At 40.6% G+C, this 576,716-nt stretch overlaps 3 protein-coding genes and 1 long non-coding RNA gene across 22 annotated transcripts; 2 read left to right on the top strand and 2 right to left on the bottom strand.

The window, feature by feature from the left end:
* Positions 1-143,943: 143,943 nt before the first annotated feature.
* Positions 143,944-432,836, top strand: CDC42BPA (CDC42 binding protein kinase alpha). Of its 14 annotated transcripts, XM_073216736.1 has the most exons (40): positions 143,944-144,121; positions 202,883-202,974; positions 255,807-255,890; positions 258,601-258,696; positions 265,287-265,435; positions 282,025-282,118; positions 297,994-298,194; positions 299,818-300,066; positions 301,971-302,050; positions 304,506-304,672; positions 312,290-312,412; positions 323,177-323,310; positions 330,553-330,795; positions 331,046-331,156; positions 347,682-347,929; positions 350,667-350,772; positions 358,952-359,076; positions 365,299-365,404; positions 365,823-365,971; positions 367,519-367,610; positions 369,887-369,963; positions 371,006-371,053; positions 379,893-379,931; positions 386,807-386,899; positions 390,767-390,850; positions 397,431-397,536; positions 400,335-400,471; positions 401,103-401,242; positions 402,415-402,496; positions 404,265-404,481; positions 405,296-405,358; positions 406,091-406,684; positions 408,330-408,427; positions 410,876-410,960; positions 414,524-414,647; positions 415,342-415,459; positions 420,003-420,188; positions 422,804-422,921; positions 428,148-428,305; positions 428,708-432,836. In XM_073216736.1, the coding sequence occupies exons 1-40, from the start codon at positions 143,944-143,946 to the stop codon at positions 428,837-428,839; spliced, it is 5,526 nt and encodes a 1,841-aa protein (XP_073072837.1). In that variant the 3' UTR covers positions 428,840-432,836. The 14 variants fall into 14 exon arrangements, with proteins under 14 accessions (XP_073072837.1, XP_073072830.1, XP_036869528.1 ...); XM_073216729.1 differs by lacking the exon at positions 386,807-386,899; XM_037013633.2 differs by lacking the exons at positions 386,807-386,899; positions 420,003-420,188.
* Positions 331,164-339,298, top strand: LOC140844450 (uncharacterized). The gene is made up of 2 exons (XR_012122761.1): positions 331,164-336,347; positions 338,511-339,298. It is a non-coding gene; the product is annotated as an uncharacterized lncRNA (long non-coding RNA).
* Positions 432,837-434,228: 1,392 nt separating the features above from the next.
* On the bottom strand, positions 434,229-479,876 carry COQ8A (coenzyme Q8A). Of its 2 annotated transcripts, XM_037013632.2 has the most exons (16): positions 479,720-479,829; positions 479,332-479,378; positions 459,985-460,170; positions 456,815-457,219; positions 456,516-456,582; positions 441,870-441,944; positions 439,370-439,492; positions 438,189-438,274; positions 437,897-438,037; positions 437,464-437,545; positions 437,283-437,376; positions 436,901-437,042; positions 436,643-436,750; positions 436,492-436,557; positions 436,131-436,217; positions 434,229-435,299 (listed from the first exon to the last, which is right to left on the bottom strand). In XM_037013632.2, the coding sequence occupies exons 3-16, from the start codon at positions 460,159-460,161 to the stop codon at positions 435,015-435,017; spliced, it is 1,938 nt and encodes a 645-aa protein (XP_036869527.2). In that variant the 5' UTR covers positions 460,162-460,170; positions 479,332-479,378; positions 479,720-479,829; the 3' UTR covers positions 434,229-435,014. The 2 variants fall into 2 exon arrangements, with proteins under 2 accessions (XP_036869527.2, XP_036869526.2); XM_037013631.2 differs by lacking the exon at positions 479,332-479,378 and having other exon boundaries at positions 479,720-479,876.
* A 30,203-nt stretch (positions 479,877-510,079) lies between these two features.
* PSEN2 (presenilin 2) lies at positions 510,080-531,494 on the bottom strand. Of its 5 annotated transcripts, none has more exons than XR_005060092.2 (13): positions 531,383-531,494; positions 526,199-526,443; positions 521,749-521,909; positions 519,541-519,755; positions 518,416-518,557; positions 516,715-516,782; positions 515,846-516,066; positions 515,073-515,171; positions 512,910-512,993; positions 512,484-512,585; positions 512,005-512,123; positions 510,583-510,796; positions 510,080-510,132 (listed from the first exon to the last, which is right to left on the bottom strand). XR_005060092.2 is itself a non-coding variant. In XM_037013675.2 (12 exons), exons 3-12 carry the CDS (start codon positions 521,887-521,889, stop codon positions 510,641-510,643), a joined length of 1,344 nt encoding a protein of 447 aa, XP_036869570.1. In that variant the 5' UTR covers positions 521,890-521,909; positions 526,199-526,443; positions 531,383-531,494; the 3' UTR covers positions 510,080-510,640. The 5 variants fall into 5 exon arrangements, 2 of the variants coding, with proteins under 2 accessions (XP_036869570.1, XP_036869569.1); XR_012122762.1 differs by having other exon boundaries at positions 510,080-510,493; XR_005060091.2 differs by having other exon boundaries at positions 510,080-510,496.
* Between the last annotated feature and the right edge of the window lie 45,222 nt (positions 531,495-576,716).

Below are 576,716 nucleotides of genomic sequence, written 5' to 3' on the forward strand. Positions count from 1 at the left end.
TTAGCAATGTGGAGCATCTTTTTTGTGTGCCTGTTGGGCATCCAAATTTCTTCTTTGGAGAAGGGTCTGTTCAGATTTTCCGCCCATTTTTTAATCAGGTATTTGTTTTTTGGGTGTTGCGGCATGTGAGCTATTTATATATTTTGGATGTTAACCCCTTATTGAATAAGTCATTTAGGAATATATTCTCCCATACTGTAGGATGCCTTTTTGTTCTACTGATGGTGGCCTTTGCTGTACAGAAGCATTTTAGTTTGATATAGTCCCATTTGTTAATTTTTGCTTTTGTTTCCCTTGCCCAAGGAGATGTGTTCAGGAAAAAGTTGCTCATGTTTATATTCAAGAGATTTTTGCATATACTTTTTATATGAGTTTTATGGTTTCATGACTTACAGGTCTTTGATCCATTTTGAGTGTACTTTTGGGTATGGAGTTAGACAGTAATCCAGTTTCATTCTTTTACATGTAGCTGTCCAGTTTTGCCAACACCAGTTGTTGAAGAGACTGTCATTTCCCCCATTGTATATCCATGGTTCTCTTATTGTATATTAATTGGCAATATATGTGTGGGTTTATATCTGGGCTCTCAATTCTGTTCTATTGATCTATGGGTCTGTTCTAGTACCAGTACCAAATTGTTTTGATTGCTGTAGCTTTGTAGTAGAGCTTGAAGTTAGGGAGCGTAATCTTCCTTCTTAGGCTTGCTTTGGTTATTCAGGGTCTTTTGTGGTTCCATTGAAGAATGCTATTGGTATTTTGGTAGGGATTGCATTGAATCTGTATATTGCTTTGGGCAGGATGGCCATTTTGGCGATATTAATTCTTCCTAGCCAGGAGCATGGGATGAGTTTCTATTTGTTAGTGTCCTCTTTAATTTCTCTTAAGAGTGTCTTGTAGTTTTCAGGGTATAGGTCTTTCACCTCCTTGGTTAGGTTTATTCCTAAGTATTTTATTCTTTCTGATGCAATTGTGAATGGAATTGTTTTCCTGATTTCTCTTTCTACTAGTTCATTGTTAGTATATAGATATGCAACAGATTTCTGTGTATTAATTTTATATCCTGCAACTTTGCTGAATTCAGATATGTGATCTAGTAGTTTTGGGGTGGATTCTTCAGGGGTTTTTATGTGCAATATCATGCCATCTGCAAACAGTGACAGTTTCACTTCTTCCTTACCAGTATGGATGCCTTTTGTTTCTTTGTGTTGTCTGATTGCCATGGCTAGGACCTCCAGTACTATGTTGAAAGTGGGTAGAGTAGGCATCCTTGTCTTGTTCCCCATCTTAGAGGAAAAGCTATCAGCTTTTCGCTGTGAAGTCTGATGATGGCTGTGGGTTTGTTGTATCTAGCCTGTGTTATGTTGAGGTACTTGCCCTCTATACCCATTTTGTTGAGAGTTTTTATTATCAGTGGATGTTGAATTTTTTCTAATGCTTTTCCAGCATCAATGGAGATGATCATGTGATTTTTGTCCTTTTTGTTGATGTGGTGTATGATGTTGATGGATTTTCAAATGTTGTACCATCCTTGCATCCCTGGAATAAATCCCATTTGATCATGAAGGATTATCTTTTATGTGTATTTTTTAATTGTTTGCTAATAGTTTGTTGAGTATTTTTGCATCTATATTCATCAGGGGTATTGGTCTGCAATTTTCTTTTTTTGTGGTGTCTTTGGTTTTGGTATTAGAGTGATGCTGGCCTCATAGAATGAATTTGGAAGTATTTCCTCCTCTTCTACTTTTTGGAAAAAAACTTGTTTTTTTATCCATTCTGTAACTCTGTGTCTTTTGATTGGTGCATTCAGTCCATTTACATTTAGGGTGATTATTGATAGATATGTACTTATTGCCATTGCAGGCTTTGGATTCATGATTACCAAATGTTCAAGGGCAGCTTCCTTACTATCTAACAGTCTAACTTAACTTTCTTATTACTTTATTTCAAATACTATCTAAAGCTTCTTTTCTCTCTCTTCTTCTCCCTCCTCTACTCTTTTTAAAAAAATTTTTATTAAGGTATTGTTGATATACACTCTTATGTAGGTTTCACATGAAAAAACAATGTGGTTACTACATTTACTCATATTATCAAGTCCCCACTCATACCCCAATGCAGTCATTGTCCATCAGTGCTGCAAGATCCCACAGATCCACTATGTGACTTCTGTGTGTTACACTGTTCTCCCCATGATTCCCCACACCATTTGTAGTAAACATAATACCCCTCAATCCCCTTCTCCCTCCCTCCCACCTGCCCTCCCACAACCCTCCCCTTTGGTAACCAGTAGTTCCTCCTTGGAGTCTCTGAGTCTGCTGCTATTTTGTTCCTTCAGTTTTGCTTCATTGTTATACTCCACAAATGAGGGAAATTATTTAGTACTTGTCTTTCTCCACCTGGCTTATTTCACTGAGCATAGTGTCCTCCAGCTCCATCCATGTTGTTGCAAATGGTAGGATTTGTTTCTTTCTTATGGCTGAATAGGATTCCATTGTGTATATGTACCACATCTTCTTTGTCCATTCATCTACTGATGCACACTTAGGTTGCTTCCATATCTTGGCTATTGTAAAAAGTGCTGTGATAAACATTGGGGTGCACATGTCTTTTTGAATCTGAGAGGTTGTATTCTTTGGGTAAATTCCAAGGAGTGGGATTCCCAGGTCAAATAGTATTTCAATTTTTCGTTTTTTGAGAAACTTCCATATTGCTTTCCACAATGGTTGAACTAGCTTACATTCCCACCAGCAGTGTAGGAGGTTTCCCTTTTCTCCGCATCCTTGCCAGCATTTGTTGTTCTTAGTCTTTTTCGATGCTGGCCATCCTAACTGGTGTGAGGTAATATCTCATTGTGGTTTTAATTTGCATTTCCCTGATGATTAGCGATGTGGAGCATCTTTTCGTGTGCCTGTTGGGCATCCAAATTTCTTCTTTGGAGAAGGGTCTTTTCAGATTCTCTGCCCATTTTTTAATCGGGTTATTTGCTTTTTGGGTGTTGAGGCATGTAAGTTCTTTACATGTTTTGGATGTTAACCCCTTGTCAAATATGTCATTTGCAAATATAGTCTCCCATACTGTAGGATGCCTTTTTGTTCTGTTGATGGTGTCCTTTGCTGTACAGAAACTTTTTAGTTTGATGTAGTCCCATGAGTTCATTTTTACTTTTGTTTCCCTTGAGGAGATGCGTTCAGGAAGAAGTTGCTCATGTTTATATTCAGGAAATTTTTGTCTAAGTTGTCTTCTAAGAGTTTTATATTTTCATGAATTACATTCATGTCTTTGATCCATTTTGAGTTTACTTTTGTGTATGGGGTTAAACAATAATCCAGTTTCATTCTCTTGCATGTAGCTGTCCAGTTTTGCCAACACCAGCTGTTGAAGAGACTGTCATTTCCCCATTGTATGTCCATGGCTCCTTTATCATATATTAATTGAGCATATATGGTTGTGTTTATGCTCCCTCCTCCACTCTTTATATATTAGGTATCATGTTCTTTACTCTTTGTGTATCCCTTAACTGACTTTGTGGGTAGTTCATTTAATTTTGCATTTGCTTTGTAATTGATTGGTCTATGTTCTTTACTGTGGTTTTATTTTCTCTGGTGACTACTATTTAGCCTTACTAGCACTTCTGTCTAAAGCAGTCCCTTTAAAATACACTGTAGAGATGGTTTGTGGGAGGTAAATTCCCTCAAGTTTTGCTTATCTGGAAATTTTTAAATCCCTGCTTCAAATTTAAATGATAATCTTACTAGGTAGAGTATTCTTGGTTGGAGGTCCTTTTGTTTCATTGCGTTAAATACATCATGCCACTCCCTTCTGGCCAGTAAGGTTTCTGCTGATAGCCTGATGGGCCTCCCTTTATATGTGATCTTTGTTCTCTCTCTGTCTGCTTTTAATACTCTCACCTTGACCTTGATGTTAGCCATTTTAATTATTAGATATCTTGGTGTTGTCTTTCTAGGGTTCCTTGTGTCGCGTGATCTCTGCACTTCCATGACCTGAGAGACTATTTCCTTCCCCAGATTGGGGAAGTTTCCAACAATTATTTCCTCAAAGAGACTTTCTATCTATTTCTCTCTCTCTCTTTTTCTCCTGGTACCCCTTGAATATGAATATTGTTCTGTTTTGATTGGTTTCACATTTCTCTTATTATTCTTACATTCCTAGAGATCCTTTTTTTCTCTCTATGCCTCAGCTTCTTTCCAATTCCCATTTCGTTTATTGTCCCCTCTACCTCATCTAAGCTACTTTTAAATCTTTCCATTGTATGATTCATTTCAGATACTGTATTTTTCAGTTTCTCTTTCTTAAAGTCCTCCCTGAGATCTTGAATATTTTTTGTAGCTGTGTGAGCATGTCTGTGATTTTTATTTTCAAATATTTATCAGGAGGATTAGTGATTTCAGTTTCACTTAGCTCTTTTCTGACATCTTGTGCTGTATTTTTGTTTGTACAAAATTTTTTTGCCATTTCATTTTTTTACTGATTCCTATGGAATAATAACTTTGTGTAGGCAGTGCCCTCTATTGCCCAGAAGCTCTACTCTCTCGAGCTGCTGAGCACCTGGAGCAAAGGTGGGGATCGCAGGTAAGCAGCCCTGGAAGCTGCTGGCAGGAAAGAGCTCTTTCTGGCTTCCTGGCTGTAGTGCCTTACTCCACTGCCAGGGCCAGTGGGCCAAGTGCAAAGGGAGGAACCTCTGAATTAAGCCCCTGTAGCTGCCATAGGCAGGGCTCTGGCTGGCCCAGTGTGATGGCGGGGGCAGCAGGTTTGCAAACCGGTGCTGGCAGGGATGATTGAGCAGAAGACTGCGTATCACAGTTGTGGGCCTTGGGGCTGCATTGCCAGCCAGGGGGTTGGAGTGTCTGAAGCTCCTGAGAGTTCCCAACCTGTTGGGCTGAGTGTGCTGGGACAATTTTGTCCACCTGCCCTCTGAGCAGCGAGCTCAATGTAATCTTTGCCCCTTTAGCACTCCTCTTGCTGTTGGGAAATCTTTCAAAGTGTCCTCCTTTCTTTTGTCCCTGGGGTGCTGGTTGTGCATACCTGTTCTCCACAAGGAGGTGGAATCTCAGTCTCTGATTATTCTGCCTGTCTTTGCTTCCCCCCCCCCCCCCATTAATCTCCAGAGCACCATGTAATATGGGTTCGTGGTCCTGGAACAGATCTCCAGGGCTGGGTGTCTAGCAGTCCTGTGCTTCTGCTCCCTCCCCACTCCATTTCTCTTCCTCTCACTTGTGAGCTGGGGTGGTAGGAGGGCTTGGGTCCTGCCAGATTGGGGCTTTGCTACTTTACCCTATTTTGTGATGTCTTCTCTTTTCCCCAAATGTAGGCAATCTGTTCTGCAGTCTTCAGATTAGTTGTATTTGCCGTATTTTTGCATTATATGTGGTTTTGGGAGGAGGTTTCTGCCTCACTTCTCACACTGCCATCTTTTTTTCAACTGCCAAGGATAATCTTTATCCTGGGGCAGCCATGTTTGCTCTCTTTCTTTTCGTGCCCAGGGCTTGGCCTCACTTGCCAAAAGTGGGTGCCAGATCTGGGGAAATGCTTTGTACCCCATCCTCTTTGCTTCAGCAGCTGAGTGCGCTTTCAGGGCCCTAGGTGCTCATGCTTCCTAGTCTAATCTTCATAGAAATTTTGTCCCAAATCAATGTTACCTTTTTGGTCATTCTGAGGTTTCATTGTCCCAGCACCAAACTCATTTCAACCCTGCAGAAAATGTCCATAATCGTAAATACCAAATAAAAGGATTATTGTGAGGTAGAAGAGGATTCTAGTTGGCAAATTTTTTATCAGTAAAAATCTATTCTTTTCAGTTACCCGTTCTCGTATGTTAAGATAGGTTACCTTTTAGAAATGTTATTTCCCTTTCTCTATACTTTTTGTTTCTTTAATTGACAGCAACCTTAAAACTAATGTTTGTTTGCAAGAGGTACTGGGCTAAGTCGTGGCAGAAGAGTCAAAAGAGGTTTTTGGTTGTTCACCTGTTATTTCAAATAGACCTCCTCAAACAGAACTCCCCACCCCTCCATCTGTCAGATGTGCTGATTTATGTCCTTGTCTTGCTCCCCATTGCACACTTCCTTTCTCTGGCACCGTTTTGTGTTCTATTCATGAGCATTCTACTTCATGGTCCTTTGAAGACATAAGAGTTCTCAGCCCAGGAATGCTGAGTGAGCTGTGTGACATTAGGGAAATCAAGTGACTTCTCTGGGCTTCAGTTGTCAGAGCTGTAGAGCAAGGGCAACTGCACTGGAAGATGGACCAACTCTTAAACAGATATTTGTTAATTCTGCTTTAAGACCCTGCCAGTGGTAAAATTCAAAAATCTGTCCCATCATACTTACTATCCAGATTAGTCGACTTTCTAAATGACATTTCAGATTTTAATCTCTCTGCCATTACCAACAAAGTGATTGATTGTCTATAATTTGGACTAATCCTACCTGTCCTGTATTATTTCCCTACCTAGCACCTGAGAACTGTTTCTTCATTGTTCTCAAACATGGTTTTTGCCTTTCACTGTGTCCCAGCCTCATCTCCCCTTACTAAATCTTAATATCCCTCCGAGTCCTCAAGCCTTGTTTCTTTCCCAGAGCTTCCCTTAAGCATCAGCCCACATTAATCACTAAGAAATTGCACTGAAGTATGCTGTCTGAATCATTTTATGTCTGTTTCCCTCCATTTTGTTGCCTCTGATTCTCTCCATTCTTCCACCACTTCCATCTCCCAGCTACATGGAAAGCACAAGCTGTTTCTTACATTTTTTAAATGCTTCCCTTATAACTGTTAGTTTCTTGTTTTAATTGTTTTGTAAACTAAGTTCCACTTTAAAGCCCTCATTCAAACCTTTCTCCTCTTTTCATCCATTTAACTGAGCATATGCCAAAATATTTTAGTTAGTTTCAAAAGCTGTTAATAAATGAGTTTGATTAAATAAAATTAAACATTTCTATTATATAATACTTCACTGCCTTTAATATGCTTGGCATTTCCCAAAGTTACTTGACCATGGAATCCATTTATGCTTGTGGAACATCTTGCCTCATTAGATCCTGAGAATCAAGAATGCTGAGATCCTGATCAACACAGTCACTTAAATAACCCTATTCTTAAGACAGAACTTCAAAGGAACTATAAATTACCTGTATACATCATCTCTTATGCCAACCCCTACCCAAAAAGGCCTTATAAAACCCCAAACGACCTGCACTCCTGAGTGTGTATTATCTTACATTAAATAAACTTTCTTGTTACATAAGCCTATTGCACTTGTCTCTGAACTCTTTTTTAAAGACAAGAACTCTCTGACCTCCACCTCCAGTGGAAAGTGTCTTTGTCACTTTGCTATTTTATTCAGCTTTCTAGTCTTAATACAGTCCCTTTCTCTCTCCCTGTTTTATTTCAGACCAGTAGTAAAGTGGGAGTACTCAGAGCATAAACTCACTCCATCCAGTAATCTATGGCTCCCCGAAACTCTGGGGTGGTAGGGATATAATTCTCATGCCATGGAGATCAGGTGGAATTTGGATACCAGGAGACCCTGGCTTTAGGAGTTGGCAAGGGATTTGCCCTGTGCTGAGTAGGAGTTCAATGAGCTTCCCATTTCCCTCTCTTCTCTTCCTTGCGCTCTATTGCCTGCATGGCTGCTAACATTCACATCTACTCTTGCTTTAATGAATTCCTTCCTCGCTGGCGCTTGTTTGACCTGATGGAGAATTCTTTCCCGATCAGGGTCAAGAGCCCTCCCCCATCTGGGCTGAGGTTTCACCAAGTATGCAGGATGACACCTCCCCAGACACAGCTGCCTGGCAACATTTCTACCTATCTCTTTCTTTCACATCTTCCTCTTCCAAAATTACTTTTAAAAAATCTGTATGTTTCAACAAAAGTATCACAGTTACAATTTCTCTGTTCCTTAACCTCAAAGAACACCATTATGATGGATCTTAAAATTGCTATAGGTACCTATAGCTATGTGCTCATATATCATTGCATTTTTTATTTTCAACTGTTAGTTCTTTAAGACTCATGCTTGCCTTAGAGCATTGCTATGCTACAATCCAGAGGGCACATAATAGTTATATACTTCTTTTAGTAACTGGTATTGCAAGTACTGCTCATGAGTCACAAATCTCCCACTTGCCTGAAGCTCCCTGCCTCCAAGGAAGTCAGGTAAGAAAAGCTGGCTCTGTAGAGTCAGAAAGTGACAGAAATGATATTTCATCCAGGGATTAGGTCACCCATTTTAACAAGTGCTTTGTGTCTGCTTTCATAGGATTCTCAATCTATTTTTTCTTGTGCACTTATTTCAGTCCCATTGAGCTTGCATATTTTATATTAACTGACATTTGCATGGTGCTTTAAGTTTTCAAAGCATTTTAAATTGTTTGTCAAAACAATATCTCTACATGGTTTAAATTATAAATTCTGGGAATTCTTTTCCTTTTGCCTTTTCTGATCTTTACTCCCTGGGTCCCCTGTATTGTTTTTTAATAAGTTTCAGGTAGATTTGTTGGCTCTGCCTAGAGAAAAGTATAGGTGATGTGGTGTCATTTTTTCACCATGAAATGTCTATGAAAATTGAAACAAGATATTAGTTATGATGCCCTAAGTGGAGAGTCAACAATGGAATGTCCAGAATAAGACTCAGCATAGCCTAGAGCATTCTTCTCCTGAAAATAGGTTTCAATGTAGAAACTCTTTAGGGTTTAGAAGTGAACTATTTATTAGCAGACCACATGATTCCTGTTTAATGAAGAAAACAGTACAAAGCTTTAATAAAACAAAAATAACATCCTCATTCTAAATCATCATTCCCAGGTATATTTTTCAGGATAGTTTTATTTTGTTTTGGTTCGCCATCATTCATTCATTCATTTGTTCACCCATTAAATATATATTAAATGCTTCCAATGGGCTAGTCATTACTAAAGGCATTGAGGATACAAAGCTTGATAAGACCAATATCCGTTTCCCTCATCGATGTAATCAGGACAACATAATTAAATGAAAAAATTTGTTTAAAATCCTTTTATAAAAGCTCCTTCAAAATCAGAGAGAGTGCAAAGTATATTATTGATAATTATATTGAACACTCAGTGTTCTGGTCAGCCATTGGAATATTCTAGTTTCACATTCTGGTTTTGGTCTAAGCCATTTCTTCACTAGACTTGATTGGGTCATAGACTCATTTCCCACCAGTGGGACAAAAGGCACTTTTAAAGAAAGCCTGCCACTTTTATGCTTGGAATGTTTTTGAATGACAACTGTATCATCTCTCAGATTTCCTTTGTTCTCACGATTCTGCCTTCTCTTATTTTAAAAGGTCTGACTTTAAAGTTAGATAACTACCCTTTATTACCTTTGTCACAGATAATAGACATGAAAATTCAGTACACTTGGTGAATTTCAGATATTAAATATAACACAGTGCTTTGATTAAAAGAGTGAAAAACAAGCACACCCTTGCTACACATGTTCCTACAGCACTTATGTTTCAGTGGGGTAGGTTTTTACATTTTCTGGGTGACTGACGCAGCAGTCAAGTATGCAATCTTTTAATCCTATCTCAGACAAACATACATAGCCCCATCAGTGGAGCAGCTTTTGGAAAATGGACACCTGATAAATCTTTAGTAAATAAAGCTGGGAGATATCTCCTCAGTAGGGTAGACAGTGGAAATCTTAACCTCCAAAAAGGAGGGTGGCAAAGGACACGCCAGAATCACAGTGTAAGAATTATTGTCTTTTTGAGTTAACTGTGTTCAGAGACTAGGAAAGAAGATCAAGAGTCTTTTAATTTGAAGATTGTGAAGATTTCAAAGAGTAGAATAGAGTCCCAGTAATGCTATAAGACAGATGGGGTCATGCTGCAGAAACATTAAGGGACAAAGTGGTGTGTGAACAACAACTTTGGCATCTGATTTGATTCCAGCTGATTTGGAAACCATTTGCTATATAGGATGAATCTCAATAAACCATTCAGTGGTGGTTGTAGGCAGTCCTTAAGAACCAAGTACCTTTGTTAATGTTATTTAATTAGAATCATTTTCATCCTTTTCTATTTTTGCTGGCATGCTTCAAACCTGCACACTGTCAACCTCCTGAAGAAGAGGAGATCTGAAGCAGTAGCCCCTAACTTCATGTCAGGATGCAGCTCTGCTCAGACTGCCACGGCCCTGTGGGCCAGTTCCAGCCTGATTGAGCCACCTCCCATTCTAGACCAGTCAACCCAAATGCAATAGGGCCAACCCCTCCAGCATATGGTTTAAAAGCAGTATTCTCTGGAGAATTTCCTTGGATATATGAAACACTTTGGGAAGCAGCATGCTGAAACATAAAAACCACTGAATTTGGAGGGAAAAGATGTAAATGTGAATCTTGATCTCTGACACTACCATTTGCTGTCTGTGCATCCATGGATAAAGACTTAAAATTGTCTAAGACTCAGGTTCATCACCTATTGTGAGGATTATGTGTGAAAACATGAAGTAAACTCTGAGCTTCTACCAAAGATTTACTATTGCCAAGACTTTTTTGGACATCAGATAGCTTATTTAAGCTCTATAAATAAGAATGATGTGAGTGTGAAATGTATTTCTCCATTGTTTTGGGTGAATTGTTCTACATAAATATGTAAATAACAGGCTGCATTCCATTGTTGTATTGAGACTTTTCTTTTAAGTTGCTGGTCATTGCTTCTTAACGTTAATTCACCTAATAGATAATTTCATAAATAAATCATGAATTATCAGAGTCAGAAGGATCTTTAGAGATAACCTAACCTGATATGTTTCAGTAAGGTTTTGTTCACAGCCATAGTTAAGTTTTGGTAAATCTAGACTGACAACCCTTGCATTCAAACCTGCATTTTGTCAGATTTTCTTCAAGCAGAAAATAAATTATCCTTTATGACACAACTGCAAACAAAATAAACAAAATCCATTCTCCTACCCACTTTAAAGCATCAACATGAATAGACAGGAAACAAACCACAGTTGAATATGAAAGAAAAACAAAATACTTCCAGTTTAATGAACCAGAAAAAAAATCTCACACTATAATTGCTGCTATTATCTTGTGTGTTGGCAGCAAGTTAACAGAAGGGGCACCTCAGACAAGGGGAATTAATGCATGATGCTGCTATTTTCACCTAATTGGGAAGCCAGTGGCCTTGAAATAGGAACAGACCCAAGGACCCATTACAGCCTCTTTCACACTGTATCACGATTACTTTATAAGTTATTTTCCTGACTACAATGTGAGCTTTGTTAGGGTTGAGATAAGGTCTTTGTCATCTTTTTTCCATGACACACAGAAGAGTACCTAACATCTGGTAGGTGTTCACTTTTCAAAAAAAATGAACAAATGAATGAATGAATGAATGTATTTCTCTTCTACTCATGAAGTTAGGACAACAAGATGGGGTGGGGCAGGAGAAAGAAGATAAAGAGGATCTATTGAGAAAAACAAACACGAGGGAATCTCCCTTTGGTATCAATTAGAAATGGATTCTGTGAGAGATGGGTTTCAATTTAAAATTCATACCAACCCAGCTGGGTTGGACCTGGTGGAGAGCCAGCCAGCCAAACAGTCTGAGCTCAGTACTCAAGCACAAGCAGAGCCTCTGCCGGACTCTCCACTCTTTCCAAAGCAGCTCACAGTTCTCCCCAGGAAGCTCCTTGGGTGTATCACTGTGCCGAGGGTGCCTGACAATTTCTGACTGAAGATTTATTTCAATTAGAGAAGTCTTCTTGTCTATTGCCATTTCAAAGTCTTAGTGCCCTGAGAAATTTTAGATGACAAAAAGATGACAGAAATGCAAAGCTTTGCAGTAGTTTCATAAATATGGGTGTCGGAGCTGTTTGGGGGCATCTCGTTGACTTTTCCCTGAAGGAGTGAGCAATGAAAACGCCAGACCCTTCTGGCGTTGGGGCTTTGGAGAGTCGTCCTCAAGTCACTGCAGTCCAGCCTCTTGATGCTCCTGACCCCCACTTCCCAGCCAAGGTTTTTCACACTGTCCACCCTGATTGCTCCGTGACGTTTTCCCTCTGTTGCTGCATCTACGCTGTAATGTTTTCCCTCTGCCTCCCTACAACAGGTTCTACTTCCGTTCCCTTCCAGAGCTTGTTTTTCCTTTTGTTCCTTTTCTGAATTGCATGGTTCCTATTTTTTTTTTCTCAACTCTTATGCCATCTAATTCCTTACTCACTTTAAGCTTTCTAAAAAGTTTTCTTAGCCTTTTGGACTTCACTTGTTTCCAACTATTGTGCTTGTTTTCAGAGGCTGGAAGGCAGGGCGATGAGACAGGTGGCCTCTGGCTGGCAGCCCCGCTGTCCCTCTCAGGGCCGACAGCGCCATGAACCTGACTCCAGTCTTGGCCTTGGAGACCCGGAAGTGGCCGTGCCAGGACTCCTGGAGCTCATCAGTCTCAAGGAGACTGACATTCACGGGAAGTTTATGCACAAAGCCTAGGTTATTGACTTACAATAGTGAAGATTATAAGTCTCCTTGCCTCAACAGGAATCCTTGTAACTTTGATCCCAGAGCACCCCTTGTTCTGGGAGTCAGGTACCTGGGAAATGGAATGATTAAAAAGTTGCTTGGTGAACGTGATATCAAAGCTTAAAGGGGAAATTGTTTTGGGAGATATTTCATCCAGGCCTGAGGAGCCTGGTGACTCACAGCTGCCTCACAACAGAGGACAGCCTGTGCTGGATAAACACACCCACCCCCAGCTCCCTGATTTCCTTCCCCTACTAGATTCACCACTGCCAGTGGGAGTACAAGGTCAGGCCAGGCAGGGCTCAGTCCCACAGACTGGGTGTTTGCTGATGAAACTGTGATCAGGCTGGTCTCCCTGAGACTGTTTCAGGTCACTGTAAGTGATGTGCTGGGTGCTTCCACACTCCTCTACCGCACATTTATTCACACAATCTCTTGGTTCATTCCCACTGATGGTCAGGTCTACCCACGATGTGCATGGAGGTCATGGGTTTTATTTTCAGAGGGCAACCTTATAAAAAATAAAGTCCCTTTATTTTTTGTTTATTTTTATTGGGTTCTGTAATGGTAGCAATATTTTCTTTATTTTAATTTCTTGGGCTCTTACCTCCATGAATTACTATGTACTAATATCACACTCTGTTATAATTCTGATAGAACATTTACAATAGCCATTGTTTTTCCAATGTAGCATATATACTGTGAAATTATGGCAAGGAATGGGAGGGAGAGGGCACTATGGGAGGGAGAGGGCACTGCAGAGCCACTTTACAGAGCTGTTTGCTGCAGCCAGAGCGGCCCTCCTTGAATACTGGGAAGACAACACAGTATTGGGAAAGGGACAGTCTGACCTGGATTGGAACCCTGTCTCCTCCCCTCATTACCTGTGAGACTACAAGTGATCTACTGGACCTTCCTAAGCCAGCATTACCCCAAGGTGGTCCTCAAACTGTCTGGACTGTATTCCAGGAGTTAAGGAGCTGGTACGAGAATGTAACATCAACCATGCCATTAAGCCTATGGACTTTTCTTCCAAAAGAACGTTTCTCAATGAAGGAAGCACATTGATTTAGAAATGATGTTGTGGTTGTTTCATTCACCTTTTTCACCCACAGTATTCAGCAACTTCTTTTTGGAAATTAGTGCTTTCTCACCCATGCTAAGGAAAATATAGGAAAAGGATCTGACTATGCCTGAGCTCTACTTCACATTTTATTTTTTTTAGGAAGGAAATTACATCCTTTCTCTCATCGAAATGTAGTTGATATACAACATTATATTAGTTTCAGGTGTGCACCATAGTCATTTGACAATTATATACATTACTAAATGCTCACCATGGAAAGTGTAGTTACTGTCAACAAAGATATTATAATATTTTTTACAATTTAAATTTTTATTTTATTTATATTATTATACTTATAATATTTTTAGTATCTTACTATTAATTTTTACAGTATTACATACCTTAGAAGGGGTATGTCTTCTCCAAGGGTTCCCATGAGACAGAACCCAGGTCTTAGCACATTCCTCAATTCTTGGTTTAGTACTAAATTTGCTTTACTACACTGAATGTTATCATATATGCTCAAACCTCGGGCCTTCTTTGGAGAAAGGCATAAGAGGACATTGGCAGACTCCAATACTTAAATGGGTTAATGTGACATTACTAGCCATGGTTTTATTCACTGATGAGCTCCTGAAGGTCATCAAACCTGCAAATTTAGACCTAGATGCTGATTGTTTACTTTAAGAAAGCTACAGAATATCCCCAGTTGTAAAGACAAAGAAAACTCAGGGTAAATGTAGCACATGGGACTCTTAAGACTCTAAGGAATCCCAAAAGGACAGTTGTTCAGTATTATCATAAATTCATTTTGCCATCCTTGGAACAACTACTCCTGAATACGAGGATACTAGCACATGAATGAACAAATGCCTTCCATTTGTCCTTAGGTGGCCAGACCCTCTTGCCAGTTGGCCTAACTCTAAAGTAACAGAAGGATCTTGTCCTGAATTTCCCTGAGAGCCAACATCACTAAGAACTATTAAGCTAGGAGAATAAAATCCCGAAGTATTGTCCCATGCTCCCTAACTGCTTTGCCCAGCAGCTTAAAGCCAAGGACAGGAACAGGCAATGCCTGTCAGCTGTTCCAGGGGAAAGGCTCCAAATGATCTATTTCAGTTTTGCTGAATTCCAGCCCATATTGCTGGAGAAGATGCACTACCCTTCCAGCAATGTAAGACTGATTTCCAGACTGGCAACCCCCTTACACGAAGGTGATCCTTATACTTGGGCTCTCATAGAACAGCCAAGGAAATCCACATCACTGGAAGACAGGGAACAGAGACTAGGATAACAAAAGGTTCTGATTGTCTTATCTAAAGTGCACAACTTTGAAATTGGGCTTCTACATCCAGAAAACATGTGTGTCTCTAGAGCCTTAAGTTTAACGTAGGCTCCTCCACAATGATCACAGGAGAGAGAGATCATCTATAAAAATGTGGAACCTGGACTAGATGACCCTACAGCCCCTTCCAGCTTTAACTTCCATGAGTCTTACCGTCTGTGTATCCTAATACGGGCTTCTTGCTTATTAAGGATTTAGAAAAATAATAACTGATAAAGTCAAAACTGAGCAAATATTTTGTGACAAAATGCAAACATATACGTTTATCTAATGAAGGCAGAAGGCCCTCTTTATACAGTGGCTTTGTGTACTCTACACTTAAAATTGTTATTCTGCTCAGCACTGTTTATTTCTTCGTTGATATAGAACAGAAACAATTTAATTTTAATCTAAATTCATTTTCTTGTATAAAAGAGATTTTTTTGTTCAATATCTGCTTCAGACCTTTAAACTAAAATGATAATCCTCTGTGTTCACATAGCCCTGTTAACTTTACAAAACCTATTCTTTTCTATTATCTGCCTGGAAAGTAAGCTCCATGAGAACCCTACTGTGGCTTCTGGAACAGTGTCTAGTACACAGTAGGTGTTCAATAAGTGACGTGAATGAATGTGATGCTTGCAACTCCATGGGGAGACAGAGATCTTGTCCTTAAATCTGTATGCAGCAGACTTGGGTACTGAGACACAGGTCAGGCAAATAGCCAAAGGCACCCAGGAGCCAAATGTTGGTTGGATCGTAAAAAAAAGTTACAAAAGATGGTCATGAGGCAATTGGAGAACTGTTAATATCATAAAAAATGGGTATTAGATTATATCACAAACTATTATTTGTCTTAAATGATAATAGTGCTGTGATTATTTCAGATGATGTCCTTACTCTTAGGAGATGCATGTTGCAATAGCCATGTTTACAGGCAGTGACCAGGATATCTGAAATTAACTTTCTATTGGTTAAGTAAGAAAAAAAGAAATAAGGCAAATATTGCAAAATGTTAATATTTACTGAATCTATGTGGAGAGTAAATGGGTGTTCTTTGAAACTACTCTTTCAGAATTTATAAAAGTTGGTGGGGAGGAAAGACAATGGAAGAAAGCACAGGTGGAAACAGCGTATTGACTATATGAAAACTTTAATCCTCTCCAATGTGGTTAATGTGGTTAGAACTATACTGGGCTATTTTTGAATTTTTTTCTAAATTTTCCACATCAGCAGATACCATAATAAAATATATTAAAATTTAGATCATGCAGCAACTCCATCATAAATCCCAACTACCCATCTAGAAGTACAGGGTGGCAGATTGTATTTTCCAACTATGGCTGTACCTATATATTTACCCCATCCCACATGCTCTTTTTACATTGAGACTAACACTTCTCCCACAGAGAGGTGGGACCTATGCTACCTTCTTTTGAATCTGTGCAATAACCTGTGATGGCCCCCAAGCACTGAAGTTTCTCTGAAAGTCACAAAATATGTGACTTTGATAGTTAAGTCATGAAAAGGATACAACTTGCATCTCTTCCTCTCTCACAAGGTACTTGCCCATGAAACTCTGCCACTGTGCTGTGAGGAAACAGCCCACATAGAGGGGTCTAATCTGAATATTCGGCTGACATCCCTAGCCAGCCCTCAGCCCTAAGGGGCATCAGCTGTTGTCATACGGTGTGTGTGCCTGGCAGTCCTCCAAATGATTCCAGCCACCAGCCTTTCAGCTTCTCGTGGCCCAAGACACTGTGGAGCAGAAACCAGCCATCCATTCTGTGCCTGGTCTGAATTTTTGGTCAGGGAAACAATGAGAGATAACACATGTTATCATGCATAATTATTGTGCTTCAAGCTACCACATTTTGGGGTAAATTGTTATGCAAATTTCCTAGGGACAGTGAAATCCTCTGAGGTGGAAATTGTGTTTGTTATTGATTTACAGAGTTGAGTGTCACTCATAGGGGAGAAGAACTGAAATGTGTTGTAAGTCATTATTCTTCTCCCCAGCTACCCTCTAATCAGATACAGCCTGTCTTCAGAAAAAAGCATTTAAATATTGAAAATGAATGTCTGGTTATTCCAGAGAAGGACAAAAAGGGCATTTTTAGAAGTTGGACAACTGAAGTTTTGCCTACAATGTACCACATTTCTTTGCCAGTAACACAGGAAGATGGAGGCTGGATGTTCTTAGTTCTCAAAGTTCTGAACATAGGCAGTGGAAGGAGAGTATAGTTGATCCTTGAAGAACATAGGTTTGAATCACATAGGTCCGTTTATACATGGATTTGGTTGTTGTTGTTGTTATCATTAATCTACAATTACATGCAGAATATTATGTTTACTAGGTTCCCCCCTTCACCAAGTCCCCCCGACAATCCCCATTAGAGTCACTGTCCATCAGCGTAGTAAGATGCTATAGAATCACTACTTGTCTTCTCTGTGTTGCACATCCCTCCCTATGCCACCCTGCACATTATACATGCTAATTGTAAGGCCCCCTTTCTTTTTCCCCACCCTTATCCCTCCCTTCCCACCCCTCCTGCCCAGTCTCTTTCCCTTTGGTAACAGTTAGTCCATTCTTAGGTTCTGTGATTCTGCTGCTGTTTTGTTCCTTCAGTTTTTCTTTATTCTTATACTCCACATATGAGTGAAATCATTTGATACTTGTCTTTCTCCGCCTGGTTATTTCACTGAGCATAATACCCTCTAGCTCCATCCATGTTGTTGCAAATGGTAGGATTTGTTTTCTTCCTATGGCTGAATAATATTCCATTGTGTATATGTACCACCTCTTCTTTATCCATTAATCTACTGATGAACACTTAGGCTGCTTCCATTTCATGGCTATTGTAAATAGTGCTACAATAAACATAGGGGTGCATCTGTCTTTTTCAAACTGGGCTGCTGCATTTTTAGGGTAAATTCCTAGAAGTGGAATTCCTGGGTCAAATGGTATTTCTATTTTGAGCTTTTTGAGGAAACTCCATACTGCTTTCCACAATGGTTGAACTAATTTACATTCCCACCAGCAGTGTAGGAGGGTTCCCCTTTCTCTGCAACCTCGCCAACATTTGTTGTTGTTTGTCTTTTGGATGGTGGTGATCCTTACTGGTATGAGGTGATATCTCACTGTGGTTTTAATTTGCATTTGGAGCATCTTTTCATGTGCCTGTTGGCCATCTGAATTTCTTCTTTGGAGAACTGTCTGTTCAACTCCTCTGCCCATTTTTTAATTGGATTATTTGCTTTTTGTTTGTTGAGGTGCGTGAGTTCTTTATATATTTTGGATGTCAACCCTTTATCGGATCTGTCATTTTTGAATATATTCTCCCATACTGTAGGGTACCTTTTTGTTCTATTGATGGTGTCCTTTGCTGTACAGAAGCTCTTCAGCTTGATATAGTCCCACTTGTTCATTTTTGCTTTTGTTTTCCTTGCCCGGGGAGATATGTTCATGAAGAAGTCGCTCATGTTTATGTCCAAGAGATTTTTGCCTATGTTTTTTCTAAGAGTTTTATGGTTTCATGACTTACATTCAGGTCTTTGATCCATTTCAAATTTACTTTTGTGTATGGGGTTAGAAAGTGATACAGTTTCATTCTCTTACATGTAGCTGTCCAGTTTTGCCAGCACCACCTCTTGAAGAGACTATCATTTCCCCATTGTGTGTCCATGGCTCCTTTATTGTTTATTAATTGACCATAGATGTTTGGGTTAATGTCTGGAGTCTCTATTCTGTTCCACTGGTCTGTGGCTCTGTTCTTGTGCCAGTACCAAATTGTCTTGATTACTGTGGCTTTGTAGTAGAGCTTAAAGTTGGGGAGCAAGATCCCCCCACTTTATTCTTCCTTCTCAGGATTGCTTTGACTATTTGGAGTCTTTGGTGTTTACATATGAATTTTTGAACTATTTGTTCCAGTTTGTTGAAGAGTGCTGTTGGTAATTTGATAGGGATTGCATCAAATCTGTATATTGCTTTAGGCAGGATGGCCATTTTGATGATATTAATTCTTCCTAGCCAAGAGCATGGGATGGCTTTCCATTTCTTAGTGTCCTCTTTAATTTCTCTTAAGAGTGTCTTATAATTTTCTGGGTATAGGTCTACATGGATTTTTTTTTCACTGAATATACTGGAAAATTTTTTTGAGATTTTTGGCAATTTGAAAACATTTTCTTTTCTCTGGCTTACTTTATTGTAAGCATATGGTATATAATACATAACATACACAATACATGTTAATCAACTGTTTATATTATCAGTAAGGCTTCTGGTCAATAGTGGGCTATTAGTAGTTAAGTGTTTGGGGAGTCAAAAGTTACATACAGATTTTCAACCTCACAAGAAGTCAGAGTTCCTAGCCCCTGTTTGCTCAGGGGTCAACTGTATTTTTTTTCTTACAGTAAAAACACTCCAATGTTTTATGATCCTTCAGCTCTATGGTAACTATGTATGTTTTATAGCAATGGTTAGATATTTTTGGTAGGTTGTTGTCATTGTGAAAAAAACAATTTCATCTCAAGCCAATCCCTGTGAGTATATTAGATTATGTTTCAAAAATATGCTCTTTGAAACAAACTAAAGAGCATTGAAAAGCCCAGTTTTGAACTTAGTCTTTCTTCTATCAGAACAGAAGTTCAAGAAGTTTCACAAAGAATTTATAATTGTTTGCCTTTCCTGTCAGATTTTGCACATTTTGCCATGTCATTATTCAAGGAAACTTAACAATATTGTAATACTTCCTTCTTTCTGTTTAGACAAAGAAATTGTAAACATATCAGCAAATAGGGAACCATGGTTTTATCTGAAACATTTCTATATTTAGAAAGAATAACACTGCCACCCTAAAATTTCTCAGTGACTCAGATGCATTTTGTGGTACTAAAGCAAGATGCTGTGATTACTGTTTTGTAAAAGATGTGGATCTCTATCCATCTATTTACCAGTAACATCAATCAGTCAAGAAAGGGAGATGTTTTAGCACCTGCTACTTTTTCCAGTGCTGCTTGTCATAGATGTAAAAGCAACGACAAGTTGGTGCTATACAGCAGCATAGGATATTACCCATATATTTAAATGCCCCATATTTATAAAAGCCCCAGAGAACAATTTATTTCCACTCAGAGTGATAAGGCTATACACAGGACAAGTTCTTTTATTTCTGTCCACTAATTCAGGTCAGCTCTCAATAGTTCAACAAAGCCACCCATCCTCCAAAGAGCAGTGCAAGGCAGCTGCCAAGGAAAAGGATCTAAGAAGACCTTTTGAGCTTAGATATTTCTATTTCATTTATCATTTTACAAATGTTACTCATGAAGGTGAGCCTCCTGATTTGAGTCACTCACTGAAACTCCTGGTAGGGTTAATGGTTAATGGCCAGGAAAAGTTATCTGGTTCAAAACCACAGGATAAAACTCTTACAGAGTATATATACTGAACTCCATATTGTCATCTTTAGTGGTTATCATTAAAAAAGAAATTACATACAGGTTATTCTTCTTTTTAGGCATGACACTTCATTAGAAATTATGTCTGTGTTAAAAGCCACCTCCAACTGTACCAGCCTATAATCTGTTTATTCCATTCATGGGACAATCTTGTGTTGCCACCTATTGTTTTATGTGCACGTGGGACTTAAAAGCTTTTTAAATGAATGAATGTGCATCATCTACCTTCAGTGAATGACTTTAAATCCTAACCCCCAGCATTGCCCCTGTCTACACTTCTCTTACATAACATGTAGGGTCATTGCTGTACAAGCTGCTTCTGTTCAGGTGAGTTCCTTTTTCAGCCCTCCCCAAACTCAGGCAGGTTCTGCCTCTCTTTTCCATACCCTCAGAAATCCTTCCAGGATGCTTCCCTTCTGTGCTACTAAACCAACGCACTGTGCTACTAAACCCCTTGCTAAATCTGCTTGTTGGTCAGTTGCCTCAGACCCAGGCTTCACCATTGGCCAGGTCCTTCCGGCAGGTGTGAGCTGTTCAGGCTCCCTTGGGTATGTGCCTGGACTCATCTCCAGCCTACCCCATTGCTCCACCCAGGGGAGCCCCGAGGTGGGGATTCAGAGAGCTAGGTGGTAAAGGTGAACTGACTACCCTGACCACTGACTCCAAGGTTAACAGGCTGGTTAGCAAAGTGTCTTCTGCATTCAATTAAGGGAAATGTTCTCAGAAAGGCAGAGGAATAAGTAGCTCCTCAAGGGCACATGAGCTTAGGTTAGTGTCTAGCACTGTGCTTTGCGTGAGTGCTGGCTGTCATGGTGGATTTTGGTAGTTTCTTGTACCTTTATAACCAGAGACAAATCTAAACTTCTTTTTAGGGTAACCCATGTGTAATTTCCTTCTCTGGTTACTTCATAGGGAAGTCAAGGTGGAGCAAGAAGCCACAGGCCTTGTCTAACAAATTGAAGCAATAATTATTTTATAGGCTTGGTCTTTTATCATGGAAGGGAGGCTGCTGACTAATGGTGCCCAGTCGGAGTTCCTGCCACACTAGCTGAGTGTCCACGCAGGGCGAACACAGATGAATAGCTTCGGCTTTGTGCCCATCATCACTGGGTCCTGGGGACCGAAGAACAAGAAGATAAGTGGTGAGGCCGTGTGATTGCTCTGCATTGGGGTTCTGTCCATGGTGCCACCATCCCTTGTCACCCAAGTTAGAAATATGGTTGTGTGGGTAAAATTGCAATATTTCCAGGATCTCTTGCCTGGTTTTAGTGCATCTGCATATTGATAGGTATTTTCAAGGGGTGGAGAGAATTAGTCCACCTACATATCAATAAGTAGTTACATGGGCATGGGAGGGTTTATCTGGACAGAGAGGTTGGGTGGAGCTCTCAGCTGCTGCAGCCTAGTCAAGAGAGAGACAGGACAGCTGCTTATAAGAAATCAATGGGTTTCTTAAACTTTATTTCTCCCTTTGACTGATTTCAGTTTCAGAGGTATTTTGCCCAGGATTTTCCCCCCAGAGTTACAAGTTGTCATCCTAGACTTCCTCTGCCTCATACCTCACACCAGTTTGTTTACCAAGTTCTGAAGATTTTGCTTCCTAAATAACATTCACATCCATCCCCTTTCCTTTCAATGCCTCTGGCCATTGACTTAATTCAAGTCGTCATCACCAGAGCTACTGAAATTAGAACAACTGGTCTCCTGGTGTCTGGCCTCACTACCTCTAAACCCATGTCTTCTACCAGAGTGATCTCTCTAAATTACTGATATGATCGGATTTCACTGCTCCCCTACCCCCAGCTAAAACCTTTCAGTGATACCCTGTCCCTTTAGGCTGAAGTTTAAGCATCTTATCCTGGCAAAACAGTCCCCACCTGCCTCTGCACCACATGCCCACATGCCCATCATTCCAGCTACATCCATCTAGCTTCAGTTTCCTGAGTTAGCACACTCCTCACCCTCCACTGCTTTTCCATGCCATTCTTTCATCCAGAAAGGCTTATCCTTCACTTCTTATCTCACCCCTGTTTACTGAGGTTTACTATGTGCCAGATACTATTTCAGGTGCTGAGCATCAATGCATAATAGAGACAAAACTCCCTTATAGAAGTTACATTTTAGTGGTGGTGATGATGGTGGAGGGAGGGGACAGCCTCTGAACAAAACTAATAAGTCAATTACATAACAGACTAGAAGGGGTAAGTGCTATGGAGAAAAAGGAAGCAGGGAGGAACGGTGGGGCGTAGCAGAGCAGGTGTGGAGGACGCTGCTATTTAACGTGCAGTGACTGGCAAAGGCCTTACCAAGGAGGGACATTTCAACAAACACCTTTAAGGAATCAAAGGAGCAAGCTGTGTGAGTATCTGGGGGGAGAGTAGTCAGGGAGAAGTAAAGAGCACGGGCAAAAACCCAGAGGTAGGGGCACGCCCTGCGTGTGGGAGGAGTTTGAAGGAGGCCGGTGTGGTCCCAGAAGAGTGAATGGGGGAGAATGATAAAAGTCGAAGTGAGAGATGGGGGGCCCGTGTAAAGCATTGCAAAGCTTCACTCCAAGGGAGATGAGGAGCACCGATGGGTTTGCACAGGGGTGTCACTCGGGCTGCTGGGCTGAGAACAGGTGGTAGGCAGACAAGGGTGGACACGGCACACCTGTCAGGAGGCTGCTGCAGAAACTCAAGCAAGAAACACTAGTGACTGGACCAGGGCGGGAGCAGCAGAGGCGGTAAGACATGGTGGAATTCTGAATCACTGATGGATTGAATGTGGGATAAAAGAGAAAGAAAGGTGACAAGGATGACTTCAAGGTATTTGATTAAGGATGGAGTTGCCATTAACTGAGCTAAGGAAGACTTGGAGGAGCAGGTTTGGGTGGAAGATTGGGAGTTCTGATTTGGACTTGTAAAGTTTGAAATACGTTAAGACTCAGCTTGAGCATCTTCTCCTACAAGTCTTCCCAGTTCTCTTCCCTCACTTGGGATACGCACATTGGATCACTCATAGCTCCACTTCAGTGCTCTCCTAGTCCTCAGTGCACAAGGCGGCCCTTCTCACACGAGATGTTTTAGATTAAGCATGTATTCACTCAGGCTAAAAAACAAACCAGTAACTTCTGTTCTGGCAGTGAAGGAGTAATTGAAATGGGACTTGCCCTTCTGGCAAAAACAACTAGACAACTGGACAAAATATATAAGACAATTGTACTCAGATATCGGGACAGTAAGCAGTGTAGAATGTGATCCCTGAGATGAGAGAAACAAAGAAGGTGAGCCCAGCTTTCTGCCTCACGGCAACTTTTAGACCACAGTGCAGGAGGTGGGAACCCAAGCAGAACCCAACAGGTCTTGCTGAATGAAAGAGAAAAAGACTGGAGTTGGGGAGGGGGGTGGTGCTAAGGTCATCTGCAGCCTGTGGGGCAAAATACTGAAGAAGAAGAAGAAGCTGTGTATTTCTGGAGAATTAATTTTTTTTTTTTTTTTTTTTTTTTTTGAGAGGGCATCTCTCATATTTATTGATCAAATGGTTGTTAACAACAATAAAATTCAGTATAGGGGGGTCAATGCTCAATGTACAATCATTAATCCATCTCAAGCCTAATTCTCGTCACTCTCCAATCTTCTGAAGCATAACGAACAAGTTCTTACATGGTGAACGAATTCTTACAGAGTGAATAAATTCTTACATGGTGAACAGTACAAGGGCAGTCATCACAGAAACTTTTGGTTTTGATCATGCAATATGACCTATAAACCATCAGGTCAAATATGAATATTCATTTGATTTTTGTACTTGATTTATATGTTGATCCCACATTTCTCCTATTATTATTATTATTTTTATTTTTAATAAAATGCTGAAGTGGTAGGTAGATGCAAGATAAAGGTAGAAAACATAGTTTAGTGCTGTAAGAAGGCAAATGTAGATGATCAGATGATCAGGTGTGTGCCTATGGACTAAGTATTAATCCAGGCTAGACAAGGGCAGCAAGACATCCACGGATGCAGAAGATTTCTCTCAAAGCAGGGGGGGTGAGGTTCTGAGCCTCACCTCTGTTGATCCCCAAATTCTCACCTGATGGCCCCCCTGCGACTGTGCCTGTCTTAGGTTGTTCCTCCCTTGAGGAATCTTACCCGTCTCTGGCTAACCAGTCATCTTCCGGGGCCATACAGGGAAATGTAAAGTTGGTAAGTGAGAGAGAAGCCATATTGTTTGCAAAGGTTAGCTTTTTACTTCTTTGCAGATTTATGCCCTGTGGCTTCTATGCCCAGCACTTGTCTCGAGGTATCTTTACCACCTGGAGGAATTATGATACTCGGTAAATTCGATATGAGGCACGAATTCTATTTAAAGTTTGTAATTAGGAAGGAAGAAGAAAAGCTATAGATGTAGCATATGAAGGAAACTTGGGAGGATTGATTATTTCTTTGACATATCTTCTTGTATAGTACCTTAAGTATGTATAGGTTTTAAACTACTAACTAATTTGCACACACATATTGACATAATAGGAATACGGTGACATAAACAAAGCAAATCTATAATTACCAGCCATCTCAGTGAAGCCAAGAAAACCATTTAGGCACCCTAGGCATTTGTGAAAATTTATCTATGATATGATGGATATTTTCCAACTGTACTTGAACCATCAGACAAATTAAAGCAGCCCATTTCTGGGATCTGTTCACATCCCATATGTTCTTTTAACCATAGATAGTCTATAGTCATGAGATTTTGGGGTGCTACAACTTGCACCCCTCCCAACTCCTGGTTGAGTTCCAACAGTACAGATCCAGTCAAATTCGTTGTCTCACTGTATGCACATGCCAGCCTAGACATCTCCCTCCTCCTTCTTATGGCAAGTCCAGGAGATGGTGGGCTGGATGCAGCCACAACCGCAGCATCGTCCGGATCCCTGTGGAGGCTTTTTGATGATCATCCCCCGGCACGAGTCCTCCAGAGAGTGCTGATGCCGGAAGCTCCTCCTCATATCGTATCTTAGTTCATTTTCTGGGTATCCAAGCTAGGCCTTGATCTTCTGCGTAGAAACAAACAGACCCTTTGCCCACACTTTGACATGCCCTCTATACCACTGTGCAGAACTCATTGGAGGTCAGCACACCGTAACTGCTTTTTTTTTTTTTTTTTTTTAATTAAGAGAAAGGAATATTATCAGAAAAGAGTACCTCCATAGCTGATCATCTGACACCCTTTAAGTGATCAACATTAAGGATATTTAAAGCATGCGTTGATCTTTGATTTACCAATAGTTTTATCCTGTTAAGGAGTAATCCCCCTTTTCTTTCTTTCTTTCTTTTTTTTTTTTTTAAATTTTTAATCTACACTTACCTGAAGAATACTATGTTTACTATGCTCTCCCCTATATCAGGTCCCCCCTAACAACCACATTACGGTTACTGTCCATCAGCTTAGCAAAATGTTGTAAAGTCACTACTTGTCCTCTCTGTGTTGTGCAGCCCACCCTCCCCTTTCTCCCTCCCCCCCAAGCATGCTAATCTTAATACCCCCCTTCTTCTTCCCCCCCCTTATCCCTCCCTGCCCACCCATCCTCCCCAGTTCCTTTCCCTTTGGTACCTGTTAGTCCATTTTTGGGTTCTGTAATTCTGCTGCTGTTTTGTTCCTTCAGTTTTTCCTTTGTTCCTATACTCCTCAGATGAGTGAAATCATTTGGTATTTCTCTTTCTCCGCTTGGCTTATTTCACTGAGCATAATACTCTCCAGCTCCATCCATGTTGCTGCAAATGGTTGGATTTTTCCACTTCTTATGGCTGAGTAGTATTCCATTGTGTATATGTACCACATCTTCTTTATCCATTCATCTACAGATGGACATTTAGGTTGCTTCCAATTCTTGGCTATTGTAAATAGTGCTGCGATAAACATAGGAGTGCATCTGTCTTTCTCAAACTTGATTGCTGCGTTCTTAGGGTAAATTCCTAGGAGTGGAATTCCTGGGTCAAATGGTAGGTCTGTTTTGAGCATTTTGATGCACCTCCATACTGCTTTCCACAATGGTTGAACTAATTTACATTCCCACCAGCAGTGTAGGAGGGTTCCCCTTTCTCCACAGCCTCGCCAACATTTGTTGTTGTTTGTCTTTTGGATGGCAGCTATCCTTACTGGTGTGAGGTGATACCTCATTGTAGTTTTAATTTGCATTTCTCTGATAATTAGCGATGTGGAGCATCTTTTCATGTGTCTCTTGGCCATCTGTATTTCTTTTTTGGAGAACTGTCTGTTCAGTTCCTCTGCCCATTTTTTAATTGGGTTATTTGTTTTTTGTTTGTTGAGGCGTGTGAGCTCTTTATATATTCTGGACGTCAAGCCTTTATCAGATCTGTCATTTTCAAATATATTCTCCCATACTGTAGGGTTCCTTTTTGTTCTATTGATGGTGTCTTTCGCTGTACAGAAGCTTTTCAGCTTAATGTAGTCCCACTTGCTCATTTTTGCTGTTGTTTTCCTTGCCCGGGGAGATATGTTCAAGAAGAGATCACTCATGTTTATGTCTAAGAGGTTTTTGCCTATGTTTTTTTCCAAGAGTTTAATGGTTTCGTGACTTACATTCAGGTCTTTGATCCATTTTGAGTTTACCTTTGTATATGGGGTTAGACAATGGTCCAGTTTCATTCTCCTACATGTAGCTGTCCAGTTTTGCCAGCACCATCTGTTGAAGAGACTGTCATTTTGCCATTGTATGTCCATGGCTCCTTTATCAAATATTAATTGACCATATATGTTTGGGTTAATTTCTGGGGTCTCTAATCTGTTCCACTGGTCTGTGGCTCTGTTCTTGTGCCAGTACCAAATTGTCTTGATTACTATGGCTTTGTAGTAGAGCTTGAAGTTGGGGAGTGAGATCCCCCCTACTTTATTCTTCTTTTTCAGGATTGCTTTGGCTATTCGGGGTCTTTGGTGTTTCCATATGAATTTTTGAATTATTTGTTCCAATTCATTGAAGAATGTTGCTGGTAATTTGAGAGGGATTGCATCAAATTTGTATATTGCTTTCGGCAGGATGGCCATTTTGACGATATTAATTCTTCCTAGCCATGAGCATGGGATGAGTTTCCATTTATTAGTGTCCCCTTTAATTTCTCTTAAGAGTGACTTGTAGTTTTCAGAGTATAAGTCTTTCACTTCCTTGGTTAGGTTTATTCCTAGGTATTTTATTCTTTTTGATGCAATGGTGAATGGAATTGTTTTCCTGATTTCTCTTTCTATTGATTCGTTGTTAGTGTATAGGAAAGCTACAGATTTCTGTGTGTTGATTTTGTATCCTGCAACTTTGCTGTATTCCGATATCAGTTCTAGTAGTTTTGGAGTGGAGTCTTTAGGGTTTTTTATGTACAGTATCATATCATCTGCAAATAGTGACAGTTTAACTTCTTCTTTACCAATCTGGATTCCTTGTATTTCTTTGTTTTGTCTGATTGCCGTGGCTAGGACCTCCAGTACTATGTTAAATAACAGTGGGGAGAGTGGGCATCCCTGTCTGGTTCCCGATCTCAGTGGAAATGCTTTCAGCTTCTCGCTGTTCAGTATAATGCTGGCTGTGGGTTTATCATATATGGCCTTTATTATGTTGAGGTACTTGCCCTCTATTCCCATTTTGCTGAGAGTTTTTATCATGAATGGATGTTGAATTTTGTCAAATGCTTTTTCAGCATCTATGGAGATGATCATGTGGTTTTTGTCTTTCTTTTTGTTGATGTGGTGGATGATGTTGATGGATTTTCGAATGTTGTACCATCCTTGCATCCCTGGGATGAACCCCACTTGGTCATGGTGTATGATCCTTTTGATATACTGTTGAATTCTGTTTGCTAATATTTTATTGAGTATTTTTGCATCTACGTTCATCAGGGATATTGGTCTGTAATTTTCTTTTTTGGTGGGGTCTTTGCCTGGTTTTGGTATTAGGGTGATGTTGGCTTCATAGAATGAGTTTGGGAGTATTCCCTCTTCTTCTATTTTGTGGAACACTTTAAGGAGAATGGGTATTATGTCTTCTCTGTGTGTCTGATAAAATTCCGAGGTAAATCCGTCCGGCCCCGGGGTTTTGTTCTTGGGTAGTTTTTTGATTACTGTTTCAATTTCTTTGCTTGTAATTGGTTTGTTTAACTTTTGTGTTTCTTCCTTGGTCAGTCTTGGAAGGTTGTATTTTTCTAGGAAGTTGTCCATTTCTTCTAGGTTTTCCAGCTTGTTGGCATATAGGTTTTCATAGTAGTCTTTAATAATTCTTTGTATTTCTGTGGAGTCTGTCGTGATTTTTCCATTCTCATTTCTGATTATGTTGATTTGTGTTGACTCTCTTTTTCTCTTAATAAGTTGGACTAGAGGCTTATCTATTTTGTTTATTTTCTCAAAGAACCAGCTCTTGGTTTCGTTGATTTTTGCTATTGTTTTATTCTTCTCAATTTTGTTTATTTCTTCTCTGATCTTTATTATGTCCCTCCTTCTGCTGACTTTAGGCCTCATTTGTTCTTCTTTTTCCAGTTTTAATAATTGTGATGTTAGACTATTCATTTGGGATTGTTCTTCCTTCTTCAAGTGTGCCTGGATTGCTATATACTTTCCTCTTAAGACTGCTTTCGCTGCATCCCACAGAAGTTGGGGCTTAGTGTTGTTGTTGTCATTTGTTTCTATATATTCCTTGATCTCTATTTTGATTTGTTCATTGATCCATTGATTATTTAGTAGCATGTTGTTAAGCCTCCATGTGTTTGTGAGCCTTTTTGTTTTCTTTGTAGAATTTATTTCTACTTTCATACCTTTGTGGTCTGAAAAATTGGTTGGTAGAATTTCAATATTGTGGAATTTACTGAGGCTCTTTTTGTGAGCTAGTATGTGGTCTATTCTGGAGAATGTTCCATGTGCACTTGAGAAGAATGTATATCCTGTTGCTTTTGGATGTAAAGTTCTATAGATGTCTATTAGGTCCATCTGTTCTAGTGTGTTGTTCAGTGCCTGTGTGTCTTTACTTATTTTCTGCCCGGTGGATCTATCCTTTGGGGTGAGTGGTGTGTTGAAGTCTCCTACAATGAATGCATTGCAGTCTATTTCCCTCTTTAGTTCTGTTAGTATTTGCTTCACATATGCTGGTGCTCCTGTATTGGGTGCATATATATTTAGAATGGTTATATCCTCTTGTTGGACTAAGCCCTTTATCATTATGTAGTGGCCTTCTTTATCTCTTGTTACTTTCTTTGTTTTGAAGTCTATTTTGTCTGATATTAGTACTGCAACCCCTGCTTTCTTCTCACTGTTGTTTGCCTGAAATATGTTTTTCCATCCCTTGACTTTTAGTCTATGCTTATCTTTGGGTTTAAGGTGAGTTTCTTGTAAGCAGCATATAGATGGGTCTTGCTTTTTTATCCATTCTATTACTCTATGTCTTTTGATTGGTGCATTAAGTCCATTTACATTTAGGGTGACTATTGAAAGATATGTACTTATTGCCATTGCAGGCTTTAGATTCGTGGTTACCAAAGGTTCAAGGTTAGCTTCTTTAGTATCTTACTGCCTAACTTAGCTCGCTTATTGAGCTGTTATATACACTGTCTGGAGAGTCTTTTCTTCTCTCCCTTCTTATTCCTCCTCCTCCCTTCTTCATATGTTGTGTGTTTTGTTCTGTGCTCTTTTTAGGGGTGCTCCCATCTAGAGCAGTCCCTGTAGGATGCCCTGTAGAGGTGGTTTGTGGGAAGCAAATTCCCTCAGCTTTTGCTTGTCTGGGAATTGTTTGATCCCACCATCATATTTAAATGATAGTCGTGCTGGATACAGTATCCTTGGTTCAAGGCCCTTCTGTTTCATTGCATTAAGTATATCATGCCATTCTCTTCTGGCCTGTAGGGTTTCTGTTGAGAAGTCTGATGTTAGCCTGATTGGTTTTCCTTTATAGGTGACCTTTTTCTCTCTAGCTGCCTTTAAAACTCTTTCCTTGTCCTTGATCCTTGCCATTTTAATTATTATGTGTCTTGGTGTTGTCCTCCTTGGATCCTTTCTGTTGGGGGTTCTGTATAATTCCATGGTCTGTTCGATTATTTCCTCCCCCAGTTTGGGGAAGTTTTCAGCAATTATTTCTTCAAAGACACTTTCTATCCCTTTTCCTCTTTCTTCCTCTTCTGGTATCCCTATAATACGAATGTTTTTCCTTTTGTATTGGTCACATATTTCTCTTAGTGTTGTTTCATTCCTGGAGATCCTTTTATCTCTCTCTATGTCAGCTTCTATACGTTCCTGTTCTCTGGCTTCTATTCCTTCAATGGCCTCTTGCATCTTATCCATTCTGCTTATAAATCCTTCCAGGGATTGTTTCACTTCTGTGATCTCTTTCCTGACATCTGTGATCTCCTTCCGGACTTCATCCCACTGCTCTTGCATTTTTCTCTGCATCTCATCCCACTGCTCTTGCATTTTTCTCTGCATCTCATCCCATTGCTCTTGCATTTTTTTCTGCATCTCTGTCAGCATGTTCATGATTTTTATTTTGAATTCTTTTTCAGGAGGACTAGTTAGGTCTGTCTCCTTCTCAGGTGTTGTCTCTGTGATCTTTGTCTGCCTGTAGTTTTGCCTTTTCATGGTGATAGAGATAGTCTGCAGAGCTGGTACAAGTGACCGCTGGAAGAGCTTCCCTTCTTGTTGGTTTGTAGCCTTTTCCTGGGAGAATAGCGACCTCTAGTGGCTTGTGCTGGGCAGCTGTGCGCAGACAGGGCTTCTGCTTCCTGCCCAGTTGCTTTGGGGTTTATCTCCACTGTTGCTGTGGGCTTGGCCTGGCTGGGGCTGTTCCTCCAAAATGGTGGAGCCCCGTTAGAGGGGGAGCAGCCAGGAGACTATTTATCTCCGTAAGGGGCCTCTGTGCTCCCTGTTGCCCAGGGGGTTAGAGTGCCCAGAGATCCCCAGATTCCCTGCTTCTGGTCTAAGTGACCTGTCCTGCCCCTTTAAGATTTCCAAAAAGCACTCTCCAAACCAAAACAACAACAGCAACAATGAGAGAGGGAACAGAAAGGAAAAAAAAAAAGAAAAAACACGCGATTTTTTTTTTTTTTCCTCAGGTGCCGGTCCCAGGCACCCGCGCACTGGTCCTGCTGCCCTGTCTCCCTAGCACCAGGGTCCCTGTCCTTTCAAGGCTTCCAAAAAGCACCCACCCACCGGTCCCACAGGGAAGGAACGCTCAATATTCTTGGTCCTCAGGCACTGGTCCCACGCACCCGCTCACCAGTCCCGCCGCCCTGCCTCCCTAGCACCGGGGTCCCTGTCCCTTCAAGGCTTCCAAAAAGCACTTGGCAAAAAGAGAGAAAAAAAAGGGGAAAAACGCGCGATTTCTTCCGTCCTCAGGTGCTGGTCTCAGGCACCCACCCACCGGTCCCACAGGGAAAAATGCGGGATATTCTTTGTCCTCAGGTGCCGGTCCCAGGCACCCGCTCACCAGTCCCGCCGCCCTGCCTCCCTAGCACCGGGGTCCCTGTCCCTTTTAGGCTTCCAAAAAGCACTCGCAGAAAAGAGAAAAAAAAAAAGGGGGAAAACGCGCGATTTCCTCTGTCCTCAAGTGCCGGTCTCAGGCACCCGCCCACCGGTCCCGCAGGGAAAAACGGGGGATATTCTTTGTCCTCAGGCGCCGGTCCCAGCCACCCGCTCACCAGTCCCGCCACCGTGCCTCCCTAGCACTGGGGTCCCCGTCCCTTCAAGGCTTCCAAAAAGCGCTTGCCAAAAAGAGAAAAAAAAAAAAGGGGAAAAACGCGCGACCTCCTCCGTCCTCAGGCACCGGTCTCAGGCACCCGCCCCCAGGTCTCGCAGGGAGAAACGCGGGATATTCTTTGTCCTCCGGTGCCGTTCCCAGGCACCTCCTCACCGGTCCCGCCACCCCGCCTCCCCAGCAACGGGGGCCCGTCCCTCTAAGGCTTCCAAAAAGCGCTCGCCAAAAAAAAAAAACTGCTCCGGTTTCTCTCCACCCGCCGGGAGCCGGGGGGAGGGGCGCTCGGGTCCCGCCGGGCTGGGGCTTGTATCTTACCCCCTTCACAAGGCGCTGGGTTCTTGCAGGTGTGGATGTGGTCTGGATGTTGTCCTGTGTCCTGTGGTCTCTATTTTAGGAAGATTTTTCTTTGTTATATTTTCATAGCTCTATGTGTTTTTGGGAGGAGATTTCCACTGCTCTACTCACGCCGCCATCTTGGCTCCCTATGGAGAATTAATTTTATTTCTGTATTTCCAGACATAGGCATGAATACGAATCTAGGCATGTATAGGGTGAAACTCTTAGAGCCTGGTGAAGAACAATTCATGGGAATGTATAAGCTAAACAATTTCCAAAGCTGAGACAGGGCTGGGAGACCTGCGTTCCTACTGTGCAGAGTAGAGAGCCTTTATTGAATGGTTGTGTTATGGAGTCAAGACCTCAGAAGAGTCACGTCTCAGCAGGACTGAATTCATCCTATAGGAAAGGCCTGAAACAAAGCTGTAATTCAAAAGGATTGACCTGATCTTCAAATAACCTGACTGCCCAACAACTGACGTTCATACTCCTTAAAGGAAGACAATAAAATCCAATCACTCAACAACATAACATTTATAATGTCAGGAACTTAAAATAGCACCAAAACCCATGAAATATTTAGCGATATACAACAGTTGATTCTGTCATCTCTTCTGAACTTCATGTCTAGAGACATCATGCTGTCAGCTTGTGGGTATTCAGGCCACAGAAATGGGCCAACAGTACAAACTAGGGCTTCTTGACACCCTGCTCCCCCAGAGTTGGTTCACCAGCATACCACTGGATGAATTTAACAAAATATGGGCTGACCTCTATAACAAAATATTGCTGAAAGAAATTAAAGAAGACCTAAATAAACAAAGAGAGATGTTTGTTCATGTGTTGGAAAGCTCAGTGTTGTTGGGATGTCAGTTCTCCCAGATTACTCTAAAGATTTGATGGAATTCTAATAAAAATCCCAACAGACAGGCTGATACTAAAATTTATGAGGAAATGCAAAACCTTTATCTAGATATCTATAATCCATCTATCAGTGAATTTCTAGGTTCTGTTTTGTTCCATTGATTTGTGTATCACATATCAGTACTACACTATCTTAATGAATATAGCTTTATAGTAAATAATAAAGCCATGTGGTTTAAGTTCTCCAACTTTTTCTTCCTTTCAACTTGTTTTTTCTAGGACTGTATAGTCATATATATCCATATCCATATCTATATCTATGTATCTATCTATCTATCTATCTATCTATTTAATCTAATCTATCTATCGGTCTTCTTGGCATTAGACATTTTATGGCTACTTTACTGAGACTTCCTAATGGTTGTTTTGGGCATTTATTAATACTCATGAATAAATATTTTAAGCAAAACTTGTCATGATCATGATTCTGGTATGGAACTTTGGACTTTAGCCACCCATTTGTTCTGTGCTGGAATAGACTCAGAATTTCCTTCTAAAACAACATGTGCTTTGCCTACAAAAACTCCCTTGGCCTTTCTTTGTGCAGTAGACTTTTATTCTCAAGTGGTCTACCTTTAATTAAAGCAGGAGGGTTTGTTCTTAATCAGCAGCATAAGATAATTCTCATTCATTCAAAGTCTTTATTGAACAACTACTATATGCTAGGCACTTCAGATACTACCTGACAGTATAACCTCCAAGACTGCATATCAAAAGTTTGGTTGCAAGAGTAGTATTTGTGAGTGAGGGTCTGAAATATATGTAGTCAGTTCATTTCCCTACTTCATCTAAAATGGTTTAAGTTAAGCCAGACTCTCAGATTGATTCAAGTCCAACCCTCACAGCTCTGCCTCTTACCGGTGACCCATGCGCTAGCACAGTGTCTGTCCTATGGTTCAGACCCAGTATTATTATAGGAAATAACCATAGTGCAGTTAGGGTCATCAGGTTGCATGGAACATAGACACACTGGTTTCCTCAAAACTATGTTAAAATAATATAGCTCTTTGGCTGTCCCTGGGTTATCATGAGGTCAGGCTGTGAGCTAAAGTTCCTATCTTTATTTTCATGGATATGACAATAAACCCTAAAATACTTGAGTTAATCTGAGTGAACTTCTGTTATCTACAATTGAAAGAGCCTATATAACATACGTAGTTTTGTAATAAAAATATTCCACAAAGCAAGCTGGGGGATCCCCTACTATTCTGCCTGGATTAGATATTGTCATCAGCCCTGGGTCCCAAGATTGCTTCTTCCCAGCACTGATGGATTAGAGCAACCTCGTATTTGAAGAACTGCCTCTGCTGCTGCCCCAAGGAAAGGGATGGAGACCCCCACCCCAACCTTATTGTGAACCATCTGATGAATTGTGATGGTCCCAACTGAGGTCTACTGGCAGGAAAGAATGCTAAGGACCCGGAGGGGAATCAGCTGAGCGAAAGGGGAGTCTGGCCAATTGACTCGCTTATAAGTGCGCAGAAAGATAATTAGAAAATACAATCAGTGTCCTGTGTCCTTTGTGCTGGGTTGGGCACTGGGGATTCCAAGGCACAGAGTCAGTGGTGGGGAGGCAGATGCAGACAAATCCTGGATGGAGTATTGGGAAGTGGCTCTCTAAGGCTGAGATCTAAATGCTGAGGCAAAGAATGGGAGAAGGAGAACACAAGGCTGAGGGAACAGAGGTCCTGAGGCATTAAAGACTTTAGTCTGGTTAAGGAGATAAAGAAGACCAGTTGGTAGAACCCAGACAGAGGGAGGAGGGCACAGGTGGGAGAAAATGGGCAGAGGCCATCTCACACAAGCCTCTAAGGCACGGTTAGGAGTTTTCTCTTTTGTTCTAAGCCCTAAAGGTTTTGAGCAGGGGTATGCCTTTATTAGATCACTCTGGCTGCTCCAGAGAGAATGGGTTAGAGAGCAGATGGGAGTGGGGAGACACATTAGTGGGTTGCTGCAGGGGAAGAGCTGGCAAAGGGCTCTTGGAAAATCTGAGGGAGGCTGGCCCAAAGAGGAAAACACTGTATTTCTGCTAACAAGATAAAGTTGGGGCTCAGGACACTGAACAAAATGATAAAGGGCATCTAAGCTGGTGAAGTGGGTCATGCTGGTTGCTTATAGACAGGTGCTTTCTAGTCATGGGCCCCCTAGGGTGTTGAATCACTGAGGACTTATGGGGTCATTTCTTTCTCTATAAAAGACTTCTTAAGTGTGAAGAAAATTATTTCCTCCAAATGACAAATGGCAGCTGAGCAGTTGTGTCAAGGTTCAGAATTGGATTCCAGTTCAAGAAGGCCATGTAGGAAGACCACCTCCTCCCAAGGCACACCGAGTCCAGGGCTACATAGGGAAAAACCTCCTCTTACAAAAAAACCTGAAGGCTGGCTGAGTGATGACCCTGCAGCAGGCAAATGAGAAAATCACATAGAAGCAGGTAGGAGTGGCTAGAATACAACCTAGTCATCAACCCCACCCTCAGCTTAAAGACTCCTAACAGGGAGGAACTCAAAACCTGGAGCTTCTACCCAAGGAACAAGGGTTCAAACCCCACATCGAGCACCTCAACTCTTAGAACCAGCATCTGAGAGACAGGTCCCTAAGACCTCTAAGTTAAAACCAATAGGGCTCCTGTCCTGAGACCCACAAGACTGAGAAAAGCTCCTTAAAGGGCCCTTGAACTCAGACCTACTCACCCAGGCCCTGCTCTGAGGCAGGCAAGCGTGGCCAGACCAAAGCAAAGGAGGTCACTCGCTCATATTAAAGCACTGAACTGCAGGGCAGGCATCTGATTTAACTGATTTAAAGGAGGTCACTCGCTCACATTAAAGAACTGAACTGCAGGGCAGGCATCTGATTTAACACACACACTTAGGAGCAAGCTGGACATCTCTTTGCTCTCCCTTTACTGTGCTCCAGAACACCAGCATTTCCCAGAAGGGAGCTTTTAATCGCATCTGATGCTCTGTTTTTTTGTGGCTGCAGCCCAGGAGATGCCTCCTGGCTGCCCGGCTCTGGAGACCAGGGGAGCTTGGTCAATAGACTATAATAATCTGACACCAAAAGCAAAAACAGCAAAAGCTACATCAAACTAAAATGCTAAGCAAAGGAAACCATCACCAAAATGGAAAGGTAACCTATGGAATGGGAGAAAATATTTGCAAATTATATATCTGATACTATCCAAATATGTATAAAGAACTCATACAACCAAATAGCAAAAATACAATCCGATTTAAAAATGGGAACACTTGAATAAACATTTTTTTCAGAGGAGACATACAAATGGCCCGCAAGTACATGGAAAGATGCTCAACTTCACTAATCATCAGGGAAATGATTAAAAAAGAATTAGATATCACCTCACACCTGTCAGAATGGCTATTGTCAAAAAGACAAGTGATAACAAATGTTGGTAAGAATGTGAAGAAAAGGGAACCCTCCTACACTGTTGGTGGGAATGTAAATCAGTGCAGCCACTGTGGGAAACAGTATAGAGTTCCCTCAAAAAACTAAAAATAGAACTACCATATGATCCAGTAATTCCACTTCTGGGTGTTTATGTCAAGAAAATGAAAACATTAACTTGAAAAGATATCTGCACCCAATGTTCACAGTAACATTATTTACAATAGCCAAGATATGGAAATAACCTGAGTCTACAAATAAATGAATGGATAAAGAAAATGTGATACACATATATGATGGAACATTATTCAGCCATAAAGGAGAATGAAATCTTGCCATTTGCAACAACATGGATGGACCTTGAGGGTATTATGCTAAATGTAGTAAGTCAGTCAGGAAAAGACCAATACTATATGATCTCTCTTATATGTGGAACCAAACAAACAAAAAAACCAAGCCTATAGATACAGAGAACAGATTGGTGGTCACTGGGTGGGGGGAGGGGCAGGGTGCTAGGGATGGGTGAATTAGGTGAAAAGAAAAAAAGAAAAAAAGACGTTCAGAATTTTTATGTATGCCAGCTGGGAGCAGGCCAACTTAGCCAGGTAAGACTTGTTCCAAATACAACAGTGACACCACCAGCCTCTTCCGTCCCAGAATTCCCCCACACTCCTCTTCCCTCCCCACCCCATCACCTCACTTGACTCAAACCAGGCACAGAGCCCATCACAGAGGGAAGCCATATGTCATCCGTGACAACTGGGTGGTAAGTAATGCAAATGCAGAATAGCCCCACATCAACTGAGTAACAATGTATAGATGGCATTATTATGGAGTGGGTGTCTTGCCTGAGGGTTTCAGTCCCGGGCTGGTTCACTATGGATTCAATGAGACCTGAAATGACAATGGAACCTTCTTGGGGTGAAAGGGTTTACTACCTAGCTTTGTTCTCCCGGTGATAGGTTGAGCACTAGAATTATGTCTGTATCCAGTAGTCTGCAGGTCTGTAATCCTCCTTCATCTCTGCCTCCGCCCAGAGCACTGGGCAGGGCTCTTTATATAGTGACTCAGTCAATAATAGCTTATTGCCTACAGGTGTGGAAGCAACAGCCTAGCAGCAGGCCAATTACATCATCAGGTAGCTCAGGGTCAAGTGAGGATCCTGGCCATAGGAACTTCCATTTTCCCCACAGTGAGGGAAGCAGAGCCTGAGACAGGTAGCCGCTTGTGAGGTACTGAGGGCCATTCTCAGGAAGAACCTGTAAGGGAGGAAGGGGAGTGAGATAGGAAAGGAAGGACCAGGCAAGGATGGGGTCTCAGGGAAGGTCTACCTCAGGTCAGCTCAGTGCCATGCCCGCCACCCCAGCTCCCGTAAAGGGGTGCCATCTCCCTGAGGACTCAAACTTTTTGCTCTGCTTCATGCTTCAGATTCCTGTTCCCTTCATGGCCAAGACCCCCCACTTCTGCCACGGTCCCAGGCTTGTCTTGGCTTGGCCTGACCTCACACTGTTGAGACTGAATGGCTTCTCCTGCAGAGAAGGGGGCTCCCTGTGGTTATTTTTCTCTGAATCTGGTGGCAGTAAGGGTCAGATTTTCCTATTAGACAGGGACTTTTCCTCAGTCATTGGCCTGTTGCCATCCTGCACTGTGGCACAACTTCTGATATCTATGCAGGGGTAATCTGAGGATCATGGCACATCCCCAATCCCAAATGACCCTGGAATGTGTGTCTCTAGGTTGTGCTTTCAGTCTTCTGTGCTTATAAACCCCCAGCTCCTTCCTCTTGGTGAGTAACACCTTCAGCAAGACAGTGCATGCAACTCTCCCTGGCTCCCCCTCTGTCCTCACCACTAGTGCAAACTGTGTAGCCCCAAGGACTATTATGGGTTACATGTCAGGCACTCCCAGACAGCTTCTCTTTTGGAAGCTACTATCCAAGTCCTTGTACCATTGCCCGCCATCTGTAGTTGGCCAAAATAGAAGTTATGAAGCAGATGGTGCGTGTCATGGTTCCTTCAATTGCACAATGAAAAGCAACTTCAGCTAATCCAACAAAAGGAGACTTTTGTTCGAAGACTTAGAGAGCTCACAGAGCAGACAGGAAGTTAAAGATCCAGTCTTGAAACAGGCCAGGAGCCAGTGGAAGCTGGTCAACTGTCTAACCTGAGAGCTGCCAAGGGGCTGGGTGGCCTCCAAGCACTCATTTCTCACCACTCATCACTTTGTTCAAGATTCACAGTCTCGGGAGGGTCTGCGTGGCCTGCCTGGATCACATGCCCACCTCTGTAGCTGTGGGGAAAAGTCCCTTGATTTACTGTCCCACCCAGAGGGCACACAGGGAAAGAGGATTAATCCTACAACAAAAAGTGCTGTGCTGTTTCCAATAAAGGGGAAGTGGATGTTGGGCAATTAAAAAATCAACACAGGACATGACTTCCATTGCTGTGCGTTTACCAACCACATGGCTGATCGACTGACCTGGCCCTGCAGAAGCCTCACGGGGGACCGCCACCCTTCCCACGCAGCTTGCTGCACCATCAGATGGCTCTGCCCTCAGCTGCTTTCACACGGCTCCAACTGATCCTGGACGCTGGTCAGCACCCATGCACACAACAGGCTGTGCAGAAGTGCCTCCAGGGGTGCAGGGCTAGTATTACCACCAGAGGATGGAAACCTGGAAGAGGTTAGTTAGGAATGGAGTCCAAGCTCTGGCTGCTTGGGACCAGGGCTCCGGGGCTGGTCTTCCCCACAGTGTGTACACAGCAGTGTTCACTGGAGACCTGGGGAGTGCGGGGCTTCACATACTTTACGGGCCATCCGTCTAGTGGCCTTCTGCCACCAGTCTTCCTTGCTCCATCCACCATCCTGGGCAATTAGCCCTAGGCAGTGACCCACCGTGGGGACCGATCCCCCAGGATGGAACAAGGTTGAGCGTTCAAGGAGGCTCAGGGGGAAAAGCCACTCTGGTTAAAGCAATTCCACCAGGGAGCAGGGGAAACTCTGTCCTGCTCCTCTCCTGCCAAGGGTACTAGACCTCCCCCCTTCCCTAGGAAGCCAAATTGTTCCTTCTTCCATACAAGAAGAAGTCCATAGGCTCATCCAAATTCCTTCTGCAAATATTCATTCAGCATTTAGTGGGTGCCAGGTACCATGAGAGGCACTGGTGATGCAGCTGGGGCAGGAGACATCCATCAACTGAACACACACATGTGTGATCCAGCTGTGATGTTTGCCAGGAGGGGAACACACAAGGACGTTCAGAGCAGATCTCAGGCTGGGAAGGCTTCCCTGCAGGGAAGTGACATGTAGCTACAAACTGCAGGGTGAACAGAGTGAGGCAGGTGTGGGGGTGAGGAAGCCTGTACCTGGGAGAAGCAGAGCCGGAAGGCAGGAATGAGCAAGTTTGGTCAGAGAAAGGGACTGAGGGGGAGTGAGGAGGAGAGGGACCGGGTGGGGCTGCATCCTTCTAGCAGGCTGTGGTGGATGCAGGGAAAGAAGGGGAACAGGGAGGAGGCCAGCCACCCCTCACTGTTGAATTTACAACAAATGGCCTGTTACTATTGCCTTCCATCCTAGCCATGACCTCATCGAGGTCGGGATGGGGTCCTGGGCCCCCCTCTCCCCACCACACCTCCAGGTGCACAATGAATGCACTTACTTGGGGGTGAATTGCTTTGCATGACTGGCCTCTCTGCAGTTCTCGAGTCCTCCGGGGGGTGGCAGCACATGAAAACCAGTTGGTCGCTTTGTTCCCTAAAGCCTGTAATTTTGCCCCCTTTGGGAGTCTGTCCCACATTCCAAATTCCCAGTAAACAGCACTTTCCCCAGCCTTCCTGTTTGGCCTCGAGGAGGGTGTGACTTAACCAGCGAACTTTTTGTGGGGTCTGTTGTGGCCAGGGCCTCCTTAGTTTCAGATGTGGTGGTTTTGCACAGAAGTCTGCCGTCACAGTGTCCCACCTTTCAGGGCACTCAGGCCCAGCGGACAGGGACAAGCAAACAGTTCTCCCTCCTTGCCACTGCGGCCTGGGCGTCAGGTCTAAGCTGGTCTATGTGAGCCTTCTCGGTCCTGTCGGGGCGAAGGAGAAAGCCCAGGCAGGGACCTGCAGGAGGGTTGAGATCTAGGAAGGGGAAGTAGATTGAGCTTGGCTGAAGAGGGGAAGGCTGGTGGGAACAGGTTCAGAATGCCCTTGCAGGATGTCAGCAAAGGGACTGATGTATCAAGTCAATATGAATCTCCGGGTGAGGAATGAGAAAGGCGGGTCTGGGGGTCAGGTGAGGAAGGGTGTGGACAAAGGCATAGCGAAGGACACAGAAGGGTGAAGGTCAACTGAAGGGATGTGTCGCCAGGAGGAACACATTCTGAATCCAGAACGATCTCCTGGGACGACGGCCCTGCTTTTTGTAGACTAGTGTGAAGGCCTGTGGCTGGACATGGCAGTAGGCAGCACACCCAGGACGCCCGTCTACCATTGTTCTACCATATTCTTTGTTCCTGCAGGACACTGTGCAAAGGCTTAGCTCCGAGAACCCATATGCCCCTTGGCACTCTTCCCTGCCCAGGGCTTGTCCACTCTGAGCCCAGCCCTTAGAGAGTAGAAGGAACGAGGGGTTCCCACTTTCAGGAACCTCGGGAACTTCCTCCTCAACCACTGACTGGGTTCCTGAAGTGCCATAGTTTCTTTTTTTTAACTTTATTAATATTCATTATTCTTTGTTAGTGTATATTAAATGTTTTATTATACTTTAAATATTTTTTTGTTAATGCTTTAGTCAGTCCAATTCAACAAGTATGTGCCGAGGACCTACTTGGTGAGTGGCCCATCCATCATTTAATGAAAGTATACCTCCTCTGGCGATAATACATTTATCTGTTGTTGGTCAATTGCTTCTTAATTTTGAATTCTGGTGCTTCTGGGTCACCCCACCTGGTCCATGTAATAGATTCATTTTTGGTAACTGGGCCAGCACTGTGTGATAGTGTCTCTCTTCTGTGTCTGTTGGTGACTGTGCCCCAGCCTGGTCTCTGGCCACTCCTCTGTGTCACATGCTCCAGCCACTGTGCGTAACCTGGAGTTCTCTGATGCATCATCCTGTACCACACACCAGCTTCTCTGCGTGTTGCCTCCACTGCCTGATATTCCTTAACCTATTTTCATTTGGCTGATTCTTAGCCATTTATGAGGACTCAGGGTAGCTGTCATCTCTTCCAGGAAGCCTTCCTTTACTGCCCAGACAGGCACTTAGTATGTGCCAAGCTCTGTGCTAGACACTGGGGATCCTGTGATAAATAAATCACAGTCCAGAATTGAAAAGTACCCCCAATCTAGGGGACAGCACAGTGTGGTGGGTGCTATGACAGAGGTAAGCACCCAGCCAAGTCTGAGGGAGCAGGGAGCCAGAGAAGGTGACCCTTCAACAGAGGGAGGCAAGATAGGAACCTGGAGAGGGACAGGATGTTCCAGATCAAGAATTCCTGGTGAGAGGAATGGCAATTCTAACACATTTGGGCAGCCGTTATTATTCGTTCAATATGAGCTCATAAGACAAAGCCTGGAAGTGATAGGAGATAAGGCTAAACCAGAAGATCATATGACCAGATCGTGTCAGGCCAGGCTCCAGAACTAGTCATCCTAAGGACCTTGGGCTTTATCCTGGAACTGGGGAGCCCTCAAAGGGTTTTAAATAGGGGAGGATGGGATGAAATCGGCATTTCAAAGAGATGACTCTGTCTGGAGGGAAGAATAAACCAGAGGAAGCAAGGCAGGAGGAGGGACTCTCGCAGGTGTCCAGATGTGATGACCCTGGCTGCACGAAGAAGACTAGATGGGGACAAGTGGGAAGATTCAGGCAATATCAAGGAGCTAGAATTGCTAGAACCAATAAGAAAAACATCCAGATCTCCAGCTTTGGCACTTGGAGGACTGCTGGTAGTGTTGGCTAAGATAGGTAACACCATGAAGGGCAAGTTTGGAGGTAAAGACTGGTTTTGGACAAGTTGAGTTTGAGGTTCTCTGAGCTATTCAGAAGGCGATGTCCAGTAGGCAGTTGGCTATGCAAGTATAGAGCTGATGAAGCCATTTGAATCTCACACCCATTAGGATGGCTAATATTAAAAAAACACAACAGGAAATAAAAAAGTGTTGAGGAGGATGTGGAAAAATTGGAACTCTGTGCATTGTTGATGGGAATGTAAAATGGTACAACCACCGTGGAAAACAGTGTGGCAGTTTCTCAAAGAATTAGAAGTAGATCTATCATATGATTGTGTTTTTCCACATCTGAGTGTATACCCTAAAGAATGGAAAGCAGGGTTTCAAAGAGATATTTGTAGCATTATTCAAATAGCCAGGAAGTGGAAGTAACACAAATGTCCATTGACAAATGAATGGATCAACAAAGTGTGGTGTGTGCATATAATGGACTATTTTTCATCTTTAAAAAGGAAGGAAATTCTGACACCTGCTACAACATGGATGAATCTTCAGTGAAATAAGCCAGACACAAAAAGGCAAATACCGTATGCTCCCACCTTTAGGAGGTCCTTAGAGCAGTCAAATTCATAGAGACAGAAAGGAGGATGGTGGGTGCCAGGAGTTGGGAGGAGGGAGAAATGGGCTAGTGAGTGTTTTGTGGGGACAGAGTTTTAGTTTTGCAAGATGAAAAGAGTTGTAGAGATGGATGGTGGTGGTGGTAGTTACTCAATAATGTGAAATGTATCTAATGCTACTGAACTGTACACTCAAGAAAACCTCAAAATGGTTATAATGGTAAATTTATGTTAAGTGTATTTTACCACATTAAAAAAAAAGCCATCTGAATCACAGAGAACCATCTGGGAATCTTTAGACTGTATAGATGGCAATGGAAGTTGTGATCTCACCTGGATAGAGAACAGAGAGGGAAACTCTCAGTTGCAGAATTGATAGAGAAAAAGGAAAATGCACTGGGGCCTGAGAAAGAGCAGCTGGAAACACAGGCGGAAAGTGGGAAGGAATGGGTTGTCAGGTGGAGGGAGGAGGGCCAGGAATCCCATCTCAGGGTCAGAAGCTGCAGAGAAGCCAAGAATGAGAAGGACTAAAATGAGTCCAGTATTTGGCAACAAAGAGAGTGTTTGTGACCAAGCTGAAGGCAGCTTCAGGGGAGAGGTGGGTGTAGATTCACGATTACAGTGGGCTGAGAGAGAGAGAGAGCAGAGAAAGTGCAGCATCGTGGAAGCTTGGCTGCAGGGGAGAGAGAGGAGGCCATAATGGAGACAGATACTGTGGCTGTCATAAGCTGATGACAAGATCATGGGCTTCACAACTTGCTCCAATTCTATGCTCACTTAGCATCCTTCTGCATATATGGATTCCGAGCCCCACATGAACATCTGGTCCACCAGAGTCACCCTGACTTAAGAAATAGACATTTTAGATGTTATGCCATCCTCTCAAGAATTTGGTGAGCTCCAGGTAGCTTGCTGGATTCCAAACAGCTCTGACAAGATGGTGATTCTGGAATTGCAAAGCTTAATGATGAGACTGGGTGGAGGTGTCCGTGTGCCCGCGCAGCACTTTCCCTCTATGTCTTTCCAAAGCTGTCCTCTCTGCCTGAAATGCTGGCCCAGCGACACACAACTTGGTTTATTCCCACACAGCCTTTGAGACTCAGTTCACACTTCACTCCTGAAAGCCTGCCCAAAACCTTCTCCAGCCCCAGGCTGGGCTATGGGCTCTCCTCTGCGCCTTTCACAACAATCCTGTGCTCACGACAGGCTGAGCGCCACAGTGCCCGGTGGCCATCACCTTGTTTCTCCCACTGAGCTGTGAACACCGGAGGGTTTCTTACTTTTGTAACCCCTGCTCCCAGCATGTGGTAGTTGCTCTATTAGTGTTTATAGAGTTGATGAATGAGCAGTGAAGAAAGATCAGGTTGAAGTCATCTAGTGAATAACAGGACAGGAAATCTATCTTAGACGGCAGTATTTATTGAATGTTTGCCGCGCCCACACACCAGGTATGGTGGTTATACAGGAAGGAGGACACTGTCCTTAAAGAATGTAGGCATGGAAGCTCCTTTACCACATCTTCCCTGTTTGGAAGAGGAATGGTAGTTATATTTGGCCTCTGTGCTCTCAAAATTATTTGTTCATACTTGAGGCTGGCACATCATGCACAATAAATCTTTGTTGAATAGATGAATGAGCCTTTATCATAGAACTTATGATACGGTTCTCTAGTTTTCATGTGTAATTTTCTCCTTTATACTGTGAGCTCCTGGAAGTCAGGGACTGTGTCTCACTCACGTTTCTTATTGGAAATGGGCACAGAGATTTGCACATAGTAGGCACCAAAAATATTTTTGGTTGAAAGAATGTCAAACTGAATAAAGCAATACACACACATGAATTCTATGCTCCTTTTTTTTCTCTTTCAATATTATTTTTTCCATAGGAAACCAGGAGAAAAATCCATTTCTTGTTATTGGTTTTTAATGGGCCTGAATGCTTCTGCAGGCTTCCTTGGCAGTTTGCTCTGGCAGCATATAATGACTTCCATTGCATGGATAGAAGTTCTGAAGGATCTTGGAAGAAGCATGTGCTTGTGTGTGTGTGTGTGTGTGTACACGTGCATGTCCGTGTGGGGGCGGAGGGTTGGTGCACTTGGTCCCCATGAAGCGTGCGACTGTGATGGAACATAGTGTTTCTGGGTGGTGGGGGTGCTGACTGATAGAGACCTGCCTGTGTGCAGGGACACGTGTCACAGCCCAGCCATGCACTGGAGGCTTGGGGGCAGGAAGGTGAGTTGAGGCTGCCTGCTGAGGTGCATGCTTAATTCTTCAATGAGTCTATTCCATTTACCAATAGGTACCCAAAGACCTCCCTGGCCCTCTCTATCCTTGTTCAGCCTGTGGGGGGAATGGGCTTGTCTAAGTAAGCAAGGATGAATTTTCACTCAGGCAGGGTTAAGAGGAAGAATGTATTTTCCACATTCTTTTCCTTTGGTGATGTAAGGAGCTTATCAAAGAACAGAAGGCGGGTCCCCCAGGGCCACAGGTGATTTCATTTGGCAGGTTTTGTAGGGGCTACCAAGGCTGCTGCAGAGCTGGCTCGGTCCCAGCAAAGACAGTAGCCCTCCCGCCTGCTCCTTGGCTAGCTCAGCACTGGGTGGTTTTGTCCCCCTTTGCGACCAGCCCTCAAGCCCTGACACTTCCACCCTTTCCTACCTTGGGAATAAGCACTGGTGGCTCATGAACCTTTCTTCAGCCCATTCTTAAGGCCTCCTGGTTTTGATGGGTGACACCAAGCATAATCCTAGGTCAGCCAGGGAGGGGAGTGCCTTTGGTGATGGCCCCTTGTCTAGGCTCCCTGCATGTGGCTACACCACTACGAGTGCAGACGGGAAAGACTTATACTTTAATGGTCTACAGCCCAATTTCTCTTGGACTAGCCTGATTTATTTCCTGCTCTCTTTGCGGGGAGGGTTGCCCAAAAATACGTATTCCCAAGGAGAAGAGCTGGCTGCCTCTTCAGCTATTTTTCTGCTCCTGGTTATTTGTAAGTTCCAATTCTCCAGCCTCCAGGTAGGTAAATTTACAAATTATTATTAGTAGTTATGTGGAGATCTCATAGTGGAAATGTTTTTGGATAAAAGAATGAGGATATTCTTTTCAAGAAATATTTCAGAGAAACTTATCTTGTTTCTTTCTGTTCTAACCGCTCCCCTCTGTTCTACCCTCTCCCTGCTCCTGGCATATGGTGTTAATGTACAGCTTTAAAAAACTGCCTTTTAATTTGACAAAATGTTAACAGTTATTCATTCTAGATGGTGGGAATGTGGGTCTTAGTTAAGTATTATTTAGACTTTTTTATTTATCAGAAAAAAAAACCCCTTAAAATAACTTACTTTCCGTCCTCTTTCCCTAGTTCTGGTGGTGGTTCTGTTCTGTTTCTATCTCAGTTCCCGACTGTTAGCAGGACCACACTGTTTCCTCTGAGCACAACAAGATCTCAGTGTTCCAGGCCAGTGTTTCTCCTACCTAATAACCTCTGCTTGCCAACCATTCTTGCAGGACCTGGAAGTGAACCACTGATCCTAAAGATTAAAAAACAAAATACAGTGATATTGTGTTCCCAGGGAGCTCTCTGCTTAACTCTACTGTGGATTACTAGCTCTGCTCCAATGGCTTGGCTCAGAGTTCCCAAGGAATCACCAGGTGCATGAGGAGGACAGAGCTGACTAAAGGCACTAGGGTGGTCTGGGCCAAGACGACACGTTGCCTGATGCTTGAGGGAGTGGAGGGCTCCGGATTTAAGTGTTGATGTGAGGGCTTCAAGTGTTAGCTAGACTTGGTCACACAGGCCTGGCCATTTGTTAGCCAATGACCCGCACCCATGTGCTCCTTTGGTGTCTGCATTTACAAAGGCTCGGGGGTGCCTCAGAATCACCCAGAGCATTCATTAAAACACAGATTTTTGTACCCATCCCCAGAGTTTCTGATTCAGTAGGGCTCAGGTGAGGCCAGATAATTTGCATTTCTAACAAATTCCTAGGTGGTGCAATGCTGCTGCTTCAGGCAATGCTTAGAAAACCACTGATTTATAAGATATGAGGGATGGTCTTATCTGAGTGCTGGGGTGAAACAAAGGTCAGGAAAGGAAGAGATGTGGCAGTGTTGTACATTCTGAGCCTGCACCATTTCCACAACTATGCTCTGAAGGCTGGGGAGGGGTGCTCTTTGGGAAGAAAGCCCATCAATGTAGCTCTCAACCTGGAAGGTATTTTCTCTGGTCTGATGGTGACCCCCTGCCCACTTTCCTGATTGGAAGTCAACTTGTAATTTGCATGTCTAGGTGTAGGTTTACTAATGCTGTTTCTCAAAAGTTTACAGCATAACCGGTGCTTGAAGCCATGTTTCAGAGTAGCCTGATTCTACCTACCCATCGTGCTTGCTGTTCCCCTGGCACTTCATGCCCCTCAGGTTGGCTGGGTGGTTGTCTCTGTCTGTGCCAGCCTCCCATGTAGGGCCATGGAGGACCCATCTCAGTGGTCTGTGGCGAGCCTCAATGCACTGTGGGCAGCTAGCTAGCTGTGACCAAGGAGTCCTTGGGGTCTGGCTGTCTTCTGATGCAGTTTAGAGTTGAGTTATTGGTGACACTAATGGAACTGCTCAGGAAGTGGAAAAGTCCCTAATATGTGTGTCCTGTGTATTTGGAGAAAGGAGAGAGCATGGGGCGGGGGGCAGTATTTGTTCTTATTGCTCAGTAAATTTCCCAAAACAATCTCTACTTGCAACATTTAGTACTGGGAGGAAAATCCCCAAGTAATTTTAGTAATCTAAAATCTTGACCAGCAGGAGCAGAGAGCAAAGGGTTGGTAATAGGTTACCATTTTCTTATATTGCAATAAAACTTGACTTTTGCTATGGGACTTTATTTTTAAAGCAGTGGCTAATCTCTGCATAAGTTTATGATTTACTTTTCATCCTCTCCTCTGTAGACAATTCATCATACACATACTGTATTGTACAAATCCTGTTGAAATTGAATGCTCATATATAGGAAAGTTTAAACAGCATCTATCTTTACATAGTAGCTCTGTCTTGCCTTGCACTTTGGAAATGTTTTAGACATCTTTTTGTCCTCCCTGATGCCCATAAAATCTCTTTTTCAGACAGTCAAACTATAGACTTTGTAACTTTCTCCCTACCAGGGATCTTGTGGTGCTGTTTTTTATGAACTATGGGGACAATTAGGTGACTTATCTGGAGAGACAGAGGGACTATTGTAACAATTTGCCATGAAAAAAAATGTTAAAAGTAGTCTCTGGTCCGTGGACTAGGTTCCATTTGTGTTTTAACGCACCTTGCCATTAGATGGTAGTATAGTGATACACTTAACTGTTTGGGGGCAGAGGCAGACTTCACCCATTTAAATGAGCTCAGAGACATCTTAGTTGGTCTAGCAGAACCACTAGGTCCTTGTCAGCCCCCACAGGGTACATTTGGGCCTGGGGCCTCTGTCCTAAGTGAGACTCCATGGAAAGTCAGAATGAGGGCCAGTGCTGTAAACAGAACTTACTTTTGGTTACAGGAAACCCTGTTACCTCCAGATCTGGAATAATGATCATTTAAAAGGCCTAAGAATGGTTGAATAGGATTGGAGAGTTGTTCTGAGACTCAGCACAGCTTTTGGCCTCTCTCCTTCTAAACTGCATCAGAAGACAGCCAGACCCCAAGGACTCCTTGGTCACAGCTAGCTAGCTGCCCACAGTGCATTGAGGCTCGCCACAGACCACTGAGATGGGTCCTCCATGGCCCTACATGGGAGGCTGGCACAGACAGAGACAACCACCCAGCCAACCTGCGGGGCATGAAGTGCCAGGGGAACAGCAAGCATGATGGGTAGGTAGAATCAGGTAAATTTGGATGTTAAAACATATAACTTATCACTACTTTCAACAGAGGTGCCATTCACCCAACATTCAAATCAAATGCACTTCATTAAATTAGAACTGAACTTCCCCTCCCTCGTATCTCTACTTTTCCTAGATTGATACTTAAAAAGTGAGTGAGTGTTTGGCAACTTATCCCACAGAGTTTGTGACATGGGAAGGAAAGAAATGGCTCTTCTCAGGTTCTGTCCCTCTTCGGCTGCGAGTCCATGACCCTTTGCTATTGTGTCCTCCTGTCCTCTGCAGTGAGTCAGATAGGGTTTTGTGCCCCACGGGGACAAAAGAAAACCAAGTCACGAGGACTTACATGGAAATTTAAACATTTTTAAAAATGGTAAGTTTGGCTTAATTCCTAACATAAGTGAAAGACTTTTTAACAGTATTAGAAAAATTAACTGGGCTTACGTGGATGGTAGAAAAAGAAAAAATCCAATTAAACCTAATTTCCGTAAAGGCAATGCGTCCATGAAGAAAACAAACCTGGAGGAAGAGAGAAAACCCAGTGGATTTGATATGTAAATTTTCCTAGCTTTGGAATCAAGGTGATAGATTCTCAAGTGGGCCACACAGCGTGGTAGATTTGCAGAGGAAATTCACCTGTTTGGGGCCCTGTTTCCTCACCACCAGCATGCTAATGCTCCTTTAGGAACCTGGCACTGCCAGTCACTCCTGTGGCTCATAGCCACAGGCTGCTTCTCTGTTGAGCTACAGGCTTTCCTCTGTCCCATGCCCCCTCCAGAGAACATCCTAACTGTCACTGTCAGGAGCTGGCCTCCATACCCTGAACCCAGGACACTCACCAACGCTGGCCTCGCCCTTGAGTCTGGGCTTTTCCACGGGGAAAGATGTCATGCAGATGAGCAAGAATCTAGGCTGCCCGCCAATGGGAGGAGCAAATGGCAAAGGGCCTCCTGGGCTGTGCCAGCTCCAAGGAAGGCTTCCACCATCCCAGTGGCTCCTGAAGCCCATTCCCTTCTCATGTAGTGGCCTTCACTACCCTAGATTCTGCTGCCCTCAAAAGCCAGAGGGCTGAGCACAGCGATGGGGCCATAGCAGTCGCCCTGCCTGAGGGACTGGAGTGCGTCCTCCCAGCCTCCAGGCACTGGGAAGGTCCTGACAAGGCAGAGAATCCTCTAGGCCTGCAAATGGGCAGCCCTGCCTCAGTGGCCACTCTCCAGCCACCAGCCTGTGTTCCCAATCTGAGGAATACAGACCCACCTCTCTCCCCGATCTGTTAGTAAATTCCTTTTCCCAGAAAACAGGTGCTTCCTCAGGCCCTGGGAACTCTCTTGAGCTTCCCTTTGGCATGCCTTTGCTAGTCACTCCCAGGGTGTTCCTATGTGAAGTGAAGGCTTCATGCTCTGCCCCTTCCTCATCACGGCTCTGACCGGGAGCCTTATCTCCCAGCCATGTCACATGAATAGAATATGTGAATCCAGATAGAAGATGCCAGGTTTTACTGCATTTATAATTACATGCAGTTGTGTGCTGGCAATTGTTTGGTAACCAGCTTTGGTAGGGTGAGAGGTGAAAGTTCTAACTTACAGCATTTGCTCATGACCATGGTATAAATCCTCTCACAGTGGCTGATTTCAAGCTACCAATGTTATATCATGGGACTTGGGAGTTAGGGAAAGGTGTACAAAGAGCTCACAGGAGCAGCTATGAACAGACTCAAGCCCACCACTGATGGCATCACCAGAGCTTCTCACCTGGTCTTGTCCAGATCCTGACGCTCCTTGTGGGAAGTGAGAGGGACAGGCAGGTGTTGCTCTTCCCATTGTACAGGCAACAGCACTTTCATGCCCACCCAGATGGTGGCTGAACAGTATATTCATTTGAGGCTTGTGTGTTATAACACAGACCATATGCAGATTTTCAAAGGAAATATCTGAAAACTGGTTTTATGATTCTTAAAAGCCCTCATCCTTGAAGGGATATAGAAGGTTCAAGAACACAGATGGAAGGGAATTTGGGAGGAAGTTTATGGCTGGACCACTGTCCCTGGGGGCATTAGGTGTACTTCCTGCACATTGAGTCTGGCAAGAGACAAGCCTCACAGGGGTCTGCATGTGGGGCACTCCTGAGAAAGCTACAGCAGCCAGGGCAGTGGGAATAGGTGAGACAGACAAAGAGCTTCATTTAACACAGAACTGCACCCCACAGAGATCAGGGACCAACCAGTGTGAGCCTCATGATGGAGAAGGCAGGCACGAGACATTCCACTTGGGCCAAGAGTTGGCCTGAGAAGATCAGGGGATGAGGGAATCATAAGAGGGGCAGCCAGCAGGAGGATGGTGACACCAGGGAGCTTAAATAAAAAAATAGGCCCAGCAAAGAGAGTCCCTTAGAGAGCCGCCTCGCCTGACCCCTGCTCCTACCTACAGGCGGGTGTGGGAAGGGCTGGGAAGCCCACCTTAGAATGAATGCCACAATGCTACTGTTTTGAGGACTTGGCCCAGACACCTAATTTTGGAAATGAGTCTATGCTTTGTGCCTGAATGATCTAATACCTCAGAGTGAGGAGAAAATTTCTGGAGTCCATGGAGTTTTTCTTCTTGTGGAAGGAGAGAGCTTTCCTCATGGAATGAACCTTGAAGGAGTAGGTGACAAATACATTTGCTTTTAGAAGACAGTCCATGAGTGGAGCTGGTCCAGAGTGTGGATTTGATAGTTAACAGTGAGCGGCAGGCCTCGGGGACCAGCCTGATCTTCAGAGCTCCTGGGGCAGGCTGGGCCTAGGGTAACAGAGCAACTGGGAGAAGCAGGGCCAGCCCATGCCATCTCTATGGGAGGAGTCGCTTCAGGGGACTCAATTGTGGTAAATAAAGACCAAATTTTAAAATGCATTTTCTCATAAGATGATACATGTGCAGACAAAGTTACTGTCCGAGTCAGAATACCATGGGACAGATTCCAATTCCCATTTTCAGCCTGTGCAAAATCTTCCCTACTTTGCCCCTCCTCTGGCCTCATCTCCTGGAGAAGCACTAAAATCGGCCACATTAAACCACTCCATCCTGGGATGTGTCAGTGTCAGGCTGAGATAGAGCCCAGCTTGCAGGCTGATACTGGTTCCAGGATGGAGACTCTGACCCCAGGGACACGTGTTCAGCTCCTTAGGGTCTTGCTTAAAGATGTTAATAGAAAGCATAATTAAGATGTAACATTCCTTTACATTCTGCCAAGTTCAAAGTTCACAGCTCCAGAAATCTTTGATTCTGCGTCTTGTCTGCACTGCAGCACAGTCCAAAGGCCAGAATTCTTGTTACTTTCCAGGCGGTGCGATGTTTGCACAGTGCGTGTGTGTGGGTGTGTGTATGTGTGTGGCTGTTTTATGCGCTGCCCACCGTGGCTGCAGCTGGTGTTGATGGCGCAGAAGCGCTGAGTCACTGGCTGTTTAGCGGCCCTTACATCACGTTCCATTGTCCTTTCTTCCGTTCTAGGCTTTTAAGGGCTCTTTTCAGTGGTTTGGTTTTGTGTTCGCCTAGAGCTTATCCCGGTTAGGAAGTCGGGGGTGTAAAAATCAAGAGGCAGTCTGGGGTTTCTGAACAAAGTTGAGACCTCCAGAACTCCAGATGCACCCGGTGGGGGTCCCTGGTGGGCAGGCGGTGGCCAGGGTGCCCTGCGTGGATGCTGGCTCATTTTTCTGCCACTCTCCCTGCTGAGCTGGTCCGATCTGGAGCTGATGAATTTAACAATCTCTTTATACATTCTGAACCCACCCTTCTCCATGCCCTGTTTTAGCACAAGTGTAACAGGTGGTTATCTTTTCAGATATCTTTTTAGATTTAATTAGATATCTAATTATCTGTGTGACATAAATTCTTGGAGAACTAGCCTCTGGAGAGTGTTAGATAAATTTGTTTAAATGACTGTTTTAACCCAACACGCTTGTCATTTTGTTAAAACATTTTTCGAAGGGTTATAAAAATACCTATTTATTATGGAAAACTGAGAGAAAAACAGAAAAGCATCAAGGATGGAATAAAAATCGTTCATAATCCCTCACACAGGGATGGCCACTGTTAACATTTTAATGTATAATTTTCCAATATTTTCCCTATGTGTAATTGATATGCACATACATTTTAAGTAATTAGGTCCACAATGTACATTTTATTTAAACTGAAAAATATTCTGTGAATATACTTTTTTTATCATTAAACCATATTCTGGGAGTACTACAAATTAGAGTAGTGGGAGCAAAGAGATGTGGCTGTATCTTTTTTTATTTTTTTATTTTTTATTAAGGTATTATTGCTATACATTCTCATGAAGGTTTCACATGAAAAAACAATGTGGTTACTACATTTACCCATATTATCAAGTCCCCACCCAGACCCCAATGCAGGCACTGTCCATCAGTGTAGTAAGATGTGTGACTATATCTTTAATGATTTCATTTGCTGTCACCTCATTTCTATTTCTAGGATCTCCTCACCCACAAGTCCCATCCCTTCCTCCCAGCTCTGCAAGGTCACTAATGCATTTCCCCAGGAAACCATACCAAGCCATCATTTCTTTTTCCTTCTGAGAGCCCTTAATATGCATTTATCTGAGTTAATATTGGAAAATGATACATCAAAATGTTTACAGTGGCCATCCCTGTGTGATGGATTTATGGATGATTTTTATTCTATCCTTGATGCTTTTCTGTTTCCCCCCCATTTTCCATAATAAATCGGTATTTTTATAACCCTCCCAAAAACGTTTTAATGAAGTGATAAGCATGTTGGGTCAAAACAGGCATTAAACAAACTTGAGGGCGCATAGGAATCCCTGGAAGGCTCAAAAGAGAATGTGGGGCATCATCCTCCAAGTCCCAGATCCAGGGGGCTGCTGGATGGCAGGGCAAGTTCCCAGGTCATGTGGCCTATATTGGTTCACTACTGAAACCCCCAACTTGGGCATGGATGAGCAATCGGCATACCCCAAACCCTCACCCCACAGCCTCGGGCTACCTGTCCTTTTCCCTTAGAGCACCTATCCTGTCTCCAAAAGTGCTTGCTTTTAACACTAACCAAGCTGTGTTCTCATGGTGTCACTCAGGCAGACAGAAACGTTTTCTTAACAGAGGATTGGAACCTGAGGGTTTGAAGAGACCCCCCAGGACCCCTGAGAGTGGAAGCCAGAGTAATTTGTCCTTCATTGTCACCAGGTCACAGTCTCCCAAAGAGTCTGCTCAAAAGGAAATGCACAGATGCCCAGACTATTTGTTAAAGGAAATGACACATTATCCTCTCTCCAACATCTGCTAAGTCCTGAAAGACAGTCAGGCCCTGATAATAATGTTAGCTCACTGGGAGCCTGTGTCTCGTTTCCCGAGGGAGGTGGGGAGAACGAAGGAGGATGGAGTCTATTTTCGGCGTCAGCCCAAGGGGACGACTTGAGGAGGGGTACAGGGTCACCAGCACTGCTGTTGTGGGAGCCAGGAATGCACACTTCCTTCCTGTCCAGCCCTGAGCAAGTCTCTTTCTGAAGTTTCAAATCTTCCCCGGAGAGCTGATAAGATTTAAACATGCCATCAGGCTCTGGAATGGCCAAACAGGAGGGCAGATGGACCGATTACATGGGGACAGGAGATTTGGCGGAACACCGGGCGGGCGTGAGGCTGCAGCAAAGGAGAGCAGGTGGTCAGCAATGAGTAGAGGCAGCACAGAGGCACTCAGTAGCATTTGGCTGCCCCTTGCCTGGGAAATGCACATATTTTTTCAGCTCTAAGGCATCCTCTGGAGGCAAAATACAACATGCAGAAAGAATGGGAGGGGTCCGATAGGAGGGTGCCTCACTTCTCCTGGTTAACTGATTTTGCACCGGTGAGGAGAAGCAGAGCCCTGAAATCAGTCAGAGATCTTAGGGGTGTGTGTCTCTGGGCTGACCCCCATTCAGCATCTAGACCATGCGGCAACTTTAAGTCGAGGTCTGAGAGACACACGCCTTGTTCTAAAGTAGCACAGGCCTGGGGAGTGGGAGGAGGGGGTGGGGAGAGCATCTCTGCCGTGGATCTTAGGCCATTTGCTGTGCCAGGCCTTTGTTTTTTCCAGCCAGGGCATTCTGGTGAAAACATCCTGGGAATTCGGCCTGCAAACAGAAAGGGCATTTCCTTGTGTGGATTTCCTGTTTAGGTCTGTGTAGCAACCCAAAGGATCGCTTGGCCTCATAAATCCTCGAGACATTACTGATGTAGATGTGCTGGCTAGATGCCATGGGAAAATTGCACAAAAATAGAAGAAGGGAGAAAAGCACATTCACTCTCAGGATTCTGGGTGGGTTTCGGGCTTCATGTTTTGGGATCTGTAAATAGAAGGGCTGGGCTAGAGGACTTGGCCATTAAGGGCCCTCCCAGCTTTGACATGCTCAGATTCCATTTCCCTCTCAAGGGTACCCAGAGCTTATGATGTCCAGATGGGTAACAAGCAGCTCACCACACAGAAGCACAATGAAATTTCAGGCAAAGAAACCAAGAAGTTGCCCTGAAATATGTTCATCCTAAAAGGTCCTTCACAGAAAGAAGGTACTTTTGAACTCTGGTAATTCCCAGAGTTTCCTGAACACTTAGTTTATTCCCAAAATGACAGACAGCAGGCTCAGGACTATTACAGGAGTCTTGTGGCTGGTTGTTGGCACAAAGCAAATTCACAGAACAGACCCCAGGGTGGTCAGTGAGGGGTGTCTTAGGGGACATGATCCATTTCAGGATTCTTTTTTCACTTCCTATTGCCCTCAATTTCTGCATTTGCCAATGAACATTCAGACGTGTTGGTTTAGTGGAAAAAAGGCGTGTTTTCATACTTATTCTGTGGCTGAATCTACAGACTGCGTGGCACATTCCCCTGAGAGTCTGACCAGACATTAAGTTCACTGGGAAAGTGATGGGACAGGAACAGGATTTCTTACCATGTTCTTGTGTCATCTGTGCTTGGTGCCAGTGAGGACATTCTCATTGTTGTAAATTATACTTCTTGTGTTCTATTTTCTCATTACCCTTGTTTGCATCATTTAAAACAACGTTGTCATGTGGAGCTGTCCTTTTTTAGGGGGAAATACTAAAATGATACTGAGTAACATTAGGCTAATCTCAGTCTGGCAATGCAGGGTTCTAGTAAATTCATTGGATTTTCTCCTTAAATGTGTATAAACCCGCTTATGCAGTAACACTGCTCAGAACAAGATTGCTCCTTTAGAAGTCAGCATCCTCAGTATAAAAAAAAAGTATGTATTAAAAAGAAATGCATGACCAGAAAAAAAAAAAGAAGTCAGCATCCTCTATTCTCAGTTCTCACAGGTTTGAGTTGTGTTTGTCTATAAACCTCCTTCCCTTGAACACATTCTTACAGGTAAATAAATCAGCAAAGGAAAATTACGTCCAAGGTTCCATCCTTTGATTTCTTTTCCAAGTTTTGCTTCTATAGATCCGGAGTAGATTCTCCTTTTCCTCTACTGACTGTGAACTGATTCTTTGCAAATGAAGTGGGAAAAAGGTAAAATGATAGGAAGTTCTAAGTGTTCTGGGTCAGCACTCCTTAGAACAATAGTCCTGAGAAATAAGATTCACAGGGAGTCATATGGTCAAATATGCCTGGGAAATGCTGCAGTCTTTGAGAATCACACTGCACCTGAATGTGTTAAAAGCTCTGAAAATTCATGCACTTAAAGAAACATGGTCAACGTTAACTCAGCATTTCCCAAACTTATCTAATCAAGAAAATCTTTTTATATTATATGTATAGCAGCTATTAAGAGAGGAATACATGTTCCATGGAACACATTTTGAGAAATGCTCCTTCCAGCCCAAAGATAGAGTTCAATGCCCTTTATTTATATCACATATATATATATATCAGAATATATGATATGTGTGATGTATACATCAGTATGTTATGGAAATGTTTCTGCTCCTTTCAGAATTTTAATAGGCAATAGACTAGGATGAGCATAGCTATGAACAAGTTTTCATAGAAAAAATATTAGAAACACACCAAAATTTCAGTTGTGGCTATTGGTGGCTGGTAGAATGAAAGGTAATGTTTTTATCTTCTTTCCATTTTTGTTTTCCCCATATCTTCCACAATGAACATTAATTATTTCTAATTTCACGTTGAAAAACAAAACAGTTTATTTTTTAAAAGAATCAATGTACATGGTCCTCTTCACTTGTTCCTAAGTAAACACATCCACCTACCTGTAGAGAAGCCATTAGATGCACTTCAAGTCGTTTGTCCCCATTTGCTAGGGAGGCCATAACACATGTCTCCTAGGGTCCTCCGTGTCCGTCCTTAGAGTACATAGAGAACCTTTAGGTTTGAGAGTAAAGTGGTTCACACTAGATGGGAGGGGCAGCGGAGAGAAGGAAACCGCCCAGTCCAGCCCACAGTACCTAATCGTTCCTGGACCACGTGTCCGCATATGAAAGGTTGGCACACCAGTTGAAATTCTTGGATGCAAACAACACAACCCTCTTCTAGTTGACTTGAGCAGAAGTTACATTTGTGAGAAGTATATTGCACAGCTCAGAGAATCAAGGGAAAGTCTAGAGAACCCGATGATGGAAATTAATAAAAATCAAGGGAGTCAAGGCACAGCCGAGATCTTGCCACAGGGACAGTCTGCGTTCTGCCTAGGATGCTGCTGGTGTCCCACCGCTGAACACTTGTCATAATGCCTCTGGGCACTGCCACCCCCGCACACCATCTCTCAGGGGCCGGACACTCAAAACCAGCAGCCACCCCATCGCCTCTGCCCCCACAGGCTTCCGGACCCAGATGGGGCCTTCGATAGGCTGAGCCCAGGGGAAGTGCTCCTTTCCTATTCGCTGGGGCAAAGACAGAAACTCTCCAACCCCTTTGGCTTCTCAAGTAGGAAGTGGAGTCCTGCCTTCTCTCTGCTCTGGGGCTCCCCGCAAATGGAAGGTTGTTTAAAGCCTGGGTAGTCAGAATGACAAATATACATACATTGAGATATTCTGTAAAAAGGCTGCTGGGATCTTGGACAGGTGGGGGCAAGTGGGGGCCGGCCGCATTCCGAAGTGAACTCACGCTGTGGGGGCTGCAGAACACGTGGTTCTTTTAGCCTGGATTCATGAGGTGGGAAAGCCTTCACCAGATTTCTTGATCAGTTGGTGGAAAATCTGCCCCTCCGAGGAACTGACCTCTCTTAATGAGGTCCATTAAGTAAGGGGTAAATCGTAAAGTAAGAATTACCATGTTCAGAGGGACCAGGAGGTGAGTGTTGGATGCTCATCTGCCCCCGCGGCTGGGGTCCGTGGCTCACGTTGTCAGCCGCAGGGATTGTCTGTGGGGCGCTAACCAGGAGAATGAGGGAATTACAAGGGAGGAGAAGGGCCGTTTTCTTCTCTAAAGAACTTACAGTTTGGGGAGGCCAATTAATTAGGTTGTTACCTCAGGGAAGGGCTTCTGAGGGCAGGCAGTGAAATGGGAGTGGAAAATATCGACACGGATCTTTGACGGACTTCCTTCTTGAACATCTTTCTGCTGGCAACGGTGCAAATGTTCGGATTGAGATCACAGACCAAGATGAGGTCCAAGGAGGGAGGGGCTGAACCTGCCGTGGCTGCTGTCAGATTCTTAGACACCAGACACACCCAAAGCTGGGCTGTAGGAAGCCAGGGAGGTTGATCACTTCAGAGTTTGGAGTCTTAGGAGGGTAACTGGAAATTGATGATTAAAACATGAGAAAAATGGCTTTGTTTTTGAACTAGTATACATATGCTCACCGCAGAGTGAAGTGTAATTTGAAGAAGTGGCCTTATTTAAGATCTATTTTATTATAATTTTCTATATTATATGTATATATTCTATACATGCACATATGTGTATATTCATATTTGTGTGTGTGTGTGTGTGTGTGTGTGTGTGTGTATGCAGGTTTTCTAGATTGTCAGGACCCTCGCACAGCTTCCACTGTTCACTGGGATCTTTTGAGGATTGTCACAGGGAAGGTGTTTCCAAGCTCAGGTAATCAGACTCTAGTCAGACAGGGACCAGGAATATACCCCTCAGAAATGCAAACCAGGAAACAAACCACATTCTCTCCTTTGGGTAAAACACGTTCTTGCACATTTGGCACTGGAGTGCATGCTAGAAAGAGAATATCAGCACTTTAAAACAAAGGGGAGAAAGCCGTCCCCCTCAGACAGTGTAGATAGTAGAGGTCCAGGTGGTCAATCACCTGTTACTGAATCCCACCTAGGACTGAATTTCAGTGCCAAATGTAAGATTTAATGATCAATCTGTAAGAACATCTAATGGGCCATGGGAAACTGAAGAAAAGATTAAGAATCAAGAGTTCTCTTGGGGTTGGAGGCCCAGCCATTCCTAGGAAGGTTGAGATAAGCTACATGGTGCATCTTCTATAACTCCAGCAGTTTTTCAGGAAAATGTTTGAAGGAGGTGGGAATGTAAACTAGTTCAACCATTGTGGAAAACAATATGGAGGTTCCTCAAAAAACTAAAAATAGAAATACGATTTAACCCAGAAAATCCACTCCTAGGAATTTACCCAAAGAAAACAAGTTCTCAGATTTAAAAAGACATATGCGTCCCTATGTTTATCACAGCACTGTTTACAATAGCTAAGATATGGAAGCAACATAAGTGTCCATCAGTAGGTGAATGGATAAAGAAGAAGTGGTCCATATACACAATGGAATACTATTCAGCCATAAGAAAGAAACAAATCCTACCATTTGCAACAACATGAATGGAGCTAGAGGGTATTATGCTCAATGAAATAAGTCAGGCACAGAAAGACAAATACCAAATGATTTCCCTCATTTGTGGACTATAACAATGAAGCAAAACTGAAGGAACAAAATAGCAGCGGACTCAGAGACTCCAAGAAAGAACTAGTGGTTACCAAAGAGGAGGGGTGGGGGAGGGCAGGTGGGGAGGGAGGGAGAAGGGGATTGTGGGGTATCATGATTGGTGCACATGGTGTGGGGGATCATGGGGAAGACAGTGTAGCTCAGAGAAGACAAATAGGGACTCTGTGGCATCTTACTACACTGATGGACAGTGACTGCAGTGAGGTATGGGGGGGACTCGATAATATGGGTGAATATAATAACCACATTGTTTTTCTTATGAAACCTACATAAGAGTGTATCAATGGTACCTTAATAAGAAAAAAAGAAAGAAAGAAGAAAAAAAAAGAAAATATTTGAAGGAAAGGGTCCCCAAAGGGTATACTGAGGGATTAGTTGGAGCCAGTGTGGGATGGTGGAGGGGATTTCTATACTACAGAGGCTATTGGGAATAGGGGGTGGGTGAGTTGATTAGAATTTCTAGTGTCTGTTATAGGGATATATTATTTTTCCTTTGGCTGTGTGCTTGGATGACTGGACAGTGAGCCGGGAGCATTAAGATAAGGGAGAGCCTAATATGGCAAAATTACCATGACCAGGGAGGATAGAGGCGAGGACTGTGTACGCGCTCTGCGCAACACTTCAGACTTCAGGTAGGAGCCTAGGAAGACAGTTTAGACAGAGTGAACATTTTTGTTCTCAAGTTGTGTTAAAAGATGGTGTCTATAAGCAGATAACTTGTGTATTTAATCCTAGCTCTGAACTTTTTACTAACTGTGACTTTGGAGAAATTACCTCTCTGGGCCTCAATTTTATCATTGTACAAGGGAGAGAAGAATATGACCTGCCTCATAGGATTTTCATGAGTATTAAGATGTTAATTTATGTAAAGTGCTTAGAACAGTGCCTGGCTCATAGTGATTGCAATCAAATAACTGTGTGATAAGCATTAGGCTTCACTATGATTCTATTTGGTTAGCATGTGCCAGGATGAAGGTAGCATTTTTAATCTATAAAGCTTGTGTGGGACATTCAGATAAACTGTTATTTAGATTAAGTTCAGAAAATGCCACAGATATTTAGTTTAATGTGTTTATTAAGTGTCTCTGCAGTGGAAAAATTAACTTACATCCATAATATCAACAGATTGTTAGTATTAAAATCTTATCAGTAGTAAATGCTTTGTTTCATCAAAATCTTTCCTAAGTAGCAGGGCAACATGGTTGAAATACCACAGTCCTAGATCTTAATACTAAGATCCTTGAACATGGGGTTCTCAGGAGGGAGGGTGACATGACTTTGTGTGTTTCTTCCTCAGAGGTCCCCAGGACTGGGGAGAAGTTGAGAACTTTAAAATTTATGTTTTTATGAGTAAAACTTTGGTTACTTAATTGAGTTTTTCCTCAAACTGGAGTCTGTGAGAAATTTTTCCTTTATGAGGTGTCGGAATATTAATGGAATTTGGGGCATGTTGGTGTAGTGGGAAGGACATGGGCTTTGTGGTTGAAGAGATTCATGTTTGAATTTGGTCTCTTCTCCTTTCTCTCTGGGAGACCTTGGGCAAGTTCCTTGGCCTCTCTGAGCCTCACTTCTCTCAGCAATAGCAACACACAGTCTTGTTATGAAGAGTGTGTGTAAATTATTTGACCCATTGTAGGGCTCAGAGTTATCTCCCATCCTTTGGCCCTTTTTTTCTCCTCCCCTAAAGAAAGAAGAGAGTTATTATTCTGCCTTCTTGAGGGAAAGCAAAAAAAACCTCAAACTGAGATATTTGACAGATTCGTACTAGAGACCCAGGGTCTCAGACAGTGTGGTAGGCTAAGTAACGATAAAAAAAAGACAGCCGAACCCCAATCCCTGGGACTTGTGAACGTATTACTTTGTATAGCAAAGAGGACTTTACAGATACAATTATGGTAAGGATCTTGAAGTAGGGAGAGTATCCAGGCAGCCCTAAAAGCAAGCATGAGTGTCCTCATAAAAGGCTGGCAGAGAGGGAATTGACAACAGAGAGCAGAGAAAGGCAATGGACCAGGCGAGCAGAGGTCAGAGTGATGTTGCCATAAGCCAATGGATGTCGGCAGCCGGAAGAAGAAGCAAGGAATGGACTGTCCCTTAAAGCCTCTGGGGAGTGCTGCTAGGCCACCACTGTGCCTTCAGCCAACTGAAACTGCAGACTTCAGTCTCCAGGAGGGGGAGAGGAGAGCCACCGAATTTGTGGTGATTTGGTGCAGCAGCACTAGGAAATGAATACCGGTGGTGGGCATGACTCTGTAAACACAGACTAGTAAGGAGATGAGGCAGAAATGGACTGTGCTTAATGGCAGAAATTTCAGACATTTCTGAAATGCAGTTGTGCATTTGTGTTGTATTGCACTTGTGTTGCTTAGTCCTTGACTGCAAGGCCCACAGGTATGTGGAAGAGAAAATCTTTTTTAATAACATGGAGTTTTTCAGAGTGGGTAGAGATTTTAGTGTGAACGGTGTTTTTTTTTTCAAGTAAACTTGAATGAAAAGCCTGACCTGGGCTGCTGTTGTCATGGTAGACCACGGGCCTCCCCTGTGAGCAGCGCTCCTTGCGGCCTTCCATGCGGGCCCTTTCATTCCTCGCTGCTCCTGGTTCTCTGTTCCCACACCACCTCGTGTCATGGTCCTCACCACACTTCAGCACATATTGCTCATTCATTTGAGTCCTGTGTGCCAGGCATGATGTGGGGTGCTGGCTCCATCCAAGCGCTTGTGCATCTCCCCACAGGATGGCTGTTTCTTTGAGGTATGGTGTTTAACTTTCAGGATAGTTATGATTGGTGGTTTTCAGTTTTAGAATTGTTCTTTTAAACAAATTCAAATGGTGGTTGGTGGAAGGTCCTGCCAGCTTGGGACAGGACATTGTTCTGTGGGGACAGGCCCAGTAGGCAAAGACTTTCTAGAACCATGGCCATAGAAATCCTGCATTTGAGCTTTCAAATTTTGGTAGCCCCTCAGGAAAAGTGGGCACATTTTCTCTCCCCTCCAGATCACCCCTTGCTAGAGCATCGTGACATTTTTGAAGGGGAATCACTTGACTAATAAAGAAATGGAAGGAGGGTGTTGGGATCCAGGAGGCAGGCCTAATGGCAGGGCCAGCTGGAGAAGACAGTTCCTAATCAGTGTGGATCAGAAGGGAATTTGTAAGAGAAGAGATGCCTTGCCTTCCATATTTGGGCTCTTCTGCTAATTTATTGCTGCATCATCATGTCTTTAAAACATTCAACTCGAGAATCAAGTTATATTCCACAGTGTCTCAGGAAACAACCACATATGTAAAATATAGACAATGACATTCCTGCTGACTCACTGAGTTACTCCCTTGCAAATATACCTTCTCGTTCTTTCTAGGCATTCAAAGTGCACAGTAGACATTATCTAGCTGTCTTGCCAGGTGAGCAGGGGGCATATGTCACTATTGTATCCATTGCACATATATACAGTCAGCTTTCCTGTGAATTATTTGCCCAATACCCCATTGGCAATAAGAGCAGCTGAAAAGAAAGCGACTGGTGTCTTAACTTAAAAACCAGAACTTCCTGTTGAGGCAACTTCAGGTCATTATACTGGGATAGTTCTAATTTAAGGTGTTCTTAGAGCAAGGGGATACAAAGGCTGAGTTATTTCCTCTTATTTGTGGCTGTAGAGGAGGGAGTGGGATAGCACATAATTTAATTAAATCAGTCCAACCATTGGTGCTTTTGAAGTGCTCAGCGTCCACAGGGAGCGTCTCTCCATGATGGCAGTGACGTCACCCAGCACAGCTCTATGAAGTAGGACTGGCACAAACGTGAACGTGCATTTGATGCTACAATTTTTGCTATTAAGGCAATTCTACTCTAGTGATGAAAACATTACAGTTGTAAAGGTCTGAGCTGGAGTACCAGCTCTGACACTAACTTGCTGAGTGATTGTGATCAAATCTCAATTTCTTTTGTATGCAAATCAGGCACAATATTCCCTTAATCCAGGGCTATGAAGATAAAAGGAGATCATACATGTAAAGTGCTCTATACATGGTAAAATGCTATAGAAAAACAAAGTATGTTGAAAAATGGGATCACTAAAATAATAGGCCCCAATAAAGGTATTTTCTTCCAGTCGGGTCTATTTTCAACGGGACATCAGTGCAGGAGCATGCCTTTAAGTCTGTAAATTATTATCTTCCTGAAAATCAGGAGAAAGGAAAATGAAGAGGGGAGAGGAGGCCCAGGGCTATAGGAATATCAAAATGCAAAGAATGTGTCTAGTATGAATTCTAGTCTATGTAGTGGAATTCAAGTATATATTCACTGTAGGGGTCAGAAAGCTTGGAAAATAAAGCTTTCCTATACTTTCTGGAATGTGGACCCTTTGTTCAGGATCCACGAAGTAAAGAATTCCATAGGAAGTATTTGTTTAATTAATCGTAGCCAGAACTTAGCTGTGGATAGGCCAGATTCCATCATGCAATGTTATTGCTTCTCCAAGCAAGATAGGTGCATACTTTAATCCAAGTGCAAACCCACGAGATTTGAACTCCTAACCTTCAAAATATAAGGCAGCTACTTTGGCCACCAGGCACCCCAGTTCTTGTTTACCAGGACTGGTAGTTCTTGTCAGACAGAGCCCTATTTATTCCATGATGCTAGCAGAATAACACTGACAAACCCCAATGAATATCCATTTTAAAATAGTGTCTCTGGCACCAAAAGGGTTCTGCAGCTCTCAATCGGCCCCTTACCTCATGGCAAACTTTACAGGCTTTCCAAGTTAAATGAAAATCAGATTGGATTGCACGGGCTTCTATTTTTCTGTAATGACACGTTGTGAGGAGAAGGAGGGCAGCTTTCTCGGACATTCCTCTGAAACCAGTTGCACTTGCAGTGGTTCTGTTTGGTTTACAAAACTATCTGAAACAGACCCAGTACCCACTTCCTTTTCGGGGTGCCAGTACTCTAGGCCACATAGGCCATTCGTCCAAGCCCTGGAATTAAAATCACTCAGCATATGTTCACCTCTTTTCAAAACAGTCAGAAAGTGGACTTTAGTACCTCATTTTGTCTTTGAGGTACTTTGAGGTACACAAAAACTGAGATTATCTCATGGTAATATAAGAAAAATGATGCCCTGAAATATAATCTTAGACTTTGGCCCCACCCACAAGCTGGAAGAATTTTGTAAGGAAAGAAAGAAATGTGTCTGTTCCTCTCATCTGAGTATGAAAAATCCACATACTATATAACCTGAAGGGGAAAAAAAAACATAGTTCATGAAATTTTGTGGCAAAAAGGAATGAAAATGTTCTTTAAAAAAAAAGCTGAATTGTATTCTCTGCAGGGTTAAAGGCAATCTTTGCCAGAACTTGCTTTCTGGAAACTTCCCCCTAGACCTGGCTCCCACCAGCAGGCTTGGCTGCAGGGGTAAGGCTTGGAAGACTGTGGTTTGGAATGTGTGAATGTTAAAATCAGACATTGTTCCCTTTTCTCTGTAACAACAAGCCTTTGGTTTGGCTGTCTGTGTGCTGGGTTTTCTGGTACTGCCTTGTCTCTTGTCTTGCTGCAGGTCAGAACAATGGAGGGCTCTTGGTATTTTCAGTTCATTTTCTTTTTGACTGCCACTTTCCCTTTCTAACAGGCGCTCTTTCTATGATGAAACGAAGAAACCCCTGGGTGAATATGAATGACTCATGGAAGGCCACACAGTAAATTGGAAGAAGATTCTGGATTAGAACCTAGAATTTCCATGTCTTCCCCAGGTCTGTAATCCTGGTCTGCTAAAATAAGTTTTTTGAAAACACTGAGGCCCATAGATCCATGCTGATCCACAGGCATGTGGAGCAATAATTTTGCATGATGGAATCTGGCCTACCTTCAGCTGAACGTCACATCGGGAGTTAGCACTATGCAGAGTGACAAGATATGGAATATTTTAATAAAATAATTGTCACCTGATGGGGCAGAGTTGTAACTTAAAATTGTTTTTATCATGGATTACTCCAATTTATAGCATATTATATATAATTCAGATAGAACAAGGGTAATATTCAACCTAATCTCATCTATGAAAAGATTTGCTCAACAAACAACACATATAAAATATGTGATTGAGACTGTGCCCTATGTCATATATCATATGCCACATACTTAAGAACGTGATACAAGGAACGGCAGAATCGATGGTCATTGTATCATGGAGAACTGTTTTCAAGAATCACTGATGCAATAATCATTGACCCTGTCATTTCCTGTGTCTTGTTCTTAAATATGTGACATGTGGAATGTGATATGAGACACACTAGTCTTGTAGTAGAGACATAGGTAGTCTGTGTAATCTACTGTACGACGTAGGAACTAAAAAGGTTGCTCTCAGGGAAAGGGAATGTGAGACAGTCATTTTTACTGGATCTTGGAAGTAAATAGATCTTTAATGTTTCAGTGGCATGTAAAGCCATTCAGGAGGAAATTGGGAATGTGAATTGCTGGAATGAGAGAACATGCTGAAGAGTCTCCTTAAAGGAGCAATGGTGAGCTGACAGACAGAATTCTCTGAAATTTGTAAAAAATGCCTCCTGACACCAGGAAGACTGATTGACTGGGGAGGGTATGCAATGTGGGACAGAAAAGGATCAGGGGATGGCATGAACAGGGCGAGGGAAGGATCAGAGAAGACCAGGGCACGGACATTTCTGTTGGTCATACTTGTCTAAAACAAAACCAAAGCCATACTGTGTGTCATTTATAGCTTGTCATCTGCATACATTTGTCTAAGTAACTGTTTATCATTATTTTATGATGTTGGTGCCTTTTATACTATATCTGTTTATTTCATAAATCAGTTTAAAACCCTTTCCTCTTGTATGATTAAAGATTGATATTAGGCATTTCAGCTGAATACTGAAGATTAAATGCATACATTAGCCTTCATCCCCTTCTTTAAAGAAAAGCAAAAACCTCAAGAACAAAGATTACAGGAGAGGAAAAAACAAACACAAAATTTTAGATGCAGGAAAGCACCAGCATAATGATAGCTAATTAGAAGATCTGAGAATGCCGAATTTTATAATAGTGGTTGGGAAGCTGAGAAGCAACCCAGGGGCTTCTCCTTGAAGTGAGGTTGAAGGTGAGCTATAATCAGCAGACTGGATAGGAGTCTGTTTAAAAAGCAGTTAGATGGATAAATGGGAAGTAAAATACAATCTCTCCATTCAATAGAATATTATTCAGCAATAAAAAGAAACAAAATTCTGATTCATGGTACATCAGGGGCGAGCCTTAAAACATTATGCCAAGGGAAAGAAGCCAGTCATAAAGGACCACATACTGTAGGATTCCATTCATATGAAATGCCCAGAATGGGCAAATCCATAGAAATAGAAACTGGATTAATGGTTGCATAGGGCTAATGAATGTAAGAATGCAGTTTCTTCTGATGGGTATGGGTTTTCTTTTGGAGGTAATAGAAATATCCTAAAATCCATTGTGGCGATGGATACACAATTCTGTGTAGAAGACTTTAAATGGGTGAAACTATATGCTATGTGGATTATATTTCAATAAACCTTTTTTTTTTTACACAAAGCTGTTAGATGTCCATATCATCTTCCCTACCCAGGAAATGTCATCGCAACTAGGCATAGTTCAGGGTGGTAGTTAATATCTCAAACTAAAACTGGAGATGTTAAGTGAAATGCTGGTCCATGTAATACCTGTTCCCCTAATCAGCTGCTGGTCTGCTGGCAGCCAGGCTTAGGCCTTCCATCCAAGCCGGAAATTGGAAGTCTTCCCTGGAGAAGCTGTTCAGCCCTTGAGAAAAGATCTAGTGATATTGACATGGGTGGGGGTGGGAAGGGGTTTTGTCCTCTAATGAAATGGCCTGGCCAAATTTCTCTACAGTGATACCCATTGTTAATAAGCCCCACTCATGTAAAGAGATACCCATCTGTTTCCTTGTATGCTTTTCTTAATTGTAAGTGGATATCCAGAGGTGCCTCAACACTGAGGGGAACCCTTAATACAAAAAATAGGCAACAAAACTTTGATAAAACAGAGATGCTGAGAGGAGTAGAATATTTCAAAAGAAAATGTGTAATTAGTATTCTCAGAGTGATAAGAGATATTATTGAACCCATGAAATAAGAACAGATACTATTTAAAAAGTAAAGAAGAAAGCAACATTCAGGGAAGTTTCCCAGAACATAAGAATATGAGTTTCAAGTAAGAAGGACCCACCTAGTGCCTAACACATTGGTGGGAAATGTACTCCACCAAGGCACAGCGACATGAGTTTTCAGAAGACTGGGAACAGGGAAAAGATGCTCCAAGGGGAAAATACAGGTAATATATAAAGAATCAGGAATCAGACTAGCATTCTGCTTATCAACAGTCTCACTGGAAGCCAGAATACAATGCAACAATGTCTTCAAAAACCTGCAGGAAATAATCTAAGACCTAGAGCTTTATACCTAGACAAATTCTCAGTTAAGCATGAGGGTAGGTCCAAGATATTTTCAGACACATAAATGCTCCCAAATTTTTCTTCACCAAAAGGGGGAGTAAACCCAAGAGGAAGACAAAGGATCTGTGAAACAGGAAACCCAACCTGGAGGAAGCTCAGGGAGCCTCAGGACTCTGGCAGAAGGAGATCCCAGGATGACAGCTCAGACAGCACCTGGTCCAGACTGGAATGGGTCAGACGTTTCCAGAAAGACTTCTCCAAGAAGATGAAATTAATGGAGCTTAGATGTTAATCATCAAAGTATTATGTAATATCATATCATATCATATCATATCATATCATATCATATCATATATCATATCATTATATCATACTGTAATATATTATATACATTAAGTTATATCAACTTATAATGCACATATATAATCTAAGTTACTCACTTAAGTCAAAATAGTATAACCACTGACTATCTAGCCATAATTGTGTTAACTGTACATAGAATGGGAACTGAGGAGAGGGTGGATATGAAGTGCAAGGAGGGGACCATGATGGGGAGAGAACACTAAATCTCTGTTTTCCAGTGTGAAAAGCTGATAATGGCTGGAGCTAAAAATATCAGAATATAAGCCTATATTTTATAAGTGTAGAAATAATTGTTAGAAAAATCAGTTGAAAGCATTACTATTTAGATGCAGGAAACATGGGTGGATTGAGGAAAATGCTGATTGTCATAATAAACCTTATAGATTACTTAATTAAAAAATTTTTTTTCAAAATTACTGTGATAGCATCATTTGGATAAAAGTAAAAACCCCCCCCAAAAAATTAAGCTCAAAAATAAGAAAATGTGGCGAAGCCAGGATGGCAGTGTGAGTAGAGCAGCAGAAATCTCCTCCCAAAACCACATATATCTATGAAAATATAACAAAGACAACTCTTCCTAAAATAGATACCAGAGGACACAGGACAGAATCCAGACCACATCCACACCTGCAAGAACCCAGCACCTCGCAAAGTGGGTAAGATACAAGCCCCAGCCCAGCGGGTCCCAAGCGCCCCTCCCATGAGCTCCTGGCAGGAGTAGAGAGGTCTGAGCGGGAGGGAGAAGGAGCCCAGGACTGCTGAGCACCCAGCTCCAGCCATCCGGAGCAGAGCACAGACACAGTGCATGCACCGGGCCCTGGATACTAGGGAAACAGGGCAGCAAGAACGGTGAGCGGGTACCAGAGGCCGGCGCTGGAGGACAAAAGAAAAGCGAGCGGCCATCTTTTTATTGTTGTTGTTGTTGTTTTGTTGTGGTGAGTGCTTTTTGGAAGTCTTAAAGGACAGGGTCCCCAATACTAGGGAAACAGGGCAGCAAGACTGGCGAGTGGGTATCAGAGACTGGCGCCAGAGAACAAAAGAAACACGAGTGGCCACCTTTTTTTCTTTTTTCTTTTTTTTTGTTCAATTGTTTTGGCAAGCGCTTTTTGGAAGTCTTAAGTCTTAAAGGGATAGGGACCCCAATACTAGGGAAACAGGGCAGCAAGTCTGGTGAGCAGGTGCCCGAGGCTGGCGCCGGAGAATAAAGAAAAATTAGCGACCATTTTTTTTTTTTGTGGTAGTTGTTTTGTTTTGGCAGGTGCTTTTTGGAAGTTTTAAAGGGGCAGGGCAGGACACTTAGTCCAGAGGGAGGGAATCCCAGGATCTCTGGGCACTCTAATCCCCTGGGCTGCAGGGAGCACAGAGGCCCCTGACGGAGATAAAGAGCCTCCCGGCCACTCCCCCTCCAACGCAACTCCACCACATTGGAGCAGCAGCCCGAGGCAGGCCATGCTCACAGCAACAGCAGACATAAACTCCATGGCAGCAAGGCAGGAATCAGAAGCCCTGACTGCGCTACCCAGCACAAACCACTAGAGGTTGCTATTCTCCCAGGAGAGGAAGGCCACAAACAAACAAGAAGGAAAGTTATTCCAGCCGTCACTAGTCCCAGCTCTGCAAACTATTCCTATCACCATGAAAAGACAAAATTATAGGCAAACCAAGAACACAGAGACACCAGAGAAGGAGACAGACCTAACCAGTCTTCCTGACAAAGAATTCAAAATAAAAATCATAAACATGCTGACAGAGATGCAGAGAAACATGCAAGAGAAATGGGATGAAATCCGGAGGGAGATCACAGATGCCAGAAAGGAGATGACAGAAATGAAACAAACTCTGGAAGGATTTATAAGCAGAATGGATAAGATGCAAGAGGCCATTGATGGAACTGAAACCAGAGAACAGGAACATATAGAAGCTGACATAGAGAGAGATATAAGGATCTCCAGGAATGAAACAATGTTAAGAGAACTGTGTGACCAATCCAAAAGGAACAATATCCATATTATAGGGGTACCAGAAGAAGAAGAGAGAGGAAAAGGGATGGAAAGTATCTTGGAAGAAATAATTGCTGAAAACATCCCCAAACTGGGAGAGGAAATAATAAAACAGACCACGGAAATACACAGAATCCCCAACAGAAGGGATCCAAGGAGGACAACACCAAGACACATAATTAAAATGGCAAGGATCAAGGACAAGGAAAGAGTTCTAAAGGCAGCTAGAGAGAAAAAGGTCACCTATAAAGGAAAACCCATCAGGCTAACATCAGACTTCTCGACAGAAACCCTACAGGCCAAAAGAGAATGGCATGATATATTTAATGCAATGAAACAGAAGGGCCTTGAACCAAGGATACTGTATCCAGCACGACTATCATTTAAATATGATGGTGGGATTAAACAATTCCCAGACAAGCAAAAGCTGAGGGAATTTGCTTCCCACAAACCACCTCTACAGGGCATCTTACAGGGACTGCTCTAGATGGGAGCACTCCTAAAAAGAGCACAGAACAAAACAGACAACATATGAAGAATGGGGGAGAAGGAATAAGAAGGGAGAGAAGAAAAGACTCTCCAGACAGTGTATATAACAACTCAATAAGCAAGCTAAGTTAGGCAGTAAGATACTAAAGAGGCTAACCTTGAACCTTTGGTAACCACGAATTTAAAGCCTACAATGGCAATCAGTGCATATCTTTCAATAGTCATCCTAAATGTAAATGGACTGAATGCACCAATCAAAAGACACAGAGTAATAGAATGGATACAAAAGCAAGACCCATCTATATGCTGCTTACAAGAAACTCCTCAAACCCAAAGACATGCACAGACTAAAAGTCCAGGGATGGAAAAACATATTTCAGGCAAACAACAGAGAGAAGAAAGCAGGGGTTGCAGTACTAATATCAGATAAAATAGACTTCAAAACAAAGAAAGTAACAAGAGATAAACAAGGATACTACATAATGATAAAGGGCTCAGTCCAACAAGAGGATATAACCATTCTAAATATATATGCACCCAACACAGGAGCACCAACATATGTGAAACAAATACTAACAGAACTAAAGGGGGAAATAGACTGCAATGCATTCATTTTAGGAGACTTCAACACACCACTCACCCCAAAGGATAGATCCACCGGGCAGAAAATAAGTAAGGACACAGAGGCACTGAACAACACACTAGAACAGATGGACTTAATAGACATCTATAGAACTCTACATCCAAAAGCAACAGGATATACATTCTTCTCAAGTGCACATGGAACATTCTCCAGAATAGACCACATACTAGCTCACAAAAAGAGCCTCAGTAAATTCCAAAAGATTGAAATTTGACCAACCAAGTTTTCAGACAACAAAGGTATAAAACTAGAAATAAATTCTACAAAGAAAACAAAAAGGCTCACAAACACATGGAGGCTTAACAACATGCTCCTAAATAATCAATGGATCAACAAACAAATTAAAATAGAGATCAAGGAATATATAGAAACAAATGACAACAACAACACAAAGCCCCAACTTCTGTGGGACGCAGCAAAAGCAGTCTTAAGAGGAAAGTATATAGCGATCGAGGCACACTTGAAGAAGGAAGAACAATTCCAAATGAATAGTCTAACGTCACAATTATCGAAACTGGAAAAAGAAGAACAAATGAGGCCTAAAGTCAGCAGAAGGAGGGACATAATAAAGATCAGAGAAGAAATAAACAAAATTGAGAAGAATAAAACAATAGCAAAAATCAACGAAACCAAGAGCTGGTTCTTTGAGAAAATAAACAAAATAGATAAGCCTCTAGCCAAACTTATTAAGAGAAAAAGAGAATCAACACAAATCAACATAATCAGAAATGAGAATGGAAAAATCACGACAGACTCCACAGAAATACAAAGAATTATTAAAGACTACTATGAAAACCTATATGACAACAAGCTGGAAAATCTAGAAGAAATGGACAACTTCCTAGAAAAATACAACCTTCCAAGACTGACCAAAGAAGAAACACAAAAGTTAAACAAACCAATTACGAGCTAAGAAATTGAAACGGTAATCAAAAAACTACCCAAGAACAAAGCACCTGGGCCAGACGGATTTACCTCAGAACTTTATCAGACACACAGAGAAGACATAATACCCATTCTCCTTAAAGTTTTCCAAAAAATAGAAGAGGAGGGAATACTCTCAAGCTCATTCTATGAAGCCAACATCACCCTAATACCAAAACTGGGCAAAGACCCCAACAAAAAAGAAAATTACAGACCAATATCCCTGATGAATGTAGATGCAAAAATACTCAATAAAATATTAGCAAACAGAATTAAACAATATATCAAAAGGATCATACACCATGACCAAGTGGGATTCATCCCAGGGATGCAAGGATGGTACAACATTCGAAAATCCATCAACATCATCCACCACATCAACAGAAAGAAAGACAAAAACCACATGATCATCTCCATACATGCTGAAAAAGCATTTGACAAAATTCAACATCCATTCATGATGAAAACTCTGAGCAAAATGGGTATAGAGGGCAAGTTCCTCAACATAATAGAGGCCATATATCATAAACCCACAGCCAACATTATACTAAACAGCGAGAAGCTGAAAGCTTTTCCTCTGAGATTGGGAACTAGACAGGGATGCCCACTCTCCCCACTGCTATTTAACATAGTACTGGAGGTCCTAGCCATGGCAATCAGACAAAATAAAGAAATACAAGGAATCCAGATTGGTAAAGAAGAAGTTAAACTGTCACTATTTGCAGATGACATGATATTGTACATAAAAAACCCTAAAGACTCCACCCCAAAACTACTAGAACTGATATCAGAATACAGCAAAGATGCAGGATACAAAATTAAGACACAGAAGTCTGTAGCTTTCCTATACACTAACAATGAACCAATAGAAAGAGAAATCAGGAAAACAATTCCATTCACCATTGAATCAAAAAGAATAAAATACCTAGGAATAAATCTAACCAAAGAAGTGAAAGACTTATACTCTGAAAACTACAAGTCACTCTTAAGAGAAATTAAAGGTGACACTAACAAATGTAAACTCATCCCATGCTTCTGGCTAGGAAGAATCAATATCGTCAAAATGGCCATTCTGCCCAAAGCAATATACAGATTTGATGCAATCTCTATCAAATTATCAGCAACATTCTTCAATGAACTGGAACAAATAATTCAAAAATTCATATGGAAACACCAAAGACCTGAATAGCCAAAGCAATCCTGAGAAAGAAGAATAAAGTAGGGGGGATCTCACTCCCCAACTTCCAGCTCTACTACAAAACCATAGTAATCAAGACAATTTGGTACTGGCACAAGAACAGAGCCACAGACCAGTGGAACACACTAGAGACTCCAGACATTAACCCAAACATATATGGTCAATTAATATTTGATAATGGAGCCATGGACATACAATGGCAAAATGACAGTCTCTTCAACAGATGGTGCTGGCAAAACGGACAGCTAGATGTAGGAGAATGAAACTGGACCATTGTCTAACCCCATATACAAAAGTAAATTCAAAATGGATCAAAGACCTGAATGTAAGTCATGAAACCATTAAACTCTTGGAAAAAAACATAGGCAAAAACCTCTTAGACATAAACATGAGTGACCTCTTCTTGAACATATCTCCCCGGACAAAGAAAACAACAGCAAAAATGAGCAAGTGGGACTACGTTAAGCTGAAAAGCTTCTGTACAGCAAAAGACACCATCAATAGAACAAAAAGGAACCCTACAGTATGGGAGAATATATTTGAAAATGACAGATCTGATAAAGGCTTGACGTCCAAAATATATAAAGAGCTCACATGCCTCAACAAACAAACAACAAATAATCCAATTAAAAAATGGGCAGAGGAACTGAACAGACAGTTCTCCAAAAAAGAAATACAGATGGCCAACAGACACATGAAAAGATGCTCCACATCGCTAATTATCAGAGAAATGCAAATTAAAACTACAATGAGGTATCACCTCACACCAGTTAGGATGGCTGCCATCCAAACGACAAACAACAACAAATGTTGGCAAGGCTGTGGAGAAAGGGTAACCCTCCTACACTGCTAGTGGGAATGTAAATTAGTTCAACCATTGTGGAAAGCAGTATGGAGGTTCATCAAAATGCTCAAAACAGACTTACCATTTGACCCATTCAGAATTGATCCACTCCTAGGAATTTACCCTAAGAACGCAGCAATCAAGTTTGAGAAAGACAGATGCACCCCTATGTTTATCGCAGCACTATTTATAATAGCCAAGAATTGGAAGCAACCTAAATGTCCATCAGTAGATGAATGGATAAAGAAGATGTGGTACATATACACAATGGAATACTACTCAGCCATAAGAAGAGGGCAAATTCTACCATTTACAGCAACATGGATCAACCTGGAGGGTATTATGCTCAGTGAAATAAGCCAAGCGGAGAAAGAGAAATACCAAATGATTTCACTCATCTGTGGAGTATAAGAACAAAGGAAAAACTGAAGGAACAAAACAACAGCGGAATCACAGAACCCAAGAATGGACTAACAGGTACCAAAGGGAAAGGGACTGGGGAGGATGGGTGGGTAGGCAGGGATAAGGGAGGGGGAAGAAGAAGAGGGGTATTAAGATTAGCATGCATGGGTGGATGGCAGAAAGGGGAGGGCTGTACAAGACAGAGAAGACAAGTAGTGATTCTACAACATTTTGCTATGCTGATGGACAGTGACTGTAAAGGGGTTTATAGGGGGACCTGGTATAGGGGAGAGCCTAGTAAACATAATATTCTTCATGTAAGTGTAGATTAAAGACAACAAAAAAAAAGAAAGAAGGAGAAGGGAGATTACTCCCTGATAGGATAAAACTAACTGTAAATCAACGATTAATGCATGCTTTAAATATCCTTAATTTTGATCACGTAAAGGGTGTCAGATGATCGGCTATGGATGTACACTTTTCTGATATTATTCCTTTCTCTTAAAAAAAATGCAGTTCCTGTGTGGTGACCTCCAATGAGTTCTACACAATGGTATTAAGGGTATATCAAAGTGTGGGCAAAGGGTCTGTTTGTGTTTATACTAGGAAGAAAGCCTAATTTGGCTACCCAGAAAATGAACTAAGATACGATATGAAGAAGAACTTCCAACATCAGCACTCTCTGGAAGAGACATGCCAGAAGATGATCATCAAAAAACCTCAACAAAGATCCAGGCGATGCTGCAGTTGTAGCTGCATTCATCTCGCCAGTTCCTGGACTTGCCATTGGAATGAAGAAGGAGATATCTAAGCTGGCCTGTGCATACAGTAAAACAACAAATCTGACTGGATCTATACTGTTGGAACTCAACCAAGAATTAGAAGAAGTGCAAGTAGTAGCACTCCAAAATCTTACAACTACAGACAATTTACTGTTAAAAGAACATATGGGATGGGAACAGTTCCCAGGAATGGGTTGTTTTAATTTGTCTGATTTCTCTCAGACTGTTCAAGTACAGTTGGACAATATCCATCATATCATAGACAAATTTTCACAAATGCCTAGGGTGCCTAACTGATTTTCTTGGCTTCACAGGAGATGGCTGGTAATTATAGATCTGCTTTGGTTATGTAACTGTATTCCTATTATGCTAATGTGTGTGTGCAATTTAATTAGTAGTTTAAAACCTATACATGCTTAAGTTACTCAACAAGAAGATATGTCAAAGAAATAATCAATCTTCCCATGTTTTCTTCCATCTGCTAACTGTATAGCTTTTCTTCTTCCTTCCTAATTACTACCCTTAAATAGAATTCATGCCTCATATCGAATTCACTGAGTATCATAACTCCTCCAAGTGGTAAAGATACCTCAAGACAAATGCTGGGCATAGAAGCCACAGGGCATAAACCTGCAAGGAAGTAAAAAGCTAACCTTTTCAAACAATATGGCTTCTCTCTCATTTACCAACTTTACATTTCCCTGTATGGCCCCGGAAGATGACTGGTTAGCCAGAGATGGGTAAGATTCCTCAAGGAAGGAACAACCTAAGACAAGCACAGTCACAGGGGGGCCATCAGGTGAGAAATTGGGGATCAACAGTGGTGAGGCTTAGAACCTCACCCCCCTGTTTTGAGAGAAATCTTCTGCACCCGTGGTTGTTTTATTGCCCTTGTCTAGCTTGGATTAACACTTAGTCTACAGGCACACACCTGATCATCTATATTTGCTCTCCTACAGCACTAAACTATGTTTTCTACCTTTATCTTGCATTTACCTACCACTTCAGCATTTTATTTAAAAATAATAATAATAATAATAATAATAAGGGAGAAATGTGGGATTCACATATAAATCAAGTATAAAAATCAAACGAATATTCATATTTGACCTGATTGTTTATAGTTCATAATGTGTGATCAAAACCGAAAGTTTCTGTGATGAATGCCCTTGTACTGTTCACCATGTAAGAATTTATTCACTATGTAAGAATTCGTTCACCATGTAAGAACTTGTTTGTTATGCCTCAGAAGATTGGAGACTGACGAGAATTAGGCTTGGGATGGATTAATGATCAAAACCGAAAGTTTCTGTGATGAATGCCCTTGTACTGTTCACCATGTAAGAATTTATTCACTATGTAAGAATTCGTTCACCATGTAAGAACTTGTTTGTTATGCCTCAGAAGATTGGAGACTGACGAGAATTAGGCTTGGGATGGATTAATGATTGTGCATTGATCATTGACTCCCCTATACAGAATTTTATTGTTGTTAACAACCATTTGATCAATAAATATGACAGATGCCCTCTCAAAAAAAAATAAATAAATAAGAAAATGAACAACTGAATTAAAATAATGGGCCAATGTCCATCAGACATCTCACCAAAGAAGATGTACAAATGGCAAATTCACACATGAAAAGATTGAAAAGATGCTTCACATCCTATGTCATTAGGGAAATGCAAATTAAAATAACAATGAGCTACCACTACACACCTATTAGAATGGTCAAAATCCAGAACACTGACAACACCAAATGCTGGTGAGGTTATAGAGCAGAGGGACTCTCATTCATTGCTGGTGGGAATGAAAAACGGCACAGACACTTTGGAAGACAGTTGGCAGCTTTGTACAAAACTAAACATACTCTTTCCCTACCATCTAGCAATCACACTCCTTGGTATTTACCCAAAATAGTTGGAAACTTATGTCCACACAAAAACCTACAGATGGATGTTTAAAGCAGCTCTATTCATAACTGCCTAAACTTGGAAGCAACCAAGATATCCTTCAGTAGGTGATGGATAGACAGTGGTACATCCAGACCATGCAGTGTTATTCAGTGCTGAAAAGGAATGAGCTATCAAGCCATGAAAAGACATGAGGAACCTTAAATGCATGTTACTAAGTGAAAGAAGCCAATCTCAAAGGCTACATACTATATAATTCCAACTCTGAAAAAGTGAAAACCATAGAGATGATAAAAAGTTCCATGGTGACCAGGGATTGGGAGGCAGAGCATGGTGGAATTGGTTGGTGAAACTACTCTGTATGATAGCTTAACAGTGGGTCCATGTCAGTACACATCTGTCCCAACCCACGGAATGTACACCACCAAGACAAAACCCTAATGTAAACTATAGACACTTGTTGATCATGACATGTCTATGGAGATTTATCAGTTATAACAAGATTTCCACTCTGGTGGGGGATATAGTGGTGGGGTAGGTTGTGTACGAGTGGGCACAGAAGATATAGGGCAGATCTCTATACCTTTGCTCAGTTTTGTTATAAACCTAAAACTGCTCTAAAAAATAAAATCAACGCCCTTAAATAGAATTCGTGCCTCATATTGAATTTACCGAGTATCATAATTCCTCCAAGTGGTAAAGATACCTCAAGACAAATGCTGGGCATAGAAGCCACAGGGCATAAATCTGCAAAGAAGTAAAAAGCTCAACTTTTCAAACAATATGGCTTCTCTCTCACTTACCAACTTTACATCTCCCTGTATGGCCCCGGAAGATGACTGGTTAGCCAGAGACGGGTAAGATTCCTCAAGGGAGGAACAACCTAAGACAGGCACAGTCGCAGGGGGGCCATCAGGTGAGAAACTGGGGATCAACAGTGGTGAGGCTTAGAACCTCACCCCCCCTGTTTTGAAAGAAATCTTCTGCATCCGTGGATGTTTTAATGCCCTTGTCTAGGTTGGATTAACACATAGTCTACAGGCACACACCTGATCATCTACAATTGCTCTCTTACAACACTAAACTATGTTTTCTACCTTTATCTTGCATCTACCTACCACTTCAGCATTTTATTAAAAATAAAAATAATAATAAAGGGAGAAATGTAGGATCCACATATAAATCAAGTATAAAAATCAAACAAATATTCATATTTGACCTGATTGTTTATAGTTCATAATGCGTGATCAAAACCGAAAGTTTCTGTGATGACTGCCCTTGTACTGTTCACCATGTAAGGACTTATTCACTATGTAAGAATTTGTTCACCATGTAAGAACTTGTTCATTATGCTTCAGAAGATTGGAGACTGATGAGAATTAGGCTTGGGGTGGATTAATGATTGTGCATTGAGCATTGACTCCCCTATACAGAATTTTATTGTTGTTAACAACCATTTGATCAATAAATATGAGAGATGCCCTCTCAAAAAAAAATAAAATAAATAAAATAAAATAAAATCAACGAAGAAAATAACTAAAAGAGAAAAAGGAGATGGATACAGTCCCTACTCTAATGAAGTATACTTACTAGCATGTATTACTCTGGAAAAGAAGAACAAAATCCATAAATACTTTTAAAACATTTAAAGTTGATTCTAGAACTTGGTGTACTGGGTGCAGGAAGCCCAGACAGGCCGCCTCCTTAGAGAATGTTGTGTTCAATTACAGTGTGTTCCTGTCTAAGTGCACATGCAGGGCCCTCCCAGTGCTGGAGGAGGGCAGGCATGGTGTTGAGAGCATCAGAACAGTAAAGAATAAAATGAAACCTTTGCAACAGAAGGGTCTCAGAAAAAGTACAAATCCATTGTTTTACAAATAGAAATACTGGGGTTTTCAGAAATTAAGTAAATTAAGGGGAGAGTAAATTTGGTGGTAGAATGTGTTTTCAATGCATCATATCCCAAGTACCCTAAGAAGCATGTGATGATAGTTTCCTTGCTTTATAGGTGAAGAAAATGAGAGTCTAAGAAATTTACTCAAATTCCCACACAAGCTAAATGGCAGCATCAACTCAGCTGCAGCTTGGCATCACCTCACCATAAAGCTTCCTCCTTCAGAACTCGTCTTCATAAAAATACATCTACATACTGGGAATATTACTGGGTCATTTGATTTGAATTTTAACCATATGCAGGAAGTTCATCCTTTTCTTTGGCTTGTTTTCTAGGTTTCCTTTTCAGGATAAACCATGTAACTTTATATTGCTACAATAGTGCTATCATCAAAGAAACTGAATTTTTTAAAAAGTCACAGCATTCTAAAAGCTTTGATGTCTATAACCACTATAATATGTCCTTGATACAGGTCCAAAATGTATAACAAAAAGGTTTATATGAAAATCTGATGTTTCACTCACTCATTATCACTTCTTTCAACAAATATTCACTGAGCACTTATCTTGGGCCAGGCCTTGGGTGTTCAACCAGCATTAACAGACATGGCTCCTGCCCTTATGGAATTTCTGTCTGATTGGGGAAGATAGACAGGAAATAAGCAAACAGGTCAGTCCTGAGAATCACAAGGATCTGAAACAAGAGTGTTTGTGTATTGAGAACATAGAACTTCCTGGCCTGAGTTAAGTCAATGAGGAGGAGTGTGATAAGAAATGAACTTGAAGAATTAAACTGAAATCGGATCATGAAGGCCCTGGTAAGTCATGCAAAGTTGTTTTATTTCCTGTAAATGCACCAGGAAAGCAGGAAAAGTTTTTAAGGTGTGTTTAAAAGATCTCTCTAGCCACTGTGGAGAGCCCACGGGGAAGGGACAAGATGGAATGGTACTTCTGGGCTCAGCTGAGGATCCCATTCAAGAGATGGTGGGGGTTTGGAGATGGAGAGATATGGACAGATTTGGGAATTGGAATGGGTAGCATTTGGCAATGGGTTGGCTGTTATGAGCCCCAAGGAAGGAGTTTGCACAGATGACTCCCAGGTTTGTGGCTTTAGCAAATGGACAGATAGTTCTGTCTACTTAAATAAAGAAGGTGGGAGAAGGGGGACTGATAGTTCAGTTAGGGGCAAGTTAGATTTGAGCTGCCTCTGAGATATCTGAGTTGGCAGTTACATTTACAAGCCTGGAGCTCAGAAAAAAAGGTCTGGGCTGGAGATAAAATTTGACAATTAACAGCGTTTTTGTGATATTAAAGCTATGGGACTGGATGAGATCACCCAGTGGAAACAGAGAGAGAAAAGAGAAACAGGCCCCAGGAAGGTTCAGTGCCTCTAACAACCAAGGCAGAAGAGAGCAGGGAGAGCTGATGGTGAGACTTAATTAATCAGCTTGGGCACAGGAAAAAGCAGGGCAGAGTAGGCCGACAGAAGGGCGGACTGGGGAGTGTTTCAATAATGGTGCTGGCAACCATGCTGGACGCTGCTCAGAGTCAGGTTGGGGTCTGGAAAGTATCTGTTGGATTTGGCATTATCACAGTAGTGTACTGAAACCCAGTCCTGTCCTCCCTGAAAATCCACCGTGGGCCTCTCTTCCCAGTTTTGTGTTCAGTGTTGACACATTGGTAGTTAGAAATCAGCTGTGGTGGGAGTATTTATAACATGGAAATTGGCAAACACTCTGAATTGGGGTTTTTTTTCTTGGAGAGTGGGCTGTTAAACATGGACCAACATGCCACTGGCAACGTGGCTCCATTTGTAATAGTATGGAGAGAAAACAGCCCTCCCTGCCCTCTCTGGTCCCATCAGAAGGTTTTCAGAACATATTTCATGGAAATGAATCAAAGAAATCAGCTGAGTATCTGAATGTCCTTTGAAGTGGGCTTTTACCTTTGCCATAAGACTCTTCAAAGTCTCAGACTTTCAGTCACTAACCTTCACAAATTTGATGCAGACCAACAGGAAAAAAATTCACTGTGGTCGTATGAAGCATTTCTTCCAACTCTGAGATGCTACAATTCTGAGCTGGCTGCAAGGAATTCCAGGAAGCATGAGCAGTAAACCACATTTCATTTACTCCTGGATTTATTTACTTGGTAAAAATAATCATTAGAAGATTCCAGAATTCAGGGTTTAAGAGATGACATTTCTCCCATTTTGCTTTTTCATTAAGAAGGAAAAAAAAGCTTTTTATTCTTTGAAAAGGTTGATTAGAAAATTAACTGAAAGGTGGATAGTTTGACATTTTGAGTATCATGACAAGTCAGAAAAGATCATTTAATAAACAAGCTAATTATTAGACAAGCAAATGGTTAAGATTAAATCATTTAAAGAACTATGATTTTGACATTATTTTAGTTGTGACATAGTCATAGACTAAATCTAGTTCTTGTTTAAAAGTGAGATAAAGACTGAGTTGAATACATTGCAGTCTTTGTTTACTAAAGATGTTGGCAACTCTGAAATTTTGTTTTTTGATATGTATTTATTCCAAATGCAGAGCAACAATAAATGCAATTTATCAAGCTTAAAAACTAAATAAACACTTCTGTGGCCCCAAATCGGGATAGAAATACAAAGCTGTGAGTTAAGTGAAAGCCACAGGTTACTGGGCTCTAGGTCTGGAACCAGGCAGTATTAGCTAGAGTCTGGCCTTCCCAGGGTAAATTAAAATAAGGGTCCCATGCCCAGATGGAAGACTGAAGGCAGGCTCACTGCTTGAAGCCATGGCAGAGGCAGGCTCCTCCTACTCAGGAAAGCAGACTGAAATAGAAGTGATTCCTGATGGAGGCTACAGCTTTTAGCAAACTGTGGGCACAGTGGGGGGTAGGACACAGATACACCCTGTGGCTACAAAAGGGAGAAGTCCATTGCCTGGGTTGGCACCTGGGATGTACCCTCCTCAGTATCACTGTGGGCTGAGGCTCTGTAACTCCATTAGCAGACCTGGGTCTGAATTGGGTCCTGGGTGCTGATTGCAGAATGAAGGCAAATCACAAAACCAATAGACAGGGAGGGGAAAGCACACCGGGAATAGAGGGAAGAGGAGAAAGAGAAGCAGAGAATGCCAGCCTCATCTCCAGTTGAGCTTCCGCACCAAAATCCAGCGCTGAGAAAGCCAACTAAATCAGAAAGTGAGAACAGGAATTTATTCCTGTTGAAACTAATTTTATGGAACCATCTAAGAAAAGGTCCAATATGTTCAAATGCTCAGAGATATAGGAAGGAGTAACTTGCACTAAAAAAAAGATCAGGACATTATGTCAAAAATGCCAGAATAAATGAAATCAGAATGTATGGATACTGTACAACTAGAAATCTCAGAAGTAAAAAAAAAAGTCATTAAAATAAAAAGCCAATAGAGAGATAAGTTCCAGCCTAGAAATAGTTAAAGAGAAAATTAGTGACTTGAAGAGGGTGCTGAGGATTTCAACTAGGAAACAGGACAGGGAGACAAGGGATAAAGTAAATGTAGAGACAGAAAGGATCAACTGATAGGCTTCACATACATCCAGGAGGAGTTCCAGGAGATGAAAGCAAAGAGCATGGGGAGAAGCCAGGTGGAAGAGGTAATAGATAGGAATTTTCTACAGTTAAAGAAATATCTGAAATCTGAAACTGAAGAGTCATATCAAGTATCAAATAGGATAAGCATAAATCCACATGGATAAATTGTGTAACATCAAAGATAAATAGAAAATTTAAAGGCCATTAGAGAAAGAAGACATATCACCTTCTAAGGAATGAGCATTTGACTGACAGCTGACTTCTCATAGGCAGGAACTGGTACTGGAATGTAATGACATCATGTCTTTATAGTGCTGAGGGAAAATAGTGGAGAACCTACAATTTTATGCCTCTTACGTTATTACTTAACAGTCAAGGCCAGTTAAAGACATTTTCAAAAATAAAGGGATTGAGGAATTACAATTCATAGACCCTCATGAAAGAAAAGAAGCAGAGGCTGAAAGTGATAACACAGAAACTGACAAACTAGATTAGTAAATTTAATTTAATTTTCTTAGAGAACCCACCATTTTTGCATACATTAAAAGGATGAACTCTAGATGAAACTCTAGAGAAATATAAAAAAGCCAAAGAGGGTAAAAGATAGGAAAACATGAGGATTATTCATTGGAATAGTAATATATCTAAGATCAGTATCATGTCAGGAAAAAGGATAAAAATACAGAATAATTTTAGATGTTCTTAGAAAATGGAATAGTTAAGTAAGTATGTCAACAATTCAAGGATAACCACTAAAATAAACAAAATACCATGTCTAAGCCAGCAAGAGAGGAAAATGGGGAATCTAGAAAACATTTTTAATGCAAGAGAAAGCAGGAAAAGTTAAAATAGAAAGAAAGCAAAAGATGGTAAACATAAAATGAAAAAAATAGTTAAAAATAAGTTAAAATATAATTAACCTCAGAAACCATAAATATGTTAAAAGCTGGTTTTAAAAAAAAGGGATTATGAGAATGAAAACAAATCCAAATCAGCTATATACCCCATACAAGAGACATATCTAAAACAAAATCATATGGGAAAATAAAATATAAAGGAATAGGAAATGATTCATAGTAAGAATATTAACAAAAAGAAAGCTGGTATACAAATCTTAATATGAGAAGCAATACAATTTAAAAACAAAAAATAGGGATAAGGAGGGATACTGTATCTATTAACATAATATATGCTATACATGACAGTCATAAACCTGTAGGCACCTCAAAATTCATAAAGAAAAAATTGACCATTTTATGGAGAAATTTACCAGTCCACGATCAAGGAAAAGATTTTAACACACCTTTGATAGCTCAAGCAGAATTATAAAAAGTAGCAACTACCTAGAATATTTGAACACAGAACTTTAAAGTTTGATCTAACACATAATATTGAGTATGTACAATACTCTAAACCAAGCAAATAAAAATAATTCATGTGTTCTTTTAAAATATCTGTCAAACTCTAAAAGAAATCTGTCACATACTAGATTAGAATTAGTCTCAATAAATTTTTAGGAAATCAGTATCATACGGACCATCATCTGACTATAATTCAATTAAATTTAAAATCAACACTAAAAATATAATTCAAATTTCTGTGTGTTTTGAAACTGAAGATTTTACAGCCAGATAACTCATGATTAAAAAGGATGTATCCTTAAATGCATTTACTAAGAAAACAAGATTGAAAATACACAAGCATTCAGCAGAGAAACTAGAAAAACACCAGAGTAATGAAGAGAGATGAAGAAAGGTACATTCGTTTCCTTGGGCTGCCATAACAAGGTACCACTAAAGTGGGTGGCTTAAAACAACAGAAATTTATTGTCTCACAGTTGTGAAGGACAGAAGTCTGAACTCAAGATCATGTAGGCAAGGTCATGCTCCCTCTGAAGATACCACAGGAGGAATTGTTCCAAGCCTCTCCTAGCTTCTGGTAGCCTCAGGCATTCCTTGCTTTTAGGGTGCATAACTCTAATCCTGTCTTCACCTGGTATTCTCACTGTGTGCCTTCAGATCATCTTCCCTCTTGCTAAATTTTCCTCCTATTAAAAGGACAGCAGTCGTGTTGAGTTAGGGGCCTAACGTACTCCAGTAGGACCTCAAAACAACTTAACTAATTACACATGCAATGACTCTATTTCCAAATAAAGCCACAACATGAGGTACTGGGGGTGAGGACTTCAACATATTTTCTGGGGACAGAGGAGCACAATTTGACCTGTAACAGAAAGCATCAGTGAAAACAATAGCAGAAAAGGCTGAAATAGAAAACAAAGTCATAATAAATAAATACAACAGCCAAAAATTGTTAACTAGAAAGAATCTAATATGTATGAATGATCTTTAACAAGGCTGATCAAGAAACAAAAAGGCACAAATACTAGGAATCATCCAAAGGATACAACCACAATACAGAATAGATTCACAAAATCACAGATCGTTGTGCTATGAAAACAGAATACCATAAATAACTTTAGGCCAACCAATTTGAAAACTTAGATAACATGGATAATTTTCTTTAAAATAAACATATTGGTGATTGAATGCCAAAATTGAAGTCTTCAATTGACATATGAGTTTTATAGCAGTCTTCACTTTGAATTTATCCTGACTAGATGTTAAGCTTTATCTTCTGGAATTCATGTTTTAGAAGAAGAAAACAAAGCAAAAGGAAAAAAGAGCATGTAATTGAATCATGGCTTTTGTTCAACAAAAGCTAGTTCTACTCAGTTATGGTACCTGGCGATTAATCTTATCTGGTAAATTCCCTATAGTAGGACAGTCATCTATAGAGGCAGATCATCAGTTGGAGATGTGACTTCTGTCTGGATTGAAGGACTTTTGCACAAATATGGGCATGGATTTCAGACACATACTTACTACACATTTATTTTTAATTCACATTTATTTTTAAAGCCAATTCTATAAATCATGGACAGAGTAGCACTTTCATCTATTTTAGAAACTTGGATGAGTAGATGATCACATAATATCTTTATTTATAATAGCTTTGTCTCTTCCTTTGGCTTATATTGGATCCTATTTCCAGGTTTTTAGGTGAAGAGTGGGTTAGAAACTGAGAAATATGCCCTTAGCCTGTTGGGAGCTGCGGGGTTAGAAAAACAATTTCTAGGAACTTTCAATTTTAACCATTAAATAAAAATTTTAATATATCTATATACATAAAGCATATATTTTTACCTACTCTAAATCTTTCTGTGTGGAGATACACACACACACACACACACACACACACACATATATATATATATATCTCATGTATATATATCTACAAGAAAATGATAATGGAACCACTGACATGCTTTGGTACAGCTGCAGAATGGAACTATTTCTCTCTATGTATTCATATTCACTCCAGAGATAGAGATCTAGAAACCTGCTGAGCTGGTATTTCACTTATGAAATTTTCTGTCTGCTTCTTAACAAGGGGCCCCACATTCCACATATGATCTACATTTTATTTTAACTTGTGTATTCTTGGCTTTGCTCTATTCATGTCAACTTTACCCTTTAACAGCCTGTTTAATAGTGATTTCTCAGATTCAGACTGACTTGCTTTTCTTCCACCTCAGAAATGCCCTGTAATTTTATTTAATACTTCCCTTAGTGTGGTTCTCACTCACATTTTCCACAAATGACAGCCTTTTCCCAAAGGGGAACAAATTAGTGGAACCATTATCCAGCTTCATTTAAAAACCATATTTAAATGCGAGTACAATTGCTTCCATTCTTTCTGTTTTATTTGTCATATTTGATCTAAACTATCAGGACATTACCAAATGAAACCACAAAAGGTCCCAAACAGCCAAAGCAATCCTGAGAAGGAAAAAAGCAGTTATCACACTGTCTGGTTTCAAACTATACTACAAAGCTGTGGTAACTGAAACAGTATGGCACTGGAATAAAAATAGACACACAGATCAATGGAACAGAATCAAGGACCTAAAAATTAACCCTTGAATAATTGTCAACTAATATTTGGCAGGGGAGCCAAGAATACTCTATAGGGAAAGCATAATCTCTTAGGTAAATGATGTTGGAAAACTGGATATTCACCTGCAGAAGAATGAAACTGGACCCCTATCTTACATCACTCACAGAAATTCACCTGAAATGGAATGAACACTTAAACATTCAACCTGAAACTGTAAAACTCCTAGAACAAAATGTAGGGGAAAATTTCCTTGACATTAGTCTTGGCAATGATTGTTTGGATATGACACCAAAAGCACAAGCAACAAAAGCAAAAATTAATAAGTAGGACGGCATCAAACTAAAAAGCTCCTGCAGAGTAAAAGAAACAAGCAACAAAGTGAAAAGGCAACATACGAAATGGGATAAAATACTTGCAAATCACATATCTAATTAGAGGTTAATGCCCAAAATTTATAAAGAACTTACACAACTCAATAGAAAAAAGTCCAATCCAATTTAAAAAATGGGCAGAGGAGCTGAATAGGCATTTTCCCAAAGAAAATAAACAAGCAGCCACCAGGTCAAGAAAAGGAGTTCAACATTGTTAATCATCAAGGAAATGCAAATTAAAACCAGAATGAGATATCATGTCACACGTGATAGAATGGCCATCATCAAAATAGTAGAGATAACAAGTGTTGGTGAGGATATGGAGAAAAGGGAACCCTTGTGCACTGTTGGTGGAATGTAAATTGGTACAGCCACTCTGGAAAACAGTATGGATGTTCCTCAAAAAAAAGTAAAAAATAGAACTATTGTATGATCCAACAATCCTACTTCTGGGTATAGATCTAAAGAAAATAAAAACAGGATCTTGAAGTGATAACTATACTCTTATGTTTATTGCAGCATGGGTCACAGTGACCAAACTATGGAAACAATCTTAGTTTCTATCAGATAAAGAAGATGTCATGTGTGTATACACACACACACACACACACACAATGGAATATTATTCAGCCATGAGAAAGAAGGAAATCCTACCATTTGTGATCACATGGACAGACCTCAAGGGTATTATTCTAGGAGAGTAAGTCATAGAGAGAAAGACAAATACTGTATCTCACTTACGTGTGGAATCTAAAAAAGCCAAACTCATAGAAGCAGAGTATAGAATGGTGATTACCAGGGGCTGGGGAGTAAGGAAATGGGGAGATGTTGGAGAGAAGTACAAACTTCAAGTTATAAAATAAATAAGTTCTGGAGACCTAATGCACAGCATGGTGTTTATAGTTAATAATACTGTATTATATACTTGAAAGTTGCCAAGAGAGTAGATTGTAAATGTTCTCACCACAAAAACAAAATGCTAATTATGTGACATGATGGAGATGTTGGTTAACTCAGTGGTGGTAATCACTTTGCCTTATGTAAGTATATCCAACCAACACATGGTACACCTTTAACTTAGACAGTTTCAAATGTCAATAAGTCTGTGGGGAAAAAAGACATTACCAAAACCTAGCTTTTGTTTTTGTGATGGTGGCTTTCGTTTTGGAAAGCAAAACTTTAAGGGTTGTCTTAGAATTATGTCATGCCCGGAAACAAGTTATAAAATTGTTGTATTGCATTTGCACTTGAGTATTAATTAGACTACTCAGTTTCCTGTGCACACCCATGGGTCCTGGAGTCTTTGCTTTCTCCTGGCATTTGCTTTCCCCTTTGCTTCTCTTCTTCAATTGATAAAGAAACTGAGGACAGGAGCTTGAGTCACCCAAGGCCACACAGTCAGTGAGGGTATAACTGGGCCTACAGATGATCTCTGGACTCTTGGTTCCCTGGGATTTTTCCACCAGGATCCCACTGACTTTTCCAGGCTCAGCTCAAACACTGCCATATTTCACAAGCCTTCTTGAAACATTCAAATAGAAGTAATCTATGCCTTCTTTGAACTCCTACATGTTTAATTGTAGCCCACTTAGTATCATACCAGCATTTGTTTTGTTTTAAATATCTTTTCTTCCCTCAAGAAGGTATTAAGCTCCCTGAGGACTGAAATCTGTTTTTTTCATTTTTATGTCTCTCCTATCACCTAGGCTTATATTAGTAGGTGTGCAATGTATATTTGTTACATTAATTAAGTCCCTTTTGGATTTTGGGCAATGATGGAAACATTTTATATTGGCACTGTCCAAAAAAGTACCATTAGCCACATGTGGCCACTGAGCACTTGAATGTGCAGGACTGAAGAACTGAAAATTTAACTTAATTTTAATTAATGTATGTGTAAATAGGCAGGTGTGACTAGTGGCTACCATGGTGGACAGCACAGTTCTACACTCTTTCGGCACCCCATGTTGATAAATCCACTTGTCTCTTTGAACTAGGTTACACAACTGCCTGCTTAGTGAGAAATGGCATTGCTTTCCTCCAGGCTCCAAGCTTCAAAAGTTCATACTTGACCTTTCTCCTTCCCCAGTGGCTTCCCCAGGAGAAAGATGAAACTCATAAAGCTTTTCCTAAGCACTCCAATCATTACTGACCTCCCTTGCCTTGTATCTGACTGTGTCCATAAAATATGGATATAACACTCAGATGGTATGTTATATTTGCTGCTGTGCTGAATCTAATATTTCATTAGCCGATTATAAACTTTTTGTTTGCAAGTATCAGGCATTCCTATCTTCTGGATCTTCTCTAATACCTACTATGGTGGTAGTCATACTGTACATGTTCTATTAATATTAATCAACTAACTGATTGACAGTAGAGAAAAATAATCTAGTATGAGCAAGGAGGGACAGTATCTGAGACATAAGGGAGGGAGCATGTTGACATCTTCAAATTTACTTAGCAAAATTACTTGTGATTGATAGTGATGCAATTATGATATAAAAATACCATCAAAATGCATTTTAGCATCTAAAAATGAAAGGACTTGTAGAAGTTATTTCCCTTATTTTCTGTAATTTTTTTTTTTTTTTGCAAATACCCTTTAATATTATTTTCCAGCCAAGAAACTGAACTCAAAATCTTTTTCTGAGTACACATGTGGCAAAAACTATGTTATCTACTTTGAATATGTTCCTTCCTACTAGGGTCTTCCACCAAAGGATCTTTCTAACCACATTTATGAGCTTTATTGTAGAGAATTTACTGGGAAATTGAGAGGTTGCTAGATGTCCAAAACAGCACATTTGGCGGAACCAGGATTAGAATCTGGCTGTATGTTTGTTCAAAACCTCCTCCAAAACATAAGCTCTTGAACGTGGACAATGCTATCCTTCTTTGGTGGGTAAGGGAATTAGGGCAAAGGCCTTAACATTGTGCCTAAGTCTAGGAAAGTGCTTTGTTCACCTCCCCCTCTTCCTTAAGCACCCAAATTACACTTGAGCAAGACTCTGCTCCTGCAGGAATCTAGTTTATGGCAAAATTCCCGCTGACCACACCCTGTGTGAGACCACAGTGAGTCTTTGAGGGGCTCTGGCAAGAGACTTGGCAAATTAATGATAGCTGCAAAGTTAGAAGGCCCAACCCTGGAATTTTCTCTCCTGCAGAGCCACACCACCTGCCTGCCTATGCTCTAACCACTAGCTCACGGTGCCCAAAATATGAAAAGAAAATAAGGAGCCAGAGGGTGTTGGCCTTGTGGGACAAGCATTTCAGCTGGCACTAGTTAATCACATTTCTCCAGCTATTTTGACATGTGTTATATAAGGGAACCAATTCCAAGACAAAACAAAAAAATAATATGTTGCTGACTATATAAGTGCAAACATAGAGTAAATTAGATCTGACTTTTCCTTTTAAGTTTTTAGTTACATAGGGTGGATTTGTTTAAGCGATTTTTTTTTTACTTCCATGAAGCCACAAATCTAGTAGGATATTCCTCTTACTATCTAGTGTCCATTTTTATTTCTGCTAATTTCTGTATCTTTAAAATATGTTTTCAATTTGCTGAAAATACTTATAAATCATATATACACATGAATATGTACAGTAAATCACTTTTATAGGGCCAGTCAAATCTGGCATTCTTTTATAGCCTACAGTGGTTCAAATCTTGATGGCCTTAGCCTTGTTTTGAGCTGCAACTTGATGATCACAAAATGGGTGGGTCAAAAGTGAAGGTTTTGTTTACAGGCCTTTCACCAGATACATCCAGATTTAGTACTAAGTAACATGGAGGAAATAACTCCTGTCTCATCACCGTTCATATCAGGACTAGTGAAGAAAATGCACTTGGTGCTCTGTGCCCACGCTGCCTGATGTACAAATAGCAAAGGTGACATTGACCTTGTGATTAATAGTGATGCAATTATGGTAAAAAATACCATCAAAATGCTGATGAATCCAGATTATAGTTCTATTTCTGACTCTTCTCCTGAGCTCAATGGTCATACATATTATTTCTACTTAAATGTCTAATGGTCTTTTCAAACTTAGTATGTCTGAGAAAGAATTCTTGGTTCCCCACCCCTGAAACTTGCCATTCTCCAGTTACCATCATGATTCACCTGGTTGGTCTTTCTGGGCGTTTTGACCAAAGGATACAGTTCTGTATACACTATGCCACAATGAAGCCCGGATAGTTCCATGATCCTAAAATACACCCCTGTGCTACTTAGTAGTCAGTCTTTGCTCCCACCTCCAGCCCTGGCAATCACTGATCTATTGTCTACCTATAGTTGTGCCTTTTCCAGAATGTTATAGAAACAGAATCACATACTATATAGTCTTTCTGGTTCTCTTACTTATCATATGTGTTTGAGATTCGTTCATTTTGGAGCGTGTTTCAATAGTTCATTCCTTTTTATTACTGAGTATACTCTAGGTATGGATGCAGCACAGTTTGCCACCAATTGAAGACATTTAGGTTGTTTTCAGTTTTTGGTGATTATAAAGAGAGCTGCTATGAACATTCATATACGTCCTTTTGAGTGAACACAAATTCTCTTTTCTCTTTGGCTAATACTCATGAGGGGCATTGCTAAGTTGTCTGGTAAATATACATTTAACTTTAGAAGAAACTGTCCAACTGTTTTCCAGAGTGGTTGTACCATTTCACATCACCAACAGCAATATATGAGGTACCCACTTTCTCCCTAATCTTACCAGCATTGTATTGACTTTTTTTATTTTAGCCGGTCTAGATGTGTAATGATATCCGTTGTGGTTTTAATTTGTACTTCCTTAATGGCTAATGATGTTAAATATCTGTTTGTGTACTTATTTGCCACCTGTATGGCCTCTTTAGTGAAGAGTCCAAGTCTTCTGCTATTTTCTAGCTGGATTTTTTTCTGTTGAGTTTACAAGTTTTTTTTTAAATAGTCTGGATATAAATCTTTTGTTGGATATGTGCTTTGCAAATACTTTCTCCCAGCCTATCCCTCATCTTTTCTTTTTAATATTATTTTTTAGAGAAGTTTTAGATTCACAGCAAAATTGAGCAGAAGGTAGTACAGAGAGTTCCCATAGACTCCTGCCACCCTCCCCCTGCTGCACAGCTTCAGCCCTACTACCAACAACCCCACCAGGTGGGACATTTGTTATAATCAATGAACGTACATTGACATGTCATAATTACCCAAAGTCCATAGTTTACAACAGAGTTCACTCTTGGTGGTGTACATTCTATGGATTTTGACAAATGTACAGTGATACACATTCACCATTATAATATCATACAGAGTGGTTTCACTGCCCTAAAAATCCTCTGTGCTCTGTCTATTCATCCCTCCTTCTCTCAACCACTGCACACCACTGATCTTTTTACTGTCTCCATAGTTTTGCCTTTTTCAGATGTCATATAGTTGGTATCAAGCAGTATAAAGCCTTTTCAGATTGGCTTCTTTTGCTTAGTCATACACATTTGAGATTCCTCCATGTCTTTTCATGGCTTGATAGCTCATTTCTTTTTAGCACAGAGTAATAGTTAATTGACTGAATGTACCACAACTTATTTATCTATTCCCCTACTGAATGATACCTTGGTTGCTTCCAAGTTTCAGCAATTATGAATAAAGCTGCTTATAAACATCTATACTCAGGTTTTCATGTAGACATGAGTTTTCAGTTCCTTTGGGTAATTACCAAGGAGTGTGATTGCTGGATCATATGGTAAACATATGTTTATTTTTTAAGAAGCTGCCAAATTGTCTTCCATAGTGGCTGTACCATTTTATTCCTACTAGCAATGAGTGACTGGTATTCCACATCCTCATCAGCACGTGGTGTTGTCAGTGTTCTGGATTTTGGCCATTCTAATATGTACATAATGGTATCTCATTGTTGTTTTGATTTGCTTTTCCCTGATGACATATGATGTAGATCATCTTTTCATGTGTTTATTTATCATCTGTACATCTTCTTTGTGAGATGTCTGTTAATATTTTTGGGCTATTTTTGTAATGAGGTGGTTTGTTTTCATATTGTGTTTTAAGAGTTCTTTGTAAATGTGAAAAAAAAGAACATACTATCAAGAAACATAATTTTGTGCATGGTTATTACACGTAAATGTGAACATTAAATAAGGATAAGAGAAAGAAGCACCAGCACCAAGAACAGTTCTTTGTATGTTTTTGATTCACAGTCCTTTATCAGATATGTCTTTTGCAAATATTTTTTCCTATTGTGTGGCTTGTCTTCTCATTTTCTTTATACTGTCTTCCACAGAGCAGATTTTAATTTAATGGAGTCTGACTTATCATATCTTTCTTTCAGGGATTATGGCCTTGGTGTTGGATATATAAAATGTCATTGCCATATTCAAGATCTTCTAGGTTTTCTTCTATGTTGTCTTCCAGGAGGTTTATTTTCACTTTTCATTGAAATATAGTTGATAAAAATATCATTTTCATTTCAGGTATACTTCTAAGAGTTTTAAACTTTTGCATTTTACTTTTAGGTCTGTGGTCCATTTTGAGTTAAATTTTGTGAAAAGTGTAAGGTGTGTTTCTATATTCATTTTTTTGCATGTGGATGTCTAATTATTCCAGCTCCGTTTGTTGAAAAGCTTTTTCTCCATTGTATTTCCTTTGCTGTGTTGTCAAAGATACATGACTGTATATATGTGTGGGTAGGGGTCTGTTTCTGTACTCCTTATTCTTTTTCATTAATCAATTTGTCTAATCTTTCATCAATATCACACTGTCCTGATTACTGACGCTTTATAGTAACTACTAAAGTCAGATAGTGTCAGTTCTCCAACTTTTGTCCTCTCTTTTAATATTATGTTGTATATTGTGGGAATTTTACCTCTCTGTACAAAATTCAGAGTCAATTTGTTAATATCCATAAAATAACTTGCTAAGATTTTGATTGCGACTGCCTTGACTCTAAAGAACAAGTTAAGAAGCACTGATATCTAGACAATATTGAGTCTTCCTATCCATGAACATGGAATATCTCTCCACTTACTTAGTTCTTTGATATTTTTCATTAGAGTTTTATAGTTTTCCTTATATAGATCTCATATGTATTTTGTTAGATTTATGCCTAAGGATTTAATTTTGGGCTTCACTAAAGTAAATGGTATTGTGTTTTTAATTTCAATTTCCACTTGTTTGTGGCTGGTATATAGCAAAGTGATCAACTTCTATTCTTTATATCCTGCAGACTTGCTATAATTGCTTATTAGTTCCAGGAGTTTTTTGTTGATCATTCAAAATTTTTTATATAGATGATTATGTCCCCTGCAAACAAAGATAGTTTTATGTTTTCCTTCCCAATTAGTACACCTTTTATTTCCTTTTCTTATCTTAATGTATTAGCTAGGACTTCTAGTATAATGTTGAAAAGGAGTGGTAAGAGGAGACATCCTTGCCATGTTCTTTAATGGAAAAGCTTTGAGCTTCTCACCATATGTATGATGTTAACTATAGGTTTTTTGTAAATATTCTTTATTGGGTTGAGGAAGTTTTCCTTTATTCCTGGTTTATTGAGAATTTTTATTATGAATGGGTGTTGGATTTTGTCAAGTACTTTTTCTGCATCTACTGATATGGTCATTGATTTTTCTTCTTTAGCCTATTGATATGATGAATTACATTAATTGATTTTCAAATGTTGAACCAATCCTGCATACCTAGCATAAATTCCACTTAGTCATGGTGTATAATTTCTTTTATGCATTGTTGAATTCGACTTGCTAATATTTTGTTAAGGATTTTGCATTATGAGATACATTGGTCTGTAGTTTTCTTTCCTTATAATGTCTTTGTCTGGTTTTGGTATTAGGGTAACACTAACCTCATAGAATGGGTTAGGAAGTATTCCTCTACTTCTATTTTCTGAAAGAGATTGTAGAGAGTTGGTATGACTTCTTCTTAAATGTTTGGTAGAATTCACAGTAAATCTATCTGGATCTGGTCCTTTCTGTTTGTAAAGTTACTAATGACTGATGCATCTTTAAAAGACATAGATCTATTCAGATTGTTTATTTCTTCTTGTGTGAGTTTTGACAGGTTGTGTTCTTCAAGAAATTGGTCCATTTCATCTAGATTCTAAAATTTGTGGACATAGAGTTGCTTATAGTATTCCTGTATTGTCCTTTTAATTTCCATGAAATCTGCTTACTTTGTATTTAATTTGCTTTCTTTTTTTCTAGTTTATCAAGGTGAAAGCTTAGATTATTATTTTAGATCTTCTTTTCTAATATATACATTCAATACTACACATCTTCCTGTAAGCACTGCTTTCTGTTGAGATATCCTCAAGTTCAGAGATTCTTTCCCTAGCTGTGTTCAGTCAGCTAAGTCTATTAAAGACATTTTTCCTTTCCATTAGAGTGGTTTTCTTTAATCTCTCGTGTTTATTTTTGGTTCTTTTTTTAGGATTTTAATCTCTCTGCTTACTTTGCTCATCTATTCTTTCATGTTGTCTACTGTATCTGTTAGATCCCTAACATGTTAACCAGAGTTACTTTAAATTCCTGGTCTGATAATTTCAACATTGCTGCCATATCTGACTATTTCTGATGCTTTCAGTCTATTCAAACTTTTTTTCCTTTTTATCTCTTGTAATTTTTTCTTGACAATAGGATATGAGATATTGGGTAAAAGGAAGTGCTGCAAATAGGCCTGTAATAATGTGGTGGTAAGGTGTGTGGGGAGGGGAAGCAGTTCGATAGTCCTATGATTAGGTCTTAGGTTTTAGTGCACCTGTGCCTCTGGACTGAGAACTTCACAAGCACTTGTCACTTTTCTCCCCCATGTAGAGAGAGGGACAGGATGAGTAGACAGGATGGAGTTGGGTGTCTCCCTTTGACTGGGTCAGTTAGGCTCTGATAAAACCCTAGCAGGTTAGGCTCTAGTTAAATAGCTTCTCTTGAGAACAGACATTGTTAAGAACAGAGTGCTCTGGTGTATTTCAAAATGGCCCTTTCCCCTTCTTATGCCGGAAGCACAAGGGGCTTTTTCTCCAACAGTCACTACAAGCACCTGGTTGAGCTCCTAGAAGCAACACTCATAAAAATGTGGGACTGCCCTATGATTGGATTCCTCTGGAGTTTTCATCTCATGGATTTCTTCACACTGAGCTCCTAGTGAGTTGCCAGTTAGAGTTCAGTTTCCCACGGAGGGTTTTGCTCATGATTTCTATTCTAGTAAATTGGGATTCTCTGCATTTGCCTGTCTATCTCTCCAATTTTGAGGGCAGCAATTTGCCCTGCACCTCACTTCTTTTATGAATCTTTTTAAAAAATTCTACTGAGTAAACTTAAAGATCATATATAATTGGTCTTATTTAATGATTCATGAGTCAGACAGCATCCCATCTAGCAAGCAGAAGGGAGCTCTGAGGAGTTGTACAAAATGGAAGGTTTTATGGCAGAAAGAGGGTGGGACAAGAATTTAGAAGAGTGGATTATTTTGGGGGAGGTCACTTTCCCTTAGGGGTCGGGGTAGGGGGGTCTCACCATGCAGATTATCTTAATAGTGCCATCAGGAAATTCCAGACTGACTGGCTTAAAATTCCACTCCTGGGAGAGGCAGAAACTGCAATTAGGTTAGGTGTTAAGTTTTGGTGGGGTTTAAGGAAAGTGACCTCCATTTGAGCTTTGTTGTTTCTTTTTAACAGATGTAAGAAGAGTGGTTGATTTTTCAATTTGTTCAGCTCTCTGCTTGTCAGGGTGGAGCAGTGACTTCTAGGTTCCTTTCCTGCTGGACTGGTTGTGCTGTCTAAACAGTGTTTCTCAGAGAGCAGACATTCTTAATGTTAATAAAGTCCAGTTTTCAATATTTTATTTTATGGATCAAGCTTTTGTGTGTTGTATCTAAGAAATCTCTGCCTAACTCAAGGTCACAAAGATTTTCATCTGTCAAGCACAGTGATCTTTTTAAGGTACAAACCAGATTCCATCACTCTCTTGCTTAAAACTCTCCAAAGGTCTTCCTTCACATTTAGAATAAAATATAAACTCCTAATCTTGATCTACAAAGCCCCACATGATCTCACCTCGCTTCTTCCTTGCCCTCTGCCTCCTACCCCTTCCTCCCTCATTCACTCTGTGCAGCCACATTTGCTTTCTTGCTGTTCCACATGCCTTCCTTGGAGCTCTGGTGTTTGCTGTTACCTCTGCCTGGATTATCCCCCTCTTAGATCTTCATATGGCTCAGTTCTCAACCCTGAGGACTCTTCTCAAACACCACCCCCTTGGAGGCTCCCCTTGACCAGTCCCTCTAAAACAGGACCCTTCTGTTACTTATGATCTCTTCTCTCCTTCTATTTTCTTCATAGCATTTATCATGCTAAACACTGACTTTATTTATTTATTTGATTACTTGTTTTTCTCACCTATTTGTGCCCCTAAAACATAAGTTCTTTGATGCAAGAAGTTTTATGTTTTGTTTATTACTATATTCTCTGAGTTGAGAACATCTGGCACACAGCAGATGCTCAATAAGTAGATGTTGAAAAACTGAATTACACATTACGGAAAACTACACCTAGTATATTGGGAAACTCAAAATACGAATCATGGGATAAGAGAGAGAGTATAATTGGGAAATGGTGGGGCTTGTTTTGAAACAAAAGAAGAGTGGAAGTTTTCAGTGGGACTCTGGTGGGAGGGAGCCTCCTGGAGAGGGACACAACCAGTTCCAAAGAATGGTGACCCCTGCATGATTCCCTCACCTAAATAGTGTCCAAGAAAAGACTTCCAGCAGTTGAAGCCATTGCCTTCCTCTACAGCAAGATTTCTCTCAGAACCTTGAGTTTAGACTAATTTTGGAGGCCCTCCTGAGCTTCAAATTTTATTGCTTCCCACTGAATTTTTGACAGAGACAATATCTTTCAATCCATAATTAAAGATAGAAAGGCCTTAATTAGTACTGGCATAAGAATAGACAGACAGTTCCATGGATAAAATTGAGAATCCACATATAAACACTTAGATTTATGGTCAGTTGATTTTTGCAAAAGTGCCATTCAATAGGGAAAAAATAGTTTTCCAACTAATGGTGCTGGGACAACTGGACATTCACATCCAAAAGAATGAAGTTAGACCCCTACCTTAAATCAGTCTCAAAAATTAACTGAAAATGAATCATAGACCTAAGTGTAAGATCTAACACTATACACTCTTAGAAGAAAATGTAGGAGTAAACCTTTATGAGCTTGAGTTAGTCTATGGTTGCTTGGAGTTGATACCAAAGCACAAGTGGCAAAAGAAAAAGATGTAGGAATTGGACTTCATCAAAAATAAAAACTTCTGTGCCTCAAAGGACACCATCAAGAAAGTAAAAAGAAAACCCAGAGTGGGAGAAAGTTTTGTAAATCGTATATTTGCTATGAAATTTATGTCCAGAGTACATAAAGAACCCTTACAACTCAACACTAAAAAGACAAATAATACAATTTGAAAATGGGCAAAGGATTTAAATAGACATTTCTCCAAAGAAGATACACAAATGGCCAATAAGCCCATGAAAAGATGCTAAAAATTATTAGTTTTAGGGAAATGCAAATCTAAATCATAATGAGATCTCACCTCACACCTACCAGGATGACTATAATCAAAAAGGACAGTAACAAGGGTTAGTGAGGATGAGGAGAAATTGGAACTTTCATGTGTTGCTGGTGAGAAGGTAAAATAGTGCACCCATTCTGGAAAACAGTTTGGCAGAACCTCATATGGTTAAACACAGAGTTACCATATGACCCAATACCAAGTATGTATCAAGAAAAATGAAAAGCACATGTCCACAGAAAAACTTGTACATGAATATTTAAAGTAGCATTTTGCATAATAGCCAAAAAGTAGAAACAACTCAAATGGTTATCAACTGATGAATGAATAAACAAATTGGGGTTTATCCATACAAGGAAATATTATTTGACCATTAAAAAAGGGATGAAATATTGATACATACTACAACATGGATGAGTCTTGAAAACATTATGCCTCGTGGATGAAGCCAGTCACAAAAGATCACATACTATATCACTCCATTTATATGAAATGTCCAGGATGGAGAAAACAATATAGAAACAAAGTATAGATTACTGGTTGCCTAGGGCTGGGTGAAGGGTAAAAGGGGTTAGGGAACTGGGGCATGGGGTTTCTCTCTAAAGGGGCAGAAGTTTCAAATATTAGATTGTCATGATGATTGCACAACCTCTGAACTAGTAAACACCATTGAATTATATGCTTTACAAGAGTGAGTTGTATAGTATGTGAATTATATCTCAGTTAAGCTGTTAAAAAGTGGTTTTAATTAGAAATACCTGGTTTCAGTATCCCATTCTTCCACTTACTGAGCAACCCAGACAGCTGCATGCTGCGATGCCAAGAAGGCTGAAGCATAATGCTGCCCTTGAGCACCATAACTCACAGTCAAGTAAAGAATGCAAGCACATTAAACAGAGAAATTGAAATTCATACAAATTGCTGTGGGATTCAGGAAGGCAGAACAAGTTACCAAGCCCCAAGGTGTAAAGATATTGCAGAGCTGTGATGCTAACACTGAGATGTGGTGGGCAAATAGGAGTTTGCTACATCAAGAAAGAGGAATGGGGATGGAAGGCCAGGCTCAGAGCGCAGATTACACGAAGTCACAAAATCACAGGAGAGCCTTGAGTGTTCTGGGGATGGCAGAGTCATTCGGCAAGAGGGTGCAGTGCCTGGGGGAGAGGTGAGAGATCAGTCAGAATGAGAAGCACAGCCAGGCTGAAGAGACCCTGATGCTGGTTTAGGAAATACCTTCTTTGCCATAGAGGAAAAGGGGAACCAGGCAAAAGAGAGATAGTCAGCTCCTCAGAAGGGCGGTAACTCTGCCAATGGAGCAGGATGGATCTGAGCAAGGACAGCCTGGGCAGGGAGGCCCGGTCAGAGGCTCTTGCTGGAGATGACAAGAGTGGTGACACCAGGGACAGTGGTTGGCTGAGCTCAAGAAATTCTCCTGAGCCAGATGAACAGAATGTGTGGAGTGGATTGATTCAGATGAGAAAGAGGGATTTCCAACCCTAGAGGCGGTATGGCTGGAGACACCATTCATGACCAGAACCGTGCAGGTGAGAGAGCACCTTCAGCCAGAGAACATATTCGATTTTGAACACACTATGCTTCTGGTGCCTGCAGGACCTCCAAGTGGAGCATCGAGGTGGTTGGAAATCTGTGTCTGTAGCTCAGGAGAAAGAACTGAGCCTGCGACACACATTTAAGGGACTTCAGTCTATAGGTGGAACACTGAAGCATCCAAGAAAAACGTATAGACTCAAAACAAAGGGGCCTAAGTGTGGGACCCACTAAAGATGTAGGCAGATTAGAAGAGCTGGTAGGGGGTATCAGCAGCGACAGGAGGAGGCCAGGAGATGGCGGTGGGGAAACCGAAAGGAGGGTTTGGAGCCATCCCTAAGGAGATGACAGAGGAGAGGAGGGAGTAAGGAGGCTTCAAACATATGGAAAGGATGGGTATTGAATTGATTCAATAAAAGGGGCTCAGGAGCTGGAGGACACTGGCCACGGTGGCTGAGCGGTTGTCACTGTGGGATGAGAAGGGTGCCTAAGGCGGATTGGGGATGTCAGAGCATCATCTCTGCTGTGGAATAACCCTGCCTAGTGCTGGTCTTTTTAAAATCGCGCTTTGAAATTGGTATTATAAGAATCTTCAATAATAAGCATGCTGCCAAATTAAAGTGTTTTAGAGTGCTATAGAAAAAATGCCTTTGAAAGTTTACTAACCTCCCTCATGAAAAATCCAGTTCATTTTGCTAGAATAAGAATTATAATATAGATGTGAGGGTGTTCTTTTTGTTGTTAACATTCACCTAACTGTCTATTTATTCCTTTTTCTGCTTTTTCTTCCTACAAATCTCTCTGCACTTGGGGGACTGCCTTTATTGCCTTTAGGTACTCAGATGCTACCCACAGAGGTATTTTATGTTACACAGCCACTCATGTGGGAATAAACCACCCCACACAATATGTGCCAACATGCTTCTTGTGCTTCCTGAAGATCAATGTGGCCAACTTGCTTATGAAAATCCTCATTTTCAGGAGACTAATTAATTACAGTATTGAGATAGCATCATTTGAGGATGAAGTGAAAAAAAAAAGGTTCCTCATGGCCCAGTGAGGCTTAAACCCAGATTCGCTGTGTGACTGTGGGCAACTCACTGCCACTCTCTGGCCTCAGTCTCATCATCTGTAAAACTCAGTAGTTGGAAAAGAATCAGTGATTCTGGACCTCAGCTCATGACAAGCCCCTCATGGGGTTCTTGTTGCACATGTAAATTCCAGGCTCTCCCCGAGACCCACAGGGTCAGGGTCTCCGTGGAGGAGCCTGGGAAGTTGCAGGTCATCGCTGGGGGGTTTTTTTTGGAGGTAAAAGATGGGTAATGGTGGCCATTTATTTGTATGTAGGGCACCTTAGCCTAAGGAAGAAACAACAAAGCTGTGGCAACTCCATCTCTACGTCCCCACCTTCAGCTAACCCCACACATGCCCACTTGGGGAAACAGGTTTTGGGGCAAAGGCAGAGGCTTCCCAAGTAATGAGGGGTGTTTTCTAAAGGATGCTGTTATGCTTGGAAAAAACAGTGATGTCATCCAGCATTCTTCTTCCAAAGATACAGCCTGTTCTTTGGGTTTTTCAGCTCATTTAGAATGGTGTCACTCGTTAGGGTCTCCTAAAAGCTCCATTCAGAACAGCGTCTGTTAAGTGCCTGCTTAAGTATGGCGAAGCCATTAAAAAATCAGCATCATTTCCCCTCTGTCTAAGCTTTCCTTCTCCATGGACATACCTGTCAAAGTCAGACAGTGCTGCATAACATTGAGAGAAACATAACAGACACCCCATCCAGCAAATAACTGGACTTTGAAATACTGACACTCGGAGCAGGGACTGGCACTTGTTCTGGTGTTCCGGCTTATGATGGCTGGAGCCAGTCCAGCGGCACAGGGTTCACTTCCCTGTGCAGAGATTGGATTATTTCATCCCTATCCATTCACCCTGTCTCCAAATTTGGGATTTTAAATTTGTTCATAAACATTGACTAAATTTCTATATTCCAGTTGTTGCACACTGGGAATAAAAAAAATAAGACACCTTACTTCCTTTTGGGAATTTTTCAATGACACCAATTAGGAAAATGTAAGAACTTTTCACTCAGAAAATATTGGGACCTTTCTCCTAAATTTAAGAGGACCAAACTTCAAATAAGGGTGTAGATGTTTAGATCACTATCTAAAATCACTAGGACTCTAAGCTCTACCCAGGAGTAGTTAAAAGCCCAAGCTTGCTTATTCCATGGAAATGGCCTTAATTGTCTTATTGTAAATTAATTGGATTTTTTTTTTGTGGGTCAGATGAGTTGATCTCATTTTGACTAAAAGCTGTTTTTTCCTTCTCTTTCTGTTTGTAGGAAGCAGCACAGGCCTAAGTAGATCAGCACTGTGGCTTGTATACATATGTATTGATGATGTTTCTATTTAAGGCATTTTTAAATATGAAAGATTATGGATGCAAATCTGTCAGAGTCAAATGCAAAGCTTCCCTGAGTCTTGATCAACTATTCTGACTTTAGAGATCATCTTTCAGAAACAGCTGAGTGTCCTGCATATTGGTCTCCCTGAAGATCTGCTACAGAAACAGTTGGTGAGCCAGGGGCAGAAAAAGTGGACCTGGAATCCTCAAAGCATTTCCCAAGGAAGTACAACAAACCAACATTTTATCCCATCTAATTGTGCTTACAGCTAGAAGCTGCCTCCTGAAGACTGGATGTATTTGTTCAACGACATAATAGAAATTTTTTCCATATGTTGGCTGAACCTTTGTGGGCCTATAATTTGATTTTCTGAGATGTAATTTGGTTGTACTCACTGCCTTAATTCTAGATTTGCCTCACAGTGAGCAATAAATTGAGTCTTACCCCAGCCTTGTTCAAGTCTTTCCTAACCTCTCTAAGCTGGGTAGGATACCTCTTCTCAGAGCTACCAAAATACCCTTTGCATTTCATTATTGCTGCATTTCCCTTATCATTTTATAACTATAATTATCTTTCTTTATCTGACTCCACTACTAGATGGTGAGCTTCCAAAGGGTAGCAGTATTATATTGTTTATCTCCTTATTGCTTGGCATGTGGCAGATGCTTAACAATGCTTTTAAATAAGTGGTTAAACACATAGATACATGTTTGTGTAAATAAATGAGTCATGAGAGGATAAAGACATCATCAGGCATTGTGGAGTTTAGTCAGTTGTGGTGTAAAAAGTGGTTTAGATCCTATACTGCACATGGGGCTCCATTTGAAAAACAGGCATACCAGCTAGATTGGTTATAAAGAGATTCTGTGTCCCATTTTGGGCAGATGAGTTCTGGAGAAGGTAAAATCGAGGGAGGACAGGTTAGGACATAGAGTCAAATAAAGAGATGTCAGGCAGGGCGAGAGATCCTGGGCCTTTGACCCAGTGGGGTTGAGAGAGTGGGCCTGAGGCCTAGGGCAATACATGGGGAAAGGGGGAAAAGGGGAGGGGGCCAGAGAGGTGGGGAGTGCCCTGGAGACTTCTGGTTTGCAGGCATTTGTCAGGTCAGTGGACAAGAAGCAGGTGATTATGAGTTAGGACTTCTGGACCTAGTCTGGAAGCTCCTGCTCTGGTGCCAGTGGGGTTGTCACAGCCATCCTCCCTGCACAGCTCTTCAGCCAGGAGGAGGGCGAGTGCCTGCCATTGCCTGCCATCCTCAACAAATCTGCAAGCCACTCAATGTAATGAGAAAGCAACTTCTAAATCCTGAAATTGAGAGGCCTCAGGCAATTATTAGGGACTTCAGTCCCTGCTTTCTTTATTTTCTAATGCTGAAATTTGGCCGATTTTTTCCTTTTGCTACAGGATGAGAAATACTTGTATTAAGATGGGAATCTACACACACACATCCACACACAGGGTCCCTGATGCTGAGCTGCTTACAACGGAAACAATGATTTTGACACAGAAAGGAACCCAATTTGCAAACAACAGGCATCTGACCTTGAACAGACTGCATATGTTCTGGTCAAGTCAGAACTGGAGAAGGAAGAATGAGGTTTACTTCTTGAAAAGGAGGTAGTTCAGTGAGTGAAAACAATTCCCCAGGCAGTCCCATGAACATGGCAGGATTTTATCCAAAAACTAAATGATCAGGACCAGTTAAAGCAGAGTAGAAGAATTACTGCATCTCTCTGGGGCTGGTGTGTGCATGGCTAAGGTGTAATTTAACACAAGCCGATGTGTGTTTCCTTATTACAGGGTACGTAGTTGCTTTGCTTGATGATTGTCTGCATGCCTGTTTTAAATAAAAATTGGGAGCTTCCCTTGGCTGCAGTAGCCTGCTCAGAGGCAGTGGACTGCTGAGTGGAATTGTGGAAGGAGGTCAGATTTTATCCCTCTGGATGCCTCTCCTGCTGATCGGTTGTTCTCAGACCCTGGTGACCTCAGATCTTGAATCATTCCTGACACTTTTACTAATAAATATCTGACCCTGTGCGTGTTTCCGGGCATCGGGCGGTCCAGCCTGTTCTCTGTTCCACTTATTGAAGGCTGCTCAGAAACCACACTGGGTTTGCTGCAGAGAGCCTTGGCTCTGATGCAGAAAAAATGGTCTTATTTCCTTACAGTTTTAATGCCAAGGCATGGGCTGGTAAAAAGAGGATTATGCCAGACCAGTGTTATTTCCTTTTGTGCTAGAGGGACAGGATATATGGTGGCAGGGCGGTGGAAGAAAGGGGGATAGAGGGAATGGCCTACATGATTGTGAGTAAGGCTGTTGATTTTATTCTAAGCTGGAAGCTGAGGTACAGGCCATACTGTTAGCTCACTGAAAATTCCTGAACAGTGATTATCAGTGACTTCTTATCAACTCAAGGACATCCTTTTTATCAGTAATTTAGGTGAAGATATTGTAAGTGTTGACTAAATTTGGAGAGGGCACCCGTTTGCAAAGAGGGGATATTATTAACCCAAATATTAGGAATAGAATGCAACGTGACTTTGAGGAATCAGAAAATTTGTCTATTAAAAACAAAATTTGCTTTTAAGTTCAGTAGAGACAGATGCATGTTAAAATCTTTAGGAGTCAGAAATACAGACTTACAGGGGCATAAGACTAAAGAGTCACAAATGCAGGGGAAAGGGCTTCTACATCAGAGTGGACCATAAACTGAGTTCACAATTTATTGTGACTCAAGGAAAAATTAAAGGGAGTGTAACCATACAAGGCAAGAAATCATTTCTCCATGGCGTACGGCATTATTAGTATATAGAGTTCATTTTTTATGATCTTTAGAAAGAGCCAGTATTCTAGAGAAATACAATGACAGTGGGGATAGGAATGACAAATAGAGAAAGCACTAACTCTTCCCATTTGCACTGCTGCTGAGTCCCTGTTTTCATTTCCTTTACATGAGATTGCACCAATGAATCTTAAGTGTTATGTTGGAGTCCCTTCTGCAGGGTCAGACTTTACACTTTGGAACTCAGTTTCACTGAATAATGAAAAAATAGGTAAGTTGATGGGTTAAAATTAGCCACTAATTACTTGCGAAGTATTCCTCTATCAGGTTCTCTCCAGCTTGTCCTACTTTTCCTCCTCCCTAGCTATTGAGATCATTTATCTTTTTAAACAACTGCAGGATCACATCAGCCCTTTTCTTGGCCTGAAATTCAGGCTTCTTTTATATTGATTCTAGCCCATGACTTTTCTTCACGAAAATGCTAAACCATAAATAAGAGACGTAGCAAACCCAAGGTTCTCAGCCAATATTTCTGCAGTTGGATACTCCCAGAATTACCAAACTTGAGCTCAAACGAGTGGGGCAACGGAGCTGGGCTGGGTGCAGAGTGCCTCTTCTGCCCTCTGAAGGGCCCTGGACTCCTCCGTCATACCTTTTATTACACTTTCATACTGTGCGTTTCCATACTTCAGTGCTTCTCAAACTTCAGTGAGCATTCAGATCACCTGGGGATCTTGCTAGAATCCAGATTCTGGTTCACTTGGTTTGGGGTGGGGCCAAAGCCTCTACATTCTTGGCAGGCCCTGAGGGGAGGTCAGAGCTGCTAGTCCTTTGAGAACCACGACAACTCCTTGATAGCTGGGAAAAGACCTTTTGCTCTTTTTTAAACAAAACTTTCTATTGAAGTACAACATATACACAGACATGTACACAAATCACCATAGACATATGCACAAACACTACAAATGTATTTCCAAAAAGTGAACACACTTGTGGTATCAGCCCCACTGCAAAAATCAGAACATTGCCAAGCCCTCCAGGGGCTCCTCATGCCCCATTCAGTTACTGCTTTTCCCCAATGTGAAATGGAATCTGACCTCTTTCTTTTGCTGTTCTGTGCAATACTCTACTGAACACCTTTTCCTTTGTTCACATGTGCATGTATTTCTCTAGGGCGGATACCAAAACCAGTCTGATTTCAATGGTAGAATGGTATGCCACAGAAACACGCATGCTTTGTATCTATATTAAGACAGTACAATCTTTGGATAGCCTTTGTCTAAGGAATCAAAGACTGATGAATGATTGATAAATGCTGCTAAAAGTCTTACGTTGTTCTGCATTGTTTTCTTGCCAAGCTAATAAAGAATAACTTTGATCAGTGCTCCATCAATGTCTGAAGTATCTTTGTTCTTTACATAAAGACTAAACCTAAAAACTCTGACCCTGTAATTGTTGAAGAGAAATAGGCCTGGAGTTTTGAGGAAAGATCCAGCATATTAGTGTATACCAGGAGAAGTATTTTCTGAAAATGGGATAGAAAAACCTCTGTCTACATTCTGAGGGAAAATATCCCTACTGTTAATTAGGGATAAGAACTTGGCAAGGAGAGGGGCTCATAAATCAGTATTGAGTCTAAATAATTCTGATGGCAGAACTCTTCTGGGGCTTTTTCAATTGGGTAGCTGATCAGCTATTAGGATGGAATTCTGATGCAGGTCTCTGTAATCTACAAAGGATGTGCCTGCAGTTATAGGATTGCAAAGCTGGAGAAAGCAACTTGTTTTTCTTTTTAAAACAAGATTTGTGCTTTGATAATTCCATTTACAAAAGATTTACAATGGGCTCAGTGTCCCAGAATCTAATTTCACCAATATCTATAATTGTAGATATCAAAATCTTCATTGAAACCTGCTATCTAATTCTTTATGGATATGCATTTAATAAATGTCTACAGTTGGTTTTTGTATATAATTTTACTTATGACTTTGCCAGACTGCTTTTGAGGGATTTGTTTTTTTTTTTGATTGATGGTGTGTTTTTATCTCTACTTGTTGTGATTGAAAAAGAGATGGATGATACTTTCCTTTTTAATTCAAGCAATTTCCTGGAGATAGGACCGAATCTAAATTCCCTAAATCAGCAGCGTTGGCAGAACCACTGCAAAGTTTGATAAACCCCGTGCTCCTAAGTTAAGATGTTAGTTGGTGGGTATTTAAAAATGCATAATATTCAGAAGACCAGCAGTTGGTTCCAGACTTCTCAGGGATTAGCATGCAGATTAGTAAAAAGATACGTGTGTACATTAAAGCATACTAATTTAGTGTTGTCAGGAAGTTGGATTAGATTATGAAAATAGTTTCTTTCATGTGCACTTGATCACAGAGGGAAGGTGCTTCTGTTACTACGTGCAACCAGAGCTCATTTACATATTCAAAAATGTCCACTGAGTGCATATTACATGTCAGGTGCCACTGCAGGCACCAAAGATGCAGAGATTCATGTAATTCCTGTTCCAACATGATTCACAGTCTACCTGGGAAGACAGATATATAAACAAACATTGGCAACTAGAGTGAGAACTTTTAAGCTGTTGTATCCTATCTGTATTATCAGCAATTAACCCAGAACCCAACATAGTGAATACTCAAATGAAGAGGTATCTCCTCTAATGCAGGAATGTTCATATATGATGCAATGGTGACTCAAAGGATTATATATCAACTCAGTCTGAGGTAGGGAAGGGAGGTCAGAATCTGGAAAGTCTTTCCATAGAAGAAAAAGTATACTGCAGGTGTGCGAGGTTGAATGATGACCCCTCAGTGATGTCCATGTCTTAATTGCCAATACAGGGGAATATGTAAGTGGCCAAAGACCTTGAGACTGGGGAATTATCCATGTGGGCCCTATGTGATTACAAGGTCCTTATCAAAGAGACAGATCCGAGTCAAGAGATATGAGACAAGCACAGGTTGGAACAATGCCATGGCAAGAAAGGAGCCATAGCCTCGGGGCACAGGCAGCACACAGAGGCTGGAAAAGGTAAGGGTGGGTTCTGCCCTTATGCCTCCAGAAGGACCAGCCCTGCGGACTCCTTGATGGATTTCAGACCTCTTACCTCTGTAACTGTAGATAATGCTTGTACTAAGTTTGTGGTGACTTGTTACAGTGGCAATAGGAAATTGATAACTGGTTCTGTCTACAGCATGCACGTTTTGGTGATTTTGATGTATGTGTAGAGGACTCTCCCAGGTCTCAGGCCTCTCAGCTTCTTGACCTTCCTTCTTTCATGATCTCTGTCCTGCTCCATCACTCATGCCATCAGTCATGGCCCAGACTTCATTTACTAACAGTTGCAGGCACTCTTAACTTTCACTTCCCAGGCTCTCACTCTAAGCCTACTTCTGATTTTCCCAGTTCTCTCTAGTACTCTGATTCCAGTTCTCCTTCAATCCCAAGGAGTCTCCTGTCCTCTGACCCTACCACCCATTCATTGTCCTTTACCCCCTGAAGCCCCCATTTCCCTCCTAACCCGATTTAGCTTTGTGGGTGATCACTGGCATATTCCTTGCCCACACTCTAGACTCTCTTGCCTCTCTCCCACTTGGACGTATTTGCCAAAACTGCACCCCGCTTGTATCCAATTTTCTGTCTCCTACTTGCCAGCATTTGGATAGCTGAATGTGATTGAAGGAATACATACAACCATGCTCTCAACCCCAAATTCCAGGTAGCCTCATGCTGCCAGGCCTTCCTGCTGCTCAACCTCTCCCTAGGCTAATGGAACATGCTCTGTCTCCCTTCTGGCCATTTCCCTAAGCAGGAGCAATCATGAGAGAATTCGTTGTGGCCCTCTCACTACCCCTACCCACTTTCCTGCATTCCCACCCATGCAAGTCTTCCACCCCTTCCATGATGCTGGATGAAGTGCCTGTGCTCCTGTCTCAAGCTGACTTCTCCTCTGTGGATCAGCTTCCATTCTGTCCCCTGCTCACGATTCCATGTTATCTACTTCTGTTGCACTGGTTCCTCCTATGGACCATGGAGAGTCTTTTATGAGCAGTTAACAGAAACAAAAAAGGCCATGCTAAGGTCATGGGGTCAGCTTGGATTGTGGGTGTAAGATGGAATAGACTGCTAGCCCTAGGGCTCCCCTGCAACCCACAATGGGAGGCCCTAAAAGACAGCAAAGGAAATCCTGCCAGTAAGCAGACTGCTGGGCAGTGCCCCCAGTAAACTATTCTTGGTGATTTGCTTCACTGATTAGTCAGGAGTCTAAGTGCAGAAATATTAGAGGATTGGGGGCAAAAACATTTTGGGCATCACCCAAAGAGTGAAGGTTTTGAAAGCCATTGTTAATGATCATCAGAGAACATCCACCATGGAAGGGAGACTATAACCGTGCAGATAGAATGACTTAACTGGTGCAGATAGAATGACTTAACTGGTGGTCATCAGCCAGCCCAGTGTTGGCACAATGGGCACATGAGCAGGGCAGCCATGGGGCAGGGATGAAGGCTGTGCATGAGCTAGGAGCCTGGGCTTCCACTCACTGAGGAGGGTCTACCTACTGTTTAACCTGCCAGCAACATAAACCGACCTGAGTCCCCAGTATGGTACCATCTCTCAAGGAGACCCTCTAACCATTTGGTGACAAGTTAATTACACTGGACCCTTCCTACAGAGGATTCCTACAGAGGAAGGGGCACTGATTAATCTTGACAGGAATCAATACATATTGATGGGGGTTTCGTGCCCACAGGGTCATCCAGTACCACCTTCTGGGGGATTACAGTGTTTGATAAACAAACACGGAATCCATAGGACACTGTATCAGTCCAAGGGACCCACTTTACAGCAAAGGACTGCAAAAGGGGACACATGACCATGGGATCAACTGGACCCTGCCACCCTGCTAAGGGGATGGGATGGCCTTCGAAGTGGTCACTGAGGATCAGGTTTGAGATGGTACCCTGTGAGGATGGGGCACCACCCTTCAGGTTGTAGAACATACCCAAATCAGCTACCACACGTGGTGCAATGTCCCCAGAGGAAGAATACATGGGTCTGGGAAACAATGTGGCAGTAGGAGTGGCTGTGCTTACCATCACTGTCAGTGACTATTGGGAATCTGTCTTTCCAAATCTGGATTCTGTGGGGTTAGAGATTTTGTGCCATAGAGGGAAACCACTTCCACCAGGAGACAGAGCAATTTTTCCATTAAACATTAAGCTAGCGCAGCTGTCCGATGTCTTCATTAGACATTGGTTAGACTCTGGTTAATACTGTGATAGGCTCCTTGTTGTAAGAAACAAGACAGGGACTCATCATCCTGGGGATATATTACACTGGGCACATAGCAGAGGTACTTGACTCTGATCATCAGGAGGAGGTGAGGCTGCTGACATACAATGGTGCCAGGGAAAAGCATGCTGGCCATCTCCAGGTTATCTCCAGAGGGATTCCCTCTCACTTCCTTGCCCAGTTTTGATTGTGACACAAGTTGCCACAGTCCCCGCCTAAGCAGGGCCAGGCAGCTGGGGCCTCAGACGCGTCAGGGATGAGGGTCTATGTCTCCACCAAGTGAGCCAACAAGACCACAGAGATGCTAGCCAAGGGCATGGGAATGCCCATCAGGTAGGAGAAGAGGAAGACGATCTGTTGGAGCCTCAGAATCCACTGCTGCTGTGACAGAAGTTGCAGCTTTCCTGCCAATTCTCCTCTTTTAAATTTTCCAGAAAAAGTACCAGCCAGAATCCTGGAGGAACTCTTTGCAAACTTAATTGACAAAGAAAATAATCCAAGCAGCAGAAAGGGTAGACTCTGGTTAATACTGTGATATGCTGCCCAGATCTTCCTTTCAGAACGGAGATACCATTTCCCCAGTTAGATGGGAATGTTGGCAGCTGAAGGCTCTCAGCTGAGTCAGTCTTCAGGAAATGCTCTCAGTCCCTCGTCCAAGAACATACCCTCCCAGGGCCAGGCCCCAACCAAACATGGATGGATGCAGACACAGACATCTACTCCTTTTTGTGACAAGGTGGGACAAGACAGGCTGTGCATAGCTCTGCTCTGGCTATGGCCCGGCTCTGTGGCATCCCAGCCCAGCTTCTCCTGCTGCCCCATCCCACTTCCTTCCCTCTCTACCAGGGCTGATTCCAATAAACTTCCTGCACACAAATCTCTTTCGAAATCTGTGTCCCAGGGGACCTGAGCTAAGAAAACTCTGTCACAAATTTACTATGATTTATGACCAGGGAGAGTTAAATAACATGAGAAACAACCTGAGCAGAGCCACCATCTGATCACTCAGGAAGGAAGTTACCCCGAAGAGCTGGATGAGTGGTGCCGGTGGACACCCAGGGTGTTGTCAGATCAGCGTGACAGGTGGAAAAGACTCTCCACTGAGACCATTTCCAGGAGAGAATCAGATGGCGACAAATGAAATGAAAGGTCTGGGCAAAGAGAATAATACGAGGCAGTGTTCCAGGAGAGGAGGCGTATCTGAGACATCTCGTATCATGTCTTACACCTTTTGGCCCATCTTTTTTTCTAGCCATTGGTGTGACTGCTGGTGACAGCTCCTTCCCTCAGCTGTGTCATATTTCTCTCAGTTTCTCTCAGTCTCTGCCTTGTAGGCTGCCCGTAGGAACCCATTCAGCCATTCTGACACCATGAGTGTGCAAACCTGGCAGGGAAGTTCATTTCTTGGGGCAGCCCTTGCCCAAGGGGGGACTCGCAGGTGGGCAACTCTGAGGCACACTTCCATGGCTCCTTCAAGGGCCAGCAGGACTGAGCCCAATGACCAGCTTAACAACACACCTTAGGATGGGTAGGTTTCTCCTCCTTCCCCGTTTTACTCTTCCCAGTCTTGTTCCTATTCCTTGGCATCATTTCCCAAAAGAAATTACCTTCATGCAGACCTTTATCTTGGGCTCTGCTTTTTAGGGAAGCCCAGGTTAAGACAGCTGGAACCAGAAGCACCCCGGCGAAGAAACCTTCAGAGAGCCAGGACCTCCAACCAGCCAGTGAGGTAGTAACTACTGCTGGCCTATACCAGCATCCTAACTTGACAAACTTCTCCAGGGATGGTCCATGGGGGAAGCAAGAAACACTGGAACATTGTCTTATGCCATAGTAATGATACCTAAAGGGTATGGGAACAGTGTGTATATATGAATGTGAAGTTGGCTGGGTCTTGCTAGTAGTTAGGAAAAGGAAATGACAGGCTCAGATTAATCAAATGCTGACTTAAGTCATGCTGAGAAAGTCCAAAAGCCTCCATGGTGGCATTTGCAAAGGCTCTTTTCTATACTGCAGGCCCAGGACTGAATTATAAGGATGCAGAGCTACGCAGATAGTGAATGCCCAGCCTTGACAAGCCTCCTATGCCGAAGTCAGAGCCCTGAGAGAGAATAAGTGAGACCCTGGGACATGGAAAGGGGACTTTGGGGTGGATGAACTAGAGAATCTTGAGCCCAGGGCCCCCTGAACTGTCGAGGTGGACAGGAGTTGCTCACTATCCCAAGCCAGAGGGAAGGAGCCTCTTCTCTCCTGGAGACCCTCCAAAGACCTCACTGGAGGCAGGGGCCTCATGGAGGGCATCCTCCTCCAGGTCTGCCCCTGCTGGGTTTCATTGCCCCAAGATCTGGCCAGTATGTCCTGGCCAGAAAAGGGAAGGCATATCCAGGTGGATCTCGAGGGAGCTGGATTAGGGAGGGCAGGACCTGAGGCTGAGCAGATGAGAAATCATGGGTGGAGAATGTTCCATGAGGAGGAGGAGTGTTCTGGCTGCCAGTCCTCATGTGAGCCAGGACCACCCCCTAGAAAGCAGACACCTTGAAGACCTGCAGAAAATGAAGTAGAGACACTGGAACTGTCTTGCAGAGAGTCGAGGAGTGGGATGGAAGGCTCAGGAGCTGGAAATGTAAGAAAGGATTTATTGTGTGACACAGAGAACCTACCTGTGTGCAGCCCAGGGACCGTGTCCTCCCTGAAGCAATAAGGACAGCCAATGGGGGGGCATCAGCACCTTTGAGAAGCCCAGTGATGGTTATCCTCCCCAGGGCAGAGGTAATGATAGGAGCCCCTGCCATGGATCTGGGCTCCCAGTGTCAGGGAGGGAGGGAGAACTCTGGAACAGCAGAACCCAGGTAGTAGCCCTTAGTGGACAAGGGCAAGGTGGATGTAGCAGAAATAGACAGCAAGGTCAAACTCTCAAACAGGGTGCCTTCTCTCACAAATGGCTAGTGAACTCATGGCAATGGCTAATAAACAGACTGTTGTGATCCCACGGAGGCAGGACAGATAGGCAGCTAACTAGGATGTCACTTTACTTGCATAACCACAAAAAGTCAAGTTCTTGGTATGCAGACTAACATCAGTGGCAGAAGTGGAAAGTCATGACCCCTCCCCGAGTTTCCAGACCTACAGCAGGTCTCACTCCCAGGGGCCACTGACCGGGGGAGAGGGTAGGTCCACCAGGAAAAGGACCCTGCAAGGCCACTAGAGGGATATAGTTATTATTTCCCTCATTCCTTCCCTAAACGCACCTGTGGTCATATACTGGAATAAGTATATAGAGGAAAAAGGGGAATGAGCAGGCCTTCTGAGGGCCATTGGATATAAGGACTCAAAACACCATCACAATTCCCCCATTACAGTAGAAATGTATGGGGGCCAAGTGATAAGTGGGATCCTGCCCAGTTCCATGTGGCGGTGATCCAGTGAGTTTGCAGAGCCATCTGTGCTATTGTCCCTGTCCCCCTGCATAATCTGGGTGCATACTTATCAGCAAGCAGAATCCTTACATTGGAATTCTGATCTAGGAATAAGAAGCAAGGGCTAAGTGGAGGTTCTGACGACTGGCCTTCTCCAGCCACGATAGTGAATCAGAGTCAGTGATGTATCCTAATAACTGTGGAGACAGACGAAGGGATGTAGCATAGTGGCCCCTTCATTCTACCTGTATGGCCCTTGTGAAAGCAGGATGGGTCAAAGCAGGCAGTGACCAGGGATGCCCTGCCATAGCTGTTGTGCCAGACAGTGCATCTTTTCTAGAACATATTAACACGGTCTCTCACACTCACTTAAGGTGCAACTGTTGACATGGTGGATGTGGTCTAACTGCCATCAGTAAAGGAGATAAAAAACCAATTCACTTTTAGTAGGCAGCAGGATAGTCTTGCCACAAGGGTGTGTTAATTTAACTCTTTTTTTCTATGACATCATAGGGACCTTGACCATTTTGATCGCCTATGGAAGCAAACTGTCATGCTGACCTATTGCATTAATGATGTCATGCTCAATTTGACTTGGAGAGCAGGAATGGATGTGAACATTGGATGCCCTAATGACATGCCTGTGTCACAGGGTGGGGAATAAACACCATGAGGATTCTTGGAGGGAAGTAGACGTAGTTGCAGACAAGCTCTAATGATTTACAGCAATATTCCATGGGGTTATGAAGCTACTAGTGAGTTAAGCCCTGTTATTATTGTAATTCACCCATAATAGACAATAAAAGGAAAAGGGAAAGGTTCTGAGAACAGCTACAATCGCCTTTCATGTATTTCCTGATGTGCCTTCTGGTTTTTAGGTACAGCCATATATTACTGCTGCAGCTGAGAAACAAATGAATATGACGAAACAAAACCTTAGAAATGCAAATTTGTTGTTGTTGATGTTGTGCATAATTTTCTACTTGTTGACACTGCCAGGAAACCCAAATGATGTGGGTCCCTTAGAAGAAGGCAAATAGCCAACGCCATTGTCAGGAGAAACAAGCAAAAAAAAAAAAAAAAAGATGCATAGAACAACAGGAGTGTGTAATCAGGTGTGAATGCTAGAGTCAGCACTGGGGTGGCAGGGATCCCAGGGAAACGGCGAGCCCGAGGAAGGTGGGGAGAAGCCACAGCACCAAGAAAGGCAGTGCAGAATGGACCAGGCAGGTGTACTGCAGGAGATAAAGGCCGGCGAGGGGGGAACAGCAGGGTTGAGAAGCTGAAATGAAAGAATGGGGGAAAATCACAAGTCTGTGACATTTATAGGACAGACGGCAAAGCTGAGTGATAACAAAAGTCCGATCTGTCTACCTCAAAAAAATTACAAATGCCTTTCCCAAACACCAAGTCAATTGTTTCTGGAAAGAAAATCACAAAATTCTCCTAAAAATTTATTTTCAAAGGTACTTTGATCACTTCTTTTTAGAAAAATGATGCATGTTCATTTCAGATGTTTTGAAAGATGCAAGTTGAAAAAGAAAAACTCCACCCATAGTTCTACCCCCTCAGAGATTAATACCATTAAAATTTTGGTGTTTACCATCCAAAGGTTTTGTGTGCATGTATTCTATTTTAATAAAAATGGGATCATGCTGCGTAAGACAGTTTCTTTTAAAAATGCATTGTTTTCATCTGTGAGAACAATGACTGGCACTTCCCTTAGATCACATTCAATTTCTAAAAGGAATTCAGTGGACGATAGAAAATCTCTTCTGGGATTATTTTTTTTATTTGAATCTTCCACATCCCCCTTTCTTCTTCTGGAATGTGCTATTTCACTGCACCATGCAGCCAGGGCCAGGTTAGGCATAGCCTGGCTTCTTTTCCCTCTGCAGAATTCCATAGCCTCCCCCGTGTGACTTTATCAGTAGCTTGCCACCACTGACCCACATATTTACTTTATTTTTATGGAACCTTTTTTTGGAACAACAAAAACTGTTCTGTGGTATCTTCCACCAGGAATGAAAAGGAAGTGCTGTTGTCTCAGGGGATGGCAGGACACACCCTTGGGGCCCCTCACCAGGGCTCTGCTGCAGGGGGTCTGTGGCTTCCCGCCAGTGCCTTCCCTGTGATCCTCTTCAAGACTAGAGAGTGCAGCTGAATGGAAGTTTATGACGAGGCCAGGTGACCAATGGGGTGTATATAATCCCTCAAAGGCGGCTTGCCTTCTCATTAGCATGACAGTCTGAACAAGTTATTTAAATTCTCTTAGCCTTGGTTTCCTTTCATCAGCTAATGGGAATAATACCTATGCCATGAAATAGTGGCAAGGGTAAAGAACAAGTGTTTCTGTAATATGTGCAGAAAAGACCCTGTTATTCTGCAAACATAATGCAGTTGCTGAAAGTAAGAGGATTTATGGGGAAAACGGGTAAGACAGGTTGCTCAAAACTCTGCAACTTTGTAACCAAAGCACTGACAATAATAACCATCCTAATAAAAATAATATCTCACTTACAATTCTCCTAAAAAAGGAAATACTAAGTCAATATAAGACTTGCCTTGAAGAAAAGGTGATGGCTGCTTGATGGAAGAAGGTCTGAGTAAGGGTTAGATGCTGCCAAGGTACGGAGGTGAGGGTGAAATACACCCAGATTCAGGAAAACTTCCCAGTGAGCACTTCCAAGAAAGAGCCAAGAGGAAGAACGTGGGCACCGTGTCTAGTACTGGATTACTTCATGACTTAGTGTGGTTTAAAAAAAACTATCAGATAGTGTGCATTAAACTGTGAAGTATCAAAGTGTGTTCATTAAGGTGCAAAATGTTGATTAGCTGGGGAAAGTCACATATGAATCAAAGCAATCTCAATTATGTTGCTATCCCCCATGTGCCATTCATGTATGAACTAATTTGCATTACATACACACATACACGCTGGAGCAGAAAAGGCAATACTTAGTGTGACGGCTGGCTCACAGTGAATGTTCCTTAAATGACCGTGAAACCATCTTCATCATCATAATCATCACACTCATCATCAAAATGATCATCATATACATTAATCTTCACTGATCAGAAATTCAGAATAGAGAAGGAAGTTAATACACAGAAAGGGAAAAACCATCCTAAAGCAAGATTCTGACCCCAACCAGAGGTTTGGTGTGTATTCCTGCAAAAATAAGAACTGGTTCTAGGATGTTGGCAGTTTTGAGTTCCAGCTGAAAGTGATGAGCGAGAATAGAACCAGATGGCTTTAGGATATCCAATTTAGCTATTTATGGTAGGGATGGGCTTATTTAGTGTCCAAAATGGAGAAAAGAATGAGGTGCTCTGATTTTATTTTTATCAGTTGTATCCTAAAATGGAATTATGAGTAAGGGTAAATGGAGTCTAATCCTTCTGTTTTACACAATTTCAGATTTAATATCTATTGCGAAAAGTCATGGAAGACTAGAGAGCTCGCATTTTACCAAGATTTGACCTTTACCAATGTCTCTGCTCTTGCAACAACTTTCTGTCTTGCTTCATTATTTCACTGAAATTTGTGGGAAAAGGCAATAATGATTTTAAGAATTAAAAAACAAGGACTTCACCCAGGATTGTCCTCAAATATTAATAACAGCTTCTATCTCAGAACCCACCTAGTGCCCTATTAGCTCCACTCTGCTTTAGCTGACATAAACCCTGGTCCCAGGCTGTCCTAGAGAGCCACAATAGCCCAGTTGGTGGAAGAAAAGAAAGTTGAAAGGGCAAAACGTAGAATGGTGCTTGTTTTTATGAAACTGTCCCTAAATAGTGTAATACAACAGCATTATGAATTTAGACATTCAAGAACCAGGAAATTTCAGAGTTAAGGTTTTTATATTGATCCAGCTACATAGTATATTTAATATGGTTTACAGTATGACCTAAAAATATAAACCATAATGTGTTATGCTATTGATGCCATTCAAAGGGAAGATGGGAAGACTAAGTTATGGCTGAGAGATCAAATGAACATTGCTATGAAAGTCTTTAGAATTCCTCATGCTTCGATCATGTGTGTTCCTAATGCAAATGCTTCATTACTGTATTTTTTTCTGGGTTTAGGTAGAAAGTATATCAACAGAGAAAGTAATTATTTTGCTGTAGTTGAGTCTCTAAATTATAATTTTTTGAATCAGGAAGCCTTAAGTCAAAGTTCTTGCAAAAATCCATAAAATGTTCTGTTTTGCACTTGTTCTTCAATACATTATTTAAATCTTCATGACTTTAGATTGGCTTGATTTTTTCCCTTCCTCTATTGGGAGTACCTTCCTGCCAAGTTGGAAGTTTGTAACAATAATTTCTGAATGACATAAATGCAAAAAAATCTCAACTGCCTGTCTGCAATAGGAAAAATTATATTTCTTTCACCATTGTTTTACTGCAGGCTCATGAAGCTATTTTTATAAAACTATTTTTTTTCTGCGGGGGAAGAAAGTTTGGTACAAATATGTTGACTTAAAACCCAAACTAAATTTCTCTAGGAAGGGCTTCAGTAAATGAGTGACTATATTATAGTCTTAAAAATGACTATTTAAAAATTTTTTTGGTTTCGATTTTCACTGGCTTGAATGATATGAGCAAGGTGACTGGTCTTTTTAAACTTCTTTTTCTCAAAGTAAAATTGACTATAGTTTTTATTATAAGCTACAGTAACTACTGTGATTTGTCTGCTCTGCAATATTTCCCAATGCCTTTTTTTGGTTAGCATTTCCTGCCATTAGGAGTTCTTCTGTGGGATTTCTTCTTCTTTTCTTTTTTTAATGCTTATTCCAAAATTTTTATCGAGGAGTTTCTAATAAATGTATAATTTACTCATATTTTGTACCAGGTTTTATTTTTAATTATTAATAAGGTTTCCATCATACCTACAAAAATAGATAAAAGTAAGTTCAACATCTGGTTGTACATGGATATAATAGTGTTTGGTTTCATAATTCTCATATGCACAATTTTGTGACTATGATTAAAATTTTTTCTACTGAGAAATTATTTTTAACATTTTTAACCAGAATCCCATTCTAGTTTCCCAAGGTGTCAACAGTTGCTTATAAACCATTTACTTTTTAAAAACTGAAGTGAAATGGGCATATCACATTATGTAAGTTTCAGGTGTACATTATAATCCAACATCTGTATGCACTACAAAATGATCACAACCAAAAGTCTTGTTACCATCCATCCATCACCATACAATTGACCCCTTCACCAATTTTGACCACCCCCCAACCCCACCTCCGGTAATCTTAATCTGTTCTCTGTATCTGTGACTCTGTTTTTGTTTTGTTGGTTCATTTGTTTTGTTTTTTTACATCCCACATATGAGGGAAATCATATGGCATTTATCTCTCTCCATCTGACTTATTTCACTTAATATAATATGTATATATATAAAATGTGTGTGTGTGTATATATATATATATACAATGTGTGTATGTGTATATATGCTTTATCCATTCATCCATTGATGGACGCTTAGGTTGTTTGCATATCCTGGCTGTTGTAAATAATGCTGCAATGAATATAGGGGTGCAGATATCATTTTGAATTGGTGTTTTTTAATCTTGGAGACTGAGAGGAAGCCTTACCCCTGAGGTTGGGAGCTAGAGGAATATAAAGGTGTGTGGGTGGATGGTAGGGGAGGGGAAGTGGCCATCTTCTCCACCATGAGTGGAAGCTTGTCTGCAGTAGAAAAGGACAGAATGAAGCAGGGACAGAAAGAAATGAGCAACACATAAGCTTAGGGTGGGGGATGGAGCCAGTGTGAACATGAAGAAGAGTGAAGCATTCCTTGTCCTCTTTCCAGTCCCAGAAGCCCAGGTCCTATCGGTCCAGATCAACCCCCTTGAACCTATAAACGACACCATTATCCCGAGCCTCATGAATTAGGTTATCCCCTTTTATGTGCAGCCGGTAGAACCGGGACAGATGCACTGGTTGTGGAACAATGGTGATGGTGTGCTATTGTCAGATACATTGAATGTCACTTCTGAGTAACCATTTCTTAGAAGCACAAGCCTTGGTAGTAATTCTTTCATAAAGAAATGAGAGACAAAAAGTTCGTTGGTTTTTAGACTTCAGGAATTTAATCAGGCTATGTTAGTATTAAGATACTTTTTAAAAAGAAGCTAATGAAAATGAAATAAATATCAGTATTTCATGCTTTTGAAATTATGCATATATGGATCTGCCATGTACTAGTTTTGTTACTTTGGACAAATCTCAAGATTCCTCAAACTCCCCAAAGCTCAGTTCTCTTATCTGTAAAATGCAGAGAGTGGACTGGATGTTCTTTGTATATTATTTTCAGAGCTAACATTCTAACAGCCTTATGGGGGTGGGGTAACATAATGACTCTGATGGTTTTCCTTAAATGTATCAGTTTATTTAAGTTCCTAGAATTCAGGAATTGAATCCATTCCATATCTTTATTTTAGGAAATAGAGATGCTGAGAAAATGAGCAGTATATGACTAAACTTCATGGGGAATGGTTACTTCATAAAAGGAGGAAAAATTGAAACTCTGGAACTAGGCAGAAATCTGTGAATCAGATTGTGGGCTTGTGGAGAGGGATTAAGAGGAAGACAGTACAGCCCATTATTCACAGATGTTCTCTTTTCTCCCAAAACAACATATCACTGTGATTTCTCAATGGAGTTTCACTATACACTCTGTGGTAACTACATTATTAATTCTTTTATATCTGGGGAAGTGGAAATAAAAGAAGAAAGTATTTTTTCCAGATTTACACAATGAGCAAGAATAAAAATCAGATTTAAAACCTTGAAGTTTAAGAGGAGACTTACAGCCATGTGAAGACACTGGAGACTTAAGTGTAGAAAGTCAATGTTAGCTGAGCTTCCTTTTCTATCAACATGAGACTAAATAACTTAAAATAATTGGAGAGGAACATTACACCATCACTATTTACAAAAGAAACCATTCAAAGTACTATCTCAACTCACTTGCAACTGCTGTTGAAAATAAAAAAAATCAAACCAGAATCACAAATGAAACTTGGTATGGTTAAGTATAAATCAGTATAATTTGTGTGAACACAATTAAAATGACAGATAAACAGTATGTCACTAAATGCATGATATAGAAGATTTTGGACAAAGGAGAATTTATATATATTAAGTCTGAGTTTTCTGGTTTGAAAGGGATTAAGCAAATTCAGTAAAGTAAAGCCAAAGAAAACATACAGTTCATTTGTGGAGAAAATAAAAAATGTTTAAATTTCTCTTAATGATAGCATAAGGCTATAGGACAGTCAAGTCCTTGCAAGGATCAGTTCTCACATATTCAGTTAATAATATAAAACACAGTTTTTACCACTCTGCTGAGCCTGCTGGTATAATTCATAGCAGACAAAAGAAATTCATCCTTTGGCAACTTTTGGCTCACCATTCAGAGAGTATGCTGTTTCATACATTTAATAAAACAGTGAAGCTTGATATTGCATTTTTACTGAGAAGAAAAATGCCAAGAATACACAGAGAGAAAATAAATAAGAATATGATTCTACTAGAGGGATTGAAACAAATGTGAAGACAGAGGAACATTAAAGAAGAAAAAAGAGTTAGACTAGTTTCACATACTAAATATTTTACATCACTGGGAATTTATTATATGTTGGCATCAATTTGGAAGATTGTATATCCATAAATCTATACATAAACAAGAGTTTTTTATATCTTACAACAGATTACTAAAATATGCTTGGATATACCATATTGTTATGTTTAAAAACAGATTTGTACAATAATTGTGGCTACAGCAACCGTTTTGATAAACCCTAGAGTTTGGACCTGAAAACAAGGCTAGAGAGAAGGAAGAGGAAGTGGGCTGGAGGAAGGAGACGCAACAGACTGTGGCTGCAGCATATTGGGTATTCAGTAAAATGGAATTTAGAAGGGAGCTCTGTGGGCTTCACTCCACCCTTTATACCACTCATCTATCACCTTCATATGTCTTCTCATGTCTTCCCAAAGAAAACAGTTTCATTAACTATGCTAACTGTCAGGTGCACACTCACCATCTTCTCTCAAGCTGCCTTTTTTCCCCTCACCCTTCTGCAACTAACCTGAGAAGTCCTGTGCTTCTAAGAACGCTAAATAGACAAGTTTAGTCTTTGAAACAAACCATTTCTTTTGCTGTTTCTCCCTTTGGACCTTTTGCTTCACATCTGGATATGATGACCTGTCCATGCAGAGAAGTAAAAAGATCTAAAACTTCAGGATTCCAGTGGAAAAACACAGAGTAGGTCTTTGGGCCTACTTAGGTTTGAAGCTATTCAGATTAAACTTGAGTTCTTTGCTGGAAGTTGGAACCGAAGCTCCAGCCAATGCTATGGTACCTTGTTGTATCTCTTGACCCTGTATTTATCTAGGGAATCTTCTGAACAAGGATGGGATTTGGGTATTCCTGGCTTTCTAGCCAAATACCATCCTTAATATCACATCCTTAAGATTAGTCAGTACCCACTAGTGTGGCCTTATCTGTTGTTTACAGCTGCCATCCATTCTGGATGTTTAGTGTCCATGCCCTACTGTTTGCCCTTTAGGCATTTTGATTATCATTTCTCGGATCCTCAAGAGTACATCCAACACCCCCTAAATGTGAGTTTTATATGGTAGGTGGCTAAAATGGTCACAATTGTTCATACTTCCCTTTATCCATGCCTTTAAACATGTCTTCTTTCATTCAGAGGCAGTCCATTTTCCACTCTCTGACTCTTGGCTGGTCTTACGATTTTGTTTTGACCAGTGTAATGTGGCAGAAGTGATGGTGTACCAATTCTGACGCTAGGCTTTTAGAGGCTTTTTCTGTTTCTACTTGTTTGTTCTACTGGGACTCTTCTTGCAGCAAGTCCAGACTAGGCTGCTGGAGAATGTGAGACTGTGTGGACAAGAGCTGAGTCAGCTCAGTTGTCCCAGCTGAGGCTCTAGATATGTGTGACAGCCTGCCGAAGACCGACAAAACTGATCTGCATGTGGCCACAGCCACATGACTGAACACAGCAGAAAAACTGCCAAGCAGAACCTAATCTGCTGGCTTTAGTATCATGAACTGAATAATGGTCATATTAAGCCACTAAAATTTGAAGTGGTTTGTTATGCAACAACAGTAATTGCTAACTGGTACAATAGACTATGTATTATTCATAATAAAAAGTAGACATTTTAGTAATAAAGACAACTTTGAAAAGCAATAGAATCCTCACGGGTGGGATCTGTATGAGAAGCTTTGTGGTTCCTCTACAGGGCCTGTAAAATGATCCTGAGGAAAACTTTCAGTTCCCACATTCTGAAATTCTGTGTTTTAATAGTTTTATTCCTCTATCATTGTAAAGGCAGATAAACATTAAAAAACATCTTGTTATCTTCTTTCCATAACTAAAACTCCTATACATTTGCATTAAAATATTCCAAGTTAATAAATAAATTGGTGAGCATGGACTCAAAGGAGCCAACTGGTTGTATAAAGAGAGTTTAATAGAAGTGATAGATTTTGAAACACAGCATCGACCACAAGCATCGACCTCTGAAACACAAGGAAGTGATGGTCACATCCTTAATATCTTCCCACCACTGCTGCTGGACCTTAGATAAATTCTTCAAGTTTTTGAGTTTTAGTTTCATGATCAGTCGATATGATAGGCACAATAAGCCTTCTTCACTGTGAGACTTGGTATAAGCTAATCATATATTCCTTTTAAAGAGCTGGGAATTCAAATTAGATAAGATATACATACAAAGTACTAACCCAGGAGGAGATTAGTCTCTTAAGGGGAATATCAAAGTAAACAGATCACTTAAGGCACAGATATCCCCAAATAAGGTATCATTGATTAATCAGGTTAGAGCACAAATGATCAAACTAAATTAACTGTAAGATTCTATCTACTATAGAAAATTTAAACTTGTGTTTACACAGAAGCCAGAAGAGAAATATAAGTTATTAAGACTTCTGAAATAGATGTAGGAGAGTGGCACTCACAGGCCATCCAGCTAAGAGTCAGGTTTCAGACATATAGGGTTGGTTAGTCATCCATTAAATTTCAATTTTTTTTACATAAAATGAATAATTTACTTGTCCAACCACCCATTTCATAATGTATATTTCATGATTGTGAAATGTATATGATTTTGTATGTTTTGTAGACATAAATATTTATGTTCTGATGATTTTTAAGACCTTTAATTGTGTATAACACACAAAATAAAATTTACCATTCTAACCACTTTAAGTGCACATTTCAGTAGGGTAAAGTATTTTCACATTATATTTTGGTGATTTTTTTTTTTTAATGTTTGTGACATACTTATATTTTTAAAAAGTGTGTTGTTTACCTGAAATTTAAATCTAACTGGGTATCCAATATTTTATCTGGCAACACTACCACAAAACCACCTTCTTTAACTACTGGTGTATGTTCCCTAAGATTTTTACTATGCATGTATTCTACACATGTACACAAACATAGACACTCATTATGCTTTTTAAACAAATACAAAGGAGATCATAGTACAAATACTGTTGAACTGCTTATTTTTTCTCTTATATTCTATATCTTTTCATGTTAGTTCATACAGACCTATTTCATTTTTTAAATTGCTGTGTAGTATTCTACAGCATAAATACAGTATAATCTAATCAAAGCCCTACTAATCATCATTCAGATTGTTTCCAGTTTTCCAGCATTGCAATAATTCTGTAGAGATCATCCTTCCACATGTATCTTTCACAATCTGTTTTAGTTATCCATATGATACATAAAATATAGATACACATTTAAAATTTTAATAGACATGCCAAAAATGCCCTCCAAAAAGGTTTTTACCAATCTACAATCATACCAATATTGTATGAAATTGACCTTTACTCACACTTTCTAGATCATTGGCTATGATCAATTTTTACCAAACTGACAGATAAAAGTGATACTGTACTTCTGTTTTAATTTGCACTCCTTGATTATTCATGACATTCAGAATATTTTCATACATTTACAGGCCATTTGTATTTTATTTTGTCAATTGCCCATTCAAATCCATTGCCAATTTTTCCTTTGGATTGTTTACTGCTTGCTGATTTTAATAGTTTTTTTATTTAAATGATAATACTAGTGCTCTGTCCTATGTGTTACAAATACTGTCTTCAAATTATTGTTTTGTCTTTTGACTATGCTTATCGTGTTTTTTAATTTTATTTATTTATTTATTTATTTATTTTTTGAAGGGAAAGATTATATATTTTTATTCATAGAAGCATTCACATACAGTTTTTACAGTTTTCAATGAACCAGAAAAAAAAAACCTTTTTAGACTGCTGAGAAAAGTGAGGAACAAAATAGTTATAAACTATCCTATTCATAAATATTAATCTATTATCAAATTTACTATTTTTGAAATGCATTAATATAGCATCTGAAAATCAGCCCTTTTGTCAGAAACTATGATAATAGCCAGAAGGTGAATGTACCAGTATGGATTTATGAAACTTGAGTTCCCTTGACTATAGGGCAATTTTTTTTTTTGAGAGGGCATCTCTCATATTTATTGATCAAATGGTTGTTAACAACAATAAAATTCAGTATAGGGGGGGGTCAATGCTCAATGTACAATCATTAATCCATCTCAAGTCTAATTCTCGTCAGTCTCCAATCTTCTGAAGCATAACGAACAAGTTCTTACATGGTGAACGAATTCTTACATAGTGAATAAATTCTTACATGGTGAACAGTACAAGGGCATTCATCACAGAAACTTTCGGTTTTGATCACGCATTATGACCTATAAACAATCAGGTCAAATATGAATATTCGTTTGATTTTTGTACTTGATTTATATGTTGATCCCACATTTCTCCCTTTATTATTATTATTATTTTTATTTTTAATAAAATGCTGAAGTGGTAGGTAGATGCAAGATAAAGGTAGAAAACATAGTTTAGTGCTGTAAGAGGGCAAATGTAGATGATCAGATGATCAGGTGTGTGCCTATGGACTAAGTATTAATCCAGGCTAGACAAGGGCAGCAAAACATCCACGGATGCAGAAGATTTCTCTCAAAGCAGGGGGGGGGGGTGAGGTTCTGAGCCTCATTCTGGTGATTTTTTTTAAAGAACTGATGACAGGTGAAATTTCACCAAAGTGGGGATATCAGAAAAATATTTCAGAGCCTCTGCATACATGGGAGCTTCAGGCCTTGAGCTGTTTTGTCAAGAATGTGGCCGAATTGTGACTCTTTAGCAGGTGGATTATCCCTGGGAATGTTTATGCAGAGGCTGCAGGACTCTGAACTGGGGAAGATAATGATTTTTTCCAGTTCAGAAATGTCAGTGCTTGCTACTTTGAATCCTGTTCATGCATTCCATAATTACTTACTCAGCTCCAAGTCTGTGCTGGCAAACTGTTAGGGACCACAGGTGCAAAGTGGGATGAGGGTAGTCTAGTAGGACCATGAGCCCACCGAATATCTGACTATGGTTCCCTCTTATGACTTGGCTTTGTACTAGCAGACAGAACCAGTAAGCTGGTGAAGTTCCTCTTTGTTCTGCCACCATAGATGTTGGCTGGGTTGCAATTACTTACTTTCTACACCTGTTTCCTCATCTGTAGATGAATATGGTTCCCAGTCCATAGTGTGTGTGAGGATCAAAGAAATGATGAGAGATAAATGTTCAGGACAGACTCACCATTAAATGTTTGCTCAGACCTTTCCACTCCTTGCTGTCCCTATGGAGTGTCCCTGCATGTACTTTTTCTTCATCCCTCTACGCACCACCAGTTGTCAGAAAAAGTTACATCCCTAGCATTCTCATCCTTCAGTCTGTCTCTTCTGTGTAGGGTGGTTCCTCTGTACCTACAAAAATGTGTTAATAGGTGCTAACTACTTGCTATTTGCTCCAAGTAATAAACTTAAGAGGGGTTTCCTTGAAAGAATACTCCCACCCCCAGCTGAGACTGGTAATATCTAATAAGTATTTTAAAATATTTTTTCATTTATTATTGTGAGGCGATAGGGGAAAATAAGGTGGTGGGAAGGTAAGGGAGAACAAAAAGAGAAAGAGATGAGAGAAGGCAAGGAAAGAGCAAAGAAGGGAAGATAGACAAAGGGAAGGGGAAAGACGTAGATAAACAGAAATTGCTAGAGCTATCATGAGCTGAGATTGAAGTGAGGGTAAGGTGGAAACAGGGAGTGAGTGAGAAAAAGCTGGAGAATCATTTATATTTCAGAAAGCCACAGAGGCTGGAAGGCATCTAGCACGCTGTCTGACATACAGTCAGTGCTCAGTATATTCACGCTGAATGAGAGAGAGTGTGAAGGAGAGCTAGTAGCCTCAGTCTGAAGTGTCATCCAGGTGCACTGTCATCATCTGTTTGTTCTCTGCTGCGAATGTCATACCTTGGCCTCCTCTTCTATGACTTTCCTTTAAATGGCTGATTTGCATGTAAATCATGGTTCATAGCAGCACAACAGTTTATTATTTCACCTTCATAGGTAACCTCTAAATAGGATGGCTGCAGCAGCCAGTTAAGGAAGAAATCAGTATTTGAATTTTAGTTCCAGCACTCTATGTAATAAGAATCTATACACTAGTAGTCAGGCCAGTCTCAGCTCAGACTATATCCAGCTTGTGAAAGAAGCTCCCAACTTGACCTTAAGTCAAAACGGTGGTCCAGTTTGTGAGGTTGTTGGGCATGATGGTAAGGCAGTCAGGGAGATGGTTTAGGCAGGGGGCATCTGTGGAGAAAGTGAAGGTTCCTGTGACCAGGATTCTTACCTGGCCCTGGTCAGCTGGCTCACTACACACGTATGGGTAATACGTCGTTATTGACTCTATATAAAGGGTTTCACCCAGTGCTCTGGGCAACATGGTGGCACAGCTGCAAGGCTGCAGGAGAGCAGAGATGAGACTGGACTGGTGGCAGCGCTGAGGACAGAGACTGAGACAGCTGTGGGGGTAAAGAGGCTCAGAGGCAGAGACCGGCTTGCTGCGTGCAGACTCATTCTGAGCAGACAGGATTCTGAGTGGATGGGATTCTAGTGACTGACCTGCCAATGTGGGAATAAAGTTGGGTATAACCTTTTCACCTGAAGAACATTCTACTGTCATTTCTTTGGTCACATTGAATACATAGTGAACTTGTCTGGACCTGAAATCCATTGGCAAGACAATTCGAAGTAGTCAGCAGGATTCATTGTTGACCAAGGAAAAGAAAAGGCTGCCCTCATGGGAGGAGTGTTTCAGTAGGCTGCACCTATGGATTGGGACATTTGGGTGTCCCCCAGTGGGCATGTGGTACTGGGAAGAGGTGGAGGACTGGGGTCCACCCCAAGAGAAAGAAAATTTGTTGCTAACTGAAATGGCGTCACTACAAAGTGCTGTGGAAATAGTAAAGGATGTCGTGATAGCCTGAGAGGGAGCAGCATGAGAAGGAGCAGGGTGAGAGGAAGCAGCACAATATTACAGCCTGCAAGGTGCCATGGGGCATGTGAAAAGTGTAGTGGAGCTGTCAGCCCCAGAAATGGAGAAGCAGAGGTTTGAAGAACAGGTGGGGATTGAGGCCTTGCCGAAAGGACTCGGCAGTTGCGGATTCTTACAGGATAGGTGCAGCCCCCTTCTCAGGTTGAGGAGCACTCCATGTTCTGCTTCTATCCTCAGGCTCAAGTACAAAAGGAAATACAGTCTGCTTCTTGAAGGAAGAATTTAAACGGCCCTGTGAAGGTCATGAGGACCCAGATGTGGGTTGGTTTGAAAAGGCAGGACCAGAGAGAAAGAAATTGGATGACTGGAGCTGTGGCAACAACTGAGACTGGAGTAGTGGTTCTGGCCACTGAGGACAAAGCAGAAGGCAGAGATAAAGCAACAAGATCAGCCTGTGTGTCTGCAAGACTTTCTGCTGGAGAGGCTGGTTCTGCTGGAGAAATGGTTGTAAGGACCACCCATGGTTCTTTTATAATGTTCCAGCTTCCTTACACAGGGACCACTGCAGAATATTGAGGGCACATAGATTGAGAGGCAAGAATCCTGGAGGGGTGGAATGTGAATAAAGTGAAGGTTCCTGTGGCCAGGATTCTTACCTGGCCCTGGTTGGCTAGCTCACTACACACATGTGAGCAATATGCTGCTATTGACTCTATATAAAGTGCTCTGCCCAGTGCTCTGGGTGCAACACAGTGGCAGGGCTGTGAGGCTGCGGGAGTGCAGAGCAGAGGCTGGAGAGGTGGCAGCGCCAAGGACAGAGGCCCAGAGGATGGCTGTGCGGGACGGCTGTGCAGGATGGCTGTGCAGGCAGAGAGGCCCAGAGGCAGAGACTGGCTTGCTGCACACAGACTCGTTCTGAGTGAATGGGATTCTAGTGACTGACCTGCCACCTGGAAATAAAGTTGGGTATAACCCTTTCACCCCAAAGAGCGTTCTGCTGTCAATTTGGTCACATTGAATCCATAGCGAACTTGCCCAGGGCTGAAACCCATTGGCAAGACAATTGGCGAAAGTCAGCAGGGTTCATTGTTCACCAAGGAAAAAGACAGGCTGCCCTTATGGGAGGGGTGCTTCAGTGGGCTGCCCTTGTGAATGGGGAGACAGTGCATCGTCCCCCAATGGGTATGTGGTCTGAGGTGGCTTGCCTCCTAGAGGACTGGGTCCCACCCCAGGACTGGAGGCAAGTGGAGGTGACGCCTGAGGCAGTAGGGGTGGCTCTTAGTATAGTAAGCAGATCCTTTGAGAAGCAGAGTGCCCGTGAGGCAGCGGGGACTGTGGGTTGGCTGCTTCTCACAGTCTTAAAAAAGTCTACAGAGGAGACCCAAGAAATGCTGGCATGAGAATGCGAGCTGCAAACTTCTGTGGATTCCCTGAGGAAGGAGATGGCATTGATACAAGAGGAGGCAGCACAAGAGCGCCAGCAGCAAGGTGCCATTGGAGACAAGACGGCAGCGCTGCCAGGTGTTCTGAAGGAGCAAGAGGCCATCAAGGAAAAAGACAAACTCCCGAGGGAAGCACAGGCAGAGGTGGCACAAGAATGTCAGCTGCGAAGCATTGAGCTGGCATTGTTGCAAGGCACTGTAGCAGAGGAGGCACTTGGGGGAGTGGAAAGGTGCCATCAACCCCAGAAATGGAGGAGCTGGGGAAGGATGAAGGGGGGGTGCCAGAGGCACAGGCCCCTCCTATACGGTAAGCATGCCCAGTGGTTGTAAAGAAAATAAAGACCCAGCAGCTGAAAGTTCTCCAAGGAGAGGAGCAGCCCCCTACCCAGGTTGTGGAGCACTCTATGGACCGCCCCTATACTCAGGCTGAGCCAGTGGCTGTGGGACTTAGGGGTGGATGGAATTGTTCTGTCAGGATCAGAGATGGAAGAGCTGTCTTCCCTGACAGTGCAGCCTGCCTTGAGGCAGTGATTACAAAATGCAAGGTGACATGTACAGTAGCTGCATCAATGAGAACCCGGAAAGAAATAAGACCTGTTACTCACAGGAGGAATTTGAGGGGCCTCATGAGGGTTACGAGGACCCAGATGTGGGTTGATTTGATATGGGCAGGAGTAGATGGAAGGAAATTAGAAGGGAAGCCAAATAGGATCTTACTGGAGCTATGGCAACAACTGAAACCAGTGCAGCAGTTCAACCCATTAAGACCAAAGAGGCAGAGGTCAGAGACAGAGCCATGAGTCTGGCCTGTGTGTCTGCAAGACTTTTTGCTGGAGAGGCTGGAGAACAATGTTTGAGCTTCCTTGCAGAGGACTAAGGGCACATGGATTGAGAGGAGAGCATCCTGGAGGGCTGGAGTGTGGATAAAATGAGAGTTCCTGAGCCAGGATTCTCACCTGGCTCTGGTTGACTAGGTCACTGCACACCTGTGGGCATTACATGACTGTTGACTCTGTATAAAGAGCTCCACCCAGTGCTATGGGTGCCACAGAGTGGCAGGGCTGCAAGGCTTCAGGAGAGCAGAGCAGAGGCTGGAGTGGTGGCAGCGCCGAGGATAGAGGCCCAGAGGATGGCTGTGCGGGATGACTGTGCATAGAAGCCCAGAGGACAGCTGTCTGGACAGAGGGTCCTAGAGGCAGAGACTGGCTTGCTGCATGCAGACTTGCTCTGAACGGAGGGGATTCTGAGTGGACAGGATTCTAGTGATTGACCTGCCACTGTGGGAATAAAGTTGTGTATAACCATTTCACTTCAAGAACGTTCTACTGTCATTTCTTTGGTCACATTGAATCCATAGTGAATTTGTCTGGGGCTGAAACCCATTGGCAAGACAGCATCAGTTCCTGGTTGTTCTAATTCTAACCAGATGCCAGCAGTGATTACCCCCGGCTCCACTCCACATAGGTCTGAATGGGGCAAGCCTGGCCTTACAGTGCACAACCCTGACCATCAGGTAACAAGATCTGGAAACCAGACCTTTGTACACCTTGGGTCTAATAAGCCCAAAGTAGCATTTAGCTCACAGATGCCTTGGGGAACTTCCACCTGACCCCCATTATACCAGTCAACTTGTACATCTTTGCATCCTGGCTTTGGTTTCTGTTCTGATTCCCTGCTGAAACTGGAGTCCATTCCTTTTTGATTGAGACCTAGAAACTTTCCTGGGTTCCTGCCTATCTACTCCTCCCACCTCTTTTGATAACATGCCTCTCTAACTGAGAAGGACCAATGTCATCTGTTATCTTAGCACCCACCTGACAGTCATCACTGTCTATTCTCAGAAGTGGTTTCACCCAACACTGTTGTCTTGCCTGAGGGTTTCAGCCCTGGGCAAGTTCACTATGGATTCAGTGAGACCAAGAAATGACAATGGAATGTTCTTGGGGTAAAAGGGTTTATGCCCAGCTTTATTCTCCTGGCAGTAGGTTGAGCACTAGAATCACATCTGCATCCAGTAGTCTGCAGGTTTGTAATCCACCTCTGTCTCTGCCTCCAACCAGAGCATTGGCAGAGCTCTTTATATAGTGACTTAGTCAATAATAGCTCATTGCTAACAGGTGTAGAAGCAGTAGCCTAGCAGCAGACCAATTACATCATAAGTAGTTTAGGGCAGGTGAGGATCCTGGCCATAGGAACTTCCATTTTCCCCACGCCTGTCCTGCATATTAAATCACCCACATAAGGTTTCATTTAGCTGTGCTTGGACTTGGTTATCTGTGTCTCTGTCCATTCGTCTTGGAGGGGTCTGGTTCTTTCATCCTAGCTTGCTTCCCACAGCACTGACATTGGCCTTTCTTTTCTCCGTATTTGGAGAAACTCCCCTCTATGTGCTCTGTTCTATGAATAATCCAAAGCTTACCAGAAGGTATGATCTAATTTAACTTCTCAGGGAAATTGCTCTGCTTCATCACCTCGACTAACCAACCAGCCTCTTCCAATTAAAAGGAAATTAACAGTATTTTGAAACTTGCACTTACAATTTACATCTTTGGGGATTTGTATAATATTGGTTGAAATCATCCACTTGTATCTTTTACCCTGATTCTGATGCAGACTAGGGGTGTGGGAAATGACTAGTGATGATTAATGAATAAGCTAATAGAGTTTAATAATGGTTTTAAAAAATTGGAAATGGTTGCTCTATTACTTGTTAATGATGAGCTAATACTTTTGTAAGACAGTTAATTCCATCTTTAGTATGAAATCCAAATGAGGTCAAAATAATAGTTTTATGACTGCCTAGATGAATTACTTTTGTGTAGAGAAAGTATTTGCTCTGCAGTTATATATAGTACCTTGCACTGTGGCTAGTTATTAAATAAATCATGAGGCAGGATGAACAAAAGGGTATGAAGATTCAGAGATGTCTTGCCAATGGGTGTCAGCCCTGGGCAAGTTCACTGTGGATTTAGTGAGACTGAAAAATGACAATGGAATATTCTTGGGGTGAAAGGGCTTATACCTAACTTTATTCCCACAGTGGCAGGTCAATTACTAGAATCCCATCCGCTCATAGTGAGTCTGCATGCAGCAAGCTGATGTCTGCCTCTGGGCCTCTCTGCCCCTACAGCCATCTCAGTTTCTGTCCTCAGCACTGCCACCATTCCAGTCTCTGCTTTCCTGCAGACTTGCAGCCCTACAGCCATGCCACCATGTCACCCAGAGCCCTGGACAGAGTTCTTTATATATAGAGTCAATAACAATATATTGCGCACGTGTGTAGTGAGCTAGCCAACCAGGGCCAGGTGAGAATCCTGGCCATAAAAACTTTCACTTTATCCACAAGAGAAAACTCAGCTCGTTGCTGAAAAAAAATAATCCACTAATGATCAGTTGTTTATATAGGATAACAATTAGAGAAATAAGTTTCAAAGAGTAGGAAAATCTTATGTTACAGTAAACAAATGCACTTAATTTCTCTCTTCTAACACCACTCCCTAACATTATTCTCTAGCTTTTATCTTGATCTGTGCCTTACTAGTATCTGAAGGAGAGTTTGAAAACAAGTTCCAAGTTTCAATACTTAGAAAGTTTTTTATATAGTTTCTTACCTTCTGCATGGATTCTTGCTTGTATTTTATAATGTTGGGTCCTTTCTTATTTGAGGAAAGCTCCTCTTGATATCTCAGATTTAATTTTCTTGAATTTTCATTTCCTTTATTATCCTGAATGCCTGGGGCACTTGAGATACCATCCTATTTGTAGGTTTATGTCTTGATACTTTTTATTATTGTTTTGTTAGTTTTTCATCATAAGGAGCATTGCTGACAGGGCCTTATTTCATTTCTGCTTGTAAGTACTGATGCTGTCATCCTCTGGGTTAGAGAGAGGTCACAGCATGTTCAAAAACATAATCACTAGCTCCACCGCATGACTGTGCATTTAATTAGTTCGCCATACTGGTGTGGAGGCATTGAATCTGATCACTGAATGGAGCCTGGAGAGAGCATCTGTTCTGGTCTCTTTACCTTCTGGCAGGTGGATTCCAAACTATTCATGAGAGATGGCTATTGAAATCAAATTGAAATGATCATTTTTAAGATTGTTAGACATTACAACTTCCTAATCTCTCTTTGTGTCTGATTTTGAGGTTTACCATCCTGATAATTAAGAGTTTCTCTTTTTGTCTACATGAAATACATCCTATTTTAATATAACTGTTCTGTTTTCTGCTCTTCTTTATATGGAAAACAACTGAAAAAACTCCTGCAAGAGAATGTCTTTGTCTTGCCAATGGGTTTCAGCCCCAGGCAAGTTCACTATGGATTCAGTGAGACTGACGTATGACAATGGAATGTTCTTGGGGTGAAAGGGTTTATTACCCAGCTTGTTCTCCCAGCGATAGGTCAAGCACTAGAATTACTTCTGCACCCAACACTCTGCAGATCTGTAATCCTCTTTAGTCTCTGCCTCCGCACAGATCACTGGGCAGAGCTCTTTAAATAGTGACTCGGTCAATAATAGCTTATCGCTATGGCTGTAGAAGCAGTAGCCTAGCAGCAGGCCAGTTACATCATCAGGTAGTTTAGGGTCAGGTGAGGGTCCTGGCCATAGGAACCTTCACTTTATCCACAGTCTTCTATGCTTTGCGGTTACAATGAAGTCACTTTAGTTTTCCCTTTTTTTGGTTAGATGATAAGCTTAGTCTAACTATTAATCAGTTAATTGATACTAATTTCTCTTTGCTTGCAGTGAGGTAGGTTAGCAGACCATCTCAGTACACAGGCTTTAGAATGAATCTCACCTAGGTTGAAATCCTGACCTTACTACCTATCAGCTTTATAACCTTGGGAATGTCACCCTCTTTCATCCTTAGTTTTGCCATATGTAAACGTTATGGACTGAATGCCTGTCCCTCCATCCCCCATCACCAATTTGTATGTTCAAGTCCTAACCCTCAATGTGATGGTATTTAGAAGCAGGAAACTGGGGAGGTGATTAGGTCATGAGGGTGGGGCCCTCAAGAATGGATTAGTGCCCTTCTAGGAAGACATAAGAGCTTGCTTCCTCTCTTTGTTCTCTGCCATGTGAAGATATGATGAGAAATTGCCATCTTCAGACCAGGACATGCACTTTACAGACCTTGAGGTTGGATTGCCAAGCCTCCAGAACTGTGAGAAACAAATGTGTGTTGTTTAAGCCCCCCAGTCTGTGGTAATTTGCTACAGGGAATGAGCTGATGGAAATAATAATAGTTTCTGCCCTACAGAGTTGTGAAGAGGATTCAATGAATGCAAAGTCTTTAATATGGTGCTTGACAGACAAGGAGCTCAATGAACATTAGCTATTTCTCCCACAGCCTGAGGGCCACTGTACAAGAGCCCTGCAAGTGCACTTTGTTTCCCAACCTTGAAGACTTACCTGAAGTTTTTCTATTTCTAATGTCTATTTCTATTTTAATGTTTTGCTGACAAACCACCCACCTTTCTCAAAGAAAAACATCTTTGCTACTTTATGCTTTAGGAATTTGTGGGGTGTAATGTTGGGATGATAGGATGCTAGTGACACTTCCTTGGGGCCAGCTGACTGATGTACTTGTCCCCAACAAGTTCCTATAGAAGAGAATACCTATTCTCTTCTCAGGTAAAAATCCTAGCAGGCAGCTCAGCAGGGGGCCTCTTTCTTAGGAAAGGGCCTCCTTGTTTCCCTCTTGGTTAGGAACTCGGGCCTGGTGCAGACATGGGCTCAGGGTGCAAGAGCTACCTCAAGCTAAAGAGCTTCCTTCTTAAGCATGTTGAGCCACACTTGGGGAGAGGCGCCAACGTCTATCGCCATTAGGGCTTGAGCAAGCTGCATGAGACTGTTGAGCTCAAGTTTAGTGAAAGCTCTGAGGGAGCTTTTCTGATACAGACAATCCATAAGCCCGAACGGATTCTGCTAACTCCTTAACTTGTTTATGGCTCAGGGGCTGGTGAGAGCGTACACCGTTATCCTCAAATGAAAAGGAGAGTGCGCCACTCAAGGAACTTTGCTGGTTCCCTTACTTCTGAGCCTTGGAGAGTTGGAGGTCCCTCAACTCTTTCCAGGGGTATTTACTATTTTCTCCGAGGCGATCGTCATCACTAAGTGCTTCAAGTTTCACTCTTTGGAGCTGTCTGCAGCGCCGTGACTAATGACGGTGCATTCCCCATGGTGCCTCCTTATAAGTGGCACAGCATTTGTACCTTCATGGAGCTCACATTTTAGTGGAGAGATTCAGGCAATAAAAAACATTCAAAGAAACAACATCCACAAGCCCCATACTACCATGTAAACACAGCTTCTGGGAAAGCAGGATAAGTGGAAAGAGAATGGTAGGGTGCAAGGCTGCCATTTGTGGTAGCTTGTCCAGGAAAGGTATCTCTGATGAAGTGATGCCTGAGCAGAGACAAATGGAGTGGGAGAATGTGCTATGTGGATATATGGTGGAAGAATGTTCCAGGCAGAGGGAATGGCAAATTGCAAAGACTCTGAGGCAGGAGTGTGTGTTTAACACATGCATGAGGGATAGTGTGGTTGGGACACAGCGAGTTTGAGGGTGGGGAATGGCAGGGAGACAGTTAGGGACCCGATCGTGGAAGGCCTTGTAAGCTATGATGTGATTTTATTTGAGGTATAATGGGAAGCAATTGGAGGGTTCTGAGCTGGGGTGTGAAGGCAGCAGTAAGCAGTGGTGAGAAGTGGGTCTAGCTATTTTGATATTCAGGCCAGCTTCTGTTCTGATTGGTTGGAGCCCATGCCATTCTGGTTATCAAATATTTTGAATTTTACCCCTGCCTTCCAGATAGACAGGATTCACTGATAGATTGGACACAGAGAGTGAGAGAAAGTGAAGAGTTTGGTTTAATGGCAAGGAGCTGGGTAAATAAAGGTGCTATTTACTGATGGAAACCTGTAAAGGAGGATCGTGGATTTTTTTGTTTTGGAGGGGGCAGGTTAAAGACTTCTGTTTTCAATGTTCTGCCTTTAAACAGGGGGCAAACAGACAGATAAATCTGTAACTCAGGGGAAAGGTTCAGATCAAAAGCATAAATTTGGGAGTTATCAGCACTTATGTATTATTCTGGTTACTACTAATGCATAACAAATGACCTCAATACTTAGCAGCTTAACTCAATCATTGTATTAGGTTCATGGATGTAGTGCACCAGGAATTTGGAAAAGGCACGGTGATGAGAGCTTCTCTCTGCTCCACAATGACCTGGGCCTCAGCCAGGAAGACTTGGAGTGCTGATTGGAGCGCCCTGACAGCTGGGAGATGGGATCCTCCAGAGGCACATTCAGTCATGGGTCTGGCCACTGATACTGCCTAGAGCTGCTGACCTGGGTTCTGTATAGGGCTCCCTTCTATGGCCTGGGTTCCCTCCCAGCATGGCAGCCTAGGGACAGGTGAGCATAAAAAGTTGCAGTTCAGGGTTCTACTGGTAGCATCCCAGTGGGCAAGATGAGGCAGCATGCCCTCTTACTTTCAGCCTGGGCATTCAACAGTCACATCTGCTGCATTCTATTTGTTACCAGTGAATTACTAAAATTGGCCTAGTTTCAAGGTGAGGGGATATAGACCCACCCTCTCAACGAGAGGAGTGTGAAAGTATTTGTGACATGTTTTTCAAACCAACATATGTAGTATTTAAATCCTTGAGACGAACTGAGATCCCCTAGAGAATGGGTGTAGATTGAATAGAGAAAAGGTTCCAAGATTTCAGCCCAGGGCACTTCAATTTTTAAAGATCAGAAAGAGGAGGAGAACCTGGCAAAGAATCTGAGATGGAGTGGCCAATGAGGCAGGAGAAAGTCAGGAGAGCACAGAAGCAGAGTGAAGAAAAGTGGTTCAGTGAAGAGGTGTGGTCACTGCTGTTAAATACTGCTGACAGGCCAAGTGAAAGGTGGACAGAGGGTTGACCATCGCCTTGGTAACACAAAAGTCACTGGTAACCTTGGCCAGAGCAATTTCTAGAGTATGGGGACTGGATTCTTCAACTCTTGCTTCCTTGGCCGCCAGCTCCTAAGCCTTGGCTGTGATTCCTCCAATTCCACCTCAGGACTTAACTAGACTGGTTTTGTCAACACACACGGCCATAGAGGTTTTTGCTACACGTTTCCTGCTGATGGAATCTATGAGAATGCTACCTATGTCTTCTTAATATTCAAATTTACCAAACAGCTCTTATAGTGGACAATGTTTGATCCTAAATATATTTTTGAAAAATCCATTTATAGGAGAGCTTGTTTATGTAGCACTTCAATGAAAAATTTAAATGCAAGATTGAAAGATAGGGCAAGATGGGCAAGATTCATTGATAAGCAAGGGGAAAATACTAGTTTGTGAACCTAAGTAAGCACATTCTAGATGAAGATGGTTTGATTGGTTGCTTTTAAATGTTTTGAGGAATTAAAAAAAAACTAAATATGAAAAGGGAAGAGTAGGAACTGCTCCTATGTTAAAACCATGTCACTTCAAAATCTACCTAGTGGTTGTTCAGAGATCAAACATTTGTTTTATCAACTTTTTTATAGGTTGGGTAAAACCGTAATCGTGTTGATTACATGCATGTGAATCCTTAGCCCATTTGGGTTTACAGCTCTTCCTCACCTACTGCCCACTCTGCTCTGTATCTTGGGGAATTCTACATGCAGTCTCTCTTTCACCTGCTCGGTGTTAGGGGCAAATGGCCAGAGATTCGAGGAAAGGGGATTCTCCTCCCCTCAGTCTTGCTAGGGCAGCCTCCCCAGGAGCCCTGCATCTCCTTTGTGGTTCCCGCTCCCAGTAGGCCTGGTTTTAGCTTCTACCAGCCTGGGGTGGTAGAAGTAGCCACTGCCAAACTCTGGGTCACCTGATTGGAAATTGTGATTCCAGTTTGTTTCCTCAGCGTTTCCATCATCTGTGTAACCATTTCCCAGAATTAAGGTTCCTCTGATTTAAATACACAGGTGATTTCCTTTTTTCTGGTTGAATCTTGCACATCATATATGTTGCCCTCTTTTGCCTGGATACCAATTTCTATTGCCCAATATGTGAATTAACAGTTATATCCCACTGCTTCCTGGTTACAACAGGAAGGAGGAAGATGGGTTTACAGAATTCTGTGGATATTTCAGACTTTTCTTGGAGAATGGTTAGGACCATGGGCCCTGGCATGAGGCAGGCCTGGTGTTCAATCCCAGCTCCTGGGTCACTTGCCAGCTATGGATCATTCACAGGTTATCTGAGCTCTCCAAGCCTCAGTTTCCTCATCAATGGTAAGGGGATGATTATTTTTCTACTTCACATGGTTATGGTGATTGAATAGAATAAAGCTGTCAAAGTACTCAGGACAGTACTCACACAGCATGTCTGTAAAGGAAGCAATTGTTACTTATATTGTCTGTTTTTTCATAACATGAGCCTTTGCATTTGGTATGACTCATGTCAGGAGCCAGACTGAAGTGAGGACAAGCATTTGCAGCTATTTTATCCTCAGAGGGCACTAAACCAAATCATTTACCTGCAGGGTCAGGATGGGTTTGCTGTGCTGAAAGAGGATGTTCCTATACATGAAGCCCTGCTGGCACTCACCTTGCTTTCAGCCCTGTTCTCCATTGCTGAACCTAAAGTTATTCTGGAATAAGATATAGCAAAGTAAGAGTGAGGTTGGTTGTTATTAATTGATGGATTGATTTTCCTGCTTTTCAGCCAGAATAGGGGATTGGTTGAAGAGAGCTCGCATGGAGTCAAGGCTTAATGACTCTCGTTCTAATTCTTTTCACTCTATTTTCTTGTCCTCTCCTGTCCTTTCTTTTCTGAAAGGTCAGAATAATTCCCAGCACCTCCATAAAACTTCTTCTGACAATTTCAAACAAATTGTGTTCGCACTGGTATACATCTAATCTCCAGGCCCCCTGGCAGAATTTCATAAAGACCTCCTCCAGGCTCTTTTGCCAAAGAACACCCTGCCACGCAGCCTGTGCCACTCTAGTTTTGAGAAGCACTTCTCTCACTGTGTAGCTGCTGACATTGTGCCATTCTTTGGCTTAGGACCGGTTTTATTAACAAGCACGTTCACACTTCAACCGGAACATTTAAAATAACATCTGCACAATGTGTTTAGTGTCTAGTTAATTATTAAGTCTCTGAGTTGAATTATTGAAGCAAAAATGATTGAGTTCAACCTTCTTCTCTTTGTGCCTTAAAAAAAAAGTTCTCTCCTGTACTTTCTAAATAATATTGAAAAGATTATTAGGCAACCATCAATCCCCTGGACTGTGGGTGGTACCCAAGTGCTAACAGAATAGGCAGAAAGAGGACTGGCAGCTGGACTCTTTTTTAAGAATATCTCTATATTCTATACTTCCATTGTTACTTAGCATTTACTGAGCCCTAACATGTTTTAAGTTCTCTTTTAAACTCTTCTTTGTATTATTTACTAGTTGGACAAGTAGATAACTTGGAACCAGTTTCACAGTGTCAAAGCAGAAATTGCTTCTTTGCTACCCCACCTCACGGTCAAATGAAAGTGTTAAAATGTCTTGGCTTCACTATTAAAAATCGTTATTGAAGAGTATGTGTTGACCTGAAAAGATGTTCATAATATATTGCTAAGTGAAAATGGGAGGCTATAAAAGTGTCCTCTTTATGTATCATTTTTGTTAAAATGCATAGGAAAAAAGGCTTGAATAATAAACATCAAAATGTTGATTTGTATCTGTTCGGATCAAGCTTTTCTATTACTTTTATAATTAGACAACACACATGTAAAGATGTCATGGGTTGAAGTGATTGATCTTTTGTCTGAGTAAGCATCAGTCATGTGTCAAGAGTACATTGGAAATAATGCTGTCCTTATTTAACCAGACAAGGGTAGACTTGGCTAGTATAGATTTCACAAAAACAATTCAGTATTTTATGAATCACAGGAGCTTGAACAATTTGTCAGTCTTCATTTTTAGACTTTATTTCTAGACCTTGTTTCTAGTTTTTCCTCAGCTTCCTATATTTATTAAGATGTAAAAATGTGCAAGTGTGGGCACTAACATAGAAAACATAACTGCCCCACTGGTGTAGAAAAGGAATATAAAGAAATTGTACTTTGGAGAAATATTATGAAGGAGATGGCAGTTTTGAGAGGAAATGACAGAATTGCAGTGACCCAGTTTAGTGATACATTTGAATGTGGGACCTTCCATGAGAAATGTATAGAAGGCCCCAAGTGCATCAGGGACCCATGTTAAATGACTTCCTTTCATGCCCATTTTCTGCACTGTGCCAGTAGACTACGTGTGTGTGCGTGCGTCTGTGTGCGCGTATGTGCTGAGGAGCAGCACGATTGGTGACTGGTGAACTGTCCTGACTCCCGGCAGGATGAAACCCCGGTCGGTGGGAACCTTGCCTGTGTAATAGGCAGCAGCTTGACTACTCATGAGGAGAAAACGTTGTGCTCTGCGTAGGGAAACTTAGGAACGGACATGGAGAAGTGCTGTCCGTGCACACACACTCATGACTTGGATGGCAGCGAACACAAGTCTATCATTGTATTTATCATGGGAAGTGATACAAAAAGTGGTGTAATTCGACACCCGGGAAATTACTGCCGAATTTGGGGGGGCGGGTGGTGAGAGGTAAGGGGCGGTGAGCCCCGCACGCTTTCACAGACCTGTGGGAAGCTTAAAGCCGCCTGCTTTACGGGCCCCGCCATACCTGGGCCAAGCAGGTGGTGCCTGCGAGGACGAGAGGGAAGCCCGAGCCGCGACCGGCCGGAGCAGCGTCGGAGCACCGGGACCCGCGGCTTCGGCTCCGCCCCCGCGCCGCGGCCTCCCGGCCCCAGGTTCCCCGCGCTCCCCGCCGCCGCTACACCCTCGCTCGCGGCCCGCCTGCGCTTCTCGGGCCCGGCTCGGCTCGCGAGGCCGCAGGACCCGGGGGCTCGGCCGGGCTGCGCGGCGGGCGCGTAGGGCGCGTAGGGGCGGGCGCGGCGAGGCCGGCGCCATATTGGATCGTTCTGGGCAGCGAGCCCGCGCCCGCGCGGAGGGCCGCGAGCCGCGCGGAGCCCAGGGCGCGAGCGCAGAGCGGGAGGCGGGGCGGCGAGGGAGGAAGGGAGGGGCCGTCCGCGGCTGCCGCAGCCTCTGGTCTCCTCACCGGCGCGCCGACCCCTCCTCCTGCGCCGCGGCCGCCTCCCTCCTCGCCGGGGAAAGATGCCCTTAGCGCAGGGCTGGGGATACTGGGGAGAAGGAGCCGCCCGCGCCGCCGCTCGTGTCCTCTGAGTCTCGGAGAGCAGCCCGCGCCAGGGCGTCGGGAGCGCGGGCGGGTGGCCTTGGCGCGGGTGAGGGGAGAGCGGGCCTCGGCGCGGCGCGGCCCAGCGGCGCACGGCGACCACCGACATGCAGCGGGCTCGGTTGGCCGAGTAGCCGCCGCTGCCGATCCCGGGCCGGGGCCGCCGCCGTCGTTTCTTGTTTGGCCGGCTGCCGCCAGGCCCCTGGAGACGAGGGGAGAAGATGAGTCTCCACTGGAATCCGCTGGAAACGGGACCGACTGCAGAGCCTTAGAAACGAGGACCGCGGGCGGAGAAGGAGCCGCCTCGGGCCGCATTCGGGGCCGTTGGGGCCTCGCGCCTTCCGCCGCCGGAGGCCGCCGCTAGTGCGGAATCCGAGGGGCGGTGGGCAGGGTTTGCGGCAGGATTCCTGCTTTTCCCTCCCCCGATAAACGTCCTGGTTTTTTCCTCCCTTTTTCATTTTCCTTCTTCCTGGGAAGAGAATTGCTGATGCAGATCGGACTTAAATCATTAATGGTGCAACCGGATTCGTTTCAGGATTATGTTGCACGAGTTGAATTTTGAATTAAGGCGAGGAGTTTGTTTTTCTTTTAAATAAGTGTTGACCCTTTGGCTCGCTGTCCTTTTAATTATTATTTTATTTAAATATACGACTTAATTGTATTATTCTTTTTAAGATGTATTAAAAATATTTTATGGTAACTTTCCCTCAAAATATATGTATATGTGCGAAATTGAAGACGCTTCAGTTAAGTGAGGTAACCGGTGTGCTGGATGTTTAATTCGGCGCCGGCATCGCATGACAGCTGTTTGAATAACAAGTGGTTTATTTTTAAAACCACACCTCTTAAAATTTAGGTTCAAATAATCAAAGTAAAAAGCGTAATAATAGTTTAAAGGAAAGTCGGCGGAAATTGAAGCAAACATGTCAGGGGAAGTGCGTTTGAGGCAGTTGGAGCAGTTCATTCTGGACGGGCCGGCTCAGACCAATGGGCAGTGCTTCAGCGTGGAAACCTTACTGGACATACTTATCTGCCTTTATGATGAATGCAGTAATTCTCCATTGAGAAGAGAGAAGAACATTCTTGAATACCTGGAATGGGGTAAGTTTGTGTTTTAAGAACAAACAAACTGGGCTTTGCGGTTTAATTGCTATAGTTACTAGTAAACGCTCTTCAATTAACGAGTAAATAAATATATAAATACATATAAAATTTACTTTATGTATTTAAATACATACTGTGTGGCGAATATATTAAAAAATATATTCAATCAAAGAATAGACACCAATCATATCTAAGCTTTTTTTCCTAGTTTTTGGTAAATACTTTCCCCAGGAGTACAAACGTGCTCAGTTGTTGCCTTGATTTAATGTGGAATTTGTAAGGAAAAAACTATGTGTGTAAGTCAGCAGTAAGAGATTGTGAATAGTTCTCTGATGGGCAAAAGTGAATTATTGCTCCCAGTTGCCTAATTCCTGGTGGTATAACACATTCAATTGAAAGGTATTTATTAGTGGAAATGTTCCCTTCCCGGCTTTGGAAATCACTCTTGAAGTGGGAGGAGATTAAGTATCTTCAGTCAACAGGAACTTGAGTGTAATGATCCGTGGGTTTTATTTCATCTCCATATAGAACAAGCAAAGGAAACTGCTCAACATGGACTTTCCAAAAATCGCATGTTTGTAAGATAGCGAGCGTGACATTAGTAGTTAGAAAATTTTGTGATAGTTGGTGGAGCCTGGGAGCAGCCCCAGCCCGAGAGTTAGATTTACTCTGAATTTAATTCAGATTAAATTTTTGTCTTCATTCTTCTGAATGTATATGTGATTTAGATTTTTGTCAGATTTTTGTCTTCATTCTCCTAAATGTATATGTGATTTAGAAGACCTGCTGTAGTGGAATAGATCAGTGGTGAGAGCAAGCACTCCATGTGCCCTTCAAGCTTGAAGGCTTGACTAAGTCGTGCTTCCCATACGTTTGTACATCTAGCAGTTACGTGTTGGAAGCGGGCACATCATCACCCCGACCTATTGGTTCCGTGGCTTTGGAAGGATAGAAGCCAGAGAAGTGTTTTGTACCTTGGGAATACTAATAATTTTGGTTTGCTGGGAAGTTCTAATACAAAAATGCCCTTGTTTCCAAGCAAAGCTTTATATTCCCGAAGTAGAAATCAGTCGGTGATTATTTTGGTTTTTTTTGGACCTGAAATTTATTAAAATTCAGTTTTCCAGGTAAATCACTCATTCGAGATTGCCTACACACAATTTCATCCAATTTGCCAGTATTAGAAGTGTTGTATTAACTTGATGTGGCAAGGTTTTTAATACACATACATGTGTGTATAAATGTGAGTAGGATGATTTTTACAGACTTCAGACTCACCCTGGGAATGTAAATTCTAAACCATCTTTTAACTGACTTCTCTCTCAAGATTGAGACAGTTTTGACTTTGGTACTGGTTGTGTGAGTATATGTCTTTTATTATGTGTAGAAATAAAGCGCATGTCTTACATCCTGTGTTTCAAAAATTTAGAAATCGTTTAGTGTTTTTTTTATGGGACGATTTAGTTTAGAAGAGGTTTGGTGCTTTTAGAATTAGCGTTACAGTTCTGAATTATGGTTCTGTAGTGACACTTCATGATTGTGATTGTCATTTAATATCCTTTTTCATTTACAAATGATGGGGGAACTCTTTGTATATACCAGTAGTAGATACAATTTAAAAATTATGTAAAGGAGAAAAACATATCCTCAACTGCCTTTTGGTTAAAAAGAGTCTGCATAGTAGTTTTATGTTATGAGATATTTTGCTGTATTATCATAATAATTTATGCATATTTCCACTAAATATGTTTCCTTGGACTTTGTTTTTTGTATTTATTAAAAAAAATCTTTGCTTTTACATATTTAATTTAAGCCAAATCAAAAGTCAAATAGGTATTTGGACAGATATGTATTTTCTTTTTATTTATATAAAATAATTTCAAACAGGACTTTTCATAATACAAAATAAACTTTTAGTACTATCTTCCATATATTGTCTTTTTAAAAGTCTGACATGATGTAACAAAAACATACAGTCTTTTTACTAAATTCCTGTTGTGTTTCTCAGTGCTAGAGAAAAAGAGACCAGAATTTTGGGGGGATTATTTTGTGTACTTATTTTTATGCTCATAATAGACTACATTTAAAAATGAAGTCAGTCAAGATTCTGTAGGCAGTTAAGGTCCATTTCACTTTATCGTGGTACAGTTAGTGTTTTGTTCATTGTAGAACCATGACAATAAGAAAACTGACAGTTCAAAGTCAGATATGTTTTTTTTTTTTTTTGACAGCATTCTTTGCTCTTGGTGCTGATGGTTTAAGGGAGGAAATAAGTAGAGCTCTAGAGGAAGAGGAGGGGATTAAGCCAAAGGGCAATGGAGCAAGGGGATAAGAGTGCCTTAAGAGCATAGGTCACTTTCAAATACAATATGTATTTTCCAATAATACCAAATAAGATTTGAAAGATTTTGTTTTGTCTCCTTTGTTTTTTTTAATTTGTTGAAATGATTTTGGTTTCATTTATTTGATTATAAAAGAATAGCTTTGCTGTCAGTATATAACACTATGAAAAGTTACAGTAGAGTTGTAGAAGTAATAACATTTACATTATAACACATTTGCTAGAAATGAATAAATGAGTACATTATTAATAGAATTGGCTTTCCTCAACTTTGAAATGGGAAATTGGAGTTTTAGGGAATTCTCTATCAATATACTAAAACAATAGATTTACGATAATATCACTCAATACAAAAGAAACATGCAAGGCTATTGGTATGTGGATAACTTTTTTGATGCTTCTTGAATCTTGGATTTTGTAACATTTCATTTAAATTGTCCTTAATTTTATACCTTATTCAGTATATATACATACATACATCTGAATGATTAATAAACTTATTACTACAACATATCAGCAGTTACTGGTTTAAACTTATTTCATTAGAGTAGTTTTAAAGCTTATTTGCATTATTTAGTGTGTGGTTCAATTAAGTGAGGTGGTGGTGGTTAGAAGGGTCTAAATCTTTTTTAGGATACTTGTTTTTCACTTCTTCTGTTCCTCATTGTTAGCTTTTGCTTAGTAGAATGTATTCATCATTTAAATTATCAAAATGTTCATTTAATACAGATGATTAAGTTTAATTAAGTCCTCAATTAGGATGATCATAAATGCCATCCAAAGTGTAGGTTGGGCACTTGTTTTCATTAACCTAGTAGTATATTCTATTCTAAGAACGATAGTGAATAAGTACAATTATTTGGTCTCACACAATATTGGCACATGGTAAAAGTATGTTCAACAAGTGGTGGCTATTATTTTTTCACTTCTCTCCTATTTCTCTTTTTTTAAAAGAATAAATTGCTTGTGAGTGAGAACAGGGATGTCAGGATTAACAGTAAGAATTTTAGAAATATCCTGAAATTTTCTGAAATATCCCATGATTCTTGGGACTTGATCAGTATTATATAGTAAGCCCAGGCTGTTTTAGGGTAAAAGGCTTAACTGGATACAAATTAATATTTTATTGGACTACTCTTCAATGGCAATGAAAAATTTTCTTCCCAAATCTTTTCTCCTTTGATATACTTACTGCCAGTATGTTGTTTTTCTAGCTCATTATTTTTCATCCTATTGGTTTTGATAGGTTTTAAAATCAGTTTACCAAGTCCAAAGAGCATTTAAAAATTATACTCGAACAGAAAGAAGATAACAAGTACATCATGTGCAGAATAATAAGTATGGTTATACAAAAATCTTGTTTTCTTGTATTTCTTGCTGTAGATTGGGATCAAGAAGTTTGAAACTCCAGTGTAGATGAAGCTAAAATATGTTCACTGTTTAACAGAAAAAGATAATAGACATAGTTCCTCTTTTCCAAAAACATGATAAAATTAGGGATGGACTGAAAAATTTAATGAAGAGAGGGAGTTTAGGTCAGGCCAAGATACTTGGAAGTACAGGAGAATGGGAGAGAGGAAAGAGACAGCATGAATACCCTGTTTTCCTGTGTTGCTAGGTTGGTCAGTCCTGTGAATGATTGGGTATTTTTAATTTGGAAGAACTTAGCTGACAGAGGAATTAATTTCGTTCCTTTGTATTGTCTTTGATGGCTCATTTCTTTTTCCTTTGTCATTTTTTTCTTTTCTGACTTTGGGCTCCTGGATGCTGACTTCCATTCTCAGATGTACAAACTTTTTGAATATAAGGGGTAACCATATGACCTATAGACACTGGTATTAGTTTCTGGTTATGTTTTCCCACTACTCCAGATGAATTCTAGAATAGATGTAGGTTAGTATTTGCTAGTTCCCTAAATTTTCTTGTCCCCTGTATCCCTTGTTACTCAAGAAATGCCAGTGAGAATGACTTCCAAGTTTTCAGTAGCTAAGACCAAGAATTGCTTAGTTGCTTTTTCTGTATCTCAATGAGTCATGTTCTTCCCATAATGATTTTTGGTTTTGAATGACCCACACCATAGTATAGGTTATCCCAGACATGTGAATGCCTGTCTTTTGGTGTCACTGCATATAAAACTCCTTTCCAGATCTAGGGTATTTCCTTTTCTTCCCCATTGATGCTGATCAGATGCCAGAACTGCTCTTCCAAGCAAGGTACTCCACACTCCTCTCTCCAGTGTCCACTTCTTTTTCCAGTAGTAGGTGGGGAATGCCTAGTCCTCTTGGCTAATGCCTCTGCCCCCATTCTAGTGATTCTTTATCTGCTTCTACAAGGGAGCAGCACTTTGGCCCTCATGAGGCATGAAGACTGGTTCTCCACTTTCCAGTCTTGCTGTTTGCCCCCTCATTCTTCCTCACCTGAACTGTTTGCTTCTATTTTGGATTAGGCCTTTACTCTAGTGCCCTCATAGTTTCAAAATGTGTTCAGGAAATCCATGGATATTAATAGGTACTTTGGGTGGGTGAGGGAGGTTTAGATGACAATAAATTTGGAAACTATTTTAAACAAAATTAAACGTTAAAAATACTGCAGGTTATCCTGGAATGTAAGTGTGTGTGTGATTGTAGAATCCTCTTTTTGTCGAGTATCTCTGAAAGATGGATGGCAACCAGTGTTCCATGGAATACTCTCTGGGAAATGCAGTATGAGGTCAAAGTGTTCCTTGTATCAGGGTTAGGAAGAGACAATTTTGAGGAAAACTTTGGGATACTGGGTAGTTTGAGAAAGAATCCAAATCTGAGTAAGTAGTATTTTACTTAGTGGTTATGGACTTTTAATTGTCTTCTGTATAATAGTCATGTGAACTAAAAGATAAACTTAATCATGGCGGAGTAGTGTAAGAGTGATGTTGGTGAGCAATACATCTAGAGAAAGCACTCTATGAAGTGGTGTGAAATTATATATAGTAATGAATCAGTGCTGTCAGACCCTGAAGTCCTTGAAGTTACTGAGAGGTTTCTATGACTTTTGCTCTAATTAAACTTGCATTTCAAGTAGAGACATTCATAATAAGTACAGAAGTTCTAACTTTATCTTTTACGTCTTCAGCTACTACTATAACTGTAACATATTGCAAAACTATTATCTATCTGGAATAATTTTATTACTTTGTGATATTTAAAAGGAGAATTTGGATTTATTCAATTTTAGAATCCATTACAGTGTTAGTATTGTTTTCTGAGGTTACAACATTTTAGCTAAGCTGTTGGTTTCAGACTTTTGGACTATTGTGGGAACTTTTATTATTTATAACATTATTTATGTAAAGCTATGGGTTTGAAGCCATAGCACCTATTTACAGTTGACCCTTGAACAACTTTGGTGTTAGTGGTGCTGACCCCCTGCAGTTGAAAATCCATGTATAACTTAATTTTGCAGAAACTATTTGTAGCCTGCTGTTGACTGGAAGACTTACCAATAACATATTAACACATGTTTTGTGTGTCATATGTATTTATACTGTATTCTTACAATAATGTTAGTTAGAGAAAAAAATGCTATTTCAAATTGTCACAAATCTCCAAAATTTCTTCCAATATATTTATTGAAAAAAAATTAGGTATAAATAGACCTGGGCAGTTCAAACCCATGTTATTCAAGGATCAATTGGATATGTAGTGTAAAGAAACCAGGAAATGCAATACTTATATTAATCAGAAAACAGTATATATACAGTAGTCCCTCTTTATCTGTGGTTTTGATTGCCACAGTTTCACTTACCTGAGGTCAGCTGAGATCTGGAAGCAGATGATCCTCTTCCTGACTTATCTTCAGGTCAGAAGGTCAGTCAGTAAGTAGCCTCATGCTGTGTCACAATGCGTGCATTACTCACCTCATTTCATCTCATCATGTCCACATTTTATTATCACATAATCACAGGAAGGGTGAATACAGTACAGTACGATACTTTGAGAGAGACCCCATGGTCACATGTTTTTTTGCAGTATGTTGCTATAATTGTTCTACTTTATTGTCAGTTATTGTTGTTACACTCTTACTGTGCCTAATTTATGAATTAAACTTTATCATAGGTATTTATACATAGGAAAAAGCATAAATTTAATGTTCAGTACTATCTGAGGTTTCAGGTGTGAAAATTAATAAAGGGAAACCTTACTAAGTGGAATTGGGAGGCTAGAAGGAGTGACATTCCTTTCCTTTGTTGGACTTGCCTATGGTTTTGTGAAACTTGCATGTCCCAAATTGCAATTTTCTGGCATTCCCAAATAAACCCACTTTTGTTGGTAAGATAACTTTTATTTTCCACTGGGGGTCTTGGAACGTATCCCTGTGGGTCATATGGGGGACCACTGTAATTGTTGCTGTTAGCACTATGTGAGCAATTATAACTTTGTTATTACCATAAACTTCTATTCTGTGTATTAGGGTGGTAGATAATAATACTAGTGGATAATTGAAATTGATTGTTTCAAGACAAATAGCTTAGGGGGATAATTAATTAGTCTTTTTTGTCTTCTGATATACATTTATTTTTCTCTAAAATTCTTCCCCATCAACCCTATTCCTTTCACCCTTAATCTAATTACACTTGAAAATACTATTTATGTGAATATGTGTGAATTAGTTCAGTCCTGTGCAATCATTTAACTTTTGGTTTTGTTTCAGATTGCTTAAACATCACTGTAGGTTTAATGGAAAAGAAAGCCTATTTAGTTTGCTCTATTCATAGAGATAAAGCTTAATTAAATTTACTTAGAGTTTCCATGGTGAAGATCTACAAGTGGAATACCTCAACCTGAAATACTCCTGGTCCTGAACCAATATATTAGTAAAGAATAGGGGCTTTGGGTTCAGATTGACTCCTTTGACTATTGGCTGGGTGATTTAAGCAAGTTACTTAACCTCTCTAAGTCTGTTCTATCATCTGTAAAAAAAATGGACATAAAAGTAATAGTTTGTTTTTTAAAAGTTTGAAAGTTGGTTTAGGATTTTTCCTTTTCTGGCCATCTGTAGTTGTATTTTTTCAGCTTTTTTCAATTCTCTCTTTTTTTTTGAGAGGGCATCTCTCATATTTATTGATCAAATGGTTGTTAACAACAATAAAATTCTGTATAGGGGACTCAATGCTCAATGCACAATCATTAATCCACCCCAAGCCTAATTCTCGTCAGTCTCCAATCTTCTGAAGCATAACGAACAAGTTCTTACATGGTGAACAAGTTCTTACATAGTGAATAAGTTCTTACATGGTGAACAGTACAAGGGCATTCATCACAGAAACTTTCGGTTTTGATCACGCATTATGAACTATAAACAATCAGGTCAAATATGAATATTCATTTGATTTTTATACTTGATTTATATGTGGATCCCACATTTCTCCCTTTATTATTATTATTATTTTTATTTTTAATAAAATGCTGAAGTGGTAGGTAGATGCAAGATAAAGTTAGAAAACATAGTTTAGTGTTGTGAGAGAGCAATTGTAGATGATCAGGTGTGTGCCTGTAGACTATGTGCTAATCCGAGCTAGACAAGGGCAATAAAACATCCACGGATGCAGAAGCTTTCTCTCAAAACAGGGGGGGGTGAGGTTCTAAGCTTCACCACTGTTGTTCCCCTATTTCTCACCTGATGGCCCCCCTGCGACTGTGCCTGTCTTAGGTTGTTCCTCCCTTGAGGAATCTTACCCATCTCTGGCTAAACAGTCATCTTCCGGGGCCATACAGGGAAATGTAAAGTTGGTAAGTGAGAGAGAAGCCATATTGTTTGAAAAGGTTAGCTTTTTACTTCTTTGCAGATTTATGCCCTGTGGCTTCTATGCCCAGCACTTGTCTCGAGGTATCTTTACCACCTGGAGGAATTATGATGCTTGGTAAATTCGATATGAGGCACGAATTCTATTTAAGGGTTGTAATTAGGAAGGAAGAAGAAAAGCTATAGAGGTAGCATATGAAAGAAAACATGGGAGAATTGATTATTTCTTTGACATATCTTCTTGTAGAGTACCTTAAGCATGTATAGGTTTTAAACTACTAACTTGCGCACACATATTAACATAATAGGAATACGGTGACATAAACTAAGCAAATCTATAATTACCAGCCATCTCCAGTGAAGACAAGAAAACCAGTTAGGCATCCTAGGCATTTGTGAAAATTTGTCTATGATATGATGGATATTGTCCAACTGTACTTGAACAGTCTGAGAGAAATCAGACAAATTAAAGCAACCCATTTCTGGGATCTGTTCACATCCCATATGTTCTTTTAACTGTAGATAGTCTATAGTCGTAAGATTTTGGAGCGCTACAACTTGCACCCCTCCCAACTCCTGACTGAGTTCCAACAGTACAGATCCAGTCAAATTCGTTGTCTCACTGCATGCACATGCCAGCCTAAACATCTCCCTCCTCATTCCAGTGGCAAGTCCAGGAAACGGTGGGATGGACACGGCCACAACCGCAGCATCGCCCGGATCCCTGTGGAGGCTTTTTGATGATCATCCCCTGGCACGAGTCCTCCAGAGAGTGCTGATGCCGGAAGCTCCTCCTCATATCGTATCTTAGTTCATTTTCTGGGTAGCCAAGCTAGGCCTTGATCTTCTGCATAGAAACAAACAGACCCTTTGCCCACACTTTGACATGCCCTCTATACCACTGTGTAGAACTCATTGGAGGTCAGCACACAGGAGCTGCTTTTTTTTTTTTTTATTAAGAGAAAGGCATATTATCAGAAAAGAGAACCTCCATAGCTGATCATCTGACACCCTTTAAGTGATCAACATTAAGGATATTTAAAGCATGTGTTAATCTTTGATTTATCAATAGTTTTATCCTATCAAGGAGTAATCCCCCTTTTCTTTCTTTCTTTCTTTTTTTTTTTAATCTTTAATCTACACTTACATGAAGAATACTATGTTTACTATGCTCTCCCCTATATCAGGTCCCCCCTGAAAACCACATTACGGTTACTGTCCGTCAGCATAGCAAAATGTTGTAGAATCACTACTTGTCCTCTCTGTGTTGCACAGCCCTCCCTCCCCTTTCTCCCTCCACCCCATGCATGCTAATCTTAAATGCCCCCCTTTTTCTTCCCCCCCCTTATCCCTCCCGGCCCACCCTTCCTCCCCAGTTCCTTTCCCTTTGGTACCTGTTAGTCCATTTTTGGGTTCTGTAATTCCACTGCTGTTTTGTTCCTTCAGTTTTTCCTTTGTTCTTATACTCCTCAGATGAGTGAAATCATTTGGTATTTCTCTTTCACCGCTTGGCTTATTTCACTGAGCATAATACCCTCCAGGTCCATCCATGTTGCTGCAAATGGTAGGATTTGCCCTCTTCTTATGGCTGAGTAGTATTCCATTGTGTATATGTACCACATCTTCTTTATCCATTCATCTACTGATGGACATTTAGGTTGTTTCCAATTTTTGACTATTGTAAATAGTGCTGCGATAAACATAGGGGTGCATCTGTCTTTCTCAAACTTGATTGCTGCATTCTTAGGGTAAATTCCTAGGAGTGGAATTCCTGGGTCAAATGGTAGGTCTGTTTTGAGCATTTTGATGAACCTCCATACTGCTTTCCACAATGGTTGAACTAATTTACATTCCCACCAGCAGTGTAGGAGGGTTTCCCTTTCTCCACAGCCTCACCAACATTTGTTGTTGTTTGTCTTTTGGATGGCAGCCATCCTTACTGGTGTGAGGTGATACCTCATTGTAGTTTTGATTTGCATTTCTCTGATAATTAGCGATGTGGAGCATCTTTTCATGTGTCTGTTGGCCATCTGTATTTCTTTTTTAGAGAACTGTCTGTTCAGTTCCTCTGCCCATTTTTTAATTGGGTTATTTGTTTTTTGTTTGTTGAGGCGTGTGAGCTCTTTATATATTCTGGACGTCAAGCCTTTATCGGATCTGTCATTTTCAAATATATTCTCCCATACTGTAGGGTTCCTTTTTGTTCTATTGATGGTGTCCTTCGCTGTACAGAAGCTTTTCAGCTTAACGTAGTCCCACTTGCTCATTTTTGCTGTTGTTTTCCTTGCCCAGGGAGATATGTTCAAGAAGAGGTCACTCATGTTTATGTCTAAGAGGTTTTTGCCTATGTTTTTTTCCAAGAGTTTAATGGTTTCATGACTTACATTCAGGCCTTTGATCCATTTTGAGTTTACCTTTGTATATGGGGTTAGACAATGGTCCAGTTTCATTCTCCTACATGTAGCTGTCCAGTTTTGCCAGCACCATCTGTTGAAGAGACTGTCATTTTGCCATTGTATGTCCATGGCTCCTTTATCAAATATTAATTGACCATATATGTTTGGGTTAATTTCTGGAGTCTCTAATCTGTTCCACTGGTCTGTGGCTCTGTTCTTGTGCCAGTACCAAATTGTCTTGATTACTATGGCTTTGTAGTAGAGCTTGAAGTTGGGGAGTGAGATCCCCCCTACTTTATTCTCCTTTCTCAGGATTGCTTTGGCTATTCAGGTCTTTGGTGTTTCCATATGAATTTTTGAATTATTTGTTCCAATTCATTGAAGAATGTTGCTGATAATTTGATAGAGATTGCATCAAATCTGTATATTGCTTTGGGCAGAATGGCCATTTTGACAATATTGATTCTTCCTAGCCACAAGCATGGGATGAGTTTATATTTGTTAGTGTCACCTTTAATTTTTCTTAACAGTGACTTGTAGTTTTCAGAGTATAAGTCTTTCACTTCTTTGGTTAGGTTTATTCCTAGGTATTTTATTCTTTTTGATTCAATGGTGAATGGAATTGTTTTCCTGATTTCTCTTTCTATTGGTTCATTTTTAGTGTATAGGAAAGCTACAGACTTCTGTGTGTTCATTTTGTATCCTGCAACTTTGCTGTATTGTGATATCAGTTCTAGTAGTTTTGGAGTGGAGTCTTTAGGGTTTTTTATGTACAGTATCATATCATGTGCAAATAGTGACAGTTTAACTTCTTCTTTACCAATCTGGATTCCTTGTATTTCTTTGTTTTGTCTGATTGCCATGGCCAGGACCTCCAGTACTATGTTAAATAACAGTGGGGAGAGTGGGCATCCCTGTCTGGTTCCCGATCTCAGAGGAAATGCTTTCAGCTTTTCGCTGTTCAGTATAATGCTGGCTGTGGGTTTATCATATATGGCCTTTATTATGTTGAGGTACTTGCCCTCTATTCCCATTCTGCTGAGAGTTTTATCATGAACGGATGTTGAATTTTGTCAAATGCTTTTTCAGCATCTATGGAGATGATCATGTGGTTTTTGTGTTTCTTTTTGTTGATGTGGTGGATGATGTTGATGGATTTTCGAATGTTGTACCATCCTTGCATCCCTGGGATGAATCCCACTTGGTCATGGTGTATGATCCTTTTGATGTATTTTTGAATTCTGTTTGCTAATATTTTACTGAGTATTTTTGCATCTACATTCATCAGGGATATTGGTCTATAATTTTCTTTTTTGGTGGGGTCTTTGCCTGGTTTTGGTATTAGGGTGATGTTGGCTTCATAGAATGAGTTTGGGAGTATTCCCTCCTCTTCTATTTTGTGGAACACTTTAAGGAGAATGGGTATTATGTCTTCTCTGTGTGTCTGATAAAATTCCGAGGTAAATCCGTCTGGCCCCAGGGTTTTGTTCTTGGGTAGTTTTTTGATTACCGTTTCAATTTCTTTGCTCGTAATTGGTTTGTTTAACCTTTGTGTTTCTTCCTCGGTCAGTCTTGGAAGGTTGTATTTTTCTAGGAAGTTGTCCATTTCTTCTAGGTTTTCCAGCTTGTTGTCATATAGGTTTTCATAGTAGTCTTTAATAATTCTTTATATTTCTGAGGAGTCTGTTGTGATTATACTGTTCTCATTTCTGATGCTGTTGATTTGTGTTGATTCTCTTTGTCTCCTAATAAGTTTGGCTAGAGGCTTATCTGTTTTGTTTATTTTCTCAAAGAACCAGCTCTTGGTTTCATTGATTTTTGCTATTGTTTTATTCTTCTCAATTTTGTTTATTTCTTCTCTGATCTTTATTATGTCCCTCCTTCTGCTGACTTTAGGCCTCATTTGTTCTTCTTTTTCCAGTTTTGATCATTGTGATGTTAGACTATTCATTTGGGATTGTTCTTCCTTCTTCAAGTGTGCCTGGATCGCTATATACTTTCCTCTTAAGACTGCTTTCACTGCATCCCACAGAAGTTGGGGCTTTGTGTTGTTGTTGTCATTTGTTTCTATATATTCCTTGATCTCTATTTTGATTTGTTCATTGATCCATTGAATATTTAGAAGCATGTTGTTAAGCCTCCATGTGTTTGTGAGCCTTTTTGTTTTCTTTGTAGAATTTATTTCTAGTTTTAGACCTTTGTTGTCTGAAAATTGTTTGGTAGAATTTCAATATTTTGGAATTTACTGAGGCTCTTTTTGTGAGCTAGTATGTGGTCTATTCTGGAGAATGTTCAATGTGCACTTGGGAATAATGTATATCCTGTTGCTTTTGGATGTAGAGTTCTATAGACGTCTATTAGGTCCATTTGTTCTAGTGTGTTGTTCAGTGCCTGTGTGTCCTTATTTATTTTCTGCTCAGTGGATCTATCCTTTGGGGTGAGTGGTGTGTTGAAGTCTCCTAAAATGAATGCATTGCAGTCTATTTCCCTCTTTAGTTCTGTTAGCATTTGTTTCACAAATGCTGGTGCTCCTGTGTTGGGTGCATATATATTTAGAGTGGTTATATCCTCTTGTTGGACTGAGCCCTTTATCATTATGTAGTGTCCTTTATCTCTTGTTACTTTCTTTGTTTTGAAGTCTATTTTGTCTGATATTAGTAGTGCAACCCCTGCTTTCTTTTCTCTGTTGTTTGCCTGAAATATGTTTTTCCATCCCTGGACTTTTAGTCTGTGCCTGTCTTTGGGCTTGAGGTGAGTTTCTTGTAAGCAGCATATAGATGGGTCTTGCTTTTTTATCCATTCTATTACTCTGTCTTTTGATTGGTGCATTAAGTCCATTTACATTTAGGGTGACTATTGAGAGATATGTATTTATTGCCATTGCAGGCTTTAGATTCGTGGTTACCAAAGGTTCAAGGTTAGCTTCTTTAGTATTTTACTGCCTAACTTAGCTCGCTTATTGAGCTGTTATATACACTGTCTGGAGATTCTTTTCTTCTCTCCCTTCTTATTCATCCTCCTCCATTCTTCATATGTTGGGTGTTTTGTTCTGTGCTCTTTTTAGGAGTGCTCCCATCTAGAGCAGTCCCTGTAAGATGCCCTGTAGAGGTGGTTTGTGGGAAGCAAATTCCCTCAGCTTTTACTTGTCTGGGAATTGTTTAATCCCGCCATCATATTTAAATGATAGTCTTGCTGGATACAGTATCCTTGGTTCAAGGCCCTTCTGTTTCATTGCATTATATGTATCATGCCATTGTCTTCTGGCCTATAGGGTTTCTGTTGAGAAGTCTGATGTTAGCCTGATGGGTTTTCCTTTATAGGTGACCTTTTTCTCTCTAGCTGCCTTTAAAACTCTTTCCTTGTCCTTGATCCTTGCCATTTTAATTACTATGTGTCTTGGTGTTGTCCTCCTTGTATCCTTTCTGTTGGGGGTTCTGTGTATTTCCGTGGTCCGTTCGATTATTTCCTCCCCCAGTTTGGGGAAGTTTTCAGCAATTATTTCTTCAAAGAGACTTTCTATCCCTTTTCCTCTCTCTTCTTCTTCTGGTACCCCTATAATAGAAATATTATTCCCTTTGGATTGGTCACATAGTTCTCTTAGTGTTGTTTCGTTCCTGGAGATCCTTTTATCTCTCTCTCTTTCAGCTTCTATACATTCCTGTTCTCTGGTTTCTGTTCCTTCAATGGCCTCTTGCATCTTATCCATTCTGCTTATAAATCCTTCCTGGATTTGTTTCATTTCTGTGATCTCCTTCCTGACATCTGTGATTTCCCTCCAGACTTCATCCCATTGCTCTTGCATTTTTCTCTGCATCTCATCCCATTGCTCTTGTATTTCTCTCTGCATCTCTGTCAGCATGTTCATGATTCTTATTTTGAATTCTTTTTCAGGAGGACTGGTTAGGTCTGTCTCCTTCTCAGGTGTTGTCTGTGTGATCTTTGTCTGCCTGTAGTTTTGCCTTTTCATGGTGATAGAGATAGTTTGCAGAGCTGGTACGAGTGACAGCTGTAAGAGCTTTCCTTCTTGTTGGTTTGTTGCCTTCCTCTCCTGGAATAATAGCGACCTCTAGTGGGTTATGCTTGGCAGCTGTGTGCAGACAGGGCTTTAGCTAGTTGCCTGGTTGGTTTGGAGTTTATCTCCGCTCTTGCTGTGGGCGTGGCCTGGCTTGTGCTGCTCCTCCAAAATGGTGGAGCCTCGTTTGAGGGGGAGCGGCTGGGAGGCTATTTATCTCCATAAGGGGCCCCTGTGCTCCCTGTTGCCTAGGGGGTTAGAGTGCCCAGAGATCCCCAGATTCCCTGCCTCTGGGCTAAGTGTCCTGTCCTGTCCCTTTAAGACTTCCAAAAAGCACTCTCCAAACCAAAACAACAACAGCAACAACGAAAGAGAGAAAAAAAAAATTAAATAAATAATTAAAAAAAATAAAGGGAAAAATGCGCGATTTTCTTTGTCCTCAGGCGCCGGTCTCACGTACCTGCTCACCGGTCTTCCTGCCCTGTTTCCCTAGTATTGGGGTCCCTGTCCCTTTAAGGCTTCGAAAAAGCCCTCGCCAGAAAAAAAAGGGAAAAATGCGCGATTTTCTTTGTCCTCAGGCGCCAGTCTCAGGCACCCACTCACCAGTCTTGCTGCCCTGTTTCCCTAGTATTGGGATCCCTGTCCCTTTAAGGCTTCCAAAAAGCACTTGCCAAGAAAAAAGGGAAAAACACGCGATTTTCTTTGTCCTGAGGCGCTGGTCTCAGGCACCCACTCACTGGTCTTGCTGCCCTGTTTCCCTAGTATTGGGATCCCTGTCCCTTTAAGGCTTCCAAAAAGCACTTGCCAAGAAAAAAGGGAAAAACGCACAATTTTCTTTGTCCTCAGGCGCCGGTCTCAGGCACCCGTTCACCGGTCTTTCTGCCGTATTTCCCTAGTATTGGGGTCCCTATCCCTTTAAGGCTTCCAAAAAGCACTTGCCAAAAAAAAAAAAAAAAACTGCTCCCGTTTCTTTGTTCTCCGGTGTCAGCCTCAGGCACCCGCTCACTGGTCCTGCCGCCCTGTTTCCCTAGTATTCAGGACCCCACGCATGCACTGTGTCTGCGCTCTGGTCCGGAATTCTGGGGCTGGGTGTTCAGCAATCCTGGGCTCTCCCTCCCTGCTGACTCCTCTCCACCTGCCACGGGCTAGGGGGAGGGGTGCTCGGGTCCCACAGGGCCGGGGCTTGTATCTTACCCCCTTCGCGAGGCGCTGGGTTCTTGCAGGTGTGGATGTGGTCTGGATGTTGTCCTGTGTCCTCTGGTCTCTATTTTAGGAAGAGTTGTCTTTGTTATATTTTCATAGATATATGTGGTTTTGGGAGGAGATTTCCGCTGCTCTACTCATGCTGCCATCCTGGCTCTGCCCTCCAACTTTGAAACTCTTTTTATGAGGAACAGCTGATAGAGTTTGGGAAATGCTGGTGCACCAAGAATCCATAGGCATCATCAGAGCCTTTAAACTTGTTATGTGATAGAAAGTGGTTACAAAGTTCTTCTGTCACACTGTGTTTTGAATATTGTCGTAGTTTACATCATATTCCAAAGGCAGAGGCTTAAATGACTTGCCTTTATTTTTTCCATGTTTAACATTTTTTAACACTTCCATTAGTAATTAGTAATTGCAACCACATAGGTCTACAAAAAGCAAAGATCTGTGTTCTTGTTTCCACCTGTCTGCCCCTGAAATGAGATCCAAATTCCATCCATCTAGTCCTGAAGTAATAACTGGCCCCCAAAAAAAACCACGTAAAGGGACTCCATAAAAAGTCGTAATGAAGGGTGGTCAGGATCTGGGGCTCTGCTTTTCTTAGAGATGGCCAGGTTATTCCACACAAATTATTTCCTCTGTGAGTCCCACATTCTCCTTTCATTTGGGAGGAGATCATTCCGGACTTACTGTGGATCATCAATTGAGAATAAAATCCAGAAAATCTCCACCTTTGTTTCAGACTGGTGTGAAAAACCCCATTTTTGCATAAGTCAAAATATTTAGGCACACCTTAGTTAAAACTGCAACTCTTGCCCTGCTCCTGAGCAGCTGTATGTAGCTAGAGGAAAAAATCACAATCATACTGGCTGATTAAATTCATCACCGCACATTTCCTATCAATACAGCATTCCTGACAATCCCAGTACAGTCTCTTAGGATGGCCATTCTCCCACCCTCCAAAATTACTATTTCATATTTGCAGAAAGGACTTAGCATCACAGGCCTAAGGCTGTTGTTCTTGGAATCATCACCTAAAACCAGTCTGGCAATATTTATGAGGTTAGTGTGGAGCTTTGCATTGGGTATATATGTGTTTACAGACAAAGAGCAGTAAGACTTGATACATGTCTTTGAGTTTATATTTATACGTGCATTTCCTGGTTTACGAAGGTGCTTCTGCTATACCTCTTAGCCATTGCAGTGGTGCAAAATTTGGGAGAGTGTCTGTCATGGCTGTGAGATGGAATAAAGCTAGTTAGATTTTACGAGGGTTTTGTGAAAGCAATGTGGTTGTCCTGCTACAGCAGGAATTCCTTAAATGTCTGGTTTCTTGGGAGTGGCTATTGCCCAAGTCGACTAGATATTATTAAAAGCATTTACTTAGAAGTATTCTGTCCTGAGATTTAAAAAATACTTGTTTGAAAAGATTAGGCAAAGCCTGCAGTGAAAAAATCAATTTTGAAATTATCTTGCTAGCTAACTATGGCCTTGCCCTGATCAAAAATTATAACTCAGAAACATTTAAAAAAAAGACTAAAAGTTCAAGTATGTGTTAAAGCTGACATATTTATGTGATATCATAAAGCTTCTACATACTTCATACTTTTAAAGATTTTCCTAGAGTTTTTGGTTAAAAGCAAAATATTTTCAAGTCTAGTGTGAATTCCATTTCTGCCTTTTTGCTGCATGCCTTTGTAATGTGTCACTGCATTTCTGACTGATGCATGCTAAGCTGACAGTTATTTGCAGGACTCCCTACCTGTGTTAACATTGCTTGAGGTTGTGACTAGGTGTGATCACATTTGTTTCTTTTGTCTATGTTTCTGTGGTAATCCTGATTAAGTATAGTGGCTCTTGGGTTATCCTAATTTTACTCAACCTCTTTGTTCATCTGGCCCAGTTGATTCGTCTGTATCAAACATACCTAGATGGATTACATTCTTGAATCTTATTGACCTTATTAATCATGCTCTTGTTTGTCCATGAAATGCTAAGTAATCTGTAACGTCATTATTACATATGCCTCTAACCTGAGAAAGTTAATCCTACACATCCAGGGCCTTTGTTTAATAGAAGGACTTTTAAAAAACACAACATGATCCTTTGATCATGTCAGCATCCTACCAAGACTGCCAATAGCTCTCAGGATGACATTTAAATGGTTTGGCAGGGCATAACAATTTTTTTAATTAATTTATTTTGTTGTCATTAATCTGCAATTACATAAAGAACATTATGTTTACTAGGGTCCCCCCTTCACCAAATCCCCCCCACATACCCCATTACAGTACTGTCCATCAACGTGGTAAGATGCTGTAGAATCACTACTTGTCTTCTCTGTGTTGCACAGCCCTCCCCCCCACATTATACATGCTAATCGTAATGCCCCCTTTCTTTTTCCCCACCCTTATCCCTCCTTTCCCTCCCTTTCTCCCCAGTCCCTTTCCCTTTGGTAACTGTTAGTCCATTCTTAGATTCTATGATTCTGCTGCTGTTTTGTTCCTTCAGTCTTTCTTTGTTCCTATAGTCTTTGGGTTTGAGGTGAGTCTCTTGTAAGCAGCATAGAGATGGGTCTTGCTTTTTTATCCATTCTATTATTCTGTGTCTTTTGATTGGTACATTCAATCCATTTACATTTAGGGTGATTATTGAAAGATATGTACTTATTGCCATTGCAGGCTTTAGATTCGTGGTTGCCAAAGGTTCAAGGTTAGCTTCTTTAGTATCTTACTGCCTAACTTAACTCACTTATTGAGCTATTTTAAACACTGTCTGGTCATTCTTTATTTTTCTCCCTTCTTATTCCTCCTCCTCCATTCTTCATATGTTGGTTGTTTTATTCTGTGTTCTTTTGTGCTTCCTTTAACTGCTTTTGTGGGTAGTTGATTTTAGTTTTTGCCTTTAGTTAGTATTTGGTTGGTCTGCTTTCTTTGCTGTGAGTTTATTTTCTCTGGTGACATCTATTTAGTCTTAGGAGTGCTCTCATCTAGAGCAGTCACTCTAACATACCCTGTAGAGGTGGTTTGTGGGAGGCAAATTCCCTCAACTTTTGCTTGTCTGGGAATTGTTTAATCCCTCCTTCATATTTAAATGATAATGGTGCTGGATACAGTATTCTTGGTTCAAGGCTGTTCTGTTTCATTACATTAAATATATCATGCCATTCTCTTCTGGCCTGTAAGGTTTCTGTTGAGAAGTCTGATGATAGCCTGATGGGTTTTCCTTTGTAGGTGACCTTTTTCCTCTCTCTAGCTGCCTTTAAAACTCTGTCCTTGTCCTTGACCTTTGCCATTTTAATTATTATGTGTCTTGGTGTTGTCCTTCCTGGGTCCTTTCTGTTGGGAGTTCTGTACACTTCCATGGTCTGATTGATTATTTCTTCCTCCAGTTTGGGGAAGTTTTCAGCAATTATTTCTTCAAATAACCTTTCTATCCCTTTCTCTCTTCTTCTTCTGGTACCCCTATAATGCGGATATTGTTCCTTTTGGATTGGTCACACAGTTCTCTTAATATTGTTTCATTCCTGGAGATCCTTTTCTCTCTCTCTGCATCAGCTTCTATGCGTTCCTGTTCTCTGGTTTCTATTCCATCAATGACCTCTTGCATCTTATCCATTCTCCTTATAAATCCTTCCAGAGTTTGTTTCACTTCTGTAATCTCGCTCTGGATGTCTGTAATCTTGCTCCGGACTTCATCCCTTAGCTCTTGCATATTTCTCTGCAGCTCCATCAGCATGGTTATGAGCTTTATTTTTAATTTTTTTTCAGGAAGACTGGTTAGGTCTATCTCCTTCTCAGGGTTTGCCTCTGTGATCTTGGTCTGTATCAATTTCTTCTGCCTTTTCATGGCAATAGATATATTTGTGGGGAGCTGGCGCGTGCGTTGGGTAAGAGAAAGTCCCTTCTTGCCAGTTTGTGGCCTTCCTCTCCTGGGAGAACAGCAGCCTCTAGCGGCTTGTGCTGGGCAGCTGTGTGCAGACGGGGCTTCTGATCTTGCCCGGCCACTGTGGAGTTTATTTAGCTCTGCAGTTGCTGTGGGCATGGCCTGCCTCAGGCTGCTTCTCCAATATGGCGGAGTTGCGTTGGAGGGGGAACAGGCGGGAGGCTGTTTATCGCGGTGAGGGGCCTCCATGCTGCTCTGCAGGGGTTCAGGTGCCCTGAGTTCCCCTGGATTCCCTGCTGCTAGGGTAGGTGTCCCGGGGCAGTTCCGTCCAGCTGTGGGGTCCCTGTCCCAGTAAGACTTTCAAAAAGCACTCGCTTTTCTTTGTCCTGGGTGCGCCGGCTGTGGGGACCCGCTCACAGGTCTTACTGTCCTGTTTTCCTAGTTCCAGCACCCCACACATGCACTGTGTGTCTGTGCTCTGGTGCGGATGGCTAGGGCTGGATGTTTAGCAGTCCTAGGCTCCCTCTCCCTCCCCACTCTGACTCCTCTCCTCCCACCGGGAGCCGGGGTGAGGTGCGCTCAGGTCCCGCTGGGCTGTGACTTGTATTTTACCCCCTTTGCAAGGCGCTGGGTTCTCGCAGGTGTGGATGTAGTCTGGCTGTTGACCTGTGTCTTCTGGTCTCTCTTTTAGGAAGAGTTGTATTTGTTGTATTTTCAAAAATTTATGTGGTTTTGGGAGGAGATTTCCGCTGCTCTAGTCACTCTGCCATCTTGGTTCTCTCTCCCATAACAGAATTTGTAATGATATAGTCTCTGTTTTCCTAAACTGTTTCTTTACTTAAAAGAAAATACTTAATGCCTCAACACCCAAAAAACAAATAACCCCATCAAAAAATGGCCAGAGGACCTGAACAGACACTTCTCCAAAGAAGAAATACAGATGGCCAACAGGCACATGAAAAGGTGCTCAACATTGCCTCTCATCAGGGAAATACAAATTAAAACCACAGTGAGATGTCATCTCACACCACTTAGAATGGCCATTGTCCAAAAGACAAGAAATAACAAATGCTGGTGAGGATGTAGAGAAATAGGAACCCTCCTACACTGTTGGTGGGACTGCAAATTGGGGCAACTGCTGTGGAAAGCAGTATGGAAATTCCTCAAAAAACTAAAAATAGAAATACCATTTGACCCAGGAATTCCACTCCTAGGTATTTACCGGAAGAAAACAAAATCCCTGATTCAAAAACATACATGCACCCTTATGTTTATTGCCACACTGTTTGCAATAGCCAAGATAGGGAAGCAACCTAAGTGTCCATCAATAGATGAATGGATAAAGAAGATGTGGGTCATATACACAATGGAATGTTGTTCAGCCATAAAAAGGAAAGAACTCCTGCCATTTGCAACAACATGGATGGATCTAGAGGGTATCATGTTTAGTGAAACAAGCCAGGTGGGGAAAGACAAGTACCAAATGATTTCACTCATCTGTGGAGTATAACAATAAAGCAAAAACAGAAGGAACAAAACAGCATTAGACTCATAGACACTAAGAAGTGACTAATGGTTACCAAGGGAAAGGGTAGTGGCTGGGGGGAGGGGAGGGGAACTGTTGAACCACTGTGTACAGACGATAAAATTAAAAAATCATAATAATTAAAAAACTTGAAGCAATCTCAAACTTACAGAAAAATTACATTTTCCTCTCTGAGCCATTTAGGAGTAAATTGCCTGCTTGATGCTTATCATCCCGAAATATATTCATGTGTATTTTTCACACTCTTTTGTATAACCACAATGCAACTATTAAAATCAGGAAATGAACACTGATGCATTACTATCATCCCAATCCTTAGACCTCATTTATATTCTGTCGGTTGTACTGATAACATCTTTCTAGCAGAAGGATTCAGTTCATAATCACATGCTGCATGTAGATGTCATGCCTTCTAGTGTCATTTCAGTTTGGACTAGGTCTTTAGATTTTCCTCAGCTTTGATACTTTTGAAGATTGTTAGCCCATTAGTTTACCCTAGTGGGTATTTGTAGTAACCCTAAGTTTGGGTTTGTTTCCTCATAATAATAACATCTTTGGCCAGAATAACCCCTTAAGGGATGCTGTGCATCCCTTTTATGAGGATAGCCTTCATCCAGCTCAGCCTGGTCCACATGACTTCTTTCCCCCATGCCTAGTTTGATCTAATATGTGTGTGTGTGTGTGTGTGTGTGTGTGTGTGTGTATATGCGCCAATATATAATTTTGTGTATATTTATTTCCCACTCTTAGCTTTAAAATTCACTCTTTTGTTCTACGTCGTGTGAGTTTTGACAAATGTTAACCACTGCTATAGTCAAGACACAAGGCAGTTCCATCATTCTCCAGGTTCTCTTGTGCTGCCCTATGGTACCAGACTAACTGTGCATTTCAGCTGTAATCAAGTGTTGACTCTTCTACTAATTAAGACACACCTTTTCATGTATTGGTTAATTTGTTTGGAAACTTGGCTTCTGTATCCTCCCCACCCCCCACCCCAGTCTAGTGAAGAGCAGGCATTGGCATGGGAAGGGACAGTTTTTTCATGCGGATGATGTACTTACTGGGGTCTGATGTTTTTCTTAAACTTTTAGTGACAGTTTAATCTGTGTTTATGAAAAACTGGTACAAATTAAAACTTCAAAAATAGTTTTAGTTTTTGCACAATTAAAAACTCCCAATTCTTTAACTCCTTTCATTGATTTTATTTTCAAACTCTTTTCTAAGTCCTGTAACTAAGGAGCTCAAAATGATACAGTAAATGGGAGATTTAGAATTCATCAGTATATTCTTTGAGCAGGTCAGTTTTTTTTTTTCTTTAGTGATTTATAAACAGTATCTATCTTAGAAAGGTTGTTTAATACTGAAAAGCTATGTAGGGTAAATTCTATATAGTTATATTAGACAGATCCTTCTAAAGTAACACAAGGCACACACTGCTCAATGTTTGTGAAATTGAACACACAACAAAAGAACTCTAACAGTAATAGAGACAAAATCACAGAAATGATGTAAATGATTGATATGATTATCACTTTGATGCACTAGTAAGCTACCAGGTACTGTGAGAGATGTCAGAACATTTATCTCAAGTACACAATTGCTGGGTAACTTTCACCAGCCCTCAACTGTCCTCGAACCTTCTGAAATCCAAGTTGGTGCTTGTAAATGCAAATAAATGCCTCAGTTTAAATGAGATTCTTCTTGTAATGAATTTCAGCTTATCACAGAGAAAATCTTGTTGAAATATAAATAATTGAACTATCTTTTTCGTTTATGTTTTATAGCAGGGTTAAAAGAAGCTTGTTTCAGGGAGTTGCTGAGCAATAGGACTAAGTAGGTAGCTGGTGAGCTTCCTAACTATTCCTGGGTCAGGTTTTCAGATGATGAATTCATTGTTTAATTGAACATTAGGATACATATCAAAAAACACCACAGAACAAATTATTATTGCTGTGGTCAATATTAGCATCCCTCCAAAATCCATGTGTCAAAATCTTAAATGGTATTAGAAGGTGGGCCTTTGGGAGGTAATTAGATCATAAAGGTGGGACCCTCATGAATGGGATTAGTGCTCTTCTGAAAGAGACTCCAGAGACCTTTCAGCCCTTTCACTATGTGATAACATAGCAGGAAGGTGCCAGCTAGCAACAAAGACGCCCTCACTAGAATGCAAACATTCTGGCATCTTGATCTTGGACTTTAGTCTCCAAACTTGTGAGAAATAAATTTCTGTTGTTTATATGCCACCCAATCTGTGGTATTTTATTATAGCAGCCCAAGGACTAAAACGATTGCACAATACTTTATTTCCATGCATTAGAGATTACTCTGACTGCTTTGTAGGCTACTTCTGTTGTTCAAGGTAATTTTGATTGTTTTCCAGATTGTTGGTTACATATTTTTTTGGTGATTGTATACTTGAAAACTTCTGTACTTATACTTGCATTTCACCTAATTGGGAGAAAGAAAACATTAAAAACTGTAAAGCCATAGATAAAATATTTACATCTTCAATCAGTGATCATTTTTTCTTTTTCAGATTTATGCCTTTATTTAGGATTAAAAGAATTTAAAGTAGATACTAACCAGAGTACCTAGGTAGCAATATCCATAGGTTAAAATAGTTACTTAAGGTTAGGATGAAATATTTATGATAGTTTAGTATAGTTTGTTTTCATTTAAGTATGTTACTAAAAAGTACTTCAACCATCCCATTTAAAGAAGTAAAAGGAAATAATGTAATACAACTAGTATTTGGAAATGATAAAGGAATTTTTTCCCAGTAGTAGTAATATTTTCTTTGCAACAGTGTCTAATTTACATATCAATTCTAAAATCTACAAAGATGACCTTTGTAAGAGTATATAGTTTTGAAATTGAAATTATTTAGATTTTAAAAGGCCCTAATTAGTTAGTGTTGATTAACTGAGAGAGTGTAAATAGCTTAGTATTAGGATTCTGTTTAGGAAGAGGGAATGGATTCTGGGTATACCACAGTCTTCAGGACAGTTGGCATTTTGGTTTACAATTTATTCATAACATTTTCTTTAGGATTTATTAGTGCTAAGTTTTATGGTTTCTTTGCCTTTTCCTTGACCATCTCTAAGTAATGACTTCTCTAATATGTGGTTTTAATTTAAGGATTATGAGCCATTGTTACTGTCTGAATGTGTGTGGATTATAGACATGTATAATTAAATTTTAATTAAAAAATTGCAAACAGTCATTAAAATGATACTTTTCTCAGTCATTCTGTCTTTGGTAGGCTTCTCCCCCACCAAATTTGTTTATGGTGCTTATAAAATTTGTTTATGGTGCTTATAAAATTTGTTTATGGTGCTCATTTGGTAACCAGTATGAATTTTCTTGGGTTATTAATTCTCTTTTTATGTATGTCACACCAAGGGTTATTTCTCATTTTATCTCTAACACAAAGTATATTTTTATTGTTACTGATATCTGCAGAAGATATGGTTAGAGGGTCTGTTTAAAGTTAATTCAGTAAATATTGTGACAGTAAATGTAATATATATAATGGAGTATGAGAACAAAAAGATGAACAACATTTGTTCCTGCCCTCAAGGAATCAGACAGAATGTAAATGTATTAAAGTAGGCGTAAGTGAGAGATCCGGAGTGGGGAGTGGGAAAGGGTCAGTCATGGAGGTGATTTGAGATGACCTATAAGAAGATAGTGTTTTGTGAATTAGAGATAGGACACTTCCATTGTTGATGGAAGGAAGGAATAGGGGAATATAGAGTGTGGAGGAGGCAGGAAAGCTCAAAGGCATGTGCTTGGAGCAGAGTCAGGAAATAGTGGGAAATGCAGTTGCAGTGGTGGGTTGGGGCTTTTGTAGAAGGCTTACTACATAATTTAAATTTGGCTCTGTGGAGAGCAGGAAACCATTGAATATGTATTTGTTTTAAAAGCAAGGAGATTTGGAAATTGCTTTTTACTAAAATATAAGTAACCTTTAGATTTGTAGTCTTTTATTATGACAGCATGTTTTTGGAGTACCTGAATTCATTTTTTTTTTTTTTTTTGGTTTTTTGTTTTTGTTTTAATTTTTTTAAATTTAAATTTTAAAAATTTTGCTATCATTAATATACAATTACATGAGCAACATTGTGGTTACTAGATTCCCCCCATTATCAAGTCCCTACCACATACCCCATGACAGTCACTGTCCGTCAGCATAGTAAGATGCTATAGAATCACTACTTGTCTTCTCTTTGTTATACTGCCTTCCCCATGCTCCCCCTACATTATTTGTGCTAATCTAATGCCCCCTTTTTGCCTTATCCCTCCCTTTCCCATCCATCCTCCCCAGTCCCTTTCCCTTTGGTAACTGTTGGTCCATTCTTGGGTTCTGTGAGTCTGCTGCTGTATTGTTCCTTCAGTTTTTTCTTTTTTCTTATACTCCACAGATCAGTGAAATCATTCCTGAATTCATTTTAACAAATATTTATTGCATACCTCCTATGTGGTCGGTACCAGTTTCAGGACCAAGACAGACAGTGCCTCTGCTATCATGGAGCTTTATGTCATATTTGCGGGAGAGTCATAAAATAAGCATGTAAATAAATAGGACTATTTTAGATATCATAAGAGCTATAAGGAAAATTAAAGAGTATGATATGACTGTGTTAGGGAAGTAATTTACATTGGCTGGTCATGGGATGAAGCCCATGTTTTTGGCCTGAGCAACCAGATGAATAACATAGCTAATACTTACTATTTACTCTTTTTTTTTTTTTTAGAGGGCATCTCTCATATTTATTGATAAAATGGTTGTTAACAACAATAAAATTCTGTATAGGGGGGTCAATGCTCAATGCACAATCATTAATCCATCTCAAGCCTAATTCTCATCAGTTTCCAATCTTCTGAAGCATAACGAACAAGTTCTTACATGGTGAACGAATTCTTACATAGTGAATAAATTCTTACATGGTGAACAGTACAAGGGCATTCATCACAGAAACTTTTGGTTTTGATCACGCATTATGAACTATACCAGGTCAAATATGAATATTCGCTTGACTTTTATACTTGATTTATATGTGGATCCCACATTTCTCCCTTTATTATTATTATTATTTTTATTTTTAATAAAATGCTGAAGTGGTAGGTAGATGCAAGATAAAGGTAGAAAACATAGTTTAGTGCTGTAAGAGGGCAAATGTAGATGATCAGGTGTGTGCCTATGGACTAAGTATTAATCCAAGCTAGACAAGGGCAGCAAAACATCCACGGATGCAGAAGATTTCTCTCAAAACAGGGGGGGTGAGGTTCTGAGCCTCACCTCTGTTTATCCCCAATTTCTCACCTGATGGCCCCCCTGCGACTGTGCCTGTCTTAGGTTGTTCCTCCCTTGAGGAATTTTACCCGTCTCTGGCTAAACAGTCATCTTCCGGGGCCATACAGGGAAATGTAAAGTTGGTAAGTGAGAGAGAAGCCATATTGTTTGAAAAGGTTAGCTTTTTACTTCTTTGCAGATTTATGCCCTGTGGCTTCTATGCCCAGCACTTGTCTCGAGGTATCTTTACCACCTGGAGGAATTATGATACTCGGTAAATTCGATATGAGGCACGAATTCTATTTAAGGGTTGTAATTAAGAAGGAAGAAGAAAAGCTATAGAGGTAGCATATGGAAGAAAACATGGGAGGATTGATTATTTCTTTGACATATCTTCTTGTAGAGTATATTTACTCTTTTATCAGGCATTGTCTAAGAAGTTTCTTGGATTGTCTTATTTAATCATCACAACCTTATGAAGAAGGTTGCATTATCTCTATTTTACAGGAGGGGAAACTGCTGTTTTGTTCCTTCAGTTTTTTCTTTGTTCTTATATTCTACAGATCAGTAAAATTATTTCTGAATTCATTTTAACAAATATTTATTGCATACCTCCTATGTGGTCAGTACCAGTTTCAGGACCAAGACACACAGTGCCTCTGCTATCATGGAGCTTTATGTCATATCTGTGGGAGAGTCATAAAATAAGCATGTAAATAAATAGACATATCTATGGCCTCATAGCATGTGAAATGTGGTTTTTACAAGGGAACCTCATTAGAAACTCAACGTCCCGGGTTTTCACTGGAGCCTGGTCACATGGGTTTCCTCTGCCTAACACATAAAACATTCTGGACTCCTTGAAGGAAAGCAGGTATTCACTATAAGCCATATTGTTTACACAAATAGTTTAGGTACATTGAGCCATTTTTATCATCTGGGATTGAAAGAACACTTCCCAAATCCAAGTTCCCAGATGCAAGGCAAGGATCAACTTTGCAAGCCTGTGATACTAACCCTTTCTGTACAATATTAAGTAGTAATTTTGGAGGGTAGGAGGGTGGGAGAGATTGTATTGAGATTGTCAGGAATGTTGTATTCATAGGAAATGTGTGGAAGTTAATTTAATCAGCCAATATGATTGTGATTTTTTTCCTCTAGCTACATCCAGCTGCTCAGAAGCAAGGCAAGAGTTGCAGTTTTAACTAAGGTGTGCCTAAATATTTTGACTTGTGCAAAAATGGTTTTTTTCACACCAGTCTGAGACAAAGGTGGAGATTTTCTGGATTTTATTCTCAGTTGATGACCCCACAGTAAATCCTGAATGATCTCCTCTCAAGTGAAAGGAACACGTGGGACTCACAGAGGATAGAATTTGTGTAGAATAACTTGGCCATCTCTAAGAAAAGCAGAGGCCCCAGATCCTGACCACCCTTTATTATGACTTTTTGTGGAGTCCCTTTATGTGGTTTTTTTTGGGGGCTAGTTATTACTTCAGGACTTGATGGGTGGAATTTGGATCTCATTTCAGGGGTAAATAGATGGAAGCAAGAACATAGATCTTTGCTTTTTGTCGGCCTATGTGGTTATCAAACAATACTAAAGATGTACAGTCCTCAACAGAAGTGATTTTTAGGGTATACATCCAAATAACTTGCCTGGGTTTTTCAGAATATATATGATTTTTAACTCACTTCCAGAGGTTATGATTCAGTTAACTCAGGATGAAGGTGAGGGTATGTTATTTTTAAAATGCTTCCCTGCTGATTCTAATATGCACCTCTGATTAAGATAACACAGTTCCAGTCTGTTGATTGTCAGCTTAATCTTTATTCGTTTTGAACCCTCCATTAATAAAACTGTAGACAGGTTATTTTGCTTCCTGTTTTTTCTAAAAACCAAAAGAATTTTGTCATTTTGGCCCATGTGTCTGGCTGGGTGGACTGAGCATTGTTTGCACCATTTCATCACCTAGAGTTGTATGCCACCGAATCCCTTGGCTAGCCTGTTAGCACTAGGTGGATTTCTCATAGTTGGGGGAACTTTGGATTCTGCCAAGAGAAAAACTTAACCAAGTGTTGCCCTGAAGTTTAGGCTTAGGCACCAACTTAGTATTTCTTTAGGAATCAAAGATTGAGAGGCTTAGTACACTGTCTTCCATGCTGTTAAGCTCAAGTACTGCCCTGGGCATGATGGTGAGTAGAATTGATGGTTACCTGCTAGACCTCAGGTTTCAAGCTTCCAGACTTGATGTACGGTTGGCTGGAAAACTCCAGTATTTTAGAAGATTTTTCTGTGAGATACTGTATTCTAAATTTCAAATTAGTTATTTGCAAGTAAGTTATTAGATGATGAACTTCAGTTTTTCATTTCAAGGAGAATAAAATGTAGAAAAGGAAATTAAGTCATTAATAATTTTTTCAGAAAATAAAAATCCTAACACTTTTGGTTACAGACTGTTAGATATTCTATTGAATGTTCATCTGACCACACCATCATCTTATGGCAAGACAAAGCATTAATTACTGTATATTAGTTACCTGTTATGGAAAAAGAAAAATAGTCTATGGATTGTTCATTAGTTCCTTGACACAAGCTAGTAAAGCATTTTGAAAGTAAACATATTTACAGCCCAAACATCTTCATTACAAATCAATTCTTCCTACTTGTTTCTTGGATACATTTGCATTTTTTAATGCAGAATTAAAATGCAGTAATAAGAGCTCAGCTGTTGCCATATTGTGCTAGAGAAATTCTATTGCCTTTTCCACTCAGCTGCCATCAAAATGTTCATATTGCACGTGTGAAATATTTATGTGTAAACACTGGAAGTGATTCTGCTGTTTTCTGTACAGTTATTTTAGGGCGTCATGTAAACTGTTTAATGACAGTTTAAACTCATAGGAAGTGCTGCATAGAAGCTATAAAAATAATAATTTTCAGAAAATTGTGGTTTTTCACTCTAAGAATATTAATACTGCATTCCTAGGCAATATTTTCCCATTCCCAGGCAATATTTTCTCATTCCCTCTTAAGTTTTTCTTTTTCCTTTAATCATTAGAACTCTTTTTCTGAGTGACTGATCTGATTATACCCAGAACCAGGTGGGTGGGTTCTGTCCCCTCCCTTTTTTTATTAAGGGACATGTCCTGCCCAGGGTTATTTGAGTTCCTGGCAGGGCAGAGCAGAAGTCCAAGTCTCCTGAGTCTCACTGCTACAGGCTTCATTCTCAAATTCTCAGTTGCCTGATTGGAGCACTTGCAAATCCCAGCTCTGGGTGGTAGGTGGAGGGTTCTTAGAGATGTGATTGCTACCTGGGGCTGAGGGCAGGTAGCAATCACATCTTCTCCTGGTTCAGTACAGACACGGAGTATCATATCCAAGCTTGTGAGCTCTGGGCTGCTTTCAGGGGCCCTGGGATAGTGGCTTCTGTGGGCTTTGTGTCTACTGGACCTTAGGATCTACAACAGGCGCCCTTGCCCAGAATACAAGGGTTGAGATGGGACTGGTGGCCTTTGGCTGGTTGACTGCCTCTGTGCCACAGTTTGGGGGACTGGACCTGGTGATAACCCTTAAGACTGTGTTCTGAGAAGTCTTGGTATTCTCCAGGCAGGCCTGGAGTAGGAAGTAGGAACAAAAAGGAAAGGTGAGGGGCTAGGGCTCTGAACCTATCTACCCCCATCTAGTTCTGGATAAAAGCTGAGTTGTCAATCAAGAAAGAGTTCTAATGCTTGAAATTACTATTAAAAAATGAAAAAAAAATTGACTTTCCTAGTTTGTTTTGGCCTATGTCCTCATATGGCTTAGTGTTCTCCACATTCATGTGTGTGCTGTACTGTGTGGGGGTATGGAGATCTGGAATTTGGGAAAATGTGGTGAAGGGGAGGCAGCAGACCCAGGTCTGTATTGGCTGTGGAACAGGCACTAGCAGCTGCTGATGGAGCCTTGACCACCAGTAGCAGCAAGTCTGTCCCAGGGTCCCCTAGAGGCAGTTCTGGCCATGAGAGAGTTTTCACACCATGAATTGCTCTGCTGGGATCCTTCACTGGGGGGAGGGCTAAGAAAATGATCCCCATTCCCAGCCAAAACAACAACCCTCCTAACATACCGCAGATGATCCCTGTTAGAAAATAGACCCTCCAGTACAGTCTATTTTTAGGGTCTCATTCACTTAAACCTGAAAGTCAATTAATTAAAATCAGATTAAATTGTTTTATTAAACCATGTTAAAAGGTGTTAAAATTTCACCTTTTAAAAATGTCTACTAAAGCTCAGGATTATGTAATCTAGTGTAGTAGTCTTTAAAAAAATGAGGCATCTGTGTCCACGGTGTATGAAGACTTTCCAAGGGGCTTGTGGGTACGTACAGTTTTGTGGGAATCACATTCCAGATCTTCAACTTCTCTAAGTGTTCTTATCTAAAATCCATCTGTTTGAGAACACTCTGAAATCTTTTCCACTCCCATTTCACAGTTGCCCATCTCCCTTTATGAAATAAAGGCATACTTCTTACCTGTCTCAAATCTTGTTATGGTGCATGCTTTGGGTTGTGAAAATCTGACTGTAAAACAAAAGGGACTGAGAAGCAGAGCTCCTGAGGGGAGGGAAAAACAAAGAGAGCCTCCATTAAAAAAAAAAAGTATTGAAGCAGGTGTTTTATTTCAGTAGCTTGCAAACTAGTAGCAAAGCTCTATCCATCATCCTTTGAAAACACTGAAGCAAAATGGGTGATGCTGGGATATGTAATAACACGTTCTTTTGAATTAAAAATTAAAGTAAAAATTTAAAGTAAATCTTATTTGTGAGGATCGGTTTGACAGTGAGGACTGGTTTGCCACTTAGATAATATAGTGAACATTTCTCATTTTCATAAATTCCAGGTTTTTATGGACTTCTATTTAAAGCACATATGCAACAAGGAATACATTGAAAATTGCATCATTTTCAACCATTAAATCTACAATTAGATATTTAAGCTATAACTTAAGACTGTTTAAAGGCATACATTGTTTTTCAAAATCTTAGTAGAGACAGACCTGAAGAAAAATGTTTCATGACCACTGCTAAAGACTGTTACGGAAACAGGCCAGGTTTTAGAAAGTCAATCTGAGTGGCCCAGCTTTGAGTCTTGTCCCTGGAAATATTGGCTTTAGAAGTTGACTTAAAAACTGATTAAGAGTTTTATCCAATATATCTATTCCTAGTTTTTAAAGAAGTTTTAAGTGCTTTGTTATTTTAATATAAATTGGTATGAATTTTATCATTTTGTGTTTGTTGAGATAATCATGAGATAATCTTTACTAATATAATTAATACTGAAGTTTGAATATCAAATTGATCTTACATTCCGGGGGTAAACCCAATTTAGTTGTGATGTATACTTTATATTTCTGGGTTTGATTTACTAGTACTTCGATTACAATTTTTTGCACTTATACACAAGAGAGTTAGCCTATAGTTTTCTTATATTGTCTGTGAAAGGGTTTGGTATCAAGATTCTGCTGGCCTCATAGAACAGGTTGAAAATACTCCCTCATGTAATGCTGGTGTCATTTCTACTTTAGGTATTTGAAAGTTTGGAAAAATTCAGTGACAAATCTCTCATCCTGGAGTTTTCTTCCTGGGAAGATTTTTAAGTAGAGATTCAATTTCTTGATTATATATAGGATTATTAGTTTTCTATTACTTCGTCTATCATTTGACAAATTGGGTTTTCTAGGAATTTTCCCACTTAATTTAAAAAGTTTAATGGCATAAATTTGTTCAAAATGATTTTCTGTTTAATCTAGCATCAATAATTGTGTACATATTTTTGTTTCTCATATTGCTTATTTATGTCTTGATCTCCCTTTAGAGATGTGTCAACCTTGTGAAAGAACCAATTTTTTGTAGTGCTGTTTTTCTCTTCATTTTCTATTTTGTTAATGTCTACTCTCATCAATATTGTTTTCTTTCATTTACTTTTATTCTTTTCCCATCTTTTTAAGTTCTGTGTTTAGGTCATTAATTCTTAGCATTTTTCTTTACTAATACAAATTTTAAGGCTTTAGATTTCTATATACCATTATAGATAAATCCCACATGTTCTTGTTGTCTTTATTATTTAATTTTAAATGCTTTCTAATTTCTTATTTCTGTCTTTTTCTTTGAACTGTGAGTTGTTTAGAAGTATGTTTTAATTCTCAAATATTTTTTTAAGTCATTAAAAAAAATTTCTAATGTATTTTCATGATGGCCCACTATTTGTTCTACATATATAAATGTTCCAAGTTTTTAAAAAATAATATTTCTCTTTCAGTTGTTGTATCTGTGTCGCTTGACCCAGTTTGTTATTTAGATTGTTTTTTGTCTGCTTCACCTATTAATTACTGAGAATGTGTATGAAAGCTACCATCTTGATGGGGTACTTGCCAATTTTTCCATGTAACAGAATTTTGCTCATTATATACTTTGAGGCTAGATTAATTAAGTGCATGAAGTGTATAATTATTATTTTTTTCCTGATGAATTGTATCTTTTATGTAATGACAATCATTATCTCTAGTGAGGATTTTTGTCCTGAAGTTCCTCCATTTTCTCTAATATAAATAATGTAGCTTTAGTTTGGTTATTTACCTGGCTTAGCTTTTTCCATCTTTTTATTTTCATTCCTTCTGTATTTGTGTATTTGGATGTTTTTTGGAAAAAGCATATAACTGGATTTTTCTGTCTGTGAAATCTTTTTATATATATATATTTTAATTGTAGTGTGTAGGCCATTTATATTTATTGTAAATACAGATTTATTTGGATTTATGTCTACTATTTTTTCTTTCCTTTTTAAAAAACATTTAAAAATAACATTTTCCCATATATTCTCACTATCTTTTTTGGATTAATTCAGTATATTTTCCTATATCAGTTTTCATCTCTACTTGTTTGGACCACATACACTCCATTTTTCTTCCCTGAGAGGCTAACTAGTTGAAACTTCCACGTGTAAGTTATCTAAGTGTAAAGTTACTCCCAAGGATCCCCTCCTGACTGTCAGTCTCTATGTCTTTTAATTGAGGGGGAGAGAATCTTTTTGAAATAGCTTGTATCAGGTGTCTGCTTCTGGATATAGCTATTATAAGGAGTGGGGAGTGGGAAGAATTTTAGTAGAGATAAGACCACTTGGGTTCCTTTTTCTTACTTCTTACATCCTCCTTCCCCTTCCTGGCATTATGTATTACTGACTTTTATCAGCCATTTTCAGGAGATATCTGCTACAGAATTGCTGCAAACCCAAATATATCTAATCCCATAGACTTCTGTAAGACTTCTCACAAATTCATGATGGTGCTGGGGGAAGCTTCTCCTCCTCCTCCCTTTCCCCTTCTCTTTCTCCCTTCCTTCCCTTCTCCCCCCACCCCCACCATATTCCTTTCTCCCCCTCCTTCCCTTTTTTGTATATTATTTTGAAACCTATCAAACAAGCCTCCCCACTCCAACTGGTCATCTCTCCATGGCTGTACTGTTTCAAAAGCCTTGGGTGATTAGTATCTTTAATCTTGTTCTTTTCTTTCTTTTGCATTAGTGCTTACCTGCTTGAGATTTCATAGGACACTTCAAATGTGTCATTAGTGCTCCACAATTAGAATGAGCGGTGTCCTACCAGTTAATGAAGGTTCAGGACCATGGACAGATATATATGTGCCCCCCGCCTGTCTCACACCAGACATTCTTAGCAGTCTTAAGACATTCTTCTGAAGTCTCCACCCATCATCATTCTTTTCACTTTAAGTTGAACTCCTCCTATTTTTATCAAGTCATCTTACAACTAACTAAGTCTTGCCTTCTTGGAGTTTTCATCTCATCTTATAAAATACTTATTTTACCAGTGCCATTGAATTCACCATAAAGAAACTGAGAAGTGGGTAGGTTAAGAAACATAGACAATGTTATACAGCTATTCAGTTATAGTCAGGTTTGGAACTCATGCTTTTCTGACTATGAAGACAGAGCTCCTAATTATTTGATATGCATGTTTTAAGGCTTTTAAAATGTGTGTTTTAAATTAATTTATATTTATATAAAAATTATCTACACATTTGCCCCATTTTCTATTTTAATGCCTGCTTTTTCTTACTGCATTGCAAGAGCTCTTTGAATTTTAGGGATAGCAGCTTTTTGATCATTGTAATTACAGATATCTTCCTGTTTGTAATTTATTTTCCTTTTAAACTTAGAGTGTTTTAAAAAATATAACTTTAAATTGTGTTAAATCTTTCTCTTTTTGGGCTTTTGCTTTTGGCATCCTGACTGGAAAAGTCATTCCTCATCCTAAGAACATAAAAATATCCTACTCTAAAACATTTCTGGTATACATAGGTTTTTTTTTTTTTTGATAATCCACTTATATTTAAACTGATACTTAAAAAAAAACACATTTAAATAGCTGGTAAGGCAAGACCCTTCATATTTTTGTGTTTTCTTGACTGTTCTCCATTTATTGTACAGATGACCTTAGAGGCATTTTGTTAAATTTTCTTTCCCTCCCCCAAATCTGATTTCCCTCCCCCAAAACAGAAGTGCTTTTAAAAAAAATATAAGGTGATCAAATCACTTTTTCACTTTTGTCATATTTGAAACATACGGAATAGTTTAAAAATGCCATTTTATAATAGTGATCTTAGCAGTGTAGTGGAAATAAACTTATGTAGTGTCTGTGTCTACTTTCTCTCTGAGATTTGTTTGCCATAAAACTGTTATGTAATATTTCCTATGAACCCATTATTTATTTATACATTGTAAGTGGTGGTAATAACTGAAGATACTTGAAAGAAGGTATGTTGATGAGATTAAATTGTAGCCATAGGAAGACTGACTAGGTAACTACCAGTATGTTTCCCATTTGTAGTACAGTGGTGGGTTTGAGTACTTAAAAACAGTATAGAGAAGTAAATTGGGAACTTAAATTCATTATTTTATATGTATGTTATGATTTAAGATAACAGTAAATTTCAGTGATTATACTTTTCATTTCTTGAAGTCTATTTGGTTGATTTTCACAACTCTTTTCATTATCATTTATTTCTAGCTCTTAAAGCATTGTTACCCACTTATTTCATGGTGTTTTCCAGATTGTACTATTGTTCCCTTGAGTTCTTGGGGTACTTCTAATCTTCCTGTATATTTTGATTGCCAACTTTGTGTTTGGGTAGATTATTTTCTTCTTTGGTTTAAATTTTTAGATGGTGTACTCACTTTTGACTGGTGTACAGTTTTCTGGGTTGAGTTCTATTTCCTCTGTGTGCCTTTGCTCTGTGTGGTAGGGGCTAGATTTAATATTAATTTCTTGGTAAAGAATTTCTTTATCACATGAGCAGTGTAGATACAGACTTCAAACTCTTACGTGCTTTCCCCTTATACTACCCCCAACTCCCACCCTGGGTTGCTTACTTGGACTTGGAATCAGAATTTTTGTTATTTTCTTATGTGGAGGAAGGGTCTGGGTCCTTCCTTAAATCGGGTTTTGATTCCAGTCGTCCATCTCTTAGGTCACCAGCAATATCTCATGTTTCTTTGTGGATATAGTAGGTCTTGTGTCCAGGACTGATGTTCCCTAATAATTTTTGCAACATCTATTCCCACATTTAAAGTTTCACTTGAACTCTTTTTCTGGCTCTTGGGGATTTCCTCTTTCTCTTCTCTTTTTTGAGTTTGAATGTATATTTAAAATTTCTCATTGTCTATTTGGCATTTCTGTGTGTTGGTTGCATGGTTGTATGTTTGTGGATCTTTTTATCTGTGCTTACTAAGTGGTCAAAATCACATATACACATATGGACTATTTTGAAACTTCTTTCAATAATAATAACTCAATTGTTAACAATTAAAAAATACCCACCTCTTAAAGATAATATTTTAGGTGCTTAAGAGTGAACAAGACACAGTTTTATACTTGCTGTCAAGTATCCGTCCTTGCCAAGAATCTTAGAAACATAACACTTATAACTTAATTCTTTGTAGATGACAAGTGATATCTAGTCATCGTAGTGTATCGTCATAATGTGTTTCATAATATTTTACTATATATTAATTTAAAAGTACACGTGTATTTGAAAATATGGACACGGAACCTGATAAAACTGATTAAAGCATTCATGTGGTTTCAGTAACTACCTCTTTGTCATTGCTGCCCCTCTTTCTCTTCCCTCTTTCTCTTCTGCGTGGATAATCTCTCTCCGTGCCTTAGCTTTGGTCCCTCACTCTCATGGTGCTCCTTGCAGGGTGGCATCAGCATCTGTAGTGCAAGGACATGCAAAAGGAAGGAGGAGAGAGGAAGAATGGAAGAATGGATACCCATTGGAGAAATTGGGGAGGAAAGGGAGGAAGCAGAATCCTAGGTGAAGGGAAGGGTAAAGTCTCTTACTCCAGTACTCCTTGTTCTCTTCCAGGCTTCTCACTCCTTCAGGCTCTGTCCTTACTCCCCATCTCTCACTTTCCACTCTTTCTCTTGGTTAGTTTCTCAAGTCATGATAGCTGTCACCAGTGGCTTGCAACCAGCGGTCTGTGTTCCTACCAGGCCTGGACAGTAGTTGGGGGAGAAGAGAGGCTGGAGAAATGGAAACCCCATATTTAGATCTTGGGCTACAGGCAGAAGGGTGTACCTCACAAGCTGTAGCTAGCATTTCATAGGGGAACTTCAAATTCTTTTTCTTTTAGAAACATTCATTCATTTATCCATTCATTCAGTAGCGTACAGTGAACCAGGCAGTGTGCTAGGGGTTCTGAAAGAAATATGTCTCTCTTATTTCCAGTTTCGAAGAGATTGTTTCCTTTTTAAAACTTAGTATTATAGTATTTCATATTTGATTCTGTCAGTTTCAGCATCTGCATTTATTTCAAAACTTTTGGGAAGACAGAGGCAAAATGTTACACTGGAAAGGCTTTGGAGCCTGGTAGATAAGTTTGAATCCTATTTGTGCCACTTATTAGCAATGTAATATTCAGTAATTTATTTTACCTTTCTGAACCTGTTTTCTTTTCTGGAAAAGGGGAATAACAGTCCTTAGTCTGAATGATAATGATAGTGAGAGATAATGTATCTTAGCATGGTGCTTGTCTTAGATAACTCAGTAAAATGGAAACAACTCTCAATAAAATAATGACCTGCTAAGATCGTTATCACACAAAAAAGTTTGTCCTTACTACTAAATCAGTTTGTTGCTCAGAGCACTTTAAAAAATGGAGTATATTCAGACAACAATTAAAGTATTCATTATTTTAAAACATCATATTCTTGAAATTGGGGCAGGTTATCATAGTTTGCATAAGATAATTACTTCTATGTTGGTGTGGCCTCCTCTGGCCAGCTGTGGCATAGTGCTGCTGTGGCTTGTTAAATAAGTCATGTACTGTCTGTAGGCCTCAAAACAAATGAGGGTTAATAATGTGTACCTTATGGAATTTGACAAATCATCTATTAGTTTAGGTGCCAATTCTGGCTAGCTATGAGTTGAAAAATGAAGTATTTACCATAAGATTCAGAGATGTTCAAGGATTTCAAGTCAGGAATGCAACCAAATGTCAGGAACCACCTGGACCCTGGAATAGAGAGCTGTCAGAACTCTTGTTCATCTTTGCTTTTCATGCATACGCTTTGTTTTTCTCTTTCTGCAGTACTAACTTTCTCTTTTGCTTCTAACCTCCTGGTGGAATGGTTGCCTCATTACCTGCAAGTTTGTATGTGAATTCTTGTAGCTGTCTGCAGAGAATAACTCTTTTCTGAGTGAAGCTTTAAGGTATTTGTTCCATAGTTTGGTCAGTTTCTACACTGACTGACTATTCTGGCCAGTGAAGTGGGCCCCCACAATCTGTACTTGACCTTCCCCTGAGAATCAGAGAGATTTTCAGAGAAAGGGGAGGGAGATGGCATAGCAGACAGCTCAGAGTGTGCCACAAGTGAAAGCACTGAACTCTATAGCATTAGAGAAAGTCAAGGTATTCGTTGTCATTAGACTTTGTGAAATGTCACTGAACAGAGCATCTGTTCAGTATAGACATGTCTATTGTCTTACAGTACATCAGACCAATTGGTGTATCACATGGTCTTGATTTTTATCAAGGGCAGTAGTGTAGTGATTATTAAATCTTTTTCAATTATTGTAATGCTTGTGTTTTTTTTGCAATTTGTTCTATATATCCAAAATTATTTTAATCACACTAAGTGCCTGAAATGACCTTTTGGTGAATAAGAATTTATGATTTTACTTTTAAATATCTTTGTATAAAGCATTTTTGTTAAAAACTTTTGGCAGTAAGTTGAATATATAGCCAACTTTTTCAAATGCAGCATAGAAATAAAAGTATTTAAGTAACTGAAATTGCGAATTGTCTGGTTCTATTTTATAATTTCATTGAATTTCTGAATTCTCAGCTTTCATAATTAGGGCATCTTTTGAACTGCCCCAGGCATTGTGAATGGAGTGCTCAGTAATAATTTATGTAGCCCTTATATTTGTTTTGATTCATTTTCTTTATACTATTTGAGTATCATGATAAGATAACTATATAACCCTGTATGGATATTTAGTAATTATTGTTCCTTTTTCATTTTTACCATAAATTTGAATAATCAGTAGGCATAATTTGCATGAAATGTCGACTCTCAGCACCCCTTTTCTGGACTTCATATTTAGCCTTGAGAGGAACTAGATTTTGGATTAATCATGCTTTTTTTTTTTTGGTGATCCTGTTACATAGTAGAAATCAAAATCTCCTTTCAGAAGTATTGGAGATCAGTGTTGTAATTTTTTTATTATAGTTAGGTTCCCATTTTCTGTTCTAATACTGCTTGTGTGTCTCAACTCACCTTATGAAACTTTTTTTTATAAGGTTTCTTCCTTTAAAAAAAAAGCTTATTTGAGATATAATTCACATGCAGACAATTCACTCCAAATGTACAGTTCAGTGGTTTTGATATTTTATCTTACTAATTTTTAAACATTTTGGAAAATATATAAAGTTAATTTTAACCATTTTTATGTGTATAGTTCATTGGCATTAATTACATTCACAGTGCTATGCAGTTATTGCAGTTATTTCTAAAACCATTTAATCACCCCAGAGAGAATTCTGTAATCACTAAGCAATAACTCCCATTTCCCCTACTACATCCAGCCCCCTGTAACCTTTAATCTATTTTCTATGAGTTTGCCTCTTCTAGATATTTCATGTAAGTTGAATCAAACTATTTGTTTTCCTATGTCTGACTTATTTCACTTAGCATAATGTCTTCAAGATACATGTTGGAACATGTGTGAGACTTGTGTTTCTTTATAAGCTTGAAGAATATATGATTATATGTGTATACAACATTTTGGTTGTCCATTCATCTGTTGATGGACATTTGGGTTGTTTCCATCATTTGGCTAGTGTGAGTAATACTGTAAATGAACACTGGTGTACAGGGATCTGTTTGAACCCTTCTTTCAAATCCTTTGGGTATTTATCTAGAAATGGAATTTCTGAGTTATAATTCTTTGTTTAGCTTTTTGAGGAACTGCCAAACTGTTTTCCAAAGCAGCTATCCCATTTTACCTTCCCACCTGCACTGTATGAGGGTGTCAATTTTTCCACATCCTCTCCAACACTTGTTATTGTCCTTTATTTTATTATCAATTTATTATTATTTGTTATAGCTATCCTATATAGAGGGTGTGAAGAGGTGTTTTAATTGTGGTTTGGTTTGCATTTCCCTAATTATTGGTTATGTTTAGCATCTTTCCATGTGTTTGTTGGCTATTGAATATATCTTTGGAGAAATGTTAAAGCAACCTTTGCCCATTTTTTAATATGGTTATTTTTTGTGGTTGAATTATAGGAGTTGTTTATATGTTCTAATATTAATCCTTTGTCAGATAAATGATTTGCAGATATTTTTCCCCATTCTTTTATCTATTAATGGTATTCTTTGATGTACCAAAATTTTTAATTTTGATGAAGTCCAGTTTATCTGTTTTTTTTCTCTTTCATTGCCTTTGTCTTTGTGTCACAGCCAAGAAATCATTGCTGTTTCCAGTGTCATGAAGATCTTCCCATATGTTCCCTTCTAAGAATTTTATAGTTTCATCTTTAAAATTTAGGTCTTTGGTGTGTTTCAAATTAGTTTTTGTATATGGTATAAAGTAGGGATCCGTGTTCATTCTTATGTATGTGGATATCTAGTTTCTCCAGCACCATTTGTTGAAGACTGTCCTTTCCTAATGGACTGGTCTTGGTCTTTGTCAAAATCAATTGACCATATATATGTGAAGGTTTATTTCTGGGTTCTCTGTTTTATTCTAGTAGTTTATATGTCTGTCCTTATGCCAGTACCTCAATGCTTTGATTTAAAGCTATTTAGTAAGTTTTGAAGTCAACAAGTGTGAGACATTTAACTTTGTTCTTCTTTTTGAGGGTTGTTTTGGCTGTTCAGGATCTGTTGAGATTCCATATAAATTTTAGGATGGGTTTTTTTTATTTCTGTAGAAAATGCCATTAGGATTTTTATAGAGATTGCATTGAATCTGTAGATTGCTTCAGGTAGCATTGTCATCCTGACAATATTCAGTCTTCTAATCCGTGAATATGGTGGGATGTCTTTCAATTTTTTTTTAGATCTTCAATTTCAGCAATTTTGTCATTTTCAGTGTATAAGTCTTCTACTTCCTTTCCTACTTTATTCTTTTGATGCTATTGCAAGTGAATTTTTTAAGATGTCTTTTTTGCATGGTTATTACAAGTGTATAGAAATACAAGTGATTTTTTAAAAAGCAGTTTTATAGAGACATAATTTCTATACCATATCATTCACCCATTTAGAGTGTACAGTTTAATATTTTTACTGTATTCATGAGTTGTAAAGCAACTCAATTTTAGAACATTTTTATTATCCCTGAAAGAAAAGCATATACCCTTTAGCAGCCACTCCACATTACCACTTCCCCTTAGCATTAGGCAACACTAGCCTACTCTTTATAGGTTTGTCTGTTTCATGTAAATGGAATCATATAGGAAAGCAAGAATACAACTGATTTTTTTATGTTGATTTTATATCCTGCAACTTTGCTATCATTTATCTCTAACAATTTTTTTTGCATATTCTATATATATAAGAACATGTTATCTACAAACATAGTTTTACTTATTTCTTTCCCATTTGGGTGCCTTTTATTTCTTTTTTTATTATCTAATTTCTCTGGCTATAACTTCTAATATTATGACTAGAAGTGGCTGAAGCGGGCATCCTTTTCTTATCCCTAATCTTAGGGTAAGAGTTTTCAGTCTTTCTCCCATTGGCTGTAGGCTTTTCATAGATAGCTTTTATCATGTTAAGAAAGTTCCCTGTATTGAATTTTTTTTAATCATCATTGGGTGTTGAAAAAAAAGAAAGGATATTAAATTTTATCAAATGTTTTTTTTTACATCAGTTTACATGATCATGGTTATTTTTCCCCTCATTCTATCAATTTGGTATCAGTATATTTTGGAACACCCCTTTCTCCTTTTTATTCTTTCTTCTGTCTCATTTCAGTATGTGAGATCAGTTCTTACATTAATGCCTTGGCTTTAATAGGATTTAAACATTTGGTGGTGTGAGCTGGAAATTCCTTAATATAGACTTCAACTTAACTATGATCAAATAGATTATTTCTGAGAAAATGAATGATCTTCCCTTCCCACTTTATTTTAGGTCTTAGTATAATTGTTAAAAAGCCTAGAGGAAGGTTTGTTTCATCAGGAAGTTTTTATCAATGTATTTTCCATGGGCATTATGAGTTAACTTGTATCTACTTTGGCTAAACAGTAAGTTTGAATTTAGGTATTATTGGTTCTACCACATTTTTATTCTTCACATACTTTTCTTTCATTTGATTATTCTGTTAACTATGGAAAACATGTTTTTACTTTTTCACATTTTAGTGTCGAAATATTATTTTAAAAGTTTATTTTGAAAATTTGAACAAATACTGAGTTGTAAAAAAATTCTGGCCAAAAATGAGTCAATTTTTGAGCTAACTTGCATCCCTAAAGTTGTACTATCCTTGCATCCCTGGAATAAATCCTACTTGGTCATGATGGATGATCTTTTTGATGTATTTTTGAATTCGGTTTGCTAATATTTTGTTGAGTATTTTTACATCTGTGTTCATCAGGGATATTAGTCTTTAATTTTCTTTTTTTGTTGTGTCTGTATGGTTTTGGTATTAGAGTGCTACTGGCCTCATAGAATGAGTTTGGGAGTATTTCCCTCCTCTTCTACTCTAATAGAAAAAGTTAAGGAGGATGGGTATTAGGTCTTCACTAAATGTTTGATAAAATTCAGAGGTGAAGCCATCTAGTCCAGGGGTTTTGTTCTTAGGTAGTTTTTTGATTACCAGTTCAATTTCATTTCTGGTAATTGGTCTATTCAAATTTTCTGTTTCTTTCTGGGTCAGCCTTGGAAGGTTGTATTTTTCTAGAAAGTTGTTCATTTCTTCTATGTTATCCAGTGTGTTACCATATAATTTTTCATAGTATTCTCTAATATTCTTTGTATTTCTGTGGTGTCCATAGTGATTTTTCCTTTCTCAATTCTGATTCTGTTTATGTGAGCAGACTCTCTTTTTTTCTTGATAAGTCTTTCTAGGGGTATAACTATTTTGTTTATTTTCTCTAAAAACCAGCTCTTGCTTTCACTGATTCTTTCTATTGTTTTATTCTTGATTTTATTTATTTTTGCTCTAATCTTTATTATCTCCCTCCTTCTAGTGACTTCATTTGTTCTTTTTCTAGTTTCATTAATTGTGAGTTGTTTAGAGTGTTCATATGGGATTTTTCTTCTTTCCTGAGGTAGGTGTGTATTGCAATATACTTTCTTTTTATCACAGCCTTCGCTGTGTCCCACAGATTTTGTGTTGTTGAATTGTTGTTATCATATGTCTGCATATATTGCTTGATCTCTGTTTATATTTGGTTATTGATCCATTGGTTATTTAGAAGCATGTTGTGAAGCCTCCATGTGTTTGTGGGATTTTTCATTTTCTTTGCTTAATTTATTTCTAGTTTCATACCTTTGTGGTCTGAGAAACTGGTTGGTTCAATTGCAATCTTTTTGTATTTACCAAGGCTCTTTTTGTGGCCTAGTGTATGATCTATTCTTGAAAATGTTCCATATGCACTTGAGAAGAATGTGTATTCTGCTGCTTTTGGGTGTAGAGTTCTGTAAATGTCTGTTTGGTCCATCTGTTCTAATGTGTTGTTTACTGCCTCTGTCTCTTTACTTATTTTCTGTCTGGTTGATCTGTCGTTCAGAATGAGTGGAGTGTTGAAGTCTCCTAGAGTGAATGCATTGCATTCTATTTCCCCTTTTAATTCTGTTAGTATTTGTTTCACATATGTAGCTCCTGTGTTGGTCACATAGATATTTATAATGGTTATATCTTCTTGTTGGATTGGCCCCTTAATCATTATGTAATGTCCTTTATCTCTTGTGACTTTCTTTGTTTTGAAGTCTATTTTGTCTGATAGAAGTACTGCAACTCCTACTTTTTTCTCCCTATTACTTGCATGAAATATCTTTTCCCATCCCTTCACTTTTAGTCTGTATATGTCTTTGGGTTTACAGTGTGTCTCTTGTAGGCAGCATATAGATGGGTCTTGTTTTTTTATCCATTCATTGACTCTGTGTGCATTCAGTCCATTTACATTTAGGGTGATTATTGATAGGTATGTACTTATTGCCATTGCAGGCTTTACATTCATGCTTGCCAAAGGTTCAAGGTTAACTTCCTTACTATCTAAGATTCTAACTTAACTCACCTAATATGCTATTAAAAACACTGCCTAAAGATTCTTTTTTTTCTCCTTTTTCTTCCTCCTCCATTCTTTATATTTTAGGTATCATATTCTGTATTCTTTTGTTCATCCCTTGATTAACTTTGGGGATAGTTGATTTAATTTTGCATTTGCTTATTAATTAACTGTTCTACTTTCTTTACTGTGCTTTTATTAGCTCTGTTGACGGCTATTAAATCTCAGGAACACCTCCATCTATAGCAGTCCCTCCAAATAGACTGTAGAGATAGTTTGTGGGAGGTAAATTCTCTCAGCTTTTGCTTTTCTGGAAATCGTTTAATCCCTCCTTCAAATTTAAATGATAATCTTGCTGGATAAAGTAATCTTGGTTCGAGGCCCTTCTGCTTCATTGCATTAAATGCATCATGCTACTCCCTTCTGGCCTGTAAGATTTCTGCTGAGGAGTCTGTTGAAAGCCTAATGGGCTTTCCTTTGTATGTGATCTTATTTCTCTCTCTGGCTGCTTTTTTTTTTTTTTCTGAGAGGGCATCTCTCATATTTATTGATCAAATGGTTGTTAACAATAAAATTCTGTATAGGGGGGTCAATGCTCACTGCACAATCATTAATCCATCTCAAGCCTAATTCTCGTCAGTTTCCAATCTTCTGAAGCATAACAAACAAGTTCTTACATGGTGAACGAATTCTTACATAGTGAATAAGTTCTTACATGGTGAATAGTACAAGGGCATTCATCACAGAAACTTTTGGTTTTGATCACGCATTATGAACTATAAACAGTTCAAATATGAATATTCGTTTGATTTTTATACTTGATTTATATGTGGATCCCACATTTCTCCCTTTATTATTATTATTATTATTTTTATTTTTAATAAAATGCTGCAGTGGTAGGTAGATGCAAGATAAAGGTAGAAAACATATTTTAGTGTTGTAAGAGAGCAAATGTAGATGATCAGGTGTGTGCCTGTAGACTATGTGTTAATCCAAGCTAGACAAGGGCATTAAAACATCCACGGATGCAGAAGATTTCTCTCAAAACAGGGGGTGTGAGGTTCTAAGCCTCACCACTGTTGATCCCCAATTTCTCACCTGATGGCCCTCCTGCGACTGTGCCTGTCTTAGGTTGTTCCTCCCTTGAGGAATCTTACCCGTCTCTGGCTCTCTGGCTGCTTTTAATAGTCTGTCCTTATCCTTAATCTTTGCTGTTTTAATTACTGTATGTCTTTGTGTTGTTTTCCTTGGGTCCCTTGTGTTGGGAGGTCTGTGTACCTCCATGGCCTGAGAGACTATCTCCTTCCCCAGATTGGGGAAGTGTTCAGCAATTACCTCCTCAAAGACTCTTTCTATCCGTTTTCTCTCTCTTTTTTTGGAGCCCCTATAATGTGAATATTGTTCCGTTTGGATTGGTCACACAGTTCTCTCAAAATTCTTTAACTTTTAGAGATCCTTTTTTCTCTCTGTGCCTCAGCTTCTTTGTATTCTTCTTCTCTAATTTCTATTTCATTTATCATCTCCTCCACCTTATAAAATCTGCTTATAATACCTTCCATTGTACTCTTCAGCAATTGGCTCTCTGACCGAAATTCATTCTTGAATTCTTGAATATTTTTCTGTACCTCCATGAGCATATTAATGATTTTTATTTTGAACTCCCTTTCAGGAAGATTCATGAGGTCAATGTCATTTGAATCTTTTTCAGGTGTTGTATTCATAATTTTACTTTGAACCAGGTTTCTTTGGAATTTCGTATTTGTATATGGTGCCCTCTAGTTCCCAGTAGCTTTACCCCCTGGAGCCGCTCAGGCCCTGAAGCAATGTCGGATGTTGCAAGGGAGAGGTATTGGTGCCTGAGGGGAGGAAAGAGCTGTTTCCTGCTTCCCAGCTCCTTTGCCTGTCTCCACTGCCAGAACCAGTGGGTCACGCACATAGGTATAAGCCTCTATGCTTTGTGTTTGTAGTTTCTGTTGACGGGGCTTCCCTTTGGCTGGCCTAAGACCAGGGTAGGATTTGCTGGTTTGTGAGCCAGGTGGGGCTTGCTGGGAGAAAGGCTCAGTAGGCAGCATATCATGGAGGGGGGTCCTTGGAGTCGTGTAGCTAGGTAGGGAGCTGGAGCACCTGGAAATCGTGAAAGCTCCCAACCTGCTGGGAAGAGTGCTCCCAGACAATTTTGTCTACCTGTTCTTTCTCTTGAGCAGTTAGCTCTGTGCAATTCTTGCCCCTTTAGCAGCCCTCTTTCTGTTAGGAAGTGTCTCCAACTGAACACCTTCTTTTGTCCCAGAGCAGCCAGATATGGATCCCTGCTTTCCACAAGCGGCTGGAATCTCAGTCTCTCCAGGTATTCTGCCTGTCTTAGCTTTCCAACTCCCAATCATGAGAGTACATGAAAGCACCATGAAATGTAGGTTTTTACTCCCAGAGCAGATCTCCAGAGTTAGGTATTCAGAAGTCCCAGGGCTCCACCCCCTCCCTGCTCCGTTTTTCTTCTTCCTGCCGGTGAGCTGGGGTGGGGGAAGGGCTTGGGTCCCATTGGGGCATGGCTTTGGTACATTACCCTGTTCTGTGAGGTTTATTCTTTTCTCCAGGTATATGCAGTTTGGCGCAGCCCTCTTTCCTGTTGCTCTTTCAGGATTAGTTGTATTAATTATATTTTCATATTATATGCGGTTTTAGGAGAGAGCCTCTCTCTCATGTCTCACGCCGCCATCTTTAGTCCTCTCCCCCTCTAATATTTCTTTTGTCAATATCAGTATGGCTAATTCAGCATTTTTTCTGGGGGTGGCGGGTGAGTGGTGAACATTAGTCTCTACTTTCTTCTGAAAATTTTCATGATTTCGGGGAACAACATACCAAAACAGAAGAAAAAACATCACAAAATTTTAGAAAGGGTCAATAAATCTAAATATTATGTATTTGGAAAATAGTTATAAATTATGCAACCTTCCAGCAATATTCGTAAGGTAAAACAATGAAACTAGATCCAGATATCCAATATTAGCAACTAAAATGGGATCAAACCTATCCATAGTTTTCAAAACAAGAGTGTTTTGTCAACTTATTCCAATAAATATGAAAACGTCAATGCAATGTATGAATTCATAGAAAATGTGCTCAACACAGCTACCAGAGACATAGAAAACATGAAAATGATATGAAAGAAGTCACTTATTAAAACTGCACTGAAAAGACACATGTTAGATGTTTTCATTAGCAAGTTTTACCAGACCTTATAGTCATGGTCTCCTTTATTGTCTTCTAAATGTTTTGTAGTTTGTTTTTCCTATTGATATCTTTAAAAAACCTGGAATGATTTTGTTTTAGAGAATAAAGAAGGAGAGAAAGCTACTTAGCATATTTAATGAGGTTAGTTTATCATTGGTATCAAACCAGATGAAGACAGTAAAGAAAAAAAGATAATTGTAGACCAACATTGTTTATGAACACAGATGTCAAATTCCTAAATAAAATGAAAGGAAAGCAATTTCATTTGTGTATTAAAAAAAACATATAACAAAGTAAGGTTTATCTCAGTGTATGCAAAGTTAGTTCAACTTACAAAATCTTAACACATATTCCATGTGAAGAGAATAAAAAAAGAAAAACCAAACCTTCTCTATAGAGATTGTAATTAACAGTTTACTAGCTATGTGTGGGAATACCTGTTATTCACACTCCTGCAAATACTTGGTGGCTTCACATTTTTAATTTTTGGCCCATTTGTTTAATAAATAATAGATTATTCCTAGAAGTTTATTGGCATTTCTCTGATTTCTTATAATGTGAATATCAATTTCTGTTTATTAGCCATTTGTGTTCAGACACACTGAGAATTTTAAATGGGAGAGTAATACTTCCTGCATTATTTGTTTACTTGATGATAAGGACTGTTATCTTTGTATCTCTGGTATGTTGTAAAACACTTGGCATACAGTGGGTATTAAAAGATACTTCTTGAGTGTACTGAGTACATGATGAGTAAATTTGTGAATAAATTTGTGACAAGTTTGAAAACCTTAATATAGAATAGTTCTGCAGTGTCAAAGAAGTGGGAGTTTTGCTAGCAGGTTGCAGGAAGTAAAGAATAGATAGGATTATTTTTGAAATTTATGGTAATACCATAGGCTCCCATAAAATTTGGATAACTGGGAAAATATTTAATTGTAATTTTGCATGATTTTATAGTACCCATTTGCTTGATGTATTCAGCATGTGTTGCTGTTGATACTGTCATCCTTTGTGCCTTTGCAATTGATCATTTTAAGAATAATTTGCTTACCTGAAGTGTATTTTGGTTACTCTACTTTTAAAAATGATTTCTTTTCCTGTTTTGCAAAAACTTTCAGAGAATTGAAACTTTTAGGTAAGTAGATATTACCCAGAGGAAGGTATACATAGAATTATACTTTTAATACGTGAACTAGATTACAAATAAACTTGTGGTTGTCTGTGATGAAATGCTGTTTTGGGGGGCATAAGGTCAAAATGAGACAAAGATGTAGAGCATATACATTATTTGGGTTCAGATTATTTTATAGTGTTGAGGGGGGAGGGAACATAAAGTAAAGTAGAAGATACACCTAAAGAATTGCTCAATATTATGTTGCAGGCTGTTCCCCATGATATTTTTCCAGTTCTAGTTGACAGCTAGACTAGCATGAGTCTCACACTGGTTGGATTCACATTCATTCATTCATTTATTTATTTAATTTTTTTGTTTTGTTTTTTTTTTTGAGAGGGCATCTCTCATATTTATTGATCAAATAGTTGTTAACAACAATGAAATTCTGTATAGGGGACTCAATGCACAATGATTAATTCACCCCAAGCCTAATTCTCATCAATCTACAATCTTCTGAAGCATAACGAACAAGTTCTTACATGGTGAACAAATTCTTACATAGTGAATAAGTTCTTACATGTTGAACAGTGCAAGGGCATTCATCACAGAAACTTTCGGTTTTGATCATGCATCATGAACTATAAACAATCAGGTCAATTATGATTATTCGTTTGATTTTTATACTTGATTTATATGTGAATCCCACATTTCTCCCTTATTATTATTATTATTATCATTTTTTAAATAAAATGCTGAAGTGGTAGGTAGATGCAAGATAAAGGTAGAAAACATATTTTAGTGTTGTAAGAGAGCAAATGTAGATGATCAGGTGTGTGCCTGTAGACTAAGTGTTAATCCAAGCCAGAGAAGGGCAATAAAACATCCACAGATGCAGAAGATTTCTCTCAAAACAGGGGGGGGTGAGGTTCTGAGCCTCCCCTCTGTTGATCCCCAATTTCTCACCTGAAGGCCCCCCTGCGACTGTGCCTGTCTTAGGTTGTTCCTCCCTTGAGGAATCTTACCTGTCTCTGGCTAACCAGTCATCTTCCGGGGCCATATAGGGAGATGTAAAGTTGGTAAGTGAGAGAGAAGCCATATTGTTTGAAAAGGTGAGCTTTTTACATCTTTGCAGGTTTATGCCCTGTGGCTTCTATGCCCAGCATTTGTCTTGAGGTATCTTTACCACTTGGAGGAATTATGATACTCAGTAAATTCAATATGAGGCACGAATTCTATTTAAGGGTTGTAATTAGGAAGGAAGAAGAAAAGCTATACAGTTAGCAGATGGAAGAAAACATAGGAGGATTGATTATTTCTTTGACATATCTTCTTGTAGAGTACCTTAAGCATGTATAGGTTTTAAACTACTAATTAAATTGTGTACACACATTAACATAATAGGAATACAGTTACATAACCAAAGCAGATCTATAATTACCAGCCATCTCCAGTGAAGCCAAGAAAACCAGTTAGGCACCCTAGGCATTTGTGAAAATTTGTCTATGATATAATGGATATTGTCCAACTGTACTTGAACAGTCTGAGAGAAATCAGACAAATTAAAACAACCTATTCCTGGGAACTGTTCACATCCCATATGTTCTTTTAACAGTAGATAGTCTGTAGTCGTAAGATTTTGGAGCGCTACAACTTGCACTTCTCCTAATTCTTGGTTGAGTTCCAACAGTATAGATCCAGTCAAATTTGTTGTTTTACTGAAAGCACAGGCCAGCTTAGATATCTCCTTCTTCATTCCAATGGCAAGTCCAGGAACCGGTGGGATGGATGCAGCTACAACTGCAGCATCGCCTGGATCTTTGTTGAGGTTTTTTGATGATCATCTTCTGGTATGACTCTTCCAGAGAGTGCTGATGTTGGAACTTCTTCATATCGTATCTTAGTTCATTTTCTGGGTAGCCAAATTAGGCTTTGATCCTCTGTATAAACACAAACAAACCCTTTGCCCACACTTTGATATGTTCTTTATACCATTGTGTAGAACTCATTGGAGGTCACCACACAGGAACTGCTTTTTTTTTTGTTTTAAGAGAAAGGAATATTATCAGAAAAGTGTACCTCCATAACTGATCATCTAACACCCTTTAAGTGATCAAAATTAAGGATATTTAAAGCATGCATTAATCATTAATTTACACTTAGTTTTATCCTATCAAGGAGTAATCCCCCTTTTCTTTCTTTTTTTATTTTTATTTTTATTTTTTTATCTTTAATCTACACTTACGTGAAGAATATTATGTTTACTAGGCTGTCCCCTATACCAGGTCCACCCTATAAACCACTTTACAGTCACCGTCCATCAGCATAGCAAAATGTTGTAGAATCACTACTTGTCTTCTCTATGTTGTACAGCCCTCCCCTTTCTCCCTCCCCCCTATGCATGCTAATCTTAATACCCTCTTTCTTCTTCCCCCACGTCCCTACCCACTCATCCTCCCCAGTCCCCTTCCCTTTGGTACCTGTTAGTCCATTTTTGGGTTCTGTAATTCCCCTACTGTTTTGTTCCTTCAGTTTTTCCTTTGTTCTTATACTCCACAGATGAGTGAAATCATTTGTTATTTCTCTTTCTCTGCTTGGCTTATTTCACTGAGCATAATACCCTCCAGGTCCATCCATGTTGCTGCAAATGGTAGGATTTGCCCTCTTCTTATGGCTGAGTAGTATTCCATTGTGTATATGTACCACATCTTCTTTATCCATTCATCTACTGATGGACATTTAGGTTGTTTCCAATTTTTGACTATTGTAAATAGTGCTGCGAAAAACATAGGGGTGCATCTGTCTTTCTCAAACTTGATTGCTGCATTCTTAGGGTAAATTCCTAGGAGTGGAATTCCTGGGTCAAATGGTAGGTCTGTTTTGAGCATTTTGATGAACCTCCATACTGCTTTCCACAATGGTTGAACTAATTTACATTCCCACTAGCAGTGTAGGAGGGTTTCCCTTTCTCCACAGCCTCACCAACATTTGTTGTTGTTTGTCTTTTGGATGGCAGCCATCCTTACTGGTGTGAGGTGATACCTCATTGTAGTTTTGATTTGCATTTCTGATAATTAGCGATGTGGAGCATCTTTTCATGTGTCTGTTGGCCATCTGTATTTCTTTTTTAGAGAACTGTCTGTTCAGTTCCTCTGCCCATTTTTTAATTGGGTTATTTGTTTTTTGTTTGTTGAGGCGTGTGAGCTCGTTATATATTCTGGATGTCAAGCCTTTATCAGATCTGTCATTTTCAAATATATTCTCCCATACTGTAGGGTTCCTTTTTGTTCTATTGATGGTGTCTTTCACTGTACAGAAGCTTTTCAGCTTAATGTAGTCCCACTTGCTCATTTTTGCTGTTGTTTTCCTTGCCTAGGGAGATATGTTCAAGAAGAGGTCACTCATGTTTATGTCTAAGAGGTTTTTGCCTATGTTTTTTCCCAAGAGTTTAATGGTCTCATGACTTACATTCAGGTCTTTGATCCATTTTGAGTTTACCTTTGTATATGGGGTTAGACAATGGTCCAGTTTCATTCTCCTACATGTAGCTGTCCAGTTTTGCCAGCACCATCTGTTGAAGAGACTGTCATTTTGCCATTGAATGTCCATGGCTCCTTTATCAAATATTAATTGACCATATATGTTTGGGTTCATGTCTGGAGTCTCTAATCTGTTCCACTAGTCTGTGGCTCTGTTCTTGTGCCAGTACCAAATTGTCTTGACTACTATGGCTTTGTAGTAGAGCTTGAAGTTGGGGAGTGAAATCCCCCCTACTTTATTCTTCTTTTTCAGGATTGCTTTGGCTATTCGGGTTCTTTGGTGTTTCCATATGAATTTTTGAGTTATTTGTTCCAGTTTATTGAAGAATGTTGCTGGTAATTTGATAGGAATTGCATCAAATCTGTATATTGCTTTGGGCAGGATGGCCATTTTGATGCTATTAATTCTTCCTAGCCATGAGCATGGGATGAGTTTCCATTTGTTAGTGTCCCCTTTAATTTCTGTTAAGAGTAACTTGTAGTTTTCAGGGTATAGGTCTTTCACTTCCTTGGTTAGGTTTATTCCTAGGTATTTTATTCTTTTTGATGCAATTGTGAATGGAATTATTTTCCTGATTTCTCTTTCTATTGGCTCATTGTTACTGTATAGGAAAGCCACAGATTTGTGTGTGTTAATTTTGTATCCTGCAACTTTGTTGTATTCCGATATCAGTTCTAGTAGTTTTGGATGGAGTCTTTAGGGTTTTTTATGTACAGTATCATGTCATCTGCAAATAATGTCTATTTGACTTCTTCTTTACCAATCTGGATGTCTTGTATTTCTTTGTTTTGTCTGATTGCCGTGGCTAGGACCTCTAGTACTATGTTAAGTAACAGTGGGGAGAGTGGGCATCCCTGTCTGGTTCCCGATCTCAGAGGAAATGCTTTCAGCTTCTCGCTGTTCAGTATAATGTTGGCTGTGGGTTTATGATATATGGCCTTTATTATGTTGAGGTATTTGCCCTCTATTCCCATTTTGCTGAGAGTTTTTATCATGAATGGATGTTGAATTTTGTCAAATGCTCTGTCAGCATCTATGGAGATGATCATGTTGTTTTTGTCTTTCCTTTTGTTGATGTGGTGTATGATGTTGATGGATTTTCGAATGTTGTACCATCCTTGCATCTGTGGGATGAATCCCACTTGGTCATGGTGTATGATTCTTGTGATATGCTGTTGAATTGTGTTTGCTAATATTTTACTGAGTATTTTTGCATGTACATTCATCAGGGATATTGGTCTGTAATTTTCTTTTTTGGTGGGGTCTTTGCCTGGTTTTGGTATTAGGTTGATGTTGGCTTCATAGAATGAGTTTGGGAGTATTCCCTCTTCTTCTATTTTTTGGAACACTTTAAGGAGAATGGGTATTATGTCTTCTCTGTGTGTCTGATAAAATTTCGAGGTAAGTCCGTCCGGCCCTGGGGTTTTTTTCTTGGGTAGTTTTTTGATTACCATTTCAATTTCTTTGCTCATAATTGGTTTGTTTAACTTCTGTGTCTCTTCCTTGTTCAGTCTTGGAAGGTTGTATTTTTCTAGGAAGTTGTCCATTTCTTCTAGGTTTTCCAGCTTGTTGTCATATAGGTTTTCATAGTAGTCTTTAATAATTCTTTGTATTTCTGTGGAGTCCGTCATGATTTTTCCATTCTCATTTCTGATTATGTTGATTTGTGTTGATTCTCTTTTTCTCTTAATAAGTTTGGCTAGAGGTTTATCTATTTTGTTTATTTTCTCAAAGAACCAGCTCTTGGTTTCGTTGAGTTTTGCTATTGTTTTATTCTTCTCAATTTTGTTTATTTCTTCTCTGATCTTTATTATGTCCCTCCTTCTGCTGACTTTAGGCCTCATTCGTTCTTCTTTTTCCAGTTTCGATAATTGTGATGTTAGACTATTCATTTGGCATTGTTCTTCCTTCTTCAAGTGTACCTGGATCGCTATATACTTTCCTCTTAAGACTGCTTTCGCTGCGTCCCACAGAAGTTGAGGCTTTGTGTTGTTGTTGTCATTTGTTTCTATATATTCCTTGATCACTATTTTAATTTGTTTGTTGATCCATTGATTATTTAGGAGCATGTTGTTAAGCCTCCATGTGTTTGTGAGCCTTTTTGTTTTCTTTGTAGAATTTATTTCTAGTTTTATACCTTTGTTGTCTGAAAATTTGGTTGGTCAAATTTCAATGTTTTGGAATTTACTGAGGCTCTTTTTGTGAGCTAGTATGTGGTCTATTCTGGAGAATGTTCCATGTACACTTGAGAAGAATGTATATCCTGTTGCTTTTGGATGTAGAGTTCTATAGATGTCTATTAGGTCCATCTGTTCTAGTGTTTTGTTCAGTGCCTCTGTGTCCTTACTTATTTTCTGCCTGGTGTATCTATCCTGTGGGGTGAGTGGTGTGTTGAAGTCTCCTAAAATGAGTGCTTTGCAGTCTATTTCCCTCTTTAGTTCTGTTAGTATTTGTTTCACATATGCTGGTGCTCCTGTGTTGGGTGCATATATATTTAGAATGGTTATATCCTCTTGTTGGACTGAGCCCTTTATCATTATGTAGTGTCCTTCTTTATCTCTTGTTACTTTCTTTGTTTTGAAGTCTATTTTGTCTGATATTAGTACTGTAACCCCTGCTTTCTTCTCTGTTGTTTGCCTGAAATATGTTTTTCCATCCCTTGACTTTTAGTCTGTGCATGTCTTTGGGTTTGAGGTGAGTTTCTTGTAAGCAGCATATAGATGGGTCTTGCTGTTTTATCCATTCTATTACTCTGTCTTTTGATTGGTGCATTAAGTCCATTTACATTTAGGGTGACTATTGAGAGATATGTACTTATTGCCATTGCAGGCTTTAAATTCATGGTTACCAGAGGTTCAAGGTTAGCTTCTTTAGTGTCTTACTGCCTAACTTAGCTCACTTATTGAGCTGTTATATACACTGTCTGGAGATTCTTTTCTTCTCTCCCTTCTTATTCATCCTCCTCCATTCTTCATATGTTGTGTGTTTTGTTCTGTGCTCTTTTTAGGAGTGCTCCCATCTAGAGCAGTCCCTGTAGGATGCCCTGTAGAGGTGGTTTGTGGGAAGCAAATTCCCTCAGCTTTTGCTTGTCTGGGAATTGTTTAATCCCGCCATCATATTTAAATGATAGTCGTGCTGGATACAGTATCCTTGGTTCAAGGCCCTTCTGTTTCATTGTATTAAATATATCATGCCATTCTCTTCTGGCCTGTAGGGTTTCTGTCGAGAAGTCTGATTTTAGCCTGATGGGTTTTCCTTTATAGGTTACCTTTTTCTCTCTAGGTGCCTTTAAAACTCTTTCCTTGTCCTTGATCTTTGCCATCTTAATTATTATGTGTCTTGGTGTTGTCCTCCTTGTTTCCTTTCTGTTGGGGGTTTTGTGTATTTCCGTGGTCTGATCGATTATTTCCTCCCCCAGTTTGGGGATGTTTTCAGCAATTATTTCTTCCAAGATACTTTCCGTCCCTTTTCCTCTCTCTTCTTCTTCTGGTACCCCTATAATACGGATATTATTCCTTTTGGATTGGTCTCATAGTTCTCTTAGTATTGTTTCGCTCCTGGAGATCCTTTTATCTCTCTCTATGTCAGCTTCTATACGTTCCTGTTCTCTGGTTTCTATTTCTTCAATGGCTTCTTGCATCTTATCCATTCTGCCTATAAATCCTTCCAGGGTTTGTTTCACTTCTGTGATCTCCTTCCTGACATCTGTGATATCCCTCAGGACTTCATCCCATTGCTCTTGCTTTTTTGTTTGCATCTCTGTCAGCATGTTCATGATTTTTATTTTGTATTCTTTTTCAGGAAGACTGGTTAGGTCTGTCTCTGTGATCTTTGTCTGCCTGTAGTTTTGTGTTTTCATGGTGATAGAGACAGTTTGCAGAGTTGGCACGAGTCACGCCTGGAAGAGCTTCCCTTCTTGTTGGCTTGTGGCCTTCCTGTCCTGGGAGAATAGTGACCTCTAGTGGCTTGTGCTGGGCAGCTGTGCGCAGACAGGGCTTCTGCTTCCTGCCTGGCTGCTATGGAGTTTATCTCTGCTGTTGCTGTGGGTGTGACCTGGCTCTGGCTGATGCTCCTAAATGGTGGAGCCCCGTTGGAGGTGGAGTGGCCAGGAGGCTATTTATCTCCGTAAGGGGCCTCCGTGCTCCCTGCTGCCCGGGGGGTTAGAGTGCCCAGAGATCCCCAGATTCCCTGCATCGGGACTAAGTGTCCTGCCCAAAAAGCACTCTCCAAACCAAAATAGCAACAGCAAAAAAAAAGATTAAATAATTAAAAAAAGAAAAAAACGAAAAAACCACGATTTTCTTTGTCCTCTGGCGCCAGTCTCAGGCATCCGCTCACCGGTCTTGCTGCCCTGTTTCCCTAGTATTGGGGTCCGTGTCCCTTTAAGACTTCCAAAAAGCACTCACCAAAAAAAAAAAGGAGGAAAAAAAAATGCCCGCTCTCGTTTCTTTGTTCTCCGGCTTCGGCCTCAGGCACCCGCTCACCGGTCCTGCCGCCCTGTTTCCCTAGTATCCTGGATCCCTCGCATGCACTGTGTCTGCAGTCTGGTCTGAATGGCTGGGGCTGGGTGTTCAGCAGTCCTGGGGTCCTTCTCCCTCCTGAATCCTCTCCTGCTGGGAGCTGCAGGGAGGGGCTTTTGGGTCCTGCCGGGCCGGGCCTTGTATCTTACCCCTTTCATGAGGTGCTGGGTTCTTGCAGGTGTGGATGTGGTCTGGATATTGTCCTGTGTCCTCTGGTCTCTATTTTAGGAAGAGCTGTCTTTGTTATATTTTCATAGGTATGTGTGGTTTTGGGAGGAGATTGCTGCTGCTCTCCTCACGCCGCCATCTTGGCTACCTCTCGTCTCACATTTATTTTTAATTTCTACGTTCTAAACCAACTCTTCTTAACCAATGATTTCTGATATGCTGGTGTAGAAGATGGGAAAGAGGGAGGCATTAGTCTTACATTACTGCCAAGTTCCTTTTGGTTCCCTTATAACCCCCTACACATTTGTAAATAGCCTATTTGTAAATAAACTTTTCTCAAATTAGAATTCTTTGTTTCCTCTTGGGACCCTTACTGATACACAATACACAGTGACCACTGTGTCACATCACAATTTGTCCAGTTTAGTTTGTTCAAAACTAAGATGTGGTCATTTTATCAAAGTGTTCACTTTCGCACCTGCCAGGGTTTTACGTCTTCTTGCTCTCCTTCATTCTTCATTCAAATTGGTATGTTTCTTTGATCTTCTGTGTTGTTTGAATTTCAAATACAGATGCAATCGCTGTTTCTTTTCCTTACAGTCTAAAACACCAATCCAGAAATATCCAGTGAACTGGGCTATGCAATGTGGAATACCCCTATTTTCTAAACTAGTTATTTCTAAGTGCCCTCAGACCAAAGCAAGTTGTAAGGCCTGCTTTGTGTGTTTTGTTCTAATGCTCAAATACGTATTTCTGATCTTGTCAGATTCTGGCTCCATACAAGTAAGGGGAAGAGAGCTGTACCCATCTGGAATGACTTTGTAATCATTTTTGTTTGAGAATAAACAGGGACATGAGGGGCAGAAAAGGAACAGGTCTAAATTTCTCTTAGAGGCAGCAGAACATATAACTGATTTTATAATTCTGTAAAAATATCAGCACATCCCCTGTAACTAATAGGATAATGTTTGAATTTCTTGCAATAGTATTTAAGGCCATTTCCATTTTCCAGCTCTCATCATTTTGCATTTCTTCTCACAGTTCAACAGCAATGGATTATTTACCATTATCACCCAAGTTCATTTTCTTAACTCTCTTCATTTGCTTATGTTGCTCCCTCTCCCTCAAGTGTCTACAGTGTAAATCCTGCAAAGTAGCAAAATTCTACTTAGTCTTCAAAGTCCAGTTTCTATGTATGTTACTTCCTCTGTGAAGGATTAGTGTTCATGTAAGAGAATTAGTGTTCCATTTCCCTATGCTGAAGCACTTCATATTTATTTCTATTAGGAACTTTATCACATTTCATTGTGCATGTGTGCATGCTGTCCATCTTTACTGAAGACTGAGAACTTTTTGATGCAAGATGTACCATATTGTAATAATACTTATTTTATTCTTCAGTGATTGTCATCATGCTTTGTGTAGCGTAGACTCTTGCTAAGGTATGTTTAAAGGATAAATGAATGAGTGTGAAAGAAATACTAAATTATTTTAGGGAAATTGCTGATGCTTTGTCTGGTACCATGAAATTTACTTTAATTTCTGAGATCTTTGTGTTAAAATATTTATCTTGCATTGAGAGGTAGAATATCCAGAATGTTTAATATGAGAATGAACTGGTCTCGTTTGTACATGTCTACTACTTTGCATTATTTCATATGTTATTTGGTGTTCATATTCCTCACCAAAAATGTTTCTTTTCCTTACAGTCTATTTCCTTAGAATTCTATGAAATAAAGGAAATAAAGTTTTCTTATGGAAATTAAATCTATTTCTTATCAATATAGTTTGATGAGATTATCAAATGCTTACTCTTAATTCTTAATCTATAATTTACATTTTTATTATTTAAGAAATGCCATGATTTATATCTAATCTGTATCACATTTCATTGAGAAAGTAATTGATGTTGCTCTTTTGTTTCAGCTAAACCATTTACTTCTAAAGTGAAACAAATGCGATTACATAGAGAAGACTTTGAAATATTAAAGGTGATTGGTCGAGGAGCTTTTGGAGAGGTAAGAGGTAAAGATTTTATAGTAGGTTTACTAATTTCTTTGGGAGCTGTTTTATACAGCCTGTGAGATAATTTAACTGAAATATTTACTTGCTGTTATATGATACTGATATAACTGATCAGAAAATACCTCACAATTTTGAATGAGATACTTCTACCTGGAATTTTTTTCCAAGATATTTCTTTTTTTCATATGTCAACATAAGTTTGAGTATACTTCTGGGCTCTCTTGTTCCTTTGGTTTCTCCTTGTGTTAGTACCAAACTGTCTTAAATTACTCTGGTTTAAGAAGTCTTGATATATGGTAGTCTGTATACTCCATTTACTCCAATTTCTTCCCTCTCCTCTGTTCTTGGTCCCTTATATTTTCATATAATTTTAGAATCTGTTACTCTTAAAAATCCACACTCACATATATGCTGAAATTTTTATAAGGATTGCACTGAAACTAGAGATCTGTAGATAATTGACATTAACAATATGAAGTCAGCCAATCCGTGAACATTACATTCCACCATTTATTTAGGGCTTTATGGATTTATCTCACTAATGTTTTGTAGTTTTCATTCAATACAGACAGCTTATGCATCTTCTAGCAGATTTATTCCTGGATATATGATAGTCTTTCTTATTTCAATTAGAATTTTTTGTTAAAGTTTATTTTCTAATTATTTTTCTGCTAGAACTTAGAATTGAATTTTGTTTATTGACCTCATACCGAACAACCGTGATAATATTACTTTTACAATCATGAATTGTGTTGGATTTTAATAAAATGCTTTATCAGCATCAAGACACATGGCTTTTCTCCTGTTGTCTGTTAATGTGTTGTATTAATGGGAATATAGTCAATTGGCATTTAATGTAATTACACTACTTAATACTATTTATTTTGTATTTGTTTTGCCCATCCTGTATTGTGTTTCTCTCATTTCCTGGATTAATGGATTATTTAAAATTATTCTTTCTTCTATTAATTTCTTAGTTTTACCTTCTTGTATTGGTTCCCCATGAAATTGCCACATGTATCCTTGGTAAATTTGTATTTTGCTGATTGCCATTTACCTAACTTCTACATTTTTTTGCTCATTGCTGTTGTGTTTTTAGTTTTACACATACTTGATTGTACTGTCCCTATTAATTTAGATTTACCCATATATTTACATTTTCACATTTCACAGCCTTTTTTACACTCATATAATTCCCTTTGATACCACTTTTTTTTCTTTTTTTTTTCTTTTGGAGTAATTAATCTACAATTACATGAGGAACATTATGTTTACTGGACTCCCCCATCACCAAGTCTCCCCGACAAACCCCATTGTAGTCACTGTCCATCAACGTAGTAAGATGCTGTAGAATCACTATTTTTCTTCTCTTTGTTGCACAGCCCTTCCCCGTGCCTCCCCGCACATTGTACATGCTAATCATAAGGCCCCCTTTCTTCTCCCCCACACTGCTTCTCCCTCCATTCCCACCCATCCTCCCCAGTCCCTTTCCCTTAGGTAACTGTTAGTCCATTCTTGGGTTCTGTGTTTCTGCTGTTGTTTTGTTCCTTCAGTTTTTTCTTTGTTCTTATATTCCACATATGAGTGAAATCATTTGGTATTTGTCTTTCTTCGCCTGGCTTATTTCACTTAGCATAATGCCCTCTAGCTCCATCCATGTTGTTGCAAATGGTAGGATTTGTTTTCTTCTTATGGCTGAATAATATTCCATTGTGTATATGTACCACATCTTCTTTATCCATTCATCTTCTGATGGACACTTAGGTTGCTTCCATTTCTTGGCTATTGTAAATAGTGTTGCGATAAACATAGGGGTGCATATGTCTTTTTGAAACTGGGATGCTGCATTCTTAGAGTAAATTCTTAGGAGTGGAATTCCTGGGTCAAATGATATTTCTATTTTGAGCTTTTTGAGGAACCTCTATACTGCTTTCCACAATGGTTGAACTAGTTTACATTCCCCCCAACAGTGTAGGAGGTTCCCGTTTCTCCACCACCTCACCAACATTTGTTGTTGTTTTTCTTTTTGATGGTGGCTGTCCTTACTGGTGTGAGGTGATATCTCATTGTGGTTTTAATTTGCATTTTTCTGATGTCTAGCGATGTAGAGCATCTGTTTATGTGTCTGTTGGCCATCTGAATTTCTTTGGAGAACTGTCTGTTCAGCTCCTCTGCCCATTTTTTTTTTTTTTTTTTTGCCTATTGAAGGGTTTTTATTTGGTTGAATAATAAAGAATAATCTCAATACCATGAAACATAAATATTCAGAAGTTCAAGTATAATATCTTGACAAAAGTATGATATAGTCACAAAATTTCCTACATGCTCATCATTTATCATCACTAACTAAATTATTATTATTATTGTTATTATTTTTTTTGAGAGGGCATCTCTCATATTTATTGATATTATTGTTGTTAACAACAATAAAATTCTGTATAGGGGACTCAATGTACAATCATTAATCAACCCCAAGCCTAATTCTCAACAGTCTCCAATCTTCTGAAGCATAATGAACAAGTTTTTACATGGTGAACAAGTTCTTACATGGTGAACAGTGCAAGGGCAGTCATCACAGAAACTTTCAGTTTTGATCATGCATCATGAACTATAAACAATCAGGTCAATTATGATTATTTGTTTGATTTTTATACTTGATTTATATGTGAATCCCACATTTCTCCCTTATTATTATTATTATTTTTTTTAAATAAAATGCTGAAGTGGTAGGTAGATGCAAGATAAAGGTAGAAAACATAGTTTAGTGCTGTAAGAGGGCAAATGTAGATGATCAGGTGTGTGCCTATAGACTAAGTATTAATCCAAGCTAGACAAGGGCAACAAAATATCCATGGATGCAGAAGATTTCTCTCAAAACAGGGGGGTTGAGGTTCTAAGCCTCACCTCTGTTGATCCCCAATTTCTCACCTGATGGCCCCCCTGCGACTGTGCCTGTCTTAGGTTGTTCCTCCCTTGAGGAATCTTACCCATCTCTGGCTAACCAGTCATCTTCCGGGGTCATACAGGGAGATGTAAAGTTGGTAAGTGAGAGAGAAGCCATATTGTTTGAAAAGGTTAGCTTTTTACTTCTTTGCAGATTTATGCCCTGTGGCTTCTATGCCCAGCATTTGTCTTGAGGTATCTTTACCACTTGGAAGAATTTCTGCCCATTTTTTAATTGGATTTTTTGCTTTTTGTTTGTTGAGGTGCATGAGCTCTTAATGTATTTTGGATGTCAGCCCTTTATCGGATCTGTCATTTATGAATATATTCTCCCATACTGTAGGATGCCTTTTTGTTCTATTGATGGTGGCCTTTGCTGTACAGAAGCTTTTTAGTTTGATATAGTCCCACTTGTTCATTTGTGCTTTTGTTTCCCTTGCCCAGGGAGATATGTTCATGAAGATGTCACTCATGTTTATGACAAAGAGATTTTTGCCTATGTTTTTTTCTGAGAGTTTTATGGTTTCATGATTTACATTCAGGTCTTTGATCCATTTTGAATTTACTTTTGTGTATGGGGTTGGACAATGGTCCAGTTTCATTCTCTTACATGTAGCTGTCCAGTTTTGCCAGCACCATCTGTTGAAGAGACTGTCATTTTCCCATTGTATGGCCATGGTTCCTTTATCATATATTAATTGACCGTATATGTTTGGGTTAATATTTGGACTCTCTATTCTGTTCCACTGGTCTGTGGCTCTGTTCTTGTGCCAATACCAAATTGTCTTGATTACTGTGGCTTTGTAGTACAGCTTGAAGTTGGGAAGTGAGATGGCCCCCTGCTTTATTCTTCCTTCTCAGGATTGCTTTGGCTATTTGGGGTCTTTTGTAGTTCCATATGAATTTTAAAAGTATTTGTTCCAGTTTGTTGAAGAATGTTGTTTGTTTTTTTATAGGCATTGCATTGAATCTGTAGATTGCTCTAGGCAGGATGGCCATTTTGACAATATTAATTCTTCCTAGCCAAGAGCATGGGATGAGTTTCCATTTGTTAATGTCCTCTTTAATTTCTCTTAAGAGTGTCTTGTAGTTTTCAGGGTATAGGTCTTTCACTTCCTTGGTTAGGTTTATTCCTAGGTATTTTATTCTTTTTGATACAATTGTGAATGAAATTGTTTTCCTGATTTCTCTTTCTGTAAATTCCTTGGTAGTATATAGGAAAGCAACAGATTTCTGTGTATTAATTTTGTGTCCTGCAACTTTGCTGAATTCAGATATTAGTTCTAGTAGTTTTGGAGTGGATTCTTTAGGGTTTTTTATGTACAATATCATGTCATCTGCAAATAGTGACAGTTTGATTTCTTTACCAATCTGGATGCCATGTATTTCTTTGTTTTGTCTGATTGCTGTGGCTAGGACCTCCAGTACTATATTGAATAACATTTGTCAGAGTGGGCATCCCTGTCTTGTTCCTGATCGCAGAGGAAAAGCTTTCAGCTTCTCGCTGTTAAGTATGATGTTAGCTGTGGGTTTGTCATATATGGCCTTGATTATGTTGAGGTACTTGCCCTGTATACCCATTTCATTGAAATTTTTTATCATGAATATATGTTGAATTTTGTCAAATGCTTTTTCAGCATCTATGGAAATGATCATGTGGTTTCTGTCCTTTTTGTTGATGTGGTGGATGATGTTTATGGATTTTTCGAATGTTGTACCATCCTTACATCCCTGAGATGAATCCCACTTGATCATGGTGTATGATCCTCTTGATATATTTTTGAATTCACTTTGCTAATATTTTTTTGAGTATTTTTACATCTGTGTTCATCAGGGATATTGGTCTGTAATTTTCTTTTTTTGTGTGGTCTTTGCCTGGTTTTGGTATTAGAGTGATGCTGGCTTCATAGAATGAGTTTGAAAGTATTCCCTCCTCTTCTAATTTTTGGAAAACTTTAAGGAGAATGGGTTTTATGTCTTGTCTAAATGTCTGAAATTATATGGTGCATCCATCTTGCCTGGGTGGTTTTGTTCTTGGGTAGTTTTTTGATTACAGATTCAATTTCGTTGCTGGTAATTGGTCTGTTTAGATTTTCTGTTTCTTCCTTGGTCAGTCTTGTAAAGTTGTATTTTTGTGAGAAGTCCATTTCTTTTAGGTTTTCCAGCTTGTTAGCATATAGATTTTCATAGTATTCTCTAATAATTTTTTGTATTTCTGTGGGGTCTGTCATGATTTTTCCTTTCTTGTTTCTGATTCTGTTTATGTGTGTAGATTCTCTTTTTCTCTTCACAAGTCTGGCTAAGGGCTTATCTGTTTTGTTAATTTTTTCAAAGAACCAGCTCTTGGTTTCATAGATCTTTTCTATTATTTTATTTTTCTCAATTTTATTTATTTCTTCTCTGATCTTTATTATGTCCCTCCTTCTGGTGACTTTGTGCCTCATTTGTTCTTCTTTTTCCAGTTTCAATAATTGTGACTGTAGACTATTCATTTGGGAATGTTCTTTAAATAGGCCTGGATTGCTGTATACTTACTTTCCTCTTAGAAATGCCTTTGCTGTGTCCCACAGACCTTGGGGCTTTATGCTGTCAGTGACATTTGTCTCCATATATTGCTTGATCTCTGTGTAAATTTTGTCATTGATCCATTGATTATTTAGAAGCATGTTGTTAAGCCTCCATGTGTTTGTGAGCCTTTTTGTTTTCTTTGTACAATTTATTTCTAGTTTTATGCCTTTGTGGTCTGAGAAGTTGGTTGGTAGAATTTCAGTCTTTTTGAATTTACTGAGGCTCTTTTTGTGGCCTAGTATGTGGTCTATCCCAGAGAATGTTCCATGTGCACTTGAGAAGAATGTGTGTCCTGCTGCTTTTGGATGTAGAGTTCTGTAGATGTCTGTTAAGTCCATCTGTTTTAGTGTGTTGTTCAGTGCCTCTGTGTCCTTACTTATTTTCTGTCTGGTTGATCTATCCTTTGGAGTGAGTGGTGTGTTGAAGTCTCCTAGATTGAATGCATTGCATTCTATTTCCTCATTTAATTCTGTTAGTATTTGTTTCACATATGTTGGTGGTCCTGTATTGGGTACATATATATTTATAATGGTTATATCCTCTTGTTGGGCTGACCCCTGTGTCATTATGTAATGTCCTTCTTTATCTCTTGTTACTTTCTTTGTTTTGAAGTCTTATTTTGTCTGATACTAGTACTGCTACACCTGCTTTTTTATCCCTGTTGTTTGCATGAAATATCTTTTTCCATCCCTTGAGTTTTAGTCTGTGAATGTCTTTGGGTTGAGTTGATTCTCTTGTAAGCAGCATGTAGATGGGTCTTGCTTTTTATCCATTCTGTTACTCTGTATCTTTTGATTGGTGCATTCAGTCTGTTTACATTTAGGGTGATTATTGAAAAATGTGCACTTATTGCCATTGCTGGCTTTAGATTTGTGGTTACCAAACTTTCAAGGTTAGCTTCTTTACTGTCTAACTGTCTAACTTAACTCACTTATTAAGCTATTATAAGCACAGTCTGATGATTCTTTATTTCTCTTTCTTCTTATTCTTCCTCCTCCATTCCTTATATGTTAGGTGTTTTATTCTGTGTGCTTTTGTGTTTCTTTTGACTGCTTTTGTGAGTAGTTGATTTTGTTTTTTGCCTTTATTTAGTATTTGGTTGGTCTGCTTTCTTTGCTGTGATTTTATTTTCTGTGGTAACATCTATTTAGCCTTAGGAGTGCTTCCATCTAGAGCAGTCCCTCTAAAATACCCTGTAGAGGGTCTGTGGGAGGCCAATTCCCTCAACTTTTGCTTGTCTGGAAATTGTTTAATCCCTCCTTCGTAGTTAAATGATAATCGTGCTGGATAAAGTATTCTTGGTTCAAGGCTGTTCTGTTTCATTGCATTAAATATATTATGCCATTCTCTTCTGGCCTGTAAGATTTCTGTTGAGAAGTCTGATGATAGCCTGATGGGTTTTCCTTTGTAGGTGACCTTTTTTCTCTCTCTGGCTGCCTTTAATACTCTGTCCTGGTCTTTGATCTTTGCCATTTTAATTATTATATGTCTTGTTGTTGTTTCCTTGGGTCCCTTGTGTTGGGTGTTTTGTGGGCCTCCATGGTCTGAGAGAGTATTTCCTCCCCCAGTTTGGGGAAGTTTTCAGCAATTATTTCTTCAGAGACACTTTCTGTCCCTTTCTCTCTCTCTTCTTCTTCTCGTACCCCTATAATGCAAATATTTTTCTGTTTGTATTGGTCACACAGTTCTCTTTATATTCTTTTATTCCTGGAGATCCTTTTATCTCTCTCTCTGCCTCAGCTTCTCTGTGTTCCTGTTCTCTGATTTCTATTCCATTAACGCCCTCTTGCACCTCATCCAGTGTGCTCTTAAATCCTTCCAGAGATTGTTTTATTTCTGTATTCTCTCCCACCATCTTTATCCTTAAACTCTTGCATATTTCTCTGAAGATCCATCAGCATGGTTACGTCCTTTATTTTGAATTCTTTTTTGGGGAGATGGGTTAAGTCTATCTCTGCAGGCCCTCTCTCTAGGTTGTCTTTGTAATTCTGGACCGGACCAAATCCTTCTGCCTTTTCATGGTGACAGAGGTAGCTGTAGGCAGATAGCGCTTGTGTCAGCTGGGAGAACAAAATCCTTTATTGCTTGCTGGTTGCCTTACCCTTGTCCGCTGCCTGTGTCAGTTACCTGCACTCCTGGAGCAGCCTCTGTGTTAAACCCCTTAGCTGCTGTGGGTGGGTCTCCATCAGGGTAGCGCAGAACCATGCGGGGAGTGGTAGGCGTGCCAGGTGTGCTCTCCTGTGAGAGTGGCGCCCTCGTGGGGCAGCTGTGTGCTGGTGGCGGCCTTTGGGTCTGGCCTCGGCGGCTGTGCACCAGGAGGAGATTCTGGGCAGCTGCTGTGGGCGCGGCTGCTCCCGGGCCACTCAGCCACCGCTGCCACCGCTGTCTCACACAGGCTGCTCTCCGGCCTCTTGGATGTCGTCACCGTGGGCTTACGCTGGCCTCTCCTGGGCCCCTGTGGTGCCAATACCACTGGCGCATGCTGCCACTCTCGTGCTACTGGCCCAGTGTGTCGGAGTCCACACCAGCCAGGTGAAATTACTGGCAGGCTGCTTATCACCGTGAGGGGCTTCCAAGCTGCCCATGGGGTTAGAGTTCCCCACGATTTCCAGCTGCTGGGCTGAGTGTGCTGGGACGATTTCGTCCAGCTGTGAGTCCTTGTCCCTTTAAGACTTTCAAAAAGCACTCGCTTTTCTTTTGTCCCAGGTTAGCCGGTTGTGGGGACCTGCTTGCAGGTTTTGCTTTTCCCTTTCTCTAATATCCAGCACACCGTGCACCGCGTGTCTGCACGCCTGGTGTGGATTACTAGAGCTGGTTATGTAGCCATCCTGGACTGTCACTCCCTCCCCGCTCCCACTCCTTTCTTCCCGCTGGGGAGCTGATATGGGGGTGGTGCTTGGGTATGCCTGGCCGCGGCTTGTATCTTACCCGCTTTGTGTGATGCTGAGTTCTCCCAGATGTAGATGTAGTCTGGCTTTTGTACCATATCCACTGACTTCTCTGTTAGGAATAGTTGTATTTTCAAAACTATATATATTTTTGGGAGGAGATTTCCGCTGAACTACTCACGCCGCCATCTTGTCTCTTCCCCCCTATTACTTTCTTTTTGACTGAGAAGTTCCCTGTAGTATTTTATCAGGTCTACTGATGATATATAATCTGCTTTTATTTGTCTGAAAATATATTTATTTTGAGATCTTAAAATATATTTAAAAAATGCATAGCCCAGTGGATTTTTACTTTTTCATAAATTTGTGTAACCATTTTGCAGGTGAGGGTAGGCTCTCAGTGCCCCTCTGTGAATAGCCACTTTTGCATTAACTCTGCATTGAAGTTCTGATTTCCATCGCTACTGATTTATATTGTCTGCTTTTGAATTTTATATTATTGGAATTGTATAATCTAGACTCTTGTTTCTGGCTTCTTTTACTCAACACTAGGCTTGTGTGATTAATCTTTGTTTTTTATTGTTTCACAGTATTTTTTATTTGTTGATACTAGTGTTGGTGGGTATTCAAGGTGTTAACTGTTTCTGTCCATTGTTAATTATCAGTATTCTTACACAGGTCTTCTGGGAAATAAGCACTCATTTGTGTTTGATTTAAACTAGGAGTGCGACTGCTGGGCCACAGTTTAATGTAATTCAGCTTTAGTAAATAGTGCTGAATAATTTCCCAAGTTGTTACCAGTTTATTCTCCCACCAACAGTGTATCAAGGTTCCAGTTGCTTCATAGCCTCACTACTACTTGGGTCATATTGTTAACTTTAGTAATTTTTTAGTACATCGGTAGTGGTATTGTGATTTGAGTTTATATTTCCTGATAACTCTTAAACTTGAGCCATTTTCATATCACTTCACATAACTTTGATGTCCTTTTTCATGGAGTGCATGTTTTGGGGTTTGGGAATTCGAAGCAGGTGAGTAGTTTGATTTACTGGTTTATTTTGGATGCAAGTCCTGTGTTGGGAATGGGGTGTGTGTATGTATTAAAATATCTTTCCGTCTCTGTGGCTTGGCTTTTCCCTCTCCCTCTGGATTTTTAATGTAAGGGAAGTTCTTAGTTTTAGTGAAGTCCAATTGGTTAAATTTTCTTTATGATAAGTGCTTTTCTGTTCCTTTAAATAAATTTTTTCTAATCCCAATGTATGAAAGTGTTTTCTGTGTTATATAATCTGTTTTAAAAAATGTTTCACCTTCAGGTCTGTGATCCATCTGGTATTGACTACTTTGTGTTTTCTGAGGTATAGGCCAACATTCATTTTAGTCTTTGAATCAATCTCTCCCATCATTTATTTTAAAAGACTACCTTTTCTATACTTAATGTCAAAGGATCTTTTCTAAATTAGGTGATCCTATATGTTTCCTCTTACTAATTTTTTTAGTAGTTTTCTATGTTGAAGTCTTGTTTCATTAAATTTATTTTTGAGTCTTTGGTGTTTGTTGATGGGCTTGTAAATGATGTTTTTAGAATTGCATTCTCTAACTCTTGTTACTAGGATACAAATGCAACTGATATGTTTATATTGATCATATGTTTAAGGACCTGGATATATCTATAACTTAAAATTCTAGTTTATGTACAAAATTTTGGATTTTTCATGTACCCAGTCATATCATGTCCAGATAATGACAGCTTTTGTGTCTTTTTTTCTAAACTTTATGCCTTCTATTTGTTTTTTCTGTATTACAATAGAGAGGATCATCTATAAAATGTTTAATTTAGTGGTAAGATTGGAATTTTTGTCTGGTTTGTGATTGCAGGGGAAAGTGTTCAGTATTTTACTATGGAGTATGAGGTTTACTACTGTTTTTTGTTTTCTAAATTGTTAATCTTTTTTTAAGTTAAGGAAGTTTTCTTTCTAATCCTGGTCTCCTGAGAGCTTTTATCATGCATAAGACTTCTACCAAAAGCTTTTTTTTTATATCTATATTGATATGATTTGACTTCTATATTTGGTTAATGTGGGAATTACATTGATGAACTTTTAACTAGACCAATACTGCATTACTGTATAAATCCAATTGTTCCTTCTAAATCCTTTTAATATATAATAGAGTTCAATTTGTTAGTGTTTCTGCATTTTTTTTGTTTATGTGCATGATAAATGTTAGCCTTTAATTCATCTGTCTTATAATTTCCTTATATTTTGGCATGATATGCTTAGCACATAAAACAATTTGCAAGTATTTCCACTTTCTAAATTTTATGAAAGAGTGTGTAAGATTTGTATTCCTTCTTTAAAGTTCTGAAAGAATTCACTAGTGAAGCCATCTAGACTAGGAGTGCATTTTTTTGTCATTGTTTGTTTATATCTTTTGAGGTAAATATTATATATATTGAAATATATTAATTGTATATATACAATTCCATGAGTTTTGACAAGTGGATTCACCCTTACCAAGATACAGAACATTTCCATCATCCTGGGAAGTTCCCTTTCCTGCCAGTTCCCCCTGACTTCCATCAAGTGGCAACCACTGCTCCAAATATTAACTGGATTAGTTTTGGCCATTGTACATTTCATATAAATGGAATCATACCATATGCACTCTTTTGTACAGCTGTTTTGCTGAGGATAATGTGAGATCCATCCTTGTGATCAAATGTATTAATACTTTTTATTGCTGAGTATTATACTATTTTATTAATATGCCATAACTTATCTATTTTTCTATTGAACATTTGTGTTTCTAGTTTTTTAATTGTTGGAAATAAGGCTGATATGAATATTTTTGTATAACTTTTAATGGAAATATGTGTTTATTTTTCTTGGGTAAATACCTAGGCATGGAAATGCTATGTTAAATAGTAGGTGCATGTTTAAATTTAAAAGAAACTGGCATACTTTTTCCAATTAAGTTGTACCATTCTACATTCCTACCAGTTTCATGTTCTCATCAATATTTTTTTGTTGTTAGTTTTTAAAATTTTGGCCATTATAGTGGGTGTGTAACAGTATTTCATGGTCTTGAATTACACTGTTGTTTAGATTTGTGTTATGTATCAACCTAATGAGAAGTTTTGGGTGCTTATTTACCATTCTTACTCTAATGTTGTGAAGTATATGTTCAATTATTTTGCTCATTTAAAAAATTGGGAGTATTTGTGTTTTTTATTGAGTTGTAGGAGTTCTTTATGTTTTGTATTTATAGATGTTCTTTGTCAGATATACGTTCTGTCAATATTTTCTCACAAGCTGTTGGGCTTGCCTGAAAATTTTCTAAAAATATCTTTTGATAAGCAGTAATTAAAAGTTTTGATGGTATAATTTTATAATTTTTTTCACATGGTTATTATTTTCAATGTTCTTTCTAAGAAATCCTTGTTTATATCCAGGTCGCAGATATATTCACCTATGTTTTTTTCTAAAAGCTTCATAGTTTTAGCTCTTAATGTTTAGATTGGTGGTCCATTTTTAAAAAATCATGCTGATGTGAAATAGGGATCAAAGTTCATTTTTTCCAGGTGGGTATCTGATTGTTCAGCACCATTTGTTGAAAAGGCTTTTCCCTCTATTACATCAGCACCTTTGTCAAAAAAAATCATTTGATGATACAAGTATTCATCTGTTCTGATCTTTCTACTCTATTTCACTGATCTCTTTGTCTTTTATGACAAGAATACACTATCTTGATTCTTGTAGCTTTATACTATAAAGCTGAAAATATGTGGTAAAGTCTGGGTGTAAATCCTCCTCCTTTTTTTTCAAAATTGTTTTAGCTATTCTAGGACTTCTGCAACTTTTATTATGTAAATTTTAGAATCACTGCATTAGTTTCAATAAAAACCTTCCGTTATTGAAGTTGAGTTTGTGTTCAATTTGTAGGTCAGTTTGGGAGTACTGAATCTTAACAATGTTAAGTCTACTAGTTCATGAACAAGGTATTTCTCTTTGTTTTTTAAGGGCTATTTTAATATTTCTGAAGAATGTTTTGTAATTTTACTGTACAGGTCTTGATCCCATTTTGTTAAATTTCTAAGTATTTTATGTTTTTGATGCTATGATAAATGATAATACTTTTTTATATTCAAATACTATGCTACTAATGTGTGGATATACCACTGATTGTTGTATCCAACTTTATTTACTAAATTAATTCACTTTTTTTAAAATAGTTTTTTTTATTGTTTTGGTCACCACTTTCTTAGTATTTCTTTATAAACAGTCATATTGTCTGAGAATAGGGACAGTCTCCTTTTCACTTTCTAGACTTGCACTTCTATTTCTTTATCTTGACTTACTGCACTAGTTTGGACCTCTAGTACAATGTTGAATAGGTGTTATGAGGGTATACATTCTTACCTTATTCCTGAACTTAGAAAAGAGTCAGTGTTTCACTATTAAGTCTAATGTTAACTATAGGTGTTTTTATAGATTCCCTTTGTCTGATTGAAGAAATTGTCCTTTTTTGCTAGTTTGCTGACAATTTAAAAAACTTAATTATTAATGGATTCTATATTTTGTCATATGCTTTCACTACATCTATTGAAGTAATCATAGATTTGCTCCTTTTTTGTTGTTCATAATGATAAGTTGCTTTGATTGACTTGTAAAGATGAGACGTTATTTTAGAAAAGTTTTTTAGGTTCATAGCAAAACTGAGCTGAAAGTACAGAGAGTTCCCATAGACCCCCTGTGCCTGCACATGTGCAGCCTCTCCCAAATAAACACACTGCACCAGAGTGATGACTTTGTTACAACTGATGAATCTGCAGAGCCAGATCAATATCATTAAACATCTGTAGTTGACTTTAGGTTTCAGTCTTGGTGTTATACATTGTATGGGTTTGGATAAATGTATAATGACATGCCTCCACCATTACAATATCACATGTAATAATTTTGCTGCCTTAAAGATCTTATATATGGAGACAAATGACAACAGTGATTCAACACCATAAAATATGTGGGATGCAGCAAAAGCTGTGCTAAGAGGGAAGTATATTGCAATACAGGCCTACCACAGGAAAGAAGAACAATCTCAAGTGAACAATCTAAACTCACAACTAAAAAGAACTAAGAAAAGAAGAGCAAATGAGGCCCAAAGTCAGTAGAAGGATGGACATAATAAAGATTAGAGCAGAAATAAATAAAATCGAGAAGAATAAACCAATAGAAAGAATCAATGAGAACAGGAGCTGGTACTTAGAGAAAATAAAATAGATAAAACCCTAGCCAGACTTATCAAGAAAAAAGAGAGGCTACACACATAAACAGAATCAGAAATGAGAAGGGAAAAGTTACTGTGGACACCACAGAAATACAAAGAATTATGGGAGAATACTATGAAAAATTATATGCTAACAAACTGGGTAACCTAGAAGAAACAGACAACTTTCTAGAAAAATACAACCTTCCATGGCTGACACAGGAAAAAACAGAAAATTTGAATAGACCAGTTACCAGCAACAAATTGAATTGATAATCAAAATCCTACCTAAGAACAAAATGCCTGAACCAGATGGTTTCACTGCTGAATTTTATTGAACATTTTGTGAACACCTAATATCCATCCTCCTTAAAGTTCTCTAAAAAGTAGAAGAGGAGGGAATACTCCCAAACTCGTTCTATGAGATAGCATCACTCTAATACCAAAACCAGGCAAAGACATCACAAAAAAAGAAAATTACAGACCAATATCCCTGATGAACACAGATGTAAAAATACTCAACAAAATATTAGCAAACCGAATTCAAAAATACATCAAAAAGATCATCCATAATGATCAAGTGGGATTCATCCCAGGGATGCAAGGATGGTACAACATTCGAAAATCCATCAACATCATCCACCACATCAACAAAAAGAAGGACAAAAACTACATAATCATCTCCATGGACACTGAAAAAGCATTTGACAAAATTCAACATCCATTTGTGATAAAAACTCTCAACAAAATGGGTATAGACAGCAAGTACCTCAACATAATAAAGGCCATATATGAAAAACCCACAGCCAACATTATGCTTAACAGGGAGAAGCTGAAAGCTTTTCCTCTAAGTTTGGGAACAAGACAAGGATGCCCACTCTCCCCACTTTTATTCAACATAGTACTGGAGGTCCTAGCCATGGCAATCAGACAACACAAAGAAATAAAAAGCATCCAGACTGGTAAAGAAGAAGTTAAACTGTCCCTGTTTGCAGATGACATGATATTGTACATAACAAACCCTAAAAAATCCACTCCAAAACTACTAGAACTAATATCTGAATTCAGCAAAGTTGCAGGATACAAAATGAATACACAGAAATTTGTTGCATTCCTATACAGTAATGATGAACTAGCAGAGGAAGAAATCAGAAAAACAATTCCATTCACAATTGCATCAAAAAGAATAACATACCTAGGAAAAAACCTAACTAAGGAAGTGAAAGACCTGTACTCTGAGTACTACAAGACACTCATGAGAGAAATTAAAGAAGATACCAATAAATGGAAACACATCCCATGCTCATGGATACGAATAATTAATATTGTCAAAATGGCCATCCTGCCTAAAGCAATCTACAAGTTCAATGCCATTCCTATCAAAATAATACCAACAGCATTATTCAAGGAACTAGAGAAAATCGTTCTAAAATTCACATGGAACCACAAAAGACCCCGAATAGCCAAAGCAATCCTGAAAAGGAAGAATAAAGCAGGGGGAATTACACTCCCCAACTTCAAGATCTACTACAAAGCCACAGTAATCAAGACAATTTGGTACTGGCACAAGAACAGACCCATAGACCAATGGAACAGACTAGAGAGCCCTGATATAAACCCAACCATATATGGTCAATTAATATATGATAAAGGAGCCATGGACATACAATGGGGAAATGACAGCCTCTTCAACAACTTGTGTTGGCAAAACTGGACAGCTACATGCAAAGGAATGAAACTGAATTATTGTCTAACCCCATACACAAAAGTAAACTCAAAATGGATTAAAGACTTGAATGTAAGTCATGAAACCATAAAACTCTTAGAAGAAAACACATGCAAAAATCTCTTGAATATGAACATGAGCAACTTCCTCTTAAACGCATCTCCTTGGGCAAGGGAAGCAAAATAAAAAATGAACAAATGGTACTACATCATGCTAAAAAGCTTCTGGACAGCTAAGGACACCATCAGCAGAACAAAAAGGCATTCTGCAGTATGGGAGAATATATTACTAAATGACATATCCGATAAGGGGTTGACAGCCATAATACATAAAGAGCTCACACACCTCAACAAACAAAAAGCAAATAATCTAAGAAATGGGCAGAGGATCTAAACAGACCCTTGTCCAAAGAAGAAATACAGATAGCCAATAGGCATATGAAAAGATGCTCCATATTGCTAATCATCTGAGAAATGCAAATTAAAACCACAGTGAGATATCACCTCACACCAGTTAGGATGGCCAACATACAAAAGACAAACAACAACAAATGTTGCCACGGATGTGGGGAAAGGGGATCCCTCCTACACTGCCAGTGGGAATGTAAATTCGTTCAACCATTGTGGAAAGCAGTATGGAGGTTCCTCAAAAAACTCAAAATAGAAATACCATTTGACCTAGGAATTCCACTCCTAAGAATTTACCCTAAGAATGCTGCAGCCAAGTTTCAAAAAGACATGTGCACCCGTATATTTATCACAGCAGTATTTTCAGTAGCCAAGAAATGGAAGCAACCTAAGTGTCCATCAGTAGATGAATGGATAAAGAAGAAGTGGTACATATACACAATGGAATATTATTCAGCCATAAGAAGAAAACAAATCCTACCATTTGCAAGAAGATGGATGGAGCTAGAGGGTGTTATGCTCAGTGAAATAAGCCATGTGGACAAAGAGAAGAACCAAATGATTTCACTCACCTGTGGAGTAAAGGAAAAACTGAAGGAACACAATAGCAGTCAACTCACAGAACCCAAGAATGGACTAACAGTTACCAAAGGGAAAGGAACTGGGGAGGGTGGGTGGGAAGGGAGAGATAAAGGGAATAAGGGCATTACAATTAGTACACATAATATAGGGGGAGTGTATGGGGAAGGCAGTACATCACGAAGAAGACAAGTAATGACTCTATAGCATCTTGCTGTTGGACAGTGACTAATAGGTATGTGGTGGGGATTTGATAATGGGGGGAGTCTAGTAACCAGTGTTGCTCATGTGATTGTGTATTAATGATACCCAAAAAAAATCTTATGTGCTCCTCCCAACCTCTAGCCACCACAGTCATTTACTGTCTCTGTAGTTTTGCCTTTCCCAGAATGTTGTATAGTTGACATCATATAGGACTTCTTCCACATAGTAACATGCATTTAAGGTTCCTCCATGTCTTTTCATGGCTTGAGACATCATTCCTTTCTGGTGCTGAATAATATTCCATTGTCTGAATATGCCACTCTTTATTCATCCATTCACCTATTGAAGGAAAGCTTTGTTGCTTTTTGCTTGGGCAGTTATGAATAAAGCTCCTATAAATATCCATGTTCAGGTTGTAGTGTGGATATAAATTTTCATTTCCTTGGGTAAATACCAAGGAGCCTGATTGCTCAATTGTATGGTAAAAAGTATGTTTAGCTTTCGTAAGAAGCTGTAAGCTGTCTTCCAAAGTGGTCATACCATTTTGCATTTGCACCAGCAGTGAAGGAGAGTTGGTGCTGTTCCACATCCTAAGCAGCTATCAGAGTTGTCAGTGTTCTGAATTTTGGCCATTCTAAAGGTTGTGTTGTGGTATCTCATGGTTTTTCCAACTTGCAGTTTCTTAGATGTTGTGGAGCATCTTTTCATATGCTTATTTGCCATCTGAGCGTCTTCTTTAGTGAGATGACATTTGAGATCTTTGGTCCATTTTTAAATAGGGTGGTTTGTTTTTGTACTCTTGGGGTTTAAGAGTTCTGTGTATGTTTTGGATGACTTTTGCAAATATTTTCTCCCAGCTCTCTTCTTATTCTTTTGACAGTCTTTCCCAGAGCACAAGTTTTTATTTTAATGAAGTCCAGCTTACAATTATTCCTTTCATGGATTATTCCTTTGGTGTTATATGACTGATTTTTCAAATATTAAACTAATCCCCAGGATAAATTCTGTTTGGTCATGACTTACTGTCTTCTTGAGATACTGCTTTACTGGGTTCCTTAATATTTTCATGTCTATATTCCTGTGAAATAATAACCTATATATATATATATGTATATAATATATATATACACATATATACACACGTATGTATTTTATAATACCTATGTCTAGTTTTGGCAGTGGGGTTATGCTGAATTTATAAAATGAATTGGGGAGTCTTTGCTGTTTTTTTTTTTAAATTTTAAATTTATGTGTGTATTTGGATTTTTTCCCCCATAAATATGTGATAGAATTACCAGTGAAACCATCTAGACTTGGATTTTCTTTATTAATCATACTTAATTTGATAAGTACAGAGCTATTCAAATTTCCTATTTCATCTTGTGTTAGCTTCAGTAAGTTTTGCTTTTGTTGGAATTTGTCTATTTCATCCAAGTTTTCTATTTAAGTATCATATAAAGTTGTTCATAATATCCCTTCATTACTCTTTTGATGTCTATGGAATATGAGGTGATGCTCCTTTCATTGCTGATATTTATAATTTATATTTTATCCCTCTTATCCTTGATGAATCATGTTAGAGGTTTTCTACTTTTATTAATTATTACTTAGGATTTGTGAATTATCTATATTTTTGTCTTTTTAACCTAAAATTTTTTTAAGTTAAAACTTTGTAAAAATCTTTATTTCCTTCCTTCTGTTTTCTTTGGACTTTATTTGCTCATCATTTTCTAGTTTGGCAAGGAAGAAACTTTGATCTTTGAATTTTTTTCCCATTCCAATCTAAGTATTAAAGCCATAAATTTCATTCTGAGCAGAATTAGGTGCATCCCATAGATTTTGATGTTACATTTTCATTGTCATTCATATAAAAGACTATGTAACTTCCTTTCAGGTATCTTCTTTGGTAAGTTATTAAGCACAGCATTTACTTCTAATAATTTTTGAGCATGTGAGTTATCTTATTGTTACTGACCTATAATTTAATTTTGTTATGGCCAGACATTATAAGCTAATCTTTCAGTACTTTTGAGGTTTATTGAAATATGTTTATGGTCAAAATATGCCTTTTATGAACACTCCATGTGCACTTGAAAATAATTTTTATTCTACATTTGTTACTTGTAGTGTTTCATAAATGTCACTTAGGTCAAAACAGTGCTGTTAGTAAGATCTTCCATAATTTGCTGAATTTTAATTCTTTTGAGAAAGAGATATTAAAGTCTTCAAATGTAATTGTATGTCTATTTGTCCTCCTATAGTTTGATTGCTGCTTATTTCATGTATTCTGAAACTCTTAATGGGGCACATATTTTTTCAAATTTTTTGTGTTCCTGTTACATTGACCCTTTTATCATATAGATTGTTTCCTTTCTTGCAAGGTAATATTCCTTGTTTTGTAGTATAATTTGTTTCCTTAATATAGCCAGCTTTCTTACAGGTTAAGCTTTTCACTTTTTGAATTTCTTTAAAATTAGGGTTTCACATGAAAAACATTGTGGGTACTACATTCAGTCATATTATCAAGTCCCACCCACACCCATAGCAGTTACTGTCCATGAGCAAGTGCTACAGAGTAAGATGCCACAAAGTCACTGCTTGTCTTCTCTGTGCTACACTGTCTTCCCCGTGCCCCTTTGCACACCATGTGTGCCAGTCATAATACCCCTCAATCCCTTTCTCCCTCCCTCCTCATCCACCCTCCCTCACCCCTCTGCTTTGGTAACCATTAGTTCCTTCTTGGAGTCTGTGAGTCTGCTGCTGTTTTGTTCCTTCCGTTTTGCTTCATTGCTATAATTCACAAATGAGGGAAATCATTTGGTGCTTGCATTTCTCCACCTGGCTTATTTCACTGAGCATAATACCCTCTAGTTCTATCCATGTTGTTGAAATGGTTGGATTTGTTTTCTTCTTATGGCTGAATAATATTCCATTCTGTATATATACTACATCTTCTTTATCCATTCATCTACTGATGGACACTTAGGTGGCTTCCATATCTTGGCTATTGTAAATAGTGCTGCGATAAACGCAGGGGTGCATATGTCTTTTTGAATGTGAGAACTTGTTCTCTTCAGGTAAATTCTTAGCAGTGGATTTCCTGAGTCAAATGGTATTTTTTTTTATAATTTTTTATTAACATATTGTTGATGTTTACTCTTATGAGGGTTTCACATGAAAAAACAATGTGGTTACTACATTTATGCATATTTTTAAGTCCCCACCCATACCCCTTTGCAGTCACTGTCCATCAGTGTAGTAAGATGGTACATAGTCACTGTTTGCCTTCTCTGTGCCACACTGTTTTCCCTGTGACCCCTCACACTATGTGTACTAAATTTAATACCCCTCAATCTCCTTCTCCCTCCCTCTGCAAGTACCCTCCCACACCATTCCCCTTTGGTAACCGCTAGTCCCTTCTTGGAGTCTGTGAGTCTGCTGCTGTTTTGTTCCTTGAGTTTTACTTCATTGTTATACTCCACAAATGAGGGAAATCATTTGGCACTTGTCTTTCTCTGCCTGGCTTATTTCACTGAGCATAGTATCCTCCAACTCCATCCATGTTGTTGCAAATGGCAGGATGTGTTTCTTTATTATGGCTGAATAGTATTCCATTGTGTATATGTACCACATCCTCTTTATACATTCATCTACTGATGGACACTTAGGTTGCTTCCATTTCTTGGCTATTGTAAATAGTGCTGTGATAAACATAAGGGTGCATATGTCTTTTTTAATCTGAGAAATTTTATTCTTTGGGTAAATTCCAAGGAGTGGGATTCCCAGGTCAAATGGTATATCTATTTTTAGTTTTTGAGGAACCTCCATATTGCTTTCCACAATGGTTGAACTAGGTTACATTCCCCCCGGCAGTGTAGAAGGGTTCCCCTTTCTCCACATCCTCACCAACATTTGTTGTTGTTTGTCTTTTTGATGCTGGCCATCCTTACTGGTGTGAGTTGATATCTCATTGTGGTTTTAATTTGCATTTCCCTGATGATTAGTGATGTGGAGCATCTTTTCATGTGTCTGTTGGCCATCTGAATTTCTTCTTTGGAGAAGTGTCTGTTCATATCCTCTGCCCATTTGTTAATCGCGTTTTTGCTTTTTGGGTGTTGAGGCGTGTAAGTTCTTTATGTATTTTGGATGTTAACCCCTTGTTGAATATGTCATTTACAAATATATTCTCCCATACTGTAGGATGCCTTTTTGTTCTGGTGATGGTGTCCTTTGCTGTACAAAAACTTTTTAGTTTGTTGTAGTCCCATGAGTTCATTTTTGTTTTTGTTTCCTTTGCTTGGGGAGATGTGTTCAGGAAGAAGTTGCTCATGCTTATATTCAGGAGATGTTTGCCTATGTTGTCTTCTAAGAGTTTTATGGTTTCATGACTTACATTCAAGTCTTTAATCTATTTTGAGTTTACTTTTGTGTATGGGGTTAAACAATAATCCAGTTTCATTCTCTTGCATGTAGCTGTCCAGTTTTGCCAACACAAGCTGTTGAAGAGGCTGCCATTTTCCCATTGTATATCCATGGCTCCTTTAACGTGTATTAATTGACCATATATTGTTGGGTTTATATCAATGTTCTCTAGTCTGTTCCATTGGTCTATAGTTCTGTTCTTGTGCCAGTACCAAATTGTCTTGATTACTGTGACTTTGTAGTAGAGCTTGAAATTGTGGAGAGAAATTCCCCCCTGCTTTATTCTTCCTTCTCAGGACTGCTTTGGCTATTTGGAGTCTTTAATGGTTCCATATGAATTTTAGGATGATTTTCTCTAGTTCCTTGAAGAATGCTGTTGGTATTTTGATAGGAATTGCATTGAATCTGTAGATTGCTTTAGGCAGGATGGCCATTTTGACAATATTAATTCTTCGTATCCATGAGCATGGGATGTGTTTCCATTTATTGGTATCTTCTTTAATTTCTCTCTTGAGTGTCTTGTAGTTTTCAGAGTATAGGTCTTTCACTTCCTTGGTTAGGTTTTTTCCTAGGTATGTTATTCTTTTTGATGCAATTGTGAATGGAATTGTTTTCCTAATTTCTCTCTCTGCTAGTTCATTGTTAATGTATAAGAATGCCACAGATTCCTGTATATTAATTTTGTATCCTTCAACTTTGCTGAATTCATCTGGTAGTTTTGGAGTGGATTTTTTACAGTTTGTTATGTACAATATCATGTCGTCTGCAAACAGGGACAGTTTAACTTCTTCCTTGCCAATCTGGATGCCTTTTATTTCTTTGTGTTGTCTGATTGTCATGGCTAGGTCCTCCAGTACTATGTTGAATAGAAGTGGGGAGAGTGGGCATCCTTGTCTTGTTCCCGATCTTAAAGGAAAAGATTTCAGCTTCTCGCTGTTAAGTATAATGTTGGCTGTGGGTCTGACATATATGGCCTTTATTATGTTGAGGAACTTGCCCTCTATACCCATTTTTTGGGAATGTTTTTATCATGAATGTATGTTGAATTTTGTCAAATGTTTTTTCAGCATCTATTGAGATGTTCATGTGGTTTTTGTCCTTTTTGTTGATGTGGTGGATGATGTTGATGGATTTTTAAATATTGTGCCATCCTAGCATCCCTGGAATAAATCCCACTTGATCATGATGGATGATCTTTTTTATGTATTTTTGAATTCGGTTTGCTAATATTTTGTTGAGTATTTTTACATCTATATTCATCAGGGATATTGGTCTGTAATTTTCTTTTTTTGTGATGTCTTTGCCTGGTTTTGTTATTAGAGTGATGCTGGCCTCTTAGAATGAGTTTGGAAGTATTCCCTCTTCTTCTATTTTTTTGGAAAACTTTAAGAATAATGGCAATTAGGTCTTCACTAAGTGTTTGATAAAATTCAGAGGTGAAGCCATCTAGTTCAGGCATTTTGTTCTTAGGTAGTTTTTTGATTTCCAATTCAGTTTTGTTGCTGGTAATTGGTTTGTTCAGATTTTCTGTTTCTTCCTTGGTCAGCCTTGGAAGGTTGTATTTTCCTAGAAAGTTGCCCATTTCTTCTAGGTTATCCAGTTTGTTAGTATATAATTTTTTATAGTATTCTCTAATAATCCTCTGTATTTCTGTGGTGTCTGTAGTGATTTTTCCTTTCTCATTTATGATTCTGTTTATGTGTGTAGACTCTTTTTCTTGATAAGTCTTGCTAGGTTATTATGTATTTTGGTAATTTTTTCGAATAACCAATTTCTGCCCTCATTGATTCTTTCTATTGTTTTATTCTTCTCGATTTTATTTATTTCTGCTCTAATGTTTATTATGTCCCTCCTTCTACTGACTTTGGGCCTAATTTGTTTTTATTTTCTAGTTTCATTAATTGTGAATTTAGAGTGTTCTTATGGGATTGTTCTTCTTTTCTGAGATAGGCCTGTATTTTAGTAAACTTCCTCTTAATGCAGTCTTTGCTGTGTCCCACAGATTTTGTGGTGTTGAATTATTGTTTTCATTTGTCTCCATATATTGCTTGATCTCTGTTTTTATTTGGTCACTGATCCATTGGTTATTTAGGAGCATGTTGTGAAGCCTCCATGTGTTTGTGGAATTTTTTTTTTTCTTTGTGTAATTTATTTCTAGTTTCCTACCTTTGTGTTCTGAGAAGCTGGTTGGTACAATTTCAATCCTTCTGAATTTACTAAGGCTCTTTTTGTGGCCTAGTATATGATCTATTCTTGAAAATGTTCCATGTGCACTTGAAAAGAATATGTGTCCTGCTGCTTTTGAATGGCGTGTTCTATAGATGTCTATTAAGTTCGTCTGTTCTAATGTGTTGTTCAGTGCCTCTGTCTCCTTATTTTCTGTCTGTTTGATTTGTCATTTGCTGTGAGTGATGTGTTGAAGTCTCCTAAAATGAATGCATTACATGGTGTGTCCTCCTTTAATTCTGTTAGTAGTTGTTTCACAAATATATGTGCTCCTATGTTGGGTGCATAGATATTTAAAGTGGTTATATCCTCTTGGTTGACTGACCCCTTTATCATTATGTAATGTCCTTGTCTCTTGTTACTGTCTTTGTTTTGAAGTCTTTTTTGACTGATAGAAGTATTGCAACTCCTGCTTTTTTCTCCCTTTTATTTGCAGAAAATATCTTTTTCCATCGCTTCACTTTTAGTCTGTGTATGTTTTTGGGTTTGAAGTGAGTCTCTTGTAGGCAGCATGTAGATAGGTCCTGTTTTTGACATCTATTTAGTGACTGTGTCTTTTGATTGGTGCATTCAAACCATTTACATTCAGGGTGATTATTGATATATATGTACTTACTGTCATTGCAGGCTTTAGATTCGTGGTTACCAAAGGTTCATGGGTATCAGATTACTTTCTGATAGTAATCTAAATTCTAACTTAACTCACTTCTTTTTGCTTTTGTTCTTAAAGTGACTCTCTTGTGGATGACATGTAGTTCGGTTTTGCATTTTATATGAATTCTGATAATCTTTGCACTTTATTTGCCATTTAGACCATGGGGCAACAAACTTTTCTGTATAGTGCCAGACAGTATTTTAGATTTCACAGTCCATATGGTTTAAATGGCATATGGTCTGCTCTATTTGTTGTGGTAAAGTGGTCTACACAATTTGTATGTGAATGGATTTTTATTTATAAAATAGGTGGTAGGCTGTATATTTGACCTGTAGGCCACAGTTTGCTGAAGCGTGGCTTAGACTATTTGTAATTAAATCTTTATATATATAGTCGATTCAGGTATATCATTTTTTTTTGTTTATTTCATTATTTTTTTTCTTTTGCTCTCTTTCTGCCATCTTTTTGGTTATTTGAGTAATTTTTAATGTTCTCTTTTGATTTCTTTATTGTCTCTTTTGCTAGACATCTTTTCATTATTTTCTTACTAGTTTCTTTTTAATATGGGTCTTCTTTCCCACTCCAAGAATTTGACATCATTTAAGTGATGCAATATTCTTATATATCACAAAAACATCATCGCCTGTTTTCTTCTTACTGATGACTTTGCTTTCTTCTTCCTTTCTGCTAGTTCATGAACTGAGGGTGTTAGCAAGTAAATTGCTCAGCGATAGAGTCAAACAAAAATGATTCAGAATGACCTGGACACACACAAACACAATTTCTGCTGAAATGTCTATGTCAATTGACATATAAGAAATGGAAAGGAATAATTAGAAGCTCAGTTTGCAAATATGATATTTTTATATATTTTAAAGCCCAAGGTGATAACTGAAAGCTATTGCAAATTAGAGAGATAATTCTGCAATAATTATACATACATACATCATACACATATGAACAACCAGAGTTGGAAGGTAATGGAAGGAAAAAAACATATTTACAATTGCCACATCATAAAAGTGTTAATTCTCTTATTTAATCGATTGAATAATTATTAGATAGACTGTAAAGTTTAGGGGAAAATAAGAATCAGAAAAACTCCTAAGATATGGAGCAGTGACAGGCCCATTATATGGTAAAATGTGTCATAAAGCCTCAACAAACAGCACATAAATAAGTCTGGAAGTGGGCTCAAATACACATAGAAATTTAATGTTTTCTAAAGGCAGCTTCTCCAATTAGTGCATAAGTGACTTTTAACAAGTTTTGAAGCAACTGGAGAGCTAGTTGAAAGAGTCCATTTGTGAATCCAATTAAAATTCATACCATATAGCAGGACAAACAAATGGGCTGCATGTTTAAGTGTAAAAAACAAGACAAAATGCAACACCAAATATCCAACAATGGGTTGAATAAACTATTGTATATCCATACAAAGGAGTGCTGCATCACTGCAATGAAGAAAACAAACGTTCACTGTACCTCAGTGGAGAGGTCTCCAGGATACACTGTAAAGTGAATAAAGTAAGGTACAGGATAATATATACAGCATACTATCTTTTGTTAAAGAGGTAGAAATGTTATGATTCATACTTGTATTTTCATAAAGTAACATTGTAACATTTTACAGGGACAAGAGGGAATGGGGTACATGTAGGGGGTGTTAACATTTACAATCTGGAAACCTTTTTGTTTTTTGAAGTATGCTCTTATCCATTTTAAAAATCATTAAAAAATCCTTCCAGGTTGAGACAAATTAATCTGCAAGTTCTGTGAATCACTTAATGAAGAAGTAATTCTAAATTGAAACTTACTTAGATCATAGAAAAGAGGAACCAGTGCCCAATTCATTTTATGAGGCTAGAATAACTTTAACTCTTGTCAGTAAGTCGAGTGAAGGAGGCGACATAGGCATAGGAGAGAATGCATATGATTTGGTTCTATCACAAAAGTCAGGCTATTAGTGGGAAGGTGTAAGTTGTGGTGAGGTGGGGGCACATGGGGAGTGTCAGGCTTGCTGCAAAGTTCTTTTTCTTGATTCCAGTTTTAGTTGTACATTGTTCACTTTATAATTATGTTTAACTCTACATTTGCTTTTTCAATGTATGTTGTAATTTATAAATGTTATGTATTTTAAAAGAACTGTAATAATTGTGGAATGTATGTTGGTCTAACAAATTAACTTTAAAATATATAAAGTAACAAGTGATAGAATATTCATAGGGCAATTTAAGAACTTTCAACAGTTTAAGATAGAGCTTTTAACTCTCCCTTCTCAGAAATTAGCAACTTAAGCAGATTAAAAAAACTAAGACTTAAAAGTGAAGTCTTTTTTTTTAAGGTGGAACTTTTTAATGACACAGTTAATCTATTTTGTGTTAAAATGATTGGTAGAGTAAAACTGATTATTTTAAATGTTAAAAAGTGGTTTCTCCCAAACTAATTTCATCAGGGGATTCGAGGTCAGTCAGATCTCTACCTGGTAGGGACCACATAGTTTTGTTTTAACCAATCCTTTGGAATTTACATCTGCAGCTAGCACAGCAATTCCAGCATTAGAATTGTTCCATCACACAATCAGACCAGGTTCACTGCAAATAAAGTTTCTGTTAAAAAAAAAAAGTCATGCTACAGCAAAGAACAAAGAGTGCAACACTGGAAAATTCAAAAGATTTAGGGACCCCAGGACAAAGTGGCTTTCTTCATTGAAAGGGCTGTCTGCCATCTCTCCTCTTAACTTATTCCATATCTAGAAATGACTGCTTAGTAAGGGGTAAGGAATATATGTGGGAATTTAACTCATTGTTAGGAATTCCATTTTCCATTCCTTTGGAAAACCTGAAGTCAGACCCTTCAGGTTCTCACTCCATTTTGCTCTCTGGAGATGTTCTGGTTGGGGAGGGTTTGAAAGTTGGATGTAGCAGGATTGGGAGCAAGCAGGCACTATGCAAAACTAGTCTCTGTGAAAGTCCTTATTAGGAAATTGAAAGGGCTCACTGCCTTGTTAGCGGTAGGGTCAGCCCACTGAGGAGGCTGAGATATAGCCAGCATTCAGAGCTGTATTCCATGTAAGAGAGCTCTCTTTAAGCCAGAAAAGATCAGCTCATGCAGTACACAAGGTTTGGCCCAGTCTAGCCTTTCAGGCTGTAAAGCATGTTAGCCACTGTCTAAACTCTTCAGTTTTTATCTGAACTAAAAAAAAAAAAAGAAAAAAAAAAGGAATTCCCACCCCCTTTCTGACCTTAATGCACATGCCATATTAAAATCATGCAGTGTTGGCTGGAACGACAACAGTAGGCTAAAAAATTTTTTGCTAATACTGATCAGTACATGAGATTCCAACCACCATCTCAAATTTGATCACAGCAGCCATTGTCTTAGAGAATTTGAAGAAGCAGATGTCACCCTAGTCAGTTTTTTAGGCGTTGATAGCCAGTACGGAGTGGTGTTCTCCACTCTCCAGTCCAGGATGCATATAGCGTGGCCTCCCTTCATTTCATTGCTGAAGTGTTAAACTTGGAGCTTGGACTGTAGATCTTCATACACAGGGAAGGCTCCCTCTACTGGGCCATTCTTGTAAGTATCAGCTGTGATCACTGTACTAGAAGGGACGCTGTTAGAAACTGTAGCTGACATGTTTGTTACGTTTGTAGGAAGGCATATATATCCAGGTTCCCAGATTTTGCTGCATTTAGAGTCTTTCCACCTCCATCACTGGGCGGCTGAGAGCCATTGAAATGGTACTCACACTGGGGGACAGAATAGGATCTGCAGCCTATGTGGGAGTCATAATGGGGCCACCAGAGAGACTAGACCTTTCTTGGTTCAGAAATTCCAGGCTCCAGAGGGAAAGCCTTCATACAGTCATCTCCATACTATACAACAGATGAGCAGGTGTTCTGGCATCTTCCATGTTGGCATTCCCATGATATCAGAAATGGTTTCATGGCCCCAAATGCCCAAGAACTCTGTCAGTGGTATCTTTTTAATGTTCAGACAGTTTGGACACTGTTCCTGGATATCAAAGGTTTTTAAGCAGATCCATTTTCTTGGCAACTGTACTCTCTGAGGCAGCTTGGGTGCTACCCAGGAAAGGGCTCAAAGAGCTCATTCTGCTCATGTCCCCATTACAGAGGATCAACAGTTCATCTGCAGGGATCCAAAATAGGGTTTGCCTGGGTTAGTAGGCAGCACCATCAGGCAGAAAAAGATGGCCAGGGCCACCACACTTTGGGATCTGTCCTGAATTTACTGTCCCCATGGAGTCCCGAGCCTGCAGTTGCCACATCCAATTCTGGATCCTGGTTCCTGGAACCCATGCCAACCACTGTTGCCACTGTTGCAAGATAAAAAATAATGGCATGATTATCTTGCTGAACCTAATATATTAAGAATTCTACATCTAGCAGAGAACACACATTCTTTTCTAGCACATACAGATCATTCTTAAAATTTACCATGTTCTATGTCTCCCCGGGCAAGGAAACCAAAGCAAAAATGAACAAGTGGGACTATTTCAAACTAAAAAGCTTCTGTACAGCAAAGGAGACCATCAGTAGAACAAAAAGACATCCTACAGAATATATTAATAATTGCCATATCTGACAAGTGGTTAACATCCAAAATATATAAAGAACTTACACACCTCAATACCCAAAAGGCAAATAACCCAATTAAAAAATGGGCAAAGGATATGAACATACACTTCTCCAAAGAAGAAATTCAGATGGCCAAGAGGCACATGAAAAGATGCTCCACATCGCTAATCATCAGAGAAATGCAAATTAAAACCCCAATGAAATATCACCTCACACCACTTAGGATGGCCACCATCCAAAAGACAAGCAACAAAAATGTTGGCGAGGATGCAGAGAAAGGGGAACTCTCCTACACTGCTGGTGGGAATGTAAATTAGTTCAACCATTGTGGAAAGCAATATGGAGGTTCCTCAAAAAAGTAAAAATAGAAACATTTGACCCAGGAATTCCACTACTATGAATTTACCCTAAGAAAACAAGTTCTCCCATTCAAAAAAACATATGCACCCCTATGTTTATTGCAGCACTACTTAACAATAGCCAAGATACAGAGGCCACCTAAATGTCCATTGGTAAATGAATGGATAAAGAAGATGTGGTACATATATACAATGCAGTAATTCAGTCATAAGAAGAAAACAAATCCTACCATTTGCAACAATGTGGATGGAGCTAAAGGGTATTATGCTCAGTGAAAAAGCCAGGCAGAGAAATACAAGTACCAAATGATTTCCCTCATTTGTGGAATATAACAACGAAGCAAAACTGAAGGAACAAAACAGCAGCAGACTCACAGACTCCAAGAAGGGACTAGCGGTTACCAAAGGGAGAAGGGGGTGTGGGAGGGAGGGAGAAGGGGATTAAGGGGTATTATAATCAGCACACATAATGTAGTGGGGGGGAACAGGGAAGACTGTAGCACAGAGAAGACAAGTAGTGACTCTATAGCATCTTACTTTGCTGATGGACAGCGACTGCAATGGGGTGTGGGAGGGATTTGATAATATGGGTGAATGTAGTAACCATAGTGTTGCTCATGTATAGGATTGTATATCAACAATACCTTAATAAAAAAAACTTACCATGTTCCAGTCCACAAAGGGTGCCTTGGTAACTTCTTCTCCACCCAAAAAATCATCATTATGCAGAGATGGTCTCTGACTTAATAAAATACAACCAGAAATTAACATCAGTTAGAAAGCTGAAAATGACCCATGTTTGCACACTCAAAAGCATAGATCATAGGGAAAATTAAGAAATAATTAGATATGAACAGAAATGCTACATTTCAAAATTTGTGAGATACTTAGAGATTTATGTCTTGCTACACACTTACCAGGAAACAAGACATTTTGGTAACTGTGGGCTGAATTATGTCTCCTTCCTCACCTCCTCAAAAAAATTTGTATTTTGGAGTCCTAACTTCTGGTACCTCAGAATGTCATCCTATTTGGAAATGGGCTTTACATAGTCCTCTAAGTTAAAATGAGGCCATTATAGCCCTAATCTACTATTTGGTATCCTTGTAAGAAGGAAAAATTTGGACACAGGTGTGGACAGAGGGAAGATGATGTGACATTGGGGAGAAGATGACTATCTCAAGGCAAGGAGGAAGACCTGGACCAGGTCTTTTCTTCACACCCCTCAGAAGGAACCAACCCTGCTGACTTGACATCTCTTGAACTTCTGGTCTCCAAAACTTTCTCCAGAGAGAAAATAAATTTCAGATGTTTAAGACATCCAGTCTATGATACTTTGTTACAGCAGTCCTAGCAAAATTATTCAGTAACTACTGAGCCAAATATTTATTCAGGAAGTTAGAAAAGAACCACAGAGTTACCGAGAAGAAAATATAACAATAAGGCTAGAAATCTAAACAGAGAGTAGGTATTAATAAAATCCAAAATTTTTTCTTTGAAAGAGTTAGTGTATTTAAAAATAGTTGGGCCATGGCACATCATTACTTCAATTTCAGAAAACATAATTTTAATACATTTATCATAAAAACTCAGAAAATAATCAGCTAAAAGAGATGATAATAGAAGATACCATTCACAATAATAAAAGCAATCACCTATCAAGGATTTAACCTGACAAATAATGTGCGAGATCTACATGGAGAAAAAATTCAAAACTCTTAATATAGTATATGATAAAAAAAACTAAAAAGCACATATACCATGTTCAAATATGGTATAACATTTGTAAAGATATCAGTTCTCTCTAAATTAACCTGTAAATTCTGCGAAATGCCAATCAGAGTTCAGTGGAATTCTTTGAGCAATTTGACATATTGAATAATTTGCATGGAACTTTGCATTCTGATTATGACATACTTGCTTGTATCACACCAATTTCCAAAATTGGAAAACTCATACCTCCTGATTTCAAAACTTATTATAAAGCAGTGGTAATCAAGGTTGTGTGGTCCTGGCATAAAGATCACTTACAGGTCAATGGAATGCATTTGAAAGTTCAGAAATAAACCTATGTATATAGGTCAGTTTGACAAGGGTGCCAACCTCATTCAAGGGGATTAAAAAAATTGTCTTTTCAACAAATGTTGCAGGAGGAACTAGTCTCATGCAAAATAATGAAGTTGGACTCTGTTCATACCATACAGTAGTCCTCCCTTTTCTGCAGTTTCATTTTCTGTGATCTCAATTATCTGTGGGCAACTGCCTTCCAGAGCAAACGATCCTCCTAATGAATAGTCACAAAGTCAGTAGTAGCCTAATGCTACATCACAATGTCTGTGTCATTCACCTCACTTCATCTCATGTCAGCATTTTGTCGTCTCATGAAGAAGGGTGAGTGCGGTATAATAAGATATTTTGGGAAAGAGAGCACACATTCACATAACTTTTATTATAGTATACTGTTACTACTATTTTATTATTACTGTATAGGAAAAAACATTATATATAGGATTTGGTACTATCTGTAGTTTCAGGCATCCACTGGGGGTCTTGGAGTGTATCTTCTGTGGATAAAGGGGAATGAATCACTGTGTATAAGAATGAACTCAAGACAGATTAGAAACTTAATTTTAAGAACTTTAACTATTAAACTCACACAGGTTGTAAATTGCAGGTTCCATGCAAATTATTCAGTATGCCAAATTCCTCAAAAAATGTGCTTCCTAGCACATTTCAGAGCTGGGAAGAAACAAATTGTCAAAACTAAGTGCACCTGAGAATGCTAAAGGCTAAGCAAACACAGCTGGTTTTCACCCTGAAGATTTCTGCCAAACTTTGGCCACTGAATTTACAGTTTGGTAGCTGTAAAGCAGGTAGGGATGGGAATCAAAGACAAGGCAGTATACAAGGTGGATAATCTAACAGAAAGCCAAATATAAAATATCTCCAATATAAAATACCTAAAATATCTCCTAACACTAATAAATGTACTTACAATGGTCACAAAATACACGACCTATACATAAAAAAATCAGTTGCATTTCTATACACTAGTAAATGGCAATGGTTCCATGTGTACTAGATAAGAAATGAGTATTCAGTTGTTATGTAATGTTCTGTCAATTAAGTTGAGTTTGTTAATTGTTCACATCTTTTATTCCTTACTAATTTGTCTACTTATTTGCTACTAAAACAGTATTTTAAACTTTATGAAGTTGATATGTCTATTTAGTTCTGTCCATTTTTGCTCTATTACATAAAAACTATTAATTAGGCAATAGTAGTTATAATGATGTGGTATAATAAAAATATTTGGTCTTTGTCCCTGGATCCTGGCACACAGTTTCTAGAGCCTTTGGAATCTATGGAGTTAGAAGATTGTTTTTATGTTAATGAGAAGACTGGTGGTGGGGGTTGACTGCCAGAGATGAGGCCATAACTAGAAGCTTATCACTTTCAGCCCCACCCCTAACTCCAGAGAAGGAGAGGGGGTTGGAGACTATTTTTAATGGCCAATGACTTCATCATCCATGCCTATGTAATGAAATATCCATAAAAAACCCTAAATGAAGTGGTTCTGGGAGCTCCCAGGTTGTGGAATACCAAGGTGCTGGGGAGTGGTACCCTCACAGAGGGATGCAAGCTCCTCCCCTCCCTTACCCTATCATCTTTTCCATCTAGCTGTTCCTCAGCTGTATCCTTTATAATAAACCAGTAATACTAAGTAAAGTTCCTGAGTTCTGTAAGTCCTTCCAGCAAATTACTGAACTTGAGGAGGAGGCTACAGGAACTCTAATTTATAGTTGAAAGGTCAGAAGTACTGGTGGCTTGAGACTTGCCAATGGCATCTGAAGCAGAGGTAGTCTTGTGGGATTGAGCCCTTTAACTTGTGGGATTTCATACTTAATACAGGTGGATAGTGTCAGAATTGAACTGAATAGTTGTTTCAGTAGTTTCTCACATTTAGAAATTTCAGAAAGTTCATTGAAGGTATCTAATATTATATATCATCAGAAATAGTTTTTAGTTTTTTTATGAGCATTAGACTCAATTTTTATACTTTAAAAAAGTGTTACTTTCATTGTCAGAATATTAAATGTATAAATTAAAGGAGAATTGCCAGTCTTCTTCAGGATTACAATATTATTTGTAATTTTAGAGGGAAAAAACGGGCAGTTGTCTTGGCAGTGGGTTTCAGCGCAGGGCAAGTAAGTTCACTCTTAATTTGGTGAGACAGAATAATGACAGTGGAATGTTCTTGGTTGGAGTGAAAAGGTTTATACGCACCTTTATTCTCCTGGTGACAGGTTAAGCACTAGAATCCCATCCACCTCAGGGCAAGTCTGTGTGAAGAAAGCTGGTCTCTGCCTCTGGGCCTCTCTGGTCCCACAGCCACCTCAGTCTCTGTCCTTGGTGCTGCCACCACTCCAGCCTCTGCCCTCCTGCAGCTGTGCAGCCCTGAGCCCTGGGTGGAGCTCTTTATATAGAGTCAGTAATAACGTATTGCCCACATGTGTGTAGTGGGCAAGCTGACCAGGGTCAGGTGAGAATCCTGGCCATAGGAACTTTTCTCTATAGCGGTTTTCAAAATTTGTTCATTTCTTATTATGTTATTTACTAGATATTTTTTCTTCTGTTGCTGTTGGTGGGATATTTTGTACCATTATATTTCCTTTTCTTTTTCCTGAAAAATATGAAATCTACTTATTTTTGTGTAGTAGCTCATTGATACTACTTTTGTTAACAGCTGCCTTACCAAATTACCTTGTTATTTCTGATCATTTCCTTTTCATTTATTACTTTATTCCTTTTTAAGTACACAATTGTATCTTCTTTCAAAAATGATAAAATCTGGAGTACACACTGATTTCCCTATGAGCTTTGTTCTTTGAGTTCATTGATTTTGAGCTTTAACTCTATGTAATTGCCCTTACCTGTGTATTAATTTTCTTTTGCAGAGTAGTGTGGGTTGCCATTTATCCACTCTTGTCTATCTACTTAACCCCTTTTTATTCATGCTACATTTCAGGAAATCTTTAAAATACCTCATCACCTGATGTTACTTGTCTTATTTTCCAATGTTGTTATGATTTTACTCCTTTAAACAATGTATTCTGTCATTTAATGAGATTGAGCTTGAGAGTGAAGTAAATGAGGATCCCTGATTCACCCTCTTAAAACAATTCCTATAAATACTAACTTAAAAAGAAAACATCAACAAAAATCAGTGTTCCTGGCTCCTGTTCTTCAGTAATTGAGTGTTCCTGACCAGTCTTCACAGCTGAGGTGCTTTTTTACTACTGAAGAGTTTCTGTCCTTTGAGTACCCCAAATCTGCCCTGTTTCTGCCTCTATAAATCATTCACGATTGTCTCTGGTCCCTGCACTCCAGATCCTGGATGTTTTTGATTCTTTGATTTCTGGACTGTAAGATAATTGCATCTGTGCCAAGGACATGAGTTTCTAATTATTCTCTCTTGTCTTTGCCTCTAGGTTTTAGCTAGTCCATGGAATCAGATCAGGTTCAGAGTTATTAGGACCTCCTTTTAAAAGGCATTAAGACATGAACTTAAAGCCAAACTAGGGACTTAAGCTACCTTCTCCCAAAGTAAAACCTTGGTTCCCCACTTTTGATCTCAAAATAGACTCAAATATATTGTCTTGCCAATGGGTTTCAGCCCCAGACAAGTTCACTATGGATTCACTGAGACCAAAGAAATGGCAATGGAACATTCTTGGGGTGAAAGGGTTTATACCCAACTTTATTCCCACATTGGCAGGTCAGTCACTAGAATCCTGTTCACTCAGAGCTAGTCTGCATGCAGCAAGCCAGTCCCTGCCTCTGGGCCTCTCTACACCCTAAGCCATCTCAGTCTCTGTCCTTGGTGCTGCCACCACTCCAGTCTCCTCTCTGTTCTCCTACAGCCTTGCAGTTGTGCCACTGTGTCATCCAGAGTACTGGGCGGAGCTCTTTATATAGAGTCAGTAACGATGTATTTCCTACACGTGTGTAGTGAGCTAGCTGACTAGGACCAGGTGAGAATCCTGGTCATAGGAACCTTCACTTTCTCCACATATATGTATCCAGCTAGCTGAACTGAGGTGTCCAGCCAGCCTTAGAAATTCATCTGCGAATGGCACAATGATGTTGAAATACGGGGTTCCAGGCCAGTTGCTAGTGGACAGGTCTTGAATCTTAATCCATTTGAGTTCATCATATGGACAGAAATGAAGGAGAATTACTCATCTTTGTTTTTGAATATGTGCCTCTTGACTCTACATGCATAGAGCCTTTTTTGCTTTTGAGGTAGAGTATTTCCATTCACTACTGTCTTGTCTAAAGGTTTCAGCCCTGGGCAAGTTCACTGTGGATTCAGGGAGACCAAGAAATGACAACAGAATATTCTTGGGGTAAAAAGGTTTATACCTGGCTTTATTCTCCTGCTGGTAGGTTGAGTACCAGAATCATGTCTGAATCTAGCAGTCTGCCGGTCTGTAGTCCACCTCGGTTTTCACCCAGAGCACTGGGCAGAGCTCTTTATATAGTAACTCACTCAGTCAGTAATAACTTATTGCCTACAGATGTAGAAACATTAGTCTAGCAGTAGGCCAGTTATATCATCAAGTAGTTTAGGATCAGGTGTGGATCCTGGCCATAGGAACTTCCATTTCCCCACAATTCCTTACCTGAACTCTAGGAAGATAAAGGTAACAGGATAAAATCTAAAAAAAGGGAAGTAGAGCAGAGTAAATTTTCCCAGGTACTCATCTCTTTTGACACAGTTCCTCCAGATACTTTGAAATGGCTTATGCACTATATTTAAGGCCAATATTAATATATACTATCTTTTCAGAGAGAGCAGAAGGTCCTCTGGCCTAACAAAATGTGCTTCGTCATTGCCTATTGCTTCTCTGAAATCATTGTATATGTGGAAATCAATGAAAGATTTGGTGGCAGAGTGTTATCAGTAGGACTGAATGGGAGAAGAAGTCTGTGGGTGAATGTGCTTTAAAAATGGGAGTAAAGATGTAAGATACTTTTGATATAACCCCTGTGTGACTTCTTCCTTGCACATAGACTTTTAACTATTAAATTCTTTATTTCTGTTGTGTCTTGCCAGTGGGTTTCAGCCCTGGGCAAGTTCACTGTGGATTCAGTGAGACTGAGGAATGACAATGGAATGTTTCTGAAAGGGTTTATTATCCAGCTTGTTCTCCCAGCAATAGGTTGAGCACTAGAATTACATCTGCATCCAACAGTCTGCAGGTCTGTAATCCTCCTTCGTCTCTGCCTCTGCCCAGAGCACTGGGCAGAGCTCTTTATATTTATATAGTGACTCAGTCAATAATAGCTTATTGTCTATGGGTGTGGAAGTAGTAGCCTAGCAGCAGACCAGGTAGTTTACATCATTAAGTAGTTTAGGTTTAGGTGAGGATCCTGACCATAGGAACCTTCACTTTATCCACAGTTTGTCTTCACCAGTAGACTGAGTGAAGACAAGTATTGAATTTCATATACTATGCCTGATAATTAGAACAGTGCTTTTAAAAATAATAATTTTCCTTGTTAGAGCGTAAACACAAAAATGAGGTTCCTTTTCTTTCATGCTTCTCTGTTTTGATTAATGAAAGTAATACTTAGTAATTGTGTATTATAATCCAAATGTGTTATGGTCACAGACTAATCAGCAAGAGGGAAAGGTACACAGCATTGAGATCTGTATTTTGGGGCATTTCTTTCCAATTTTGTTTCTATTCATAAGTAATAAAATTGGGATAGTTTTGTAAACTTTAGTCTAACCAGCTTCTCCTACCGAATATTGTAAGTCTTTTCCCATGTACTAAGATATTTCTTGGTAAATAATGGCTCCATAAAAATCCATTATATGGATGTTCTTAATTTAGTTAGCAATAATGTTGAGCTAGAATGTATGCTCCATGAATATAAGGATTTTCCCCAATCAGTTCACTGCAGTTCCCTAGCACCTACAGTATCTAGTAAATAGCAGGTGCTCAATACATATTTGTAGAATGAATGGGTGAATTGCAGTTGTTCTGTTTTTCCCTATATTGCAAATGCTCTCCATAGCATTTTTTACATAATGGTTTCACTGCACTTCAAATGCTTTTCTAAATCATTTTTTCTTTAATAAATTTCCTGAAGAGACTGCTGTCTTACTGGTTGAAAGGATATGGGCAAAAGAATGAGTTCAGAGTAATTTTCTTTTTTCTATGAAATAATAATATCTATGGCTTTCTATATTTTTGTATGTTAATTTTGTAAATTTTCTATAATTTTATAGAATCAAAGTTTTTTTTTTAAGGTTCATGTGTTATTTTTACTCAAGGAGCAGTTAGTGATCTTGTGATTGGAACACAGAGTTTGTGTTGGCTGATGAGGACTGTAGGGTTGCTTGGGCAAAGCAGCGATGGTCTGTGTGGTCTGTGTGCCACTCCTCTGTGGGAGGAGTCCTATCAGACGTGCCATCAGAACGATAAGAAAGGTGATGCTGGTGACAGGGGTGAGAAAGGGTTAGATGGAGAAGACAGAGATAGAGGAGTCCTGGGTTTCTCGTTCTCTAGCCCACATGTCTCATTAATTGCTGGCTTTCATATCCTTAGTATTTCTTGAATTTCGTCCTCTCTTTTCTAGTGAGGTCCTCACCACCTTCCACTCAACCACTGCTGTCACCTTCCATTTCTTTTCCTGCTGCAGAACTGTTCTCCACAAAACTGCTAACCCAATCATGAAGACTGGTTCCCTCTTGTCCTCATTTTAAGTTCTGGTTGAAGAACACGCAGCCAACCTCCTCTGTTATTTGGGTCCTGCAGCCCCATTTCTTGCTACTCCCTGCTAGGAGACCTTTCCTGGGCAGAAAACTGCCTGTTGCCCTAAACATTTTCACCCTTCTCACCACACAGATGTTTCTTCTGTGCCTTGCTTATGATGCCCCCACTTCCCAAAATAGCCCGTCTCTCCAGTCAGACTCCTTTGGTCCCCTTTTCCTGGGGTTCAGAGTAGAAGACTCGTGCGTTGGCCACCTCTTCCAAGAAACTTTAACTTAGGTTCACATCAGATAGAGCTCCCTTCCCCACTCCCACCTTTCAGTTCAGGGATCTCTTCTGTGCTTTTTATAGGACTTGTTTTTACCTTCTCCATGTTGTACTGTAATTATCTGCTTAGATATGTTACCCACACTGGACTGGGAGATTTTTGAGGATGAGGCCTTTTTTATTTATCTTTGTATTCTCAGCAGCTAGCATAATGTCTGGCATATAGTAAGGTGATCAAAAGGAGCCTACTATCTTTTTTCAGATGAATTAATGAGGGGTGAACTAGGCCAGTCGTAGTGGGAAAGAAGAATGGGTGGGAGAGACAGATTTGGGAGTTATTTTGGGTATCAGTGATGAATTAAGTGGAAGTCATAGATGATGGAGGTATGCAACTTGAGTAAATGAGTTTTTGCCTTGTTAAATGTGAGATATTTGCTGAACTTCTAGAGAAATGACTGGTAGGCAGCTAGAAATATGGATCTAGATACTAGGAGATGAGGATGTAGGAGCCATCAGTGTGTATGAACGGGGTCATTTGGAATGGATAATGTAAATCAGGAGGGAGAGGAGTCATAAATAAGGTGGAATAGGTATCCTTCAACATTTAACAAGTTACAGAAAAAAAAAGTAGATATATTGATTGATCAGCAATGTTCAGTAATGAAGACAGGTTGAAGCGGATGAGAATTGAGAACAATATATTTTATTTGGAAATTGGAAGGCCACTGTTGATCTTTGAGAGAATAGTTTAAGTGCTGTATAGTGAAATAGAAACTAGATTGAAGTAGGTGATTGAAAGAGTCTGAGGAGCAAATAAATGATGAACAAGTGGAAAAGCCAAGCACATGCTACTTTTTTTTTTTTTAGATAATTATTTTTTATTGAAGGGTAGTTGACACACAGTATTACATTAGTTTCAGGTGTACAACACAGTGATTGAACATTTATATACATGATAATTCTAGGTACCAGCTATCACCATACCAAGTTGTTACAATATTTTGACTATATTCCTTATGCTATACATTACATCCCGGTTACTTATTTATTTTACAATTGGAAGTGTGTGTGTATATATATATATATATATATATATATATATATATATATATATATATTTTGTGAGGGCATCTCTCATATTTATTGATCAAATGGTTGTTAACAACAATAAAATTCTGTATAGGGGGGTCAATGCTCAATGCACAATCCTTAATCCACCCCAAGCCTAATTTTCATCAGTCTCCAATCTTCTGAAGCATAACGAATAAGTTCTTACATGGAGTACAAATTCTTACATAGTGAATAAGTTACATGGTGAACATTACAAGGGCAGTCATCACAGAACACATGCTACTCTTTAAAAATGTGCTGTATGGAGAAATGATGCCTTATCGAAAAGGGATGTGATAGTGAGGAAGGTAGTATGGTAGTAAAGGTTTTCCTTCTTGTGTGTGTGTGGATGGGAGATGGTCTTGGATAAGTTTATCCATTGATATTCAGGAGCCAGAAGAAAGGGGCTTCAAGTTCTGAAACAAATATTTAATGGACAAGGGCAAGAAGGAAAAGAAGTGGAAGGTCTGTGATCAAGATCTCAAATGATACTGTTAGCCTTGAAAGTATGGGGACACTTCTTCCTTGGGTTCAAAAGGAAAAGAAGTAAAGATAAGTAGAAACATAGAAATATTTAGATATGGCATGAGGGAATATGAAGGACCTATTTTCTATGAAGGAGGCCACCAGGCCATTAATTGTGGGGGGAAGGTGGGCAGGACAGGGATGGGCTAGGTGGTGGTGGCAGGGTGGCATGGGGTATTTTGGAAGATAGGTAAAGGATGAAGAATTAATGATGGGACTGCAGGTAGATATTAGGACCCAGTTGAGATTGAGTTATGGAAAAAGGTAATAAAATACTTAAGTAATATATATTTTTTTTTCATAAAAGGGACTGAATAAAAGGACAGGGTACTGGAGAATTACTTACCATTTTAGGATTAAGTGAGGCAGATAGTTAGGGACAGGGATATTCTACAGTCCTAACGCTTGGAAGAACTGAAGAATGGGGCACAGGGCTGGGGAGTGGTCTGTAGCAGAGCGTGGCTAGCCATCAGTACACTGGGAGTGAGTCCCCAAAGTCAATGCGAGTACTTTATGCATGACTGATAATATTTGAGATTCAGTGTGAGAAGGTGTCTTTCTCTTTCTTTTTTGGTATATTCTTGCTCTATATATTGATTAAATTACATAAAGCAACAGATTGCAGAGAATTGACTCCGTTTCAACACTGAGTGAATTTTGTATTGAAAAGTAGTTTTGGCTGCCTTATGAGCTTTTACTACTTACTCAGTCCTGATTGAAATATCTCTGGTGACCTTACATACCTGTAGTATTTATCAACTAATAGATTTTGAAATGCAAAGACAACCCTAAAGAGATAATTATTTCCCCAAAGATATTTTGTCTTCTATCAGGAATTTATAATAAGTAAACAGACCTACTGCATAGGCTCACCTCTGGCATGGATATCTGATAGGAGCAGCATTTCTATCAATTATGCTTTTTCTTTTAAAAAAAATGAAAATAAAAGCATAATTTATGTAACTCCTACAAGAAATGCATAAATCATGGGAAACAAGGAGCAAAATAGAATTGAAAATTAACAGCACTATAAGTGAAGAACCCTTCTCTCTACAACTCAGTTGTCAGTTACTGCTTAACTTAACGCTGGGTTTTCCTTTTTGCTTTCAGGAAAACCTTTAACTTACGCCCTGGGTGTTGCCTGTCCACAGTTTCCTGGTGGCTCACCGCTTCTGCCTGCTCCAGCCTTGCTCCGGCAGCTTCAAGGCTTCTGGGCTTCAGAGCTTGTTGTGAAAGCTTGCTGCTTTGGCCTGCTACCCCTGCTTCAGGTGTCAAAAGCTTTTAATTAGCTTGCTTCCTCTAATTACTATAACTAGGCCCTTTGTGTCTGCATAACCTAGTTGTAGGGTCTGAAAGGAGAATAATTTTTAGCCATTCATTCTTCTTTAAAAACTCTGTACCCTGACTCTCTTGGGATTCAAGGGAGGGTAAAAGAAGTCTGCAGTGGTACTGCATGACTCATCTTTGGTCCCTACATATGCAGGGCTAGTCTTCAGTCCATGGGGACACAGTATGGGCATACTGTATCTTTATAGCCAGTGTCCTGATTCGCTGATGCCCGTACTGTACCAGTTTTTAAATATTGTGACCATTACTACTGTATATATAAATTGTGTCTCCACAGAGAGGGTACCTTTAGCTGTTTAACAAACTCTTTGTAGTATTTTTAGTTTACTTGTTAAAGAGACTCAATATTTTTTCATTAAATATTTTGAGCACATCAGTAACAGAATAGTTTGTAAAAAACAGTGATTTCCATACTTATTAACAGTGATCACCATTTACATGTCAATAGGTATCAACGATGATAGACATGATAACTGGGAAGACACCTTCAGGGCAAGTAGACTTAGGGTAGTCAGTCCTGGTGCAGTAAAGAGCACTAGCTCTGTCATCAGATGGTGAGGGCTGTGGAACCTGCTTTAGAGTAGCATAAGCATAAATAAGGTAGTTATGCAATGTGCTTATTATCAGCTCAGTGCCAGACAGAGTAACCTTCCTATAAATAAGAGTAACTGCTATTATTTTGTTTTTACTGATAATAAGTGAGGATAGACATTATACAAGGAAGATAACAAAGAGACAGACATGAAGCAATAAATAGTGAACAATAATAACAGACAAAAGATAATAAAGGCCGAGTTGTGAATTCAGAACTTTAAAACCATACATATTGTTAAGAGAGCAATATGAGCTGGAATAATCTGATATACTTCATAATCTTAAACTACACAATTGTGTCTCTCTTATAATGCCTAATCTTTAATTAGGTTTCAGTATACTTAAAGCTGAAAGTGTTGATGCCTTCCAGCTTTCTGTGTATATACACCCATATAGATTACAAATCAGTCGTCATTGATTCAACAAATACCCGTTGAGTACCTAATGATTCCCCAACATTTCGCATACTAGTGAACAAATGAGGAAAAATAGTCCCTGCTTTGTAGAGTTTGTATTCCAGTGAGTGAGGCAAACAATAAACACATAAATAGAATATACAGTTTGTTAAACAATAGGAGCTAAAAGGAGAAGGAAGCAAAGAAATGGGATAGAAGCTGTGAAAGGGCAGGGTGACATTTCAGTGAGGGAGCGAAGAGCAAACCATGTGGCTTATGGGGGAAGACCCTTCGAGACCCAGGGAACAAGTGCACAGGCCCTGCATTGGGCTGAAGAAGGAGACCAGTGTGCCTGGAGCAGAGTGCGCTAGGAGAGTAGTATGAGGTCTGGGAGGCTGGAGGACTCCGAAAGAGATCAGAAGCCTTTGGAAGGTTTGGAGCAGAGGATCATGATCCGAGCTACGTTCAAACAGAATCACTGTGGCTGCTGTCTTGAGAACAGATTGTGGGCCATCAGGGCCAGAAGTAGAGAGGCTGGGTAGGACAGTCCAGGCGAGATACAATTGCAATGGATGAACCAGAGGAGGTATGGTGAATTCTGTATATATTGAATGTAGACTAGATTTGCACAATTGTATGGCAACTGTTTTCTTGGGTATTGAAAATTCTATTTAATGTAATGTGATCATTCCTAAGTTATATGTTGTAGCCATAAATGATGATACTTAAATTTTGTTTAAGAATTCATTTACATTTCCACTTACCGATTTTTTTTTGTAGTGTTTGCAATTTTTCCAACATCATAGTGCTATTAATATGAAGTCTTTAAAGCCATCTCTGTATTTGGTGTTCTAAAAAATACATCTTTGTTCTGGGATTTTGTAATCTCCCAGACTGTACTAAATCTACTGTTCATTTTGGTCAAATTAAATAAGAAAGAACATTTTAACATACTTCTTTCTTATATGTCAGTTAGCCATGGGTCTTGAAAATCTAGAACCTGTAGTTAGAATTCTAGGAGAATTCTCTTTATTTTACCTCTGCTGATATGAACATGAAAATGACTTGTAATGCTAGAGAAGAACAAGAACAATTTTATTTTTTTGATTGTTTCATCAGCTTCATATTCTTGTTTCATCATATCATCAATTTGATAATTCAAGAATATTTCCTGAAGTGGCATTTTTATTTTATCACATTCTACCTCATTTCAGGAAAGTTTTTATGCAATTCATGAAACTTACACAGTAACTTTGAAACTGTTTTTCACACTGCAACAGCATGGTATTCCTGATCACCACATAGATTGTAGAATGGGTCTCATTTCGGCTCTTACGAGCCACACACTTCAGCACCTCAGTGAGTAGTGGTCATTTTGTGGCCAGAGGAGTTGGATTATTTGATGCTATCTCATTCATGGTCTGGATTTTAAATGTTCCTTACAGAAAATGTAGAAAGGTGAACAGAAGTCATATTACTTGATTTTGTAATATTTTGGTGCCTTTCTCAATGTACATATGGCACTTAAATTGAGAGGTATATACTTTTTGTGTATTTATAGAAAAATAATCAGTGTATAAACTTGAATAAACTTCTAAAAAATTGTGGATTTTTTTCTATTAAATAGTATTCTTTAACAGTATTTTCAATAATATAATTTTCTATCATTTTGTGAACATCTTTCAGAGTATTTATTTCTGATATTTTACTGTTGGAAACCACACTGTGGTAAATAGTATGATTTAGTTTCTATTGTATATATTTTCAACTGAGGATGTTTCTAGCTATCTATGTATATGTATGTGTCACAGATGTAAAATTATAGAAAGTTTGAAGGTGAGATCAAAGTTTCTTATTTTGTAGTTAAAGAAACTGAAGAAATTGGAATATATGACATCTGCCACATATTAGTGGAGACTTAAATGATAGTTAAAAGATTGGGCTTTAATGTTCTTAGTGCCATGTGTAACACTTGACAATGGCTAACTAAGTGCAGGACCCTGTTGTAAGTACTTTATACTTATATTATTTTAATCTTTACTACAGTTATTTAATGGAAAACCTGAATTTAGGACAGTTAAGTTACTTGCCCAGAGTTATACAGCTGATGACAGAGCCAGTGTTTAAACCCAAGTAGTCTGGCTACAGAGCCCATGCTATCACTGCTGTCCTGGCAGCCAGAGTAAATGCTAGCTTGGTGTTTGAGTCTTCAATAGATGCTAGTTTGTTCCTATTGCACAGCTCTATAATCCAGAGGGGGTTTTGTTTCCAATGTTTTTTTTTTTGGAAAGGTAATTTAGTGCGTACTCAGTTCTGTGTAGCACCCCTTTTGGGGTTTGGAGCCGCACCTCATGAGCACATTCATTAGTGTTTCTTCACTGAAGCATGTTTGTCTTTGCACTAAGTGAGATTCAGAAAACAAAAAACGGAAAGCTGTTATTAGCCTGATGTCAGTACATGCTGCCAGATGAATTGTGAAAGCCTTTGGTTTTTAGAGTTGCTGGGAAGGAACTGTGAACCTGCAGAAAACTTTTAGAAGAGTGCATGGTGGTTAGAACACAGTATGTGCTGGTGGCTGCTGGCGCCGCCTGTTGTCATCAGGTACATGGATACCATAGATGCAGAGAGTTGTTGAATCATACAGTGCTGGCAATACAGTGCTGGAAATACTTTTCTCATGTCCTGAGGAGGGGAAATCTCAGTTGTGGAGTCTTTGATTCATTCCTTCCCAAATCAGAGTAAGAGAGGGCTTAAGTGATAGCCTTTTGTGTCTCTTTCCTGTCCTAAAGGTACACACCCCTTTCTCAGTGCATCTGTCTGTCTGTTTGCGCTACCAATTGTGGAACATACAGGTTGAGTTTACAGAGTAGCTAAATTTGTTTTCAGCCTTCCAGAGGGCTTAGTGAAATACTGTTTCAAGTTTTTCCTTGCTTTTTATCATAGCTCCCTTTCTTTATATTTTTTCCATCCTCACTGGGATATGGTTAACATATAACATTGTATAAATTAAAGGTATACAAAGTGATCACTTGTTACACATATGTATTGCTTAATGATACCACAATAAGGTTAATACCTTTATCACATCACATAGTTACTGCTTTTGTGTGTGTGTGTGTGTAGTGGAAACATTTAAGGATCTACTATCTTATTAGCAACTTTCAAGTATATAATGTATTACTGTTAATGGTAGTCATCATGCTATGCATCAGATCCCCAGAACGTAATCATCTTGTAGCTGGAAGTTTGTACGCTTTGACCAACATGTCCTCATTTCCCTACCCCTAGCCTCTAGCAACCACCATTCTACTCTGTGTTTCTATGAGTTTGGCTTTTTTAGATTCCACATATAAATGAGATCATGCAGTATTTTGTCTTTCTTTGTTTGGCTTATTTCAATGAGCATAATGTCCTCCAGGTCCATCCATGTTGTCATAAAAGTAGGATTTCTTTCTTTTATATGGCTAAACAATATTCCATTGTGTGTATATATACATTTTCTTTATCTGTTCCTCTGCTGATGGACATTTAGGTTGTTTCTATGTCTTGTACAGCCCTCTTTCTTTAAGTATGAAACCACTGGGGGGGCATTAACTGACCCATCATTTCTGTAGATACGACCATATGACTAAAGGACTGCATTTGAAATTGAGATCTTTCCTCTTCCTTCTCACCAATTTAACTGATGAAAAACTGTAACCATGTCATCATGACCACAATGACAATTACCAAGAAATGTTGTAGTTTACATAGTATTATACAATGACTTTAATTATATGGTCATATTACTTTTTGTTGTCATTGTTATCATTAATCTACAGTTACATGAAGAACATTATGTTTACTAGGGTCCCCCCTTCACTAAGTCCCCTCCACAAATCCCATTACAGTCACTGTCCATGAGTGTAGCAAGATGTTGTAGAATCACTACTTGTCTTCTCTGTGTTGCACAGCCCTCCCCATGCCCATCCTTTATATTATACATGATAATTGTAATACCCCCTTTCTTTTTCCCTACCATTATCCCTCCCTACCCTCCCATTCTCCCCAGTCCCTTTCCCTTTGGTAACTGTTAGTCAATTCTTGGGTTCTGTGATTCTGTTGCTGTTTTGTTCCTTCAGTTTTTCTTTGTTCTTATACTCCACATATGAGTGAAATCATTTGGTATTTGTCTTTCTCCGCCTGGCTTATTTCACTGAGCATAATACCCTCTAGCTCCATCCATGTTGTTGCAAATGGTAGGATTTGTTTTCTTCTTATGGCTGAATAATATTCCATTGTGTATATGTACCACATCTTCTTTATCCATTCATCTTCTGATGGACACTTAGGTTGTTGCCATTTCTTGGCTGTTGTAAATAGTGCTGCAATAAACATTGGGGTGCATCTGTCTTTTTCAAACTGGGCCGCTGCATTCTTAGGGTACATTCCTAAAAGTGGAATTCCTGGGTCAAATGGTATTTCTATTTTGAGCTTTTTGAGGAACCTCTATACTGCTTTCCATAGTGGTTGAACTAATTTACATTCCCACCAGCAGTGTAGGAGGGTTCCCCTTTCTCCACATCCTTGCCAACATTTGTTGTTGTTTGTCTTTTGGATGGTAGCCATCCTTACTGGTGTGAGGTGATTTCTCATTGTGGTTTTAATTTGTATTTCTCTGATAACTAGCTATGTGGAGCATCTTTTCATGTGTCTGTTGGTCATCTGAATTTCTTCTTTGGAGAACTGTCTGTTCAGCTCCTCTGAGCATTTTTTAATTGGATTATTTGCTTTTTGTTTGTTGAGGTACGTGAGCTCTTTATATATTTTGGATGTGAAGCCTTTATCAGATCTGTCATTTATGAATATATTCTCCCATACTGTAGGGTACCGTTTTGTTCTATTGATGGTGTCCTTTGCTGTTCAGAAGGTTTTCAGCTTGATGTAGTCCCACTTGTTCATTTTTGCTTTTGTTTTCCTTGCCTGGGGAGATATGTTCATGAAGAAGTCTCTCATGTTTATGTCCAAGAGATTTTTGCCTATGGTTTTTTCTAGGAGTTTTATGGTTTCATGACTTACATTCAGGTCTTTGATCCATTTTGAATTTACTTTTGTGTATGGGGTTAGACAATGACCGAGTTTCATTCTCTTACATGTAGCCGTCCAGTTTTGCCAGCACCATCTGTTGAAGAGACTGTCATTTCCGCATTGTATGTCCATGGCTCCTTTATCGTATATTAATTGACCATATATGTTTGGGTTAATGTCTGGAGTCTCTAATCTGTTCCACTGGTCTGTGGCTCTGTTCTTGTGCCAGTACCAAATTGTCTTGATTGCTGTGGCTTTGTAGTAGAGCTTGAAGTTGGGGAGCAAGATCCCCCCAACTTTATTCTTCCTTCTCAGGACTGTTTTGGCTATTCGGGGTCTTTGGTGTTTCCATATGAATTTTTGAACTTTTTGTTTCAGTTCTTTGAAGAATGCTGTTGGTAATTTGATAAGGATTGCATCAAATCTTTATATTACTTTGGGCAGGATGGCCATTTTGATGATATTAATTCTTCCTAGCCATGAGCATGGAATGAGTTTCCATTTGTTAGTGTCCTCTTTAATTTCTCTTAAGAATGTCTTATAGTTTTCAGGGTATAGGTCTTTCACTTCCTTGGTTAGGTTTATTCCTAGGTATTTTATTCTTTTTGATGCAATTGTGAATGGTATTGTTTTCCTGATTTCTCTTTCTATTGGTTCATTGTTAGTGTATAGGAAAGCCACAGATTTGTGTGTGTTAATTCTGTATCCTCCAACTTTGCTGTATACTGATATCAGTTCTAGTAGTTTTGGAATGGAGTCTTTAGGGGTTTTATGTACAATATCATGTCATCTGCAAATAGTAGCAGTGTAAGTTCTTCTTTACCAATCTGGATTTCTTGTATTTCTTTGTTTTGTCTAATTGCCATGGCTAGGTCCTCCAGTACTATGTTAAATAACAGTGGGGAGAGTGGGCATCCCTGTCTTGTTCCTGATCTCAGAGGAAAAGCTTTCAGCTTCTCACTGTTCAGTATGATGTTAGCTGTGGGTTTATCATATATGGCCTTTATTATGTTGAGGTACTTGCCCTCTATACCCATTTTGTTGAGAATTCTTATCATGAATGGATGTTGAATTTTGTCGAATGCTTTTCCAGCATCTGTGGAGATGATCATGTGGTTTTTGTCCTTTTTGTTTATGTGGTGGATGTTGTTGATGGATTTTTGAATTTTATACCATCCTTGCATCCCTGGGATGAATCCCACTTGGTTCTGGTGTATGATCCTTTTGATATATTTTTGAATTCGGTTTGCTAATATTTTGTTGAGTATTTTTGCATCTACATTCATCAGGGATATTGGTCTGTAATTTTCTCTTTTGGTGGGGTCCTTGCCTCGTTTTGGTATTAGGGTGATGTTGGCTTCATAGAATGAGTTTGGGAGTATTCCCTCCTCTTCTATTTTTTGGAAAACTTTAAGGAGAATGGGTATTATGTCTTCTCTGTATGTCTGATAAAATTCCAAGGTAAATCCATCTGGCCCGGGGGCTTTGTTCTTGGGTAGTTTTTGATTACCGCTTCAATTTCTTTGCTCGTAATTGGTTTGTTTAATTTTTATGTTTCTTCCTTGGTCAGTCTTGGTAGATTGTATTTTTCTAGGAAGTTGTCCATTTCTTCTAGGTTTTCCAGCTTGTTAGCATACAGGTTTTCATAGTATTCTCTAATAATTCTTTGTATTTCTGTGGGGTCCATCATGATTTTTCTTTCTCGTTTCTGATTCTGTTGATGTGTGTTGATTCTCTTTTTCTGTTAATAAGTTTGGCTAGAGGCTTATCTATTTTGTTTATTTTCTCAAAGAACCAGCTCTTGGTTTCATTGATTTTTTTCTATTGTTTTATTCTTCTCAATTTTATTTATTTCTTCTCTGATCTTTATTATGTCCCCCCTACTGCTGACTTCAATTTTATTTATTTCTTCTCTGATCTTTATTATGTCCCTCCTTCTGCTGACTTTAGGCTTTATTTGTTCTTCTTTTTCCAATTTTGATAATTGTGATGTTAGACTATTCATTTGGGATTGTTCTTCCTTCTTTAAGTATGCCTAGAATGCTGCTATATACTTTTCCTCTTAGAACTGCTTTTGTTGCATCCCACAGAAGTTGGGGCTTTGTGTTGTTGTTGTCATTTTTTTCCATATATTGCTTGATCTCTATTTTAATTTGGTCATTTAGGAGCATGTTGTTAAGCTTCCATGTGTTTGTAAGCCTTTTTGCTTTCTTTTTACAATTTATTTCTAGTTTTATACCTTTGTGTGGTCTTAAACGTTGGTTGGTAGAATTTCAATATTTTGGAATTTACTGAGGCTCTTTTTGTGGGCTAGTATGTGGTCTATTCTGGAGAATGTTCCATGTGCACTTGAGAAGAATGTGTATCCTGTTGCTTTTGGATGTAGAGTTCTGTAGATGTCTATTAGGTCCATCTGTTCTAGTGTGTTGTTCAGTGCCTCTGTGTCCTTACTTATTTTCTGTCCGGTGGATCTATCCTTTGTAGTGAGTGGCATGTTGAAGTCTTCTAAAATGAATGCATTGCATTCTATTTCCTCCTTTAGTTCTGTTAGTATTTGTTTCACATATGCTAGTGCTCCTGTGTTGGGTGCATATATATTTATAATGGTTATATCCTCTTGTTGGACTGAGCCCTTTATCATTATGTAATGTCCTTCTTTTATCTCTTGTTACTTTCTTTGTTTTGAAGTCTAATTTGTCTGATGCTACTACTGCAACACCTGCTTTTTTCTCTCTGTTGTTTGCATGAAATATCTTTTTACATCCCTTGACTTTTAGTCTGTGTGTGTCTTTGGATTTGAAGTGAGTCTCTTGTAAGCAGCATATAGATGGGTCTTGCTTTTTTATCCATTCTGTTACTCTGTGTCTTTTGATTGGTGCATTCAGTCCATTTGCATTTAGGGTGATTATTGAAAGATATGTACTTACTGCCATTGCAGGCTTTAGATTTGTGGTTACCAAAGGTTCAAGGTTAGCTTCTTTAGTATCTTACTGCCTAACTTAACTCACTTATTGAGGTATTATAGACACTGTCTGGTGATTATTTCTCTCCCTTCTTATTCCTTCTCCTCCATTCTTTATACATTGGTTGTTTTATTCTGTGCTCTTTTGTGTTTCCTTTAACTGCTTTTGTGGGTAGTTGATTTTATTTTATGCCTTTAGTTAGTATTTAGTTGGTCTGCTCTCTTTGTTGTGATTTTATTTTCTCTGGTGACATCTCTTTAGTCTTAGGAGTGCTCCCATCTACAGCAGTCCCTCTAAAATACCCTGTAGAGGTGGTTTGTGGGAGGCAACTTCTGCTTGTCTGGGAATTGTTTAATCCCGCCTTCATATTTAAATGATAATGGTGCTGGATACAGTATTCTTGGTTCAAGGCCCTTCTGTTTCATTGCATTAAATATATCATACCATTCTCTTCTGGCCTGTAAGGTTTCTGTTGAGAAGTCTGATGATAGCCTGATGGGTTTTCCTTTGTAGGTGACCTTTTTCCTCTCTCTAGCTGCCTTTAAAACTCTGTCCTTGTCCTTGATCTTTGCCATTTTAATTATTATGTGTCTTGGTGTTGTCCTCCTTGGGTCCCTTTTGTCGGGAGTTCTGTGTAATTCCGTAGTCTGAGCGATTATTTCCTCCCCCAGTTTGGGGAAGTTTTCAGCAATTATTTCTTCAAAGACACTTTCTATCCCTTTTTCTCTCTCTTCTTCTTCTCATACCTATATAATGCGGATATTGTTCCTTTTGGATTGGTCACACAGTTCTCTTAATATTGTTTCATTCCTGGAGATCCTTTTATCTCTCTCTGCATCAGCTTCTCTATGTTCCGGTTCTCTGATTTCTATTCCATTAATGACCTCTTGCACCTCATCCAGTCTGTTCTTAAGTCCTTCCAGAGATTGTTTCTTTTCTATAATTTCCTTCTGGACTTCTTCCCTTTGCTCTTGCATATTTCTCTGAAGATCCGTCAGCATGGTTATGACCTTTATTTTGAATTTTTTTTCAGGAAGATTGGTTAGGTCTATCTCCTTCTCAACGGTTGTCTCTGTTATTTTGGTCTGGATCAAATTCTTCTGCCTTTATGGCCATATAGGTAGTTGTGGGGAGCTGGTGCGTGTATCAGCTGGGAGAATGTCCCTTCTTGCTAGTTTGTGGCCTTCCTCTCCTGGGAGAACAGCAGCCCCTAGCGGCTTGTGCTGGGCAGCTGCACGCAGACTGGGTGTCTGATTTTTGCCTGGCCACTGTGGAAGAAGCTCTGCCGGGTTGCTGTGGGTGTGGCCACTGCCGCTATGGTGGAGTCGTGCCAGAGAGGGAACTGGTGGGAGGCTGTTTATCACCGTGAGGGGCCTTCAAGCTGCGCTGCCATCCAGGGGCTTGCCCGTTGTTCCCCGGGATTCCCAGTTACTGGCTGATTGCACTGGGGCACTTCCTTCCAGCTGTGAGGCCCCGGTCCCTTTAAGATTTTTAAAGGGCACTTGCTTTTCTTTTGTCCCAGGGGTGCCAGCTGTGGGGGCCCACTCGCAGATTTTACTGTCCTGTTTCCCTAGAATCCAGCACCCCATGCATGCATTGTGTCTGCACTCTGGTGCAGATGGCTACGGCTGGGTATTTAGCACTTCTGGGCTCCCTCTCCCTCCCTGCTCCAACTCCTCTCTTCCTGCCAGGAGCTGGGGTGAGGGGTGCACTCCGGTCCCACCGGGCTGCGGCTTGTATCTTACCCTCTTCGTGATGTGCTTGGTTCTCGCAGGTGTAGATGTAGTCTGGCTGTTGTCCTGTGTCTGCTGGTCTCTCTTTTACAAATAGCTGTATTTGTTGTATTTTCAAAAATATATATAGTTTTGGGAGGAGATTTCCGCTGCTCTACTCATGCTGCCATCTTGGCTCCGCCTCCCTTGTCATATTACTTTTATTGCAATCTAATCCAAATATACTTGATTAAGTTCCCCTGATACATATATTTGCTATTAATTTTTTTAAAATTTTGCCATGAGTTTAAACCTATTCTCTGTCCTTGGCAATATATCCCTTTGAACTGTTTTAAGATATGCTGTAAATAGTTTGTATTGTGTCTGCGTATTAGTGTAGCATTTTTCTTCCCCTTTCTCTACCTGAGCAACATCCTTTTGTCACCTCTTCTGTGTTTCAGCCTCAGTCCCATAGCATTCCCAATGAGCTGGAAGGGCCCTTTGAGATTATCTGGTCAAACTGAAGCAGAGAAGTAGAAAAAGAAATTTAATCAGTTTGCTGAGGGTGAAAATGGGGCATTAAGTATTTGTATATGACAATTTATTGATCTTTAAAATACAAATGCAGAAATATTTACTCATTTTGTTGGAAAGGAATGTGTAAACTAAACAATTTACAGAACTTTTAGCCTTAATCTTTAGAGCTGTGTGTGTGTGTCTGTGTCTGTGTGTCTGTATTGGGCATTGTAGTATAGTATGTAAAATGTGGTGTGAAAAAATAGTATTTTCTGTTTATTTCATATTATTTGTTCCCCATGAAACATAATTGTTTTGGCAGCTGGCATTCCTGGTATCATTATGTTGGAATTCGGTATACAGTATTTAAGAAGCTCTGGTTATTTCTTATTGTACATTTTGATCAATTTCTTAGTGATAGTAGATGTTGAGTTTAAATTCCAGGACAGAAAACTTGAAAAGGAGAATATAATGTACATCACCAACTGATACAGTGTTCGAAAACACAGTTATTTTTTAGACGTATGTTCAATTCTGTAAGTTTTCAATTGACAATATTATTTGATTTAGCATCTTAGAATTTGAATTGCATGGAAATCATTGATAATTTTGGTATTTATTTTTTTACAGAGAGGAAAAAGGAAAATGGATGACTGAAAAAAGTATTACCATATTTTAAAAGTTGAATTTTCTTTTCTAGGTTGCTGTAGTGAAACTCAAAAATGCAGATAAAGTATTTGCCATGAAAATATTGAATAAATGGGAAATGCTGAAAAGAGCTGAGGTAATATTCTAATTATTGGAATATTTACATGGTATTTTAGAAATAATTTTAGGGAACTGTAAAATTGTAGAGAGCCAATAGAGCCTTAATTATCAGTTAGTAACATTTTATCTATGATGCCTTTTTTTAAAGGCCTAAGAGACAAATTCAGCAATTCACAATTCATGTAGTTACAATAAAAATGATAATTTGTGATGCTAATTTAATATTGTCTGAAAACCAAATGGAAAACCTTCTAATGTGAGGTTTATACACTTTTGTTAAAAGAATGTTTGGAAACCACTTACTTTTACAGCAGATTTTTGTAATGATTGTTTTCCAATTGATATAACATATTTATGTTATTCTGTATTTATATGTGTTCTCCAAGCAAAAGTATCTGAGGAATTTATAGGAACAGTTTAATACCCAAATATTTTCAGAGAAGATCATGAAAATGTCATATGTGTGTGTGTGTGTGTGTGTGTACATACATGCCTGTGCACATATGTACATGGAGGGGGTGTTGTGGAGAGTGGGGGAGAGTGCAAATGAAACAAGATTGAACAGTAAGATAATTGTTGACGTTGGTTGATGGGCATGTTGGGCGAGGGGCTTGTTTTAGTGTTTCCTTCTGTATATGTTTGATAATAATATATAATAAATAGTTTATATTTCATTTTTTAAAATTATTTCTTCACTAAGGAGTTTAGAATATATTAGAATCTACTAAAGTTTAATCTGTTCTGTTAACAAAAAGTATTTGGAGCTTTATTTAGTTTAGAGTCATCAATCAAATGTTTATTAGATTCTAGCTAGAAAGTCTATAAAATTAGTTAGTTGTCCTAGTAAGATGAAGCCAGGAGGAGTCTCCTAGGCCCTGAGTGCTGTCACTAACTCTCTAGAATGTTAGCAGCAAACCAGTACTCTCCCTAAAATGAACCAAATGAATCTAATACTGTAGATTTTAATAATTGAATTGACAGGTAAATTGCCAATTGGTTAAAGTTTTAATTATTTTGATATTTTCTCTGGTGCTGCTGTTTAATGCATGGCTTAGGAAGTTACAGTTGATCAAATAAAATTAATGCAAATAGACAAAAACTAGGGTAAATTAGGTACTTAATTAGGGTAAATTAGGTAATATTAATTGTTTTGGATATCATGGCTATTGAATTTACCTTGTGGGAAATAAATTATTAAGCTTCTGCTATAGATAGAACACTGTATGGATGATTTTTCAATGTATAGCCACTAAGAAAAATCGGGTAGGTCTCTGTACTGGTGTGGGAAGCTGTTCAGATACATTATTCCTTGAAAGAAACAACTTACAGAGTTCTGAGATTCTCATTTGTGTAAAAGAAAAGACGGGAGATGGGATGCCACATGAATATAGTGTGTGTGTGTGTGTGTGTGTGTGTGTGATGCTTATTTAGACAGAGAAATTTTCTGAGAAGTTATTCAACAGTTGTTGGTGATAACCTCTGGACACAAAAGTGGACAGTGAAGGTATGACTTTCATTTAATAGGAAAGGGCTTGACTCTGGGAGATGTTTTTAGTTTCTACTTTACCTTTCAGTTCTTGAACTTTGTAGCATAGTTGAGTTTTTAAAATAAAAATTTTAAGATGATACATTACAGAATTATAATGTCTCATGTGAATTTGTTAATTTTTAGCCACACATTTCTAAGGTTCTCTAGGATATACCTTTATAATAGTAGAAATATGTTCTCAGGAAAAGCTAACAGTTTTACAAAGTGAGTGAACAAAGAGAAAGCTCAGATGTCCACTAAGTGTGTGTAAAGCTATTTAGATACCTGTATCTGTCATTAGGAATATGTTAAAGGAATGGTGAGAAATAATTTCACACCCATCATATTGACAAGCACTTACAAGTCAAATAATGCCAAGTACAGTTGATAATGTGGGGAAAGGAGAGATTTCATACACTGGAGCAAAGGTACTAATTCATATAGCACTTATGAAACAAAGCTGATTGTCTGGTATCTAGCATTTCTGCCTCTAAATGTATACCCTAGAGAAACTCCTGTACATTTGTACAGATATATTCATTGAAAGTTTGTAGTAACACAAAATTGTAAATAACCTGTATTCAAGCAGTGGCATACTATAGCAATTAAAAGGAAAATAGCCATTTTTGAGCAAAAAGTAATCAAGCTGCAAAAGGATAGAAAAACTACCATTCATGGAAGTTTTCAAAACACAGAACAGTTCAATTGATTTTGGACACATACATGTGCTATCAAAGCACATGATTGGAAAGATAGATACTAACTTCAGATAATTTATATATTGGGAGGAAGAGAGGAGAATGCAGTAGGAATGGGAAGGCTACAGCTTATATCTTATTTTCATTAAAGATAAAAAGATAAGTAAATGTGGCAAAATGTTCACATTTGTGTTGTCTGAATGAGAGGTTGGACCATGGTTGTTAAATGAGTCTGTATGTCATTCTGATTTGTTTTGAACTGTAACAGTCTTTTTTTTAATATAAAACAAGTATTTGTAAGTGTACCATTCCAGTTGTCCAGTTTCTGAGGGTACTTTTATAACTTGACTTTTTGAAACGTCATGTATATAATGTTGGATGAATTCTTTTTCCAGAACAGAAAGTGTAATAAATATATTAAGCAATTGTTTGCATGATTTATTTTCTAGTTTTCCATAAAGTGTCGTCTATCTAAAAAAAAAATTCTTTTTCCTTTTCAGACAGCATGTTTTCGTGAAGAAAGAGATGTGTTAGTGAATGGAGACAATAAATGGATTACAGCTTTGCATTATGCTTTCCAGGATGACAATAACTTAGTAAGATTGGTTTTTATATGTTTCTATATCCTTGTTAATTTTTTGTTGGCAGAATTTAGCATTATTTTCAATTAAGTATTATTTAAATGTGGATGTTATTTAGAAAACCACTGAATGTCATAGAGTATAAGTTTATTTGATATGTGATTTTTTATCCCCCCCGGGTAATTCAATATCTTCCCATTGGCATTTTCTATGCTTTTTAATAAGCAAGTCAAAACTAAACAGATTTTAATTCTGTAAAAGGTGCTCAGGATTTTTCTTTTCATAATTTTCCCAATAAATTTTATTTGTCATTTGTTGTTACTATTTAAAATTTTACAAATTTTTAGAGTATGTATGGGCTACTTTTAAGTCGAGCCACATTTAAATTCTAGGTGATATATAATTTTATATTGACATCATGAAACACTTGACAGGAAAAGGTGGGAAAGAGCTTAGAAAATCAGAGTTTTAGAAGCATTGCCAATTGAAGAGTGACAAGATAAACAACTAAATAGGAAAATAAGGTGAAATGTGCCATACTTGTGTATATAACTCTTTGGCCTACAATGCAAGGCTCTCCATTTTCTGACCCCAGTTTTTATTTCAGTGTATATTTTTTAATATATTTGTGTTGAGTTCCTGCTGTGTGCCAGATACTATACCATGTACTGGTATATAAAAATTAATAAGACTTTTTTCATTTATTTGATTGGTATTTGTTATACCTGTGCTGTGTACAAGGCACTGTTCCTTAGGATCTGTAGATTCACTAGTGAATAAGGATCTCTTTTCTTACTGTTCTTACATATGTGAGGGAAGCCAGACAAAAAAATTCAAAATCAAATAAATAATACTTCCAGATTATTTCAGAAAACAAAACATTTATTCAAAGGTATGAAGTCAGTGAGCACTCTTCTAAGGCAAGTGTATGTTAGCTAAACCAAGAAGGGAAAAGAGGCGGAGGAGACTTCATGAGCAAAAGCATAGAGATTTGGAGCAGCCTGTTATGTTCTTATTGACGGGGCAAGAATAAGAGGCTTGGGTATGGGGGAGGCCCATCAGATAGCATGTTATATGCTATGGTGAGGAAACTAGACTTTCACAACCATGTTTTTCAGAAACAGATTTTTTTTTTGTCATGAAACCCTTGTGCATATTTTTTTAAATGACATTACATCTGAAAGCCTGGACAGTCAAGCATGTGGAATTGGAACTTCCCTGAGTGGTCCCTTAACTTCTTCCCCCCGCCTTCCCTCGTGAGTACATAGAGGTCTGTCACTGAAGAAGCTTGAAAACTGCTCTTTGAGGGCTTTAGAAGAGTTTGTGGCAGGAGAGGAGCAGGCTTACCTGAGGGATGAGAGGAAGGTCTGTGAGGCTATAACCGTGTAGGGAGATGTGCAAAATGAGGCTTCCAGGGCGTCACTGTGCTGAGTGCAGGTTTTATTCTAATGTCCAGGAGGGTTTTGAGGAGAAAATGATAATCAGTTTTATGTTTTACGTAGAACATCCTGGCAGCAGTGTGGAGGATGAATTTCAGGGGCAAAACTAGAGGTGAGGAGACCACTTAGGAGACTTTTATAATGTTCAGATGACAGATAATGAGGTGAATAAAGGGGATAATGTCCTAGTGGGATGAAGAGGGAGGGATGGTTTCAGGTACTATTTAGGGAGTAAAATAATTCAAACTTTATGTATTCAAATGGATGTCAGTGAAGGAAGGAGAATTCAGAATGATTCCCAGTTTTCCAGTGTCTGACTCGTGAGATTCATTGGTTAGTAGTTGGTGAATTGAGTAGGGAAATTCAGGAGGAAGAGAAAATTTAGAGTACAGGGGAAGATGATTAGTTTAATTTGGTATGTGTTGGGTTTGAATTGTCATGTGATGATTCAATTAAATGGATAATCCATTAAATGTAGTGGGTTAGATATGTAAGTCCGGTGTTTCTGAGGGAATAGCACCACATATTTTGGAGTTCTTAAAGATCAAATTTTGGCAAATAATGGCCTGCAGCTCAAATCTGGCCCACATCTCTTTTTGTACAGCTAAGAATTTTTTTTTGCATTTTTTGAAGTTGAAAAATAAATCAGAAGAAGAATATTTTGTGATGTGATTATATAAAATGAAATATCAGTGTCCAAAGTTTTTTGGAACAGAGCCATGCCCACTGGTTTATATACTGTCTGGCTGCTTTTGTGCTACAGTGGCAGTTGACTGGTGGTGACAGAGACTGGCACTCTTACAGAGGTAACACACAGTGTGTGTTAGTCTCATCACTTTGTAGCTGCTGCTCTGCAGACTATGAATTTCATTAACTGTTGAAGCTTGATCACATTTCAAGTATTGTACATACTGCTATACCTTGACATTTTATTTTTATTAATAGTGCATATGACTCATATCAAAATAAGGAAAGAAAAGTAGACTTCAAAAGTCATGCTTTGAAGTCATAGTAGGGTATGAATTGTTTTGTTAATGAATTAAATGGCAACATGGTGTTTATTATGCAATTGTACTACAACTGTATTAATAGAATACAGTGTCTGCATTGTCATACTGAGAATTCATTATAACATTCCTGACTCACAGAAAAGAACAAGTCAAAAAGTTGGAAAATTTAAAACAGAGTATCTTACCTCTGTAGAATTTCTTCACAAAAGTACAAAATGAAAATGAGGATGGAACCATAATAACTTCCTGAGTGGCTCATTTGTTAGCCAAGAAAGGACATCCATATGCCAACGCTGAGTTTATTAGATCATGTTTGATGGCAGCAGCCCAAGAAATATGTCCACAGAAGATAAGCTTGTCTGAGACTGTTAGCCTTTGGCAAGAATGGTTGCTCCAAGAATCATGGACATTGGGAACAACATCAGTGGTTGATTATAAAGCCAGGGAAATTATTTGAATGGTTTGTTTTGGCTCTTAGAAGATATTACTGATTCTGCTCAGTCGTTGTTTTTTTTGGGAGTCAATGCTGAGTGTGAAGTAACTGAGGAATTAGCTCCTATGATAATTTGCATGGAATAATTACAGTTAGTAGTATTTTCAAAGAAGTAGAGAAATTTTCTACTTATCTGATAGAACCCAACTTGGAATCTGCTAAGATATATTACAGGTGAGAGTGACAAAAATATGTGTGGGCAGGATAAGGCTTATTAGTTGGACTAATTTATAAATCACATGAAAATATTAGGTGCTTTAAAACCTGTGGATATTCATTGTCTAATTAACCAGCAGAAAATATTTGGCTTTATCCTGTACAATTGAGCCAGTAGTGTCAATGTTGAAGTTGCTCATTCTCATGGAAATAACTATTACCATTTTCATGAATTTTTTCAGGAATCAAAGCTGAATGTCCTGACTTGCTATATATCGTACAGCTATTCTGTGGTTTTGCAGTGTAGTGAATGAATTTCTCACTTGTTCTGTATTTTATTTTCCATTCCTAAGAAAATTATTTACAGAATAAAATATATTATGGAAAGCTATTTATTCACTTTGCCCATAAGCCTGTAGTAGTGTACATTCAGGAGAGGGACAGGGCCTGGATTAGGATGGTGGTAGTGAGTAGGGATAGAAGTAGGTAGACCCCACAGAGATTTAGTAGGAATTCAACTCAGTGAGGCCTTGGTGGTTTCATTGGCTCTTGTAGTGAATAAAGAAAACATGAGGAGTGACTTCCCAATGCTGAGGTACTCGCTGGGATATGCTGGAGAGGAAAAGGAGCTTTTTCCTATGTGAGGTTATTAGTCTGCCTTGTCCAGTGTGCCTTGTCTCCCTAATACCAAAACCCTGTTGTAAGTATAGCTCATTTTCAGCTCATCGCTTTTCTCTTGAGAATTTTTGTTTTTGTTTTTGCCCCTTGCTCCTCCAGTTGCTGAATTCTGTGTCAGTAACAGCTAATTTACGTCTGAAAGCCGACAGGGAAGGAATGTGAGTAGGCAAAGCCAGAGCTCTTGTTCAAGAGGTGGCAGGAGAGGGAGACTAGGAGTACTTAATGTTTTATTCATCATTGTTTATTCTGTCTCAGGGAAGTTTGTTCACAGGAGAGGTTTACAACAGCACATCAGAAGGATGGAAGGGAAGGGTCCATGGGGGTTTTGGGTTTGCTAAGACGAAGAACATGGCAGTATGTAGATGAAAGTAGAAGAGAGGTGGTGACTAAAGAAGCTCGATGGCAGAAATGTTGAGATGATGATTTCCTGGCAGTTCCTGGCTCAGCCCTTGGAGCCTAGTGTGGCAAGGAGAGAGCACACTGGCAAGTAAGGAAAGCCTTTCACATGCAGCCTTTCGTCGCTTTCTCCTCTGGACTTTTTCTCTCTCTTTGGTACAAATTCCTGATTGGTACCTGGTAAATGTTTATTGAAGATAAGACTTTCTGTCCATAAATGTTAGATTCCAGTTTTAATAGCTGACTTGCTTTGCTTTTTCATTTGAAAAGTTTGTTTGCTACTGTATTCAGAGTATTTCTTTTAAAAGTAATGGATTTGGATTTCTTTTCCATTTCTAGCAACATGTTTATATTAACAGAATTTTATTACATTAGTTTGTTCTCATCTTCATGACAGAGTCTGTTAAACATTAGGCCTAGTAAATATAAGCAAGTAAACCATGCACCAGGATTTGAAATACATTGTTTCCCTAATTTTTAAAGATCTCAAAAATGAAATTAGCTCTTTTTATTTAGCAAAAATTGCCCTTGCTTATAATGGTAATATATAGTGATAAGAACATGAATTTTCTCAAGACTCTTTAACCTTAATATCAACTTGGTGATAACCCTGAAATAATATCTCCATCTGTAGTAAAATCATCTTGACTGATTCAATAACTGACATTTAAATATCTTCTAAATACCAGCTTTCATGCTAAGTGCTACGCTCTGAAGAAGGTATCATTACTGTAGTTACATAGATGAGAAAATAAAGTCTTAAAGATACTAAGTAATTTTTCAAAAGCCACTTATGACCCATAGTCAGAATGTGAATACAGCTATCTCTGACTACAAAGCCTATTTTTCCACTATGTCTAGTTTTCACTCACCTTAAAAAATACAATGCATGCATATATATGCAATCTATGTTTATGGAACAATCTAGCAAATAAGCTGTGACATCATTTGTAACCTGACAGCCCTTGGGGACAATCCCTATAAATATTTGGTATGTATTTTCCTTGTCATTTCTTTTTTGGCACACTGTAAAGGAAAACTGTTGTTTTTATTTACATTATGCAAGTATTCTCTGAACTGTCTTTGAATCTGACATTAGATGTTTGGGTTTTCCACACATCAAGCAATTCTGCAATAACAGCAGAGTGTCCTCCAATTAAACTAGATTCTGACACTGTCTACCAGGAGATAGCATCAGATTCCACGGCGAAGGGCTCAGTCCTAGAAGACTCCTCCACTACCCTGCCTCCCAGACACAAGTCTAGGTTGTTACTTGGGCTTCTGACCCACAGACTATTGAGGGTCCCACATCCCCCTCCTTGCATTCAGTTAATCTGCTAGAGCAGCTCACAGCGTTCAGGATCAGCCCAATGAAGGAGATGCATGAGGCAAGGTATGAAGAAGGGCACAGAGCTTCCATGTTCTCTCAGAGCACACTACCCTCCCAGCACTACCTCCGTGTGTTTACCAACATGGGAGCTCTCTGAACTCCTTGCTTCTGGGTTTTTATGAAGGTATCATTACATAGGCTTGATTGATTAAATCATTGACCACTGATGATTGATTCAACCTCCAGCTCCTCCAGCTCCTTTCCTCTCCGAGGAGGCTAGTGGTGGGACTGAAAATTCTAACCCTCTAATCTTGGTTGTTTCCCTGGCAACCAGCCCCTATCCTTAAGTTACCTAAGGGCTTTCCAAAAATCACCTCTTTAACATAAATTCTGGTGTGGTTGAAAGGGGCTTGTTACAAATAAAAGACACCTTTATCTGTCACTTAAGAAATTCCAAGAGGTTTTAGGAACCCTGTGCTCTGTGCCAAAAAATATGTTTGAAAATATGTTTCTTATTATAAATCACAGTATCATACATAATATACTGTAAGAGTCCATATCTAAAATTGGTTGGCTTCTGTTTATACATTCCTAAGAAAAACCCATTTTGATATTTATACACTATTGGAAATGGGAAGAAAAACATGGTGGGGATTACTATATTCTCTACAACTGTGATTTCTACATGCTGATCCACATGCTGATTATAGTAAAATTTTACTGATTCAAGGTGAAATAAGGAAAAGGTAATGATGATAAAGATGAATTTATTCAAGGTAAATGACTATCTTATAGTCTGAGCTTTTAAATCATTTTTGGGGAATTAAAATGTCTGTTCTATGAAATGGTGGTACTGTGGTCTGTTGTAGGTGATGGTGATGATGTTATTTTTTTCATCTTGTTACTTTGCAAAATACAAAACAATGGTAATCCTGTGTTTCCCCTGCCACAGTTTTTTAAAATTTTATTTTACTGCTTTATGAAATTTAAAAGTCTTGTAATCATCTTACATAGCTTCTTGTTAATTAACAACAAAAATATCTGGCTCAGTGTTGTTTTCACCCTTACTATTAATTGAGTACATTTTACCTTTTTGTTCTTAGTACCTAGTTATGGATTATTATGTTGGTGGGGATTTGCTTACTCTGCTCAGCAAATTTGAAGATCGATTGCCTGAAGAGATGGCCCGATTTTACTTGGCTGAGATGGTGATAGCCATTGATTCAGTTCATCAACTGCATTATGTACACAGGTAAGACCCAATGAAAGAGCAGATTGTATAAATGTCAAAAGAGATGTTTTTGTAAGAAAGTGGTAATTTTGATAACTATGGAATAATTTTTTCTTTATAAACTGTTTGACAAGTATGATTAAAAAGTTTTCCTACAAATGTGTGTTATATATTGTATACAGTTTAAAATGGAATAAAGAAAAAAAGCAGGCCTGTTTGCAAACTGATTTTTACACAGGATTATTCTTAACCTGTTGACATGTTAAACATCTCTTTCTATGTAAAAAGCTTATAAAAATTTATGTGTAACAAAAATTTTAAAACATACTGGATGGCTTAAGAGACAGTCTCACATTTTAAAACAAGAGACACAAATCATCACAGAGTTACTGGTGAATTAATCATTCAGATGAGGAAATCTTTGGGTTGTGCAAAATGTAAGGAAGAATGAAGAGATGCTGAGGAGAAGGAAGTACGGGTACTGCCGTGTTACAGGGAAACGCAACCATTTTGTAAGACAGTGGCTAGAAAACATTAGCTTGCATTGGAATCCCACGGAGGGTTTGCAAAAACCCAGACTGATGGGTCAGCTCCAGGGTTTCAGACCAGTAGGTGGAGGGGGCTGGGGGCTGGCCTCTCCCACGCTTCCGCAGGCCCTCCTCTTGCTGCTACTCTCGGCCCAGCACTCCTCCGACACAGTGCGGCCAGGTGTTCTGCTCCAGCACAGCAGTGAATGCTCCTTTTGGGTTGTGGTTGGTGAGAGTAATCTCTGTGAAAAGCAGAATAGTGGAAAGGAGGAGGGATTTTCTGTTTCAGTGTATTTTTAAGGTGGGGTATTTTCGGCTGATTGATTTAATTTAATTAGAAATGAAGTTCTAGGACATTATGAAAGGAAAAATATTTTTATTAAAAATTTTGTATTTATCAGACCTCAGTTTTGTTCTTGCCTATTCATATGCTTTTCTCTGTTCATACCTGAGAGTCATAAATTGTGTTAAAAGTAAAAACACAACATACTTTGAAAATTGTCAAGCACAGTGCAGTGTTGTGAGTTAAGTATTACAGTCACAGGATAGTAATGTGGTTTTGAGAGTGAAAACAAAATGAGAAAACAGTTCTTTTTTGTTGCTTGGACAGTAACCCAAGATCCTAGCTGAGGACTGTCATTTACAAATACTTTAAAAATATCATTTCATTGAACATTTAAAGAATCTTTCTCTTAGACTCATGGAGTTTAGAGAAACTTTACCTAGTTCATATCTAAATTCTCAGCAAAAAATGACTATTTCTGAAAATATTTTATCTAAATTAGAGATAGTAAATATGAGGCATTTGTGTTACCTTCCCTTTGGCCAGGCTTGTGACAAATATTCTTAGCTGATCCCAGGACGCTTTCCGACTGACCATATATACAATCCTGTAATTCTCAACATGACATTCCAGGTAACAACTGTCTTTCTATATTGACATTGAAAGCTTTGTCAACACTGAGCTCTGCTTAAGTACATCTTAATTTACAAGGTATACTTACTGTTATATGAATCCTATTTATTCCATTGTTGGACAGCTCTAATATAGAATTTGACTTTATTTTAAGCTGAATTTCTTTTTCTCCTAACCATTGGTTCTAGTGATGCCTTCAGAGTCATATAATAATCTTATTGATCCTATAGCTGTCATGACTCTCTTCTTTTTATTTTATTTTATTTTGGTTTCATTAATGTACAATTACATGAGCAACATTAAGGTTACTAGACTCCCCCCATTATCAAGTCCCCACCACATACCCCATTACAGTCACTGTCCATCAGCATAGAATCACTACTTGTCTTCTCTGTGTTATACTGCCTTCCCCATATATCCCACCCCTGCTACATTATGTGTGCTAATCATAATACCCCTTTTTCCCTTTTATCCCTCCCTTCCCACCCAACCTCCCCAGTCCCTTTCCCTTTGGTAACTATTAGTCCATTCTTGGGTTCTGTGAGTCTGCTGCTATTCTGTTCCTTCAGTTTTTCCTTTGTTCTTATACTCCACAGATGAGTGAAATCATTTGATACTTGTCTTTCTCTGCCTGGCTTATTTCACTGAGCATAATACCCTCTAGCTCCATCCATGTTGTTGCAAATGGTAGGCTTTGTTTTCTTCTTGTGGCTGAATAATATTCCATTGTGTATATGTACCACTTCTTTTTTATCCATTCATCTACTGATGGACACTTAGGTTGCTTCCATTTCTTGGCTATTGTAAATAGTGCTGTGATAAACATAGGGGTGCATATGTCTTTTTCAAACTGGGCCCCTGCATTCTTAGGGTAAATTCCTAGGAGTGGAATTCCTGGGTCAAATGGTATTTCTATTTTGAGTTTTTTGAGGAACCTCCATACTGCTTTCCACAGTGGTTGAACTAATTTACATTCCCACCAGCAGTGCAGGAGGGCTCCCCTTTCTCCACATCCTTGCCAACATTTGTTGTTGTTTATCTTTTGGATGGTCACCATCCTAACTGGTGTGAAGTGATATCTCATTGTGGTTTTAATTTGCATTTCTCTGATCATTAGTGATGTGGAGCATCTCTTCATGTGCCTGTTGGCCATCTGAATTTATTCTTTGGAGAAGTGTTTGTTCAGATCTTCTGCCCATTTTTTGATTGGGTTATTTGCTTTTTGTTTGTTGAGGTGTGTGAGCTCTTTATATATTTTGGATGTGAACCCTTTTATCGGATATGTCATTTAGTAATATATTCTCCCATACTGTAGGATGCCTTTTTGTTCTACTGAAGGTGTCCTTTGCTGTACAGAAGCTTTTCAGCTTGATAGAGTCCCACTTGTTCATTTTTACTTTTCCTTCCCTTGCCTGAGGAGATATGTTCATGAAGAAGTTGCTCATGTTTATATCCAAGAGATTTTTGCCTATGTTTTCTTCTAAGAGTTTTATGGTTTCTTGACTTAAATTCAGGTCTTTGATCCATTTTGATTTTACTTTTCTGTATGTCCATGTCTCCTTTATCATATATTAATTGACCATATATGCTTGGGTTAATTTCTGGACTCTCTATTCTGTTCCACTGGTCTATGAGTCTTTTCTTGCGCCAGTACCAAATTGTCTTGATTACTGTGCCTTTGTAGTAGAGCTTGAAGTTGGGGAGTGTAATTCCCCCTTGTTTTATTCTTCCTTCTCAGGATTGCTTTGGCTATTCAGAGTTTTTTGTGAATCCATATGAATTTTAGAACTATTAGCTCTAGTTCATTGAAGAATGCTGTTGGTATTTTGATAGGAGTGGCACTGAACCTGTAGATAGCATTAGGCAGGATGGCCATTTTGACAATATTAATTCTTTGTATCCATGAGCACGGGATGTGTTTCCATTTATTGGTATCTTCTTTAATTTCTCTCATGAGTGTCTTGTAGTATTCAGAGTACAGGTCTTTCACTTCCTTGGTTAGGTTTTTTCCTAGGTATTTTATTCTTTTTGATGCAATTGTGGATGGAATTGTTTTCCTGATTTCTCTTTCCGCTAGTTCATTGTTAGTGTATAGGAATGCAACAGATTTCTGTGTATTAATTTTGTATCCTGCAACTTTACTGAATTCAGATATTAGATCTAGTAGTTTTGGAGTGGATTATTTAGGGTTTTTTATGTACAATATCATGTCATCTGCAAACAGGGACAGTTTGACTTCTTCCTTACCAGTCTGGATGCCTTTTATTTATTTATGTTTTCTGATTTTAGTGGCTAGTCCCTCCAGTACTATGTTGAATAGAAGTGGGGAGAATGGACATCCTTGTCTTCTTCCTGATCTTAGGTGAAAAGCTTTTAGCTTCTTGCTGTTAAGCATAATGTTGGCTGTGGGTTTTTCATAGATGGCCTTTATTATGTTGAGGTACTTGCCCTCTGTACCCATTCTGTTGAGAGTCTTTATCATGAATGGATGTTGAATTTTGTCAAATGCTTTTTCAGCATCTGTGTAGCTAATCATGTGGTTTTTGTCCTTCATTTTGTTGATGTGGTGGATGGTGTTGATGGATTTTCGAATGTTGTACCATCCTTGCATCCCTGGGGTAAATCCCACTTGATCATGATGGATGATCTTTTTGATGTATTTTTGAATTTGATTTGCTAATATTTTGTTGAGTACTTTTGCCTCTATGTTCATCAGGGATATTGGTCTGTAATTTTCTTTTTTTGTGGTGTCTTTCCCTGGTTTTGGTATTAGAGTGATGTTGGCCTCTTAGAATGAGTTTGGGAGTATTCCCTCCTCTTCTGCTTTTTCAAAAACTTTAAGGAGGATGGGTATTAGGTCTTCACTAAATGTTTGATAAAATTCAGCATTGAAACCATCTGGACCCTGAATTTTGTTCTTAGGTAGTTTTTTGATTACTGATTCAATTTCCTTGCTAGTAATCTATTCAGATTTTCTGTTTCTTCCTGGGTCAGCCTTGGAAGGTTGTATTTTTCTAGAAAGTTGTTCATTTCTCCTAGGTTATCCAGTTTGTTAGCATATAATTTTTGATAGTGTTCTCTCATAATTCTTTGTATTTCTCTGGTGTCCATAGTGATCTTCCTTTCTCATTTTTGATTCTGTTTGTGTGTGTAGACTTTTTTTCTTGATAAGTCTGGTTAGGGGTTTATCTATTTTATTTTCTCAAAGAACCAGCTCCTGCTTTCATTGATTCTTTCTATTATTTTATTCTTCTCAAGTTAATTTATGTCTGCTTTAATCTTTATTATGTCCCTCCTTCTACTTACTTTGGTCCTCATTTGTTCTTCCTTTTCTAGTTCATTAATTGTGAGTTTAGACTTTTCATATGGGATTGTTCTTTCTTGAGGTAGGCTTGTATTGCAGTATACTTTCCTCTTAGCACTGCCTTTGCTGTGTCCCACAGATTTTGCAGTGTTGAATTATTGTTGTCATTTGTCTCCATATATTAGTTGATCTCTGTTTTTATTTGGTCATTGATCCATTGATTATTTAGGAGTATGTTATTAAGCCTCCATGTGTTTGTGGGCTTTTTCTTTTTCTTTGTGTAATTTATTTCTAGTTTCATACCTTTGTGGTCTGAGAAGCTGCTTGGTACAATTTCAACCTTTTTGAATTTACTGAGGCTCTGTTTGTGGCCTAGTATATGATCTATTCTTGAAAATGTTCCATGTGCACTTGAGAAGAATGTGTATCCTTTTGCTTTTGGATGAAGTGTTCTGTAGATGTCCGTTAGGTCCATCTGTTCTAATATGCTGTTGAGTGCCTGTGTCTCTTTACTTTTTTCTGTCTGGTTGATCTGTCCTTTGGAGTGAGTGGTGTGTTGAAGTCTCCTGAAATGAATGCATTGCATTCAATGTCCCCCTTTAATTCTGTTAGTATTTGTTTCACATATGTAGGTGATCCTGTATTGGGTGCACAGATATTTATAATAGTTATATCCTCTTGCTGGACTGACCCCTTTATCATTATGTAATATCCTTCTTTGTCTCTTGTTGCTTTCTTTGTTTTGAATTCTATTTTGTCTGATCCAAGTACTGCAACTCCTGATTTTTTCTCTCTATTAGTTGCATGAAATATCTTTTTCCATCCCTTTACTTTCAGTCTGTGTATGTCTTTGGGTTTGAAGTGAGTCTCTTGTAGGCAGCATAAAGACAGGTTTTGTTTTTTTTATCCATTCAGTAACTCTGTGTCTTTTGATTGGTGCATTCAGACCATTTACATTTAGGGTGATTATTGATAGGTAAGTACTTATTGCCATTGCAGGCTTTAGATTCATGGTTACCGAAGATTCAAGGGTAATTCCCTTACTATCTAACAGTCTAATTTAACTCACTTTGTATGCTACTATAAACACAACATGGAGGTTCTTTTTTTTTTTCTCTTTTTTCTTCCTCCTTCATTCTTTATATGTTAGTTATCGTATTCTGTACTCTTTGTCATCCCTTGATTGACTTTAAGGGTAGTTGATTTGATTTTGCATCTGCTTAGTAATTGATTGTTCTACTTTGCTGTGGTTTTACTTCCCTTGATGACGTCTGTTTAGCCTTAGGATTCTTCCGTCTGTAGCAATCCCTCCAAAATGCACTATAGAGGTGGTTTGTGGGAGGTAAATTCTCTCAGCTTTTGCTTATCTGAAAATTGTTTAATCCCTTCTTCAAATTTAAATGATAACCTTTCCGGTAGAGTATTCTTGGTTCAAGGCTCTTCTGCTTCATTGCATTAAATATATCATGCCGCTCCCTCTGGCCTGTAAGGTTTCTGTTGAGAAATCTGATGATAGCCTGATGGGTTTTCCTTTGTATGTGATCCTTTTTCTCTCTCTAACTGCCTTTATCCTTGATCTTTGCCGTTTTAATTATTGTATGTCTTGATGTTGTCTTCCTTGTGTCCCTTGTGTTGGGAGATCTGTGCACCTCCATGGCTTGAGAGACTATCTCCTTCTCCAGGTTGGGAAAGTTTTCAGCAGTTAACTCCTCAATAACACTTTCTATCCCTTTTTCTCTCTTCTTCTTCTTCTGGTACCCCTATAATGCAGATATTGTTCCGTTTGGATTGGTCACATAGTTCTCTCAATATTCTTTCATTCTTAGAGATACCTTTTTCTCTCTGTGCCTCAGCTTCTTTGTATTCCTCTTCTCTAATTTCTATTACATTTACCGTCTTTTATACTACATTTAATATTCCTTTAAATCCCTCCATTGTATATTTCATTTCAGACATGGAATTTCCTGATGATTGAATCTCCCATCTTAAATTCGTCCCTGAGTTCTTGAATATTTTTCTGTACATTCATGAGCATGTTTATGATTTTTATTTTAAACTCCCTTTCAGGAAGATTGGTGAATTCAGGTTCCTTTGGCCCTTTTTCTAGGGTTTGTGAGATTTTGCTCTGTACCAGGTTCCTTTTACATTTCATAATTCTATGTGGTGCCCTATCGTGCCCAGAAGCTCCAGTCTCTGGAGCTGCTCAGCCCCTAGAGTGAGGTTGGGGGTTGTAGGGGAGCGGCGCTGGTGCCTGCGGGGAGGAAAGAGCTGTTTCCTGATTGCCAGCTGCTGTGCCTGTCTCTAGCATCAGAGCCTGTGGGCTGATCACATGGGTGTAAGCCTATGTGTTTGGCATCTCTAGCTGTTGTAGGCAGGGCCTCCCTCTGGCTGGCTTGATGCCAGCGCATTGTCTGCTGGTTTCCGAGCAGGTGCTGGCAGGCCAAGAGGAAGACCCAGCAGGCTGTGTGTTACAGTGGGGGGCATTGGAGCTGAGTAGAGAGCCAGGGGGATGGGGCACATGAAGCTCCTCAAAGTTCCCAACCTGCTGGGCAGAGTGCACCCAGATAACCTTGTACACTTATCCCTTCTCCTGCGCAGCCAACTCTGTGTAATCCTCACTCCTTCAGCAGCCCTCTCACTGCTAGGAAGCCTCTCAGACTGCCTGCCTTTCCTTTATCCCAGAGCAGCCGGAAGTGGATCCCTGTTCTTCACAAATGGCCAGAATCTCAGTCTCTCAAGCACTCTGCCTACCCCAGCTCCCCAACCCCACCAACCTCCAGAGCACCACACAATGTAGGTTTGTGCTCCAAAGCAGACCTCCAGTGGTGGGTGTTCAGCAGTCTTAGGCTTCCACCTGCTCCCTGCTCTGTTTCTCTTCCTCCACCGGTGAGCTGAGGTGGAGGAAGGGCTTGGGTCCTGCCGGATCAAGGCTTTCGTATGTTACCCTGTTTCATGAGGTCTGCTCTGTTCATGAGATCTGTATGCGGTCTGGTGCAGCCTTCTTTCCTGTTGCTGTTTTAGGGCTAATTGTATTAACTATATTTTCACACTGTATGTTGTTTTGGGAGGAATTCTCTGTCTCACCTCTCATGTCACCATCTTGAATCTCTCTCAAGATGTCATTTTTATGGCTGTGTAATGTTCCACTTTGTACATTTACCACATATTTATCTATTCATCTATACATGGGCATTTAGGTTGCCTGTACATCTTGGCTCCTGTAAATAATGCTGCACTGAACATCGAGTGCATGTATCTTTTCTAATTGGTCATTTTGTTCTTTTTTTTGGTATTTCTATTTTCAGTTTGTTGAACAGCCTCCCCTCTGTTTTGTATAGTGGCTGTACCAATTTACATTTCCACCAACAGTATAGGAGGGTTCCCTTCTCTCCACATCCTCTCCAACACTCATTATTTTTTGCCATTTGAGTAATGGCCATTCTGACTTGTGTGTAGTGGTATCTCATTATGGTTTTGATACTGCATTTCCCTTATGATTTGTGATGTTGGCCTGTTGACCATCTGTATGTATGTCTTCTTTGGAAACATGTCTATTCAGGTCCTGTGCCTATTTTTTAATCAGCTTATTTTTTTTTGGGTATTCAGTTCTATGAGTTTTGTATATATTTGGGGTAGTAACCTTTTTTCAGGGATTGTTTGCAAATATATTCTCCCATGTAATAGATTGCCTTTTCATTTTTTTGACTGTTTCCTTTGCAGTGCAAAAGCTTTTTAGTTTAATATGGTCAATGTACTTCTTAAAATGTGAGTACCAATTTTTGCAGTAGACTGTTTTCAGCAAGTGCTTTATTGAAGAAATGTTTGAGTTCTCTTTTTTAAATGACATTATGCTAAACTATATGAATTTTTAGGTAAGTATAGCATATAGTTCTGACTTTTAAGAAGCTTTCAGTTTCTTGGGGACACAACACAGAAGAAATAAGTGAAAATTAAAATAATACAAGTTAAATAACTAGAGGCAAAAATATAAGAGATTGATTTAGTCTGGATTGTGAATGTCCAAATGAATTATACAAGCAAATTACAGTGAACTCAGAGAAGTGAGTAAAGATGAAAAGATGCTGCTTATCAAAGTGTTAGTGACTACATAACTGATATATGCAGACCACTTCCTTGTTATTATATTGAGAAACCCAAGAATATTATGGTGATAAAAATACTCATAAGGGCTATTATTATTATCTTCTACTGAGAATTACCCCAGTAGCTTCTTCCCTTTTAAAGGAGGCAGGGAAAGGATACATGCAGTGGGATGAGGAGAGAAGAGATATGGTATTGGTAGAACAGCTAATTCTGGCCAATAATCTTTGGCTAAATTAGAAACAATGAGTGGCTAATGGAGTTGAAATGCTTTAAAGATGTCAGTTCTCCTCAAATTGATCTATAGGATTAATGCAATCCTTATCAAAATCCCAGCAAGATTTTATTTTTTAGATCCAGGCATAAATAGTATGGTTGAACTAATCACCCTTAACAACCCTAACTCCTTCCCATCTCTTTGCAGTCGTGATCAGGCCTCACACTAGTGGTTCCTGAAAAACTGTATCTAGCTACAAATTAATATTATTTCGTTTTCTGTGTTTATGACAATCCAGATTGACTTTTAGCATAGTGAAGACTTTTTTTCATTTCTAGTATTTAAATGTGCAATCTTATTACTTCTGTAATGTAACTACTGGAGAATTTAACTTTAATGGCAAAAGAACACAGTTATTAGGGGAGTCTGGAATAGGCTCCTGAGTACATGGTTTTATAGTCCTTGAACTGTGATCCAAGAACGGCCCAACAGAGCCCAGCTGTACTGAAGTAGTTGATGGACTTCCTTCTGGGAGGGCTCTTAGGAGGAGTCCCTCCCCTCTCCACCTAACATTCTTAGCAGCCCTGTAGCTCCAGCAGAACCTGATTTGTACACTTGACTCTGGACTGCAGAAACCCTCAAAGTTCCAGGACAGAGGCCCACCTCTCTTCCTTTGGTGAAGATATTTTTTAGATAAAGACAAGCTTATTCCAGAGGTTATATATAGAAATGCAATGAAACTAGAGTAGCTAAAACAATTTTGAAAAAGGAGAATAACGTGGGAGAAATTGCTCTACCTGATATTAAGATTTGCTCTTTTGCAGCCTTAAGCAGGACCTTTGGGTAATGGTGGAGGAATAAATGCACAGACCACTGGATAGTAGGGAGCCCAAACAGAGACTAGCACAGACACTCACAACTGATTTTGACGTAGGTGCAAAAGTATTTCAATGGAGGAGGGATAGACTACAGCAAATGATGATAGAATAATAGGAAATAAATAAGAATTACTTAACCTCACACAAATACAAAAAATAATTCAAAATGGATTATGGATTTAAGTATACAATGTAAAAGTTCAAAACTTGTAGAAGAAAACATCTTCTGGACCCAGGGCTTGGGTAAGTTCTTAGATATAACAAGCATGATCTCTAAAACAAAAATTAATGAAGTGGACCTCATTGTGATTAAAAACATGTGCTCTACATAAACCTTTGGTAAGATGAAAGTCAAGCTATAGAATGGGGAGAAAATATTTGCACACCACATGTCTGTCAAGGTTCTTATATATATAAAATATGTAAAGAATTCTCAAAACTTATAAAAAACCCTCAAACAGTCCAATTTTTAAATGGTCAAAAGACATGAATAGATATTTCACCCAGGAGGAGATACAGATGGCAACAAAGCACATAAAAATATGTTTAGCATCATTAGCTATTAGAAAAATGCAAATTAAAACCAACAAAATATCAATGAGAATATAGTAGAACAGCTAAAATTTAAAAATAGTGATAATACTTAATGATGGTGAGGATGTGGAGAAAGTAAATCTCTCATACATTGCTGGTAGGAATGTAAAATGATACAGCTACTCTGGAAAACAGTTTAAGGTCTTAAAAAAATTAAATATGCACTTACCATGTGACTCAGCAATTGCATTCTTAGGAATTTATCCAGAAAATCTAAACTTATATACACAGGAAAACCTGTATATAGAATGTTCATAGCAGCTTATTTGTAAGAGCAAAATACTGATAACAGACCAGGTGTCCTTCAATGGGTGAATGGTTGAACAAACCATATATCCATACAGTGGATGCTACTCAACCATAAAAAGGAATAAACTAGTGATACATCTAACAATCTGGATGGACCTTCAGGGCATTCTGCCGCCTGAAAAGAATTAAATCTCAAAACGTTACTTGCTAGATGATTCCATGTATATAACATTGTCTTGCCAATGGATTGCAGCCCTGGGCAAGTTCACTGTGGATTCAGTGAAATAGAGGAATGGCAGTGGAATGTTCTTGGGGTGAAAGGGTTTATTACTCGGCTTGTTTCCCAGTGATAGGTGGAGCACTAGAATTATATCTCCATCCAACAGTCTGCAGGTCTGTAATCCTCCTTCATCTCTGCCTCTGCGCAGAGTGCTGGGCAGAGCTCTTTATATAGTGACTCAGTAAATAGTAGCTAATTACCTAGGGTATGGAAGCAGTAGCCTAGCAGCAGGCTAGTTACGTCATCAAGTTGTTTAGGTTTAGGTGAGGATCCTGGCCATAAGACCTTCACGTTATCCACAAACATTCTTGAAATACCAGAACTACAGATTCAGAGAAGAAATGAATGGTTTCCAGGCAACAGAGATTGGGCAAGTGTTGCGAGTGGGAGGGGATAGAAAGGCAGCATGAGGGAGTCCTATTTTCGTGGTGATAGAACAGTTGTGCATCTTGCTTGTGGGGGTAGTTATACAGATTTATGCCTGGTATAAAATTGCAATGAACTACACACATGCACACACACATGTTTAAAAAAAAGATGAAAGACTGAATCAGTGTACCACGGCTAATTTCCTGGCTTTGCTGTTGGGCTACAGCTATATAGGGAAACTGGGTGGAGGGAACATGCAACTCATTGTACTATTTTTGCAATTTCCTTCAAGTCCATAATCACTTCAGAATAAAAAGGTTTTAAGAAAATACTTCTCTTACTTGCTTTTCTGAAGTCTGGAAACCAAGCCAAGAGCCTCACCGTCATGTTACATCTGCAATTCATATAAATTATGGTGAATTCTCAAGACTGTCAAATTTGCCTAGGCTCCTGGCCTGCCAGGAAGTGATTTTTCTTACTACCTATAAGGCTGGGACCTGTAATGTGAGTACTTTGGTGTCATTGGCATATAGGTGATAAGCAAGTCATGGAATAAGTCGAGTCCACTTGGTGAAACATGGACAGTACTGAAGATGATCCAAGGCTGAGCCCTGAGGAGCCTCCAGTAGGAGCAGACAACAGAGTAAACTACAAAGAAACAGCCAAGGGTTGGGAAAATACTGAGAGCACAGACAACGTGTCTGATGGGAGAAGTAAATTGTCATTCTCTGTATATTTTATTACATTAAGGCCTTAGCTGACACATTTCAAACAAACATTTAGTATCTTTTTTTTTTCCTATGGATACTAGTGTCCTGGTGTTGGGAGTGGAAGTGGGGGGTCACTATAGGATATCACTTGCTTTTATATAAGTACTGTGCTCTTTACCTTCAATTTATTGCTGTTTGAAAAGACTGAGTTTAAGAAAATATATCTGCTTTATAGTTGTGCCCAAGATGGACACATTTCAAATTTTATAAATTCATTCATTGCAAAAATATTGTTCAATCAGTACTGTTTTTCTACTATTCTAGCAACTTTCTTGGGTGAAAGACACAATAGAAGATGAGGAAATAGTCCTTCATTTTGAGAAGTTAGTTGTAGTAATAATAGAGAGCAATTAAAAAAATCATGTTAAAAGCAGTAAAGATTATGTACTTAAACATAGTGTATATGAAAATTAAAAGTAAATAAGTAGGTGAGCAAGTGAGTCAGAAAGACCTTGGAAAAAACCTTGTCTTTGACAGAAATAAGATATTTCAGGAGATTGAAATAGTCTAGCTAAGGAAGGAGGGCTAAAGTAAACAGGATATACAAAGGATTACTATTAAGGTTCAGAAATATTTTATCATCATAATGCTAAAGATGTCACTTGAATACTTAGAAAAATGCAGTATAAAGGAAATATTGTTATAAAAGCATGTATGTATTTTCCTATGCTTTTAAACAAAATGTTTTTTTTTCCTGTGTTTATTGAAATACAATTTTGGCAGTTATAAAATACCTTATTGTCAATCTGTCGGCTCACATATTAGACTTTGCCATAGACGTTCTTTAATTTTCAACTTAAAGTTTGAATGTGATGAGAGCTGAGGTACACAAAACTAAATAACCTCTCTAGTTGACTTTAATGTCCTGCCAGAGTTGGAAACTTCTCCCTTGAAGATGAACTAATATTGTTACATCCACATTTTATTATTATAGGCATAATGTTTATAATAACCATGCTCTGGTACTGATGTTCTAGTGAAGCAGTAAAAAGCCAAAATGACCTAAAGAATATTGTCCTTTCAATATGGCCTTTAAATTGTTTTGGAATGCTCTTTTTTGTTCTTAATGTTGTAAATATAAAATATGTATCATTATAAATATTAATTTTGACTTAGTGTTTTAAAGTAATTCTATTCCTTTTAAGCCAAATGTTACTTGCTTTTGGTCAGGGACAAGGAAAATTACAGACTTTAGGAACTAATTAATGATAACTAATTAATGATTCATATTCAAATTAGGAAGAAACTTGAATAATGTTCTTACAATGATGTAGAGATTTTATCTCTTCTGAGCAATTCTTTCTCAGTTTTCATGGGTTGTGAAAGTTGGAACTAATGTTTTGCCTGAATTTCCTTTTCACTTCCTTTATTGACAATACTTGGTGTCTGCCTTGGCTGGCTGCCACCTTATTTGCAATATGCCACTGACTCAGAGTGATTCTGAATGCTGAATGTTATTTTGCTTCATATATGAGAAAATGGAATTGCTGGTCCATTGTTCCATTTTTCCATTGCATGTAACACAGTGTTTCCAGAAGCAGACACTGAGACAGAACGGGTAATGCAAGTTGTATTAGGGATTAACACCATGGAAGGGAGTTGGAGGAAGCAGGATTAGACAGGGAGAAGTCAGGTTGCACTGCAGGCTGGAGCCTCAGCCAGCCCCACAAGGAGTTCTGAACTGTCTGTGACCCATCAGAGTCATTCCCCTTTTAGTTGAAATGGTCAAGTATTTGTATTTCCACATTAAACAGTCAGTGAATATGGACGACTGAAGACATGCCTTTTGGTGAAGAGGCTCTGGGCAGCTTTGAAGGAGCTGACAGTTGGGAGCTCTGCTGACACCTGAGGCAAACCCTCTGTAGGAGAAGGCAGCACATTTGTGTCTACCAGAGACCCTGAAAGATGTTGACTAAGATAAAGCAACAGTCACCTTTTTGCTCAAGAGTCTGCCATTTCGGCAGGACTGGGCAGGGGCTGCTGTCTGTGATAGAGGGTGAGTTGTAGTGGCTCACCTGGGGTTGGAAGATCCACTATCAAGATAGGTCACTCACATAGCTAGCCCATCAGCTGGGAGTCCAGCCAGAGCTAGAGGTCTGGGATAAACTTAAGTGGTCTCACCTAAACTATGTATGTAAGGTGTTGGATGTGTTAATTAACTCAGTAGTGGGAGTCCTTTCACAATGTTGATGTGTATCAAATCATCATATTATACACTTTACATGTATTGGTTTTGTCAGTTATACCTCAGTAAAGCTGGAAAAAGTGAAAGACAAAAAAAAATTATAGATTATAAGACTACATTAGGTATTTAATACTTCTTACAAATAAAAGACTATAAACAATGTGGAAAAACAAGCCCACATGCTGGGAGAAGATATTTGTAACACATGTAATGAAGTTGGAGTAAACAGAATTCCTGAAAATGAACCAGAAAACAAAAAACAGCATGCACACAGTATAATGGCAAGGGATATTTTACAGAAGAGGAATCTAAGATGACCACTGATAATATAAAAAAGATTCCTAACCATATTAGTAATCATGCTGGTTAAGATGCACATCTCTCATCATAGCAATTCCACTTCTAGATGTATAGCCTGGAGAAATGTTCACATACAAGCACTAAGAGATGCTTATAAAAATATTCATCTCAGAATTTTGTGTAATAGCAAAAATCTAAAATAATCTAAAATTGTTGGAAACAATCTAAATTCCATTACCAGAAGAATTGAGAAATAAATTTGGTATATGAAAGTATTCCATATAGCAGTTAAAATTAATGAACTAGAACAATATATATCAACATGGATAAATTTTAGAAACATAATACTAGAATAAAACCAAGTTACAAAAGGTTCCTACACACTGGTATCAATTATAAAGTTTAAAGACATTCAGAAAAATACATAGTCTTATGGTTACATATATATGTACAAATAATATAAAATACGCATGAATATAGTAAACATCAAACATGGGGAAGTGGCAGCTAACCTCTAGGTTGTGGAGTAAAGGGATAATGTCAGGAAGAGTGATGGGATTCCTAAGGGGTATCAGTGCTTCCTATAATGTCTTGGTTAAGTGTTTTCCATTTCATTAATTATAATATAAATACAATTTATTTGTCTTAATAAGTTTTATAATTCCTATTTTTTAAAATAAAAAATTCTTGAAATTTGTAAATCCTGCTTTGTAATTCCTTTAGTCTTCTTTAAAATCTGAGAAATATGCCAGTAGCAGTTACATATAGTGGCTATATAGCTTAATATTTTGAAAATAAAGAATAAAGTAGCCTAGGTAATTTCCAAAGTTCCTTGCAGTTCTAAAATGTATTTCTTTGATGTTTCCAAACAACAGAAAATTTTTTCTTTGGATAACTTTTCTGGCAGTTCAGGATAAATTCAAATAATCCTATACAGGTTATTGTTTTCAGTCTATCTGCCTCTCTCTATTAAGCAATCATCTATCATTTACAGGAGTAATCAAACTTTCTCTAAAGGGTCAGATAGGAAATATTTTAGACTTTGAAGACAATGGTTTCTGTCAGAACTGCTCAGCACTGCCACTGTGGTAGGAAAGCTTCTATAGTAGATACTTGAATGGGTGTGGCTGCATGCCAATAAAATTTTGGAAGAACAGGCATCAGGCTGGATTTTGCCCATGGGTTATAATTTGGCAACTTGTGGTGTACAACACACAGAGATTACTTAAGTAATCAAGGTAGAACTATTATTATCCCCATATTACAGGTGGGAAAAGTGAAGCAGAGACCTTAAGTGGCATCATTCAGGTTAAAGGTATCCTACCATCTCCCATTAACTACATGGCAGTAGAAATTTTTTTCACATGTATAATATTCATAGAAAATTCTTTTTCCTCTGAAAGTGAATTGGTAGGTTCTAATCTGTTAGTTTTTCACAATTAAAATTTTTATAGTGTGCTTAGAAACTGTGTTGCTAGATCTTTACAAAATCATTTTAATCTACATTGATGTTCAACGTGTAGGAAGCATATTTTTCCCTCTTCAATTTCAAGGGCTAGAGGATAATATGTTTTGTGGATATCAAGTAATTATGGCTCTTCTCTGAATGCAGAAAGTAGGCCTACCATAGTTACATTGGAATCTGGAAACCTGAAGGGAAGGATATGACTTTAATTCAGCCTGAATGAAAATTACTACAGGACTTTTTATCTTCAGAAGAACACCGAAATTGCATGTGTTTAAGAAAAATTTTAATATAAATCAGAGCCAGGATTTGAACCTATTAAATAGTCAAATAGATTTCCTTAGATTACAACTTTAAAAGACATTGAGATTTTCAAACATAAAAGTTACCTGTCCAAGTAACTGATTATATTCATTTTTCCCAATTGAAAGTTGAATGTATCTGTTTTTTCTCAGGGACATCAAACCTGACAATATATTGATGGACATGAATGGACATATTCGGTTAGCAGATTTTGGTTCTTGCCTGAAACTGATGGAAGATGGAACGGTAAATAAAGCTGAATCTTAAATTATTTTACCTGTAGACATTTCCCTTGCTACTCATCTTGTTCATCTGTTTTAGATACCATCTGTTTATATTACCTAACCATCCATCCATCCATCCATTTGTCTATGTTCTATGTCCATTTGTCTATCTTCTGCAAAGACATTTAGGCATATTTATTCATAATCAGGCTTGTCTATAAAATCGTATGTCAATTTCAACTGCTTGTATTAATGATCTTAAGATTGATACAGCAAGACTTGTATGAAACCTTGTTCTTTCTTTAGCAGAACTGTTTATTGTACTTGAGATAGTTTCAGTTTCAGAGGGGTGAAGAAACTGAATTTCATATGAAGAAAGAAAATGAATCCTTCACTTTTACTTCTTTATCATCTTTCTAGTTGTCTAGTTTTCCTGGGGAACAGTGTTCAACAAATGAATGCTTTTATCAGAAAGTTCTCTAAGTTGATTCAGTTTTGTATTGCCATTTACTTTGGTTCTGCTAACACTAGGCCCCTCCATTGTTTTCTTTGATTTAAAAGTTTGTATGCCCCAATTTTATTCTGTTTTTTTGTTTTTACTTCAGTTTCCTGGCTGTATAGCAGAGATCCAAATATATATCATTTTAATTGGCAGAAATCTTATTGAAGAGCAGTTAGTATAATATATTTCAAAGGCCATGAAAGTATGACATTATTCTGAACCAGTAATTTGAGTTCTGAAAATGTATCCTAAGGATATAACATTAAAAAAAAATTATAACTTCTGCCTCTGACCTTGATGGAGGGAATAATTGGTACCAAATTATCCTCTTACTTATATATAAACAACTATAAAACTGGACACAATATTTGAGAGAACTGTTTTCAAGCAATGATCAACAGGTACCACCAGACTGTTGTCTCTGAGAGAAATGAATTCATGAGGTGTGCCTCATAATTTCCCAGGATTGGGACAGTTTGCTGAGTGGGATGCAGAAAGCTAGAGTTATAGCAGTTCTACAGAGCTGAGGAAGAGGTCAGAGTTGAGGTTGCAAGGCAGCTGGAATCTGCAGGGCTTGACAATGGAGAGGAGGAAGTTGTATAGAAGGAGGGCTTAAAGTGATCCATATGGTGGTTATCTCATGAAGGTTGGACTGTATGTAGGCAGTATAAGGCCATGTGAGACTTACCAAATAGTAGAGGCTACCTATTTGAAAGTCAAACATTACTGGAAATCAAGCAGTGCCAGAGGAGAAACAGTGCCAAGAGATATTGAAATTTCAGCCCTGGAGAGCTAGTTAACACCATTATAAAATAAAAGACTTAAATCTGACTTTGGCATCCTAAATCCAAGTCCTGATGAGATCCTGAGTTTGAAAGTGGTCGTCCAAATAAAGGGGCTTGAGATAACTCTTAGACTGTCTATAAATCTGCCCTCAAAGAGTGTAACCATAGCTAATCCATATTCTAGGAGATTAGTCAATATTTTTAAATCTGCTTAAATAATAATTAATATTCTTTAGAGGAGGATAACAGAATCCATACTCTCTACAATATCTTACTAATGATGACCAGCATTCAATCAGAAATCAGTCGACCAAACAAAAAAGGGGTAGAGTAGGGTGGATTGTGATACAGAGTTAAAAAATAAATGTAGTCAGTAGAAACCTGGGTAGTACAAATATTAGACTTAGCAGACAGGGACTTAATGAAACCACTATGAAAGTGATTGAAGAATCAAATGAAAATATTGTCTTAAAGATTGCACAAGTAAGGAATCTCAGCAGAAAAATAAATCAAATGGATCTTTTAGAACATGAAAGGTACAGTAATAGAAATAAAAAATTCATATGAGGAGGTTAACAGTATATTTGAGATGAGAGAAGAAAGAGCCAAAGAATTTGAAGACAGGTCAATAGAGATAATCTAATCTGAAGAACAGAGAAGATTGAAGCAAAATAAATATATGCTCAGGGATTCATTTAGAATCCTAGAAAAAGAAGAGAGTAAGATTGGAGCAGAAAAATTTGTGTAATTGATGGCTCAAACTTACCAATTGTGATGAAAAACACAGTTATAAGGATCTTAGCCTATTTCAAGGTTATGAAAGGAACCCACCTGACCACAATTAAATTTCTGAAAAGTAAATATGAAGATAAATCATTGAAAACAGCCAGAAGGAAAAATACTATAAATAACCTGGGAAAATGGTAAGAATCACCATTGACCTCTCATCAGAAATAATAGAATGATATCTTTAAGGTGCTGAAAGAAAAAAAAATCTGTAGATCAACACTTTTATATCAAGCAAAAATATCCTTCAAAAATGAAGGTGAATTAAAGACATTTTTCAAATAAATGAAAGATGAGAGATTAATTCTTCCTCAGACTTGGATGCTAAAGAATGTCCTTCATGCCAGATATCCTTCATGATAGCTTTTGGATACTTAGATCTATAGGATAAAGAATCAGATATGATAAATAAGATCTACAGGATAGAGTATATTTCTTTTTAAATTTACATAAGAGGCATCTGACTGTTAAGAGCAAAAATAACAACCTTTTAATGTGCAGTAGAAGTAAAAGATACGATAATGGCTACACAAACACTATAAAATGAGTATGTGGAATCATACTGCTTTAGGATAACTAATTGTATGTGTGAAGTATAAGGTGAGGAGTGGATAGTACCACATATGACATGAGAAACGAGAAATAGCATGGTGGTTTTGCTGTAGTTTAAAGTCAGGGAGACTGTGGTGTCATGAAGCTGTGGGCTGCAGTTCCTGAGAGGAGAGTGTGCTGGAGAATTCCTGGCGAGGAACTAGTGTTTCCCCAGAGCTGCGTGTTGTAAGCCCCTTACAGTCAAAGCTGGGGCTCCTTTCCTGGAGTCTGATGTCTATATGACAGAAATAAAATCAATTCTGTCTGTATAGCAGAATAAAGTTTGATGTCCTGATCAGATTTATTCCGGAGGTGCTTGTATATCTTCCTAATCATTCATTCTTTACTGATGATCTGTTTTCCTGGACATATACCATGTTGGTCCTCCATTTAGGAAATTATAGTAAACTTTTTTTTATTTTTTTTAATTGTCATTTTATTTTTATTTTTTATCAAAGTTATCTATACATATTTTAGGAAGACTTAATCACAAAAAAACAGCATTCCTTTGTCCTGATTCTTCCCACCTCCAAGTCCTTATTTCTAGAGGCAGGCACTAAGAAATCTTTTGGAACTTCTGTCCTTTGATATACTTATTTACTTATCGTATTTGTGCTAATGTCTTTGGATTATTTGGCCTTACATGGTCTATGAATTCCCTACCATGGAAGATGAGGAAGATGAGGATTTAGGTCTCTTTGCCCACCTCACTCAACCCATACACTCCCTCTGTGTCTTCCCAGTGTAATTATCACACAATCTTTCATTAAATCCTGTCAGTTTTTTTTTATTATACAAATATTGTTTGTAGTTGTGCCATGCAGTTCATTTTAATTATATTGCTTTTCTTGGACAACTTTTTGTTCTCTCTGGAGTAAGTTACCACTTTTCTTTGACTTAGTTTTCTATGTAACTCTCACCAATTTACCCCTAAACTCTCCAACACACATTGAATAACTTAGCAATTCCTTTTTCTCTCAGACACATTAAATAAATTGGTGACTCCCTTTTGTCCTTTGGAGCTCTCATCCTGGAGTCCTACATTTTCCCTTCCCAGCCAAGGCTGTTCTGTAGGCCTATCCCCAGTTCTCCTCCTAGGACTACCTTTGCTCATTATGGGTTCACTGTGTGGCTCTATTGTACTGGAAGGCTTTAGGATGCTCTGTTCATTTCCAGTGTTTTCTGGAACATTATGGTTATGTGATTTTGCGTGGGTCATTATCAGTTAGCTGGGCAGCTGTCTCAGTTTTAACCTTTCCCAGGTCTTGTGACTTTCCAAGTAAGTTTCAGTTTGCTTTTTGGCTCTTACATCTGAGTTAAAAATATACCATCTTAATCACTATACCTTTATAAACAGTCAGTTTTTGTGAGGGGGTGTCCTACTATAATTCTTTTTCTTCTCTGAAGTTATTTTCTTTTATGTCTGTTAATGAAGTTTTATAATCATGTTCAGTATAAATACATTACCTATATTTGTTACATTTGTTCCTAGACACCTTGTGGATTTTTTTCTGGCTATTATAAATGATAACTTTTTTAAATTGACAATTTAATAATTATGTCTGTTCTTTAGGACCACAATTTATTTTTGTACATTCATCTTGAAACTAGCAAGCTTTACTGAATTTTTTTATAAGTTTAAAATAACTTGTAGATTTTTCTAGATTTTCTATATAGACAGTCATATAATCCAAAGATAATGACTAGTTTGGGATTTTGTCCTTTCCAATCCTTATATATATATTTTTTCCTTATCATATAGTCAGTGACCTTCAGTATAATATTAGATAGGTGTGGCAATAGGGACCTTCTTTGCCTTTTTCCTTACTTTAATGGTGTTTTCTGTAGTTTCAAATTAAGTATGATGTTTTCTGTAAGCTTGTATATATTCTTTATCAGATTAGGGAAATTTCAGTTTCTGGTTACCAAGAGTTTATTGTTACAGTTGTTATTGTTGTAACCAAATGATTTTTCTGCATCCATTGAGATAGTATTAGAGTGCTTTTCTTTTATCTGTTAATCTGATAAATGACATAGATTGTCTAATGTTAAATCATCCATTCTTTGGATAAACATAACTTTACTATGAAGTTGTATTGATATATTTGACACAGATTGCTAGAATGGTTCTGCTACTATTTTATATTGAATTGTTACATGTGATTCATAGGTGAGATTGATCATATCTGAGATTACAGTATAATTTTCCTTCTCATACTGTTTTTGTCTGATTTTTGTATTTAGGTTATTTTAGCCTTATCAAATGAACAGGGCAGCTGTATCCCCTCCCCTTACCTGTTTTGGCTCTAGGACAGTTTATACAATACAGGAGTTATTTGTTTCTTACATAATTGGTGAAACTCACTTTTAAATCAGCTTTGCCTAGGTGAGGTTTTGCTTTTCTTCCGTTCTATTTTGTTTGTTTCCCAGGTAGATTTTATACTATTGATTTAAATTTTTTAATGGATATAGGTCTCTTTGGTTTTCTATTTCTTCCTGAGTCAGTTTTGGTAAGTTATATTATTTTAATGAAAACTATGTATTTTATCTGATTTTTCAATTTTACTGGTCAAAAGGTGTTCAAATTGTACCCTTCCTAGTTTTAAAATCTTTGTTACATGTGTAATTTCATCCTTTTTTTCTATTCCTAATGTTTAATTGTACTTTGTTTTTCCTTCATAAGTTTGGATATAAAGCATTCTATTTCTCAGTTCTAAATATTTTCCAACTTTAGTTAGAACTCTTCTGTGGACTATTAACTATTTAGATGTGTGCCTTGTAGTATCCATAGTATTATATTTACTTGTTTAACTTACAGGATAATTTTTATAAGTGTTACTTGTTTGTTTGAAAAGAATACATTCTAACTTCTGGTGCAGGTTTCTACATATGTTCGTAAGATTAAAGTGGTTAACTTCAAATTTTTATTGTCTTGCTAGTTTTACTTCTTTTTGATCTGTTATTTAAAAATCCTTATTATGAAGTTGAATTTATTAGTTTTCCCTTGTAATCATCAGTGTTTCCACATCTTTTTTGTAGCTATGTGATTGGGTACATATTATTCACAATGCTATTCCAGGGCATTTTCTTTTATAATTATGTTAATGAGTTTTCTAAAATCTTAATAATGATTTTGGCCTTAGAATCTATTTTGACTGATATTAGTATAGCTACCTTAACTTTCTTTTAACATCTACTTGGTGTAGCTTTTCCATCCCTTTACTTCTAAATTTTCCATGTACTTATGTTTAGGTGCACCCCTTTTAAACAGATTATTGCTGACGTTTTAAAATATTTGTTGATTAAATGTTCTCTCATCCAGTGTGACAACACTGTCTTTAAATAGGTGAATTTAATTCATTTATGGGTTCCATGCTTATCGGTGTATTTCTGTTTATTTCTAGTATCTTGTGCTGTTTGCTATAGTTTTGTATGTTTGCATGCATGCTTGGTGTTTCTGTTTTTGTTTTTCCATTTTCATCCTCCCTTCTATGAGCTTTGTCAAATATAGTTTTATTTGTTTTTCTTTACTTCTTTGGAAGTTAGAGTCTATTTTAAATATTTTAATGTTTCTCTTTAAACATTTAATATTTCTAGTTTACCTAAAGCCTAGAGTTAATCAGTTTCTTCAAAACAATAAACTTATGTTATCTTAGGCCACATTACAAAAATTAACTCAAAGTGGATCAAGGACCTAAATGTCAGAGCTAAAACTATAAAATTCTTGTAAGAAAATAGGGGGAAAGCTTTCTGAGATTGGATTTGGCAGTGATTTCTTGGTTACATACCAAACAACAGGAACAAAAGAAAAAATAGATAAATTGGATGACATCACTGTTAAAAATTTCTGTGCATCAAAGGAAACAATCATCTTAGTGGAAAGTCAACCTATGGAATGAGAGAAAATAGTTGCAAATCATATATCTGATATGACGTTAATATCCAGAATGAGCTCCTACAACTCAGTAACAAACGATTCAATTAAAACTGAACAAAAGACTTGAGAAGATATAAAGATGGCCAACAAACACAAGAAAATGTGTTTGACATCACTAGTTATTAGGGAAATGCAATAGCTCACACCCATTAGGATGGCTACTCTAAGAAAACAGAAAATAACAAGTGTTGACAAAGATGTGGAACCTTGTGCACTGTTGGTGGGGTTGTAAAATACTGTAACCACTTTGGAAAACAGTATGGCAGCTCTTCAAAAAACTAAAAATAGAAAAATACCATCTATCCAGCAATTCCACTTCTGTGTATATACTCCACAGAATTGAAAGCAGGGACTCAAAAGTGTTTTTAAGGCTGAATAATATTCTGTAGTATGCACATACCACATTTTCTTTATCAGTTCATCTATTGATGGACACCTGGGTTGCTTATATCCCTTGACTGTTGTGAATAATATTCTATGAACACATGGTACATACACACTATGGAATGTTATTCAGCCTTAAAAGGAAGGAAGTTCTGACACATGCTACAACATGGATGAAACTTCAAAACATTATGTTAAGTGATATAAGCCAGAGAAGGACAAATATGTTTTCATTTATATGAGGTCCCTAGAATAGTCATATTCATTGACATAAAGTACAGTGATAGTTGCCAGGGCCTGGGGGATGGGGAAATAGGGGAATTATTGTCTAATGGGTACAGAAGTTCAGTAAATGTACTTAACGCCTCTGAACTTTACACTTAGAATTGATTGTAATGGTATGTTTGACGTTATGGGTATTTTACCACAGTTAAAAATGATAATTAAAAAGTAAATTAATTTAAAATAAAAAAAACAAACAGACCATTTTAGTCTTAATTACTCCCTCAGTAACATGTTATTGTCTAATAGTGCTTTATAGTGTTTTAGTTCCATCTTATTTTTCAACCTTTTAAGTAGCTGTTCTTCCCCAACTGCCGCCTCTCATACTCCCCCTCTTATTTCTCCTCCTCCTTGTCCTCTTCCTCCTCATCTTTATCATTGTTTTATCCAATTAATGACAATTTGGATATATGTGAATCTTTACTAATAACTTTGCTCACAGTGCTTCTAGCATTGCATTCTTGTACCTGGGTTAAATTTCTTATTTTCTGAAGTATGTCCTTTAGTACTTCTGTTTATCTGAAAGGGTCTGTATGTGGTAGTTGACTTACTGTGTGTGTGAAAATGTCTTTATTTAACCCTCATTCCTGTAGCATAATTAGATAGGTAGGGAATATAATATTGGCAGTTATTTTGTCTCATCACTTTGAAGGTACAATTCCATTTTTTTCCAACTGCTGTATTAGTACTAATAATTCAGCTGTCAGTCTAATTTTCCTTCCTTAGTAGGTAATCTCTATATTCTTTAATGTTTTTAAGATCTATTTGCTTTTGGTGCTCTGCAGGTTAGTTACAATGTGCATAAAAGTAGATATAATTTCATTTATTTTTTCATATATTTTACCTATTCACTGTGTTTTTATTTAAATGACTAGTTTTTCTTTTTAATTTTTAGGACTTGTTTTTTATTTTTCATCTTTTTCTTTTCTTATGCTTTTGATTTTTTTTACCATTTTTAATAGCTTTAGTCATACTTATTTCATGAAGTAGAACTGACCATTGTTAGGGGTCTAGTTGTATTGTTTGTTCAGATTTCTGACTTCTGCTCATAATGGGATATTTGTTTATTTAGGTTATGTTATTGGATTGTGAGCTTATCTTCAATGGGTATTTATGTGTGAGAATTATATGTGGCCAAGTTTCAGCATATGTCCCAGAGTACTTTTGAATTTGTTATGCCAGGCTTTCTAGGGGCACTAACCGGTACCAGTATTTTTGCCAGTTTCTTGACTTGAGAATTGGATCACAGAAGCACCATGCAATAGAGTTCCAGATTGTGGGACTGTGACCTAAAGTTACAGACTTCTTCACATACCATCCACAAACAAGATAGACAGAATGTTTTATCTCTTTCTACTAAGTGGCAGATTTTTATAATTCACCTTTCACTTACAATATACCCTTTTTTTTTGGTATCATTCATCTACAATTACATGAGCAACATTATGGTTACTAGACTCCCCCCCACTATCAAGTCCCCACCACATACCCCATTACAGTCACTGTCCATCAGCATAGTAAGATGCTATAGAATCACTACTTGTCTTTGGGTTGTACCTCCTTCCCCGTGCCCCCACCCTACATTATGTCTGCTAATTGTAATGCCCCTTTTCCCCCCTTATCCCTCCCTTCCCACCCATCCTCACCAGTCCTTTCCCTTTGGTAACTGTTAGTCCATTCTTGGGTTCTGTGAGTCTGCTGCTGTTTTGTTCCTTCCGTTTTTTCTTTGGTCTTATACTCCACAGATGAGTGAAATCATTTGATACTTGTCTTTCTCCACCTGGCTTATTTCACTGAGCATAATACCCTCTAGCTCCATCCATGTTGTTGCAAATGGTAGGATTTGTTTTCATCTTATGGCTGAATAATATTCCATTGTGTGTATGTACCACATCTTCCTTATCCATGCATCTACTGATGAACACTTAGGTTGCTTCCATTTCTTGCTATTGTAAATAGTACTGTGATAAACACAGGGGTGCATATGTCTCTTTCAAACTAGGCTGCTGCATTCTTAGGATAACTTCCTAGGAGTGGAATTCCTGGGTCAAATGGTATTTCTATTTTGAGTTTTCTGAGGAACCTCCATACTACTTTCCACAATGGTTGAACTAATTTACATTCTCTCCAGCAGTGTAGGAGGGCTCCCCTTTCTCCACATCCGTGCCAACATTTGTTGTTTGTCTTATGGATGGTGGCCATCCTAACTGGTGTGAGGTGATATCTCATTGTGTCATTGTGGTTTTAATTTGCATTTCCCTGATGATTAGTGATGTGCAGCATGTTTTCATGTGCATGTTGGCCATATGAATTTCTTCGTTGGAGAAGTGTCTGTTCAAATCCTCTGCCCATTTTTTATAATAGGGTTATTTGCTTTCTGTTTGTTGAGATGTGTGAGCTCTTTATGTATTTTGAATGTGAACCCTTTATTGGATATGTCATTTATGAATATATTCGAATATATTCTCCCATTCTATAGGATGCTTTTTATTCTATTGATGGTGTCCTTTGCTGTACAGAGCTTTTCAGCCTGATATAGTCCCACTTGTTCATTTTGCTTTTGTTTCCCTTACCCAGGGAGATATGTTCATGCTGAAGTTGCTCATGTTTATGTCCAAGAGATTTTTGCCTGTGTTTTCTTCTAAGAGTTTTATGGTTTCATGACTTACATTCAGGTCTTTGATCCATTTCGAATTTACTTTTGTGTATGGAGTTAGACAATGATCCAGTTTCATTCTCTTACATGTAGCTGTCCAGTTTTGCCAACACGAGCTGTTGAAGAGGCTGTTATTTCCCCATTGTATATCCATGGCTCCTTCATCATATATTAATTGACCATATATTTTTTGATAATAGCTGGACTCTGTATTCTGTCCCATTGCTCTATGGGTCTTTTTCTTGTGCCAGTACCAAATTGTCTTGATTACTGTGACTTTGTAGTAGAGCTTGAAGTTGGGAAGCAAGATCCCCCTGCTTTATTCTTCCTTCTCAGGATTGCTTTGGCTATTCGGGGTCTTTTGTGGTTCCATCTGAATTTTAGAACCTTTTGTTCCAGTTCCTTGAAGAATGCTGTTGGCATTTTGATGGGGATTGCATTGAATCTGTAGATTTCTTTAGGCAGGATAGCCATTTTGACAATATTAATTCTTCCTAGCCAAGAGCATGGGATGAGTTTCTTTTTGTTAGTGTCCTCTTTAATTTCTCTTGAGAATGTCTTATAGTTTTCAGGGTATAGGTCTTTCACTTCCTTGGTTAGGTTTATTCCTAGGTATTTTATTCTTTTTGATGCAGTTGTGAATGGAATTGTTTTCCTGATTTCTCTTTTTGTTAATTCGTTGTTAGTGTATAGGAAAGAAGATTTCTGTGTATTAATTTTGTGTCCTGTAACTTTGCTGAATTCAGATATTAGTTCTCATAGTTTTGGAGTGGAGTCTTTAGGGTTTTTTATGTACAATATCATGTCATCTGCAAGCAGGGACAGTTTGACTTCTTCTTTACAAATCTGGATGCCTTGTATTTCTTTGTTTGTCTGATTGCCATGGCTAGGACCTCCAGTACTATGTTGAATAACAGTGGGGAGAGTGGGTGTCCCTGTCTTGTTCCCGATCTTAGAGGAAAAGCTTTCAGCTCCTTGCTGTTAAGTATGATTTTGGCTGTGGGTTTGTCATATATGGCCTTTATTATGTTGAGGTACTTGCACTCTGTACCCATTTTGTTGAGGGTTTTTATCATGAATGGATGTTGAATTTTGTCCAATGTTTTTTCAGCATCTATGGAGATGAACATGTGGTTTTTATCATTCTTTTTGTTGCTGTGGTGGATGATGTTGATGGATTTTCAAATGTTATACCATCCTTGCATCCCTGAGATGAATCCCACCTGATCATGGTGTACGATTCTCTTTATGTATTTTTGAATTCAGTTTGCTAATTTTTTGTTGAGTATTTTTGCATCTATGTTCATCAGGTTTATTGGTCTGTAATTTTCTTTTTTTGTGACGTCTTTGCCTGGTTTTGGTATTAGAGTAATGCTGGCTTCATAGAGTGAGTTTGGAAGTATTCCCTCCTCTTCTATTTTTTGGAAAACTTTAAGGAGAATGGGTATTATGTCTTCTCTAAATGTCTGATCAAATTCGGCGGTGCATCCATCTGGTCTGGGGGTTTTGTTCTTGGGTAGTTTTTCGATTACCAATTCAATTTCATTGCTAGTATTTGGTCTGTTTAGATTTTCTGTTTCTTCCTTGGTCAGTCTTCCAAGGTTGTATTTTTCTAGGAAGTTGTCCATTTCTTCTAGTTTTCCAGCTTGTCAGCATATACGTTTTCATAGTATTCTCTAATAATTCTTTGTATTTCTATGGTGTCCATAGTGATTTTTCCTTTCTCATTTCTTATTCTGTTTATGTGTGTAATAGATTCTCTTTTTCTCTTAATTAGTCTGGCTAGAGGTTTATCTGTTTATTTTCTCAAAGAAACAGCACTTGGTTTTGTTGATTTTTTTCCTATTGTTTTATTCTTCTTAATTGTATTTATTTCTCCTCTGTTCTTTAATAATCTCCCTTCTTCTGCTGACTTTGGGCCTCATTTGTTCTTCTTTTTCCAGTTTCAGTAATTGTGAGCTTAGACTATTCATTTGGGGTTGTTCTTCCTTCTTTAAATATGCCTGGATTCTTATATACTTTCCTCTTAGACCTGCCTTCTCTGCATCCTACAGAAGTTGGGGCATTGTGCTGTTGTTGTCATTTGTGTCCATATATTGCTTGACCTCTATTTTAATTTGGTCATTGATCCATTGATTATTTAGGAGCATGTTGTTAAGCCTCCATGTGTTTGTGAGCCTTTTTTTTCTTTGTTCAATATATTTCTAGTTTTATACCTTTGTGATCTCAGAAGTTGGTTGCTAGAATTTTAATCTTTTTTAATTTACTGAGGCTCTTTTTGTGGCCTAGTATGTGTTCTGTTCTGCAAAATGTTCCATGTGCACTTGAGAGGAATGTGTATCCTGCTGCTTTTGGATGTAGAGTTCTATGGATGTCTGTTAAGTCCATCTGTTCCAGTGTGTTGCTAAGTGCCTCTGTGTCCTTACTTATTTTCTGTCTGGTTGATCTGTCCTTTGGAGTGAGTGGTGTGTTGAACTCTCCGAAAATGAATCATTGTATTCTATTTCCTCCTTTAATTAGTATTTGTTTCACATATGTCAGTGCTCCTGTGTTGGGTGCATATATATTTATAATAGTTATATCCTCTTGCTGGAGTGACCCCGTTATCATTATGTAATGTCCTTCTTTATCTCTTGTTACTTTCTTTGTTCTGATGTCTATTTTGTCTGCTACAAGTACTACAACACCTACTTTTTTCTCCCTATTTGCATGAAATATCTTTTTCCATCCCTTCACTTTTAGTCTATGATGATTCTTTATTTCTCTCCCTTCTTATTCTTCCTCTTCCACTCTTTATATGTTAGGTGTTTTATTGTGTACTCTTTTGTGTTTCCTTTGACTGCTTTTGTGGATAGTTAGTTTTTTTTTTTTGTCTTTAGTTAGTATTTGTTTGGTCTGCTTTCTTTGCTGTGATTTTATTTTCTCTGGTGACATCTATTTAGCCTTAGGAGTGCTTCCATCTAGAGCAGTCCCTTTAAAATATCCTGTAGAGGTGGTTTGTGGGAGGCAAATTCCCTCAAGTTGTGCTTGTCTGGAAATTGTTTAATCCCTCCTTCACATTTAAATGATAATCATGCTGGATACAGTATTCTTGGTTCAAAGCCCTTCCTTTTCATTGCATTAAATATATCATGCCGTCCTCTTCTGGCCTGTAAGGTTTCTTTTGAGAAGTTTGATGATAGCCTGATGGGTTTTCCTTTGTAGGTGATCTGTTTTCACTCTGTGACTGCCTTTAATACCCTGTCCTTGTCTTTGATCTTTGCCATTTTAATTATTATATGTCTTGGTGTTGTCCTCCTTGGGTCCCATGTGTTGGGAGATCTGTGGGCTTCCATGGTCTACAAGACTATTTTCTTCCCCAGCTTGGGAAAGTTTTCAGCAATTATTTCCTCAAAGACACTTTCTACCCCCTTTTCTTTCTCTTCTTCTTCTGGTGGTTTGTGGGAGGCAAATTCCGTATAATGCAAATATTGTTCCATTTGTATTGGTCACACAGTTCTCTTAATATTCTTTTATTCCTAGAGATAGTTTTATCTCTCTCTGCCTCAGCTTCTCTGTATTACTGTTCTCTGATTTCTATTCCATTAGCAGTGTTTTGCACCTCATCCAGTCTGCTCTTAAGTCCTTCTATCGATAAGTCCTTCTATCGATTGTTTCATTTCTGTTATTTCCCTCCAGACTTCATCCCTTAGCTCTTGCATATTTCTCTGCAGCTCAATCAGCATGGTTATGACTTTTATTTTGAATTCTTTTTCAGGAAGATTGGTTATATATCTATCTTGCTAGGCCCTCTCTCTGCGGTTGTTTGAGTTATTCTTGACTGGACCATGTTTTTCTGCCTTTTCATGGTGATAGAAGTGATTGCAAGCAGGTGGCATGTGTGTCAACTGGAAGAACAAAGTCCCTTCCTGCCTGCAGGTCACCTTGCCGTTCTCCAGTGCCTGTGCCGGTTACCCGCACACAGGGAGCAGTCTCTGGGTTGATATCCTGAGTAGCCGTAAGTGGGGTGGCCGTCGGGATAGCCTTGGGCACTGCAGAGGTTCGCAGATGTGCCCGGTGTGTTCTCCTCCACGAATGGCACCCCTTCATGCCTTCTGGACCTTGCCCTGGCTTCCTCTGTCTGTGCTGGGCAGCTGCACGCCACCATCACCCTCTGTGTCTGTCCCAGTTAGCTGCTCTCTGAGAAGAGACTCTGTGTGGTTGCTGTGGGTGGGACTGCTCCCCGGCTGCTCCACAGCAGTGGTGGGTCAGCCAGTTTGCTTGCAGTGCTGGTGGCGGGATTGAACATCAGGCTCCTTATCACCTGCATTGCCACCCAGGGGGTTAGGGCACCTGAAGTTCCTTAGATTCCCAGCCTGCTGGGCTGAATGTACCGGGTCGATTTTGTCCACCTGTTAAACCCTTGTCCCTTTAAGACTTTTAAAGTGCTGGCTTTTCTTTTGTCCCATGGGAGCTGGCTGTGGGGACCTGCTCACAGTCTCCTTCTCAGATTTTACTTTTAAGTTTCTGTAATATCCAGTACACTATGCGATGTGTGTCTGTGCTCCTAGTGCAGATTACTAGGACTGGTTATATAGCAGTCCTGTGCTTCTACTCCTTCTCCACTCTGATTCTTTTCCTCCCGCTGGTGAGCTGGGTGGGTGGAATGCTCAGGTCCCTCTGGGTCATGGCTTTGTATCTTACCCTTTTTGTGAGATGCTGAGTTCTCGCAAATGTAGATGTAGCCTGTCTGTTGTACTGCATATTATGGTCTCTCTTTTAGGAGTAGTTGTATTTGCTGTATTTTCAAAAATATATATGATTTTGGGAGGAGATTTCCACCACCCTACTCAACGCTGCCATCTTGAGCAATCACCCCTTACAATGTACTCTTTATCGTAGAGGTTATGTTGGTCAGCCTCTCACTCGGAACCTCATGTAGGCTCAAGGTCTCTCCTTCTGTTCTTCACTTATATGTTAAAATTTAAGTACCTAGAAAATGAAAACCAGCAATTCCCCAACAACACTCCTAATGATTATCACCCTGGCTCTCAACCATTTCTTGATTATTGGCCCCTAAGAACTTTAAAAGCTCATTTGTATGATTATAAAAGTAGTTGTTGTATTTTTTCTAATATTGTCAAGAATTTGTAATGGAAGAGTTTTCAAGTTACTTAATCTCAGTATTGCCAAAGAGGAAATCTATTCTAATAATTAATTAAGAATGGTAGTGTATTCTAGAAAATCTAGAATATTAACCATTATTTTGCCTTGAGAATGTTCATTTTTTGATGTTCTTTTAAAACATACAAAGAACCAGTATTCTGCTTTGGGGCACCTTACCAGGGTATGTGCCCAGGGTCTTTCTTAGCTATATCTAACTTGCCATAATTATATGCACAACTATTTACCTCTATTGGAACTTTATTTTTTGAAGGATAAGTTTTCCCCCTTTATAGATTCTTAAAAATAATAGTTAGTTTGCTGAACATTATTAACATTTATTTCCTTAGTTTTCCATTAATGTTTAAATGTTTCAGTATAATCTCCAGGCTGCTCATAGTTATTACCTAGGGTTTTTTTTTTAGGTTCTTTTATTCCTCTCCCTAACTAATTATAGAATTTTCACAGTTCAATTTTTTTATGTACATGTTGGACAGATAATATCAATAATGAGAATGTTCTAAAATAAATATACAATTTGTTGTTAATGGCTGTGGTGGTCAAATGATGTTGTTACCCTAAATGTAGTTAATTAAGTAGCAGATTTAATAAAGTACTAAAATGTTATGAAATCTGGAGAACTATTAGTGTGGAGATTATATAAAATTTAACCTATATGTGCAAGGTTCATGTACAAATTCAGATAGTGGCAGTTTTAGTTGTTAATGAGATAACATCTATTGTGTATCTAAGTAAATGTAAACATTTTAATATAAAAATGATTGTTTGTTTCTAATGTAGTAGATCGCTAAAAACATGTGAACTTCTTCAGGTCCAGTCCTCAGTGGCTGTTGGAACTCCAGATTATATCTCTCCTGAAATCCTTCAAGCCATGGAAGATGGAAAAGGCAGATATGGACCTGAGTGTGACTGGTGGTCTTTGGGGGTCTGTATGTATGAAATGCTTTATGGAGAAACACCATTTTATGCAGAATCTCTGGTGGAGACATATGGAAAAATCATGAATCACAAAGTTAGTATATTTTACTGTTTTTCAAATTAATGTAAATAATACATATAATAAATTTAAAGTAATTATTTTTCTAAAAACAAGAAGCAGTCTCATTTTTATGCTAATAAGGGACATGACAAACATGAATAACCAACGTCCATAAATTATACATAGATTTATTAGTTCTCAGCTTCTGTGTTTTATTAGAGATGATAATAAATAGGAAATTTAAATGGTCCCTCCAGTAAAATAACAAAGATCATAAGCAGACAATTTACATCATTATTACACTAGTATAATGTGAATAGAGTGCATTTAAAAAACTCTCAACCTTAGTAGTAATAAATAAAATGCAAATTAAAATAAGAATGAGATACTTTTTTCTTCCCTGGCAAAGATGAAAAGAAAAATAGTACTCTGTACTGTAAATAATTCAGCAAGATGGACATTTTTAGACATTGTTGATAGTAACATAAATTGATGTAACATTTCTGTCAGTAAGTTTCTAAGTATGCACCTAGAGTATTAAAAAAATGGTCAGAACTTTTCACTGAGCAACTTCAATTCTAGGACTCTACCCTAAGGAAATATTCAGTAGAACAAATATGTAATACAAGGATACCTATTCAGTATTGTATATGATCACAAAACACTGGAAACAATCCAGATGCACAGAAGGTATAAATTAATAAAATAATCCATTTAGTACCAAATGAAATATAAGTAGATTGTGCATAAAGAGAAAAGAAAGGTTTTGAATGATTGGTCTCAGAAGATCATGGGCAATTGCAAAAACTGTAATATGAACAGGAAGATCCCAAAAGTAGAGTGGCAGTCTATCCTTTACTTTGGTCTGGTGATACACTTATGATTAGCTGCTTCCTATAAATGAATACATCAGTTTTATAGAGTTGATTCTTTTCTACCTGGCTACAAAGATAACCTGCTAAATAGTTATAGAGATTTGAAAGACAGGAAATGGCAACAAAGTTGTAAATAGCACTTACAGGATTTCAGAAAGAAATCATTGAACTGTAACATGGTTCTTCACAGAACCTGGAGCCAGACAGCTTCAGTTCAGATCCCAGCTCTGCCATTTTCTAGTTGTGTTACCTTGAGTGAATGGCTTGATCTTTGTGCCTTTGTTTCTTCATCTGTAAAATTAAGCTAATGGTTGTACCTACCTGAGATGATTGCTCTGAGGATTGAGTTAAATGAGTGGAGCACTTACAGAAATATCAAGCACATGTTACATTCTTTACAAATGTTTATTATTATTACTTTGTCATTAGTATGTGACTTCTATGACCATTATCTGTCATCTATACCCTAATGAAATATTGAATCAAACTCTTGCTATTTGTAATGAATCCTTTTAATTATGACAGCAGTTCAAAGTATTTTAGCATTTAACTTATTCTTTCTACAGCTCTTGTATGACTAAGTCACATATGAAAAGAAAACTTGTTTTAAGAAAATGATCTTGCTCATCCCTGTATCTCCCTTGGTATCAATACTTTATACTAATATCCACTTACTAGATATATTTTAAAGAAAATGTATTCTTAAGAAAATAAGTATTAACTGTCCTACTTAGTAAGTTAAATACTGATTTATATTTTGTTTCTAATATTCTATGTTTAGGAAAGGTTTCAGTTTCCAGTTCAAGTGACTGATGTGTCTGAAAATGCCAAAGATCTTATTCGAAGGCTTATTTGTAGCAGAGAACATCGACTTGGTCAAAATGGAATAGAAGACTTTAAGAAACACCCATTTTTCAGTGGAATCGATTGGGATAATATTCGAAACTGTGAAGCACCTTATATTCCAGAAGTTAGTAGCCCAACAGATACATCAAATTTTGATGTGGATGATGACTGTTTAAAGAATTCTGTAAGTATGGCAGTGTGAAGTGCTGTCACTATTTCTTTTTAATGTGGTTATAAAGTAATTTTATGGGCCATCTTGTCCGTTATCAGTCAGACAGTTATCATGGCTTCTAATATTTATTCTCTCAAAAATCAAGAAATTAAGCATTAACTGAGGTGAATGTTGTTATTCATGACAAGGAACTAAATTAAAATTAAAAGACTTACTCTTTAGATTAATTGTGCTATCAGGTTTCCTAGGAAAAGGCCACGTAGATGTGAAAAAAAAATAGACTTTGTGATGGCATAGGGAAAAAGTTGGCAGATTTCTCCTTAAAAACCACCATTAAACTGGACAAAGTTATCAAAAACAACCATTTCAAGGGCTTGACAAATCAACCCAAGAAACTGAGAAGCATTTACTCATGAAAAACTGCTGCACTTTGGTTAGAAACATTCCCTGACCCTCAGTGGGACAGTAGAGCTGCTAGTGTGGAGCTGCTTATAAAAACCAGCAGCCTTCGTGCCAGACTCACTGACTTGATTCAGAAAGCTAAATCCCCACACCCAGTGGTGTTGCTACTAAGAGTAACAAACTTGACAGGAAATGGGTGGGCAGAGAAGATCTACAGCCTTACTGGCCTGAAGTTAGCCCTGTTTCAGGGAAGTGGCAGACCGGCAGACTGCATAATATTCATTTGTTGTTAGCTTGTGAGCCATGCTAAAACAGGCCAGCATAGCTGTCAACCAATATCCTAAACCATTAGGTTATATTAAATTCAAATTCAGGACAATGAGAATATATAATTTTTATGTTTTTTGCCTTTTTAGCCTTCTCAATTTGAACTTTGTTTTTATTCAATGATATTATTTCTTTATCATTTTAATTATGCACTAAGAATTCTTATATTAATTTTATATTACATTTCACTGTTCGGTAAGTACCATCAAGGCAGATAAGAACTTCTCATGCTTTCCTCTTTGGACCACACAGGAAAGAATTAAATGGACTTTTCTCATCAGTTCGTTCTTAGAAGAATTACATTTATTGTTAACAAGTTGTGAGTCATTCCAAATTAAATACATGGTAGAGCTGATTCTGATTATTTGCAGTAGTTATGTTTAATAACGTTGCCATGACCACTGTATTAGTGAATGTGAAACCATGGCTCCTAGGGGAAATAAAGGGCTAGAGTACTGTTAGCCTCTGGTCATGACAGTTTAATCAGCTGATCAATACATAACCTTGTTTTATGTGTGTTTCTATTTAAAGACACCTTATTTAATAAATATTGTTGACTAGTTAACACTGAACTCATGGCCATCAGCACTGTAGCTCAAGCTTGAATGAAGTTTATCTAACACACATTTTTTTGTAAGAAGGCACATCACAGCCTTTTTAGGAACAGTAGTTGGCACTTTAGCACTATGCTAGGTGCCATTTTAAACAGAGAAATCATCCATAAAAAGCATGAATATTCAAAAAACATGGCTTACCAGACCTTGACAAGAACACTTGTTTGCAGTATGAGAGCTGAATCAAGAAGGCAGAGCGTCTCCTTGTTCAGCCCCAGCTGGGAACATGGGTATAGGGCAACTCAAATTTTTCTTTGCTCTGCGCATGTCTGCCAGTGACCACGAAAGTACTATGAGTATTATGTGTAGTTAAAAAAAGTTTTAGGGATCAGGCACATTTGCAAATATGAAATGCATAATGATGTACTCTCAATACCAGACTTCATCTGTAATTTCATTTTATTAGAATTTTCTAATAGCTGTGTTCATGTTCTAAATTTTATATCACCAAACATTGGTACCAAACTTATAAATGTTAGATTGACTTATCACATATTCCCTATTGCCAGTTAATATTTCTAGCCCAACCTACAGGTCATAGTATTTTCTTAACAGATATTCTTCCTCTTTTAGGAAACGATGCCCCCACCAACACACACTGCATTTTCTGGTCACCATCTGCCATTTGTTGGTTTTACATATACCAGTAGCTGGTAAGTTTGAAAAGTTAACCTAATTTGGACAATTTAGAGCAGATTAAAATAAATTGAGGTTTTAAAAAATAATAATAGAGCCTTGTAAATAAAAACATTTTCTAAACAGAATAAAGCTTCTGCTGGGAAAAGTTAGACATTACGAAATGAATAATCATGTGAGAATCTTAACTCATTTTGGAGGGGAAGGGTGAGGACAGGTAGAGAGCTGAATGAAGCTTAGATTTAACTATGGACGATGGAGCAGGCATTAGAAGAGCCTGTGCTCTTGAATGAGTATTCTCTAGTTGTCATGCTTCAGAGCTCTCAGCCCATCTGCCTCAACCATCTTTTCACTGACCCTTGTTACCCTCCTTACCCGGTTTAGATTCCTTGAGAATAATTATAGTCTCTCCTGTGTACCCCTTAACTCTTTGACTGTCTCTCATTCTGTTACACTAACAGGTTTGCTAAGTCGACATTCATTACCACAGTTCAGTTTTCTACCTGTACCTGTGCAATTCAGAGTATCTAGAAAAAGTATCCAGTCATTACTGGTTTCACCTTAAGTCCATGATTACCAAACTCATGCGCCCCTTACTGCTTGCCTAGCAAATTACTAAACTACCCAAGCCTATTCACTTGTTAAGTACTTCATACTTCTACTTTCCTCTGAAGCATCTCTCATTGTCACTCTCACCTGATTATCTTGCTTTCTGTTTCTCCAAGAGATGGAAGCAAAGAGCAACTTGTGCAGGCTTCCATTACCACGTGTGCCTCCTGCAGATCGGGACCTATCTGTCCTGTCTGGGTGAGCTGTGTGAGCTGAGGCCCACCGCCTCTGCCACTTCTTGCCTCCTCTAGTGCATTGCTCTCTCTTATATCATGTTTCCCTTTCTGTGTCACGTGTGTGATCAGATCATTCCCATCAGCTCACAACTGCAGTTTTCTCTCCCATCTTAAAGCAAAATAATGAAATCTCTCTTACTTCCACATTCTTTACCTGCTACCAACCATTATATGTGTCCTCTCCACTTTATAGTGAAGTTACTTCAAATTGTCTATATTTTGCTCATTTTTCTGTCACTCTTCTTTCTTGTCACCACTCTGCTCAGATTTGACTCTCATCACTTCATGCAAACTGCATTTATTGATGTCACCATGGACCTCCACCTTGCTAAATTCGGTGATCATTTCTGAGTCCTAGTCAAATTATTTGCCTAGTTTCAACTTGTCATGGCTCCTTCCCATGGTAACATTCTTTTCCCTTAGCTTCCTGGGCACTTGCCTGATTTCTCCTGAGCTTTCTGGCCACTCTCATGTCTTCACTTCTGATGCCTCCTAATCTCCCTGTGTGCCATGCTCAGTCTTTTAATCTTTTTCACTTACACACTCTGTGGCACTCTACCAGATATCTGCTGATGACTCCTAAATGTGTCTCTCCAGCTGAGACCTCTCGCCTCTCTTTTACTTGAAATCTCTCTTAATCACCTACTTCATACGTTTATGACATTGTTTCTTTCATTTTTGTGAACCCATCTGAGAGATCCTGCTAAAAGATTACTCAGAACATGTCACTCCCCTGTTCAAAATCAGTGCCCCAAGTTCCCCAAGTGCAGGAGCCTCATGGCTTAACTCCAAACCCAAGTCCTTATTAAGACCCTAGATGACTGGCTCACGTCATTTTTCAGACTCTTTCCTGCTGCTCTTTGCCTTGCTCACTTCACTCCTGCCTCATGAACATGCCAGGCGTACTCTTCCCAGGGATTCTTTTCTTTTTTTCCAACTGTCTTGGATGCTTTCCCCCCCTAAAATTCCCTTGGCTGGTCCTCTTCCTGTCTTTGGACTTTATTCAGTTACTTTGTGAGTGATGACTTTCCTTACCACTTTATCTGAAGTTTTATTTCTCCCCCTAAATACTTAATTTCCCCCTTGCCTGCTTTAGTTTTCTCATTGGCGTTTAACTCTAATGTACTGAATATTTTGCTTTTTTGTCTTATCTGTTTCTGTCTCTGTTACTGGAATATAAACTCTGTATGGGCAAGTTTTGTCTGTTCACTTCTCAATGTCCAACACTTCAAATATTAGTATTTAAGTTGTATCAAAGACAATATTTCACTTCTGAATCCCAGATGCTGGTGAGAAGGGACCATGGTTGGTGTCTCTTGACTGTTTGACTTCGGTGGTCATGTTGTTTTGAACTACCAATAGCCCTTCAGCAAACTTCATTTTATAGTTTTTGGTTATTAAAAGAAAGTCAAGATAGTTTGGGCAATTCATGTTTTCACTTTTAAAAGTGCTTCTGAAAAGTAATTTATGGTGATTTTACAAAAAAATACATTTACAGTTGTTCTGGATTGTTAACTAACTAGATATTCAAATAAATCCATGTTTTAAATGAACAATTTCAAAAGGTTATCTTTTTTCTTAAACTATTTATTTCATTGTAAGGCCATATTTTTTTTCTTTTTTCCAGTGTTCTTTCTGATAGGAGCTGTTTAAGAGTTACTGCTGGTCCCACATCACTGGATCTTGATGTTAATGTTCAGAGGACTCTAGATAACAACTTAGCAACAGAGGCTTATGAAAGAAGAATTAAGCGCCTTGAGCAGGAAAAACTTGAACTTAGTAGAAAGCTTCAAGGTAAATTTATTTATTATTTTTAAAAATCTTTTAAAAAATTTTTATTGAAGGACATACAGTAAGATGCACAAATGTTAGTGTACAGCTGGTTGTATTTTGATGTGTTTACATACACATGTAACCATCACCTAGATCAAGATATCAAACGTTCTCAATAGTTTTTATGCTCACCCGTAAATATGTTTTAAAGATAGTGCTGTCCCTTTCTGAGATGGACTCAAAGTGTTAGGAACTGTTTATTATAACTGGTTGTTCTATCTTGAAAATTCATTAAGTGGGAAAAAGTTGTAGAAATTCATGCCTAATATAGTATAATACCATCCATGTAAATCCATAAAATTTGTGACTATCATATTTCCTCAGTCCTTAAAAGTTCTGGCTCCTAGCAAGCTGTCATTCTATATATCATCGCTCATGATGGAATATTTGGTGATTTAAAAATGCACATTGGCAAACCTTTTAATGTTCTGACTTTTGGTCTCTTGCTTCTTCACTTTCAATGATCTTGCCCTGCACGCTACTTCATCCTCTCCTGCTTGTGGTAGTAACATACATGTTGAGATTACTGTATCTCAAAGTCTTTATTAATTTCACTTTCAAGCAAACCTCCATAATCTCCTGCTCATGATACTCCTGTTAACTCCTTTAGTCTCTTCCCTGTTCCTCTTACACTCTAATTCCTCTCCGTGGTCTGAGTCATCCCCACACATAACCTCAGAGTGATAGCCCTCCTTCCCTGTATCCCCTTTGCCAGAACCCAGCTGTCTTTAAATGTATTATGTTTGCAACTCTGCAGTTGAAGGTAGCTTAGAGCACATAGTGCGCTGACTAGTCCCACCTTAAATTCACAACTAATAGCTGACTACTGCTGCCCAGCAATCCTGCTTCCTTAGCTGGTGTCCCTGCCCTGTATTGCAGAATTCAGTGGTCATTTCCCAGCCCTCACCTTTTAGCCTATTAGCATCTGACCTGTTGGCCATGACCCTCTCTTCTTTCTTCTTTTGGCTTCCAGGACACTTAAATCTCTTGGCTTTCTTTTTGCATATAAACCAGTTGTTCTCAGGCTCATTTGCTGATTTCTCCTTACCCCTTTGACCTCTGAATGTTAGGGTACTCCAGAGTACTCCATGCTTTTTGTTGTTCAGAACTGTTAATTCTCTTATACTTCACATCTGAACCATCACAATTGATCTAGCATCTGATTCTCACTCACTGTGGCACTACCACACCGTTTCAAATCACTATCAACTCCCACCTATATTATTTTAATAATTTAAATAACAATAAAAAGTTATGTGATAACTTCTAATTGGCTTCCCTGCCTTACCTCTCCCCCATGAACCTCCCCCTTTCTACAGTCTGTTTTCAATGAAAAAGCCAAGTAATTCTGTTAAAACACAATTTAGATCATTGTGGTGGCTTTCCATCTACTTTCAGGTTCCTGGACCCTGTATGTGTGTGCATGAGAGGGAGGTTTTCTATGCACAACCCCAAGCAATTCTCCAGCACCATCCGGGTGTCTGAGAACTCAATGCAGTTCTGACACTCTGCCTGGAGACAGCACCAGATTCCCCAGGTTAAGGGCTCTGTCCTGCAAGATTCCCCTCCCCGCCCCCGACTCCAGATGCCAGTTGCAAGCCCCAGGCTCTTACCTATGCTTCTGACTTACCAGCTACAGATTGGAGGTTCCAGTGACCTTCCCCTTAGGTTTAATTCATTTTCTAGAGGCTCACAGAACTCAGGAAAATTATGTTTGTCAACGTAATAAAGGATACGAGTTAACAGCCAGATGAAAAGATACATAGGGCAAGGTCCCAAATAAAGGAGCACATGTCTGCCAGTGACATGGAATTTGGGGCCTGGCTATATGGCACGTGGAAGCCTTCTTTAGAGAAGCAAGATGCAAAAAAATAGCAAAGTGTTCTTTTCTTGGGTTTTGGTGAGGGCTTCATTGCATAGTCATGATTGACAAAGTCATGGGCCATCGACTGACTCAACCTCTAGCCCCTCGGCTTTCTCCCTTCCCCAGAGGTTGGAGGATAGGGGCTGCGAGTTCCCATCCTCTGATCCCTGGGTAACCAGCCCTGAACCTCGGATGAGGTCAAAAGACTCTCTACTAACGTAACAAGACACCCATTTGACCTTAGAGCTCTGAAGCTTTTTTTTCTTTTTAGGAACTGTGGATGAAGACCAAATATATCTAAGAAATATATTTTAGTCATCTGAATGAGCAAATATATTATTATAATTCATTATGTTGAACCTTCTCACTCGCATTAACAGTCAAACTCATTTCATTGCCCTAATGTTATATTTTTATAACCTTATTACCTTTATGACTTCATTCCCTACCACTGTCCCCTCTGTTTTTTCTGTTCCAGCCACCCTGGGCTCCTTGGTTGGTGTTTTCACAAACTGGGGAGATCCCCACCTCAGGGCCTTTGCATTAGCTGTTACCCTGCCTTAAATGTTCTTCCTTTGGTATTTGTGGGACTCATTCTCTTACCTCCTTTGGGTTTCTGCTTGAATGTTACCTTTCAGTGAGGCCTTTCCTGACCACTCTAAGATTTAATCTGGCTTAATCCCCAACACCATCTCCCTTTCCTGCTTTATTTTCTCCAAAATAAAGGATGTTACATACAGTGTGTTTTACTTACTCATTTTGTGAGTAAAGGACTGTATGTATAAATAAACAAGATATTTGTAACTCTTCAGAGAGAAAAAATCAGAGTTTTGCAGTAATAAAATTTTGCCATTATCCTTTTAGAGACCCAGGGGAGAAAAATGAACTATAGACATCTATAAAACAGACTGTTTCCTGTTTTTCATTAAGTTGTTAAAATCTCTGCATGCGAATTATTTCTTCTTTATGACTTTAGTTGTTTTAATTTTTTAATTAAACATATGTAACATATAACATTGTATATTAAAGTGTATAGTGTATTAATTTGATATTATACATGTAATGTGATTGCTTCTGGTTTACTTAGCACTTATGTCACATTCCATAATTACAGTGCAGTATTATCTAAATCCATTATACTGTGCATTGGAGCTCTATGGCTTATTCATTACTTATTCCAAGTATGTACCCTTAAACTACATCAGTCTTATCACGCCACCCCCATTCCATGGTAACCACCATTTTACTCTGTTTTTTTTTCTACAAGTTTGGCTTTTATAAATTATACATACAAGTGCTATCATATAATACTTTTCTTTATCTGTCTGACTCCTCTCATTTAGCATAGTGTGCTCAGGATCCCTTCATATTGTTGCAAATGGCAGGATATCCTCCTTTCTCCTGGTTGAATAATATCTCATTGTATCGATATACACTGCATCTTTTTTATCCATTCATCCATTGATGTGCAGTTAGGTTGTTTCCACATCTCAGCTATTGTGAATAATGCTTCAGTAAAAAATGGAGTGCATCTGTCTCTTTGAAATCCTGTTTTCATTTTTGGTTATATAACTAAAAGTGGAACTGCTGGATTGTACGGCAGATAATATTTTTAATGTTTTAAGGAACCTTCATATTGTTTTCCATAGTGATTGGACCAATTTACATTCCTACCAACAATGTACAAGAACATCATAATGGCCAACAGGACATCAATAATTTTTCTTTCACCACATCTTTGACAGCATCTGCTGTGTTTTGTCTTCTTGATGATAGCCATTCTAAGGTGTGTGGTGATACCTCACTGTGGTTTTGATTTGCATTTCCTTGATGATTAGTGATATTGAGCATGTTGAAAAATGTGCCTGTTGGCCATTTTGATGTCCTCTGTGGAAAAATGTCTACTTAGTTCTGCCCATTTTTTAAATCAGACTGTTTGCTTTTCTGTTAAGTAGTATCAATTCTTTATATATTTTGATATTAGCCCCTTATCTTCTATAGGATTTGTAAATGTCTCCCATTCTGTAGGTTTTTTCATCTTCTCAATTGTTTTTGTTTTTTTTTTTTTTTGCTTTAGAGAAGCTTTTGAATTTGATAGTCCCATTTGTTGATTTTTGCTTTTGTTGTTTGTGCTTTTGGTGTCATATCCAAAAAATCATTACCAAGACCAATGCTGAGGAGTTTCTTACCTCTGTTTTCTTCTAAGAGTTTTATGGCATCAGGTCTTATGTTTAAGTCTTTGATCCATTTTGAGTTAATTTTTGTGAGTAGTGTGAGATAAGGGTTTAATTTCATTGTTCTGCATTGGTTTCTCCAGTTTTCCCAGCACCTTTTGTTGACGAGACTATCCTTTCCCCACTGAGTGTTCATGGCTCTCTAGTTAATATCAGTTGATTGTATATGCTGGGATTTAATTCTGGGTTATCTATTCTGCTCCATGAAGCTATGTGTCTTTTTTGTGCTGGTACTATACTGTTTGTATTACTGTGCCTTTGTAGTATAATTTGAAATCAGGGCACATACCTCCACCTTTCTTCTTTTTCCTAAGGATTACTTTGACTATTAAGGTCTTACGTTGCACATAAATTCTAAGGTTGTTCTGTGAAGAATGGCTTTGGTATTTTGATGGATACTGTGTTGAATTTATACATGGCTTTTGGTAGTAAGGACATTTTAACAATATGGGATGTGTTTCCATTTGTTTATGTTTTCTTTCATTTCTTTCAGCAGAGTCTTGCAATTTTCATTGTATAGATCTTAGTTTAACTTTATTCCCGAGTATTTTATTGGTTTTGATGCTATTTTGAATGACATAGTTTTCCTTATTTCTTTTTCAGATGTTTCCATGTAAAGGAATTCAACTGATATCTAATCCCACAACTTTACTAAAATTGTTGATTAGTTCCAACAGTTCTTTGGCTGACTCTTTGGGATTTTGTGTGTATAAAAATCATATCATTAGTAGTAGTGGCAGTTTTACTTGTTTCTTTCTAATCTGGATTCCTTTTCTTTCTTTCTATGGCCTAGTTGCTCTAGCTAGGACTTCCAGTACTTAGTTGAATGAAAGTGGTGAGTGTGGGCATCCTTGTCTTGTTCTGATTTTAAAGAAAAGCTTTCTGTTTTTCTCCATTGAGTATGTTAGCTGTGGGTTTGTTGTATATGGCCTTTAATTATGTTGAGGTATATTCCTTATATATCTACTTTGTTAAGGGTTTTTAACATAATAGGATGCTGTATTTTGTCAAATGTTTTTCCTCCATCTATTGAGATGATCATGTGATTTTTTTTCCTTTAATTTTATTGATGCAGTATATTACATTTATTGATTTGTATATGTTTAACCATCCTTGTATCCCAGGGATAAATCCTTGATAATGGAGTATAATCCTTTTAATGTGTTCCTGAATTTAGTTTGCTAATATTTTGTTGAGAATTTTTACTTCTGTAATCATTGGGGATATTGATCTATAGTTTTCTTGTCATCTTATCTGGTTTTGGTGTCAAGGTAATGCTGGCATCAAAGAATGAATTTGGAGGTGTTCCCTCCTTGATATTTTGGAAGAGTTGAGGAGGATTGATATTAATTCTTCTTTACTTTTTTGACAGAATTCATTGGTAAGGCTGTCTAGTTCTGGGATTTTCTGTTTAAGAGGTTTTTAGTTATAGATTCAATCTCTTTACTCATTATTGGACTATTCAGATTTTCTCCTTTCTAATTCAGCCTTGGTAGGTTGGGTATTTCTAGAAATGTATGCATTTCTTCTAGGTTATGTAATTTCTTGCAAGTTATTGTTCATAGCAGTCTATTATGATCCTGTGTACTTCTGTAGAATCAGTTGTAATGTCTCCTCTTTCATTTTTAATTTTATTTATTTATGTCTTCTTTTTTTCTTACTCTAGATAAAGGTTTGTCAATTTTGTTTATCTTTTTAAAACCCAGCTCTTATTTTCATTGATCCATTCTATTGTTTTTCTAGTCTCTTTTTCATTCATTTCCACCCTCAATTCCTTATTATTTCCTTCTGCTAACTTTGGGCTTGATCTGTTCTTTTTCTAGGTCCTTGGTGTATAAAGTTAGGTTGTTTGAGGTCTTCCTAATTTTTTAAAATATGTGTTTACTGCTATAAACTTTCCTTGTAAAACTGCTTTTCTGTATCCTACAAATTTGATATGTTATATTTCCATTTTCTTATGTTTTGAGATGATTTTTTATTTCTCTTTCAATTTCATCTTTGACCCAGTGATTGTTCGAAGTGTGTTGTTTAGTTTCCACATATTTGTAGATCTTCTCACTTGTGTCTTGTTGATTTTTAGTTCATACCATTGTGGTCAGAAAAGATGGTTGGTATGATTTCAGTCTTCTTAAATTTGCTGAGATTTGTTTTGGGCTCTATCAAATGATTTAGCCTGGAAAATACTCCATACGTATGTGAGAACCGTGTGTATTCTGCTGTTGGATAGAATGCTCTGTATATGTCTGTTCAGTCTATTTGTTCTAAATTAAGGTTCAAATCCAGCCATTTCCTTGTCGACTTTCTGTCTGGACAGTGTATCCATTGCGAGCAGTGGAGTATGGAGTCCCCTACTGTTGTTGTATTGTTGTGTATTTCTCTTTTAAGATCTGTTAGTACTTGCTAAATGTGTTTTGGTGCTCAGGTATAAGGAGGATATATATTTATAGTTGTTATATATTCTTGATGTATTGACCCCTTTATCATTATATAATGATTGGGTACACAATATATCTTATACCCTCAATTCAATTTAACAAATAATTTATTGACCACCATGCATGCAAAAATCACGATGCTGTTTTCTGTGTAAGTGGTGAAGATAAATTAGAAAAGTCTCCATCCTCTGGAAGATTATAGTCCTTTGTGGAGTTTAAATATATATACAAATAATATGTTATATATAAGTAATAATATGTTATATAAGTAATAAGTTGTACAGTTTTTAATAAAGCAGTGTACAAGTAACAAATAATATAAAGCAATCAGTAATGCTTTGTACTAACAAAAATTTTGGTAAGGTAGAGACTTACTATTTGAGAACCCTCCATGAGGTAACAGAATAACTAAGGACAAGGGTGGCTTCATTTCTGACATAAATTGTTTCTCAAGTTTTCTTTTTTCTGGATCTTTTAATGATACCTGGGAATAAGCCTCCATATAGCTATTTTTTTTAATACCTTGCATCTTCTGATTAGAACAGTAGGATAAATTTATAATCTCTATTTTTAACTAAATTGATGAACCAAGTCATCTGTAGGTACTCAACTTTCATACATGGAATTTTGGAGGCCAGTGCTGCTACTTATTATATATTAACATCTCTAAACCTCCTTTCATACACCAGACTCAGTTTTTCATGCATCTTCTGACATGATATTTTTGGGATAACACATATCCTCTGCTGGGATAAAAGGCGGCTGAATAGTTGATTCACTGGCAGAGTGTATCAACAGAGTTTAAAATGAAAATCTCACATATTAAAAGGTAGATTCTTCCCTATGTGTATTATAATTTTAAAGACACATGTGACTGAGTTTTGTGATTTAATTCTAATGTGTTTACATGCTTTTTGTCAATGGGTAGATGTTGAGTAGAATTATATAAGGATTCCTTTAGAAAGAAATATATTGCTATTAGTTTTAAAAACTTAAAAGTCTGGCCATATTTTACATAATTTATTTTATTCTTTTTTTATTAAAGAGTCAACACAGACTGTCCAAGCTCTGCAGTATTCAACTGCTGATGGTCCACTAACAGCAAGCAAAGACTTAGAAATAAAAAACTTAAAAGAAGAGATTGAAAAGCTAAGGAAACAAATAAGAGGTAAATTCCTGTGATTCACTGTTAATTCAGTTCAGTAGATTTTTTTTAATGTTTTATTTACATGTCATGTATTATGTGATGTGAGCTATATGCTAGTGAAGGAAAAGAAAATAAGAATGGTTTCCATTCTGAAGGAGCTCACATGTTGGTCTGGGAAAAGATAAACAAATAGTTTTGCAATACATGTGAAAAGGCTGTACGAAAAACAGGTCATCAGTACATAAAGAATACATGAGAGGAGCGTCCAACCCAGACTGCAGATAACAAGGTGACTTTCTTAGAAGACCTATTAGTTTGAGATACCCAGTTGGACTTTGTCTGGCAAAGCATATATATAAATATGGGAAGCAGTGTTAGGAGTGAGGAGGACAGTATAGACAAGAGAATCACATGTATACAGACATCAAGGCATGTAAAAATTAATTTTCTTTGTAACAGTTCATTTTTCAGTGTATTGCTGAGGTTAATTAAAATTAATTTTGACAATTGTTGATATGCCTGTTACATCCGCCTCATTCATTTATTCGCTTCATTCAACAAATATTTATTGATTACCTACTATGTACCATGTATTATTTCAGCTCTTGAGAGGCAGTACTAAACAAAGTTTAGAAAACCCTGTCCTTGCTGGGGTGGAGGGCAAACAACAGACATAAAATAGTTACTGTATGGTTTTGTAAATGGCACAGTATGTGAGAACCTGGTAAGTGCTTAAGAATAGAGCAGAATAAGGTGAATGGTTTGGAAGTGTAATATGAGGATTTTAAATATTTTAAGTGGTTCAGGTGTAAACCTCATTGGGAAGATGTGTGAGCAAAAAATTGAAGTAGATAAGGGGCTTCACCATGTAGTTAATTGGGTAACATATGCTCCAATTAGAAGGACCAATCAGTGAAAAGCCCCTAAAGTCAGAATGTACCTCATGAGTTCAAGTAAAACACAAGAGGACAGCATGGCTGGAACAGAACGAGCTGGAAGGAAGAATGGAAGGCATTGAGGTTACAGAGTGAAAGGATTGAGAGGACTTGTTGCTTGATCCATACAGTCCTACTGTTAGAAGGTCTTCTTTTTTCTGTGAGTGTACTGGGAACCTTTTGCAGAGTTAAGGCACCACATTATTTGAGAAAGTATAGGGAGAGAGAGAAGAAAAGTACTGTTTTAGCTAGGATCGTCAGGCCTCTCCAGAAATGTAGTTTTAGGCCAAAATAAGTGAAGAAAAAGAAAGAATCTAATGTGGGATCTTTTATAAAAAGGACTATTTAAACTGCCATATTAATACATTGCTTATATTAAATATATATGGGAATTCTAAATTTGAGCGTAATTTATACTTTTCTATTTTTAAGTGGATTTCTTCCTAAGAAATATCTTCCTGAAAATAAGTTAGATTAGGAATGTGATAAGCAGAATTACTTATGTTGCTTTGATAATGATAAAACATTAGTGTCACTGAATGTTCTTTGACACTAAAAAAGCAGTGAAACATAAAATTAGCTGGGATGGTCAGTGATGATGTATCTTCAAAGAGATAATATGAATTTGGAAAACTAAGTCATAAGCCCACTTCACTTAATTATTTGTAGGAGGGTATTTTGTTTGTTTATTCCTTGGGATTTCCTGTATTGACTATCATGCATCTGCAAATAGGCACAGTTTTATTTTGGCATTTCTGATCTGTATTTTTATTTCCTTTCCTTTTCTTACTGCACTGGCTAGAACTTACAAGCACTGTGTTGAGGAGTGATGAAAACAGACATCCTGACTTTCCAATCTTAAGGGGAAAGCAGTCTTTCACCATAAAGTGTAATAGCAGCTGTTAGTTTTTTTATAGATGCTCTGTATCAAGTTAGAAGTTGCCCTCTATTCCTATATTTCTAACGGTTTTTATCATGAATGAGTGTTGGATTTTGTCAAAATATTTTTTTGCACTGATAATATAAACATGATTTTAAAAAAATTAATCTGCTAATATGGTGGATTATATTGGTTGATTTTGAAATAGTGAACCAGCCTTACATTCCTGGAACATGCACATCCCTGGTCATGGTGTATAATTATTTTTATATATTAACTGAGTTCTATCCCTAGTATTTTGTTAAAAAGAATTTTTGCATCTGTATACAAGGATATTGGTCTGTGATTCTCCTTTCTTTGTACTGCCTTTTTTATCTGGCATTTGTTTTGTTTGGTTTTGTTCTTTATTTTTAGATTGAGATATAATTGACATACTAGTTTTTGGAGTATGACATAATGATTCAATATTTCTGTATATTGTGAAATGATCACCATAGTAAGTCTAGTTAACATCCATCACCACACACAGTTACAAATTTTTTTTCCTGTCATGATAAATTCTGAAATCTACTCTCTTTAACAACTTCAAATTTACAATATAGTATTAACTATACTTACCATGCTGTACATTACATTCTCAGGACTTAATTATTATATACCTGGAAGTTTATACCTGTTGACCCCCTTTATCCTTTTGATCCACCCCACATATCTGCCCCTTGCAACCACCAATCTGTTCTCTGTATCTATGAGTTCTTTTTTTTTGAGATTCAACATATAATTGAGATCATACAGTATTTGTCTTTCTCCATCTGACTTATTTCACTTAGCATCACACCCTCAAGTGCCATCCATATTGTTGCAAATGACAAGATTTCCTTCATATTTATTGTAGAATAATATATTCTATACTCCCCACATTTTCTTTATCCATTCATCCACTTACAGATACTTAACTTGCTTCTGTGTCTTAACTGTTGTAAATAATGCTGGAGTGAACATGGGGGTGCTTATATCTTTTTTTTTATTAAGATATCATTGATATACAATCTTATGCTCATGTTTCACATGAGCAGCATTATGGTTACTACATTCCCCCAATTATCAAGTCCCCAACACATACCCCATTAGTCACTGTCCATCAGCATAATAAGATACTATAGAGTCACTACTTGTTTTCTCTGTGCTATATTTCCTTCCCCATGCACCCCCCTATATTATGTACGCTAAACATAATATCCCTTAAGCCCCTTATCCCTCCCTTCCCACCCACCCTCCGCAACCCCTTTCCCTTTGGTAACCACTAGTCCATTCTGGGTTCTGTGAGTCTCTGAGTACTATGTTGCAAATGATAGGATTTTTTTTTCTTATGACTGAATAATATTCCATTGTGTATATGTACCACATATTCTCTATCCATTCATCTACTGATGAACACTTAGGTTGCTTCTATGTCTTGGCTGTTGTAAATACTGCTGCAATAAACTTAGGGGTGCATATGTCTTTTTGAATCTGTGATCAAAAAGAGTGGAATTTCTGGGTCAAATAGTATTTCTATTTTTACTTTTTTGAGGAACCTACATACTGCTTTCCATGATGGTTGAACTAATTTACATTCCCACCAGCAGTATAGGAGGGTTCCCCTTTCTCTGCATCCTCACCAGCATTTGTTATTCCTTGTCATTTGGATGTTGGCCATCCTAACTGCTCTGAGGTGATATCTCATTGTGGTTTTATTTTACATTTCTCTGATGATTAGTGATGTGGAGCATCTTTTCATGTGCCGGTGCCTGTTGGCCATCTGAATTTCTTCTTTGGAGAAGCATCTGTTCAGATCCTCCGCCCATTTTTTAATTGGGTTATTTGCTTTTTGGTTGTTGAGGCATGTGAGCTCTTTATATATTTTCGATGTCAATACCTTATCGGTTATGTCATTTATGAATATATTCTCCCATACTGTAGGATGCCTTTTTGTTCTATTGATGTTCTCCTTTGCTGTACAGAAGCTTTTTAGTTTGATATAGTCCCACTTGTTCATTTTTGCTTTTGTTTCCTTGCCTGGGGAGATATGTTCAGAGAGAAGTTGCTCATGTTTATGTTCAAGAGATTTTTGTCTATGTTTTCTTCTAAGAGTTTTATGGTTTCATGACTTAATTTTAGGTCTTTGATCCATTTTGAGTTTACTTTTGTGTATGGTTTTAGACAATAATCCAGTGTCATTCTCTTACTTGTAGCTGTCCAGTTTTGCCAACACCAGCTGTTGAAGAGGCTGTCATTCCCCACCGTATATCCATGGCTCCTTTATTGTATATTAATTGACCATATATGCTTGGGTTAATATCTGGACTCTGTATTCTGTTCCATTGGTCTATGGGTCTGTTCTTGTGCCAGTACCAAATTGTCTTGATTACTGTGGCTTTGTAGTAGAGCTTGAAGTTGGGAAGTGAGATCCCCCCTGCTTTATTCTTCCTTCTCAGGATTGCTTTGGCTATTCAGGGTCTTTTGTGATTCCATATGAATTTTAGAATGATTTGTTCCAGTTCTTTGAAGAATGCTGTTGGTATTTTGATAGGGATTGCATTGAATCTGTAGATTTCTTTAGGCAGGATGGCCATTTTGATAATACTAATTCTTCCTAGCCAAGAGCATGAGATGAATTTCCATTTATTAGTGTCCTCTTTAATTTCTCTTAAGAGTGTCTTGTAGTTTTCAGGGTATAGGTCTGTCACTTCCTTGGTTAGGTTTATTCCTAGGTATTTTATTCTTTTTGATGCAATTGTGAATGGAATTGTTTTCCTGATTTCACTTCCCGCTAATTCATCATTAATGTATAGGAATACAACAGATTTCTTTGTATTAATTATATATCCTGCAACTTTGCTGAATTCAGATATTAGTTGTAGTAGTTTTGGAGTGGATTCTTTAGGGTTTGTTATGTACAATATCATGTCATCTGCAAACAGTGACAGTTTGACTTCTTCCTTACCAATCTGGGTGCCTTTTATTTCTTTGTGTTGTCTGATCTCCATGGCTAGGACCTCCAGTAGTGTGTCAAATAAAATTCGGGGAGAGTGGACATCCTTGTCTTGTTCCCGATCTTAGAGGAAAAGCTTTCAGTTAATCATCAGTTAAGCATCACTGTTAATTGTGATGTTGGCTGTGGGTTTGTCATATATGGCCTTTATTATGTTGAGGAACTTGCCCTATATACCCATTTGTTGAGAGTTTTTATCATGAATGGGTGTTGAATTTTGTCAAATGCTTATTCAGCATCTATGGCGATGATCATGTGATTTTTGTCATTCTTTTTATTGATGTAGTGGATGATGTTGATGGATTTTCAACTGTTGTAGCATCCTTGCATCCCTGGGATGAATCCCACTTGATCATGATATATGATCCTCTTGATGTATTTTTTAATTTTGTTTGCCAATATTTTGTTGAGTATTTTTGCCTCTGTTCAACAGGGATATTGGTCTGTAATTTTCTTTTTTTGTGGTGTCTTTGCCTGGTTTTGGTATTCGAGTGATGCTGGCTTCATAGAATGAGTTTGGAAGTATTCTCTCCTCTACTATTTTTTGGGAAACTTTAAGGAGGATGGGTATTAGGTCTTCTCTAGATGTCTGATAGAATTCAGCGTTGAATCCATCTGGCCCAGGGGTTTTGTTCTTCGGTAGTTTTTTGGTTACCGATTCAGTTTCATTGCTGGTAATTGGTCTGGGAAGGTAGTGTTTTTCTAGAAAGTTGTCCATTTCTTCTAGGTTCTCCAAGTTGTTACATATAATTTTTTATAGTATTCTCTAACAGTTCTTTGTATTTAGGTGGTGTCTGTAGTGATTTTCCTTTCTCATTTCTGATTCTGTTTGTGTGTGTAGATACTCTTTTTTTCTTGATAAAACTGGCTAGGGATTTATCTATTTTGTTTATTTTCTCAAAGAACCAGCTCTTGGTTTAATTAACTCTTTGTGTTGTTTTATTCTCAATTTTATTTATTTCTGCTCTAATCTTTCTTATGTCCCTCTTTCTGACTTTGGGCCTCATTTGTTCTTTTTCCAGTTTCAATAGTTGTGAATTTAGATACTTCATTTGGTATTGTTCTTCTTTCTTTAAATAGGCCTGAATTTCCTACTAGAATTGCTTTTGTGGCATCCCACGGAATTTGAGGCATTGAGTTGTTGTTTTCATTTGACTCCCTATATTGCTTGGTCTCTCTTTTAATTTGGTCGTTGATTATTTAGGAGCATGTTGTTAAGCCTTGGTGTGTTTGTGAGCCTTTTTGTTTTCTCTGTACAATTTATTTCTAGTTTCATACCATTGTGGTCTAAGAAGTTGGTTGGTAGAATTTCAATTTTTTTCATATGCTGAGGCCCTTTTTGTATCCTAGTATGTGATCTATTCTGGAAATGTTCCATATGCACTGGAGAAGAATGTGTATCCTGCTGCTTTTGGGTAGAGTGTTCTGTAGATGTCTGTTAGGTCCATCTGTTCTAATGTGTTTTTCAGTGCCTCTGTCTCCTTACTTATTTTTTGTCTGGTTGATCTGTCCTTTGGATTGAGTGGTGTGTTGAAGTCTCCTAAAATGAATGCATTGGATTTCATTTCCCCCTTTAATTCTGTTAGTATTTGTTGTACATATTTGGGTGCTACTATATTGAGTGCATAGATATTTCTAATGGTTATATGCTCTTGTTGGACTGATCCCTTTATCATTATATAATATCTTTCTTTGTCTCTTGTTACTTTCTTTTTCTTGAAGTCTGTTTTATCTGATAGAAGTATTACAGCTCTTGCTTTTTTCCTCCTATTGTTTGCATGAAATATCTTTTTCCATCCCTTCACTTTTAGTCTGTGTGTGTCTCTGGGTTTGAAGTGAGTCCCTTGTGGGCAGCATAGGGTCTTCCTTTTTTATCCATTCTGTAACTCTGTGTCTTTTGATTGATGTATTCAGTCCATTTACATTTAGGGTGATTATTGATAGGTATGTACTTATTGCTTTTGCAGGCTTTGGATTCATGGTTACTAGAGGTTCAAGGGGAGCTTCTTTACTATCTAACAGTCTAACTTAACTCATTTATTATGCTATGATAAACATAATCTGAGATTCTTTTTTCTTTCTCTCTTCTTTTTCTTCCTCCTGCACTCTTTTTATGTTAGGTGTTTTATTCTGTACTCTTTGTATATTCCTTGACTGACTTTCTGGGTAACTGATTTAATTTTGCATCGGTTAGTATTTAATTGGTCTACTTCCTTTACTGTGATTTTTTTCTCTGGTGACAGCTATTTAGTCTTAGGAGCACTTCCATCTAGAGCAGTCCCTTTAAAATACACTGTAGAGATGATTTGTGGCATTTAAATTCCCTCAACTTTTGCTTATCTGGGAATTGTTTAATCTGTCCTTCAAATTTAAATGATAATCTTGCTGTGTAGGGTATTCTTGGTTCAAGTCCCTTTCTTTCATTGCATTGTTTATATCATGCCACTCCTTCTGGCCTGTAAGGTTTCTGAGAAGTCTGATGATAGCCTCAAGGGTTTTCCTTTGTAAGTGATATTTTTTCTTTCTCTGGCTGCTTTTAATACTCTGTCCTTGTACTTGATCTTTACCATTTTAATTATTATATGTCTTGGTGTTATCTTCCTTGGGTCCCTGTGTTGGGAGATCTATGTACTTCCATGGCCTGAGAGACTATTTCCTTCCCCAGATTGGGGAAGTTTTCAGCAATTATTTCTTCAGAGACACTTTATATCCCTTTTCTCTCTCTTCTTCTTCTTTACCCCTATAATGCAAATATTGTTCCGTTTGGACTGGTCACACAGTTCTCTTGATACTCTTTCATTTCCAGTGATCCTTTTTTCTCTCTTTGCCTCAGCTTCTTTATAGTCCTATTCTCTAATTTCTATTCCATTTACCATCTCCTCTACCTCATCTAATCTTTAAATCCCTCCATTCTTTGTTTCATTTCAAGTGCTGTATTTTTTAAGGTGTCTATCTCCCTCCTGAATTCATCCCTTAGCTCTTGAATATTTTTCCATATCTCCATTAGCATGCTTATGACTTTTATTTTGAATTCTTTTCCAGGGATTTTGGTGATTTCAGTCTCACTGAGCCCTCTTTCTTGTGTTTGAGGGATTTTGGATTGAATAAGGTTCTTCTGCCTTTTTCTAATCCTATTAGATAGTGAGAAAGATTAGGTTTGTGTAGGCAGCATCCTCTAGTGCCCAGAGCTCTGCTCTTCAGAGCTTCCCAGAACCTGGATCAATTGCAGTGGTCATAGGCAAGCCGTGCTGGTGCCTACCGTAAAGACAAACCCTTTCCTGCTTCCCAGCTGTAGTGCCTGCCTCCGGTATCAGGGCCAGTGTGCCGCATGCAAGGAGCAGCCTCTACGTTAAGGCCCTAAGCTGTAATAGGTGGAACTGACCTCTGGCTGGCCTGGAGTGATGGCAGGGGTCACAGGCAAGCAGTGCCAGTGCCTACCTGAAGGACAGAGCTCTTTCCTGCCTCCCGGCTGCAGTTCCTGCCTCTGATGTCAGGGCCAGTGAGCTGTGCACAGGGAGCAGCCTCTGTGTTAAGTCTTGTAGTTGCTGTAGTCAGGGCTGCTGTCTGGCTGGTCTGGAGTGATGGCGGGGGCTCTGGGTTTGCCCATAGGTGCTGGCGTGGATGAATAAGTGGCAGGCTGCTTATCGCCGTGGGAGCCTCATGGCTGCGTTGGGGGGGATGGAGCACCTGAAGCTTCTGAAAGTTCCCAACTTGCTGGGCTGAGTGTGCCAGGATGATTTTGTTCACCTGTTCCTTCTCCTAATCCTTGCCCCTTTAGCAGCCCTTTCACTGTTGGGAAGTCTTTCAAAGCACCTGCCTTTCTTTTGTCCCATGGCAGCCGGTTGTGAGAATGTGTTTGCAGTCTTAATCTCTGATGTCAGTTTTCAACCCCTCTGGTCTCCAGAGCACCATGCAATATTGGTTTGTGCTCCTGGAATAGATTTCTGGGGCCAGGTATTTAGCAGTCCTGAGTCTCTGCTCTCTCCTGGCTCTGCTTCTCTTCCTCCTGCCAGTGTGCTGGGGTGGGGGGAGTGCTTGGGTCCCACTAGGTCGTGATTTTATTACTTTACCCTTTTCAGTGACATGCTCTTTTTGCAGATTTAGACTGTCTGGTGCAATGTTACTTCTGGTCACTCTTTTAGGAATAGTTGTATTTGCTGTATTTTCATATTATATGTGATTTGGGGAGGAGATTTCTGCCTTACTTCTCATGCCGCCATCTGTTTTCTTCCCTCACAATTATGGGTGTGCATATATCTTTTTATGTTTTCATTTCATTTGGATAAATACCCAGAAGTGAAATTGCTGGATTATATGGTAGTTCTATTTTTAACTTTTTGAGGAACCTCCATACTGTTTTCCATAGTGGCTGCACCAATTTACATTGGTACTAACAATGCACAGGGTTCTATATTTCTCATATCCTTGACCACATTGGTTAATTTCTTGTCTTTTGGATGACAGCCATTCTTACGGGTGTGAGACATGTCTCATTGTGGTTTTTATTTGTATTTCCCTGATAGTTAATGATGTTGAGCACCTTTTCATGTACTTTTGGCCATCTGTTTGCATGTCCTCTTTGAAAAAATACCCATTTGGGTCCGCTGCCCATTTTTTGAGTAGGTTGTTTGTATGTTGGTGGGCTGGGGGTGTATGGGGTTCATTAAATTTCATGAGTTTATGTATTTTTTTGTCTTATTCCCCTAATCAGATATATGATTGCAAATATTTTCTTCCATTCCATAGGTTACTTTATAATTTTGTTCATGGTTTCCTTGCTGAGGAGCTTTTGGTTTGATGTAGTCCCACTTACTGATTTTGTCTTTTGGTGTCCCTTGTCTGGCCTTGTGAGATCAGTGTAATGCTGGCCTTGCAAAATGATTTTGAAGGTATCCCTTCTCTTCTACTTTTTTTAAGAGTTTGAGAAGTGTTGTTCTTAATTCTTTTTTAGGTATTTGGTAGAATTCACCAGTAAAGCCATTAGGTCCTGGCTTTTCTTTGTTGGGTGGTTTTTTGATGACTGATTCAACATCTTTATTCATTATTGTTCTATTCAACGTTTTGTATTTCTTCATGATTCTGTTGTGGCTGGTTGTATGTTTCTAAAAGTTTATTTATTCTAGCTTACCCATTTTGTTGGTATATAACTGTTCATAATAGTCTCTTACGACCTATATACTGCTGTGATGTCCATTGTAATGACTCCTCTTTCATTTCTGATTTTATTCATGTGAGTCTTCTCTCCTTTTTTCTTAGTCTAGGTAATTTTGTCAATTTTAGTTATTGTTTCCAGCTCTTGGTTTTGCACAAATTTTGCACATCTTCACACTGGCATTAGCTGTTCACCATCTTTACAGTGAACTTTAAAGTTTCTAATTTTCATGAATCATAATTATGGTGTTAGTAAGCCTAACACCAAATTCAAAATGCTTTTATTTTTTAAATTTGGTTGTTTTAAGCCTTAGTTTTGTCAAATAACAAAAATTCAACTGATCATATTTTAAAGATCTAATTGGCTTTATTAAACAATTCATGAATCAGGCAGCATCCCATCTAGCAAGTAGAGAGGGGAGCCCCAAGGAGTTGTATGAAATGGAAGCATTTAACCAGAGGAGGGTGAAGCAAAGTTATTAGCAAAAGAAAAGAAAGAATTGTTTCAGGCAAGGTCATTTTATCTTACAACAAAGAGCAAGAGTCTTATTAGGTGAATTGTCTTTGGGGGATGGAGAGGACCCATGTGACAGATACCTCACTGGTGCTAACCAGAAAATTCCTGTTAGGATTATTCTCTGGAAGGTTGAAACTTTAATTAACTCCCTCATTGTTGACCTGGCCTAAAATAAGTGACTCCATTTGGGGCTTGTGGTTTTCTTTTTGACAGTTTCAAGCATTTGCTTTTATACAAATAACAAAAGAAACATTGTCTTCTCTTTTAGAATCAAGTCACTTGGAACAGCAACTTGAAGAAGCTAAGGCTGTAAGGCGAGAGCTGGATGATGCTTTTAGACAAATCAAGGCTTATGAGAAACAAATCAGAGCATTACAACAAGAACGGGAGGAATTAAATAAGGTAAAAATATATAGATAGACTGTTAAAGCCTTTTCTGAATTTTTAATCAGAATGTTTAATTTGTATACTGTAAGCATTCATAATGAATTACAGTAGTATATAGTATATTTTATATGTAAAAAGCTGGCTTAAAATTTTAAGAATTATTTTGGTGTATATCATTTGGCTAATATCTAGTAGTGAAGAAACATATTCTTAAGGCTTTAGTGTTCAGAATCTTGATTTTTTTGAAAGTTAATCAGTGGACTTGAGTAATAGTGAACATTTTTGATATAAATATTAAGAAACAAGAGAACAGTAAAATCTGTTTTGTTTCTGTGGAAAAATTAAAAATACATTTATATTTTCATTATAGCTTGCTGATCTGAACATTTTAAAAAGATTACAATTGAAATTTTCTTTAATGCTTTAATGATTATTTTAAATGTCAGTTTATCTTTCAAAGCATAGATGAACAAACTATGAGAGCTTTGTGTAACACTTGAAGAATATTATAAACATCAACAAAATTTACTAATAGGTCAGACACTAACACAGTCCAATAGGGTAAATAATATTGAAACACTAGAGAAAAAATACTTAAACTCTACTTCACCTGTGTGTATTTCACCTTTCATTAACAAATTAAAAAATGTTGGAATTAATATTTGCCGACACAAAGAAATGAAGGGTGTTGGCACAGCATATATTATATTCAGTAATGTAGTATGTAATACATTGATAATAGAGAATGAAGTCCTTCTAGGGAAGATTTATAAGTCTTGCTGCCAGTAAAGAAATGGTAATTAAAAATAAAATAACCTTTGATGAGCATTTAGAAATGTCAAATCACTATGTTGTACATCTGAAAACAATATATTATATATCAACTATATTTCAATTAAAAAATTGGAAAAAACCTTTTGCTGATGAAACTAATCAAAAGACTAACGGAGAAAGCTGTAAAGTTTAAATGAAATTAGATTAGTATATAGTTTTACTTTATTTTTGATGTAGTTTCATTGCAATGTTGTGTATAGATCCATTTAAATTCATGGCCAACTTAATATTTGGAATTTATAATCTTTTATTTGTTTTAAAAATATAGTAATATTAGTGGTGATTATGTATTTAAAGGTATGATTACTCCAAGTTAGTTAATATATTAAGGATGAGAATCTGGTATCTAGTTTTATAATAATGGGTATTTGCCCAATTTTTAATACATTTTAAAATGAAAAACCCTCTATTCTGAGAGGGTAGTGCTGAAAAGCATCAGATTATATTGATAAAGAATTTTTTTCATTGGATATATATGACAGAATAAATATAACATTATGTAAGTCCTGACCTAAATAACAAAGGAAACACCTCTGAACTTACCATCTACTTAAGAAATTGAATATTACTCATTTTTGGCACATCACATCACATCACATCACATCACACCACACCACACCACACACACACACACACACACACACACACACACACACACACACACACACACACACACACACACACGTAGAATAATTGGATCATAAGCAATGCAGATTTCTCTTTGTTACCATAATGCCAAACTGTGTCCCAATGATTGTACCAGTTTATACTCCCATCAGTAGTGTAAAGGAGTTTTATATTTAACAATACTTCATATTACAAGACATTATTTATGGTCAGCCTAGCCTGAATTGATGTTTTAGGTCTAAATGATGTTTTACTATGATCTTAATTTGCATTTCTTATTACTAATAAGGTTGAGTATCTTTACATGTATCCATTTATCCTTTATATTTCTTCTTTTTTGAAGTGCCTCCATATGTTTCTGTTGGGTTGTTTGTCTTTTTCTTATTGGTTTGGAAGAATTCTAGAAAATTTCTGGACATACTAATCTTCTCTCAGATATGTTACAGATATCTCCCCCTCCCCCAATTAGTAGTTTATCTTTTCACTTTTTGAGACCTGTTAATTAACAAAAAGTTCTTAGTTTTAATTTAGTCAAATTTATCAGTCTTTGTCTTTTTGGTTAGTGCATATGCTGGCTTATATAAGAAATCTGAGATAAAAAACAGTTATCCTAAATTTTTACCTTGAAGTTTTTAATTTTTATCATTCACATTTAAATTTTTAGTGCATTAGATATTTATTTTTGTGTATCATGTGAAATAAGGATCCAATTTCACTTTTTCCTACATGACTAACCCATTGTTCATTTACTAACTAAGCTGTCTTTTCCCCAGAGATGTACAATGTCACTTCTGTCATATATTAAAATGAACCCAAAACTGTGATGGGATTTTGATTAAAATTGCATGAAATCTGTAGAACAATTTCAGGAGAATTGACATCATCACAATATTGATTCTTTAAGTTCTTACTGTCCATGTTTATTAATATTATTCTATATGCACACACAGATTTCAAGAGCAAAGCAGATTATTGTGATGTACATACAGCAAAAAATGATCACATGGCTCCCAAGTGTGCCAGTCCTTACCTCTGGAGTAATTCAAGGAGAGCTGGATAGATAAAACTGTACACATACAGAGTCTGTAGACAGGGAGCCCTGAAAAAGTGAGTCATGGTGTTTATATAGAGGAGAGAGGCAGATGCTTCCTGCTTCCCCCCATTCACCCACCTTTCTGAGTCTCCTTGGAAACCTAAAGAGAAGGAGTCAGGACCTTTTGGAGTATAAATAAATCACTCCAGTGGAAAGATAAGCCCAGAGTCTCCAGCTCTAGAAAGAGGATGTTTCCCTGGTCCAGGCTCTTACCTCCCTTTCTTCCCCTCCTTGAAATGTAAATGTGTATATCCAGGAGTTAAATCTCTTTGGATTTGTCTCAATATCTAACTTAGTCATATATAAATTACTTTACAAGGCTTGCTTTTAGCCCAGGTCCCAAGTTTCAGTAAAATTTACTTAGAAAGGCTTACCTACAAAAACAAGTATTTTCTCTACAGCAACACAGACTTTTTTTTCACAATTTTTTTTATTAAGGTTTTGTTGATATACACTCTTATGAAGGTTTCACATGTAAAAACAATGTGGTTACTATATTCACCCATATTATCGAGTCACCCCCACCTGGCCATACTCCATTGCAGTCACTGTCCAGCAGTGTAATAAGATGCCACATAGTCATTACTTGTTTTCTTTAGCACCACAGACTCCTTATCCATAGACACGGTATGTCTCTCCATATCTTTAAAGTCTTTTAAAATAGTTTTCCATGAAATTTTATATGGGTTTTGCCTTTCCTTAAATTTATTATTCTATTTTTTCTCATTTTAAATGGTAATCTTTAAAAAATTATATTTTCTCACTGATCAACATTGCTAAACTCATATTGTAATATATTTGAGATTTTTTAAGGTTTTCTTCAAATAACAACAGTTTTGTTTCTTTTTTGATTTTTGTGACTTTTCTTTCTTTCCTTATCTTGCTATATTAGCTAGGACTTACAGTATTGAATAGAAGTGGCTCTAGCAGGAATCCCTATCTTATTCCTGATCTCAAAGAAAATGACCTTAATATTCCACCACTAATAACCATGTTTTCTGTAAGTTTTTGGTGAATACTTTTTATCAAGTTAAGGAAGCTATTTATTATTCCATTTTTTATCCAGAATGGGTATTTAATTTATTGAATGTGCTTTTCTAGACATTTAAAAAAGAAATTTCTGAGAATTTGTTAATATCTATTGATGTAATTGTATGATTATTTTTCTTTAATAAGTTGGTGTGGTAAATTACATTTGCAGGCTTTTTCGAATGTTAAACCACTTTTGCATTTCTGGGTTAAACCTAAATTGTCCATGTGAAATGATAATATGATAGCACAGGTAACACTTATTTGGCATTTGTTTTAATAGCACTATTTTAAGTGCTTTACACATATTAGATCATTTAATCTTTTTAAGAGCCCTGTGATTTAGTTGTTAGTATTACTATTACACTCATTTTATAAATGGTGAGACTGAGCACAGAGAAGTTCAGTACACTCGCTCAAGATCATAGGCCAGAAAGTGGTGGTGGTGTAATTTCAACCTAAGGAGTCTAGATCCAATTTCATGCTTATCCACTTTATACACCACTGGAATTGATTTGCTAATGTCTTTTTGGATTTTTTATATGTTTTCATCACTGAGATTGGCTTGTGATTTTTTTTCCTCTTTCTGTCTTTTTTGCAATCAAAATTATACTGGTCTCATGGAATGAGTTGGGTAACATTGCTTCTTTTTTCTATTCAATAGAAAAGTTTGTGTAAGGGGAATGTTTTGTTCCTTGAAACACTGAAGGGATTGGCCTATAAAACCAGTAAAACCATCTTTACCCAGAGATTGTCTTCCCAGTGGGGGTGGGAAAGTTTAACTATCCATTTGTTACTTTGTTATGAGACTATTCAGGTATTCTATTTCTTTAAACACTTTTGATAAATTGTATTTTGTAGAAATGTTCATTTCATAAGTTAACAAATTTATTAGCATAGTTTTTCATTGTATTCTTTTATCTTTTTGAACCTCCTCTAGATGTGATTATAACTTTTTTCTTAATATTATTTGTGCATTTATTCTTGTTCCCCTGTTCAATCTCACCAAATGTTTGCCTATTATTATTTTTCTCAGAGAACCAGCTCTTGACTTTGTTGATCCTTACTGTTCTCACATTTCTTTGTCATTAATTAATTTATGCATTTACCTTTATTATTCCTCATATTGGGAGGAAGGGTTAATGTGTTGTTCTATCACTAGCTTTTCATGGATATTTCACTAATTCAACCTTTTTTTATTTCATTTCAGTGTAAGTATTTCAGGCTATAAATTTCCCCCTAAGTATACCTTTTATTGTACTCCCAAGTTTTAGTATATATTAAACATTTTTATTTGTTTTTGTACTAAATTTTTTTTTTAGTTCTAAATATTTTAATATCCTTTATGGTGTCTCCTTGACTAATGAGTTACTATAGAATTTAGCCTTTTTATTTTTTATTCCTATTTTAATGGTAATGTCATTAAAGAACTTGATCTGTATTATATCTGTTCTTTGAAATCTGCTGAGAGATTTGCTTCATGGCCTAGACTTTTCCATTTTAAAATGTTCAATATGCTTGATAGAAATGTGTTCCCAGTATTGGGTGCAAGCTCTTATATATGAGGCTTGTTAATTGAGCGTTTCAAATTTTTATTGTCATTATTCTTTTAACTGCTTGGTTTATCTATTAATGATTAAGAAATTCAAATTTCTCACTATGGTGATATATTTGCTGATTTTTCTATGAAGTTCTAGCAATATCTTTCTAATATATTTTGAATCATTCTTATGGAATGCACTGAGGTTTAGAGTTTCATTTCTTCCTAGTGAATTGAATTTTATCATGTGTGATGACATTTCCTATCCTTTATAATGCTTTTTCTATTAAAGTCTAGGTTTGTTTCTTAATTTGGCATAGCAAACTGCCTTCAACTGAAGATCTTAGCCCTTCGATGTTTATTTGGTTACTAATATATATGGACATGTTTCTGTCACTTTACTTTTTGCTGTTTGTCATGCTTTTTTTATTATGCTTTGGCTCCTTTCTTGATTTAAAAATATTTTAAATGTTACAGATTTTTAAAATACATGTAACATAAAATTTACCATTATAACCATTTTTAGAGTGTAGAGTTAGTGTAAAGTACATGCATATTGATAGTCAATCTCCAGAATTCATCTTGAAAATTTTTTCTTGATTTTTAATTGAGGTTTTTGTCATTGTTGTTGTTGTTCCTGTTTTACTTGCTGCTCATTCTAGCAGTTCTAATAATTACTCTTGATTTTCTCATATACATTTAACAAAGTCTAAATTTAATCTCTTAAACCAGTCCTTCCATAAAATTTTAGGACCTTTAACTCTGTCACCTGTTCCCAACTTCTGTGCTGTTTTTCACCAATATTTTAGTTAAAGCCTTTTTGTTTACTGTACAGACGAGACATTTTATAATACAATCTTACATGTATGTTTGTTTACATGCACATTTATTTTTACCAATTTTTTAGCCCTCGATTTCCCTTTTGTTAGACCTTCAAAAACCATTTTTCTTTTCTGAAATAAATCTTTAGAGGTTCCTTTAGTGCAGATCTGATTGTTTTTTATATGAATCTCATTATTTTAGTCTCATACTTGAAAAATAATGTTTCTGGATATATAATTATAATTATTTTCTCATCTCTCTAAAAATATTTTCCTGTTTCTGTTGTTACTTCTTAAATGTCTACTCCAGTTATCTTTTTCTTTCTTTCTTTTTAAGGATGGAGACTAGGTGACTTGTCTTTTTTTCCTCTGACTTCTTTTAAGGACTTTAATATTTATTTGGTGTTATACTTTATTTTTTTTTAAGTTTCTGGGTTTGAGTTTCTTTTTACTTTTCTTGCTTCATAAATGTAGATATTCCTATATTGGATTCATGTCATTAATTTTAACACTGGTATTTTTCATTTCTAAATATTCTATGAAGTTTTTAAATAAATATGGTCATTTTTTAATAGTCTTTTGCCGATTTCCTTTTAGTACTTCAAACATTTCAACATAGCCATTTTATGTTGGTGTATGATAATTCTAATATCCAAATACAGTTGGGGTCTATTTTTATTATTTCTGTTTTTGCTTATGGTTGTTTGTTCTTTGGGTTTTGGGGATCTATGGTGTGAACTCATATTTGCATGGTCCTTAAAAAAACAGATTTCTAGAGGCTTTTTTCCTCGAAGAAGACTTGCATGTCCTTTTGCTGGGAGGCAGGTCCTACTGACCTGAGACTGCTTTAGCCCCTCCAGGTTCTTCTTTAACAGGAAGTTTAGCTTTTCCTCCTTGCTTCTGGCCTAAGGACATGGTGGCTACATCAAGAGCAACCCTTGTTTTTATTATTTGTAATCATTCAAGTTAATTTTTTTTAAATCTCAAAAATACCCATTAAATTTCACAAAATCTTTATTTTGGCTATCATATTTTATATTTCTATACTTTTTATTTACTTGTAGAGACTAAGATTCTAGAAGGTTAAATCATCAGTTCTTCTGCAGTTAACATCTTAGCCTAAGGAACTGAGAGTATGAACAGGCATCATGCTCTTAATATCTGTTCAGAAGTAGATGGTAATATATTTCTTTTAATTTGTCTTGAGGTGAATAATTTTGGCTCTTCTTGACTTCATGATAGCTACTTTGATGGCCACATTTGGTACTTACACTGCAGAATTGGTAACTTATATTCTTTTTATAAAACTGTAGGAACTAGTCCAGGCTAGTGAGCGATTAAAAAACCAATCCAAAGAGCTGAAAGACGCACACTGTCAGAGGAAACTGGCCATGCAGGAATTCATGGAGATCAATGAGCGGCTAACAGAATTGCACACCCAAAAACAGAAACTTGCTCGCCATGTCCGAGATAAGGAAGAAGAGGTGGACCTGGTGATGCAAAAAGTTGAGAGCTTAAGGCAAGAACTGCGCAGAACAGAAAGAGCCAAAAAAGAGGTTAGTAGTCAGGCAAATTTTGTAGTGTCCATGGGATAGTGATTAAAGCTGCTTTTTCAGACTAGTGCAATAATATATATTTCATTCTTTAATTTTTGAAAAAAGTTTTTTTTAGTTCAGTTATGTTATTTAATATGATTTCAACATTTGAGTTATGTTCCTATTACAAGGCAAATTTCCATGGGGAAAAACATTTCATTAGAAAAACAGTTATAACCATGAAATCTGCCTTTTTCATTTTATTTTAAAGCTGGAAGTTCATACAGAAACTGTAGCTGCTGAAGCATCTAAAGACAGGAAACTGCGTGAACAAAGTGAGCACTATTCTAAGCAACTGGAAAATGAATTGGAGGGACTGAAGGTATCATTTGATTTCATTTTTTTTCAAGTTTAGAATTTTAATTTTCCTCTCTTTAATAGTGGTGCTAGTTTATGTATTCTCTTTGGGGTAGAATAAAAAAAGTACCTATCCTTCAAATCTAGTATTCTTAATTCTCATTCTCATGAAGTCAAACTCCTAATCATGCTGGACAGAAAGGGAAGGTTATGTTCAGTGGGGAGGAAACATGGATCAAGAAAGAGTTCAAGTATTTATGAAGGGCTGCACACCTGGATAAGATGTATTGGTAATCTGCATGGGAGGCATGCTTAGATATCCAGACCTTCTGCCTTGTAGATGATTTAGGAGAGTCTCAGAGGTAGCTTTGCAGATATGAGATGATAAGGACATGGGCTAACACATCAGCAGAAATGCTTAGCAAGGGAAATCCGTGTGCCAGCTCTAGAGTTGGACTACCTGGTTTTAACTCCTAAACTCAGCAGTTACTAGCTATGTAATGCTGAACAAAACAGTTTACATCTTTGTACCTTAATCTTCTCATCTGTAAAACCTTATCTCATTAGTTTATGTAAAGTGAACATACATATGTATGTAAGCTGACACACTGTAAGTGCTTAATGACTATTGGCTATAATAACAATATAATTTATTATTAGAGTAATAATTATACTCTGGGTATGATGTCTGCCTTTTCTTCCCTCTAATCTTTGCATATCTCATTTCCTCTGTACCGACTGCCAGCCCCCACCTCCTCCCAACTCTTTGCGTAACTATATGCCTTAGTCTGGTGTCTTATTCATCCAGCAAATACAGTAATCAAGTTGAATGTCATCTCAGGAAGACTGAACATTCCTTATTCTTTGCTGCTATAGATTTTTGTTAATAACTTCAGCATAGCTCTTAATTGTAATTATTTCTTTGCAAAAGTTCTCTCCACCTAAACTGTGACCTAGCTTAGTGAAAACACAGACCATATTACCAACCTGGCATAGGACCAGATATTTAATATTTGTTGAATAAATGTGTTAAATCAATGACTGAATTATATGGTAGGTTTGGTTAGAACTTGCTTTTGCTGTATTGAATATCAGCAATTGTGAATAAGGTTTTTCTGCTGTAAATATAAACATAAACTATAGATTTTATCTCTTTTGTTTTGGGGATTGGTTTGTTTTTTGATTCATCATGCTTGCACACTCTGTTATCTTTCCAAAATAGAGGTGTTGCTTCTATGTATGCCTAAACTTCTAGAGCAGTATTAGAGTATAGAAGTCATTATGTTACCATCTCAAATAATTTCCCGGAGTAATGGATAAGAATTATAAAGTATAAACTGAAAGAAATCTTAAGAGATGATTTGCATTTGAGGAAATTTAGACACAGAAAACTATGTACTTATAAGTGACAGAGTGCAATTTAAATCCAGCTTTTCTCTCAGTACCATTTTTTATCCAGTAGTTTGTTTTGTTTGTTTTGTTTTCCTGTAGTAAATACTGTTGTAGTAAAAACTTTAATCACTTAAGTATTTACTTACTGATCAAACACTCATAATATCTTGTATCATTCGTAAGTTTGGGATAATAGTGGAACTACCGAATAAATAAGTTAATGCATTTAGAATGCTTCACCCAGGGCCTGGCACAAAGTAAAGGCTCAATCAGTGTTAACTGTGATAATTATCATACTGTCATTTCTATAGGATATCTTCTAAAAGTGGAATTTCTTGGTTTAAAGATATGTTCATTATTGAAACCTGTTTTGACCATTCTAAAAGGTTGTAGGAATCTTCATTCCGTTAAGAATATTTTCAATAGAATTGAAGGTAGAAATAGTTAGAAAATTAAATACCCTACTTTAATAATGGATAGAACATATATAGACAGAAAACGAATAAGGATATAGAAGTCGTGAACAAGACTGTAACCAACTGGACCTAAGGACATGTAGAACCCTCACCCAACAAGAGCAGAATACACATTCTTTTCAAGTGCACATATGACATTCTCCAAGATAGACCAGATGTTAGGCCATACAACAACTCTCAATAAGTGTAAAAAGATTGAAGTCATACAAACTATCTTCTCCAGCAAAATGGAATGAACTTAGTAATCAATAAATAACATAAGGAAAACTGGAATGTTTAAAAATATGTGGAAACTAAACAAGGCACTTTAATGACCAGTGAGCCAAAGAAGAAATCACAAGGGAAATTAGAAAAATGCCTAGAGATGAAGCAAATGAAAACACCACATGTGATTCTATGGAGGCACTGCTCAGAGGGATATTTATAGCTATAAAAGTTAATACTAGTTAATTAAAAAAAGAAAGATCTCAAATCAGTAACATAACTTTTATATCTTATGGAACTAGGAAAAGAAGAGCAAAGGAAATTCGAATAGCAAAAGGAAGGAAATAATGAAGATTAGAACAGGGTTAAATAAAATGAGATTAGATAATTATAAGAACAATGAATGAAATCAAAAGTTGATTCTTTGAAATATCAACAAAATTGACAAAGCTTTAGCTAGACTGATAGAGAGCAAAAGAGGGAACAAATAACTAACATGAGAAATGATATCACTATCATCAGGAAGCAAAATGATTATAAGAGAATACCATGAACAAGTCTGTGTCTACAAAACAGATAACCTAGATGAAATGGACAAATTCTGGAAACACACAAATCACCGAGACTGACTCAGGACAAAATAGAAAATCTCAACAGACCTAATAGTAAGAGAAGAGTTAAAATCAGTAAGAAACCTCCTGACAAAGAAAAGTCCCAGATCAGATGGCTTTACTCATGAATTGAACCAAACATTTAAAGAATTAACACCAATCCCCCTTGAACTCTTAAAATGAGTACAAGAGTAGGGAATACTTCCTAAGTCATTCTATAAGGTCAGCATTGCCCTACTATCAAAGCCATGTTAAATCCATCACAAGAAAAAAAATTATAGAGCAATATTCCTAATGAATATAGATGCATAAATCCTCAGCAGAACACTACCAAACTAAATCCAAAACCATATTAAAGAGATTATACACCATGATAAAGTGGGTTTTATCCCGTGAATATAAAGGTGGTTCAATATAAGAAAATAAGTCAACGTAATACATGCATTAACAAAACCTAAAGGGAAAAAAAAACACATGATCTTAATTGATGCATGTAAGTCATTTCACAAAACCCAACATCCTGTCATGATGAAAACTCTCAGAAAGCTAGGACTAAAAGGGAACATACTCTACCTATAGCTAAACATACTAATGGTGAATGACTGAAAACTTTCTAAGTTTAGGAATGAGACAAAGATGACCATTTTAACCACTGCTATTTAACATTATACTGGAGGTTCTAGCCAGAGGAATTAAACAAGAAAAATAAATAAAAAACATCCAAATTGGAAAGGAAAAATCTATTCACAGGTCACATGGCCCAATATATAAAGAACCCCCAAGAATATTACAGTTCATGCCTGGCATATAAGAAGCCTAGCATTCACCACTTCTCTCTAAGAAAAGTAAAAAGATGAATAAATTGAAAAATCAACAGCTATTCTTAGATATATAAGAAATGTTACATCATAGGGACAAACCACTACCCCCAGATTTGGAGGCACCAATAGGCAAATACTGAGAATCACAACTTACCAGAGCAGAGAGAATCACAACTTACAAGAAGCCATACCAGAATTAGTACCAGTCTTTGGGAAACCTGAACTGTAATGGGAAAATTGCTGGAGGCTCAGTGTGGACAAAACTCCCGAGGAACTTAAGTCATCAGGTGGCCTCCCACACTTCTGTGAGTTTTACCTCTGGGAGCTCTACCAGTTTCTCCCACTGAATGTCAGAAAAATCCCCTTGTGCTAACAGGAGGGGGAGCTGTTTTGAAATATGCTAGAGCATTCTTTTCTTAACAAAGTCTGCCCTCAGGAGAAACTCTTCAGCCAGAGTTTTACTTGCTGGAGTTTTATTAGAGCCTGACAGACTTGAGTAAAAGGAATCACCCTACCCCAGCCTACTATAACCATCTGTCCAAACCAGGAGGGTTAAAGCTAACAAGATTGTCAGAAGTTTACAGTCCAGAGGCACAGGGTCAGAGGTATAGAGGTATATAGTCCAGAGGTGTAGTCTTAGGACTATAGAACATGTCCTGTCCGCCCATAACTTACCATCATAACACTAAAAGTCCTAAAAACAGTTCCTTTTGCCTAGGAAATCATGTCCACCTGTTAACAAAAAATTGTAAGACATTCTGAAAGGCAAAAACAGAGTTGGAAGAGATAGAGCAAGCATCAGAACCAGACTCAGATATGGCAGGGATGTTGAAATTATCAGATTAGGAATTTAAAACAACTGTGATTGATATGCTAAGGACTCTAGTAAATAAAATGGATAGCATGGAAGAATAAATGGGCTTTGTAAGCAGAGAGAGATGGAAATTCTAAGATAATCAAAAAAATTTAATATATGAAAAATACTGTAACAGAAATAAAGAATGTATGGGCTAATTAGTACACTGGACACAGTTGAGGACAGAATCTCTGAGCTTGAGGATATCTAAATAGAAACTGCCAAAACTAAAAATCAAGTAAAAAAAAGTCTAAATAAATAAATAAATAAAGCAGAATAGAATATCCAAGTACTGAGGAACAAGTACAAAAGTTGTAAGATATATATAATGGAAATACCAGAAGGAGAAGAAAGAGAAAGGAACAGAAATATTGAAAACAATAATACCTTAGAATTACCCCCAAATTAGTATCAGACAGCAAACTACAGATCCAAGAATCTTAGAGAACACCAAGCAGGATGAATGCCCAAAAGGTTATACCTAGACATACTATTTTCAAACTACAGAAAGTCAAAGATAATGAAAAGTCTTGAAAGAAGCCAGAGAGAAAAACACTTGTAGAGGATATAAGATAAGAATGTAATTTCTCCTCAAAACCTATGCAACAAGATGACAGTGGAGTGAAATATTTAAAGTGTCGAGAGAAAAAACACCAACATAAAATTTTGTAATTATCCTTTAAAACTGAAGGAGAAATGAAAACTTCCTAAACAAAAATTGAGGGAATCTTTTGACAGTAAACCTACCATGCAAGAAATGTTAAAAGAAATGCTCTAGAGAGAAGGAAAAAGATACAGTTCAGAAACTTGGATCTACATAAGGAAAGAAAGAGCATCATGGAAAGAAAAAGTGAAGGTAAGGTCAATAAAAACTTTTATTTTTCCTTAATCTAATAGTCTGTTCAAAATAATAGCAATGTATTCAAGTATGTATATGATATACATACACATATACATATGCTCGCTTGCTTATATAGAACTGAAATTAAAGACAGCAGTTACACAAGTGATGGAAGGGAGATACTAGGATTATTTCATTTTAAGGTAGTTTCAATGTATGAAGTTGTAGAGCATTATTTGAAAGTGGACTTGGATTGGTGGCAAACGGATATTGCAAACAATAGGACAATTACAAAAAAAAAGTATAACTCATAAACTCAGCAGAGAGAAAATAGAATCATATAAAATACTTAATTGAAACCAGGAAAGACAGAAAAGAAGTGGAAGACAAAAATAGGAACAAAGAACAGGGCAACAAAGAGAGAACAGTAATTATAGAAGATATTAATCCAAAAATACCAACAACAATTAATGGTTTAAGTACACCAATTACTAAACAGTTTGTGCCAGATTACATCAAAAAACAATATCCAACTATTTGTTGCCCAAAAACCCAGTGTAAATATAGAGGCACATATAGATTAAAAGTAAATGGATGAAGAAAGATACATCATGCTAACACTAATCAGAGGAAAGTGGAATATATTAATTTCAGACTAGAATTCAGAGTAAGGAAAATTTTTAGGAGTAAAGAAGGGCATTGCATAATGATAAGAGTCAGTTCTCTTAAGAAGCCATAACATTACTTAATGTGCACATATTGTAATTTCTTTCAAAAATAGATGATCTCTTTTTTTCTTAATTATCCCAGCTAGAAGCTCATCAACTTTGTTGATCTTTTCAAAGAATAAGCATGATCTCATTCATTTTTTTCTATTGGTTTCCTGCTTTCGATTTATTGATTTATGCTCTAATTTAATTACTTAATGTGCAGCATCAAAGTGCATGAGGAAAAAAATGAATAGAACTGCAAGGAAAAATAGATATATCTGCTGTTGGATGAGAAAGTTCAACCCATTCTGAAGCTCACATTGGAAGATTCATCAGGATAGACCACATTCTTGGCCATAAAACAAACCTTAACAAATTCTTAACAAGTTTAAAAGAATAGAAAACATACATGGCTCTCACACCACAGTGGAATTAGGCTAGCTGTTAGTAACAGATAGCTGGAAAAATGCCAAAATACTTGGAAATTAAGCAACACACTTGTAAATAACACATGGATCAAAGAAAATATCTTGAGTAATTTTAAAACATTCTAAACTAAATGAAAATAATACAACTTAACAAAATGTATGGGATACAGTAAAAACAGTGCTTACAGGAAAATTTATAGCATTGAATGCATATAGTAGAAAAGAAGAAAGGTCTAAAATTAATCATCTTAGCTTCTACCTTAGAAGTAAACAGAAGAAATGAAATAATAAAAATTAGAGCAGAAATCAATAAATTGAAAGCAAGAAACCAATAGGAAAAAATGAATGAAATCATGCTTATTCTTTGAAAAGATCAGTAAAGTTGATGAGCTTTTAGCTGGGCTAATTAAGAAAAAAAAGAGATCCTTCATCTATTTTTGAGAGAAATTACATTAGCAATCCTCCTGGCATTAAACTATTCTTAACATTCTAGAAATCAGTTGCCTGTAGAATTTCAATACAGCAATGGATTATAGTCATTAACACCTTATTAACAATTTTTATTAAATTTATATTGAAATGAGTGTGGTTTTATGATTTGTATGCTGGTTTGGTCAGTCTTTGTTTCAGGGTTATGTTATTTTTTATATAAAGGGAGGCTTTCTTTATTTTCTCTGCTCATAGAAATAAACTCTTGAAATATGAAAGAATTCTCCTATAATACATTCTTTATTATATAGTAGCTTGTCAGTGCTTTATTTTAGTGTTGATTTGTTTGGAGACAGTTTGTTCTATCTGAATTTTTCCACTAAAAATGTCTTTCCAACATTTTCAAATTTACAGAGTTGAATTTATAAATTTAATTACTTACCCAGGCATTTGAGAAGGGAAATTACCTGTAGATAATAGCTTATATCATTTCATATACTTTTAATTTCCTTGACACTGTAGTTCCTCCTTAAAATGTTCTCTTTTCTGTAGTAAATCTTTTTGCAAAGAATATGCTTAATCTGTGTTTTATATGCTTTTCTTCCTGCTAGATTTTTCACTCTTTTATTATAAAATAAAAAGCAGAAAAAAAAGAAGACACTATTAATATCAGAAATGAAAGAGGAACATCACTACACATCCCATGTACATTAAGGATAATAAATACTATGAGCAGCTGAATGCCCACAAGTTTGATAACCTAGAAATGGACCGATTCCTTGAAAGACACAAGCTGCCAAAACCCACAGCAGAAGAAATAAATAATCTGAAAAGGCTTCTATTTGAGAAATTAAACCAATAATTAATAACCTTCCAGAACAATAAGCAACAGAGCCAGATGTGTTTGCTGATGAATTCTACCAAACATTTAAAGAAGAAATCATTGCAATTCTCTACAATCTCTTTCAGCAGATAGATGCAGAAGGAATACTTCCTAACTCATTCTATGACATGCATCAAACTAATTCTGAAACCAAACAAAGACATTACAAGATAAGAAAGCTACAGACCAACATGTCTCATAGACATAGATTCCAAAACCCTCAACAAATATTGAAAATATTCAAACTGAATCAACAACATATATTAAGAATTTTGCACCAGGACCAAGTGGTATTTTTATCCATTATGCAAGGTTGGCTCAGCATTTGAAAATCAATTAATTTCATGCATTACATCAACAAACCAAAAAAATAAAAGCCAGACAATAATACCCATAGATATAGAAAAGCATCTGACAGAATCCAACACCCATTTATGATTTAAAAAAAAAAAGCTCGATAAATCGGTAATAGCAGGAAACTTCTTCAAACCAATAAAGAATATATCTACCAAAACACCTATGACTAATATCATACTTATTGGGGAGAAATTTGACACCCACTAAAATCAGGAGCAAAGCATTTCTTATCACTACCTCTCAACATTGTGCTGCATGTAGTAGCTAATGCAGTAAGATAAGAAAATGAAATAAAAGGTATACAGACTGGGAAGGAAGAAACTGTCTTCGTCTACAAATGACATCATTTATATAGAGAATTAAAAAGTTGACAGAAGAATTCTATCAACTTTTGAGATTTAAAACGCAATATTTTTTTTTTTTTTGAGAGGGCATCTCTCATATTTATTGATCAAATGGTAACAACAATAAAATCCAGTATAGGGGGGTCAATGCTCAATGCACAATCATTAATCCATCTCAAGCCTAATTCTCGTCAGTTTCCAATCTTTTGAAGCATAACAAACAAGTTCTTACATGGTGAACGAATTCTTGCACAGTGAATAAGTTCTTACATGGTGAACAGTACAAGGGCATTCATCACAGAAACTTTTGGTTTTGATCATGCATTATGACCTATAAACGATCAGGTCAAATATGAATATTCGTTTGATTTTTGTACTTGATTTATATGTTGATCCCACATTTCGCCTATTATTATTATTTTTTTTATTTTTAATAAAATGCTGAAGTGGTAGATAGATGCAAGATAAAGGTAGAAAACATAGTTTAGTGCTGTAAGAGGGCAAATGTAGATGATCAGATGATCAGGTGTGTGCCTATGGACCAAGTATTAATCCAGGCTAGACAAGGGCAGCAAGACATCCACGGATGCAGAAGATTTCTCTCAAAGCAGGGGGGTGAGGTTCTGAGCCTCACCTCTGTTGATCCCCAAATTCTCACCTGATGGCCCCCCTGCGACTGTGCCTGTCTTAGGTTGTTCCTCCCTTGAGGAATCTTACCCGTCTTTGGCTAACCAGTCATCTTCCGGGGCCATACAGGGAAATGTAAAGTTGGTAAGTGAGAGAGAAGCCATATTGTTTGAAAAGGTTAGCTTTTTACGTCTTTGCAGATTTATGCCCTGTGGCTTCTATGCCCAGCACTTGTCTCGAGGTATCTTTACCACCTGGAGGAATTATGATACTTGGTAAATTCGATATGAGGCACGAATTCTATTTAAGGGTTGTAATTAGGAAGGAAGAAGAAAAGCTATAGATGTAGCATATGGAAGGAAACATGGGAGGATTGATTATTTCTTTGACATATCTTCTTGTAGAGTACCTTAAGTATGTATAGGTTTTAAACTACTAACTAATTTGCACACACATATTAGCATAATAGGAATACGGTGACATAAACAAAGCAAATCTATAATTACCATCCATCTCCAGTGAATCCAAGAAAACCATTTAGGCACCCTAGGCATTTGTGAAAATTTATCTATGATATGATGGATATTGTCCAACTGTACTTGAACCATCAGACAAATTAAAGCAGCCCATTTCTGGGATCTGTTCACATCCCATATGTTCTTTTAACCATAGATAGTCTATAGTCATGAGATTTTGGAGTGCTACAACTTGCACCCCTCCCAACTCCTGGTTGAGTTCCAACAGTACAGATCCGGTCAAATTCGTTGTCTCACTGTATGCACATGCCAGCCTAGACATCTCCCTCCTCATTCCTATGGCAAGTCCAGGAGACGGTGGGCTGGATGCAGCCACAACCGCAGCATCGTCCGGATCCCTGTGGAGGCTTTTTGATGATCATCCCCCGGCACAAGTCCCCCAGAGAGTGCTGATGCCGGAAGCTCCTCCTCATATCGTATCTTAGTTCATTTTCTGGGTATCCAAGCTAGGCCTTGATCTTCTGCATAGAAACAAACAGACCCTTTGCCCACACTTTGACATGCCCTCTTTACCACTGTGCAGAACTCATTGGAGGTCAGCACACAATAACTGCTTTTTTTTTTTTTTTTTTTTTAAGAGAAAGGAATATTATCAGAAAAGAGAACCTCCATAGCTGATCATCTGACACCCTTTAAGTGATCAACATTAAGGATATTTAAAGCATGCGTTGATCTTTGATTTACCAATAGTTTTATCCTGTTAAGGAGTAATCCCCCTTTTCTTTCTTTCTTTCTTTTTTTTTAATTTTTAATCTACACTTACATGAAGAATACTATGTTTACTATGCTCTCCCCTATATCAGGTCCCCCCTAACAACCACATTACGGTTACTGTCCATCAGCTTAGCAAAATGTAAAACGCAATATTTTTAACATTACCATCCATAACAATGAAATACTTAGGTATAAATATAACAAAATACGTACAAGGTCTACATAGGGGAACAGCAAACTCTAAGAAATCAAAGAACTAAATAAATGGAGAGATATTCCCTGTTCATGGGTAGGAAGTCCCAACATTGTCAAGATGTCAATTCTTCCTATCTTGTTCTACAGATTTAATGCAATCCCAGTCAAAATCCCAGCAGGTTCTTTTGTGGATATCAACAAACTAAACATAAAATTACAGGAAGAGGCAAAAAACCCAGAATAGCCAATACAATATTGAAGGAAAAGAACAGTTGGAAGACTGACAATACCTGACTTCAAGACCTACTACAAAGCTGCAGTAATCACTCAAGACAGCGTATATTGGCAAAAACATATACAGTTAAATGATCTTGACAAGGGTCAAAGGCAATGCAATGAAGCAAAAATTATCTTTTTTAGCAACTGGTGCTGAAACAACTAGACTTCTATAAACGAACAAAGAATCTAGACATAGACCTTACATCCTTCACAAAAATTAACTCAAAGTAGGTCACAGACCTAAATGTAAAGCTGTAACACTCCTAGAAGATAACACAGGAGAAATCCTAGATAACTTTTGGTATGGTGATGACTTTTTACATATAGCACCAAAGGCACAACCCATGAAACAAAAATTGATATGCTAGACTTTATTGAAATAAAAAATTTCTGCTTTGCAAAAGACATTGCCGAGAGAATGAAAAGGCGAGGCACCAACTGTGAGAAAATACAGACATATCTGATAAAAGACTATTACCCAGAATATACAAAGAACTCTTAAAACTCAGTAATAACAAACAGCCCCAGGGTTGCAAAATCAACATACAGTATTTAGTTGTGTTCCTGTATGCCAACAAGGAACAATTTGCAAAGAAAATTTAAAGAGTGGTTCCAGTTACAATAACAGCAAAATAAAGAACAAAATGTCTTGGAATAAATTTAACCAAAAACGTTAACAACTTGTGCCCTGAAAATTACAACATTGCTGAAAGCAATTAAAGGAGACTGAAATAAATGGAAAGATATCCCTAGTTTATGGGATAGGAAGACTTTTAATAGTTTAGATGACATGTTACTCAAAATGATAGGTTCAGTGCAATCCCTGTTAAAATTCCAACAGCCTTTTTGTACAGAAGTGGAAAATACCGTTCTCAAATTCATATGGAATTGCTGTGGCCCAAAATAGCCAAACAATATTGAAAAAGTAGGACAAAGTTGGAGAATTTATTCTTCTGAATTTCAAAACTTAGTATGAAGTCACAGTAGTAAAAAGAGTGTGGTACTGGCATAAGAATGGAAATGTAGACCACTGTGGTAGAAGTAAGAGTCAAGAAATGAAGTCATGTGTCTTTGGCCAAAAGGTTTTTTACATAGGTACTAAATCCATTCAGTGAGGAAAGAATAGTCCCTTCAACTCATGTGCAAGGACAACTGGATTTCTATGTGCAAATGAGTGGACTCCAACTCGTACCATTAAAAAAAAAAGCTCAAAATGTATCAACAACCTAAATATAAAAGCTACAACCGTAAAACTCTTGGAAGAAAAACTGTAGGGTATACCATCATGACCTTATCTTAGGTTTAGCAATTAATTCTTAGATATGATACTGAAAGCATAAGCAAAAAGAAAAAATTGATAAATTTGACCTCATCAAAATAAAAACTTGTGTGCATTGCATCAAAGGACATTTTTAAGAAAGTGTAAACTAAAGAATGGAAGAAATTATTTGCAGAACAAATAATTTTTGTGCGGAAGTGGAAAAAAGGTTTTGATATCTGGAATATATAAGTAACTCCTATAACTCAATAATGTAAAAACAAACTACCCAGTCAAAAATGGACAAATAACTTGAATAGGCATTTCTCCAAAGAAGATAAATTAATAGCCAATAAATCCCCCTCATGAAAAAGTATTCAACATCATTAATCATTAATGAAATTAAGTTAAAACCACAAGATACCACTCTATACCTACTGGGATGACAAAAATTTTTTAAAGGAAAGAGTTTGCAAGAATGTGGAAGTTGTTTGATGATAAGAAGGTAAACATAACGTTATCATATGACCCAGCAATTCACCTCCCAGGTATATACCCAAAAGAATTGTAAACAGGAACTCAAATAGATACTTGTACACCAGTATTGACTGAAATAGTATTACAATAACTAAAAAGTAGCAACAACCCAAGGGTTCATCAACAGATGGAGAAATAAAATGTGGCATGTACATACAATGGAGTACATAAAAAGATGAAATTGTGATACATACTCCAACAAATGTGTGATTCTACTTACATGAAATATCTGAAATAGGCAAATTCATTGCGATAGAAAGTAAAATGGTGGTTAGAGCTTGGCAGGAAGGGGGAAATGGGGAGTTATTCCTTAATGGTTACAGAATTTCTCTTTGGGATGATGAAAAAGTTTTGAAAATATGTAGTGACAATGTTTGTACAACATTGTGATATAACTAATACCACTGAATTGTACACTTAAAATGGTAAAATGGCAAAATTTGTTATATATATATATATACATATATGTATATATGTATATATATATATATATACAACCACTTTTAAAAATAATTGACAATATACCAAAAACTATTGAATTGTACACTTTAAATCGTGAATAGTATGGTACATGAACTGTATCTCGATAAGGCTACTTTAAAAAAATACTTCTCAATTTCTGTGATTATATGCCATAGGAACTTTTTTTTTACCTTGTATCGTTTTAGTTTACCCTGTATTGTATTAGTCTGCTAGGCCTACTTTTACAGATTACCATAAACTGGGTAGCTTATAAAACAGGAATTATGGCAGCAAGAAGTCCAAAGTCAAAGTGTTGGCAGGATTCAATACTTGAATTTTGGAGGGACATAGTTCAATTAAAACATAAATTTTCATTTAACAGTGTGACATAAGGATTTACACATTATAAATTGTCACAAACATTATAATATTAATGATTATAGAAGGATATCTGCTTATCCAGGTTCCTATTAAATATTTATTTTTTGCTTCTATAATGTAATTACTCTGAATACTTTTATACACTGCTTTTTTGGTGCTATTTTCTTAGCACAGATATCTAGAAAGAAAATTGTCAGATCATTTTAAAGTACTTGATACATACCACAAATCTTTGCAAGTATGAGAAGCATTTCTTGCTTTTTTAGTAAACTTTTTTTAATCATATTTTCTCTTTGTGAATTATCTAAGTCATTTGCCCATTCAATTTTGTAGCCTTAATGTTTTTCTTATCAATTCAGATAAACTCTTTGTGTAGTAAAAATTGTACTTTTTAAAATATTTTCTGTACTTATTTCACCAGTTTATCATTTGCTCTTTAATTTTAGTTTTGTTTATCTTTCAAATTGTAGATTTGTTTTTATTTTCCTTGACATTTCTTCTACTGCTTCAAAGCATGGCTTGTCCTTTTTTCAGAGTTTGCCAACTATATAATTCTGCATTTTCCTGTATATTTCTATTGGGTTTAAAAATATTTCACTATAATTCATTTAGGATTTGTTTTGCTAAATATACGTATGTATGAGAATCACTTTGTTCTTTTATTGCTAGCTGCTGGTTCCAATTTCATTAAGTAGTCATTGCCTTCCTCAGTGATGGACGGTATCTTCATGTGCTGAATTAAACTACTTTGGAGTGGAGGTTGTATTACTCAGTACTTTATCAAAGATTTGTCATATATTTAATATCTGAAAACAATATTTTCCTCTTCCCCTATTTACTCTTCTTCCTTTTTCCCAGTCTCCTTTGGTATTTTTACCAATCTGTTTTTGCCTATATAGTAGAAACATTTATCTCCATCCTCCACCCCTGCACTACCTCCCACATTTAAAAAAAGGTTTTCTACTAAATTTGCAAGGAATGTAATTTGAGAAATATTGAATACATGTACATTTAATCTTTCTTGTCAAGTATTTGGTATTTTTCTACATTGTTTCATCTTCTTTTATATGTTTCGAAAAGACTTGTAGTTTTTCATATAATTCAAATTATCCGGTATGTTTTTCCTCATTTGTGTGTATTCATTTCTGGTGATTTTTGTTTGAATGTTTTTGCTATTAACAATGAAATTTACTGTGTTTTCTTATTGCTTATTCTACTATCTGCAAGTATTAGATTTGTGTTTATATGCAGTTTTACTCAACTTTGTCAATTCTAAAACTTTTCAATTGATTCATTTGTATTTTCTGGGTAAACAGTTATAGTAAATGGAAATTATAATGATTTTATCATTTTTCTTTACAACTTCCATTTCTTTTAACTATTTCATATATTACTTGGTCAGACAGACTATCTAAATCTAATAAGAGACAGAATGGGAGGTACCCTTTTTGCTGTTATTATTCCTGAATGTATGTATGTACTTCCAGTGTTTCAACAGGAAGTATTATTTTGTCTGACAGTTTAGAAATGGACACTTTTTCAGCTAAGAGAATTTCTATACTCCTGTTTTGCTTTCTGTTATTATGGGACTCGGGATAGTGTTGGGACTGTCATCAGATTTTATCAGATACTTTTGGGCAGGAGTGCCTAGTGAGATCATCATATAGATTTATTTTAATTTATTAAAATAATAAAATTTTTCACATTTATTAGTTAAGTTTGTTAATATTACTTTCAGTACCTACAATAAAACCTATTCTTTTGTGGTAGATTGTTCTTTTTTTACGTAAGGTTTAATTTTATTCATCAGCATTTTATCTGTCTGTTTTACATCCTTATCAGTAAGTGACATGAATCTATAATTTTTTGGTGTTATCTTTGTTAGGATTTGATAGGGTAATTTTGCCTTGAAACTTCTAGTACATGCAGATATCCCAACTAACATACTAAACAGAACAGCCAGCCAAAAGTGTTCCTCAGATGAAAAAAATGGAAGTGTAGTATAGGTAAGCAGTTAGTGCTGCATGTTGGGTTAGCCATCATTTTCATGGAGATGTGTAACAGCCAAAAATCCAACTGTGAAGCAGCTTTAGCCGGTTTCAGCAGAGCACTGCTTGCAGGTTGCCTCGGAAACTACTGGACAGTCTGGGTCTTGGATATGGTAGGCATTTCATAAGTAGTCTTTGAATAAATTATTAAATATTACAGTGGATACCCCAGAGACATTTCTCAGGCCCACGTTGATAACTTTGGTTTCTTTTTTTTAATTACATACCTCAAATGTAAAGAAGTCACATAGTTTGCGTTTGACTTTAAATCAATTCTACTGTTACCAATGTTTCTGCTCTTAATAATGGCTTCAAAAAAGGACACAGTGTCCTCCAGAGCTTGAGTCTTTGTTGTCACTAAACATAAGCCCTAGATTGTTTGTGCTTTAAAAGTTCTATTATCGATCTCCTGGGAAAATAGATAGCATATAACAAAGTAATTGACAGCTTTCAAAGTTCAGGAAAGCTTACAGTTATAATCTCTGTATGCTTCTGTTTCCCTTTAGCCAGTACCTGGAAGACCCTTTGGACTTGACATGTTCCTTTCTCCCTTATTACTGAGAGTATATTTCATCCTTATTTCTTAAAACATGGCTTTTAACCAAATTTCTCCTCTTTAAGGCCTTACCTAAATACAAAAGAGACCTGTCATTTTTTTTCTAGAGTAGATATGAAGATGTTAAACTAGACCTTTGCTCTTTCTCTCTAGACCATACAGAATTCCCCTTTTCTTTTCATATAGTTTAGCTCTACCATCCTCTCCCCAATTTAATCTTTTAAAGATATAAATGCATTTATAGCCTTTATTAGTTCCACATCAGAAACAGGATGCAGTTTGATTCAACAAAATGTGTATATATTAGGAATGTAAATGTGAAATAAATAATTATGTAAACACCAGCAGAAATTACAGATAAATGTATAATCTTGAGTTGAAGACTATAAAAAACAACAATAAGAGAATATACACTGAGAAAAATATTCTCAACATATGGCAGACAAAAGCTTCACAGTCTTAATAAGAAAGTATTATTTTTATGTGATAATATACAAAAATAAAATTCAGTTATATGGACAGTCTTTTATATTTTAGAAAGAAGTTATTACTTAATATTTTATTATTCTTACAGATTAACCAATTTTCTGTTATTACTTCCATAGCAAAAACAAATAAGTTACTCACCAGGGGTATGTAGCATAGAACATCAGCAAGAGATAACCAAGCTAAAGACCGATTTGGAAAAGAAGAGTATCTTTTATGAAGAAGAATTGTCTAAAAGAGAAGGTATACATGCAAATGAAATTAAAAATCTGAAGAAAGAACTGCATGATTCAGAAGGCCAGCAACTTGCTCTCAACAAAGAAATTATGATTTTGAAGGACAAATTGGAAAAAAACAGGAGAGAGAGGTAAGAATTAAGCTATTTACTCCTCTAATGAATATTTACCAAGTGCCTCCTGTGCTAGGGATGGGAGATACAGATCAATAAACATATCCAAGTCCTTAGGGAGACCAAAGTCAAGACTAGTAAATAGAAAGTTACAATACAGCAGGATAGAAAACACATGAATTAGTACATGTATGAGGAAAAGTGTAGGAGCACCTGTAACTTTGATAGAACAAAAGGTAACTTTGGTGTGTCTGGGTTTTTTGGACACAACTATTTCTGAATTAACAATGAAGAAATAAGAAATATACAGCTGTCAAAGAGTGTCCATGTGGACATAGCAGAATGCACCAAGATCTAGAGGAAAGGGGGAGCATGGCACATTCAGAAAATGAAACTTTTATGGTGGAAGCATAAAAAGGAAGCTGAGAGACTGAGAACCAAGCTGCAAAGGAAAATAGAGGCAAGATCGCAGAGTGTGAGGGACTTGGACTTCATGTTAAGGCCATTGAAGGGAAGTGAAATTGTTTCTGGAAGATCACTTTTGCTGCTGTGTGGAGAGTGGGTTGCAGACTACAGATGGGAATCCAGCTGTGAGAGCAACTGTGGTGGGTGGGCCTTATGTAGTGATAGCAGAGATGGATGGGTTGAGGATTTGAGAGTTCTACTGGGAAGTCCAAGCATGGAGAACATAGTGATCAGAAATGGGGAGCAGAAGAAATTACCAGTGGTACTCAGGTTTCTAGATTTTAGGCAACTGAATATATATATGTTATTGTCATTCTCAACTTACACTGGAGGCATAAGTATGTCAAATTTGATACGTTCATTCAACAAAAATGTTTAAAATCTGTGTACAAAGCACTGTGTAGGCCCTGGGAACATGACAGTGAACCGACAGCAAATCTGTGTCCTTACAGAGCATCCCTTTGGTTAGGGTGAAAGACTATACCAAAATGAGTAAAACATAGAATATATTAGCCAATGGTAAGTGCCAAAACAAAAAATAAGGCAGAGGATGGGGCTATGAAGCATTAGGAGTGAGGATTGAATTACATACATAGTATGGCCAGGAAAAGCTATACCGAGAAGGTGACTTCTCAGTGAAGATGTAAAGTGGGCACTTCTCTGTTCAGAGGTATGAGAAGAACATTGTACACAGAAAACAAGTTTGTTAAAAAATAATGAGAAGGCAAAACTATGAAAACGTAAGAGGTTTATGGTTGCCAGGAATTGGGAGAGGGAGGGAGGAACAGGCAGAGCACAGAGGATTTTTAGGGCAGTGAAAATATTCTGTATGCTGCTATCATCATGGAAGGACTGACAGTTGAAGAGTTAACAGAGACAGCTAGAAAGAAGTCAGAGATGTAGGCTGAAAATTAGGAGAGTCAATGTACTGCTGAAGCCAAGGGAGGAACACATCTCAGGAAGGCCTGGACAGCACTTGATTGGATGCTATAACACGACAGTAGTGAGTTTGGAGACAATGGTGTTTTTGAGGTGCTGGTGGCAGAAGCCACATTTTGGTGTGGTAACAAGAAAGTGGGTACAGCAGACTCTTTGAAGACTTCAAGGTGTTATGGGTGAGCAGAAAGTCAAGGAAAGTGGAAAATGAAGTGTAGGGTTTAGGAGAGAGTTTGTTTTGTTTTAGTATGGGAGAAACTTAAGCTTTATTTGATGCTAATAGGAAAAGACCAGAATGGTTTTTCCATAGAAATTTTATTCAATTCATTCATGTACATATTTTTCTGAAAGAAGGTTTCTTTGTAATTTTTCATGTTTGTTATTTGGGGTTGTTTGTGAATCAAGAAAAATTGTTGACTAAATTCACATTTTGATTATAGATAATAAAGAAAGTGGCACATTTGCTTTGATGAATGCATGATGGGTTATTTTTTGGAACTTATAATTTAAATTATAATTTCCTTCATAATCAATAATTTATTGATGTAAGGGGTTTTTAAGATTATGTTCTTAAAGTCAGCCACTATTACGTTCTTTGTCGACTTGGTAGCAATCATACGAAATTACTCAGAACTGATCCACATTGAATTTCATTTGTTTCATCAAACTGCCATAGACAAAAGCCACTTTATCTACATTTCAACTCTGTTTGAAAACTGATTTCCCTTTCACCCCAAGAAGGTTTTTAAAAAGTCTGTTAGATATATGTTTACCTCTAATATTTAACATTAAACATTACCTCTAAGGGTGAATTAGTTCTGCTGCCCACAACTATCATTTTAAATAAGCCTCACAGTGTTGAATTTGTTGTATTCATATGAATGTGTGTGTAGATAAGTAGGTACTTAGGTAAGAAGGAACAAGGAAAGGAAGGAAGGGCTGAGCATATTGAGAGAACTGTTGCAAATTTAATGGAGAATTTCGGGGCAATCTAGAGCTGATATAAAGAATCATACTGTGGTCCATATGCCTCCTCTCTGCCTAACCTCCTTGTCTTTCCATACTTAATAATATATACATAACCAAATACAGTGAGCACTGTCAGGGACCTAGGACCTACAAACCACAGATGTCTTAGATTTTCAAATGAAAAATAAAGTAGATGTTATTGAAAATCTATTTGTTAATTAAAAGGAAGTGATTATAACTTAGTTTTAAGGGAAAATATTGGGACTTGGAACAATCAAAATATAGGAGACTTTTCAAAACAAAGCATATGGTGCAGTAGCCAATCTGGGATACCATTATTATATCTTCAATTCATTTTTTCCTCTTATGTTTTTAATTGTGTTAGTCAAAGTGAAAGGGAAGAATTTGAAAATGAGTTCAAACAACAGTACGAACGAGAAAAAGTGTTGTTAACTGAGGAAAATAAAAAACTGACAAGTGAACTCGATAAGGTGAGTGATTTAATCTTATTTATAGTCATTGAGTACATGTTAAGGATTCAGCACTGTGATAGAAATCATGGATATAATTTTGTATTTGGTGCACATTTTTGGTTTAATACTCTTCCTTATGCACACCTTCCTATACCGTACTGGCAGTTTTTCATTATATCAATCTGCACAAGATTATTCTGGAGACAGGATGTTGCTTATCTCATCTTATTCTTTGTCCCAAGTGTTTTTTTAGTGTCTATTAGTTATTTCACTTCCCCATATTTTCTCTTTTCTTTCGTATTCGCTACTTACTCTATTATGGCAGTTTAAGTTAAGGCTGGCCCCTGGCAAGAGCATGTAAGTCAAACTGTAGAAGTTTTGACAATGTGATGTGATAATCATGATGGAGAATAATGATAATTAGAAATAATACCATTAGTTAGTAGGTAAGAATCCAAGAAAATCAACTCTGCCTAAACTGTGTAGCTTGAATAAAGCAAAACCATAGATTAGACTTAGAAGTGGCTAGATTTATGAACAAAATTTCAAATAACATAAAGGATTGTTTTTCCATTTAGTATCTCAGATTTCTTGAACTGCCATCATTCTGCATTTCTTGTGTTAGCTGACAGCTGTAAAAATCCTAATACTAATGAGAAGTCTTAATAATTTTATTTACATTTAATGTTTGGATAACTGTGTTTTATAATGTTTTCTAGGATTTTCCTCCAATAAAAACATTGTGTTCAATTATTATTCAGTTATTCCAATAGCAGATTCAAAGATCATGACTAAATAATCATAAAAGAGAGACTCTACATTCTATCTTGGTTTTCCGCTGTGTTCCATATATCTTTTCTTATTACTTTCCCCATGATTAGCTTTCTTAACATTTTTAAAATGACTTGGCTTGTGTGGTTGAAAACTACCTGAGAAAGAACTCTGTTACTTCATTTTGTGAAGTCTTGTAGAGCTGACATACACACTGTGGAAAGTGGCCAAATAGTAGTATAAATGGATTTTTTAAACTATGTTTGTATAAATATTATCATATAACCATTAGTTATTTCCACTAAAATAAATTTGACAATATTTGAACTTTTTCCAAATGGGCCACATAGTTGTTATTTCATATGTTTGACTAATAAAACTACAAAATTAAACATCATTTCTGTCTACAAGATAGAATTTTAAGATTGTTTAAGAATTCCTTGAGGTAAGAAATATAATTGAACACTAGAAGGCCTCTTCATGTAGTTTCTAAGCCAAGTACTTAGTAAAAGATGGTATTATAGTTCAAAAAAAGTTGTACTGGGAAATAATCAACTGAATTAGATCAAATCTTGTATTCACCACTTGATTTTATTTCATTATTAACCAAAAAGGTTTGCCAAGTTTACCAAAAATACATACTTACAGATAACTTTTAAACAATACTCTTGATTCTGGTGTGACCTGAAGGATAAAAATAAAAGCCTGTCTCCTAAGTTTATAAAAATAAAACATTACCTTTCCTGGCTAAATTGAAAGATCTGGCAAAGAATATGAGTAGAACTTTGAGAGCAAATTCATATGTAGCAAATATTTAGTGACTGGTGACAAGGAAATATTTTTTCCTAGAGAAATAGGGAAGCATCTAGGGTCTCTGCTTCCATTTGAACCTCTTCTCTATTTTTGTTCCTTTCACTCAGCTTTGCTTCTCTCTCTACTTAACTCTTAGTCCACCTAACTGCACATCTTTGATGTTTTTGTTTACTCATTTTCTGGTTTGGTTTGAATTGGGTGTTTTCCTCAAGAGGCATAACCAGAGAAGCTTGGTATACCAGTTATTGCATTGGGAGTCAGCTTGAAGGGAAGGGAATTACTTCTTAACAGAATTTCTGATAGAGAAGCCAAAAAGCAGTTCTGTTCATTTCAAAATTTAAATAACTAATAGAGTCTTAAATTCACATTTTTAAACTCCAAAGTAAAAATTTAAAGGAAATAAAAAAAAAGTTTGCTGATATTTTTCAGAAGTCTGTAAATTCTACTTTTTACTAAAAGACAACTTACTCTAAATAAATTAGCCAGGAAGTGAAAGTAATTGGTTTCTAGAAAAAAAAGAAATGTATCATTTGTATCTTGTTTTTAAGTTATTATTTTACAAAAAAGCAAAATTACAAAACAATGTGGAAAATATTCAGTGTGAAATTTACCCATGATCTTAGCACCACAAACAGCTCTTTTGATTTTATATGTTCCTTTCCCAATTTTGTTTGTGTACATGTTATATTACCTAATCACAGTCATATATACATTCTATTTTCTAATCTGTCTTCACTTAAAATGTTATGAATATTTTTCCACATTCTTATGTAGCTTTATAAATTATTATAAACCAGATATGTCAATGTACAAATAGTAAAACCTTTTCATTCCCAAACATGCACAATGAACTGATACATAGGTATTATTTACTTTGTGTAGATCCTCTTTGGAATTACTTTATATAAATCACTTACCCCTCTCAGTAGCTCTCTGAGGTGTACTGTGGTGTTCTCACCATTTTATAGATGAGAAAACTGAGGCAAAAGAAGATAAGTTACTTTCTTAATCAGGAAACTAGAAAGTGAATCGAATTTGAACACAGTGACTCCAGAGTCCATGCTTTTTTATTCAGTAATAATGAAAAGATTAACTTTTTCTGGCGAATACTAAACAAATAGATTTAAAACTACCAGTAACTATTTAAACTCTGTGTTTCCTCCTCTTTTTGTGAATCTCCAGCTGAAACCCCAAACACAAATTAGTTGGAAGGTCTGTCAAAAACAATGGTAATCAAAAAAGAGGATGTGTTGTAGGAATTAGTGAGACATCTGAAAAAACATTCTCAAAAACACCTGAGACTTCTGGCTGTAACATGAAGAGATTGATGAATATCTTCTCAAAGAAAAAAATGTTTCAAAGTGGATATATTTGTCTAAAATGACCATTTACAGCTCTGGGAACTAACCAGAGGAAGACCACTACAAAATACTGCTGAGATGAATTAAGGAATACCTAACCAAATGGAGAGGGATACCATGTTAATGGCTTGGGAGACTCCATATTGATAAGATGGCAGTCTCTCCTAAGTGCTCTATAGATTCAGGGAAACCCCTGTCAGAATTTTGGTAGGCTTTTTTTTAGAATTGACAAGCTTATCCTTAAATTTATATGGGAATGCAAAAGATTTATTATAGCCAAAATATTTGGGGAGGAAAGAACAAAAGTTGGAGGATTAACACCTCAAAATTTTGAAACTTAACTGTAAATCAAGAGTATAGTACTGACATAATGGAACGGAGTAAAGAGTCCAAAAGTAACCCTCGTATTTATGGTTGGTTGATTTTCAGCAAAGTGCCAAGGAAGTTCAATGGGAGAAGGATAATCTTTTCAACAAGTGGTACTGAAGCAATTGGATATCCATATGCAAAAAAAATTAACTTAGATACTTGCCTCATACCATATACAAAAATTAGCTCAAAGTGGATCATGAATTGAAATATAAGAGGTAATCATAAGAGAAAATCTTCATGATTTGGCATTCATCAAACATTTCATAGATACGATATTAAAAGCAAAACCTATGAGAGAAAAATAATGATAAATTGGACTTCATCAAAATTTAAAAATAACATTAAGAAAATGGAAACAGATGAAGAGGAAGCATTTGCAAATCACCTATCTGGTAGAAATACTTGCATATTACTTACCTGATAGAAAACCTGTTTTCAGAAGAAATGAAGAATTCTTGAAACTGGAGAAAACCTACAATGAAAAAAATGGGGGAAAATTTGAATAGACATTTCATAAGGAAGATACATGAATAACAAATAAGCACCTAAAAAGATGCTCAATATCATTAGTTTAGGAAAATACATGTTAAAACCCTAGTAAGATACTGCTGTACACTCTCAAGAAAAAGTATAATCAGTAAGAGTGACCATACCAACTATGGCAAGAAATTTGGAGGAATTGGAACTCATATACTGTTTGTAGGAGTGTAAGGTGGTAGACAGCTTTAGAAAATAGCTTTGAAAGTTCTTAAAAAGTATACTCTATGAAACAGGCTAGAGAGCCCAGATATAAACCTAAGTACATATGGTCAATTAATATACAATAAAGGAGCCATGGATATACAATGGGGAAATGACAGCCTCTTCAACAACTGCTGTTGGCAAAACTGCACAGCTATATACAAGAGAATGAAACTGGATTATTGTCTAACCCCATACACAAAAGTAAATTCAATGTGGATGAAAGACTTGAATGTAAGTCATGAAACCATAAAACTCTTAGAAGAAAACATAGGCAAAAATCTCTTGAATATAAACATGAGCAATTTTTTCCTGAATGCATCTCCTCGGGCAAGGGAAACAAAATAAAAAATGAACAAATGGGACTACATCACTCTAAAAACCTTCTGTACACCAAAGGGCACCATCAGCAGAACAAAAAGGCATCCTACAGTAAGGGAGAATATATTTGTAAATGACATATCCGACAAGGGGTTAACATCCAAAATATATAAAGTACGCATATGCCTCAACACCCAAAAAGCAAATTTCTTCAGATGGCCAACAGACACATGAAAAGATGCTCCACATCACTAATTATCAGGAAAATGCAGATTAAAACTACAATGAGATATCACCTCATACCAGTTAGGTTGGCCAACATAGAAAAGGCTAGGAACAGCAAATGCTGGTGAGGATGCAGAGAAAGGGGAACCCTCCTATACTGCTGGTGGGAATATAAACTAGTTCAACCATTGTGGAAAGCAGTCTGGTGGTTTCTCAAAAAACTCAAAATAGAAATACCATTTGACCTAGGAATTCCACTCCTAGGAATTCACCCTGAGGATGCAGGAGCCCAGTTTCAAAAAGATACATGCACCCCTATGTTTATCACAGCACTATTCACAATAGCCAAGATATGGAAGCAACCTAAGTGTCCATCAGTAGGTGAATGGATAAAGAAGATGTGGTACATATACACAATGGAATATCATTCAGCCATAAGAAGAAAACAAATCCTACCATTTGAAATACCATTTGACCCAGGAATTCCACTCCTAGGAATTTACCCTAAGAATGCAGGAGCCCAATTTGAAAAAGACATATGCACCCCTATGTTTATCACAGCACTATTCACAATAGCCAAGATATGGAAGCAACCTAAGTGTCCATCAGTAGATGAATGGATAAAGAAGATGTGGTACATATACACAATGGAATATTATTCAGCCATAAGAAGAAAACAAATCCTACTATTTGCAACAACATGGATGGAGCTAGAGGGTATTATGCTCGGTGAAATAAGCCAGGCAGAGAAAGACAAGTACCAAATGATTTCAGTCATCTGTGGACATAAGAACAAAGCAAGAACTGAAGGAACAAAACAGCAGCAGAATCACAGAACCCCAGAATGGACTAACATTTACCAAAGGGAAAGGGACTGGGGAAGGTGGGTGGGAAGGGAGGGAGAAGGGGAATAAGGGACATTATGATTAGCACACATAACATAGGGGGTGGTGCACGGGAAAGGCAGTATAGCACAGAGAAGACAAGTTGTGACTCTATAGCATCTTACTTAGTACACTGATCGATAGTGACTATAATGGGTATGTGGTGGGGACTTGATAATGGGGGGAATCTAGTAACCACAATGTTGCTCATGTGATTGTATATTAATGATACCAAAATAAAAGAAAAGTAAGCCTAGGGAATATAGTCAATAATAAAATAACTTTGTATGATGACAGGTGGTAACTACACTTATGTGGTGAGCATTTGGTAGTGCATATAATTGTTGAATCCCTGTGTTGTACACCTGAAACCAATATAATATTTTATATCAACTATACTTGAATTAAAAGATTAGTGTCCACCAAGTGCAGGATCCTTGGTAATTTGTTCAAGCTTTTAATTATACTCATTGAAAGGCTACATTTTAGGAATAGGTGTGAAACAGAAAGAGATGAGATTTCTCAGTGACTGAAATCCAGCTTTTAAATAATTCAATCCCTGATATATCTTTAGTCTGCATTCCCGACAGAAGTAAAAGTAAATATTCTCTGGAGGAAGATACTATACTGAGCTTCAAATTATCTCTAAAATTTTCATTTACAATGTGTCATGCAGTAAAAAATCACCATGCATACTAGGCAGTACAATCAAATCACAATCAAGAGAAAATAAATAAGAGCAGAAATAAGAAATATAAGAGCAAAAATAAGAAAAGAAAAATGAAAAAGTATAAAAAATGAAAAGTCAATATAAATAGACCCACAGGAATTCCAGTTTGGAATTTTCATAAATGAACTTTAAAATAGCTATACGATATACTCAAGGAAATAGAAAATATGATGAAGAATTTCAGCAGACAACTTGAAGTGTCAAACAGAATTTCTAGAAGTGAAAAATGAAATAACTGAAACACCCAATAGAAGATTTTAATAGCATATTGGAAAGAGCCAAAGAAATGAGTAAGAAAAAACTGAAGTATGACTTTTTATCCAGACTAAAGGATGAATGGAGGTTAAAAAGGTTGGAAATACATTAAAAGAGAATATGAGACAGAGGGGACATGATTGATGAAAAGGTCTTGTATACAAAAATGTTTACTTTCCCTTAAGGGCAGGAAAGAGAGACTGGCAGAAGCAGTATTTGAAGAGTTAACAGCCCATAATTTTCCAAAACCTATGAGGAACATTAAACCACAAATTCAAGAAATGCCACGAACCCCAAAGATGACAAATAGAAATTAAACCCCACTTCAGCACATCATAGAAAAACTGCTGAAAACCAGCAACCAAAGAAAATCCTAAAAGCAGCCAGAGAAGAAAGACACATTATATTCAAAGGAACAAAAGTTAAACTGAAGTCTGACTTCCCAGCAAAGAAAGGAATAAAAACAAAGAACAAAAAGGAATGATATCTTCAAAGTGTTGAAGGAATATAACTGCCAACCCAGAATGTTACATACAACTAAAAATATCTTCCAAAAATGAAGGCAAAAATTCAGACTGTAGAAAACTGCAGGACAACCTACTTTCTTCAACAAATAAACTGCAAGAAAAACAGAAGTATTGGAGGGGAACTGGTATGGACTGAATGTTTATGTGCCTCCAAAACTCAGTTTGAAACCCAGTCCCCCAATGTGATGGCATTCAGAGGCTGCACCTCCAGGAGGTGATTAGGTCATGAAGGCAGAGCCCTCATGAGTAGGATTTTTATCCTTCAAAAGGGGCCCCCCAGGAGCACCTCACCCCTTTCACTGTGAGGACTCAACCAGGAGGCACCCTCAGTGGACACTAAAGCTGCTGGCACCCTGATGTTGGACTACCCTCCTATAGAACTGTGAGAAATAACTGCCCAATCTATGGTATTATATTTTAGCAGCCTGAATGAAGACAGGAGCCTATAAATAAGAGAGACTGAAAAGATAAAGCAACCAGTAAGCTGTGTTAACTTGTTGGTATTATGACTCAATTTAACAAACTTAAGTTATTTGGTATTTTGAGATAACTGAAATTGAACAATATAGATAATTAAGTAAACTTGTTGAATTTGTTTAAGTATGATGATAATATTATGGTTATGTGTTAGAAGAGAGATCCTGTTTTATAGAGATAAACAGAAATATGTCTGGGCAAAGTTATATGCTGTCTGGTACTTGCTTTAGAATAATACAGGAGAAGAGATAAGACAGGAAGGAGTATAATGAAACCCAGTGGACACTGGAGTGAGAGTTGTTGGAGTTGGATGATGGGCTCATGGGAGTGCACTTAGCACCACACTGTCCATTTTTTAGTGTGCTTGAAATTCTTTATTAGTTTTTTTTTAGAGAGGATTGCATAGACACATTTTTCAGACAAAAAATGAGAGAAGTCGTTACCAGCAGAATTGGGGAGTCCTTTAGACAAATGGAGGACGTTCACAGTAGAACCGATTCAGTGTAGGAGTCAAGGAAAAAGAAAGGCAGAATTCAGAGTGCTTGTATGTTTCCAAATTCAGTGACCAGAGGATGCAGAAGAAATTAGGAAGACAAGCATTTTTTAGTGAAGTATGGGGAGTTACCAGATCTAACAAGAGGCCTGTGAGCATCTTATATTCCTGTTCCTAAAAGTTACGCGTGTCTTTAAATGTCTTAATGTCTTAAAATTGCCTTTCAGCTTACCACTTTGTATGAGAACTTAAGTATGCACAACCAGCAGTTAGAAGAAGAGGTGAAGGATTTAGCAGACAAGAAAGAATCAGTTGCACATTGGGAAGCCCAAATCACAGAAATAATTCAGTGGTGAGTACTCTTTTTAAATGTGTAGTTGTCGATGATTTTGGATAGAGCCAAGTTGGTGTGAATTCCAGGAGGCTGCTGACATATTATTTTTTTAAATTTTTGCAGTGAAAAATATGTTTCCCTGAAAAGCATGATTTTATTACTGATCTGTGTTCATCTGTGTTTTCTACTATGTTCCTCTGTTCCCTTACTTCCCTGTATATCTCATTTCAGCTGTTCCACAAATGTCCAATTTGAAACTCCATTTAAATATCCCACAGCTTCACTGAAAGCTGATATTTCTAAGAAAAAATGTTACTTTCCTAGGACAGTTAATCCTTAAGAAACTGAAGAAACTCATTTACTAGCTGTAGATGAAATTTGCTAAGATGAAAATTGCTATACTTGTGATTATTTTAAGAAACAGAAAGCCTAGAGAAAAATTTAGAAACTAAATATGTTGTGCTATCACCTTTCATAATTAGATTGATTCACACATAGCGTTTTAAAAACCTGAAATGGTTTAGTTTTATCAACTGTTCTTTAAGCTCCTAGGATTTAATTTTGAGTAATTACCTTAATAATTTTCATTTTAATTAATTCATTAAATGATTATTCTGCTATTTGTATATTTTTATGATACCTGAAGAAAGGAGAATCCAGTGAGGACTCTATTATTTTCTAATGAAAATTGGTAGCTTAACTTTTTATATTTACCTTACAACTTTTTGACTCTTAGCACACCATGGATGAAAACAGCTGGTTTCTTCATATATCTACAGACCAATCGTTTGGTGGGAATTTAGTTTCTTGTGTTTTTTATTTTGTTTCTGTAGCTATTTTTTTTTTCCATTTTACTACTTAGGTCACATCAATACCCTCCTTCTTAAATAAAATCAAAAGTGAATAAACACTCTTTTTAAGTAATCTTACCCAGGTGACTCAAGTATTTTGATATTGACCTACCTGTAGAGCTCCTATGTTAACCCATCTTTGGCTTATGAATGTGTCTATTCAATGAATAACTAAAGGAAATGCCCAAATTGTGAAAATTTGGTTGTATTCCCAATAGTAAAGTTAATGGTTCACTAATGTTTATGTCCTTGTCATCAAGCCTACATTTCTGAAACAAAATCATCTTAATTTTTAGCCAAGTGTATAATACCAAAAATCATGACTCCTTATTTGTAACTCAATTATTACATAATCAAATTTATAATGAAGATGTCCCTGAAAATGCCTTTTTCAGAAGACAGCTGATCTGGCCAAAGCCTGAGATCCTAGACCCGTAGTCTTGTCCAGAGGCTGGCATGATGGGTTCAAATGGAACGGGAAGTGGTTCTGGTAAAGGAAGGAAGCTTTAAGTGTGGGCTTTCTGGAAAGGGTAACAGGAAGGTGAAATTTTTATAACACAGAACACTCATTTTACACTTTACATTTTTCATATTCAAGTAAAATATGCAGAAGAAATCAGGAATGCAAGGATGTTACTTTGCATAAAAGCTATTATTTAGAAATGGACAAATATGTCAAATAGATTATTAAATACCTAATAGGTTAAAAGTAAAAGATATACTCCCTGTTCTTAGCATTCTCATCATCTGTTTGAAAGTTAACCCTGAAACACTCTATCCAAGCTTATAAAGGTTAAGATTCTCAGGCTATTCCAGTTTTTTAGTCTACTATATCAAAAAATGAAGTAATGCCCAAACAAGGTTTTAGAAACTTGATAATTATTATTTTAAATGTGTCCATTGGGCAAATTAACATTTTTAAAACAAAATAAGCACTGTTGTATATAAGACTTCATTTAAGTGCATTTCTAATGGCCCTCTTACTCTGCCCCCCTCCGCCTTTTCCTGTGAAATATCACTTTCATATGAAAGAAAACCTTTTAGGGTAGAGACCTTGTTGCTCATCACTGTATTAGAGCTGGGACCTTCCTTATCATTTCACACTTTCTCTTCAAAATGATATTAAAAGAGAGGCTGAAGTTACAGGCTAGTCTATGAGGCTCATTTTTTAAACGTATCTCCTCTCAACATATTGTACTTTTCTGGTACAATAGAAGATAGAAGGGTCTGTTAAAATGCAGCACTTTGCCTTCAAGTAGCTGATAATTTAACAGTTAAAAGTTTAAAAATTAATGTGACTAGAACTAGTGATAAGTTACCAATGTAAATTACCTTATGTATTTGTACAAATACTGGTTTTTCTATAGGAGTATAGAAAAGAGAATTACCTTAGACTAGGTGTTCAAGAACGTTGGGGGTAATCAACTGAACTACAGTGTGTTTTCTGAAAACACTGAATTTAAAAGATCCTATACCTGGTTTGATTTCATTGGAGAATTCATGTGAAAGAATAGTAGGAAATAAGACTAATTAAGTTATCGCAGCACAATTACCTTGAATACTTAGGGTAAGGATTTGAACTTTATTTATAAGAAGAAAGTTTTTGCAAAGGATAATAGCATTGATTAAAATGATGAATTAGGAGGTAACTTCATATTCACAGTGGTGGTCAGTATGAAATAGAGGGAGATTTGGGAAAAATTAGACAAATGGAGAAGACATAATGGAAGAAGAATCTGTAGGACTTAATTATGGTTGAAGGGCAAACAAAGAGGAGAAACTGGTATTTCTGAAATTCTTAATTGGAGAGATTAAGAAAGTAATGGTACATTGAAGTAGGAAAGTCAAGAGAAGGAACCAACTTTGGGGAAGATATAATTAATTTTACTTTTCTTTATTGTTTGTTGGTGAGTCTGAGGTATCCTGAGAAATCCAAGTAGAGACTTCCAATCTACTTTTGAAAAGAAGGCATGAAAGTTAGGATTAATATAAATTTGGGGATTTAATTCCTAGTAAATAAAGCCATTGAAGTTGTTGAGATCTTTTTAGGAGAAAGGAAAGAAGGGTAATGGTGAGGCAACATAATGAGAGGAAACAGCTGTGTAAACCACCCAGGAAAATGCTTTAAATAATCAGGAAAGGCTTCCAGTAATGAAACCTTTATTTCCCTTTATTTATATTCACTTAGATTATTTGAAACATTCCCATTCATTAATCTTAATTTGTGTATGGTAATAGCTTATATTGATTAAAAATAGTATGTTCCAGGCATAGGCTGAAAATTCACATGTGCTGTCATTCAGTTATCACAACAGTCCTGTAAGGTAGGTATTACTATTATTATTCCTATTTTATACATGAGGTAACAGAGAGTTAGAGGGTGTAAATGACTTACCCCAAATCACAGAGCCAGTGAGGTGCAAGCAAGGAACTGAACCCAGGTCTATTTAGCTCAAGAATCAAGTTCTTCATCATTCCACTGGGCTATGTCCTAACTCCCCAACTTTTTAAAGACCATATAATATATATATATATATATATATATATATATTTATATTTATATTTATATATCTTCTTTGTTTTCCTAATATGCCCAAAATAATATTTAATAATATGCCTTGATGGATTATTTGAAATAACTTATAAGGAGAGGATTAGATATGCCAAAAGAACAAAACAGATCCAAATTGGCCTTCCACAGCCGAGTCATTATTTTAATAGACCATAGTATCAGCAGAACAGTGAAATCAGACTTTAGAGAATAGGTAGGAGTGAGTAAAGGCTCAACACTAGAGCAACCAGAAGTTATATAATAATAAAGGGAAAGAAAAAGGGAGCTAGAAAAAGGGAGGCAGCTAGGACAGGGAATTTTTAGGGTTAGAAAAGGTCTGTACATGTTTAAAGGAACCTGTGGAAATAATGAAATGCAAAATACAGGATGTGGTAGAGAAAATAACTGTTTGTATATAGTAATAATAACTAGGGGATTGGGAATGCCTTTAAATGGCTTAGCCAAAGATGAGGGACTCGCCTCTAAAACTGTTTTTAAAAAATGTTAAGAGAATGGGTATGAGTAAACTTAACCAGATGGCCTAGAAGAAAGGGGCAAGAGAAGGTGTTGGAGTTGGAGAACATGAGGTTTTTAAAGGTCATGGTTAGAAATAGTAAAACAGCAATGATTATTAAAAGAAATTGTGTAATCCCAAAACCAGTGGAACCTCAAAGGCCTAAGTTTTGCATCTGACCACATCTTTCTTTTCTTTTTTCCTAAACTCTTCCCACCAGTAATTATCTGTAGCTAAGAAAATAGACATGGTTTAATCAAAAGTTGAGAATTAGTAGAAGACCACAGTGGTAATATGAATGTATTCCACATGTAAATAAAAAGCAGTTAGAAGAGACTATTTTTTATATAAAATTTCAAACAACATAAAAACAATTACAAGTTATTTGCTTTTCAAAGTTAATAAAACACGTTGAACTTCATAGGTTTCCAGAAATGTGTATAAGCCAAGATCTCTGATCTGTGGTAGATGCTAACTAACTCTAGTTGAGGCCAGCTAGCCTGGCCATTTAAATGATAGATACTACAGTTTTCTTCATCATTACTATGTAAGTCTCTTTCTTCATACTCTAAAAAAGATAACCTTCTTCCATCCCTGTTTATCCTTACTGTATATGAGCTGATTAAATGAAAAGATTGTGGTCACTGTGGTGTCCAAAGTTAGAGAACTGTAAAAAGAAACAGCCTCCCACTACACAAAATTTCTTAATATTTTCTAAAGCCATTTTTCTTTAAAAGGAAATAAAAATATATGCAGTTGGCCCTTAAACAACACAGGGATTAGGGCTACTGAACCCTCAAGCAGTCAAAATCCATCTATAATTTTGACTTCCCCAAAACTTAACTACTCATAGCCCCCAAAACTTAACTACTCCCCCAAAACTTTCCATGTATAATTTTGACTCCCCCAAAACTCAACTACTCATAGCCTACTGTCGAACAGAAGCCTCCCTGATAACCTAACAATCAATAAACACATATTTTGTACTATGTACCAAATTCTTTCAATATAAGCCAGAGAAAAGAATATGTTATTAAGAAAATCATACAGAAAATACATTTACAGTACTGTACAGTATGTATTGAATAAAGTCCACATATAAGTGGACACATGCAATTCAAACCCTCATTGTTCATGGTCAACTATACATACATGTTGAGCCTAAAAATATGTGGCTATCACTAGAGTGGGAACTTCTTATAATGACTTTACTGCTTCTCTGTTTAAGTTCTTTTGCTTGTCCTCCAAAACACCTTCCCATTTGAGGAAGAGAGGACCAAACTCTTAAGATACATATATATCCCACTACCCAGTGTGCACTATATGTGTGTGTGTGTGTACATATATATGACTTCTCAGCAGTTCAAATTCCATAAGATGCTGCAAGGCTTAAGAGTTAAACTTGTCTAATATATTAGCATCACAGATAAATGTTGATTTACCTGAAGTATACTTTTCCTCATAACTATTCAATGGCCTGAATTTTATCTATGAAAACAGCCAGCCTGCAGAATGACAGTCTTCCCCAAAGAGCATTAGAGTACAGTTCTGAGCACTGCAAATTTCAACTCCTTTTTCTCCTTTTGGTGATATTAGCTTTCTATAGATCCATGGTTTTCATTCTTCTTGAGAATAGGAACTTCTTTTTAAATTTTCATATGCTTGGTCTTCCCCTTGTTTTGGAGGAGATAATGACAAAATGCAAACTTTCTCTTGAGAAATTGTAAAATGTGGAATTTGTCTGAATATAATTTCTGTCATAATAAAATAAAATCATAATAGTTGCATCAGCAAGATAATCTGAAGACAATAAATAGAAGCTCTGTTTCAGTAGACTTTAATCTTTTCTGTTATTTTATTGACCATCCTAGAAAACAGAAGAGCTTTAATTACAATAGTACCCTGATGTTTACAGAATATTCTACAATAAACTGAACTTTCTAAATATAGTGTATTTCAGTTTTAAAAAGCTTGTGTTATTTTCTTAAGATAAATGGCATAATCCAGTTCATGAGAAACCTTAATATTCTTTAGAAATCATGTGTGTGTGTTTAATGTTAGATTAAAAGAGTATTGATTCTGTAGTTTGAGGGTGAAGTTTCACTAATTTGTCAGAGTAATTTGGACTTCCCTAAACATGGCCAACTTAATTTGTAGAAAACAGTTCAGAAAACCTCTTCCCACACAGTAGTACTGTGGTAGAATATCTTTAAATTTTTATCATTTTTCATTTGTTTCTTTATGATGCTTTAAAATAATATATCTCACTGGACTTTCTATGTTTGTTTTACTTTTTACTATATCACTGTGTTTATATATTCTAGGGTCAGTGATGAAAAGGATGCACGGGGCTATCTTCAGGCCTTGGCTTCTAAAATGACTGAAGAATTGGAAGCATTGAGAAGTTCCAGCTTGGGTACAAGAGCAACGGTAAAGCTCTGCCATTTCAGTGGAGGCTCATCACACCAGGGAAAGGCTCAGATACACTGTCATAAACATGCTCGCTTAAATTAGTTTGTTCAGGCTTTAGCTTCTTATCTGGGCTTTTATGAGATGTTAGTTAGTCCAAGTCTCTCCCAGTTTAGGAAATCATAATACATAACTGCTTAACTGTAATGTGTATGGCTCAGTCATTATTGATAATAACTATAAAAAATAAACTTATTTATATGTGTGTCTACAGTTATTTTTGAATTTAATGAAAAATAATTTTCATAAGTAATTTTTATATTCTATTGTTATTAGAGATGGTGTTTTTAAGTAGTTCCCAAATTCAATTAGATTACTAAATTTAAATGTTAAAAATAACATAGGACAGAGTTAAAAACACAGTCACGTTATTTTATAGGATATGCCCTGGAAAATGCGTCGTTTTGCAAAACTGGATATGTCGGCTAGACTGGAATTGCAGTCAGCTCTGGATGCAGAAATAAGAGCTAAACAGGCCATCCAAGAAGAGCTAAATAAAGTTAAAGCATCTAACATCATAACAGAATGGTGAGATTCATGAATACAGTCTATTAGAATAATTTCTAAGTTGGGCCAGAAGTATTTGGAGAAAAGTTACATGTTTGATTTCCTACCTCTCACTTCTTTTTTTTTAAGCAATGATGAGAAGTTAGGAAGATTTAAAAATTAATAGATGTTTTCAAGCCTTGTATGTGGTGATAGATTTTAATACACCTTTGTTTTCCTCTGACTTGTCCATGAAGTGGAGTTAATTAATAGTACTCATTAACATTCTATTATTTACTTTTCCCTTTATTTGTAAAATTTAGTTGACTCTCAAATTTTATTCTATTAAATCTAAAATTCTTTCATTTTAAGGAATATCAGTATACAAATGCCACATATAGTCAGAAACAAAATGCAGTCATCTGAAAACTCTACCATAAATCTTTTACCAATGATGGTTCTATTGATGGTAAATTTCATAATGGTATATTTTACTTGTAACTGTTCTTCATGTTCTATTTCATATTAAAAAAAAGTATAGCCCCCACAGTCTGTGAAACAGTTAGCTAATGAATACATTCCCTCAATTACCACAACAGTAGAGTAAATTATATATACTCTGAATAAGTATATGATAAAATAAAAATCATAATTGAGTTGGCTATAAATATGACTCAAGAATAAATCAGTATAGGTGATAAATGGAGAAAATTCACTGTTACAAATGAAAATACAAATAGAAAATCCATTTGGTTCTCAGAATACCACAGATTTCAAAGACACTCAATCATGGAAAGAAAGTCTCATAAATTCAGTTTTTAATGATGTGAAGACTCTGTCCTTAAGCCGCAGTCATTAATGTATTGAATCAAATCAAAAGCCAGATACACAGTATGTCATTTGAATTACAAATACTTGTTATATATAATCCAGACATAAATTAAGTATGCTTCACTTAAATGTGCTTAGTGTGACACTGAAAATGGAAAAAAAAAGGTTTTCTGGAGAATATGAATTGATTCCAATGTAAACAGCTAACTGAATGTCATTCCCTGTGTTATTATTCAGAATAAGTATGAAGAAAAGCCTAGGACATAGGAGTTTACACATTTATTCATAAGTCAGGGCTATGAGTGAAACTGAAAATTATAAACATACTCATATATATGTTCTGCTTTCATGGTTCTCTATGACTATGAAAGAAGTCTAACAAAATTCTAAAATTGACCTTTGATTTTAAGACATTTTTAAATTTAATAATTTAGTTCAGGATCAACAACTTATTGTGTGAACAGCCAGATAGTAAATACCTAAGTCTTTCTGGGTTACATAGTCTGTCTACTCAGCTGTGCTGTTCTGGTGCAGAAGCAGCCACAGACAGTTTGTACATGAATGAGCCTGACTGTGTACCAGTAAAACCTATTTACACAGAAGTAGATGACAGGCTGGATTTGTCTTTCCTCAGTAGTTGGCAGTTCCCTGCTTTAACATGACTTATATTTAAACCAGAGAAGTCCAACTCCATATGTGATAGCTCACTAAGCAGCAATAAAAATAATGACACTTTTCCTTTTTCTCCCTTATTTAAGTAAATTAAAAGATACTGAGAAGAAGAACTTGGAACTACTGTCAGAAATCGAACAGCTGATAAAGAACACTGAAGAGCTTAGATCTGAAAAGGGTATGAGAATGTGTTTTGCACAATCAGGACTTACTGTTCTGCTATGAATCATTTTCTTACACAAGAACCAGCTTATTGTGTAGGTGGGAGAATTGTTCACACAAGCAGTTCTGGCACTCATTTATGGAAATATGTATGTATATGTCACACACACCCCTTTTGCATACTGATCTCTGAGTCATTTTGTTTTATATAATATTCATGTTTAAAGATTTGATAGTCACAGAAAAACTCACTTTGCCATAAATTTGATTGTTTTATCCAGTGCCATGGACTATTTCACAGACAATATTTGTGTGATTAGAAAAAAATTATTATTTTATGATATACTTTATAGTACTCTCAAATGTTATACAGGGTTCACTCCCAGGGTAAAGGAAGCAATGTATGAAATAACTAAAGATTACTTTAGTCCAGTCTTAAAATGGCAAGTCAGTGATGAAGAATTATTTTGAGCATTTCATTGTCTTCCGTTTTTGATTCTTAACTTGCTTACCTTGTGGGATTTCCTGGCATTTATTCTTATTTTCTTGAAAACATTACTTTAGCATTTTTCCATCAATGTGAATAGTAACTCACAGTGCTTGGTATCTCTATTACATGAACTTCTTAAACTTTCTTTCCATATGGAAGCATTAGGAATATGAAGATTTAATAAAAAAATTTGGAATGTTTTCTTAATGAAGGGATCTCTTGTATGCAGTTATTAGAAATTCATTTTCCTGACAAAGTCAGTATTCTGATGGATACTGAACTATTAGTGGGTTTATGTTTTCCTTAGTACCTCCCTGTCACTCTTAGCCCTGTGACACACAGTGAAGTAAGCTGGTCGGTCTCTCCATCTGCTTTTAAAATTGTGGAGGAGAAAGGGTAGTCACATAAAGGACGTAACCTGAAAAAAATCATTAAGAGTGAAAAATGTTAATATGTTTTTATTGATTGAATTTCCTAGTAAACAAGAAAGGAAGGAACCCAGAAAAAGTGAATAAGGAACTCAGGATAGGAGAATCAAGCTGAGTTTTCATACATGAAGAGTAGAAGGAAGCCCTATTGTTTGGTGGGTAGAGGAGAAAGAATATGTAACACATGGACGACCTGTGGCCCTAAAAGCAGTTTATATAGATAAGACTAGTGCAGATGACTTGTGATACACTAGGTGACTTTGGCTACATCGTTTGTAGAATAGATCTGAACTTAAGAAAGAAAACACTTAAGTTTATCACATTGCTTTATGAAAACATGTTAACCTACTGCTTTTTATTTTTATTTTGAACATTGTAGAAAATAAAATTTCACTGTTGTAACATAATATACTATACTATTTAAATAATGTAATGTAATATTTATGTAATTAACACAAGGATTTTTTTTCTGCTTTACTTACTGTAATATCCTAGTACCTAGGCAGGGTTTGGCACATATGAGGCTCTCAATATTTACTGACCAAATGAATTTCTGAAAACATATTGCCTTAACTGGCAACTATCGTATGTTATTAGAGAGTAATATGAAAAGCACACAAATAAGGTGATGTCAGTTCTGAAGGTTAGGAAATCAAAAATGTGTGCTTGGTTGTTTCTACTTTTTCCTTCCTAGTATTTATCGTTTTAGGTATATTTGAAGAATTATTTTGGAAATTACGCACTTAAAGTTAATTCCATAACCAAGAGATAATGCATGTTTTGATTCATCTAAGAAAAACTGTGGTTTGGATTCTTCATTCTGTCAATAAAGCAATACCTGAAATCAGATTGAGACCTTTACAAAAATTTTTTTCTTAAAATAATTTTACAGTTTTTCATAATTAATCAAAAGGTTTTTTTCACATTTGTTTTATCACTGCATTATTTTCTTATGAAAGTTACATTGGTCAGTACATACTATATGTTTGATAAGAGTATTTCAAAAAAGAATCTTTTTTTGATGATAACTAGCTTAGGAAAACAGACATAATCAGGGACCTATTTTTAAAATTCTCTCAAGTCTACCAAAATATTTAGTGTGTCTTTCATAATGTGCTATATGGGAAAGAGAAATTCAAGAACTCTAGTAAATCAAGAAACAGGTGTTTCATGGAGACTGATATAATTTAACTGTTAACTTACGTTTCAAGAAACACTGATGCATTTTAGTTTTTTTAATATGTAGAGTTGTTGATCAGCTTGAAAATATGGTAGTTTGTGAGCAGCTTTTAATAGTTTCAGACAAGAAAGGTGATCCATGAAAACGAGTTGTAATTATTCTAGTTTTAAAAAAAAGTTGCTGCTGTCTTCTAGGTATAGAGCACCAAGACTCACAGCATTCTTTCTTGGCATTTTTGAATACGCCTACCGATGCTCTGGATCAATTTGAAGTAAGTATTCAACTTTGCAAATATCCTCTGCAGTCAATTTCAAACTAAATATCCTTTATGATTTAAAATTCACTTGCAATAAATCATCTATTGCATCCCACATAAGCAGACCCTAGAATCATATATAAACAAAAACATACTAGGAAAGGAATATATTATGCATTCTTATGGAAACTATAAGCACATTCGCATTTAAGTAAAATATAAGACAGGTCTAAATATGAGAATCGTTATAATATTTAAAAGAAATTTCATCTCATCCCCTGAGAAACAGTAAGTGCTGAAAAAACCCTAACTTTTGAAATAATTTTGACACTTTTCTTTTTTTCTCCAAAGCATAGCTACCTTAAAAAACAAGTGAAAATGTCAGAGCTCACAACAGGAAATGCTGGTTCTGGTTCCAAATCAGTTCAGTTGTTTAGAAGTATACAGTAGGAATGCTTTTGTTAAAAGTATTATATAGACTGCATTAACAGATTTCAGATAATAATGAAATAGTAATTATATGACTGTCATTTTTTAGTACTTAAATTCTTTGCTAGGAAAAAAGAAATCTATGATATAAATTGTCTCAGAAAATTAAAATTAGTGATTATATCTTTAACAAGTAATTGTAAATGCAAGGCACTGTTGTAGGTGCTGGAGATATACTAGTGACCAAACATATTAAGTTAGGCCTCAAAGAGCTTACTTTCTGGTGGGAACAGTTAGACGTAGAGATTGTATTGCTCACTTTTAGTCGTTATCTTCTAAAGTGCTTACATTGAATTTGATTATTAATGATTTGCCATGAGCTTCATTTTATTACATTTTGGGTACAGTATATGAATTACATTTCCTTCCTTTGGGAAAGGAAAAAGAATCACTCTTTAAAAAGTAATGAATTTCTATGTTTCTTGAGAAACAGTGACTGCTTTTCTCATTTATTTGAATAAATATCATTTGCCTTTCAATTGCTTTACAAATTTTTGATTTATTATTTGTTCTTATTAAATTGCTTCACCCATATTTTCTATTTTTTATTGCTGTATTCGTTAAATAGGATTCCTTTTCTTCTTCCTCATCTTCACTGATTGATTTTTTGGATGACGTAAGTCTTTGATTTTCAAACCAATGCATCCTTCAGTAAAAGAGATCAGTGAATTGATATGAACAGTTTGCCTAGTAATGCAGTCAGGTTTAGAAATATCATACTTGATAATTTATTTGTGAGCCAAAATTTACTTTCTTATCTTCAATATAATGAAAAGTTTATATTTATTGACATAATAAAATATGTACTTTGAAAAATGCCTTGGCCATCAGAGAATCTCTGTATTTTCTTCCCTTGCAAGAATTCTGAAGGCTGGAATGCTTATTTGATATTTTCACTATATATACATATACATATATATATATATGTGATGTTAATTTTTGTTTTTCATGGTGATTTCTATTTCACATTCTCCTTTTCTTTTCAGCATTCTGCTATTTAATTTATGTTAGTTAAAAGTAAATTTCTGGTGGTATCAGAAAAAGTGACATGTTTTATTAAATCTTTCAGTAGGTCTTATTGTAATATAATAATTCAGTACAAATCAATTTTAAATGCTGACAGAATTTCTCTTCTAATGTGGAAAGTGATCTTAATTAACATATGTACTATATGCACTGTAAATTGACTGCATTATCATTTTTCTCTCCTAAATTAATTCTGTAGATTTAAGAATTTAGAATTTCCTAATGTGTATCATTCATTCTCTTCACAGAAATGCCAGACATACACTCTCTCTATTTCACATTAAATAGCACAATAATCCTCACTGTAAAGCATTTTATAGTCCTGTTGAACATTGTCTTCCAGAAGTTGGGGAATAAAATGAGTTCAAATGCAAATATTGTGCATAGAACTGCTTTTAAAAAGGGGGAAATTCTTTAAATGTTTTATTTTTTTGTGTTTTGTTAAGTGTAATTCTTACATACAGAAGAGTACTTAGCACAGTTTTCCACCAAAGGAAACTCTTAACAAGATTTTTTAAATTATATTTTAAGGTGCTTTTTGCTATCTTTGAAATGCTTATACCAAAGTGTGCACCTTTTCATTCTCAATGGCAACTCTCCTATTATTGTTAAGACAATTAATTATTCTAGTAAATCCTACAGTGTGATAAAAAGAAAACTCTCTTGACATACAAAAGTATTTTATGTCATATCTGTGTATTTTACTATGCTAAAATATTCAATATAGTATCTCCATACAGATATCATTTACCCTAAAGAGAATGAAAAGGAAATTTGAATTAATTATGTTAATTACTCTTGCCACTAAAAAGCCATTCACTTTTCTAGCACACTTTCCTCTATATTCCGTTTTCTCCCACAAAAATCTGAATGTAAAAACTTAGTAGTATGTTTTGGCAAATAGATTAGCTTTGCTGAATAGAAGCGTCTGCAGGAATGCACGCCTCAGCTGGCTGCCGCCTCGGCTCTCAGTGCCACTGTCCTCTGCCGCTACCAGCCTAGTGAGTTTCCTGCCTTCACTTTTTCTCCAGGATTCCCCTCTGTTGCTTCACCCACTAGTACTCAGAGTAAACTCCTTTCAAGCATACAACTAAATTTTAAAGTAGTACAAAGGAACTCCATTATAAAGCAATAAGGAACTGAGTTCACAAAGGCTGCTGAATCTTTATGATTCAGGCTCCAGCCCTTTTAAGGCATATTTTTTCCCATATTTGCTTCCTGAGGTTCTCTTCTCCCAGTTTATTGGCTAAGCACATAACGTTAACTCAAATCCTGCTCTACCACCTTCTCGGTGCATGACTTGGAGCAAGTGATTTAACCTGTCCATGTCCCAGTTTGATCATCAGACAAATAGAGATAATAACAGTACTGATCTCATAAGGTTGTTTGAGAATTTAAAGAAACGACATATATAATGCCCTCAGTAAAATTGGTTATTATTTCCCTGCTCTTAAAGGCCAGTTCTCTCCCTCCCTGTGTTCTCTCTAGCGTCCTTTTCATATACATGCTTTCTTAGCTCTTCACCACTCAGCCTTCACCCACCACCAGTGTGGATCACCATACTTCCTCAAGAATCACCAAATCACATTACCATTGGAAATTGATTTTTACCTGTCAGAGCAAAGACCAGCAGTAAGCACCCATTTTAAAAATTGTTTTGTATTCCTAGTTTATATTTTATGGCATAAACCTCTTGTTTCTCTTTACAGTTTATAACCAGGACTGCCCTTCCCAGACTTAACCATCCATTTCATCCTCAGAGTAGTAGTAGAATGATGCTTTGAATAATGGTATCAGTTTTTGGCCTGCTTGGCTTCAGCATCCAGGATACTTAAAAAATTCAAGTTCTGTTACTTCCTTTCCCTTAGGCATTTGGATTCTTTTTTTTAAAAATTTTTTATTAAGGTATGATTGATATACACTCTTATGAAGGTTTCACATGAAAAAACAATGTGATTACTACATTTACCCATATTATCAAGTCCCCACCCATACCCCAATGCAGTCACTGTCTATCAGTGCAGCAAGATGCCACAGATCCACTATGTGCCTTCTCTGTGCTACACTGTTCTTCCCGGGATCCCCCACACCATGTGTACTAAACAACACCCCTCAATCCCCTTCTCCCTCCCTCCCCACCTGCCCTCCCACACCCCTCCCCTTTGGTAACCACTAGGCATTTGGATTCTTAAGGAATAAAATCTTGATTGTACCTAAACTAGTTAGATTGTTTTGCATAATACTTACTACATAATCCGTGACTATCCTCCATAGAATACATCTTCTGGTCATTCTTTTCTGTTCTCTATATCACTGCTATAGAAAAAGATTATATTGAAGATCTAAAATTTGAATTGTAACTGCAACATGTAGGTACAGGAGGGAACAGGCTGGTATGAAGCAAAATTACAGAAATCAAGTTTTCTTTGGTGTCCACACATCATTGACCTTCCCCATCTGCCCTCAGTGCCCTCGTTCTAGCTTCTGGTGCTTCAGAGCTTTACCACCAGTGCCTCCACTCCTCCAAAGTAACTTCTGTTTTTTTCCTGAACCCTCCTCCCACACAGGCCTATTGAAACTGTAATTCTATTACTTAAAACTGTATACATAATCACTCTCCCACCTCTATAATTTTTCCTCAGTATGTTTTAACTGTTAATTCAAAATTCAAATGAATGCTAGAGTTTAACTTAGGAGAACTTAGACACTTAGGCTTTTCTACATGTAGAATCATAGACTTTCGAGGGAGAAAGGAACCTTAGGAAGTATTTATCACAGCACTGTCCCTTTAGTAAAGTGGACTGGTCGCTCTCCCACTAGTAGGAGTGAGTTTTCAGGCTTCTCAGTCTTTGGGGGAACAGGGAAGTGGTGATCCAGGGGTTGTGGATGACATGGGGTAAGGTGTTCCCAGATAAAGTATTAAGGCAGCAGTAGCACAGACTCTAGGACCCCTTCTGCTGTGGGAATTATTCCCTCTTCTACACTCATCTTTCTTCCAGTCCCACATGTGCAGTCCCAGACTGCCATTGATTACTCCATACCAGGCCCAGCCTCCTCCTCCAGGTAGCAGACCAGGTGAGGGGTAAAGGGAAGCACAGCAGCTTGGGTTTTCCCATGTCTCTTCCCTTCATCCCAATAGCAGTGATGATCCAGGCACCATCAGACTAAGCTTACAGGACTTCCCATTCTGTTCAGTTCAATTTCTTCTTTTCAAATGAACCCCCAAAATATTTGACTTTTTAAAAGTATTGCTGAGTCATATAAATTATCTACTTGCTCTTTATATTTGATAAATATATTGTCATCTATTAAATACATGCAGGTAAGTTTTGGTTTTATTAAAGTACAGTTCTACACTCTGTTCTTAGGTCAAGTTTATAAAAATGGAAATTGCCCGTTTACCTGACAAATGAGAGGGTACCTAAACTTGTTTTTTGGAGGTTGTCTTTTGGCTCTAGTGTACTGAGGAAAGAGTAAATCAAGGAATTAAAGCTCTCAAATAAAAAGGTCAGGCATAAAGGAATAGGGAGTCCAGCTAATATTGCCTTGTTGTCTTATGTCTTCGATTTGGCTTCAGATGAAGTCTTATTAAAATGTCGCAAAATATTTAAATTCAGTCCTGGATTCTAGCTTCCTTGGTTTTAACATCATTTTCTCCCGTAACACCTGTCATAAGCAATCACAAATCTGAGGCTTGACAGCATTGTTTTAGATGTATCTGGGGAGTTGATCATAGGTGAGAATCAGTATAAGATAGAACCTTAAAATGTGCATTGTAAAGATTTCTTAATCCTATGACCGAAACTAGGGCTAGGTCCTTCTGAGAAATTATGGCATTCCTAAACTTTCCTCCTTCAATTCTTGTTTTTTAAAACTACCTTCCACATGTTAAGCACAGCCTGGCTTGAAACTCTCACATTTCAGAAGACTGTCATATGCAGTCCTTCACTAATTTAGGCAATATGTTATACTTACATGTATTTTATTGTATATCACATATCCAATATGTTTAGGCAGTCTAGTGGGAAAGAACCATGTCTACGTAGTCTTTTACCTCTTCTTATATTATTAAATAAGACCTCTGGAATCCATTAACTGAACCTTAAAAATCTGTTAGCTAAATTATGTATTTACAGGATAAATTACTTTTGGTTTCTGATTGCGTGCATACTTCTATAATCAGCCTTGAAATTCTAGTGACAGTTTATAGGTCTAGATATAAAATACGTATTTGTAAGTGATATGTATTCGCATATTAAGATAACATGCTGGTTTCCAATGTTTGCTATGAGACAAATTTTAGTGTTTACAGAAAACCATGGCCATGTATGAGAGAGAGGTTGTGTGTGTGTGTGTGTGTGTGTGTGTGTGTGTGTGTGTGTGTGTGTGCCTCTAACTGTACTATCAGGAAAATGTATAATTTGTTCTTTTCTACTGAAAGCATAAAAATAGTCTGATTTCTAGGTAGACACTTTGGGAAGAACATTATCACTATAGGATTTAGTATCACTATTAGTTTTATACAGTGCCAGCTTAGAAAATATGTTGCCCTTCATATGCAAAGATAGTTTTGAGAGACATTTTTACTTATTTTTAGTATAGTGATAATGTATTTACTTTGAACTATTCATGTTTGTTTTCATGGTTTTAGCATACTCTAGACTATGGCCTAGAAGCAGGGATAGCCAAAAAATATAGCTTCTTTATGTTAAACAATATAGCACTTTTTATGTGTGGTATTATACTATGGACAATGGCAGATACTAAGAAAAATGAGACAGACCTAGATCTCAGAATGCTTATCTTATTATTAGGAAAAATAAATACATAGTTACGTAGTATGTGATTTAGAGCATGATAAGTACCATAAGAAGTAGTTAGGTTAAATATTGTACAATTTCAGAAGGATTCATTCAGTATTTATTAAGAATTTTTAATTTTACTGGCATTATGCTAAGCACTATACAATATTTCCTGCCCTTGAGGATCTGAGTCTGGTGGAAAAGACAAACATCTAAATAAATAATTATAATACTACTGGGTATAATAATAAAAGATACAGACTGCATATCATGAAAGTATAAAGGAGAGATACCTAACTGAACCACGAGAGTCCAGAAAGGCTTTCAAAATGAAATAATACAGTATGGGAGAATATATTCATAAATGACAGATCTGATAAAGGGTTGACATCCAAAATATATAAAGAGTTCATGCACCTCAACAAAAAGCTAATAATCCAATTAAAAAATGGGCAGAGGAGCTGAACAGACAGTTCTCCAAAGAAGAAATTCAGATGCCAACAGGCACATGAAAAGATGCTCCACATCGCTAATCATCAGAGAAATACAAATTAAAACCACAATGAGATATCACCTCACACCAGTAAGGATCACCACCATCCAAAGACAAACAACAACAAATGTTGGCAAGGATGTGGAGAAAGGGGACTCCTCCTACACTGCTGGTGGGAATGTCAATTAGTTCAGCCATTGTGGAAAGTAGTATGTAGTTTCCTAAAAAAACTCAAAATAGAGATACCATTTGACCCAGGAATTCCACTCCTGGGAATTTTCACTAAGAATGCAGCAGCCCAGTTTGAAAAAGACATATGCACCCCTATGTTTATTGCAGCAGTATTTACAATAGCCAAGAAATGGAAGCAACCTAAGTGTCCATCAGTAGATGAATGGATAAATAAGATGTGGTACATGTACACAATGGAATATTATTCAGCCATAAGAAGAAAACAAATCCTACCATTTGCAACAACATGGATGGAGCTAGAGGGTATTATACTCAGTGAAATAAGCCAGGTGGAGAAAGACAAGTATCAAATGATTTCACTCATATACGGAGTGTAAGAACAAAGAAAAAACTGAAGGAGCAAAACAGCAGCAGACTCACAGAACCCAAGAATGGACTAACAGTTACCAAAGGGAAAGGGACTGGGGAGGATGGATGGGAAAGGAGGGATAAGAGGGGGAGAAAGAAAGGGGGCATTGTGATTAGCATGTATAATGTGGGGTGGGGCACGGGGAGGGCTGTACAACACAGAGAAGACAAGTAGTGATTCTGTAGCATCTTACTACATTGGACAGTTGATGGACAGTGACTGTAATGGGGAATGTTGTGGGGTGGGGACTTGGTGATGAGGGGAGTCTAGTAAACATAATGTTCCTCATGTAATTGTAGATTAATGATACCAAAAAAAAATAGAAATACTACCTGAGTTGGCTCTTCACAGATGTGTATTGTCAGCAGAATACAAGATAAGCTGCATTAGAGCAATATATTCTAGGCAGGCAGAGCATAGTTGGGGTGAGAGAGTTGGCTGAAAGCAAAAAATGATGAAGGGAGGGAGTGATAAGAAATAAGTTTGAAGATGGGTAGGGGCCAGAATCATGATGTATTCTATGTCATAGAGCTTAGATTTAATCAGTCCCATGTTGTCATAGTTATTAAAGTAAGGTTTAACAAAGGAGAAGGTGAGCAGCTTCCTTTTGAGATGCCTTAGGGGTATACATGTGGAGATGTTCCCCAGATAGTTCTCAGTGTGAGTCGGGAGCTTAGGGAGAGGTGTGAACTGGAGTAGAGATCTGGAAACATGCAATACGGTTTCCAGGAAAGAGTTCTCCCAGGGGGAGATCGTAGTGTGAGAGAAGCAGTGAGCAAGAAAAGGGAAAGCTGGGAACCCTCGCTGTGAGGAGAGGCTGGAGGAGCAAAGGTCAGAGGGGAGGAGGTTATGCAGCGAAGCATTTGTCACAAAAAGGATGGGAGCACAGAGTACAGGAGGGAATAGTCCACAGCAAGAAGGTTGGTACAATAGGACAAACAGGAAATCCTGATCTTACCAGCATTTCATTAGTGACCAAAACAGAAGCCAGACTATGTTGTATTGGGAAGTGAATCAAGGCGTGGAGGGACACACAGTAACCGTATACCAGTTTTGAAAAGTCTGACCAAGAAGGTTTGAATCCCAGTTGCACCACTCAGTCGGTTTTGTGACCTGTGGCAAGTTAATCTGCTTACTTTGTGTGTAAAATGTGGACCATAATGCCTACCTTATGAGGTTTCTAAGAAAATTAAGAGAGTTCTTAATTAAGAGAATTAAGAGAGTACTTTGAAAAGTACCTGCATATATCATGCACATGATAAATATTAGCTACTATTGTTGAGGAGGAGAGGAGAAATAGAATGTTAGGTAGAGGAAGGGTTGGGGTTGAGTTGTTTAATGTTTGCTTTTTTGGTGGTGGGACTGAGGGTGATGAAAGAGGTAATTCCTATTAAAACTGGAGGGACCATAACCAGGTTTGAACCTGAGACTTTGCACCCACCGTAATGGAAGACTGACTGGACTAAAAAACAAAAACCTGTTTAGAAATCTACAGGCTTCTTAATCCTGGTTTGGGACACAGTGTTCAAGTCACATTCCATTCCGGTTTCCTAAAGAAATAATCCTGTTTACTAATGTGCCAGAGTTACATACAAATATAACTAATAGTCTTGAGTGATGTTTTTATCCTTATTTTTCTGAAGTCTTTTCTAACTTCAGTGGATTCGGTTTGTAAATGTCCCCCTCCAGGTCCCTCCTCAAGGGTTCCGTGCAAACTGCACAGTATGAGTCACACTGCTGACGGCATGGTATCTCTCCCACCTGACTGGAACTGTCATGCCATCTTTATCTTTTAGGTGCCTGACACATGTGGTGAGCCCTTACTAGGTGTTAGGGTGAATTGAATACAGGAAGTTGCCTGAGTGGAGAGGGTTTATATTTATTTATTCATGTATACTGCTGAAGTATCACAAAGCTTCAAAAACTTGAAAAATATTTTGATATAATTGTTACCTACTTATTGCTATTGTTTCTTTTTTCTAATTACTTAATTCTTTAATATCAGAAAAGTGAAGCTCCCTCTTTTGACTGAGTCTAATATCTAGTCAGGATTGGACTATGTCATTGAGTAACTGGTTTTGTTTTAATCTATTATCCTTAATTCTGAAGGCCTAATTAAGCTGTTATCATTTAAAGGAATCATCTTTGAAAAGTGGGAGAATTTGGTAGGCAAATGTCTGAAACAAGAATAGTTAATTAAATCCTTTATTAAATGCTTACAAGCACTAAGTCAGAATTTTTAGATCCTTTTTGTTCCTGCATTTCAAGTTGCTGCTACTAGCCTTTCCAGAAAAGAAACTGGGCATCACTTGAAGGAAAGTCCAATTTTACCTTTATTGTTGCTCTTAGACCTAGTCTAAACAACTACTTTTTTACTGTCCTATCCTCCAGTTTTTCCTGAAACTAAATATACTTTAAATGTATCATAAAATGTGCCTTTATATGCACGTTTATATACTTTGTGTGTCAGTTCAGTAGTCGCTGAGAGTCATGTGTAATACTTGTAACATGCAGTGTTCTCTCTTTGTTGAAGCGCTCTCCATCCTGTACTGCAGCTAGCAAAGGCAGACGTGTAAGAGACTCCTGCACTTTGTGTACCATCCTGATGCCTCTACCCTGCCTCTTCTCCCTCTCGCCCGTGGTTGTAGAACATGCTATTTTTTGTGATGTGTTATTATGTCGTTTACTGCATGCTCTGTGCTGCTCTTGCTATCGCTACTCTGCTTTTCTGGGTTTTTTAGTTTTCTTTGTTTTTTTTTTGGCTTTGGCCTCAAAGCTTAAGGAATGTTTATATAAGTTTCTGTAATGAAACTAATACATTAGAAGGTATCTTTTATTATGGTTCAGGAAAAAAATGATCCTAAAGTGTGCTTTCTAAAATTTATCACATACAAAAAATGAGTTTCTAAATAAGAATCTGATACAAGCAAATATGTAGAGAGATTCCTTAGATATATAATTATGTAGAAAGAAAACTTGATAATTCATATTATGCAAAATTCAAAAAGATTTGGGACAAGTTACAGATCTCATTGACTGATTCGATGTAAATCAGTTTTGGAGAAGTCTTTGATAGATTGTTTTTTATGTAGTTCAAAGTAATATCCCTAAATATCTTATATGTTGATTTGAGATAGTAATGTTAATAATAATGTATATTCTAAGATATTTTCAAGATTTAGAAAGTATTTATAACATATTATATGCATTGATAAGAGACTATAAACATCTCCTATGCTGAAGTTAGCTCATTGTTTCTCAGACTGAAATGAACCAGCCACTACCCTGTCCTGCAAAATTCTCATGTGTCCAGAGTGGGGATTCTCTTTTTGTGGAAAGGTCTCAATTTTTTCTAAACTATCCTCCACTCCCAACACCAATATACACGTGTACAGACTCCCTAGTTGAGAAGCCATAGGCTAGGGGATGTTGTTCGGTCTGGTTTTCATGTATAGTATAAAATGGTAACATTAAAAAGGAAAGCCTGTGATAGATACAAGTTTTTAACTTTGACCTGTCAGCTTCATTATCGTTGGTATTGATCAGTACCTTAAATCCAGAATTCTTAGACTTGGAAAATTCTAGTTTAGGGAATTATTTGACTAATGAAGGGGATAGGAAGTAGTAGAGTGGCCACTGCTTCCTGTTCTCTTATCTTTCTGGTGTGATGGAGGGTCAGTTGTAAAATAAACATGATTAATCCTAATATAGCACATATTTTCAAACTAATGTTTAATAATGACTAAGCAGTTCATATACCAGTGGTATGGTCAATAGAACTGCAACTTTATCTGTCTTGTTAATTCATGCCGTTTATGTAAAGATTGCTGGTTTCTTAATTACTTTGACATTTGTAGAAAGTTAAAACCATTGGATATTTGGATTTATCAAATTAATCTGAGTTTATGTTAATTATATCATATAACCTCTAATAAGGAAGACTAAAATGTATGCCCAGTTGTATTAAGTTCAAATCATCAGCCTGTGTGAACTGACTAAATGTTGAACTGTTTGTTTTGAATAAGGTTATAATTCAGAGAGGTTTTGTTTTCTGGTTGAATTCATTATACATTAGTTATGTCTCACTTACCTTGCAGACTCCTAGGGACCATAGCCACCCAGAACATTTCTATGAATCTTAAAATATGGGATAATTATTAAGGGAATAGCTGTTATATGGACCCTACTCTTTAGTCTGTATCTTTATTCTGTAGGATATGACTAAGCCATACTCAACAGAATCTATTGACTTATAATTACATATAATTTTTTTTTTAATGCAGATGTGGTAAGCTTGGTAATTCACTTTCCAGGTTTCCTTCAATTTTTCCTTGGTTAAGTATCTGACAGTTGAAAAAAAATCAGCCACTGAAAAGTGGTAATGACTGAAAGAACTGACTGAAGAATTACCAGTTGTTCAGTAGTTAATAGAAACCTCTGAGTGGCATAGTGAGGCACCTCAATGGTCCACAGGAACATCAGTGGATTACAGAAGGACACACATAGATACCATTGATAACAGTGGTCTTGAATCCAACAGTGGCATAGAATTTTATGTTATATACTCTGTTTTGATGCAAGCAACTATGTAATACTTTTATAAATTTAAAGCTCTTTAGGTGATATGAAAAGTCACATGAGGTCTTACTGTATGTTTACTGTATTTTTATTTTCTGTGTGCTGTAAGCCTCATTTATAATTTGAATACTTATATCCTTTATAAGTGGTGTTATTTAAGTAAGCATGGTATAAAAAATATGTTACTAATATTAATGTCTTAATATAAATGGTTATGGAAAGGTCCGTAGTACTTTCATTAATGGTGAACCCTGTGGGTGTCTCATTTTAGATTTTTCCTTTAAGAACTTGAAGCAGAGATGATAAATAGCTAACATGGGGCTTAAGTTACTTTTATGTTTTCTTAGAACATTTGTTAATTCTCTAGAGTGGATATTCAAATCAATATATTGAAAATAAGTTCAAGAGAAATTTTCATAAAGAGTTAACAAGTCACATTTTTGGAACTAATAAGATTACACTTCCAAGTCATAACTTTCAGTAATTTATGATTTGTTTTAGAATGATAAAATATTTTATCTACTGTTTTCCAAATGATACAGTATTTCTATAATACTATTTCTTATCATAAACTCAGTTAACAAATATAATGAGATCACTAAATGTTTGAGGTTACAAAGTGTATCTGAATGCAAAAAATTGGATTACTTGCCATTTTGTTTCCAAACTGCTTAGAGCTAAAGATTTAAGATAATTGATGAGAATTGCATTTTTTGTTAACTTAGAGTTTTACATTTACCAATACAAAACAATAATTAGATGTAAGCTATTTTTAATCTATTTCAAGTTTATATCAAATCCATGTATCTTTCACTTTAAAACCGAGTTTCTTATGAGATTGTGTTGTTCCTTGTATTTGTTAAATCTGTAATTATTTTTGGAGTAGAAGAAGCCTCTTGATACATATCAAGATGAGTACTTTGGTTGTATTTATTATTTATCAGAAGACCATTCTGTAGAGTTTGAGTTGTTCTTAATTAGTGGATCAACTAAAAATCAGATCTGATCCAGGGGGAAAAGCTTTTCTATTTTAATCTACTATTCTAAAAACACACTTTTTGGATCATTCATTAGAGAAATTCTAATAGATTCAGGAAACGTTATGGACTTTTTACATGACAGTGTTATGCATTATGGACAATACCTCTGATACTCAGTTTTCCTGTTTCCCCCAAAAAAGTAGAGCGGTAAGTAAAAATGACATTGGAGTATAGATATTTCTAATGCTTATTCATCAGAATAACACCTTAACATACGTTTACTTAGAAAAAGGAATTAGCCAAAAAAATAGAAGTCACATTTACAAAAAGATAATCCTTATATATTTTTCTCAGTAGATTGCAGCTTAGAAATACTGAGTGAACTTCTTACACTACTAAGTTAAGACTCTTTCCATCAGCTTTCTTTGGATCAGAATAGACTAATTAATATTAGCTATTTGTTGCTTTTTGCTGTTTTCCCCTTATCATTCTTCCTGTAATTGTAAACCCAGCTATTGAATTAAGATACCTCTGCTGTTGATGTTTATCATATTTATTAGCATCTCCTGCATTATTGTTTACATTTATGCTGTTTATATTTAATGCTATAATATTTTTCATAATGAATTTTGTAATTCCCATGGTTTAAGTATAATAATTATTATATTTGTTTTAAAGGTAAAAATAACTAATATGCTATTAATCAGTTGCTTTGCTGTGGTATTTTACCTGAATCAATGCCAATCAATTATTAAGATTAATTTTAGGCTGTTTGTAAATCCTGGCATATATAGTCCTTGGGCACTCTGAAAGTTTAGTAAAATTAATTGCTTTTTTAGTGGATAGAATAAGTCATTAATCATGAATGCATTGGTAAGCAATTTAATTATAGATAAAATTAATAACATTGTACAAATAATAGCCCTGTTGATAATTAACATTTTGATATAGAAAACATGTAAGTGCTATTGTGTTTTTCTTATTCTTAATGTTAAATCTCTTTTGAGATATTATTTACACACTGACTGAAATCCAGAAAGGAAATGACATAGTAAAATCTACTCATCTAATTAGCTATTAGCTTCATGTAGAGTCTTAAAAGACCTGAAAAAAATGTTTTCAGTTGGATATTTAAAACTTTTTTTCCCACAAGTTTATTCATCTTTACCAAACTCTGTTCCTAGTCTTTTCTTTCCTAGAATTACTTACATACTCATGGTTCTTTAAAAAGTTCAAGTATCATTGTAAGTAGCATAGTTCAACTTTTTAATGCTCAATGCCATCTCAAAATCATATTCTAATATTTTTACTTATTTTTATTTATTTTTTTACAAAAACTAACTTGATATTGTTTAATCTCTGGGACTTATTTTTACTTTAAGAGCATACAGCTACAGAAAGCTAGTATGGTAATTTTCATTATTCTATTCTTTAGTATTAGTATTGGGCTTTTTAAAATTTTAAATACTCTCATCTTCTGAATAACCAATGTTTCCTCATTCAGCTAAGAAAAGACTCTTTAAACCTATTCTCATTCTTGTTGGTTTTTTTCTTTTTTTTCATTTTTATTGATGAGTAAAAACTTGTTAGGAGAAAGACTTATAAATGACAATAATTCTTTAGAAGGGCCACAGGGTCTATGGTGAAAGCCTTAAGAGTTCTCTAGGAGTCACTCACTTGTGTAATCACAGATTGAATTGTTACAGTGTGTGTTGTCCTTCATCACACAGTCATAAAGTCACACTTTCATAGAGTCATGGAACATGCTGAGAAATGTTTTCAGCCAACCGTGGTGCAGCAGGGAAAGCTTGACTTTCAGATTTGATGATTTTCATGATGTAAACCTGTGTTCCTCAGAGCACGTACTGTGCCAATGGCTGAAGGCAGTGTATCTTGACTCCAGTGCCAGGACGTACAGTCCATAAAACAGTGTGCATGCATTCCTGTGGCTCAAAGAGCACACCTGCTTTACAGTTTCAGCCAGTACAATTGGAAACCACAATTTCTTGCCTTTGTCATCTTTGAAGAGTTGTTTGAGTAACTGGATGCAAAGATACAGAGCCACTACATTGGCTGTTCAGTCCTGTTTACAGCATTTTCCTTTGCATAGGAACTTCTGAGTTTGTCTTTCAGTCAAGCTTGGGCTAAAGGCTTTTGTATGACATGTCAGAAGCTTAAACTGCCTTAAATTACCCAGTTTTCTTCACATAGCAAATCAGCTACTTACACACTTCTTTAAAACTTTGAGATAGTTAACTCTTAATTATTTGAGTCATTTTTAAGCCCTTATTAGTGTAAATGTATCAATACTGCCCTGCTTACCAATTCCATTTTAATTGGAACTTTCCCTGGTGGATTCATACTCAGTTTACAGAAACCAGGAGGAGGAGATTTTTAGAAAGTAAATGACACTTCTGCCTAGCCCAGGGTCATATTTCATATTAATAATTTAAATCAATTACCTTCTCCATGATTGTCCCTGAGTAAAATTGTGAACTAGGCAAAATTTGTCTTAAGAGTCACATTTTCTTCTTTCTTTTATGCTCCTATTCCTGCTCAAAGTTCACTGTCAAGAAAGAAGAGAATATAACAGCCTCCATGATCACTGAATTACTCTGAGTGCTTTACTGTGGAGATGCCTCTGATACAACAAGAGTACTGAGTTTGGAATCAAAAGATGGGACTCAGGCCTGGCTCACTTGATAAGGCACACTCGTTTAGCAGACTCAGCCATGTCACACAGAGCTCACGTAAAGCTGGCATGCTTCAGTTCAATAGTTCCCAGTCTTGAAATATTGAAATACTTTCCTAGCTGATGGTGAATAGCTACTACTCCCAAGTCCTCTAGATGCCCTCCTTGAGGCCTTCCTTCACCCCACTTCTCCCAAATCCAGTAACTAAAGGCTGAAGGCCTGGTTGGTGGCCGTCAGTCAGCCCCAACAAATCTTGCCATGTGGTTTGCCAGGACATCTGCCCTTGCTACCACCCTGGAGTTCCCAGGTGGGTACCAGCAGAGCCAGTCCCTACAACATTAGCTATAATCTTAATAAAGAAAAAGGAAGACATTTTCAGTACATATTTAAAATCCTTAAGCTGATTGTTCTTTTTATTGATTTGTAACTTCTGATCTAAGCATTGTTCTTGCTGCAGTACAACATATTTGAAACAAATTCCTTAACCTCCTTTTCAAATTGCCTTCATTGCCTCTCATTTTAAAAACCCAATCTTGATCATTTTGAAATCTGCCAAAGTGAATATATCATAGTTCTGTGTGCTCCATAAGATCTTTTATGCTAAATCTTAAATGCAAAGTCTTTTCAGTTTATAAAAATACTTGGTGGAAAGGGTGCAGCTGGGCTGGGTATAAGTGCTGGTATTTCTCCCACTGCAAGATAAAAAAAAACAGTTTTGCCTTGAGTGACAAGCCCAAAGCTAACAGGTTAGTTTCTTCTACTTTCAACTAATCCCTGGTAGAGGACCGAATTTCATTCTTATCAAGGACAAAATTATCTCTGATCTGCAGTACATCCTCTGTTCAGGCCTCAGCGTTTATTTCTCACGTGTGATTGGTTTTGTGAAATAAAGTTTTCCTGTGGAATACAGGTAAAGAGCAAACAGCGGAGACCAGTGCTCCAAGTCAGAGCTCCACAGTGAGGCTCAGAGCATTTTGTTAACTACTGTTCTCTTAACTATTGCTTACATTAAAGCTACTAGCAGTTATGCTTTTGTACAGTGACACATCCCTAATGTGACCATTCAAACTGAAGTTTGTTATCCTCCTTTCTCAAGAAATGCTATCATATTCACACCTTAGAGAAATTTGCTAATAGCTGCACATTGTTTAAAAGTGATTTCTTGGGTTTTTGTTTTTCCTGACTTATCTTCCTAGACTGATCCTGTTGAGAGCACACATGTATGGAATCCGAATGTCAAGTTTTACATCCAGTCAAGGTCCACATGTAGTGAAGCTGAGTCACTTAAGGTGCCTCGTGGGAGTCTTTTGCTCCTCAGCTGCTCACCTGTGTCAGAAGAGAGGGAATTGCAGAAACAAGTGAACCTACCTCTCTTCTTTCAGTCAAATACATTGTATAATAAATCACAGTATATTGGAGATCATTACATTTGACTGACAGTGTAAATAGGACTATAAAACTTATGTAGAAAATTGTCCCGCAAAACTCAACCTGAAGTAGAAAAAAAATTTAATTATAAAGGTAGTCCTTATTTTACGTAGAGAGCTGTGTGTAACAGAGGACAGTTATGTAAATGTCAGAATTATCAGATACAAACTTAAGCACATGGCAGTGCAGGTGCCATTCTCATATTTATTTCTTCTACTAAATCTAATAAGATATGACATAACTGTTACTTCCTAAGCAGAACTTAAAATTGCCACTACTGGCAACTGAAGAACTAACTCTAACCGCTAGATCAGCAACGGCATCGAACTAAATCATGGCTTTTAATAGCACAGAAACAGTGTTGTTTTTGTACCTTATGTCGATCAATGGTTTTAAACAGCCAGCTGGCCAGTTTTCTCAACAGAGATCATTTTCTCACCAAGTCAGAAGGATGTGTTACACCTCCGTAATGCCCGCCTGCCTTAAGACGCACTTCGTTTACTCAGCATTGCAGTACTGGCACAGCTCCTTCTTTTCCCACTTTATCTCCCAAGCTGTATCTAGCATTCCTGTAGAAGCATATTGTTCTGAGTGGAAAGCTGTCTTTTCACCAGCAAAAGTGTGAATTGTAGTAAGATTCTGACTTGGTTTTTTTCAGCCCTGTGATGGGCTACCTTAGAGTGGTCAAGTTGATGAGACCCTCTGCTTTTTTTTTATCACTGTTTTAATATTTTTACTCCATACATTTTTTAAAAATATTGAAATATTTCAAGCATACAAAGAATAATATAAGGACCCCACATAACCACCATTCATAGATTTAACACACATGAACATTTTACCTTTTTTTCAAGTTTATATTAGAAGAAAAATTCAAGTATTTCAGACAATTGAAACACCCTTCCTTATACCATTTACCTCTCTCCTTTCCCAGACATCTAAATACCCTGAAATTGGTGTATATCCTCTCTTCCTTGGTTTTATGTTTTTATTCCATTTATATCCATAAACAATATGCAGTAACATTTGTTGTATTTTTAAATTTTACACAAAGATTATCTGTATGTTTTTGTAACTTCTTTCACTCAGCATTATTCTTTTGGGGTTTACTCATCCAGATACATAACCTTTTAGTTCATTTACTGTAACTGTTACATATTATTTCATTGACAACTACTAACCCATTCTCCTATTGTTGGATATTTAGGTTGTTTCCAATTTTTTGTTACTACTGTCAGTACTGAACATCCTAATAGTTACCTGTTTTGGCAAATGTTCAGTTTTTTAGCATTCATACTTAGAAGTGGGATTTCTGGGTTGTGTGATATATGCATTTTCACCTTTACCTAGCTTTTGCCAAATTATTTTCCACAGTAGTTGAATCAGTTTTCACTCCCACCAGGAGTGTGTGAGAGTTCTCCATTTCCCACATCCTCACCAACCTTTGGTACTGTCAGACATTAACTTTTCTCAACTTAATGGGTATGTAGTAGCATTTTTATTTTAATTGGCATTTTTCTGATTTCAGGTGATATTCAGCATCTTTTTATATGCTTATTGGCTATTGGTGATTTGCCTGTTTCATGTCTTTTGTCCATTGTTCTACTGAATTATTTTTCTAATTGCTTTGTAAGTGTTCTTTATTCGTGGATACTAATGTCAACTGGCTAAGTGCAATGCAAATGTTTTCTTCCGGTTTGTGACTTATTTTTAAGTATTACTTGTGGTGTCTTTGCCTTGCAATGCTTTTTATTTTAAAATAGCCATATTTATCAATCTTTTCCTTTATGACTTCTGCTTTTTATGCCTTTTAAAACAACTCTTCCCTGTGCAGCAGTTGTAAAGATTTTCTTTCATATTTTCTGATTAAAGTTTTAATATTTTCCTTTTACATGTTTAGGGCCTTAAACTGAAGTTTATTGTTATATTACTACTGGGAATGCAGTTCTGATCTGTTTTTCTCACATGAACAACCAACTCTCCTATATCTTCACCATTGATTTATAATGCTACCTCTGCTTTATATAAGTGTGTGTGTTCAGGGGATCATTCTCTTTTTCCATTGTTCTTTTTTAAATTCCTGCATGGACATCATGTTGTCATAGTTACAACAATAGCCCTGAAATAATTCGTAATACCTGTTATAGTCAGCCATGCCCACCCTCCTTATTCTTCTTCCCTTTCCTCTTGACCCTTTATTTTTACATAGAACTTGTAAGATGAGCTTGGCAAGTCCCAGGTGGGGCTTCTGATTGTAATTGCATTGAATTTATAGATTTATATGAGAATAATCGACAGCTTTGTGATATTGGGTCTTTCCATCTATGAATATGGTACACATATTATTTAGATAATCATTTACATCCTTCAATAAAGCTTCATTATTTTCTTCATGAATGTACTCCATATTCTTTGTTAGAGTTGGTCCTAGGTACCTTTAGGCTTTTGTTGCTATGTGGGGTGGGATCTTTTTAAAATATATATTCTTATTAGGCAGGGCTGGTGTTTATGAACTCTGTTGATCTTCTGTCCAGCACCCTTGCTTAACTCCTTTTAATTCTGATAACTTCTCTTGGACTTACTATGTAAATTATAGTGACAATTTTGTTTCCTATGAATTGTTTTTTTGTTAACTTTTAAATAGGTCTTCAGTGTTCCTCTAAATGTTAAATTATAAATTAGATTCAAAACTTTTTTCAAGCCATGTAAAAGTAAAGTAAATTTAAATTAGAACTAAACTCACAGTTAATTAGAAAACTCTAACAAGCTCAACTCAATTCCATTTTAAGGCTATAACACATGTAAAATATCCTGCTTTCAGAGGTTATATAGTAACAAAAACGAGGGACCATCCATTTTTAAAAAATATTTTAGAATATTCTGTAACTATACAAAACTAGCTTTTTCCTCTTGTTTGCTTGTTGAACATCCTAAAAGAAGTAATTCTTTGTGTCTTTTTTATAATTTGCTAATTAAGTGATGTCTCTTTTTTTCCACAGTAACATCCAATAAAATCATTGGTTCCTTTCATCCAAAGAAATATCTTAGATGAATAACCTATAAACTAAGAATATGGCTTGTAACTAAATTTGTACATAAGTTTTTAATTCCAATAATATTAAATAATCTAGTTCCTTTCTTTGGAAATTTATTTCTGCACAAAAATCCTACTAACAACCAACTAGTAGTGCTCTCTCTCTCTCTCTCTCTCTCTCTCTCTGTCCCTCTCTCCCTCTTGCTCCACCCTCTCTCCATACACACAGATCCACAGAATTGTGTTCCATATATGTAATATGTATTCTGTATATAGAAGTCAAGGAGTTAAAAATCTTCTAAATGTTTTGATTACAAACCTTGCTAAAAACGTCCCCAGATACCTTTTAGAATTAATACGGCATTTTCAGATGAACTTGAAAGTTAATACCCTTATTTTATGTAAGCTATATACTATGACTTCTTTGTTATCTTCTGTGGATTCTTTTTTCCAAATTATTTAGTTTTAAATTCCCAGACTGAAGTAACTTTTGCTAATTGAATAAATATTTTATTTGTAGACATTACAGGCAGAACTTTAAATTATCAACACTGAGAATTTTAGTTTCATTGAGATATTTTTTGCCTTACTGATGTTTGATTTGGCTTTATTTACTTCAGTTTATTTCTGGTGTTGTTTGAAATAGATAAGAGTGTTTCATAACATTCATTTCCTTTTTTGCCCCTGGATTCAGATTGTAGACTCTACTCCTCTTCCAGTTCACACACCAACCTTAAGGAAAAAGGGATGCCCTGGTTCAACTGGCTTTCCACCTAAGGTACTCAATCTAGTTATAAGCACAGTGTGTTCTGGGGGGAAAAAAATGAGAATGGATTTTTTTCTGCTTTTGTATTTGCTTTGATTTCTGCTGTTGGTTTCCTCAAAATAATCAGCACTGAGAAAGGTAGAGAGAGTGTACAAAGTTTGTTTTGTTTTGCTTCCATCTTCTTAAATTCAACTTTTTGAAGTCTGTTACAGTAGTAGTAGTGCTTATAGGATGTATTGTAAGGAGGGCATTAAGTTGAGGCCACTTTTGGAAAAACCCAAGATTAAAATTAATAAACCCACTGAGAAAGAGAAAGACTTGAAGCCATAAAAACTCCTAAAATTAAACATAGGCAGTAAGCTTCTTGACATCAGTATTGGAATTAATTTTTTGATTTGACATTAAAAGCAAAGAAAAAAATAAACAAGTGAGATTACATCATACTAAAAAGCTTCACAAAAAAGAAAACCAACAATAAAATGAAGAGACAATCAGCAGAATGGGAGAGAACAAGTACATGAAAAGGTGCTCAACATCAACTAATCATCAGGGAAATGCAAATCAAAACCACAGTGAGCTGTCACCTCACACCTGTTAGAATAGCTATCATCCAAAAGACAAGAGACAACAAAAGTTGGCAAGGACTTGGAGAAAAGAGAACCCTTGTGCACTGGGGATGGAAATGTAAATTAGCCACTATGGAAAACGATACAGAAATTCCTCAAAAAATTAAAAATAGAGCTACTGTATAATCCAGCACTTATACTTCTGGGTACTCTTTCAAAGGAAATCACTCTTTTGAAGAGGTATCTGCACCCCCATGTTCACTGCAGAATCACTTAAAATAGTGATGGCATGGGAACAACCTTAGTGTCTGTCAGCAGATGAATGGATAAAGAAGAACGTGGCACATGTCCACAGTTGAATACTGTATGACTATAAAAATGGAAGGAAGTCCTCCATTTTGATAATAGATGAGCTTCAAGGGCATTATGCTAAATGAAATAAGTCAAAGACAAGTGCTGTATGATCTCACTTAAATGGAATCTAAAAAATCCAAACTCAAAGAAACAGAGATCATATTGATGGTTGTCAGAGGCAGGGGTCAGGGGCTAGGGAAATGGATGAAGGTGATCAAAAGGTACAAACATCTGCTTAAGAGGTAAATAAGTTCTGGGGATGAATGTAAAACATGGTGACTATACTAAACAATATTGTATTATGTATTTGAAACTTGCTTAGAGAGGAGATCTTAAACATTCTCATCACAAGAAAATTTCTTACTATGTGAGGTGATGGATGTTATCTTATTTTGGTAATCATTTTGCAGTGTATACATGTATTGAGTCATGTTGCATACCTTCAATACAATGTCATATGTCAATTATATCTCAATAAAACTAGAAGAAAAAAATACAGAAAATACTCTTGGAGAAAGATACAAAGCCAAGAAGCCACTATGAAAGATTTGGGAAACAGGATGAACAGGTATCCTAGAGGATTTTACTGTGGTCTGTAAAAGCAAGGACACTCTACTCTACAAAAATTGTAGAAATAGAAAATGTAAATTGAGAACAATCCAGAATTGATCTAAATACAGACACAGCATGGGTGAGTGTAAGGATCGGGTGAAGTGAACATGCTTAAGTATTTGTCTTATGGGGGGAGAAATTGCAGAGACAATATGGCATGGTAGTTACCATGGTGAATTCTCAGCCATTAGCAATTCTCCTAATTGCTACCTCAGCTCCATCATGTACTGGCTGTGTGACTTGAGTAAGTTACTTACCTTTTTCTCCTTCCATTTCCTCATCAAAAAATGAAGATAATAATAGTACCTGTCTCATTGGATTCTTCTGAATTTTAAACATACTATCTGCAAAAAATTTAGAACAGTGCCTGACATAACAGTATCATATAAATGTTAAATAAGTATTGAGAACTTGATAAGGAAGGTAAGCACAAATATGGATCTTAACAAGTTGAAGGGAAGACTAGCAAATAAAGGTATAACTTTTATATCCTCAGAAGGAAATACTGTCCAATGAATGGAGGCAAGAAAGGAAAAAGAGAAGAAAGGAAAGCATGGTGACTTGATACTCTAAACTATAATAGACTGTCTCAAATCTTAGTGGCTTCAAAAGAAACCTTTTATTATGCTTATGATTTTGTGGGTATGAACTCTCAAATGGAGAGTTCTCACTAAGAGTCACCCATATAGGTATAGCCAGGGATCATCTGAGGCCCCAGTTGTCAGAAGGTTTAACTGGACATGGACTGGATGTGCAAGATGGCTCACTCCCATGACAGGCAGTTGATGCAGGCTGTTGACAGCTATGCAGGGTCGCTGTAGCATGCCAGTCTCAGTCCTATTACATGGCAGCTGGTTTCCTCTATTCTGAGCATACCAAGAGAACTAGGTAAAAGCTGCATGGCTTAGAACAAAGGTTTACAGAAAGGTAGAAAATACAGAGAAGTAGAAGTCACAGATATATACCATAAAATGAAGATCAAGGTGCAAAACATCAAAAGACATCAGAGAGGAAGTTGTATACTAGTAAAGGGAGTAATATATAAAAGAAGACAGAGTGATCATGAATACGTGTGGACCTAACAGTAAAGCCTGAGGCTGTATAAAGCAAGAACTAAGGAGCAGGGAGAGAAGCAGGTAATCTTAATATACACCTATCAGACAAACAGGATAGCATGGGAAAATGCAAAGCAGAGGATAAAGGGTTACCATCTGCATACACCAAGAGCTTTTATAAATACAGGAATAAACTGTACAATAGTTAACTGGCCAAAAGCCAGAAATAAGCAGATGAAAAATAAAAATGACTGATAAATTGAAGAGATGCTCAAGCTTATAGAAGTTGAGGAAAAGCAAATGAAAGTAATAATAAACTTATCCCTTTACATTTGTGACATACATACCCCCATTATCAGTAGGATACTATGGCACATTATAGGTAGAAATGTGAATAAGCAATCTAAAAACACTGATTAAAAATACATGTCAGTGCATCTTCAGAATCCAGTGATTAGAGGATTCTTGATTGCAGTGGCAGCATAGATTTTGAATCTCACTGAATCTCCCCGTAAAAACACACAGACCAACTGGGTAGGACAGCAAACCTAAATAACAACATACACACACAAATAAGACCTAAACAATATTACAAGAGATTTTCCCACAAAGTGAAAGGAAGAAAACACCATTTACAAGACTTAGACGGTGTTAAAAATTGTGGTAGAGAAAGTGGTGGTTAAGTGGAGGGTTTGTGGTGATCCTAAGGCCCAGAAAATCACCAAATCACAATCCTCTTCTGCTGGCCAGTCCTGAGAACAGCAGTAGAGACTGGAATAGATTTATGCATGCTCTGTTCTCAGATATCTGAGTGTAAGGGGGATGGGGCTAAGAGCACCTGACAGTGCTGGTGTTAAAGATGCTCAAGGCTAGAAAATCAGAGCACCCTTCCAGAGGCAAGCCCTACTCAAAGGAGAAGCAGCTGGCAGTAGACAAAGAATTGAGTGAGACAGGAAAGAAAGGAAAAATTCCAGATATTAAGAAGAGGGGAGGAAGATCTCAGAAAGTCTGAGGTCATTTTCTGTCATTTTATGAAAAGAATAGAAAAAGGAGTCTAGAGCCATGGAGCTAGAAAAGCAGTCCTTGATCACTCCACTCTCAGAAAAGCACAGGAAAACTCATTTCACTTAAAAATGAGAAAGTGAGATGATTACAGTCAAATCTCATACAAGGAAAGAGAATAAAGAACAGTGTTTCCTAACAAAAAATGAAAGTGTGCCAGAAAGATATATATACATGACCAAGAAAAACTACAATCAATATTTTAAAAGAAAGCAAGAAAATGATGGAAGTTGTAAAATAATAAAAATTAGAAATAGGAACCTCAGAAATGAGTATGTTGGAGAAAAGATGTGAAAAGAGGTGAGAGAAATCAGAAAAAAGTTAGAATTAAAATGAAATATACTTTCAGAAATATAGATTAACCTATAAGAAATCAAAAGTAAATAAGCTCAACAGATGACCTATAAGAAACAGAAAATATAAGGAGGAAAGTTTTTTTTAATCAAGAAATGAGGAAAGAAGTAAGAAGGAATTGAGAAAAGTGATGGATAGAAAAAAAGGCAGAGGAAGACCAGAGTATGCTTCTTCACTCACTGAGTAATAATTCCAAGGTCATAATACCTTAAACATTAAATGTAAATTCCAACCCAAAACTGTTCTATAACAATACTGGGAAAATGAAGGGAGTAGATGATACAGCAATGCTTAATCCTTCCCCACCATAATAGGAAGTCAATAGATAATATCTTAAATCAAGAAATAGCAGTAGAGGCTCTTTTTTGGGCAGAAATATGAAAATAAGGAAGTGAATAAGTAAAACAATTCAAAGAAACTGCTGCTAGGAAGGACAACTTGGGGCACAGGGGTACTTCTGCTTTTCTTATAACATTATGATGCTACTTTATTTTTTAAACTATATATATTAATTTGATTTTAAAAATTAAAAACATGCATAGAAAATGAAGGAGAATTTCTTTGTAACTGGGCAATGATGACAAGGTGAAAATATTGCTAGACTTTAATGCATCAAAATTATGTCTGTACCATGAAAGCATTGTTAATAGGTGGTTACTAGGTGATGACAGTCTAGTAGAGAATATTGGCAAGGTTTAACACCAATTAAGGGATTAATTTCTAGAATACATAAGAAACTCCTATAACTCCATATGAAGAAGACTTGAAATCCAGTTGAAAAATTGGCAAATGAAATGATATGAATAAATGATTCACAGAAAAGGAAATCCTAGTGGACAACAATATGTGAAGAAATGTCCAACCTCATTAATAACTGGGGAAATGAAAATATAAAATAATCATTTTTTAATTATTATCACTTCATACCTACAGATTGCCAAAAATTAGGTAAGATAACACTAAGGCTGTGAAGAAACGGGCATCTTCACACTCAGCTAGTGGAAGTCTAAAGAGGTACAGCTCTGAGAGCAACCTGGCAGTAAGAGCTGACACACTACACGTCCCGGCAATCTCGGCCTTTATCCAGGTCCACCAGGCAACGGGCTGAAGACGCTTGCTGCTGCTCGTGATGGCAGGGAGCCAGGAATAGGGAAATGGCTGTTAAAGCATGGCTGATGGGTAACAGAACCACATTTATATAATTTAGAAACACCTCAGACTCTGATTTATAAGGACATAGACATATCCAAGGACCTGTGTAAATCATGATGGGTTGGGGAAAAACCTAGGGGTGGATCACCAAGGTTGAATGGAAAAATATAATAAGACAAAATAAAGCTAGAGCAGGGCCTCCACTAGGCTCTGGTGATAATATTTCAGAGACTACTTACTAACTCAACTTTGTGCACCTAATGTCCCTCCCCCCAAATAAAATAAGATTTACTTCATGTTTTTTAGAAGATGAAGAAGTGAATCTACAGTTATCTCAAAATAAAGTGTTTGTATGAGAAAGACTCCTTGTCACTCATCAGTGGTAAAATTTTAATTACCTACAACCAGTTTTTAAGCCTTCACCAGGAGTCCTAATTGGTTCTACTTTGTTCCCCGTGTTCTATTAAAAATGTTTTATCTTTCACTGAGTAGCTTGAAGTTTGAAACAAACAAAAATGGGTAGAAGAGAACCCTTCTTTCTATCCTCCTCTTTAAATTTCAAGGGTATAATTAGTTCTTACTCCAAAGTATCATGTAATCTAAAACTCTAATTTGGGGCTGTACTTTAGATGTATGCCTCTTTTACTAGACATTTTTTTCTTTCCTTTTGTTGCTGCTCCTCCAATTCCCTAGTATTACAAATCAAATACTGACCAGGAGGCAGGAAAAGGGATCTTAAGAAGATCAGTCCTAACCTAGAGCTTAGGACTAAATTCATGTATCAGTTAATTTGGAGAGAAAAAGTATGTTCCAGAAAGCTAAAGTCTACATTGGATTGCCACCATTAGATCAGACAAGACTTAGAGAGCTTTAACTCCTCCTGGGTTTTCAATAAGAAATTTCAGGCTGCCATCTGTCTCTAGAATAATATGTGTGTATTTTTGCCTGCTCAAGTGTCTTCCTGCTGCCATGGGAGGAAACAGATTTGTTCTTGGTCCCAGGAAATCAAATACATAATTTACAGTAGGGATAAGAATTTTAAGTTACTCTTTGTTCTTCCTGAGAAGGTATAAAAGCATAGTAAATGTCTATTATTTGTAAAGGTATAAATATGCAAAATTTCACTTAACTCTTTGCTAAAGAATAACTTAAGAATATATAAAATTCTTAATGTCAAAATTTATAAGCAAAAAAAAGTTAGTTTCTAACTTTTCAAAGCATTTAAGAGAAGTTTATTATTATTTAACTTATTTTTAGCATAACCCAGCTCCATATTGCCTAATAAATATATTTAGTGAGGATAAATTATAGAAAGATGTGATAAGAAATGAATTCTATTTAGAAAAAATTCCAGTAGCTGGTATGGGATACAGAGATTCACATTATGAAACTCTTTTAAATAATTAATATGTATGTTTTTTTCAATTTGTTTTGCAGCGCAAGACTCATCAGTTTTTTGTTAAATCTTTTATGACACCCACCAAATGTCATCAGTGTACTTCTTTGATGGTGGGTTTGATAAGACAGGGATGTTCCTGTGAAGGTAAGAACAAAATGGTAAGAAAATGTGACTTTAGAGTCCTAACATTTGCTATCTAAATTGTAATAAAAAAATTTTATTCTCTTTAAAAGGCATATAAGTATTTGTTTTACTTTGTCGTTTGCTTTCTTTTGAATAATTGGAATAGAGACAGTAAACTGAGCACCTTGCTGCCATTTGTTGAATGTTGGTAAAACTAGGCAGGTTTCAGGGGAGCTATATTTAAATGTGTTTCATTCATCTTTGTTTCATTATTCAGTTGAATCTGTGGCCCCAAAAAACCATTAACCTATATACAGAAGACATGAAAGTTATCCTTGAGTCTGTCATTTAATTTTAACTTGTTGAATTTATTAGAGAAATTATTCTTGGAAAGCAGGTAGTGCAGTATCTTTCAGAAATACTAAATATCTGTCACTATGCTTCAAAAGATATTTTATTCCTAGTATTGATAGCAGAGATTTTCCCTACCATTCACTGATTGATTGATTCATCCATCTCATGTTCATGGCACATCTGCTCTGTGCTCCTAGGCAGTAGGAATGCAGTGTGGCTGGGTTAAGGGACAAGGAGCCTACCCTCGTGGAGCTCACACTTTGAGAGATGGGAGGTCAGGATCATCTGAACAGAAAACAAACTATATCTGTTTGAGCACCACTTTATTTCTCCTAAAACATCTGAAATGAAAATGATTTAAATTATAACTGGATATATTGTTTGTGAATATTTTAGAAATACACTTTTTTATCAAATGGGACTTTTCCCTATAACAATGCCTTATATATAATTTACTGGTATATTGTATGAAAAAGAAGAAAACAATTGCCAATTCAAATTCTAACATTAGTTTCCATTTCTTAGTTCTTAGGGTTGGAAGGAACTCTGAAGGAGAGGTGGTCAGTGTCCATCCCTTTGTAGAATACACTTGCAGTTAGCCTGTTTTTGAATACTTTGAGTAAGGGGAAGTGAATAGCATTTTAAGGCAATGCCTTCTATGTGTAGTTAGTTCTCACAACCAAAGTGGACACTCCAGATTACATTATCTTAACTAGTCCCTTAGATGGTTGAGTTTAGAATCAAGGAAAATGGTAAGGGTTGAAAAGTAGAGATTTGAAGCGTGTGAATGTATGAAGTGATAATATAAATGCCATTATCCAGGAAACACATGTAGATTGAAACAGAACAAGTGTAAGGATAGAGCCTTGGGAATGGTTAGGGGAGGTGAAGGTAAAAACTAGCAAAGGCATCTGGGAAAGGAATGGCTTGTATCATTGAGCAGAAGGTGTGACTGAAGCCACCAGGGGAGAGGTTTGTCATTGTTAAGCCTTGTCTCATTTGGGAACTTAGCCAGTACTCATAAATGTCATTTCATTCTAAATGGCAGGATCCTAAACAACTACTCATGCATCAGGAATCATTTGCAATTCCTTGGTAGGGACTTCTGAGAGCTTCCCAGACTGTTGTCCATTCCAGAGTCATACCATGAAATTGCACCTATCTTTTCTTCAAACCCTTTGACTCCTACTCTGTAAAGCTGTGGGGACATATTAGACAATGGCCAGGCTTTCATAAATGTTATGATAATGTGGTTACAACTTCTAAAGATTGCTGTCATTTTTAGTTCTTTCTGGTAGATTGATATCAGACACAGTATAGGATAATTATTTTTATTGCTTCTATTAACCTTTGTAGATGATATTTTTGCCTATTAATAAAACAAATATATAACTTACTAGACACTCCACTTATAAGTGAGATGTCCTATAGAAGTTTGGATATTTTTGACTGTCTGTACTAGTCTACCTTGCCTCAGTTAGCTTCGTAAAATCCATCAGTGTGTGTATAACCCATTTCCCCTTGTGTATGTATTTTCAAAATTACATCCTTTCAGTTCCTTTCTTATTCTTCCCCAGATATTCTCCAGGCTCCACCCTTGGAATAGAATTGTTTGAATAGATATTCTCAGTCTGTAACTCCTCCCAATAAGCTGATTTGTCTTAAATATTTTAACCTTTAATTCTCACTTAACCAAGTCTCAGTGAAACTTTTGTTTTTATTTATCGTTTGTCTTAGAATCTCCAGTTCATTTTGTGAGTATCAACTAGAGGTATCAGGGCAGTATTCTTACTAGTAAGGTATGCAGGCTCTGAGCCAGGCTGCCTGGGTTTGAATCCTAGCAATGCCACTTTGGAGTCCTGTGACCCAGAGTGAGTCATATATGAATGGGGGTGATTGCACTTCTGTTAGATTGTCACATAAAAATTTAAAAACATTTAATAAAGGTTACTATTATTATTTTAGTAGTTTAGGCATATTTATATTAATAATTCCTAAAATCTACCTTAATTTATACCTTTTTAATCATTTAACAATTCCATTTCCAAAAAGAGGGATTGGTAGTTTGCCAGATTGGTAGTTAGTGACTCTTGCCAGAGAAATTTCAGGGCAGATACCAAGTTGCAGTGAGAAGTGTTAGAACTCCAGATACTACTCTTTTAGGAATTCCAAGTTCAAATCAACCATTTCATTCACAAGCTCAGATTTTTTTGTGTGTGTGTTTGCTTCTCTTGATCACTAATGTTAACACAGAATAATAATATTACAATAATAAAAGTATTTACCACTGCTCATTGAAATTCTTATTGGTAAGCAAATGAATTTGCTCTTCAAGTGACAACACGGCTGTTTAAAATGAAATCAGAGATAAGCATTCTTCTGACATAGTGCCTTGCACATGAGTGCTCAGTGAATTTTCTTGACTGAATTTTAATCGAACATTGTTTTTTTTTCCCCTTCAAAAGTGTGTGGATTCTCATGTCATATAACTTGTGTAAACAAAGCTCCAACTGCTTGTCCAGTTCCTCCTGAACAGACGAAAGGGCCCCTGGGTATAGATCCACAGAAGGGAATAGGAACAGCGTATGAAGGTCATGTCAGGGTAAGTGTGCTTAGGCTGGGTTTAGGCCAATCTTTTCAGGTTTGGAAGTCCTGTCGCCTTACTTAGTCCTTGACAGAACGTTAGGTGAATAAAATTCTTCTAATAATTTTACTTCATCCAGAGTGAGGATTTGAAAACAAAAACCTAGCCTTTACTTGGAAATAAATTCCAAAATGTCTCACAACTTTCTGTACTCTCCTCATCTTGTAATAATCTCCATAAAGGAGTCTTTGACTTGTTCTTGCTGGAGAAGTGGCATATGCTTAGGAAGTAAGAGATATTATCAAGGCATAGTCCTACTTGTAATCTTGGATAATATTTTAAATGAAAGCTGCTTTCATCTTACTACCAAATTTTAACTTTTATGCTACTTAGAAAAAATCCATGAATGTTATTTTAATGAATTATTAGTGAAAGTTAAAACAGTGCTGTTTAAAAATTTTTTGGAATAAAGTCATTCAGTGTTTGAAAAACTCATTCTCACCTTTTCTCACATGTATTAGTGATACATGTGTCCCATCTACTCCTGTACCATCCAAAGTGGCAGGCTTACAACTCGTGTATTGCACGCGAAGTTAAAGGGGTTCTGGTTGACATTTTAGTTTGAGCTGCTTTTGTTTGTTCGCCTAAGATCCCTAAGCCAGCTGGAGTGAAGAGAGGATGGCAGCGGGCCCTCGCTGTGGTCTGTGACTTCAAGCTCTTTCTGTATGACACTGCTGAAGGAAAAGCTTCACAGCCCAGTGTTGCAGTCACTCAGGTGATTGACATGAGGTGAGCTTCCAAAGGTGAAGTTCATATATGTATCTGTGCATGTAGGATTTAAAAAGTGTCTGATTTTTCACCTAATTATATTGTCATGTTTGATTGAGATCTAACTTCATGTTAATTTTATAATCTGATTGCTATAGTAAGAAAACTAAAAATAGGAAGCAAGGTGTATGTGTGGAGGGACAGGTCGGTGTGAGCTAGGGCTGGAGGTCAGGGAAAAGAAGTGAGTGTTTGAATCCTAAGACAGGTTTACAGATTGCTGGGCTAACGAAGGCCTCATTTGTGGGGTTTATATCATCATCATAACCTAGAAGCTCAGCAAAATTCCAATGTGAGGAAACAAAATAAAAGTCTCAAGGTCAGACAAGCTTTTGGAATACATACTGAATTGGTAAACATTTAAATATAGCCCTCTCTTGAATGTTTCTGGTCTAGTTTTCCAGTCTCTCCCCTGCCCCTGCCAGTGTTCGCCTTTACCTCTTCTCCTAACACCAGGCATGCAACTTGAGGGTCATATTTACTCCCATGGCTTAGCTGTTGCCTCTGCATTGATGACCCCCTAACACGAATCTGCAGCCTAGGTCTTTCTCTAGTGCTCAAAACTAGGTTTTCCAGCTATGGCATTTCATACCAGCATCTCACATTATCTTCCCCATGAATATGGAATATGAAGGGACTAATGCAAGAAATTTTGGCGAGGACCCTCTGACAGAGGCCTGCAAAGGGACTAAAGATAGGAAGACAGGAAGAAGAACCAAAGATACAACTAAGATGTCAGGTCTTCAAGACCAAGAGAATGATGTTACCAATAACCAATTAAAGAAAGCAAGAGGGATCCATTATTGGGAAGGAAATCTGCTCTAGGTGTTGAAGGAACAGGAAAATGTTAGATGAGCTGTTGAGGGCACTTGAGGTGTATTACAGGAGACCAGAGGTTCCAGTCTGCTGGAGACTGGGGAGACCTACCAGGGTTCAGGTCCTAATTCTGCAGGTATATTTAACTGGTCTGTGACTTTAACTGTAAGCCAGTACTACAATGGGGGAAAAATCAAAACTCTTAAATTCAATTTGGATATTTTGTGCAATTAAATTTTGAGGAGTGCTTCATATGTATTGTTTGGATACACACACAAAGCCACATACAGCTGACTTTTAATGATTTACTATTTGTTTAGGGATGAAGAATTTTCTGTGAGTTCAGTCTTGGCTTCTGATGTTATTCATGCAAGTCGAAAAGATGTACCCTGTATATTTAGAGTAAGTATGTATGCTCTAGTTTGGTCACTGAATTATTTGATATTAATGAGTTTATATTTTGCCTGTCCATATAGATCATAAACTACTAGAAATAAGACCAAATATTATAATTTATGTGTTCCATATTGTCCAGTACTTGAATGTGTAGAAGTTGGTACTAAGTAAATATTTCATTAGTGAAAGCATGTATATATGACTAAAATAGGTTTCCTCTTGGATAATATTTTTGAGTCACAATTCAGTTTTCAAATAAATCCTAGCACATGAAAAAATGAATTAAATGTGGTTTTAAAGTTTTTGAAAAATAGTAGGTTATTTTAAAATCTCATTTAAAGAATTAATGTTTCAGTTCTATTGCTTTATACTAACTGCTCCAAAACTTGGTGGCTTAAACCAGCAGTGTGTTGTCTGTCACCGTCATGTGGGTCAGCTGTACAGTTCTTGTGTGTCAGCTCATGTGGCTTCATTCAGCTCATCTGGGGCTGAAATGTACACAGCAACTTCATCCCACATCTGGGGCCTGACTACTGGCTGTTCGTGGGGCCACCTCAGTTCTGTGAACTCTGTCCACGTGGCCTCTAACCATTCAATGGTCTGGGCAAGCCTCTGGCTGGCTTCCAAGAAAGCAAAAGAAGTTGCCAGGCCTTTTAAAGACTAGGCCCAAAACAGGCATCATAACCCTTCTGTATTCTCTCACTCAAGTCATGGGGTCAGCCTGAATTTAAGGGGAGAGGAAATAGACTGCACAGCTTAATAAGAATGGAATTCCATGGGAAGAATTATTGGTAGCCTCTTTGGAAGCTGTCTACCAGTGTGCAATCTTGAGTTGGAGAATTAAAACAATAGAGGTTAAAAAAGACTACTGCCCTAAGTAAGTGTGCTTATGTGCTTAGTACTCATCTGTGAGCCTCCTACCTAAGGAAGGGCAGACAAAGCTGGGCTTGGTGCCTTGGTTCCCAGACCAGCAACTATTTACTCTCTTCCAGCCACCAAGGAGCCTCAGCAGGCCCACTTATCTACGGCTGATTCACATAGTGGGCTTTTATCTTCACTGATACTGAAATTACTTTTAGTAAGGAATCCATGTATATATGAGTTAAATCTATTGTAATTATAAATGCTGTTTGTATATGATAAAGCTTCATTTAAATACTATCTCAAGTGATTGATCTTCTCTAAGATAATGTGAGTTGTTATTATAAAGTAACAGAATATAATTATTTCTGAGCATTTCTGGCTTTTTAAAACAGGTTGAGAATCAGCATGGTGTACTGCTTACAAGCTTGGACATGGGATCCCAGGCTAGTTGTGCACCCTTGGAGAAATTAATGTCTCTGCCTCCCAGTTCTTTCTTATATAAACTCAGGGTGAATGGCAATGCTTCTGTGATGAGGATGTTGAGAGGCTTAAGTGAATTAATACTTTAAAATGCTTTGCTCTGTGCCTAGTGCTCAGGAATCATTCAGTACATGTCAGTTGCTGTTGTTACAATAATATATGTAATACATTTTGTAGTGGTAGTATTCTTGCACTTTATAGCAAAGAAAATAAAAATGATGTTAACATTTAGAATGGTATCTGCTCCCTTTGCTTTGTCATGGATTCCAGTGCTGAAACCAGTTACTCTTCCTGTTAGGAATAACGAAACCCTGTTAAAGGTATCATTGATAAGTGCTTCCTTGTTGGCTAAGCAAACTAGCTTAAGAGTCAAACTGGCTTAAAGGGTAACTGTGTTCTAATATCATGAATACTGATTAAATTGTTCCAGGTCACAGCTTCCCAGCTCTCAGCATCTAGTAGCAAATGTTCGATCCTGATGCTGGCAGATACTGAGAACGAGAAGAGTAAGTGGGTAGGAGTGCTGAGTGAATTGCACAAGATTCTGAAGAAAAACAAATTCAGGGACCGCACAGTCTATGTTCCCAAAGAGGCTTATGACAGCACTCTACCCCTCATTAAAACAACACAGGCAGCTGCAATCATAGGTATGAATTTATCATGCTCTCATAATTGTTTACTAATCCACTTTGTGAGCAGGGACTGGCTTTTGTCTAGAAATCTCCAGTGTCCAGTACAGTGTGTGTCATATCACAGATGCTCAGTAAATGTCTATTAAATGAATGAGACTGTAGTAGAGCTTTGTTTTCAGTGAACAAGTATGCTTTCTAAATACATTCTCTTCTGAAAAAGCTTAATAAAGGTTAATCTATTTTCTGCTTGTGTGACTTAGAACATGTTGATCCATTTCTTAAATCTTAAATTTCCTATGTAAAATATAGATCTAATTGTCTTAATTAAAGTCATTGAAAGATTCAAATAAGATGGAATACATATCACAGAGTGACCTGCATATAAAATGCCCTGAAAATATGGCAATTTCTGTGTCTCGAGGTTTAAATTTTCCTCATATTATTATCCAACTCTTTTGTCACTTTCCAATAAATAAAAGTTTAAAGAATAAGGGTCAAATGCGTTTTACAACTTTCCCTCCCAAAACAAGAAATGGAATAGGACCCAGCGTGCTAACAAGGTGGGGTTTTTTTCCACATTTTATTGAATAAGCATGTACTTCTTTTTATAAGTATTGATGTAGATGAATTTCTAATGGTTGTTCTTTTAAGGTAATAGTTATCACTATAATCTGAAAGGAAATTTATTAGTATAAATTGTTAGTGCTATTTTTAAATTATTTTATTTATTTCAGTTTTTTGCCCCAAATTTCTTCGTTTTCTGTTTTATTCTATTAGTTTTACATGGTTTTTACCTATTAAAAATGTTTAATGTTTATGTCTTATATAGATCATGAAAGAATAGCTTTGGGAAATGAAGAAGGGTTATTTGTTGTGCATGTCACCAAAGATGGTAAGAGGAAATTTAATTACAGTGGAGTAACTTTAAACCATATGTTGTTAGAAAATTCTACTCTCTAGATTGTAAGTTGTAAAGAGAACAAGATTTGCCCTTATTTACTCTGTAACAGTTCTGTTGAACAAAGATTGCATTTCTAAAGATGGTGCATGAAAGAAAATGATTTTTCATTGTTCTATTAGTATTAAAAGTGGTAACAGTTATTAAAATGTGTTTGTTGTTGGGGGAGAGGGAACTTCCAGAGTTCCAAATTTTTTTCTAGGGAGAAATTAAATACTGGCTGAAATAAAAAGCAGTCAGTTTAATTTAGTGTTCTTGAATATTGTGTTCTGTCTTTATAGTAAGTTAGATCATGCGGGAAACAAGGCATTTAAACTACATTTATTTGTTATCCACAGAAATACCTTCAGTGAAGTATGACTTACTTAGTTTTTTAAATAGGTACCCCATGGTGAAGTTCCCTAGAATTTGGTGCCAATAAAAAGGTTTTCCTTGAAGATTTGGCTTCTTTATCACACAGGGACTCTGCCTTGGTTGTCAGAAATCTCAGTGCTGAACTTAATGCCTTACTACACATGAGTTAAATTATCTGTTTTCCTCTTTCTCCGTATGATTTCTGATCTGTGTATCTGTGTATCTTAAGTTGATTTAACATCCTTTTGAGTGTTACTGGGATATGATTAATAAAACATTTTGCATTTGATTTATTATTATTTCTTTGCATAGAAATTATCAGAGTTGGTGACAACAAGAAAATTCATCAGATTGAACTCATTCCAAACGATCAGCTTGTTGCTGTGATCTCTGGACGAAATCGTCATGTACGACTTTTTGCTATGTCAGCTTTGGACGGACGAGAGACTGACTTTTATAAGCTGGCAGAAACTAAAGGGTGTCAAACCATAACTTCTGGAAAAGTGTGCCATGGAGCTCTTACATGCCTGTGTGTGGCTATGAAAAGGCAGGTCCTCTGTTATGAACTATTTCAGAGCAAGACCCGTCACAGAAAATTTAAGGAAATTCAAGTCCCTTATAATGTCCAATGGATGGCAATCTTCAGCGAACAGCTCTGTGTGGGATTCCAGTCAGGATTTCTAAGATACCCCTTGAATGGAGAAGGAAGTCCATACAGCATGCTCCATTCAAATGATCACACCCTATCATTTATTGCACATCAGCCAGTGGATGCCATCTGTGCAGTTGAAATCTCCAGTAAAGAATATCTGCTGTGTTTTAACAGCATTGGGATATACACGGACTGCCAGGGCCGAAGATCTAGACAGCAGGAACTGATGTGGCCAGCAAATCCTTCCTCTTGTTGTAAGATTACATCACCCTTGGCTGTCTTTTCTTTCCCTTTCCTTCTACTTCATCTCCTAGATATATTCATTGTTAACAGCAGGTTATTTTTTTAAGTCATCCATATGATTTTTCCTAAGAATTATATTGTTTATGTAAAGTAACCATATATAATTAGACCTAAACTAACAGGATCAACATTAATATGTATGTAATTAAAGCTAATCTTCCTATGGAATATTTTAGGTGGGTTATTAACCCTAAATAGTTATCTTCATGTTCCCCAAAACCGTAGTGCTTATAAGCATTAATAACTCATAGGACTTATTCTGGAGAAGTATTTACTAAGTGAATCGTAACAGTATAATGTAGCATCTATTAGAAGTGGTGTTCAGTTTTACATTTTTATATAAATTGGTAGGTATTTTAAATTGCTTATTGCACTCTTTCAAGAAATGAGACATTAATATATTACCAAATACTTATATGTGCTATCTCACTGCAAGATAAAGCAATGAACAGAATAGGACAATCTCACTCTCATAGATTATAGAGTGAAATAGAAAAGACTCAGTAGAATGTAGGTGCTGTGAAGGCAGAAGTACTGGGTTCTGTAAAGCTCATGGGAGGAGTATCTAATCCAAAGGTTTTGTTTTAGTGCAAGATACCGAAGCATCTTTAAACGCCGAAGGGAATAGCCACCAGGGACTAGGGAAAGGTTGACTCTATAGTCAATATAGGAAAGAGAGTAAAATCCCCAAGGAAGCCAAAGGGGATAGGGTTCAGAACACCAGGGGAAAGGGTTTAGGCAGGAGAAGTGGACCCTCTCCCCCTGGAACAAGACAAGGGACATGATGGGTATGAGGACAGTGGAGGTTAAAGCTTCAGTGGGAGAAGGTTTAGGAGGGCCTTGCACGCCATTACAGAAAAATCAGAAAATCAACAAGAAAAATACTTCTTATCCTACCCATCCAACTTAACTATTCTTAATGCTTTTTTCCTAATAAATATATTCTTTTCTCAGCATCATATGTAGAATGAATGCTGTTTTGTAGCCTTGTCAGGTAACAATTCAAAGTATTACTTCTAATGAGGAATAAGAATTGGAATATCCAGCTTCTATGTATAGCTCTGCCAGTAATTTTTAACTTGTGACCTAGTGTAAGCAAATGGTTTAATTTCGCTTTGCTTGTGTTACTATTTATTGGTGTTTATTCTTTCAGTAAATGGAAATTAGGCATTCCCCCTCTTCATGTAACTGTGCTGGGTGTTCTGTTATGTTCATAATGTGACTAGAAATCTTCTCTAAAGGTTTCTCTGCTTTATAAGTTTCACTGTCAAAGCTTAACTAGTTTAGGAATCAAATATTTTGAAATGTAATGAAATTCCTTTACAGAACTAGTATTGGGCAAGGGAATTTTACACCCTTGGTGTCCACAGAATCCTTATGTATTCTAGTGGCTATATAGTCTGCACGGTAGTATGTCAGCTTTTCATCTACAATTTATGTTCTATTGACTTCAGAATGTTTTCATATGGCCACTATATGGTAACAAGAAGATTTTGTTGGGATTCCATCTACAGTTATTTAGCATAGATCTTTCAAAATGTTTGCATTTAACAGGTAAAAGTAACCAGCTGGCTATTCCTTCCTTCCTCCTCCCAGGTTACAATGCACCGTATCTCTCGGTGTATAGTGAAAACGCAGTTGATATCTTCGATGTGAACTCCATGGAATGGATTCAGACTCTCCCACTCAAAAAGGTAATTTAACATTAAAATATAGGCTAATTAAGCAAACTAGTAGAGTGAAACACTAATATGACTGTTCAGCTGTTTTTCACTCATTCAGCTTTCTCTGGCATAGGTAATTGATAATTTGGGACATAGCTAGGATTTTTTAAAAAGAAACAAAAATTAAGCTGGTTAAATTTATACGTAGCTCAACTCCATACTATTTTTATTATTTTGTTTCTGTATATGAAGTATGGATTACTATCATAATGAATAATTAGAATATATCCTACAACCTAAAATATCACTGTCATCTTCCACTTAGTTTAAGGAGCTCTGAAGGAGTATATTATCATTCTTAATTATAACTGTGTTTCAGATAATGGTAAACAATTTGTAATCCTGTGAGAACAGATTTCACAGACTAGAAAAGTGATTAAACTTAGAACCAAAACTGTGTTCAAGCATCTTATGATGGAAAATAAAGATTTCATATATTCCTAATAAAATAGTATTTTCCTTTGATATTTCTCTAAGATAACGTAAAGAGAACTTTTACAAGTATAGAAAAACTGTTGTGCAAAAGTGAAGGGTAATCGTTTCAGATGGATACACATAGCACATATCAGTTGGTGGGCAATTTAGAGAAATAGGTAAAAGATGACCAGGCTCATACTGACAGTGTGCCCAGTTCTAAATCATGTCTGCAGTGGAAACAGCTCTGGTGAATATCACACATTATACAAGGCAGGTGAAATACGGCCTCTGGTTTGTAGATTCAGGCTCATTACGATTAGTTCTCCATTTTATTTTCATCGTGTAAATTTTGCAATATATGTGAAAGACTGTATGACCTTTATGAAGCATAATAATAATCTGGTCACTCGTGAGCCCACCTCCTAACTGAAGAGCCGGGACATTGCCGGCACCACTGCACCTACTCGTGCACTCTTCCACCCTCCCCCGAGAAGCCGCTGTCCTGCATGTTGGTTTATCATATCTGGCTTTTCTTAGAATACAGGTTTTCTGCGTATTAAATATTCCCAAATGACACATTGTTTAGTTTTGCTTGCCTTTGAGCTTTTTAAAAATACTTTGTTGTGTGTCTCCTGCCTCGTTTTCTTCCTTCACACAGATTCTAAGATTCGTCCATGTTGTTATGTGTACTATATAATTTATTACTTTTCACTGCTATAAAATACTCTTTAAGTGAATGGATCACAATTCACCCATCTCTGATTAGCAGGGTTTAAACTACTTTCCCAGCTCTTTTGTTTTGTGAGCATTATGCGTTTGTCTTCTGGTGCACGTGTATGGGAATTTAAGCCACAGCCTAGGAGCAGAATTGACACAGGATGCAGGTGTTCAACTTTACAAGATATTTTTCCAAAGTAATTGTGTCAGTGGACACACCAACCAGCAGTAAATGATACTCTTACTGACCCAGTCCCCTCTAACACTTGCCATCTTGAAAATTCATAGTTTTAAAACTACTATAAATGGTTATGAAATGGGTCTTACTGAAGCATTAATTTGCATGTCCCCAGTTAACTATGTTGTTGAGAATGTTTGTATGTTTATTCATCACTCATATTTCCTCTTCCATGAAATGCCTAGTCATGTTTTTCTCATTTTTCTGTTCAAATGGCATTTTTTTCTTACTAATTTATTTAAATTCCTGATAAACATACTCAGTAAGGGGTGTGGTAAATCTTTTTCCTGTTTGTGACCTATCTTCACTTTTATAGTGTATATCACTAAATATTTATGGTTATAAAGTAACAATAAATTGTATTATTTTGCTGAAAATTTATTGTTACAAATTTTAATGTGGTCATTCTTATCCTTAGGCTTATCTTTTTCTCGTAGTTAAGAAACTCTTTCCTAACTCAGGGTTGTAAAGATAATGACCTTTATTTTCTTTCAAAAGTTTAAAAGTTTTGCTTATTACATTTATGGCATTGATCCATTTGGAATTGATTTTTTGAGGAAGCTGTGAAGTAGGGATTCAATTTCATTTGTTCTGTATAGATAACAAGTTGCCTCATTGCCATTATTGATAGCCACTCCTTTCCCCAGCCAGCGCTGTACAATTTCATCTCTGTCACATGTGCACATCTAGTTCAAATAAGATCCATAAGGTAGCTGTGTTGATATCTTCTTAGTATAACCATCTAGTCACTAATGGCTTTAAAAAGTCAAATTAAAAAATTTAAATGTGTTCCTCCTTTTCTTTTGCCCAGAATATTGTTCTTAAAATGTTATTATTATTATAACTTTCTTCAAATTAGATAATTTTATACCTTTGCAGAGGGAATTGATGTTCTTGTTGATTTTCTGAGAGAGCTGCATTTTGAAGAGGAAGAATAAATAAAAAGGTCTTAATAGAGTGTTTTTTATAAATAGGGCAAAAGATTTATGATTTAATTCTGAAGGATTCATCAAAATACTAATTCTTTTCTTTTTCTTTTTTTTCAGGTCCGACCCTTAAACAGTGAAGGATCGTTAAATCTGTTAGGGCTGGAGACAATTAGATTAATATATTTCAAAAATAAGATGGCAGGTAAGAAAATATACATTAATAGGATAGCTTCAAGAGAAATATCCTCTCTGACCTGCGTGCATAGAAAGTGGCAGAGCCCAGACATAAATTCAGGTGTATCTTACTCCAAAGCCTGTGATCTTGACCACTGTTGTACTCTCTCAATATGTTAAGTAAACTCTTAGATTAAAAAGCCAGTCTGTTTAATCTCATATTGCTATCTATACAAGTGAAATATGTGTTTTTGACCTACCTTATTTTTCTTTGGAGTACTGAGGTTAGGAGACAAGTATAGCTGGGATATCTCCTGTACTATTAGTAAATGCATAAAACCTAGCCAAAGTGTGCACCTTGAAACTAAGACACTCATCCTGAGTTCTGATCTGGGACTTTAGAAATACATCTTCTGCTGAAGGGCTTAAAGCTTGTGAAGAGCTAATGACAACATGGGCCGAAGTGGGAGAGAGGAAAGTCACATGGATGCCCAGAACAGGAGCTCTGGGTGTTGCAGGGGAGGGTTGTATCAGAGTGGTAAGGTGAGCCCAGCCCAGGAGACTGTCCACATGTAATTAAAAATGTGTAGACATAATGTACCAAACAGTTAGAATGTTGCCTTTATTATAATCCTCCCTTTTATGTAATAAAATTACTCTCATGTCTTAGCAACAAATTTCTGCATAACATAAGTATTCAAAAATTTATGATCTTTTATGGTGGAGCTATTAAGGAAGAGAGATTTCTGGTATATTATGTGTTTAAAATAATAATTAAAACTGACTTAAAGGTAAGTAAAAACATTGGTATAAAAAAAATCCATTGTAAGTTTGTTGTCAGGAAGGCAGTCTGCTTAAGTAATTATGATAGAAGGAGAGAGGAGCTTTCTTACTGATCATCTACTTGGCTTGCCTTAAACACCCACTTGGCTTCTTCCCATCTTCTTTTCCTCGCTTCAGCTTTTTGGGTGTTAAAAATTCTGAAGATTGGCTTTTCTCTTTTCCCTTATTTAGAGAATGGGATTCATCATGTTGTATGACACTGTTGTCTATTTTATTCTTGAAGTACTTTCACATATTCCAGCATGTTTGAGGAGCCCTTGGCTGACAGTTTTGTTTACTTCTAGGTACTGAAATTAAGATAGACTGAGATGGGCACTGGGATGCTGGGTGTTTACAAGTATCCTTTTCTCTAAGATCAGAGGAATAGAAACTGACAGATTCTTATCTTTAGTAGAGGAAGCTAGGAGGGGCACAGTGCCTTTTCCTGATGGCACTTCTTGCAGATTGAGCAGATTGGATCTTACAAAGGAAATGTTTTATTATGAAAAGTAATTTTAATTGTTATCATTTACATAAATAGTTTACAATTTCTGCCTGATTATTGTGCAGGTTAACAATAGGAGCTTTTTAATACCCTAGGCCATTGAAACCAATATCAGGAGGTAAAGACAGGGTAGAGATGTGGGTGGGGGGTGGCCAAAATGATAGGACACCAAGGCAACTACATTTTTTTTCTTCTGCTAAAATTGTGCCTTCTTAAGTTTATAATCAAATAATGTGAAAATAAGCTTTGTATGCTGTTTAATTTCAGCATGTGTCTGTTTACATATGTTCTGTTGAAAATTACTGCTTATTTACTACAACACACAGCCTTTAAAAATTAGAATTGAATATATTGTACAATTGATTAACATTTGTACTGTCTTGGAGATTAATGGATAAAAATCATTTTAGTACTTTGAAGAACATCATTGTTCTTTGTATTTTTTTTATTAAGGTATAATTGATATACACTCTTATGAAGGTTTCACAAGAAAAACAATGTGGTTATTACATTCATCCTTATTATCCAGTCCCCCTTCATACCCCATTGCAGTCACTGTCCAATCAGTGTAGTAAGATGCCACAGAGTCCCTATTTGTCTTTTCTGAGCTACACTGTCTTCCCGTGACCCCACACACACCATGTATACCGATCATGATACCTCACAAACCCCTTCTCCCTCCCTCCCCACCTGCCTTCCCACACCCCTCCCCTTTGGTAACTGCTAATCCCTTCTTGGAGTCTGTGAGTATGCTACTATTTTATTCCTTCAGTTTTGCTTCGTTATACTCCACAAATGAGGGAAATCATTTGTTATTTGTCTTTCTCTGCCTGACTTATTTCACTAAGCATAATACCCTCTAGCTCCATCCTTTGTTGCAAATGGTAGGATTTGTTTCTTTCTTATGGCTAAATAGTATTCCATTGTGCATATGTACCACATCTTCTTTATCCATTCATCTACTGATGGACTCTTAGATTGCTTCCATATCTTGGCTATTGTAAATAGTGCTGCAATAAACATAGGGGTGCATATGTCTTTTTGAATCTGAGAAGTTGTTTCCTTTGGGTAAATTCCTAGGAGTGGAGTTCCCGGGTCAAATGGTATTTCTATTTTTAGTTTTTTGAGGTACCTCCATATTGCTTTCCACAATGGTTGAACTAATTTACTTTCCCACCAACAGTGTAGGAGGGTTCCCCTTTCTCCACATCCTCACCAGCATTTGTTGTTCCTAGCCTTTTCTATGTTGGCCATCCGAACTGGTATGAGGTGATATCTCATTGTGGTTTTAATTTGCATTTCCCTGATGACTAGCAATGTGGAACATCTTTTCATGTGCATGTTGGCCATCTGAATTTCTTCTTTGGAGAAGTGTCTGTTCATATACTCTGCCCATTTTTTAATTGGGTTATTTACCCATTTTTAATTGGGTGTTGAGGAGTGTGAGTTCTTTATATATTTTGGATATTAACCCCTTGTTCGATATGTCATTGCAAATATATTCTCCCATGCTGTAGGATGACTTTTTGTTCTGCTGATGGTGTCCTTTGGTGTACAGAGCTTTTTAGCATGATGTAGTCCCATTTGTTCATTTTTTATTTTGTTTCCCTTGCCCGAGGAGATGCGTTCAGGAAAAAATTGCTCATGTTTATATTCAAGAGATTTTTACCTATGTTTTCTCCTAAGAGTTTTACGGTTTCATGACTTACATTCAGGACTTTGATCCATTTTGAGTTTACTTTTGTGTATGGGGTTAGACAATAATCCAGTTTCATTCTCTTGCATGTATCTGTCCAGTTTTGCCAACACCAGTTGTTGAAGAGGCTGTCATTTCCCCATTGTATATCCATGGCTTCTTTATCGTATATTAATTGACCATATATGTTTGGATTAATATATGTTGGAGTCTCTATTCTGTTCCACTGGTCTGTGGGTCTGTTCCTGTGCCAGTACCAAATTATCAGGACTGCTTTGGCTATTCAGGGTCTTTTTTGGTTCCATATGAATTTTAGAACTACTTGCTCTAGTTCCTTGAAGAATGCTGTTGGTATTTTGATAGTGATTGCATTGAATCTGTAGATTGCTTTAGGCAGGATGGCCATTTTGACAATATTAATTCTTCCTATCCCTGAGCACAGGATGTGTTTCCATTTATTGGTATCTTCTTTAATTTCTTTCATGAGTGTCTTGTAGTTTTCAGAGTATAGGTCTTTCACTTCCTTGGTTAGGTTTATTCCTAGGTATCTTTGTATTTTTTTTAACAGAAGGAGATGAATTGGTAGTTCCTGAAACATCAGATAATAGTCGGAAACAGATGGTTAGAAGTATTAACAACAAGCGGCGTTATTCCTTCAGAGTCCCAGAAGAGGAGAGGGTGCAACAGAGGAGGTAGGTATTTAATTTATACTCCCATATATACATGCTTGGAGCATCCAAAGGACTGTTTGGTGATAATCTGATCTCTGAACTTCTGTCAGTCATCTATGGTGTCAAAATTTGCAATAATGAATGTACTTGTCAGTGTAATTTTAACTAATACTCTCCAAGTTGTAAGTATGCCCTGGATTAAAGTACCATGTTTGATTCATTTCCCTATATGCATATGAAATAGGATTTTTAGAATGTGGATCTTCCTATAAATATCCATGCATATTACTATATTTGTTTATATATGCATATACATTACCTGTATATATTTAAGAACTTCAAATTAACTGTTCATGAGAAAACAGAAATAGGCTTGTAAGATTTCCAGTTACATATAAAAAACATTTCTAAAGTACTAAAATTTATTTTAAAAGACACATAAAATGGTAAAAATTATCTATAAAATAGAATATGGCTTCTTTGAGATCTAAGTACTAAAAGAACCCTCTCTACTTTCCAGAAAAATAATAAGATTTTATTTAAAATTTCAAACAAAAACTTCTAAGTAGGTTTTTAATTGAATATACTCTGTTAATTCTATCCTTATTAACATTATTTCAGTTTTTAATGAAAAAATAAAGAATGCCTGATTTTTTCCTAAAGTTATGTAGATTAATCACTGAGAAAGTGTCTAAACAGGTGTTTTATCTTACAGAGAGATGCTACGAGATCCAGAAATGAGAAATAAATTAATTTCTAACCCAACTAATTTTAACCACATAGCACACATGGGTCCAGGAGATGGAATACAGATCCTAAAAGACCTTCCCATGGTAAGAAATGAAGCAGGAACGTGAACATAAATGGAGTTAAGAGTAAGGTGGGGGCGGGGGGGAGAGTGCCTGGGTGTGTGTGTGTGCACATGCGTGTGTGCATGCACGTATGCGCCCCTCTGTGCTTGAATACATGCATAGGCTTAAAAGACTATATTAGTATAATGAGGTAATGTTTAGCTCAGTATATCGCAATGTATAAGGTGCACGGTGACATACCTGATGAGAAGAATATAGATTTAGACATGAGTCAAGAACCAAACATACCAAGTTCTTATTTAGTGTGATACCCTATCAGCTTCTCCCATATCTAGACTTGCTATTGTTGGTAGAACAAACTGTCAGATTTGGAGAGGATCTATACCAAGGTTCAGGACTTGGTTACCAAACCACTAAGTTTTCACTATGTTTTAGCAGTTCAGTACAGATATTTGCCCCTTTTGTTTCCTCCAGAGAACCAGGTTAGCTTGGTCATCATTAATGGTCACATCTCTCATCTGATTATGAAATTATATCTTTTTCCTTTCCCCTGTTACAGACATGTTGCCTAGTCAGTCTCACATAAAAAAGTACAATATAAGAAAACTTGTTTTTTTAAACAAAATGAAGATTGGATTCTTGGGCCATTGTGTTGAGATTAAGAATATTAGTGGAATTAGCTAATTATCCAGGTTCTGTTTACACTTAACATTTGAGCATCATAATACTCTCAGCAAACCATTGAAACTTTAACAGGACCCTTTGGATCAGTGGCAACAGCATCCAGATTTGTGAATCTTGACCCAAAGCTCTTTCTAAGGAAGTCTGTCTTCATTACCCTCATTATTAACTCTACCTATGATAGAATATACGACAGACAAAGTGATAGGCAATACAGTTTAATGTGCAGTCAAGTTTTTTTTTTAAAGGAAAGCTTTTAAAGGTGGCTTTGCTTTTATTGCATGGACGAACAAAAGAATTACATTCATTGGAGTCTGAGGCCCTCATGTAAATATTCTGACTAACTAGTTGCCCCTGTGTATGAATGAATGTGACATTCTTACTGTTACAGTTTTTCATCATCATCAAGACACTAATTATATGGTTATAATACTATTCCCCCCTTTAAGGAGTTCCAATCATTCACAATAATCATATAGACTTGGGATTTTTATAGCTGTTCTGGATAAATGTAAATAAAATAGGCAAAAAGATCACAACTAATCTTGATTAGTCATTAAAACTAAGTAAAAAAATGCTAAAGCTGCACATGTTAAATATTGAACTGTTTATACTTACCTATTTCATATTTAAAGGCTATACTATTTCTTCAGCTTTTGCCTGGGAATGAGATTTCAGATTTCTCTCCATTCTTCCCCATTATGAACATTTGTTTAAAGTCCCCAGTCCAGTTTTCCTTTATCCCCAGAAGTAAACATAATATAACCATATAGTTCAAAGCCTCTGTCATTTTCCTTATGGAAGTTACCATGTTAGGTACAAAGCACCTTAAGAGAGAGCACTTTTTTTTATTTTGATGAACAGTTGAAATTTGAATATATTTTAGCTTTTATTTGATAGATCAAATTGTTATGTACTATTTTTTTAAATTTAGTTAGTAAATAGTTTTTAACACCTGATATGTAGTTAGCATTTTGGAGAGAGAGAGGTATACAGATTTGAAACACACACATGTGTTATAGAACAACACATCAACAAATACAAAATGACTTGTAGTTAAAATTTCCTTTCACTTTTGCTTCATTTTTTTTGGTACAAAAAAAAGGACTATAGTTTTCCTCTCATATATTCCAACAACATAAGAATTACAGAAAAATGTTTCTATTAATTCTATTACACTCCACATATTACAGTATTTTCCTTAAGGTGAAATAGTTTCAGAATGTAACAGAATATTCCTCTGTGTGGTATTCTCCTGCATCAGGTAAAAAACTAAATGTGCTTATGTTCCAGAATTATTCAGACTTTCATACACAATAGCAGTTGCTCACTACACACCCTTCAAATAAGCACACTGAAGCAAAATGTCAAATTTCCAACATTGTAAGAGCTTTTATATCCAAGCACCCCTCCTTACTCTGCTTTTTTCCCCTCGCCCTCCCGCCACTTAAAAAGAAATCTCTTTTCTTATTTAAAATAAATTATCTTTATTACTAAGGAAAATAAGTTCAGATGGCATTCCCCAAAGAGTCATTCTCCACCTGACCCCATGACGCAGGGCCTTCTGTACTGGCTGCTCATCCCCATTAGACCTCCTGATGTTTGGTGTTCGTCATCACTGATTTTGTCAGCCAATGATCACCTTGTTGATTCTTTTTGTCAGTAACTCAAGTGCCTTTTTGCCCTGCACTGCAATGCAGTTGTTAATGCTCCTCCATTCCTTTCAAGGTTTCTTACCTTAGAAGCACTTTTGCGTTCTCAGGATGAGAAGTTGGTGTAAACTTTTTAATCTGTTTCTTCACCTGTTCATGTAGATTTGCATCAAAGATTGTATGTGTCTAAATCTCTGCACTCCAAAGCCTAATTTTATTTTCATCTGACTTTCTTCCTTTCACTAGCAAGGGACGTACAATCTGGGACTGTTTCTAGGCATCCATTTAGTCACCTAACAAATATTTTTGCTATACTGTCTGCCCAAAATCATGCTTGTGTTGTAGTAGACTTGGTAAACAGCACAATAATGCATGTCTGAAAAAAAATACTAATATGCATGTCTATACCTGTATGTGTGTGTATATATATGAGTGTATGTATACATATGTTTATTGAAAAGCCTGTGGTATTTAAATATAATCTCAGATTTTAATGTGTTGTTGTTCCCACTCAAATGGAATTATCTATATTAAATGAACCATTTCCAAAAATTAAGATGAAATAAATTCATCTAATGCTAACGTATACAAGAAGAGCTTTCAAATGCCAAAGCTACCTGTTGTCATCCACTCAAAGAGCATGTATCCCAGACATTATTCAAGTCAGTATTCCTTTCCTATGAAATACTTACAAGTTTAGAGAGTTTATTGGATGTCTTTAGAAGCTTAATTCTGTCTCCTTTGTACCAAAATGATAACTGAATATGGTTATTTGCCTCATGATGTTGAAGAGGTGATAAGGGAAAGGGTCATTTTTTTCCCCTTTTTCTCCTTACCAGATATGTGTATCTTCATTAGCTAAGAGAATATAAGCAATTAATATAAAAGAGCATGTACATCTTAGAAGTACATATTGTATTAGTTTTCCTGAGTTCTTTTTGTCAGTTACCTTTTCTCATAGTGGATGCTAATAATAAAGGACAAATTTTTTTTCAGTTGAATGCAAGAATATTTTACCTTCAGAAGATTTATTTTTAGCATTCATATTTATAAAAATTTTACATAAATTATATTTATATTGTGTAGTAATATAAATATATGTTTATAACATTTTTCCTAGCCCTTTACCCGTTCCTAAAGTTATTAATAAAGATAAAATTTCTAACTGAAAGACCTATTAGAGCTTTAAGAAGTGATTTTGCTTCTTTAAGTCAGTTAAATTTATACCAGTAGTTTTTTTTCTTTTTAGAAATAATATCAGGAAGTACTGATTTCATGCAGATCTCTAAATTTAAAACAGTATCTTATGTAGGAGGCTTTCTGTTAAGCCTACATAATTTACCAGATTTTGTTTAACAAAGCAAGCTTATCTCAACTCATAGAACATAAATTCAGTCACCATTTTCTCCCACAACCCATTGCCCCTCTGCCTTCTAATAAACAACATAGCAGTTCAAGAACTGAACCTTGAAAATTCCCACTAGGGAATTAGGGAGGTGACTAGATGCTGAGGGATAATCCCAAATATTTAGAAGTCATTTTGCCTGAAAAACTGGAGTCCTTGGCTCCAAAAGCTTTTTTCTTTATCTTTAGTATTACATTTCATTTTTTTTTATACACCTGAAAATTGACCTGAAGATTTCCCCGTGTTAAAAGCAGACGTGTGCTTTGGGTGTCTGCGTGGAGGTGAGTTTGGGCTGCTACAGTAAACGAGTAATTGGTATATTCCACAGTTACTCACTGTTTTTGTTATAAGAAAATAAGATTAGTAAAAACAAACACACATCACCCATCTATAAAGACTAGAACACAGTTTTAGGTTTCTAAAGAAATGGTGTTCGTGGCACTTCTAGTGAGGCTGGACCTATGTTTACTTGTTCTTTTAACTATTTTTTGCTTTTTCTGTCTTTATTGTTTTTGGTACAGTTTTGCCATGTTTGATTCAATCACATGTTTTAAAAATACTGAACTAAACTCTGAAAGTCTCCTTGCATCTCTGGAAGTCCAGTTTCTACTCACTTAATGGTAATAAAAGAGTAATTTTTGAAGTAAATTATCTTATTTTGCAAGTCAGCTATTTAAGTAACTGGCAAAAAGATTGCAAAAGTTAACTTTCTAAGGCCTAAAAGTATTTCATGAAGGGTTCAGTTCTGATGTGAGATTTCTTCTATGAGCATGTTGTCTCCATGGTCATCGCCTCATACCTCTTCTTCTTCCTGTCGTTTTGGTAGCCGGGTTTCCCTGGTCCATCCCCTCATCATCACTGCGGTCTGATCTCCTCTCCGATCAACTTTGAGCACATCTATCACATGACTGTTAATTCTGCTGAACAGTTTCTCTCTCCTGATTCCATAAACCCTGGGTCTCCCCCGTCTCTGCGCTCTGTCCCCGGTACACCAAGCTTTATGACTCTGAGGGTATGAACAGCTGAGTCAGGTGTTAACTGACTAACCACGTGTGGATCTCATGCCTGGCTTCTGAGTAACACTGCCAAGGCGGCACATTTGTGAATGTTTCCTTTGGCCTGTTTCTCTTTCACCACACTTCTGTTCTTCCTTCCTTCTCTTTCTTCAAGTTCTATCTGGTTTCTAATTTTGAGGAAAAAGATGAGGACTGGGGAGGATTTCAGTTTTATTTTTGAAATAGTTGGAGGTTTTTCTGTGTTTCATGAAAGATATTCCCATCATGGTATTTTCCTTTACAGATACCATCAGAGACCCTGTGTGGGTCTTTATTCTGTTAAAACAAATGAAAAAAGATGGATCCCAGCATTTCTGAATTTTTTATAGCTTGTTACTCTAGAGCCAGTTGAATTCAGAGAAATGTTTTCATATGGAGTAAAGGTAAAGTCTGCAGTAGGGCCCAGCCCCAAGCTGCCTACTACAGTAAACTCCTTGGAAAGCTTAAATATCTCCAAAGTAAAAGACATAATCATATTAATGAGTAACAGGAAAAATTACAGAAAGAGGGTAATCTTACTAGTCTTTGAGTTGCTGATATGCCTTTAATTCCAACCAGGATCCACGATGTAAAGCTAACTCAGAAAAAAACAAAGTGTGCCACATTCTGAGGGCTGTGGCGCCTGCTGTGGGCCTTTCCACTCAGCCAGTGGCTTTGCTGTGGCATGAGAGTCGGTGGCCGTAGAGCTGAATAGCCATACTTACATCAAGAAATACATATTTGCACTAACCTCAGGGGAACATTTTCTCAAGTTCGTTTTGCAGACAATAAAATATTTGGATCATATCATACAAACCCATTTCCCAAAGTGCCTTCTGACTTAGAAAAATAGTATAGTAAAGCAGCTTTCCAATAAGAAAACTACTATAGGGTGAGAAGTTAATTTTTTTATTTTTGTTTGTATTAAAAAATTACTCTAAATTATGATGTTTTAAATTTCATTATCAGTGACATTACACTGTAATGTCATTTAAATATCCTACTTGACAAAATAAGTTTATGATGAAAGTAAGTTTTAGTTTGCTTGGTGACAGATTTCAGGGAATGGATTCCAGAGGAATGTTATGTAATTTATTCAGTCAAATTTTTCATAAGAAAGTTGGTGGAAATGTTGCTTATCTACAGTAGAAATAGAAAACTCATCTATAAGTAGAAACACTGTCATCAGGGCAGGTTGTACCCTGAGCTTCAGCATATTTGTACATATTTGTACATGAAAAGAACTAGCAGCTTAGGTTTTATGTCTCTTTATAGTGAAGTTAAACTTCAGCTGAATGAATAATAACCATTTATAAAACTTATCTTCTATGTACCATTCTTTTATTACTTCAACATTCAGTGTTACTAAACTGGTATATTTTTACAGGCTTAATTTTTGCCATTTATTCTAGAGAAGTTTTATAGAGAAGGACAAAATCAAGGTATTTTAGGATTTATAGCAAAACAATGAAGATATAAAGGTTGAAACTGATAGTCCTGCCTCTCTTGAGCTCTCCTTTGCTGCATTATGTGCATGTAGCTGGTGTCTTACAGAGCTGCTCCTGTTTGCGAGAATGTTGACATGCTAGCACTGACTTTGAGTTTTAAATTTTTTGTTTTCTTAAAGAAAAAAAGCATTTGCTTTAAACAAATAACATACTAAGAATTACATGGAATTTGCAAATGTGATGAATCAAAATGGTAGTGGTTGAATTTGGGACCAGCCTCCCAGCCAACTTTCACTATGTGTGATTCTTCAAAATACATGATTTGGTGTTTCCCAGGAGATACTAACATGTGTTTTCTAGTTGCTAACTTTGGGCCTGTTAGTTGTCTTGCTGTAACTTTTTCCCAGGTCAGGTGTCAGCCCCAACACCCCTTCTTCTGGTCCGAAAAATTTGGGCCCATCAAGGAGGCCAAGTGCTTTCTAATCTCGGCCATGTTCAGACAGCTCATCCTACCACCACCTCTCTAGATGCATATGACTTTCAAGACACTGTATGGCCCATTTTCCTACATCGGACACAAAATCATTCGGTAATTAGATCTAAAACTTCTCAGACCAGTATTCCCAAGTTAAGTCACTTCACCCAGGCTGTGATTGTTGCAAACGCCATATTTACGGCTCATAGTACTGTCTACTCTGTGTCAGGTCGTGGGCAGCCTGGCAATCGAGGGTCACTGGCAAACAGCTCCATCAGTATCACACCAATAAAATATTGACTTGAGAGGAATGTACTTTCAATGGACTTTCCTCCCAAATGGGCTTATCTGGCCACTGAGTTATCCTAAGCAAATAAAAATCTCACACATAGTAAAAGCTTTGTTCAGTAACCTGCAAACATCCATGTAATTCTACATATCACTGTTCCTTCTAACCATGTAACTTACTGTTTGTTCCCACAACAAGCAGAACTCTTATTTGTTGGTAAGTATCACAGTGAGTATGAGGATAAGCACTTACCTCGGGTGGGAAGACTTTATCACTTTGGTCAAGATAATTTTATTTCTTGAAATTATAGTGAAAAATAGACATCTCTGCAGAAAGTCAGCTTCTCTGTGGTTGAAAATTTTTTTTCTCCTTTGTCTTTAGAACCCTCGGCCTCAGGAAAGTCGGGCAGTATTCAGTGGCTCTGTCAGTATTCCATCTATCACCAAATCCCGCCCTGAGCCTGGTCGCTCCATGAGCGCCAGCAGTGGCCTGTCAGCAAGTAAGTGGACCGGCTGCCAGGAGGCATGTCCATGACAAGGTGGTACCTGTACCTGCAAGTCCTCTGGGCTGATGCACAGTCCCTTCCCACTCAGGGAGTCTGTGTGTATTATCAGGCAGCTTCAGTGTCTCAGACCCTTTGGGGTAATGCCTAGTAAGCGTCATGCCATTGGTCATGGAGTCCTCTCATAAATAATACTTGGAAGGGCACAACAATAGAGAATAACAAGGGGTAGCTGTTGGGGGTGTGAGAAGTCACATGACCTTCCTAGGAGTGAAGTCAAGTTTATGTCATGTTTCATTAACTGAAAGAAGGCCATTGTGGCTACATGGTTGGTCAGGGAGTGCCAAAAAATAAAGTACAAAAGGTAGGCAAGAGTCAGATCAGACAGAGACTTGGAGACCAAGGCAGCAAGGCATTTTGTATTTTATTAAAATGCAACACAACTCACGCTCCCTGATTTCAAGCTATACTACAAAGCTACAGTGATTAAACTGGTATGGTAACAACAACAGACACAAAGATCAATGGAACAGAACAGAAAGCCCAGAAATAAATTCACGCATATAAAGTCAATTAATATGTGACAGAGGAGGAAAGAATATACAGTGGGGAAAAGATAGTCTCTTCAATAAATGATGTTGGGAAAACTGGACAGTTCCATTCAAGAGAAACTGGATCATTGTCTTACACCACACACAAAAGTAAACTCGAAATGGATTAAAGACCTAAATATAAGACATGAAACCATAAAATTCTCATAAGAAAACATAAGCAAAAACTTCTTGAACATAAGCATGAGTAATTTTTTTCTGGATACATCTCTCTGGGCAAGGGAAACAAAAGCAAAAATAAACAAATGGAACTACATCAAACTAAAAAGCTTCTGTACAGCAAAGGAAACCCATCAACACAATGAAAAGCTAATCTAGAGTATGGGAGAATTATATTTGATTTAAATGATACATCTGACAAGGGTCTAACATCCAAAACAATGTAAAGAACTCATATAATTCAACACCAGAAAAATAACCCAATTAAAAAATGGGCAGAGGATCAGAATAAATATTTTTCCAAAGAAGACAACAGATGACCAACGGGCACATGAAAAGATGCTCCACATTGCTAATCATCAGGGAAATGCAAGTCAAAACCACAATGAGGTATCACCTCACACCTAGTTAGAATGCCCAAAAGACAAGAAATAAAAAGTGTTGGCAAGGATGTGGAGAAAAGGTAACCCTCTTACACTGTCAGCGAGAATGTAAATTGATGCAGCCACTATGGGAAACAGTATGGAGGTTCCTCAAAAACTAAAAAGAGAAATACCACATGACTCAGTAAGTCCATTTGTAAGCATTTACCCAAAGAAACCAAAATCCCTGATTTGAAAAGATAAATGCACCCCTATGTTTATTGCCATATTATTATTTACAACAACCAAGATACGGAAGAAACCAAAGTGTCCATCAGTAGATGATAAAGAGGATGTGGGACATATACACAATGGAGTATCATTCAGCCATAAAAAAGAAAAATCCTGCCATTTGTGACAACATGGATGAAACTAGAGGGTATTATAATCAGTGAAATAAGCCAGGTGAAGAAAGACAAATACCAAATCTAAAAAACAACAACAACAAAACAGCAGTAGATCCACAGACACTGAGAAGTGACTGGTAGTTACCATGGTGGAGGGGGTAAGGTGGGTGAGGTGAAAGGGATTGAAAAACAAAAAAAACAGAAAACTTCTAAAGAGTTTTAAGTAGGGTAGGACTGTTAACCAATTTACATTCTTAAAAGGATCCCTCCAGCTGCCAAGTGGAGAGTGGGTTACAAGGCAGAGGGGGAAGCAAGCAGTAGGAGCTGATCAGGCCAGAAGGTGTGGAGAAGACCAGAACAGGGCGGAGGAGATTGTCTCCAGGTGTGTTTTCAGAGGTAGAAACAGTAAGACCTGGACAGAGTTAGTTTGGGAAAGTGAGGGAGGGGGATGAGTTAGCGATACTCCTGGGCTTCCCTCTTGAACAGGAGTGGGCTGACATGCTGGTTCAAGAGGGGCTGGAGGGTGCACAGGCATGTGCAAAGGTCCTGAGGTAGGAAGATACTAGCATGTTTGATAACTGAAAGAGCTAATACAGGTTCAAGAATATCTCCTTTTGCCACAAAAGCATGGTAACATTCAGCATTCATCAGTAACATTTCAAGGACCCATTACATGGATGTTTCTGCTAAGGCACAGGGGATAGATTCCTGTAGGACCAAGTACCTCATTTCAGGTGGTCCACAGTCTTCATCAGCCTCTCTCTTCATCCTGACCTGCAGCATCTCTTCTTACACTTCTGTGCAGAACCCTGAGCCGAGGGACCATGGAGGAAATGCCGTGGTGGGCTGGTGTCAGCTGCTAGCCCAGTACAACTTCAGGGGAGGACGGAACAGAAAGTCGTGTTAGAAGGGTCTGTTTACCTGAATAGAACTACACCAGAAATGTAGTCTCCTTGAATTCACTGAGATCGTTGGTAGTTCCTGGATTATAAGCAGTGAGGTAGATGGTCAAATGATCATTGCAGCTTCTGGTTTGAGGAAAACTTCTTAGCCAAGGGCTACTTTTCTGCCACTCTCAAAAGAAGTGTGGTGCTTAGAGACCAGAGGAAGCATAACCTACTTGTGCCAACATCACTGCAGCCCCAAAACATGTCAGTTGTATGTGGAGCAAAACCTCTCTTCACTTCCCTACCACTGATCTCAAAGAGAAACTGATTGCACTAAATCCAGTTTCACATTTAAAAGTCATCGTGGTCAAAAAAAATGTACATGTGAGGCCCAATGTGTGAGCAGGAGCCTCTGCCACAGGCCGGGTTTCCTCCTCCACCTATTGTTCATCCGGCATTGACCCAGCGTCTTCTCTTTGCCCCGCTGCTGTTTTCAGGCCCTGGCAGAGGAAAGGTGAATGGTGAGGCGGTGGTAACCTCTTGCTATGGAATAAATTACCCCAGAACTGAGAAGATTAAAACAACAAACGTTTATTATCCTCACCGTCTAGGACAGCCGGGGGCCTGGGAGCAGCTTGGCAGTGATTCCAGCTCAGGATTTTGCAGAAGGTGGTAGTCCCACTGCCGGGGCCTGACTGTGACTCAGAACCCTCTCCCAGTCACCCATGTGGCCGTTTGCAGGCCTCAGCTTCTTGCCGACTTGGTTGGAGGCCTTTCCGCCTGATTTGGGCCTGAATGTCCTCGTGAAATGCCTCTAGCTTCCCCCAGAGCAAGTGACCTGCAAGTCCAAGAGATGGAAGCTGCAGTCTTTCTGTAATTTATGAAATTGCAGGTAATTGCAGATAAAGAAAATACCTGAAATACAGAGCCCACCAGGCTAGGTAGGCCATCTCCATCTCCTCAGGAATGCGGTGGGAGGCCTGCCGCCCTTGGCAGTACCCCAGGACAGACTGCAGCCCTGGCTGCTTCACGCCATCACCAGTGATCAGGTTGGGCTTCCTCAGAGTCTTGGTTCAGCTGTGTGCAGAGGTGAGAGAAAGGCCACCCCAGGGATTGTAAGGGCACCTGCCATTTAGAGTACCTCCGACAGCACTCCCACAGGCTTGGGAAAAGGGATGCCTATTTGAGGTCACAAGGTTGGCAGGCAGAAGCCTCTGCAGTTTGGATCTAATGTTCAGAACCACAGAACTAGAAAATAGTGACTTACACCACAGTTTTTGTTGTGCGCACTAGATTAGGCATGGTATTGAAGATGATTTATGCCTTTAAATTGGTTATAGTCCAAGGAGACAGAAGAGCCACACCACAGAAGAATACATTCCAAAGGGACACCAGCAAATGGGAGTCCACGTGCACCCGAGGAAGGTCATGCCTAAAGCCTGGATGGAGTGCTGGGGGGTCGGGGGTCCAGTGGTCCTTCCCCTGAGATGCATTCTGCAGTTGTCAGGAGAGCTTGTAAATGTGACATCAGAAATTCTGCTATCATTGGTCTGGAATGGGGCCCAGGCATTGGGTTTTCTGGGCTAGCATACAGAGCATACCTCCAGCACTGGTAGCCTCTGCAGTAAGGCCATCATGGTAACAGGGAAATGCAGGCACAGTTCTGACCACAGCAAAGAAGCTCCTGGAAAGAAGCTTCCCAGGACCCTGGGCGGGTCTCTGCCAGGCAGGCTCCTATGCAGTGTATTGATGAAGACTTCTGTACTTCAATGGCCACTGGGTGCATATGCTTTACACATCAGGTGTTGACATTTTCATTGAATTGTTAATGTAAGAAACTAAACTGGGTTTTACTGAGCCAGCAAAAGGTTGAAACTATCATAATCTGTATCTTAAATAGTTGTACCAAAACTCAACTGCAGAAGGTGGTATAGTCCCTCTTTAACTGATGATCTTAATATTGAAGCTCAGCAAGATCAGAACATTTTTTTAAGCACAAAGTAAAGGACAGTAGGCATGCTAATAATTTTAAAACATTACCCTAACATTTCCAAGGGTTGTTTGGTCACCCTCTTTCTTCACTAAAGGGTACTGGCCCTTTATGTCCCCACTCTAAGAACCTCAACAGTGTGACTTTAAAGCAGCTCACCTCATCTTTGCAACTCAGGCAAACCCTGTGAATGCAAATGCTTCTCCTATGTTTTGTTTTTTATAAGAATTCTCTAAAAGTTAAGTGATAGTCATGCATCATGTATAGCCACCTTTATTTGTGGGACCTGTGCTGCTGCACTTCCTGGTTCAGCTTATGTGTTTGACCACCTGCTGTGCACCAGGTCCTGTGCTAGGCCTGGGGAAGCAAAGACCATCTACCCGTGGGGAGCATGGCAGGCACACAGTAATAACACAACGCCACACATGCCGACATAGAGGTGGTGACAGATGCTGGGGGGCACATGGGTGGACTTGCAGGACTGATTCTGTGGGACCTGTCCTGCCTGCAAGCAAGGCTGTCCAGGAACGGCCACTCAGTGCAAATAGGGTAGCCTTGAGTGCTGCCCACTCACCTGGCATCCAGATGGTGGGACTGGAGTAGGAAGAGCTGCATGAGGTAGCTGGGCTCTGGGAGCTTGGGTGCCAAAGTGGCTGGCCTCACCACCCACCAGTGAAGGGCTCTGAGCCAAGAAGGATGACCCCAAGGCAGCAGGAGGGATGGTTTGTCCTGTCAACAGTCTGTACACTTGCTGAAGGACCGTCCCCTTCTGCATGTATAAAGCTGTACCTGAATGATGTACTGTAGGGTCATCTGCACAGAACGGCAGCGCGTTAAAGAGAGAATTCTCTGGAGGAAGCTACAGTGCGAAGTGGCAGCCCGTGCCCTCCCCGTCCGAGGGCTCACTGTCTTCAGGAGGCATGGACCAGGGGAGTGATGCGCCAGCGAGGGACTGTGACGGAGAGGTGAGTGGGGCGTGGGCAGCAGCTGTGCCGAGGGCAGGGCTCTGGAGGGCCCTGTGTCAGAGACTGCCCTTACCGACGTAGTCCCCCCCCTTGAGGTCGGCCTCAGCTGCGGCAGGGGTCTCCATGCCGGCAGGGCCAAAGCCTGTCTTGTGTTGCAAACTGAAGTGCTGCCGAAGATGTTCAGACTTAAGATAGCTTTTGTGTGAAAATGACCTACATTTCTAAAGCCCAGCAAAAGGACAATGAGCATTGGTCTTATTCTGTGCCTCTTACTCTAAGCTCAGAAGAAGGGCTTCACTCTGACAGAAAAACCGTATGGTCAGAGTGGCTGAAGGGGACCCACGGGGACCTGAGCCCTCCTGCCCTCTGCTTCTTTCTAACGTCTTCCTTTGGGCCTTTCAGGACTCTGATTCCCCGAGGCATTCCACCGCTTCCAACAGCTCCAACCTGAGCAGCCCTCCCAGCCCCGTGTCACCCCGGAAGACCAAGAGCCTCTCTTTGGAGAGCACTGACCACGGGAGCTGGGACCCCTGAACTGCCTCAGTGCTCACGCCTGATAAGAGCCCTTCCCTGCTGGCTCCCCACCCTGCTCTCCTTTCCTCACGCCCTCTGCCTCTGCCTGGAAGCACAGGGCTGGCAGCAGCCCCAGGGTGGGGGTTCAGGAGTTCTGACTCTGACTCTGTGACTCTCAGATCCCGTGACCCACACCCCTCCACTTACAGCAGCAGCCGTAAGGGCACACTTCCATCCCGCAGCTTAGATTCATACTGATTCAGTTCTGTACACGAGAGTGACTTTCCATGCTATTTTACACCCCTCCCCTCCCAGAAGGTAGCCTAAGTACACAGATCCCACAAATGTAAGTGATAAGAACAAGATCAGGCAGACTGTTTTCCCTGTAGAATCTCATAGTCCTGAGATTACCACCTGGCGTCCCGTCGTCCCAGCACGGCACACCCAGCTCTCACTCAGCACCTGCAGTGAATGACCGCCTGATCGGTGCCAGTAAATCCTTAGTAACTAAAACTGCATATTTTACTACAATACAGAGTTTAAATACACAAAAGTAGAGGTTAAATATTGAATGTATATAGTAAAAAAAAGCATCTTGTAGTCAGCAAAAGATGGATGCATATATGAGAGATCATTTAATTTAAAGAGATGTGTTGTTTTCTTGTCTGTCCTCAGCCAAGTAATTTAAAGGGTAGGAAGGCCTCCGGCTGACACTTGCAGGCATTCATAGAGGGAGAGCGAGAGGAATCAGAGTTCCCTTTAGCACCAGTTCTCAAACCGGCTGAGGTCACAGTTACCCAGGAGCTTTAGAACAACACTCAGAGACTTTGGCTTCCTTAGTTTGGAGTGTGGCCTGGCACAGACGTAACATGGAAAGCCTCTTCAGCAGCATGATCAAAAGGCATATTTACTTCAAGACATTTTTCTATTAGTAGAATTTGAACCACGCTTCTCAATTTTTATATTTTGGTATCTTCTGCAGATGAATGTAGAAAAGCAGTTTTGCCACCTTCCAATCCCTTCCATTGAAAGGACATGTGGAATGTCATGGCTTCTGGAGGTCCATAAAAAGGCTCACGAAAGTGCTTTCTTCCTGGGCTAATCCACTCCCTGAGTTGCCATGAGGCATCTGTCCCCCAGCTGAGCCGGCTTCCCTGGGGAGCTGTCTGTTATGACAGTGGTGTCAGCTTCCTCAAATAAGCCTGGGGGGAAAAAAAGGTTTAATTACCAAATAATATAAAACCTCAAGTGCAAGAACTTGAACAGCCTTAACCAAATATTCTCCCACACTCGGTGGAAAAGGACGCGTCCCACCCCAGGGTGCAGGCAGGACAGTAGCCTGGCATGGCCTTCTTGCCTGGGCCTGAGTTTCCTCCGTCAGTTGCTACACTGTGCAGTTGGTTACATTTCCTTTCAATTCCTGCTGTTTTAATTACCAAGAGGAAATGAGCTGCAGAACCAGAAATTTCTCCAGTCATTTCACCAGTTAAGTACCTAAGTAGAGAAAGAGGTAGAAATAAAAGTGACTCATTATTAAGAGAGTTTGTCCCTTTTACATTTCTAAATTTCTCTGAGAAATAGAAACAGGGTTTTCTGCTCTTTAAGATCCAGCTCAAAGGAAGAGCCGTGCGGTTGAGCCTGTGTTCCGCCTGGGTTCACACCCTCCTCTGAGCCGAGGGCCTTCCCAGCCCGGCCAGAGCCTTTTCCCGGTTGATGCTACTCTGAGGAGAAAGCTGCCAGGAGCAGGGAGGGAAGAAAGGATCCTGCCTGGGGATTATGTTGCAAAGGGTTACCAGGGAGAAGTGAAAGTAATAACATCTGCCTGCAGGTGTAGTTTATTTTACTTTGGCTTAATTCACAGCACAATTCTAGTCATAATTCACTGCACAGTTCTCATCGCCTTCATCTTTAGGCCTTTGGAAAACCACTTTTGTCCACCCAGATACTGAGGGTCACACCTTGAGTTTGGTTGTTGCACGTGATCCTGGTACCTCCTCAAAACTGGCGCTAATCAGCCCACGGCGCGTGGGGCCTGACTAGTGCTGCCCCTCCTCCCTCCGCTGCCCTGGCAGGATTCGCTCTCCCACTAAGCCAATAGCTTCTAGTTTTGTCAACCAAGTGTAAACTTCTGTTTCCTGTAGATGCTGATTTTTTAAAGCATGCTTTTAGGATCAGAATACCCCCAACCTGAAGCCTGGCCGCCACTGCAGTAGGTCACATGGGCAGATGAGGGAGCCGCTGAGGCTGTGCGGCCGCCAGATCACTGCACGTGTAGTAGTAGCCTGGTGGGTCACACCACAGCACGTCCTGAGTTTTCCACAGCCATCTTCAGTGGTCCTACTAGCTGTAATGGAGCAGTCCCAAATGTGATAGATTCTAACAGCAGGACTTTGGGAGAAACACTGGGTTTGGGGCGGGGGTTCCTAAGATAATGGTCAACCCACAGGGCATATCCCCACTCTTCAGTAAGAGGCAGTTACCTTCAGAAGCTTCTGAAAGGAATGATTTGAAAAGGTGGGGAGTGGGTTCCAGGGAAACAGGAAACATGATCACTCAAAGGGTCAGAAACACCAATCATGGAAAAGGCAAGGTGCTGCTGTCTGCTGTCAATCTTTCTGTGTAGAAAGTATTTTTAAAGTATAGGGCAGCAGGAACTTACTTCTCTAGGAAAAGGAAAAATAGATGGAGAAGCATTTCTGGCTTAGTCTGTATGTGTTGGTATTTGGTGCTATATCTATGTCCAGCCAATTTGTTGTCTACCCTTGAATTCTGACTAATCTAGCCATGTGTTTTAGGTGTATAAAATTATATATACACATAAATATTTTCCTTTTTGCCAAAAACAAAATACTTCCTCCTCGTCAAATGATCACTAAAGCAGATTGCGCTTTTTTAGCTTGGTGTTTGCCCACATACATGCACCCACACCGGTCCCTAGGCTTAGAGGTTTGTGTTCTTTCCCAGGGAGCTGTCTCAAGGCCGTGAGGTACACTACAAAGGGCCCATCCATTTCGTTTTCCAAGCAGTTCATATACCCAAGCTTCAGGGAAGAATCTGAAATTACTGTTATGTTTATAGCAGTCTGTCATTCCCGGTTTTCTCTCAACCTCTCTCTGCCTTCCATATGGTTACATTATGTAATTTTGTCACTTAATCACCACATCTACTTATGTGAAAGACCAGTTGCATTTATATGAACTCATATCAGAAAAGAGCAGGGGGCAGACATCCCAAACCCCCCAGGTGCAGCAGGGCTGTTTGCCAGCCTTTCAAGTGGTCACACACTGCTAAGTGGGGCATGGCATGCTCACCACCCACTGGACAGAGGCTGCTGCCCGAGTCCGCTGGGCACCACAGGGAAGTCTCTTTACTGGTCTCCTGAGTTCGTAAGCACCTGATGTCTCACTGAGTCCATCTTAAACCCTTTCTTCATTACAACTATTATTCAAGTTCTCTGGGAAGACCCACTAGAGAAGAGGGCCTTGCTTCAGCTGGTGTCCATCTCCCCTCCCAGCTCTGCCCAGCTGGCTGGCATTTCCCCACTCTTGGGGCAGCCATACACACACGAGACCATTTCATTTATGGGGATTGACCAAAAGAAAAAATTCCATGAAAACAAAATGACCTGCCTTTTTATTTGATAGTGTGATACCATTTATAAAATTTTTAGGATTTTTTCTCATTGTAATATTATTGTACAGTTTTGCATGGCCTAGGTGTAATCATTTTTTTGTTTAGAATATAATGCTGACAAATGTGTGTATGGAAGGGGAAAAGATAATCGATTTGGCCTCTGATCACTCCTTTTTTCATTTCGTTTGGTTTTATGCCCTCAGTGTCTTAGGGAACTTTATAAGAGATTCTCTGCTACCAAACAATGGTGTGGATTCTTTTTTGCACAGAAATATTTAAGGTGGGATAGTCAAAAAATGTAAAGGACTCCTCGCTACTCTTTTATGTTGGTATCACTTATTAACCAGACTTTGATGTATTGCAATAAAACAGGGAACTGTTAGAATTGAGTACTTTGTCTTTTTTTTCCCCTGATTAAAAGTCTGCAGATGGAGAAAAGGTGATTGGCTGTTTTCATCATCTTTGATCCTGCTTTCTGCCAGTCCCCGCCTCAGCCAGGCTTCCCCCCATACTACAGAAGGGCATGGGGTTAGTTTAGGACTTTCTTAGTTCCTCCCACAGCTCAGTAAGAGTGATGTTCAGTTCTCTCGGGGCTTTCAGTTCCCTTCTGCTCATACTGCCCTGGTGCCAGGCTCCACCTGAGGGCCCCTCAGGGCTCTGCTGCAGTCAGCTGGGGGTCCTCCACCCTACGGTCCCTCTCCGCAGCCAGAATTCCCCCATTGTCACGTCTGTGTGAACGTGGGGGCCACTGGACTGTGTCTCTTGAACTATGGCTGCAACTAGTTACTCTGAGGTAACTTCCATTCACAGGTACTGGTTTCTGCTGGACATGCTGGTCCGTTAAAATGCATGCCGTTTGGGAGGCAGCAATTGTGCTGTGGTTCAGAGCAAGGCTTGGCAAAAGTTCTCTGTAAGGGTGAGTGGACAGAGCTTTTGGCTGTGGGCTGTCCAGCCTCTGCCCCAGCAGCCAGAAAACAGCCCTAGAGAAACAGAATGACAGAGCAGCAGTGTTTCAAGGGAGCGTGGTTTGCCAGACCTTGGTTTAGAGTAGGGTAAGCATGGACTGTGAGGCCAGACTGGCTTGTTCCAAATTCTGGTTCCACTGACCAATGATACTCGCCCGCCACTTAGCTTCTGAGCCAAGTTTCCGCCCATTCTGAGTGTTGCAGGTGTGAAGCTGTATGTGCACATAATGGATCCTCTCGAAGGACCATGAAAACTGAGGAGGGATGGGCGTGTGGTGCTGGGCGCCAGGGCCCACCCTCCATGGTCCCCAGTAGCTGTTCCGTACCTGGAGCCCAGCCCAGCCCAGGTCTGTTACTCCTCAGTCCCAAAGTGCAGGAAGTAGGGCTGTCTCCCTGTAAGAACCCCCAACACCTGGAGCACCTACTTAGGATGGCTGCAGGCTCTCCATGGCATTTCGCCACCTAGTGAGCTTTTCAAGGTGTTCAATCTGTCAAGTGCCCCATTCCCAGGAATTAGGCTCCCCCCAGAAAACGCCACTTTTCAGGAAATGCTCCTTGGCTGCACCTGATCCTAAAGGGTTCCACCGACTCAGCCGGTGGCGCTGTGGCCACACTGCAGAGCAGCATGGTGGGGGCCTGGGGGCTGCTGTCTTCCCCTCCCACCCCCTTTCCCTGCCGACTGGGCTGAGCCTCACACTGCCAACAGGTGCAAACCTTGCAGGCGCCTCTGGATGCAGGATGGGCAGATGTGACGCTGACCTTCCGTTCCTGGCCAGCTGCCCCTTTCTGAGTGAAAGAACTGACGCCAGTGCTGGGATTTACTTTTTTAATTGAAACAAGTGAATCAGACAATTTACAGGAATTGTACAAAATTAACAGCCTGGACCCGAGTGACACATGCACATTCACCTCCTTCCACAAAGGCCCTGGGCCTGGGCCTGATGGGGAGGGAAGGGTCCTGCACACGGACTGTCCGGGCTTCTTTCCCCTCCTGCTGTTCCCAACCCTTCACAAAGGAGGCAGCTCTTTGGAAACTTCCACTTATCAAAAAAGTATATGAACCAGACACGGGGGCCTCGCTAAGTTAAAGAGCGCTTTTGGCACTGCTCAGAGTGGCACCCCTCCCAGCTCTACAGATCACAGGCTGGAGGGGAAAAGCACAGAAAACACCAGTCTCATTCTAGAAACATTCACACACACTTTACACTACTCGCTCAATAAAATCCTGAATGGCTTCTCTGTCTTTGGTGGCAGGGACACGAAGGGTACACTCTCACCTCTGACTAACAGTCACATTAGAAAAAGCCTGTTACAAAAAGAAAAAGGAAGTAAAATGCCTTTTTATCTTCATCTAGTTTTCCAGAGGATGGCTAAGTAGATTTCGACAGTGGCTGGGGTTTCACTTTGTTCCTGTGCTTCTCACCCCACGCCCACTTGGCGATGAACCCCGTGGCTACGCACCGGAAACAGGCTCCAAGCAGCGTCCCCTTCTGTCCAGAGCCAGCCACCTCACCGGGCGAAGGAGCTCAAACGCGTCATCCAGCAGCTCCCTGCCCTGTCACCTGCACCAGGACAGGGTTCCCACAAGGGGGGGGCACTTACTGCTCCACTTGCCTCCTGCGGTAGTTGCTGTAGGCCTCCTCAAACATGGCTTTGCAGGGGAACCGGGCCTTCAGTTTGGAGCAGATGAGGAAGGAGCCCCCCATCTTCCTGTGCAGGGAGTAGGTCTCCTCGGGGGGCGGGACGAGCCGGTGCTTCAGCATGACAGGGATCAAGTTGTGGATCTTCTCCGTGGTGCTCTGGGTGCCGAAGTCAAAGGGCTCCTCAGAGGCAAAGGCCTCCCCCAGGATGAGGATGGCGTCCAAGTGGGCGTCTTCCATGGCCTGAAGAAGAGAAGAGTGGCCACAAGATGGCAGCCAGCCCGGGGCTCTCATGGGCCCCTGCACAAGCTCTTACTGAAGCTGTTTTGAAGCTGAGGAGACACAGGGTCAGGCTGGCGAGCATCCCACTTCTCAGATCAAGGAAGGTACAGGAGCATGAACTCAAACCAAGAAAACACTAATGTGTGAAACAAAGGGGAGTGGAGGGGCCTATGGCAGCATGCAGGTCCCTGAGCCATGCCTATAGGCTCAGATTCCAAGTGCTCAGGAAATGCTCTTAAGGCCACGAAGAGCAGCATACACATGCCCAGGCTGAGCCTCTGCACTCCTAACAGGACGGAAACCAAGGAGACCCAGGTCCCTCAGCTCTTCCCCAACATCAAGGACAGGAAGCACTTTCAGTGGCGCCTGCCTGGTGATGGGACACAGACTGCAGTCACTTTGTTAAATGGGCTGGGGCTTCACCATCCCACACAGCCTCGGCAAAGCCCCGCACAGCCGCGTGGATGCACCCAGTGGCCCTATTGCCATGTGGCAGAGTGAGGCCTCACAACAAGCCCCAGCCACCCCACACCCACAGCCCCAGAAACCCCACCAGCACCCTGACTGCCTGAGCACGGAGACCACACAGGGCTGGCTTTTGGCCTGTGCCAAAAGTGGCCCAGCCTCTGGGGAGGCCCCTCAAGGGCAGCTCCACCTCTGAGTCCATCCTCTACAAACTGAGGCTCTGCTTAAGTTCCAGAGGAAGCAGTGGCCACTGCCCGCCCTCCTGATATGGCACGGTTGGCCTGTGGGACAGACGGTCAGCCTGGCATTGGAGCCTGGCAGGCTCACCTTGACCTCGTAGCCAGTGAGGAACTTCATCTCTATGGACTTCTTCAGCACGGCCTCCCTGTCCCTGTCGGCAGCAGCCCTGATGATCTGGGGGGCATGGGAGGGCACTGTGGGCGGAGCTTCCCAGGCTCAGGGAGCTGCAGAGGCCAACCACCAGCCTGTCCCACTTCTGCCTGTTACTCCTCTGCAAGACCGCTGGCTAGGAGGCCCAGCCAGTGCCCTGAGCCTGACAGGGCTGTAGCCTACCATGGTCACCAGGAGGGACAGAGGACAGGACCCAGTCATTCTGCCCCCACCCCTCAACATCCTGTCCTATCCTAAGGAAAGCACAGGCCACAACCAAGCCCCTGCCCCACACTACCTGAATGTAGAGGTCAGTGAAGGACCTGTCATATTCCCGAGTCGCCCCAAAGTCCAGAAGGGCCACCTGGGAAGGGCAACAGCACAGGGGAGTTGGTGCTGGCAGAGCACAGGGCTGGACACTGGCGCTCGGGCCTGGGCAGCCAGCTCACCTTGTGCTGCTGTGGGTCATAGAAGAAGTTGGACCAGTTGGGGTCTGTCTGCATGAAGTGGAACTCGAAGAGCTCCCGGAGGCACAGGACCAGGATGTTAGAGCAGATCTGAGTGGCAGGGAGGCCCGTCACAGCAGCACCAGGCTGCCTGCCAGCCATGCCTGGCTCTGACCCGGGAGGGGACGTGAAGCCCAGCTAGACCCACAGGCCCCCAGCTTCCCCGCCCAGGAGTGCCTGTGGGCGCCACGGCACACATACCTCGTTTCGGATCTCCTGGCTCAGCCCCTCAGCCTGGTCCAGGGGGAAGCCAGACACCAGCTCTGTGGTCAGCACGTGGGGGCTGCAGAGCTCGTCCACAATCTCAGGCACATAGAAGAAGGGGTGATCCTTCAGCAGCTCCCTGGTGGGGGGTGGGAGGGCACATGCTGGCCACAGATCCCCTCCCTCCACTCTGGGGACACACAGGGCACTGAGGGATTGAGCAGCTGCCCCCCCACCACAGCCACCTGCTCCCCAGAGTCCAAAGGGCCTTCACCCTTGACAAGCTGCCTGCCATGGCCCCTTCTGTCTCCCCAGTGAGAACAGCAGGCAAGGAGCCCCCATCCCACCACTGGGCACAGGAGCCCGGTAGGAGCCACACCTGAACTTCCTGGCACAGGTGGCCTCTCGCTGATAGTCACACTCGAGGGCCAGCTCCCGCCTCAGCACGTCAATCAGGTGCTCGGGGAACAGGCCTGGAGGAGAAGAGGGCACCAAGGTGGGCTGGGGACTCCCAGAGTCCATCCCAAATGCCTGCCCTTGCCCAGCAGCCAGCCTCAGACCTTCCGGAAGCATGTTGCTCATGTTCAGCACAGCCATGAGGTTGTTGACGTCACTGTTGATGCTCTGGGCCACACCAGGGTACTGCAGGGGGCAGAGGGGTCCTGAGGGGTACATACCACCCAGACCCCACACTTCGGGTGTGCCAGTAACCCTGGGCCCATCATGACCTTGTTCACCAGCATCCACCTGCCCTTCCCGACCCCAGTCCCCAGGGATAGCCACCCAGTCAGCCCAGCTTGGCCCAAAGCAGGCAGCACCTAGCCCTGGCCCTGCCCCACCCAAACCAAACCCGTGGGCAGGTGGCTCCCCACTCAGCAGACCCTCCCGCACAGAGCTGGCCAGACGTGGGACAGAAACAGGAGACACGTGCCCTGTCCTAGGCGAGGAGGGCCCCTCAGCAGGGCCCCGACCAGGCACATACCGGGCGCCTACCTGGATCTTCATGGCCACCTCGCGACCGCCCTTCATGCGGGCCAGGTGCACCTGCCCAATGGAGGCAGCTGCGAAGGGCCGTTCCTCGAAGTACTCCAGCTTGTCCCGCCAGTTGGGGCCCAGGTCATTGCTAAGCGTTTTCTGGGGGAGGCCGAGGAGAGGCTGTAAGCACAGCCTGGCCACCAGGGTGCCCCAAGAACCATTTCCATCCCCTCCCACGGGGCCCCCGCCGCTGCCCACATGGAGAAGGGGGCTGGGAGGACCCAGGTGCCCCAGGCACCGCCTGCCTCACCGTCATCTGTTTCAGCGGCATGAAGTCAGCGCTCTGCCTCACCCGCTCAAAAATCTTGGCCAGGTGGGGGTTGATGAAAGCATCATCTGGAAAAAACCAGGAGAGTCAGAGCAGAGGGCTAAGCCCACAGACAGAAGGAGCACAGGAACAGCATGGCCACCCTGGGAGGGAGGCCAAGATGCTCCTCTGCCCTCACACACTCTGGAAGCGAGGCTGAGATGCCAAGGCACAGCCTGGCGCTGCCCAGCCTCATTCCTACTCCGGGTCTGGGAGCAGTCCCCACCGGGCACCAGCCCCCGAGGGCACAGGGAGCCCGAGTGCACACACCTGGGCGCCCGCGCCCAGCCCATCGTGCCCCTCACGCTAGTGCCTGCCGGAGGGAGGCAACACGGGGCAGCCTGGGCCCCGGCTCCTTGCGCTCCCCCAACAACCAGAGAAGGTGGGCTTCTTAGAAATAACAGGTGTTGAAACAAATTTAGGAAATCAGGTGCAGTTAAAGTTAAAAATGCCCACAATCTGACCACCTGCAGAGAATGAACCTTTCCTGGGCCTTTCCCTGCACTCACAGGTCCAGCCTGCTTCCCTCACCGGCAGCTGCTCATGGCACTTCCCAGGCTGTCAGGTGGCTTTCTGGAATGCCGAGCTGGCCCTACTACAAGAAGGCATGTACCCTGTACAGAAGCTTCCACCCGCAGCCACTCACCTGACCACTGCTCACTTGCTTTTGCTTGTTTGTGACTTTGGGGTGCCTTTGATGGAGCTGCTTGAGCAGAGCACCACGGCGGCCCTGCTCCTCTCATGGGACCACACTGAGCCACCGCCCGCTCAGCCACTGCTGCCTTCCCCAGCCTCCTGCCATGGGCCGGGTGCCCCACGACCCCAAGCATCATGCTGCAGCAGGCCTGTGAGGTGTCGCAGCAGTGCGCCTCAACCAACAGGGCATGGGGGCGGCAGCAACCAGACTCTCGCCCACTTCTGAGACGCCAGGACAATCTCTGAATGTCTAAGAACACCCAGAAAAACACTGAGGGCTCCTACTTCAGATGCTGTATTTATATACCCTGGTGGACAATGGACAGGACTCAAGCAAGAGGAGCCAGTGGGCAGAAGCCCCTGGTGCCCCATCCCAAGTGGGGCCCGCGCCTGCTGCCGCCCTGGGAGCTGCAGCCTAGCCCACTCACCCTGGATGCTCAGCATCTGGCCCAGCTTGAGCGCCGCCCCGCGCACCTTGCACAGCGTCCTCACAATGCGCTCTGCATTCGCTTCAGACAGGAAGGGACTGGAATCCAGCACTGCCTTCTTCCCTGTGGGCAGGAGCAAGGTCACCATGGCACCATCCCTCCCTTCTCAAGAGTATCTGCAGGCCTCGCCCAGCCCCATGAGCCACACAAGGGAAGAGGAGGAAGGGGGGCAGCTGGTGGAGCCCCTGGAACAGCCGGGGCTGAAGCTCCTCCTCTACCCAGTGCAGGGGTCCAGGGAGCCTGAGGGCAGCCCAGCATCCGCCCAGTCACTCAAAGGACCTGCAGGAAGGCTGAATTCTGCTGCACCAGCCATGGGGCCAATAGCAGCCCCTCCCTGCTTCAGTCCCCTCCTAACCTCAGGGAGGTCCTAACGTACTGCAGCTTCCCTGGCTGGGTGGGCATGCCTGCTGGGGGCCTCTGTCCCCCTGAGCTCCTCCCACACCCGCCTGGCTGGGCCTCCAGCCCTGTAGCCCTGGGGCTTTTCCTGCCCACTGTTCAGATGCCCCTGAGGGCTGCTCCCGACTGTGCCTGGAACTTTCCTCAGCCTGCATCACTCCAGGCTGGCCCTGTATTCGGGGTACTGAGCCGGGACCCCAGGGAGGGAACAGGAGAGGTAACTGGATTGTGACTGCCCTCTGCCCCAGGGCTGTGTCACCTGGCCCAACAGCAGGGCCGGAGAGTGTAGTGGGGACCTGAAGGCCCTGGGTCATCAGTTTGCAGGGAAAGCCCTGGAGAGAACCCTGGGGCCGCCCACATAGGGCATGTTAGGCTCACACAGGGGTCCCAGATGGAAAGAGATTATAGCTCCACAGCCAGGGCCACTCCAGGGTGGCTGGGCTCAGAAGGGTCCCCAGATCACCCTCCTCTTCTTGGGCAGCAGCAGACTAGTCCAGGGAAAGGCAGCCCCCCTATGCCCACTCTGCCCCAGCCCCGTGGACGGAGGATCTAGGCCTGCGTCCCTAGGGGAAAGTTGGGAGAGGGAGGGCAGCTGGGAGAGAGGGTCCTGCCCCACCCAGGAAGATTTCCTGCCAGGTGACACCAAGAGCAGGCCTGTGCTGACCGCAATGCTCTGAGTTTTGGGGATAGCACCTGGCCCTCTTGGGGTTTCCAGGCCCCTTCCCACAGCTGCCCAGTCCCAAGAGGCTAGAGCTATGTGCCCCTCCTGGTTCTCAGAACATCCTGGGGGAGCCAGGGAGTCCCAGGGGCATGATGGGCATGTCCTCCTAGGGCAGGGATTGGCCAGGCTGGTCAGCACCCTGTAGGCAGAGGGGCTCCAGAGTATACTCAGGAAGCTGGAGCCAGCATGGGGGCTTCCCGGTTCGTGCCTGAGCCCAGGTCCTCCTCTCAGGCTGATGGCCCCAAGGCCCCTTGACTCTAAAGACGGGGTCACCACTTGCCAGACAAAGACAGCACCTGTAACCTTGGAGACAGCCTCACCTCGCCCCTGTTTGGACAAGGTGGAATGGCAAGCAGCCAGCTCCCGGGAGGCAGGCAGGCTTTGTGCTGGGGAGGGCAGTGTCTCAGCACCCACACCAAAAATACCCTTGCTAAACCCTCTCTCCAGCCCTTTCCAAAGACACACATGGTGCCCTGTGTCCCCTGAACTCAGCCTGTGGGGACAGGCTAGTGCCCTCTCTCTAGGAGGCCATGTGTCCTCATGAGAGGTTCTTATGGGTGAGAAGCTGCCCAGGGCCCCCCATCAGGACCCTGGCCCAGTCTGGCAGCCAGCGCTCCAGAAGCTGCACTGTGGGACAGTGGGGTACAACTGGGGGTCCCCACAGAAAAGGGCAGGAAGTATCAGATACTGAATGAGTTGGTGCCCCCTAACAGGGCAGGAGCAGGGGGTAACCAGCCCCAAACTTCAAATGCATTTCGAGAAATATTCCAAGCAGACAGCTCTATCCACCCTGCTCTTCGCAGCTGCCAGGACCACACTGGGGGAGAGCCCCTGCATCCACCCAGCCCACCCTGATGCTGGACAGTCTGGAGGCACAGACAGGCACCCCTGCAAGCAGGGAGCAAAGCCCGAGCTGTCAACCCTCCTTCCCCCACCTCCCACCTCCAGGAGCTGACAGGGCAAAGAGCACCCACAGGTTTGCTCCAGGGACACCTCAGCCCCAGCCCAGCAGGCCCAGCACCAGGCCTGCCCAGACCAACAGGTGCACAGCCCCATGCAACAGGTGCAGAGCAGGGCCAGATGGAGGCTCCTATCGTCAGAGGGTGGGTGTGCAGCCACCAGAGAGGCCCCAGGGGGGTGTGCTGAGCTGGGCCAGGACAGGGCAGAGGGACCTCAGGGCTCACCACTCCAGGAGCCCTGTTTACAGGGAAAGCAAGGTGAACAGTGCCCCCGTAGGCCAGCATTCCCAAGAACACAGGAGGGGCTGGGGGCTGACAGGCCCATCTCCTGGGGCCCACCTGTCCTGGGCAGGGCGCTGCTCACCTGAGGGGTCCTCAGAGCGGAGGCTCTTCTTGGCGACCTCAGCCAATGCTCCGAAGCCCAGACCCACGGCCAGACCTGCAAAGAGAAGGCTGAGGGCACGGGGCTGCCCACCGCTCCTCCACCCACAATGCACAGGTGGCCCCACACAGACACCCACCTCGGCTCCGTTGGGACCCTCACTGACACTCCGACATTTTCAAAAGGGAGGGAATAGGTAGGAGATACACATCTGCTGTTTTCAGAGAAGAACTGGCTCAAAGTAGGTGCTTCCCATGAAAAAGCTTCGTTTCCCCCACATGTCACTTCTGCTAATCTGCAGGCTCATTGGACAGGCTAATACACCCCCAAGATAATATACAACTCGGACCACACTGGGAGGACCCAGCAGCCACGGAATGTGGACCAGGAAGGCCAAGGATATCACGTCAACACAGGGAACCCCCTGGGAACACAGCCACCCCCTTCAAGTCTGTGTGACGAGCCCCACTACTTGGGAATTCTTGGTTCACTACAACTGGGGCACAAGGTATTAGGCACCAATACGGTTAACAAAAAGCTGTGGCTGGTGGGAGCTAGATGTGAAGGTTGAGTGTCCCCAGGGAAGCCACGGGCACTCACAGGAGCTCACTGCGGGCAGAGGCCCCCATCCAGCCCCCATCTGCAGGCACTGACAGCCTCCAAGTGCAGTGGGGTACAAGGCCTCCCTCCCCATTTTGCAATCTTCAAAATCAAATTTCATGAACATGTCATTTGTCCAGAGGTCAGGACTCCATGATCCCAGCTGTCCAGGAGGGGCTGGGAGCCCACAGGAGCTGCTAAGACGACATGGAAAGCCGGGGGCCCAGCTCCGGCCCATTTCCTCTACTTTACACAGGGTTCTAGCTGGCAGAAAGGCAGCAGGGCACCCACAAGCAGGGCAAGAGCATGCATGGCCACAGTAGAGGAGACAGAGAAGATGCAGGGAAGACACCAGAGATGCCTGGAAGAGGCAGGTCCAGGGAGTGAGGACGCAAGGCCTGGGGATAGGGGGCAGGGCCAGGAGAGGGGCAGCAAGGCCTGGGGATAGGGGGCAGGGCCAGGAGGTGGGCAGCAAGATTTGTGGGGGAAGCAGGGCAGGGCCCGGAGAGGATGGGCAACAGAGTCCTGGGAGGGCAGGGCCTGTTTAACCAGCAAGGAAAACTACACAAGCTCCTCTCTTCCTAAGTGTCCACAGTGATTATGAATTACTTTTATAAAAAATATTATTGAATTTACTGAAAGAGTTAATGAAAAATAAATTTTAAATATCAAAAAAAGATAAGCCACAGGGGGCGGAGCCAGGATGGCAGCGTGAGTAGAGCAGTGAAAATCTCCTCCCAAAAACATATACGGCTATGAAAATATAACAAAGAAAAATCTTCCTAAAATAGAGACCACAGAACACAGGACAACATCCAGACCACATCCACACCTGCAAGAACCCGGCGCCTTGCGAAGGGGGGCTCCACCATTTTGGAGGAGCAGCCCCAGCCAGGCCACGCCCACAGCAACAGCAGAGATAAACCCCATAGCAACCGGGCAGGAAGCAGAAGCCCTGTCTGCACACAGCTGCCCAGCACAAGCCACTAGAGGTCGCTATTCTCCCAGGAGAGGAAGGCCACAAACCAACAAGAAGGGAAGCTTTTCCAGCCGTCACTCGTACCAGCTCTGCAAACTATCTCTATCACCATGAAAAGGCAAAAACTACAGGCAGACAAAGATCACACAGACAACACCTGAGAAGGAGACAGACCTAACCAGTCCTCCTGAAAAAGAATTCAAAATAAAAATCATGAACATGCTGACAGAGATGCAGAGAAAAATGCAAGAGCAATGGGATGAGATGCAGAGAAAAATGCAAGAGCAATGGGATGAGATGCAGAGAAAAATGCAAGAGCAGTGGGATGAAGTCCGGAGGGAGATCACAGATGTCAGGAAGGAGATCACAGAAGTGAAATAATCCCTGGAAGGATTCATAAACAGAATGGATAAGATGCAAGAGGCCATTGAAGGAATAGAAGCCAGAGAACAGGAACGTATAGAAGCTGACATAGAGAGAGATAAAAGGATCTCCAGGAATGAAACAACACTAAGAGAACTATGTGACCAAGCCAAAAGGAATAATATTCGTATTATAGGGATACCAGAAGAAGAAGAAAGAGGAAAAGGGATAGAAAGTCTCTTTGAAGAAATAATTGCTGAAAACTTCCCCAAACTAGGGGAGGAAATAATTGAACAGACCATGGAATTACACAGAACCCAGAACAGAAAGGATCCAAGGAAGACAACACCAAGACACATAATAATTAAAATGGCAAGGATCAAGGACAAGGAAAGAGTTTTAAAGGCAGCTAGAGAGAAACAGGTCACCTATAAAGGAAAACCCATCAGGCTAACATCAGACTTCTCGACAGAAACCCTACAGGCCAGAAGAGAATGGCATGATATACTTAATGCAATGAAACAGAAGGGCCTTGAACCAAGGATACTGTATCCAGCACGACTATCATTTAAATATGATGGCGGGATTAAACAATTCCCAGACAAGCAAAAGCTGAGGGAATTTGCTTCCCACAAACCACCTCTACAGGGCATCCTACAGGGACTGCTCTAGAAGGGAGCACCCCTAAAAAGAGCACAGAACAAAACACACAACATATGAAGAATGGAGGAGGAGGAATAAGAAGGGAGAGAAGAAAAGAATCTCCAGACAGTGTAAGTAACAGCTCACTAAGCGAGCTATGTTAGGCAGTAAGATACTAAAGAAGCTAACCTTGAACCTTTGGTAACCACGAATCTAAAGCCTGCAATGGCAATACGTACATATCTCTCAATAGTCACCCTAAATGTAAATGGACTTAATGCACCAATCAAAAGACACAGAGTAATAGAATGGATAAAAAAGCAAGACCCATCTATATGCTGCTTACAAGAAACTCACCTTAAACCCAAAGATAAGCATAGACTAAAAGTCAAGGAATGGAAAAACATATTTCAGGCAAACAACAGCAAGAAGAAAGCAGGGGTTGCAGTACTAATATCAGACAAAATAGACTTCAAAACAAAGAAAGTAACAAGAGATAAAGAAGGATACTACATAATGATAAAGGGCTCAGTCCAACAAGAGGATATAACCATTCTAAATATATATGCACCCAATAAGGAGCACTAGCATATGTGAAGCAAATACTAACAGAACTAAAGAGGGAAATAGACTGCAATGCATTCATTTTAGGAGACTTCAACACACCACTCACCCCAAAGGATAGATCCACCGGGCAGAAAATAAGTAAGGACACACAGGCACTGAACAACACACTAGAATAGATGGACCTAATAGACATCTATAGAACTCTACATCCAAAAGCAACAGGATAGACATTCTTCTCAAGTGCACATGGAACATTCTCCAGAATAGACCACATACTAGCTCACAAAAAGAGCCTCAGTAAATTCCAAAATACTGAAATTCTACCAACCAATTTTTCAGACCACAAAGGTATAAAAGTAGAAATAAATTCTACAAAGAAAACAAAAAGGCTCAAAAACACATGGAGGCTTAACAACATGCTACTAAATAATCAATGGATCAATGAACAAATCAAAATAGAGATCAAGGAATATATAGAAACAAATGACAACAACAACACTAAGCCCCAACTTCTGTGGGATGCAGCGAAAGCAGTCTTAAGAGGAAAGTATATAGCAATCCAGGCACACTTGAAGAAGGAAGAACAATCCCAAATGAATAGTCTAACATCACAATTATCAAAACTGGAAAAAGAAGAACAAATGAGGCCTAAAGTCAGCAGAAGGAGGGACATAATAAAGATCAGAGAAGAAATAAACAAAATTGAGAAGAATAAAACAATAGCAAAAATCAACGAAACCAAGAGCTGGTTCTTCGAGAAAATAAACAAAGTAGATAAGCCTCTAGCCCAACTTATTAAGAGAAAAAGAGAGTCAACACAAATCAACATATAAGAACTGAGAATGGAAAAATCACGACAGACTCCACAGAAATACAAAGAATTATTAAAGACTACTATGAAAACCTATATGCCAACAAGCTGGAAAACCTAGAAGAAATGGACAACTTCCTAGAAAAATACAACCTCCCAAGACTGTCCAAGGAAGAAACACAAAAGTTAATCAAACCAATTACGAGCAAAGAAATTGAAACAGTAATCAAAAAACTACCTAAGAACAAAACCCCGGGCCGGACAGATTTACCTCGGAATTTTATCAGACACACAGAGAAGACATAATTCCCATTCTCCTTAAAGTGTTCCACAAAATAGAAGAAGAGGGAATACTCCCAAACTCATTCTATGAAGCCAACATCACCCTAATACCAAAACGAGGCAAAGACCCCACCAAAAAAGAAAATTACAGACCAATATCCCTGATGAATGTAGATGCAAAAATACTCAATAAAATATTAGCAAACAGAATTCAACAGTATATCAAAAGGATCATACACCATGACCAAGTGGGGTTCATCCCAGGGATGCAAGGATGGTACAACATTCGAAAATCCATCAACATCATCCACCACATCAACAAAAAGAAAGACAAAAACCATATGATCATCTCCATACATGCTGAAAAAGCATTTGACAAAATTCAACATCCATTCATGATAAAAACTCTCAGCAAAATGGGAATAGAGGGCAAGTACCTCAACATAATAAAGGCCATATATGATAAACCCACAGCCAGCATTATACTGAACAGCGAGAAGCTGAAAGCATTTCCTCTGAGATCGGGAACCAGACAGGGATGCCCACTCTCCCCACTGTTATTTAACATAGTACTGGAGGTCCTAGCCACGGCAATCAGACAAAACAAAGAAATACAAGGAATCCAGATTGGTAAAGAAGAAGTTAAACTCTCACTATTTGCAGAGGATATGATACTGTACATAAAAAACCCTAAAGACTCCACTCCAAAACTACTAGAACTGATATCGGAATACAGCAAAGTTGCAGGATACAAAATTAACACACAGAAATCTGTAGCTTTCCTGTACACTAACAATGAATCAATAGAAAGAGAAATCAGGAAAACAATTCCATTCACCATTGCATCAAAAAGAATAAAATACCTAGGAATAAACCTAACCAAAGAAGTGAAAGACTTATACTCTGAAAACTACAAGTCACTCTTAAGAGAAATTAAAGGGGACACTAATAAATGGAAACTCATCCCATGCTCATGGTTAGGAAGAATTAATATCGTCAAAATGGCCATCCTGCCCAAAGCAATATACAGATTTGATGCAATACCTCTCAAATTACCAGCAACATTCTTCAATGAACTGGAACAAATAATTCAAAAATTCATATGGAAACACCAAAGACCCCGAATAGCCAAAGCAATCCTGAAAAAGAAGAATAAAGTAGGGAGGATCTCACTCCCCAACTTCAAGCTCTACTACAAAGCCATAGTAATCAAGACAATTTGGTACTGGCACAAGAACAGAGCCACAGACCAGTGGAACAGATTAGAGACTCCAGAAATTAACCCAAACATATATGGTCAATTAATATTTGATAAAGGAGCCATGGACATACAATGGCAAAATGACAGTCTCTTCAACAGATGGTGCTGGCAAAACTGGACAGCTACATGTAGGAGAATGAAACTGGACCATTGTCTAACCCCATATACAAAGGTAAACTCAAAATGGATCAAAGACCTGAATGTAAGTCATGAAACCATTAAACTCTTGGAAAAAAACATAGGCAAAAACCTCTTAGACATAAACATGAGTGACCTCTTCTTGAACTTATCTCCCCGGGCAAGGAAAACAACAGCAAAAATGAGCAAGTGGGACTACGTTAAGCTGAAAAGCTTCTGTACAGCAAAGGACACCATCAATAGAACAAAAAGGAACCCTACAGTATGGGAGAATATATTTGAAAATGACAGATCCGATAAAGGCTTGACGTCCAGAATATATAAAGAGCTCACACGCCTCAACAAACAAAAAACAAATAACCCAATTAAAAAATGGGCAGAGGAACTGAACAGACAGTTCTCTAAAAAAGAAATACAGATGGCCAACAGACACATGAAAAGATGCTCCACATCGCTAATTATCAGAGAAATGCAAATTAAAACTACAATGAGGTATCACCTCACACCAATAAGGATAGCTGTCATCCAAAAGACAAACAACAACAAATGTTGGCGAGGCTGTGGAGAAAGAGAAACCCTCCTACACTGCTGGTGGGAATGTAAATTAGTTCAACCATTGTGGAAAGCAGTATGGAGGTTCATCAAAATGCTCAAAACAGACCTACCATTTGACCCAGGAATTCCACTGCTAGGAATTTACCCTAAGAACGCAGCAATCAAGTTTGAGAAAGACAGATGCACCCCTATGTTTATCACAGCACTATTTACAAGAATTGGAAGCAACCTAAATGTCCATCGGTAGATGAATGGATAAAGAAGATGTGGTACATATACACAATGGAATACTACTCAGCCATAAGAAGTGGAAAAATCCAACCATTTGCAGCAACATGGATGGAGCTGGAGAGTATTATGCTCAGTGAAATAAGCCAAGTGGAGAAAGAGAAATACCAAATGATTTCACTCATCTGAGGAGTATAGGAACAAAGGAAAAACTGAAGGAACAAAACAGCAGCGGAATTACAGAACCCAAAAATGGACTAACAGGTACCAAAGGGAAAGGAACTGGGGAGGATGGGTGGGCAGGGAGGGATAAGGGCGGGGGAAGAAGAAGGGGAGTATTAAGATTAGCATGCATGGGGGGGAGGGAGAAAGGGGAGGGTGGGCTGCACAACACAGAGAGGACAAGTAGTGACTCTACAACATTTTGCTAAGCTGATGGACAGTAACCGTAATGTGGTTGTTAGGGGGGACCTGATATAGGGGAGAGCATAGTAAACATAGTTTTCTTCATGTAAGTGTAGATTAAAAATTTAAAAAAAAAAAAAGAAAGAAAGAAAGAAAGAAAAGGGGGATTACTCCTTGATAGGATAAAACTATTGGTAAATCAAAGATCAATGCATGCTTTAAATATCCTTAATGTTGATCACTGAAAGGGTGTCAGATGATCAGCTATGGAGGTATTCTTTTCTGATAATATTCCTTTCTCTTAATAAAAAAAAAAAAGCAGTTATTGTGTGCTGACCTCCAATGAGTTCTGCACAGTGGTATAGAGGGCATGTCAAAGTGTGGGCAAAGGGTCTGTTTGTTTCTATGCAGAAGATCAAGGCCTAGCTTGGATACCCAGAAAGTGAACTAAGATACGATATGAGAAGGAGCTTCCGGCATCAGCACTCTCTGGAGGACTTGTGCCGGGGGATGATCATCAAAAAGCCTCCACAGGGATCCGGACGATGCTGAGGTTGTGGCTGCATCCAGCCCACCGTCTCCTGGACTTGCCATAGGAATGAGGAGGGAGATGTCTAGGCTGGCATGTGCATACAGTGAGACAACGAATTTGACCAGATCTGTACTGTTGGAACTCAACCAGGAGTTGGGAGGGGTGCAAGGTGTAGCACTCCAAAATCTCATGACTATAGACTATCTATGGTTAAAAGAACATATGGGATGTGAACAGATCCCAGAAATGGGCTGCTTTAATTTGTCTGATTTTTCTCAGACTGTTCAAGTACAGTTGGACAATATCCATCATATCATAGATAAATTTTCACAAATGCCTAGGGTGCCTAAATGGTTTTCCTGGATTCATTGGAGATGGATGGTAATTATAGATTTGCTTTGTTTATGTCACCGTATTCCTATTATGTTAATATGTGTGTGCAAATTAGTTAGTAGTTTAAAACCTATACATACTTAAGGTACTATACAAGAAGATATGTCAAAGAAATAATCAATCCTCCCATGTTTCCTTCCATATGCTACATCTATAGCTTTTCTTCTTCCTTCCTAATTACAACCCTTAAATAGAATTCGTGCCTCATATCGAATTTACCGAGTATCATAATTCCTCCAGGTGGTAAAAATACCTCGAGACAAGTGCTGGGCATAGAAGCCACAGGGCATAAATCTGCAAAGAAGTAAAAAGCTAACCTTTTCAAACAATATGGCTTCTCTCTCACTTACCAACTTTACATTTCCCTGTATGGCCCTGGAAGATGACTGGTTAGCCAGAGACGGGTAAGATTCCTCAAGGGAGGAACAACCTAAGACAGGCACAGTCGCAGGGGGGCCATCAGGTGAGAATTTGGGGATCAACAGAGGTGAGGCTCAGAACCTCACCCCCCTGCTTTGAGAGAAATCTTCTGCATCCGTGGATGTTTTGCTGCCCTTGTCTAGCCTGGATTAATACTTAGTCCATACGCACACACCTGATCATGTGATCATCTACATTTGCCCTCTTACAGCACTAAACTATGTTTTCTACCTTTATCTTGCATCTATCTACCACTTCAGCATTTTATTAAAAATAAAAATAATAATAATAATAAAGGGAGAAATGTGGGATCAACATATAAATCAAGTACAAAAATCAAATGAATATTCATATTTGACCTGATTGTTTATAGGTCATAATGCGTGATCAAAACCGAAAGTTTCTGTGATGAATGCCCTTGTACTGTTCACCATGTAAGAATTTATTCACTATGTAAGAATTCATTCACCATGTAAGAACTTGTTCGTTATGCTTCAGAAGATTGGAGACTGACGAGAATTAGGCTTGAGATGGATTAATGATTGTACATTGAGCATTGACCCCCCTATACTGAATTTTATTGTTGTTAACAACCATTTGATCAATAAATATGAGAGATGCCCTCTCAAAAAAAAAAAAAGATAAGCCAAGTCCTAGAACTGTTTCTGTAATGCATTTCACCACCCTCTGGGCAGCTGTGACGGCAGCGTCACAAGGACTAAAGGGTGGTGGAGACCCACGTCCCGACAGCCAGGCGCCAGACAGCCACAGAACCGTGCTTGCAGCTCACCGCTTAGACCATCGCTCCTGTTCAAGATGCTCAGACCAGTGCTGCCCCAAAGAGGCAGAACACCAGCCACATACATAATTTTAGGTTTTCTAGTGGCCAAATTAGCAAGGGCAAAGAGAAGTGTGAAACGAATGCTCACCACATATTTTAACTTCATGCATCCAAAATACTGTCACTTCAAGAAGTACTCCATATGAAAATTATTACATTTACATTTTTTGGTACTGCATCTTCTACCCCCAGAGCAGTTTGGACCAGCCACATGTCAACTGTGGCTGGCAGGTGGGACAGGACAGGAAGCATAAGCCAAGCTCTGGCTCTGTCATCTGGAAATGCAGAAGGACCTCTTGCTGTGCTAGGACGAGACTCCAGGGCCTGTTTTCCCTCTGACCACTCCCTGCCCAGCTGCAGAGGGCCCTGGGCACAGCACAGGGCTGAGGCTCTGGTTAAACATTAACTGCTCTGGGACTGCCCCCTCATACCTACCCAGCACACTATCTGGCTTAGCAAAGCAAGTGATAACAGGCCATGATGACCTTCAAACTGTAGCAACCTTCAGTATCTCTGTACATATAGATTTTTCTCTGCCTAGATCAAGTCCAAAGACAAACCTACGGAAGAGGCAGATGGTGTCAAGGATCATGCAGCCCAGCACTTGCCAGCAGATGCTGCAGCCATGGAATGCTCCCACCATGTCCCTCCTCATGCAACCAGAGGCAGTCCCCCAGCTCCTCCTGCTGGGCCCCCTCAGTCCTCTATCAAACTGTCCTCTGGTCACTTCAAGGCTACTGGATGGCTACCTCTCAAAGAGCAAGGACCTATCACTAAACACATCATGGAAAGAACATTCCACACAGGAGGCCTCAGGAAAAGCACAGTGCCAGCCGCAGTGACAGGTGAAAGGCTCCCCACTGCAGCCCCAGTGCTGAAAGCAGGCCCAGCACACCTGACAGCTGTCCCCACCCTGGGAGCCCTGGCTCTAGGGAACCAAGAAAAGACTGGACTTCAGCACACAGCCACTCTGCTGAGTTGACAGCAACTCCCAGAACCTTGCTGAGGGGTGGGCAGGGCCCCGCCAGCTCTTCCTTCTCCCAAAACCAGGAGTGCCTAGAGGCAACTCCTAAAGACCAGCATCTTGGCCTCAGATCCCCACTCCTGGTAAGGGCACGGCAGCACCCAGGCTGGCTCACCCTCAGTGTGGCCTGAGGCCTTCCAGCCTGCTTCAGTGCCTGCAGCCCTCAGGCCCGCACGCCTCCCCACCCAGCCCGCTGGGTAGTCCTAGACGAAAGCCAGCCATAGCACCTGCTCTGCAGCCCCACAGCCACCATCAGCAGCCTGGCCTCCATCTTCGCTGTGAGAAGGTGCCAGCCTTTTCCATGAAAGTTCCTGACATTTCTCTCACAAATAGTTTTGTAGTCAAGAAACACAGGACAGCAGCAGACAGCAAGTTTCTCCCAGGAGGCAGGGGCTGGTGGACCAGCTCCCCTGGCTGTGGGCCCGTCTGGGTGATCTGGGAGCCCAGGCCTCAGCCCAAACCCCTGCTCCCTGAAGACCCTCTGGAGGTCCTCAGAGCCAAGTGGGGCCCTCACTGGAGCAGCCACTTTCTGTAAGGCTCCTTTGTAAGGAGGCTTGGTGAAAGATGCCTGAGAGCAGGAAGGAGCAAATGTTCCTTGTGGCTCTGGCTTTTCCTGGCCAAAAACCGTAGGCATGTTTACAGAATGAGGCTTGAGGGAGTTTCTGTGTGGTAGAAGGGGCAAAGCGATAATAAGGGTCAAACAACCTCACTCACACAGCACCAGCCATGTGCCAGGCACTGTTCTAAGCCCTCTCATTGATTAACACACTTAACAATCTTCTCATCTGATGATAAGAAAGTCCACAAAGAAAGGTAGTGGGAAGGATATTTTTTTGCTTCAAGATGTTCTTGAATCCTTACTAATTCAGCCTACCTCCTCCACCATCACCTGCACCCTCTACTCAGCCCCCAGCTCCCAGCCCCCAGCCCCACGGGAGGAGAGGCCTTGGGAGGCACTGCAGCCTGCAGCCCAGGAGGAAGAGGGTGGGGACGAAGTTCCCTGGGGAGTGTCCTCCCAGGTTCTCAGACCCAGAAATGTGCAGGTGGGAGAGGGCAGGATCTCACTCAGCCCCAAGGCTGGTCGCACAACCACACAACATGGCTTTAAAGGTCCTAGCATTATCACAGGGAAAATAATCATTTTTATTACATTGCGGTAAGTCTGTAATCTCAAATTATTTTCAGGTTCACATGGAACATTTACCAAAGCACCCCCACTGGAGTCAATGGCAAAACCCCTATTTTTCATAAAGGAAAACCAAGGCAGAGCCCAAGGTCACAAGAAAGCAGAGTCAGAATTATAATACAGACAATGTCCTAAAACCCAGTTCTGACCTTAAATGCAATATCTGAGCCTATTTTTCCTATCATTTTTTAATAAAATCTAATATTCACACACTACCCTGCCCACAGCCATAACATCCCACAGCCAAATTAGACTTAGGACACCTGCTCCATCTCAGCATCAAAATGAGCCACCCAAACTGGAAAACCCCTGCCTTCTACCTCCAAATAGTGAAATACCCACTGCTGAACTTCCCAGAGAACCTTAACTCCCTGAGATGGAGGGCAATCCTTTTCCTTCCTACCCCAGTGTAAGAATGCTATAAAGTCTGTTAGCCTATTCTTCAAAAACATCTCACCCCTTGAAAGGAAGAAAGGCTAGAAGTGTTTTCTAGGAGAACAAAGTAGAGCAGTGTTACTTTAAACTCTTCAGACAATGACCCACCAGTAAGCATATATTTCACAATGGAATGAACACACATAAAGAGTATGTTTATATCTCTGAAACAAAAATATTTTTGCAATGTGTGCTGTTTTGAGGATCTATGATATTAATTCTGATCCTTTTCTATTTAATTCTATTCTATTTAATTTGGTTTTTAAAGGCTGGTCCTGACCTACTAAATTGATTTCTCACTTACTAAAGGATCATAATCCACAGTATGAAAATCTCTGAGTGAAGCAGAAGGCCCAGAGCTCACCCCTGGGGCCAGAACAACACGTTCTTTCCAGACCTGGCTCCTCCTGCCACCTCCAAGCCTGAAACATTAGCTGCCAATTGCATGGACAACAATTTGGGCAGCTCTGAATCACAGCTGTGGGCAAGCATCCAGCACATAGACACCGAGGATGGTTCAGAGCGTCAGGTGGCTGTCAGCAAGGGCTCAAGAGACTCTGAAGGTGCAAAGCACCTTTAAAAATCAGGGCTTCTCCTCACTCCAATGCAGGCTTTCTCTGGTTGCCTATATTCCCCACTCTTTCAGGAGAACCTTGTACCCTAGTTCTCTGAAGTTGTCTTTTTGTCCTTTGTGCCTTCCCCTAAAGCCCTTTCTACTTAAGTGTGTCTTCCTAAGCCCATCCAAGGGGGCCCGACTTTTGCTTGCTTCACCAGGACTTCATGGTGTTCCAGTAAATTCTAATTTACCATCACAGCCTTCACACTCACCGCTTTTCCCAAACATCTTCCACAACCCCCACCCTGGCAAAGACTTCCACAAGAGGATTACAGCCAGTCTAAAATACACCAGTCACACTAAGTTTTCCAGGACAGGGTTCTGCCATGAGTCTGGAGAGACGGAAGGGGGAGGATTATAGAGAAAACTACAGAGTAAGAAGAGACAGTTTCTGCTCTTAGACTTGTGGGGGAGAGAAGAGACCCTCTGTTCAACACTTAATAATAAACATTACCCAACTCACTCTCTGTGCAAAGCCGGAAAGTGTCAAGTCTTCTGGGGAGAAAAGACCAACGGAGTGATTCTCAAACTCACTCTGCTAGTGGCACCCCAAAGACTGATGTTCTATGAGGAACTGCTTGAACTGCTAACCCATTCTAATAAAATAAAGCACTAATTTTGTGCTAAGACTCAGAGAACACTTCATGTTAGATTCTTGAGCAGCTAAGTAGCAGCAGATAACAATTTTTAAGATAGCAATCATGGAAGAAAACTTCATAGTTGAGAAAATTCCATCGAATTAACCTAGTCATCTCTGTACATTAGGAAGACACCAGCCATCATCCAGTGTGAGAACCAGCTCCCAGAGTACCAGACCATTAGCAAACACAGCCAATCTTGAATGAGGAATAAGACGGGGTTTCCAAAAAAGCAGAGGCAGCAGAGACATGTATGCCGGACAGCATATGGGAGGGGAGACCGACAAGCCAGCCCAAGAAAAGCAAAGGCAGGCAGGAAGAAACGCAAGACCCTGGGTAGGGAGCCCGCACGACTGCTCAGCATGTCATGACCAATCAGACCTCTGTTACGTACAGCCTTGCAAATAACCACTTGCCCAAGGCTAGTGTGTATGTGAATCAAGTTGCTAAAACTGTAACCTTCATTACTTGTGTTCTCTGGAGAACCTACGAGCACAGGAGGGTTTAAAGGACTGCATCCCAATCCAATGTTAGAGCACGCCAACATCCCCATTCCTCCGTCAGAACGCAGTTATCCCCGCCCCTCCGTCAGGGCGCACCATCGGCCCCGTCCTGTCAGAGCGCGCCTCGTCCCTGACACTCCGTCAGGGCGCACCGTCATCCCCCTCCCTCCGTCAGAGCGCACCGTCGTCCCGTCCCTCCGTCAGAGCGCACCGTCGTCCCGTCCCTCTGTCAGAGCGCACCATCGTCCCGTCCCTCCATCAGAGTGCACCGTCAGCCCCGTCCAGTCAGAGCGCGCCCTTGTCCCCGTCCCTCCATCAGGGCGCACCGTCAGCCCCCTCCCTCCGTCAGAGCACACCGTCGTCCCGTCCCTCCGTCAGGACGCACCGTCAGCCCCGTCCAGTCAGAGCGCACCGTCGTCCCCTTCCCTCTGTCAGAGAGCGCTGTTGTCCCTGTCCCAGTCAGAGTGCACCCTCTTCCTGTCCCTGTTAGAACTTGCATCGTCAGTCCCTGTTAGGGCAGGCCACTGCAAAGGGGACGGTGCTCTAAACAGAAGCATCTCAGTGAGTACGTAAGCACTATGAGTACATGACATGGTGTCATAAAAGCAGACACAATTGCTATAAACTTTTGCTATAAAATGACCCTTTAACTAGGACAAGAGCACAGGGGCACTGGACACACGGGCTACTCAAGCAGCCAAAAATGACAAGGAAGCTCACAATTCTACAGCAGTTCAGGGCCACAGAACCTCGGCATCACTCTGCTGATGCCCTGCAGGCCTGTGGGAATCCAGCAAATGAGTCCCCAGATGGCCGCTCCCCGGGGCACAAACCACTCTGTCTAGATGCTAAACAGCTGGTGAGGAACTTTCAGCCTCAGCCCTGCAGAGGCCTCTAAAGGGCTGAGTGAGGCATCTGGGGGCAGGAGGAAGAAGCTGATGCTGCAGAAATTGCCCCCTCAAGCGAGGCCTGAGAAGCACAGCCACAGCTCCCAGCATGGTGAGTGAGGCGGAGCAGAAGCCACTGCTGGATCCTACACCCAAGGAACACCCAGGAGCAGGTAATTCAAGAGCTACAACCTCTCCAGTACTCTCCTGGGTCCCTACCCTCCTACATCTCCATGCAGGCCCCATGGTGGCCCAGCTCCACTTAGCCAGGACTGGAGTGCCAGGGCTGGTGGAGGGGCACAGGGGCACACAGCCACCTTACCTCCAAAGTTGGCCAGCCGCCCAATCCTTGTAACTGGCACCTTCCGCTCCCGAGCCCGCTCACTGAGCTAGAGGGAGAGAAGAGAGCCCAGGGTATCAGCAAATGGGGACAGGACCAAACTTCAGGGGTTCATGTGCCCCCGATATCACTTTTCCACCCCGAAAGCAGCAGCTACCTGCCAGCATACTCCACCAAGGGGACTCCATGTCCCTGAAAACTCAGGACCACAGGGGACCAAACACCAGCACCCCCACAAGTGGGGACCATCTGCCCAACTCCAGGGGCCCTTCTGGACGTACCACCTGCTTATAGGGCTTGCTCTCAGGGCGAGCTTTGGCCTGCCGGGCCTTCTCAATATCCTCAGCTGTAAGGCCCCCCATGGGGGTCTGGTCCTGGTGGAAGAGCCTTCGCTGAAGGCCCATGGCCATGAATGGGCCTCTGGGGTCTACAAAAAGCGTCCCTGTCACCCTGCTCAGAGGGGTGGCAGCACGGAGCCCAGCTTCTCTAAAGGGTCCGCTGGCAACATAGGCAGGAGCCGGGCCCTCACTGCGGGCGTGATCCAAGGGCAAGGGAGGCGAATGGTCAGGGGAGGAAGCTTCAGAGAAATGTGTGGAGGGTCCTGAGGCCTGAGGCTCTGAGAAGTGGAGCTCTGCTTCCAGGTCATCGAAGCTCTGGGGGTAAGGCTCCCCTTGCACATCCTGCCCCTGCAGGGAACAAAGGCCAGAGTGAGAGGAGCAGGAGGCCACCAGTAGCTCCTCCACAGGTCCATCCCTTCTGCACAGGGCAGCACACTACCACTGCTCTGCCCTCCCGCCCTCCAGGTGGGACATCACGCACTCCATGGTCCATACAGGCTCCAGAGGCAAGCAGTGCCTTCCAGCCTGAAAGCTAGGAGACCAGGATTTCAGTCCTGCTTCTGTCAGGGCTCCACTCTGCCATCCCAGGCAAGCCACACAGCCACCAAGCACCTGCTGGTGGTCTAGCCATGGCCAGAACGCGACCACCCATCAGGGCAGTAAATTGCTCACCTGTGAATCAAGACTGAGGTGGGGGCCTCCTGGGCTTTGGGAGGGTGCACCAGGGCACAAGACAGGGGGCTGTGAGCAGTAAAGGCATGGCCAGAGACCCATGAGGGGGGCAGCACAGGATGGGGACCCCACCATTGCAGGCCAGCGCCACAGTCAGGGCTTCTGCCAGCCAGCCATGAGTGCTTCTTTAAGGGGCTGTCACCAGACTGGTCTGTCCCTAGGACGAGGGAGTCAGGGCAGACAAGGACAGGGACACACCATGTTTCTTTGTAATAGTCGCTGAGACCCAAACTTCAGCCCAGGTTCTTCTTACTTTTGAACCCTGAGTGACCTAGCATAAGGTCCTGACCCCTCTGCTACTTCCTCATCTGAAAATAGGGCTCCCCACTGCAGATGGGGCCAGAGAACAGTGCTGAAGAGGCCATAATTAAAGCAGCACCAGCTCCTGAGGTAGGGCCCTGGCCTGCATTCCCTGGTGGCCCCTAAATGGCTTCAGCACACACCACACTGCCCACAACTTCTGCAAACCAGGGCCTTCCCACTCTCCACTTCTTAAAACGTTATGAGATCTCTGTGGCATCTTACTACACTGATGGACAGTGACTTCAATGGGGTATGGGGGGACTTGATGATATGGGTGAATGTAGTAACCACATTGCTTTTCATGTGAAACCTTTGTAAGAGTGCATATCAATGATACCTTAATAAAAAAAAAAGATGTTATGAGATCTAAGGAGAAAAGACTTGCCCACAGGGGAGGAAAAGACTGGCTATTAACCTCATTTCATAAATGGGCCACTGAGGCTGAAAGAACTGCAGTGACCTGGGGAAGGCCCAACAGCTGGCCAATGGCAGAGTGGGGAGCCCAAGGCCAGGCTGGCCCTGCTGGCCACTGAAGCCACCTGGCAGCTCTCTTCTCGGAGCAGAAGTAAACTGAGTTTGGATTCGATGGGCACCTCTCACTGGAGTGAGGGTGTCTGGGGCAGGGGTCCCTCCCTCTACCCCATAACTCCCGAGGCAACCCCCTGGCCAGCAAAGGCCGTGACCTGTAATGTGGTTCTGAGGTCCCACAGGCAGCAAATGGGCCTCAGTGGGAGGCCTGCTAAGAATAAATTAACAAACCCTTCAAGTTGCAGGGGGTTGGTTTCTGGGGAATCTGGCCCCCCATCTCCTCAGAGAGGCAGCACCAACCCAAGTACTCCAGCTGGAAACAGGAGCACCACAGAGGCTGTGGGGCACCACCACTCCCTTTCCTGTCTGAGGAACTATGGGGGGTGGCCTTGCCTCTTTCAGAGACCACAGGCCTGTCCAAGGGGGCAGAGGCGCAGAGTAGGAGCCTGGGCAGGGGTCCCCGGCCTCTCAGGGAGGCCTGCCCAGGCCTCGGCACTCCATCCTGGGCAACCTCCCTTCCTGACTGTGTCCCGAGCGAACGTTCAGCAGGAAGGACAGGGCTCCTCAATGGAAAAGGCCGAGTGAGGCAGCCAGGGCCACAAGCCAGTCTTGGCAGAGGGAGGCCAATGGAGTCTCAGACAAGGGAGAGGTTGGGTCCTGTCACTCAATAATCAAAGGACTCACATCCAACTGCTTAGTCTCAGTTTCCCTATCTGAGAAAAGGGGTAAGCATCCAGGCCTGGCCCTCCTGGGGCCAGAGTAAGGCCTGGATGAGATCATGGTGTGAAGATACTTTATCACCACTGGGCCCTTGGAGAGCAGGAGGGGAGGGGCTGAGAATCCTGAAACAGGCTGAGCAGTGGCCCATGGGTGTGATGGACCCAAATGGACAGCATGCACGTCCTTTGTCGAGAAGGCCAGCCAAGCACAGGACAGAAATGGAAGGAGTGAGGCGGCAGGACACCCCCTCTGCGGTACAACCCCCAACACGCACACACACCCTTCCCACCCCGCCAGCCCCAGGGGTGCTGCAGGTGGTTGAACAGGGCAACAGCATGGCAGGGAACCCTAGGGACAAGGATGTCTGGACCACAGCACAAAAGACAGTGTGAGAGATAAGAGGCAGACACTTTTTTCTTTGTGATTCATTTAATTGCCAAAGTTAAAGAGGCCTCTCTTCAGCAACACAGGCCAGACAGCGGGTGCGGCAGCTCTCCAGAGGGCCCTGCAGGATGGGCCGGGTCCCTCCCAGGCTCTGCCCGGTGCCTGACATAGGTACTTGCTTAGTGCCGGTGAATACGGACCTAACAAGTGCGCTGGCCACACACTCCAGGGCTCCCAGCTCTGGGAAGCTCCTATAACTAAACCTGGAGGCACGTGGCAGCCTCACAACCACGAGGCCCCCACCCTGGGGAGGATTTCTCCCACTCCACACCTCTGCCCCCTTGGACAGGCCCAGTGTCTCCGGAATAGCACACACACATCCCCACCCACCACTGGCTCTCACTGAGAGCTCCCACTGGCCCCTCTCTGCCAGCCCAGTGCCTTACCTGCACCTTGCCCCAGACGATGCCCATCTGCTCTGCAGCCGTGGACTGGAGGGCCCTGGCCACCAGGACAAACTCCCCACTGAGGCCCAAGTGCTGCAGATGGGTTTCCACAGCCGCCTGGGTCAGCTTGACAAGGCCTCGGACCACCATGATGACGTCCCCCAACACGGCAGCCATCCTTCAGGGCTGGAAGACAGCGGGCAAGTAGGGGGTGCTCCACACCTCACATGGGGTATACTCACCCCACTGATGCTCCCCAGACTCTGGGCAGAAGCGACTGGCCATTTGTTTTTTCACGGGCCTCCCTTTCTGATCCAGGTTGGCCAGAGGAGAGAGAGATGAAGGCCCAGGGCTCAAGTGGCCCCCAGAGCAGAGACGCTGGGCAGAGTGGATTCCGTTGGTCAGGGCTGTGTTCCCAGCACACCTCACCTGGGCCTCACGGCCACCCTCTGACACACCCTTGCCTACAGTCCCTGGCCCGAGTGGCAGAGCCAGGCCTCAAATCCTGGTGTGCTGTTCAGCCTGATGCGTCCCTCCAGCCCAACACTGTAGGTTGGGGAAGAGACATCACTCCCAAAGCAGCTTCCTGGAGGACCCCGGAGCCCAGCCCCCAGCCCCTCAGAGGCTGCCTGTCCCCAGCCACTCCTGCTGTGCCTGACGAAATCCCTGACAGACACCCACAGTCCAGGGGCAGCCAGAGCCCCCTCCCAACCCTCAGGCTCAATTTGCTAAGCCAGTGTTCCCAAACGGCAGTCCAGACCACAGCGCAGCCCATTTGGAAAATACTACCCGGCACTGAAACCAGCAACAGGACCCAGACGGAAGGAAGCACCCGGGCCCACTCTGGGCAGGCCTTTCTTGTGAGGCTTGTTTCTCTCGTGTGCGAGCTCTTCTCCCATCTCAGGGTGGGGTTGGGGGGCAGTCACAGCAGAAAGGGTGCTTCTTAATGTAGGTCAGGGTCAAGAAGCTGCAAGCTCCCCCACCCTCATCCCAGCAGTGCCTGAGGCGTGGGTGAGGGCTGCCCGTCATGTGAGGGCTGCCCATCATGCAAGGGCTTAAGGCCCACGTGGGGCTAGGATGGCCCTGTGGACAAATCGGGACTGAAGAAAAACCACAATGGGAAGGAGCAGCCGAGACCCTGAGCAGCAGGAGGAGCAGGGACGTGCTGAGACTCAGAGGCCTGCCAGACCACCTGGGAGGAGGCCGCAGGAGGTAGCCCGGGCAGGGCACCCGCGTGAGGCTGAGCAGGGCCAGCAGATGGACGGCTACACGGGCACCTCCTGGGTGCTACCTTGTCTGCATGCTGATTAGCAGAGGCAGGTGGGAACATCAGGCAAGGGTGCTAGCAAGGACCTCTGGCCCAACCCAGGACTTCTCAGGATGGCTCCGCCCGTGCTTCCCAGAGAGCAGCCCCGTCAGTCCCCCGAGTCCTGCAGGGGTCCTAAGCATGGGACCCAGCTTTCATTTAAAAGGAGAACTAGAGTCATGGCTAGAACCCCTGCCTCACTGGAGCCTGGGGAGCTGGGATGCCCTGCGCAGCCTGCCCTTGGATAACCCTCACGTCCGCATGAGAGCAGGCACCAGGCCCTGGACTGGGGAGGCTTACACATTCGGCTCTTCATCTCCATAAACAAGTGAGCACCTCCGTCTCACAAGGAGAAAATCAAAGCCAGGGAGGTAGTAACTGGCAGAGGCAGTTCAGCTCCTGACTGATCTGGTCCCCCCTGCTCTGTGCCCACCACGCCACGATGCCTCCCCACCCACCAACTCCAAGGCACCCCTGCAGGGAGAGGGCACCGATTGGACATAAATGGGCCACCTGCACTTTAGTCAAAGCCAAGAAGGTTCCAGGTGACCATAACCTTGACAGAGACAGGAGATGGGGAAGGGAGCTGGCCCAGCCCACCTGGTGCCATTTCATATCCCGGGCACTGCTCTGGGCTCTGGGCTTTGTGGCAGTAAACAAGGGTGAGCCCCACACACCAAATGCTAGGCACAGGAAGACAGCCCATAATCAGAGCTCAGACAGCTGCCGGTGAGGGCTCAAGAGGCTTCGCAAGGACTCCCCATCATCAGGCCCAGGGGTAGAAGCACCTGACGTCAGGGACAGGCAATTTGGTCAGGACACTTGTTGGTGGCCCCAGGATCATCCACCACACCTCACTGTCCCAGGGGTCCCCAGAAACAGGTCTTCCCCTTGCTCTCCTCTAAATCCAATACAGACAAGCGAGGCCGGAGTCTCCCATAGACCACAAGGCCTGATAATTCCAAAACCTCACCTTACCTGCTGCTATCAAATCATCCTCAGAACTTCTTAAGACCTGTTTATTTCAGACTTTATCAGGCTTAAAACTAATTCTGCCTGAATTTCTCATCCAAGTTACCATAATGATGAACTAAAGTTTCACACCACTGATTTCTTGGCCAATTTTCCCTGGTCTAGCTTGACTGGCCCACTGCCCAATGGGCACTCAGATTGGAAACCCTTTCCAGCCCTCCATGCTGCACCCCATCCTAACTCGGAGTCCAGCACTAACTTCTGGTTTCTAAGCATGTCAGCCCCAAGGCCAGGATTATACCTACTTTATAATGATGCTTTTAAGAAAAATTCACAAAAGGAAAAAAGACTGAATTGACCAAAATTTTTTGAATTTCTACATTTAGGAAATACGAGTAGTAATGGTCTTTTCTGGTATTTTCCTGAATTGCATTTTCCTAACCTTTTTAGTTCACATCTCCTACTTTCAAAATAGCAAATATATAAGTCATCTAAAAAAGTGCACATTAAAAAGTAATTCACTATGCCTTCCTTCCTGCCTAGGCGGTCAGCTGCTCACACCCAGGAACTCCCGATGGACACCAGGTCAGGGAGGAGGATGGCTAGGACCAGCTCCTCTGGAAGGAAGGCCCCACCCACACAGAAATAACATCATGGAAAGTAGCCTTCCTGCTTACTGTGGGGCAACACTTCCTTTTCTCCAAACAACAGAAGTTACTAATAAACACAGTCTGTCATTTATTAGGTTTACAAGTAGATACAAATTTCAAAACCACAGCCTGTGCCCACAGGCCTTGACAAGTATTATTTATCTAATGTGTAGAGGCCAGACCCAGCCACCCCACATGCTGCTCTGCTCAGGACATAGTGGCTCACACCCTAATCAACACCAGGTACTTTTCTGCAAAGCAGTGTCTACCCTCCAAGGAGCAAAGGGTGGAGAGAGGGAAAACTGCCATGAGGAAATAGCTTTCCATAACCTTTCTCGCCTTATGGTTTTCAAAACCGGGTTTCACAAATTCTGCTTCTAATGCACCAGAATCCCAGCATGACTCGGAATTCAGCCATCCCAAATTCTGCAGCCAGCCCACTCCAGGAATGCACAAGGACCAGGCACTCACCTACACAGGGAGGCATTTCCATCATGATATTAAATAAATAAATTCAAAAGCCCCCAATACGTTAAATACACAAATTAACAATCTAATTTGAACCACACTTTCACCTCCAAGTATTAGGGCCCTCACCCAGCCATCTTCATCCTGCTGGTCCTTGAATGGGTTTTGGGGACCTCGCCTAGGAGTACAGGAGTGGAGATTCAGGCTCTCTGACTACTTGGCAGTGTGTGCCCCACAAGGCTGGGTGCCTACCCATTCTCCGAGGAGGAGGGGAAATCTGGAGTGCCGCACGAGTCCGAGTAAAGCAGTGGGAGTGGAGGAACAGACATTCACCTCTGGGGACCACTAGGTACTAGCACCAAAACAAGGGCATGTGGTCATTCCCTGAACACAGGTACACTAGCCTCTCATCCCAGTGCTGTGGGCTAGTCCCTGCTGGTCCCAGGATGTCCTGCCCTTGGCCTCACACTTCCAGCTGCCGTGGCATGCAGGCACATCTAAAATGGGCACAGGCGCTAGGAAGACAGAGGCCCATTGAGGTTGACAGACAAGGTCGGGCACAGAGGAAACAGCTGATCGGCGGGACTCTCTGGGTGGCTCACCCTTTCTGGCCCTAAAGTAAACAAAGGCACTATCTAGAGAGAAAGGGAAGTTGGAGACCACGCAGCTCATCACCCACAGGACAGAGACTGAGGAAGCAGCGCCAGACAAGCTGTGGGAGGAAGTGCACAGACCGACCACATTCATGCCAGAGAACAGACTCGGGGGACCAGAACCAGCAGCTGGAAGTTAGCTGGGGCATGGGGAACCTTCAAATCTGTCCCCAAGTGCCAAAACACCCAAAGTAAAGCCTACCTGGCTGGAAAATGAGCTGTGTTCTTACTAAATCAATAGAGCAGGCAGCCCTGATCTGCAGGCCCCCTAGCCTTTCCCACTCAGGACCTGCCTGGGGGAATCTCACTTGGAAGAGGGCACCCATACACACCCCGAGTCCCTCCTTCACAGCCAGATGCACCATCTGTCATTCATCTCTTCTCACCAGGTGACAGCAGCCCAGGATAGTGTGTGAACCTGCTAAGCCATGGTTCGGTCCCCCGTGATGACAAAATGCCACACAGCGGACCAGCTCCCACCTACGCAAAGCCTTGGCATTTATGTCTCCGAAGCCAGCACCCCCTCCAGTCTCTCCCCACCCTGAGCTGCCCCCAAGCCCTGGGTGGGCTGCTGCTAGGGGCACCAAGTACACTGCTCAGAGGCCCTTTGTCTTGGGGAGTACGCCTGAAGCTCACTGAAAAGCCACCCCAACAGGCTTCATCTGGACGTCTGCCACATGCTTGCCACCCCAATGCCTCACAGCACACCCTGACGCCCCCTCCCTGGGTTCCCCATCCTTAGGCATGCACCTACCACCCACTCCTCTCCAACCCTCCTCACCTCCCTAGTCCACTGGATGCTGCCACCTGGGCAACCCAACAGTCCCCAACTGGCCCCTATGCTCCTACCTGTCTCTCTATTCCTCAAACCATTCCTAGGCATCCTGACTTCTCCGAGATTCCTAAGGGGCTGAAAGACCCAGCGCACCCCTGTCTTGCCAATGGGTTTCAGCCCCGGCCAAGTCCGCTATGGATTCAGTGTGACCAAAGAAATGACAGTAAAATGTTCTTGAGGTGAAAGGGTTATACCCAACTTTATTTCCACAGTGGCAGGTCAATCACTAAAATCCCATTCACTCAGAGTGGGTCTGCATGCAGCAAGCTGGTCTCTGCCTCTGGGCCCATCTGTCCAGGGCACTGCAACAACTCCAGCCTCTGCTCTCCTGCAGCCTTGCAGCCATGCCAGCATGTCATCCAGAGCAGTAGGCAGAGCTTTTTATATACAGTCAATAGCAACATACTGCCCACATGTGTGTAGTGAGCTAGCCGACCAGGGTCAGGTGAGAACTTTCATTTTATCCACAACCCCATATCCCTAGTCTTAGCTTACTCGTTCCCTTCACACCGACCCAGTTCCCTTGAGGGCCTCTGCCCAGGAACACAGCCGGAACATCGCCTCCCCTGGGGAGCCTGCCCCAACACGATCAACTCCAGAAGCCCATCCCAGCCCTACAGCACCCTATATCCTACTGTAGCAGGGACCAAGTTCTAATCTGCCTGTGTAACATCCTCACCTGCCCCAGGCTGTCTGCCAGAGGAGGACAAGGGCCACATCAGTCTTCCCCTCTGATCCCCAGCCGCTAGCACAGGGAATTAATACTTATTCAATACTTGTGAACTCAGCTGATCTGCAAAGTTCGAGAAAGCCTGCCATTTCTGGGACTGGCTCACACCTGCTTGTACCTTTTAATCTATATACAGAATCAAAATCACCCCCAGAAGCCTGGTCGAGGCAGGGTTCTCACACTTTACTGGTCATCAGAATCACCTGGCGGACTTGTCACAGCAGATTGCAAGGGACACCATGCCCACTTTCTGTAGGTGTGCAGTGGGGCCTGGAAACCTGCATTGTTAGCAAGCTTCAGGAGTTGCTGCCACTGCTGGTCCCGGGGACTGACCTTGAGAACACACATTCTGGAGGAAGAGGGGGAAGGAAGCTGAGGTGGACCACACTCACAGCCAGGTAGGAAGCCTAAACAGATCCTTTCCTGAGTTTTTCTTGCTATCCCCCCAACAAAAGTCCGGCTTTGCCCTTAAGTAGAAACCTTCCACCTGTCTCGCCTGGGGGTTTTGGCCCCAGGCAAGATCACTATGGATTCAGTGAGACTGAGAAATTACAACAAAACATTCTTTGGGTAAAAGCGTTTATACCCGGCTTTATTCTCACAGGGGTAGGTCGAGCGCTAGAATCATGTCCACATTCAGCAGTCTGCTGGTCCCTAATCCATCTCCATCTCTGCCTCCACCCAAAGCACTGGGCAGAGCTCTTTATACAGTGACTCAGTCAATAACAGTTCATTGCTACCAGGTGTGGAAGCCTAGCAGTAGGCCAGTTACATCAAGTAGTTTTAGGGTCAGGTGAGGATCCTGGCCATAGGAACTTCCATTTCTCCCACACACCTGCCCCTTCTTTTCCCATTATTCCCTCAAGAAACTGAAAACAGACATCAGAAATGAATGCACTTAAATGACCCACAGAGTGATGTAGTGACCCACAGAGCCAGCCACCAAGGGACCCTCAAGATGATCCCTGCCAGCACTCTTTGCAAAGGACCGTTTAATCATCTTTGGGAGGCCCTAGGGTGGGGCTCCACAGTGGCCTTCTACCCACTCCAGCCAAGAAGATCTTTTTACTTTGGGCAGGAACATTCTCAGCCTGAGTGGGCATTAAAAAGTTGCTGTACGTGCTTAAATTTTTTTTTTTTTACTCTAAGACAAAAGAAACACGAGTTGACTGTTTCCTCCAAGGACTCCAAAAAATGTTATGTGTTAAAGAAAACACTCAAAGTTTTGAACCACAAATCCATGAATTTTTGTACATGTGCCCTTTGCCTTGGCCTTTAGAATCACACACGAGGGGCCAATCTCCAAAAGCTGAGGTGACTCCAAGCTTCCACCTAGCGAGGTCCAGCCTCAGGGTCTTTCAGCAGGTTCAGAAATACAACGTCATCTGCTATCCTGCGGCTGGGAGACAAGCATTTACACAAGAGACAGGCCTCTAGATCAATCCCTGAAGCTGCACATTGCCTCCACAATGCCCCAAGCCTGAACATCTATGGAAAGCCCCCTTCCCCTTCTCCTCCCTAGGCCATCCTGCCTGTTAATGACCCCAGAATCCTACCAAAACCTATCAAATTGCATTTCCTTAAAAATGGATGTGCATGATAATTCGGCTACAAACACGTAAATCACAACACTAAGATTGGTCACATAAATGGGTCCTCAATGGCATGTTAGGCAGCCATTTAAAAGGGCATCATGAAAGGCATTTACTAATAAGAAAGTTTATTATATATTCCCATGTGAAAAAAAAACAGGTTATAAAACAGTATGATTCTTCCTTTCAGAGGCGGAGGAAGGAAGATGGATGGGAGCGTGGTTTCCTCTGGGTGGTGGGATGATAGAGTTCTTCCTTTCTTCATTTTCTTTATATTTTCAAAACTTTTCTGCAAAGAACCAGGGCTACTTTTATGATAGAAAATAAATTATATAAAAACAATCTTAGATATCTGTTTAAAATAAAAACATAAGCAAGCACACAAATGTGTAATTTAAAGACACTGCCCCATGGCTGTGAAGTATTTGTCCTGGGCATAATGACAGAAGGTTAGATGGTGGATCAGAGTGCTATAAATACTGCCTCTCCACACCCTTGGTTAGCCACTGTCCTTCATCAGAAGACAACTGCCCTGAACAGCCCGCCAGGAAGGCAGATCGTGGCTATCTTGCTTTGGGGAAACAGGCTCAGCTGCCCTTCCCAGAAAGTCGGGAGAAAATCCACTGGATATAACATAGGCAGGCAGCAGTCTCCTGCTGGCCCCTGCGTAAAAAGATAGAATAAGTAGTGGGTATTTCTCCCTCCACCAAAAAAAATCCAGGATCCTAGCTTAGGATAATATTGTAAGTACAGTGACCACATTTTTCTGAACTAAAAGTTAAAACATGCAATGTGACTGGCATCCTTCTAGGTCAGGGGTCAGCAACCCAAGACCCTCAGGTGGAACTAGCCCTGCCCTGTGTTTGTAAATGAGTCTCTACAGTAACAAAGCCGCATTCCTTCCTATTTGTGTTGACACCTCATTCATTTACATATGTGTGTCTAAGGCTGTTTAGGTTTTGGGTTCTTCTTTTCAGCTTAGCAGAGTTGAGTAGACGCAAGACAGACCTATGGTCCACAAAGCCTAAAATACTTACTATCTGGCTCTTTATACAAAGTTTGTCAATCCCTCTTCTAGGGCAATAGAGTAAAATACAGCCACAAATGTCTGGGAAACCTGGAAAGGCCACTGGGTTTGTACTGGGACAACCCAGCAACACTGACAGCTCTGCTCCTGACCTCGAGATGGCTCACCTCACCAGACAAGAGCTGCCCACCCCTGGAGGCCCCCAGCTGGAGCCCAAGGGAGGGGCTCTGGTGTCCACCTTCTCCTGGATCACCCCACACACGGTGGCCTGAGTGCCGCTCATAGGGGTGTCAGGCCCAGGAGGTGCAGTGGGTGCCAGCTGCCGACTTCCTGTGCCTCTTCTCCCTTCTCCTGCCACTATGAAGGGCTCACAGCCACACACCTGCAGTCCCTTAACTCCCTTATAGTTGAGTGGGAAAGACACATACATGCCAAAGACAACTTACAAAATAGGGCAGGATCTGACCAGCACTGAAAGATTTAGGTCAGCTGATGGGAAGGCTTAATTCCTGAGAGCTGAGAGTTCAGTTAGGGCCTGAGTAGGATGTCCTTGAATTATGTGGCCTGTTCATACATTTCAAAGTACTTCCACTTCTCTATTGAACATGGTAAGAACTTACACTGTAGTTTCCAGGTAGGGAAACAGGCGACAGGATGGGCCAGGAGCAGGCCTGGAGGACCTGGCCTGCAGGGCAGAGCTGAGGCCCAGGCCCAAGGCTGGCACAATGCAGACAGTGCTCTCGGGTCTGCATGGCTGACAGGTGGGGTTTCTGCGGAGGTGAAGGGCAGGCTTGCTTGCCTGGGGATGGGAGTGGGGCTCGCTGGGCTGTGGTGCAGGGGGGTGCTATGCACGCCGGGTCCCCGCTCTGCCTGGCTCAGGAGCACAGGCATTGTTCTACAGATTGCTGGGAGCCACCTGAGTGTGGGTTAGCATGGTGAGCATGGATTTGGGGACAATTAACCTGGCAGCAGAGTGCAGAGTGTTAGTCCAGCTGTGAGGGGCTCGTGTATCAGAGGGGTTCCCCACATTGTCCCTCCCAAAAATACATTATGAACACCTCCCAGATGTTTTCTCCTAAGTGGCATGGACAATGGTAAGGAGCAGTAGACATTTGTGCCCTGCTGGCTTCGAGATGCTCCAAGCAGGCCGTCAGCATGCTGGCCACCTCTCCTGATGACGTCTACACCACACGGGCCCCAGGAGAGGAGGAGAGCACCCTGAGTCAGACGGGATACTGTCCCACCCAGTGCTGGGGACATAAACCAATCACAGGATCATCCACACTCATCACATTCTTAGGGCTCCCCAAGTCTAAACCTCATTCCAGGTGTCTGGTGGTCATAATAATAACCATGTCTAAAGTTTGTGAGCACCTACTGTGTGCCAGGCGTTTGGGGCCCTAAGAGCTGTTTATGGCTTATCTAATGCACTCCTCTCAGATCCACTCGGATGTGGACACTGGGCACACAGGTAAGCCTGACTTGCCACAGGTCAGCCAACTCAGGATTTGAACCCAGGGCTCCTAACTGGCGAGCATCTTGACTGCTTCATCAATATCACCCCCTGAACTAAATTTTTTAAAACATTGTAAGCAAAGAACCTTGGTGAGCTTTTAATCAGAAAATGAAGCTGCCATCAGTACCCCACGCTTGGCAGGCTGGTACTTAACAGGCCTGTTTGTAACCAGTTACCCAGCTCTCCAGGAGAAAGGGCCGCTCAGGACCCTGGGCCGGTACATTCACAGCACTGGTTCCTCCCTGGAACCTCCTGAGAGGCTGGGACTTCTCCTGCTGCTACTGTTATACCCCCACCCACCCCCAGCCCAGGGCCCACCCTGGGGCAACACACCAGGGTCTCCTAATACCTTAACCTCCCCAGGGGCAGGGATGGCAGCCAGCAGCCAGGACACCAGGACACTCCTTTGCGTGTTGTCTCCTCTGACCTTCCTGACGGTGGCCACAGTAGATTCCACTCCTGGCTCTGTTTCTTGTAAGTGATGTGACTTTGAAGAAGTTACCAAACCTCTCTGTGCCTTAGTTCCTTCACCCGTACAGTGGCCATACACACAGTATGCCTTATAGAAATGACTGCAGTGGTACACACGGAACACTAAGCACAGAGCCTGGTGTGTGAGAAACTCCCAATAAATAAAAGCAGCTACAGCCATCACCATGTGTTCGTCTTGTGCTTCTCACAGGACGAAAGCATTGGAGAACTGCTGAGATTCCCTGGAGGGGAGTGTCATTGCCTCTGCTCAGCAAGTTCTCATCTGCGTTAGTACAAGAGTATGTAATTTTCAACAATTCCAAGAAAAATCCCAATAGTCCAGAAGCAGCCGTTGAGGGAACATGAAGTTCTCAGCTTAGAAGACAACCGAAGCCCCCAAACAAACTCTTTCCTTACATGGCATGACTCCACCAGGTCATCCAAGGGCTGCAGATTCAGAACCTGGGACCCCCTGGTGAGGGGGGGGGACAGCCCAGAGCTCAGGGTGGACAAGCCGGCCTGGGTGGCTACCGTGGTTGGGCCTCCATACAGCAGCACTATACAACCTGTCTGCTTCTCCTCCCACCAGTGCTAATTGCCACGTATAGCATGGCCTGCTTTCAAGGGCTCCTGTTAGGGCTGCAGGGGAAGCGCAGGAAGGACGGGCTGATGGATGGTGGAGGGACCTGCACTGTCTCCATGAGGCCAGCCTCAGGCCTGGGCCTCAGCTCTGCCCTATGGACCAGGCCCTCCAGGCCTGCTCCTGGCCCATCTTGTCACCTGTTTCCTCACCTGGAAACTACAGTGTTAAGTTCTTACCATGTTCAATAGCAGTAAGAGAGGTGGAAGTATTTTGAAATGTATGAACAGGCCAGATATATTCAAGGACATCCTTCTACTCAGGAACTAAGCCTTCCCATCAGCTGACCTAAATCTTTCAGTGCTGGTCAGATCCTGCCCTGTTTTGTAAGTTGTCTTTGGCATGTATGTGTTTTCTCTTCCACCAAACTAAAAACTCAAGGGGAGGCTCACGTCTCAAACATCCCTGACTCTCCCTGCCCACCCTGACACGCTGATCCTGTCCGCAGAATGACAAGTAAGTCCCACAGGACGGTGAACAAGGAGTAGGGGGAGGGGGGAGGGAGGCTTGGAGCTGTAGTTGAGGAGTTTCTTTTAAAGTGAAATCAGGTATTTTAAGGGTTATGTTAAAATGTGGCCAAAATATGGTGGGAGGCTGTGGGAGGCTCTGTAACAGCCACCCAGACATATCCAAACCCTGATTCCTGGAATATGCCACCTGACGTGAGAAGGTAAATCAAAGACCTTGGGATTGGGGGATTATCCTCGTGGGTCCAATGTGATCACAGGGTCCTTATCAGAGAGGCAGGATCTGAGTCAGGTGTGAAGCAAGCAGCAGTTGGAAGGCTGCCGAGGCAAGGAAGGAGCCACAGCCTCAGGGTGCAGGCAGCACAGAGAGGCTGGAAAAGGCATGACCAGATTCTCCCCTCATTCCCCCAAAAGGAACCAGCCCTGCTGACTCCTTGATTTTAGCCCAGTCAGACCTACTGCACACTTCTGACCTCCAGGACGGTAAAACAATAAATCTACGGTTTTTCAAGCCACCAAGATTTGTGTTGATTTGTTATAGCAGCAATAGAAAACTAATACAGTGGCTATTTTTAAAAAGGCAAACCACTGGGTTGGGAAGAGGGACTGTATCCTAGAATAATTTCCAAATCATTCCTCTAAAATAACTGTATTTGGTCACCCTACCAACAGTACTGAATGCCAGGCAAGTGCCAGGCACTATGCTATGTGCTGGGGTATCCCCCCAGCAGCTCAAAATACATTCCTGTTCTTGATGACAGAGTCCTGCTGGCTTTCAGTATTAATTTGCCACATTATTCCATGAGTTTCTTTCCCAAGCTCAGTTCAGCACTATCCATTACCGACCAGTGATTCCATGTCAGGCACTGCACAGGCTGTGGGGACCACAATGTCCAAGCAAGAGCCCCCATCCTCAAAATGCATGCCATCAGTTTTTACACTCAATCTCTCAAAACACTCTCACTTTAGATTTACTATTGCAATGAAATGGCATTAATAACAAGAACAGCTACCACCTACTGTCCCCTTCTGTGTATCTGTCACTTTGTGTTACTCCTAATCCTCCCACAGCCTTGTAAGGCACTCCTGCCCTATCTGCAGAGGAGATAAAACTCAGCAAGGGGAAGAAATCGCCTCTAAATCCCAGCTACCAGGAGCTGGTCTGTCCACACCTGTCTGGCTCCAAGCTGGAGTTCTTTCCTCTGCTGCCTAGGAAGCTCAGGGAGACTCAGGTAAGAAGTCTACCCCCAGATCAGTACCATTTTTTTTTAAATCAATAGTCACTCTCCAGGAGACACAGCAAAGTTCATGCTCCAAAAAGTATGCACCCCAAACTGCAGAGAATTATGAGTCATTGAAATCCTGGAGCTGGCTGGCCTCTCAAAGGACATCTGGCTAAACTGCTCCTTCCAGAAAGCTCCTCAGCACCAGCGATCTCAGCCACTAGGGGCAGGTTCTGGGCCAGTTCTATCTCAGATGAGGTGGTGCAAAGACCGTGAAGCCCCACACTGAAGATAACCACTGGTGCACACTGGAGTCGTGCAGCTCGCTCATCTAGAACTCAGGACCAAAGAGACAACCGGGGTGTTGTGCACCAGGGAAACTTCTTGCTGTCCACAACCAGCTGACCCCACCGTGCACAGCCATACATCTGGCCCAGCACCCCAGCTGTAACAGGGGAAGGGCGGGGGTGGGAGAAATGGAGAAAGAGCAACTTTCAGGGAGCAGAGCCAGGCAGGTTATAGGCTTGCTTATGGCGCATAACACACTGGAGAGAGAGGTGGTGGGCCACACAGGACAAGGCACCTCTATTGCTTCCTCTCCTTTGCCCAAATCCTTGCTCATAAGAAGCAGGGAAGAAGAGGGAAAAAACAGCAGGTCTGGCCCACGAGCAGTGAGCTCCACAGGCTTGGGCAGGATACCCCACAGACCTAACACCGTTCTCAGCCCTTTGCTCACCAGGTGCTTGGGACCAAGAGCCACATATTTTTCTTACATCTCAAGAAGATGTGAGACTCTCATGCTGGCAGTCAACAGTAACCACCTGCAGGTCACAGGGCACCTGTTCTTACCTACACCCTCCTCCAGCCAGGATCAATGCCACAGAGGAAACCCCAGGCTTGACCCCAGGCTCGGGACCTCAACCAAAAGCTGTGTGTACATGAAGGTCCCCAGGACTCTGGTGCCACTCCATAGGCGGCAGGCATGCTGCCCCAGGCCCTCAGGTTCCTGGAACCCACCAGGCAGTGTGATGATGGCTGAAGGAGGGCAGATAGGGAGGCCCACATCAGGCACCAACCACACATGCCCTTGGCACAACCTTCTCCCCTTTGGGCTGCACCCCCTCATTTCCTATGTGTAAAATGAGGCAACTGACCCAGATGCGCTCTAGTCCCCAGAGACAAAGACACAACCATAAGAACTTCACATGTAGGATGGTGGGCACGGAGGCATGATGAGGATCTGCAAAGGACCTAACAGGGTAATAGATGATGCCCTCAGGGTTGCCCTGGAAGGCACTACATGAGCAGCCAGTGGGGAGCCCCAGGGCCTGCCCACCAGGGCCCCACCCTCCCAGGACACAGCCCTGGAAGACCCACCTCTCCACACCCACATGCACATACCCACATCAGTGCACATACACACTTGTGCACACACTCACACAGAGCACATTCATGTGCTCACTTGTATACATTCACACACTCTTGGACTCACACACTCACACATTCATATGCTTACACTTGTACTCACATTTCTTACTCCCACACACATGCTCATCCTCACTCTTACACTTACGTTTGTACAGATGTGCTCACACACACCTGCTCACTCTCATACTCCTACACTCTTGCACACACACTCTCAAACTCACACACGAACATATGCATGTGTTCTTACACTCATACACTTTTACATACTCACACACTCTACAGCTGAACTCTCTGTCCCCAAACAGGCTGTGAGCAGCGAGCACCCTCACACCCTGGCCCCATCTCAGACCACCAGTTTCTCCCGGCACTGACCAACCAGCCCCCAGGACCCTGCCCCACCTAATTTCCTTCCCTCCAATCTCCCTGTCCACCAAAACGTTCCCCTTAGGCCCACATTGTGCTCTCAGCTTTCAGACCAAATATAAAACGGCCCTTGAGTGTCACTTCTCCTTTGGCCTCATCCCTGCCAACATCTTCCAAGGAGAGCACTTCCCACCACTCTCCCTTCCCAATCACCACCTGACCCCAGCCATCTGCCACTCACCAGGGCCACCTGGGCCACCAAGCCCACCCCAGCACCACCCTCCTCTATGGTTCCCACTGCCCACACTCCCCCTAAACCCCCTCCTCGGCTCCTGTGGCTCACACTCAGCTCCCTCCACCAGCTCTTCTTCGTGACCTCCTACCTAGGGGCAGCAGGGGCATGGAGTCCCCAGGCCTGGTCCTGACACCATCCCCCGGCTTACTTACGCTATCCCCTGGGCTGTCCCAACCTCTCCACAGGCTGACTGCACATCCCTGCTCTCTGGCCAGGTGGGCCACCTCGACCCCGGAACCAATTCTAGAACAACATGCATCACCCCTTGAAGTCCCACAGGCACCAGTGAAGGGGAACTCGGGCTGATGGAACTGTCCTATACCTTGAGTGTGGCAATGGTTACATGACTATACACATTTGTCAAACTGTACAACCACACACTAGGAAGGGTGAATTGACCACATGCAGATTATGCCTTGATAAAAATGGATGGGGAAAAGGCCCACAGGCCCCTCAACCCCTCACTAACATCAACATCTTCCCTCAGACCAGCTCCTCCTCTTCCTGGACCTTGTTTTCAGCAGTGACACAACCATCGACCCCAAACACCTCCTCCCCAACTAGAAATCTCAGCCCCCTGGCCAATCAGCCCCTTAATCTAGAAAGCCTACCTGCACAGATTTAGTCTCTTAAATCTATCCCTCATATACCACCTCCACCTGCCCACCACCTGAGCCTCAGGCCACCCTCACTGGGCTCTCTGCCATCCACCTGCCATGCCACCTGAGGGCCTTCCCCTCCCCATGGCAACACCCACCTGCAGCCAGACCTTTGCCCCCCACCCCCGCTCAGTTTTCCAGCTTCAAGAGCTTCCCTCTCCCATGAAAACCACACTCATCCTTCAGGCCCCAGCCTCCAAGCACAGAAAGCAGCCTTCCAGCCCTTTCCAGCACAGTCAACATGCTCCAGCCTGCTTCTCACCACGGAGGGCTGGCTCCCCCTGTAGGTCCTGTGCAGTCAGCCAGCCCATGCTGCGTCCTCTCAGGGTCCTCCAGGCTGCAGCTGCATTTGAGTGGTGGGTGTTCAGGAAACCCTCTCTGGCCTGCACTGAACTGCCAGGTGACGGTCACCAGGAGCACTATGCCAAGCCCTCCTTAACCAGCTCACCGGTGAGGTAAATGTGGCACGAACACAAGGGGTGCAAGGCTGCTCAGCCTGACCAAATTTGAAAGGCCAGAGCTCCAAGGCTGCTCCAGAAATGGGGGTTCCCCCTCAATCTGCTCTCTAGCGCAGCCCCCACTGCTCCCCCACCCTCAGCACTCACTCACCCCATGCCTCTCTGCTCAGGAACTCCACCTGGACCCACACTACTCAACAGTAGTCTTTGGCCTGGTAATGTCCTCAACAAGACCTACAACAGGAGTAAGCACTTACAAATATTTAAGTGCTTAGACACATCTGAGCACTGCTGTGAAGTTTCTACTGTGTTTTGCAAAAGCACTGGCCTTCAACAAATTGTGGGGGGGGGGCTGGTCCTTCACCACAGAGGGTTTGGGAAGCACTGTCCCCTCACCACCCCCCATCACCAACTCCCAACTTTTCCTGCTTAAATCCTGCTCATCCTGAGGCCCATCTAACATGCTTCTTCTCCAAGAAGCCTTCTCGGTTTCTATCAGCTAGAAGTGGTCTGACCCTGAGACCCCAGTCCAGACCACACAGGGCATTTAGATAGGCATCTGCACACCCCTTGCTACAATTCCCTGAAGTCAGGGACCCAGGTCTTGTTTACTGTCATATTCCCAATGCCATGCTCAAGGCACATAATCAATACTGGCTCAACAAGGAGTAAATAACATTCCAGAGTGGGCTTTTCTTCAGGGGCACCAACCCATAGGGAACACAGGGATTTTCCACGGTTTGGACAAAATGCACCCCCTCTCCACAAGCCCAGATGGAAATGGAAGAATTTTTTAAAATAAAAGCAAGTCAAGGGTTCTCAAAACAAGAGCTAAGTGGCTACTCAACCATAACAGATTCTACGTCACCCTAAAATGGCAATATGAGTGAAAAGCCCTCAGCTTTCTCATGAATCTTCTCTACATGCACACACTAAACCTAAGTCACACCCAGGTATGAAGAATGAAAAGAGATTTTTCAGGGTCATTTCCAACTTTAAATATTCTGTGGGCCCCTGACCTCAACGTAAAAGGTCAGGGCTCAGGAGCCTGTAACCCCACCAACAAAGGACATGCCTGTGGACAGACTGTGGACACACACACAGGTTCCCAAAATGCAGAAGAAGCCCCCTCTCAGATCCCACCCAGCTGCATCTCACGTGGGGTCCAAGCCCTGCCTCTGTGTCAGCAGACTCCACAAAGGGCACAACTCCTGAAGGAGAAGGGCCCTTGCACCCCAGCCCACCAGCCCTCCTTTCCACCAGCTCTCCCAAGCTCCTAACTATTATTTAGCAGGAATGCTGGAACTATTTCCAGATGCCACTGTCAGATCAAGACAACTCACCATCTAAATACTCCTGTCTAATTTTGCACACAGCTCTTCTTTCAACTGACAAAGATAACAACTCAGTGTGCGTGGCTCCTGATGGAAAATTATCCTGCCAAGTTTGGAGCTTCCCAAGAATAGACTTCTCTACACTTCTTTTTTAAAAAGGAGAAATGAGTGGCCTCCCTGTCCAGATACTCTTCTACAGGCAACACAGGACACCCAAAAGAACCCCTGAGGAATGTTCGTGGAAAAATTCTAATACAGCCCCACAGGATCAATTAACAAGAAAGGGAAATGCATGGGAGGAGCCTGGGATGTTTGTCCCCATCCTGTGCAGTGATCAGTGGTTTTCAGCTTTTCTACAGCCCCATCAGTTTGGTACTTCAGAGATTTGGGGCGTCAATTCAGGTTACACTGAAAAAAAAAATCTAGACTTTCTCTGTATGTAAAGAAATGGCCCACTATCTCTGACATTGATGCTTGGATCAACTACAGAACTCTACAAATTACCCATGTGGTCCTGCTGCATCATTATACTCCTGGGTACATGTAAACATACCACAGGTGTGTTTGAAATACAGCCACTGTCTGTAGACATGCGCCACCCCTTCCCATGTCACAAGAGATGTCTGAGCAAAAAGTAAGGATGAGTAAAGCACCATTGTGGAAGTGCCACTGGTGGGTGAATAACCAAGGTGGCCTTTCTGCAGGCATGCAGAGAGCTTAAACTTCTTTGCTATTCAGCAGACTCACAGACTCCAAGAAGGGACTAGCGGTTACCAAAGGGGAGGGGTGAGGAAGGGCGGGTGGGGAGGGAGGGAGAAGGGATTAAAGGGCATTTTGATAACACATAATGTAGGGGGGTCATGGGGAAGGCCGCATAGCACAAAGACAAGTAGTGACTCTATAGCATCCTACTATGCTGATGGACAGTGACTGCAATGGGGTGTGGTGGGGACTTGATAATATGGGTGAATATAGTAACCACAATGTTGGCCTTCATAAGATTGTGTATCAATGATACCTTAATTTTAAAAAAAGGCAAAAAAAAACCTTGTTTGCTATTTAAAAACTGCCCCATGGTTTTTCACATGCCTATTGCCCACCCCACCCTGCCCCAGTCTTGCAAAGTCCCCAAAGACAGACACTGCTAGTCTTGCACTTCTGCACTTGGGACCCCAAAGCACTGCCATGCACACTAATGCCCATGACTTGCTACCTTCCCTCTCTCCCACCCCCTGGGGTCAGAGGCGGGGTCTCCTTTAAAGCCCAATCTACAAGGCTTCCATCATTGGTTTAGGGCAGGGGGCACATTATCCTCTGCCTAAGCTTCTTAACTGCTCATGGCAGGTCCCAGGAGGCCTCTGGCAGCATGGGAGACTCTTTTTAGAGTCTTACCTCAGTGGTTCTCTTTTGCCCTCTAGGAGACATCTAGCACTGCAAGTATGTAATAGATAGAGGCCAGGGATGGTGCTATGAATCCTACAAAGCACAGGCCAGCCCTCGCACCACAAAGAATGATGAAGTCCAATGTCAAGTCTGAAGGTTGAGAAACTCTCTCTGAGGTGATACAGGGAAGTTCTCAGACCACCTGTCTCACTTTTCTTTTAGTTCCAATGTTAGGCAGAAAATTATTACAACCCTGTACTGTGTGCACTATTTGGAAGGCTGAACAAAATGCCCCAAACCAGCGCCTTAAAGATGCTGCTCCTGTGAACCACCCAGTGCCCCTTGCCCCAGCTTTGCCTCTTCTCAGAAGTGCCCACCTGCCAGGATTATCCACCCATCCACAGCCTGAGAAATGGGAAGTTGGCATCATCGTGTGTGCTCAAATCCTTTGGCAACAGGTCAGGCCTGGCAAATCCAGCTCTTTAGTCTTCTGTCACGCACAACCAAGGCCCAAGTGAGGATGGACAAGTTTCCCAATGGGCTCTAGGCCCAACCCAGGCTTCAGGAGGCTGACATCTCTCACCCAGATGGAGAGCCCCAGGACACAGACCTGCCCCTACAGCATTCCCGGTCCCCAAAACACTTGGTAAAACTGGCCTGGGTTTGGCAGGGCAGGTGGAGGCTAGGAAAATGCAGTTTAGGCATTTAAGCCCAAACCACTCACAAGACTCCCAGTGTTTGGGAAAGTAGGAGGAAGGGCCAAAGCAAAGCAAAACGTTCAGAACCATCAAGAATGCCCTTTCCCAAGTTCACCCAAATCCTCCACCTGTGAAACCCAACAGCTGACTCGGTGCAAGTGACAGGTTCTGATACAAACCTGCAGCCAGAGGCAGAGAGAGCCCCTGAGACACCGTGCCATGGAGTCTAGGATTTAAAAGAACATTATCGTAAGCAAGTGAGAAAGGAAAGCCGTACTAGCGGCCCAGGGCTCGATCACCGCGCTGCCGGCTCCTCCAGGACCCGGCTCCGGCACGCGGCCCTCGCTCCCTCACCGAGCAGGCCAGGCGAGCTGCGGTGGGCACGCGGTAGGAGCCAGGTGCAAGGCTCCCGTCCCGTCCCGCACCCTGAGGCCGCGTACCGCGCCGCAGCCCTGCGGCCCGTGAAGCTCGCAAGGGGAAGCCGAGCTGTCGCTTGAGGCTGCACTGCGGGCCAGGGCGCGTGAAGAGCCCGCTCTGGCCGCAGGTAGGCGGCGGTCCGGGCCTTACCCGAGCAGGAAGCCGGCTCTGCGAAGCCCCTCAGCGCCGCGTCCGCGCGCCCTCAGCAGCGCTGGCCCCAGCACGCGCTCAGGATCTGTTTACCAGACTCCCGCACCCGGACCCCGCGCCGCCCCGCCCCGCCCTGCCGGCCGCTCCCATTGGCTGCGCCTCCGCCGCTAGCCGCACGCCGCGCGGCGCCGGGTAGCATGCTCGGCCCGTGCGTTCCGCCCGCAGCCAATCGGGATCGAGGGCGGAGCTAGCAGAGCCAATGGGAGGCCGCCCCAGCTCCGGCCCCTCCCATTCCCCCGCTCCCTGTTGCCCTTTCCCCTAGTTGGGAAAGTGGGATTCTAGGCCCCGCTCTGCGGCGGCCGGCGTGACCTGAGTGTGACAATTGAGCGGGCTCTTCTCGGGCGAGCTCCGTGCCTTCCCTACCGGTGCTCAGCGGGCCTCCAAGCGGTCTCAGGGGAAGCAGCGGGAGAGGCGGGCGGGCTGCGGCGAACGCGGCTGGAGGCCGGCGAGGCCCACCCCCCGCCCCGCTTCCTGTGCTTGGGCCCTGCTCCCGGGCCCGCAGAAGGGCGCTGGGCTGTGGAGCCCGCCTCGGCACCCCGGCCCTGCCCGCACGTCCTTTATCTCGGTGAACCGGGGACTTTGTGTGGGCGTCCCCCAAACGGGCTGATCCTGAGGCGCCGCGCAGGGAAGCTCCGCCGCCGCCCTGCGGGGCCAGACCCCGATCCAAGCCGCGCCTGCCCGTCCGCGATCCCAGGCTCTGTCTGCAAGCGCTATCCGCCTTTGTTAGTGGATCTGGTGGGAAAAAGAAAATTAAGAACAATTTAGTGAATTTTCGTAAAACCTAATATTCAAGCCAAAGAACTGTCCCTTATTCTAAGTCTGTATTGTGGAATTCAGGTTAACGCTTTGGAGGCTTACTTATTTTAATGTTTTACTTTGAGAAATTAAAACCGTTCTGTGTTGATGCCTGACGAGTGTGTAATACACCAGAGGTGACATGAAGGCCGGGCTCGTGCCAAACGACCGGAGGGCGGGCTCCTGGCGCCATGTACCCTGGACACAGCTGCCTTGCTTTCTGGGCAGGCGGGCGGGGCGGGGGTTTGTACCGCGGGAGGGGCTGCCCTGTGTGGCTTCTCTGGCCAGGAGGCCTCTGCAGGACAGCCACATACTCTTCACTGGCCAAGTTCGGATGGCCCCACCGTCTTCTACACCTCAAATACAAAATCTATTTGAGGGAGAATCAAGGAAAGTAACTGCCCCAAACAGTACTGGCTAACTGGGAGACTGGCCTTGAGTAGGCAGCTGGCTCCCTTTTACCACATGGAGAAAGATGGAGCCTCTGGGCTAAGCCTTCAAAGGTTGTCCGTAGCCCCCTCCTACACAGCAGTTTCCTCATACTGACTGCTTTCCTGGGAAGGATCAAGTTGCCCCCAAATGTGCCACCTTTCATATGGACTGTTTTGAGCCAAAGGCAACCGGGACCCTGCAGGTTCAAGAGAAACTCTTGCCCTTCCCCATCTGTACTGCAGGGCAAATATCTTATTACCAAATGTCTGCTCTTCTCGTCCCCTTTTATTAGAGTCCTTTCCTGATCATCCTACCCAAGTATGACATCCTGTTCTTCTAACTTGTCTTAAGGGAACTCAGTATTCCCTCATCTTGCTTTATTTTTCATCCTAGTATTTTTTTATCGTCTAACATGTCTACTTGTTTATCATCTGTCTCCTCCAATTGGAATATAAATTTCATGAGAGCTGAATCTTCGTTTCTTGGTTTACTGCTATGTCCCCAGCACCTAGTCAGTGCAAATAGTCCGAGGCAAATAGTGTTTTATGAATACTATGGTTAAGAACATGGGTCCAGGACCCAGACTGTGTGCCTCAGTTTTCTCCTCTATAAAATGAGGATATAGTACCTATATCTAAGATTGTTGAGGATTCAGTGAATTAATATATGTAAAGTACTTAAGATGATGCCTGTCACATAGTCACATTATATAATTTTTGTTATTTTTGCTTAATAAATGAGTGATAAACCCAACATTGTATATGTATCATGAATTTTTTCATTTATCATTGTATATGTAACAATTTTTTACAAAATTGTTAGTACACATACACCTGAAAATGACTTCTAGATTTTGAAATGAAAAAAGGACCACTTCTGCAATTTCATCTGACTTATTAGCTGTGGTATTTTAAGTGCTTTTAGAACATCTTGGTGTTACCAATCCATAGATACTAGGTAACTAGGACTCTCACATTTTGCCCACCAAAAATCAATTATTTTACTTTCATAATTGCATCTTTTATTTCTAAATGATGTCAAAGTATGTAAAGTCAATTTATATACTGGTTGCAATATTTCCTCTTTAACACTATCCTGAGGCACATTTGTAGAATTAAAATATTCACATTCCACGTTATGTAGTAGTGCTCAATGTCAGTATTCTTTTTGATTTTGTTAAAAATAAATGCATGGAGAGGAGCCAAGATGGTGATGTGAGTAGTTCAGCAGAAATATCCTCCCCAAAACATACACATTTTGGAAAATACAAGAAATGCAACTATTCCTAAAAGAGAGACCAGTGGATACAGTACAACAGCCAGGCTACATCTACATCTGCAAGAACTCAGCATCACATGAAGGGGGTAAGATACAAGCTGCAGCCCGGCAGGACCCGAGTGCCCCCCCACCACCCCAGCTCCCTGGCAGGAAGAAAGGAGTCAGAGTCGGGAGGGAGTGAAAGCCCAGGACTGCTAAACCACCAGCTCAAGTAATCTGCACTGGGAGCGCAGACACATGGTACACATTGTGCTGGATATTAGATAAACAGAAGGACAAAATCTGTGAGCAGGTCCACGCAACTGGCTCTCCTGGGACAAAAGAAAAGTGAGAGCTTAAGGGAACGGGACCTCACAGCTGGACGGAATTGTCCCAGCACACTTAGACCAGCAGCTGGGAATCCCGGGGAACTCCAAGTGACCTAACCCCCTAGGTGGCAGGGCACCTCTGAAGGCTCCCACTGCAATAAGCAGCCAGCCAGTCATTCCCACGGCCAGTGCGGACCCCGACACACTGGCCCAGTAGCGTGCAAGCTAGGCAGCGGCAGCAAGAGTGGCCAAGCAAGCGGCCCATGTGAGCCAGCGGCAGCAGCAGTGACCAAGCAAGGGGCCCAGGAGTGTCCTGCACAAGGCTGTGGTGGCAGCGGCCAAGCAAGTGGCCCGGGAGTGACCACGCCCCCAGCAGTGGCCCAGAATCTCCTCACAGAGCACAGCCGCCCGGGCCAGACTCAAAGGCTGCTGCCAGTGCACAACTGCCTGGCAGGGGCACTGCTCTTTCAGGAGTGCACACCCGGCGCACCTGCCACTCCCAGAAGGGCTCTGCCCTACCCTGACGGAGACCCTACCCACAGCAGCTTAGGGGATTAATCCGCAGGCTGCTCCAGGAGTGTGGGTAATAGACACAGGCAGCAGAGAAGGGCAAGGCAGCCAACAAGCAGGAAAGGACTTTGTTCTCCCAGCTGACACACGCGCTACATGCCTACAGCTACCTCTATCACCTTGAAAAGGCAGAAGAATTTGGTCCAGTCCAAAATTACTCAGACAACCCCTGAGAGAGGGCCTGGGGAGATAGATATAGCCAATCTCCCCAAAAAAGAATTCAAAATAAAGGTCATAAGCATGCTGATGGATCTGCAGAGAAATATGCAAGAGTTAAAGGATAAACTTGGGAGGGAGAATACAGAAATAAAACAATCTCTGGAAGGACTTAAGAGCAGACTGGATGAGGTGCAAGAGGCTGTTAATGGAATAGAAATTAGAGAACAGGAACACAGAGAAGCTGATGCAAAGAGAGGCAAAAGGATCTCCAGGAATGAAATAATATTAAGAGAACTGTGTGACCAATCCAAATGGAACAATATTCACATTATAGGGGTACCAGAAGAAGAGAGAGAAAAAGAGATAGAAAGTGTCTTTAAGGAAATACTTGCTGAAAACGTCCCCAAACTGGAGGAGGAAATAGTCTCTCAGACCATGGAGGCCCACAGAACTCCCAACACAAGGGACCCAAGGAGGACAACACCAAGACACATAATAATTAAAATGGCAAAGATCAAAGACCAGGACAGAGTATTAAAGGCAGCCAGAGAGAGAGAAAAGGTGACCTACAAAGGAAAACCCATCAGGCTATCATCAGACTTCTCAACAGAAACATTACAGGTCAGAAAAGAATGACATGATATATTTAATGCAATGAAACAGAAGGTCCGTGAACCAAGAATACTGTATCCAGCACAATTATCATTTAAATATGAAGGAGGAAATAAACAATTCCCAGACAAGCAAAAGCTGATGGAATTTGCCTCCCACAAACCACCTCTACAGGGTATTTTAGAGGGACTGCTCTAGATGGGAGCACTCCAAAGGCTAAATAGATGTCACCAGAGAAAATAAACTCACAGCAAAGAAAGAAGAACAACCAAATACTAACTAAAGGCAAAAAATAAAATAAATTACTCACAAAAGCAGTCAAAGGAAACACAAATGAACACAGAATAAAACACCTAACATATAAAGAATGGAGGAGGAGGAATAAGAAGGGAGAGAAATAAAGAATCATCGGACTGTGTTTATAACAGCTTAATGAGTGAGTTAGACAGTTAGATAGTAAAGAAGCTTACCTTGAACCTTTGGTAACCACAAATCTAAAGCCTGCAATGGCAATAAGTACATCTCTCTCAATAATCACCCTAAATGTAAACAGACTGAATGCACCAATCAAAGGACACAGAGTAAGAGAATGGATAAGATCCGTCTATATGCTGCTTACAAGAGACTCACCTCAAACCCAAAGACATACACAGACTAAAAGTGAAGGGATGGAAAAAGATATTTCATGAAAACAATAGGGAGAAAAAAGCAGGTGTAGCAATACTGGTATCAGAAAAAATAGACTTCAAAACAAAGAAAGTAACAAGAGATAAAGAAGGACATTATATAATGATAAAGGGGTCAGACCATCAAGAAGATATAACCATTATAAATATATATGCACCCAATACAGGAGCACCAGCATATGTGAAGCAAATACTAACAGAATTAAAGGAGGAAATAGAATGCAATGCTAGGAGACTTCAACACACCATTCACTCCAAAGGACAGATCCACCAGACAGAAAATAAATAAGGACACAAAGGCACTGAACAACACACTAGAACAGATGGACCTAATAGACATCTACAGAACTCTACATCCAAAAGCAACAGGATGCACATTCTTCTCAAGTGCACATGGAACATTCTTCAGAGTAGACCACATACTAGGCCACAAAAAGAGCCTCAGTAGGAGGGAGATGTCTAGGCTGGCATGTGCATACAGTGAGACAACGAATTTGACCGGATCTGTACTGTTGGAACTCAACCAGGAGTTGGGAGGGGTGCAAGTTGTAGCGCTCCAAAATCTTATGACTATAGACTATCTATGGTTAAAAGAACATATGGGATGTGAACAGATCCCAGAAATGGGTTGCTTTAATTTGTCTGATTTCTCTCAGACTGTTCAAGTACAGTTGGACAATATCCATCATATCATAGACAAATTTTCACAGATGCCTAGGGGGCCTAACTGGGTTTCTTTGCTTGACTGGAGATGGCTGGTAATTACAGAGTTGCTTAGTTTATGTCACCATATTCCTATTATGTTAATATGTGTGTGCAAGTTAGTTAGTAGTTTAAAACCTATACATGCTTAAGGTACTCTACAAGAAGATATGTCAAAGAAATAATCAATCCTCCCATGTTTTCTTCCATATGCTACCTCTATAGCTTTTCTTCTTCCTTCCTAATTACAACCCTTAAATAGAATTCGTGCCTCATATCGAATTTACCGAGTATCATAATTCTTCCAGGTGGTAAAGATACCTCGAGACAAGTGCTGGGCATAGAAGACACAGGGCATAAATCTGCAAAAAAGTAAAAAGCTAACCTTTTCAAAGAATATTGCTTCTCTCTCACTTACCAACTTTACATTTCCCTGTATGGCCCCGGAAGATGACTGGTTAGCCAGAGACGGGTAAGATTTCTCAAGGGAGGAACAACCTAAGACAGGCACAGTCGCAGGGGGGCCATCAGGTGAGAAATCGGGGAACAACAGTGGTGAAGCTTAGAACCTCACCCACCCCCCCACTGTTTTGAGAGAAAGCTTCTGCATCCATGGATGTTTTATTGCCCTTGTCTAGCTCGGATTAGCACATAGTCTACAGGCACACACATGATCATATACAATTGCTCTCTTACAACACTAAACTATGTTTTCTACCTTTATCTTGCATCTACCTACCACTTCAGCATTTTATTATAAATAAAAATAATAATAATAATAAAGGGAGAATTGTGGGATCCACATATAAATCAAGTATAAAAATCAAATGAATATTCATATTTGACCTGATTGTTTATAGTTCATAATGTGTGATCAAAACCGAAAGTTTCTGTGATGACTGCCCTTGTACTGTTCACCATGTAAGAACTTATTCACTATGTAAGAATTCATTCACTATGTAAGAACTTGTTCGTTATGCTTCAGAAGATTGGAGACTGACAAGAATTAGGCTTGATATGGATTAATGATTGTGCATTGAGCATTGACCCCCCTATACAGAATTTTATTGTTCTTAACAACCATTTGATCAATAAATATGAGAGATGCCCTCTCAAAAAAAAAAAAGAATTCATACAATTCAAAACCAAAAAAAAAAATGATACAGTTAAAAAATAGGTAGAACACCCAGACATTTTCCCAAAAAAGATATACAGACGGCCAACAGACACATGAAAAGATGCTCGACACCACTAATCATCAGGGAAATACAAATCAAAACCGCAATGAGATATCACCTTATACCACTCAGAGTGGCTAGTATCAACAAAACAAGAATTAATAAGTGTTGGTGAGGACATGAAGAAAAAGGAACTCTCACGCACTATTGGTGGGAATGTAAAGTGGTGCAGCCACTATGGAAAACAGTATTGAAGTTCAAGAAATTAAAAATAAAAATAACATACAACCTAATAATTCTACTTCTGTGTATTAGCCCACCTCAGTGCCTGCTTTCCCTGTTTTCCAATACCCCCGCTTGGAGGAGTGTTGTTCCTCTGACCAAGATATCTGGTAAATGAAGGAAAACAAAGAAGAGGGGGGAAGCTGTCAGGCTCTGTCAAACCTACTTGGACCTTGAGATATTTCAAACACTAATTTGAAAAGATATATGCACCTCTATGTTTATGGCAATATACTTAAAATAGCCAAGATATGGAAGCAAACTCAGTCAGTGTTCCTCGATAGATGAATTGAAAAAGAAAATGTGCTACATATATTTAATGGAATATTACCGAGCAATAAAAAAGAATGAAATCTTGCCATTCACAACAACATGGATGGACTCAGAGAGTATTATTTACCTAATGAAGAAAATCAGACAGAGAAAGGCAAATACCATATGATGTCATGTATATGTGGAATCCAAAAGCAAAACAAATGAACAAATAAGCAAACAAAAAAATCAGACATAAACTCATAAATACAGACAACAAAATGGTGGTAGCCAGAGAGGAGGGACAAAATAGGTGAAGGAGATAAAGTATAAAGTTCCAATTACAAAACAAGTCATGGGGATGAAAAGTACGACATAGGGGATATAGTCACTAATATTGCAGTAACTTTGTTTGGTGACAGATGGTAACTATACTTATTATGGTAAGCATTTTGTAATGTATATAATTGTTGAATCACTATGTTGTATACCTGAAATTAATATAATATAGTATGTCAACTCTACTTCAATTAAAAAAAAACACTGGTCTTAAAAAAAAAAAAAGAGCCTCAGTAAATTCAAAAAGATTGAAATTCTACCAAGCAAATTCTCAGACCACAAAGGCATAAAACTAGAAATAAATTGTACAAAGAAAACAAAAAGGCTCACAAACACATGGAGGCTTAACAACATGCTCCTAAATAATCAATGGATCAATGACCAAATTAAAACAGAGATCAAGCAATATATGGAGACTAATGACACCGATAGCATTAAGCCCCAACTGCTGTGGGACACAGCAAAAGCAGTTCGAAGAGGAAAGTATCTAGCAATCCAGGCCTATCTAAAGAAGGAAGAAAATTCTCAAATGAATAGTCTAAAGTCACAATAATTGAAACTGGAAAAAGAACAAATGAGGCCCAAAGTCAGCAGAAGGAGGGATATAACAAAGATCAGAGAAGAAATAAATAAAATTGAGAACAATAAAACAATAGAAAAAATCAATGAAACCAAGAGCTGGTTCTTTGAGAAAATAAACAAAATAGATAAGCTCCTAGCCAGACTTTTTAAGAGAAAAAGAGAATCTACACACATCAACAGAATCAGAAATGAGAAAGGAAAAATCACGACAGACCCCACAGAAATACAAAAAATTATTAGAGAATAGTATGAAAATCTATATGCCAACAAGCTGGAAAACCTAGAAGAAATGGACCACTTCCTAGAAAAATACAACCTTCCAAGACTGACCAAGGAAGAAACAGAAAATCTCAACAGACCAATTACCAGCAACAAAATTGAATCAGTAATCAAAAAACTACCCAAGAACAAAACCCCTGGGCCAGATGGAGTCACCACTGAATTTTATCAGACATACAGAGAAGACATAATACCCACTCTCCTTAAAGTTTTCCAAAAAATAGAAGAGGAGGGAATACTTCCAAACTCATTTTATGAAGCCAGCATCACTTTAATACCAAAACCAGGCAAAGACACCACCAAAAAAGAAAATTACAGACCAATATCCCTGATGAACATAGGTGCAAAAATACTCAACAAAATGCAGTTGTAGCTGCATTCATCCCACCAGTTGCTGGACTTGCCATTGGAATGAAGAAGGAGATACCTAAGCAGGCCTGTGCATACAGTAAAACAACAAATTTGACTGGATCTATACTGTCGGAACTCAACCAAGAATTAGGAGAAGTGCAAGTTTCAGTGCTCCAAAATCATGCGACTATAGACTATCTACTGTTAAAAGAATATATGGGATGTGAACAGTTCCCAGGAACATGTTGTTTTAATTTATCTGATTTTTCTCAAACTATTCAAATTCAGTTAGACAATATCCATCATATCATTGATAAGTTTTCACAAATGCCTAGGGTACCTAACTGGTTTTCTTGGTTTCACTGGATATGGCTGGTAATTGTAGGTCTGCTTTTATTATGTAGCTGTATTCCTATTACGTTAATGTGTGTACGCAATTTAATTAGTAGTTTGTTAAAACCTATACATGCTTATGTTACTCTACAAGAAGATATGTCAAAGAAATAATCAATCTTCCCATGTTTTCTTCTGTCTGCTACTTCTATAGCTTTTCTTCTTCCTTTAGTAGAATTATAACCCTTTAGTAGAATTCATGCCTCATATCGAAAATTACTGAGTATCATAATTCTTCCAAGTGGTAAAGATACCTCAAGACAAATGCTGGGCATAGAAGCCACAGGGCATAAATCTGCAAAGAAGTAAAAAGCTAACCTTTTCAAAGAATATTGCTTCTCTCTCACTTACCAACTTTACATTTCCCTGTATGGCCCTGGAAGATGACTGGTTAGCCAGAGACGGGTAAGATTCCTCAAGGGAGGAACAACCTAAGACAGGCACAGTCGCAGGGGGGCCATCAGGTGAGAAATTGGGGATCAACAGAGGTGAGGCTTAGAACCTCATCCCCCCCTGTTTTGAGAGAAATCTTCTGCATCCGTGGATGTTTTGTTGCCCTTGTCTAGCTTGGGTTAATACTTAGTCTATAGGCACAGATCTGATCATCTACATTTGCCCTCTTACAGCACTAAATTATGTTTTCTACCTTTATCTTGCATCTACCTACCACTTCAGCATTTTATTAAAATAATAATAATAATAATAATAAGGGAGAAATGTGGGATTCACATATAAATCAAGTATAAAAATCAAACGAATAATCATATCTGACTTGATTGTTTATAGTTCATGATGAGTGATCAAAACTGAAAGTTTCTGTGATATGACTGCCCTTGCACTGTTCACCACGTAAGAACTTATTCACTATATAAGAACTTGTTCACCATGTAAGAACTTGTTCATTATGCTTCAGAAGATTGGAGACTGTTGAGAATTAAGCTTGGGGTTGATTAATGATTGTGCATTGAGTCCCCTTTACAGAATTTTATTGTTCTTAACAACGATTTGATCAATAAATATGAGATTCCCTCTCAAAAAAAATACTCAACAAAATATTAGCAAACAGAATTAAAAAATACATCAAGAGGATCATACACCATGATCAAGTGGGATTCATATCAGGGATGCAAGGATGGTACAACATTTAAAAATCCATCAACATCATCCACCACATCAACAAAAAGAAAGACAGAAACCACATGATCATTTCCATAGATGCTGAAAATGCATTCGACAAAATTCAATATCCATTCATGATAAATCTCTCAACAAAATGGGTACAGAGGGCAAGTACTTCAACATAATAAAGGCCATATATGACAAACCCACAGCTAACATCATACTTAACAGCGAGAAGCCGAAAGCTTTTCCTCTGCGATCAGGAACAAGACAGGGATGCCCACTCTCCCCACTGTTATTCAATATAGTACTGGAGGTCCTACCCACGGCAATCAGACAAAACAAAGAAATACAAGGCATCCAGATTGGTAAAGAATAAGTCAAACTGTCACTATTTGCAGATGACATGATATTGTACATAAAAAAAACCCTAAAGAATCCATTCCAAAACTATGAGAACTAATATCTGAATTCAGCAAAGTTGCAGGATACAAAATTAATACACAGAAATCTGTTGCTTTCCTATGCACTAATGATGAATTAACAGAAAGAGAAATCAGGAAAACAATACCATTCACAATTGCATCAAAAAGAATAAAATACCTAGAAATAAACCTAACCAAGGAAGTGAAAGACCTATACCCTGAAAACTACAAGACACTCTTAAGAGAAATTAAAGAGGACACTAACAAATGGAAACTCATTCCATGCTCTTAGCTAGGAAGAATTAATACTGTCAAAATGGCCATCCTGCCTAGAGCAATCTACAGATTCAATGCAATGCCTATAAAAATACCAACAACATTCTTCAACGAAGTGGAACAAATAGTTTAAAAATTCATATGGAACCATAAAAGACCCCAAATAGCCAAAACAATCCAGAGAAGGAAGAATAAAGCAGGGGTATCTTGCTTCACATCTTCAAGCTGTACTACAAAGCCACAGTAATCAAGACAATTTGGTACTGGCACAAGAACAGAGCCACAGACCAGTGGAACAGAATAGAGAGTCCAGATATTAACCCAAACATACACGGTCAATTAATACATGATAAAGGAGCCATGGACATACAATGGGGAAATGACAGCCTCTTCAACAGCTGGTGTTGGCAAAACTGGACAGCTACATTTAAGAGAATGAAACTGGATCATTGTCTAACCCCATACACAAAAGTAAATTCAAAATGGATCAAAGACCTGAATGTAAGTCATGAAACCATAAAACTCTTACAAAAAAACATAGGCAAAAATCTCTTGGACATAAACATGAGTGACTTCTTCATGAACATATTTCCCTGGGCAAGGGAAAGAAAAGCAAAAATGAACAAGTGGGACTATATCAAGCTGAAAAGCTTCTGTACAGCAAAGGACACCACCAATAGAACAAAAAGGCATCCTACAGCATGGGAGAATATATTCATAAATGACAGATAAGATAAAGGCTTGACATCCAAAATATATAAAGAGCTCACACACCTCAACAAACAAAAAGCCAATAATCCAATTAAAATATGGGCAGAGGAGTTGAACAGACAGTTCTCCAAAGAAGAAATTCAGATGGCCAACAGACACATGAAAAGATGCTCCACATTGCTAGTCATCAGAGAAATGCACATTAAAAACACAATGAGATATCACCTCACACCAGTAAGGATCGCCACCATCCAAAAGACAAACAACAACAAATGTTGGCAAGGTTGTGGAGAAAGGGGAACCCTCCTATACTGCTGCTGGGAATGTAAACTAGTTCAACCATTGTGAAAAGCAGTATGGAGGTTCCTGAAAAAGCTCAAAATAGAAATACCATTTGACCCAGGAATTCCACTTTTAGCAATTTACCCTAAGAATACAGCAGCCCAGTTTGAAAAAAGACAGATGCCCCCTATGTTTATTGCAGCACTATTTACAATAGCCAAGAAATGGAAGCAACCTAAGTGTCCATCAGTAGATGAATGGATAAAGAAGATGTGGTACATGTACACAATGGAATATTATTCAGCCATAAGAAGAAAACAAATCCTACCATTTGCAACAACATGGATGGAGCTAGAGGGTATTATGCTCAGTGAAATAAGGCAGGTGGAGAAAGACAAATACCAAATGATTTCACCCATATGTGGAGTATAAGAATAAAGAAAAAAGTGAGGGAACAAAACAACAGCAGAATCACAGAACCCAAGAATGGACTAACAATTACCAAAGGGAAAGGGACTGGGGAGGATAGGTGGTAAGGGAGGGATAAGCGGGACGTGGAAAGAAAGGGGGCATTATGATTAGCATGTATAATGTGGGGGTGGGGCATGGGGAGGGCTGTGCAACACAGAGAAGACAAGTCATGATTCTACAGCATCTTACTTCGCTGATGGACACTGAGTGTGATGGGGTCTGTGGGGGGGACTTGGTGATGGGGGGAGTCTAGTAAACCTAAGTTCCTCATGTAATTGTAGATCAATGATACCTAAATAAATAAATAAAAAATAAATAAATGACGTTAAAGATGGCAAGGCAGACATCACTCAGGCCCATCACAACAAGGAGAGCAGCCACTGCAAAAGGATTCTGCAGTGGGAGAGAGATTGGGCTCAGCTCTGAATACAGCACCAGCAGGTGGGGGTTTATAGCCAAGAGGCAGGGTGGGGTCAGTAGATGGAAAATTACTTAGAGGAAGTCTCAGGGGGAGGAGCTTCTGGCCCAACAGACCTAGCAGGGTTCTTGCTGAAGACAGGCCAAGGGACCAGACTTCACCTAGGAGATAGTGGAGACCCTGAAAGGTTATAGAGGGTGGGCATTCTCACTCAACTGATGTAGCAGGGATCTTGCTCAAACTGGATTTTACATGGAAGTGCACAGATGGGCCTAGGAGAAGATTTCAAGAGCATGAACCAAGTCTCGTCAAGCCAAGAATCTTTGTCAATTCCCGGGCCGTTCGGGTTATAAACTAAACAACATGTGGCTAAGAATAAAGACAACTCAAAACCATGTGACGGTCAAAACCACCAGCGCAGGAGGAGCTCTTTCAAAACGGGAAGATGCCTGAGCCACTGAGTCACAGCCAGCCACCTGCTCTCCACACACTAACCCCATGTGCTCACCCCACAATCCCTGCGCCCTGAGAGAGCTCTGTTGTTACAAAAACAATTGTTTAATAGCTACTTTGTTCACTGAATATACAAAAATAGAAATTATAATAAATTCCAAGTACGTGAATTTCCTATGACACCTTCACAAACCCATGTGGAAAATGCTGGGTTTTGTGATTACAGGAGGACCTTTCCCTAAAATTTCTGTTTTTAAAAACTTTTGAATATCTTAATTAATATTCCAATCTTCTATTAGGTAATAGAGTCACGTGACTTTTTAAAACCTGTTTTAAAAAGATTTGCAGTAAAAAGTCTCCCCCCATCTCTCTCCTACCCAGTTCCCAATCTCCACGCATGCACAAGTGTGACCACTGTTAATACGTTTCCTGTAGCTTTTCAAAGTTTCTTTATACATACATAATACAAGCATATACACACTTACCATTTATTTATAGTCATACTATACACTCTGTTGTTTTTTTTTTTCATTTAACAAAATACCTCGGAGCTCTTTCCAAATTTGCACATAGAGAAGCATACTCATTCTTTTCCCAGCATTTCATTACATGGATGAGCCATAATTTATTTAAGCAGCCTCCTGTTGAGTTATGCAGACTATTTCTATTTTGCTATTTCAAACAGCGCTGCAGTGAGTAATCCTGTCATTTTCAGATTGTGATTACTCAGACCTGGGCAAGGCTGGGTGGACACACCAAGAGAGCAGTGCCGGTGTAGAGCCCGCAAGTGCCCTCAATGTGTGCAGAAGCCATCACGCGTGACTCACTGGCCCAAGATTTGTCGCACACCCTCAGACACCCAAAGGTGAAAACAGATCATTTCTGGAGCGCCATGGATACACCATGGAAGGCCACTATCTGAGGAGGTCACCAGAACAGGGAAAATCCAACCCAGTCCTTCTAAGAGAATGACTTTAAGCAATTCCCAAGCCTGTTCAAGAAAAGATAAGACTAATTACCATAATTAGCTGACTGCTCAATTAGAAGTGATTAAGCACATTACAGAAGTGGCTGAGCGCCCCACAACCAGAGACATCCCAACTCAGCCCCTGAGCAGTGTCTGCAGCCTCTCTCTCCATCTTCCTTAGCCTATGCTGGCAGCTGGTGTCTGCCTTCTTGATAGGGTATTATTTTTCTTTGACAGATTAATTTATTTTCAACACACTATAGCATATGGACACAGCTAAGTAAACCTAATCATTGGTTTAATTTTTCTATTTTTAAATTGTGATGCAATTTATATGTAGTAAAATGCACAGATCTGAAGTCTACGGTTCATAAGTTTTTGCAAATGAATATATCTTGGAACCAACACCATAATTAAAATACAAAACAATTTTTTTCCCTCTAAAAAGTTCTCCAATCACCTCCCACCTCACCCCAGGCAACTGTTCTAAGTTGATTTTGTTACAGAGAAATAGCTGACCAAATGACATGAATTGAGAAGCTGCACCCTCTTAATTGAAAAGGAATATGTACTTCATTCTCTTGTCCTTAAATTCTCAAATGTGTGCGGGAAGCCACGCTAGCTGCTGAATATATATTTTGCCTTGTCCTCCCTCGGTCACTGATTAGTAAACTTTTTTTCTTAAATTAACTTAAGTGTAGTAGTTTCCAGATGTGGGCTCCAAGTTTGTAGACCCGAGAAGCAGCAGCATGCTGGAAGCTGGACACTAGAGGTGGAGCCTGATTTGTCAGTCTCCTGTACCACGTCCTCCTGAGATACACAGAGTCAGGGTTCAGAGAGCAAGGTTGTGCATGGGAGTTTAGAAAAGGGAAGGGCAGTGCCCAGGACAGAAAGAGCCCTCTGCAATCAGGAAGAGAGATCCAGGCATGTAGGGGGCTGCGAGCGAAAGAGTTTCTGCATAAAGGTGAGGACAGACCAAGGCACACACAAGACTTTGTTTTGCCAGTTACCAAAGAGGCTGAAAGTCAATGCAAACTTTGAATAAATGGGCAAGCAGCCTGGCTCCCTCTGGGGAAATAAATCTCTCCAAAAGACTAAGAGGCAGAACCTACAAGTCTGGGTGGGGCAGAATGTCCCACCAGTTGAACTTGGGGTTTCATTTCCTATGTGCCAATGAGAGGGGTGTTAGACAGTCGCCTTGATCATGATAGAGCATTTGACAGAGTTGCCCCTATCCCAGAACCACAGGGTGCACAGGGAGGCAGGCACAGAAGGGAGCACAGATAGCTGGACTGTTGAGAGGGGTGTAGCTCAGAAATAAAGGCTCCCTACCTCCTGGTGCTGTGGACTCCAGGGAAGGATGGAGGACACGTGTTCTGCATCCACAAGGATACCCCAAGCTACCTTTTAACTCGAGCCCCAGGGTGCCTGGGTGTAGGGGAGCTGGGAGCTAACTGGAGAGTGGAGCTCTGAGATCAGGGCACGGACCCGTGAGATGCACTGCCTGCCAAGCACCAAGTGATGAGGTTGTAATTGTCCTTCTTGAAGGGCCACCAGGTTGACTAGAGACCAGTGGTCTCTGCTTGCAGGTGAGGATCAGACTGATCTGACCCCTACCATGGACTATAAGCCTTTGGGTTTGGGGCCAATTAAGGAGTGAAGGAGCCACATGGAAGGGATACTGAATGTCCTGCTATCAGGCAAATTAGGGATTAAGCCAGTTTTCTTTCCAGGAGAAATTAAAACACAGAATCACCTTGCACCCAAACTTCGTGGGGTCATACATCCTGCGTACTCACATGTCACTGAACCCCAAGGACTCTGTACCGGGTTAACATTTCCTGTCTGAGCAACAACTTCTAGACCTTGTGCTCCAACTAACCTGGGCTTCCACTTTTCTCCAACACTCCTCCAACCCTTGGCTGTCTGCCTCGGGGGCTCTGCTCTGCTACCTTGCCTCCAGTGTCCTCCCCTCTTACCTGTAACATTAAGATCCTACTCATTCTTTAAGTGGCTGCTCCCTGGGGCCTCTCTGACTGCCTCCACTCGCTGCAGCATCTCCTTTACTGCAGCACCCTTTGCTTTAGCATTTGCATGCCTCTTGTTCACATGACACCGAACAGTGTATTGTATTTGTCAACTTGTCTTTTTATATCTAATACACTGTAACTGCAAATCTTGATATCTCCCATAGTGCCTTGTACTTAGAAAGTCTCTTAAATTTTTTTTAAAAATTACAATTTCACCAAGGCATGGTAGACATTGGGAATGTCTTACTAACATCTCTGTCCTCCTCCCCATTGTGCAGTCACCATCAGCATGAGTGGCATGGGCCTCACCCAGTTCATGGAGTAGCCCCTATGTTGTATGCCAATCCCAATCCACTTGCCAGAGTGATAGGTTTTGGGGGTCCAATCAGAACGACGTGCAAGAGCCCCTCTTTCCCCACTAACTGTCGGGAAATTCCAAATGAGTTGTTCAGTTCCAGCTGAATCACTGTTCACAGGCATCTTGCAACTGAAGGAAATCAGACTAAAAGGAGGATAGGGCAGAGACAGAGCTGGAGCCCTGATCAAACCACGTCAGAAGCTTGCCCTAACATTCAACTTTGCAGCTGTGTGAACCAGTAAATTCACATCCTGTTTTTACTTCCAACCCAAACACCCTAACCGGGGTATTAGGAACCCCGCACCATGGGTTCACACGTGAGCATGTACACAGACATGCATACACATGACCTGAATCTTGCTAGGGAGAGGGGAAAACACACACCTCTCATTTCTGGGGTAGTTACAACATCTGATTTTACAAAATTGCACACTTTAAAGACATGAAACTGATGTCTTGATGATTTGACTTCTGTACTAAAATGATTTTGCAATTTCCAACTGAATTCTTTTAAGACTGTCAGACACTCAAAACTGTTCATTGTAAATTTTTTTCCTTTCAAAAAACTAATATGTTGTTTGTGACCCCATAATAGTACTTAAAGTAATAAAATCAGCTTATACCTTAATGTAAAGTTTGTATTTCCAACATTTTCTCTAGAAGAAGAAATGGGGTTCTAATAATTGGAAGGTGGTATTGGCTTTTTCTTGACTGGTTCCAGGCCTTGACCTTATTTATAACGTTAAAGTTTAAGATCTTCCAACCTGCTCGTTCACTTGCTCTCTTGGCAAGTGTCCCTGAACCTCTTCTCTAGGTGCCTGGCTCCTTGTGAGCTGCAACCATATCTTGGCCTTTTTCACAACCTGTGTCCACCAGATGCCGTGAGGAGTCTCAGAACTTCCCTGGAGCTGGTGGACAACCCATGGAAATTTCCACAGCAGCTGCTCAGCCCCAGCTCCCCCACCTGGGACCTGGCCTGTGAGTCCTACCAGCCCAAGGACACTGAGCCTGGCTCCAGGTCAGGCCCTGGGTCTATTTATGACTTTGTATCTCAGGGTTTGGGCCTTGGCACTTTGTACTCAGGAAACCTCCTCCTCTCCTCACCAGTCAACACACGTCTGTATCTGGAGAAGAGGAGAACAGTGGGTCAGATAAACAAACTCTTCCTCCATAGACACCCCATAGACCCAGTGTCTCCCTACGTTGGGTTCATTCTTGGTTTGGGACCTAAGTCCTTTAATGGGAACAAAGGAAACTTCTGACACTCAGATAAAATATCTTCAAGACCACTGGTGAGCTTGTTGGTGAATTTGTTTCTCATACTCTTCCCCTCACTAGAGGAACTTGTCTGAACTTGTCTCCCTCACTCCCTCCACACATGCCCCTGAACACAGCTTACTGACAGGATTATTCAGTGACCAACCCCAAGGCCCGCTGGAGCTGCTCAGGGAGCAGCTGAGCCCATGCAGACCAGGAGCACACAGTGTCCAAGGAGAGCTGAGCTTCCTGCTTCAATCTCAGCAGCTCTGCTTTCTCCTCCTGGACGGGGGACTAGGAGCCAAAGAATTTGGGAACAGAGCTGAACTCTTTCATTACACCAGGCCCCGTAGGTACAGGACATACCCTCTCTGGGCCTCTGTCCTAAGGTGTCAAATACCTGACCTACCTACTTCAGTCTTAATTTTATTTATGATATTACTATTTTTTTTTTAGCAGTGGCTATGTTTATTACATAACTCAGATGTCAGCTGAAGCCTGCCTAGATAAAACTGGTTCAAATGTCAATTCCATATCCAGTGGAAATCTGAAATCCTCCCCCCCAAATCTGGCCAGTTCCCAGGGGGCCAGGGCGGAAGAGGGGAGGAGGCTCCCGCCCGCAGTCACCTCTGGCCTGAGTCCCTGCAGCTGCTATCTTGCCATCTGTGCACCGTCCCTGTCCAGAGCTGTGCCAGCCCCTTCAGTGGGTGGAGGGGTTCTACACGACCCCCTCTAGTGAACCATCAGACATCTCTATTTCTCCAGCGTTCTCTAGCCATCCCTCCTAGAGCCTTTTAACAGCTGATGGCCCCAAGGAGTGATCCAGCTGAGTGGTTTTTCCCTCTTCTCATCTCTCTTCCTTAACCCTGTTTGCACTGCCTCCGAATGCCCAACTCTTCTCACTGTAATATGTAGTCATTTATTTCTCTATCAATCCTTCTGCCAAACTCAGCAGTTCAAACACATCAAGGTGTGGAGCAGGACCTTCCATTCAGCAAGAGCTACCTTTCTGATGAACCAGGCTTTTGGACTGTAAAGGTTTTTTTTCAGTCTACTAAAATCGCACTACAATTTCTAGTAAATTCTTGCCAAAATTCTTTCTTCAGGAAATGTGTGCTGAGGAATCAATGCAGATTATGGACAAAGTTATTTTGCACAAAAAAATGTTATCATTGCTTTACCAAAAATAGCAAAATATTACACACAACCTGAAAGAGCAATAGGAGGATGGTTATGCAAATTATTAATCATGAATAGAATGAACAGCCTTTAAAACTGTTTTTAAAGACTTTAATGATATGAGAAGATACTTATGAAATACTGTCAATGAAAAAAATCAGGATGCAAATATCAAAGAACATGTGCTCTCAATGATGTGAAAAATATCAGCACAGGAAAAAGATGGAGATCTGCTAATGATAACAATAGTTACGTCCGGTGGCAGAATTATTGGTCCTTGATTCCGTGTATGTGCTTGTCCTGCATTTTGCCACAATGAGCATGTATTGCTTCTACAAATAAGAAAAAAAAAAACCCAACAAACCTATTTCTGGAAAAAAAAATAACCAGGCTGGTAGAGCAGGGCAACCTGGTATGTATACAGGGCATCTTGATTTCACAAGGCATTGGACAAAGTCCTTCAACACTACTCATAGGCACTGATGTGGAAATTGTGACTCAATTATTATATAGATTGTTGACAATCACTGAATGACCATCCCCAATCTAGAGTTGCTCCCCATGAAGGTGTAAGCCCCTGTTTTGCTCAGTATTTTTACCTTTGTCTCAGGTAAACAACTAGAGCCGCACTGTCTAATATGGAACCGACTACCCGTGTGACTCTTTATATTTAAATTAGAATTAAAAACAATTTAAAATCCAGCTCCCACTTGGACTAGACTCATTTCAAGTGTTCAGTGGCCACATGTGGCTTGTGGCTACCCTAGTGGACGGTTTAGAGAGCATTTCTATCACCATAGAACATTTAATGGGAAAATGCTGACATAGGGGCAATGTTTATCAGTTTCACAGAGGACACCAGGCTGGAAGAGTCAGTCTCCCAGATGAACACCACAGCCTGGCACCATGAGCCAGGTCTACTAGCTGAACGTGGACAAATGTAAGGACAGTATCCTCCACGAGAGCTCCAAAATATAACTGCAGATATATAGCAGAACTGTGGGAGAAATTACTTTTGGTTGAAGACAAGCTCCTTATATATCATGGGATAATGGAGCTCTTGAACTGAATTACTGCAGATTAGGATTCAGAACAAGAAAGTGATAGTTCTAAGCTACACTGGTCAAATCACACTGAGAGTTCAGTTTTTCCTTCCCTGGGGTTTTCAGAACTACAATTGGCTATAATGAAATTGATTAAACAGAAAAAATAATTTGCTTCACTAGGGACTGCTAATTGATTGTAAGCAAAACACAACTGGCAACTAGCACAGAGGTATTGAGGAAAAAAACCACTTGTGAATAGCCCAGCTACTAGGTTTTAGTGGCTTTGTGCCTTGTTTACCAAACAATGAGTCATACAGCAATAAAAGTGGAGAGACGGGTGAGAAACTGTGTTCACATGGCACTGCTATAGAGGGGGTAGGGAGACTTACCCTTGAGCAAAAGCTGGAGGTGATCCAGTGATGTCTGAGGGTTTATAGCAATATCACCAGAGCTATGAAAAACAGCATTGTTACCAAAGTTCTTGCAGGAAAAATACTGTACATCCAAAACTTTCTATCCCCTAACACTGTCTTAAAAAGAGTTCTTAGATAAGAAACTCTCTAAAAAAAATTCTTATGTTTTTTGATAATGTGTGATTTTCTAAAATGCAATTCATATTATGGTGGAATAATGGAATTGTGTTTAGTTTGACTGTTGCGTAAGTCAAGAGAAAAAGGAGTAGAATGGATAAAGGTCTAGAAACAATGGTGAACAGGATATTAGAGCTGAAACTTTCTCCTGGGTGTGTTTGCACCCAGGAGAAAGGGGAGTGACTGGAAATGTTTCAGCTCAATACAAGGAAAGAGTTTCCAGCAGTTAGAGGTGACACAGAGGCTGCAGGAAGCAGTACAGATGGTGGGAAGGCTGGATTCCAGAGTCAGGTCAACCTGAGTTTGTATTCTGGTACTTTGTTGGGCAAGTTACATAGCTTGCTCCCCTAAGCATAAGTTTCTTCACCCATAAAAGGAGAGACTAACTATTATAAGAATTTTATAAGTTAATACATGCCTAATGCTTGTCACAGCTCCTGGTACATGGCAAGCCCTCCATCATGTTATCTACTAGGTGTTAAGAGTGCTCATGGTGATCAAGCTCCCTGCCTCCAGATACTAGCAGAGTCTGCATGATCGCGTAAGGGAGGAATCACTGGACAGATTTCTGCACTGGGTGAGAGTTAGGATGTGTTGTGCTGATATTAGCAATGTGGAAGCTAAAAGACAGGTGAGAAGATTCTGGGTCAAATCAGTTTGACTAATGCTGGAATAATCCACCTGATAGGTTTCTCTCTGACTTCTCTGAGCCTGTAATACACTACCTTGAATTTTAAACCTCCCATCATTCTTGGCCTCTGAACCCTTTTTCATTGAACAACTTGAGGGAAGAGAGCTTTGAACACACTTTAGGAAAATATTGCATTAGATGACTTCTGAGATGGTTTCTGATGCTGATGTCTGAAAAAGTTGTGAATTTCAAATGTGGTAAAGTTCACAGCTACTGTTCATAGAGCACTGTGAGCCCCTGTTTAGACACCTAATGCCATATGATCCCCATAGCAACCCTAGACATCATCATCCCCTTTTTACAGTTGAGCAAAGACTCAGAGGTTAAGTAACTCATGCAAGGTCACAGAGCGTACATGTGGTGGAACTAGAAATAAAACGTTGTGTGCCCCTTCAAAGCCCTGCTGTTAACCAAAGCCATATTTAGGTAAAAACTGCTAATTTTTTTTGTTTATCATTGGGTTGCCTGAATATGATGGTGAATATTTAGGAAAAAGAAAAACCAATGTGGGGTTAGCATTATAGTAAAAAGGAAAGAACACAGTCCAGGAGCCAGGAGACTTGGGGCTTGAAGATTTGTCTTGCAAACATAGATCTTATGGACCACTGGCTATAGTAAGTAAGGGGATTATCCATGTTAAATGACCACGAGGCTTTTCCCATTGCTAGAGATGTCCAGGAATGATGAATAATGAGGCCCTGGTTTCAGAAACTTCACACATGCCCTTTACCTCCACCTTCATCCAATATGAGAGACAAAAGGGGAGGTGGAATTCCTTTGCTCGCTCTCTCGCCCTATCACTCCCGTGCATGGTGAATGGCAGCTACTTAACAGTGAGGAGTTAGGGTGCCCTTTCCTTGCAGGCAATGGTAGTAAGCACTAACACTTACAGGTTAAGCCTGAGAACCTGGAGAGCAGGCTTCTTAGCTCAGCTGAGACATCAGCATGGCATCAGGATTCACCCATTGAACATGTCAGCTGCTGCTGTGCGTCAATCTCTGGCCCGGGCCTTCTCAGCTCACCATGTGGGGCCCTCGGGGGCCTGAACCTTGTACAGGTGAGGACCTGGGTTTATCCTCTTTGCTTCTCCAGCACCACCAGCTACAGCACCCCTCACTGGCTATAGCGCCCTCAGGAATTCAGTGCTGCAGGTTCAACCGTTAAAACCTGGGCTTGAGGTTCCCACGGTGGCTCCAGGCGGAATTTGCTGCCCTCGCGTGGCCATCCTAGCTGGGAGCTAACAGAAGGGGACATTCCAGGCAAATGGAGCAGCCAGGAGGGGAAGTGGTTGAAGGACAGTTGAACTGAAAGCCCCAGATGCAAGCAGAAGCCTCCAAGGGGCAGCGGCTCTCCAGCTTTTTGGTCTCGGGCTACCTTGACATTCATAGCAATTACTGAGGTCCCCAAATGTCTTTTGTTATGTGAGGGAATTCTATCCTATTTAGAAATTACAGCTGAGAATTTTTGAGAAATATTGATGTATCAATTTCCTTTAATAAATATTTTATGTTAATAACATATTAGTGAAAATAACTATTTTGCATAACAAAAAGAAACCTTAATGAAGAGTAGCATCCACTTATCTTTCATAGCTTAATAGAAGACAGCTGGATCCTCCTGTTTTTTGCATTCAGTCCCTTGTGATGTGTCATGCAGCTTCTAGAGAACCCCAGTGCACACGCCTACAAGGAAAATGTGAAGGATATTCTAGTATTACTATGAAATAGTTTTGACTTTGTGGGTCTCGGGACCCACTCTGAGAACTAACCCTGATTCAAGGTCCTCCTCCATCAGCTCAAAGGCCCGCGGCAGGGGGAGCCAGGAAGGAGTTGCCTGGTGAAGAAAGAACTCCAGTGGTCCCGCCCCCCTTAGCCCCGAAGCACAGGCCTCTGGGCTGAGTGGCACACTGGGTGGCCTTTGCTCCAAGTGGAAAATTCTGCAGAAATAGATGGTAGTGCCTTCACATTTTTTTCTTTTATCTTTAAACAGTTGGACTGATATGAGACAGAAAATTTGGGGAAGAATGTTGGCTGACTCTGTTTCTCCATCAGGGACAAGATTTTTCAAAATCTCTCCATGCTGAGGGAGAAAGCAGTGAGAGCAACAAAATGAGGTGCTGGTGTGGGTCTTTAGGAAGAGCCCAGGCCCTGTGCCCTGCCACCCATTCTCCATCATCAGGCTTCCCTCGAATGGTGGGAGAGAACCCCAGCTAACAGAGGGGACCTGCCTCCTCCTGTCTGAGAGCCCAGGGTGCACAGGCTCTCAGCAGTCTTTGTCCTGCCATGGCATGTACACTCAAGAGGCAAGATGGCTACAGGAAGGTACAGGTAGAAGGACCCAAGATTCCTCTGAGTTTCCTGTGGTCCTAGAAAGCTGCCTGCCTGTGGTCCCTACCTGTAACCTGAGATGGACACAGGAGCCAGCAGAGGGGCACGGAGGGAGAAACTGAGAAGGTCCCATCTCCGGGACAAGGCTTTGTGGTGTGCATCTCAAGGCCAGAGATGATCCCATTCAAAATCAAAGCAGGCTAACAGTGAGCAATTCAAAAACAATCCATTTACATCAAAAAGAATAAAATACTTAGGAATAAACTTAACCTAGGAGGCAAAAGACTTGTACACTGAAAACTACAAAACACTGCTGAAATAAAGAAGACACAAATAAATGGAAAAACATCCATGTTCATGAGCTGTAAGACCTAATGCTAATGTCAGTACTGCCAGAATGATCTACAGAATCAAAGCAATTCCCATCAAAACCTCAATGGCATTTTTTGCAGAAGTAGAAAAACCATCCTGAAGTTCATATGGTATTTCAAGGGACCCCAAATAGTCAAGACAATCTTGAAAAAGAAAGGAGTTGGAGGCCTCAGACTTCCTGACTTCAATGCTCACTATAAAGCTATAATAATCAAAACAGTATGGTATAGACATAAAGACATCAGAATAGTGAGCCCAGAAATAAACCCTTGTGTACATGGTTGAATGATCTTTGACAAGGGTGTCAAGACCACTCAATGGGGAAAAGACAGACTTTTCAACAAATGGTAGTGGGAAAATTGGATGGCCATTTGCAAAAAAAATGAAGTTGGACACTAACATTACACCATATACAAAAGTTAATCAAAATGGATTACATAAGACCCCAAATATAAAACTCCTAGAAGAAAACATAGGAGAAAAGCTTCATGACATTGAACTTGGCAATTATTTATTGGATATGACAGCAAATGCACAGGTAATAAAAGCAAAAATAAAAATAGACAAATAGGACTTCATCATACTTAGAAAGTTCTGTGCATCAAAGGAAACAATCAGCAGAATGAAAAGGCAACCTACAGAATAGGATAAAAGATATGCAATCATATATTTGGTAAGAAACTGATAGCCAGAATATGCAAGGAACTCCTATGACTCAACAACAAAAGAACAAATAATCCAATGAAATAATGGGCAAAAGCCTTGAACAAACATTTACCTAAAGAACATATACAAATGGCTTACAAGCACATGAAAAGATGTTCAACATCACTAGTCATTAGACAAAGGCAGAAAGATACTACCTCACACCCATTAGGATGGCCACTATCAAAAAGATAGAAAACAGGAAGTGTTGGGGAGGAAGTGGAGAAATTAGAACCCTCGTGCAATGTTGGTGGGAATGTAAAATGGTGTAGCCACTGTGGAAATACTATGCAGTTTCTTCAAAAAATAGATAAACAAAGATGGAATTACCATAGGACCAGCAGTCCCACTCCTGGTATATATCCACAAGACCTGAAGGCAGGAACTTGAGGAAATATTTGCATACCCACGTTCATTGCACTATTATTCACAATAGAAAAGAGGTGGAAGCAATCCAAGTGTCCACCACCGACTGATGAATAGCTAAGGAAATGCAGTATATACACACACAGGAATATATTCAGCCTGAAAAAGGAAATTATGACCTGTGCTGAAACATGGATGAACCTTGAGGACATTAAGGGAAATGAGCCAGACACAAAAAGGCAAATACTGTGATTCCATTTACATGCGGTATTTGTCAAAATCAAAGAATTGGGGTGTGGGTGTGGGTGTGGGGGGTTAGTATGGTGGTTGTCAGGGGCTGGACAGGGAGGGGGATAGGATTGTCCAGTGGGTACAGTTTCAGTGTTGAAGATGAAAGTTCTGGAGACAGGACCTAACAGAGTGAATATGCTTGGCACTACTGGACCATACACTTAGAAACTATTAAGATGATAGATTTTATTACTTTTTTAACCACAATTAAAAAGCCATCAAGGCAGACAGGTGCTAGTAAAGGACCACATGTGCCTCCCCACACTTCGGTCCTGCTCCAGGGAGAAGAATTTGACACATCAAACTGAGTTCACCAGTTTATTTTCTAACAGGCAAAATGGGGCTTAGGTTACAGAAAAAGTAAGACAGCTATTGTAGCAGTCACAGTTAGGTGTCCACCTAGAGACTTCTGTACCCGCTAACAGAACTCAGATCCTTTTCAGGTATCCAGCCCTCCCCTATGAGACTCAGGGTTATACTCTGACTGGCCTCAGCTGGCCATGTCAATTCCACATGCAGGGCTAGTGATTGGTTTAGGCGTGGGGCTGTGACACCATTCTGGCCGAAGAGATTCAGGGGGCAAACTGCCTGGGAACTTCTGAGCAGGATTTTCATTGAACTTAAAAAAATGACACAGTAAGGTTCATCCTCTCTCATCTCCTTTCCTCCCCCTCTCCTCTCTCAGCACCTGGCTCCGTGCAGGTAAAAATACCTGAGAGGAACATGGAGAGAATGAAACAGCCATCAGTGATTTCACTGAATTGCTGAATAAACCACAAACCTAGCATGGTGGTACTCCATGCCCTGAGGTGTAAGATAAAGGACTTCTGACTGAGCCAATTGGAGCCTAGATTAAGACAAGACCTACTCCAATTTAACCAGTGTCACCCTCTACTAAGGCCTCCAGGTATTTGCAGCCACAGCACCCTGACTGCCTTACATATTTTTTCACAACAGGACACACGGCGTAAGATGAGCCATCTCCTGGCTCGTGGTCATCCTGGTCTTTCCACATCTTCCTGCCTGGGTCTTTCCACACCCTCCTGCCTGGGTCTTTCCACACCCTCCCTGCCTGATTTTAACGGAGATGACAGTCCACCTTCATCCCTGTGGTGTCACTGTTCACCTCCCAGGCCAATTTCCACCTTCTTTGGAGACATCAGTTTGCGGTTCACAGTATCCCTCATGACCTCATTTTCTCGATTTATTTTGGTAACTTCAATCTCTATGTTGGTGAACCAGAAGACACACCATAACCACACACTTCCTTATGTTCTTTAGATGGACATATGGCTGCTTGAAGTAAAGATATTTCCCAGTCTCCCTTTAGCAACTTTTGTGTGCAATTTTGGGAAGTATCCTTAAGAGAGGGAAGTGCATCCCTCTCTATCCTTTCATGTTAGATGTAGTGTGGAATTGATGGCTAGAGCTTGGCAGCCAACTTGGGCCATGAGGTAAACCCACATACTGAGGACATCAAAACAAGATGGGAGCCTGGCCATGAAACCATGAGCTATCATGTCCTTCCTGAGCTGCCTGTGTGCGGGAGAACAATACCATCTTGGTTAAATCACCGCTTACATTATGGACAGTTAAGCCTAATCCTACTCTCAGGGAGTTGGGACTTCCTTCAGGTCACACAGTAATGGACAAAGCCAGGATCTGAAAGCTGGCAGTGTTGCTCCATAGGAAAGGCAGGGAAGTGGTTTGCCCCGTCTTGAGGTCCTCACAGAGGCACACAGTGGAAGGGACTGCAGTCATGAGCTGCAGGGTGCAACACGGAGAGTGAACCTGTGATGGAGGAAGTGAAGGCGGCAGGAGGAGGCACAGCTCAGGAGTGGACGTGCTTCACTGTGCCCCACATCCTCCTTCCCACGGAGTGCAGAGAGCACTTCAAAGAGGGAGAGAAAAGCTGGAGCTTGGGTTAGACTCGTTATACCAGATTTTACTCCAGGACTATCATTTTATCCAATGGATACATATGTTGACTCCTACAGCAATTCCATGCTATTATAATTTTGTAGCTTTATACTACTTTAGGAGATCTGGCATAATTTCAGATTCACATGTCTCTGCAACTAGAGTTTCAGGAATGGGCCCTCCCCTGGAGGAGCCCCACTTTCTCTCTTCACCACCGAATGCCTCTGCTTCTGCCATGTGGTGAGGTGCTGGTATGGGACAGCATTCGTACCTATGGAACAGAAGAGAGGGCCCTACAGCCCATCCACCTGCTAATGGGAACTCGGTGTACCGCTGGAGTTGTACAAACTCACAGGAAAGGAGGAGAGGCTCGATAGACAAGTTGGAACCGCACCTTACAGATGCAGAAAAACAAAATTGGGTCCAGAATAAATATGATACATAAGGATAAATATCAAATGGATTAAAAATCTTAATCTGAAAATAAATATTTAAGCTTGCAGAAAACCTTTAGGGTAGAGAAGTCTCTTAACAGGGGTAGAGAAGGCAAAGGCATAAACCGTGAAGGTAAAGATTGATACATTAACATATGAAATTTGCTCTGGCAAAGCACTGCTAAGGGGGAGGGTGGACAAGCCCCAGCCTGGGAAGGATATCTGAAATGCCCATAATTGACTAAAGGTTAGCATCTCTCCAGGATGTATATTTTAAGAGACCTACATATCCATAAGGAAAACACAAATTAGCCAAATGTAAACCAGGCAAAGGATATGAACAGACAAGGAAACCAGCAGGGCCAAAACCTGTGCAACGATGCTTAACCTCAGTGCAAACTGAAACCTAAAGGAGGTAACACATGCCCACTCAGCAAAAACGAAGAATCTGGTAATATCAAGATGAGTTCTTCCATAGCTAGAGGAGAAATCAATGTCTGGCTGCAAAGCTTCAAAGGACAGGCTGACTCTCTCCCAGGGGCTAATGCAGCTGGGGACTTCAAGCTGATGCCAGTGCTCACTGTCCACTCCAAAATCCCAGGGTCTTTAAGAATTATGCTAAATCCACCCTGCCTGTACTCTGTATATGGAACAACAAAGCCTGGATGACAGAGCACATCTGTTTACAACATGGTTTGCTGAATATTTTAAGGCCACTGTTGAGACCTACTGCTCAGAAGAGAGGAACAGTCATCAAGAGTGAGGCAAGACCTTTGGCAGCAAAAAGATATGACTCATTGGAAGCTCAGGTGAAGGTTAGCATTTTTTAGCAGTGTTTTTTGATGAAGGTATGCACACTGTTTTCTAGACATAATGGTACTGCACACTTAATGGACTACAGTATAGCATAAATATAACTTTTGTATGCACTGGGAAACCAAAAAATTCATGACTCGCTTTGTGATACTCACTTTATTGCAGTGGTCTGGACCCAAGCCTGTAGTATCTCTAAGGTGTGCCCCGTATGGAAAAAGTGTTAAGAATTGGTGGCTGGTTATGGGGGCTGTACGCATTTGCATACCAGTTCTCTGTCCTGTGCGCCACATTTGGATTATCTATTTTATTGTTCTCTTGTTTTCCCTCCTCTACTGTGCTGGGTGCCCGGTCTTCCAGCCAGCCAGGGACCAAGCTTGTGGAGGCAGTTTCTTCCAGGCCTTGGTCTCCTCCTGTCCGCTGTCCCCAGCCTTCACAGGCAGTCTTACGCGCCGTCCCTCTTTCCTTCCCTCACCATCACCACTTTAATACAGGGCTTCACCGCTGCCTGAATGGCTTCTTCCCCCAGCACCCTGGTCAGGCCTTTGATGAAGACCTCTTCAAACCTAACAAATCAAAACACTTAACCAAATTTCATCTTTGGAAACATACTCTTCAAAGTAGTATCTTTGAAACTACTCTTCAATTACTAAGTTGAATGAGCTCCAAGTTCTTCTTCTCTCTTACCTTCTAGGAGCTTTGACCAGCAGGGACCAGTCATCATCTAAAACCCTCCCTACTTTTGCCCTTCAGGATGGCGATGCCACCCTGTCTCAGGTGGCAGTTCAGCCAGTCAGCGCTCTCCAGATTGCGGCACCTGAGCACGGGCACACCGCCACCGGCAGGCCACATCCAGGCCCCCATGCTATCCTCTGCCCTGCTACAAACAGCCCAGGGACAGGAAGCTACAGCAAACATCAGAGTAGGTAATTCTTTTATTCCTCTCATGGTAATTGGCCAGCTTCACAGCACCCCCATTATTTCTGGAGTAAGGAGACAAAGCTACCAGGTTGAACTGCATACTGGGCACCGGCACTTTCTCAGTTGTCTGACAACTGTGCTTCCCAGAGGGACCAGCGGCTGGCCCAGCACTGCTTCAAGATGCTTGGGTGCCGGTCCAGAGGCATTACTGAGGTTCTCTTTGCAACCTGGGACGGGTGCAGAGGAGAAGGAAAACTGCGCGGCCTGCCCCACCTCCCGGTGCTGAGATGGCCACAGAACAAAAGCAAGTTCCTGATCACGGGCTCTCACCTGGCCCCGACTGTGCACTGGCTTCTGTCAAGGACAGACACTGTTCTGGGGGCCACCTTGCATTGTTTCTGGCGACACTTAACAGCTGCAGCCAGCGCAGGGGTCTGCTCAGCACCAGCAGCCCGTGACAGCTCTGAGCCGCCACCATCAGGCCTCACGCTCTCTGCATGCCTTTGCTCAAGAAACCCTCTCATAATGAATGGTTGCAGAGGGATGGGGCAGTTAGGCCTCCTCCTTCATAACTTGGCAGATGTCCTTCCTTCCGGGCCACAGCCTATGTTATCCTAAGAGTGGCCATGAGACGCAGGGAGAGGGGTGAACACTTACAAACTGACAAAACACCAACATGCCACAGGATTCACCTCTTTACTGAATAGGAATGAGCTGCTTCCCGGAGTACCTGCTGTAACAAGAACAGGACTCGGTGTCTAAAGGTAATAAAATAACAGTGACATCATAGACAAAGCAGTGGGCATATTCCTTGCGGAGAAAACCGGTTTTCTTCTCTGGCCAGAGTGACTAGGTGCTACGTGCCCTCTGAGCAGGAGCTCCTGGTCCCAAATGTGTGCACAACTTCCTTCCTGGGCCCTCGGAGCCCAAGGCGCTGAAGTGCAAGCCAGCAGCCCTCTCCATGCACCTCCCCACATCACGGAGCCTCCTCAGCTCATCTGAATGATGTCATTTCCCATCCGTGAGGCCGGTGCTCATGAGGGGTGGGCTACCATCTAGTGACTAAACAGCGAGCACCAAAAAGCTGGTTCTTCCTCCTCACGAAGTAAACAAAATACCTCTTTACTCTCACTTTTTAAGGAAAGAAGTATTAAAAATATATGGCACTAGAGTGTGCAACTACCTGGCTGCCTCCAGTCACTTGCCCGACAGCTCCCAGCCTGCGGGGCCCATGCCTCCCCTCAGATGCAGAGCTGGTGGGAGGCCAGAGTGTCCATGAATGGGCACACCAGGTTATCCGTGGAGAAGTAGAAGATGAGCCCGAATGTGATGGAGATGGGCAGGGCGGGTAAGGCCTTCTTGAACACGGCGAGTAGGAGGAGGGTCAGACACAAGCCCTGCAGGACACAGGTCAGGGAGGGGAGGTAAGCGCTGCAGGGTGGGGCAGGCTGGAGGGGGTGGTGTCTAGGCCCGGCTCTGGAGCCTGTCCAGGACTTGGCAGACAACAGCCGGGATGCACCATCATCTTCCCAGGTCCTCTTGGGAGCAGCAGTGAGGTGCTGAGGGCAGGATTCCCACAGTCCTAACACCCTTCATGTGATGGGTGACCCAGAAAGCAGGCCTTCAACTGCTAGCACGGAGCTGCCTCCCTGTGTGGCTACAGTAGTGACACATGTGACCTGGTGGCAGACACCTCCCCTTGGGGGACATATATTTATAAAGAACAGGCTCAACTGAAATGCCAGCAAGGTTCTCCGCAGCTAACACCAAGAAGCCAAGGATTCTGGGGGACCCATCCCTTAGGAAGCAGGCCGAGTGGTTGCCCACCTGTCCCCACCCAGGCCGAGGCAGGCAGTGGCCCAGGATGGGGACAGGGTACTAGGGTTACCTGCCCTATCACTGGGGAAAGCAGGGCTTCATAGACAGTCCAGAGGTCCAGAGGCGGAGGAGCCTGGGGGTCCCCTACCCCATCCCTGACACCTACTGTGGGCTGAAACAACATCTCCAAAGAACCAGAACCTCAGCCTCACATGGCCCATGACGCCAGGGATCCATGGGCAGAACACTGAGCATGTACCGTTCAGGCCGCCCGTCCCCACCAAGAAGCAACCATCATAGGATGTTTCCTATTATATGTATTTGGCCACATTAAGTGATTACAGGGGGTCTCCCAATTTTACTGCTAAGCTTCAAAGGGACAGGGCCTTCCCCGGCCCAGGCCCCAGTGGACCTCTGGGATTCAGAAGCCCATCATGTCTGGGTGGCATGGAAGGAAAGCACACAGCCTGCAGTTAGACCCCAGAGTTCAAATCACGGCTCACCCCACCAGCCTTGTGCTCAACCTCCTTCCTCTCCCATCATCTCAGCAGATAATCACGCCTGCCTCCCAGGTGCTGGGAGGACGTGCCAAAGCTAGCCAAGCCCTGGCAGCAGGCCCACCTCAGGAACCCAGGACCTGGAATTGCCCTGAGTCTTGTGGACCAGAATCTCCTGTGATCCAAGGTCTCGTCTTCACCATCTTCATGGCAACCCCCACCCAGACCACCCAGAGACAGCGGCACCTGAAAACTCCCTAGGGATCCTGAGCCCCCGCCGGCCCACTCACAATGAGGATGGCCACGAAGCAGGCCAGGGTGGTGTTCCAGTCCCCGCTGCCTGTGGCTGCCGCCTTGCCCACGAGCACGCTGTAGAAGATGAAGTCTCCCAGGCCCAGCTTCACACCCCCTGTGTGGGGATAGAGCAGGCATCCAAGGGGTCCACTCGGAAGCCCCAGGAAGAAGCGTGGGGAAGGCGCACCTGCCAGAGGCTGCTCGGCGTGGAGTTCCCAGCGGTCCCACTGTCCCCCTACCGTGTGGGTCTGTCAGCCCCGCCCTCCCCCGGTCACACTTGAGGCTCGTCCATCGAACGCATGGCAAGCCTACAGGTCAGAGTCCCCGTGGCCTGCCCACACGGTCCCTCCTCTGCAGGTTTCTCTGTGACCTTTGTAAGCTACCTCTGGTGTGAGAAGGGGCTTCCCCTCAGCAGGGCACCCCACCTCTAGGCTTCATCCCACCCCCGCAGACCATGGGGACACGGGCACCTTACTTTCCTCCTCTCCCTCCAGCTCCTCCCCTGGGTGGCCAGGCGGTGGAGGTTCAAAGACTTCAGGGTATGAGGGCTCCCCAAAACTGTCGTAGGAGTCTTCTTCTGGGTGTCCAGGAAGGGAAGACAGCCATCATCATGTGCGGAGGGGCCAGTGAGAGACAGGAGCCCAGTCAGAGGATCCCTGGGGAACAGCTGGGGCTCTGGGCTCCCTGCCCACGCCCCTAGCCATGCCCAGCCGCGACACAGACTCTCCCACCACAACGGGAGGGAAGGATGGGAAACGGGGCCGAGGTGGAGGGCTGAAGTCCTAGCCCCACTTAACCCCCAAGACGCGCATGTCCATGTGGGCGCTTTCCCTCGGCCCCTCCTGCCCCCACGCCTCCTGGAGTGGCCAGGCCAGGCTGAGCAGCTGCCCCAGGTACTCACCCATCTCTGGATCGTAGGGGAGCTGGAGGGCTCCCTGAGAGGAGGGGTCCAGCTTGGCCATGCCCACCGTCCACACCATGGCAGCTGAGGAGAAAAGAGTCAGGCCTCAGGTAGTGCTCACTGTGGTCTGGAGAGCAGGTGGGCCAGTCTGTGCCCCCAGCTTTTGCCCCACTGTTGGGAGGCCACTGGGGAGGGGTCCGGCCCCACTGCCTCATCTCTGCCTCCTCACAAAAAATGATGATAATGTTATCAGTGAATGGTTCGGGAAACTGACTGTGTTTTTGTTTTATTGTGGTTAAAAAAAAAAACATGTAACATAGAACGCATCATCTTAACCGTCCAAGAGCATGGCCTGGTAGTGTCACACAGATTCACGCTGTGGTGGGTCCCGTCTCCAGAGCCTTCAACACCGAAGCCGTACCCACTGAACAGCCCATGCCCTCCCCAGCCCCAGCAACCACTGCCTCCCATCTATGAGATTGACTCCTGTGGATTCCTCATGTAAGTGGACTCATACAATATTTGTCTTTTTGTGTCTGGCTGGTTTCTTTTAGCAGAATGTCTTCAAGGTTCGTCCACGTAACAGGAATCACACCTCCCTTCCTTTTTAAGACAGAATAATATCCTGTTGCATGTATGCCCAGTGCCTGGTTCATCCGCCCCGCCCACTGATGGACGTTTGGGTCCCTTGCATCTCTCGGGCTATCGTGAATAGTGCTGCTACAAACACAGGTGTGCAGCTACCTGTTCAAGACCCCACCAAGTCTCCTGGGTTTGCACCCAGGAGTGTGACTGCTGGATGGTGCAGTACTAATTGTGTTTTCTCTCTAGCAGGGACATCCTCTCCTGAACTCACATCCCATCTCTCCAACTCTCCATTTGAATGTCCAGTGAGCATCTCAACCTCAGCAGGTCCACATGCCCTCAACATGGCCTCTGATGGCCCTGTAGGTGCTCCTTCTTGTGAGTGGCCACCCTTGCTATTCTCAGGTACTGACATCATCCTTGACCCTCTTCCACACAACCCACCCCCCCAGCCACCAGTGGATCTTACCAACACCGCCCCCAGAATGTCTTTGGCACCCAGCCACATCTGCTCTGGCCCTGGTTGACCCCACCCTCCACGCCCACTCCTGCTTCTATTCGGCCCCTACATTTTGGTCTCCTCTCAGCAACCTGCGTGGTCCTGTTAAAATGTAAAGTCAGGTAGATGGAGACTCTCCAGTGGCATCCAGCTCACTCAGGAGGAAGAACTCGTCTTTACCATGGCCTGGCCCTCTCCTCCCTTGCTACCCCTGAGGGCCTTTGCACTTGGAATTCTGTCCCAGGTTTTCCTAACACAGGTCTGGCCAGAAATCAGTGTATGACAGAGGCTTCTTTGACCACCTTGTGTGAAACAGCATCCCCCCGCTGCCCTGATGTCCCTGGGTCCTTCCCTGCTCCACCTCTCCCCACAGCACTCACCTCCGTGACTTTGGCACTGTCTGCTTAGTTACTGTCTCCCCCGCCAGAGCACAGAATGGTGAGCCTCGGTCTGGGCACTGCCTTGGTCTCTCACCTGTCTCTGCTCCTCCTCAGAACGGGCCAGGAATGTGCTTTCATGCTGCGGGCCCAGCTGCCCGCGATTCTCCACTACAAACTCCACTCTTCATTTGCATAGAGATTATCATGCTCTCTGTTGCCATTCCATAGGCTGTTCCTCTGCACACCCCGCAGAGAGCTGAGTCCCCAAATTTCAGGCTCTCTACTTAAACATGTTCCACCATCAACAGATGGGAGGGCATCAAACACCAGCGCTGTGACGTGTAAGGCTTAGGCCATGTGGATCTTGTTTCCTCTGCACCCCTAATGCCCACTACAGCACCTGGCAGAGTGGGGATCTGAGGCATGTGTGTTGAATGCATATTAAATCGAGAACCCCACCACACCAGCCCCATGTGCCTCCCTTTAGAGACTTAACTTCAACCGGCCTTGAGTTGCTGAGGAAGCCCACTGAAGCAGGTGCACCCTTCTCCCCCAGCCCCTGCTGGAAGCGTCCCTCTCCAAAGTCCCTTCTTGGAGCCTGCAGGGCTGTGGGTCGGTCATGCGCTCTGGGAGCACAGCCTGTACCCACCACACACCACAACAGACTGGATGGGATGGAGGAGGCATGGGGCCACTCACATGAGTATATCAGGGCAGGAAATATGGGCTCATTCCTCTCCTGGGCAGTTTCCACCAGCATTCTCAGAGGCCCTTTGGGGCACAGCACAGCCACGAGATCTGGGAAAACAGACACACAGCAAAAAAGACAATTATTCCCCAGCAGCACTCAGACAGAGAGCCAGCGCTCTTGCCCAGAGCGGAGGGCGTGTGTGTCCCAGCACGAGGCTCTCAGAAAGTGCCCTGCTTCCCAGCCTCCCAAGCCACAGGCTCCCAGCAGAGCCTCCAGAGCCCACCCCAGCTCGACCCCAGGGCAAGGTCTAGGTGACCCACCTGCTACCAAAGAACCGCAGGGGACCCCACACACCCAGAGGATGGGCCAACAGGCCTGCATCTGAGCCCAAATTCCTCATCCTCAAACAGAGGCAACAGCACCAGGATGGTGATTGCAATGGCGCTAGTTAAACAGCGGCTAATATTTTGGCCCCCGCACAGCTGTAACATTATTTACTGTGTCTGATCCTAGAGCCGTTCTCAGGAACAGCACTCAGTGTGCCAGGTGCCTGGCAGTGCGAGTGATAAACACCCCTAGTAGTAGTGACCACATCAACAGTCATGTTACAGGACCCCACGTGTTTTATGAAGGCAAGCCTCTCATAAGTGGGGGACATCCAGGCTTCCTCATGGAGGGAAGGGGCTTTTCAGCATCACCACCTTTGTGAAGCAGTGGCAAGGACTCGGCACTGGATGTCGCCCCCACCACCCTCGGCAGAAGCCCGCCTGCACCGGCCTACCATACACAGAGATGGCGCCCAGAATGACCCACGCGGACCACTCGGGGAGGTACTTGATGAACACCAAGGCCATGAGTGCGCTGATCATGATGAGGTAGGCCTGCTGCAGCACCAAGGGGCCCTTCCAGTGGATGCACACCATGCCCACCGCCCCGAAGTTCCAGACGGTGAGGAGGAGGGTGGGGTAGTCCATGGCCACGTTGTAGGTCTTGAGCACCTCCCTGCAGGACCACAGGCAAGCCCGTGGGGTGGGAAACTCAGTGGAGATGTCAGACTCAGTGAGATGCCGGTTGACATCCCTGCTCATCACCCAGCAAGTCTCAAGCTGGGTTTTTCAGGCCTCTGGCATCAATTACTATCTCCTTCCCCATTTCCATGAGGCCTACAATGGAGAACTTGGAATATTTTCTGGAACAAGGTGATGCTGGCATTTCCCCCTTGGGCTGGTTCCTGTAAACATGCGCGGGCACCCCTTGAAGCCCCTCAGCCAGGGGTAGGAAAGGTCCTCAGAAAAGCATTCTCCCCTGCCCATCAGGCTCTCCTGGCCCCTGGATCAGGCTGATATCCCCCATCAAGGCCAGTAGAGTGGATTACTTTTCCATAAACTAGGAAAGTCCCCAGGCCCAGCTCAAAGATGAGAAGGTAAATTTTGAGGGGGTTCATAACCTGCCTTGGGTTCACAGAGAGCCTCCTCTATGATGGCTCTACTTACTAGTCTTAAATCAAGAACCAAAAAAAGACGTGTGGCCCACACAGAACTCCACTCCGTGTCAAGGCCTGTGGGCAGACACCCCCACCCCCCAAGTTCCTTCATATGCACTCCTGCCACAGGAGGGGTCCCCAGGGCCCCTGCTCACCAGCCCACTTACCCAAGGTAGATGTAGGTGAAGAGGAACAGCAACATCAGAGAGGACATGATCAGCCAGCCATGGATGAACTAGACAACAGAAACAGGCAGAATGGCACGCGCCCCCAAGTGACATGGCCCGGCTCTCAGGACTGGTGCCTGAGCTGCAAGACTATCATTGCTGGCCCCTCAGGACTGTGCTGGCTGACAAGAGGATGAAGAAATTCAGGTTCTCCCAAGGCCCCGGAAAACGTATAAAGATGAAACCCCTTTGGGTCTGAATGCCTGGACCTCTACTCAGTCGCCCAGAAAGGACAAGCATGGTGAGCCCTACACACCAGGCACACTCTGAGGGCAGTTAGGCCCTACACGCAGCATTTCTAACAGGTACTGCCAGGGCTCTGAAGGAGAAAAACCACTAGGAAAAAGTGACAGGGGCCTCAGCAGGTGCTACTTTAGAGAGGTCAGGGCAGGGCTCTCGAGCTCTTTCTCAGTCGTCACCCCAGGCAGCCTCTCCCACCTGACAGTCCCCAAACAGGCCCTCAGGAAGCTGTTCCTCTCCTCCCAGCCAAACAAGGGAGGGTCAAGGACGAGGGGGGCTGATCCTAAACTAGTCCCTTAGCAGCCTCAGTGGCAGCCTCCCCTGAGGACACACTATGAGTCACCAGCCTGGGCCCCTGGGGACCTGGTCCACCGGGAATGAAAGCAGCGGCCGAGGTCATCCTGTGTGTGCAGCAGCCTGTGGAACATGCTGACCCTCCTCATGTCAGCCCAGGCCACTATCATCTGCCTAAGCGTCACACAAACTGCAAGTAAACCTCAACAAATGGGTGGCTGAGCCACTCCTTAGAGGTCCCGGGGCTCAGTCCCCAGACACCTGCTGACCACCCTCTGCTCCCACCACGCAGCCCTCCCTGCCCCAGGGAAGAGCTCTGCCCCATTTCTGCAGGCCACTGTTTACTGATCAGCCTCAGCTGCCGCACACTTCTGACAGCCCCTCCCATCATCAGCCCAAGTGGCTCCTCTGCCCGACTGAGCCTCCTTGGCACTCCACCTGCTCCCCAGAGGGTGGCAGCCCGACTACAAAGAGCCATGCACCCCTGCAGGAGAATCTTAAAATTCGGTCAAGCCTGGTTTACTTCCTCTTAGTCATCAGGATTCCTTGGAAGAAAAGCCTGAAACCCAAGTCTAAAAGCTTTTGACATCTCTGGGAACAGACGGTGCCCGTGACTTGTGCCAGGGGAAGTTCAACTCCACTGTCGCCCACAGGGTACTCTCCCACCTGAGCCTCTGCAGCTGCACAGCCCCACCTACCCGTCTCCCAGGGCAGGGAGGCCTCAGCACAGCATCTGCTTATCCTGGCCAAAAGGGAAATGGGAAAATAAAAAACCTGGAAGGGAAGTGTGGGGCAAAGTGAACCTAAAATAGGACATTTGACTTCTTCAGAAGGAGAAGCAATATGAAATTAACTTTTGAACATGAGAAGTGACACTATGAACACAGCAATGAGGGACTCAGTCAAATGGGATCATGTGTGAGTTTGAAAGACAGCAGTGCTGGGTGATCAAGGCACAGCGGGAGTGGTGGGAGGGAGCACAGAAAATCCAAACTCACTTGTGGAGAAGACGAACTCTGGGAGCTAAACAACAGCAACACAGGCAGCTGCGCTGGTGGCGGCAGCCAGGAGGGGACAGCAGGGGACGGGGGCAGGGCCAGTGCTCACCTTGTAGCAGCGGTACTTGTAGAGCACGACCAGGAAGATGGTCATGGCCACGATGACGCTGATCATGATGAGGGTGTTGAGCACAGAGTTGAGGAGGCGCTGGCCCACGGAGGGCGTGTCCTCGGTGAATGGCGTGTAGATGCTGACGGTGAAGGCAAGGCTCCAGTCTGCTCCCTGGCCCCGGTTGGGGGGCATGGGGAGTACCGCCTCTGCTCCAGGGCAGTGCCACCCCCACAGCCCCCCACCATCCCGGGTTCCTGGCCCCCTGACCCTGGCCTGATGATGGTGCCCAATGCAGTGCAGGTAGGGGCCTGGAGATGGCCCCCCAGGCACCCCCACCCCAGAGGCACATTTCTGGTTCCTACCTCTCCACTCTGGTCCAGGGAGACCCAGCAGTTTACCGGCCACACCAGCCAGGCCTTGCTGCCCTCTACCCCAACCCCACCCAGGTGTAGCAGCCCCACAGGCCACTAATAAGCTCAGGGAGCGAGGCGCTGACGCCCCTGCCCAGCCTGGAAGCAAACACCCCATGGAGCTCTCAGTTCTCCTAAACTGGCTCCCCATGCTGCTGGGGGTCCAAGCAGACTATAAGCTTCCCGAGGTGGGGGCTTCTCCCTGCTCCTTTCTTTAAAAAAACTAAACAAAAACCCCTAACTAAAAAAAAAAAGATTTTTAGAGAAGCTGCTCAGTGGCAATCACCACCGGGAGGTGAGGCCAGGGGGCAGAGGGAAGCTTCTCATTTCCCCAGGCTGCTGCTGGGCCATTACCTTCACGTGGCAGAGGCCCAGAGAGGAGGTGACCTGCTGCAGTCACACAGTGGTGGGTGGCACATTGGTGCCGGCACACTGAGCTCCCGTCTGCAGTGAAGCCCTGGGTGCCTGGGTGGCAGGCACCGCTCTACACCTTCTACCTGGATTAATTTGCCTAGTTCTTCCAGGAGCCCCATTATCAAACCTGTTCTACAGATGAGGAAACTGAGGCAGACAGAGGTTAGGAAAGTGCCTGGACAGGTCCCACAGCCAGAAGGCAGAGTACGACCACAGTGTGGACTCTGGCGGCAACTCATGCCTGCTCCTTACCACTGCTGGAGCCACAGCCCCCGCCCAGCCCCACTCCCCAACTCACAGCTGTCCATTCTTCTCCGTGTAGAAGCGCACGGACTTGATGGTGGCCACCACCACAATCATGCACAGTGTGACGGGCACGAACAGCATGATCACGTGCTTTGCCCCGTACTTGAGGGTCAGCTCTTCCTCCAGGCCCAGCGGCTGTCCGGGGACCCCACTGCAGATGTAGCGGTCCAGGTCCTCCTCGTGGTCCTCCTCACTGTCCTGGCTTCTCTGTGGGAAACCACACTGTGAGGGCCATGGAATGACCCCGGGGAGGGCGTGCCGATGTCACACATGGGTGTTGGGGAAATGGAAATGAGAAGTTTGAATGTCGCTTTCCAGATATAAGGACCACTCTAGGGCTGTAGTTTAGATGTAGGCCTGTTGGCATTCTAGGACATCTGAAAAGTTTCTGAGACACCTGGGGAAGATTTAGAGTTGGTAGACCACCAGTGATGCAGGAAGGGGGACCGTGGCAGCTCCACAGCCCACGCCTTACAGCTAATGGATCTGGAGCAGGTCTGAAGGGCCTTCCCCTCCCTCACTACAGGGACTCAGAATGCCATCAGTCTGTCCACATGGCCAGACTGACCTGGGAGGAGACAGGCCAGGTGATGTGGGAGGCACACACTAAACGTTCCTGACCGACAAATCACAAACTAGAACAGTCAACACACACGGGGTTGTCTCTGAATTGTGAATAGGATGCTGGGAATTTGAATCACTTTGAACTTTTTGCTCAAAATCAAGCATATAAAATCTTCAGTATCAGAGCCAGTGGCTTACCAGGCATTAGGCACCTGTGGGGAAATCCTGGCTACGGGAAGGTGGGGGAGTGTAAACTGGCATGTGGCAAAGGAGGGCAGGCCGCCTGCCAGAATCTGGGACAAACCGATCCACAAGAATTTCTGTCTTGGAATTGTGGCAATTCAGGGTCATTAGCTGCCTTGTTAATTAGATTACCAGCCAAAGACAAACCCACACAAAGCAAGAGCAAAAAGTGACTATTGCTTCATTGTCAGCTCTTTGCAGACAGTCCAATCTAGATTTAGATCCAACTGAGAAAGAACTGTTAACAAACAGGGATGACACAGACAATGTGCAAAAACTCTGGGATATAAAAGCCAAAGAAACTAGCAAGGAAAGGCAAAGGACGGGCTGCCCACTGGCCTTGAGCTGCTGGGATCTTGCTAGGAGCTCAGAACAAATGAGCTCAAGTTGCAGCAAAGGGGATTAAGGCTGTAAGGCTGGTTGGAAGAAAATTCCACATGGAAAGGTTTAAAGTATGTACCATAGTGGGCAAAACAGAGATTGTGACTCAGGCAGATTCAAATTTTGTTTTGCCCTGATGGGGAAGGAGGTGGTACAGCCAGGTGACTCTCCCACATATATCCCCCTCTTCATAATGGTGTAATCTCCTGTCCTACAGACTAGAGATCACTTTGCGGCTTACCCTCCAGCCATGGACCAAATGTGTCCTCCAAAACTCATAGGTTGAACTATAACCCACAATGTGATGGTATTAGCAGGTGGGGTCTTTGGAAGGTAATGAGGTTTTAAGGATGGAGCCCTCACAAATGGGGTTAGTGCCCTATAAGAGACCCCAGAGAGTCCCCTTCTTCCCCCAGGCAAGGACATGTGAGAAGACATGGCCTGTGAGCCAGGAACGGGGCTCTCACCAGAACCTGGATCTGCCTGCACCTTTATCTGGCACTTCCCAGCCTCCAAAACAGTGAGAAATAAATGTTGTTCATAAGCCCCCCCATCTATGGCATTTTTGTAATAGCCACCTGAATGGACTACGACACAACCCCAGCTCAACAGGCAAGTACGAGGTAGGTATGCTCACCTCTGGGCTGCTCGTCTGGCTATGGAAAGCCCCTCCCCTCCTGCCCCAGCCATTTTCGTGCTACCGTCTGTCTATCCGTTAGCCTCTGTGCTCCCCATCCCAGCACCCAGACTCATGCCCATTCCCACAGCAGCAGTCACCTGCACTAGGAAGTAAATAGGGCAGAGGCTGGGGTGCAGAAGCTCATTCAGCCTGGAGCCAAGCTAGACGTCAGCAGCCTGTGAACGTGCTGTCTACATGAGGCTGCCTGGATGGCAGAGCACCACAGCTGACCTTCCCCTCGCCCTCCTCCCACACCAGGGAATGGCAGGTCACCATCCGGTCCAGGAGCCCCAGGGGCCTGTTTCACGGCTCAGTCTGCTGGTGGGAACCTACCTGCCTGGTAGCCTTCTCTCCGTTCTCCAGGCCCTGCCGGCCATCCTGGCAGGAGTGTGGTGTGGGGCTCTCAGCTGACATCAGGGATGTCCGCTCATCACACGCTTCTTCCTCACTGTCCGAGGCCATGAATGTGAGCATGGCCCTGCCTCAGCGAGTGCCTGGAAAAGGGAGCACAGAGGACCTCGTTCTGCTTTCCTGTGAGGCAAAGGCAGCAGAGGACAGAGGGGGTGGGTAGTGGCAGCTTGAAGACCTGAGTTCAGGACCATCCGAGATACTGTGTCAGTGACTGCTGTGCAGCGAAGAGTCCTGAGAGCAGCCACTGAGGCTGCAGCAGCCTTTCAGGGCAACGCCTGGAGAGATCCAGGCCACAAGATCAGAATGCCTGACTAGAAAAGTCAGGGCTGCGCCAAACTGTCCGCACACTCACTCACTCAATCAACACGCGCCTGTTGAGCACCTGGAGTGTGCCAATGACTAGGCTGGGCTCTGAGGGTATGAAGAGGCGTAAGAAATGCTTTTGTCCCTAAGAAAAAACCCAGCAACCACCTAGTGCAACAAATCACATTATCTAGGTGTTCACCAAGAGGTGCAGAAGCACAAAGGAACTGAATCTCCAAGGTTAGGAACCTTTTCTCGAGAAGAGAGCGTCTCAGATGGAGACAGATTTTTTCAGGTGGGAGGGAAGGGCAAGGAGTGTGAGGAATGCTCCAGCCAAGGCCTGGACTGTGGGTACAGGGCTGTGCAGGTGTGACGGGTCTCCCATGCCATGCTGAGGTGTTCCACATCTCCAAGGGACAGACGTGATGGACAGGATCAGATCTGTGTTTAGAAGCATCAGTCTGGCCAAGGGTCGAAAAAGAAGAAAGGAAGGTAACCCCCAAAGAAGGCCATGGGAAGTGGGCAGTGCCTGCCTGGAGCAGCTGCAGGACTGATGCATGTCAGGGGTCAGAACCAAGAAAAGTTTGGGCAGGACCTACATGGGGGAGGAGCCACCAGGACCTGGGTAAGATGGGGTAGGCAGAGAAGATGGTTTCGGTGGGAAGACTGCACACTCTGTCTGGGAACCTGCTGAGCATGAATGGGTAAAGGGGGAGGCAAACACGCATGCATGAGGTGGGCAAGTCCAGCTCAGGGCAGGAGGCCAAGGCTAAGGGACAACAGCAGGGAGGCCTACCCCCTCTTCTGCTGTGCTGTCCCAAGGGGTGTGCATACGCAGCAGCAGCCTGCAGAAGCTGGCACAGCCCAAAGGGACATGAAGAGCTTCAGACAAGCCCTGGCAGATCTGAGTGTCCCAGCTGTCCCCAGGCAGGGTCAGCTGAGGTAGGTATGGCCAGGGCCAGCTCTCCCTGTGGCTGCTGCCCAAAAACCCTCAGGGAGGTCTTCACGTCACTAGGGACCGACGGCCAGGTGTGCCTGTGCTGAAAGCCAGTCACCCCCAGGATTTAAGTGATTTTCAAATGAAGCAGGCAGGCCCCTTCCACCAAGCCAGCCAGTCCTGTCCACCAGAGCAGGGCCTGTGGCTGCTGCTTATTCTGAAGACGTAACCAGGCTGTGGCCTGAACTATTCTGCCGTGGATTTCAACTCCACCCCCAGTCGCAGCCACATGACGGCCTGCCTCTGGTCGCTCACTCACTGGGCCTGATGTAAGAGGCTCCCCTGTCCATCTGACAGGGATTTCAAACGAATAAGCTGCCCTTGGTTTGGGACAGATAAGACAAGGACAGGAGCAGCAGCTGTAGGAGCGAAGAAAGACCTGCCAGGAGGGGTGGGGAGGATTGTGCTGCAGTTAGGACTCAGAGGATGGACAGCTCCCACGGTCAGGATTAGATGCCTCAGGTCTCAAGGAGGGACAGGGGCATGAAGTGGGCCTCAAAGGTTAGGATTAGCTCCCCAGGCTGAGACTGAAGGAGGTGGGCGTCCTGGAAGGTAACCGTAAATAAATGGTGGGATGGGGGGACGTAGCAGGGCCTAATACCGAGCAGTCTGACATGGCTGAAGCGTGGAGACTGGGGGTGGGGGGCAGTGGAGGAGGTGGGGCTACAGAGCGGTGGGCTACCCCAGCAAGGACCAAGGACTGAGTCCAGCAGTGGGGCCAGTAAAGGTTTCTGAGTGAAGAGGGATGTGGACAGAGTGAGCTTTATATAAGCTTGTGTGCCAGCAGGGTGGCACTCTTTGGGTGGGCCTGGGCCTCCTTCATCCTCACTGGGGTCCCCCAAGACCAGGCTCGGCCCAGGGCCACAGAAGCACGGACATGTTCCTCTGGAGGCCAGGCCTTGAACCGGCAGTCTGCCAGACAGAGCCCCCCAGAGGGAACACAGCACTGGGGCCTTGGGCGGATCTGGGCCTTCTACCCTCATCCGTGGTAGTGACAGACATGGTCTAATGGAGCCCAAGGAGAGCAACTGCGAGGCTTGGTCTGCAAGGTAAACCCCGACACACACCTGCTCAGACCCCTGGTCCTCCTCCTCACCCACCCTGGCTTTGGCGAGTTCATCCTTAGCCAGAGAGGGGCACTGAAGCAGGCTGGCTGCATTTGCTCAGGCTGCACCATGGTCCTCCAGCCAGAGCAGCTCTGGGATGGGATGGGAAAGGGCAGGCGGACCCTTCCAGACTGTTTTTCAGCGAGTCTGTTTTGTCTGGGGTGCGAACAATGATTTAGCTATGCTCTGCACCCCTCCCACACCTCTGGGGTGTCTGTGATGGGTCTTCACTGGAGGGCAGATCACAGGGCCCCGCATGTGACACATCACAGCTGTGGCATAGGAGCCCCACTTTCCCTGGACTCCCAGACAGCAAAGCACCAGGCAAAAGGACAGAGAGTGAGGATGCTTCTCAAAAGGAGAAAAGTTGCTACCAGGAGGGTGGGGACAGAAAAGTAGGGGACTAGGATCATAAAGAACAGTGTCCCTTCCATGTGACGCTGCACTGCATGGAGGGAGATGTGTCAGCAAAGCACAAAAGATCCGAATGTAATCCATATATGGCGTCCTCACTAGAAAACGCATGCTCCCCGAGCAGATTCCTTCCTTCATCCCACTTTAGAAAAGCTGTGCCCAAGACTCCCAGAGAAGCGGGGCATGCGGGGCTGTAGCTGAGTGTCAGGGAAGGGCTGGCCCTGGGTGTCAGAGCAAGGGCACTATAACCACAGCCCCGTGGGCCTGGCATGCTGGGGGTGCCTCTCAGGGCTCGCAGCACCTGAGGGCAGGACTTAGGACAGGCTGGCCCCTTTCAGACGCTAGCGGTCCAGGCCACCTGAAGGGGTGTTGGCAGAACAACACCCGCTGAGCCCTCACTATGCACTGGTGGCAATAACCCTAGGCACTGGGTACTGCTATTCTTCCCCATTTTACAGGTGGGGAAACAGGCTTAAAACTAAGAGGTCCAGGTTTCATGCTCTTAAACACCTTGCTAGGCCACTGATTAAAAGGCAAATCCCTAAACTCGATTCTGAGCACAGGTTCAGGGAGCTGCATTTTGAGACGGTCCCTGGTGACTGTTAGCCTGGCTGCCGGGGAATCAGATGCCCAGCCTGGGCCCCAGCTCTGGAGGGCAAGTGTCCGGTTACAGTCCGCCTCCCTGTTCCCTGGACAGGGTGCCTTACCCCTACCTTGGCACCCCGCTGCTCAGCGCCACTTGCTCACTAAGCTGCAGTGTGAAGGGAGGAGCAGTCCTTTCTCCTGAACACCGGGGTTCTGTTCAGAGGGACAGGGGAGGCAGAGGAGCAGGAGTTTTTTAGATTAGGAAAGCTCCAGGGGGAGAAGAGAGTTCCCTTGTCCCAAGCAAGTCAAGGAGCATGTGGACAAACTGGGTCTCGCACACTGCTGGCTCAGGCTGCACAGCCTCTCTGAAGGCAGTAATTATTGAAAGCTTTAAAAACATTTATACCTTTGATCTGGAAATGTTATTTCTCAGAATTTGTCCTAAGAAAGTAATAAAAGATTTAAGGACATGTTTGTTGCAGTTATTTATAATCATAAAAAAAGTGAAAATGGCAGAAACGCATGGCTCTGCTTATGATACATCCATGTGATGGCACTTATTATAGAAGTCTTACCTCAAGAATATTTAATAGCATGAAAAAATACAACAGGATATTAAATCTAGCAGATATAAAACTTCACATACACAATCACCTGAATTTTCTTAGAAAATGTATGTATGAAGGACTGGCAAGAAATATTACAAAACACTAGAGGTGTTTATCTCTGGGTAGTGAGACTGTGGTTGGTTTTTACTTTATTTTCCTGCATTTCTTAAACCTTTCACAATAAATATGGATTCTATTTGTAGTATTTTTAAGTGATTAATTTTTTAAAGGGAAATAATGTGTGTCAACATTCAGGAAGATTTTTTGCCTACTCCTGCCTTCTGCCACATCCCTCTCCCTGCACCGGGGACAAAGGGGCTCCTGAAGCCACTTCCATAGCTCCGAGGCCCCCTTATTACCTGTCTCCTGAAGAACACAGCAGCTGGGGGCGATCCTTTGCTTTTAAGTTGGAACTGCAGCTGATGCTACTCTGAAATCCTTGGAGGGCGATGTGTGTGGATAAACAGTCTTCTTTCTAGATGTTTGTCCACATCAAGCCAGTGGCGTCAAGGACTCCCTCCAGAGGCTGACTCACAGCAGTGGGGCGGGGCTGGGTGTCCAGTCCTACCAACCACATAGCAACTGGTGCTCCATCCTGAGGGAACTGCAGGAAAATGCAGACAGGCAGACGGGAGGAGGGGTGTTCAATGTATGAGACCATATTCTACAGACCCTCCCAGGAACCAAGCTCTGTGATAGAAAGTCACGTGGGACTAAGATGCAAAGCCCGATGTCCAAGAAGCCCTTTTCACTCCCATTAATCAGCTGAATGGGACTGAAATGCTGAATGAGCCAAACCAAGGGAGTTTGACCCTGAGAACTTCTCTAACTGTGCTGGGGCAGCAAATCCAGCAATCATTAAGGAAACTCGTGTCCTGCTTTCCTCAACCTTCTTTTCATTTCAGAGAAATGTGAAGGTTTTAACCTGAAAATTTAAGGCCAATGGACCTAAACAGAAATACATTTGAAGTGCCACAATAAACACTAGTGCCTCTTTAGAAAAGAATGGAAATCACGGCTACAAAAGCAAATTGGGAGTTACTGCACTTGCCGCAGAGGGACAGTGGGAAAGCGTCCTGCTGCAGAGAGAGGTGTGCATCCTGGGCCCTTAACTTCTCTTTTGCAGCAGGCCTCACTGAACAATGGCCCCCACTTCTGAGATGGTGGCATCAGTTTTAAACAGGCCACTTTCTATCATCACACAGCTGCCTTGCAGCACTGAGGACCTCTGGGAAGGACTCCTGGGAAGTTCCCCTGGTCTTTCTTCACATTAGGGTAGGTTTTTCTAAGGTGCATTAATTCCTTAAGACATTTCTTGGAAACTCCCACGGCATCCCGCCTGCCAGTCTCCCCAGCCCTGGGTGCTGACCATGTATTCAGTCCTGGTTGACCTCATCCATCTGTACCTCCACCTCAGCCAGCTGGTTCTCCCCAGCACAGGGAGGTGGCCTGGGTCAGAGCTGGAGCTTAAGTCCCTCAGGGAGGCTCTGAAGAACACCCCACTCTCCCAGATTAGAGGCTCCAGGGGACCCTGACTGCCCTCCTGAGTCTTGGCCCTGGCCCTAGATTGACCTCTGTCTGCTGCTGCCTGCATGGGTATGCCCAAGACTCAGGTGAACTTTGCTCATTTCCTGAGGCAGCCTGGAAAGGGGGCAACTAGGGGGAAGTGGCAGAGGGATGCTGTGAAGGCAGTCACACAGGCATGCCCCTAACAGGTCATCTTCAAGTGGGGCCCAGAAAAAAAAATTCTTTTCTAAATAGAAGCAGCAAGCCAGTGGTCAAAAGCTGAGGCTCTGGAGACTGACTGGGTTCCTATCACCTTGCTATGTGACCTGAACCACTATTCCCTGGCTGCATGGCCTAGGACAATTTATTTAACTTCACATGGCCTGTTTTCTCTTCTGAACAAAGCAGTATAGGCATACCTAGCAAGGGTACTATAAACATGAGAGAGAACGAACGTGTGCAGTGCCTGGCATGCAGCAGGTGTTCAATAAACAGTGGTTACAGTGAAGATGAAAAAGAGGCAGGCAGGCAGTGAGAGCGCATGTGGGAGCCTGTTGATGCCCTTCTTGGAAAGTTCTGCCTCCGCTAAACCACCAGACACACAAGTTGAGCTATCAAGTGGAGCTATCATCCAGGCCCTAGGGAGCCCTCATGTTTCCACCTAGCCTAGCCCATGGCTGGCAATGTGAACATGTTGTCAAACCAATGTCAGAGCTGTCAAGGACCCTGCCATAGAGTCGGAGCCCTATTTTAGCATTAACAAAACTGTAGTCCAAGAGGACAAAAGGAACCAGAGTCCAGTGACAAAGAGCGACAGTTACAACTCAGGTCTCCAAACTGCCTGCCCACTCACAGTGCTCAGGGCAGCTTGTGTGTGTGTGTGGGGGGGAGAATCACATGTTCAGGGGCGCAGGGCCACGGTCACACAGGCAGCCCATGCAGCACTCCATGTGGGCCTCCTGGGTGCACACCCACATTTATATAGCATGTGCTATGGGCAGGTATGTGACTTTTCTTTAACATGTAGCTTCTCCAAAACAGACAAGAGGTCACTGAATTAAAAATGCCTTGCCACTCATTCACCAGATCACCTGCCACCTTAAAAAACTCAATGAAGTCTCTCTCCTGCCCCCATCCCACAACTCCAGCCTGGGCACCTACTCTGGTCTCTGCTGCTGCTAGCGCTTTCCATGGGGGGTGTGGCTCCCATGTGGGCATGGCATGGGGGCAGGAGTCAGAGCACTGTCTCTGTGGGGCAGTTCAAGAGGGACAGTGGGAAAGCGTCCTGCTGTATCACTGGTGATAAAAACAATGGCACATTCGAACGCTCCAGACACCCACCCAATCTGGATCCGCAGATACCTAGTGAGGGGAAATTCTGAGGGCATAACATGAGCATAAAAAACAGGACACAATTTCATCTCCAGTTTCCTGCTTCTATTTTAGATGAATATGTATATGAGTATGAAATGCTAATGGAAATACATGTTAACAGTGGTTTTCTCTGGGCCAAGGGCTCACGGATACTTTTAGTAAGATATTTCCTAAATATTCTAGAATGAGCATGTGTTCCTTTCCTTTTAAAAAGGCATGAAGTTTCTGGTTTAGGTTCATCAGACAGGCGAGTGAACATCCTCTCAATTTTTCTTCCCATGTTCCAGAAGACTATTATTTTGTCAAAGATGACTGAGGAACACATTTTCCCAGGCAAGAAAGAGGTTGGACAAAAATGATCTCCCTCCCCAATATCAAGTCTTTCCTGAGGACTGATTTGAAATTACTCTTTCCCCAGACTTTAATACAGCAGCCTTGCCACCTCCAGGCTTGGAGACCAACACCGATGGTAGAAGGCCTGAAGCCCACGTCAGATCCAGCCAGCTCAAGCCGAGGAGGGCCTCCCAGACCCTGGCCCACGGCAGCCTGGAGGGCATGCCAGCCTTGGAGCCCTGACATCCCTTTCCCAGCTCTCCCCAGCAGCTGGAGTTGGGGAACAGGTGGGAATATTTGCAGAAGCATTTGTTGTCTAGCCTGTCCCCAACTAGTCAAAGCAATAGCTGGAAACCAGCCAGAGATGTCTTCAGCAGAAACATGCATGTGACCTACACACACACACATTGCTTTGGCTTCTTTAAAAACTTTTTTTTTCTTTGTCAGGTAGTTAATAGGGACCGCCTAGAAATTTCCTGCATAGTTGCACAGGGATGTGGGTAGGGGCAAATGTGAAAGCCTCCTGTATAAAACCTCATAAGATTAAGAGGACACAGCGAGCTGGGTTCAAATCCTGGTGCCCACAGACATCAAAGGCACATGGCAGGACAAGCCGTTTACCCCCTCTGGAAAAGTAAAAATAACAGCCACTTTAGTGTGACTGAAGCTCTTAAGATAACTGTGATAACTACTGTATGAAAAGGTTTTTTACTGTATAAGACAAACTCGTGAAGTCAGGCATGTCATCGTCAATAACTTAAGAGGCCAAGGTGGGTAGGAAAATCTGTCCTTTGGCAAACCGTGTGTGCCCTGTGGGACTATGAGCAGCCACAGAGGAGCCGAGGGAGTGACAGGCATGACAACCTGCACCAGGCTCTGAGCACAGCTGAATGGCAGCCTCCGGCCAGGCTATTCCTTTTCTTCCTCTTTCTCACATAGGGGTGGGGCATTCGTCTCCCCTACATGCACCCAGTAAGATTCTAGACTTGGTGCACAAGTACTTCAACACCAAATGATAGAGAATTTTCCCTAAAAGCCTGAAACAACATCCATCTCACTGTGCAGCAACATTCCTCTACATCCCCGTTTCCAGCCCATGTTCTAAATGCCCATTCATGCACCTAAGGCTTGAACCTGGATATCCTACCCTTACCTAATGGGTGGCAGAAGTTGCAGCTCTGAGCTAGAGCCAGGACACCTGGCCCATTGGCCTGTTGGCCCAGAAAGCACAGCTGTGGACACGTTTCCCTGCTCCCACGCAGCCACATTTACACAGAGGGGAACCTGAGGCTCACACACCTGAAACAGCTTATTCAGAGCCTTTAAGTGCTGCCAAAAGTCTTAGCTGCAGGCACTGGGGGCTCAGGTTCTACAGCATGGACTATGCAGACATTAGGGCATTCAAATGGGAAGCCAAGACATGTTCTGATCAAGCTGCTCTCAGGCCAGGCTTGGCAGCCCAGGCTGTCAATTTTTAGTTAAGTTGCTCTGCAATTGTTCTGGATGTCCACCTCAGGTTCTCCATCTGCAAATGGGGATGAACTTAGTCCACCAATCAACAGTTCACACCTTAAAAAGGGAATATAGGTTAAGTCAACAGGAGCATTTCATCCTTCTGACAAAGGACTGAGGTCTGGTCCCAGGACTAGACAGAAGACCTAGGGGCCAGGATGATGGGTTCTACGCCTGGCTCTGCTGTAGCCTACCTCGACGACCTTGGACAAAGTCACTTTAGCTCTATGGGCTGGGTTTCTTCATAGATAAAATTTGGGGTTGGGTGCTAGCTTCTGTTTCAGGTCCCTTCAGCTTCAAAGCTTTATGCTGGGAGTCTCCCCCACAGCTGTAAATGCCTGATAAAACAGCCAAACACGCTGATAACGGAATTGCCAGCTTCAGGCCACAACTGTGGTCAGGTTCCTTGCAGACGCGAGAAGACCCCGGCCGGGCGGAGCCCAGAGCCTGGGGCCGTAGGCCGGCGGCACTGGGCGCCGAGGAGGCACCAGCCGCCAAGGAGGGGCAGATGCCGGGTCCGCAAGTCTCCCGGACCCACGTGCGCTGCGCCTTTAAAAGCCCTGGCATTAACTGCCCGCGCCGCGCCCACCCCTCGGACCGGATGCAGGCCCGAGGGCCGGGTTCGCTGCCCCTTCTGCCCCTGCCGACCGCAGAGGCCGGGGCCGCCTCGCAAGATCCGCAGCCCCGGGGCCGGGGGTCGCCCGGCCGGGCGAGGGCGTGCGGACGGCAGAGCCCGGCTCGCGGGTCGCGGTTCCACCCCGCCCCTACGCGCTGCAGGCACAGGCCCTGGCCGCGCGACCCCATCCCCTTCGGCTCACCTGCTCAGCAGCGGCGTTCGCCAGTGTCTACGCGCCTGGCCCAGCGCCAGGCCCTCCCGGCGCCGGCGCAGACTCCTCCCCGGCCCCGCTCCGGTCTCGGGACCGCCCCCGCCCCGCCCCCGGCAGCCCGCTCTCGTCCCGCCCCTGGGCCCGCCCATTCTCCGCCCCGTGGGCGACACCACCTTCCAGTCCCAGGCCGGCCGGGTTTAGGATCCTGCGCCTGGTTGAACCTGAACCGGCACTGGGCCCTGGGCTCCAAGTGGGCCCGCGCCTGCTGTCAGGGGCGCCACGGGGCCGTAGCGCGTGGGCTTCATGGGCAGTCTCATTGTGGTACTGCAGTCCCCGTGTCTGCGCATCCCTGGGGGTTCGCTCACCCTGATGGAGCTCTGCGCCCCGTGTGAGCTAGCTCCGTGAGAATCTTCTGGTGTTTTCTAGAGCTTCCGAGCTCCAGCTACAATTGAAACAGGGATGCAGTCTACCATGATAACGTGATAATCGGCCTGCGAAGTTGTGATTCCAGGATTTGGGGTCCAGAGCATGAGTTGAGATTGTCAATAATCTGCCTTTTTTTTGTAAATTCACTTAAAAAAAATTAAGCTGAAATGCACATAACATAAAATTAACCATTTTTAAGTGTACAATTCAGTGCCAGTTAGTACACTCACAGTGCTGTGCAATCCCAGCCACCTTTATCTAGTTCCAAAACACTACATCACTCCAAAATAAAATCCTACCCCTTAAACAGTTTCTTCTTATCTTCTTCAGCGCCCGGCCCTTCACACCCACCAATCTACTTATATCTCTATGGATATACCTATTCTGGGCATTTCATATAAATGCAATCATATCATATGTGCCCTTTTGTGTCTAGCTTCTTTCACTTAGCATAATGTTTTCAAGGTTCACCCACATGGTGGCATGTACTAATACTTTGTTTCTATTTTAGGAATAATATTCGGTTGTATGTATATACCACAATTTGTTTATCTGTTCATCCATTACTGGACATCCGGGCTCTTGCCACCTTTCGGCTGGCTATTGTCAGTAGTGTTACTACAAACATGCATGTAGATATATTTTAAGTACCTTTTTCAGTTCTTTTGGGTACATACCAAGGAGTTGAATTGCTTGATCATATGGAAATTTTATGTTTAACTTTTTGAGGAACTGTCAAACTGTCTTCCCCAGAGACTGAACCATTTTTATTCTCATTAGCAATGAACAGAGTTCCAATTTCTCCACATCTTTCAATACTTGTTTTCCATTTTTTAAAGTGCTATTATTATTATTTTATTATTATTACTGCCTTCCCAGTGGGTATGAAGGGGTACCTCATTCTGGTTTTGTTTTGTTTCTTCCTATTAACTAGTAATGTTGAGCATCTCTCATGTTATTGGTCGCTTGTTTATCTTCTTTGGAGAAATATCTGTTCAAGTTCTTTGACTATTTTTAAATTCAGCTTTTTGTTGTTGAATGATAAGAGTTCTTTATATATCCCAGATAACAGACCCTATCACATACATAATTTGCAATATTTTTTCCTATTCTGTGGGTTATCTTTTCATTTTCTGACAATGTTCTTTAAAAAAAAACATTCCTTTAATTTTGGTGAAGTTCAGTTTATCTGTTTCTCTTTTGTTGCCTGTGTATATGGTGTCATATCTAAGAATCTGCGTTAAATCCAAAATCATGTTTTCTCTTAAGAGTTTTATGCTTTGAGCACTTATTTTTAGGTGGTTGATCCATTTTGAGATAATTCTTGCATACGGTATGAGAAAGGGGTCCACTTTCATTCTTTTGCATGTGGATATCCAGTTGTCCGAGCACTATGTCCAGTTGTTGAACAGACTGTCTTTTCCCCATTGAATGGTCTTGGGCCCCTTGTCAAAAGTCAACTGGCCATGGACAAATGGGAAAAACCAAATATTTTTAAAAGCTTTTTAATGCAAATTAATCCAAGTTGGAAATGGGACAGGCCAGTATTATTGACAGACAAGATAGTGATACAAATAGTGATCTCTGATAAAGTCGAGAAATTAATTAAAATTAACAGAATTATAAGATAATAGCTCTTAAAAAGGAAAGGACACTTGAGGGTCACAAACTCCAACTCTAACTGATGGATAAACACTCTCTGCAAAATCCCTGAGAAAGGACTGACCAACAGGTTTGCTGTTTGGGGAAATTTTAGTGTTGCACTTTATTGAGAAGTCGAATTCCAGCCCCTAATGAGGAACATAAAGACTCATAAAGTGAATTAGGAAGTATATTCCCTCTTCTATTTTTTGGTAGAGTTTGAGAAGGATTGGTGTTAATTCTTCTTTAAAGGTTTTGTAGACGTCACCCAGAGAAGCCATCTGCTCCTGCATTTGGGGAGATTTTTAGTCACTGACTCAATCTACTCTTTGTAGGTTTGCTCAGATTTTCTATTTCTTCTTGACTCAGTTTTGGTAATTTGCATGTTTCTAGGAATTTGTCCATTTTGTCTGGGTTACCTACTTTGTTGGTGTACAATTATTCATTGTATTCTCTTATAATCTCTTGTTTTTCTGCAAGTGTCATAGTAATGCCTTGCTTTACTTTCTGATTTTACTTATTTTCTTAGTCTAGCTAAAGATTTGTCAGTTTTGTTAATTTTTTCAAAATTTTCATTTCAACTATTGTATATTTCAGCTCCAGAATTATTTCTATTTGGTTCCTTTTAATAATTTTCATTTTGTTATTGACATGCTCTGTTTACACATTGATTGTTCTCTGGCTTTAGTCCTTTGTCCAGTTCTCTTTAGCTATTTGAGCATATTTAAGACAGTTCGTATAAACTCTTTGTCTCAGCAAGTCCAGTGTCTATGCTTACCCCAGGATGGTTTCTGTCGATTTCTTTTTCCAATGAATGAGTCATACTTTTCATTTTTGTTATATGCCTTGTAATTTTTTATTGAAAACTGGACATTTGAATATTGTGATGTGGTACATCTGGAAATCAGATATCATGCCCCTTCACAATGTTTACAGTTATTGCTTGTTAAGAGCTGTAGCCGTCTGTTTAATGATATTCCCAAACTATTTTTGCTGACTGTATTCCTTATGATGTGTAGTCACTGCTGTCTCTGTTTCATTATCTCATTGGTCAGCCACTGACTGGACACAGACTTCCTTAGCCACCTGGAACAACATAAACAAAACTAAAAGAAACCTCTCTTGGTCTTTCCAGATTGGCTCTGAGCTGGTCACTCCTGTTGCACTTAGCCAGACCACCTATACCTTAGCCTTTACTTCCTGCTTGTATGGAGCCCAGAGATCAGCTAAAGATGCAAGCCTAGGGTCCTCCCAGGTCCAGCCCTGGGCACATGTATTGCAGCCTGGATTCCTGGTATATGAAGTAGCCCTTCAAAGCCCTTATTCCCCCAGGTATCTTCCTCCTTTGCCTCCTCCTTCCCAGGCTTCGTGGACTGTCTGCTGCTTACCCCATCTGTCCTTCCTTGCCCCAGACAGCTGTATATGCACTGTATGTCTTTAAATGCTTTCAACAGATGCCATCTGGGAAGGTGCTGCAGTGGAGGGAGTGAAGCAAAGGTTAGTCTCTGCACCCTCCTTCAGTGAACTGCCAGCTAGGTCAAAATGCATGACAATGTGTCTGTGAACAAGGTCCATATTGCCCACCCTGGCCCACCCTGGCACTAGCAAGTCACACCAAGAATTTGGGCTGTTGTCCCCAAGGCTGCTGCTGAGCTGAGGGATGGGAGATAGTAGGCAGGTACGCAAAGCTGCAGCAGTCCTTTCTTACTGAAAACCTGCAGGCTCTTTCTTCATTAAAAGTCCCCTGGTTGCTCTAAGTATCTTGTTATTGGATTCCAGAGTTCAAAAAAAAGCTGATTCTGTCACTTTTTGCCAGCTCTATGGTTGCTTAAGTAGAGGGACCAGTTCTTGGAGGTTTTTGCCATTTTCCATGATGTCACTCCTAAGCAGCCTCACTTTTATCTGGGAACTACTGATTGCAAATTTCCTCCTTGATATTTCCCTCTATCATGGACTTCACCTCCGACCCCCATCCTTGTTTGCAAGCCTCAGTGGGGTTCTTTCCTCACTGTGCACTCTCTCCTTAGGGAGTCCAGTCATGACCAGAGCTGCCACCTCTATGTTGACAAAACTCAAACTTTGTTCTTTCTCCAGAGACCCAGACGTGTGGATAACTGCCCATGGGCTGCTCCACTCAGAAATCTTGCGAGTGAAGCCATGTAAGTCAGTTCTGCCTAACAGCAAGGAGGTATGTCTTGTTCTTGCTGTTTGGAGTATGGAGGTGATCGCTGGAGCACAAGCAGCCATTTGGGCCATGATGACCATGAGGATAGTGAAGCAACAACATGGAAGATGCTCTGTCTTTGATGATTGTAGAGGCACCAGCTTAGAATTGCTTTACCTCCTAGCTTTGTCTCAGGGAGGGAAAAACAACTTTTATTTTGTTTAGGCCATTGTTATTTTGTGATTGCCTCACATGCAGGTAAACCAAAGCTGTTTCATCAGGAGACTTTTCCAGCCCTGTTCACCTTTCAGCAGCCCTCTCTACCTAACCTGGAAGTTTCTGCATCAGTGCATGGGCTGCTGTGGCCGACTGATCTTGATGATGACCTAGTTCCCTTCATGGTTCTCTTTTGAGGCGGTCACTCTCAGCTGCTTGTCACATGCTGATTCGTGAAGGCTGAGTAAGTGCCTTCCTGAACCTGGCCTCAGTTCAGGCAGAGATGTCCTCTGCTTCAAGTTTTGGTGTTCAGGGGACTGTGTTTTCTTCAGAAACTAAATCTTGCCCAGAAGACAGGGTTTGGTCACGGAAAATGCATGAACTTTAGAACCATATGGCCCTGGGTTTGAAATCCATTGCCTCCACTTCTTTGTCACATGACCCAGGGCAATTACTTAACCTCCCTGGGCCTTAGTGTTTCATCAGTGAAGGGATATAATGATATCCCTCAGAGGATTGTGGAGAGGATTAAAAAGAGAAATGGGTAAAAATGACAGCAGCACAGCTGACACTCAGCAAATGTTAGTGGTCTTCCTCTCCATCTCTCCTCTATTTGAGGTGGGGGTTTTGATTTGTTTTGTTTGACATTTAAAGACAGACTGTATTACTATTCACAAATAGTCTGTACCACTCACTTCTAGGGGATCATACTTTTCTGCCCTGTTGAGCACAGGACTGGCCATATGACTTTGATCAATGTCAGCAGAAAGGCTGCATGACTGGACAGAAGCTTTAAGATCCTGGGTGTGCTTCCCCTGCTGTCTCATCCTTCTGCCAGGAGACCAGCTGTGTTCCAGATAGCGGCTCTCTGCTAGGCTAGACCCAGAGCTCATGTGTGAAGGACATGTCATATGAGCAATAAACAAATATGCCTTGTTTTAAACCTCTGAGACTGGGAGTTTTTTGTTACTGCAGTGTAGCCTAGCCATTTAGCATCTTGCAGTCCTATGCAATATTTTCCTTTTAAAACTTTTCTAAAAGATTTATTTCCTGCAAGTATGTTTTTAGCAGTGGGTACTCTAAAAATAAGTGATTATATTTCTCTTGCTATAAAAAGGGTATATTTTGTGGAAAATTTGGAAAATACAGGAAAGTAAATAGAAGAAAAGAAAAATCACCCTCTCACATTTTCATTCTTCTTTCCTGAGTATTTCTCTTGACATTTCTTAAATGAGCATAGAAATATTTGAAGTGGGAAGCCTTACTTCTCATGAAAAGGGAGAAATAGAAGCAGAGATGGATGCTCATAATATCAGAACTTGTCCATGGGCACAGCAGGGTGAGTCTGGAGCAGTTCCTTTGCCTCCTCTTGAGCCATGCAGAGCTGCATTCCATGACATTCTGTGTCCAAATAGTCTCCCCATAGAGTTGCAAGACCCAGCCAGTCAGTCAAGCACAAAACCCAGCCACGGGCTGGGTGCCAGTGACAGAGCTACAGGTATTGCCAGGCATGTGTGGCATTGTGGACAGATGGACACTCAGAGGACACCCTGAAGGGGGTCTTCCCTTGATAGGGCTTTGCCAGGGTCTAGGAATCACCAGCAACTACCTGAAAGATGCTGGTCAACTGACCTACTGCCAGCACACTGCCAGCCTTTTCTGTGTGTGAGGCTAGGATGGTCTCATCTCCCCTTGGCAATGTTCATGTTATTTTAAGAAACTCTTATGGCATCTGCGCTTACTGTTTCAGTAATTTCAGCTGGTGATTCTCAAACCTTGGGATTCCATGACTCCCTTAATACTCTTCAAACAGAAGACTTCAGAAAGCTTTTGTTTATGTGGATTATCAATATTTACATGTGAGAAATTAAAACTGAGGAATTTGAAAAATATTAACTCATTTAAAAATGAAAACAACTGATTACATGTTAACATTTTTATGAAAAACAACTATATATTGCAAAACGAAATTTAGTGAGAAAAGTGGCACTGTTTTACATTTGTGGTAGGTGGAATAATGGCCCCCAAAGACATCCGTACCCTATTTCCAGGAATCCGTGAATGTATTACCTTAAATGGTAAAAGGGACTTTAGAGATGCGCTTTGGGTTAAGGACCTGGAGATGGGGGTTTTCCCTGGATCATCTGGGTGGGCTCAAGCACATGAATCCTTGAAAGAGGAGAGCCTTTCCTGTCGGTGGTTGGAAGGGATGCCCTTGCTGAAGAAGAGACAGAGCGAGATGTAGCGTTCCTGGCTTTGAAGATAGAGGAAGCAGCTGTGAGCCAAGGAGTGAGAGTGGCCTTGAGCTGGAAAAGACAAGGGAACAGATTCTCCACTAAGGCCTCAAAAAAGGAGCGCAGCTCTGTGAGACCTTGAAGTTAGCCCAGAGAGACTCATGTCAGACTTTTGACCTACAGAACTGAGCGATAATAAATGTGGTAATTTTTTATGCAGCAGCAGAAAACTAACACAACATGTTTGCAAGTCTCCTTAATGTTTGGTTTGATAGAAGATGCTGGCTCTCCCCTCAGCTTCTGCATTCAGTCTGTTGTGATATGAGACTTTGTTTGAAGTATACAAAGAAAACTTGGCCTTTACATATATTTAGAGTTGGAAAACATAAAATTTCTTTTACTAGCCTTTTCAGATCCTTGTGGACAATTCGGATTCTACACCAAATTTAACAGTTGTAATTTCTTCAAGCTTACTTGCAGAGGGAAACCTGAAATCGTGTTAATGAACTTTTCATATCTGTTAGACTATAATCCATTGATCAGTTTTATACTTTGAACAGATCTTTTACCCATGCATGATCTTGTAATGTCATGCATGTATTGATCACTTAGAAAAACATTGGTTCACTGAATTAGGTAGATCTTCTAAACATTGACATATTTCATTACACAATATAAAAAACACCCCATGTGTTAATATCACCACAAGTCTCAGCTGAAAAATCTTCAAATATTGGGAAGCTATTAAACTCACCATGGCAAATGCAAGCTCTCTAGAATTCTCATTTTCTCTTGAAAGATCAAATTTTGTCTCCAGCAACAAACCCCATTAGTTGTTTCCCTTGAATGGCAGGCTCACTTTGTTCATTTCAAGAAAATGCTTGTCAGTTTCATAAGTCTGAGTTCTTTTAGGTCATCCATCATACTTTCAAACAAATAGGAAAAGCAGTTGGTACAGCCTGTCTTACTTCACAGAACATTAAACAGAGTGCATGAGCAGAGGTAGTGATTGAATAAAAATAATTTTTACTGCTTTATTAAGTACATCCTCAACTGAAGATGGCATTTTAAAAACGTCACTAATTCATGGTGATGGAAAATACAGTGGCACAGTGCCGTTCTGAGCCGCTGAGTTCTTTCCTGCTCAAAGTGCCAGTTTTACACCCATTGCTTTTGTTCCTTCAAGTGCACGTGTCAACACAGTGAAAAAGAGTAATAACAAATGTAATCAATAATAACATAATTATATACAAATATATGAAAATATTATAACATTATTATGAAAACCATTTTGCCCACACATTCCCCAGGGGATCTGCAGACCACCCCTTGAGAACCACTGATTGAAGCTATTTTGTCTCAAGGTATTTCCACTTCTGCTCCATACTTCTATGACATGTAGTGGACAGACAGAATTTTGATGTCCGTCTCTTTAGGCCATCTCAAGGATGTGCACATCACCTCTGTCATGTTTCTAACAAGACTTATGAAATTCAAAATGCATACTTTGCAGATGACAATATTTTTCTTATAAATAGCCTGGCTTCCTCTGGGCTGCTGTCTTAGGTTCTGTGTACCACTCTACGTATGTTGGTTTATGAAGGAAAGCAGTAGCTGTCAGTTGTTCCTACTTGGGAATTACCGCGTTGAATGTGGAGGGAAAGGATGCAATGCATGTTCAAGTATTTAAACAAGGAGGCAGAGAGAGCTCTTATTCCTTGGTAGCCTTTACATGTGAACCAAAACCAGTCAGAGTCGATGCCCTTGAATCTGAGAAAATGAAACTGAAGAGCAACCAATCACAAACAGCCAAAGGACTTTCCCAAATAAGGCAACTGTGTGAGCTGTGGCCAATCATAAATTTCCTTGCTTTGCTTCCTCATCTTCTCTCTAAAACCCGTCTCCTAGCAACACCATCGTCTTGGCGCTGCCCAGTTGGTATCCAGATATGCTCAAACTCTTGAAAATTTTCACGTGCCCCTCTCTGCCTTTTAACATGTGTATGCCTGGGCAATATTTAATTATGCTTTGTCTTCCTCCACATCTAAATCATAAGTCGATGATGGACTACGGTATGCTCATCAGCATTTACACTGGCTTTACAAGGTTCATTTCTGACAAAGCAATACATACTCATTAAAGAAAAATAAAAAATTCTAAGTAGTAAAAAGGAGAAGACTCTAATCGTCCTACCTCCCAAAGATGATGCATGATAACATTTTGGTGCATTTCTTTCCAATCATTTAAAAAAATACACTATGTGGACCATTTTGCAGCCTACTTTTCCCCCCATAACACTGCATTGTATTCATGTATTATTGTATAGTCTTCATAAACATGATTTGAAATAGTGTGACAATATTCCAGTGAATAGATATCACACACTGTATTTTACCATTCACTTACTATTGCACTTTTTACATTACTTCCAGTTTTTAAAAATGTAGTGCATAGATTTCTTTTTTCTGTATTTAGAATTATTTCCTTAGGCTAAATCAGCAGAAATGATATTATTGGGGCTCTTGAAGCATACTATCAAATTGCTTTTCAAAAGTCTGACCATTAAGATTTACTCCCTCACAGCAAAGCATGAGAATGTCTTTTTCTCAACCCTGGCCATTTTTTGATATCACCATTTTTATAAATCTATTTGCTAATTTGAAAGATTGAAAAAGCAACACCCTCTGTGTTGTTATAATTTACATTGATTATAGGAAGTATGACTCTTTTGCTGTTTGTTTACCATTTACGGTTTCTCTTTTGTGAGTTGCCTTTTGAGTCCTTTATTATGTGTATCTTTTGGTTTCTTGATGCTTTTCTTAATAATTTATATGAACTTTTTGTGATAAAGATATCGGCCCCATTTAAATATTTGCTATAAATATTTCCTGAGCCAACAAAAAGGATCAGATGAAAATGGATTTACATGAGGCAGAGATCTTTCCAGTATTACATGTTGTGAATATAAATAATCAAGATGTGCATGCAGAGCACAGGGAGGTGCCTCCCAGGTCTGTCCTTCCTGCTCAGATGGGCGCTCTTCAGCTCAGATAGTAAGAGGTCTCTAATGAGTTCTCCACAGCACCTCATACTGAGGATTTAAGTTGTGAAACATCTCCATCTTATAACCTAGACAGTTGTCTAACTAATGTGGACATCTCAGGTCATAAATCTATACAGATTAGGTTTGTTTACCATAAGCAGTTCTACACCAGAGACATCATGCTGAAGGAATTTCATTAATAAGCCCTCTCCTCCTAGCAAATACTCAGTTTCCAGCATACTTAAAAAGAGACTGGGCAAGGTCCCTGGCCTTCTTTCTTTCCCTGGGAGGACCCCCAGGAGTCAGAGGGGGAACAGTCACAGGCCAGTTGCTTTATTTCTGTCTTCCTCATTTCCCAAAGCAAATGTTTGCATTTTAATTTCTTTCTTTTATGGACTCTAGAAATGATAAAACATTCATTGTACTTAAGGGGATTTTTGGTTTTGGTAATGACATAGGAGCTTATGCTAGTCTAATCCTCTTACAGACAATGGTTATAAACTCTAGACAAAGTATTTTAAAAATATAGTCTTTTAAGGCACTGGAGAACAAGCAAGAGTAGGTGAAAATGAGGGCATTTGACTCTTGAGGAAGGGAGTTGCACTGGAGGAGATCTTGTTTTTGGTTCTGTAGGGGTATGACCAGGTCCTGACAGCCCAGGGTGTCCAAAGGTCAGGCAGAAAGCCGGTCTAGCCACCTTCAGGCTCTCCTGGGATTCAGACTTTTCCTGGGGTACATGGCCAGGTACCAGAAGATGGAGTGTGAAGCTGGCAGAGTGGCTGGAAAATGGAGGATGCAAGGAAAGGAGGAGCCACAGAGGGCAAGCCTCCTCGACTGGCATATAGATCCCCTCAAATTTCAGCTGTCTTATTCTATTCGCAGAGGCAAGAGACATTTTGTAGTGATGAGAGACAATTCATCAGGAAGACAGCACCATCTTCATTGGGTATGTACTTAACAGCAGAGCTTCCAAGCCCAAGAACTAAGGGAGAAATAGGAAAACCCACAATAGTGGTTGGAAAGCTTAGCAGTCTTCACTCAGGAACAGAGAAAATGAGATACCCCCATTCCCCCCCCCCTCCACACCCCAGTATGGATAAAGATTTGAACCACTCTGTATGAGTTTCCTGTGGCTGCTATAACAAATCACCACAAACATGACAGTTTAATATAGCTCAGATTTACTCTCTCAACAGTTCTGGAGGCAGAAGACTAAAACTGGGTTCACTGGCCCCAAATCCAGGTGTCAGCAGGGTGCACTCCCACTGGAGGTGTGTGGGAGAACCCTTCCTTCCCTTTTCCAGTTTTCCCAGGCAGAGGGCCCAGAAATGGAGTCAGTGAACCTGACTATGAAGCCTCCAGAAAAATCCCAATGGCCTGGGGTCCAGAGTGCCTCTGGGATGAGCACTTGTAGCTCTGTGCCCTTTCTGCTCACCATGCCCTCTGTAATCCCTCTGAGTGTTAACCTGTACCCTTTGTCATGTCCTTTTGCAATAAGTTGTTAAACAATGAGTAAACTATTCCCTGAACTCTGTAAGCTGTTCTAGGAAATCAATTGACCCCGAGGACGGTTGTGGGGACCTCTGATCTCCAGCCAGTAAGTCAGAAGTTCAAGTGATGACCTGGAAATGCGATTGGCATTTGAGTGTGTGTGTGAGTGTGTGTGAGTGTGTGAGTGTGTGTGTGTGTGTGTGTGTGTGTGTGTGTGTGTGTGTGTGTGTCTGTGTGCACATGCGCACTCAGCAGGGTGGGGTTGGGGGAAGGACAGACTTAGGGGCCTGTCTCTAGGCAGATAGTGTTAGAATTGAGTTAAATTGTAGGACACAGAGCTGGTGTCAGAACTGCTTGGTGTGGGAGCCCCACCATCTGGTGTCAGAAGTGTGAGTGCAGTGGTCGAGTCAGAGCAAGGGAGGACAGAGATTTCCTTTAAAGCCACATAAGGCCATGTTCACAGGTTCCAGGAATTAGGACCCCCATGTCTCTGGAGGCCATCATTCCAGCGACCACAGTCCAGTCCTCAAAGGTTCACAACCATCCCAAATGCAAAACACACTCACCACATGCTGACATCCCCCAAGTCTCAACCTGTCATAGCACCTCAAGCCCAAAATCTTATCTAAATGTTATTAGTTCAGAAGTTCCAAATCTCATCATCTCTACTACCTAAATCAGGTGTGGGTGAGATTCTGGGTATGATCCATCTGGAGGAAAATTCCTCTCCATCCCTGTAAAAGTTACCTGCTCCCCAAACACAATAGTGAGACAGGCATAGGACAGCAACTGTAGACATTTCCATTCCAAAAGGGAGAAAATGGAAAGAAAAGAGTCACCAGCCCCAAGCAATTTTGAAATCCAACTGGGCAAACTCTGTTAGGTCTCAAGACCCAGGAGTCACCCTCTGTGGTTTGAGGCCCCCTTCCCGCTCCTCAGTCATCTTCCGTTTTCTTGAAGGGGAGCACGTGTTTGTAGCTGAGGAGCCCTATCAGCCTGTTTCCTGCCTGCAGGATTTGGGAGTCTCACTGCCTGTTTCATTTCACCCTCTTTCCCTTTCAGTTCAAGCTGGCCATGTTTCTGCTGACATGACATTCTCAAAAACCCTGTGTCTGTCACATGGATATAAACGAGTCTCCTGCTCTGCTTTCTCCTGGGTCCTCATCTCTGTTCTCAGCTTCTGCTCAAATGGCTGAGGGCATCCCTGAGTCACACATTCAGTCTTTTCAGCACAGGCCATACATACCCTGGCATCTGATTTCTGGATGGTGAACCCCCTCATCTGACCATCTCTTGAAGTCCAGAGAGGCTGAGAGTTTCCCAAACCATCAAGTTTTGACTCCTTTTTGCTTACCTGTTCTTCCCTCAACTTATCTGTTACCTTCCGAAGTTTACGCTAAGCAGCAAGAAGAAACCAGGCTTCACCTGCAACACTGTTTGGAAATCTCCTTAGCTAAATGTCCAAGTTCATGCTTACAAGTTCTGGATCCCTCGTGGCTGGAGGACACAATGTGGCTGAGCTTTCTGCTTTGCATAGTGAGGGTCCTCTTTCCTTTGAACTGTCACCAGCAGCACTGTTAACACCACGCCGTTACCGGCAGTCCATCTATGATGATGCAGCTGTTCTCCAAGACAGCACAGGTCCTTGCGATCTGAGCCCTTGCAGCAGGGTCTTAACACCACATTCCTATTAACAGCCCATTCATGGCAGCTAGGCTTTTTCTATCACACTTCTTGAAACACTTGGAGCCTCTGTCCATGACCCAAACCCAAAGCCACCCTCACATTTGTAGGTGTTGGTTACAGGAGCCCCAGCGAAATCTCCTTCCAGCCTCTGTATTTGGTTCCTGTGGCCACTGTAACCAGTTAACACAAACTGGGTGACTCACAACAACACACACTTACTCTCTTGCAGCTCCAGAGGTCAGAAGTCTAAAATCAGTTTCACCGGTTCCAGACCAAGGTGCCAGCAGGGCCACTCACTGCAGAGCCTAGGGGAGAATCCATGTCTGTGCCTTTTCCAACTTCTGAAGGGATTTCTCCTGGGGATTCCAGCTACGGTCCTTGGCTCCTGGCCCTTGTCCATCTTCAGTCCAGCAGCGCAGCATCTTCAGATTTCTCTCTGCTTCCTCATCGTATCACCTTCTCTTCTGCCTCCATAATCAAACCACCCTCTGCCCTCCTCTGATCAGTACACCTGTGATCACATTTAGGGCCCAGCCACCTGAGTAATCTGGATAACTGCCCCGCTGTAAGATCCTTAACATATCTGCAAGGCTGTGTTACCATATGTGACAGTTAATTTTATGTGTCAACTTAGCTGGGCCACTGTACACAGATATGTGGTCAAACATTATTCTAGATGTTTCTGTGAGAGTGTTTTTTTTATATGGGATTGACATTTAAATCAGCAGACTTTGAGTAAAGCAGATTATGCTCCATAGTTTGGGTGAGCTCATCCAATCAGTTGAAGCCTTAATAGAAAAAGACTGACCTCCCTGGAAGAAGAGGAAGTTCTGCCAGCAGACCAGCTCTGGACTTGGACTCAGCTTGCCCCTGAGTCTCCACCTGCCAGCCGACCCTGCAGATTTTGGATTTGCCAGGCTCTGAAATGGTATGAGTCCAATTCCCTGCAATCCTTCTCCCTCCCTTCCTCTCTCTTCCTTTTTCTCCCTCTCTCCCTCTGTATATAAATTTATATACACACATATACACATCCCAGTGGTTCTCTTTCTCTGGAGAACCCTAACTAGTACATCATATAAGATAGCATTCACAGATTCCAGGGATTAGGACCTAGATTCCTCTGGAACCATTGTTCAGTCTATTATAAACACTACCAATTCTTTAGGTGCACCTGGAATATTCACCAAAATGGAACATATTCTGGGCCATAAAATAAGTCTGAATACATTTCAGTCTTACATCATATGGTCTCTTGTGACAATAGAAATGAATTAGAAGTCAATAATAAGAAAACTGGAAAAGCCTCACATATCTGGAAATTAAACAGCACCTGTGGGACAAAGAAGAAATCAGAATAATTAGGAAATATTTCAAACTGAATAAAAACAAAACATATCAAAATTTGAGGGTTGTAGCAAGAGCAGTGCTTAGAGTAAAATTTATGACATAAAATGCTTACCATGTTGGAAAAGAATATTTTAATGATCCAAATTTAACCTTAAGAACTAGAAATACAAACTAAACCCAAAGTAAGCGGTAAGAACAGAAATCAACAGAATAAAAAACAAGTGACAGAGTAAGTTAACAAATGCAAAGTTGCTTCTCTCAGAAGAGTAACAAAACTGATAAACCCCCATAGGACTGATTAATGCAAAAAGGAGAAAAAACAAACTATTAATATCAACAATGAAAGAGGGAATCTGTGATTTATTGTCTTTTTTCTCAGAAAAAAGACAATAAATTAATATTATAAATAACTCCACGCCATCAAATCTGACAACTTAGATGAAATGAGAAAACTCCTTGAAAAATCCAAATTGTCAAAACTGACACAAAAATAAGTACATAATCTAAATATTATCTATTGCAGATATAGAATTTCTATAAAAAAAATCTTCCCCCAAACAAAATTCCAGGGCCAGATGATTTCATTGGTACGTTCCATCCATCAAATATGTAAGGAAAGAATAATAATGCCAATCTTACACAAACTTATTCAGAAAACAAAGGAGGAGGGAATAGTTTCCACTTTGTTCAATGACACAAGCAACAAATGTACATGACAACAACAACAGATGCTAGTGGAAGAGAGCATCACAGACCCCAATCCCTCATGAACATGGGTATGTAAATCTTTAACAAAATATCAGCAAATTGAATCCAGCAGTATATAAAAAGAGTGCAGTTCTGAACGGGATTCATCCCACAGGTGCAAGGTTCATTTCATATTGAATATCAACCTAATTCACTGTATGAACAGACCAAAAAAGAAAACCAAATGGTCATTGCAGTAGATATAGGAAAAGCGTTTGAAAAAATTCAACAGTTACTTGTAATAAAAATCTCAGAAAACTCAAAATACAAAAGAGTTTCCTCATTCTGATAAAGGCTATGAAAAACCTATAGCTAATATACTTCATGGTGAAATACTGACTGTTTTCCCCCAAGACTGGGAAAAAGGCAAGAATGTCTGTTCTCAATTCTGTTCAGCATTGTCCTGGAACTTCTAATGATTGCAGTCTGCCAATGAAAATAAGCAGAAGGGGTAGAGATTGGGAAGGAAGAAGAAAGACTGTATTTGCATCTGGCATAACTATCCAAGTGTCTGTGAAACAACCACTAGAACTAATAAGTGGGTTTAATAAGGACATAGAATATAGTCAATGCACACACATTAAGTGTATTTCTATATAGACACACAGCATGCAGTTAAAAGTGAAAATTTAAAAATCCCTTTTTGATAGCATCTGAGAACATAAAATACTTAAGAAAAAAATGTATCAAAGTACATGCAAGAACTCTGCCATGAAAACCACATGACAATCATGAGGAAATTGGAGAAAACCTGAAGAAGTGGAGAAATATATCATTTTTATGGATTGGAAGATTTCAGTTATCTCCAAATTTATCTATAGGTTCCATGTCACACCAACTAAAGTCTCAGTTCAATTAAAATCTTTTTGGCAGAAACTGACAAGTTGGCTAAAAATTTTAATGGAAATGTAAAGAACCTAGAATAGCCAAAACAATATTGAAATAGAACAATTGGAGGACCACAGAATCTGATTTCAAGACTATTATTGTGAGAAACACACTTACTGGTCCAAACTCAGTAAGTGGACACAGAGACAAAGAGAACAGTGGAGCGAGACTTTAATAACGGTCTTGCAAGATCGGGTGTCTGGTGAGCAGGCACACCTGAGGCCATTGGTGCCAAGTATTTCATTCCCTAGTAAACGAGTCCCCCCCCTGGTTCCTCATTGGCTGAGTACTACAGGGTTCGCATTCTTTCCTGGACGTCGCCTAAGCCAATTATATCCACATTGGACCTTCTCTTAACATTTTTCTTAATTTAATTGGTAGGTTTAAAAACTCAAACAGATATAGCCAGGTCCTTACCAATGCCCCCACCCTCCGGCCCCACTCTCAGCCTGAGCAGCTTCCTAGCATATTTTACACCACATGGCCCTTTGTTAATACCTTACTGTTAAAATGTTTAAACCTCCTGGTGGGAATAAATCACATTTAGGTTTTATGCTTTTTCTAACACTATAAAGCTATTTACTATCAGAATATGGTACCATGTTTACCATTGGCATAAAGACAGATCTATGAAACAGAATAGAGTTCACCTATAGATAATCAACTGATTTTTGACAAAGATGCCAAGGTAATTCAATAAGGAAAGACAAGTCTTTTCAACAAATGGTGTTAGAACTATTGGATAAATGTTTTGGAAAAAATGAACCTTGTTTTCTATCTCACAGACCTGAACGTAAATGCTAACACTATAAAATTTCTAGAAAAAAATTAGGTGATTATTTTCATGACTTTGTGATAGGGAAAGTTCTCTCAGAACAAACACATAAAACTAACTGTTTAAACATAAAATTAAAAATTGATTAATTGAACTTTTTGAAATTAAAATTTTCTGCTTATTAAAAGACAGCACTAATAAAAAGATAAATCAGATTTTTGGAAAATATTTATAATACATATATTTGACAAAGGACTTATATCCATAATATATAAAGAACTCTTACAACTAAATAACAGATAAACCACCTAATTAAAAGTGGGGAAGCAACCTGAACAGATACCAGACAAAAGAAGATGTATGAATGGTTAAAAAAAAGGCATGGAAAGGTGCTCAACGTCATTAGTCACTAGTGAAATGCAAATTAAAACCACAGCAAGATACCATTCTCACCCTCTAGAATGACTAAAATTAAAAAGAATGACAATGCCAAATATGATGAGAATGTCAAGTAACTGGAACTCTCACACCTGTAGGAGTATGAAATGATCCAATCACTTGGAAAATTACTATACATACATTATGTTGTGATTAGTAGTCCCATTCTAAATATTTATACAAAAAAAATATGATGTCCAGAAAAAGACTTGAACAAGAATACTCATAGCGGCTTTATTCATAATTGCAAAACAAAACTCCAGTATCTATCACCAGAATGAATAAACAAATTTTTGTAGAATATTCAGCAATACAAAGTAATGTACCGATACAAGGAATAACATGAATAAATCTCAAAAATATTATAGTACAAGAAGCCAGACACAAAAGAGTGCCTATTGTACCATTCCATTTACATGAAGTTTAACAATGGGCATGAAATCTATGGGATGAAATCAGAACGCTGATTTCCTATGGGTCTAGGTGGTGAAGGTTATCAAAAGGAGGCATCTGGGAACTTTCTGGGAGATAGAATTGTTGTATGTTTTGTCAGGGTACATACATTTATCCAAACTCACTGAACTGTGAATTTAATATCTGTGTATTCACTGTATATAAAATTTAATATATGTATTATATATAAATACATGTAACATATATTTATATTTTTATGAGCATTTCAACACCTGAAAAAGTATGTGTTACTTAAGGTGAAGGTCAAAAGCAAAAAGAAAAAGCATTTAACTGTTTTTTTTCTCGCCCCCCCCTTTCCCTGGCCATGGTAGACATAATACCTTAAATTAAAATAAAAAGTAATTTTTAATATTTTGTGTTGTCTTGTGTTTGGTATTTTCTTTTATGCAATCTAAGCTTAAAGAGTTTTTGCCGAGATAGAAATTTGAAAAATATATTTAATATTTTTCTTCTTATATTTTTTTCTGTATGTCACTATAATCCATCCAGAATTCATTTGGAGAGGAGAATGCCTAAAAAGAGAAAAGGCTTTCTGTTTCAAGGTGTCTCTTTCTTCTGGCCAAAGAGGCAGTAGAAAAGAGTGATTCAGGGAGAGAGCTGGAAAGAGCGTCCCCCTCTCCAACAAGGGCCCTTGTCCTTTTTCTCCACAGGACCATCTTTCTCTAAGTGGCTTCATTTTCTGATCTATGCAGCTTGAAATTAGCCTGTTTCCTTGAAATTAAAACCAAAGTACAGTCCTTGAAATGCTCAAAAGAAGAGAAGTATTACACATTTAATAGGTGTAAACCTTTGGGGAATGATTGTTCGGTGATTGGCTGTGGTCTTTGGGCATCGGGGATGCAGAATAGGGCACAGGGGGATATATCAGCAGTGAGAAGAACTCGAGTCTGACCTGCAGGGTTATTTTAGTGCCAGGCTTCCTGGTATCTACACTTTATCCTCCAATTAAGGAGCAGCTGGTCTTGGCACCAGTTGAGGAGAACACTGGTGTCTCAGAGCCTGTTTCAAAGCCAGGTCCACATGGCAACCACTGTCAGCAAAAACAACATGTTCAAATACAAAAAGTAGTCAGGCAGCTATTGTTGATCTCCCTTAGATCTTCCCAACACTCTACTTGAGGGCATTTAAAGTTGTGAACCCAGAGCCATCTGGATTTGTGAATGCTGCCAAATGTGATGATAAGATAAAACTGTTTGAAAAAATGGTCTACAACTCACATAGCTAAATGGCTATTATCCTCTTTATTTATTGCTTTGAAAGTGCTCCACAGATACCTTACCTCGATACTTTTCGGATTTCTTCTGTTAAAAATGCTGACAGAATGAATCAGCATATGATCCATGAGGGGGAAATCAGCTTGGTTTTCTTAATTCACACCATGTGATTATGAATAACTTTTGGCTGCTTCCAAAAATTCTCTCTACCCCAGAAAGAATAAAGATTTGCCACCTGTGAAGATACAAATGGAATGTATGTAAAACACTCTCGAAAAGCTATCTGTACCCCCTGCAGCATCATTCACAGTGGCAACCACGTAAGTACCCATCAATGGAAATGGGTAAAGAAGATGTAGTGAGTATATACACACTAGAATATTATTCACCCATAAAAAAGAAAGAAGTCCTGCCATTTTCAACAACATGGATGGGCTTTGAGGACATTGTGGTCAATGACATAAGTCAGACAGAGAAAGATAAATACTGTATTATCTCACTTATACATGGAATCCAAACACACACATACACACACAAAAAATAAAACAAAACAACAACAAAAAAAACCAAAATCAGACACAAGGAACAGATTGGCAGTTGCCAGAGTTGGGGGCTGGAGTGGGCTGTGATGAAACAGGTGAAGGGGAGTCACAAGGTACAGACTTCCCTTTACAAGATAAATTAGTCCTGGGGATGTGATGTACAGCAAGGTGACTCTAGTTCCAAAACTGTTGTGTATACACACACACACACACACACACACACACACACACACACACACATATATATATATATATACACATATCATTAAATTTACTATTTTAACCTTTTTTAGGTGTACAGTTCAGTAGTATCCAGCATGCTCATATTGTTGTGTAACCATTATCACCACCCATGTCCAGACCTTTTTTAAAAATTACTAAACTTTATTGTTCAGAACAGTTTAAGGTTCCCTACAGAACTGAGTGGGAAGTGCAGATTTCCCATGGACCCCCTGACCCCCAAACCCCCCATTATCCCACACCACAGTGGTGCATTTGTTACAGTTGATGAGCCCACACTGACATGTCACCATCACCCAAAGTTCTCCTGAACCTTTTCACCTTGCAAAACTGAAACCCTGCACCCAGTAAACACTAACTACCCACCTCTCTCCCAGCTCCTGGCAACCACCTTTCTGTCTCTACAGATTTGACTATTCTAGGGACCTCAAGTAAGTGGAATCAGACAGTACTTGTCCTTCTGTATCTGGCTTATTTCACTCAGTGTAATGTCCCTAAGGTTCTTCCATATTGTAGCAGGTGTCAAATCTCATTGTTTTAAGACTGAATTTGTTTGTCCCTTCATCCATCAACAGACACATGGGTTGCTTCTACCTCTGGGTTATTGTGAATAATGCTGCTGTGTACATGGTTGTACAAATGTCTCTCTGTGCCCCTGCTGTCAGTTCTTTTGTGCACATACTCAGAAGTGGAGTTGCTGGATCATACGCCAATCCTATGTTTGGTGTTTTTAGGAACCGCCATATTATTTTTGATAGCAGCTGTACTGTTTTACATTCCCACCAGCAGTGCACAGAGATACCAGTTTCTCCATCCTCACCAACACTTGTTATATCCTTCCTTCCTTCCTGTCTTCCTGTCTGTCTTCGCTAGTAGCCCTCCTCATGGGTTTTGTGAAGTGGTGTGCATTTTTACTTTTTAAACTTTTATTAAAAGCCTAGTGTCTTAGTCATAGTCTGATTTATTTCAAATCCTAAGTAGGCACTTTACTGTTCATCTGTATATTTTCTTTCTCAAAATGTGCTTAAATCTCCCTGATTTAATGTAACTGAGTTATTATCTTTAGATGGGATGACAGGGAAGCCAGCAGAGACCTCTGTCCTCCAAACCAGTGGCTCGAATGATTTAGCAGAAACTCCTGGTCTGGAGGCCAGTCCTCTCACCCCTCCAGAATGTCTGCCCTGGCAGCTGTCAGCGTGGCCATCTTGGTGCCTGGATGTGTGTACAGATTATGTGTTTTGTCTGTGAATTAGTGGTAGTAGCCTTAATCTCCCTGGGAAATAAAGAAGCGTCTAAAATCCGGTGATGGTGGAAGGTGCTTGTTATTAAGATATTATACATTAGGGCAATGCATTCTAATGCCACGTGGAAGCCAGGAAGCACAACTGCCAGATTTTCCTCTATCCCCAGTCAGGCATCTCAAGGAGCTGGTGTTTCCAGGATCTCAACCCTGGAGTTACTGCCTAGGCCCTTGACCAGGCCTGGGAGGCAGCCTCTCTCCCAGCAGAGGGCGCAGGGCCTCTGTGCTTGGCAATTCAGGGGAGCCCTCTTGCTCTTTTCCGGTTGGGCGGGGCCTCCGGGCTCTATTTTTAGGCCATGTTGGCCTTGGATTTTCAGGCCCAGAGATCCCACCGAGTCAGGAAACCGCCTATGTCTGTGGGACCTCGGCCATGACCTGCTCAGGACATCAGGTCCCGGCTGGAAGGCTTCAGGGAATGGGGGATGGATCATTTCTCCCAGAGAACTCAAGGTGATAAAAAGAATGCCTTTGTCTCCTCCAATTCTGAGTTCTCAAATCTAAAGTAGAATTTTAACATGAAATTGTAAGGCCCAAAGAAAAACCACATTCGTCTACTTTGTGTTCCTCTGTGGTACTTCCTAAAAAGCTAAAAACTGTGTGGGAGGCACGGGAAGCCATGCCTTCTGCGTCCTCACTTGGCTGTATGACCTCCCAGTAGCATTTGGACACTGTAAGTGCTCAGGCACCAGGTAACAGGGCAGACACCCAGGCCCCCAGTCGGAGGTCCCAGCTCAGTGGGCCTTGGCTGATGCCTCATTTGATTCCCAGGCAGACATCCTCAAACCACACTTTGAGAAACTAGACTTAATGTCCTGTGCGGCCACTCACTTGACCCAAGAGTTCTAATGTAAAATTTATATTCCAAGGGTGAAAGATCCATGTAGGAATTTCTTAAATCTTAGTATTTCAGTTAGATCTGCCCTCCTGAATAATCACAGCTTGTGGGCAGGCCCTCTCATCTCAGGTTCTGAAAAACGGTGCCCTTGGCAGCCCCCACCTAATCTTGCTTCCTGTGCAGGACCTCAGCCTCCTGCTGGTGAGGCCTTGCCCTCCCTCCCTCCCTAGTATCAGGGCTTCTCCCAACAGCAGATTCGGGCAAATGTGCTCAGCCCAGGGAGCTCTGAGGCTGTGGCTGCTCTCCCAGCCCAGCAGCCAAAGGAGCTGCTCTGCAGGCTTTGGTGCCTCCGGCTCAGTGGTGCTTGTGATTTAAGCATCAGCCATTTCCACACTAGTGTCGGGATAGCCAGGGTTAGGACGGGCTGAACAGACACCCATTTCAGGGAACTTGATGCAAGATGACATGTAATAGGCAGGCAGACTCCTGGCACTTCTTAGTCTGATGCATATGGCATCTGTAAGATACACAGCAGCACAAACTTCAGGGCCCATGAGAATGAATGGGCATGTGCACACACGCACACATGCATGTGTGTGCACACACAATGCCTGATTTCATTCCTGCTACCTCTAGGCTACCAGCTTGCAGCACTTTCTTGCTTGATTCTCATCTGACTCCTGAGCCTCTGTTAGTAACCCTGACTGCCATCGGTTTGGGATTGAGATCTCACTCAATCCAGCACCAGTTTGTAATTACTTGGGACTGAGCCCCCCAGGACTGCAGTACCAATGTCTTGGAAGACTGTTTCTGGGCCTGCCTTCTGAGAGGCACCCCCACCTTCCACCAAGCATCAACTCGTTGACACAAATGGCAGCTACCAAAGACAGCTGCCTGGCAGTACACTGAGGCCCAGAGTTTCAGGGAAGGGGCTTACCCGGTGGCCTGGCCCTAAGGAATGTGGGTCACCATGGCCTGGGTTCCAGACTTCGGCCTTGCATGCTGGCCTTGAACTTGTTCATGATTCGTTGTCGCTGGGACTCCAGGAGGTGCACAAGAAACTGATGCATGAAGCCCCATCACTGAAGGCGGGAAACAAGGTCAGATCCACTGGCAGACCAACTCAGTAGGCGGGGCAGTGGGTGGGGGCCTTTTCTGGGCTGCCAGGCCCGGAACAAGTGTGGTGAGAGGTAGGACTCCAGTGTATATAGCAGGGGTCTCTTCTCGCAATCAGCGGGAATGCCCCCCATGATTACACCAGTTCCCAAGGCTGGAGTCTGTTCTGAGTGGTCAGTGCCTCTGTCATATTAGTTAAACAATTTGATCACCCCAAACGGTAAGTACACCTACCTGCTGGAACAGTCAGAATTCCTGGTAGCCTGACAGGGCTGTCTCTTCTCAGCACTGACTATAAGCTCTTGTTAGACTTCAAGGGTTATACTCGCTGGTTATTTACCAGCATCTAGCACACAGTGGGTGCTCCCTGGCACTTAATAGGTGCTCATGGTGGGGATCTCAGCCTACCCACAGTGCTTAGATGGGCACTGCCATATCTTCCCCTGTGTTTCCCCTTCCTGGGCCTCCATGTTTGACCACCATCCTGGTGGGACAGTCTTTCTTTGCATCACGAGGTTGTCATAGAGGGCACACTGCCTATCAGGTGACCTTGCTAACTCAACCAATTCTTACTGACCCCTGCCATATGCCGGTTTGGGGGTTATGGCAGTGAATAGAGCAGCAGAGTTCCTGTCCTGCCAGAGTCAAGTGAAATGAATCAGGCATTGACCACATGAGTAGGATGGACAGGGAAGGGCCCAGGGTATGGGAGCACATGGCAGAGGGGCAGGTGGCCTCTGGAGGAAGTGCTGTCTCAGCTGGGACTTGAAGAGTTCATGGGTGAAGGCAAAGGGGCAGGGAGTTGAGAAGATGAGTAATTGGGGCAGAGTGAACAGTATCTAGACTCAGGGGAAAGAACAAGCTGTGTTGGAGCAGCGGAGAGGAGCTGAAGAGGCAGGCTGCAGGCACGTTGAGGGTTTGGGGTGTGAGGAGCCAGATGCCAGCACCTCCAGCTCCAGGGGACGTAACTGCCCAGGAGCCCCAGATGCCAAGCTCCATAGCCACCTGCACCAATGTGTGACTTCCCGGGCTCCCAGGCAAAGCCCAAGGGCCTCAGGGACGTGCCTGCAGGACAGGCTCATGCCTGGGAGGACTCAGCCATGGCTCTGTTGACACTTCCTTAGCCGCAGGGCAGTCTGGACCCTTGTACCCTTTTCTCCCTCCCTCTCCTGCCTTGCAGTCCTCCCAGCCTCCTCCAGCCTCCTCCCATGCTCCTCTCACAACTGTTTCCCAAAAAAATCCTTGCATGCTTAATCCTAACTGTGTCCACACCTGGGGGGGATCTTATTAACACATGGGGCTTTATCCTAAGACTAAATGGCCATCAGAGGCTTCAGATAAGGGAGTGATGTATCCGATATATCTGGAAAAGAACAGTGTGGCCACAGAGCAGAGAATTTGATAGAAGGGGACCAGGAGTAGGAACAGAAAGGCCCCTTAGGATGCCCTCACCGTGGTGGGGATGAGATGGCTTGGATTAGGGGGAGGCAGTAGGGATTAAGAAATGTGGTTGGCTATGGGAGATGTTAAGGAAGAAGAAACAGCCCTTGGGGATGGACTGAATATCAAATATTGGGAGGGAGGAGTTGAGGATGGCTCTGGACCCTGGCTCATTTGACAAGGGGAAAGATGCTAGGGACAGGGTTGTGTCCAGTGCGGCAGCATTTGGCCAGTAGAAGGGTGAGCTCTGTTGTTGGTACGGACAGCTTCCTGGCCTCCCCACCACCCAGGTGAAACACCCCTTGGGAATATCCACCTCTGTTTCCTTGAGTTCATGCTCACCAAACAGCCTTCTCTTTGGCCACACAGGCATCCAGATGCCAGGCAGCCCCCTCTGGGGAGGGGCAGTGCTAATTAAAAATGAAAAAATAAATTAACTGGCATTCTAGTTTATTCAACAATGTCTTGAGCCACTCTCTCCAAGTCAGATCAGTTCTGTGATACAGGCAAGGATGGAGATTGGACCCTCAGCTCACCAGAGGGACACTACTCTGCTCACAGAGGCCCTGGTATAGACAGCCAACTTGCCCCATAGGATTTGGTAGGATGAATGATGGCCCCCACAGATTGCCATTTCCTACTCCCCAAAACCTGTGACTACATTACCTAACATGGTAAGAAAGACTCTGAAGATGTGTTAAGTTAAGCACCTTGAGATGGGGAGGTCCTACTGGATTATCTGAGTGGGGCCAATGTAATTTCAAGGGTCCTTCAAAGAGGGACAAGGAGGATCCAAGTAGTAAGATAACAGAGGCCAGATGTGGGAATGAAACAGTGAGCCGCAGAATTCAGGTGATCTACAAGCTGGAAAAGATAGGAAACAGTCTTTGCTAGAGTCCCTGGAAGGAGCAGCAGCCTGTGTACACCTTGATTTTATCCCAGGAACACTGGTCTCAAATTTCTGAACTCCAGCAATGTGAAATAATAAATTCATGTTGTTTTAAGCCACTAAGTTTGTAGTAAGTTGTTACAGCAGTAATAGGAAACTAATACACATCCCAACTGCACTACCTCACCTTTTCAAGAGACAACAAATAGCAGATTCAAAATAGATGAATAATATATAATGACATATAAGTATATATGTTGTATATATATAAAATGTCTATTTTCAGGCCACAGTGACAAAAAAAGAGGCCCAATGTAGAGTGTTCATGTGCCATATTTGTGACTGCTTAGAATCTTTTGAATAAATACCTTTCCTGTTTTTAGATATTTATTGGGCCAGAACTACATTTCCCAGGATCCTTTGCTAGACACAAGCATTTAACCTGGGCCCACCAATCAGATGGACCTTTGTGAGAGGCAACTGGGGAGGCAATCACAGAGACTTCAGGGCAGCAGGAGGTCAGGCAGAGATGTTGGAGGTGGTGTCCCATCTCACTATCAAGTGCCAAGGACTCCTGCACTCAGCAGTGGTGGGAGGATGATTTGGGCATCATTCCAGGCTATAGAGCCTCTAGGCCTGATTTTCTGGCCTACTTGGAGATTCTGCAAGCCATATGATATCCTTCCATAAATCAGTTTCCTAATAACTCTTACAGTGTAGATTTTTTCATTTGCAGTTAAGAACTCTGATTACTACATCACCTCATGGCCTGGTAGTAAGTGGCTTGTCAATTTTAGCAGCTAGAAGGTGAGCATTTGCTTTCCTAGCCAGGCAGAATTGTTCAGGAAGATTAGGAGATGGAGACCAAGGTGTGCATGAGTTACCAATTCCAGTGGCAGAGCGCTCGGCCATCACAGAACAGTTGGTCCTCTGTAAGCCAAAGTGGCCATGGAGAGACCATGGTCCAGATACTGAGTGAAGAAAGCTCCAAACAGGTTTTCATGGGCTGCTGAAGGGCCCACCGCAGTGAGGTGAGAGACTGCTAACATATGTGTGCAGACACAGGTGAGGGAGCTGCCAGAAGCATCTTTCTGAGTCAGTTTCCCCCTGGGATAGCTAGTCACCATTTTGGGTTTGGAGAGAGTGTGTGAAGTTTCCTGGGGCTGAGCTCTCCAGCATGGGGAAGCCAGATAGGAGCCAAGCCCTGACACACATCTCACTTCCAGGAGCTTGTGCTCAGCCAGGAACACTGTCAGGATATGACAGTGACAGATGTACCTTCTTCTTTGGGTCAGCTGCAGATGAAGTCATCCTGCTGGGCTCTATCAGGACTAGTCCTTGGTATTTCTGAGTCACTTGACAATTGATAAGCACTTCAGAAACCAGGGGTACTGTGTGTCCCTGTCAATAGGATTTTATACGGTGCCTTTACTCCTAAGGGTGCTGTAGAAACCTGGAACTGAAAACCTTGGCCAGAAAATTAAATGACATATAGTGGCTTCTGAGAATTAAAAAGCACAAAAGAAGGGGAAACAAATTGCCAATGGACATTCAGAAAGGCATGGGCATTTTAACTACTCAGAAATTGGATCCACATCCCTGAATGATCGGGCCTCCAGGGAATGCTGTTTGCTTTCTTGGATCTTAAAAGGGGCAAGTAAAGGGGAATGATTTTTCTCTATGGTTTCATTTGAAGAATTCTAATCCCAGGAAGATCTTTTTCCTTACAAAATATTGTTAAGGAGGGATTTTTTGATTACCATTGCTTACATCTACCCTTAGACATTTTTATTCCTTTGGCTTGAGGCTAAAACATCCTAATCCAAAGCCTTCAGAAGGGTAGAAGTTGAGATCTTGTCAATAATTAATAATTTAATGATAATCAAGCAAGTATTTGATCAGATTTTTCCCAAAACAACCCTTCAGCAGAACAATTTCCCAAGAAATGGATTTTGCCAGTTGTTTTAATTGGGCAGCAGGGGTACATGAGGACATTAATTGAGGAGCAAATTACACTTAGGGAAAAACTGGTCATTCACAGGGGGCCCCTTCTAGAGGAAAGCTAGGCCAGTGTTTTGGGCACATCCTCCCTTCCTTGATGCTGTGTGTGCTTTATTCATTACACTAGCAAGTTTAGCCCCACAGAGGGTTTGTTTGGGGCCTGACCCTACTTGCTAAAAGTTCAAGTAGAATTCTGATGGTCACGAAGATGACTGCCCAAGGCACCATACAAAGCAGTGGCCCATATAAAATTGTGCTTTGCCAATATGGCTTCAATGAATTGAAGTCACTGGAGGTGTGGATAGTGTGAACTCTGTCTGAACAGTAACTTCTATTTAACGCTTGTTTCCCAAGTGCACATTCATTTAAAGAGTCTTTAGAGAAAGTATCCAGTTCCGGGTCCAGCCAACCACTTGGTGTATGTAGTGAACACTGGAGACCAAGGGCTACCCTTCCCAGTCAAGGGCTCCCTGAGTTTTGATGTCCCTCGTACCTATAGCAACCCAACTCATAGAAGGCTGGGGTTGAGGGGACCCCTGTCCTTTCCCATTCCTGCATCAAGTGCTTGGCTTTCCTGATGGGCATCTTGGCCAGCCTCTGCACCCCTCCAGAAAACCTAAACACGGCTACCTCCTCTGCTCACCCAAGACAGTCTCTTTCCCCAGAGCTGGGTCTCAGAGCTTGGCAGTCTTTGGGGCCATCTCCACATGCCCAGGTGGGAGGCATTTGGCAGACAGAACTCACTTACATTCATTGACCATCTCACCCCCAGGTCCTCCAAAACAACCCTTCTTGACACTCTTAGAAGCCAACCAACACTCAGAACCCAAATGTGCAAAGTTTACTCAGATCACCTGCTTTTGCAGGATATTGATTCCTGAAGTTTGGGAGGAAGATCCTGGAGCAATAAGTAAAAATCACCAATTGGTTTTCCCTAGTGCTGGGACCAGTTTAATTCCAGTATGATCTAACATGGAGTGGCCCATAATCTTGTTGTTTGTTTCTGCTTCGAGCTGGCTCCAGCCCTTCCTGCACCCCCAGAAGCAGGATGTAGTCTCTCTTTAATAATCTATAAAGTACCAAGAATCACCTACTCCACATTCTGAAAATGATAGCCAATGTTATTAAGTACAATTACAGCAGGGGGACCGGTAACAGGAATATGTATCCTGCTTTGCAGTGAACAAAACATCCCCTTTAGCCCTTTGCTTCCTTTCCCTCCCCGAAGGAATTTGCTATTGTTTGTAAATATAGCAAACCCCTAACACTAGCTTAATTTAACCACATTTCAAACTTAGCCTTTCTGATCATTTTTGGTAGGTCTGCTTTGATTTTTTTGGAATCAACTTTGTTGAGATATAATTTGGTATCAACTCTGTTGAGATATAATTTACATACAATAAAAGACACCTGTTTTAAGTGTACAGTTCAATTAGTTGAAAACCCATGTAACCACCACCATGCTCAAGATATGAATATTTTCCATCACCCCAAAAGGGTTCTCATGCCCTTTCGTGTCAAGCCACCACCCCATTCCCATCTCCCAGCAACTACTGATCTGCTTCCTGTCATAGATTGATCTTGAAGGGCTTTGACTTTAATGAGACTGTACTGTGGTCAGTAAAGTGGACTTCTAGAGGCTTCTGCTTGAAGCCTTGCAAGGGGACCACATGAGACAAGCTCAGTGTTGGTAAAATTGCAATTTGTCTGTTACCATATAAAATCTACACCTTTTTCGACTTCCTTTCTTCCATTAGCATGGTGAATTGTTTCCAAAGATAACACCAACAATTCCTCCCCTCCTTATGGCCACTCTCCCATCCAGAGGTGGAGTCCAGCTACCCTCCCCTTGAGCCCATACTGGCTTTGTAACTTGATTTGATAAAAGAATGGGTCAGGAACTACAATATGATAGTATCTGCTTTTGGCCTCTGGAGATTCAGCCAACATGTATAAGCTCAGACCAAACTGCTGAATGACAAATCTGCATGGACCAGGCCCAATTAGCTCCCTGGTCTTGCAGTCACCCTAGCTGAGAGGCCAGACATGTGAGTGAGGTCATCTTGACATTCCAGCCCCAGACAATCTCCCAGCTAAATGTAGCCACAGGAGACCTCAGCTGACTCTCAGTGGAAGAACCACCCAGCTGAGCCCAGCCAACTCACAGGATCATGAAAAATTACACATCTTCATTGTTTGAAGTCATTACTTTTTGGGGTAGCTTGTTACACAGCAACAGATATCTAAAACAATAAGGGATATTGATGGAGGGTATTGCCGTTGTAAAAACACTTGCAAAAATATGGTGAAGGAGATGGACATGCAGTCTCTGTAACATTACGAAGCACTGTATTATCCTTTGTTAATGCCTTGGTGCAGTTCATTAAACTTGCTCCTACCAAAGGAGCCAAAACCCAGATCACAGTGACAGTTAACAGAGGCCTCATCAGGAGCTCTTGGGAATTCAGTGTGGGGGCTGTTTCAAAAGGAAAGGGCCCCCAGATTCACTTTCTTTCCTTTCCTTCTGTGGCTTTCAAAGAGAGAGGCTCACATGGCGGGAGAAGTCACAGCTGAAGAATTGCCTCTCTAAAGATGCCTAGGACACTCTACAAGATTAAAAGCTTCTTAGGGCCAAGTCTCCTTAGGAAGACACAGGTGAGAAATAATGCAGAAGTCCCCATGTTCAAGGCTTGGTATGGTCCATAACATGCAGTAGTCACTCGAAAAGTTTTAAGTCAAGCAATTTCTGCCTGAGTTATCTGGATATTCCACAGGCACATTAAATTCCGGGAATCTGAGACTAGTGCTAAGGTACCTGCCAGACCCAGACAATCCACTTGAACAATTCTGGAGTGTCATGCAGGCCCTCCAGACAAGAGAGAAGCATAGGAAATCGTTAAAAAAAAAAAAAAAGAAACAATAAACTCAAATGTAATCATTTGCCCCTCCAAACCAAGATTCAATTACAGTTTCAACCTAGTCTAGGATGTGACCTTTTACAGTCAATCAGGAATTTTCTGGTCAGCACCAGTGAGGTAATGTGTCACCTGGACCCTCTTTCTCCCTGCCAAAAGATGAGGTGATTTGTGTGATGAGACCCCCTGCTCCTCCCCCAGGGGAAGGTGGTCCCACAAGAAACAATACCTTCTCTTTTTTTGCCATTAATGACCTGCCCCTCCCTCCTGCCTATAAAACCTTCCATATTTGGGTTCCAAGCCATCCCAGAGCATCTTTGCTTGCTAGATGGGATGCTGCCTGCTCTTGAATGGCTTCATAAAGCCAATTAAATCTTAAAATTTACTTGGTTTAATTTTTTTTTAACAAAATTTAATTTGAAGATGAATTGTTTGGTCTCTTGAGGACTTGGCCTCTACATACCATTTAACCATCAGGTAGGGTGAACCTCACATCAGCAGAAGCTGATAGCTTGCCCTGGCTTTCCTAGAAGACCCAATCATCTTCAACCCAATCCCCAGTCTCCAGGTCATAGAAAAAAGATCTCCTCTAGCAGTAACTCATTTGAACTGGGGAGAACTCCTAATGGGATGTGTGTAAACATGTTTGAATAACCAGGTGGTAAAAACAAGGGGACCAGTGTTGCCAGATAAATGTAGGCAGTCAGCTGCTAGCAGAGACTGTTTTGAATTTGACTGTGAGCAATGAGAGCAAGAGGGCCAAATGACTTCACCTCTGTTTTACCTCAAGTGCCCAGCAGTTGGTGAACCCCTGAGGAGGAGGACAGGGGCAGGAAGAATCTCCTGTACTGGGGTCAGGACACTTCTCCTTGACAGTTTAAATTTTCAACGTTTACCATGACTCAGTGCAAGTTCTGGGTCTTCCTGTTCCCTGTACATGCAGTGAAGTGAGTTTTCCATAGTGTCACCTCCCAGAAAACAAAGGAAGGGGAAAGAGGTGAGGATGTGGCAACCCCAGGAATCTTCCTGCGTGAAGGGCCACGGATGAGCGGCAGAGACCAGGAAGGACAGGGCACAGGCCAATGATAAATGTGGTACCAGCACAAAGAGGCTGTCCAAAAGTCAGAATTTTCCCTTTCTAAATTGGTCTGCATCTCTTTGAATAAATCAAGGACTTGACTCCGCTTATGCAAGATCTCTTAGTTGTGTGCATATGAAATGCTCTAAGTGCCACACAAATGAAGGGTGGAGTGACTGGTTATTAGCTCTGTCTGTAACTCAACGTTGGCCACACCCTCTGGCATCTGACTGAGTAGGAAAAAGGCCCCAGGGTGTCCTGTGCTGGGGACACCAGGTGACTGTACAGAATCCCTGCCAGCCAGGAGATCCCAGCAGGTGCAGGGCTGACGGGAAATGTGCAAGCTTGAATGACTTTCCTGCCCAGATGGAGCCTCCGGCTGAGTCACTCTTCCCAGCGCCTGGGGAATGAAGTCCCAAGTGCTTGGCTCTGTCCTTTCCTTTCCTGGTCCTTTTGCCTCCTGTAGGACAGCAAGTGAATAGTAACTAGGATCCAGAGCACACTTACCTTAATATAAAATGGATTTTAATATAAACTTTCCTTTATATACTTAATATCTAACTAAGCAAAGGGTCAAATGGCAAACAGACAGCCCCCCAAAAATAAGAACAAATGACTCAGCAGAACCAAGCTACTATTGATGGGTTTTAAAACAAAGCAAGGGATGGGGTATAATCTAGGGTCAAGGACAAGACAAAGCAATCTCTACTCCTAGTACCATGACAGGTCGAGAAATGATACTGATATTCTTAATGCGATGACCTCAAAACATGGTTAGATCCTCAGACATATTCACATATCATATTCTTATATTAATATTTAATTTGCATGCTGTTCCACATCCTTTTTGGAATGAAATGAGGCAATAATTATAATGTATTTTGATGGTTTTTGCAAGTACTTCCACATACATTATTCTTTGGCCAGTGAGCTGGTGGAGTTTTGAACAGGTCAGAGACAGCCTGTCTCTTTAGACTTGTTTGAATCTGTAGCAGTGTCAGGGCACCTGCCACCATCCAGGTAGGGTGGGCATGCGTGGCCTGATATGCACACGTCTAGAAGGCTTTCCTGCCTTTTGCTGACCAGGTTAGCAGATAACTTTCTGATGACGTGTTAGGGACAGCATTTTAATCTCCATGATATGTGGGAATGTGGCCTCAGTGGCTGGGGATTTTCCTTGGGCCATTATAAAGGTAAAGTTTATCTTTCGACTCTTGGTCACAAGTTACAGAAACTTGTTTAAATTGGCTCAAGTAAAAAGGAGACATTTACATCAGGATATACTGGCATCTCAAGGAACCCAAGGGCAGGACAGGTAGGCAGTCTTGGGAGGGACTGGAACCAGAACAAACATATGTTCCAAATGGACGTCACATTTCTGAATCTGCAAGCAGAGAACGTCGAATCTTCCATGACTGGAAAGGGGTTGGGAAGTCTGACCTACTCAGTGGAACAGTGTGAAACAGTGTATTCCCAGCCCCAGAGGGGACAGGGAGACAGTCTTGATAGCCAGAAAAAATACCCTATTATGTATAAAAATTGAATGTGTGATAAAGCTAATAAATGTAAAAAATTAATCAACAAATGGCACCGGTAGCATTTACAAGTTTACTTTATCTAATACACTAAAGTAAGTTCCATACTAATTAAATGGTAAACATTTTTAAGATTAGTTTTAAAAAGTATACCATAAACCCTAAAATACTATATAATGTTAATTAAGGCTTTAATGAAAAGAAGGGAATATAACTTCTAAGCCCAGAAACCACAGGGGAAATTCGTAAAGAAAGGTTGACTGGGCTTGATATCTATGGAGAGCTTATTACTGTCCATCTCTATTTTTAAGTATTTTGTCCACATTGTCTAACAAATCATCCAACCTTATGAAAATGGTATTATTGTTCTGATTTTGAAACATGGGCCAACTGAGGCAGATAGAGGTTAAATAACTTATGCAAGATCATACAGATTTATATAGATTTATAGCTGAAACTGCCTATCTCCAGAGCTAATGCTCCAATCCTCTGTGTCATGTGGTCCCCTTTATACAAATTTGAAGAGGTTTAAAAGGGCCAAGCTCATTCTTTGTTCCCTCAACATGCATTTACTGAGGTCCCACAAGGGACAGACGCTGCTGCAGGCACTGGTCATACAGTGATGATTCAGGAGACAAGGCACCTGACCTCATGGAGCTTATGGTCTAGACTCTGGAATCCAGAGAAGGTACAGATCATAAAAAAGCAAACGAATAAATAAACGAGAGACTTTCTGATTGTGGTGAGTACCATAAAGAAGAAAATATAGGGCTATGTGATGAGTAATGACTGAGGTGGGGGGTCTAGCATAGATTGTGGGGTTGGAGAGGGCCAGAGGAGGGAGCCTGGCTGGTGGAGGAGGTAACAAGGCATCAGGGAACAAGAGAAACCTAGAAGGACTCAGTTCTGGGCCAGGGTGGATTGTAATGCCCCTAAGATGAGGAAGGCCGGCAAAGGTGCAGCAGGCTTGGGGAGGAAAGATCCAGGGTCCCATCCTGACATATTGTATTTGAATGGCTATGAGACATCCAGGCTTGCCTTACAACTTGTAATACACGCATAGCAAATATCACAAAGTGTTACTATCAGGTATATTGACCAGAAAAACGCACTGAACTTCCAGCAGATATGTGGGCAGAGGATGGGAAAAGACAATTTAGGAGAGGAAAATATAACCAATAAACAAACATGGGAAAATATTTGGTCTCACTGGTCATCCAGGAAATGCTACTTGAAACATTGATGAGGTGGCATGTTTTTAACTACTGAATTCGAAATATCTTAAAAAGAATAACACCTAGTGGATGCAGGGCTAAATTGGTAATCTTCATTAATTGATGGTGATGTTGTAAAATAGCAGATATATTGGAAATGAATTTGCCAAGTGTCATAAAAGTTTTCAAATCCTTCCACCCAGTTTTTTCACTTTGAGGATTCTATCTTTAGGCAAAGATACTGTGTGCCCATGGTATTTACCACGGGGTTATTAATAGTGAAAATTCGAAAACAAAAACATAGCAGCCAGCAGTAGGGAAGTGGTCACATAAATTATGTTAAATCTGCTCCGTTTGAATGTTGTGTGGCCAATCACCTATGATGGTGGGTTTACCTCAAGTAACAGGGTGGGGAAGTTCCTCCTGGTGGCCAAGTCATCCCAGTAGAAGCAGAGGAGACTGGGAGGCCATAGCCTTCTCAGTTCTCTTGCAGGGCCCAGGCCGAAGGGACCCTTGAGGCCTGGTCCTCACAGCCTGGCCACGTGGGCACCAGGAGCTACTCTGGGACTGGCTGGAGTCTCTGAGATGCCAGAAGGTAAGCAGGGAGGAACCCACATCCTGGAAAGCCTGTGGCCCATCAGTACCTTAGGTTAGGGATTTCTGACAACTTGAGTGGCTGCAGAGGTCTTTCCCTGAGGTGGAGGTAGAGCTGAACTGCACTGTGCTGCTTGGGGAGGGGCCTAGTCCCTCCAAGTTTACTTTGCACTGTGCTTCATTTCTTTTACCATCTTCCACTTTGCTGGTCCTAAAGACACCTGAAGTCATCCCCCCTTTAGCTACTCAGCAAGCTGTTCAAATGCATGCTGTTCAGCAAGACATCACACAATCAAGCTGCTGACACCGGTTACTAGGCAATTTCCATGGCAACTGCTAAAGCTGGCTTGGAATGCATTCTGCAGTTGTTAGTAGTTCGCTGGAAATCAATAGTCTTCTGCGGGGGTGGTGGGTGGTGGAGGGTGTATTCTGTTGGAGTCAAGTGACCTCCCAGTTTTCCCATTTGCATGAGGAGGGAGTTCAGCCCTGCCTCCTGGAGAGCCTTTGTTAGGACAGCCTCATGACCCCTGAGCAGTTTGGCCAAGGACACTTCAAAAATGACCCAAGGAAGTAAAATTGACCAGAGAATGTTGCCAAGGGAATCAGAGGCAGCTCAGAGGAGTGCTCCATCACACCAAAGAAAACCAGGAATCTGGAGTCATTTCACGCCCCTTTCCGACTCCTTTGGAGACATGACCGTGTTGGGAGCCTCCCTAGACCCTGAGCTGACCTGGGGTGTGATGCGGGGTGGCAGCGCCCCTGCCCACCCCCAGCACCCCCTGCCCAGCACCAGCGCTGCTGCTCAGCACAAGCCCGGAAAGCCCAGAAAGCTGTGGCAGGTGAAGTGGTAACAGCAGTTAAAGGCCCGGCCTGGTGCCCTGTGTTCCCGTCCCCCAGGATAGCAATGGCTGGACAGACTTCCTGGATACCCGCTCCTGCACCTCGTGCCAGGCCAGTGGCGTTTGAAACGCCACTGGCCGTCCCAAACACCAAAGGGGAATTTCCCTGATTGGAGTTTTGAATACTTGGTGCGTTGCCCTGCTCTGTCCCCACTGCTCTCAAACACCCAGCATGGGCAGGCTGCAGAGACCTCTTGAGGGGAGCCAACCATCCCTGTCATCCCTGCCCCCCATCCCCATTAAATGGACCTAGCAGCTCAGAAGCCATGTCTGCAAGCCCTGCCTCCTGCCTGCTGCAGATCAGACCTGGTGGCCCGCTGACCAGCAAGCTAGGGCAGCTGCTGAGCCTGAGAGGGCTGCCCAGAGTTCCCTCTTGGCCCCTTCTGAGTCAGGACACCAGGGTCCGCAGCGAGCCCAGAGCACCCAGGAGGTGGGAGGCATGCTGGCCTGTGGTGCGCAGGTGCCTGGAGCACCCTGAAGACCAGGCCGGACCCGCATTCTCACTGTGTCTCCCAGGCACTGGTGGCTTGGCTTGCCACAGTGCAAAGCCCCAGCCACCCTGACACCTGCCCAAAGACACCACTGAGTCCCTGACTCACTCTGCCAGCAGCTTGGACCAGCTGTTTTTGCCCGGTTCATCTGGATTCCAGGTGGTGCCAAGTCACCAGAGGAGAATGTCTACTCATTAATAAGTCAGACACCCAAGCCTCGCCCTGACTCTGTGAATCAGAGTCTCCAGGCCTAGAGCCCCGAATCCCTCCAGGATCCTGATGCTCAGCAGGAGTGGGAACCCCTGCATGAGGCCGACAACATCTATTCCATATGTGGAAAAGCACTGCTCAGCTTTGAGTGGAGTTAGCAGCCGGGTTTCCTCTCCAAACAAGGGGAAAACCTAAATAAGACCCTTTCATGCAGTCATATAGGTCTGATTGCTCCTGGTGCTCATCAGGAGCACAGGTGGGGAGAGGAAATAGCCATGGTTTTAATTTATTTAGCAATCAGGAGCTGGGCCCTGGACAAGCCCTATTTATTCACACCCCTATGGAGTTTTGCATACACGTGTAGTCATATAAAGCTTTTTAATCATACAAAAGGAGACTGAAAGGACACCACCTAGACTTCCCATTTCTGGCTAACTGAGAAATTTCTTGTTGCTGGATGTGGTTACCCTGCTCACCTCCTTAAGGCCCATCACAATAGAAAGCCAACATATGCAAACCTCCAGCATTGACAAGTGTCCCCTTAAGAGAGAGAATGTTCCTTCTGCTTCCCAGCCCTCAAGGGTAGCAGCACACGAGATGAAGTGAAGCTGTTGGCGGGGGGTGGGAGGGAGGGACAGGGGGCCTGGTGTGGCCAGCAGCAGGGCTGTGTCTATTTTGCTCATCATGCAGGCTATCTTCAGCCTTAGCACAGTATCTAACACACACTGCTGCTCCCTAGGAATCTGCCAAACACATCAAACCTCGAGCTCCTTCCCACTTCTGTTAGCCCAGCACTACTGACCTCTTCTGCCTGGTTAGCTTCAGCTATCTGGGCCTCTGACATGAAGGGGTGTCCCACGAGGCCTGAGGAATACCTGCTTCCGGAGCTCTGCAGACCAGTGTCCCTTGGCTGAGCTATGACAAGTGTGTGCTCCTCCCCAGCTGCAGTCACCCGCTCTTCCCTTTGCTGGGCCTCTCATCCTTCCCTTTCCATCTGTGGCCTCAAGTGCCTCTGTTTCCCTCCCACAAATGATCCTCCCTCCGCTGCCTTCTTCCTAAGGGGAGATTGTGTTGGCCTGCTGGGTCATTTCCCAGGCACAGATGGGGCCATGAGTCCCTTGAGGATATTCTTGGTCCTTAACCCAGTTTAACAGAGGTTGGAATTTGGGGCTAAAACACCAGCTTATATTAACTTTGAGCTCATGGGGGTACAATACATGATAAGCTTGTTTTCCTCATACAACTGCTGAACTAGTTAGGTGATAAAAAGGAGGGAATATGGCATGGAGATATCAAATAGTCATCTTTGTTACAGATAAAGCTGAAAGTGAAGAATGCAGCTTGTCCTGGAAACAAGGGGCCTCCCCTCTGCAGTCAGCCCGCTGGCTCTGGACCAGGGCAGCCTCTGGACTGGGAGTCGGGGTGACGCCAGCTCGCGCAGAACCCGAGGCATGGAGGCAGGCTGCTGCGTGTTCTGTCTCCCCTGGCAGGAGTCAGGGAAGCAGTGGCAAGAGCCCAGGGGGTTGTACTAATGCAGCAAGGACAGCTGGGCCTCCCTACATTTGGAAGGAAACACGGGGAGGGGGGAATCAACTTGGCAGCTCAACAAAAGTGGTGTTTTCTCTTACTTGCTCAGCTTCCCATCCATGAATATTTCCCTAGGAGCTTTGTGGGTAGTGTGGTGCTGGGGCTGAGGCAAGATTAGACATTCCTGCGCCCTCTGTTTTGATAACCGTAGAACAGCACCCAGGCCCTCATCAGGCCCAACTCCTGTCCTCATACTGCAGCTTCAGGCCTCTGTCATCACCTCCCGTCTGGTTTCCTTCAATGTGCTCCTGCCTTAGTCTGTTTGGGCTGCTGTAATAGAATTCCAGAGACCACGTGGCTTATAATGCAAATCAGAGACGTTCATTTCTCAGTTCTGGAGTGCCGGAATCCAAGGTTAGGGTGCCAGCAGGTGTCTGGTGAGGGCCTGCTTCCTGGCACATAGACACCATCTGGCTGTGTCCTCGGGTGGCAGAAGGGGCAAGGAGCTCTCTAGGGTCCCTTTCCTTAAGGCACTGATGCTACTCATGAAGACTTTGCCCTCATGACCCAATCACCTCCCAAAGACCCCCACCTCCTAACACCATCACACTGGGGTGGGGGGCGCAGATCTCAACCTGTGCACTGGGGGAGACACAGACATTTAGACCACAGCAGTTCTGCTCTGGCGTCCCTAAGCCACTTCCCCCTTGGAATCCACCTGCCACATGCAGCCCGAGTGACCTTTCTAAACACAGATCTGACCATGTGACTCTGCTTCTAAACCTGTGACTCTGCTTCAGTGGGCTCCTCACCCATTGCAAACAGAGTTCTGATCAGCATGCCCCCTGCTGGGTAGGAGCCCAGACTTTCCAGTTGAGGGGACAATGTGAGGCAGTGTGATTTCTGGTTTGCAAGGCTGAAATTTTCTCAGTCTGGGTGACCTGAAAATGTAGTTCGTCAAATTGTGATAAAGTTCATCTGAGCTTAAATAAAGAATCAGGCTCAGATTCCTTAGCTCAGCACTGACTTAGAAACCCAAACGGGGAACACTACTTTTCAGTGGCTGGCTACCCGTCATGGTGCAAATAATGCATAAAGACCCTCTGGGTCTATAGCAGCAAACACCAGCTTAGTGTCTCTCCTTCAGCCTTTCTCAAATGGAGCATGGGAAGCTTGAAACCTGCTAACAGATCCTTTTCAGCTCAGGCCCTCTTCCCTCTTGGTTGATTAGGGACCCCATAGACTTCAAGATGAAAAATCTCAATTCAAAGCATTTTGCATTAGCTTCTACCACATGTGCTTTGCTCCCCTGTTGCTATTTCACAGCTGACATCTGTGTGCACAGAGGCTGAATTTCAACTGCATATTCACCTGAGTGGATCAAGAGGGGATGCAGGGAGGAGACCCCTGTGTCATAATGTCTCACCATTCCCTGGACCAGTCAACTTGGTGATTTTCCTCTATAGACACTCAGTTCAGCTCCCTCCTGAGCAACCGGGGGCTCGTGGCTCCCTTCCTCCACCGCACCTCCCACCCCTTGCAGCAGGGCATCCAGAGGTCACCACTGTCCTCTGCCTAGTCTCCTCTGGATGTGGAAATCAGCCTGAGAGGTGTAAAATAAACTGTTTTCTGATGACAGATGGTTCTGGGGTGGAAAATAAAAGCAAGGAAAGAATAATGATACTAGTTATTCCAACTTTTTTTCATATGGGGAAAGGTCATACATAAAACAGAAGGAAGCAAGATCTTGCCATCTAATATTTCTTTCCAGAGTACTCCAACAGAGGCTCTGTTGAGTGGTCAAGGCCTGATCTGGCTGAGTGAGATACTTACACAGTCAAGGATGAGAAAGAAAACCAATCCCAGGTCCCTGGAGGCCCTTACGACTTCTGTAGGGATGTCCTGCGGGAGGACTCAGACCCCCCAGACAGAGCATGTGGCCAGAGCAGCTTCTTTCAGCAGGAAGTGAGCGCCAGCTGGAAGGGGTGAAGCCCACCAATGCTCACCTTTGATGGCCAGGGAACCATCAGCTGGTGCTCACACTTCGGCCCCTCCCTACAGCTATCAAGGCCAAGGGTCTGTCTTTGGGTCTGAAGAGATGAGCAGCTGGGTTCTGCCCCAGGTCCCAGGTGAGACCCCGGGCCTGAGCAGGTGTTACAACTTGACACAAGTGAGAAGACAGGGTGGCCACATGGCCCCTCTGCTGTCAGCAGGGGGATAGACTTGGTTCCAGAACCCCATACCAGCTTGGCCCTTCATTTCTACATGAGGGATTCATTATCTACCTGGGTAAGTTATTGAAAGGATACGTGGGATAAGGTACAAAAAATGCCTGGTGCAGTGCCTAAATGTAGACACTTACTAAAAGGTGGTTCCTTAATAATAAGGTAATAGTCTCTGCTCAAAAGTCACCTCCACAGAGAAGCCCTTCCTGGCCACCCTCCCCAAGGCATGTGCCTGTCATCATCTTGCTTGATTTTATTTCAGAGCACTTAGAGTGCTTTTATTAAATCATATATTCAATTTTCTTTGCTGGCTTTCTGTGTCTTAGTAGAATGGAAGCTCCATGAGGGACTTTGTTCACCACGTATCCTCATTGCCTAAAAGTGCACCTGGCACATGTAGATGCTCAATGCACAAGTGAATAAATTGACCACAAGTCCGCTCAAAAACCAACAATAAACATGACACCTGACCCGAAGCCCCTACCATGCCTCACCTGCCAGGACAACCCTTTACAGTTTTCACAGGACTTTTACATGAAACCCACACCTGCCCTAGTGACACGCCCTCCTGGCCCCTGACGGTGCCCAGCCCCTGCTTTTATCTGTTGCCCTGGCTGTGACACCTGCCCTGATCCAGCCACAGCAGACTCTGGGGCTCAGCTCTCTGTCCTGGGCCTGCTGCTTGGGAAATTCACCCATGTGGCCTCCACTCTACAAATGATGGCTGCATAATTTGCAGGGCCTACTAAAATGAGAATGTGAGGCTTCTTGTTCACCATTTTATTAAGAACTTTGAGATAGTGACAGCAGAGCATTATGCAGAGCGCAGGGCCCAGGTTGCTGCCCGGGAAGCTGGCCCCACGCCCCTGCATTCCTCTGCCCCGCAGCCTGTGTGTTAAGCCTTGTCAAACTCCCCGAAGACTGTGTCACTCTTCATAACTCCAGCGTTCCTCACCTTCTCTCCTCCTTTCCTCTGCATCACCTCCTCCTCCTTCCTCTCCACCCTCAGAGTTCCTGCATTACAACCGTGTCTGAGTCCCTACTTTCTCCTCAGGGCCCTCGGCCTCCTGGTCTGTAACCCCTCACAGCCCGTGACCACTGGGCTACCTTATCTCGGTCAGACTGCTTTAAGTCCTCTGTCCACTCCTGTCTGGAGGGCAGGTCGCTTTTCAGTCAGCAGTGAAATTCCAGGGACACATCTTGGGAGGAGGAAGGGTGGTGCCGCAGGGACTCAGGGAGAAAATGTGCTGATGGCAGACCTGGCGCACACGCCCAGAAGCCTGCAACAGGCAGGTGCACACAATGACAGTGTGGGGGATGCCCTGTCCAAGAGTGGCCATCTCTTGCCTCAGTACATTTTCACCAGGACCTTCTGATTTTCAAGAGGAGCTAGAAATCCAGGTTTTAATATGAAATTCTTATTTTGAAAGCACTGTATGGACTGACTTCTTCCACAAACCTTGGTTGACAGCCCTGCATTCTGTGCTATGACCCACAGCATGTCCCCTTACGTCCCTGGGCCTTTCCCCCTCTACAAAAAGAGGGGTGAGATTATGTGATGTCTTAGGTCCTTTCTACATCAGGGTCCTCTGCCCAGATGATGACAGGCTTTCAGGTGGTCAGGTCCTCCAGTGGGAAGAGCAGGTCCAGGCTGGGAGGCCAGAGGGTTTCAGAGCCCGTTTTGGAGAAGGAGCGAGGGTGGGACAGATAAATTTGGGGGTTGAGTCCTTAAGGAGGATGCTTGCAGGACAAATTAATTTTAGTCAAAGGGCCTGAAGGCCAACAGACTCTGCCCTTCAGTTAGGTTTAAAGGGAATGCAAAGGCTGCTACGGGGCTACTTCCTTCTCAGCTAACAGTGGCTTCGCTGTTGCTGTTCTGGTTGAAATTCTCAGTCTACCTCCTGGCTGAGACGACCAGGTGGAGCTCATGCGCTTCCAGCCCCGTGGGTAGGGGGGATGTCCCTAGCTCTGCCTGCCGCACTGCACCCAGTCCAGGATCAGTCTGCCACTGCGGCTGGAATTGCTGCAGGAGGAATCAGTGGAGGGCATGAAATCACCCACCCAGGCAGAAGGGGCTGGTGGTTTAAAGTCTCTGGGCAGCGAGGCTACACTCCCAGGTTGCCACAAATTTCACCCTTAATCAATCAGCCTAGTTTGCACGCTTCCTAGAGAAGCCTGTTATTACGCTCCTCCATGGGAACCAGACAGGAGTCCATTAAAAGTACTGGCTCATAATGTGGGCTTCAATGGGGGGAGGGGGCACCGAGGGTCCCTGAGCAGCATGCTAATGGAGAGAAGCCAAGGACAGGGATAATAAATAACGCCAACAACCTTGAGAATGAAAACATTCGAAGATTCCACAGTGTCTCAGCTAATGGAAATAGCTTTTGGATTACTTCATATACCTCACGTTTTTCAATTTTACCCATCACAAAAAGAGGTCTTTTAAAAATGTTTGCTTATGTTCTTGTCAGAAGTGTAGCTGAAGTTAATTTTACCTGTTTTTCATGACTGAGTTTTACTTTGAATACTGCTAATATTCTGTGATATATTGAAATGTCCTCATGAATCACTGCACTGTTTAGACCTTTTTACGGTTGCCACATTTGACCCTAGGCTGCTGTATTTTTTGAAGTCTTGTACCTAATTTAGTTCTTCTCTGATAATAAAAAAAAGTATATGCTTACACAGGTTGAGTAAAAATTCTTCTCTTTCAATTTTTAGTTTGCTGTGGATATCAAACATGATAATGAAGTCAGATGGAACTGCTTGTAAACTAAGTGTCAAAATGAGGAGTGAAAATCTAAGGGGCTCTACTGTGAGTGAAGTTCGGAGTATTTACAGCAGAATTTTTGTGACATTTAAGCTGCCACAAAGTCCTTTTCTCACTTATTTAATCATTCAATAAATATCTATTGAGCACCTACCAACTGCCAGGCTTTTGTAGGCGCCGCAGCTACAGTAGTGACAGGAGAGTGTGCCCCTGCCCTCCCACATTGAGCTTGCTTACTATCGGTTGGCTGTGGTCTGAAAGGTGAAACTGCTGAGCTACTGAGTTCCAGGTAGACAGAATGTGGCTGAGTGTGCCTTTTGCATGTGGTTCAGAAATGTGTTAGAACTCAGACACCGGGCTCCCAAATATTTTCAAATCCACCCTGATTTCCTCCCCACTTAGGTGCCAAAGATGCAGCCAGGAGTGGAGAAGCTCAGTTGCTTACAGAAAATGGAATCCTGTCTTTAACCACCACCACCTGTGGACAAGTACTGGGCAGGGAATGACACAAATTTCAAAAAGGATACTTCACATTTCCCAGAGTATTCTCTCTTCCTCCCTCCCTCCCTTCCCTTCTTCCTTCCTTCCTTTCTTTTATTCATTTAGCAAAATATATTGAGTAGGTGTCAAAAGTGAGGGGCAGTTCCACTCTCACTCATCTTTCAAGGTTGAGTGCCAATGCCAGGCCCTTGGCTGAGTCCTGGGGAGAAGAAGTTGAAGAAGACTTACCTCTTACCCTGGAGGACCTGACAGTGCTATGATAGGTGAATTGAAGTTTGCAATCTGGTGTGATGAGTACCAGGACAGAGGTGCTCTGCTATACTGTGGGAGCCAGGGACACATGGGAGTGGGATCGAGTGCAGAATGGGAAGGGCCGGGGGAGGAGACAGAGCATCAAGGAAGACTTCCTGGAGGAGGAAGCATTGGCATTCAACTTTGAAAGATGAGTGAGAATGGGGCTGCCCTCGCTTTTGACACCTAACCGCTGAATTGGGTCCCCTTAGTCAGAGGTCCCACCTAAGAGGGGTTGGCAAAGATGGAGCCAGCTAGGGATATGGAGGGCCGAAAGAGTCACTGGAACATTTAGAGCCCCCTCATGTTCATTTCCTTCCTCACTGGCCCCCTCCAAGTTTATTTATAGGATCCTGCTAAGCCAAATCCTTTCCTGCAACCTTTGAGAGGGGCTCTTTGCCAGTGGGCACTGGGTTGTCTATCTGTGATCTCAGGCCCCTTCACGGTGTTGTGGCCTGGTGGTTGATCAGGTGGTACTTTTGTTCACTGAGCACCAATTATGTACCTACTATGTGCTGGGCCCTGTCCTAGGCAGTGAGAACCATGTATGAGAAAAGGAGCCAGCAGCCCCAAGAAGCTGACAGCTTATTTTGTGCAATTTGGATGATCTTAAGGAAAACATGCCTTCACTCAGCTGAACCCATTTGAGGTTTCTTTTAAAAAAAGCTGTTGACTACCCTTTTTTTCTTTTGCAAGATTTCTTCCCAAGAACTGTAGCGTTCCTGCTTACTTGCTAAAGTGTGCAGTATCTTCATCAACTGTTTTCTTCCTTGCTGCTTTTGTTCAGAAAAATGAGGAAAGCACCCTTCCCTTACTCCTAATGATGCAGCAGAGAGCATGTTCAACTTGACACCACCCCACACCCTGCTGCCTCTCCCTACCCCTTCCCAAATCTACTTGGCATTTTTCCACTTTCCACCTTCAGGTTCAAAGTGAGTCTGTGTGATGCGAGAACCATGACATGGCTGGAACTCACCTCTACCATGTACCTATGACATTTGTGGTTTCATTTTTTTCAGCAGTAATACTTGGGTGTGGAGGGAAGAAATCAAGCAGATCTGAGTTTGAATCCTAGTTCTGGCATATGCCAGTTATGTAACCTTGGGTGGGTCTCGTAACCTCCCTGACCTTGTTTCCTCCTCTGTCAAGTTGAGCTGAACCACCGAGCCCAGTTGCTGACTTTCTCAGGTTGGACCAATGCTGTTCACCACCACAGGAGAGGGAGGGCTACCATGGAAATACCCTGGAAATGAAGAAACACAGGAACTCATGGAGCATCAGGCTGCCAGTGGGATCGCTGGACATGCTGCTGACCACAGCCCTGGTTCCTGGGGCTCAGTTATCACTTCTACCCTTCTTGTCCACCTTCCCCAGTGGGGCCAGGGTCAGGGACAACCCAGGCGACTTTATCCCATGTTTTCTGGGATTTTCAGGACATGCCCAATTTCTTTTCAAATATCCTCTGCAGATGTCCATACAATACCAAAATGATCAAGAAACCCAACATTACAGCATCCATCCAAGGACAGAGGTATACCTCTCCTAGCAGGAGCTAGCCTTGTTCCAGTTGAAGTACCGAGACTGGTTTCTAGAACACTCTCTGTAGAGCTGTGAGGGTAGGGGGATAAGGACAGAAGTGCCAGGTTGCGGCCAACACCACCTGTCTCATGGTGAAAACAGCTCTGCTCAGAGAGGTAGTGCCTGGCTTCTGGGGGTCTGCCAATGCCCTGGGCCCTGCACTTGGGGGGCAGCATGGGGATTCCTTGGCGATAACCTTCACTCACCACCTACTGCACGTGGAACACCCAGAGGCCATTTTCTATGCATCATTTTGATCGATTTTTAAAATAATCCCAAAAGGTGGGTCTTTGTTCTGACTTTTTCAGATTGCAAGCTATTGGGCCAAATGCTGTTCCCCTAGACAG

This window comes from Manis javanica, chromosome 11 (genome assembly GCF_040802235.1).
Source record: "Manis javanica isolate MJ-LG chromosome 11, MJ_LKY, whole genome shotgun sequence".
In the NCBI taxonomy this organism is placed as follows: Eukaryota; Metazoa; Chordata; class Mammalia; order Pholidota; family Manidae; genus Manis; species Manis javanica.

Bases quoted from the DNA above. Each gene is read 5' to 3' on its own strand.
- CDC42BPA (XM_073216736.1), top strand. From the start codon at position 143,944: ATGTCAGGGGAAGTGCGTTTGAGGCAGTTGGAGCAGTTCATTCTGGAC. The intron at 365,405-365,822 runs GTAAAGCTCTGC...GTTATTTTATAG, and splicing joins GCTTGGGTACAAGAGCAACG to GATATGCCCTGGAAAATGCG. The intron at 414,648-415,341 runs GTAGGTATTTAA...TTTATCTTACAG, and splicing joins GAGAGGGTGCAACAGAGGAG to AGAGATGCTACGAGATCCAG.
- PSEN2 (XM_037013674.2), bottom strand. From the start codon at position 521,889: ATGCTCACATTCATGGCCTCGGACAGTGAGGAAGAAGCGTGTGATGAG. The intron at 519,756-521,748 runs GTAGGTTCCCAC...GGTTTCCCACAG, and splicing joins GAGAGAAGGCTACCAGGCAG to AGAAGCCAGGACAGTGAGGA. The intron at 518,558-519,540 runs GTGAGTTGGGGA...CTTCACCGTCAG, and splicing joins ACGGAGAAGAATGGACAGCT to CATCTACACGCCATTCACCG.
- COQ8A (XM_037013631.2), bottom strand. From the start codon at position 460,161: ATGGCTGCCGTGTTGGGGGACGTCATCATGGTGGTCCGAGGCCTTGTC. The intron at 437,043-437,282 runs GTGTGGCTCCTA...ACCCCCCACCAG, and splicing joins ACCTGTGCCAGGAAGTTCAG to GGAGCTGCTGAAGGATCACC. The intron at 436,751-436,900 runs GTATGTGTGCCG...CCTGCCACTCAG, and splicing joins GCCAGGAGATCCGAAACGAG to ATCTGCTCTAACATCCTGGT.